The sequence below is a fragment of the Lepidochelys kempii genome, chromosome 11 (assembly GCF_965140265.1).
Source record: "Lepidochelys kempii isolate rLepKem1 chromosome 11, rLepKem1.hap2, whole genome shotgun sequence".
Classification (NCBI taxonomy): domain Eukaryota; kingdom Metazoa; phylum Chordata; order Testudines; family Cheloniidae; genus Lepidochelys; species Lepidochelys kempii.
Window position 1 is genome coordinate 39131029 of NC_133266.1, and position 576716 is coordinate 39707744.

Here is a 576716-nt window from a genome sequence, read left to right on the forward strand (position 1 = left end):
CACAACTCACCTATTTTGAAAAACATTTTAAAATGAGGCTTCATAGCCCTACTTAAATTTATTCAAAATGAGTCCATATAAGAGTATCATTTGGAAAGCTATTTTCTATAATTTTATCTCTTGATTCAGTGAATGGTTCTCTTTTAATTTGTGAAAATTGGAACAGACTCCATGGAAACCCTCACATCATTGAATAATTTACTACCCAATAAACAACTTATTATCCATTTTGTATTTTAGCTCTGGTATGTACCAAATGGCTAGTAAACCTTTCTTATTAGTCAAGTGTGAAAACAGATGTTTACGAGCTGAAACCTACAATGTTTTTCTCTGCTCCACCACCCCACCCTCACGAAGCGTGACTTTTCTCTGAGAAATGTATTTCTCTGTAAAGCCTAGTTTGAAGCAATGGATTTACCATTCCCTGGATTCAGTTTCATACTCTGTGTGCACGCTGGTAGTGCTGCTTATAGTTAATGATGCCCGACACTTTGCGTGATCAGTTGCTTGTAACTTTGCCAAACGTTAACCATTCTGGCTGAAATTTTCCATGCTGAGTATCTGACTCAGGCTGAAATTTTTTAGAACGTTTCAGCAAAAGTAGCGAAGTGGTTTCTAAGACCAAGAATGGGGGGAAATGTTTTTAATGAAGTAGGCAATATGCATAAACACATGTATGCAGTGTTGTTGCAGCCGTGTCAGTCCAAGGATATCAGTGAAACGGAGTGAGTGACAGAAACTCTTTATTGGACCAACTTCTGTTGGTGAGAGAGGCAAGCTTTCAAGCTACACAGAGTGCTGACCTCACCCATCTTTTCTCTGTAAACTCATGTTCCACATTCTTTTCTTACTTTAATATGTCAGCTAGATAAGTTTTAACGGTTGTTCAATCCTAAAGAAATACTTCCACTCATCATAGTGACATTTGTCCCAAAATCTAAAACTTCCTCCTTCAGCCCAGGGTTGAAAGCACCATTATTTTTAATATTCCTGAAATGTGTTCTTTTTGTTTGACCAAGTGCTTCACATATACCCAATTAGTAAGTGCACTTTTGAGTGGTGGGTAATACTTCATGCAAGCATTTTGGGATGTAAGTCCAGCACAGTTACATAACCAGTTTCAGTTCCATCTGTATACATGATTGAGCCTCTCTGTTGGAGATCCATGCCAGTACCAGTCTAATTTCTGATGCCCTAGAGTATGGTATCTCTTGAAATCTGGTAGTGCCAGGCCTTCCATCTCAGCTGGATGTTTCAGTCATTCTGTTTCGATTCTGAATTTTATGTGCTTCATGTACAAGACTGATTTCATTTGAACTATTGAGGAGCGGGAAGTTTTGGTGTTGAACAGATAACGTGTGTTTGTTCTTTCAGATCTGTCAACAACTTTTAGCATGTGATCAGGAGGTTTTGCTGATGCACTTGAAGATTCTGATTATAGTCGTCATCCTTAAGCAGTTCCATTCTTCCCTCTCACAAGTGGTTCCAGTCGGTCCTGTTCAGCATGGGTGTGGGATTGCTGGGGGACCTATAGCCTGGGAGTGAAATAGCTCCTTTTCATTTCTGTGATGCACACCTCACCACAATTTATCCATGCCTTTGTTACCTCCACATTATTTATTTATATATGTTCACTACCCCCACAATAAAAGAGTACCCATCCAAAGCTCCGGGAGCCCTTGGCAATCTTATAAAAATACACTAGTAAATAGTTTAGATTACTGAAATGGGCTTTTACAGAGGGCCACCAATGAAGACAACTTAGAATCTACAGCTAGTTCAGAATGTGGCTGGCTGTCTGCTTAATGATGTATGCCATATGGAGTATGTTACACCTCTACTTTGAAGACTTACCCAGAAACGAATGGAAAGTCGGTTATTTCTGGGTTTCAAGGTATTGCTATAGGTCTAGAAAACTATGGCCCCTACAGTGAATGTACATAATGCGTGGTTTGGCATGTGTGTGAGGCTTAACTTGAGGATTCTGATCACTTCTCTGGATTGAGCCCATCCCACCCACCTCCAGACCAAAATATGACCCACATTCTACTTGAATAGGGCAAGTTCCCTACAACTCTTGGGGGGAGTTAAGTCAGTACATGGATTTTTCTTTCCTTAGATCAAGGCTCAAGAGGAATTATGGGTCAAGTACTTACCATTACTGAGGCATAACAATGTGTAGAATATAAGCAATAGTCAACTTGGTTTTGTGAAACTAAAACAAAGGTCTGAAAGCAGCTGCAGGGATTTTCTGTTCTATATATATATTTTTTGTTTCCGCATCCTCCCCCATCTGTCTGTCTCCATGTGTTTTCTCTTGTCTTATATTTAGATTGTAAACCAGGGGTGGGCAAACTTTTTGGCCCAAGGGCCGCATCGGGGTGCGAAACTGTATGGACGGCCAGGTAGGGAAGGCTGTGCCTCCCCAAACAGCCTGGCCCCTCCCCCCTATCTGCCCCCTCCCACCTCCTTGTCCCGTGACTGCCCCCCTCAGAACCTCTGACCCATCCAACCGCCTCCCCGGCTCCTTGCCCCGTGACTGCCCCCTCCCAGGACCCCCCGTCTCACCCGGGATCCCACCCCCTATCCAACCCCCCCTGCTCCCTGTCCTCTGACTGCCCCCCAGCCCCTATCCACCCTTCCCCCCTCCCTGACAGGCCCCCCAGGACTCCCATACAACCCCCCTATTCCGCATCCCCAACCACCCCAGAAGCTCCGCCCCATCCAACCACTCCCTCTCCCCTGACTGCCCCCCGAGACTCCCTACCCAACCCCCTCCACCGCCGTGCATGTGTGCGCTGCCGCCGCCCCCTCACCATGCTGCTCAGAGCGGCAGGAGCTTGCAGCCCCACTGCCCACATGGTGGCATGGCTGCGGGGTAGAGGGGACAGCAGGGGAGGGGCCCGGGGCTAGCCTCCCCAGCCAGGAGCTCAAAGGCCGGGCAGGATGGTCCCGTGGGCCAGATGTGGCCCGCAGGCCGTAGTTTGCCCACCTCTGTTGTAAACTCTTTGGAACAGAAACAATCTTTTTATTCTGTCTGGACAGTGCTTAGCACAATGGAGTGTTGGTCTATGATGAAGACTCTTAGGTGTTATGGTCATGCAAATAATAATAGCTGCTATCATGAAGTAAATATAAAACAGAGCATGTGTAAGACTTGGAGCACAGCAAGATTCTACAATTCGATCACATTTTAAAACTTCACTCCTTTGCCCACAAAGATTTCTCCATGATCTGAGTCGTTTGACAGTGAGCATACGCTTGTTTCCCAAAACCAACTGTGGCTTAAATATCTGCTATGACCCTGTGGGTATCTACACCTTCCAGAGCAATTTCTCCTGCCGGAGGCTAGCATCATTAAAAACACTCAGAGTCAAGGGTGTTTAGCACCTTACATGCATCAGATACTGTATTAACAGGGTATATATTTTAAAAATCATTCATATAATTCAAATAACCTTCTGTCCACATGTAAAACACAGCCATTTCATAGTAGCTCACATTGCCACTTAACAAATGCCTTCAAATAAATAGAATATGGGAACTAACTGAAAATACAATACACTGATGCCATCAAGACTTCATTCCTAAACATAATGAAGATGATATATTTAATTTGAATAGTGGAAAGAGCATTAAAAGGGCAAAAAAATTAGGTGAGCAGAGAAAAATTAAATTGACATTGTTTTAGAAACACAATTTATTGACCAGGGTTTCTGGTTAAGCACTATTTAGTGTTTCATGTAAATTGTGGTCAAAAGTGATCAATTTTATGCATAGGATGACAGTGAAAATGTCAAATTGTGTATGTTTTGTTAGTCTATTTAACTAAAAGACCAAAAAGAAATCCATAACAAACAACCTAAACCACAATGCTTTTGTGACCTTTTTAAAGTACATCAGGTTGTTTTCAGGTAGGCTGCAGTGCATTTTTTCCCTGAATGTTGCATCTGGCTCTCAGAAATACAAGTCAAACAATGTTACACTGGTGAATACCAATGAAGAGGTTCCCCTGGCAACAATAAATAGGAGAAAGCTCAAACCATTTAAGTAATTTACCTTTTTAAGCAGCGGGCTGCACAGATGGATTTGAACTCTAAATAACCCATCAGAAGGTATTGTACTGTGAGCAAAAATGAAGCAAATACAGGTTTGTGGATTTTAAAAAAAAACATTATGTAGACATAATTCAGCTCACTTTCTAACACAAAAAGTGTCAAGTACTGTCTGTTTAGGGACTATTTCCTAATTGACATGTTAGATACAGAATTCAATATCTCAGTTTATTACTGTGTCTCCGGTTTCCAATTTTCTGTATTGGTGGCTAAAAGTGTGTCCCCTGTTTGGGGGGATTAGTGAAGAGTAGAAGGCACTTGTCTCATTAACCTGAAAAGAAAAACTGATTTTGAAATGTTTGATAATCCACTTTATTAACATATTCTATGCACAGACTATGGGCCAGGATTCGAAAACCCTGGGGCAGTTGCTGAGCTTTGGACAATCTAACTCAGGTACTGTATTTAGACATTCCTGCTAAATCAGTTCTTCCCACAAATAATTCTGGGAGCAACAATGAGACCAGGCTGAAACCCTGTTCAGTCATCCTATGTACATGTGTGAGATATATATATATATTATGTGCATGATGAAATCTATGTAAAATATCTGCCCTCAAGGGAGGAGAGGTCTTCAGCCTTACACAGCCAGCGTACACCCCAAGGATCTGCAGAGAAAAAAGAGCATAAATTTATGGACTCTGGGTCATTCTAGGCCATGTCCCCGAGGTGCCATCCTGCCACTGGTTGCCATGGCCATAGCTCAGCGTGCTCAATAGAGCCTGTAATGGGGTTGCACTCACATCTCGCGAGTGCCCCTGGGCTGAGTGTGTATGCCTGCACACTCTCTCTCCACCTGTTTGTGGTATGTCTTCACTGACAGGCCTCTGGCCAAGTCATACACAGTCTGTCTGTGAGATAAAAGCAACACAAACCCCTTTCGGGGTACAAGACCAACAGGGGCCTCTCATAGTGCCCTTTGTAATGTCTCTCTCAGTTTGTCCCTGCCGTGCCCCACAGCTCCTTCCCTGGCGGCAATGTCTTCACCCTCTCAGGGCCTTTCTGGCTACAGCTCTTCAACTGGGCCACTACAGTTCAATTCCCCTTCTGGGGTGCCTCGAAGTCCAGGCCACCTTCCCAGTGGTGGATGGGGGGGACCCTCTTCTCTGAGTCCCAGCCCAGGGACCCTATAGATAGCAGCCATCCACAATGTCCCTTTAAATAAACTGTGTTGCTGCTATAATTCCCTAGGCCACTTCCCCATGGCTCCCGCACAGTCTTCACCCTGACCTCAGGGCCTTGTCCTTGTGGAGTCCCAGCAGCCAGCCTGGACCACCACCCACACTCCTTCAGCTCTAGCAAGGAACCGAACTCGCTCTCGCCCTGCAGCTCTTCTTATACTGACCTGCGGGGCCCTGATCGGCTGCTTCCCACACAGCCGCTCTAGGCTGCTTGGAGGACCTCTCTACTACCCTTTTCTGGGGTGGGGTGTGGAGGGCCACAAGGCCTTCAGCAGGGGGCCTCAGGGCCTAGTCCACACACTCACAGAGCCGTATAGATTCTACCTCACAGTGCTCTCCACCTAGAATTGTTTTATATCACATGGAATCTTTTACCTATAGTGCTGCTTCATCACCTCCTATGGCCTAACTCATGTTTCCTATGAAGTTTATAACCATCAATGAACCTCTTTATTGGTTTATTCTCAACCCACTGTAAGTTCGCACTGCCACTTTATATCTAGGAATTGTCTTAATGTCAGGCTTTCCAACTCACCATTTTTTGCTTTTCTATACCTTAAGTTGGGACTTAATTATGCTATCTGCAGTTATTGTTCCTATTTTGTATATCTTGTTTTGGTCAGAAGTTGGTTGATGAGAAACTTACTTTATTTAATTAGTTCTCTGGCTCTTTCCCACTGCAACTGTAATTACTGTCTTACTTCATGCTGCAACATAGTTTCATTTGTACTTCTGTGGCCCTGCAGCTGATGGCTTCTCCCAAGTTCCCAGTTTCAACAATCTTCCAAAACCTATTTAAAGCTCCAACCCTGCTCCCATTGGAATTGATGGCAAAACTTCCATTGATTTCAGTGGGAATAGGATCAAGTTTTAACTGAACGTTGCTAGCAGTTCATTCCCCTTTTGTTTAAGGCAGAAACGCTCCCTTATACAAAAGTTCTTCCTTTCTCAAAAGAGTTTCCAGTGCTTAATTGAAATCCCTCCACTATTTTGCTCCATGCAGTGAAACACCTTAATTCTCCTGCTGTTGCTGACCCTCTGACTACTAACTGGGTGCATCTCAGACAAAATCCATCCTCAAACTTTCTTAATAATCTGATCTAAATTTAATACCCAAGACCTCTCTTCTACCTTTTTCTGTCTTGTTGGTATGTTTCAAAAATAGAGGCTTCCCCCTAGCATCCTTAAAAAAGCTAGCTATAGTGTGTGTGCTACAGAGCCCTCAGCCATGAACGCATATGTGCACCCCAGGGTGTCTGTTATGGACCCCAGTACTTTAAAGGTGGGAACTGTAGTGACAGGGCATATAACTAGGTGCAAGCATGTAAATTACAGGAAAACCACATGTAAAGCCCCTTGGGCAAAGAGGATCTGACAGCAGAGACTTGGGGGTCAGAGAAGGACCAGGGTGAGATGGGGTATCTCCACATGGATCAAGTGAGACGTGGCCTGGAAGAGAGACCAGGGAGTGAGGGAAGTTCTAGTGGCAGTATCCCCATAGTAACTAGGCAGAGAGCTGATGAACTACTGAGCCCAAAAAGGGGCTTATGAAGAACTACTTTACATTGAAAGGCCAAAGGGAACTGTTTCTTTATTTTGTGGTTTAACAAATCAGATCCCAAGAAGGAGTTGTTACCTGACCTGCGAGTGCACATTCATGGGGAGCTAAGAAGAGGAAACTCATACAGCAGACATGCGACCCCATGAGGTAAGATCACTTGAGCACAATATGCATGATGAGTTCAGACGCTTTTATTCCTCATGCCAGTCAGCCAGAAATGCAAACAGCTGTCATACACCTCACCAAATATCACTACTGTCTCTTAGCAACAATTTTTAGTTCAAACAATTTCATTCTCCATTATGTCTTTGCTTTTCATTCAACAATGTTGAACGATGGCCTGCCCATCCGTCACTCACTTTGGACAAATTAAGACTAAAGCACATGCTTATCTTTATAGAGTGTGAGCAATCCCATTGACTTCAGCGGGACTGCACACAGTTCATAAAGCTCTGCACGTAGGCTTTGTTCATGCAAAGCGTTATTTTATCCAAGGTAGGGACACACATTTCATGTCTCTTTAATTGCAGACAGAATGGGTGTTTTACTTTCCAATACACTTTATGATTGAAATGTTTCTGAGGAATCTAGTGCTAATACCCTTCCATTTCTAATGAGGATGCAACTTGAGACCATTACTCCTCGTTCTGTCATCTGCTACCACTGAGAACAGTCTAGAGCCATCCTCTTTGGAACCCCCTTTCAGGTAGTTGAAAGCAGCTATTAAATCCCCCCTCATTCTTCTCTTCCGCAGACTAAACATCCCCAGTTCCCTCAGCCTCTCCTCATAAGTCATGTGTTCCAGTCCCCTAATCATTTTTGTTGCCCTCCGCTGGACTCTTTCCAATTTTTCCACATCCTTCTTGTAGTGTGGGGCCCAAAACTGGACACAGTACTCCAGATGAGGCCTCACCAATGTCGAATAGAGGGGAACGATCCCGTCCCTTGATCTGCTGGCAATGCCCCTACTTATACATCCCAAAATGCCATTGGCCTTCTTGGCAGCAAGGGCACACTGTTGACTCATATCCAACTTCTCATCCACTGTAACCCCTAAGGTCCTTTTCTGCAGAACTGCTGCCGAGCCATTCGGTCCCTAGTCTGTAGCAGGGCATTGGATTCTTCCGTCCTAAGTGCAGGACTCTGCACTTGTCCTTGTTGAACCTCATCAGATTTCTTTTGGCCCAATCCTCCAATTTGTCTAGTTCCCTCTGTATCCTATCCCTACCCTCCAGCGTATCTACCACTCCTCCCAGTTTAGTGTCATCTGCAAACTTGCTGAGGGTGCAATCCACACCATCCTCCAGATCATTTATGAAGATATTGAACAAAACCGGCCCCAGGACCGACCCCTGGGGCACTCCACTTGATACTGGCTGCCAACTAGACATGGAGCCATTGATCCTGACAATCCCCTTGAGCCCGATAATCTAGCCAGCTTTCTATCCACCTTATAGTCCATTCATCCAGCCCATACTTCTTTAATTTGCTGGCAAGAATACTGTGGGAGACCATGTCAAAAGCTTTGCTAAAGTCAAGGAACAACATGTCACTGCTTTCCCTTCATCCACAGAGCCAGTTATCTCGTTATAGAAGGCAATTAGATTAGTCAGGCATGACTTGCCCTTAGTGAATCCATGCTGACTGTTCCTGATCACTTTCCTCTCCTCTAAGTGCTTCAGAATTGATTCCTTGAGGACCTGCTCCATGATTTTTCCAGGGACTGAGGTGTGGGACAACCACATCTCCGTGCAGTATTCAAGATGTGGGCGTACCATGGATTTACAGAGAGGCAATATGATATTTTCTGTCGTATTATCTATCCCTTTCTTAATGATTCCCAACATTCTCTTTTTTTGAGTGCCTCTGCACATTGAATGGATGTTTTCAGAGAACTATCTAAATGACTTCAAGATCTCTTTCTTGATTGGTAACTGCTAACTTAGACCCCATCATTTTATATGTGTAATTGGGATTATGTTTTCCATTGTGCATTACTTTGCATTTACCAACATTGAATTTCATCTGCCATTTTGTTGCCCAGTCACTCAGTTTTATGAGATCCCTTTGTAGCTCTTCACAGTCTGCTTTGGACTTAACTATCTTGAGTAGTTTTGTATCATCTGTAAATATTGCCATCTGTTTACCCCTTTTTCCTGATCATTTATGAATATATTGAATAGGACTGGTTCCAGAACAGACCCCTGGGGGACACAACTATTCACTTCTCTCCATTCTGAAAACATACCATTTATTCCTACCTTTTGTTTCCTATCTTTTAACCAATTACTGATCCATGAGAGGACATTCCCTCTTATCCCATGACAGCTTACTTTGCTTAAGAGCCTCTGTTGAGGGACCTTATCAAAGGCTTTCTGAAAATCTAAGTACACTATATCCATTGAATCCCCCTTGTCCACATGCTTGTTGACCCACTCAAAGAATTCTTGTGGATTGGTGAGGCTCTTGTAGTGTGACCCTGAGAGAAAGAGAGCCTTTTTGGGCAGAGTGCTGGCTGGAAAAATAGGCTTGGAACATGGAGCAAGGAAATTCTCTCCTGTTGCTTGATTCCTATTGTGTTAAGGAAACAGCACTTTGTATACGTTTTTTGTAAATAAACAGGATTGCCATACCTGACTCCATCAGCAATTTCTCCTCCTAACTGCTTGGGTCAACAAGGGTAACTGTATTTAAAAAAACAAAATCCACAAAGGTTTGGAAAAGAGAAGTCTTACAATTATTGTTTCCTTTAAAAGGAAAAGGAGTACTTGTGGCACCTTAGAGACTAACCAATTTATTTGAGCATGAGCTTTCGTGAGCTACAGCTCACTTCCGATGAATTGAGCTGTAGCTCACGAAAGCTCATGCTCAAATAAATTGGTTAGTCTCTAAGGTGCCACAAGTACTCCTTTTCTTTTTGCGAATACAGACTAACATGGCTGTTACTCTGAAACCTTCCTTTAAAAGGAAGATTTTCAAAGTCCATATGGGATGAAATCTAAACTGATTACTTTGGATATATGCAAATAACTAAAACATTTCATACCCATCAAGTGAAGGCAGTTTAACTAATTATATGTTTATATTCATTAATTTTATTTCTTGAAGTAGCCGTTTCTTTAAAACTCGCTAAATATTATGTAGAGGGTGTGTTTAATGGCCCTTTTCTAAGAAACCCAAGATATTTTCTGTAGGGCATTTGTGCTGTATTTTGTAAAGCAATTACTTTAAATAAATTAAAGATTTGCTTAGAAAAATAAAGCCCCAGGCTACATAAACATTTCAACTAAATGTTAAATGGGTATTAAAATCACTAGTCTTGAGGGAAATACAGGTAGAAAGCTTTGGAGTTGGCGTCACATGGGTGACGGCGTCTGGCCCCTATTTTTCATATAAGAGGCAAAGCAGAAAATATCCTTGTGCTAAATGGACTGGGCTACAGCCCAGGATGGTCTGTGACCCTAGATGGCCTCTCAGCAGCATTGCTCTGAGCTGTCAATCAAACTGCGGTTTGAAACATTTACACATATTTTAAAAAACAAGAGTCCAGTTCTTCAAACTCTTCCTCCAGAATCAGTCTCATTGACGTCAGTGGCTAGAGACCGAATTACCATGTGTGGTTAATGATAGTGTGAAGTCTTTGTCCAAATGGTACAATGCGTATGGGTGCCAGTTCTCTTTTCCCCTGTACACACAGCAAACATCTGCTTCCAGGCAGTGGCTTTTACATTAACAAAACAAAACAAGAGGGAACAAAAGTAAGGTTTCCACAAGAGACCACACCATGTAGCTGCATCTCTCCACTGTAACAGGTTACACTAAAATTCAAAATGACAGTTATGTTTGCTGTGTGTGTGTCCATTTAAAGGTGCAGTGTTACATATGCTATTGAATAATACGGAAATAAATGTGAACTATGGTGCGTACTGCTCTATCATGAATTGCTTTCTGTAGGAAATAGCAAACCACAATTCAGAGTCTAAATACTGTAACTGTAATAACTGACTTTTTGTCTTATATTTAGATTATAACCTATTTAGAAAACGGACTGCCATTTGGTTTTGTGTTTGCAGAGTGTCCCGATGTACTGCAATACAAATATGAACAATAATCCTATTGACCTGAATGGAACTTCTCAGATGTAAGGTTATGTATAAACACCTATCAGGAAGAACAGTAGTGAAATTGTTGTACCCTAATTTGCAGTGCTTGCAGTATACTAATCTTTCCCCCTGGATTTTAAAAAGTTTTGGAGTTTTGCAGAGTAAATTAGTTTACCTTGGGGTCTTAACCCGTACAGGAGCAGCAACACATGTCCAGTGCCAGTCCCTGTACATCCCCAGGGAAAGGTCGTCAGTTTTCTGGGATGTCCTTGCCACTACAATTCAACAGTGGCAGTGGAGCACAGTAATGAAAGGAAGGGCAAGGCTAAGGCATCCCTTACAGCTGAAGTCAAGAAGCTTATTTCTGATGCACTTGAGGAAGCGGAGCCAGTAGAAGGGACTCAGAATGTGGACTGGAGGATCAAAGTGACAGACAAGTGAGGATTCTAGCAGGCGCATTTTGAATGCAGCTCAGGGGGTCAAGCCCAGAAAGGAGAAATTACAATAAGAAGATGCAAGATAAGGCCTTGGACAAGAAGCTGGGCACCATGGACCCAGGAGAAGGGCTGGTTCTAGTAGATGTCAGATATAGCCCAGAGGTGAGAGTGCATACGGAGGTCTGTGGGAATACTCCCATGATGACCATTCACCAAAGTGACCCATGGGAAAAGCATTGGGTAGTGCTGAAGTGGTCTTTTGTAGAGTACAGACATTTGCCTGCAGAGGCAAAGTAGCCTTGAGAACAAAGAGTCCAGTGAAAAGGAGAAGTAGCTCTAACTTCCATTATTCCTGAGCCTTGTAGAATGCCCTGAGTTGTCTTCCTAGTTGTGTTGTCCCCTCAGCACTGTGGGAATTCAGGGATGCTCCTGAGGAAGAAACACAGCTGGAATGACATAGAATCATAGAAGATAAGGGTTGGAAGAGACCTCAGGAGGTCATCTAGTCCAACACCAACTAAATCATCCCAGCCAGGGCTTTGTCAAGGCAGGCCTTAAAAACCTCTTAGGATGGAGATTCCACCACCTCCCTAGGTAATCCATTCCAGTGCTTCACCACCCTCCTAGTGAAATAGTATTTCCTAATATCCAACCTAGACCTCCTCCACTACAACTTGAGACCATTGCTCTTTGTTCTGTCATCTGCCACCACTGAGAACAGCCTAGCTCCATCCTCTTTGAATGTCCCCTTCAGGTAGTTGAAGGCTGCTATCAAATCCCCCCTCACTCTTCTCTTCTGCAGACTTAGTAAACCCAGTTCCTTTAGCCTCTCCTCATAAAGTCATGTGCCCCAGACCTCTAATCATTTTCATTGCCCTCCACTTTCATAGAGCCAGGCCAGTGTCTTCTGTAGCAGCAGTACAATAAGAGTGCAAATGGGTCAGTCCAAAAGCAAGGGAAATTTGAATATGCTCACTCCATTGTGCCCAAGATTTGCAGCACTGGTGATGCTACATGGGTGGGTACCCCATAAAAATATTACCCACAGCAATACATAGGCCCACTTTGAGGAGTCTAAGACAACTGCACAATCTCCGCCTCAGAATTGCTTTGCTATTTTATTGGTGTACAGGCAGTTTAAATCATGTATCCTGTGCTGTCCAAAATCTCAGCTAGAAATACTGCAGTGTCTGTATTACTGACCTCCTGTGACTATAGAAAGAAAGAGGTTTGGGAAGTGACGCTGTGGCTCTTTGGGTGCTTGAAGATTTGCCAGGAACCAGTTTTGCAGTGTTTTTGCCAAACACAGATTGTATGACAGAGTTCATTGGACAAGGACAATGATGCAATTCTTGCTATGTGGGTGCCCAGAGAGGCTCACTAAAGAGGCCTCCTGAGATCAGGCAAGTATGGCGGGGAAACTGTAACAGGAAAAAGAGAGAGACAAGTCCTAGTCTTAATCAGCCTTCCATCACTGAGGAAGCAGAGGAGAGGGGAATAATCTCCTACAGAGAGTGCGGCAGTGTAAATTAACCTGAAACACGTCAGCATTCAGCGAGGAATTTGGAAACTATGGTAGGTCTTTTTTTTTTTCTCTTCATTTTTAAAATAAAGGCCAGCAACTTCCCCCTTATCTTAAATGTTTAAATCATTGCTCATTTCCCTCTGAGAGGAGACCTGAGAACTGGGTGTGTAACATATACTCTGCACTTGTATAGTGCCTTCTAGAGACAGCCTGTTTTGTTAATGCATGCAGATGATCTAATAGCCTAAACACAGAGTCTAGGAAATTAACCCAAGGACATGCAAGGGAAGAGAAGAGGACTGAGGGGAGAGGCTGCAGATTCGCAAAAGAAAAGGAGTGAGAAAAAAAGCATCATGCAAACCTTACACACAAGGGGCCAGGTAAGCACTCGATGTTTTATCAACATATTTTGAAGCTGATACTAAGGTACAGAGAACCACTTGTGAATGGCTGAGCACCCACTTCTTCATTGCTTCAGTGGGGTTGAGATCACTCAGCACTTTGTAGGATGAGCCCCTTCGTGGCAATGGGGAAGAGTTTTGCCTCCCCATGAAACGGGGGTGCAGCAATGCAAAAATGTGAAAGCCGCAGCATGCCTGACAAATGTCCCAAATGCTGAAAACCGTTTAGATTCTGTATATGAAGTGGAAGATTTGCCCCTGGCACATCTCACTAAATTCTGGGGTCCAGCCTCCTCTTTGTGCAAAAGAGATGCACTGAATTACGTGGAAGTATTTGCAATGTCAGATGGTTCCAAAATCATTTGATGAAGCTGAGTGGCTCCTAAACTGGAGAGCAGGAGGAAAGGAAGCAACAGCAGAAGAGGCTAAGTCACCTACTCACTTGGTAGTGAGCAGGAAGGGGTTGCTGCCATCCAGGGTGCTGAGATTTTTCTCCAAGACCTTTTTCACTCAGTTCCCAAGAGATTAGCTCAACTCCAGATTCGTCATTGAGGTTTTTTTTATTCATATCATCGTTGGCATACAGCAACACTATGCTACAGTGATGAAGCTCAAATGCAGTGGGGGTGGGTATAGGGGTTTACCACAACTCCAAAAGCACACAATAATAAATCAGATTAGAGATATAGACTGTGTGCGTGTTACATAAACAAATCCTGGACTGTCCACAGGCTACAAAATATGCTAGTAAACAAAACTGCAGCTGTCAATTTATCACACATTACTCTTCTTACTAGTTCTTTATCTACAAACGACATTATTTACAAGGCCACTTGTGAATTCATGCTTTGTCCATTGTTAGCCTGTTTCCTTATTCTCTTTTCTTTCATTGTTCATGCAAGGCCTACACAGGGCTCCTAAGCCACAAAGAAGCAGAGCAGTGCAGCTGGGGAAGGCCCCTGCCATGGGGCACTCCTAAGTCCTACAGGGCTGGGGAGTTGTTATTTATTAGTAGGATTACTGTAGCATGTCGGAGCCCTTGTCACGGGCCAGGACCCCGTTGTGGTCGGCGCTGTAGTAACACCAAACAGAATGACAGGAGTTATGCTCTGCAGTTTGAAAGCCCTGGGGGTGGCAACCATCTCGTGTTCCAAGCGCCTTAGGCATCCTGCTCCTTCTTAGATGACCCTGCCTTCATGCCCTCTCCTCCCTCCACCGTCCCAGCTAGTCACACACACCCTCTCCAGGTGGATGGACAGGTGGGAGAGCTGATGAGAAATGACCATTTTTGTGGATTGATGAAGTGCAAACGGATTTAAACAGCATCTTGGCAAAAGGGAAAACGGAATGGCTCTTTGCTTGGCCCCACCACTGCATTGTAGAGTGGGGCCCCGATTTTTAGTTCCCAGTTCAAGAAAGTGGAAAAACAACCTTCTAATCACTGACCAATTGCTTTTCAAGGGAGTGATGTTTTCACAAGGAATTTTTGTCTCTTCAGTGAAGAATTATTTTCTGAATGGTGCTCTGTGTAAGGTCAGGCTGACTTCCTGTGTGGTGACAAGGTCTCACTGAATGCTGGGATGCTGCAAGCTCCTGCCAGAATGACCCTACTGTGGAATAAAGCTCTGCCCCTTGCAATGCTGAGCTTTCCCTTCTGAACACTTCACAGTAGAAAGTGACTGTGCAGGGAAGACCTGAGCCTTCTCCTGTAGTGATGTCACAGTGTGGGAAAGCGGGGGGAGCAGGATCTCCCCATTCTTTGGTGGTGCTTTGTATGGAATGATAGATATTAGGCCAGAGGTGCTCACTGGCTTGTGCAGCTTTTCTGTTAACTAGCATGATTAGTGGGAAATGTATTCTGGATATGAAGGACACCATAAAATAGCTCCAGTATGCAGTGAACTGAGTCACTGATTACAGTTTCCCAAAAGGCTGGTGTGAGTTTTAGGTATACAGGAAAGTAATTTTTTTTTCCGCTTGAACCATCTTTTGGGCTCTTTTATTTGCGAGTAGATATGATGGCAGAAAGGGCAAAGATTTAAAATTGTTTGCTTGTGTCCGAAGGTCATTGGAATTGCGGGAGAGGTAAGGGAGGGCAGCTTGGAGTTCAGGAAAGATGGGGGAGAGCAATAAGTTTTGGGATAATGCTGTCTGATTCAGTAGGATTAGTTACTGTCTCTCCCAACTTTCTGTGCTAGTATGAAGCACTGGTGATTGTGGGAAGTGTGTGATGTTACAGTGTTAACGTGTGGACAGAGCATTGAGCTATAAGTATTTCATAGCAGCACCCGAGTTCTCGTTCTGGGTTTTCTGTTTCCTTGGAGAGAATTTCATATTTAGAAACATTTGACACAGTTAACGTAGGATTTCTTGCTCGCAAAACTGATGAAAATTGAAGAAGCAGGGATGCCTCCTGGGCTTCGTGGGCTTCATATTTTCCCTGTATGTTTTATGAAGTACTTACAAAAAGTGAGTGGGGTGCATGTGACACAAATTGTCACGAATATGGGAAAAGTGAGGGCTCACCCTGTGTCCTTTGGGAGCTAGCTATTGCAATAGAGCAGTTACAGTCTGTGTCAGAGTCCCAAGTGAAGGTGTCAGGCTGTAGCAGAGCATTCCACAGCTGTACTTGCTGACTTATCCACTGGCAAGATAGGTGCAGTTGATTCCAAGACCGATGCATTCATTCTTTTAATTATTTATATGCTTGCGTCTCTAATCAGAGTAACACCGTGACAGTGGCTGGGAGCTGCGATTGTCATACTACTGTGAGTGCTCGGTCAGCCTGCCTGTGATACAGCCGCTGCTGCTGCCTCTTGCACCCACCAGGCACCAAACACACATTGCTGCTGTGACACAGCATGGCCAGAGGGCAGCAGGAGAGAGTTAGAAGGGAGCCTTCTTCCCTGTAGAGGGAAGAAAGTTTGCTATAGATTACGTAGAGCACCTGAAGCCAGTCACCTGATAAAACCCTCCTGCTTCAATCAGACAAAGAAAAGAGTTGAAGCAGAGTGGATTGGTGTTAGGGCAGGAGAGGGAAGTAGCCCAGGGGAAGGAATTGCTAATTCAAGTGGTTTACCACTATCCCTAGGGCCCCTGGGCTGGGACCTAGAGTAGAGGGCGGGCCCGGGTCCCTCCCTCTCCACTCCTCTCCTCTAGGACACTAGTGAGGCAGTTAATACCCTAGTTCAGGGGCAAGAAACGGTGCCCTGAGCCCTCCCCAATAAGAGAAAGCGCAAGACCCATCAAAGTAGTGCCGGCAATTTGCCACGCTTCCCACATGGTCACTCCTTATGCTGCCCACAACTCTCTGCTCAGCGTGCTCCTCCCAAACAGCTCCCTCTACTCCTAAGGAAAACTTCCCTTCCTGGTTTTCTTCTGGTCACATGACACAGGGGTATGTCTACACCTTGACTTGGAGGTGTAAATCCAAGCCTGAGGATTGAGCTCACGCGCTAATAGAGTGCCTGAGCAAGCAGGTGGGAGCAGCCGCCCAAGTGTGTGCCTAGCGTCTCAGTGGGGTACGTATGCAGGGAGTCGAGCCTCTAGTGCTGCTGCAGCTACCCTCTCTTTTTACCAAACTAGCTCGATCACAGCTAGCCGCTGGAGACAAGCTCTGTCTCCTCAAGCTGGAATTCATACCTCCAGTTCAAAGTGCAACCATACCCACGTAGGTACCCCCTCCCCAACTCTCGTGAGAAAGTCCGCTTCAACGACAATTCAATAGCCAAGACTTGCAAACTGACTAATGAGTTTGGGGTGCTCACCTTGACACACCTTAAAGATGCCTGATTTTCAGTGGGTTGGTGCTGAGCACATTCTGAAAATCAGGCCTTTTAAAGGTGTGTTGATCAATCAAGACTTCCAAAATCACTAGTTGCTCTTGAAAATCTTGGCCACATTTTATCCTGCTCTTTTGCAGTCCAGGATTCAGGTTTTAAAATACATTGACTGAGCCCTGTGACAGGCAGCGCAGGAAAACTCTCTTCAATCCCTTTACTAATTAAATCGGACTTCATCCGTTTTGAGTTTCTCTGTGTCATGCATCAAGCACGAACGTTCTCCTCAAGTTCTTGTTAATTATTAAATCTGTATCTGTTCTAGGTTTATTGCTTGGAAGAGAAAATACCTCTTGCCTAGCGCAGCATATGGCCAACAAGAACCATGGCAGGTAAAAAGCAGAAACTTTAGGGTTTTTTTTAACCACATTCTCTTTTGCTGTGGGTCACCTTTGGAATGGAAATGTAATCTATACAATAGGGTGCATGTACTTCAACAGCTGTTGGGCTGGGTGGCCTGTTACTGTGAAATAGCTGGAGAAATGCCAAAGGTTTCACATGTCTTGAAGGCTGTCAAATTTTTGCTTTTTCATGTTGTTGCAGCATCTGAGAATGCAGCAAGCCTTGAAGCAAACTGAATTGGGTAAGACAGAATTATTAATATTCATATCATATATCACCTTTTGAGGGGGCTGGATGGGAATGAATGTTTACAAGAGGAGTTTTGTTGCTCTGTCCCCTTTCATTCAAAATAGAACAGTCCTTGTTTAATTCTGCTAACCCTTCATAATTATCTTCCAGATGAGCAGTTGTTAGCTGGTGAATTCTAGCTATACTTGCAGCTGTATTTCTTAACCTTTTATTACACACTTTGGGAAACTGAATCCATCAAGTTAGGGAAAATAACTGGCACTAAAGTTTATCATAACCATGGTACATGGTGAAAGAACTAATAACTTATTCAACTGAGGAAATTTATTTAAATAGAACCTTGTGGAGTGGTCCCTGTTGTTGTTGCTGAATTGCTTCTCCTCACACCTACCCCACCTTGTGATACACACAAACTTGTTTGACACAGTTTTGACCTCAAGGCATGACTAATACCCATTTTGCTAGTATTCCCTGAAGGCAGAACTGCCCTCCAATTTGCCGGCTTGTATTCCTGTGCAGAAACTACATCCTAGAGAGTATGTCAGTATGATGTACATAATTAGGAAGTAAGGATCAACTTGACTGGTTAAATTTCTAGTTACATTTGGTGAGAAAGCTTTTCTCTTCAACTTTGAGTCTGGAAACACAGCACAGAACTTGACTTCCAATAACCACACCTGCTAGCTTCCCCCAAAAGGAATAATAATTATAAATGGTACTTTATAAACTGCCAATCTTGAATTATGGGTTTCCTGCATTGAAGATGATTTCTCTGATGGGCAGTATCTATGGTATTGGAACATGAAGATGTATTTACCACCTGGAAACTATAAAGAAGAATGGGTTTGTCAAGTGTGTAGCATTTCTTACTCTCATTATTTGACTCGTGGTATACATTCTTTGCCTAGAGAATGAGATGGTGGCTCCTTCTCAGGGCAAGGATGGTGGCTGAATCAATGGCTAACTACAGTTATGCAAGATTCAGAAGCCTGCCTATACAGGAACTTTTGAAGAAAATTGCTTTATTGAGAATCTTAATGTTTTAAGGAACATAGATCCTACCTATAGACTTGCTTACATGGAGTTACCTCTTATGTTTTAAAATCTATCTACTCTGGGTGGGGTACGTATGTATAAATGACTAAAAAGACTAGCTTTGTTTGAATGCACTGTATGAACACATCTGAAAACAAGACAGTTGGCTCTGCTGCACTAAAGTGATCTCCATTTTTGCAAGGCAAAATGTAGTTTAGATTAGCACATTTTTACAGGGCTAGACAAAGTCATTCATGTGCAAAAGATCTGACTCCTGTTAACTGGCAGATGCCTATGCCCTTGACAAAGGTGTTTTTTGCAAGATATCTGCAGATATAAAATTGACAATGGTCAGTACTATATGCCAAACTCTCCTTTCTGAAATGCTTTCTGTGCTGCAGCTATATCAGTGGCTTATAGAGTCTTGAGCCTGTGAGGTGCCAGATGTGCTCAACTCCCATTGATCTAATGTGTGGTGAAGGTACCCAGCACCTTGTAAAATGGCTGGGGGCCCTTACTGATGTACAGATTTGTTGGAGATGAAATGGTATCATCTGCTGCTTCTTATGGGTGGTTGAGGAGAAGATACTGGCTTTCATGCTTAATTCTGCTTCTTGCCAGTCAAATCCAGAGTAATAAATGCTCCAAACTATAAGGGACCTGGAAAGGGTCCATAGGCTGGGGAGTGCTGGCTCTGCTCTTCTATGGTGGACAGAGCAAGGATTGGGACTGCAGTACTGATATCAAGGGAGATCTTGTCTCACTTATGAATCCAATTTGAAAAGAAAAATCCTCACCCATCTTCCTGTAGTGCCCCCTCTCCACCTGGTTACCTCCTTTAATGCCAATTTTCTTACAGGTCTGGGTTTTTTTGGATTCCGCCACCCACTTAGCAGGGTGTATCTTTTTTCTTTTTTTTTCTGAAGTTATTTGGTGGTGCCTTCACCCCCTTGCTTCTTCCTGGCAGGGTTACCAGGGTAGCTTGAGCAGAAAATTTTAATTACAGAGTAATTCCCACTTACTTGCCAGATAGTTGGAGACTTCCAAGAAATAACAGAAACACATACAATATATTTAACACAATAATTATATTAAACAGGAGACAAATACAACATAACAGGGTAAAACACTATTTTTAGGGTCACGGGTGTCCACACTGAAAATACCCATGACTTGATGTAGCAAATGTAAAATTAGGGGCCCTTGATGACCTATAATCACAAAATTTTTCTTTGTAGTGGTTTAGCAGTGTGGCTGACTGGGTTCAGTACAGCCCAAACATTCCTTTAAACATTCACATGAGCAAGCAGAACTCATCTACTACTCTGGGCCACGTAGAGAGGCTTTAGATTCAGTATGCTCAGGTATTCCTGCCCTCAGCTTAAGGACACTGTAAACACCAATGAGGGGGAGAGATGGTTTATCATGGTCCAGCTATTAGAGTAGTTTTTATTATTTTTTCTGAACAAAACAGCTGCCAGTTCTTGACTCCTCCTTGGTCTTTTGGCTTTTCCCAGTGTGTGTTACTCACCACAGCATTACACCTCACTGGGGAGATGCCTCTGTCCTTGAACTTTTACTCAGACTGGGGGACTAGGTAGGAAATGGAGGTTCCAGAAAGTCTTTATCCTTCAGCCCCTCTCCGTAGAAGCAACGGGACTCTCTTAAACCAAGATTGAGGAAAAATAGAAAAAGAGAAAATGGAATTAAAAGAAAGGAAATTCTTTGCTTAACACACCTCTAGATTTTCATTTCTCATAAACTAAACTAGATAAGGCATCCTGAGCTGAGTCACACAGAGAAAGCAAGAGGAGTGAATAGCTTACCTCCCATGAGAGCAATCCCGTCTCTGGCCAAGCTGTCAGCATTGCTTGCTGTCTGGATAGCAACTCCCTGTTCTGTGTTCAGAGACCTCTCTTAACAACATCTCTTGCCCCACACCCCCTTTCTAAACCAGTTTTCTCCAGGTTTCTATATTATACACAATAGAACTTAGGCTTGTTGCTTTCTCTAAGGGCCTGTGTACACACAAAATTGTACCACTTTAACTATACTGATATGGTTAAAGCTTGTGTTCAGTGGCTGCTCTGGCTTCCCCCAGGGACCACATTTGTGTATGATGCATGACACGGAGAAACTCAAAATGGATGAAGTCCAATTTAGTTAGTAAAGCAACAAACAAAAATTCATGGTCCATGACTTATACTATAAATACCCCTGACTAAATCTGGGGGGGGATGTTACTCCTGGGGGGTGAGGGGATGCCCCAGGGAGCCACTGGTAAGGTGAGGGCCGGGGCCAGTGGCACCAGCTGCCAGGGCTGCTGAGCACTGGCTGTTCTTGCCGCCCGGGGACCACAGCCGGGGCCACAAAGTCGCAGCTGCTCCTGGGGGCCGTTGCCGGGGATCGCCGCTGGAGGCCACTGACAGTGGCTTCTGCCAGGGGTTGCCCGACAGCAGCTGCTCTGGCCACCCTGGGACCACTGCTGTGGGCGACCAAGCAATACAACTCTCTTAGTGTAGATGCAGCTATATACAAAGGTGCTTTATACCAGTATAGCTATTCCCATCAGGAAGGGTAATAAGCTATTCTGGTATAATTATACTAGAATAGTGGTGCCTTGAGTCCACTAGGAGTTGTACCAATGTCCCTATTTGGTAAAAACAAAACAAACAACAACCCCCCCCTCCCCAAAAAACCAACCAAACAAAAAGCCCACATCCCTAACCTTAATAGTTACGCTGACCCACAAGCGTGTGTAGGTCAGGTCTGAGAGATGGCGCACTGAGGAAAGAAAGACCCTTAACAGTGATTAAGAGATGTCTTTCAAATGCTTAACAACGTACCTTAGAGTCTGCATTTTACAGATTTTTGTGTCTGGTTAAAACCCAGCCTGTCCCGGCCACAGGTTTAAAACCTCTCTTTTTAATTAGTTTCCTCTCCAAACAATTTTTCATTGATTACAAAAATATGAATGATGATGAGGTCTCCAGACCCTCCATCACTCTATTTATTATTTGTAATATGGTAGCTTCAAGGAGTCCCAGTGAGGACTGGAACCCCTTTCTGCCAGGTATTGTACATGTGTTTGAAAACATTATTCCTGCTGGAAAGAGAGTTAACCATCAAAGAAATAAAATGGAATTAAGCATACAAGCTTTTGGGTTGAATATCAGGAAAACTTGTTAGCAGGTGAGGTCTATTAGTTTGTTTTGTGTAATAGTCTCCCAAGAGACACGAGGGAAGCCACACCTTCTGAGAAATTTTAACATAAAATTGCGTTGTATACAATATATACTGAACAATTCCACAGGGTCAGGAATAAGGGTTAGATAACTAGATGTCATAAATTATGATGCTTTGCATCATGTAATGATCCCAAAGATTTTTATGTCCCCCCCCTCTCCCCCCCCGCCCCCCCTCCCCAGTATTTGGAATAAATTTGCTTTTGTAATGGATGGTACTTCAGCATATGACTGGGGCTCCAGGACCAGCCGTACCGGCTGCTGCTTGCAGCCCCGGGCAGCTGGCCCTGGGGACCACCCAAGCAGTGGCCAGTGCAGCTGGCCCTGGGGACCATCTAAGCAGTGGTCCCTGGGGGCAGCCAGAGCAGCCACTGCTTGGTCGCCCCCAGCAGTGGTCCCAGGGTGGCCGGAGCAGCTGCTGTCGGCAACCCCTGGCAGAAGCCACTGTCAGCGGCCTCCAGCGGCGATCCCTGGCAGTGGCCCCTAGGAGCAGCTGTGACTTCGTGGCCCCTGGCCGTGGTCCCCGGGTGGCAAGAACAGCCAATGTTCAGCAGCTCTGGCAGCTGGGCCACTGGCCCCGGCCCTCACCTTACCAGTGGCTCCCTGGGGCATCCCCTCACCCCCCCAGATTTAGTCAGGAGTATTTATTGTATAAGTCATGGACAGGTCATGGACCATGAATTTTTGTTTGTTGCTTGTGACCTGTCCATGACTTATACTATAAATACCCCTGACTAAATCATAGCCTTAGTTATAGTAATTAAAAACAAAAATGACCAAAAAATACAGCAACCCAGATTTCCAATACTGAAAGCTGTATGTGGCTCTCTCTTTCCACGGGACATTTTCTATGTGTTATTGGTAAAGCGTTTGGCCTGCTGTCTCCGAATGTCTTCCTGGGTACAGTCAATTGGAGGCAATAGGATGGGATGCAGTACTTTTGCATTACTGGTTGTTATGCCCTTTGAGATTTCCAGACTTTGTTTTTCAAACTTCCTGAAGGGCTGAGTGCTAGGCTGGGATTAATTGCATTTAATTCTTAAGGAGCGGGCATGTTTAGTGTACAGCTTGTTGTCTTCAGTTGTTCTCTGGTTATTTCTGTCAATAGTTACATGGATGATCTTTATACCTTATGTGCAGCCTGTGAAGTGGATATAAAGACCTGTCAGACACCTCCTCTAATCTATTTTCTTCTGAAGAAACAAACCTAACATAAATGTCACCTACCATATGAGAAACCATGGCAGACTGAGCATTGTATTAATGGCTGTGTTATAGGGCAAGACAAAGGGAAGATCATGAGATGAGATAAACAGATTTTCGGCATCTGATCCGAATAATTTCCTATGATTAAAAAGTTAGGTGTACTGACTTCAATAAGATTTAAATATATGCTCAAAGATTTTGACGCATAGGGATGGGTTTATTCACATGTTTATAGTTAAGAATGTGTTTGTGTTGTGTTGAATCAGGGCCTGAATGTTTAATACTTTTTTAACGTGATTGTCTTTGTAAAGATCCCATCTTTAGATTTCCTTATTTTTTTGTTAATTTTTTTTCCACCTATGAAGTGTTTTGGATAAGATGTTTGCTGTACTTTTAGCAAAGCATTATCTATAACAATATTTATAGAAAAAGCTAATAAAATTTTAATTAAATTGCAACTTTGGAGCTAAATATCAGCTAGGTTACCACTTATTTTAATAATACCTGACAGGACCTTAGGTGCACCTGGATGGCTTCTATTTTTGCAACAAATATATTGAAAGTGATGAAAGATGGATCATTTGCTTATAAAATTCACATGATGTGGCTTCCATTGTTCACACGAAGATCTATATGTCAGTGAAAAACTCTATCAGAATTCAGCTGAGAAGTCTATTGTAGGTTTCTTCTATAACAACAACAACAAAATAGATATTTTTGTTAAAGGCAAAGTAAGGGCCAAATGTAAGTCCAGCAAGGAGACATTAGGACAGTTACCAACATAAACTAAAGGTGCACAATGGAGCGGTGACAATTATGCTAACTGAGGGTCTATTGAAGAGTATTTTTTTTTTTTTTTTTAGAAGAGGAGACTGTCAACAACTCCCTTCAGAAAGGCAAACTGCAAGCTCCCCTTAAATAAATTATTGTTAGGCCCATACTTAGAAAATAATCTCTTGTCTGTAATCTTATATTTTGGAAGATTAAGAAGGTGTGGGGCAAGGGTTTTGGCAATACCTCTAATTTCCTTAAACTCTGTCATTGTGATTTTAAACCTGAACGTATTATAGAAACTCCGCTGATTTCCTTGGTCAAGAATTGCCATCCAGCAATGGACTAAGGTTAAGTGACCCTGCTGTTTGTTTTAGATGTATAACATCAACTGTCTCTGACCCAATGACAACCAAGGCCTGTTCCCAGTTCACACCAGCATGTAAGTGTTTGACTAGTTCAATTAAAATCAGACTTCCATTTTATTGAAGAAAATGAAGTATTTTTCTGCAGTTTGACTATATCTGTTTCCATAAGAAGGGCACATTTGGCACTAACCTAATGATTTTTATGTGATGAGGCGCCTACCCCACACAAGGCGTGAGGAGAGAGAAAGGGCCAATTAACCCTGTGACAGGCTGCACCTGCAGGAGAGTCAAGTCTGATAAGCTTTTAATTGATGATGAAGCCCAGCTGGGTAAGGGGCAGGATAAGCTGCTCTAAAACCTGGAGGCAGCAAGTAAGAAGGGGGCTGCAGTAAAGAAGGCCTGCAGTCAGTCTCTGGGCTTATAGAGGGAAAGGAGGAAACCAGAGAGAGAACAGAAGCCTGGAGGGAAGGGCATACCCAGAGAAGGGTGGAGAAGGAGCCTGATAGAGGTGAAGTAGGAAGTAGCCCAGGGAAACAGCAGCAAGGTTTGGGACTGTGCAGACCTTGGCCTCTCATTGGGTCCCTGGGTTAGAACCTGGAGTAGTTGGCAGGACCAGGTTCCCCTATCAGCCACTGGGGAATGGCACAGAGTGGGTAGTGGACCAGAAGACTTCCTGAGACAGTCGTCCAATGGACTTTGATACCCCAGAAGGGGAGGACTAAAGCAACCTGGCCAGACGTTCAAGCCACAAAGAAGGAGCTCCCCGAGTGAGGAAAAGGGAATAATCTGACTCCAGAGAGAAAGCGAGACCACAGGGCAAGAAACTGAAGGAGGGGACATCAAACTAGTCGTGAGCTAATCCCCAGATGAGCCACCAGGAGGCAGCCCAGTGGTGAGTAGAGAACCCTGTGACATGCTAATACACAGACCTGTATAAATTCACAAAAAGAATAATTTCCTTGGCTGGGACTGCAGTAGCTCAGATTTCCCATCACATTTGTAAGGCCTTGTAAGGAAAGTAATGGTTGGGATTTTTCCAATTTTAGCAGCGAGGCACTACCATAACTTGATAGTAATATGGCATACACCAGTAATTACAATCAGTGAAGCCGGCTGGTCCAGTAACTTGACAGAAGTGGTTTAGGGTGGCTTCAGATATTTAAGATGGTAGCCTGGTAAAGCTCAGCTGCCCATCAGAGGGGATGTGCTTGGTTTCACTCCCCACACAGAGGTTAACTGCTTATTGAATGAACCCTTCCTGCTGACCAGCTGTAGGAAGAGGGATTAGGCTTAGATTTGAAACAGGCAGCTCATCTGCTCTCCAAAATGGGGGTGGGGAGGGAGTGATCTTGGTGGTTGCCTAGAAGGACAGAGATTTTAGGATCAATAAGGATATAAATGAAGGCCCTAGAATTAAGAAATGGGAACTTGTTTTGACTTGATTTTGGTTGTAGGTAGTGTGGCAAATTGCCGGCACTACTTTGTTGTGTCTCGCACTTTCTCTTCTTGGGGCGGGTTTAGAGCACCGTTTCTCGCCCCTGAACTGAGGTATTAACTGCCCCACTAGTGTCCTAGAGGAGGGGAGTGGAGAGGGAGGGACCCGGGCCTGCCCTCTACTCTGGGTCCTAGCCCAGGGGCCCTAGGGATAGCGGTAAACTGCTTGAACTAGCAGTTCCTTCCCCTGGACTACTTCCCTCTCCTGCCCTTCAGCTTGTGGGGCATCCTGCCCTCCCTCTGCACAAATCAGGCATCCCTTTACCTAGGGTCTTGGTCTTAGCCCACCGCAGCAGTTCTCCAAACTCTCCTCTGCTTCCTTCCAACACCAATCCACTCTGCTTCAACTCCTTTCCTTCTCTGATTGAAGCAGGAGGGTTTTATCAGGTGACTGGCTTCAGGTGCTCTAATTGGCTTCAGGTGCTTTAATTATAATTATAATTGCTTTAAGTATAGCAAACTTTCTTCCCTCTACAGGGAATAAGGCTTCCTTCTAACACGCTCCTGCTACCCTCTGGCCATGCTGTATCACAGTAGGCATGGCAAAACCTCCATGTTCTTATGCGTGATAGTGCTTATCTCACAGACACACCCCTCGCTAGCTTGCAAGGGAGGTCCACAGGATGGCTTCATCTGCCAAATACAGATTCAGAAAGTGATCAGGAAAAAAAGGATTTAAAGAAAATCCAGAGTCTTTGAAGAACTCCCAAAATGATGTCAGTCAGAGCTTTGTTCTTTGCAAATAAAGGGGGATTCATCAGTTCTGCCATCTCTCCTCTCTCCTCCCCTCACCTTGCACTTGCTGCCTTTAGCCTTTCAAAGACATTCACATGGTTACTGGCAGTTCATGCGAGTGCTGCTTACTCCCTTTACTTATCGATTTCACTGTTTTTAACTACAGTCCCTGACAGGAGAGAGGGAGACTTGCAGTCCTGCAGTCAGCGCTGTAACAAATAAAAGAGAGAGAAAGTAGCTCTATGTGTTTTGGAATGGTCCAGTGCAGTGTACTGCAGTGAAGCTGCTGTATAACTACCCTGTCTGCATTTTACCATGACTTGAGAAGAAGAAAATAAAGGGAATATTAACCACTTCAGGAGGAAGAACAACAAACAGCACCTCAGGGAGTAGTGATGGAGGCTCTGATAACAGCCATATAGGCAGGAAGCTGGTCATGTAATCTAAACCACAGTGAGATTGGGAACCTCCTGGGAAAGACAGACAGCAATCAGCACCATGCAGCAAAGCAGCGGGAGCACGGCAAATGAGGTTTTTCAAAGTCAGAAAGTTGGTGGTAGAGTCAGAGCTGCAGGAGCAGCTGGAAAATGAACCAGCAATCAGCACCGTGTAACAAAGCAGCAAGAGCTCAATAAATGATTGTCTTGCAATGGGGGGAGGGCTTTGAATGAAATATTGCCTAATTAATGGCTCTACCCTGACAGAGATATGAAGGGAAAGGTTCTCTTGCACGCAGACTCATCACCAGTGCTCTAAGAGGATACATTACATCTCTTCAGTTCTTCCACTAGAATTGATTTATTTCCCCTGCTGTAATTGGCAAGCTCTGATGGCTGTCCCTTACAATAACATGCCCTGCTTCACACTTCATCCTCCTTCCTCATGTATGGAATTGGTACCTCCTTCATAGAATCATAGAATATGAGGGTTGGAAGGGACCTCAGGAGGTCATCTAGTCCAACCCCCTGCTCAAAGCAGGACCAATCCTGAATTTTTGCCTCAGATCCCAAATGGCCCCCTCAAGGATTGAACTCTCCATGCTCATTCAAGAAGACAGTTATGCCATGTTAGTTACCTTGTTTCTAACTCCTCCTCCTCCTCTTTGGAGTATTGAAGGGAGTTGGAGCAAGTGCACGGATGAAATGCGGCCTGCACCTTTTCATGCATTTCAGGTTGATTTTTCGACCTGTGGTTTGTAACACACTTGTTGGGGATAATTAAGGGGAATCTCAAAATCAGAAGACAGACCAAAACAACACCCCCTAAAAACCAGCCTCCCTTTTCCGCAATCTTGGGATTTTTTTTAATACTAGTCTCGTGATTTCTTGTGTTCAGACTCATGATTTTTGAACATGTGGTTGGCAGTGCTACAGTATTTGTTTTGCATATGTTGTCCTGAAATCTGGGATTGAATGTGGTGTAAAATGTTGGGGCTCTAGTTTCCTTTGAATGAGCATGTACAGAGTGAGTTGAGGAGATTTCCTGCTACTTCAATACACTATTCAGAACTGATGGATAGTTGTTTCGCATCATGTGAGATACAGGCAGTCGCACCAGTCAAATTATTGCAAAGGTTTCTGCTCTAAGAACCAACTGTCTCTTGTTTTCTCATCTCTTGCTCTGCCTTGTATGGAGCAGTTGCAGAATCACATTCCTGATCCTTTTGTGTTTGCAGCTACGGACTTGCGCAAAGTGGTTACAGTGCAGCCAAGAATGTAGGCCAACATCTTTGCAATTTCCATTTGCAAGTAATTAACACTACTTTGATATTTCTTATAAGGAATGCCACAGTAACACTGATTTAGCAAGAGGCACATTTGTAACATTGCAAGGTGAGCTATGGTAGCTTTCTCTTTCTGTTTAACGTAACTTTCCATTTCTGAGTGCTAAGGATGCACACCTGGAGAAAATGTGAACCACAGGTGGGACCATGAGTGTCATAATCTTCGGTACAGTTTGGATGGGGCTATTACAAAGTCCAGATTTGTGTTCCTGAGAGGTAGAATCATCATTTGCAGATGAAAACTGTATCCTAAATACTGAAGTTACTGGTTTTCATGGAAATGGGACATTACCAGGAGAGTTTATGGATGCCTCTTACTCCAACACCCAAAGTTCAATGTAGCAAAGGTATTTTTGTACATGTAATTTCTGTAGAAAGGCGGGAGAGCTTCTGTATTCTTATTTACTCATTAAAGTCTTCCAGAAACGATGTTAGTCCTTGATGACAAATAGGCATGAATATTTCATCAGCCAGAGGCATATTTTGTTACACTTCAGACTTAGCATCTATGTACCTTTTATGAACTCCCATAAACTAAAGATCTGGATTCTTTTGTAGTCCTGCTCAGGCTGAGAGTAATCTTCAGTACATAAAATATACAGAATCCGCAGAGGTGTGTAAGAACTGTTAATTTAATGTAAAGAAGAAAAGACCAAAAGTTGAAAGCTAGGTGGTTGGGTTTCTTTGACCAGGCTCTGAACCAGGATTTGCTTTACATGTTAGGTGATTTTAGAATTAAATCTTATTTATGAGAATAATCACTGACTATTGGTTAAACAAAAACCAGCATGAACGTGTTATGTATTTTGTAATACTGATCCTTTTTATTCCTAAAAGGCTCACTTGCTATATAAATGCCAGATGATACCTGAGGGATATAGGAATGTATACTCTATAGAGCAATAAGGATTTGTGACTGTATTCCTTGTTCACCCAAAATGTCCATGTCAGGCCCAAACACTAGTATGTTAAAATGATGTCAGACTTTACCTTTATGTAAGCGGATGAAAGTGTTGACCATGATATAGCTGTTTGTATAGTACTTATGTTCAGCTTATCCAATTGTAGAGCTGGTGGAGCAGAAACTGCTTCCTGTTTTGCCTCCAGAAACATGGCGACAAATCCACGTAGGGATTTATAGAACATTTCCATCATCCAGTGGATTGAAAAGATGATAATCGCCCTCTGAAGTAGGTCCTGCTTTTCAGAAATGATGTGATGGAAACTGCAAGTAGCAGTTAGCAAATTCTAGACAGTTCAGCTATTTTCAGTATTTTGAAAATAGCAATATTGTAAGGACAGAAATATTAGGCTACCTCAGGGGTTCTCAAACTGTGGGTTGGGACCCCATTTTAATGGGTCACCAAGGCTAGTGTTGGCCCTGGGCCCCACTGCCCAGGGCTGAAGCCCAAGCCCTACTGCCCAGGGCAGAAGCCTTGGGCTTCAGCTTTTGTCCCCCAGCCCGGGGCAGCGGGGCTCGGGCGGGCTCGGTCTTCCATCCCCCCTACGGGGGTCATGTAGTAATTTTTGTTGTAAGAAGGGGGTCACAGTGCAATGAAGTTTGAGAACCGCTGGGCTACTCTCTTTGTGTGAGTATGTCACAAACACATCCATACACCCGAGTACTTTCATAGTACTTTGTGCTATGCCTTTACATTTCACATTATGAATTATCTGGAATAAATCCTTTAATATGGCAATTATTTATTTGTATTCTGCTAGCTCCCACAATGTGCTAGGCACTGTAAAAACACAAAAGAAAGCACATTCCTTGGTTTGAAGAGCATATACTCCAACAAGATACTGGGAATATTTTGTTTAATCCACAGAACGATAGTGGAAATTCCGTAGTTGAAACTTTTAAAACCAGATTAGATAAAGCACTTGAAAATGTACTGTGGAGAACAATGCCATACTGTCAAGGGGGATGGATTAGATGACTTCATAGGTCCTTTCCCTTTCCATCTCTGGTATCTGTGGCCTGGACAGTGCTTCACCAGATCCACATAATGGGGCTTTCTCCCCTTCATGCACAGAAGGAGGAATCGCTGAACCACTGTAGCACTCCCCACTACCTTATGTCTCTGGGCATGTCTACACTACAAACTTAAGTCTACTTCAGTTAAATCAATATCCAGTCACCGCAGTAAGTCAGTAGTGCGTGTCCACACCACACTCCTCGTGTTGGTGGAACGCATCCTCACTAGCAGCACTTGCATCCATGCTGAGAGCAATGCACTGTGGGCAGCTATCCCACAGTGCAACTTTCTGCAGGAGGTTTTGGAAAGCGCCTGCAATGCCTCATGGGACCAAAACATTCTCACAAGGGGAGTGGGAACATGGCTTCAACGTCCCGTGATGCAGTTTTCTCCTCCACACCCCTGATCTCAACTGAAACGCATAATATTTCATGCCATTAAAGGCTGGCATAGCCACACATATGCCATCTCCTGAGAAGCATGGACCCTGCTCAGCTGTGCACTCTTCTCTGGAGCATTACAAACACCACCTATCTTATCCTGCAGTATTTCCAGAGCTGGGAGAGGAGCAGCCATGCAGAACATGGCAATGTCCTTCAAGCAGCCCTGCTGGAAGGCATAGAACGAAACAATTCCTGGTTTCTGCTGGCAGTCCCACAGCAGCTGAACACAGTGGAGTGCCGTTTCTGGTCCCAGGAAACAAGCACTGACTGGTTGGATTGCACCGTTATGCAGCTATGGGATAATGATCAGTGGCCGCAGAACTTCCATATGCGCAAGGCCACTTTCCAGGAACTGTGCACGGAGCTCTTCCCAGCCTTGCATTGCAGTGACACTAAAATGAGACTTGCTTTGACAGTGGAGAAGCGAGTGGCAATTGCTGTGTGGAAGTTTGCAATGCCAGACTGCTACCAGTCAGTGAGGAATCAATTTGGAGTTGGTAAATCCACTGTGGGGGCTGTTATGATCCAAGTATGCAGGGCCATTAATCTCCTTTTGCTTAAGAAGGGTAGTGACTGTTGGCAACATGCAGGACATACTGGATGGTTTTGCTGCAATAGGGTTCCCTAACTGCGGTGGGATGATAGATGGCACACATGTCCCTATCTTGGCACCAGATCACCTTGCCAAAGAGTATATAAACAGCAAGGGATACTTTTCAGTGGTGTTGCAAGTGCTGGTGTATTACCAGGGCCATTTAACCGACATCAACATGGGATGATCAGGGAAGGTGCATGACACATGCATCTTTAAGAACACAGGTCTATTCAGAAAGCTGCAAGCAGGGATTTTCTTTCTGGAATGCAAAATAACTGTAACTCTTCTGCCAGGTGGAGCCAGCAGCAACCAGGACCAGGTTCAATATCTAGGGGTTCCTTTCCATTGATACCACACAGAACTGGCTCGAGCCCCCACCCAGTAACCTGGGAAATTTACACACCAAATACTTCCCCACTTGAAAGCACGGAGTCTGAGCATGGAAAAGAAACTTTTAATGAAAGGAGGGAAGTAACTCGGTGTTAATTTGGGAAAACACCGCAGACAGGGTTAATAAACATAAGCCATGAGTAAAAGACCCACCCCCAAGCAGGTTGGGCAGTGCCCTTTTCTCCTCAGGTTCTTAAGTCCAGCAACCCAAAAAAGTCCCTTTCACATGCCTGGCCCTTCTCTGCACCCCACTCACAGTTGCTGTCCTTGGTCAGTGCAGACCCACAGTTCAGAGATGCATCTGCAGAGTTCACCTCCCCTCCCCCACTCCCCGGGTGGGGTAAAGAGGTATCTTACTTGCTCAGCTGCTTGGGCACTTGCCACCCCTCTCTGCCAGCCACACTGCTGGCCACTCCTGCTGGCTGCCTGCTCACTGCTTCCACCAGCTGCCTGCTCACCGCTTTTGCTGCGCCTCTCCACCAGCCACCCTTCTACCACCTGTTGCGCCTCTCTGCCGCCCCAGCCACTCGTTCACCAGCTGACTGTCAGTCACCTTCTACTGCCACCTACCTCTCTGCTGTGACCTCTGCACGTCAGTCTCTTAGTAATTTTCAGCTCTTTGCAGGCTGGGAGAAACATCACCCATCTTAAGTGATTTCAGCTCTCAATGATTTTTAGCTCTTTGCAGGCTGGGCAGAAACACAGTCCTACCCCAAGGGATTTCAGCTCTGACTGGGCATTTAACATAATGAAGAGGCTCCTAATGAAGCCTATTTAGCTCTAACAGTGGGGAGGAACAGGTTAAACCAGTCTAGGGAGGACCCTTGAGGGTATGCAACCTCCTGGCTGGGGATACCCCCTGCCCTGCCCTGCCCTGCCTTGCCTTGCCTTGCCTTTCACAGGACTCTGACATTTGAGCCCCTGGCTTAGAGAGGTTCTTTCAACTGAGGGTGGCCCCCTCATTTGAGACAGATTAAGCCCAGTCCTGCTTTCATTTACTTCTACAATAATTACAACATGGGAAACCATATTTCACCACCCCTGCATTCAGTACTAAGGTGATTTGTACCCAACACCAGCCAAAGTTGATTACTTTGGCACCGCTGTATCTGTTGAATATGTAAGCAGAGCAGGAGTAAACTGTATTTACATAAGCACACCCAAGTCTCTCCCCCTCCCAGGTAGATGTCAGGGAAGCATTCATTCAGACCCTGCTTACATCACCATTGGTGACTTTGAAATGCCATTAGTGATCCTGGGAGACCCAACCTACCCCTTGCGCTCATGGTTCATGAAGCCGGATACTGGCCACCTGGACAGCAGCAAGGAACTGTTCAACTATAGACTGAGGAGGTGAAGAATGGTGGTTGAATGCACCTTTGGCCTTTTAAAGGGTCACTGGTGCAGTTTAGGTTAGACCTCAGTGAAAGCAATATCCCAATGGTTATAGGGTGAGAAGTTTTCCACAGGGGTGGGTGTGGAGGTGGATAGGCAGTCTGCTAATTTTGAGACGCCACATACTAGGGCTATAAGAAGAGCTCAGCATGGAACACTGCATCTCAGAGAGGCTTTAAAAAACCATTTTAGTAAAGACCCACAGTACTGTGCGCTGCTTCTTGAGTTGTGCCTTCCCATACTATGAACTTGCTGTGCCTGCTGGGTTTATATCTCTAGCAAATCTCCTTCATTGCCTCAGTTTCCCTGTACCTCCCCTTACCTCCTTTCCCCAGTGTGTGAAGTAATAAAGATTATTTCATTCTCAGGACATGGACTTTTATTGCACAAACATATTGGAAGTGAAAGATCAGAAAAAGAATGAAACCTTGGACAGTCAGTGGAATAAAATTGGGGAAAACACAGTGATTGTGTCTTTTAAATACAGTGGCCTTGCCTGTCAAAGATCATCATGTGTGCACCTTTTATTCATACGACCCTCCCCCAGTGTTGAGTGGAAGGGATATAGCACGTTCCCCCCTCGCCTTCTGGTACGTTTGGGAGAGGGAGACTATGGTGATGCAGGAATGCCATTCTGAGGGGCTGCAGAGGGAGTCTGGCCTCAAGGTGTTTCTCCTGAAGATCAACCAGACACCTCAACATGTCTGTTTGTTCCTGCAGAATCCCCAGTATCTCCTGCTGCATGCCACACTCATGCCCTCAGGGCCAGCCTTAGGGAAAATGGCACCCTGGGCGAACTTGTATTTTGGTGCCGCTTCCCACATCACCCCTGGCCTCCATGTGCTCCCTGGGATTCCCACCCCTCCTCCATCACCTCTGGGCCCCGCTGCCTCCCCCAGTGTTTAATTTGTATTGAAAGAGGTGCCAGAGCTGAACCCTGGCACAAATTAAGCACTAGCAGGGTGGCCTGACACTGGAGCATGCTGGCCGGGCACCCAGCTCTGAAGGCAACATGGCCAACAGCAGTGCAGAAGCAAGGGTGGTATGGTATGTGGTGTATTGCCACCCTTCTGTGCTGCTGCTGTGGCTTGTGATGCCTGTGCTCATCATGTGCCTCAAGGCGGGCTTTGTGCTGTCACACGGGGAATGCATCTTGCCAGTGTCCATGGCCCTCCTGCAGCCCACTGGCCAATCCTGGCTCACCGGGACACCATTTCAGATTTTTGGGGGCAGTAGGAAACTTTAACTGTGATTCCAGGGACTACTTAGGCACCTGAAAACTCTAGGGCTTTTTGCAGATAATAATTTAGGAATTAGCTGACAGGAATACTGTATCTAATTGTTATATAAAATATATATATATATATATATATATATATATATATATATATATATATATACAAACTCCAATTAAAGCCACGTTTAAAGTTCATATGTAAATTTAGAATAATCAAGAGATAATACAGCAAGATATTCCCAATTCCAAGCCTTGAGTTATCAGTTCTGGAGCTGTAATGCAGATACCAGAAACATATGTTTGATATTTTGTACACTATCTTTAGCAGAGATAAATAAAAATAAAAAAAATCTGCTTAAAATCTGCTTACTTTCTCTAACAGACACACTCTGTGTTACTACAATTATCTACTCTATTTTAGTCAATTGTTTTTCACTCCACTAAAAACATACTTAATTTTAACATATGTGATTAAGATTTTTTTCATTACAAAAGGGAATTAATTTTTCTAATTATTTTGGCATTTATGTTTACCGATCACAATCATGTACATGACTCATTAACACTTGACTCCATCATTGCTACTGGTATCATAGTTGGACCTGAATTTATTTTCATGCAAATTTGAAGCTATTTTAGAGATATAACTAAAAATACTATTTGAAAATAAGTGACCTTCATCTGCACAGTGTCTAAAGTTATATGTTTAGCTAATGGTTTTTAAACTGGCACTGCTAAGGTTAGTACAAGCTAACATTACATTCTAGAAGGATACTATTATTTGATTGTACCACTTTAAATAATGAATGACAAAGCACAATAGGATAATAAAAGTAAAAATGATAATTATCCCAGCCAGGACAGATTAGGCATTTTAGAACTCACTACTCAAGAATTAAATTTAAGCATAAGAGAGAAATAAAATTATATAATGCACAGACCATTCAAAAAACTAAAATAACAGTACTCTAATCCTTAACAACTTTGAAAGAATAAAATTACAGAGAATATGTGTGCATTGCAGGAAGTACCAAAAAGTGATGATGATAATACACGTGTGTGTGTGTGTGTGTGTGTGTTGGAGAGTATGTGAGAGAGAGTGTTGGGAGAGAGAGTGTGTATGAGAGAGACAGTGGGTGTCGGGGAAGCGTGCAAGAGACTGTGTGTGTGTGAGAGAGAGAGAGAGAGTGTGTGTGTGTGTGTGAGACAGCACGCTGTCCCTTTAAGCAGAGTGGCACTCAACAGTCTGAAGGCTTCTTCAGACAGCAGCAGTCACCAGCAGTTCTGTCCCCCAACCCCAGCTCAGCAGAGATGGGGGTACATGGGGGGCAGAAAGAGGGGGACACCCTGACATCAGCACCCCGCTCCCCCACCATTTGCACAGCAAACAGGAGGCTCCAGGGAGCAGCTGGCCGGGGTGGCTCCAAGGCAGGGAGCAGGAGCAGCTGTAGAGCTGGGGGAAGCAGCTGCTCCAGAGGCGCTCTGCTTCGAATGGCACTCCGGGCCTTTGCCTCATTCACCCGTACCAAAGGCCGTCCCTTAAACCCATTGGAGAGCTCACATTTCCCTGGGGTCCTCTAATCCCATGAGGTGAACCTCTAATCCCATCCACATGCTATTCTCACTTTACTTTCCCCCCAGTGGTACTATTTATACTCTCCATGCGGTATTCCAGGAAACTCTCCTGTTACCAGCCTTGCAGGCCCCTTCTATACCTCTTAGGCATCTATCAGGTCCCTATGGATAAACCACCTGCTCTGTACCAGTCTCCTCCCACCATACAGAGACCCACCCCTATTCTTTCCTAGGCTTTCTTGGCAGAGAGAACTCCGTGTTCTGAGGGGAGGGCTGCTTCTTATAGCCTGGGAACTCCTTCCCAGCATTCCTAGCTGTGCCTCTAACTCCTATCAGGCCTGCAAACAAGTCCCAGAATACCCATGTTCTGGACTGAACCATGACTCTGGCCATGTTGGACTTGTGGCCTATCTTTCAGAGCCAGTCACAGTCCCCATGTTTATCTCTTAATAATTAAAATCAATTTTCTAGGCACATATACCCTCTTCTACCACAGTGATACTAGAATGTCTTATGATAATACTTAATTTATCCTCATGAGACCTTTGTGAAGTAGAGATTATTATCCTAGATTTTACAAACTGGAAACAGAGGCAAAGAGAAATTGTGATGTGCCCTAGGTCAGACACAATGTTCTTCACAAAACTGGTAATTCAATATAATTGTAAATGGGGAGTCGTCACTGATTGGGTTTGCTTTGATGGGGTCTGACAAGGATTGGTTCTTGGCCCTCCACTATTTAACATTTTTATCAATGACCTGGAATAAAACAAATCATCACTGATGAAATTTGCAGGTGACACAAAAATCGGAGAAGTGGTAAATAAGGAAGAGGACAGGTCATTGATTGAATGATCTGCATTGCTTGGTAAACTGGGTGCAAGGAAACAATATGCATTTTAGTAGAGCTAAATGTAAATGTATACATCTAAGAACAAAGATTGTAGGCCATACTTACAGGATGGGGGACTCTATCATAGGAAGCAACAATTCTGAAAAAGATTTGGGGGTTGTGGTGAACAATCAGTTGGACATGAGCTCCCAGTATGATGCTGTGGCCAAAAGAGCTAATGTGATCCTGAGATGCATAAATGGGAATCTTGAGTGGGAGTACAGAGTTTATTTTACTTCTATATTCAGCATTGGTGCAACCATTGCTGGAATACTGTGACCAGTTCTGGTGCCCACAATTCAAGAAAGATGTTGATAAATTTGAGAGGGTTCAGAGAAGGGCCACGAGAATGATTAAATATTAGAAAACATGCCTTATAGTGATATACTCAAAGAACTCAATTGATTTAGCATAACAGAGAGCAGATTAAAGGAGTGACTTGATTACAGTCTACAAGTATGTACATGGGGAACAAATATTTAATAATGGGCCTTCAAATTAGTAGAGAAAGCTATAAAATGATCCAATGACTGGAAATTGAACCTAGACAAACTCAAAGTGGAAATAAGGTGTACATTCTTAACCGAGAGTAATTAACCGTTGGAACAGTTTACCAAGGCTCTTGGTGGATTCACCATCAACGACCATTTAAAAATCAAGATTGGATGTTTTTCTGAAAGATAAGATCTAGGAATTATTTTGGGGAAGTTTTATTTGTCCTACACAGGTTGTCAGATTAGATGATCACAATGGTCCCTTCTGACCTTCCAATCAATGAAAAACTCAGTCCCAGACCCATGCCTTAAGCACAAAACTATCCTTCCTCTCTACTCTATGTGGTTGCATTGATCCATATGGTAGATGGCTCCTCTGACATAAAATATTGGCCAGAATGTTAGTTCAACAGGTCTCTAAGATAGCTTCACATTTTTAGGACTAGCTCACTTATCATTAGTGAACTAAGTGGCCATATAAATGTTTTAGACTATCTCAGATGTCTGATTACAACAGAATATAAATAATTCATTATAGAAAATTACCTTGGTGGCATTGATACGACAGGAATACAAATTGGATACAGCAATTGCAAAAGAGCAGTACAGTACATTAAACAAGGATTTTAGGGTTTTTTGCTGAAGTACCCTGGACTGAGCTTCTTGGGTAAACTTTGCTAAGACTTCTTTTTTTGAAAAGATACCTTTCTAGTGAGAGTGTTTTTGTTGTAAACTATGTAATATACAATTTCTAGTTTATAGAAATGTAACCATGAGAGAAATTCAAAGTCCTTCCATGTAAATGTGTGAGTGTGTATACTGGAAATATACTGGCAGTAGTATCGACAGTTCTATGCTACAATACTGGAAGTATTATACCTGTGATATGTGCACAGGAGGTACCTTTCAACAGACCTGGGAGGCAAGCAGGTGATAGTATTTCCATTTTATAGATGAGGAAACGGAAGTACATAGAGATTTCAGTTTCTGCAACACTGGTGTTAGGAAAAAGGAAAGGGGGACTTGTGGCACCTTAGAGACTAACCAATTTATTTGAGCATGAGCTTTCGTGAGCTACAGCTCACTTCATCGGATGCGTACCGTGGAAACTGCAGCAGACTTTATATACACACAGAGAATATGAAACAATACCTCCTCCCACCCCACTGTCCTGCTGGTAATAGCTTATCTAAAGTGATCATCCCCCACCTCATTTGTGTGGGGGGGTGGAGGGTGAGAAAACCTGGATTTGTGCTGGAAATGGCCCAACCTGATGATCACTTTAGATAAGCTATTACCAGCAGGACAGTGGGGTGGGAGGAGGTATTGTTTCATATTCTCTGTGTGTATATAAAGTCTGCTGCAGTTTCCACGGTACGCATCCGATGAAGTGAGCTGTAGCTCACGAAAGCTCATGCTCAAATAAATTGGTTAGTCTCTAAGGTGCCACAAGTACTCCTTTTCTTTTTGCGAATACAGACTAACGCGGCTGTTACTCTGAAACCTGGTGTTAGGAAGTTGGTGATAGTCAGGAACAGAACCCAGCAACTCCTGCCTCCCACAATCATACTTTTAAATGAAGCCTTTTGGTGTTATCTGTCTAAGGAGGCCTTCCCAAAGTTAGGCCAAAAAAACCCCTTACACCATACTGCATTCTCTCTTTCCCCCCCGCCTTCTTTAGCAGAAATCTGGGCTCTAAAATTATATGCAGCCAATACTTTCATTGAGCAAAATGACTCTATTGTTGAACAGTGTGTGCTAGAATACAACACAGTGCAGTGTATTATCTATAGATCATGTCTTTGAAATATTAAATTATATCACAATATTTTAATCCATTTCTCATTCTGAAAGTCCATTTTTATTGAATATGGAGTTGTATGTGAAAACTAATATGTAAAAGAAAAGTGTAAGGCACAAAGAGAAAATGGAGTGATGGGTGATACACTATAATGATTGAACTATGTAAAGTCAAAGTTTATCAGAAGAGCTTTAAAAAACTGAACTGGAAAAATACATCAAAATACACTGGTATGAGAGCATCTTTCCTTGTTTATTATGTTTTTGAACTGGGTTTTCTTTGTTATGCAGTGTGCTCCATTTCACCATCTTGGCTTGAATGCCCCAATTACCTGATCCCTCTTTCAGAGCACCTGCAGTAGCCCAAGAGTTAATCTAGAGTAAGAAGAAGGGTTGGTTTGTTCATTTTCTATTAACTTGTTGTTTGAAGATTCCACTCATGAAGGATTTTTTGTTATTAACCTGTTCTCTCCCCCAGGCCCCAATCCCGGAAGACACTAAACTGCCACAAATCCCCTGAAGTTAGTAGGAATTGAAGTTGATGAGTGCCTCTCAGGGGTCAAATATCTGGCACTATCAGGCCCCCAAAGTTTTCCCTCTCTGCTTTTATTGTGAGGGCATGTGTGTGTACAAGAGCATATGTTGTTTTTCCGTATGTGTCTCTAGGTTTTTACACAGCATCTGTCACTGGGGTAGATGAGTGCTTTTTGGTAATTTGTTTTTGTAGTAGCGGAGACTGAGTCCATGTGTAAATGTGTAATCACCTTCCTCATACATTGTACAGTGAGCAATATTATTTCACAATGGCAATATATCAAATGTGTAGTAAATTGCACCCAGGCATAAATCCCTCTTTGAAGATGTCACTTAGCCAGACTTCTGACAGGGTGAATATCCAAGAGAATATACTCTACTACAGTCATGTTGCTTGCTATACAAGTTGGGATATACAAATGTTTAATTCATAAAGATAAGGAATGGGCCCTCATTTATTCCATTATGCCATGTAAAGATATTTTCACTCTTCTTTCTGAAGCTAATTGGCCATCAAAGTTTTCTAACACATTAATCTTTCTGATGGATATTAACATACAGGAATATCTTGTTTAGATTCAGTGTGCAAAAAAAAATCGGTATTCATGGTGTTCTTTCTTGCTGTAGATTAAGGTGTTGTTAATACTTCAGCCATAACAGCTTTATGTGCATATCCAATACTCATCACTATTTATCTATCTATATAATCTAGCTGTACAATGAAAGCGTCAACTGATTTTCCAGGTCATTGCTGCTCTTAGTAATTATCGGACAGTGGCATTCTCCTTTCACCTTATTGTGGTCACTTCCATGGGGAGGACCCAGAGCAATTTGCTTCTGGACTTGCCTTAGGCTTCATTTCTGAATTCAGTTTAGATGGCTACAGGCCCACAGCTGATAGCCAGAACGATACATTCATAATTTATTAATTTTAATTCTTTCAAGGTTCTTTTGATAAGTTACTTCCTAAAAATAACAGCTAAAGTTTAAAATTAATAGATTTTATCTAGTATGCATATTATTATTTTTGAAGCCTGTTAGAGAAGAAAAATTATGCAAATTGGTGTCACGCTAGGCTACTGGGCACATGCTGGTAATGCATAATAACAAGCTTACTGATGAAAATACTTCATCTTGAGCAAGACCTATTGTCAGCACTCAGGATTACAGTATGTATCATGGTTAACAGTTTCTTATTATTTTTCTTGTGGATAAAGAATAATGTCCAATTTTATTAAAAATCCTCATTAATATAAAACTGCCTTAAAAGTAATATTCAAGCACTCCAATGATGAAATATGATTGATTACATTATAAAATGAAGGTGTATTGCAAAATGATAGGAAAAAATCCCTTCGAAAAATTAAACAGTTGCTGTTCATTCCCTGTGAATGGCTAAGTGGCTTTAATTCTACAGCTCATACATGTAAAAGACTCAATAAATAGATCAGGCTCAAGACCAATTAGTGTCACATTAATCTTTAGTAGTAATGGAGTGAAGCTGCTGGGGATTGAACCGATTTATCTGTACCCTCCATGACAAGCATCTTAAGCTAATGCATGCTGTATTGTCTAGTACAGGACACTGGAACAAAATGCAGAATGTGCAGCACTGGCAGATGTGAAGAACTATTTCTTAGTCCTGAAGAAATCTGATATTTCTTAGTGGGAGAAAAATCCAATATAAGATAAGCTGGTTTCAGAAAATAGATCACTAATGTAAGTTTGCAGTTATTTTCTTTCCAGCTTTCTCCTGCACCTGCCTTAGATTTCTTTTCCCATCTGTGCACACAGCATCTCAAGCTTTGTAAGTAGAATGTGGTGAAAGGCTGTTTCTGGTCTAAGAGTCACTGTTCTGTTCATAGCCCTTCATCTACACCACTAGCACATGCATTTTTGTTGGTGCTGTTAAATTGCTGCCAAAGGAGGTGTAGAAAACCTTTTCGGGTATTGATTTTCACACACAGGGAGCATAGTTTGTAGTCTCTTGATTTGTCACCTGAGGTTTATAACTGAATGGGCTCATGGGATTATAAACTTCATTTTAGCACTGAACTCCCAGCTTGAGGCAAAATTGAAATGTATATTAGCTATTAGAGATTTGCAGTTGTTTTAATGTATTTCACTTACAGGAATTTTAGTTAGATGGCTAAGATGAATAATAATTTTGCAGTGGCGATGCCATTGTTTAGGAATTTTTTTAAAAAATTGTTAATTTTAACTGACTGACAACTGGATCTTATCTTGGAAAATCTCATCTGCTTAATATTATTTTGTTACGTTAACTATTTTTAATATTTTTAAAATTTTTATATTAATCATTTAAATGTAACTGATCAGATAAATCATTTTATTACTTTTATTCAATATTGGATATGTTGAATGATCAAAACTATAGATGTAGCACTGTTAATTTTACTGTAAAACGAACTGCACTATTGTCATTCATTAGCTCTTAAGGGCTTTATCCTGAGTGGTACTGAGCACTGAAAATTCCCATAGATTTCAGTGCAGGTGCTCATTACCATTGAGGATCGGACTTCCCAAGACAATGTAAGTGTACCTGTTTTTACCTTGTTAGTTATTCATTTTTTTTTGTTGCATTTATTCCTTAATTCGAGCCATAGCAAAACGTTAATATTTGCACCATTGACACAGATTTCTCTGCTAACTCTGAGCAAACTTATACATATTCATGAATTTACTCCAAGCAGAAATTTGCAATTTTTGCCCAGAAATTTTGACAATTTAGTTTTTCATTGCAAAATAACAGTTTTCTACCTGTAAAATATACCTTTGTGACAAAAAATAATGAAAAATTGAAGATCAAACTGACATGTTTCCCTTTTTTTTTTTGCGCAAATTTGTGAGAAATGCAATTAGGCTTCAGTTTTGGAAGTTGTGAAAACTATTTATTTTTGTACTGCTTTGTTTAGTCAAACTGTTTCTAGCCTGCCATCATTAATCCAGCACCATTATATTTATGCTGAGCCTTCCTGAAAACTCTTTTAAATTTCATGGGAGAACATTTACTTTGTAAATGTACTTTGTGTTTCTTTCTGTCTGTCTGGCTTTCTTAAATAATTGCTTAAGCATCTTTCTGAGTCCAGATGCATCACTGTCTTGTAGATATTCCATTGAGAAATGCCATTCTGTGATGGACCAAAATCTATTCTATTAAACCCATGAAATTTTCACTTCCATGGAAGTGAACGGAACTGAATGGTTATAACTGAGGGTTGAATTTGTTCCATAGGATCATATGCTGCCATTGACATCACTGGAAGTTTCTTGCATGGGTAATATATGGCTCTGAAGGGTACAGTTTTCTCCTGAGGTATGAATGATCATATTAACGTGCACCAAGATGAGATCAGACACCTTGATAGTTGTTTTTTAAAAATTAAAACAGTGTGAAAATCTACTTTAGCATTATTTTGCCTTTTAACTCAAAATTGTGTAGTTTAATGAGCTATATAGTTCAAACAAGTAATAGGGCCATTCAGGAACATATGGCCATTAAAAACTAGAGGTGGGTCAGGGCTCATATCTATCTTTAATCCCTTCCTGCTGTACCAAACCCTAATAGTCATTCCCTCTATTCCTAAATATGCAACCAGTCTGAGAGGAGTTGTGAACACAAGTTGCGAGGCCTCATTCTGGGAACCCAGAGCAGCCCTCTCTAGGGTTAATATTGCATCTTTTGCTAGTCCCTCAAGACAATAAAAATGACTCAACTAAGGAGCAAGTTGGGATGATTCATAGATTTCAAGGCCAGATTGGACCATTGTTTATTATGATGATTGTAGGCTGCAGAAGCAGGGGTCCCATTGAGGGCTAATGTCCAAAAACGACACTGGAGGCGGAAGAAGTCTGGAAGTGAATGCCCAGGAAGCAGCAGAGGGCTGATTTTCCTGGGAGCTGTGGTGTTGAAGGGCCGAGGCTGACAGTCATGCAGCCATGGAGCAGAGCCAAAATAGAGGTGGCCATAGAGAGCTTGATAGGTGACTGATGAGCAATGGGGGTGAGCCAAAGGAAAGAGGTAGTCCAGGAGGAGTAGAGAAGTTGAGGGGAGGGGTTCTTAGTGTCCCAGCTGTAGAGTGGATAGTGCTTCCTGGGCTTATGAAACACCCCTAGTAGGCCTGAAGGGATCCTGCAGTTGGAGGATACAATTTAGGTAAACACAAATAAATGATCTTTTCTGTGACCTATTTGTGTGAGTAATAAGCAGGCCAGACAATAGTTTTACAATCCAATACCACCAATTATAATACTGTACTTAGCGGGGCTGCTTATTATTGGAATACTCCAAACCCAGTAGTGTGCCATTTGTACCATGACTTGGAGGCGAGCATTGTATGCTCTTCAGCAGCTATGCCTTGTAGGCACCAGCCCTGGTGGGTCCCAGTAACCACTCAGACACAGGGCTAAGGGAAAGGATATTTTAATAGGGCTGGCAGGAAAAGGAAAGGTTGCAAATACCCTAAGTACAGGGTCTTAAACAATTACAGTTCAAACTGAGCAATAACGGTTCTTGTTTGGGCCCCAGGGCAGTCCAGTCGAGAGTCAGGGTTCTTCAGGTCTAGTACCTGGGGTTGCCCTCCCCAATTCAGTCACTACTCAAGCAGTTAGGAACTTGTGGGTTTCCAGGCCAGGCTCAGTTAGTGTCTCTTACTGGGACCCCTCTTGCACTGGCCTCCTGCCCACACATGGCTGCTCCTCCATAAGTCCCTCACAAACCATCGTCTGTTCTGCACATTGCTCTGCATATGGTTCCTGGGGATTCCTCTCTGCCTCCAGTTTCTCTGCATCTCCTGGCTTGCCATGCAGGAGCTGCTTCCCAATAAAGCCTGGCCATTTCCTGGTTCAGGATGCGTCATAGCAGGCCAGGAGGAAAATGATGTGCGGTGGGGAGAAGGGTGATGGGATCTGTAGTCCCCTGTGTTGCAGATCCATTGTGCTACACTGTGAGACAATGTGAATGACACAGCTTCAGGCTTCTCTCATGCATAAAGTGGCAAAATGAGGGCTAACTTTCAAGAATTGGTAACTAATGCAACAAACAGTGCTGGTAACAAGTGCAACAAAAACATTTCATTGGGCTCAGGTCTGGGCTGGACACACGCACCATTTTCCAGGCTATTTATGAAAAGGTTTCTCGTTTGTACTCACGCTTGTAGAAGAGTTTTGTTCCAACAGTATGGAACCTCCTTTTCTGAAGTTACATTCTTACTGATTCTGTTCTTTCAGAACTATTAGGATTTTGTAAGGCTTTTACTGTCAGGTTAAGGTGTTCGAAAAATTTAAGAGCCACCATAATTATGTTGTAAATGCCCTCTTTGTTTCTGACGAAGCCAATAACAATAAAGTGCAAGTAATGGATAAAGTGCATTGGGAAGGCAGTTTCTTGCAGCTCCTACCAGCAAGTCAATTAAAAAGCATCCTCAATGGGATCCAAATTGGGTGTGGTCCAAATCCAGTTGGCTATATGAATAGAGGCTATGATGTGGAACCTTATGTGTTAAAGTATGGAGCAAGGAAAATGGGAAAATCCATCAGCCTTAGAGCTTTGACAGGAATATACTGGACCCCCTGAGAAAGCAGAAACAATCAGTGCTTGTAAAATTGTATCTTTAGCAGACAGTTAAAGCAGATTATCAAATACTTAGGGATAAGCCACATGGGACCTGCCAAACTTCTGCAAAATGCTGGCGACAGTGCGGCATTTCCGAAGTCTTTTATTTTGAGAGAAACATTTCACCATAGTATTTAGGGGACTTAGCCTATTGCTTTGTTGCACTACAGGCATTTTTAACAAATCACATTTTGCTTTTTTTGGTCAGTGCCTATGTGGCACATAACTGGAGACAATAAACGTGACTGTTATGTGCCACAGAGTTTAAGGCCAGAAGGGACCACAGGATCATCTGTCTGACCACCAGCACCCACACACTAAACCCAACAACTGAAATTAGACCAAAGAAGCTCACAGAAGACTAGACTATTCTGTGCCACAGGCAGAGATTAGGAGGGACTGAGGTGCACCAGTGCCTGAGGTCTTGCAATGGCAGGGAAATTATTAAGTGAGATATACCCGGATAATCAGGGCAAGTGACCTGTACCTACATGCTGCAGAGGAAGGCAAAATTCCCCAAGCTCTCTGCCAATCTGACCTGGTGGGAAAGTCCTTCCCAACCCCACATATGGCGATCAGTTAGACCCTGAACATCTGAGCAAGAACCAGACAGCCAAGCACCTGAGAGAGAGAGAGAGAATGCTCGGTGCCACCTCCGAGTCCTGGCCCTCCCAGTCCAGTGCTCCATCTCCAGCTGTGGCCATCCCTCATGCTTCTGAGGAAGGAGTTAAAAATATAGGTATATTTCCACTGCAGTAAAGAAATGTTAGTCAGTTGCCAGCTGTATTCTCCTAACTCATGCAGTTGGCTGACACAAATCTTTAAATACTCATACACACACACACTTTCTCTTTCTTTTCCCTGCAGTACTCTATATTTTACCACTGATCTGTATATTTTTCATACACCTGAAGAAAATTTTGATGGCAAAAAATATCCATGATAGAAGATTATTTTGTGGGTCTGTTTTAAGTGCAACAGTCAGATTCTGAAGTGAAAACCACTAAAACAGAGCTACAGATTAACCAAATAATTTTCTTACCTTATTTCAGTTCTCAGTAGCTGAATGTGTTGGCTGGCATTTGGATTTCATGGACATTATGTCTGTTGCTATTTGGTGAACAATTATTGTTTCATTCAGGAATGAGGCTCACTTTCACCCTGTCATTGCTACAAGTACCTCTTGGTTTTGGTTTTAAATAGTGTAAATTTCAATGCATGTCCAAGCTTGTGAGCACAGTTTCTTGGGTAAATCCTTTAAGTAATTTGGACTTTCTTTTGCTATTCCTTTAAATAAATGTTTATAATAGTAGGGCTGTCAATTAATCACAGTTAAATCACGTAATTAACTCAAAAAAATTAATTGCGATTAATTGCAGTTTTAATCACACTGTTAAACAATAGTATACCAATTGAAATGTATTAACTATTTTGAATGTTTTTCTACATTTTCATATATATTATATCCTGTGTTGTAATTGAAATCCAAGTGTATGTTATTTTTGATTACAAATATCTGAACTGTGAATATGAGAAACAACAGAAATGGTATTTTTCAATTCACCTCATACAAGTACTGTAGTACAATCTCTTTGTCATGAAAGTGCAACTTACAAATGTAGATTTTTTTTGGTTACATAACTGCACTCAAAACCAAAACAATGTACAACTTCAGAGCCTAAAAGTCCACTCAGTCCAACTGCTTGTTCAGCCAATCGCTAAGACAAACAAGTTTGCTTACATTTACAGGCGATAACGCTGCCCTCTTCTTATTTACATCACTAGAAAGTGAGAACAGGAATTTGCATGGCTTTTTTGTAGCCAGCATTGAAAGGTATTTATGTGCCAGATATGCTAAACGTTCATAAACCCCTTCATGCTTCATGCATATCCCTTCATTCCAGAGGACACGCTTCTATGCTGATGATGCTCATTTAAAAAAAAATGCGTTAATTACATTTTTGACTGAACTCCGCGGGAGGGGGGGATTGCATGTCTCCTGCTCTGTTTTACCCGCATTCTGCCATATATTTCATGTTACAGCAGTCTCAGATGATGACCCAGCACATGTTCATTTTAAGAACACTTTCACTGCAGATTTGACAAAACGCAAAGAAGGTACCAATGTGAGATTTCTAAAGATAGCTAGAGCACTTGACCGAAGGTTTAAGAATCTGAAGAGCATGCTTTCAGAATTCTTAAAAGAGCAACACTCCGATGTGGAAACTACAGAGCCCGAACCACCAAAAAAAGAAAATTAACCTTCTGCTGGTGGCATCTGACTCGTAATGAAAATGAACATGCGTCGGTCCGCACAGTTTTGGATTGTTATCAAGTAGAACCCATCATCAGCATGGACGCATGTCCCCTGGAATGGTGATTGAAGCATGAAGGGACATATGAATCTTTAGCACATCTAGCCGGAAAATATCTTGCAATGCCAGCTACAACAGTGCCATGAGAACACCTGTTCTCACTTCCAGGTGACATTGTAAACAAGAAGTGGGCAGCATTATCTCCTACAAATGTAAACAAACTTGTTGTCTGAGCGACTGGCTGAACAAGAAGTAGGACTGAGTGGACTTTGTTTTATTTTTGAATGCAGTTTTTTTGGACATAAAATTTCATAATCAAGTGATTGCACTATAGTACTTGTATTAGGTGAATTGAAAAATACTATTTCTTTTGTTTTTTTACAGTGCATATACTTGTAATCAAAGATAAATATAAAGTGAGCACTGTACACTTTGTATTCAGTGTTGTAATTGAAATCGATATATTTGAAAATGTAGAAAACATCAAAAATATTTAAATAAACTATTCTATTATTGTTTAACAGTGCAATTAATCATTAATTTTTTTAATTGCATGATTAATCTTGATTAATTTTTTTTATCGCTTGACAGCCCTATCTAATAGTATTGGCTTGAATGAAGCACCACGAGGGAGAAGAATATGTAATTTTCCACATATTTCTCTGTCAGTGCATCTGAGTCCAGATATTCATCAGTTCTGCTTAGCTGGTCCTGGGGATTTATCTTTACTACAAACCAAAATGGTGCCAAATGTATGCTAACTTTGTGATGTGGACTAAATCTACAGTAAATATTAGGAGAAAGCCTTCCAAATAATTCACTTATGACCTAGTTTAGGACTGAAACCTGGGCCCTGCAGGTGAGTGGTAGAGATGGGCTCAAGTGATGGAATTCAGAACTGGATTTTCCCCAGAATTCAGTTCGATCCAGAGCTTGGTTTTGATTCAGCCCAATTCAAATATAGGGGCCAGCCGTGAAGTTTGGAGATAGCTTAAATTTTCCCAAGGTTTGGCATTGTTCAGGTCCAAGGTTTTGGTCTGGGCTCAGTTACAGCATTGTTATGTCTCACAGTTTTATCATGGGTCTTGCTGCTTTGGTCTGTCTTAGCTGCACATAATGACTTGAGGAGCTGCATCTATCATGGGATTTTCTGGCCCTTAACAGAACTGAGCAGGAGGCATAGAGATCAGGCTCAGAAAAGATTGAAAGAAGGAAGCTACTGTTCATGGTCTTTCTCTTGGTACTGTAATCTGCAAACAGCTCATCTTGACCCACCTGCTGATCACCCGGAAGTGTGCCTGTTACTGGCTTTACCTCTTGAAGGTGACAATGTCCTCTTCATAAGTAAGAAGGGTACAGAGTGAAGAGAAGTGGCAAAGGACCCCATGGGCTAATGGACAGAGGGCTGGAAACTACGTGTACCTTGTTCATTTAGTAGTTTCTGTTACTCAAGTGATATTTGTCCTGTAAACTGCAATTAAGACAATTTTTTTTTTTTTTATCATCCCTGGTCCCTCTCAGTCTGTCTTGCTAGTACCTCACTCCACTGGTTCATAATGCTGTTCGGAAGTGGACCTGCCCTATTTATTTTCTCCTCTTGCCTAATTTTCCTACACCTCAATGTGAGTTTCACAGAGGTCAGGGCCTTTTTTCTCCAGCTCCCTTTTTGACTGATCCTCAGCCTCAGGAGAAATCTCTGCACAAAACTCTGTGATCTCCTTGTCGATGGCAAAATGAGAATAGTTACAGATTAGTGCTTTGATGAGTTCTTTTGAACATTTAATTTCCAGCTATTGACATTCTCTTTGTTTTGCCGCATTCGGGAAGAGAGGCCAGAAGGAGTCAGACTAGTAGAAGGAGCTTTTCTGACTATTGATTTTCCTGTGCCTTTCAAGGGTTCATTAGTTCCACTAACAACAACTGCTTGTTTAGTGTCTGGCTGGGTAAGAACATCAGGAAGAGACAGAATGCCAGCTGATGTAGCACTAGCCGAGTGTGTTGACTTTTCCTGACTAGGCCTGAGTGGGGCCTTAATGCTAGGGCCCATTCAGTTACAACAAAAACGTAATTTAATTCACTGCAAATGCTGAATAGTTGATTTTGAATTTGATATTTTTGATGGTTCTACTGTTTAAATAGGCGCTAAAAGGTTATGCAGCCAACTACTTCACAAGAGCAGCTTTAACCTACTCTCGTACAAGTGGTGAGAGAAGCAGAGCCAGAATGCTATGCAAACACTAACAACGTGCAGAATTGTGCATATGGAACAATAACAATATTTTCTATTTCATTGTGTAACTATATGTACTGGAATTGCTGTTGTGCCCACTACCAGCTACAGTGGAGTCCAAAAATATTTAGTACTGTACATCATGACTTTCATAAGCACTAGCCTGGAGCTGAACCTTGTACTAATTTCAGGGCTATGGCAAACCTGTCCAGATGGCTCATTTTACACAGGATGAGATAATGACCGTCTATTGGAAAGCAATGGGCGAGCCTCTGTTGCTATTTGCCATATTTGCAACTTCAGTGAGGCAACAGTAAAAATAACACAATCAAGCAATTGTTGACTCTGTTATCCTTGTTTGTTGGTCTCTCATATCATGTCCTCTCACCTGCTGTATGAGGCATGGAAATCTATGACACACTAAACAGGACAAGGAGGGAGCCATATTCTGCTTTGAAAACAGGAACAGTTTGAAAAATCCAAGTATAATTTCTTTTTTAAATTTTTTACACCTCAGTATCAGATTTGTGAATAATGATACTACAATGATGAGATACACAACTGATTTTTGAGTTGTCATGCTTGATATTTCAGATAGCTACTTTTTGTACATTTGGAATTTAGATGCTATTGAACACTGGATTATTCGGATACTCCTTTTGATTCTGATTTTTTTTTTGGCTGAATATCATCTGTTACATTAATACATGCAAAGATTTGATTTTTCTACTTTATTTGGAATATGCTTTTTGTATAAACTTCTGTATTTTATAGTGCATTTTTAGAGAATGAAAGATGCTGGTTTGCAAAAAGATCCACTAATTTGGGAGCACTGTTCTGGGGGAAAAACAAGTTGCCCGTTGCCTTTATGTTTTTGGAGATGCGTCAGATTTATCCTATCTTTTTTCAAAAGAGGAGATAAAGTAGGTAACAATAAGTGTATATTTGCTTCCCCTATTATGCAACATTAAGGGATAACATAACTTTCCTCAAAATCCTTTTTGAAAACTGTGGTTAACAGTGAGCATTGAGTTACAGATTGTCCTGATATTGCCAATGCCATGTCCCCTTCACATCCTCCTATCTTTTTTTTTATAATGAGTTCAACTTCTGCTATCTTTATTTCAGAAATACTGTTACGTGATGATACTACACAATGAAGGATAGTTTTCTGTAAGTGCAGTTAACAAATGTCTATTCTTGTATTTGAAAGTTTTCTAGCTGTCATACCAGATCTGACTGAATTTGTATTGAGAGAGAGAGAGAGACAAGGTAGGTGAGGTTGGTGGAATCTTTCAGGCTTCACTGAACTCTTCCTCAGGTCTGGATAAAGTAACCAGACAGTCTGCACTAAATACAAGGTGGGACAGATGATTACGCAGAAGGGTTCCACACATGCTGTAGGTGGGTCACTAAAATGAAGTGGGAATTAATTAGTGGTTAGCAGGCAGTACGGTATGTTGCAAATTGTTGTAATGAGTCATAAACCAGTGTCTCTGTTTAAGTCCATGACTTTTGGAGCCTAGCAGAGTTATGAATTTAAATCCCCAGGCTTGTCTTTTGAAGGTGTTGTGCAAGTTTCCTTTGAGGACAAGGACTGAGAGGTGAGATATTGAGCGATCACTTTGTGAAAAGTGTTTATCCATGAGTGATATGTTTTTGTCTTTTCATTTTTCTGTGTGAATTCATTTGAGAGCCAGAAAGGACCATTGTAACCATCTATTCTGACCTCCTGTATAACACTGGCCATAGAAATTCCCTAAAATAATTCTTAAAACTTTTTTTTTAGAAAAACAAGTTTAATTTCTTGCTGGAGAGTGTGTCTATTTGAAATAAAGGGAATACTCTCCAGAGATGGCCAAGGAGATGTTGCACTCTGTGGATAGTTTGTTGTATAAGCCCGGCTATTCACTTTGGCAGATGGATTTTTACTAGGCTTATTTTAATTTTAGGTTATCATTTCCTCTTTAAAAAAAAACCCACAGGCCTGCAGCCCAGTTCGATCTTAGTGTAAGTGGGTGCAAATCCATTGAGTTGCACCTGTTTTGTATTTGGTAACTTCTGACTTTGTGAATAAGGTTAGGTGCAGTACTATGCACGGGCTGATGCCATCTGGTCATTTCTGAAATACCCCTAGTGCACAGTCACAAATAGCTCTGCTGCTCCACTCCCAGTAGTGTTAATTGCCAAATCTTTATTTTTCTACATCTGGTGTAGACTGCTTTTTGCTTGCCAATTGGGGGCTGTACGCTAGAACAGACTTAACTACTGAAAAGCGTCCCCCATCTGGTGGATGAACTCACAGAATCGTTATGGTCTGTAGGCAACTGAAACACCCTCTGGTGAGGTCAGTGGAAGTACTACTACTAAGCTTACCAGAGCTTTAAGCCGCTCTTTGTATTCCATATGAGGGAGATTTTGGGAGAACAGAAGGGGGAAAAGAGGTCGTCAAGTTCAGCCTCCTGCACAACTTAAAGACATTGTAACTTAGCATTTGGCTGTTAGGTTTTGTAGGTTTTTCTATTATAAACATTTCAACATTTATTTTGTGCTAGCACCTAAAGCCCTCAACCAGGCTGGGGACTCATTGTGTTTGTCACTGTATAAATATATAGTAAATGACAGTCCCTGCCCGAAAGCACTTATCTTCATAAAACTTAGTCATATGGAAAAAGACAAACAAAAGTTCATTGTAGTAAAAATAGACCAAAAGGTACATGATTTTGTATATTCTTGTTTTTATTTTAAATGCTACAGTAATGAAGAACATTTCCAATATTGTCCTTGTCTTTTTAAGATAAAATATTTACAAATTCATGTTCATCACTGTGTTGTACACAATGGCCACTGAATTTTTGTTGACAGAGATGCCCTTTCTATCCTGATCAGATAACAAAATCATTCAGACTTAACAAAAAAAGTACATTCAAGAGCTCCCACTTCATTTCATGACCCTTTGTCAGCAATAAGTATCTCTAGTCAGCCCTATGGTTCTTTCAAAGTAAAGAATCCTCTTGCTAGTTTGTTGTGACTGGGGATGAAAATATTATGTAGGTAACTGTAGATGACAGGAAAGGGCAAATAAGTCAATGAACATTGTATTTCAGGTAGATTGTGCAGCTTGTTTTGCAGGTCAGTCATGTCTAGGTTTATTTGGAATTGAGGTCTAGTTTTAGCCTGAGCACCGCCACTCCTGAATGTTCCTCCGTACCCTTAGATTGGTGCACCCCGCTTTTTTTCACAAAACTTGGCATTTGTCACATTTGCTGATGATCAGTTGGCAAGAGCAAATGGGACAAATGCCCGGCAAGTTGGGATGTCAGGGACAGGTCTTAAAAAAGGGACTGTCCCAGCCAAAATGAGATGTATGGTCACCCTATGTCCTGAACAAATGAGCCAGTAACCAAACTCAAAGCCCCCTTCCTTAAACCTTCAAGCTAATGTAGACTTTCCAACATGACCTGTTTCTCTATTTGTATCCTTTAGACTTTGGAGAAAGGACTTGTTCCTTGAACAGTGTCAAGCACATTGCTGGGGCTTCCGAAATGTTATCATGGACTTTTTAAGCCTGATGTAAAGAACCAAAGTATTGTAAAGAATAAGGTTGGGTTTAAGGAGTACAATGTCCATACAATTAAAAAAAGTGCATAAACTAAACATGAATTTTAACTTTGTGCTTATAAAACCCAACACACATTTCCAAGCTCACTCTCCCCCTTTATTGAAGTCCAGACAGAATGTCCCTGGCTTCAGATGGGAGGCACTATATTACTACATGTTTCCAGTTGTAATTTTTCCCACATGAATCCTCCTGACACAACTAGTGAGAATAAGAACATTAGAGGATGCTACTTACACAATAAAAGTATTGACCAAATTCAGCCTGAAATAAGTGAGCACAACTTTGCTGAAGTCAATGGAGTTGAGCCACCTTCCACCAGAGTTAAACTGACCCAGTACCTATATCATGATAATAATGCAGGCTTCTTGTTCTAATGGCTTGCTCTCCCTGATTACGGTTCACTCACTTCTTCAGCCTGCCAGTTTTCTGCCTGCTGGATCTCCCCTTCCCTGGCTTTCCCTTCTGGCTGTATGTTAGTTCCTTTCCAGAGTGATCAAATTTTGACCACAGGTTGGTTGGGTATTTGGAGATCTTTAAAATAGCTGTGCCCAGAATCATGCTCAAGGTCCTAATAATCAGGGAATGTGTCCTTCCTTATGCATTTTCTCAGTTTCTCTCCTGTTTTCCCTCCAAGAGCCTCCACTATTTCCCTTCTCATGTCCCCAGGGTAGGGCACCTTTCCCTTCCCTGCTCACAAGAATCCATCTCTAGCATAGAGTCACTTGAGAGCCATTTGGTCCAAATGCTAGAAAAGAAGGTAGCAGAGCTCAACATTGCTTTTCCAGGCAATGGGCAGAGTACTCCAAACCTGTAAAGCTGAAGACTGGGAAAGAGAAATGTTCAGTGGGGCCATATTTATTTCTTCATTGGTGAGGTTCTGGATTTTGATTTGGCTCTTCCTTTGCCTGCCCTGTTGGTTCAGTGCTCTATGGCTAGCAGTAGTGCTCAGGGCAGAAGGAAGCCATCAATAGCAGCTTATTGTTTCCATTCTGTTCCATATTCTGTGCTTGATCTGTTTCCTCAGATAGCTTGTTAAATAAATAAATGAATAAGAAACAGTTTGTTAAATACCATAACATTTAACGAATGTACAAACTTTGTTCTCCAGGGCGCCACTATATGGATTATTTCAATATAATCCCAATATGATTGGACAGGCATCATTAGCTGATCCCTCAGATACCTGGGAAATTATAGAGACCATTGGAAAAGGCACTTATGGTAAAGTCTATAAGGTCGCCAATAAGAAAGATGGGAGTCTGGCTGCAGTAAAAATTCTGGATCCTATCAGTGTAAGTAAAAGATTATAATCCTATTTTAATAATATCTTCATTGTTACAATTAAAAGGTTTTACTCTCAAACAGGCTTGAAGCTCTGACTCAAAGTTTAGGCAAACTGAAAATATCCTGGAGGGAACTGTTAAATATATTATGAGCAGGGGTGGGCTACTTGGTTTAGAAAGAGAAAAAAAAACTGATTAAACCCTGCATCCAGCCTCATACTGACCCCTTTGTAAGGCTCTTTTGTATAATTTAGGACACAGTCCTACAAGGTGCTCTGGAGAGCAGACTGAATTATCTGTTTAGAATAATTAATTTTGCCTTTTTTCTATGACTTGACAAAATTGTATGGTTAGTCATTATTCACAAATATTCATCAGTAGTTTGGCTGAAACTTGTTTGCATAAATGAGATGTTAGAAAACTGTTCACTCAAACTATTCTCACTGAGTGACTGGTCATTTAAGACACATGGTATCATTTCTGCTCCCTTATTGGATGACTGAAATTTTTCAAACAGCAGAAGAGCAAATTGCAAATGACACACAGCAGATGGTAAATAAGTAGGGAATATACTTGCTCACATACAAATGTGTGTGTTCGTATGATGAACAGCCAACCCCTAAACATCACAAGAATAATGAGGGGCATGAATCTGGTTGACCCAAACAGCCACTTGGAAATTGCACCCTGTTTTGTGGTTTTCAGCCAACTCTAGTTCTGAACACTTTCAACTCACAAAGACTTCTGACATCAGTGGGAGTGAAAGTTGCTTAGCACTTGGTAAGATCTGCCCCTTTCATAGCCTTATGTGTTATTCAAAATCAGCATTCATGCTGACCTTGATTTCTGGCAGTGCACCTAGGTAGTTCGCTGGTACAGATTTTAGGTATCCAAGGTTGCAGCAGTTGGAGCATGAATATGATCAGATTGTATGGTGGCATTTCCAGTACACTAATGGTAATATCTTACATTCTTATAGTGCTGTTCATCATAAAGGATCCATATCACTGTCAAATCTATACAAACTCTGCAATGGAATTCCTTCACCCACCACCAAAGTGCTGCCAGCTGTAGAATAGAAAGCAGCAGCTTTTTAACAGTGCACAGAGACAGTGCACAATAGTTAAGACAGGAATTGAAGAAGAATATTGTCAGGGACTCAGCTGGCTGCCGTCGCCTAGCAACCCAATGAGCTCAGCAGGGCCCAGTAAACCCTCATTAAGTGACTGTTCTCCCTGACTGGATGGAAGAGCCAACTGATCCCTATTTAAACCTGGTTGCATTAGCAGCACCCGAAGCTGCGTCAGACCTGCTTCCTGTCCTGCCCTTGCCTCCTTACCTGCTCTTCTCTAGCCCTGCCTACCTCTGAACCCCCTAACTCCTGGCTCTAACCACCAGCTTGTCTCCTGACCACAGCTCCAGCTCTGCCCTTTGCTTCTGTTTTGATCTCTGGCTCCAACCATTGGCTTGTCTCCAGTTCTACCCTCTGATTCTGCTCCAGTCACTAAGCCAGACCCCTGCTCTGACCACTAGGTCTCACTGCGTATACCTTGGTGTGTGACAGTTTGAGCAGCCTACTAGCTGGCATAGAGGGGCCCCAGAAGGAGGCCAACCCACCTTCTCAGAGGTTGTTGGGGTCCTACAGGAACTTCAGGTTCAGATCACCATGCTGTGTGACCACAGTGCGTCCCTCCAGGCCCAGGTACATGTCCAGGCAGTGTCTTCTGTACTCCCAAATCATGCACCCACTTTTTGTGAGCCTAAGCTGCCCCTACCTGATAAATTAAACAGGGATCATGCCAAGTTTTGTGGATTCCAGTTCGTGTTGTAGCTACAGTCATGCTCCATGGATCAATCCCAAGTGGGATTAGTGCTTAGTCTGCCCACTGGAGAGGCCCTGAAGTAGGCATCACCACTCCTGCAGGGGTCCAGTCCTCTCCTTGAACACTTTGAGAACTTTGTTTAGGCAACGGAGAGTATCTTTGATTATCCTAATCAAGAATATACTGAAGAAGCTGCTCTCCATGTCCTCTGGCAGTGTCTTGGTTCTATCACCAAATATGCAGAGGAATTTAAATGTCTGGCTGCAGATATCCACTGTGCAGAGACACAACTTCAAGCAGGGACTCAATGACCCAATCAAAGATGAATTAGCATGGGTGGAACTTCCACCTAGTCTGGGAGCCTTAATTGATCTTTGTTTTAGGATTGATGATCAGCTAACAGAGGGAGCCTAAGAAAAACAACAGGCCACCAGACCCCCGCTGGTCAGAATTCTTATGTCTCCTGGAGCTCCTATTGCCCTATCAGACCCCAAAATGATGCAAGTTGACTGAGCCGTACCTCTCTGCCAACAAAAAAATCCTTATCAGGCATTAGGGTTGTGCCTATATTGTGGGATGCCCAGGCATGTTGCAGCAGGGTGTCCTACCAAAGACTGGTCCACCTCCAGCTTGGGAAGCACCAAAGCCCAGTCCCAGTGTGGGGGGGCTAGAGTTGGGTCAATGCTCCCCTCTTCCCCACAGCAAGCTGTGCAGCCAGCTATCTGCCAGAATCTTGGCAATCCCTAACCAGCACGCTTCCCTGCTCTGTCTCCCTCTTCAATTGTGGCATTCTGCCATCCCTCATGTCCACTTAGAACACTGGTTGACTTGGACATCTCTGGCAATTTCATTGACCAGGAGTTCATTAAGGGGTATGGAATCCTTTGCAAGGATTTCCCTGAGCTTGTCAAGGCTATCAATGGCTCACTTCTCTCTTCAGGCCCCATTAAGCATCAGACAGCTCTCCTGGAGGTCATTACCTTTGGTGGTCACTGAGGCATCTTGCAGTTCAGGGTCATCCGTGCTTTGTACTCACCATTCATGACCCCCGAATTAGATTGTGCCCATGATCTATACTGTTGTGTTCCCTGCGGTGCCAACGAACATGCCTCCGCAGCTCAAGCCAATGGCTGGTCACGTTCTGCAGTATGCTGAAGCCCCTGAAGGATCCAGAGTTAGGAACCAAAGATTTATGAGCAGTGCCTGAAATTCCTGCCAAATACCTAGAATATGCCAGAGTATTCAGCAAACAGAATGATCATGCCCTACCTCCTCACCACAGTTATGATTACCCAATCAGCCTTCAACCGAGGTTCCTTTTGGATGCATATTTCCTTATCTGAACCTGAGCTGCAGGCCCTCCCAGAGTACCTTGAAGAAAATCTATGTAACGGGTTCATCCACCCTTTGACTTCCCCCATGGGAACATCTATCTATTTTGTGCCTAAGAAGGATGACTCCCTCTGACCTTACGTTGCTTATCCAGCCCTAAAAAAGATCATTGTCTGTAATCAATATCCTCTTCCTCTCGTAAACAAACTCCTGGAAAGAATCCATTTGGCTCAGGTCTTCATGAAGCTAGATCTGCATGGAGCATACAACCTGGTTAGAGTCCAACAGGGGGATGAATGGAAGAAAACGGTTTGAACTAGCTATGGCCATTTTGAATATTTGGTCAAACTGTTTGGTCTGCGTAATGCCCCTCCAACTTTCCAGCATTTCATGAACAATGTCTTCAGAGATATCCTCAATTTGTGATTATCTTAGATGATCTCATTTTTTCCAGAAAACCAAGAACTCCATGACGACCATGTGCCACACCATTCTTGATTGGCTTCACCAAAATCAATTTTATGTGAAACACAAGAAATGTGAATTTGACAAGGATACTGTGGAGTTTCTGGGCTGTCTCATCTCTCCAGCAGGACCCCAACAAGGTTGCAGCCCTCACCAAGTGGAAGGCACCCTTGAATATGTGTGGAGTGCAATGGTTTCTTGTATTCATAAATTTGTACCAGCGATTCATCCAAGGATTCTTTGACCTGGTAGCCCCTATAATGTCCCTCCTCAAGAATAGACTTAAGTTCACTTAATCCCCTGACATGCAGGGGGCTTTCAACCACATGAAAAAGTTGTTTATTTCTGCCACCATTTTGACCCATCCAGACCCTACAAAGGCCTTCATAGTTGAGACTAATGCCTTGGACTTTGCAATAGGTACGGTCCTCTCACCAGTTGCTTCATCCCTGTGCTGCCTTCTCTTGGAAAATGACTCCTGGTGAGAGATGTATGGGACAAGGAGCTCCTGGTCATCAGTGCTGCCTTTGAGGAGTGGTACCACCTCCTTGAGGGGGCCTATGCCCCTGTCCAAGTCTGGATAGATCAGATTTTGGAGCATCTACAGACAACACAATGACTCAACCAATGTCAGTTTCGCTGGGTCCTTTTCCTCTCCCAGTTTGACTTTATGGTTACCTAGTATCCATGGTCTAAGAATGAGAAGGCAAATGCCTTGTCCTGCAAGGACGAGTACTGTGAGGTGGAGCAGAAAGCCCTCACACTCTCCTTAAACCCTCCCAATTTGTCCGTGGGGCCCTCACTAGTCACATGATGACCACTTTCCAGCTCCCAACTTCAGGTGCTAAGGTTGTGCCATGATTCACCCATGGCAGGACATTGTGCCCAATTAAAAACCTGGTACCTGATTACCAGTTACTTCTGGTGGCTGACCCTATGAACAGATGTTAAAAACTATGTGAAGTCCTGTGACCTCTGTGCCTGTATGAAGAACCTGTGAGACAACTATATGGGCCTCTTTCAGCCTGTAGCTAGGCGATTACTCACTGGTGCGGTGCCTCCTGCTGGTTGTCTCGGGAATTAGCTCTTCCAGCATGGAGCGCCCTCTGCAGGTCAGTCTTGCCTGCCACTGGCCCCCATGTCCCTTCCGGACCCTGGTGCCCCTTTACATCAGGGTTCTGCCCCCAGCAGTAACCCACAATCTGGGTCTCCCCACCCAGGGGAACCCCCAACTCTCTATCCCCCCTTGCCTCAGTGGCTACTGCCAGTCATGATCTAGCCCCCGCTCACTGGGGCAGACTGCAGTCTGTAAACCACTTATCATCAGCAAGGAGGGTTTTGGACCTGCTGCCTTTGCCTAACCCTGGGCTGCCCCTCTGCAACCTGCTTTGGGCCTTCAGCAAGGCCTGCAGCCTGGGGGTTCTCCAGGCTGGAGCTCCCCAGCTCCTCTGGCCTTTCCCCAGCCCTGCTCCATTCAGGTACCCTGCTCAACTCCCAGGCAGCCAGGTCCTTCTCTCTCTACAGCTAGAGAAAGTCTTTTTGAGCTCCTGGCTCACAGCCCTTTTACAGGGCCAGCTGTGGCCTGATTAAGGCGTGGCCCCAGCTGTGGCTCCTTCCCCAATCAGCCTAGCCTATTGGCTCCCCTGGGCAGCCCTTTCCTAGGGCTATTTTAATTCTTTCAGGGCCAGAGCGGGTGACTACCCCGCTACACAGCCCCTCCCCAAACCTCCATTTCCTTGGTCCACCCTCTCAATGGACTTTATAGTGGAGTTCCTGCACCTCCAACAGCACTCAGTTATCCTGACTCAAGTGGACTTCCTGTCCAAGATGGCCCATTTTATACCCTGCTGCTCTATGTCATCTGCCCATGAAACAGCACAAGCTTTCCTGGAGCACATCTTTCATGTGCACGTACCATGGCATAATGACATGCACCATTTTGGACTGAGAGCCTTTATTTATTTCTTGATTCTGGCAGGAATTTCTTCACTTTCTCAGCACTAAATTCCTCACCTTAACAGCCTCCCATCTGCAGACTGATGATCAAACTGAAAGAGGCAGTCAGACCCTGAAGCAGTATCTCTTCTGTTTTCTGAATTTCTGTCAGGATGATTGGCTCCCAGTACCGTTTGGCTGAGTTTGTATACAACAGTTCAACCCACACTTACACCCAACACACTCTATTCTTTGCAAATTTTGGTTTTCACCTCTGATTCCATCCAAACCTGCCCGAAGGCTCTGCTGTACTGGGGGACATGGATATGGTCCAGAAAACATGCCAGAAACTCAAGGAACACTTACTTGCCAGTAAAGAAACTTATAAGCATTACATGGTCTGAAAGCGATAGGCTGCCCCTAACCTTGCAGTAGGGGCTAAGGTCAGGCTCTTAACTGGGAATCTGAGAACAGGCCATCTTTCGGTCAAGGTTGACCATCAATACCTGGTCAAGTATTAGACCAGTAATAATAATAAACCAGTGGCCTTTAAGCTTCAACTGCCAGAATCCCTCAAGATTCACCTGTCTTTCATGTTTCTCTCCTTAAGCCGTTTGTTGACAATTTTTTCCCCAACTGGGTAGATCCTCCTCCACCCTCTGTCCATCGGCAGGAGGCATATGAAATCCAACAGGTCTTCGTCTCCCAATAAGTCAGGGGGAAGCTCCAGTATCTGACAGACTGGAAGGGGTATGGGCCAGAGGAGTGATTCTGGGAACCAGAAGAAAACGTTCGCATTCTTGATCTACTGACGGAATTTCACTGAAGATAACCTGACAAGCAAGGGCCATGAGCCCCTAGGAGGAGCCCACAAGGGGGGAATACTGTCAGAAACTCAGTTGGCTCTGGGCATGGTCACCTAACAATGCAATGACCTTGAATGGACTCAGTAAACCCTCACAAAGTGATTGTGCTCCCTGATTGGACAGAAGGGTCAACAGATCCCTATTTAAGCCTGGTAGCAACAGGAGCAGAGTGGCTGCTCAATGTGTTCCATGCCCATAGCTGCATCAGACCTGCTCCTGTTCAGCCCTTGCTCCACTCCTTGCCTGCTCCATTCCATCCCTAATCTCTGCATACCTCCAACCCCCTAATTCATAGCTACTGGCTCTGACCACTGGCTTGTCTCCTAACCATGACATCAGCTCTGCCCTGGGGCTCTATTCTGACCCCTGGTGCTGACCATTCACTTGCCTCCTGACCATGCCTCCAGTTCTGTCCTCTGATTCTGCTCTGATCACGAGGCCAGACTCCTGTTCTGACCAGTAGGTTGTACCACCTACACCTCAATGTGTGACAAATATTGTGTCCAATAGAAACCACAGTATTTCAGTATGTAATTATCCACATTGGAATTTGACTGGGACATTCAGACTAAAACCCTTACTGAGAAAAGTTGCCCCTTTTTTATTTACAGAAATACAACTTGTTCATCCCTTGTACAATATGAGTCAGAAGAATGTACTAAGTACATTGTGATTAACGGAATAAAGCACCAGGGTCTTGATACAGCAAACTATCCCAATTCAGTAAATTATTTAAGCACACGCTTAACTTTGAAGCATGTGCGCAAGTCCTGTTAAAGTCAAAGTCTGTGCTGAATAGGAATACACTTAAGCATGTGCTTTGCTGAACTGAGGCTCATGTGGGTTATTGTGCAATATAGTTGGTACTTTGTTATTTCATCTTCACAAAAATCCCTCTTTAGGCAAATTTTTGCTTATCTTGTAGATTTTGATTTTCGCTCTGTTTAATAGTTCCTGTTGTGTCTGTTTTCCACTGTGGGCTTTATTTCTCCTTTTTTAAAGATGTAGTTATTTTTATTCATGTCCCATTTAATGTCTTTTAAAACTGCTATATAACTAGATTACCTTAAAAAGAAAAAAATGAAGCTAAGATCCATGTGTTTACAGTAGTTCAACCATCAGAAATGCAGATTTAATGAACAGATTAGAAAAGATATATATGCAAATTTTCCATTTAGACAAGTGAGCAGAGCGAAGCATCATTTTTGCTTTTGTGGTAGCAGTGTGTTATGCATTAAGAGTACCCTTGAGGCAAAACTACTGACTCCACATGGAGTTCACACTTTTATTTGCAATAAGACAATTGTGGTGTGACTGGTTTTTGACCAGATTTTATTATTTGATCAGATTGTTTTCAGTGCATCACAATAAAGACATTTCAAAGCATAAAATAGTATATAGATACTTCTTTTTATCCATGAAGATTCACTTGTTTGTTGTACTGAATTATTATTTATTTATACACCATATTTGTTTGTGTTTTCCATTTAGGATGTGGATGAGGAAATTGAAGCAGAATATAATATTTTACAGTTTCTTCCCAATCATCCCAATGTTGTTAAGTTTTATGGAATGTTTTACAAAGCAGATCAATACGTGGGAGGACAGCTCTGGCTGGTTCTTGAGGTAAGATATTTTGATAATGTTAGAATTTAATTAAAATGGATTTTCAGGGCGAGGTGCTCCCCTTTAGAAGTGAACAAAACAGAAACAACAAATGATGGGTCTCTATGCTCTGTACTGAGAGACAAACCTTAGAATTTTTTTCTGTGTTTAGAGATATTGATCAAACAGTCTGGCCGTGGGAGGTGTTTGCAGATTCACCCTTCAAAAAAACACACTCAGTGTTTATTCAGTGACAAGCCCCAGACATGGGGGCTTGGTATCAGCACTTTATTGCCATTCAAGGTACTTTGTTCTGTCTTCAGAAACATAGAATGAGCTCCACAGTAGTTTTCTTACTTGAAAGTAAACTGGTCTTCCATGCTGGAGAAAACGTCTGTGTTAGTGTTGAGAAGTCAAGGTCTCATTCTGGATAATCCAAAAGATGACTTCAGGATGAAGTACCATACACAGTATTTACCAAACCTGGGACCCATTGCAAATGTGGGCTGAGAGAATGTAAGGGGAAAACTGTCTTATGGCAGTGTAAAATTAATAGCAGGATGCTGTTGAATATCTAGCACTTTAAATGGTTTATGTAGACTTTGCCCCTTTAGCAGGCTTTCAGTGTTCTCAAAATGAGGGATGTCATTCTGGCTCACGTGTTCTGTCATTCACTGCAGTTAATGTCATTGTCTGACTGCAGTAGGTCCAAGATTTCACTCAGATGATTAGGATGTTCCTAAAGGATTAATTGTGTATTGAGCCCAGCATAGAGATTAGAGTGATCTTATAGGGGGTGTGGCACCATAGCAGTATTTTTCTATAACATAGTTACATCAATATAAATGTGAGTACTAACTTGTTTGTTACTGATCATTTTAGAAGGACCATCCAGCTATTCTGGGATTGTGGGTGGAATCAGAGTAAAGTACTATCACTTTATGCTCTACTTTATCCCTGTCCCAGTAATACAATAAACCTGACTTTTATGCATTGCAGCATTATACAGTATGGAGGACAGGATTTGGTACCATATGCCAATTTTCATAATAAGTTTCAATGGCTATCAAAATGATTAGCAGGTTTTTTTGCTGTATGGGTTCTTAATGACTAATAGAAAAACAGCTAACGCTCTTATCCCAAAGTATATCAGACATGCTGTTCTGTATAATACAGTCATGAATGTCAGAAGAACATACCATTTCCTCAAGCTAGCTTTTTGCATTAATGATGTATAGCTTGTTGTTTTTGGTGCACCTAATTTAAAATCTGTAAAGAAATTTAAGACAAAACTTCTCATTTTCCTTAGATATGACAAGTTTATTGAAACAGTTGACCGTGGAAATATTCCCTGCCTTAGAATTGCACACAGATTTGTCTGTGCACAGCAATTACATTTTATAATAGTGTAATAATTTTTTTCAATAAAAGGGTATATACAAAGCTCTCAGTTACTGTGATCACTGTTTCTTTGATGAAATCATATAGTCATTGTGATGAGCATCTTTAAAATTTTCTAATTAAAATTTTTTTTCTTGCACTATTCTGCAACATTTACTTACTATGAGCTATCCCTTAGTCAGGTGAGTAGTTCCATTAAAGTCCATGGTAAGGTACTATTCAAAGTGAGTAAGGGAAATAGAAGTGGGCCCTTAATTTAATTTTATATGATGGTGGAAGGTGCATTGAGAACTAACATTTTATATTTATTCATAGAAAAGATATATCACACAGCTGTGTAATGAGGGCTTAACCACCCTTCCCTAAAAACATGCATTAATTCTCTTATGTAAGGACCACCTCTAGGGGCAGGGGGCTAGTTCAGTGTCCATGATCATTTCATTCCAGAGCTCTCTATTGACTACCAACACAGGTGTCACTGTCAAAATTGGTGGTGGTCTTTATGTTGTGGGTACTTAGCTATTTGGAGAGAAGGTGATTGATTTCATATATGCTACTGAACAGCCATAAGACTGTATCACTTTCAATCAACTTGGGTTGGGTTTGAAGTGGTGGCCTAGAGCTGAATGGCTTCATAGCTCATTACCATAGCTCATTACTTGGGATTACTTTTCTGTTTGGCTTCAGCTTTTAGTGAAAAAAGAATGCAAATAAAATTAGCACAACACATCTCAATAGTACACAGAGAGTACAATAAAGATAATAAAGACTATACATGGCATTGATTGCTCCCCAGGCAAATAACTAAACATGGGTAAGTAAGCACACACACTCCCTTCCACCTAAGGTTTTAGTTCATCTGCAGATGTATTTGGTGTATGATAGTGGCTTAAGGACTCTCCCAACTGGATGGAACAAGCTACAAAGTAAAAAAGGAAAGGCAAACTCTTGCATCAGCCACTGATGGAATATTATTTCAGTAGCTTATTTGCATAAAGGAAGCCAGTATATCACATGTTCTGGATCCTAAGTAGCTAGCATAATGCACTTTTCATGTGCAGAAAAGTTCAGAATTCTAATAGTTTTTTTAGTCCTACAGTAATGGTGACAATGTATGGTGAAAAATATCCACACCTCCCATAGCACATAGCAAATTAACGTGCAGAGAGACTGATACTAGACTGACAAAATTTAGAGATGAACGGAAAAACAAAAGAGAAGTAGATCACCAGATTTCAAAGGAGGATTTTAGTATTTGGTTTCATGCCATTTGTTTGATTTTATGCATTAGAGTTTTAGGCTGAATACTGGCAATGCAAAGGGAATTTAGATCTGAGTTCAAATATCCTGTTGATATAGACATATGATTTTTACGTGACAGAAAGCTTGGTATGGTATAGAAGGGACCGCTCTGCAAAAATAAGAGGTGACTCCAGAAGAACAAATATAATGACCCCCTTCCTCCCAAAAAACCCCCTTCCAAACAACGCTCCTTTTAATTTGAAGTGTCATACAGTTGTTGTAAATATAAAAGTAAGAAAAGGAGAAAGTGGGAGAGAGCAGGAGGATGAGAGGGAAACAGTTGCTAGAAGGGCATGGATGATGAACTAATGATGTGGGTGAAAACACATTTACAAAGGTTCTAATTTTACTTTTTCTCCTCCTCCTCCTTTGATGTATGGCAGCCCATTAATGGAAAGTGCTTGCAAGAAGCTGTGCTTTTCTGGATCAGAATGTTTAATCTCAGTTGTTGGCAGAGCACGCCATCAAGTCTGAGTATAGAGATATGGCTGCTGTCTATTTTATATTGCCTGCCAGCAGGAGCATTGATGGAGTGAAGGTTTGAAATGACTGTAATTTGTTGCCTCCCAGTTATCAAGTGCATCAATCTTGTCTCTTCTGGCCTTTTCTTCACACAAAGGCAGTTTTTCAAAAAGACAACGCACGTATTATTGTAAAAATACTCAAATAAATTAAACCGGATCTATAGATTCTGTTTTTATAATAAAATATAGTTTTTCTGTTTTAATATTTCACTTTTAGTTAAATTTTACAATCTCTGACTTCTGCTTTTCACCCTCCCCCCGAAGTACTGTGATTTATTGTCAACATTGTTAATAAAATATGCTCTATGACAAGAATGACAACTTAAATAATTGTAGGCGGAAATCTACTTGGTTTGGGATTTGTGTTATGTTTCAGACTCCTATAGTAGGAATTCACAACCTAAACAAGTCTGTTGAGTAATAGAGGTCTTGTGTTTTGTTTCTTTTTTTCCTTCCCCATTCTCTTCACAGCTGTGTAATGGAGGTTCTGTCACAGATCTTGTCAAAGGCCTGCTGAAGCGTGGCCAACGGTTGGATGAAGCTATAATCTCATACATCTTATATGGTGCTCTCTTGGTAAGGATGTTCATGGGGCTTGTAATGACAGTAGAGGGTGCAATTTACCCATCTCATACATTTTCCATTTATAAACTATGGTAATAATGACAATATTATGCTGGCTGTTATAGCAGCAGGGGGGCATATCAAGCATGTGATCAAGCGGACAGATGTTTCTATAGTGAGGAGCAGATTGTCTTCATTACACTCCCTAATAGTAGGGTAATTGTTTTTAAATAAGTGAGTAAACTTATTTTTTGTCGTCATGGGCATACAGGGCCTTCAACATTTACACAATAACCGAATCATCCATCGTGACGTCAAAGGGAACAACATTCTTCTGACAGCAGAAGGAGGAGTCAAGCTTGTTGACTTTGGTAATGACGGCTTACTATTTGTTTTCTTGATGTGTGCAGTTTAGCCAAAGGCATCCATTTATTTTCCACTCAGAAAGTAGAGGCGTTTCTGGAACACCAATTACTGAGAAAAATTTTCCAGGAGGAATCTTGAGATATTTAGGAAGTGATGGGGAAAAGTAGCAGATAGAGCAATCTAGGAAATCCTGTCAGAAAATCTATTTTAGGCTTTTTAAAACAATAATTTTTAAAAAGCCATTTTATTTTTGAAACACTTTTGCATTCCATTAGGAATGTCATATCTCAGGGAAGTTGTCTCTCATTTAAATTTAAATATTTCATCTTTTGCATATGAAAAGGATACATTCTTCTCTTTCAAATGGCTTTCACTAGCCTTAAGCACATTTATTCCCTCTGAGCAGAAGGTAAAGTGGTCCTATGGGTCCACAAACTAACAGATCCATTTAATTTGTGATTACTGCTGTTAGATATGAGCCTGGCAGGACTGGAAACATCACAAGAGGCATAAAGAGAGAGACAGAGGAAGGGAACTTTGCAATAGAATTTAACCCCAGATGAATATTTCTATGTTGAAATACATATACGTTTAGTAAAGTAAAAGAATGCTGTAGTTCCTCTCTAGAATCAGATATGTACATATAAAGAGAAATTTTATTAACAGTAAAGGGAGCAGGAAAATAGTAATATATGAAATCATAGTGAGTCAGTATAAAGTGTTAGATAAACAGTTTTGAAAATACAGTACTGTACAGCTGTTTGCCTAACTCTGCATGTTGCTAAAGTAAAATATTCATATAACGAGAAAGTACCATAAAACTGGCATGCCAGAATTCTGGCAATAGAGGAATGGCCCAGAATTATAATATGATGTATGAAGGGGAAAACAAACGTAACTATTTTAATGTCACAATATTATAAAACTAGCATTATATTTAAAATCTGTTTGTGATTGTTTGTGGAATAAATTTAGGAAGCAGATGCCTCTTTATTAGCTGCTAGGGACAGAAATTCATTACTGTTGAGTGTAGAGACACTCAATTTTAAGTGGCGCTGGGAGAAACATATGTGGCCTAAGGCAAAACTAGTGATAGTCTAGTAATCTCTTTGGCATTTAATGGTGGGGCTAAAAATCACTTTTCATTAGAGAGACAAGGTAGGTGAGGTAATATTTTTATTGGACCAACTTCTGTCAGTGAGAGAGACAAGCTTCCATGCCACACAGGTCTGGGAAATTTATTCAGCTTGTTACAGCTAAATACAAGATGGAACAGATTGTTTAGCATAATTGTTCCATCTTGTATTTAACTGTAACAATCTGAATAAATTTCCCAGAGTTGAAGACGAGCTCTCTGTAAGCTCACAAGCTTGTCTCTCATACTGACAGAAGTTGATCCAATAAAAGATATTACCTCACCCACCTTGTCTCTTTAATGCCCTGGGACCGACACAGTTACAGCAACGCTACTTTTCATTTGAGGCGGTTTTGCCAGTATAATCTTGAGCAATAACTAGTGTAGACTGGCAGAAATCTTCCTTTTCCTTTCTAAAATAAGAACACACCACTGGACATATTGATATGAAGGAGGAAACTACAGCTTGAGGTTAGAGTTTCTTAGAATGAGCTTAGGGAAAAGTGTGTTGTTTTTCCAGTGTTTAACAAATACTGACAATGATTTCACCAAGAAGCTCTAGCACTCCCACTCTTTGGAGCAGAGACTTTTAAATTTGGCAGGGGGATGCCCTAATGTCCGGGACGTGACTCTGTCTGTCCTCTGACAATTTGCCCAAATTTGGTTGAGTTGTGGCTGTCTAAAAAATTGCAATTCACACATACTCAGTAGAGATTTACTAGAGTTTGCACCTAAGTTCTCTTCAGGTTCTGAGTGAACTGAGCATGCTCCTGTGTGTGACAGGACTGTACATGTGCCATCTCCAGGGAGTGACTGAGCATGCCCCATGCCATCCCCTCACAGCCCTTGCATGTGACAGGACTATGCATGTGCAATCCTCACAAAAGGGCTGACTGAGCATGCGCTATTCTGGGGCTCCAGGGACTGGGCAACACTTTCCCTGCAGTTACTCCTCTTGGTTACCAAGGGATGTTGTGGACCCAGGCCCAGGAACTGAGAGCAGAGTTGACAGGGAAACAATCTCTCCAGTGTTCTGGATCCCCTTGCTGCAGGTAGTGTGAAGGGGAAGGAGGAAATAGTGTGACTCAAATTCAGAAGGTGAGGAAGAGATTCAGGGTGGTGGAACAGGAGTCTGGGGAGCAGCAATGGCGCTAGCCATTTTGCTGGCCAGGGTGGAAAACATTTGCAGCCCCATGCCCCTGAGTGGCTGGCTGTGGCTTGTTTTTGATCCCTCCCTGCCTGCAGCTAATCAGTAGAGTAAAAACAAACAAAAAAGCTGAGTGGCAGGGTGATTTGGTGCCCAGGGTGACACTCCAAGAACCATCCCTGCTGTGGGGGTGGCTATGAACAGGAAACTAAAAATTTGGAAAAGGGGCAAGAGCAGAGGGAGACAGAAGACCAACGGGTGCAGGAATAGGAACAAGAGGCGCAAGAGCAGAGGGACGGGGGAAAGGGGCAGGAGTCACAGATAGGGAATAGGAGCAGGGGGAGAGAACACAGGCAAGAACAGAAGGAGGAGAAAGGGCAATGGGAGGATGGGGCAGGAACTGGTGTCGGGGGACATGGCACAGGAGTTTGTGGGTTAGTTATGGGGAAGAGGATAGGGCAGGAGCCCTGCCTCATTTGTGCACTGGATGGACCTTCTTGGGGTATGAAACAGGGTTGTGTAGTGAATGATGCTGTTGTCTGTATTACGCCTGCATCATCTGTTGCAGAAATAGGAAGGTGTGTAATGAGTGAGGCAGGAGTTTCAGGACTCTGGGATCTGTTTTTCAAAAGTTCTGACCTTGCTCAGCTGCAGCTGTGGTATATAGGAGCTCTGCTCTGAACATATAAAGTGCTTTAAAATGCCAAGTACTCTGAAAAAGCAGACCTAGACTTCTCAAATTGGGCACAGAAAATTAGTTGACACATTTGAGAATTTTGGCTTTAATCTCCGTTCCTCAGTTACCCAGGTATAAAATAGGTATAATAATACTGCCTAACCTCAAAGGGGCATTGTGAAGATACATTCATTATTTTTTAAAAATGCTAAGATACTTTGATGAGAACACCATAGAAAATCCCATGAGAAAAATTATAGTTCTGTGTTTCGTGCAGGGTTTGAGTGGTGGGCAGAAATTAGGCATAGAACCACACATTGAATGAGGATAAAAATAAATATTGAATCCTTTCAATAAACACCATCTATTCTGTGCACTGAATGTAGCAGGGTTCCTGTGGGATATGCAGGGTCATGTGATCATGTAATTAAAGATTATCTCAAGAGGGCTAAATTAAAGTGGCACAGGCAACCTTAATTGTGGCATTTCTTAACTTTTGATTGCCTGACTTTGCAACTGTATCATTCCTTTAAAGTAGATTTTTTGGATGTAATATATATTTATATTTCTCCTTAAGTTGTTTTCAGCATGATACATATTAACACATACTGTATAAATTGTCCTAAAATGTCTGAGAACTACAGTTCTTTTTCTTTATTCTCTTTTAAAACATTTTTTTGGCTCATTGGTATTCAGTACCACTTTAGTGTATATTTGTAATTCTAATCTCTCTGAAAAAAGAACAGGAGTACTTGTGGCACCTTAGAGACGAACAAATTTATTTGAGCATAAGCTTTCGTGAGCTACAGCTCACTTCATCGGATGCATTCAGTGGAAAATGCAGTGGAGAGATTTATATACATAGAGAACATGAAACAATGGGTGTTACCATACACACTGTAACGAGAGTGATCACTTAAGGTGAGCTATTACCAGCAGGAGAGCGGGGGAAACTTTTTGTAGTGATAGTCAAGGTGGGCCATTTCCAGCAGTTGACAAGAACGTCTGAGGAATGGTGGGGGGGAATAAACAAGGGGAAATAGTTTTACTTTGTGTAATGACCCATCCACTCCCAGTCTCTATTCAAGCCTAAGTTAATTGTATCCAGTTTGCAAATTAATTCCAATTCAGCAGTCTCTCATTGGAGTCTGTTTTTGAAGTTCTTTTGTTGAAGAGTTACAACTTTTAGGTCTGTAATCGAGTGACCGAAGAGATTAAGTGTTCTCCAACTGGTTTTGAATGTTATAATTCTTGACGTCTGATTTGTGCACATTTATTCTTTTACGTAGAGACTGTCAGTTTGACCAATGTACATGGCAGAGGGGCATTGCTGGCACATGATGGCATATATCACACTGGTAGATGTACAGGTGAACGAGCCTCTGATAGTGTGGCTGATGTGATTAGGTCCTATGATGGTGTCCCCTGAATAGATATGTGGACACAGTTGGCAACGGGCTTTCTTGCAAGGATAGGTTCCTGGGTTAGTGGTTCTGTTGTGTGGTGCGTGGTTGTTGGTGAGTATTTGCTTCAGATTGGGGGGCTGTCTGTAAGCAAGGACTGGCCTGTCTCCCAAGATCTGTGAGAGTGATGGGTCGTCCTTCAGGATAGGTTGTAGATCCTTGAGGATGCGTTGGAGAGGTTTTATTTGGGGGCTGAAGGTGATGGTTAGTGGTGTTCTGTTGTTTTCTTTGTTGAGCCTGTCCAGTAGTAGGTAACTTCTGGGTACTCTTCTGGCTCTGTCAATCTGTTTCTTCACTTCAGCAGGTGGGTATTGTAGTTGTAAGAATGCTTGATAGAGATCTTGTAGGAGTTTGTCTCTGTCTGAGGGGTTGGCGCGAATGCGGTTGTATCATAGACAAGTCTATATATAGCAGCTACAAATTCTGCAGGTGTGAGTAGGAATCAGAGTTAAATAAATAAGTTTGCTGTAGGGCTGCAACCAATACATGGTTCAGAGTGATACTGGGGGAATCACTGAAGGGCTGCAATCATGCTGAGATTAAAAATAAAATACCGTATTGGATCTTAGACGTAAGGAATGTCTGCACTGCAGCATGGGTAGACGGACGCTCAGTAGCTCTGCTTGAGCTACTGCATGTAGCTGGGGTAGCCCAGAGGGCAGTTTGGATTGTCCCCCTGAGGATATAATCTCTGGGTATGTACTTGGATGGTTAGCCCAAGCTGATGCCCTCGTTACAGTGCTATTTTTAGCAAGCTAGTTTGAGCAAAGCTAGTGCATGTCTGTCTAACCATACTGGGAAGCATACTGCAGGATGGATGGGTGGTAACAGTGTAAACTGAGGAAGCTGATGTTCCAGCTTCCAAATTTCTTATTTATTAGCAGCAAACATTGCTAAATTATATCTATTCCACAATTTTTTCTCTGTCTGTGGATAATACTGTAGGAAGGCAACATTATGTTTTATGAAAAAAACCCCATTCATTTGAAATACTTTGAAGACAATATTGGCTTAGTGGTAAAATCTTTTGGAATCTCAGAAACTCCAAGGTTCAACTGTATTTTGACCGGGGTTGACTGAATAGAGCAGAACATTTTCTGTGTACATTATTCAAATTTTTTAATGAATTTGATTTGACTCTTTTTGCTCTCTGTATGTGTTTGCTTTTGCACTTGTCACATTAGTTCATTCCTCTTCAGCAAAGCACTGAAGCATGTACTTTATTTTATTACACACTAAAGGTTAAGATGAGCTTCAGTGCTTTCCTTCACAGGCATGGACCTAAGCATGTACTTAAGAGCTTTGCTGAACTGGGGCATTTGTGAATCTTCTGGAAGGCAGAAAGGTTCAGAGAGTGAATTTTAGCTGAAAATTGGGGAATATTTGTGAAAAATAAGTTTTAGATTCACTTTCTGTGAGCACTTGCATTACAGGCTTGATTAAGTTGTATTCATCCAGTCAGCAAATAGAAAGAGACCATGTGATTTAGGTAACCAGTCAAATAGTTTGAATTTGAATGAATGAGCTTCAAGCCAAGAATTATTCAGAGCAATTATTTGAACAATTCTGAATAACAAATATGTTAGAGAAAGTTGTGATCTGCCCTTGAACAAGTCATGATTAAAGCAAAATGTGAAATTCATCTAATAAATAATTTTGTACAAATGATACATCTTGCTCTGATTTTGACTGTTGTTTTCCAGATTTGGTTTAAGGATCATGTATTTGTTTTCCTGAGACTTGATATAATCTGAACTGAAAGTATATCATTAATTTTAGGCCAAAATCTGAATCCATTTTATTTCAGGTGTTTCAGCCCAGCTCACCAGCACCCGGCTACGCAGAAACACTTCAGTGGGAACACCCTTTTGGATGGCACCTGAGGTGGGCAAAGCATTTTCTTTATTTTATCTGTGTTGCCTCTGTTCATTGCAATACACAATTTTGTCCCAATTCTACATTGACTCAAAAATCTGATACCTATAATAACCAGAAAAAGCATTTGGTGGTTCCCAGCTATGGGTCTGTTTCATTTCCTTCCACATCTCTTATGCAATGGGATGAATTGACAAATTAGATTCCTTTAATAACAGAGGCATTATCCTCTTCTATTAAAGAGGATTGTTTGCAGCTTTTCCATAAAACTATAGGCTAATCTACAGGAAACTTACGGTAATGCTTCCTTAAGGCATGAAATAACTCTAGCTTTACGCTCTGTGATTCTCCTCTGCAGAGTAACAGAGCAGGGCCAATGGCTATTGCTCCTGCCATGGCAAGGGGAGGCACTTATGGGAGTGTCCTATAGAATTTAATAGATCGCTTTTCCATGGATTTCTGTGAATCATTCAGTGGATTTTAGTACAGAATTATATTCCAACTATAGAACTCTATATGGTTCAAAAAGCCTATAGAAGGGATCTAATCCTCTATGAAATTCTGTGGGTTTTTAGCATAATATATATACATCTAATCCTATTATTTTATCTCTATTATATTCTATAGGTCTTATCCTTAAGTGGGGTGTTACAGTACAGCAGATTAAGTGAGCCCCTTTGCTCAGTTGGCTGTTATCTGCTTAGTTGGGGATCCAGATTCCCAGCCTGCTCTGTCTTTTTGGGCTCATCCCTTGCCAGTCCCCCATCCCCAGGTGTTTCACCAACCTGGGGAGGGGGGTCATATGTGGACTCTGTGCTACAGTAGAAATCCAGAGTTCTGGAAGTAATCTGGTCCTTTCCACATGCTCTTGTGCAGGATGGGTGGCACATCAGTCAGTGTTTTCAAATACCTTTAGCAGTTTATTTGTGATTGTGACAGGGTGGACTAGGCCAGGAAAAGAGCAGTGGCGCTAAGTTCTCCGAGCGGCCTAGAGAGACTGTGCAGGAATCAGCCAATCAGGGGGAGGCCTCAAAGGGCTAGCCAATCAGAAAGGCTGCAGGGAACAGCCAATCAAGGCCCAGGAGGGTCATATAAAAAGGAGCTGCAGAGCCAGACACAAGCAGGTCCTTCCTGGAGCCAGAGGAATGCAGACAATGCTCCTGGCTAGCCAAAGGGAACTACAGCACTGCAGACAGCTCAATGCTGGCAGGGACCGGGGAAGCGAGAAAGAGCTCCTGTCTGGCTGCTGGGCCTGAACACGGAAGAGCCCCGAGATAAGGATGAAGCATCAGTGAAGATTGGGGTGGTGGGGAAGTGGTCAAGGGAACTGAAAGCAGTTTCATTAAAAGCACACAGCGGTGAGTGGCTGCTATTCTTAGGGTTTCTGGGCGGACCTGGGTCCCTTCTATAGGCCACTGGGGAAGCGGCCTATAATTGGACAGCGATAAACCCCTAGAAGGGGATCTGAACTACTTAGTGGCCTAGCTAGTGATCTGGAGCCAGAACAGACCACAGAGGGTGAAACCATTGCCTTCAGGGAGGAAGCCCCAGGGATATAGCCTGATACCTGGGCCAGGCATGTTTAAAGACTGTAGAGACACCCGAGCAGAAGAGGCACTTGTGAGAGGTGGGAGCCACACCATTACAGTGATAAGATATACTTCTTCCATAACACGTGCTAAGATTACTGGGCTTAGCAAAATGGATATAATTTTTCTTCAGTTGATTAGTTGACTTGTTTTGTGGCTCTATTTTCTTAGTTCTGAAGGTGGTCAATATTATCATACTGTCCTGGAAGAACTGAGCACTGGGAACGTATTTAAAAGGAATGGGTTGGTAGTTAGTACACTACTCTTGTGTGCTATCAAAGTTATAAGTAGTAATGTTTATCCTTATCTATTACTGTATTGAACTAAACATCCCCATAGTAAACAGGAAGTTTAAATTAATGAGGATGCTAGTGTCCACTGAACTTGTTCTTACTTTTATATATATAAATTATATATTGTGCAGGAATGGGTGGAAAATGGTTTTCCCATCCAGGTGATATTTTGAAGATTTCAAAAAAATTTCCATTCTGTATGGGGATTAACCTGAGACCTTTAGACATTTTCTACAAAAAATAAGAGACAGAGAGAGAGTCACCAGCCCACCCCAGAATAGGTGATGATCTCATGATTAAAGTACTGACCTGGGATATGGGAAAACCAGATTTGAATCCTGCTGTGCCTGATGTAGAGCTGCGACTTGAACCCAGGTCTCCCACTTACAGACTTGAAGGAAAGCAGATGGAGTCCTGCAAAACCTAGATTCAGCTCTGCCTTCTTTAGCCCTTAGCCCACAATCTGTACATGAAAGTGTTCAACTAAAGACAAATAGTCTAAAATCAAGGTTCAGATGGCACTCATATGACACACAATTTTACAGTAAAAACAAGGAAATAAATGTAGGTTCCATAATATCAACTGTGCATAAAGATAGCTAATATTCACCACATGGAAATCATTCTTTATGAAGAACATGTGCACCAGCCTTTTGAAAGAGCACCAGCCTTAGATGTAGCAAGTCTGTTACACTGCATGTTGCTGTCTTATGTTGATCAGAAGTCAGGGAATGATACATTCAGCTTTAGACCCCTAAAATTCCACCTGAGCTTCAGGGTTAATTCCATTGAGTTCTTGTTTAAAACAAACACACAAAACTCTAATTGCCTCCTGCAGATAAGGTGAACTGTTAAGATTCTAAGACTGTAGATGTTTCTTTCATTTTAATCTTTAATGTGCATGTGGTGGGGCGATGCCCCACCCCCATGCCAGATTGGGCTACAACAGGCCAGAGTGGCTGCGCAAGGTGGCAGCCAATCAGGGAGGGCCTTTAGAGAGCCAATCAGGGCCAGTATTACAGCCAGCCAATCAGGGCTAGGCTAGGCCCTATATAAAGGCTGCCCAGGAAGGGAGCAGGCAGTCTCTCCCAGGCCTTCAGAGGGTGAAGATCTGTCTCCTGTGTGAGGAGACTAGCTCCAGGGACAGCGTGGTGCTGAGCAGGCAGGGGGAGCAGAAGGGAAGTCCCGCCCAGTACCTGCCGGGCCGCAGGCCCTGAGAAAAAGGGCCTACCCGGTGCAAAGGGGCCAAAGGGGAAACGACCCGGGGAGAGAGACGGACAAAGGGAGAGAAGGAGGGCAGGCAGGAAGGCTGCCGCCAAAGGGTCCCTGGGTCAGGACCCAGAGTAGAGAGTGGGCCTGGGTCCCCCCCCTCCTCCTTGCACTTTCTCCTGGCCGTTAGGAGTGGCCATCACGGACTGCACCAGACCCCTGGCAAAGTGGGTTAGACTTTGGGGTGTAGTTGGCCATTGTGGCTGGGGCGAAGAGAAGGACTGCTGATAACACCAAACCCCCAGAAGGGGATGAGACCGGAGCAGTGGGCACTGCCGGAGGGGCAGTGTCCTGAAGAGGACGCCGCGAGCTGGGAGCAACGCGGGTCGAGACGCCAATCTAGGGCGAGAGATGGACGGGACACCACCAGCAGAGGGCGCTCCGCATGAACTGAGCTAATTCCCAGAGTGAACAGCATATTACCAGCTCCGCCTTAGGTTTTACTCGGTCTTTTTCTGTGAAGACTTAGCTTGGCCAGTGATTTTTCCCCGCTTGTGACCAGGCACCCAACATCTGCTTAATCATGTAACTCCTTCACCCACAAATGCTACCAGCTAGCCTGCCAGGGACATAGCAAACAGCATGAGGAGGCGTGCCAAGAGATAAAGAGCTCTAGCTCAGCTCCTTGCCAGCCTGCAGCACTGGCGCCAAACACTGGATAGATGAGGAAGGACCGTGAGAGGCTAAGCATAGAGGGGGTCACAAGTCGCTGAGACTGCGAATAGTCTAGGTAGACTATTAGTGGAATTGGTTGGCTTAGTCCCGTGGGGTGCAAGGCTTCTATATGCTCATAAGTAGCAAAGCATGTTTAGATCCTTGGACATAACATGGAATAGAAATGAAGAAAATTAAAGGGTCCCCATCAAGCTTCTTAGGCAAGAGAACTGACTCAGTGCACTTTTATAACAGCCTACCCACTGTATTTTTACTGTTCATTCCATTTCATGCAGCTTAAGGAGATTTTGTCTTACTTTTAGATTAAAAGTGAACTAACCCACCTGCATTTGCAGTGACTGCATGACAGAGAACAATAACCTTGACAGTATCCCTTTAACTGCAAATATTGCAGGAGTCTGTGTTTTATAAAATGGTACAAAAACACACAAAAAGAGAGAGAATGCGCAATATTAAATCTAAACAAAAATAGTGGCCTCCAACAAAAATGATGGAACATATCATCTGTTTGAACCACAGGCTATTTGGGATAGAGCTTACATTCTGCATCTGTTGTAAACAAGCAAAGGTCTGTATCATACGGCATGCAGTTTTGAATATAATGCAAACATTTGTTTCTTTTTTAAAATGTTACAGTCCCATCTGGTCTTCTTTCTTTTGCCATGGAAAACTGATTACAGTTGAGCAGAGAAATGAACCTGCTGTAATGGATCCAAAAATTGATCTCGTACAGACTCACAAAGAATGGTTGATATTTTACCATCTCCATAACAACCAGCTGACGTCACAGAAGAGACATGAGACACCTTAGTAACCACTGTGCCATCATTATTTATGACATCACCTTGCTTAAAGACACTCTAAAAACAGTTTAGACCATTCATTCTGACATTGCCAAGGGCTATGAAGACAGAATATTCTTATGAAACCCAGATAATTAAGGATGCTGTTTACAGTAGTGTTTTTCTTCAGTAATTACTGTCAGGGTTAATGGTTGAAATCTTACTCAAATTTCCTGCTCTCCACCCCCCTTCTAATTATCTCGCTGGAAAATAATAAAAATAATTTGAATAAGAATCCAAAGAAATAAATGGACATTTTGATGTAAGTGGTCTGAAAATATGGTTACACGTAATGACTGTGTACGTACCACATCAGAACAGGGGCAGCTCTTTTTGAAGTTCCTGTTCTGAAAAGATGTTTCCAAGTAATCCAGCATCCTAAGCACATTCACCCTCAGCAAGTAAGCATGCATGTGTGAGCCACTATGTATGCACTGCTCAGCACTGTAGACATACAACTCTGCGAAATAACTGCACAATGCTCAACTATCCATTATGCTTAGGCTTGGCAGAATTTGATTTAAAAAAAAATTTTTGAGGGATAATATCGATGTTAAGTTTTGAACATTTGTAAAATTCTTAGCAATTAAATTTTCATAGTTGTACAAAATTATGGGTTTTAAACATTTTTTCTAATTTTATTGATTTAAATGTTCATAGGTGTGGGAAATTATGTGGGGGGGTGTTAGACAATAGGGGAAATCAGACAATGATCATTTAATGACAGTAGGAGTTGAGATTCAAAACGTGAAAGTTTTGTAACTGTTGAAATACAAATTGTCAACATCACATGTTCAATATAGAAAGTATCCTTAAAGTCAAACTCTATTAGTTCTCAAGCAGCACTTTTTTTACACTGCCTATCTGTAAATTTTGATTATTATTGATGGATATATTTTTTCATAGGTTTGTGCGTGTATGTACAGTGAAATTGATATTTACTGATAAAAATCTAATCTTTTCAACCCTGATTATGCTGCTCCCTGATCTATCTTTTCAATATTTCAAGTACTGTAAGACTTAAGGGCTTACATCATTATGGCTGGTTTCCTTGTGTTTGTGTGAATGACACATTTATATTCCATCAGCTGTAGGATTTGCATTACTTTTTGTGATGCCTTCGTAGTTCTTTTTAATGCATGTGTAAATTGTGCTATGAAAGATGAAAATCTAGAACTATGAGAACTTGAAAAATCCTCCTTGATAACAGCTTTTTGAAAACAAAATTTTCCAGTGAGTCTAAGGTAAGATTAGTGAAAGCTAATGGAAACTTGTACAGTGAAGAGAAAACATAGGGCAGCATGCAAAGAAAGTTTCCTTGCTCCTTTTTGCCTGATGTTTTTGATATGTGGGGGTGTCTATGGAGAAACAGCAGAGGAGAACCCTGAAACAGCTTAAAACAAGTGGGTCAATAGGAAATAATACGATTCAGAGAAACTGAAAGCATATGGTTTAGAAAAAAATGAGGAAATTGGACTAAGCCCCCAGTGAGTAATTGGGCTTTTCAGAGATGTTTTTCTGATGTATTTGTATGTCAAATAATAGCATCAGGACAGAGAAAAAAGAGCAAGAGATCAGTGCATATTCTGGGTTTAACCAAAATATGGTTGGAAAGTGAAAGTGGGGGATAATTGTACAGAAATTAAGCTGTATAGAAGCAGCTGAAGAGCTCAGGGGGGAAAAAAAAGATTAAACCTAAGAAGTAAACTTAAGAGTTGGTTATTATGTCAGTCATAATCACCTCACACATACAAGATCAGTTGCAGAGACTGAAACAGAGAATACAGCCAGGCTAGATTCAGCAGAATCATTGCTGAGGTTACTTTATACATACTACTTGTCACCTGTTAAATAAGTTACCTCAAATCTCTCTCTGTCATCCCTAAAATGCTCCGGGGGCAAGGAAGGAGAGTCAAATTTGAAACCTTTGAATTGAACTCACTTATATATCTTTAATTCCAAGTCTTAAAAAAAATATAATAATAATAAAGGGAGGGGAGTGGTGTCTCATTTCCAGTTCTGGTTCAGAAGTGGTCAAAGGAACAGTGCTGTGGTTTTTGTAAGATTCTTACCCTGAATAGTGAAAATATCACAAAATCAGATGATCTCATTTGAGTTCTGACACATTCATCCAAAACTTTGCAAGAGAAGCTCACAAGATTTTAGCAATTATTAAAGCTAAACTCTTGACCTGGTCCAGCCTGAAATCTGAACCTCAGAACTTAAGTGTAAACCTAAGTGAATCAGCACACTTTCACCCTGTACCAAATCTAGTTTTAGGAACAGGAATTGCCATACAGGATCTGGGACAGACATTGGGGGTGACTTAAAAACAACACAGACTGAGGTAGCATGGACACCAACTTTTACACTTTACTTATAACCATCAGAAAATGACAGAGGTGCATAGATACTAGTTACTTATGGGGCTGTTGAGCACAAAACATTTAAAAATGTGTCCGTTGAAGAGCTGTACGGATAGGAGAGTGACATATAGCTATAATAGGGACTTCCACCTTGGAAAAGATATCATATAAGTTCAGTGGAGCCAAGATTTCATTGCTAGCATCTATCCTAGAAATCAGCGGGAGTTTTGCTGTTGACCTAAATGGTGCCAGGACTTCAAACGAGGAGTCTGATGCTGTATCAGCTCCTGGTTTTGGGTCCGTGTTACCAGCCAAGAGAACATAGCATTCAGCAAGATTATTCCAGTAACAGCAAAATGCTTTCCTCCTCCTTGGTGAAATAGACATCTCCATGAAATTTGCTACTTCAGTGCACAAGAGCCTGCTCTTGAGAATGTTAGAGGAGCAGGTGCTCAACTGGATATACCCACAGCACCTTTTATTTTAAAAAACTCCTGTTTATTTTATGGCTTTGAATCTGATTTTTTTTTTTTTTTTTTTTGGACAGAGAGAGAATAAACGGAATGTTGGAACAATGAGAAAACACTTGCAGTGTCATACTGTAATATGAGGTGCTCTCTCCACATTATATAAACACAAATATTAAACTAGCACAATATTTTTGTTTACATTCATATATTTGAAAAATATCTGAAGCAATGGGTTGATCCTGCAAACTTTCACAAGAGCAGTCCTTCTGACATCCAATATTCATGTGAATAAAGGGCTTTCGGGTTCAGGGCCAGGATTTTTGCTCCAAGAAGTCGCCTTATGCCAGATTTCATCTTAGAGCAGGTTTCTTTTGTTTAAACCTAAACTATATGAACCCTAAAAATCAGGTTTGTACCTGTAGTTAAAAGGCATCTAATACCTGGAACAGAAATTCCAACTCCCCGCCCAAATCACAGAATTGCATTCATTTGAAAATTGTACTCTGTGTTTCAAAGTTAATTCTAAATAGACATGTGCGGTGCATACAATCCTCTAAAAAGCACCCAGCATGTTCCCCCATTTTCCAGCCTTCAATTTATCTTGTTCACTGCTCACTTGCCTACATCATGGGACTCAAGGTCAGCCCTGGGTTAATAGCTTTAGGTCTCTTTGCTTTAACTTCTATTTAGCTAAAATTAGCTCTTCTGATATGAGCATTTTGACTATGCATTTAGGTGCCATTCAAATATGAAACTTTTTTTTGATTGTAAATTCTGATTACCACAAGAAACTCTTGGAATCCACATGGTAAAGGGAGACAACTTAAACAGGTGAGAAATCAGAAAGTATAAAAACAAATTTATTTTATTTTTTTTGTTGCCTGAAAGTAATTTAAAAATGATCGTGCATGCAAAGCTTGTTTACATTTTGTAATAGAAAATAAATCTAAGAAGAAAATGTGTGGCCTTTCTGCCTTTTGTGAGGAAAATTTTGAAAATATGTATTTACAGCACGTGTAATGCATGTGTGGCAAATATCTATTTTCAGAGCACTGCTTATAAGACGCATTACTGAAAGAACTCTTTTTAGAGGTTAGTTTTGTTTTCACAGCATGCATTACATCAGATAAGATTAAAAACAAAAGGGGATATTAATCTTAAATTATCTAGGGCATAAACCAGTCATTAACTATCTGGGGTTAGGAAGAAACTTCTCCCAGGATAGGCTATTTCATAAATGCCTCTAAAGAAGATTCTTGCACCTTCCTCTGAATTGGTATTATCTGCCATGAAGATGAATGAATATTGAAATTTCTGAAAATCGAACTCATTTGGTAGGAAAACAATACAATAAATCTAGTATAGTAGCAGTAGAGCATAGATACAATTTTGAATTTTATTGCACAGAAATTTCAAGAAATGTTTGGCACTTATTATTATATTTATGAATGTATTACTGTAGGGCCTAAGTCCCAGCTGAGAGCAGGGCCACATCATGCTAAGCATATGTTGTGAGAGACACTGCACTCTTCTGCTAGGATCCAGGCTTTGGACCTGGAGGATGGTAGCCAAGGTGAAATCCTCCTCAGTCTGTGCTTGGGTCAATGAGGAAGAACACTCCTAGATATGGTGCAAGTCTGACTATGTATTTGAGCAAGGGAGGCAGGGTAGGTAACGTACTCCCTGGTCTATGATTTTCTTTTAGTGCCTCTCCCTTTCTAGCCTCCTTCCACAGCAGAGAGCAGAAAAAAGAAAATCTCAAACATCAGTCCCTGAGAACCTGAGGGGCTTAAAGCACTCTTTGAGAGAAGGGCAAGTGTCCCCAGGAATATGGGGTTCTGGATCTCTTGCAGAGAAGGCAGACTGCCATGTTTTGCCTTTTGTTTCAATTTAAAAGATTCTTGCTCTGAGAGGGTTGTCTAGACACCAGCTATATCTCAGAAGACAGGACAAAACCCGGATGCTCTTCAGGAAGGGTGGATCTTGAAAATGAGCCTGTGATTACTAGGTCAGGATCTGGTCCCTTAAAGCCACATATGTCCTGAAGCCCCACTGTAGGGTCTGTGGAATTGGATGCACAGGAGAATGAGCATTAACTTTAGTACAGTACTCAAAATAGGTAGCAGTATCGTTTTGGGACCAGGAAGTCACAGGTTTAGGCCAGACCTACAATACAAAGATTTTTCTGCATAGCTATATTGGTCAGTGTGTGTGAGAAGCCCCCCTCGCCCGAGCAGACGGAGTTATGCCAGCAAACCCATCAGTGTAGGTGCAGCTATGCTGACACAACAGTGCTAATTGTTGTTTGTGGAGGTGGTATTACCAGGCTGACAGAAAAACTCCTTCCGTTGGCATATGTTGCATCTATGCCAGGGTGCTCTGTTGGAATAGCTATACCAGTATTGCTATACCAGCAAAGCATTTGTAGTATAGACAAGGCCTTAGGCGCCAAGATAGAAACTGGGACCAGCTGCACAAACCAACCTCCAAACAATTGCTTTGCTGTCCATGATCATCTTCCATGGGTGAAGCGATAAATCAGAATCTTACTTTCCCTCCCACCCCACCACAAGCTTCTGTGAAGGGCACACAATGGTAAAACCCTAACAAATCCCAAGATAAATGGCAAACTGTCTTCAGTTCAGGTTTCAGAGTAGCAGCCGCGTTAGTCTGTATTCGCAAAAAGGAAAGGGGGACTTGTGGCACCTTAGAGACTAACCAATTTATTAGAGCATAAGCTTTCCTGGGCTACAGCTCACTTCCTCGGATGCATACTGTGGAAACTGCAGCAGACTTTATATATACACAGAGAATATGAAACAATACCTCCTCCCGCCCCACTGTCCTGCTGGTAATAGCTGATCTAAAGTGATTTCCAGCACAAAGCCAGGTTTTCTCACCCTCCACCCCCCTCCACCCCCCCACACAAATTCACTCTCCTGCTGGTGATGGGCTATCACCAGCAGGAGAGTGAATTTGTGTGGGGGGGTGGAGGGTGAGAAAACCTGGATTTGTGCTGGAAATCACTTTAGATCAGCTATTACCAGCAGGACAGTGGGGCGGGAGGAGGTATTGTTTCATATTCTCTGTGTATATATAAAGCCTGCTGCAGTTTCCACGATATGCATCTGAGGAAGTGAGCTGTAGCTCACGAAAGCTTATGCTCTAATAAATTGGTTAGTCTCTAAGGTGCCACAAGTCCTCCTTTTCTTTTTGTCTTCAGTTCAGTAATCACTCAGAGTCTGTGATAATGCAATCCATATACATTCTACATACTCAATAGCAAGGTGGCAACCAATGGAATGTGTTTTCTGAGCAGCTTCTTTTGCTAGAGGTGAGTGATGGAAAACTGCCTGAAATGCACTTGGATGCATGTTTCATTGCAGATTAAATTTATTTGGAAACAAAGAGAACTCACAATAGATGGACATAGAATTTGATTTTTTTTAAGTGCTTCTCACCTGGGATGCCGGGATTTTTAATGTAATGTAGTTTTACTTGGATGTACCGTATTTACTAAAGTCATAAGCTGTCAGCTGCTGTAGAGAGGAGAGTATCAAAAGATGCTTCATATGTTGTCTCCTCTTTGTTGAACTATTGTAGGCCTTAAACTGTTTGTGAAGCCTACAGAAGCTCAATGACATTGTTCTGGAAACAGTGCTGATATCCCTTCACTACACCATCCATCATGAATGCAATTCCCTGTGACACTCATTTAATTATTTTGGCATAGCTTGTAAATAAACTTTCTAAGAAAGTTTAGATGAAGAGTGAATTTTGCTGTCAAACTGCGGACAATAGATTTTAGAATTAGAATCAATGGCAACATGCCATGCTTATGTGGGGAAAGGATGGCTTTGTGTTTTAAGTCACTGGACTTGGACTCAGGAGATCTGGATTTGCTTCCCTGTCTCTGCCATAGTTAACCTCTGTGACCTTTAGCTGATCCTGAGACTAAATCTCTCCATACTTCACTTCACTTCCCTGACTGCAAAATGGGGGAACTGCTACATCTGCCTCACAGGGTATTGAGGACAAATTTCATAATATTTGTGAAGAACTCACACAATGCTGTGATGAGGACCATGCAAATATCTAGACAAACACGATCCGGGGATAGATTGTAGCAGCTTTGTAGCCAAGCAGATAAATATTTTTGACATTTCAAGAAAGTGAAGGAGAAAAATAATGTCAATTTAATTAGCTTTGTATGGGCTAACTGCTTGTGACTTCCTCTGAGTCACTCCCTTATGGGAGCTGACTCACATGATTTCAGTAAAGTGACGTGTCATTGGGAACACAGATGTTTTTGGGAAGTGGATAAAGAATTTAAACAAACTAGAGAAAGTTTAGCTTCTTTTTTGGTTATTTTTTTTCTTTTTTAAGTTTTGATGAAGGTCAAACTAAAGCTACAATGAACTGCAATAGGAATGAAAAAGTTATGCTGGAGCTGCTAACAGCATTGAAGCAATACAATGGAATTCAGAAAGCTACAGATAAGTCCTTAAAGAAAAAACTGATCTATCAGCACAGTATCCGAGAAGGTCAGAAAAGCAGTGGGACAACACCAAATCTACTGTGCAGAGTGGGGGCATTTGCATCATGTCACCCTTTGCCTCCAGGAGTGCTGACTTCCTAGATAGGCAGCATGAAGCGGGGCTTTGAGGGAAGCTGAAGGAACACCCCATAGGTCTGTAGAGCCAGTTGCCACAATTGCCTTTGTAAGGTGCAGTGGTTCTAGATGCTATTCCAATCCAGCTGGAATGACAGATATGGAGGGCTTGGTAAGCTTCTCTGCAGTGTGAAGAAGATTCCATTACCCCTGAGCCCCCAAGCCTAATTCCCTGTGAAAACTGTGTGTGTTGCGGTGTATGAACCCTGCACTGACAGGATAGGGGTTAGGGAGGCTGTGTGTCCTAATCAATAATTGGCTACTAATATAAATTGTTCTGAAATTCAATTAACTTAAAAAAATCAATTACAATTTGTCTTTCATTGATAAACGTTTTAAAAAAATGTCATCTTTGAATAAGATCTGGAAGTCATGAATAAAGAAATGGGAATAAAGAACCAATTTAGGTCTCGTGTTTACTCTGGCTTGTGTGTATGTGTGTGAGAGAGAGAGACACTCACCTTGGTGTCACCAGCTCTTCCAGTGTTGCTAAACACCAGTGGAACTGAACCAGTGAGAGATTTTTAGGAAATGTCGCTAGTGTATAGAAGGCCTACGAAAATATTTTTTACCCCTAAGGTGAGATCAGATTAAATTAAATAGGCTGCATAGTGTCATGTGGAAAGACATTCAGCTGGTTTATTTTATTTGTTGGACTTGCATGGTTAGCAGTTTTGCTCTCCTTGGAGCAAGGGTAACAATTTTGTACCAGCTTCATTTTTTATACACTCTGCTCTGCTTTCAGCATTGTGCTCACATACCTCATAAGCTGCTTAGCTCGTGCTGTCAACTGAGTACAGTAGCACCTTTCCCAAGAAGCTTCAGCCCTTTAACCTCAAGACTACTTTCAGCTGGTGGGTCAGCAGTGCTAATTATACAGTGCTTGTCTCCAGCTAGCAGAGCTCCAGTCATAATCATTCAGCAGTATATTATATGCTTGCAGCGATGCTTTTCTACGTGTTCTATATCTACTGAAGCCAAGACAAAAATAACTTCAGTTCTAAATAGTCCTAGGCAAATCTCAAAAGGGTTTGATGTTTCGGTTCTTATAAACGTACACACGAATGCGTCTGTCGTCCTGTCCCCAAATTAGAAGTACACGTGCCAAACTTCTCCACTGCATAATCCTGTGTGTTACTTTCTCTTTCCCCGTCTTGTGTGTCCATATGTTGTCTAGTTTAGGGCCTGATGAAGTTAATGGCAAAGCTGGCATTGGTTTCAATGGATGTAGAATTATACCCTTAAATTATAAACTCCTCTTGGCAGGGAAAGTATCATCCTGTATGTGCGAAGTCTCATGTGGTACTGTAAAAATAAAAGTTATCCAGACCTCTGGAGCAGGACATGTCATGAAGAGGTTTTATCACTAGACTTCTACTTTTATTTCCCTGTGGCTAGCATGGCTAACTCCATGAGTCCTGCCAGCCTAGGCAGCCCAGCAAATGTCTACCTCTTCTGGCCCACAGTGACCACACAGACAATTACTGCATGTCTTGATTCCTGTTCTGCCTGTGGGGTATTTTGGTGCTTCCAGTCCTACAGCACTGCAACATACCTGGGCATGCAGTCACCTGGAAACTGTAACTAGTACAGAACATGACAACATATCTTTTTAGCAACATGGGCTACTGTGAGCACATCAAACTGGTCTTTACACTGGCGTCCCCTAGAATACCGTGCCAAATTCAAGGTCTTTGTCCATATTTTCAAGGCACTCAATTGCTTGGGCCTAGGATGATACCTTCATGATCATCTAAAGCAGTGGTTCTCAAACTTTTGCACTGGTGACCCCTTTCACATAGCAAGCCTCTGAGTGCGACCCCCCACTTATAAATTAAAAACACTTTTAAAATATATTTAACACCATTATAAATGCTGGAGGCAAAGTGGGTTTGGGGTGGAGGCTGACAGCTCGCGACCCCCCATGTAATAACCTCATGACCCCCTGAGGAGTCCCCACCCCCAGTTTGAGAACCCCTGATCTAAAGTTCTGAGATGCGGACAGTGATTGACAACTCCACTCCTCAGATACAATGGAACTGTCCAGTGTCAAGAGTAAAGCTTGTCTGTTTAGGAGATGGACCTTTCCTGGGGGTCAGTCCAAGATTATGGAATGAACCCCCACAAACTTTTTACTCTAATTTTACCTCTTGAGTGAGGATAAGAGGCAAAAAAACAACCTCACATGACGATGATGATAATCTTTAATGCACTACTGGAGAACACTCAGACAGCCCCCTGATGAGGGTGATATACGAAACCAAACAGAACAGAATAGAAGCAGGAATTTCTCTGACATACTAAAGTGAAAAAAATTAGGGAGGAGAGTTATCTGAACATTTGGTTCTAGCTTTGCGAGAAAGTTCAGGTGGGGCGGGGTCTAATTTTTCTGAATCAATTTGCTCTAGACAAACAAATAAACTAGATCGACCAAGTGGAAAGACTTGATTAAAAATAAATTATTGCTGTCATAGGAGATGCTTTTTTTCTAACCATAACTTCTACTGCCTCTGCTAGATTTTCTTATCTTGTATATTCAATGCTCTTTACTTCTTTTATAAGAAAATAATTTGTGCTGTCAGCAATTCTGTTTATAGTGAGTACAAATTTGCAATTTAATTTAACCCCATTCAGAAAACCGTGCACATACCTATTAATGACACAGCAGAGTGTAAAAAGTTTTCAGAGCACTTGGTGGTGGTGTTTGAGGAGTTTGAGCTGGAAAATTTGGCTCACGATTCCAAACCACAGTAAGTGCAAGGAGTTTTGGGGTCTGAGGTTTTGTTTCATGCATTTATAGAGATAAGGATCAAATTTTAACCTGGATTTGGTTTTTGACCTCCCCAGCAAGGTTTGTGGACATTCACATTTAGCGGTTTGTTTTGAGCTCATATCTAGTTGTGAAACTTGTGATAATATGAATGTAGACACTGACTTTCACTGGCAGCATGCATACAGGTTCTGGTCCAAAGCCCCCTCTTCCATTAACTTCAATGGGCTTTAGATCAGGCCTATGATATATTGATTCAGCTTTTTCTGTTTACTCAAATCCAGAGGGGGCAAACTACGTATAGTTGCAAGAAATTGACTGATGGGAGTGAACGATGGAATATTCTTATCATGCAAATCACCTTTTCACCTTACAAATAGCTGTAGAAATTAATAGGTATGAAATAGAATTGCAATAGGTTTCAGTAGAAATTAAAATATATAGAATTTAATAGAGAATTTTTTTGTGGAGTTGTTTGAAGCATCCTGTACAGTTCTATAGCAGGGGTATAATTCTCTATTAAATTTTGTGGGAATATTTTTTTAAATAAAAACAAACAAACAAACAAGGAGAGGGTTATAATTCTATAGGACTATTTCCATCTGGGAAATGCAGGCAAAGCTGCAGAAATAGGATTGCATGTGATTTTTGGTAATCAAAAGTACATTAATGTCATGCTAGCACAGCGTGAATTTATGAGAAGGTTAATACATTGTTTTTCCTGTTTTTATCTGATAGGTCATTGCTTGTGAACAACAGTTTGACTACTCATATGATGCTCGGTGTGACGTATGGTCCCTTGGGATCACAGCTATTGAATTGGGTGATGGAGACCCACCTTTATTTGACATGCATCCTGTGAAAACGCTTTTTAAGATTCCAAGGTATGGCACTAGATGGCTCTCTTGACTCACTAGTTTGTTGTTCACAGGGAGTCTAGTGAGAAGTAAAATAAATATTTGGTAAACAATTTCTCCTCGAATTGTAAGAAACCATCACTGGAAAATAGATAAAAAAAGAGTTGTCATCATTATGAGGATTCCTATTCAATCTGACTTTAGAAATAATTAATAGTAAGGGCTCGTTGAAATAATAGAATTCTATATTTACTTTATTCTTCTCTTGGGTTTTGATTTTATATACCTTCAACAATAGACTGCAAATGTAATTTTCTTAGCTGTAGTTGATAAAAGCATTTGTTTCAACATAGGCAGAACCTAGTATCTGAAATGTAGCATAATGTTTTTAAATGGCATTCCTCTGGAATCTTAGACTTGTCTGATTATGGAAGAAATACATGTAATTTTGAGAATGTTATGTAGCAATCTGTCAGTTGCACTAAATTGTGTCCATCGTTTCTTTTTTTAATTTACCCTTGGATGATAAGATGTGCAGTATGCATATAAAAAGAAAATGGAAGCTCTCTCCATATTTATTAATATCACCTAAATATTTCATTTCACATCATCTGTTTTTGTTTTGCTTTATCATCACCTGATTGGGGTTTCTAACAGGACAAGTCAGGATTTTATTGACAGTGCGAAATAGGGTTTAACAAGAGGGTCACGGTCATAATAGGAAAAATCTCTCAAGAATTTGTCCAAGGTTGACTGCAAATTGGCATATGGTTGCCTTTTCCACATTGCGTTTGTAAAGAAAGAATCGCCACTGGCTGATAGCAGTTTAAAAGCTTTGACAATAAAAGTGTTTGACCTTTTCTTATCTGAACAATCGCACAATTATCACGGGCTTTTAAAATTTCTTCTGATTGCAATTTGCATTTCTGATTAGGTCTATTTATATGCAGATGAGACTGTCTTCGGTTCTGCGTCATAATGTTATCTCCTTGTACCCGACCCAGATGTGAACTGCCACCACTCTTCCAACAATTATTCAGACTGAGGCAGCAGTTCATCTTGTTGCTGAGGCACAAATATAAAACAGGACATGGCAATTAAAGCAGCAAGGGAGGCTCCAGATTTCAAAACTAATGTCCATAAATTTTATCAGATGAATACTCAAACCAGTTTAGCAGGACTGTAATCATGTCATAGTGTTAAATAACAGCAAGTGATAGGAAGATCTATGGAATGGGACATGTGGATGCTTTGATTTTTGTGTATGATTTACCTCTCTCCCTACTCACTGATATATGTCTGCATGACTTTGCAATATGTAAGATGGGGTGTCTACTTTGATAAGATAAATAGTGTGTATTTACTATGTAAACTCCTTAATGGCAGAATTTTTATTATTATTTTTTTGAGTGAAGTGATTTTCTTCTGCTTTGCATTTTACGAGCTAGAATGCCACTACTAGAAACTATCCACTTATACAAGACATCATAGATTATGGTGGGTGCTAGATGGGAAGAGGGACTGCTAATGGGATATGGAGCTTGTCATCTCTAGGAACTGGTTTAAATCCAGTCCAGGTGGATAGTGAGTAGTGACCAAAAGTTGCTACCATCAGGGCGGCTGTTTGACCATCTAGTGGTGTTTGACCATCTCAGTCCAGTTCCTCTTGTCCATACTACATCTGATGTCCTTTTTAGCAGTTTCAGCACTGAGCATGTTGATATTGTGATGCTCCCCAGGGTTACTCAGAGTTGTGAGGTACCTTGCTACTATCTACCCTTAGCGTGGAGCAGGGGCGTGCACAGGAATTTAAATTTGACATGTTCTGTGACCCCGCTGTGGCCCTAAAGCCAGAAGATCTTGCTCTCCCTGCCGCAACCCTAGGGCCAGAGGAGTTCTGTGTCCCCTCCCCAATTATTGGAGGGGGTCCCATGCTGCTGCTTTGCCCCTCCCCCACTTGTGCATGCCCCCTGGCATGAAGCAGTCTTGTCTATCCATGAAAACCAACAGCCTCTGGCCACCAACACACACTAGCTTCCAGGTCTCTGCAGATCTCACTCTCTCTTGTGCAGGCTACTGACAGACACAAACCAATTCCCAAGCTCCTCTGCTAGTGTCTCTCTGTTGCCCCTCTGTTGTATCCAACTCCTGTCACTGGACACTCATATGAATAACCAGGTAGGCTCTCCCTGAAGGTACAGAGTACGCACAGCTTGACTAGAATAACTAGAATAACTCAGGATCAGATTCTTTATAACAACACAGCACTGTAATCTATCTATAGCGAAAATAAATACACCTTTATTAACAAAGGTTTTAAGAGCTAGTGAGTAAAGATAGTAAGAACAACAGGTTACAAATAAAACAAAACCATAAAATGCAATCCTAGGTCTTCACTTATCAATGGTTACCTTTTCTATTTAATAGAGTAGAGTCCTTCCAATCATTCAGTCTTTGTCAGACCTGCTGGTTTTCAGTCATAACCAGAATCCAAGTTTTCATGAATATTTCCCCCACCCTACAAGAGGTTTCCTCAGTAAATGGAATACGAAAGGGGCTTTTTTCCTTCCTCTTATAGTCCAGTAAACTTTTGAAATGCACCCCCAAATAAGATTCTTCTCCCAAATGCTTGATGTCCAGTGTGCTCCCTCCTGTTGGTCTTACATCCCCATCAACCCATTTTACCTATTGACTTCACATACAAACAGGGCATCCATTGTGTTGGCTTAATTTACACGTGACAGAGAGAGATACATCTTATCTACTATCTGGAAGAAAAAAACTGTTTGTCAACTGCCTGCTTACACATGTATTTTTGGTAGGTACACAAAATTCCGTACACCTAGACCGTGCGTATATCTTGCAATGCTTCTGATGACCAGTGTCATTTGAGCTTTCATTTGATACCTCACAAGGCATTCTTTATAGGTAAATACCATGAAAACAGTATGTTGGGTGAGCAGTGAGTTTGTCAGGTCAGATAGGAGTTGTTTTACAGAACAGTCAACCCTTTGCCAATGGGCCTTGAGGAGCTTTTAGGGTCACAGGCATCTCTCTCACTCAAAGATTTTGTCTCCAGGACATGGTTCAAGCACACTAGGGGAGCAGTATGTGGAAGCATTGCACATGGGGGAAGCTTGCAGCGTAGCTGCCTGCGTTGTATAGTACACAATCCTCTGAATTTAATTTTCCATGACTGTCAATCTGGCACCTTTCATGAGCAGGACAGGGACTGTAAGGAGGCAGGCCTTTAGAGCAAGGTGTGCACATGAAGCTGTGACCCTGTGATGCTCTTGTTTTGTGTGTCACACACTTTTGAATTTCTAAGAAATCTGCTGGTGGCAGAGACATCAGTCATTTTTGTTCTTAGAATTGCTGTAGCCCCTTATAGAGGAGACATGTACATGATGCTCACTCGTGGAACTTTTACTTTTGTTCCTTCTTGTTGTTTTCCCTTAACTGAAAGTAAGTCATTTGATTGAAAGTCTATGGTTGTTCATTATGTATGGGCTGGGGGAACAATACAATGGGCTTGTAATATCTTCTCTTAATATCTATTGATCCAATCCATCACAATTAAATAAATTAATTAAACAATTCCACTGCCTTTTGGCTTGTGTAAGCGATAAACCCTGCCCTCATGATCAGCTGATTTATTCATAGGCCCAAACAAACATATTTAGCTCTCTGGAGTGCTGATGCAAAGCAAATCAAAGGAGAGGGAGGAAAGAGAACTCAAATGAGCTCCCCAACATACAGTTGCTTCTGCAGATTCTCAGTTATACAGCACTGGATCTACCAGTACGCTGAGGGGGAAGTTCCCGGGGAGGCTAAGTGCTCCCTGCATACCCACCCCAGCCTGGATAAAAAAACAATGTTAAAAGATATCTATATGGGGGGAGGCAGCTCCCAGTTTTTCACTCTCCCATAGCGTCTCATGCTAAAATGGAGGCTCTCTGTTTCTTTCAAGCTTTCATTGTCTTATAGTTTAAATGGCAATTACAAGCTAAGTTTCTGCTATTTATACATATATACTGTATAATGGTGCAGGGATGAGATTGCACTGAAGTTTGTTACAGAATTCTGCGGTGACTATGATAACCTACAGTCAAACAAGCATTTCTTGTTGGTTAATCTGGAAATATAAAATGCCACCAAGTTAGAATGGACAATAAATGTTATGAAGTATTGATTTACTGTCCAAATCTCATTTCTGCAAAGCATCCTCTATTATTCCAACTTTGTTGATTCTCTATTGGCCATTTTGCTGAATGGACTGATTTGAATCCTAGTTTGAAAGGGAGGGGTGTAACTGCCATTTGCGATGAGTGACCCATGTATTTGTTTTGGATTGTCTGAAAATATCGTGTCCTCATTTCCTCTACATACATGGCTGCAGCTGGTCCACACCTTTCCATTTCCAAACCATTTTTATGTGTCAGACTGGTTGTATGCGCTACTCATTTCATTACATTAACATAGAATTTTGAGGTGTTTCATCAAGGAAAGGACAATTAACCCTCATGAATGAACTTAAGAAACGTTAGTGCGAATGAGAAGTGCCAGACTGACAGATTTGGACACAGAAGTCCTCTACTTGTTCAAGGGACAGATACAGCATAGCCCGCATCAGTTCAAGCTTCCCTACACTAAAACCCCAATATTCCTTAATCCCTGAATTTGTGTGATAGAATATTTCAGTTGCCATGCTAATTCAATCCTGGGTCTTTCTGCTCAGATTGTCAACAAGCATGCCAGTAACAGTAGCATTATGATTTAGACACTTGTCAGTTAGGAACTGGAATAAGACCACAACTTAATTTCCAATAAACAACCAAAGAGCAGGATAGTTCTCTCTTTCACTCTCTTTTTAGTAGAATTATTATTCTTTTTTGCTGTGTCCCTTAAAGGACTGATCCAAAGCCCATTGAAGATAATGGATCAAGCCCTGAATGAGCAACAAAATTATCCTGGGGCTGGAAGGATTGATTTCTTAGGAAAGTTAAAAGATCTATCTATCTTATCTATCTATCCATCTAATCTAGCTATCTATCTAATCTTAGTTATGCAGTGATTGTGGAGGAAGTAACAGTCTATGAATATTTGAAGGATGTCAGCACCAAGGGGGAGAGTAAATGAATGTGGCCAGGGTGTATAACTAGGAGCAATGAAAGAAAATTTAAGGAAGGAAACAGAACTGGTGGAAGCCACATTGCTTGGGACTTTTAAAACTAAACTGGACAAAACAATCATAGAAATGTCAGGCCCCACGGGTCTTTGAGAGTCATCACATTCCAGTCCTCCACCCAGCAGCTTGCAGACAGCAGCGGGACAGGGGTCTATGATGTCCAACATGGGCACAAGCCTCACCCCTACTTTTTGATTGAGAGAGATCCAAGGCTCCTGCTTGGGCTCCTTTTTAAGCCAGAGGAGGAAACAGGTACAACTGGGCTTCTCCCTGCCATGGATTGCTGGTCTGGTGTTTATGTGTTCCTGACTTCAGATTCAGACCTCCAGGTATCCTGGCTCAGCCTGATCCTTGGAAACTGCCTCCTGGTTCCTGCCCTCTGGTTCCATGTCCTGAACCTGACCTCCTGGTATCCTGACTTAGCCTGACTCTTGATTCTGCTACCTGGTTCCTACCCTCTGGTTCTGTTGCCTGAATCTGACCTTCTGATATCCTGACTCTTAGTAACTGCATCCTGGGTTCCTGATTCTGTCTGGCTCTTGGTAACTGACTCTTGATCACTGCCCGTCCATTTGTCTCTTGATTTGGATCTCCTGGTATTCTAACCTGGCCTGATTCCTGGAAACTGGCTCCTGGCCCCTTAGCCCATTCCCAATACTAACCCCTAAGCCAGGTTGTCCATTCCTTGGCCCTGACAAGAAAGCATAGAAACGTAGGGCTGGAAGGGACCTGGAGAAGTCATCAAGTCCATACATCTGCACTGAAGCAGAACCACATAAACCTAGATCATCTTTGACAGGTATTTGTCCAACCTGTTCTTTAAAACCTCCAATAATGGGGCGTCCATAACCTCCCTTGGAAGCCTATTCCAGATCTTAAATACTCTTATATCTAGAACATTTTTCCTAATTGCTAACCTAAATCTCTGTTGCTGCAGATTAAGCCAGTTACATCTTGTCCTACCTTCAGTAGACATGAAGAGCAATTAATAACCATCCTCTTTAAACAGCCTTAACATATATGAAAACTGTTATCAAGTTCCCCCTCAGTTGTCTTTTTCTCAAGACTAAATCACAGAATCATAAACATGCCCCTCTTTTAAACTTTTTCTTATAGGTCAGGTTTTCTAAACCATTTTCATTTTTGTTGCTCTCCTCTGGAGTCTTTCCAATTTATCCAAATCTTTTCTGAAGTGTGGTGCCCAGAATTGAACACACTACTCCACCTGAGGCCTCACCAGTGCTGATTAGAGCAGGGCAATTACTTCCTGTGTCTGACATATAACACTCTTGTAAATACACCCCAGAATGATACTAACCTTTTTTTGCAACTGGAGTTGCAGACATTGTTGACTCATTGTCAATTTGTGGTCCACTATAACTCCCAGATCCTTTTCAACAATACTACCACCTAGCCAGTTATTCTCCATTTTATAGTTGTGCATTTGATTTTCCATTCCTAAGTGCAGTTATCTGTACTGAATTTCATCTTGTGAAATTCAGACCAATTCCCCAATTTGTCAAGATTGTTTTGAATTCTAACCCTGTCGTCCAAAGTGCATGCAACCCCTCCCCGCTTCGTGTCAGTTGCACATTTTATAAGCATAGTCTCCACTCCGTTATCCAAGTCATTAATGAAAATATTGAATAGTATCAGATCCAGGACTGACCCCTGCAGGACTCCACTAGATATACCTTCCCAGTTGTAGTGAACCATTGATAACTATTCTCTGAGTTCGGTGTTGCAACTAGTTTTGCACCCACCTTACAGTAATTTCATCTATTCTAGACCACATTTCCTTAGTTTGCTGATGAGAATGTCATGGGGGACTGTGTCAAAAGCTGTACTAAAATCAAGAGATATCATGTCTGCGGCTTCCTCCCTATCCATTAGGTCAGTAACTCTGTCAAAGAAGGAAATTAGGTTTTTTTGGCATGATTTGTTCTTGACAAATCCATGTTGGCTATTCCTTATAACCCTATTATCCTTTAGTTGCTTACAAATGGATTATTTAATAACTTGCTCCATCATCTTTCCAGTTATCAATGGGAAACATACAAGGGACAATCCTGCACTGGCAGGGATATGGCCTGGATGGCTGAGGGGTCTTTTCCCTCTCTGACTTCTGTGAAAAAATAATTGAATCCAATGCATTTCAGTAAGAGCTAAGGGCATGATCCAGAGCTCACTGAAGTCACATGGAGTTTTTCCATGCCTTTAATGGGCTTTGGATCAGACCATAAATGAATGTACCTCTTCCCATAGTCACACCCTTCACACACAAACAAATCCCTATTAAGGGTCTTCTCCTGTAGTCGCTCTGGATCTGGAACCCCACTGAAGTTAATAGGCATTGCATGCACTGGACTGCTGGATTCCTAATGGTTTCATGTGTGAGTTTCAGTGGAAATGTTAAAAATAGAAAAAACTTAGCAATAGCCAAACATTCTTGTCAGCAAGCAAACAACACACAGGGTCTGATATTAGAATGTAGCTATTACAAGGTATAAATCCAACACATTCTTCTAGCAGGAAATAAATTAAAAATCTATGTGGATTATATACAAAAGTGTATCCTTGGAACAGAAGTTCAGTCCAGAAATGCTTCAGAATATGGAATACTCATAATTTATTTATAACTCTTCCTCTAACTTGAAAGTGAAATACACTTTTCAGTCAGTGACTGTGATGGAAGAAACTAAATCAGGTTTCTCAGTTTGAACCTTGGACGCTGTTTTGTGCATGCTGATTGGTATTTGTCCAAACTTTTTACACCCTTTTTCCTCACAGTCTCCTCATTGTTAGCTTCTCTTTTTGCCACCCATGCTCCTCTCCATCATTCCTTCCATTGAGAGAGATCCAAGGCTCCTGATTGGGCTGTAGCGTCTTTTTAAGCCAGAGGAGGAAACAGGTACAACTGGGCTTCTCCCTGCCATGGATTGCTGGTCTGGTGTTTGTATTCCTGCCTTCAGATTCAAACCTCCAGGTATCCTGGCTCAGCCTGGCCCTTGGTAACTGCTTCCTGGTTTCTGCCCTCTGGTTCCATGTCCTGAACCTGACCTCCTGGTATCCTATCCCATATCCCTCTTCCCCCTTGCTTCCTTTCCCCCTTTTTGCTCCTGTTTACGCACAGCCTCCTGCCATTCCTGATCCAGATCTGAATTCTGTAACTCCAACCAATGGCTAATCGAAACCCTTCATATTGTTCTCCAGCGAGTTGATCCCTAGCGAATAGCTAGCCACCCCAAAGTAGTTTGTCTTTACACTATGAACACCATAGCAGTTGCTAGATCTTGCTAAAAGAGACTTAAAATTCATTACTCTCCCAACATTACTCCTCCATGTAACCGATTGCTGTAGCTGCCGTAGTTATGGGACTATGCTTGAGAGGGGATATGTCCATAAATGGGAGGGCAGATGGCCTGCGTGACCTATAATGGGAGGTGAGGGTGGTATATAAGATTCTCACTATTAAGATGAAATTCATGCTATGGTGATGTTTGTGAACCCCAAGAACTAAGATGTCTTTTTTCAGCGACCCGTCATTGCTCCAAGGTTCCTGCTCTCTCCTTGTTTTCATGACTCTCTTTCTTTGATTGTGGAGGCCCTGCACCTTTGCCCTTATGGTTGTGACTTTACTATTAAAAGTCTCCAATTCCCCTGTCTCTGCTCAGGGCCCTCGTGAGTCTGGTGAGTGTTTGGTTTGAATGTAGACCGTTCTTAACGGGACCTTGCAGGTACAGCAAGCTTCAGTCATTCCCTCGCTCAACTTAGCCCACGCACCAGACTGTCTTGTTCAATTTGCTTTTCCTTTGTGGTTGGGAAGGGGAAGGGTTCCTGCCTTCTTACTTGCACTGGTGCATTTGCATTCTGCCCTGCCCTCCTCCCTCCCCCCATGTAGGTTGGGAACTTATTAGCATTATTATAGTGGAAGGCTGGTGGATGTTGAGGGACAGCGTCACTTGGGAAAAAAACAAGGGCACTGTTTCTCGTCCCCCATTTTTAATGTATTTAAAAGGGCATAGCCAAACTACTTAGCAGCCGGCAGTATGGAAGTGTCACAGTTGGAACTGCTGGAAGCTGAGCCCTTTTAAAATTCTACCCTTTGGGTGTCTAAATGGAAACTGAGCTCTCTTGATAATCTGATCCCAGCTGTGGATGCTGAGTACTTGAAAAGCTGGCCCCAAACTTGTTTGAAAATCTGTGTTTAAGAAAGCTCCAGTGGCCAAACTCTTCCCTTTTCCTGGTCCTGTGGAAAATCCAGTGCCTGCAGCAAGAATTAGATAGCAGAGATTTTTTTAAAAAGTCTCAGTTAAGTTTCAGGTCAAAATGTTTCATTATACACTAACTTTCTGAACCTAGCTTTGTATGTTTGTATTGCTTTAGAAGAGGAGTGGATATATGTTCATAGGCTAGTGCACAAATGTTATAAAGACCACTTTCATACCCTCAAAAACATTTAATTATATGCATCCTTAAAGTCATGGTGGTAGCGCTGGGGTTACATGCAAGCAGCTTACCCTAGAACTGATCATGAAAAGAAAGCATAATCTTAAAGCAAATGTTAATCTTTTATTTTGTGATAATGCACACATTCTCCCTCATGAAAATGAATTCTTGGAACTAGCTCATAAATCTCCTGAATAGGGACCTCTGGTGCCTACAGATAGAGATAAATCATACTGAGAAGACACTGAACCATGAAATGATTCTGTTAACATGTCATCTGTCTAGAATATATTTTCAAATCTCCAACAGAAGGGTCTAAATTATGAAGGGAAGGTGGCCTAGCAAAGTTGGTAATTCAGGATTTGATACTTTTAACCTCTTCCATCTGCTGCCACTACTTAAGTGTGTCTGTTTTGGCACAATAGTATAAGGTAAAAGATTGTCTAATGTTGACTGTCATTAGAACTAACCATTTTAAAGTGAAATAGACCCATAAATTCTTCAAGCTATGTTATCTTATGAAAAGTATTGCAACATATAGATAAAATCTCTTAAGCTAGTAGCATCTTGAAATTTTGAAAAGAAAACTAATGGCTAGGATAAGAACTGTGGCAAAAAAGAGATAAATATCTTGCAATGTAGTTTGAGAATTATGGGTATAAATGCCAGTACAGAATGACGTATTTATTTCCAGGCTGTAGATGTATTGTCTTTATGGATCTAACTCTTCATTATGCTGCTGACGGGATTGGTAGAGAGAGGGCAGTTCTGTGCATGAATGCTGGCAGTTAAGGGACTGTTTCTGATTCTGCCACAGACTTCCTGTGTGACTTAGAGCTAGATGCTCTCACATCAATGTAAATCAGGAGTAACTCTTTTGAAGGCAATGGAATGCAACTGGTTTAAAACTGGTGTGAGCTCAGAACTGGGCTCTTAATTTCTCTAGCTCATAGTTTCTCAATCTATAAAAAGAGCAAAATGATATTTACTTACCTCATAGAGTTGGTTTAAGTAATTAATATTGACAAAGTATTTTGAAAAAAGAAAAGGAGTACTTGTGGCACCTTAGAGACTAACCAATTTATTTGAGCATAAGCTTTTGTGAGCTACAGCTCACTTCAGCTGACGAAAGCTTATGCTCAAATAAATTGGTTAGTCTCTCAGGTGCCACAAGTACTCCTTTTCTTCTTGCGAATACAGACTAACACGGCTGCTACTCTGAAAAATATTTTGAGAACCTCCAAAGACAGGTGCTAAAGAAGTGCAAAATTACTACTTATTTTTATTATTATTTGATAGATACAGTATAATGAAAGGACAGAATAAACCTATGCTTTGTTTTTATAAATAGTGTAGCCATGAGATCATGTGGTTTAGAAGATGCCAAAGTAGTTTTTTGTGTCCTTCACTCTGTGTCCTTGTGTGTGGAAGGAAAGGCCCGTACATTGGAGTGTGATCTCTTTCTTTCCTCACCTGCTGGCTAGTTAAGGACAACTAAAGGGGACACACATCTTTCTTGGATAATATTTCCTCTTTAAAAGCTCTAGCTTTTCTTACTTGCAAATGGATCTACCATGTACTCTGTGACATTCCCAGCCGCCACAATGAAGAGACTCAGGTTATCCTGCTCTTTGTAGTGATTCTGAAATATTGTCCAGCTGACAGTCTGAGTTCTGCACACATGGAAATGGAGGGAATATTGCAAACACGAACTACAGAAGAAAACTCTCTGTTGATAAGTTAAGTAGTGAAAGCCAAAAGAAGGAATCACAGTTATTTAAAATGAAATGTTTGATAGTTATAATAATAAAAGAGGAATGCTTAATATAGTCTTATGCTGAACAATTTGGTGGAAGGTTTGAATCTATCAGAGCCTAAGTTGTCTCATACTTACTGGGTATATGGAAAACAATTCAGTGACATAGTCATTAAATCACATTAAAGGGCCAAATTCTGTCATGGATGCATGTGGCTCATATTGACTTCAATGTGAGCCCTGTGTGCATATCGGAGGGAATAATTTTACCTTTCCCGGTCAAAATGTTATCATGTGCTATGTTTTTGCTGTGGTAAGGTGCAGGCTTGGAATCAGGTGCTAAGTTATGAGAGCGTTGTAAGTACCCAGATAAGTAGAAATATGAGATTTTCTTTGTTCTCTTTGCTTGGCTTATATGAAGAGTAAAGGGATTCAAGAGTAAAAATGCTGGTCAGAGGCAGCAAGGAAGTATGGTCTAGGGCTTAGGGCACTAGCCTGGGACTTGAGAATTTACATTCAATCCCCTGTTCTGCTGCAGACTTCCCCAGGCAAGTCTCTTAGGGCCAGATTTCCAAAGGTATTTAGGTGCCTAAAGATGCAGATAGGCACCTAGTGGGATTCTCAAAAGCACCTAGACACCTAACTTCCAATGATCTCACTAGAGATCTATCTGTATCTTTAGGCGCCTAAATACCTTGAAAATCTTGTCCTTTCTCTCTCTGCCTCAGTTCTTTTTCAGCAAAATGGGAATTATAGTTCTTTCCTACACTGGGCGGGGGCTAGGGGAGAGTTGCGAGAATAAATACATTAAAGATTATGAGACACTCAGATATTATGCAAAAAGAAAAGGAGTACTTGTGGCACCTTAGAGACTAACAAATTTGTCTCTATGTCTCTAAGGTGCCACAAGTCCTCTTTTTCTTTTTGCGAATACAGACTAACATGGCTGCTACTCTGAAACCTGTCAGATATTATGGTGATTGGCAGGGCATATAAGTACCTAAGACAGATAGAAGCCATTCTGAGACATTTCTTCTTGTTCTATTGTACATAATGGGGGTGTTTCTATTCTTAGGTTGTTTGTGGGATTGACTAAGGGGTATTGCTATCCCTACAGAATTTTCTGGAAGTGCATCAGCACAGTTGCGTTTACAACTAGTGCTATAACTGTGCCATGGTATTCAAGACATTCTCAGTACAAGTGCTGCAAACAGTGTGGTAGTTACTAATTTTATTAACAAACCCTGTAATAAGAAACCTTATTATAAACCTAGAAAATTGGTGTCAGGAGAAAGGCTAAACTGCTATTTCAGCTGGAGGTCACCCCCACGGTTTTCAGGCATAGCCCCTCCTTTTCTGTGTAGCTTGAGGGGTCCTATCAGAACTTTTCTAAAGCTTAAAAATTGCTCGTTTTGGTTCTAGGGTGGACAAAGCTTCAGTTCTTCTTGAACCAAAAGCTTGCTTACCCTTGTGAGAATCCCGTATAATCTTTTTGATGCTCCCATCATCCACTGAACTGGGGATACAGAATGCTAAGGTCTTCATGGAAAGTGTACTACCAGACACGCATATAATCATTCTGTTTTAACAATCCAATCTATTAAATTATTCACACAACAGTGTGAAAGTTAAGGAGCTGTCAAGGTTCCTTCCCCACTCTGAACTCTATGGTTCAGATATTGGGACCTGCATGAAAACCCCCTAAGCTTATTTTTACCAGCTTAGGTTAAACCTTCCCCAAGGTACCAACTATTTTACCTTTTGCCCTTGGACTTTATTGCTGCCACCACCAAGCGTCTAACAAATATATAACAGGGAAAGAGCCCGCTTGGAAACGTCTTGCCCCCCAAAATCCTCCCCAAACCCTACACCCCCTTTCCTGGGGAAGGCTTGATAAAAATCTTCACCAATTTGCATACGTGAACACAGATCCAAACCCTTGGATCTTAAGAACAATGAAAAAGCAATCAGGTTCTTAAAAGAAGAATTTTAATTGAAGAAAAAAAGTAAAAGAATCACCTCTGTAAAATCAGGATGGTAAATACCTTACAGGGTGATCAGATTCAAAATATAGAGAATCCCTCTAGGCAAAACCTTAAGTTACAAAAAGACACAAAAACAGGAATATCCATTCCATTCAGCACAACTTATTTTATCAGCCATTTAAACAAAACAGAATCTAATGCATATCTAGCTAGATTACTTACTAAGTTCTAAGACTCCATCCCTTTTCTGTTCCCGGCAAAAGCATCACACAGACAGAGAGAGCCTTTGTTTCTCCCCCACTCCAGCTTTGAAAGTATCTTGTCTCCTCATTGGTCATTTTGGTCAGGTACCAGCGAGGTTATCCTAGCTTCTTAACCCTTTACAGGTGAAAGGGTTTTTCCTCTGGCCAGGAGGGATTTAAAGGTGTTTACCCTTCCCTTTATATTTATGACAGGAGTGATATGGGTTTTTTACTTATGAGGGCTGGTGAAATAGGTCTTAGTTCCATGGGAAATGAGTTGTTGTCTCAGGCTCTGGGATTTCAATATTTTGTCACCATTAAAGAGCCCACAGTTTGTCACAGTTTGCAACTATTAGGGGTGTTAAAGTCAGGACTTTGTACTGGCAGAGCTAGGTTGGGAACCGTGTATAGAATCCAATCCCTATGAAAAGTGGTAGTGGCCAAATTCATCATTGGTGTAATCCACTGGCTTAAATACAGTAGTGCCAGGGATGAATTGAGTTAATAATGTGTTGCTGATTGTAGGGTTTAGTAGTGGCTAAAAAGGCAAAGAGAGAGATGTGTGTGTGCTTCTAAAGCCATATAAATACATCCATTAATTATTGCCCTTTTAGTCCTACATGGCTACAATCAAAATAGTATTTGTGTTGCAGATTTTAGAATTCATATGGTAGCAAAATGAGGGCCTGATTCTCCCCTGCCTTACACCATGAGTAGTCAATTATACATATCCACAGTGGTGGTAAAGTGATATCAAGTCAGAATTTTGCACTCACGTTGGGCGGTAGTGTTTTACATCCACTTGGTACTCGCTTTGTACAGGTAAATTGTACAAGATGCAAGACCTTAAGAATGTAAGTTCTTCCTATTATAGCGTACTTAAAACTCTTTCTTTAAACATTAACACTCTGGTCTATACTATTTGCTATATATAATTTCTTAGGTGAATTATATTTGCAAATATGTAACAGTTAGTGCAGGGTGAATTAAGAATTTATTCGATAGATTTTGCCTTTATTTTTCTTCTGTTCACCAATTTTCCACAATGGATTATGATTTTAGCAGATGCATTCGTTGTACACATCTATTTATGGAATAATTTCAGCAGGTAATTCAGGGTCTGTAGCATGTTCATGAGCAGTTCACTGTCAGTCTTTGATATTCAGAATTTTAGCTGTTTGGATAGGACATGGGCACATGGTACTCTGCTGTTTCTTGATTAGATAAGGGTCATTCTTAGACTACGTTTCTAATATGAATACTTGCAATTGCAAACATAAAAAATTCCTTTATATAAATATTCTGCAATATTTGCTTAAAATGTGCAATTTCAGCAAGCATTCCTGCCAGTAAACCTGTTTGCTAGAGCATTCGTGGAAAGTGAGCACAGACGAGATGTGAGCACAGTCAAATGAATTAGCTGAGAATTGTAAATCAATAATCATGGAAACATGTTGGCAGTATTTGCTCAGCTCTTATACTAGCCATTCTCTTTACAAACAGAGGGAAAGGACCATCTTTTGTATGCTGTGGTGTTCTGAGTTCTGCTCTTTGACTTTGTCAGAATTCTAGCACAGAATAGAGTTGCCTGCCAGATTTGTTTAGTGAATCCATATGTAGCCCATTTCATGCATTATATACACATAAGCTATTTTAGTCAACCAGTTCCTAAAGTAAATTGTTACTATTCAGAATCCAGTCCATAAGTAAGAGCAGACTGCTAAGATACAGTAAGTGCCATTTTGTTTTGCTCCAGTGGAAAATTTCATGCTGACAAGGTCAAGCCCTGCACTCTGAGTGCAGTCAAGTGATGAAAGGCACATCCTACACGAGGAGAAGGGTGGATGGATGCCCACTAACCATTGTCTATTTCAACACAATTGAGCATTGGAAATGCATCATTCTGGTTAGATTTATAGGACTGTGCTTAGCTGTACATATTCTGCTTTGCTAATAATTTCAAATTAATTTTTTTTTTAGTATGTTGTCAGAACTGGTTACCATTTAAGCAAGAATTCCTAAGAAACTACACTAGATAATGGCATCAATTGTAGTTGTCCTGAGGCAGTTACACTCTAAACAAGAACTTGTCATTAAATACAGTAATTAATAATGTTAAGGAGATTCTCGCTACTGAGCAATGTAAACTAGAGGTTATAATGGAGAAAATGGGGCATGGCTAAGTTTGTGTTTTGCAGGGAAGTACTTGTGAATTTGAAGGCTGGATGGAAAAATTAGTGAGCTATAAATACTTATCAGCCAATTTTCTGCCATTCAGGCAAGAGAACAGCTTCTGCTAGGTTAATAATTTACATATAATATTGCTTTGCAGTAAGACACTTACTTTTCTGATATTTTTATATGATTGATCAATAGACTTTGTTATGGAAATAGAGTCTTAGGATAAAAATAATTGAGAAATCTAGGGGGCCAAATTGCTTGATAGAGACCTAGCTAGCGACATTTTCAACATATATATCTACATCATTACCAGAGGTTGCTGAGAGGCTACTGATGCCTTATTAGATAAGATTTAGATAGATTACCTGCAGTACTAAACAATTTATTGAGCAAACAAAATAGGCTTCCAATACTGTATAAAAATGAAACATCACAATTATTTGAGATTCTCTGTAGCCTTGGAAACAATATAAGAACAGTGACATCAGCAACAATTATGTACAATTTTTATCTTTAGTTTATCACCAAGGTAACCAGAGCAGATTTTCCTGCTTGCAATTTTAAGAATGCCTTGGTTCTGTATAAAGCAAGCGTGCATGAAGCATACATTTAGAAAGTCTGCTCAAATAGCATTCAGTTTCCCTTTTAAAACAGTTAGTGTTTGAGTCAGGATTTAAATTGTGGTCCATCAGGATATAAATTGTGTAAACTCATCTTTTTTTTTTTTTTTTCCTGTAGCAGCTGCAAGCAAATAAAGCCTTAGCGGTTGTTTTGAATGCTCTAAATACTGGAAGGAAGAAGAACATTGCTTTGCTTTTTCTTTAGCTGATCTTAAACAGTGAATATGCTGTTGATACATTTTCAATCTTCTGAAAAAAATAATCCCCAAAGAGCTGTAGGGCAGACATTGCCAGTTGCACCCCAGCCTCAGGGGAGAACACATGGTGTTTTCATTGCTGCCTTCCCTTTGGGATGTCACCAAGGGTTGGCAGCTTTAAACTGAATAATGGCTTTAGAGGAGACCCACCAGTCAGTGCTGCATGGAGAATACATTGGATCGGTGCATCCCCTAGGTTCCCTGGCCAAAGAGCTTTTCTTGATCAACATCACCCACTTTTGAGGCTCGGCTGGCCAGCTGTGGGCCCCATGCATGTATTGAGTAGAAGATTCTGTGGTTTCTCTGCTTGTCTTCATGGAAAGAGAGAGAGGGTTGGGATAGGAGACACAACACTGAGAAATAAAATATTCAGACCACATGGTTTCTTATCTACCTTTGACTGGATATGACAGGGAAGCATTTTAATAGCAAGAATGAAATAGTCCTTATCCATCATGATCAAATGATGGATGTAAACACCAAGCAGGAAAATGTTCAAGGGGGTTTAACTAGGAGATGCTCTGGAATAAACTCTGAAGGCAAGAGGTTACAGCCATATCACTTTGGCCACTTATTTAGGAGTCTTTAAGTGGATTTAGATGCCTAACTTCAGGTAAAAAAAAATGCAAATTTTGGCTACCATGTAGGGTTGCCAACTTTCTGATTTCAGAAAACCGAACACCCTTTCCCCCCTCACTCCATCACTGCATCCCCCTCACTCCATCACTTGCTCTCCCCCATCCTCGCTCATTTTCACCGGACTGGGCAGGGGTGGGGGTGGGGGTATGGGCTCCGCAGTGCGGCTGGGGATAAGGGGTTTAGGGCACGGGAGAGGGCTCAGGGCTGGGGCAGGGGGTTGGGGTGTTTGTGGGGGGGGTGAGAGCTCCGGCTGAGGGTGCGGGCTCTGGGGGTGTGGGCTCTGGTGTGGGGCCAGGGATGAGGGGCTTGGGGTGTAGGAGAGGGCTCAGGGCTTGGGCAGGGGGTTGGAGTGTTGGACTAATAGGACCAGAGAAGATGTAAGTGGGAGAGAAATAGCAGCTTTTGTTTTTCCTGACAGCCTGACTCTGGTATCATCATTTCTACACTGAAGGACATCATACTCTCTTTTGCACTGTACCTGCAGAAAGGGAAAATATTAAAAATGAAAGTCTAGCATGTTTGACCATATGGTTGTGGCTTTACAACCACAGACACATGTTGAGGGGGAAGAGGTTATGAGGACTCTGAGAGCTGGAAACATGGGTCAGAGAAAACCCTGTCATACCCTTCGAAAGGTTGTAGCATATGATCATTATCTGTGCCACCCTAGCTCTTCTAACCAGTGGGAAGTGAGATAGGGACATGACCCATTTCTTGCCCTCTTCGGGTGGGTTAGCACCCAAGTCTGCACTTGCCTCCTGCAGCCCTGGTGCCAAGAGATTTCAGGATCAAAAAATTGGTATAGCATATTGGCCTTCCATCGCTATACAAGGCTAGAAGTGGAGATTTTATATTGTGCAACTTAGTTTGGTAGAACTTGCCAGAATGCATCTCCTAGGTTTCTTTCTTTACAAAAAGTTAATAGTTTAGAGATTATCATGGATTCCCTCTGATCAGGCCTCTTGCATACTAGAAACAAGTGTAGAGAAGAGATGTGCTGAATTACAAAACGATAGCTTTATTTGGCTAGTTGATGAGCCATGGTGTGTTGCCAGCATACAAACACATCAGACTTTTACAGGCAACATCTGCTTGAACTGTCTGGGGGAGAAAAAGCCAGAAAACATCCTACAATGGAAACAAAAGCAGAGATCTGACCCGAGGAAAGTGAGTATTAAATTTCCTTTAATGTTTAGCCAATCTGTATATTTAATATTGTCGTGCATCATGTAATGTGGCAACATGAATTGATGAGAGGAGATCACATACTCACATACCTCAATATTACTGGTGAACCTGCAAAGAGAAAAAAGTGTGCTTTTTTCTTCTTCTTACCTGACTTTTTTTTTTTTAATTCTTTCTGGATTTAACATTAGAAATTACGATCTTGTTGACCCTGGTTGGGTGATTGTTAGCATTTCAAGCCTTCTTTATATGTCACAAACATGAAAAAGGTCACTCATTTCCCCCTGGCTTTGCAGGACACCTTTAAAGGGAATGTAACTCAGATGTGGAGAATAGGCACCTACCTTGTGCATAGAAATTTAATATAATTTTCTGGTGGTTTTAAGGCAAAAATGCTGCAGTCGTTCAGGATACTGTCTTGTGCGTGGATGTTTGCTATAGTGGAAATCCTTTAAATGGGCAGTGTTGATGATACAAAGTTTTGCCACAGACTTTTGCCACAGGCTCAGTGGGATAAAGATTGGGCCCCTACATCATTTTCAAAATGCTGCGTGGTGTCTGTTTCAGATGAAAACCAGCAAGCCCCTGTTATGCTATTGTCAGTCAAGCTGTATGTGACTTCTCTAGGTATTCTTTGTTTTAAAAATTTGAAGTGAATGCACTCTTCTTGAGAGCGAGTGATTGACAACCTTGGTGCAAGCAAGGTTGATTGTGGGCAGGCATTGTAGAAACCTTTTCACATTGTTCAGCTATTGAATTTTTCCTGTGACCCTTCTTATCTCGGTCCCCAACCTCTTGTGAATGGAGACAGCCAAACACAGCACACTGCACAGTGCTTTTGTGTTGTATACGGTGAGGTGGCACAGGCCCACCTCCAGAAACTTTGATTAGCTAGAGGTGGGGGATGGGAGGGTCACCGCCCTCCATTGTTTCTGGAGGGACTGCCCCCCATTGTATCTTATCTAATACATTTTTTAAAATGTAACCCTGTTACTATTCCTTCTGTTAGACTTTGCTTCCCTTCCTTCTATTCCATTTTCTTTCTTTTCTTTTCTCTCAGACATCATGGTGTAATTTTGTGTATGTAACCTCTGTGCCCTACCTCTCCTACCTACTCCTGTGCATTTTGCTTTCACTTGTTGTGTCCTGCTTTTTTTTTTTCCGGACCCAATACTGTTACCTTTGTCCACATCGAATAGTATCTCCCTCTGTAACTAGTCTCATGGACCAGTACTCCATGTGAGTAAGGATGGCAGAATTGGGCCCTTAGATTCCAAATTGTTCAAGGGAGGGAATAGCCTTTGCCTGTAAAGTACCTAGTGTAATAAACAAACAAATAAATAATGGAGCTTATTATTTTTTTTCATAGAACCATTTTTTGACCAAAAATGGCTTATTGACTAAAAGAAAAATTGTCATGGAAAGATTTTGGTTGTCGTATGCTGGAGTTTTTTTTATGAAAAAATGGAAGCTGAAGACCTGAAAATCCTGGTTTGCTGGGGTAGTGTCAGCAGGGCCCCTACATTTGATGGGATGGGAGGGAGGAGATTATTCCCTCCTCTTGGACAGACCTCAACCCTCCTGAGTCTGGGAGAGGTGGTGATGGAACCTCAGCAGACAGCTATTGTGTTCATGGTCCCCGCTATCCCAGGCAGGGGCAAATCACAGCATGGGAGCAGAGTCACATGGTCCCCATGTGGGGTGTGTTTATGCTTCTGGATTGCCTTAATCTGGCCCTCCTAATATGTGCTCCTCCTCCCCATCAGAAAAATGACTTGTGGCTGCCCAATCAGTATTCCTTCCCTTGACCCTGCTCATTTGCAGCTCTTAGGCTGAATGAACAGAGGCAGATCTGCTCTGCAGGAAAGGAAAGTACTGCTATCAGCCATGTGGCCCCCCGTCAGGGATAGTAAATAGGCTGGAAATCAATGAGAGTTTTGTGGTACACAAAGAACTCCGAATGGGTGTCCTTATGAACCCACTTGCCAGATTTTCACCTATGGATTCTACTAAAGGCATGAATTTTAGATATAAATATACAGTGTAATTGGAATGTTTTAAAATTCTAAAAAGAAAAGGAGTACTTGTGGCACCTTAGAGACTAACCAATTTATTTGAGCATAAGATGAAGTGAGCTGTAGCTCACGAAAGCTTATGCTCAAATAAATTGGTTAGTCTCTAAGGTGCCACAAGTACTCCTTTTCTTTTTGCGAATACAGACTAACACGGCTGCTACTCTGAAACCTTAATATTCTAGCTACAGAATTGCAATGTCTAGACAATACTGTATGTTTTTCAGTCAGGCGCAAAAGTATTACTTCCCATATTTTCTTCTTTGGTAACTGGCACTCTCCACTTTGCAAATTCACAAAGCCATGGTTTTAATCGAAAAGCAAAATAATACATTGTAGTAAAGATTTGAACTGATTATAAATAAAAAAAATCTTTCACAATACTTCCCCAGTTTCAATTCCAGCTGTTAATTTCAGTTGCCCCTTAACTTTCAAAGATGAAACTTTCATGATGAAATGAAATGCAATACCATAACCATAAAGTTATTAGGTTAAATATACATTATGAAGCTTGACCATTGAAAAGCAAAACTGTGTTTATTCTTCTGCATCTGAAGGTTTTGGTGAAATATAATACTTGTTTCTGTCTGAATGAAGCTAGAAACTGAAACGGGAAACTGAAAAGTAAATGACAGAAATAAATGATGCCTTGTCAGGTCTTGCAAAAAGCTAATGAAACCTTTGCAGCTGTCAAACCAGTGGCCTGTGAATTGCAGTGTTTAAGGGAAAAAGTCAAAGATAAACCAGATGTTCCCAAGCAGAACACTTTGCCATACTTCAACAATGTGTATGAACTTGAACTTAAACATTCATATAATTGAGTTTATTTTCTTGAAGGTTATGATCTGACCTTCAAAATAATTTAGTATGCTAAATGCATACTTATTTGCATACATCATTATTGCTTTATAAGTGACTCATGATCTGTTATACACATACTGCTTTGAAACACTGGGCTTGCTACATGAAAAAGAATCTCTTTTGGCCACCTCCTTATATTCTTCTCGAAATGCTTTTTTTTCCAGTGATTTATATAGTGCTTCTTGAAACGTGAAAGATGTTTTCTGTATAATTTTGAAACTGAATTTATCTGTCGATATAGGTTCTTGCTTATTACTATGCCAACTGCCAAAAAATGTTCATGGCTGGAGACTTGCCAACAAATCCTGACAAAAAGTTTAGTTTTAAAAATCTGTTTGGTATCTTGTTCACTCGTTTTTCTTTTACAGCTGCAGGAAAAAATTCTCTCCAGCTGTCAGTCAAAACTTCACAAGCCAGCCGGAGTGTCTAATTGTTAATCTGTTTTGGTTTTTTTTGGCCTCTTCAGTGGTGATGAAAAAATATAGCCTGAAATCACAAAAAGAAGAGGACCAATGTGGCTTTATGATTCTCGCAAAGCTCCCAGAGTATCATTCATTTCTGGGAAGTGAAAAGAAAACAAATGTCCAATTTATATTTTACGGGATCAGGAGAATGAATCATAAAAACCCGGGGAAAAATACTTTGTCTCTCTACAGTCTTTTCAGCAATAAATAATCCACGATCTTATCAGTATATTTGTCTATTTAACTTGGATCTCAAAATATACATATTATATTCCATGGGACTTCGCTCTGACTTTAGTAGCATGCACACAACAAAGTGTCAGAGTGAGAGTCCCAGTGGTGGAGGAAATATCTGCTGGCTCTGGAATTGTAATTAAAAGATAGTGAAACATATAAAAACATTTTATTTCCAGTGCTGATACCCTTAACTGATTCTGGTCTGTCAATATCTTTTGGTCTAACTTGAGGACAGCCATTTCTTGTTTAAATTAAAGGAAATCCCACGTGATTTGAACTGGCGTATCTTTACTGCTCAGAAGTGACGATGATTTGGAATAATTTAAACTGAATGTTTTTGTTTTCTGCACATTTAACCTTCATATTGGACCAAAAATCACCCAACTAATTCCATATTGAGGTCTTGCAGACCCCCTATTATGTCAAAATTGGGGGGAGGAAAACACAAGGGATGCATTTAACATAGACTTTATTGTAGCCAGTGAACTAATAAACTATGAGCAAGTTAAAATTTCCCTAGATTCAAAAGCACACTACACAACGCTTTTGCTGGGGTCTAATTGACCCCATGATTTTTTAAAAAGCTACACTGTCTACAGGTGTCAGGCTCTAACTGACCCCATGTTTAGACAATGAATATAGATAGCATATATATCTATATAGGGGAGGGATTGCTCAGTGGTTTGAGCATTGGCCTGCTAAACCCAGGGTTATGAGTTCAGTCCTTGAGGGGGCCATATAGGGATCTGGGGCAAACGTTAGAGACTGGTCCTGCTTTGAGCAGGGGGTTGGACTAGATGACCTCCTGAGGTCCCTTCCAACTCTGATATTTTATGATTCTGTGAACAATATAAAAGGCACAGGCACAGCAAAGTAGCTGTAAATGGCCTAGTACTTCAAACAAATGGAGCAAATAGGTGACATATGTTCTGAACATACCACAGTTTTGACACTTTGCACATTTTGGATGTGTTTTTCTGTCTCGTTCTCTGAGCAGATGTAACATCTTCCCATTTCTTAGGCTCTGGATCAGCATCCAGCACACTAGACATGGCTTCCCTGGCAGCCTGAGGCGAGGCAAGGCTGCAATGTTCTTACCTGCATGAGTGGTTTTACCATTTCTGTGCTCAGGTCCTTGAGAAACATCCATCTCTTATTCAGAGATTTATTATGCCATGTGCAATTCAACAGAATCCAAACAATGTATGCATTCAGACGTGCACAGTGCATGTGCAATGCAACAGCGAGTCTTTGCCCCAGCAACAGCATCTGTCAAGTGTAGGCCTGCGAGAAAATGTATCTGACAGTTGTGGCTTCCCCAGAAACTCTTCCTATCAAGTGTAGGCTTCTCAGAAACTCAGTTTGACAGTGTTATCTTCAAAGACACTCAATTTGCTGGACTATTGTGATCATACATAAGGCAAATGTTATCTGGGGTCTCTCAGACCCCCAAGACCTTTTTGGTGCATTCTTTTGAACAAACAAACAAACAAAGCACTGAAACTCTGATGATAAAAACAATGCTGAAAGAGTCATATAATAATATTGTAATTGCTGCCTCAAAACAAAAATAATCTAGTCTTGGAATACCTGCAAAATTAATTTGGGGTATAACTGACCCCCAGTACCTGGTGAGTGACATTTTTTCGCTACACTAAAACCACTAGAGGTATGCAGCCAAAACCAATGCTAACAGGTTGTCCTAATCATAGATGGAGAATACTTAAAGAAAGAATAGACAGTGGTTTGCCTGTCATCCTTTATTTAAATGTTTGTATGTGTTTAGGATCCAAGAAACCCCCAAAGACCTTGGAAGTGTAGTACTTTCATTTTCCCTATTGACTAACATTGAGGGGTCAAATTGAGCCTATTGCCTTTTTTAGTGACTTTTTTTGGCTACACAAAAACCACAGCAATTAGGTTGAAAAAACCAAAGCGGAACGCTTCACCTCATCCTAATTTGAGAATACTTAACGTAAACAGAGGCACAGGTTTGGCACGACATTTTTTATTTATATTTTATGTATATTTTTGTCAGATAGACCCCCCCAAACCTCAGGCGGGATAAATTGTGTGTTTACAAGGAGGGAAAGCAATGCTTCAGAGAGTGGGGAATGGAAAGCCTATACATAAATACGCTGCTGTCAGTCAAAAAAAAGATAGACAGAGGTTGGCAGCAACACTCTAGCACTTTCCCCTCTTACTCCAGCACTGAAGGAGAAGAATTGTTAAGGGTGTTTTGTGGAGAGGACTTAGGTAGGGGCTGGTATAACTAGGAAACATGGGATGAAGTTAAGCAAATTAAAATGTCCTACCGGTGAGGCAGAGAGAACTTGTCTTTTCTTTCTTTAGTTTCTGTGCCTCAGAATATGACTGTTTATATCTAAGTGCATGATCCAAAGCCCACTGAGGTGACTGGAAAACCTCCTATTGACTTCAATTGGCTTTGGATCAGACTCCACGACTGCAAAGGGCAGGGATAGAGTCCATGGCCATACCTCCTTTGTAACACCTGGAAAGCTGAGGAAGGGCTAGGATAGCAGAGAACCCCACCCTTTGTATCAGCCAGATGACTTTGGTGTGAGAAGGGGGAAACTGAGACAATGCTCCTTCTCCCTGGGAAGGGAGGCTTAAAATTTATCAGATACCTACTAGTCAGAGGCTGATAAGAAAGATGGACCTTCCTGAGCATGCGGCCCAGTGACAGCACCCTGGTAGGCATCCCAGCACTCTCCTCTTTCTCTGGAGCTGAGGGAGACTGTGCAGGGTTGCTTTCTCTCTTGGGCATTACCCATTGCTAGTGGGACCTCCATCTTTATCAGTTTGTGGCTAGTAGGTTTAGTCTATTGGCTGTAAGGTGCTTGGTAAATTTTCCAAGCCTCGGATGTGGGTGCTTAGGGTACAGATGGGCATAAGAAAGGAGGAGCTTGGGTGTGGCCTATAGAAAGTAGGGCTGATTGAATAAGCATTCAGTGAATATATAATATGAGAGATTTCAGTCAAATAACTTCTTCAACAAATACTTTTTTGCAATCTTCACTTAGCTCGATAGCTGACCAAATACTATTTGTTGAAGGTATTATTTAATAAATAGATGTAAAAATCATCAGATAATATTTGTAACAAATATATTTTACTGCTATGTGACCAGCTTTTTAGTAGGTTTCATATTTAAAAAGAATTAAATTCAATGTGGATTGATAATATTTTAATTAAATACAGTGCACAATTAACAACTGTTGTATTCCTTAAAATTTCAGAGCACATGGCTTTAGGGTGATTAGTGGCCCAGGAGGTGTTCATACTGGTTATTAGGCTCATTCCTTGGTTTAGTGGCTGTTGGGGATATTTTTCAAGCCTTTTGACAAATCACACTAGCTTTATTATGAGGACAGCATGTCTTGCCCATTTCTTGTCATTATGATCTCCTCTTTGACCTCCTTATGTGAGACCCCAACATAAAAGTGCCCTGGGGCCCTTTCAAATTTAATGTGACTAAGGCTGTGGAGTGGGAGATCTTTTGGGCTTGAAAATGATGCTCATTTAGCTGTGACTAACTCTCTAGCCAGTCCTGCTACCTCAGGACCTGAATCTGTAAATGCGTATTTCTTGGCCTAAAGCCTCAGGCAGCTCCCATTAAAGTCTATGGAAAATCTGCCATAGTGCCGGTATAGGTAGGTACTCACTCCTGCTGTGATCAATCTAATTAATTTCTGTGTTACTGTACAGAATAGTAAGTCTTTGCAGGGTCAGACCTTAAGCTTGTGTGAGAACTTTTTAGGTATAAATTTCATTCAGGTATTTACCTATTTTCATACAAGCCATTTGTATTATATAACCATTTGTGGTAGTATCTCATTATTATACATCATTAACTTCTCACTTTTTTTATAAACAGAAAATTTCACCTTAGGAAATAGGTGTATATGTATAATTTCAAGTGAAATCTGCTTAAGTATAAACCTGGCCAATATCAACATAAATATTGTCTCTGGTTGTCTCATTTCAAACTGTTTTAAGAAATGCACAAGAAACATGTACCTGGTTGTGTTTGCCAGAGCCTGTTCATGGTGACAGGTGTGGATGTTCAGCTGCTAATTCCCCCATTAGAAACAATGTGGCAGGCTCTGATGACACAGTCTGTTCATTGGAGATTGGGTCTGGTTTTCCTTTATAAAATATGTTGCTAAATGTATTGACATACTTTTTCTGAGAAATTAAAAATGCTTGAAAAGCAAAATGCACTTTAAAAAATTATTTAAAATCTGAAGCAGTTATTTTCTTTTTGCGTATCATAAATCTATTAACTATGAGCAGTAATTAGGCACCCTGCTTAATGTAAAGAACAAATGGTGCTCACTGAACCATGTCGCTGGTCTGATTGTGGTAAAATAACCCCTTTGGTTTTACCAGCTGTGACTTTAGAGGCAAACTGAATGACAGAAAACACATTAAACTCAACGAATTAAAACATTTCCAGCACCTACTCCCTATTACTGATCATTCAGAATCAATTCTTCTCTGGGGCTGAGCTTGCTAATGTCTTCATGTTCTAAGCAGCTCTGAACTTTAAAAACGTTGTGTGTGCGTATGTAGGTTACCTTCTGTATGGGCTCAGTGCAACAGTCCTCACTCATACAAAACTCCCACAAAGTAAGTACAACAATCAGACCATGGAAGGCAGAGAATGTAGTGAGAGGAGGACAATATCCATCCGCAGAAGAATGATTCTGCCTAAGGAAATGGAACATTTGGTATTGGTCTAATTATAGAACTAAGGACTAGGGGAAAAAAGGCACAAACTTGGGAAATAAATGGTTGATCACCCTTCTTGCATCAGAGTGCATTTAGAAAGGTCTAGCTATGCCAGCTCATGCAATGAACTTCTTATCTACTTCTTGCAATTATCCATCACTTATATTAGAAAATAAGCTGCTATTGTCCTTGAGCTACTTATATATGGCAAGGATGATTGAACTGGTTACATGTGCTCTTTTTGAAGAAGAAGAATAGCATAAAACGCATCAGCAAGTTACTAAGAGTTGGATATTTAGCTTTTCTATGAATATGTGCAAAATGCTGCAGAAGCTGCCAGATACTAATGAAGTCCAATGACATCAGCTGATGCAAAGAGATGCCATCAATAGAATAACACATGTTGGATATAACATAATCTTGAGACACAAGTGACCTTAGATAGATCCCTGTTTGGGCCAAAGTACCAAGACAAGTGCCGTATTTGGCTGTGATTCAACAGTATGTGCTACATAAGCTATTTGATTCAGTCACTTTATATTTCATACATGCAATTCCAGTATTATAAATCAGAGTTTTTAATTGATCATTAGTTTCAGATTTCAGGAAAGTTACAGTCTTTTCAAAGAAAAACCAAATTCGTGGACATTTACGTATCCCTGGATATTAACCTATTTCCATGTGCTTAACACTCAACTGTTGTCTTAGGAGTTTGTCTGACTGCCTTTTGCAGGAACCTTGGCCTCTTCAGATGCTCCAAGATCCTTGGTAATCCCCACCTCCACCATAAAATGCAGTGAAACCTTTGTCCTAACTAAACCACATTTTGTCCTATCTAACTTTGGGACCTGCAAAGTGCATTTCCACAGAATGGCAAGATCTTGTCCTATATATTGAACTGTCCATAAAAACTCTGTAGGAATCCTTGGTGAGTACTGTGTGTTCAAGGCAAATCTAATTTTTAAAAATTCTATTATAAAAAGAAAAATTAAGCTAACACACTATTTTAAAAGGCTTTAAAAGGCCATCACTTAGCTTCCTCCAGCAGAGGCTGAACTGCTACAGCCTCAGGACAGATCAGGAGATATTTGATGACAACAGAGTCACTTACAGCTCCCTGAATCCTCTTGGGGTAGGACAGCCAGTGGACAAGGTGCTTCTCAAAAGGAGAAAAAAAGAAAGGCATCCTTCTGGTCCAGGGGGAATATATGTTGGCTCCATTCTGGGAGAAGGGAATGCCAGAGTGTTGCTTATGATTTTGAGAGAGGGGTGGCCTTACCAACACTAGAATTTTCTTTAAAATCTCCTATTAGTGAGCTCAGGAGGGGAGCTTCAGCCCACGGATAGCAGCCAAGAAAAGCCCTGAGTATTGGAAATGCTAAAGGTCAAAGTTTATCTGGATTGCTAAAATTTGCATAGACACTTTAGTCAGTCTTGGAAAGCCTGTCATGGTATGCTGCAAAGGATTGGAACAATTAACATTATAGTATGTTTCTACTAGTTTTTAATTTAAATTCAGTTAAATTGGGATTAGTGTGGCACAAGTGAGGTTTGTAGTGCTTCAAGAAGAGAAGCTAAGCAAATTGATGCTCCGGTCACCCAAGAGGAACAAGGGAGCCATATATACAGGCAGTGAGGAATAGCTGAAAGAGCCAGATTTCTAGTTTGCCTGGGGGAAAATGCAGATCTGGGCATAAGAGATATATCCCTAAAGCTAGGATAGTGATTAGTGGAAGAGAAAACTGCCAACCACTTGAGAAATCCCATTTGGGAAGGACTTTTATTCTTAAATGTATTGTTATTAGAATTGTTACAATTGTATTATCTCTTATTGTAGCATAACATGACTTAGTGAATTGCATTACGTGTTAATCAGCATGTCCTATACCTTATTCCAGCTGGTATTTTATTTACTCCTGCATATGTGGCCATTTATAGGGAAATCCACTGAGTACTAGGTGTCCATAAAACTCCAATAATAGGCATGCCTACATTTCTTGGCTTCATGGTTTATTATGAGGTTACCACTGCTTCCATAGAATCAGCCTATAGAAGGCTATATGGGAGTGCATAACATTATCCTTAAGTAACACAGCAGATCTGACTTAACTTCAGTGGCAAGTGAATTGGCTTTTTTCTGAACACATATGAATGCAGAGTGGACAGTAAGACTGGGTTCCAAACTTCATTCAATATTCTTCAATATTGTGATTTTAAATCAGGCCTTAATGTTGGTTAAACATTCTTTGGTTATATTAACCAAAGTCACTTGCTAGACTCTCTGTGCAATGGACCAAGAGGCAACATTTCATCTACTGGGTAATTTAAATAGTAGAAGCATATAAAGGTATTAATACCTTGCACTTAAATAGCATCTTGCATCAAAGGATCTCAATGTGCTTTACAAACATTAATTAAATTTAGCCTCTTAACAAGCTTCTGGGATGTGTAAACAGTATCACCCCATTTTACAGATAGGGCAACTGAGACCCAGATTAGGAGATTTGCCTAGTAACACAGACGTCTACGGCAGTGCCAGGAATTGAATCCTGGACTTCTGGCATCCAGTTCTGTGCTTCAACTATAAAACCACCTTTCCAATATAGCCTAGATGATTAGAGAGAATTTAGGAATAATACCAAATTCTTCCATGAACAGATATAGAAATATTAGGCTCAAGAAACTGTTCATAAACTCAGGGACTCATTAGTTACTTTATAATTGTCAGTGATTTATGATTTGGTGGATGGAATATTGAGAAGCCAATAAAAGAAGACGCAGGCGCCTTTGATGCTAGCATAATCTGATGGCCGTTTGTAGGAATCATTCTGTTTTTACTTGGTTTTCCTTTAGTCAGAAAATAATCAATTGACTAACTCTATTCCCACAGGCAAATCAACAATAACATTTGGTTCACTGGTCTGTTCTTCTATTATGAAATTCTACCTGGATCCATGATAACATCTGCAACCATGGGATGTATTAAAGTGGAAATGTTTTACACTGTAGTCTCTTTATAAAGCTTCTTTTTAGAATATTCTTAGTGAAATAATGCTATGGAACTGACACTACCTCTGAATTACATTCTTTATATTAAACCCCATTATTACCTTCATGAATATAATCAGATGCTAGACTTTGAGAATAGTATCTAAAAGAACATGCAAACAATTCTATATTAGCTACATTACATAATTCATGAATACTGGTGAAACTTTTCACAAACTAGGCTTGACTTTTGAATTTGCAATGAAATTCCAAACTAGGGAGGTTTAACTGCAAACATTTGGCAGGCAGTAGGAATATACTTTACACTGAGACACTGTAGTGATTGGTGCTATTATCAGAACTTGGAGAGTCAGATAAAGCAGTGTTCCTGTAAAGTAAGGTAGGTGGAGTCAAAAGTGGAATGACCAGAAACATACTTGCTGTTATCCACAATAAGGAACAGGAGTCTCAAGGCCACTCTGAAAGTACGTTAGAGAGAGGCTTGGTTTTATCTGACGTGCTAGCCATTGTTCATTAGAGAGATTTTTGAAGCTTGTCTCTCTTTCAGATATAGTCTTGTTTCTTGATGTATCTTCTGAAAGTATCTACTGTGCTTTGTGTTTGAAGGTACAGTTACAGATTTTCTGATGTACCCAAAGATATAAACATGGTTATTGGAAGACAGGACTGAAATATTAGTGCCATTGAAAATAACCCATCACATATTTTTTCTAATGGTAAATTTGATAAATGATGTGCACCTCAAACATTCTGAATTTCTTTACTTTGTGAGGAAAATTACACTCTCATCATCTGCTGTAACAAAAGAGAAAAATAATAACATATTCAGCTCAGACAACGTGACAACCTGCAATGAAATGAAATGACTGCATTTGTTTTGAATAGATACAGATGAATGAAAATGGTCTATTTATTACAAAGCCACATTGTCTTTTTTAAACTATGTTTTGATTTTTTTTGGACTAGTAATTGTTCAATGGAGCTACTATTTGAATGTACATGTGTGAGAAATTCAAAGACTGCTAAACAGATCAGTACAAATTTACATTGTGTTTATGTTGCTTACTCTTTGTTTTCCAAAATGTTTCCAAACCATGTCTTGTTGTAGAGTGTGGCCCTGAATTAAATGAGCATGATTCATAATGCAATGTAGAGACTATTCATGACAATTTGGTATCAGATTAAGCTAAAGTATATGACTATTTTTGCTAGTTCAGTGTGTCCTCAAATACTATAAAACACAAATTAGTAAAGTTTTTTAACAGACCTTTCTTACCAAACATATTTGAAAACTTTAATTGCTTGAAGAAAGCTATGGAAGATAATGACCCAACATGCCAGGCAGGAAACTTTGTTTTGTTTTTACTAGAAATGGGCTTTACTGGATCTGGAAGTGGAGCCAAACTTATACAAAGTTTGTGGAGTTCAGATCTGGTTTTCTGGTATATCCTTCTGATGGAGATGATGATAGTCACCAAGATTGTATCCAGGTCTGAATTTCCTCAGTGTTCAAATGGTTTGGATTTGATGTTCCACTATGGGCCAATATTTACTTGTCTATATAACTTACTGTAGTATTCAGTGAGGAAAGTGGTTATATGGCAACTAATATGTGGCAGCATATTTGTTATTTCTAAGACTCTGGAGAGACAAGATAAGTGAGGTTATATCTTTTATTGGACCAACCTCTTCTGGTGAGAGAGACAAGCTTTCAAGCCACACAGAACTCTTCTTCAGGTCTGGGAAGGGAACAGAAGTTGGTCCAATAAAAGATAATACCTCACCCATCTTCTCTCTCTAATATCCTGGGACTGACATTGCTACAACTACACTGAATACAACAATGTAGGCTTCTGGGTGCATTCTTATGGAAGCCCCTGTTAATATGTAATGTAAGAACTAATGAATGGAAAATGTTACTAAAAAAATCATATGCTACTTTTGTAATAGTTTTAGTGTTCATTATATGGAAACATTAATCTCCAGGTTACCAGAATATAAAAGTATCAAGTCATTTATGACTGAAAGTTACCACCATTTGTTGATGATCCCTCCCTTAGTTTTTAATATGCAGGTGTCCATGTTTCTGCACATCATGATCATAATTCGTTAGCTGAGTGGAGAGGCCAAGGACTGAATGGGCATGGAGACTGGATTAACTGCTCAGCCCTCAGATGATCCCTTCAGAGTCAAGCTGAATTAAAGCAAACTGTAGGGAAGCTTGCATGATGTGCACTATGCATTCTGTACTTGTCACCAGCATCAACATCAATGAAATAAAAAGGGGAAATTCATTAAGAGGGAAAGGAATTGTTAAAAAAACCCAAACCAAATGAGACAGGCATCCAAAGCATATAGACTATTTGGACATTCCTTTCTGTGTCACCATTTTCTAATAGAGCTCATGTTATCTTTATTGAATATCCATGAGAAAATTGCAATAACATTATGATTTAACAGATCTTCCCTTAATATTTAAAACTGAAAACTGTGTTTATTTTTCAGAAATCCTCCCCCTACTTTGCTACACCCAGAAAAATGGTGCAGAGGATTCAACCACTTCATTTCACAGTGAGTTTTTCCTCCATTTAAAAACTGCTTACTCTACAAGGCCTTACAGTGTGACATGAAACCCTGAAAGCAGAATTTACTTGGTTCACACAGTTGTTTTGCTTGGTAAAAGGTTATAACACATATGATCATCTCATAAATTGAAGACTGCATATCATGTTTTGAAAACTGACCAGCTCAGTTTGATCTCTTCATGCAATTTGCTTAACAGCAGCTGTGGACTATACTAAGTTGACTAGCTTCTTGACTTGTGATGGACCCAGGATGAATTTATTAATACACTTGGTTTGCTTGATGGCTTAGAGGTAAAGTTTGGTGGTATAGGAGATCTAAATGTGGTAGCAACATATGGACTTGCCTTGCAGGGAAGGGTTTGCTGAAGTAAATTCTAGGCAATTAAAATCAAAATGAAAAAGGAGAGGAACAAAGCGGTTGTCCTAACCCCCTTCCATCCAACCTTGGATACCTCTAACAAACCAAAACCAGCAGAAAATATTAAGTTAGGGACTGATGTGTTATCTAGGTGCCACTCAGCTTCAGCATAGGATCCTCAATAAACCAAACTCATGTTTTGTTTGTTAGAACAAGTAAACTAAGAAATGCATAATTTATCTTTTATCATCAAATCTAAAACTCTTATAATAACTTCCATTAATAAGCAAATATATGATATAATAGAGGTCTATAAAATCATGATGGATGTGGAGAAAGTAAATAAGGAAGTGTTATTTACTCCTTCTCATAACACAAGAACTAGGGGTCACCAAATGAAATGAATAGGCAGTAGATTTAAAACAACCTGTGTAACTCCTTGCCAGAGGATTTTGTGAGGGCCAAGACTATAACATGATTCAAAAAAGAGCTAGATAAATTCATGGAGGATAGGTCCATCAGTGGCTATTAGCTGGGATGGGCAGGGATGGTGTCTCTAGCCTCTGTTTGCCAGAAGCTGGGAATGGGCGACAGGGAATGGATCACTTGATGATTACCTGTTCTGTTCATTCCCTCTGAAGCACCTGCATTGACCACTGTTGGAAGACAGGATACTGGGCTATTTGGGCCTTTTGTCTGACCAAGTATGGCCATACTTATGTTCTTATGTTCATCATATCTTAGGACTTCATTCTGCGCTAATATGCCCTTATGTTATCAGATCCTTATTGATTCAATGCTATTCAAGTTACTTAATGCTTTAAATCTCTTATTCCTGGTGCTTCAACTGAAACAACACTCCTCAGTTTTTGTTTTTTCCCCTTGGCTTTGAAAACCTGGCTAGGTCCATTCTGTACCTGTGCCTCAAATAATGTATCCAGAAATCTCTTGAACTAGCAGTGGTACGTGAACTGAGTCTGACACAGACTTTCTGAAGTTGGTCTTTTGGGGCAACTTCCCATTTTAGGAGGTTGAAGATTAAGGACTTGATCCAAAGCTGATTAAAGTCAATGGAAAGACTCCTATTGACTTCAGTGTTTTTTGGATCAGGCCATAAGGTAAGGCAAGATGCTGGCTGACCTACAGATGATATCTACTACTGCTGAAAACTAAAGGAGATTTTTTTTTTGCTGAAGTAGTAGAACTCTGTGCATTTGGAGCAGATAGACCCGACCTCTTTTTCTATGCTACATGTGCCTGGTTTAACTAGTAACTATGTAGTACATTGTGATCACTGATTAATTACAAAGGATAAAAATCTTCCAAGTCTGCAATGGATGATGGCTGGCTTTTCTTCCATATTGACAGAGAACCCCTAAAATGTGAAGCTTGAGGTGCTTGTGGCGGGCAGCCAATGTTTGGGAGAAAATCATCACCGATGGTCTAATATTCTGTTTGTGTTGTGTAGAGACAAGGCAGTTGGTAAATATGAGAACAAAATTCAACTATTTGATACATCCTGCTTCAGTGTTGTCCTCCACACGCTTCCTTCTTGGTGCCTTCATTCTTGGAAACCCTTTCAGAGCTTGGGAACAATACAATAAATTAAGCTTAACACTTCCTGACCTTTATTCAAACTTTTAATTAAATGTGAACACTGAAATCCAATAGGGTATAAATGACTCTATAGTAGGAGTCAAGGTTTGGTGGTTTATATATCCAGTGTAATACTTGTTTTTTCAGTTTTTTGATATCCTAAAATTATACGTTTGTAATCTGATCAATTTTAATTATTTGTTTCCCAACAGCTATTCTCCAAATTCGTTGAACCTGCTTTTTGTTTTTACAGTAACATACACAGTGAAGCAGTAAAGTGTACTAATAAGCAGTGTTTTAAGCATAAATGATATCTGAAGCAATACAACAATTGTAATAAATTTACCAGTTTTGTAGTTTCATGAAAGAGAACATTGGAATGGAATTTGCTGTGACATTGCCACATTTTGTTTACTGGTTTGCAATCTCCCATAAGAGGTGAAGTTACGAAACATTTTTACCCAGGGTTCAGTTTACATTAGTAAACCTTCATTTTTTTTATAATAAAAACATCAGACTATACAGCTGTGAACCTTTTAGCCATTACTGATAATTGGCTCATTTATATGCATTAGTTATGCATTTGTCAATGCATGACTCATGACAGCTTAGTTATGATAAATTAAAAGTAATGATTATATAAATTCCTTACTGCCTTTTGTCCATATGTTAGGACCTTGCCTGATATTTCTGTCACCCTTGTGATGAGTGGTTGGCTTTGTAGTAATTTCATTATCTACTTCTCTCCTGATGGCCAACATCATTTGCATAACAAGCTTATCTGGTTCAAGTTGTGGTCCAGACCTGTGTATTGACACAAAACGGAGCATGCTGCTTCAGCTAAGCATACCTTTGACTTAAGTTCTGTTGATACAGTGATTTCATCCTTGCCAACACTGGCAAATTTAGGCAATGTAGTTTCTTTTCCATATTTCTGTGCCTTGTTCAGAGTAATAGCGGTGCTCCAGATGTAATGCCAAAATGTTCTTCCTGTCCTGAGAGCCTTTTGTATTTTAAGTAGTCACTCACATATCACAATAATTTGTAAAACTTCCAAGCTGGAAGGTGTAGTGTTTTTCTCATCTAGCTTTTGAGCCGATTGTAGGCAATAAAGGTACATTACTTTTGTTAACATGAAATCCACAGAATGCTAGTACAACTTGAGTTAGTGATTGTGCTGTAAAATCCCAGTGGACACAAAGCACAGGTAGTTTTTACCTGGATGTACATAGGTGAGGTCAAAACTCTCTCCCTTCCCTCACCTAGTGTTGACCTTGACTAGCTACGTTGAGGTAAAAACTACAGCACCTTGTCTCCACTAGGATTTTGCAGTGATATAGCTAATGAGATAGTTAGCTTGCTGTAGAAACACACCTTGTTGGTGGTGAAGACATAGCCTTTATCAAGCCATCTCAGAAAACAGCAAAATGGCATGTCATTTCCTATAAGTAGGTTTGGAAGGATTAGATTTTTATTGGTAAAGTTGGTAAACATTGATTTCATTGCACACTCACAAACTGAAAATATATTCCCATCAATGATGATAAAAAATTACAGATAGGCAAAGTAAGAAAAATGCTGTGTGAGAGCTGTGGTTTGATTTAAGGATGTTTACTTTGTATATTTTGACATGTGATATGTTTTAATGGTTATAGAGCTTTAGCTTTTTGAATCTCAGCATCTACTGTCATTAAATAATTGCTGTCTGACCCCCTATAATTTCCTGCAACTGTGAAAATTTGATAAAAATTGGAAAAAAAAGCTTAGAAATAAATATCGATATCCATCAAAATAATAAAAATCGAATTCTACCAAGCCTATCTATAAAGTTACTTAAACAACTGCATCGATAGCCACCTTGATACGTACTAAAAATGATAGACTTTTACCTATGTTCATTCAGTTGAAATAAAATCTCAGGTTTGAAAAGTTCACTCCATCCTATGACTGTGAAAATTTATGAGGCTAAACTTCTGTTTTTGCAGCTGCAACATTAACGTATGTCCTCATATGATAACAATTTATGTCGAGCACCATTTACACGTGTGGTGTTTCTGAATTCATGCAGGAATGTTAATATGGTAAATGGTAAAATGAGTAAAGATACAAATTAGTTAAAAAGAGTTCAAGCACCACATATAATGTTGTCTCTGGAAGTGGCAAGAAGAGTTAATATGTTCTTGGAGCAGAAGGCTATAGTAACCTTTATTTACATTACATCAGAAAATGGTCATTTTAATTAAAATGAGCAACGTTATCTCCAGGGACAGGCACCTCCTTTTAAATTTATTTAGCCAACAATTAGCTATTATGGCTCCTGAAATTAATTTGTCTCTCTCAAGCTGCAGGGAATTAAATAATTAAGAAACTCAGGGAGTAGTAAGCTCAAAATGTAAAATTTCAAGATTTAGGGTCTCCAGCATTGAATACAATAATAAACACGTATATGATCAATGACTGATTGTAAAAACAATGGAAACCGGATTTCCTAACTTTTTTAATTTAGAGTTTTGTATTACGTTTTCATGTAAAACATGATTATAGCCATGCATCACAAGGTTGAATTTCAGACTGAAGAGTAATTTATATCTCCTAATTGATCATCTAGATCCTAAGGGCCCTATTTTGATCTCACTGATGTCTCATTTATGATCTCAGTTTTCTGGCTGTAGGTCACAAAAATGTGACACAGAGAAAGACCATATTACTGTATTTTCTCACTTGGGATGCGATGTACGTTTGACTTGAGAAACTTGTCAGTTACTCAGTGGGAGGGAAGAGAGCAGTGTTTGCAAATGTCAAAAAGAGAAGGAGATGCTAGAATTGGGGTAGCAGGACAAATGAGTAAATTACTCATGTTCTCCACTTCCCACTTTTCTGAAATCTTAGAAAATCTAGGTATAGAATAAGTTTAAAGTAGTCCATTTTTCACACACGGGAGCTGTTTTCAGGGTGAGGGGGAAAAAGAGTATTCAGTGAAGTTCACTGCCTTCAACTAACCAGAGAAGAGACGAGTTCTTTAATGAGAACTAAAAGATCTTTAAAGAGATCTAAAAACTTTTAGGGGTACCTTGTGTCCAATAGAGTATACCACTTAACACTAATGTTGATGCCACAGTAGTTTAAGAGTGCTGCTGATTCTCTTCGTGTTTCACTGGGCTTATCCTATTGCTTTTCTCAGCTGCCCATTGCCACAGAGTACCAAGAAGAGCGGGAGGAGGAAGATAGGCAATACTAGGAATACTGAGCAGGATGAGGGAGAGCATAGTGCCAGTCAGACAAAGGAAATGCAAGAATTGCCTGTGAAGTACCTGTTTCTTTCATGTCTTCCTTCTTTAAACTCCACTCTTCATTGCGCAACCTGCCAAAGAGTCTCCTGTCACACCCACCAAGATGTTCTTGCAGCTCAGCTCAAAGCCTAGTGGCTCACAATACTCTGACTACTTCCATCTTTTCCTTTATAGGAAAGAAAGCCTTAATTGCAGCTGCTCAAAGTCCCAGTGCTTCAGCTGCTGAGACCCCCTATGAGAACCAAGGTGCCACGTGCTACTCTATGGTGCATCCATTCTTAAGGCTTGCTCTGGGAATGCATTAAGTGACTCTGAAGTGTTTTTAACATTGTGTTTTCACTAGAGAAGAAAGGTCTTAGGATAGTGCTAGACAGAGAGGGCTTAAGAGATGGTCAAGAGGTGGAAATCAGAGGAACACAAGGATGTGGTGAGAGATCAGCAATTTCAAATATCTCTATACCAGAAATCCTGATGATATTGGCTGTTCCTGAATTATTTCTCCAATATATTGGACACAGACATTTTCCATGAGCATTTCTACAATGAGTTATGTAGATTTTCTTTCCCCTCACCTCACACATATTTTTTCATTCACCAGAGAATACTGCAAGGAAAATCCCAGTTGTCTGATACCTCTTCAGGATGTCCAGACACTATTCCAGGAGATCCTTGTGTTTCAGGATCTACTATACCTGGCATTTCTTTTGGAGGATTCACCTGTGATTCTAATGCAACAGGGAGAACAGAAACTCTATATCTATTTCTCTTCCAGTAGCTCTATTTTCAGGGGAAGATTTAATCCTTTCAAGTCAACTTGTTCTATCTCCCATAGATAGGCTAGAGCATCACCAACATAGGATCCAGCTTTTGTGTATTATATATTTTTGCAGCACGAAAGAGAGAGAATTAACTAACAATGAAACAGTGATAGGACAAATAAAGGCCTAAAACTGAAAAGAAAATATAAACTAGATAATCGATCAGAACCTCCTCCCTGATAACTGCCCCTTTGCATTGTGCTGGCAGTGAAAGGAGACATCAATAATGCCTGTCTCTTACTGCTAGATCTCAAAGTCCTTTACAACGGAGGTAATTATTATTATCTTCATGTCACAGATGGGAAAACTGAGGCAAGGAGGGAGAAGTGACTTGCCTAAGGTCACCGAGCAGTTCAGTGAGAGAGCCAGTTATTGAACCTGTCTCCTGAATTGCAGTTTGGTGCTGTTACCACACTGCCTCCTACAGAGACTTGCCATGTGGCGCAGATCTGCATGCCATCCCTTCCAGCCCCTGATGTATACATCATGTTTGGTGTGTGGTTGTGGGAGAAGCATTGTTTCATAGATTCGTAGATACTAAGGTCAGAAGGCACCATTATGATCATCTAGTCTGACCTCCTGCACAACGCAGGCCACAGAATTTCACCCATCCACTCCTGTGAAAAACCTCTCACCTATGTCTGAGCTATTGAAGTTATAAATACTGACTATGTATCTGTACTTCAAATGTAGTTACACCTGGGTAACGCCCACTAGACAAGATGCTTTCAGTCTAAATAGCTGGTTGTAAAAGGATCTATTCAGGGTAATGGGCCATTAAAAATACTAGGCCTTAGGAAAGGCTTATCTCCCATCTGGTGAACCTTCCTGAGAATGCTACAGACAGCCTGTGAGTGATGGCTGCTATGACTACAAGGACATGTGACCAGGCCACATGATGCTGGACTCCATCTTGGGATGTCAGTATTTTTCCACAAACTGCTCTGGGAACCAAGCTTTGGGAACAAAAGGTTCCCACCATATGCAAAAGCTATACAAGTCAGGGAGTAACATCATCTGGGGTTCTTCACTTCCCACACAAGAAGAGTCCTGGAAACACGTGAGGAACAAAGACTGAACTGGGGGAAGGGCTGGGCCCAGGCTAAAGGGATTTCTAGCCTGTGTATAAAACACCTGGGGATGCCAAACTGTAAAGCAAGTGCAGCTTGTCCCTTAAGAATCTGAAACCTGCTTGTATCATCTCTTAGGGTGAGAGACTGGATATGAATTAGCAGATTATCTAGTATATTAAACTTAGTTTGAGTTTTTTGTTTGATAGGCAATCTGCTTTGATCTGTTTGCTATCCCTTATAATGACTTAAAATCTATCTTTTGTAGTTAATAAACTTGTTTTTTGTTTAATCTAAACCAGTGAGCTTTGACTGGAGTGCTTCGGGAAAATCTCTGCTTGATTACCACAAGTGTGCATGGTCCTCTTCATATTGTGGGAGATGCAGACTGGGTGTTATATATGCTGGCCAGATTTGACCAGGGCAGGATGGTACTGCTGTGGGGTCCCAGGCTGGGAAGCTGGTGATTAGGGAGCCTGCGTGTAACTGCAGCTGGGTGTGGGACCTGTATGAATGCTGGTGAAAGTGCAGACTGGAGGGCTTTGCAGCTTTCACAGAAATACAGTGTGAGAGGGAGCCCAGGCTGGTGGGTCAGGGTACTAAGTGGTATCTCATTTCCAAGTGGCACCCTGGGGGGAACCCATCACACTCACCATTCAGCAAAGTCTATACTCAGAGGGGAGTAGCAAGTGGCCCATACAAAGGCCAAGTTAACCTGTGCTAGGCCCTGTGGGGTTGCAGGGCCTGTGTGCTGGGGAAGGGCTGAACACACCAGAGTAAAATATAGAGGGTTGGGATGGGTGATGGATGTGTGGGGGTAGGGGCTATCCCTTGTGTGACAGCTGGGGGTTAGGGGTGGGGCTGTGGCTTCTGGACATACAATTAAGCTCCAATGATTCTTAGCTGGCATAAGGGCCAAACTGGTCCCTTGCCAGCCTCAGTATGGGGAGGTTAGGAGATATAAAGGTGGCATAGCTCAGCCAGACCCAGGGATCAGGGACATTGACCTTGCTAAATCTTTTTCTTACAATACATTTGTTGTGTCGTGTGTAGAGATGATACGTATATTCCTAAGTGCCAAGTGGTTATGCTCTCTCTAGCTACATCTACATTTGTGCTGGGAGGTGTGATGACCAGACTGTGTAGACGTACACATGCTAACTCTCCTTGAGCTCGTGTGCTAAAAACAGCAGTGTAGCCAGGGTAGCATGGGCAGCAGCTCAGGAAGCTAGCTCAGGAGAAGGAGGTCCAGCTGGGTACATACTCAGGAGGCTAGCCCAGGCTGCTGCCTGTGATACAGTACACTGCTATTTTTAGTATGCTAGCTTGAGCAGAGCGAGTGCGGGTCTGTCTACACAAGCTGGGACTCTCACCTCCCAGCTGAGATGCAGATGTGCCCTGTGACTGGTGCTTGTGGGCTCAGGTGGCACCTTTGTTGGATTTCTTCCCACAGGACTTAGAATAAAAAGAGGCCTCATCTGTACTGCATGATGGGAAAAATCTCATTAAACACACGCTCTTCTGATGGAGAGGAGATATAAACCTCCTTTGTCTTCATTCCAGCTGCATCCGATTTTAGCAATTTATTGTCACATTTGGAATTTGTTTTCCTCGCTGCAACTCTAGCCCTTTATATGCTTCATCTGGCAGAAATCATCTGGGTGCCACAATGACCTGGCAAAAAGGGGAGCACATTGAGAGCTTACCAAGCTGAGGACAAAAGATACTTCTTGTAATATTAGGTCATCAATGACCTATTGGTTCTAGGGAAGAGAAATCTGAAAGCCAAATATGGCCGTGAGTGTCTGAGAGGAGACACTGTGCCTGAGGAAGGAAAAGGTGAGCTGTGACTTTATCCTGACTTCATCATCATATATTCAACAGGATTTTCAAAACCACATCCTGTTAGCCTAGCTCTGCTTCTGTTGAAGCCAGTGCTAAAATTCTCAATGGGAGCGGAGTTAGGCCAGCAATGAGTGTTCTGGAAAATGCCATCTGTTATTTTTAAATCCCTCACCCTTCAGAGTAATGTCCACCTGTGTGTGGCGAGCCAAAACCACATGAGATGTTCCATAGACATTTTTTTTCAAAGCTTGCAGATGTGGTCTCTTATGGTTACACCTTTCTTTATAATTTCACAGTAACCGAGCTTTTCTTAGCTTTCTAACATTTGTTGGTATTTAGATTACATGATGACCCGTGATAAAATCCAACTGAAAGAGGACTTAAGAAAATAGTTGTTGACATTCCAGTATTAGAATATTTCTCTCGTCGTTAGGGAAGATTAATAATTTATGGTATTTGCTACCAAATGGCAGATCAATGCAGACATAAATGTGTTCTGTGCAATAAAATTTATATTATGCATGTGATAATTGACCATTGTGTCATAAATTCAATCCTTTATCTTGGTTTCTGATTGTAGCTAAAGGAAAAGTAAAATATGTTATTTCTCTTGGTGTGCTGGTTTGAGATACAAGACCTATTTAACCTATTACATACAGTCACAGAGTGTGCTTTTAGTGAAAGGGCATCGGTCTGCAGCTCTGTAAACAATAATGTCTGTATCGTCTGTGCCCTTTTGAATTAGGACTGAAACAGAAATGTTGTAGGTAAATCTGCCACCGTTTTCCCTTTATTTTTCAAAACAGGAGTAGCAGTGGGGGGATGGGCAGGAATAAGAACAGGAGGCAGGGAGGCCTCAGAGAAAGGAACACATCATCATTGGATCATTATTACAAATGTAATTCATGATGTGCCTGTTCCCCTCCACCTGTCTGCTGCATGTGACTAACCAGCATCTGCCAGAGAGCTCCATGGAAGACAGAGGCAGGGATGAGCAGTCAGAGGCAGGTGGTGTAGAGAGGGAACAAAGAATAGAAAATTAACCACTTAGCAACCTTCCAAAAGAGCTTATTTTTCACTCCCAGCTACTGGGAACCTGATGTTTGGTCTTCTTCAGTGTTGATAACAGGGAAGTATTAACTTAATCAGAATTCTTCTTACGAGTGTGATAGAGATGATAGTGCTGATTGTTAAAAATTTCTTTTTCCTGAAAGGGTTAAAATATCTTTGATGAGGCTTTGATATAATGGATCGTGCCAGTATGCTCCGTGCTATCCTTAGGCACTCATTGCCACTCAGTGTCTGTTCACTTTAAAAAATGAGTTTATATGGATTTAAAGCTGGTGAAAAATGCTGGATTGATGATACTAGTGAATGACATTCTTTGTTTCTCCACAGAGCAGGTCTGTAGAGTAGAACATGCTTCCCCACAGCAATCTGCCATTGCAACTCAGCCATTATTTATTATTTGTATTATTGTACCACCTACAGGCCTGGGTCCTCTTGTGGTAGGCACTGTACAAATATATAATGACAAGACAGCCCCTGCTCTGAAAAGTTTACTATCTCAGTGTAAGACGATAGACAACAGGTATGTACATCAAGCAGATGGGGAGAGCACAAGGAAACAATGAGATGAGACTGGTCAGCAGGAGAAACATTGGTTACAGCAAGTCACCTGGGGGTGAAAGAGAAGATTAATTTCAATGCCGTAAACAATCCTAAATCTCACCCTTGAGATGTGCCCTAAAGGAGCAAAATAATCCCAACTGTGTTGGTGGTTTTCGTGATGCACTGTATACATCTGGGCACTAGGAACTGGACTGAGCCCACCAACTCACTCCACATAGTCCACTGGAGAGCCCCCACTTTTGGTCACATTCTGTACTGACTTGAGTCAAATTCAAATTGACAATTTAAAAGTGAAAGGATCCACATCCGATTTAGTCATTCCCACTGAGATTATAACTGAGCTGAATAGAAACATGTAGCCATAAGCACTTCCATGTGAATTTTATTTTCTAAAATTGTTCCTTTTTTGATAAAATTCAGTAGAACCTGCTTTACGGTGAAGTAGCTTCACTATAATTTGCATGTGACCCTTAGTGGAAATGACCTAACTGGTGCAGGGCAACTGCATGAAAGCCCCCCTTTAATTTTCCATGCAAGAAAGGCGTCTATATTCTGTAAGAACCATACTTGTGTTTTTACAACATGCACATCTAATAGATGTGTATTTGCAGCCCGTATAAGATGTGCATGCAGTGAAAGATACAGTAGGGCTTGTACAGGATGCAGGAGCTCCAGAAAGGTTGGAAGAGGACATAGATGAAGCGTGCTTTGTCCTGCTACTGCTACTGTGGGATCCCAGACTCAAGAAACACTAGCTCCCATAGTTCCTTACAATCTAATTTACACATCATTATAAAGGGAGCTTAATTCCTTGGAATGCTGTCATAAATATAAAGGGAAGGGTAAACCCCTTTGAAATCCCTCCTGGGCAGGGGAAAGCTCCTCTCACCTGTAAAGGGTTAAGAAGCTAAAGGTAACCTCGCTGGCACCTGACCAAAATGACCAATGAGGAGACAAGATACTTTCAAAAGCTGGGAGGAGGGAGAGAAACAAAGGGTCTGTGTGTCTGTCTATATGCTGGTCTTTACCGGGGATAGACCAGGAATGGAGTCTTAGAACTTTTAGTAAGTAATCTAGCTAGGTATGTGTTAGATTATGATTTCTTTAAATGGCTGAGAAAAGAATTGTGCTGAATAGAATAACTATTTCTGTCTGTGTATCTTTTTTGTAACTTAAAGTTTTGCCTAGAGGGGTTCTCTATGTTTTTGAATCTAATTACCCTGTAAGATATCTACCATCCTGATTTTACAGGGGGGATTTCTTTATTTCTATTTACTTCTATTTTTATTAAAAGTCTTCTTGTAAGAAAACTGAATGCTTTTTCATTGTTCTCAGATCCAAGGGTTTGGGTCTGTGGTCACCTATGCAAATTGGTGAGGCTTTTTATCCAACATTTCCCAGGAAAGGGGGAGTGCAAGTGTTGGGAGGATTGTTCATTGTTCTTAAGATCCAAGGGTCTGGGTCTGTAGTCACCTAGGCAAATTGGTGAGGCTTTTTACCAAACCTTGTCCAGGAAGTGGGGTGCAAGGTTTTGGGAAGTATTTTGGGGGGAAGGACGCGTCCAAACAGCTCTTTCCCAGTAACCAGTATTAGTTTGGTGGTGGTAGCGGCCAGTCCAAGGACAACGGGTGGAATATTTTGTACCTTGGGGAAGTTTTGACCTAAGCTGGTAAAGATAAGCTTAGGAGGTTTTTCATGCAGGTCCCCACATCTGTACCCTAGAGTTCAGAGTGGGGGAGGAACCTTGACAAATGCTTTGACAAAACCCAGGACTTCACTTTTTGTTCATTGCGGGTTCATTTTCACTAGGAGTGAGATCCTTATAAGTGGTTTCCACTCTATTTTTTCTTAAATGGCAGCACAAATCCATAGAAACTAAAAGAGAAGAAAATGCTAAGTATCTAATGCAGTATCTTTGTGTGTGTGTGTGTGTGTGTGAGAGAGAGAGAGAGAGAGAGAAAGAACTGCAAATTTCTTGTAAGCACACACATGTAACTGATTCAAGTGCTTGGAAATGTTTGAACTGTCATATAGACCTGGCTTTGCTGATCTTGCCTTTTAGTGTTTTTCCACTCTACAAACAACAGGGGTTAGCCAAAGGCAGATTAACTGAGCATGATCATGCCTTGGATTTTATTAATTTTTCAGTTTTGTTTTGGGGTCTTAACCCTTTGATGTGTATTTTTAAGACTTTTTTTGACCATGCAGAGTTATTGAAACAATAAATATTAAAAATAAATCTTACCCTGAATCATCAAGGTATTGCCAAGTAGTACTGAGATGTAGTAGCTAATGTATTCAGCAATTGACAATGGGCAAACTTGTAAAGGTTTGCCACTGTCTTGGACTGGGGCATGGGTGGTCAGACCTGGCAGTTGGAGCGGTGTCGGTCAGAGTTGGGACCAGGACACAGGAGTCTGAGCTGAACAAGGCTTGAGAAAGGCTAGAAACAAGGCCGGCACAGGAGCAATCACACCTGCTGGTGTAAGCATTGAACAACATCTGGCCAAGTGCTACTGCTGGTCTTAAGAGCAGTTCTGGCTGTGCTGCTTGGTCAATCAGGAAATTTGGCCAATGAGGAATTTTGGCTACGGTTGGCTACTAGCTGACCCTGGGCCCAGATGCAGGCCCTCATTCGTGACAGGTTTGGCTGAAATTTATTCAGACTTTGGGTGCAGAACTATCTAAGCCTTGTTAGCTTGCAAATTAGGCTGAGACACTGGCCTTTCTTGCAACATTATGGCCCTTCTACCTCCAGTTCTGACTGGATCCAGAAAGTGCACTTTTTGAATCCCAGGAAAGTTTCTGTGTGAACTGGGGCATTTCTTATCACAGCTGGACAGGGTTGCCTATCCACAGGCATTTAGATATCACATTGATGGATGCAGTGTAAATGCCTGGATAGACAGACCCATAGCAGTGACTGACACTTTGGTGAGTGTAATGTGTATCTGTTATGACTTGCTGTGTGTGCACTGCATCTTCTCACAGGACAAGATATATTCTCTCTGCTGCAGATTCAGTTACAATTTTGTTTTCTGCTATACCTGCTACAGACATCTGCAACACAAAGACACCCTGTGATCTCTCATGGAAACCTTACTTTTGTTCCTGTTTTTGTCCACTTAATTTAAATAAAGGTCATTCTGCATTTTGTGTATCTAAAAACATAGTACCTTGGATTAAAATATTCTTGGAGGTATATTGTTTTGTCCATGAAATGCTGGAAATAAAATAAAGTATGCCTAAAAATATGTATGAGGTCTGGATCCGCTCACTTAATCAATTTTTTTAAAGAACAAATTAGTAGCTATGGAGGTTGTAATCACTCTGGTGAAAAAAAAAGAATTTCAAAAAGAAACACTAATGCTAGTCTAATCAGCTTTGGCTGGAATAATGAGGGGCATTAGTAATTGTTTTCTCTTTCTGAGTTTACAAAATATTCAGACCACCATTGGTGCTCTTATAAAATCTATTTCATTCCATTTATTCATTAGTAAATATTTGTTCATGACTGCTGATAAATAGTTCCCCCTTTCAGTCATCTGATTTGCCAGTTGCAAATGGCAGATTACATTGTTGAGACAGAGCAATTCCAACAATGTTATCGTCCGAGTGCAAGCAGCCAGTGAATTTTTAGAAGCTATCTTAGACAGGCCTATGTGTGGGTGTCTGCTCTTGTTCCCTGCTAATAAATGCTTCATCTTTGCCAGTAATTGTGGCAGAATGGAAATGGTGCTTAGGAGCCTGGCTGTGAGATTGCAGCAAATGACTGCAACCTATGTTTAATGTAGTGACACTAATGAATTCTGAGAATTAATTTTCAGCAAAGAAAGCATGATGGAAGATACTAGAATTTCAAATTAAGTAATGGATTGACTTTCGTCAAGGCCAACATGTACAGTGTTTGTTTCCTTTTCAACCCTACTTACTTACCCCTCTTTTTATTTTATAGGCACACATACCAAATCTGAACAACATTTTAGTGTATCTTATATGACACACATCTTGCAATGGATTTTTGAGCCAATTTGTACAATGAGAAGTAGAAGTCCCACAAGCTTGGACTTTCATGTATAAATTCCATGGGCCAAACAAATTTAATTAATTTGCAGGTGCAGTAGGCTTGGTGGTTTTAGTTGTAGTTACAGTACAGTTGATGTTGGACTGATCATGTTAATTAGACTAACTGTCCAAATTGGTCCTAGATGAGTATTCAAATAGGCACCTGAACATATTTTAGTTGAAGCCTTTTCTTACTTCAGAGAGCAGTTTCCTTAGTGATATGAACTTTTAAATATCTTTTTGATAATGCAACACACATTTTGATATGTTCTTGACAATAAGGCAGACAGGACTGTGGTTGGTCCATAGCTGCCTCTGAGCTACGGTCTTTTAAAAACGTATAAAAGAAAACACTTTGGGAAGTAGCTCATGAGAATGTTAGCAGAGCCAAACCATGCGAGCAGTGTGCGAGGATACAGGACTTCTGCTGTAGGGCATAAAGCCCAGGATTTTAATCAAGAAAGTGGTGCTAGGCCTTCTGTAGATGTTCATCTTTTAAATGTAAATGTCTCTGTATTTCAAAGGTATGTGCTCCTGCTTCTGCATACTTTTTCCTGACTTTGCCAGATTTCCCCCCAGGATTTCAATCCTTTTTAAATATTCTAATACAGTTTCCCTGCCTAAAAATAAGTTATGTGAACATATGGAGTTTGTACAGTCCAGTTTCCATTGTGAGTTGGAACACACACTGCTGAATGGCAGTAAACACAACAGGGACAGGGTAGATGATCTGCAGTCAGATCCGCACAAGCTCAAAGGTCTCTCATAAAGACCCTATGCAGGACTGGGGACTAAGGCAGAGAGATGAAGCCTAGTGTACCAGTCACAAACACTGGAAGTATCCCTACTAGTATATGTCCACTGGTTAGATAAGGAACTACTGTACTCAGTAGTTTACTCTTTATTTTTCCACATACTTTTTTCCTGTCTGACCATGCAACTCAGTGCAACCAATATACTGAGATCACCCTGTGGCTCCTGGCAGAGGTTGGGCCTATCATACAAGCTGAAGCTCAACAATCTCCAAGAGTTATATGTAGCACCACATGTGAAAGATGTCTATACCTCGCATAGGTGGTGCAAGATACAGTGAAGAACAATTCAATGTCTTCTTAGTAAGAAACTTCTCCTTTTCCTCCGGGACAGGATCTGCCAGCTGGCCTCAGCCCTTCATCACCTCCAGACTGATCAACTGTGTGTCATCAGTCTCTAGTGTGATGAGTTCATGAAGTTTCACCTCTAACTCAAGTGAAGTCCTAGATGGCCGCAGATTTGTTACAATATCCATGACTTTTGATATTTGGGAATTTTTGCTTGTCAGGAGAGAGTGGTAAACAGCTGAACAAATTTCTTTATAAGCTGCAGTGTGGAACAGTGAGGCTTCACAGAATACAGCAGTGAAACAAAGGGCCAGAGCAGAGGATAACTTTCATTTCCCTGTTGTTGTTGTTATATTAATATTATTCATCTAGTGCCCAAAGTATGTTAGGCACTTTCTATTTATTTAGTTAATTAGAGTTATTAAAATATTAACACGAAGGATACAATCTTAATCTTCAGGCACCTATGACAGGTTATGGAGACAATAACAACACTAAAATCTAACAACTGACCCCTCTCGTAAAAGTCAACCTCTCAGTAAAGAGTCCCTGAAAACTTCCAGCTACCATACAAGCTTCAAGCCACTCTCTCTACAAAACTTATGGATAAACAATAAAATAGGTCCCAGCTCAACTGCTTGCAGTCTAAATAGACAAAAAAGAGACAAAGGAGAGGGGAAGAGTGTTTAACATACACTAAAATTCTTGCTAAATACAGCCTCCAATAATGATTGTTCCCAGTCATGTCACATTATTTATGACCCTTTCTCCAGCAACTTGCCTACAATTTATCCCATGTCAAGTTGTTCCTTTTCTTCCTCACCATCCCTCTTTTACCTGCAGAAACTGAGTATTCTGTGAGGTAAGTCCTGTTGACTTTGGAGGGTGAGGACATGGTTCATGGGACAGTGAAGTGTGTCTTTGATCATCCGATGAAGTGAGCTGTAGCTCACGAAAGCTCATGCTCAAATAAATTGGTTAGTCTGTAAGGTGCCACAAGTACTCCTTTTCTTTTTTTGATCATACTGTTGCTGCTTTCACTGCAGTTCTAGGTTGCTTCCTCCGGGTGGAGGATTTTTATAGGTCAGCCTATGTGATGTGCTAGTGGTGACTCTGCCCTCCCCTGCTTATTAGGAGGCAAGAAGAAAGGCAGGCATTGGGGTCCTGGTGTCTCAGAGGGAATCTGGACCAAGGTGGGACCTTTGAACACAAAAGGTGAAATCCCAGCTCCATTAGCAAAACTCCCATTGACTTCAGTGGGCCTGGAATTTCACCCAAAATGATCATTTAAAAAATATTCTTTAAAGAGTGGAGTTGGTTTACAAAGATGGTGTGGTGTCTCCAAAATGTGTCTGTCATTTCTGACATTTCTACCATGAATTTCAGGACCCCATCTGGGAGAATTGGCTCCAGAGCTTTATACATTTTTCTGACTATTCTCTCCCCTATGGGAGCATCTAAATCCATAGAATAATAGAAATGTAGGGCTGTGTGGGACCTTGAGATTATCTTGTCTATCCCCCTGCACTGAGGCAGGACTAAGTATACCTAAGCCATCCCTGCCAGGTGTTTGTCTAAGCTGTTCTTAAAAACCTCCAATGACAGGGATTTCACAACCTCCCTTAGTAACTTATTCTGGTACTTAACTATCCTTATAAAGTTTTTCCTAATATCTAACCCAAATCTTCATTGCTGCAAGTTAATCTGATTAGTTCTTGTCCTTCCTTCAGTGGACATGGAGGACAATTGATCACCAGCCTCTTTATAACGGCTCTTAAGATATCTGAAGACTGTTACTATTTGTTACCCCTAAATCTTCTTTTCTCAAGATTAAACATGCCCAGTTTTCTGACTTTTTTTCTTAGGTCAGGTTGTCTAAACCTCTTTTCATTTTTGATGCTCTCTAGATTCTCCCCAATTTGTCCACATCTTTCTTAAAGTGTGGTGCCCAGAACTGGACACAGCATCTCAGCCAAGGTCTCATCAGTGCTAAGTAGAGTGGGACAATTAGCTCCTGTGTCTAACATTCCAGAATATTTGACTTTTCTGCAACTTCATCATATTGTTGGCTCATATTCAATTTCTGATCCACTATAACACCCAGATTCTTTTCTGCTGTACTACTATCTAGCCAGTTATACCTCATTTTGTCTTTGTTCATTTGATATTTTTCTTCCAAAGTATAGTGCTGTGCACTGATCTTTACTGAATTTCATCTTGTTGATTTCAGACTAATTCTCCAATTTGCCAAGGTCATTTTTAATTCTAATCCTGTCCTCCAAATTCCTTTCAACTGCTCCCAGCTTCGTGTTATCCCCACATTTTATACATACTCTCCATTCCAGTATCCAAGTCATTAATGAAAATGTTGAATAGCACTGGATTCAGGACTCAGGACAAACCCCCTGCAGGATCCCACTAAATACATCCTCCCAGTTTGACGGTGAACCATTGATACTTACACTTTCAGTCTGGTCTGTCAACCAGTTGTGCACTCGTATTATAGTAATTTCATCTAGACCACATTTCCGTAGTTTGCTTTGAGAATGTCATGTCAAAAGCCTTACTTAGATCAAGACATTGCACATCTAGTGCTTCCCCCGTATTCACTAGGCCAGTAGCCCTGCCAGAGAAGGAAATTAGGTTGGTCTAGCATGATTTGTTCTTGACAAATCCATGTAGGCTTTTACTTATTACCCTGTTATTCTCTAGGTGCTCACAAATTGATTGCTTAATAATTTGTTGCAATATCTTCCCCGGTATTGAATATAGGCTGACTGGAAATTCCTTCGGTAGTCTTTGTGCCCCTTTTAAAGATAGGCACTATATTTTCCCTTCTCCAGTCCTCTTGGATCTCACCTGTCCTCCATGAGGTCTCGGGGATAATCGCTAATGGTTTCCAGATTGCTTCAGCTAGTTTCTTAAATACCCTAGGATGAATTTTGTCAGGCCCTGCCAACTTGAATACATCTAACTTATCTAAATATTTTTAACCTGATAGTTCTCTATCCTGCCTTATGTTCTGTCCACCTTGTTGTTGTTAATAATAATTGTGTTAAGCATTGTGCTTTTTAATTGCATTAAAAATGGGAGAACAAAACAATGCCTCTAACTTCTATTTTTTACTATATTTTTGTGACATTTACCAGAATCCATGACAAAACCACAGTATAGTGTCGGTAATTTTATAATATACTACATGCAGTACCATGGACAGTTGGATGCTTCAGCCCTGGGCCATCCCTACATGTAAGACCATCTATCAGTGGCTCTAGGCCTAGTCAGCAGAGTTTCTGTAGACTTCCAGTGGTGTAACTCAGAGCAGAATTTGTCCTAGTGTCTGCAAGACAGTAAGATAAAAAGTTTCCATGCTATTAGTGCTTTTAACAGCACTTTAGCTATCCCATTTCTTGTGCAGACTTCACTCTAACCTGATTGCCTTAAAACAATTGGAATGTTGTCTTTGAACCTAGTATCGTCAAGGGTGGTAAACTTCAAATGAATTCAATATAAACTTTTCAGTACCAATTCCCCATGGTAGACATTTGAAATAAAGTTAGTCACTAGTTCTATTAAATAAGGAATATGAGACTTTGAATACCTGCTTGTTTTGTGTTTTTCTCTATTTTCATTATAATATTCGCTCTCCTTTTACACAACTCACACACACAAAAGAGAAGGGTATACATTTAAATGGAGATTGACATGCCCAATATTTTATATGTGAGTGCATTCACTTTTAAAAATCACGGATAAAAAACAAAAAACCCCAAAACAAACCAAAAAGGACTCAGAACATGTAAAAGACAAATGATTGATTTCTTTTCATGGCAGGACAGGAGTGGTATTTATAGCTCCGCAGTCAGAGGAATGGAGATAATGTAGGTTCTGTTGGTTTAGTTTGTCTATCAGGAAGCTCCAGTTCTAACAGATAGCAAAACTCCCCTGACCAATTGTAAAACTGACAGAACATTTTACAGGCTGTCTTTTCTGGACTAGATGAAGGTCAACGAGAAGGGCTGTGAAAATGGTCCCGATGAACCACAATTATTAAAATTATTTTGAAAGACAGATGTTGCAGGATTATTCTGGGAACCAGGCTTTAATGTTCTAGAAAATATTCAAGGTGAGGCTGAGCTTTAATAATTTGCTAGTGCATTTTGTAATAAACTAAAATGTATAATGTTCTAGATATAATTTTAAAGTCTGCGGATTGCTATTGGTAGAGTATTGAGCGCTATAAAAGGTATGAAAGTTTCATTGCACTTTTTGTGTAAAATGGTATCCTCTGCTTGACAAATTTTCTCATGTAAAGGAAAGACTTCTTTAAATGTATATTTAGTGTAATTGCTTCATGAAACATCGGTAAATATGAAGTGTAAAACATTTTAATTTTAAAGCATCTATTCAGACAGTCTCATCTTGCACTGGAGTCCAGTAGGAGTTCCCTGAAATGATAGATATATGCTAGGATTGCCATATATACTGTAATATAGTTTTTCCTTTGCTGATTCTCAAATGATCAAAAGGTTATAATCACAGTATAATTACTGAACTAAATAAAATTGAACAAACTAATACAAAAAGAAATTAAAGGACAGTTTTGAAAAAAATCTGATAGTTTAAATGCATTTCTCTATTTGGAGCATATTATTCCAGCTTTACTGTACTGGCACTGAATTATACTTCTTATCATGGCTTCCTAGATTTTAGATCTTTGACAGTATGCTATGATATTTATTAGTTAAGCATTATTCCATGTTAATTTCATAAGCTCTGTCTGTTTGCTCATTACGAGATCACCTGACCCTGTCAGCGATTGAACTTGCCCATCCTAGTTAGCATTTAAGTCTGAGTCATTTGTGTCTAGTCTGATCTATATTAAGTAGGTTTACTAATTTACCTGTCAAGGTTCTTATACTAATACCCATCACCATAGCATGTAAGAGCCCATTGAAAACATTCTTAGTTTATTAAAAACTTGGCATCAAATTGTTCTGAGCAGTGTTCACTTACTCATTTATTTTTTGGGCTAAATCCTGCAGTCCTCACTCAGTCAGAATTCCCATTGGATAATATGTAGGAAATTAATTACTCCAGGACTTTACTCTTTGTTCTCAGATGAAAACTACTTTGAATGGATACTTCAAACAAGACTATAGTAAAGCTGCAAACCTGTACTTTATGCTGTTTACTCTTTTTTAAAAGATTGACATATGTTTACTGGTCCAAGTTCTGCTCTGTTACACCAGTGTTATAAGTGTTAAGTAACTCCATTGAGTTAAGTAATGTTGTTCCAGATTTACTCCACTGTAAATGAAAAGTGAATATGGTCCTCTCATATAATTAATAATACCAATAAGTAGAAAAAGCAATCTGGTTTCTGTGACAGAACTGCCAGAGAATAAGTCAACAGTTTAATGTTCAAGTCCAATTAAATGATTTTGTTATCAAACAGCATGTACTGTATGTGTACTGCTATTGCTCTATTTCCGCAGGTGTCTTATTAAGGATTTTGAAAAGCGTCCTTCAGTCACCCACCTTTTAGAGCATCCATTTATTAGACAAGCCCATGGTAAGGATATGTCTCTGCAAAAACAGCTGGCTGATCTCATCCAAGCACAAGAACAGCTAGACTTTGTAGCCAAAATAAGGTACTGTGCATTGCATTATTCTGCAGCCTTCCTCTGACTAGTCCTGGAAGCACAATTTAAAATGCTTAATTTTCAGACATTTATTACTTCAGATGATCACCTACATGCATTAGCAATTTTATTTGTATTAAGTGCTGCATGCCATATGAATGGAGAAATAATCTTCCCACTTGTGCCTTTATAACTTATTTTATTCAACCATAACATGAAAACCACACTATCTTTCTCTGTCCCATTTGACTTTGTTTTTATATATATTCATTTAATGCATTTATCACTAGTACTGCTAATATAGGGATTTTTATTGAACAGTTAATAAGCTATTTACACTGTGTGGATAGAAATTCTGTTATGTTTTGGTAGCAGACCTGAAAGTATAAACATGAGCAGCAAAGTCACTATCAGAAAAGATTAAGAATTGAACATTTTAAAGTTGTTTGCAACTTGGTTAGCTATTACTAGTGAGCGGGGAAGCCCTTTAATACTTAATATGATTGTTTTGCCTGTGGATTAATAAGAACTATTATTTTTATACAGCCTAACACTTAATTTTTAAAATGTGGTGAAAAAGAGCAATGAATGTTCATCATCAGTAGAGGGTACTTTTTTCCAGCATCCTTTAAGGCTGACTAGAAGAAATTTCTCTTATTTTGGTTACTATCCAGAAGGTGGCAGGATTTCACTGTTTTGAAAGTGAATTTAAATGCAAATGAACACACCTTCCTATGCTCAGCAATCATTTTGTAATATAAAATTTGTCTAGTACTAGATAAGCTCAGGCCCATTGTTATAAACAAATACCCACTAATGTTGATGAAGAAAATTAAATGTCATGATTCATGACTCGTAAAAATGTATATACTTATATACTGTAAGAATCTGCTGATTAAAAAGGAAAAGCCTAAATGTACATGTACAAGTTAAAATACTGGAATAGCTAGAGGTTTCAAGGTGAATGTGTCTTCCCTATTTTTCTGCTGGTGGAATATTAATCCCTCATCTAGCCCAGGCTCACATCAGAACAGTTTCTGTATTATCTCGCCTCTGGACCAAACTGCCTCTGGGTAAATATGAATAGGGAGTGGTGGGGAGAGGCACAAGGAGCCTTCCCCAACCCAGTTATGCACCATGCAGAAGATCTAGACTCACCAGTGTCCTTCCCATGCTTGGAGGAGCTCAAAGACTGCTTCCTCCTTGCACCCCAAGAGTCTATACAGAGGGGATGAGGAAGAGTCAGGACCATGGCCATGGCCCTTTCTCCATGCCATCTCATAGAGCTAGCTGGGAGTGCTGCGGGGTGCAGGCTGCAATCACCCAAAAGTAAGATGCAGCATGTGAATTGCCCCTGTATGCCTGGGAGCTGGGGGAGGGATTGTGCCTGTTAGCCCATGTTTGTCCAGCATAATCTAACTCTCTGCCTGCCCTGCTACTGTCATAGGTACTTGGCTCCATGTTAAATCAGTTCTTCTCCATTATGATTAGTCAAGTAACCTAATCAGGAAGAAGAGGTGCATGAGGCTTTTTTTAAACAACTAACAAAATCATCCAAAGCACAGGAGTTAGTGGTGATGCGGGACTTCAACTACTTAGACATCTGTTGGGAAAATAACACAGCAGGGCACAGAAGTTCTTGGAATGTATTGGAGACAATTTTTGATTTCAGAAGGTGGAGAAAGCTACTAGAGGAGAGGCTGTTCTAGACTTGATTTTGACAAATAGGGAGGAACTGGTTGAGAATTTGAAAGTGGAAGGCAGCTTGGGTGAAAGTGATCATGAAAGGGTAGAGTTCAAGAAATGGTAGGAGGAAAAACAGCAAAATAAAGACAATGGATTTCAAGAAGGCAGACTTTAGCAAACTCAGGGAGTTGGTAGATAAGATCCCGTGGGAAGCAAGTCTAAGGGGAAAAACAATTGAAGACAGTTGGCAGTTTTTCAGAGAGATATTAAGGGCACAAGAGCAAACTATCCCACTGTGTAGGAAAGATAGGAAGTATGGCAGGAGACCACCCTGGCTTAACAAATGATCTAAAAATCAGAAAAGAGTCCTACAAAAAGTGGAAACTAGGTCAAATTACAAAGGATGAATATAAACAAATAACACAAGTCTAGCACACCCTCTCCACCCGGTTACCTTCTTTAATGCCAACCTGCTTACTGCAATCTGCCAATCTGTTTTGATGGACAGGTCTGGGTTCTTCTGGATCCCGCCACCTACTCAGCAGGGTGTATCTTCTTTATTTTTTCCTATGAATTTATTTGGTGGTGGCTCCACCCCCCTTGCTTCTTCTTGGCAGGGTCACCAGAGCAGCTTGGGAGGAAAATTCTAATCACAGGGTAATCCCATTTACTTGCCAGATAGTTGGAGACTTCCAAGAAATAACACAAACACGTACAATATATTCAACACAATAATTATATTAAACAGGAGACAAATATAACATAACAGGGTAAAACACTATTTTTAGGTTCACTGGTGCCCATGCTGCTAATACCTGTGACTTTCCCCAGTCACGTGACTTGATGTAGCAAATGTAAGATTAGTGTCCTGTTGGTACACATATTTTGTTGGGGACCTTGATGACCTATGACTACAAAATTCTTCTCTGCAGTGGTTTAGCAGTGTGGCTGACTGGGTTCAGTACAGCCCAAAGGACTCGCAAGTGGGAGAAGGTGGTAAATCCCTCCACAGGTTTAATATGCAGCAGGTTATAAAACCCCCAAACCCTTACTCCCTGGCTTGAGGACACAGTTCAGTGAGTAGGGGGTCCCGAAAACAAATTTCCTGACGGATTAAAAGATGGTGCACTCACAAACTCCATGAATGATCCTCAAGTTCAGAGATGACTCTGGATTCCTCAGCTGCTAAAGAGGGGCTGATTTCTGCTGGCAGGGATCCTCTTCAGGGCAGGCTGCTTCGGTCCCAGGATTTTCCCTCACCACAAAGGGGTGCAGGGCTCAAGGTGCAGATTACACAACTGTACTAAAATCCAAATTGTAGTCTTCTAGCCCAGCATCCAGACACACTCACAGCAGGCAGCAGCCCTGAACTAGCAGAAAGAGCAGAGCTGAGCATGTGATGACTGGTCTCACCTAGGGAGCTGGGGGGCTAATTCAGCCTGGCTGGGGAAGTTTCCCGGTAAAACTCTACAAACTGGGAATCATCAGTGGAGAAGGAAAAGCCCAGCTGAGGGATCTTGCTTTCAGGTCCCTAAGAAGACATGGTTCCTGCTCCAAAGAATTTACAACCTGATCCATTCCAAATACATTACATACAGAATTTGTTGCCATCTTTAGACTAATCTTTACCAACATCAAAAATAGTTTGGCTTGTCAGCATAAAGCCCTGCCCTTGGGTCCAGACACACAGATGTAAATATGCACTTCCCACCTGCTACTCCCCTTGAGTGGAGGAATCCTGGACTCTATGCTATGGCCAGTGCAGCTCAACTGCAGGGAGGGTTAGCAATGTGCTACTGATCAAGACCAGTAGCAGATTACTATCCACCTCCCTAAAAAACACAGGAAAGGTGGGAAGGAACCTTAACTGTTTTGGGACACGATTCCTTCCTTGCGCTATTACTGCGGCAGTACCACCACTAGACAGGGCAGACTGAAGAAGCACAATTTAGGCCTTAGAGACAGGAAATAGCAAGTGGAAATTTTCAGAAAACTCGAATCAACAGGCTGCTTAGTATGTAATCAGCTTAATCTGCAGCAAGGCAGATTTAGGGTAGATATTGGGGAAAACTTTCCAACTATAAGGGTAGTTAAGCACTGGAATAGACTTCCATGGGAGGTTGTGGAATCCCCATCATTGGAGATTTTTAATAACAGGTTAGACAAACATCTGTCAGGGATGGTCTAGCTACATATAGTTGGTTCTGCCTCAGCTGGGGGGCGGGGTGAGGGGATTGACTAGATGACCTCTCGAGGTCTCTTCCAGCCTAACATTACTATGATTCTGTGTTTATTAGTTTCTTATTAAATGAAGTACTACTTCTGCTGAGTATTGTGAAAAAAATACTTCAGCACCTTCAACTCCCTTCTCTTCATGTGCCAGTATAATTATGCTTGTATCTGTAGTTTTCTCATGCGTCTGAAGAAGTGCGTTTTTTTACCCACGAAAGCTTATGCCCAAATAAATCTGTTAGTCTTTAAGGTGCTATCGGACTTCTCGTTATATTTCAACACAGTATAGAAATAATTTTTTCCTCTGCATAAGTCATATTTTCCCAACACTACTATTCATATTATACACACACATGCTACATTACAAACATAATTAAAGTTGCAAAGTCAGATTTTAGCTGTTAAAATCAAAGAAGTCTCTACTGAGCACCTGTGAACTGCACATATTCAAAGGTTTATAACTTTGCAAAATGTGGGTGGATTTTCATGGGGGTGGCAAAAGGCATGTCCCAGACACACAGCCCACTCTGCTGGCAAATTTCAAGTCCCTGCTCCAAAGCATAGAGGAGCTAAAGCATTTCAAAGAAAAGGTCTGAAGAATTTTTTAACATCTCAAAATAATGTATTCTTCATTAGCCTTGTTCTCAGAAACAGTTGGCTGAAATTTGCCAAAGAAATTCAGGCTGAGGAAGACACCTGGCATGGAAAATTTCAGTCCAAATGGTTAAAATTTCACAAAGATATAAGCAAGTGACAATAGGGTCTTATAAGGGGAGTTAGTTTGGAATGTGGGTTTTGGTTTGGGCTCCCCCTGTGTGACACAGACTAATAATACATTGTATATTTATATATGGTCTATCTGGGGATCTCAAAACTCTTTAAAGCTCTAATTCTTTCGGGCATATTTTTGTTCTGTGTTTGTACAGCACGTAGAATGATGGAGCCCTGGTCAATGATTGGGGCTCTTAGGGCACTACTAAAATACAAATAATAAATGAATAATAAAAATAATAAATTACTCTTTGTAATACCCCTGTGATGGAAAGGGACATATACATACATGTACATACAGACAGACAGATACACACATACACACTTACTAGGAGGTGACAGTCGTGATTAATCATGGAACTTTGTTATAAATAGCACTTATCATGCACCTTTGATTGCCTAACTGCTGTCCACCGGATAATCCATCTTTTTCTAACATTCCAAAGACTTAAACACCATCACAAGGTTATCATTTCTATAAAACAACCGGACAGAGACATGTTTCCTTATACTTCCCACCTTTTAAATGTGCTATTTCCACCCAAAACAACATTAAGCTGAGATTCAGGATGGGCAGTATACAGCCCTAGCCCAGTAACAAATTTTAATTTTGAATTGCAGTGGCACCTAGAGCTCCTAATCCGGAATCAGGCACAGTCTTGCTAGGTACTGTGTGGACATATAGCAAAAAAACATCCCCTCCCCAAAAGAGCTTCCAGTGTGAGTAAGGTCTAATAGCTTACATCTGGCCATCACTAAGGTTTGCCCCAGTATACTTTGGGAATTGGGAGATCCATAACTTCTCAATGGGCACTTACTTCCAGCTCTGAAAGACATTGAGATATTGGACTGATGCTAATAATCATAAGATTATTATTGGTAGAAAAACTAACTAAGTTAATTTTTAAAGGTATCATACGTATGTTAGTTATAATTTTCTTCTTCCTCGGAGGTCTGTACAGTTGAACTTTTGATACTTAGGGTATGTCTACACTACCTGCTGGATCGGCGGGCTGTGATCGATCCAGCAGGGGCTGATTTATTATGTCTAGTCTAGACATGATAAATCGACCCCCGAGTGCTCTCCAGTCGACTCCTGTACTCCACTGCCATGAGAGGTGCAGGCAGAGTCGACGGGGGAGCGGCAGCAGTCGACTCACCATAGTGAAGACACTGTGGTGAATAGGTCTAAGTACGTCAACTTCAGCTAAATTATTCACGTAGCTGAAGTTGAGAAATTTAGATTGATTCCCTCCCTCAGTGTAGACCAGGGCTTAGGGACCTGGCTTTGCAGAGGGATATGAAAAAAAGAGTACCAATGAAAAGTTTTAAAAGTCTCTAAAGCATTTAAAAATAGTTTTCAATCAAGTATATGACATACACAGAACACATGATGGTGCAGTGTTATATAAAAGTTTTATTGGTATCCGTTTGTGCTGATCTGCAGAAGTCACTTGTACAATAGCTTCACCTTTTGTAAATACATTGGAATTCCAAGGGCATGCTGATAAAACCTTTTTGCCACACCACGCGGTGTGCGTGCTCTCTCTGACTCTTTAATGTGTACATGTATATGTAATGTATAATAAAATGTTAGTCTTTATATAAAATCATCTAATAACTGCTTGGGTGTGGAAATAAGGAAACTTTTTTTGAGAGTGCATATCAGCACCACAAAACAGTCTAGAAGAAAGAGCAGAAAATAATGTATTTTCCCATTAAAACTTAAAGGAAACTAAGGAGGCAGACTGCAATTATCTAGAACTGGGAATTTACCAAGACTTTTCCTGTGAAAAGAGCCAGACTCCTTAGTGATTACTGACTACAAGTGATCAGGAGGTTCCACTTTTATGTCTGATTTGAAAGATTTCAGCATCAGAATGGTGCTCACTATCATGCATTGGTTCATTATTGACTCAGCATCTATGTGTTCCTTGCAGGTGTCTCGTCTAAATCCTGAGAGAATCTAAGAAGATTAGCCTTGCTTATTTTGTGAGATCACAACACAAATGGCAGGGCTACAGGCTAGAAACCCTAGGAGAACTGACTTAGAAATGCTGCAAAGTTGTAGAGATTGTAACTCAAGTTGTTATTCCACAATTTACAGCAAAGCAAGAAATTAAGCAGAAGAACAGTGCAAACTGAAACCAGGAAAGCCCAAAATGATGCTTGAAAGATGTGAATGCTCTGAGGAGGTGGTAAACACCATCACTTCACCTACAGTCAAAGACACATACCCTCTGTCAGTCAAGATAGTGCTTAGTCTGAAGGTCATGCTGAGCACATCACTGACCCCGGAAAATCAAATAACATCAGTGTAATAGGGTGTGTACCCCACATAATGGGCTTGAGAGGCCAATTAGCCAGCATCACCTGGAGGATGGGCCAGGCCTAATTAGAGATAAAGTCCAGGTGGGGGAGAGCAGGGGTTTGTGGGTTTTTTTCCTCCATAATGAGCTGGATGAGTCCACGTAGAGAAATGGAGAGGAGAGGAGGTGGGAAATGCCGTCCCTCTGGGAAGCAACCTGAAAGAAGGCTGAGAAGGGGGAAGCAGAGCAGAGCAGGGGTCAGCTGGAAGCCTGACTTGAGATAGGGTTCCTGAGGAGCTGTAGCCTACATGAACTCTGGGGTGGGGAGTGTGTCAGCCTCTGGACTGTGGGGTCAATGAAGGCACAGGAGCCTGAGACAAAGCGTGGGGACAAACTGTAGTGGGTGAGGTGTGCTTGGGAGGAAGAGGTGGTTAGCTGGGCACAGCAGGGCTGAAGGTTTTGTTTCGTTTACCTTTCTGTTGTCCTTTGATAAAGGACTCTGTGGCCCCAAAAGAAGCAGGAATCTGCAACGTGGGCTGTCTGGATGGCCAAGACTCTCCTACAATCAGAGAAGACCAAACGACAGTGGGGGAAACTGATTCACATCTGATCACAAAGAGGTGTATTGGGGTGGCAGCTTTCCACAGTCAGTTACCGTTAGCTGCTCCCGCCATCTCCAGCTAATAAGATTCAGTCTCTTTATCTTGGATAAATTCCTCGCCTCAGTAGTTCATGCATTTGTCATATCCAGGCTAGACAGTTGCAACCATGCTGTCTAGACCTAAGCAAGAAAGTAATGAAGAAGCTGCAACTGATAAATAATACTTTTAAGTGGTATAAACCAAAGACTATCTATTAGGCCCATTCTACCCATCCTGCACTGGAACCTTGTGTGCTATCAGATCCATTTCCAATATATACTGAGCTATAAAACCCTCAATGGAACAGATCCATGTTATCTCTAAGACCACCTGTTCTTTAATGTGCCATCCACCACCCTGGTTAGTAGCGTTTATCTAGACTCAAGGAAGCAGAAATCAGGATACTGTGTCCTTTTATTCCCTTATGGTTTCTGCAGCCTTTATTTTCAGTTTCCTGTGAAATTATTTTGCTCACCTCAAAGCCGTTAGTCTCCATGGTGTTTATCACACTGTCAATTTCCTTGTTTAAAAATGGGAAGGAACCCTAGGGTGTGTCTGCACAGAAGAAGCTGAGCATGGGCTAGACTACCTGAACTAGCTTGAATCCAGCTTGTGTGGGTAATAGCATTGAAGACAGCACAGTGTGGGCTTCAGAGCAGGCGACCAAGCCAAGTTCATACCCAAGATCCATGCCAGGCTTGCATTACCTGTGATGGAGCCCACACTGTGCTGTCTTTCCAGGTATTGTTTCCTGTATTAGCTGTATTCAAGCTAGCTTGGGTGTAGATGAGCCTGTGCACAGCTTTTGCTGTGTAGACATATCTTTAGAACCATAGCTGTGACAGGCAGCAAAAGACCTACTTGTTTCTCTTGGATAAAATTCTCCTCTTTTCATTATTAGTAAATGAGATGTGAAAGGAATTCACAGTCTCAGATGAACATCCATATGGCCCCAGTGTGATTTCACTCACCAGTTTTACACTGGTCTACCTCAATTAACTTCAAGAGAATTACTCTTGATTTACACTGATAAAATTGGAATCAGAATCACACTGGCAGAATTCTATCCTTTACATAAATTTGTATTTAAATGAAAAAACTGTAAAAATATTATTAGGAAGAAATACAAAAGCTAAATTCTAGAACTCTGGGCCACGTTATTTCAAATGGCCTCAGTTTAATACATTACTTTGAATTTATTGCCATAATGGGCTCAACCAGTGGTTGTGGCCAAGTTATGGTTAGTGCAACTGAAGGGAGAGAAAAAGTGGCTCTAAGTCACCTTTTTTACTTTTCTGGTCCCAGGGTGAATGGATGCCATGCAAGCCCTATGACTTAAATAGAGCTACTTCTGGGCTGACCAAAACTCTTCAGCTGCCCACAACCCAAGGGGCCACCTGGCAGACAGATCACTGGAGTACAGTTGCATTTCAGTCACACATGCTGTGATTGTCTCTATGCCAGTGAGAGATTCGCCCAGCACTGGGAGAATCACCATTGATATTGTAGGTTTCCGACTACTTCGTGCCACTGTGGGCCAAGGATCTGATCTGGTTTCTCTAGATGAAATCCTGCAAGTTTTATCATTGACTTAAATGGAATCAGGATTTCACCCTCTGTCCTTCCTTTAGTACTCTGGTCTTGTGTCTAACCTGTCCCTTCTATTCTCGCTTGGTAAACCCTTAGCCCAAAATCAGGTGTCACCATTGCATGGAAATGAGTTCTGGCCATTACATTTATTTCCCCATCTCCTCCAACTCCAGCAAATAAGCTCTTTGGGGCAGGGACTGTCATTTACTGTATCTTTGTACAGCATCCAGCACAATAGGGCCGTTGGTTTCTTTCCTAGATGCTTCTGCAATATATATGTTAAATAATAATATCCACATACATTTCATTATCACATTTACCATAACAATATTTGCATAAGGTTTTCATTTAAAAATATTGTATCTCATGGATAAGGAAAAGTCCAGAAAGCAGAATAAACAAACCAGAATCTTGGGTTTCAGTTACCAGTGTTCCAGCAAGGCTATATTTTCCAGTTCTCTCTCTCTCCTGGAGCCAAAATATATCATCACATTTTAGCAAATGGAAACTAATTTGCAGCCCATTTTGGGAGCCAGAATAATCTCGCACCCATCAAGGTTTAGATGTCCCTAGGAAGGGAGCATTTTTCAGAAAATGTAGAGGACAGTATCAAACTCTTTTCAGAGTAGCAGCTGTGTTAGTCTGTATCCGCAAAAAGAAAAGGAGTACTTGTGGCACCTTGAGGAATTCCACCATGATTTCAACAATTTCCATCCCACCATCAACCTCAGCCTGGACCAGTCCACACAAGAGATCCGCTTCCTGGATACTACGGTGCTAATAAGTGATGGTCACATAAACACCACCCTATACCGGAAACCTACTGACTGCTATGCCTACCTACATGCCTCCAGTTTTCATCCAGACCACACCACACGATCCACTGTCTACAGCCACACTCTCCGATACAACCGCATTTGCTCTAACCCCTCAGACAGAGACAAACACCTCCCAGATCTCTATCAAGCATTCTTACAACTACAGTACCCACCTGCTGAAGTGAAGAAACAGATTGACAGAGCCAGAAGAGTACCCAGAAGTTACCTACTACAGGACAGACCTAACAAAGAAAATAACAGAATGCCACTAGCCATCACCTTCAGTCCCCAACTAAAACCTCTCCAACGCATCCTCAAGGATCTACAACCTATCCTGAAGGACGACCCATCACTCTCACAGCTCTTGGGAGACAGGTCAGTCCTTGCTTACAGACAGCCCCTCAACCTGAAGCAAATACTCACCAACAACCACGCACCACACAACAGAACCACTAACCCAGGAACCTATCCTTGCAACAAAGCCCGTTGCCAACTGTGTCCACATATCTATTCAGGGGACACCATCATAGGACCTAATCACATCAGCCACACTATCAGAGGCTCGTTCACCTGTACATCTACCAGTGTGATATATGCCATCATGTGCCAGCAATGCCCCTCTGCCATGTACATTGGCCAAACTGGACAGTCTCACGTAAAAGAATAAATGGACACAAATCAGATGTCAAGAATTATAACATTCATAAACCAGTCGGAGAACACTTCAATCTCTTTGGTCACTCGATTACAGACCTAAAAGTGGCAATTCTTCAACAAAAAGACTTCAAAAACAGACTCCAGCGAGAGACTGCTGAATTGGAATTAATTTGCAAACTGGATACAATTAACTTAGGCTTGAATAAAGACTGGGAATGGATGTGTCATTACACAAAGTAAAACTATTTCCCCATGTTTATTTCCCCCCATCCCCCACTGTTCCTCACATGTTCTTGTCAACTGCTGAAAATGGCCCACCTTGATTATCACTACAAAAGGTTTTTTCCGCCCCACTCTCCTGCTGGTAACAGCTCACCTTACCTGTAAAAAGAAAAGGAGTACTTGTGGCACCTTAGAGACTAACAAATTTATTAGAGCATAAGTTTTCGTGAGCTATAGCTCACTTCATCATCACTTCACCTTAGCTGACCACTCTTGTTACAGTGTGTATGGTAACACCCATTGTTTCATGTTCTCTGTGTATATAAAATCTCCCCACTGTATTTTCCACTGCATGCATCCGATGAAGTGAGCTGTAACTCACGAAAGCTTATGCTCAAATAAATTGGTTAGTCTCTAAGGTGCCACAAGTACTCCTTTTCTTTTATCAAACTCTTGTTACTGAACCTGGCCTTACATAATGAACGTGAGATGCTGGGGAAGGGACTGAGTATATTGCTACAGAAAATGACCTGGTGCTGAATGAGGGACAGGAATAGAGTTTGTTTTGATAGACTCAGGCCCCACATAGTAATGAACTGGGGAAAAATAGAAGGGAGGTGGACTCAAATTCAGGAAAGGGTATCAATAACAGAAGATGGATGCATGGTTCAGGAGTAAATGAGCAGAGCTCCCGGTCACATGCAGTGTCTGTAAAGACTTTTTGACATAAATACTCTATGCCATAAATAAAGGAGGGTGTGTAATAATGTGGCTAGGGCACAGTCTTGCTATATTTGGATTGTAAATTTTTCCAGGCAGGGACCTCATCGATTTGCATGGAACATTTCATGGAACTATATACATAATCATTATCATAAAAAAAATAGGACAGGGAATTAGCATAACCAAGTTTTGTTCCCCGTTCTGTCACTAAATCCATATGACAGCTTGGTAAATCACTTAATTTCACTGTGCCTCAATTCAGCCACCTGTGAAGTGGTAATTATGATAACGTCTTCACTTGTTGCATTATGTCTATAAAATTAGATTGTAATCTCTTGAAGGCAGAAGTTTGTATTTTACTTGTTCTATTAGACACCCTTAGGCACACTTTTAGTCATTGTAAAAATATTAATGAAGAAGAACTTGAATATTGCCTACTTCTATCTATTTTCTCTGTCCCTTGGAAGGCTCAGGGAAGGGGGGAGTATTAGTGATTATGGAAACTCCAAGCTCTCCGTTCACAATAAAACCCTTGCTCAGTTCCGGTAGGTAAATATTTTTGTGAAATAGCATTTGGGTATGTTGGATAATCCATTAGGGGAGATTATAATGGAGAGCTGTTCCCTTTCCAAACATGTCTTTTGATGTCTTGAACTCATTTTTGTGGTCAGTTGTTTTTTTGATTCATGGCACAAGAGATTCCACCATCTAGACTGATTTTCAGCAGGCTGTTTCCTGATACTCCTAAATGTTAAACTGCTTTTTGAGCTGACTTCACTGGCAATATATACTGCAAAAAGTAGGTGTGTATTGTGGAATTGTACATGTCAAGACCTCATCCAAACTTGGCAGAGCTGGTAGCTGGTTCAAAATGTAAACAATGGGAAAACTTATATGTCAAACTTCATAATATCATTATGCTTAAAGATGTTGTTGTGCTACATTTAGAAGAGCAACTTCAAAGTTGGGAATCTCAAAATTCTACCTTCTTCTTGCATCCTTAAGTCTGATTGCCAATTCTTGATTTCTTCATATGGATTTATCCCTGAACCAAATCCTTCCATGGTATTTTTTTCAAAACTAAAAAATGAGTGCAAGAAATACTTCCAACAGCCGAGTAATTGTGAATAGAATTGGTTGGAAAATGCAGGGGAGGGGGGGAGTGCATAAAGTATTTTGTTGACATTTTGAAAAACACCAGAAAATAATTCATGATACATTTTTGCAAATAGTTTCCCCTGCAATTTCAAATACTCAAAAATCTCAGGCAGCAAGTAAAAAGAAATCCTAAAATAAAAAATCATTGTACCCATTCTAGCAATCAGGAGCAAATCTAAAATAACAGAGAGTGGCCATGTGTGAGCTGGAGGAATACAAATTCAGTAAGAGCAGTTTCTGCTTTTTGGGTTTTGGGGAATAATTGCAAGTCCTGATGAGGAAAAACAATTTTGAAAAATACTGGAATTTAGAAACAATTTAAAAAATAGTAGAATATGCATTTTAACCTTCACTTGGCATCCTCCTCCTGAACCAGCCCTCAACATTTTAGGTATTGTGCAACAAAAACACTTCAAATTATACTGTTGTGATGAAATAGAAGAGTAACAGAAAAGAGCCTTAGAGGGCCCTCTATAGAATGCTATTGATATTAGGAGATGAAAAGGTAGTGGATGTCATGTCTAGCAGAGATATGCTTAATAAATAGGTTGCAGGTCATTGGTAAGTCCCTTGATGGCATCTGGCTGATTTTCAGAGGAAGTTAATATGGGGCAGCTCTGTTAATCCATTGCCACCTGTCTACTTTGCTAACCCTCTCAATCAACCATCATAGTGGTTAAAATTGACAAAAACAATGGTCTTTTGTAGCACTCCCAGGCTGAACTGCAGTCTGGAAGAATCAAGCTGATGGTCACAAATTGGTGTTGGGCAAATCCAAAATGGTTATGGTTCAAAATGGCCAGTTCTCAGATTAACAGAGGCTTTAAGGAGCCTCACTCCACTCTCTCTGCTCTCTCTGCTGTTTCTCTGCTATCTGGAGAGCCTGTGCTCCCCTCTACCAATAGTTCTTCCCTTCAGAAGGGTCAGTCAGGCAACTTGTTCTGCCAGCTTCTGGCCAGCTCATCTTCTCATGATAATAGGGGAAAGTGAAGATTTAGTGTCTGAGTGGATGGGTTCTTATTTGATCCATATTGAGCCGCCCTGTCTTAATGCAAAGACCGAGCTTTGTTGCCATGTGCATTTCTGAGAGAGAGAGAACCATTAGCAGAAAAATTAACCCTTTGTGAGATTTAATTCCCCCCATCTATGCTGGCACAGAAAGTTACAAATTATACTCCCCTGAGATGGGGCCCTGCACCAGCAGAGAAAGGATGAAGAAGAACCTGTGGGCTCAGCTAGCCCTGCCTGCTATACCTGCAGCCAATTCAAAGCCTGGAGGGGCAATAAAAGGAGAGCCTGACTCAGTTGTCTGGTTAGGAAGGAGGACAGAGTTCCGCCTCTCCGCCTGAAGGGAGCTTTGCTTGCAGAGTTGCAGAGAGACGGGCCTGATTGCTGGAGCAGTCACTGGGCAGGAACATCATACCCCAAGGAATGAGCAATGCTTGAATCAGAGACTATTTGGGAAGAAAGCCCAAATTAAAGGACAGGAACGCTGTCCTGGAAGACTGGGGGATGGCCCAGCATTGAGGTAGGCTTGCTTTTTGTTGTAGAACATTTTGAGGTTTAACCTACCCAGAAAGGGGTAAGACTGAAGAGGCAACAATGAGCCAATGGGTTACAGTCTGCCTCAGTGGACACCGGAAATAGAGACTTCTTCCCCCAGGGCACCTGGAAGGTCCACAAAGGGGCACTGCTCCAGCCACACCACTACACTGCCCCCATACTCTCTCCAGGTGGAGGACAGTTTGAAGCTGCAGTTGGCTACCTGCCATAGGAGACCTACTGAAGAAGATTGCCCAAGAAATATGCTGAATCTGTCCCATCCCACAGCCATCCTCTCCGCATCCTCTCCTTGCCCATTGCTGCCCATTTTGGAGGATCCACTGGTCAGCTGTGAACTCCCCAAAGGAAGGGAAGTTGCAGGTGCTTGGTGACACTGCTGCCTACCCTAGCAGGCTTTCCATTACTGGGGTCCCTTCTTTGTGGGCTCTATCTGTGGTAGAAGCTGGTGGAACCTGGTGTTGAATCCTCGTGCCCTTAATGAGAGATTGTAAATTTGTCACTAGGGAAGGAGGCAAGTCTAAAAGCCTCCTAGCTAACATTAAAAGAATGCAGAAAGAGAGCAGGTTCAGAAGTGCCGGCAGGTCAAATATCAGGACCAGAACTGCACTGGCCTGGCAGCCCTCTGCATTGTCATTAGCCAGTTTGATTAGTGCAGGACCCTATCAGAGGAGGGGAAGATCTTACAAACAGATAGCCAGCTACTTTGGCAGCTTGCATTCAGTTTTGAAATCAATTAACTGTAAAGAATTTGATTGCATCAAGCTTGAAATTTCCTCTTTGCATGAGCTAAGACGTATAATGGCAAGCAAAACCAAAAGTAGTGCTCAGATTGTAAAATGTTGTGCAGGATTTAATGCAACTCTTCCAGACATCAGCTGTATAAATATCAAGGGAAGGAGTTAAAAGACAAAAACCTGAAAACTATTATGGGCAAGGAAACTACTGATTCCCAGCCTGATCACACGGTATATACTTATGCTGGAGCTCACACAGATTTTTATTATAGCCAGGCCAAAATTTGTGATGTTAACATTTAAGGTTGTGTCAGTGTTTCCATTATGACTGTCATTAAGGTCAGTGAGAGGTTCACAGTTAATTCTTCCCATTGTGTTCAATATTTTCCTTGCAAAGTCTTAGTCCAGGAGCAATCGTTTGCTTTCAGATTACAATAATGTAAGAAAGGGTGAGCTAGGAGTTTAGACTCTTTGTTTTTCCTCCACCTCTTCTATGCACAAACTATTTGTTCCTATGTTGGTCCTAGATAAAATATGAATAAACTAAAAACTGTGATAAGTTTCATTGCACCAAGAGTATTTAGGCCAAGAAAGAGGCTCTGATGGAATTTGAGAGGGTGTTGGTACTTCCAGACACTACATGGATGAAAATCTTTGGTCCACTCTGCCTTTCTCCTGAGTTTGGAGCTGTCAGTGAGGATGTCTTCTTCTTTGGGCCACGTGATCCCTTTACATTTTCTTCCCCAAATGACCAAATAATCCTCCTCTATGCTGCTGCCACCAATACCCTATGTCAGTGTTCTTTTGTTTATTTTCATACATAGGTGCACGTGCGCACACACACACATACATACATATATATCACAAAACCAAGAATAGTTGTCACTGATTTTATCTTGTTCATAAAAATATGGCTATTCCCCAATTAAAAATTGATTTTCTCTGCTTTTTGGTAATATACTTTTTAGGTAAAATATTAACTGTAGAGGGCTGACATTGGTAGAACCATTAAATATTACTATTTGCGTTCCTTCAACCTTCTCTCTGTCAACATATCTGCAGGCCATAGGGTCAATAGAAAACTGATGAGGCAAGATCTGAAGCTAATGTGATATGCTCCTAATGTTCTCCTCCTAATCAGGTACTTGAGAAAATGAGTTAAGCACAAGAAAATATATATTCACAGTGGTCTTTGTTTTCCTTATGTTTGATTAAGAATAGTTTCTTTACTCATTTGTTTGTACAGGGTAAAAAGAAAATTTCCAGTAATAAAACTGACTTGTTTATCGCATAGGGAAAAGAAACAGTTGGAATTTTATAATCAGATAAGAGATTAGTTTACAAAGCCACTCTGCAATTGGAGATGTTTAGGTATGATTGTAGCTTCCTCCGTGCACCTATGGTATAAACATAGGCACATCCAAAGTACTTGCAAATTTGCTGTGATTTGACATTGCTCCTGCAATCTTTCACTTCAATAATGTCTGAATATGGATGTTTTCTTCCATCATCCTTTCTGACAACAACTTTGCCTAGTGCGTCTCAAGGCCGATAAAGGGACTAATGTTAAAATAGTTGTTCTACTTCTGGATTAATGAATGTTCCTATGTTTGGATGGACCTGATTACTCACGATGACATCCTTCTCTGCAATTTAATTAGAGACTCTGGATTTAAGCTTAAACCAAAAACAATCAACAAAACAACGATGGGCCAGATCAGCTCCTTTGATTTACACCAGCTGAGGATCTGGCCCATCATTATGAATGTAAATCTCTAAATATCACCTTTTAAAAAAATAAACACAGGAAAAAACAGAAAATGACAAGTTCCCTTTGATGGGAGTTTCAGCTAATACACATCCTATCCATGCTGTCCACAGGAAATGACTCCCATTACGGTAATTATTAATTCATCACTTCCTGTTCATTTTCTCCTTGTGTCACTTCTTGGTTATGCATAGCAGCATAGTAAACCACCAGATTGTGTGGGAACATAGGATGCAAAATATAAATAAGACTGTCTCAAAAAATTTGTATGAGTATTTTGGTGGGGTTTTTTCATTGCTGGTGAAACAATTGTATCCTGACTCTATTTTACACAATCAGAGTTCAAATAAATCTATAGAAATGATTTTTCTAGGATGTTACAGTGTACTAAGTAGCCAAAACTAACAATGAAAATGAGCAAAAAAAAAAAACCAAGAAACAAGATCCTTAAATGTAATCTGCATTTGTCAGGGTGCCACTGTAGTTAAATGTCTCTACCTCCTCCCTCTTTGCTAAAAGGCTAATTCCGATCAATAATTCTTATGCACCTGACGGTAAGTTTGCTTGTTGTATCGGAAAACTTAAGTTTGGAACTGCATGTGTGTTGGGGGTGGGGGTAGAGCAAGAGCACTTATGCTGCTCTTTGAAACACGATTTTCAAATTGTCAGAAATTGTAGACGGGGGGAGGGGAAAAGACCTGGTATCTTTTTCTTTGCACATCAACCTTCCATATTATATACACGTGTCGACAGAAGCATGCTAGTATTGTCCTACCTACCAGATGTACTATTATCATTGGTTAGGAATGTGTTCTCATGTGATTCCTACTTTATACATGGCAACTGATGCAGCAGCATTCTGTCAGGAGCTGTCATTGAGGATCAATGCTTAGTGTTACGCAGCAGGATGCTGCTGTATCTCAGTGGGTGTCCTCCTGCTATGCTTTGATTATATTTGTTGTAGAGAAAAAACATGGTCGTGCTTACATGGTGTTCATCTGTCACCTCCTCTGTGGAAGACATTTCATACTCTCTTAATTTGTTCCCATTTCTTTATAAAATGTGATATGTTGTTTAAAAAAATACACCAGCTTTTTCAAAGATTCCTTCAGTGTAATCAGATTATAAAGGGGTTATGGGACAGTTTGTCTCTGCTTCTAATTGGGTGGCTTAAAGACTATCATTAAATCTCTGAGGAGAAGCTGACTGAACATCCATAGAATTTAAAGTCTGATGGCAGTTGTGGTTCAAAAATGTTGTTCTGGACCAGGTGCAGGGTCATCTGAGGAGACGCTCTGGCAAACGCCAAGGTAACGGGAAGGACATTGTACTCTTTGTTGTTTGTTGTAGCCCCAGTAGTTGGAATAACTAAAGTTCCTAGACAAAATATTTAATTAGATGAGCTGGTAATATATTCATGTTTACGTGGGACTAATATCTTGTGATGAGGAGGTGGGAAAGAAGGGGAGGGTATTTCGATAGGTTTCTATAATATTCAGAAAAGAAAAGGAGTACTTGTGGCACCTTAGAGACTAACCAATTTATTAGAGCATAAGCTTTCATGAGCTACAGCTCACTTCATCAGATGCATTCCGACGAAGTGAGCTGTAGCTCACGAAAGCTTATGCTCAAATAATTTTGTTAGTCTCTAAGGTGCCACAAGTACTCATTTTCTTTTCTGAATACTAACACGACTGCTACTCTGGAACATATAATATTCAGAGACAGCCTGCCCACAGATAATCCTTCATCTGAGAGCACTGCTAAAAAGATAAGGGGTAAATATTGTGAAGGAAAAAATATGGGAGCTATGTTGGGCTTTTAGCTGATGCATTTATTTAAAAATATTCCCTCAAAATGCTCCATGGTAAGTAGTTTAGAGAGTGTGCCTGTTTTCTGTTTGAAAAGATCACCCCCTAAGTTAATTATTATTGCCTCTCACTGGATGAATTTTTTAGAATCGTGTTTTCACACTGATACTCTGTTAACACACCTGCAGGTATGAACGAATACATACTAGAAGACCTTATCATGTGGATGCAGCTAACAAATACGCTCTAGATGATGATCTAGTAAATCTAGAGGTTCTAAATGAGGTACTGTACCATTCAGGCATCAGTTTCTCAGCCCTGACCATTACATCACATGTATTGCTTGCTTCTGCTTTATAGGTTTTATTCTAACAGTGTCATCATGTCACAAAATTAATTGTTCATAGTCTTGGCATAAAAGAATAACTGTTCCACACGTGATTCTGATCTGCTATCACAAGTTCATTTATATTCTACTCAGTGATATAAAAGCAGTTTCAGTAAAACCTAAAACACAGAAGAACTGAATGATGGATGATGCTAGTTTAAATTATTTTCTATTTGCAAGAAAATTGAAGCTTAGCCTCAAAAACCAGGATTAGAATTATTTTTCTTCAAAACCAATAATGTATTTAAAAGAATGTCCCAGCTACAGATAATAAAGACTCTATTATGAAAAGAGTGATAAACTCATACGTATAATCTTCAAGTTTTAATACACCACATGTGTGCAGAGAACCTGTTAATTTTAGCTTGGGGGAACCTTAACTTGTATTCCAACAGGAACAACATATAATATAAAAATGTGCTGGGTTCCCATATAAAACAATTTTATGAAGTAATACCTGAAAAATTGTGATCTTGTTTTATGTTCCTTTTTGTTCTATGATGAACTCATGAGCATGAAGAATCAAATTACTAAAATTAAGTGACAGTTTACATGCAAGTTTGGCAATGAAACCCCCCCAAATCCGATAACCTCTATGGCCATTTACTGCATTAAAGTGTTTGCTTCTCTGACAGGCATAACAGCATAAACTAATAAAAAAATAGGGTTATTGTTTTTAATTTGGTTTTGTTGCAATACTGTAAAGAGAGATGCATGACGTTTTGAAAATATTGGTTTGGTTTTGTGAGGTCAGTGGTTGACATAAATGACAAATAACATTTAAGATAATCAGTTATTACTCAGTGTTCTCAATATATTTACAATGAATTTTGCTATCTGGAAAAATATTTCTTAACTGTCAAATGTTTTATAATCCTAGGATACAATTATCCATCAACTTCAGAAGCGTTATGCTGATCTACAAATTTATACTTATGTTGGAGACATTTTAATAGCCTTAAACCCCTTCCAGAATCTCAGCATATATTCTCCACAGGTAAGAGGAACAACAAGATGAGGACAATACCTGCTGTATATTGTAAAATTGAAGATGCACAAGAAAGAAAAGGCTTGTAAATGGTTAGGAGTCTTGGTCACTGAAAACCACAAAAATATATTTAAAATAAAACTTACAAAATTTCTTTAAATCATTATTCTGTGGAGAACATCTCTATCGAGCTTATGTGCCCTTCCCCATCACCAAAGTATCTGAGCCCTCACAATCTTTAATATATTTACCCACACAACACCCTATGGGGGAGCAGTACTATTATCCCCATTTGACAAATAGGGAGCTGAGGCACAGACAGACAACGTGACTTGCTCAAGATCACAGAGAAAGTCGGCGGCACATAAGGGAATTGAACCGTCTTCCCAGGCTAGCATCCTAATCACCAGACCATCCTTCCTGACATCCCTGATTACACAGGGTGAAATTTTTATTTTGACAGATTTCTTTTTCATTTAGTTTTCCACGCTTTACCATGGTGTGAAGCGGTCATCAAATCCCCCCCACATATTTGCCTCTGCCGATGCTGCTTACCAGGGCATGGTAACTTTCAGCAAGGATCAGGTAAGAACGAGTTCATCTCGTTTTATACTTAACATTGGTCATAGAATGCTGTATTACTTAGGTTACATTTAGTATTCTGTCACTGATCTTTGTGAAACCTTCTGTTCCAGAGTATGTATGTATAGAAGAAAAAATGGAACAGCATTCCAATCAGTTTTAGGACTACTGAAAAGGTCATGGTACAGTAGTAGACACTATAAGGTTGAATACTCAGTCAGTGTAAATCAGCGTAGCTCCATTGATTCCAGATAACACCAGCTGACGATCTTTGCCCTATGGGCCTGATTCTGTACTATCTTGCATCTAGTACACTCATTTACAACTGTGCAAAATGTGTGTAAAATGCTGCCATATCAGTGGCATTTTGCACTTAGCTCGCATAGGTGCAAGACAATGGAGAATCAGTCCCTGTGACTACAAGTCACAGAAAATACAAACCATTAACTATGGGATCACTCATTTTCATGGTAAAATATAATAAAGAGAGTTCTAACATAAATGTAATGAGGACGCAAAACAATTATATGGCAATGATTTTAATGAGAATGGAAATATAGTGTACAGAAACTGGATTCCTTCTTACAATATTTTCAAGATTGTAATTCTTGTATTCCTTTTCACATGATGCACTATGCATAGATATGGGTATTGGGGAATAATAATTATTTTATTTATAAAATCCTCTGTGACATGCATACTGCACATTAGTTCATAGTAAATACTTCTAAAGAAGGTTTAAAAACACAATAAAATAATACAATAAAACCGTATTCAGAATACACCAGACAAAGATGAATATAGATGAACCCTGCACATGAAAAAGGAGAAAGAGGGTTGACAGTTTATTGGGTTTTGGGGAGTGCAGGTACGAAGGGTCCATTAGATGTAGCTATTAGTTATGTAACTCTTGAGGGGTTTTGCTAAGAAACTAGTATCTGTGTAGAATAAATGGGACGAGGGGATTTGTTGAAGTTAAGAAGCAAGTTCATCATTTTGAAATCAGCCCATCAGGTTTATTTTGTAAATCTTAATTTTTTCAAGTGCCTTATATATGATTACAAACTAATTTTGCCTTGTGGATCCATATCCTTGAGCTTAGGTAGCTAACTATTTATAGGCATCTTGGTATACTGTCAGCATAGCTAATTTACTGTTTACTGTTTCCAAAAGACTACTGTACAAGTAATCTTTGAGCCTAGGACTCCCAGGGTTGGTTGATCCAATCAATAAAATCTGTGGCTACGGATCTGTTAGTTCTGACACCAGGTATGGGAGGAATGCAGATCTTCTCTTCTGGGTTCCTCTCATAAACAGAAACACATTTGTTTGTCTGACTTCTTTAGAAGCCCAGGATGCTGTGCCAGCTCAGGGATTAGCACTGTGTGTAGGGTGTTCCCTGTACATGGTACCAAACACTGAGGATTTTTTTTTAAGTGGAAGATCAGGCTTTTAGGGCATGGCTACACTTCCAGATGAAGAGCGCTTTGAATTAAACCAGCCTTCGTAGAACACAGTAGGTAAAGCGCTGCAGTCTGTCCACACTGACAGCTTGAAGCACACTGGCATGGCCACATTTGCGGCACTTGCAGTGGCATGGGAGTGGTGCATTATGGGCAGTTATCCCAGCATACAAGTGGCTGCAACATGCTTTTCAAATGGGGGGTGGGGTGGGTGGAGTGTGATAGGGAGTGTGTTGTGTCTATGTGGGGGGAGAGAGAGTGGATTTTGGGGGGGCTGAGAGCATGTCAGCATGCTGTCTTGTAAATTCAGACAGCAGCAGACCCCCCTCACCTCCCTGCCTCTCTCTCTCACACACAGCATTCCACACTAATGGTTGCTTTGTCTCAGAGCAGATAAGCAGCTGGCTGTCAGTAAAGGAGCTTTCAAAGGGCATTTCCACATTCCTCCAGCTGATTCCAAATAATGACAAGAGTGGCCACTTGACTTAAGGAGATTATGGGACGTTTCTGGAGGCTGATCAGAGCTCAGTAAAGCAACACCTCGTTCACACTGGCGCTGCGGTGCTCCAGCAGGGGCGCAGCAAATGTTATTCCACTCGCCAAGGTGCAGTACCAGCAGCGCTGTAGCCGCGGAGTCAGAGCGCTCTATGTGCCTTGCCAGTGTGGACGGGTAGTGAGCTAGTGCGCCCGGGGCGCCTTTATTGTGCTGTAACTCACAAGCGTAGCCAAGCCCTGAGACTGTACGTTTGGTAGAATGGTACTTTCCCAGTAAAAGAGTCCATGTTTCAAATAGTGTCATAGCATTGGGCTCTATGGATCTTATTCTCTCCATAAATGTATAAGCACCCAGAGATTATGATGATGCACCTTTTATCGATCAAAAGAGTGAAGAAACAAACATACTTGTGACTCTTACTGATATACAGAGAGTTGACTCTGAAGATGTCTTGGTATATATTCAAAACAATGTAAAAGTAGCAGTTGAACATCTGAGTTGATCAGCTTTATGGTGAACAATGCATTTACAACTTTGTTTTGTGTATCAGTGCATTATCATCAGTGGAGAAAGTGGTGCTGGAAAGACTGAAAGCGCCCACCTGATTGTCCAGCATTTGACATTCCTGGGAAAGGTATTTATAGCCAGCCAGGTAGCCCAGTGAGCATTGCATTTTAAACCATCTTTGCTGAAAAAAGCCCTGATGCATTTATTTCTAGCTTGTTGAAAATACTGAAAATTGAGCAGTACAGACTGGGGACTTTGTTATTAATTTGGATCTGATATTTTACACTGAAGAGACCATGGCCTAGTGATTAATTATTAACATAAAGAATATGCTAGTTTTAAGATCAGCTCCTGCGAAGGCTTATGCACGTGCTTAACTCTATGCACATGAGTTGTCCCATTAAAGTCAGTGAGAGTACTCACATGCACCATTGTTTGCAGAATTGGGACCTTAGGGTCTGATCCTTCTTTGCCATTGACTTCAATGTATAAACGATCAAGCCCATAATGATTAGTGCCTCTGGTTATCTACAGTGCTTATGACCTAGGTCCATTATTCAGACTATAAGGATCAGTGCCGGAATGAAATTGGGAAGGGCCTGCTGCAGCAAACACTTGTGCACATATTTAACTTTAAGCATATGAATAATGCCATTGAAGTCACGGCACTTTGAAAACTCAAGTGCTTAAAGTTAAACATATGTATAAATGCTGGCTGGATCAGAGCCTAAATGCTATTTATTGTCTGATATTTTATTTTGTTAAATTTTATTTTGTTAAAATAAAATATATGGAGCCTCCTAAGGCACATAAATTGCAAAGAGGGGGAAAATCCAATATCTTCACACCTGCTAGAGACTTTGTTTTCCCCTTCAATATGTGGGTGTGTTGTATCGGTAACTAGGTCAATTCACATGTGCCAGTAGCTGAAGATGCTGGACACCTGATAATGCACACTATGTTTCTGAGGCTAGGAAGAAGCCTGGAGTAAGCATTCTTTTGGGGCATTCCTTCTGACCTGTGTCTATTCTGTCAAGGCCAATAACCGCACTCTGCGTGAGAAGATTCTTCAAGTGAACCCTCTGGTTGAAGCGTTTGGGAACGCCTGCACTGCAATCAATGACAACTCAAGTCGTTTTGGAAAATACCTGGAAATGCTGTTTACACCAACAGGAGCTGTAATGGGGGCAAAAATTTCTGAATATCTACTTGAAAAATCCAGAGTCATAAAGCAGGCTGTGTAGGTTAATAATACTATGTCCTTTCAAATCTAGTCTACCTTTTTTGGGGTTTGTGTTTCCAGAACAGTTTTTACTTTTCAAAAAACACTTTTCAATGAAATGTTGTTCTAACTCCCTGGCTGGAAGTACAGTTAGTTTCATTCTTCTGGGCTGGAGACCAATACCACTCCATTGTTTGGTTAAGGATGCTCTGTATAGTATATTGTTTCTCCCAGAGCCTATTTCCTATAAACATATCATTGTACCTTTGTGCTCAACCTCCAACAACTTATAAAGGGAAGGAGTGGAGCCTGATCTTGGACTCATTGCCACCATCTAGTTGGGCTGGGTTTTGTGTGTTTAACAGATAAGATGGAAGAGCTTTTCATTGGGCTTTTGCTGCTTCTGGGAGCTTTGCCATTGACTTCAATGAGCATAGGATCAATCCCTCTTCCATTAACTTGACAGTGTACAGCATAGTGCAAACATGTAGATGCAGATATACCTGTAAGCTTTAAAATAATACATTTTTTTTTCCAGAGGAGAAAAAAACTTCCATATATTTTACTATATTTATGCTGGTCTTTTTCATCAGAAGAAACTTTCTGAGTATAGACTTCCTGAAAAAAAGCCTCCTCGGTAACTATCACTAATTTGTTTTTAATGCGGTTGTAATTGGCTATTGATCGGGGCTTGCTTTCAGTGTGGTGCTTTAAAATCTCTCTCAATCTTTTTCTATCCCTTACGGATCTTTCTTAATCCTCCCAAGTACAGAAGTGGATGGACAATAAGGAATTACATTATTATTTTGTTTGAGGACTCGCAGCATTTATAATAAGAGGGAAAAAAGCCATCTCATCATTATCTAGATTTTCATTCCTTCTTTCAGGTCTTCTCTATCCCTAGAAATGAATGGCTGTGAATGTAGAGCTTTATGGCAATACTGAAGGAGCAACTCAAAATATATTGGTTTAAATTTATGTTACTCTTTGCATATTAGGGAAAATTCTACTTGAATGCATTAGTAGTTCCATTAAAGTAAATGGAATTGCACTGTCTTATTTCAGGGCTGAATCGTGTTCGTTAACTTTGAGTTACTAATTTCATTTGCTATCCGTCTCTTTATTGGAAAACTATAATGTTGGGAAAACATTTTAATTTGTGCTGAAGGAACAAAAACTAATAGAAAGAAAATAATCCAAAACTTTTTGATTAGCATAACAATATTTATTTGGTTAAAAAACATTGCAATAAGTGGTCTGCTGCATTACTGATGCAATGCTATTGAACATCTGTTAACATCTGTTAACACAGCATTTTAATTATGCCACTTTATTTAGGTATATTGATAACGAAACTGGAAGAGTAATGCAAGATATTATTACTAAAGACTCATATGGAAGACAATTTGAAGCAATTCAACATTGCTTTAGGATCATAGGATTCACTGATGAGGTAAGAGATTAATCGTGAACTAGCTACCAAAGCATTATTGACCTTATTTTTAAAAACCACCTCCAACGCTTCCTGTGCAAATAGTGGCATTTGTTGTCTAAATATATCATTATTCCACAGAATCTCACTTTTGTAATTGTGTGTACAAAACTGCACCCACAGAACTGGAGGACAGACTGAGGCTTCAGTTTTACTGAGGCAAGCTCCATTCTATCCCCTTCACATTTCCATTTCTATCTCACTTTTCCACTCCAGAGGGAGTTTGCCTGAATAAAGAGAGAGTAAAAACTGAACTGGGCAAGTAAAAACCTCAGAATGACCCAATGGGCTTTACACACACACTCCCTATCTTATTTTTAAACAGACCACATTTGGGGGCTACAACTAACTAATTGTGTCTTGCTAAGGTAGTTCTTGTCTCATTTTGCAGGAAGTGCATTCAGTTTACAAAATTCTGGCTGGAATCTTGAATACAGGAAACATTGAGTTTGCTGCCATTTCCTCACAACACCAAACTGATAAAAGTGAAGTTCCCAATGCAGAGGCCTTAGATAATGGTAAATATGTTTTTAATATTGTCAGTTCTATAAATGCAGCTTGATTGCATTTGTAAGAATCTCTAACTGATGGGTATCAGGTCGGTAGTGCTGGCAATTTTTGTTCTCCAGTCACAGCCATCTTTCCTGTCTGTTATCTTCCAGCTGCTGCACTGCTCAGTATTGGTTCAGAAGAGCTCCAAGAAGCTCTAACCTCTCACTGTGTTGTAACACGAGGAGAGACTATTATCCGAACAAACACTGTGGACAAAGCCGCTGATGTGCGAGATGCCATGTCTAAAGCACTTTATGGCCGACTCTTCAGCTGGATTGTAAATCGCATTAATACACTGCTGCAGCCAGATAAAAATATATGGCAAGTTACATATTGCTGACGTGTGTGATGGGATCATCCCTTTTTGTAGTTTTGATTTTGCTGGAGGAATATTGTGTTTATTTGAAAAAGACCTCAAAATGGCCTTCATGCTGTGATCCTGAATTCTGTTTCCAGGACATTAACTCCATCCTTTTCAAAGAGCTCACTGGGATTTGGCTACTGAAATCAATGGGAATTGTGTGGTTAAAATCTCAGGCAAGTCTTTGAAAATCATACCAGATGCCCATAGATAACCAATTACAGTAGACTGGATACATTAAACACAAGTATTGTTCTATGTGGTCCTTCCAATTCTCAAGTAGTATTAAACTAGTGATAAAATATAAATATAAATGATTACAGAACAGCTACTTCATGAATATATTTTTGACATTCTAATGCAAGCTGTTAAAACCAGCTGTCAAAACATTTAATTATGAAAACTTAAATGCCAATTTGCATTATGGAAATGTTTACACTGTGCCATCTTATTCCTTTCCTGGAACAAAGACAGATACTCAGACCCCGTTCTAGCTGCTTTGCACTTCTCAAGGAGCAACTGGGTATTCCCAAGCATAAGTGAATCCCTCAGGTGGTGTAAAGCTGGCATAGGTGCTTTGATTTTGTTGGCTCCCCCGACATTTTCCATGGAGAGGATATGTTGGAAGTGGGGGAAGGCATGGAGAGGATATATCGGGGGCAGGGTTGCAGCAATGTGTCTTCATGGGACAGCTGCTGGTGGTGTAAATTAGAGCAGCCCTTAGGCAGCTTTGAGTTATGCTGGGGGCTGTTTCATTTCCTGTAGTGCCAGAATTGGGAAAGTGGAAAGGTGTCTTATATTTCTCTTTCCTTTGTCTCCTCATAACTGTGCGGTACATGAGGTCAACACTGTAAAGGATGCAGACTTCAGTCTGAGACTGCCTGTCTGTCTGTCTTAGGCAGAGTCAAAGTAATGGGAAATGGCGGGAGCGCAGCTCCCCCTCTTCTGTCAACAGCAGAGGGAAAACTCCTCCTCTTCCATAGCCAGTGCATGAGAGCTCCTCTTTCTTTCTCAATCTACTTTAGCATGGCTATCTAGGTTGCCCACCGAAGAGTCTACACAGCCCTCTTCTACCTGAGGAGGCTGTCAAATAGTTTTCTGTTGAGATCTGCTTGCTGAAACCATTCCCTTAATACCTCTGAAGAGGTGCTGCTTGGAATCAGTACTTCCCAATGATTTCTCTCTTCCTCCTCCCAAAACCTTAGCAGAACTTGTGTAATGCAAGAATCTCAGAGTTGAAAAGGAGTTGGGTGACCAGATGTCCTGATTTTATAGCGACTTTCCTGATATTCAGGTCTTTGTCTAATATAGTTGCCTATTACCCTCCACGCCCTGTTCTGATTTTTCATACTTGCTATCTGGTCACCCTAAAAAGGAGTGTAGTAATGACTATAAACAAATGCACAAACTGTGTTTGATTTATACAGGCTGTCTCTCTTCCTTTTGTGGTGGATTGAATTAATGATAGTATCTCATAGACTCATAGATATTTAGGCCAGAAGGGACCATTATGATCATCTAGTCTGACCTCCTGCACAATGCAGGCTACAGAATTTCACCCACCACTCCTAAAAAAGACCTCACACCTATATCTGTGCTATTGAAGTCCTCAAATTGTAGTTTGAAGACCTCAAGGAGCAGAGAATCCTCCAGCAAGTGACCCATGCCCCATGCTACAGAGGAAGGCGAAAAACCTCCAGGGCCTTCCAATCTGCCCTGGAGGAAAATTCCTTCCCGACCCCAAATATGGCGATCAGCTAAACCCTGAGCATATGGGCAAGATTCATCAGCCAGATACTACAGAAAATTCTTTCCCGGGTAACTTGGATCTTACCCCATCTAAAAACCCATCACAGGCCATTGGGCCTATTTACCATGAATATTTAATTACCAAAACCATGTTATCCCATCATACCATCTCCTCCATAAACTTATCGAGTTTAATCTTAAAGCAAGATAGATCTTTTGCCCCCACTACTTCCCTCGGAAGGCTATTCCAAAACTTCACTCTGATCTTGAATATCCTGTTTCTTTTGATTTATCCTGGGTTTTGCCCCATGTTGGATTTTGTGTGTCTTTTCTACATAGCAATGCTGAAAGCCGGATGCATGTTGGGATACTGGATATCTTTGGATTTGAGAACTTCACAAGAAATTCCTTTGAACAGCTGTGCATAAACATTGCGAATGAACAAATCCAGTTTTATTTCAATCAGCACATCTTTGCACTTGAACAGGTAAATTGGGCTGCTGTGATTGTAAGCTAGATTCAGGAGTTCTGTCTATCTGTCTGTCCAATATAGTACTCCTGAATCTCTCTCTTTATAATAATTTATTTCTAATACAAGACTGTGGCTGAACAATATACCCTACTGTGAGGGATACAGGTACTAATTTAGGGACAGAGCTACGTAGCTCTTAAAAACTTTACTAAAAGACTTTTTGCCATTGGGAAGTGTGTTGTGACCCTTGTTGCATTTTTGAAAGAAAAACTAGCTTTATGTAATTTTTATGGATTGTATTACAAATTAATAAAAAGACAAACCTAAAGAAACTTTTTCCTAAAAATAGCTATTAGACTTTTACTAAACTAAGCATTAAAGAGAACAGTTATCAAATCAAAATTATAATTGAGTTAATAAATCAACATATTGACAATAATATGGAATGAAATCAGCAATTGACCAAATCACTGGATAAACACAATCAGGATTTAAATCATGAAGTTAGCATAGTGCATGATCAAGTCTTATACATATTTAAGCCTGGAAAGCTAAGGGGATGTAATTTACTTTTCAGATCTCTGAAGCAGCTAAATTCCTTCAACATTTCCATTGACTGAGTGGTTGACTTTTTCCCTGATTAATTTAGCTCTACTGTGATACAGAATGATTAACAACCTATAATTTCCCTTGTTAGTGCAGAACAAAAGGGTAACACAAAATGATTTAAGATATGATTTACTTAGAAATTGGATACACATGTGCTATGTGTTTAATATTTTCTCTCTCTCTCTCTCTTTCACATCTAAAAGGTATTAACACAAAAAATAATGAATACGGGAAGTAGGTGCCTCTACCAATCCACAAAATAGGAAAAATAATAAAAGGTTTTTAAAAAGAAAAATGTTTTAACGGTGCTTCTGCTTGCTGGGTTTCAGATTTTCAAAGTAAAAATTGTAATTCAGGGGATCAGGTGACATCATCTCTAGTTGGTGTTTTATGCTGGCCGGCAGGCTGCCTCTGGGCATTTGGCTAGTCAGCTGGCATAGCCTGAAGTGATCTTGGTCTGTCTCTTCTTTTTTATGGGAAAGGGGGTTGGGAGAGTGCAGCAGCCCTTCTTGGTGTTGTGGTGGCCTGGGAGAATCACCTGTGATTACTTAGATCTTTAAGGTTGTGATTCTAGTTCACTCCACCCCATGCCACATCCTGGGAAATCTTCCAAGCAAATCCAGGGATCATAGACCTCCAATCCAGGTTGAGGGTAGGTGAGTTTGACGTTTGGTCAGTCTGGAAAGTCCCATCTCTTACTAGCAGTTCTATAACAACCTAAGTCACCAAACCAAAGAAAGAAATATGGTCTAGAGTGATTGAAGACTTAATTAAGTTAATATTATTTCTTACTTCACTCCTACTTCCACCCATTCATATTTCCATTCCCTTAGCAGATCTTAAAATATTCTGGGCTTTTTACTGGCATAGAATTAGGCCACTGACAATTCTATGGCTTGATCATATGGTCATCTCTAAGAAAAAGCGCTGTCACTTTCTGTTAATACAAATCTTACTTAAGCTAAAGAAAAATTAAGAGTTTACAGAACAAGAAAATGGAAGTTTAGAGACTAGACCTCACTCAGACCCATTTCCCACATGATATTGTGACCTAGCTGCCACACAATTGTTGTGCGCTTTGTAGGAAATTAAACGTTATGCAGTGCTATAAACAAGAAAGAAGTTTTGTGCCAGAAATGTCCTGATGGTAATTTTCCCATGGTCAATTCAGTATTAACTGTGTTTATGACTTTGTAGATGGAATATCAGAATGAGGGCATTGATGCTACTACAGTGGAGTATGAGGACAATCGTCCACTTCTAGATATGTTCCTCCAGAAACCAATGGGAGTACTTTCTCTACTTGACGAAGAAAGTCGATTTCCCCAGGCGACAGACCTGACATTAGTTGGTAAGAATAATAATTAAAAAAACCCTGAAGAATGATTGATACACATTTGAGTGAGAGTCATGCCATCTTATAGTATTTTTGCTAGTCTACATAACCACTGAGTCTGTGGCATTAGCAATGGATTGTGAAGGCTTCTGAAAATTCTGCTATGATTTCACCAATATTCAGACATGAATAAATGGATTTTTATTTACTTAAGTATTTATTTTCTCTCTTTTTGCTCAGGTGCTCACTTCTTCAACTATTTTGCTAGTTCCTAATTGTTTTTATATGGTTAATGTTATTTTATGGTTTAAATATTAAGACCTATCTAAATAGGGCTTATTATCATCTACAGGATTTGCAAATATTAAATAATCGTTACAATGCTGCTGTGTGTTAGGTACTTTAAGGATTCTTATTCTCATTTAAAAAGATGGGAAACTGAAGCACAGAAAGGAAGAGAGACATGCCCGAGACCATACATTGAGTTAGTAGTAGTGACAAGGGTAGAATTCAGATCTTCCTGGCTTTTAACATTATTACCCCATTACACACCACTGTTTTATTACTGATTACCTCATCATAAGGAGAAAGTGTGTGTGTGACTTTGCTGTACCATCTGCTTAGATAGTTCCTTAACTTGATGATTATTTCATGAACATTTTAATAAATCTTGTTGCCAACTTTAAAATGCGTGCAGCCAATATTAAAATATGATCCTATTTTTATTTACTTAGGGTGGAATTCTCCTCTCTGATCAGCAACACAGAGCTCCGATTGCTGTCAATGGAATGAGTGCAGAACGCACAGTAGAGATATTCACAGCAATTTAGAGAGCCGAATTTTGCCTTAAAATAATAGCTGCAGGTTAGATAGCATAGTGCATACACACGTTTTTCACTTCCAGAGAACTGGGTTCATACTTGATTTTAGGTCAAAGGTGCAATGAATGAGAGAGTTTCATTCCAGTCCCCATTCATGTGCTGGAGCCGGAAGCCTGCTTGTGGGTCCTATAAATAGGCCAATATTGAATACTGAGTTTACAGTTCCCCATAGGCAGACTTCCTGACTCAGAGCTGTTCAATTCTATTACTGCTTGTCAAGGTTCCTCCCCCACTCTGAACTCTAGGGTACAGATGTGGGGACCTGCATGAAAAACCTCCTAAGCTTATCTTTACCAGCTTAGGTCAAAACTTCCCCAAGGTACAAAATATTACACCCGTTGTCCTTGGACTGGCCGCTACCACCACCAAACTAATACTGGTTACTGGGGAAGAGCTGTTTGGACGCGTCCTTCCCCCCAAAATACTTCCCAAAACCTTGCACCCCACTTCCTGGACAAGGTTTGGTAAAAAGCCTCACCAATTTGCCTAGGTGACTACAGACCCAGACCCTTGGATCTTAAGAACAATGAACAATCCTCCCAACACTTGCACCCCCCCTTTCCTGGGAAATGTTGGAATAAAAGCCTCACCAATTTGCATAGGTGACCACAGACCCGAACCCTTGGATCTGAGAACAATGAAAAAGCATTCAGTTTTTTACAAGAAGACTTTTAATAAAAAAATAGAAGTAAATAAAAATAAAGAAATCCCCCCTGTAAAATCAGGATGGTAGATATCTTACAGGGTAATTAGCTTCAAAAACATAGAGAACCCCTCTAGGCAAAACCTTAAGTTACAAAAAAGATACACAGACAGAAATAGTTATTCTATTCAGCACAATTCTTTTCTCAGCCATTTAAAGAAATCATAATCTAACACATACCTAGCTAGATTACTTACTAAAAGTTCTAAGATTCCATTCCTGTTCTGTCCCTGGCAAAAACCAGCATACAGACAGACACAGACCCTTTGTTTCTCTCCCTCCTCCCAGCTTTTGAAAGTATCTTGTCTCCTCATTGGTCATTTTGGTCAGGTGCCAGCGAGGTTACCTTTAGCTTCTTAACCCTTTACAGGTGAGAGGAGTTTTCCCCTGGCCAGGAGGGATTTCAAAGGGGTTTACCCTTCCCTTTATATTTATGACACTGCTGCCTTGAGATCAGGGCGTCCTGGAAGATCTCAAGATGTGTGTAGCAAGTTGAGATCTTTGACCGTATGCAGGTGTGCTAGCCAGCAACTCACTCCAAACAAAGCTCAAAGCCTAATTCTGTGTCTTAAACTAAAGAATATTTTAGTGGCAGTGAAATATAAATAGGAAAAAATCATGAAATTTAAGATTCACAGATTTTAAGCCAGACAGGACCATTCTGATCATCTAGTCTGATCTCCGGCATAACTTAGGCCAGAGAATTTCTCCATGTGATTCCTGTATCAAGCCCATAACTGCTGACTAAGATAAACAAATGCAATGGGAAGTTTCACTATACAGGCACTGGTTTCAGTACAAAATATCACAGGATTATCTCAAAGGGCAGAAAAGGCCTTGTTCTCACTCAGCTCTATAAGCTGTCTCTCTTTCCCTTAGCTCAGTGTATTGTGGGCATGTACCTCATAGAGTGTCTGTATTTCTCAATAACCAGGGCTTGGGCTGCGCAGCTGTAAAATTGCACTGTAGACGTTCAGGCTCAGGCTGGAGCCCAAGGTCTGGGAGCCCATGAGTGGGATGGGTCCCAGAGCCTAGGCTCCAGCCCAAGCCCCAATGTTTTGCACTGCAGTTTTACATCCCTGTAGCCCAAGCCCGAGCAGCTGACCCAGGCCAGCTACAGGTGTTTAATTGCTGTGTAGACATATCCCAGAAGGCCTCTTTGGACATAAGCCTGTTTTTCTGAAGAAGTTCAAATGCAGGATAAAAGATGCCTAAAGGCTTTAGCATGTATTTAAATCAAAGTGCAGGTGGACATCTTCTTTGGCTATCCCTTGATGCGAGGATGTTGTCCACCAAGGGGGTTCATTGGCGGGTTTTTAGGTGGCTGAGGAGCCCAGTTTGTGCCCTGCAGATTTTCCCACAGAAGTGACAGGTGTAATCTTGGAGGGGACCTAGTTGTTGGCTGGAGTGTTGTGCCCTTTCTTTCTTGTGGATATAACCAACTATGGGAAGGAACAAGGGCATTCACATAGGGCAGATATGTACATAGCTAGAGGGCTTTGAGTTGGTTATTTATTAAAAAGATAAAATATAAACGAATGAATAAATAAATAGGATATATATTAGAAGTTTCTTCTAGCCTTCTACCTACCAAGCCATTGTCATTTGTTAGTTTCTGATAGGCATCCCATTAGAAGTGAATCGTGAGGGATTTGAAGGACTAGTTTGGGGAAGCTGTTCATTTATAAGTGGCAACTTGGAAGAAAGAACACAGGTGCTTGTAGCAAAAGCTGACAAAGGCTGACATCATTGGTGGGCAATGTGATAACTTATAAGAGTATTTTGTACTAATTCTGATTTTTTTGGGTTGTAAGCTGTCCCTAATTATGGGAGTTGTGGTTTAAATTGCTGTGGTTCACCTTTAACCTTTACCTTTTTTTAATGACTAGATAAGTTTGAAGATAATTTAAGATGCAAATACTTTTGGAGGCCCAAACGAGTGGAGCTGTGTTTTGGCATTCAGCACTATGCTGGGAAGGTAAAGGTCATATGGTCTGAATGTAATAAGTGGTATAGTCACTATCCATTCCATCCAGAGGCATTTAAATTGCTTGCAGATTTCTCTCTTTTTAATGGATTAATTGTTTTTAAAGAAACCTAGAATTTGTGATATGATTTACAATGCAAAATTGCCCATGTTATAAATGCTCCTTACCCAATTCTGGAGGTGGCATCCTGACGCATGAAATGCCACCCCAGCTGAGACTAGGGTTACCAGTTAGCAATTGTGAAAAATAGGGATGGGGATAACAGGCACTTATATAAGACAAAGGCCCTAATATTGGGACTGTCTCTATAAATTTGGGACATCTGGTCACCCCAGCTGAGACATTTCTTAGAAGTGGTGGCCCTCCTTGACCCAGAACAACCTGCACAGTTATTATATCTCTAGCCATTAACACATATACTCAGTAGTAATTGTTTGTGTGGAAGAGAGAGAGCAGGAAAGGAAAGGAGGTTCAATGAATAAAACAGTTTAAAACTGTCTCTGCAATAGTGCTTTCTTTTTAAACTCCTGTAGAGGGCAGAGGAGTGACTGGAAGAATTCCCACCTACATACTGTAGGTATATTCTAGTACTCTGCAGAACTCAGCCGTCTTGGTTTTAGTTGGTTTCATGTCCACTGAGTTTTGTTTGGAATTTAAGGTCTAAATTCCCAAATGTACACAAAACTCAACCAAAGCAGCCTAGGTTTGCATGGTTTCCATGCAGACCTAGCTTAGGCTCAATGCAAGGGTCAAGAACCTCTACAAATCTTCCAGTAAACCTCGCCCAACTTTTGGGATTGTTAAGGAAAACTGTAAAGTTCCACAAAGCTCCAGTAAATTCATTGCCACCTAAATGTAAAGTCCTAGAGGCAGTGCTGACTTTCTGTCATTCTCCACAGTAGGGCCAAATTCAGCTCTAGTGTAACATCAAGACCATATGTCTACACTACCGTGGTAAGTCAAAGTACGCTACACAACTCCAACTACTGGAGAGCGATCTGCAGTCAATTTGGCGGGTCTTTAATAGACCCACTAAATCGACCGCCGGTGGATCGATCTCAAAGCATTGGTCCCTGCGGTAGTGTAGACCTGCCCCATGTGCTGTGCCTGTGTTTTTCCAGCAGTGAGGCCATTTATAGTAAAGCTGGATGCTGGAAATTACTGTAGTTTTAAAAAATAAAATCTAAAGCAGAATAACTCTATTCCAATTTTGATACAAAGATTTGATCATTGATTACTAATAACAATGAGAAAAACAATTCAGAGCAATTTTGCCTTTCAAAGCCTTCAGAATTAAAATGTTAAAAATACTGTGCCCTAAGCCAGTGCAAATTAAAGAGAGGATCCCAGATGAATAAATATCCATTTGGTAACAGTGGTAGTACATTTTGTATCCATTTTGCCAGTGTGCTAGATATGAAATTTTCTCCTGTTTCTCCAGAAGATTTAATTACAAATCATACATTGACTACATGCAGTAAATGCAGAGTGGCTGCTCTGTCTGAAAACCATTGCCTCTTTCACATGTAACCTGTCAAGTTATGCGACTAGTGTGGTGCTGCAGTGTGTTATGTTGCATTGGGCACGTCGTAGTTTGATGTGATACAGTGTAATACAGTGTGACTCAGCCTAAGCCACTTAAACCAATTTGATATACCAGTGACACGTTATGAATGCAGATGCTGCCTAAAGCCAGCTCACACTTCGAGGACACTGCAGTAATTCACCAGCTTGTCAGGTTTGAACTAGCTTATTTGGTCAACTTGCCTGTTTAAAGTAAATGGCAGGGTTCTGGTAGTCTATTTCAGCTGTTTGTTCATTCTGTCTCCAACACCTAGGTATTATATGATGCCTATGGTTTCCTTGAGAAGAACAGAGACACTCTTCCTGCTGATACAGTGGTGGTGCTGAGAACTTCAGAGAACAAACTTCTTCAGCAGCTGTTCTCTAGTCCATTAACCAAAACAGGTATTTCTCTGCATAGCTTTGTTAATATTAAGATTTCTTGACTAGATGCCCCGCAGCCTTCTACTACTGCTGCGCAGAACCCTGGAATTGTTTTCCATCAGGGTTACAGAAAGTAATCTGGAGTTGTAAAATACTTAATGCTTGCTATTTTCAAGGCAATTTATGGGCATTAATTAATTAATCCTCACAGCAATGCTGTGAGGTATCCCCACTTCAGAGATGCAGGGAGCTTAAATGATAGCCAAGACCAGACTTCATTGTCAGAGTAGGGATGAGGCCTCAGGAATTTCCTGGTATTAGTTTTGTGCTCAGACCACTAGACAACACTTCTCTGTCTCTAGCTTCTTGCATAATTTGCTTTACATTGTGTAAACCATGTATATCCAATTTAGGCAAAGATAGTTTTTGCAAGTAACATCCTTTCTGTTTAAACACACCTTCACAATACTTTAAAAATATCTTACTAGTTATGGAATAAAAAATATACTAAACTGATAGAATTAATTATTTCAGATGATTTGAAACTTGGTGACATTGACTTACACATATGTGCCTATGTCTATTGCTAATTTATAACAATAAGGTGAAGTTCAATGACTTCAAAGATAGCTGCCACATACCAACAGAATGTGCATGTGACACTTCTGCCACACAAACACCAACAATGCAACACACACACAGCCCAAAAGAGTCTGCAAACGTTACAGTAGAGTGTGCATGTGACGTTACATAAACACCAACACTACAACACACATACAAAGCTAAGAGACTGTCAGGAGTTGCTACATAAAAGGAAAAGTCTCGTTTAGAACACGTTAGAAAAGGATGTAGACACCTGAAGGTTTTTGGTCTGATATGACATTTCTTTCCAGGAGTAAGGAGACCTTTGGTAATTCACTTGTGGTTAGAGAATTACAGGCTAGAATACGATGATGTATACCCATCCAGTTCATGCAATAATCAGTATCTTGCTGATACAAAATGTCAAAACTAATACATAGAGTACAGCACAAGTCATTTCGAATTACTCTAAATGCTTTTGGCTGAATTCCACTCTGTAAGCCATGAAACTGCATTAACTTCAGTGGGTTTGCACAAGTGTAGTTGATAGCAATTTTTGAGTCTATTTGACTATATTCTGAATAGGCTAGATGCCTATTATGTTGGCTGTATAGCTTGAGGACTATTTTTGTGAGTGTGGCTTTGGTTTGGGCTTCTATGAACCATTCCTTAGAAGGTACCTTCTCTCTTTCCTTTTAGGAGGTGGGAGGCGGAGCTCAGAACCTGAACTTTCCTGTAAGAAAATCGTTCATCTTTTGTATTATGAGACCTTACTGTGTAACCTGATTGATCTTCACAGGCACTTTGCTGTAACTTCACTAGGTCAAGGATTATTGTGCTCTTTCAAAATGTCAGTTCTCTCCTCCTTTTAGGAGATCCTAGGGCGAAATGTTAGCAACAAGTTGATAAGGTCAAGGGCTGCCCCTCACAGCACAACCTAAGCTGAGTTTTTGATAAGTACTATGAGTCAGCCTATTTCTTGTGGTTTTGCATTTGGATGTGACTTTGGGATTCTCGTCCCTTGCGGACTAGGGCTGAACAAGATAGAGACAATGATCTTAGCCTTGCTGGAAGGGAGAGGGAAGAACTACTTTTTACTATTCAGTGGCTGCTTGTGAAGGGATGTTGTAGTTAAGGAGGATCTGCTTCTCCTTTTGCTGCTGTGAGCTTAGCAATTGGTGAAATGTGGGTGAGGACTATCTTATGAGACTGGGGTCAGCTCTGTGCCCAGTTGGGGGTGAAAACCCCTTTACCTTTACATGCTTTGATTTTTGGGTCCTGGTTGACTTAATGAGAGAGCCTATTCCATTCATCCTGGTAGGGTGAGGCAAAGCAAAAGAAGCCTTGCACCTAGTCAGATGTCTGAGACTGTGCTACCTTGTCAATGTTTTTAGAGTAACAGCCGTGTTAGTCTGTATTCCCAAAAAGAAAAGGAGTACTTGTGGCACCTTAGAGACTAACCAATTTGTTTGAGCATAAACTTTCGTGAGCTACAGCTCACTACATCGGATGCATACTGTGGAAACTGCAGAAGACATTATATACACAGAGACCATGAAACAATACCTCCTCCCACCCCACTGTCCTGCTGGTAATAGCTTATCTAAAGTGATCACTCTTCTTACAATGTGTATGATAATCAAGTTGGGCCATTTCCAGCACAAATCCAGGTTTTCTCACCCTCTGCCCTCCCCCCCCCCCCCCGAAACTCACTCTCCTGCTGGTAATAGCCCATCCAAAGTGACCACTCTCTTTACAATGTGTATGATAATCAAGGTGGGCCATTTCCAGCACAAATCCACGTTTTCTCACCCCCCCCTTTTTTTCCAAAAACCACACACACAAACTCACTCTCCTGCTGGTAATAGCTTATCCAAAGTGACCATCCTCCTTACAATGCGTATGAAAATCAAGGTGGGCCATTTCCAGCACAAATCCAGGTTTTCTCACCCCCGCACCCCCCCCCCGAAAACACACACACACAAACTCACTCTCCTGCTGGTAATAGCTTATCCAAAGTGACCATCCTCCTTACAATGCGTATGAAAATCAAGGTGGGCCATTTCCAGCACAAATCCAGGTTTTCTCACCCCCGCACCCCCCCCCCGAAAACACACACACACAAACTCACTCTCCTGCTGGTAATAGCTTATCCAAAGTGACCACTCTCCCTACAATGTGCATGATAATCAAGGTGGGCCATTTCCAGCACAAATCCAGGTTTTCTCACCCCCCACCCCCATACACACACAAACTCACTCTCCTGCTGGTAATAGCTCATCCAAACTGACCACTCTCCTTACAATGTGTATGATAATTAAGGTGGGCCATTTCCAGCATAAATCCAAATTTAACCAGAACGTCTGGGTGGGGGGGAGAGGAAAAAACAAGGGGAAATAGGCTACCTTGCATAATGACTTAGCCACTCCCAGTCTCTATTTAAGCCTAAATTAATAGTATCCAATTTGCAAATGAATTCCAATTCAGCAGTTTCTCGCTGGAGTCTGGATTTGAAGTTTTTTTTGTTTTAAGATAGCGACCTTCATGTCTGTAATTGCATGACCAGAGAGATTGAAGTGTTCTCCGACTGGTTTATGAATGCTATAATTCTTGACATCTGATTTGTGTCCATTTATTCTTTTACGTAGAGACTGTCCAGTTTGACCAATGTACATGGCAGAGGGGCATTGCTGGGACATGATGGCATATATCACATTGGTGGATGTGCAGGTGAACGAGCCTCTGATAGTGTGGCTGATGTTATTAGGCCCTGTGATGGTGTCCCCTGAATAGATATGTGGTCACAGTTGGCAACGGGCTTTGTTGCAAGGATAGGTTCCTGGGTTAGTGGTTCTGTTGTGTGGTATGTGGTTGTTGGTGAGTATTTGCTTCAGGTTGGGGGGCTGCCTGTAGGCAAGGACTGGCCTGTCTCCCAAGATTTGTGAGAGTGTTGGGTCATCCTTCAGGATAGGTTGTAGATCCTTAATAATGCGTTGGAGGGGTTTTAGTTGGGGGCTGAAGGTGACAGCTAGTGGCGTTCTGTTATTTTCTTTGTTAGGCCTATCCTGTAGTAGGTGACTTCTGGGAACTCTTCTGGCTCTATCAATCTGTTTCTTCACTTCCGCAGGTGGGCATTGTAGTTGTAAGAATGCTTGATAGAGATCTTGTAGGTGTTTGTCTCTGTCTGAGGGGTTGGAGCAAATGCGGTTGTATCACAGAGCTTGGCTGTAGACAATGGATTGTGTGGTGTGGTCAGGGTGAAAGCTGGAGGCATGTAGGTAGGAATAGCGGTCAGTAGGTTTCCGGTATAGGGTGGTGTTTATGTGACCATTGTTTATTAGCACTGGAGTGTCCAGGAAGTGGATCTCTTGTGTGAACTGGACCAGGCTGAGGTTGATGGTGGGATGGAAATTGTTGAAATCATGGTGGAATTCCTCAAGGGCTTCTCTTCCATGGGTCCAGATGATGAAGATGTCATCAATATAGCGCAAGTAGAGTAGGGGCATTAGGGGACGAGAGCTGAGGAAGCGTTGTTCTAAATCAGCCATAAAAATGTTGGCATACTGTGGGGCCATGCGGGTACCCACAGCAATGTCGCTGATCTGAAGGTATACATTGTCCCCAAATGTGAAGTAGTTATGGGTAAGGACAAAGTCACAAAGTTCAGCTACCAGGTTAGCCGGGACATTATCGGGGATAGTGTTCTTGACGGCTTGTAGCCCATCTTTGTGTGGAATGTTGGTGTAGAGGGCTTCTACATCCATAGTGGCCAGGATGGTATTATCAGGAAGATCACCGATGGATTGTAGTTTCCTCAGGAAGTCAGTGGTGTGTCGAAGGTAGCTGGGAGTGCTGGTAGCGTAGAGCCTGAGGAGGGAGTCTACATAGCCAGACAATCCTGCTGTCAGGGTGTCAATGCCTGAGATGATGGGGCGCCCAGGATTTCCAGGTTTATGGATCTTAGGTAGTAGATAGAATATCCCAGGTCGGGGTTCCAGGGATGTGTCTGTGCGGATTTGATCTTGTGCTTTTTCAGGAAGTTTCTTGAGCAAATGCTGTAGTTGCTTTTGGTAACTCTCAGTGGGATCATAGGGTAATGGCTTGTAGAAAGTGGTGTTGGAGACCTGCCGAGCAGCCTCTTTTTCATATTCCGACCTATTGATGATGACAACAGCACCTCCTTTGTCAGCCTTTTTGATTATGATGTCAGAGTTGTTTCTGAGGCTGTGGATGGCATTGTGTTCTGCACGGCTGAGGTTATGGGGCAAGTGTTGCTGCTTTTCCACCATTTCAGCCCGTGCACGTCAGCGGAAGCATTCTATGTAGAAGTCCAGTCTGCTGTTTCGACCTTCAGGAGGAGTCCACCTAGAATCCTTCTTTTCGTAATGTTGGTAGGGAGGCCTCTGTGGATTAGTATGTTGTTCAGAGGTATTTTGCAAAATTTGCGTTGTAAATGGCTTGTCTAGTTTTAGTAAATTCCAGCCACGAGGAAGTTTGTGTGGAAGGTTGTTTTTTTATGAGAGTATCCAGTTCTGAGAGCTCATTCTTAATCTTTCCCTCTTTGCTGTAGAGGATGTTGATCAGCTGATTCCGCAGTTTCTTTGAGAGCATGTGGCACAAGCTGTCAGCATAGTCTATGTGGTATGTAGATTGTAATGGATTTTTTACCTTCAGTCCTTTTGGTACGATGTCCATCTGTTTGCATTTGGAAAGGAAGATGATGTCTGTCTGTATCTGTACATGATACAGTTCTGTGGTGACCTAGAATCCTATTTTCGACGTCTCTGACTCAAGGAATATTTCCAAAATAGCCTATTTCCCCTTGTTTTTTCCTACACCCCCTCCCCGCGACGTTCTGGTTAAACTTGGATTTATGCTGGAAATGGCCCACCTTGATTGTCATACACATTGTAAAGAGAGTGGTCACTTTGGATGGGCTATTACCAGCAGGAGAGTGAGTTTGTGTAGGGGAGGGCGGAGGGTGAGAAAACCTGGATTTGTGCTGGAAATGGCCCAACTTGATTATCATACACATTGTAAGAAGAGTGATCACATTAGATAAGCTATTACCAGCAGGAGAGTGGGGTGGGAGGAGGTATTGTTTCATGGTCTCTGTGTATATAATGTCTTCTGCAGTTTCCACAGTATGCATCCGATGAAGTGAGCTGTAGCTCACGAAAGCTTATGCTCAAATAAATTGGTTAGTCTCTAAGGTGCCACAAGTACTCCTTTTCTTTTTGTCAATGTTTTTGTCATTCTGATCCAATGACTCTGTGCTTTTCCTGTTATTCTTAAATGACAGTTTAGGTTCTTTGTCCCAATTTTGCAGTCCCAGTTATTATAATAACTGTCAGTTATTAGCAGTGAACTTGATTGTGAGCAAGGTAATTATACCATACAAGCTTCTCCTGAACTCTGGTCCTTTCACACAAACTGGTCTCTCTGGCTTTTAAAAATATTTTCTCCGGCAGCAGTATTGAACTGAGTGCTTTGGGTGAGACACAGGAGGAACTGTACTCTGGCATGCCGATTAGGAGTTGCAGACCACTGTTACTTTATACCAAGTTGCTTTCACGATTTTTTGTATCTTAAATTCTTTACTGTTGTCACTCTCTAAATGGATCAGGTGACTTCTGCCTTCCGTTACAAAATTCTTGCCTCTCTCTGAAATAGCAGCAGCAATACTTTCCACCGGGTCCGTGTAGCTTGGAATGGTTAAACATGTACCCCTGCATAGGGTGCTACAAGTCTTTGTGAGCTTAAAAAAAACCAGACACTTTGTGGTCTATTTTTTTCAGCCATCTAATATAATTGGCCCCACTTCTGGTGTAGGGACCTGTGTTCTGAAATCAGATTGTTGCCAGGTTTGTCTTTGGCAGCCTGCAGGATAAATGAAAGGTTTGGCAAAGAATAGACGGTATAAGTGTGGCTATTAATATCTCATCCCTGCTTTGTGAAGGAAGTTAAAGGCAGTCTCCTCTTAACTTTCTGCAAAGAAGCTCTTGTACACAAAATAATAGAGATTATGTAAATGTCCCATAAGATCATCTGCTTGTGTTTGAATGCATCCCTAACCCCAAACATATACTTCATTAGCAAAGCAAGCCAAAACGAAATACTAACTCTGATTCCAGGATTGCATTTAACATTCCAAGGTTTTACAACATTTTCTTCAGTTTGTGTAGATTATTTATTTACTGACACAAAATGTTAATAAAATTTAAATGGAGGCTACATTAAAAAATGTACCAAGGCAGTGTTGGCTTTATATGAGCCTTTCTTCCAGTGTCTTCAATGCTTTGTTTGAAGATAAGCAACAGGACTGTCTTACATCTGTTCACAACTAGCTTTGGAATTTTTGCTGTTCATGCTGTTGCCCGAAGAGCCCTCTTCCATCTGTGCAATGGCCACTAGGTGGTGCTATCTCAGAAGTTTGAAAATAACATAAGCATGATGATTATTACAAAATGCATTTTCTAAATGCCACGAAGAATGAAAATAATGAAACCAGATGACTGCTTCCCTCCATGCCCTGACAAACTCTTCTCTGTTTGAAGTAAATTTATCTAAATGCCTTACATATAGTTTTCAAGTGTCAAAAACTGAGCATCAGCAAGAAAATAAATATTAAAAAGACAAAATTATTTTCCTAATTTAGGATCATGTGAATCTCTGTAATTTATCAAATGTTCTTACCCTCTCTCAGTGAATGGTTCTGTTTCATTGGGGCAGTGTGTGTAGTTTAAAGTGCCAGAAATGAACAGCAGGATGTTAAGAACATGTATGTAGTAGTATAGTTTGCCGTTAAAAGAGTTCACAGATCTCACTAACTGACATTCATACTCAAAGTGAACATTCTAGGACTGATTCTACAGAGTTCAGACCTCCTATTTTGTTACTTCAATGGGAAGTAAGGTTCATTCAGAACCTTGCAGAATCTGTTTCACTTTCTAGTGACCTTTAACTTCAAAAAGAAATGAATATGTTCTGCATAGTGAACCTAAATATTAATCCACTAATTTTCCAAATTGCTTCCATGTTCTACACTATTTCCATCGGCAGAGTTCCTGCTGATGAGAATTGTGTATGTGAAATGAGTGTTGATTGTGCCCCAATTAAAAGAGAGAAGCATAGTGTACTTGCAAGAAACAAGATGCGTCTATTTTGCTGAATTTGCAAGTTCCTGTTTTAGCCAAATGCAACTATTTTGGTCTCTTTAGTTTCACAGATTTTGGGGGATTGGTATCGTGAGTCACAGTGTCAGAGACAAAAGGATTAAATAATCTGGGAAAGAGAGTAACCCGAGAACTATACATTATACTGAGTTTAATTGAAGGTGGCCTTATAAAAGGCTCAAGCAGCAGTTGTAGAAGTAACCCTAGTAACTTCACTTATAGAAGCTGATACTGATGTCTCCTTGATGTTTGAGCAGATTCTGTCATAATCTCTTAGAGAATGGATTTTGCTTTATGATATCTATAGTAAATATCCTGCAAACCTACCTGGTGGTGTTGCCTTCCCCTCAGAGCAAGTTGCCCCAAAGGGCTTGCATACGCCCTCCTGGCTTGAACTCGTGCTGTGAGGGTGTGGATCTGTGGTCTCACAAGGAGGGGCAAATTGATGAGGATTATACCTGGCATTTCCCTATAGTAGCTGATGAGTCTGATACTTATACCATCAGAGTAACTCTCTCTGCTCCTGCCTCAAACCAGGAAGAGGTCAGAGGAAGGATGGTCCAGTGGTTAGCCCTGAGGAGACATGGGTTAAAGTCCCTGCTCAGCCACAGACTTCCTGTGTGAGCCTGGGCAAATCACTTAGTGTCTCTGCTCCTTGGGTTGCCCCCAAAATGGAGATAAGAGAACTTTTCTACCTCACTGGATTGTGAAGCACGCAGATACTATGGTAACGGGGCCATTTTAGTGCCCTAGATAGATAAAATACATTTAAAAAACCCTCAACTTCTGAGGGAAGGTGGCTATAACTGTCCTTTAAAGGTTTAGTTTTTAGGTGAGATCGATAGTTGAACAAAAGAAGGGTTGCTTGCATGGTTATGGGATTGTCAACAGCCCATGAACTTATGCACTAAGCCTCTGGTGCCAGCTACAATGTGTTACTTGTTTTTACTGCTGTGGAAATACAGTAATGTTAAATATCACCTGAGCTTGCCTCAGAAATCCTAATAGAATCCCATGATCCCCACTGATCAGGCCAGGTGCTGTAGCCCGACACATCTCTAAAATGTTCTATCACCAAACTGCACTAAAAACAATTGTGTCAGGAATAGAAGGAAGGAAAATCTGCCTGCACTGAGCTTACAACCAATGTTTTTAAGGCACTTGAGTAAGTAATATGGAAAATTATTGCCATATTGCCTTCCCTATTGTTTAACAAGCAAAAGTTCCTTTTAAATGTACTAGGCTTGTTTAAACTGGAGAATCTTAAATTTTTAAATTAGCTCACCTAAATCTATATTAAAAGCCATTAAGCCTATACTATAGACTTGGTTTTAGGCGGCCTAACCAATTCTAGTTCAAACAGAAAAGGAGGACTTGTGGCACCTTAGTCCTCCTTTTCTTTTTGGGGATACAGACTAACACGGCTGCTACTCTGAAACCATTCTAGTTCAGTAAAACCAGCTCAGGCCACTTTGAACTGCCTAAAACTATGTCTACGCTACAGCTCTAACTGATTGATAAATTGCTTTTGTTGAACTAATTTTAATATCACTTAGAAAATTTCCCCAGTGTGGACATGCTCTATGCTAAACCCGGCTACCCACCACCATCATCACTACCCACCAGAGTGGCTTAGTAACAAGCTATAAATGGGTGTTTTAGATCCTAATGAGTGCCCCTTCGTGGCCATCCACTAGGACTGCTGTGAGCAGTGTGACCCAAGAACCTCTGGATACCAATAGGCAGGGGGCACAGCAGTATATAGGGGTACAGGGATCCCCTGGATTCGCCAAAAAAGTCATGTGATGTCATTATTGAAAGCCTGTCTCATACTAGTCATCATAATCATTGCAAAATGTACGTATGGAAAATATATATGAGGAGTTATGTATATATCCTACAAATTATGTTTTCTAGGTCTGTAGTTAAAAACAGGTCACTCATAGGTAATGTTTCTTGAAACAAAACTCCTCCCAGACGGGATGGGAGACACTTATCCTAAGGGTGCAACAGTGTGTATTAGCATTCTAAGACAAATGCTAATGAAGAGCTGATGGAGACTTGAGAAGCAAATTAAAGGAAGAGGTAAACAGAAGGGCGGGCCTGTCTTGAGGTGAAAATTGATAGTCTGTTCTGGTAGATTTGGGGGTGCAAAGAGGCACCCTGGCATGATGGTATCCTGTACCTAGGAAATAAATGGACAGCGAGTTTGCTTCATGCCTTGGCTGAAAATGCTGAAGAGAATTTGGGTGAGATAAGCTTCTTTAGACATAAGGATAACTAGTTATTTAGTTAAGTTGAGGCTTTAGAATGTGTGATATGATCTTGTTTCATATGTAACTATTTGTTCCGGTCTCTCACACTGTTTTTTATTCAAATCTCTATTCTTTTTAAGTAAATGTCCTTTTATTGTATAATGTAACTCAAGTGCTGTGCATACTACAGGAGCATTGGTCTAAGCCAAAACTGGTAAACTGTGGTAGTCTGTTCCATCTGGGATTTCTGTGAGTATCCAGTGATCAAAGTATGGATACCACAGGAGGACGTTTTGAAGGGACTTGGCAGTTGGGGTCAACCTACAAGGCAAAGACAGGACTGGTGTAGCCCAGAGGAGAGTGCTTGAGTGGCTGACGGGCTGGTTGTGTTAGGGAGATGACATCCAGCTAACACAGGCAAGACTCCCTCGTGTAGTAACAAAGTGACTCACAGCCCTGGGTGCCCCAGGAAGCATCGCCAGGGGAATCCATGCCTTTGTGCTATGAAACCCTAGGGTGCTTCAAGTTTCTAAAGCTGCAGCAGTGGTTTCTCTCTTGGCCTCTCTAGCACATTTCCTGGGCACTGGCTCTCAGTTTGCTATCCCTTCTCCAAAATGGAGCACCTCAGCCTACCTGCAGTATGCCTCAGGACCAGCACTGACCCCTGAGATACCCCAGTTACTTAAACACATTTGTCTCCCAGAACTCCACCCAAAAAGTATGAAGCTTCTGGTTACAGTTTAACTCGCAGAGGCACACAGTAGTTGTGAAGTAGTCAACACACACCCTTTCCACAATCTAACACCTTTGTGCTCTTTTATACTTAACCATGTACACATGATACAAAACAATAAACATCTGAAACAGCAATATCTCTCAATTTCTGTCTCACAGTTCCCTTGTGAGTCCTTGGGGAACCATCTGGTCTAGGAAGGCAAGAAGAGTGTCTCCTCCTCATGCAGTCTGTTGCATGCTAGGTGATCTCTCTCCCTCATGGAGCCCCTTCCCAGCTTCTGTGACTCAGTATTGCCAACCCTGAATGTTCAAAAATCATGAGTCAGGTTCACCAAAAATCTGAGATTTGCTTTAAAATAACGAGATTATGTAAAATAATAGATTTGGTGTTCTTTTTATTTGCCTTTTGCTTTTTGAGTCTTTAGAGTGCACTGGGGTCACATTTTGAAACTTTCTCCACAGCCACAAGGACTAGAAGCTTACTTTTTCTTTAAGAATGAAGGCTGAAATCATCACATATGCACTTGACTCCAGGAGCTGGGGCTTTAAGGAAAACAATAATTATCATGAGACTCATGACAAAATCACGAGGACTGGCAGCACAGGGACTTTGCTATGTCCTGCCCCATGCTTTCACTTCTTTTATTGCCCCCTTGTTCCCGTGTGGCTCTCTATTTAAACCCACCTGGCTTCCTTTGTTCTGTCTTTTGGATAACTTTCCAATGCTCCTGCCTTCTGCTTCCCTTCAGAGGAGTTAAGCTAAAAATGGTTTTCTAAGGATGCATCTCACCCACTGTTTAGGTGTTTGTGCTTGAATAGGGTCTTTAGTTTAAGACTGCTCTATTGTATCTCTGTCTGGTGTGACAAGTGCTGACTTGTCAGCAGTGATGGAGCTACATACATATAGGCACTCATGACAGAGCAGATTTTCATAATACGACTTCACAGTATCAATCAGAATTCATAAGTTGTACAGATATGGCGCCAGTTCATCACAATGGGATGGCTCAAATAAATGTTCTAACATAGGGTATGTCTACACTGCAGCTGGTACATGTGGTTCCCAGGTGGGTAGACTGACACAGCTCTTGAACTTGTGGGCTAAAAATTAGCAGCACGGCCATGGTGGCAAGGGTAGAAGCTTAGGCTAGCCACCTGAGTATGTATTCAGTGGGTCAGGCAGGATTATACTTGGGTGGCTAGCATGATCCCCTGTCTGTGCCTCTGCAGCCACATTGCTATTTTTAGCACAGTAGCTCCAGCAGACCTAGCCTGTGGCTGTCTACCTGCACTGGGAGGCATACTCTCAGCTGCTGTGTACACCCTGTGTTTTGGATGGTGTTAGACTCTCAGGTTCTGCAGACCAGTTGGAGACAGTTTTTGTGTGAGAAATGGCTGGAAATTTGAACTGAGCTGCTTTTTTGGTGTTTTGGAAGTTAATGTCAGATCCCTTCTAGGAAAACCAGTCATAACAACTAACAAAGCAATATTTTGATTTTCCAAGAGTTTCAGGTGTTGACAGGGAAGAAATAATTACTGTGATGGGAAAGCAAAGTTTGCTGTCCACAGCACAGTCTTACCGAGACCATTTTCCAACATTAATTGTTAAAGGTTCCTGAGCAATCCTGCTCCCCTAAAGAAAAAATGTGTATTAGTCACTTGCCTGCCATTTTGTGCACTTGTCTGGATTACATTATGGCAAGGGAAATCTTTTAAATATTTCTTCATCCTTATTCATGGAAGGACCATCTCTGAGTGTCTTCCTTGAATCATTTAAAAGTAACAGGGTGGCACACAGATAATGGCATACTGGAGACTCTTCCCATGGTATCCTATGATAACTGTTTTATGAGCCCAGAAGAAGAGGGAACTCATTTTCTGCTTCCCTAATGGTATTTGTTTCTTGGTCCACACTTGCATAATTTTGTTTTCCTGTTGTGTTCAATGCTCATGAGTGCCCCAACTCTTTTGGTCTTGAATTGAGGATTCACTGTGCGTGGTCTAGCGTCACAACACCTGATTTAATATGTGATTCCAACATCCATGGCATCCAACTTTCTAAAATCATGGAACGGTCTCAGAAGAAACTTCTTTTTCCTGAGGGACACCCATTGGTCTGTTGCCACTGTGCCATCATCCATGATTCTCCATAGCTCCCACTGTTGTTTATCTTCAAGATAATGTATTATCTCTTTTTATAAGCTCTATACTGTAGAATGAGTTGTTAGGGGACAATTGCCTCTGCTGGATGGCAAAGGTTCAGCTAATAGTCCCACGGCTGATTCTGAAGAGGCCTACATCCAGTTCTCTGCAGTTTGGGTCTTCTGTTTGCTTTCTCAGCCGTAATCAACTAGCAGAAATCTGGTGACAGTCCCCTAACAACAAATCATACACGCTTTTTAAAAAAAGCACGAGCAACCTTTTTAGCATTAATAGTGACCTGGGAAGGAGGGGAGGAAATGTTTGTGTTTGAACCTTTTTTGGTTCCTATGTAGTGTGTAAAGATGGAGTAATAGGGTTTTATTTTTTAAAGAGTATTGTTTTTCATTAAATATACTATGTGAAATATTGGCCACATTGAATTCAATGGGGGCTGGACTGACTTTTTTTTTAAATGATTTGTAGTTATCAATTTAACTTGGCAATTTTCCAATTTAATATACAGTGTCTCCGTATAAATTATCTATATTTTTGACAGCAAATGATACCTACTGAACAATCAGAAATAGTGAAAAATAACTAGATTCTTTTGGATTCCAATCCTTCAATCCTTTCACTTCAATACACAGAGTGAAATCCTGGATCCATTGAAGTCAATGGGAGTTTTGCCATTGACAGCAGTGGAGTCAGGATTTTACCTGTAGTGCTTATTACTGTGTAATCCCATTGAGTACAAGCACTCTGCCTGGTGATAAGTGTTTGCAGAATTGGGTCCTTGGCTTAGTGTACATCGTGTTTATTCACTGAAATGAAATGTGTTTCCATTTAGGCTTAAAGGTTGTTTTGTTTTTTTTCCTTTTAATTCCACAGATCACAACAGGACAAAAGACTCCAAACATTTTACAATTTATTAATTTATCTCATAATAAAATCTATTTATAATGGGACTTTTGTGTCATATATTTTCCCTATTAAAAGATAACTGCAGGCACTTTAAATCAACTGAATCCGAAACAAAGCCATTATAATTATAATCTCTCTACTTAAAGATGAATCAGAACTTACATTTTCTAAGAATTTGGGTCAAGTTAATAGAAGCTATATATTTTCTTTTTAGAACACAAGAGGCTTTCCTACTTCTGACTGTCTGATCCATATGTTAAAAGCATATAAAAATTAATTGTTTTTGCTTTGCTGCCAGTGTATTGTGTGCAAAGAGAGGCTTTAAACCACAGCTGTGCACAGTAACAATTGTGAACTTTACTGGGTTGCAGATGTGGGACATCAGTAAACTAAATTAAATGGAGCTTAACTGAGCTTTAGAGTTGGGTGTTTGATTACATTTTATTTAGGTTCCCAGTTACACAGTATACATACAGTTCCACGCTTCCTCTGTCTGAGGCTTTTCCTCAGATCCCAGGATTTGTGTCACAAGGCAATGGAAATATACAGATGCTCATAATGAGATTCAATAAAAGTAGGATCCAGAGCATGCCACCCATATAGGCTATCTGGGATAGCCATAAAAATGGAGCTCACCTAGGGACAGAACCTTCTATCAAAATCACAAGTAAGGGTCCAATCATGCTAACACACAATACCAGATATTATTGTCACTATTGTCAATAATTCCATTACAATCAAGAGTGACTTGAATTTCTGGGATTACTCATGGCAGTAAGCGCTACAATTGTTACTCTAGGCCAGATCCTGCTAGCCTTGCTCTCATTAAGTAGTATCTTACTCCACGAGAAGTCAATTGACTTCAATGTGAGTACTTGCAGAATAAATTACTCCTGGATAAAGATGGCAGAATCTGGCTGTGAGTGTCTGAAGACTTGGACCCTAATAGATAGGACTGAGTCATTTTAAGAAATAGATATTGATGGTTTAATTGTGTCAATTCATAAAAGGCCATTCCTAATAAGCAAAACTTGGGAGGAACTTTGTTTTGTTCTCTGCCTTCTTAATAGCGTAGGGAAGATGATCCTTTCTCTTTTAATATTTCCAACTACTAGAGCTGGTCGAAACATTTTTGATGAAAATGTTTCCTGTTGAAGAATGCTGTTTTGTCTAAACCAATATGTTTCCATGAATAAAGTTTCAATAAAGACTTTATTGGGAAGGTTTCTTGGGTGCAGGAGAGAGAGAGAGAGTGAGACCGACACCGACCCACCCCAGAATAGCCAATAGACTGGTCACTAGGGCATTTGCCAGAGATGTGGGAGTGCCACACAGTAAAGTCCCTGCTCCAAATTGGGAAGAACAGGGACTTGAACTTGGGTCTCCCATATACGGGGTGAGTGCCCTAACCATTGGGCTTTTGGCTGTTCTAGGGGCTCTTTCACTCACTTTTTTTTTTCTTTTCATACCAAGAGTCAAAAGGTCTTCGTTTTCTTTCTCTTGTGGAATGAAAATAAATGTGGAAACCTCAAAAATGTTCACAAAATGGAATGGTGGTTGTGTTATCCAGCCAGCCTTACTTCTAACCTAACTTCTTACCTGTTTAAAAAATGTCATTTAACATAGATACACAATAATTAATCTTAATATTTCATTTCATACTGATTTAATTAAAATATAAATTAACTTAGAGGTAGCAAAGATGTGTTATGTAGAAGATATTATTGGTTTTAATGTTAACTATTAGAATATGGATCCCATTGTGTGGTATATACTGTCATTTTAATAGTCAAATGTTTACAAAACATGTACACTGATTATTTTAAAAGTGAATTTATTAGAAGCTAACCCTGCCAGACACTGAGTGCTCTGACGTCAAATGGAATTGAGGGTGCTCATCACCTCACAGGAGGCTCTCAGCAGCTCAAAGGATCAAGATCCAAATGAGCAATTAATAATTCTTAAGCTTTCATATGAGTCGGTACAGCAGATAAAGCATGTGGGATGTTCAAGTAATACATACAACATACTGACAACTTAAGCATCCATAATATTTTGTGGGTGTACTGTACTTTTACAAAGAATGTGCTAACAAATCCAAATGTCTCTAAATCATCCAGCTTGTGTTTATTGTAGCAAATAGCCAAAGTGTCTTATGGCAAACTACCTCTGCGTCTGCGTTAGATTTTGTTCATATATTCATTTCAATGTTTTGTATGATGGTGGTGCTGTTGAGCTCTGATTTTGTACTTTGTTTTAACAAGGTCCACCACCTTCACTACTCTTTCACCGTACAACAAGCTGCAAAGGTCAGTGGTCTTTTGAACCAGCATGTCTGTTTTCCTGTTAGTTAACACAGTCTTGTTTCTTTTGACTTGACTTGTGAGAACAGCATCAGCAATGGATAGCAATGATTCAGTAAGATAATGTCAAAAATAGCAAAAGAGCTGGGTATTTGTTCCATTTATTAAGCGTAGATTAAAAATAGAATAATTTCCCTTAATATTATATTCTATCAGAAATGGATATTTTTGGGAACATGACATAAAATATACAGATGTACAGAGATACAAAGGAACAAACACTCACTTGAGTAACCCTTGAGACCCAATTCAGTAAGAATTAACAGTCAACTTCTTTAACTCACAGACTTCCAAAATGGGTCCTCCGCATCTTGCACAAGGCTCTATAGCTGTCTTTTGTACTAAAGTAAAACCTGAAGAAGGTGACTGCTGTCTCTGAAGAGTGAATTCCTAGGTTTGGAAAATCTCTCTGAGCTGGCTGATGTTAGTCTTACCTGTAAAGGAAAATTTGGAATTAAGAAAAGAGAAAATACAATGCAGTACTGCCTTCAGATGGCAACTACCTGGTAGTTTTTAATATCCCGTGTCTTGTTATTGTTATTTCTCCTGATTCATGCATTATAGGACAGATTTCAAAAAGAGCTATGGGTAGGGACCTAGGCGGTTGTTTTCATTGTGACAATCAATGAATAGTAATAATAATATTGGGCTACCAATCTGGTGCAATTTGATATTGTTCCCACGAGTCCTGATGCAGGATTCCCAAACCCCAAGTGTTCAAAAATCATGAATCAGGTCCCCCAAACCATGTGAATGGCTTAAAAATCATGAGATTTAAAAAAAAAATACATTTTGGGTTTATTTACTTTCTTGTGTAGGAGCCTTTAGGGTACACATTTTCCGGCTTTTTTGTTTGTTTGTTTTAAAAAGAAAGTGGAGATCTTCACTTAATCACCTGATGCCAGGAGCTAGGGCTTCAAGACAAACTTTGTGAGATTTGTAATAAAGTCATGAACAGTAGTAACATTGCTGTTGACTCTGGAAGGTGATGCTTCAGGAAATATTGACACAGAAGCAGTATGTCTGTGGTAATTAAAATGATCTATGAAAATAAACCAATGCTAAGATAGTAAAAGGTGTTCACATACCATACAGTCATAAGTGCCTGCACAGGAGAGAGAGAGAGAGAGAGGCACTTTGATCTAGAGGACTGAGCTTGGGACAAGAACACATCATTTCTAATCTGCCATTAATGTGTTTTGAGTCTGAGCTTTACCAATGAACTCATTGGGAGCTTTGCACTGGGAGGAGGATCAGGCCTTTTGTGAGCTTGAGGAAGTCATTCATACTAAGGCCTTATCCTTCAAATCCTGTATTCATGGAACTCTTGTTGAAGCCAGTGGGATTTTTGCACACACCCAGCTTGCAAGGACAGGCCTTAGCCCAGGGGTGGGGAATCTATGGCCATTAAAAGTACGGTCAGCTCCACGCAGCTCCTGGAAACAACTGGCATGTCCATGCGGCCCCTAGGAGCAGGGCTAATCAGCGAAGCTCTGCGCGCTGCACCTGCCCCCATTGCTGGCTCCACATTTCCCATTGGCTGGGAACCATGGCCAATAGGAGCTGCGGGGGCGGTGCCTGTGTGCACGGACAGCACGCACTGCGCAAAGCCCCCTGACCCTTCCACCTAGGGACCGGGCATGGCAGCCACTTCTGGGAGCAGCACGGAGCCAGGGACCCTCCCTTAGCCCTGCTGCACCGCCAACCGAGAGCCACCTGAGGTAAGCGCCACCCAGCCAGAACCCACACCCCGAATCCCCTGCCCCAGGTTGGAACCTCCTCCTGCACCCTATCTCCTTCCCAGACCCTGCATCTCCACCCCCACCCCAACCCCCTGCCTCAGGTTGGAACTCCCTCCTGCACCCCACCTGTACCCCACTGCCCTAGCCCTGAGCCTTCTCCTGCACCCAAACTCCCTCCCAGAGCCTGCACCCTATCCTCCTGCCTGAGTCCACTCCCATACTCCAACCCCTTTGGCCCAAGCCTGGAGCCCCCTCATCTCCAGCCCCATCCCAGAGCCTGCACCCCAAGCCAGAACGCTCACCCCCTCCTGCACCTCCACCCTCTGCCCCAGCCTGGATCCCCCTCCTGCATGCTGAACTCCTCATTTCTGGTCCTACCCCAGAGCCTAGAGGAAGACCCCCCTCCGCCCCGCCCCCAGGGCTGTGTGTGGTCTGCGACTGATTTTTTCTGAGGGTCAGTGGCCCCTGATAGAAAGAAGAATCCCCACCCCTGCCTTAGCCTCTCTATGACCCTGATTCAGGAAAGAATGTAAACAAGAAACCTAGTATTAAGAACATGAAGTCAACTGGACTGCTCCTGTGCCTAAAGTTAGGTGTCAACTGAAATACCTAGTTTGTTTCCATAACAAGAAAATGAGAATATTATTACTAATTATGTAAAGAGATACTATAAAGACTAGTTAGAGTACTTCAAGCACTTTGAAAATGAAACCTCTTTTTACAATTGCCATGAGTTAATACAGTCTATCCACAATATTGCTGTACACAACTGACAGCTCTTCATACAGCTGGTTGAAAAAATTTGACCAAGCAGTTTTCTGTCAGAAAATGTAATTACAGCAAAATGTTTTGTAGGAACATTTCAGCTTAATTTTAATCATTTTGACTTTTTAATTTTGTTTTGATAAGGTAAAATGGTTTGACATTTTCATTCCTTTTTATTTCATGTAAACTTTTCTATTAAAATATTTTAATATTTTGTATTATCATCTTTCAACACTTATAGAACCAAACCAGACCAAACCATGGTTTCACACTGAAATTTTTTGGAATTTTCATTCTGCAGGAAATATCTATATTTTGAGGGGTCGTTTGAAATGGCGGAATATGGAAGTTGCATTTTTCCGACCAGCTCTAGGTGTTGACATTAAGTCTTTATTGCAAGCAACAGGCTATTTCATTTACTAACTAATTTACCCTCCCCTTCATGGTACCTTCTATTTATACCAGTTGTAGATCTAACTTTGGATACCTAATTGGCTTTTGTTTGAATGGGAGGAGAAACCTTTTTTTCTCTCTCTTTGATATTACTTCTTACATTCAATCTTTTAGTGTATTCCTTATAGATACAATATGACTGGGCAGCATTCAAGTGGAAAGGTAAAGCTTTAAAAGAGGGATGTCCTGATTAAGAAAACAAACAAGCAACCTCCCACCCCTGACACACCACAAAATTACATGTGGGGGGTGGCAGATTGTGTTTTCACTGCTGCTCTTCCTCATGAGTTCCAAGAGTTCCTCATGAGTGGTCAGACTGCCACAGGAGCCCCATTAGCTGAGGATGTCCGACTGAGGAGCTGAAACAATGCATTCCTGAGATGCCCTGCCAACACCCCCTCTCCAGTCACTACTGTCCAGTGTTGGGACCCTGCTAGTTAGCTATGAAGTCTCAAAGGGAATAGGAAGTATGGGTCTCCTGCAGTAACTTCCAAGCAGATTTTCCACTACTGCTGGCCCAATGCCCCATACATGCCAGGAGAACGTGGCACAACGTACAGCTGAATTCAAACTCCATAATGAACAATCCTACAGTGCATCTTATAACAGTGGGAACAGCTAAACATAGAGATGACTACATCAGAAAACATAGTACTATGATCCTTATAATTACCTTAATACTGTACAGAATAAGTAAAGGCTTGATGCTGCAGTCACCCCGTGCAAATTCTCACACTGATTTCAAGGGGGGTCTGGGTATGGAGCAACTGCAGCATGAGGCACTAAGTAATGAGATATTTAAAATAAAACACATAGCATACAGTGTATAGAAAGGGAGTGTGCAAAAACAGAGGGCTGGAAATCACAACTTCTGAATTCTACTCCTACTTCCACCATTTACTCAATGTTACTTGGGCTAAATTGGTTAACTTTTTCTGTGCCTCAGTTTACACCAGGAGTTTGGTAACACTATTCACTGCATCTTATGAGGCTCATTTAATGCTTGAGGACAGCTTTGAGATCTTCAGATGCAAGGTGTTGGAAAAGTGCAATGTGGTGGTGGTGGTGTTTGTAGAAGTATGGCTCCCATTGGTAAAAGAACATAGATAAAATGTAAATCATAGATACCCAACATAGTGTATTTCCTTCTAACATCTTAGTGAATAATTTTTTTAATCTGAGGAAAACAGAATTGTGGACAATACAAATTATTTTCTTACATAATCAATAAAAGAGAATGTGAAATATATTAGATAGCAAAATGGAGCAGTGCTGGAGCAATATACAGTAGGCTGTTAGTTATGGTAAATTTATTTGATAAATCTATTTAGGTTTGTACAAGTACTGAAAAGGGCATCTGCCCATATGATCTGGGTGTGCCTGACATAAGTCACAATACGCCGGAGACAATCCTGTAAGAGCAGCAGTACAGTTCAGTAGAACCTACCACCAGTAAGCCAAGCAGGTTTAAAAGCTCAAGTTTCCCCTCCTCATTCAGCAGTTCACCACCCTTTTAATCCCTGCCTCCATCCCCCACATCCATTTTGAAATTGGGAAAAGACGAGCCTTGCAATGTGTCCTGAAGGGTGGTCATCAGATCTGGGCTATTTTGGACCAAGGTGGGAGAGAGACTTCCAAATCTGTGGGGCCCTGCCGGCAGTCACTTCCTGTTTGTTCTAGAGGTGCTCTAGCCTGAGCCCCTCCGCTGCTCTCTACTCTGGTGGTGTGGCACAGGAAGAAGGGCTGTCTCTTGTGTAGACAATGAATGGCTTGCAGGCGGAGAGATGCTTAACTTGCAGCTGCAGTTGGTTCCTGAAAGCTGAATAGTGTAGCCCTATGTAGCATGCATTGTAGTATCTAATCTTGTGGATTGACATGGATGACATTGGCAGGGTCCAGATCCAAAAGGAATGGTCTCAGCCTTCTGGCTGTACAGAAATGATAAAAAACAGAGCTACATATTGCGCTGCCTGATGTTGTGGTAGCCCTGACTTGAGAGTTCAGCCAGACCCTTAGGCTGCAAACCATGACCCTCAAGTGGTGCACAACCCCTCCGTTTAAGGGACAGACACTGTTTTTCACCATATCCTTGGTTGCTTCCCCCAAGCAACTATCATCACCTCTGTCTTGTCTGGTTTGAGCCTCAGACAACTAGCTCTTGGTCAGATTCCACAGGTACTCAACTAATCTAGCTGTTATAATTAATTCACGTTCTTCAGAATAACCGTTGTAATACTGCTATTTGACCAATGAGTTGATCACTGTGTCCTGGTCAATGAAACCAATCCTAGCGGTCAATTTGAAAATAAAAACCTCATTATTGAGGTAAGTTTGTGTATTTTGAAACAATTGGCTGGTTGGCATCTATTCTGTCACTCTCTACTCTTTTTGATAACTTTATTCCTTTAAATTACAAATTAATTTATTCCAGTAAAATGATGATTTCAAAACAGAAATGACCAATATGCTTACATAACAAAATCATTCATATTATTTAATGTATTTAATGTAAACCTCTTGCTTCCCATAATTTCCTTTGTTTGCCAGCCATTGGTGTGCTATGTCTAATTTAGGGCCTGGTCATTGACAAATAACAATAATAATTTGCTCTTATATAGTGCTTTTCATCAGTAGATCTCAAAATACTTCTCAATCTTTAATGTATTTTTCCTTGCAACACCTGTGCAAGGCATGGCACTGCTATTTTCCCCATTTTACAGATGGGGAACTGAGGCAGAGAGAGGCTAAGTGACTTGCCCAAGTCTATGGGAAGTCTGCACAAGGAAGCCTTTAGGGCCTAATTCTTATTTAGAATAAGGCCCCTTTACACCACTTTGGCAATGGAAAGTGGTTTTAAAGTTAGTGTAATTTTCATTTATGCCCACTTTTAGACCCCTTTATGCTACCAGAGTGGTGTAAAGAGGCCTTTGTGTAAATGAGAACCAAAGGCTCAAACTGTTAGGCTCAAACTGTTGTGGCATGGGGCTTGTCATTTTTATTTGTCTACAAAGATCATTTACATATTATGTACTGTGGAGATAGTAATCATAATTTCGGAGCTATATATACACACATAGATACATACTACTGTTACTAAAATATCATGGTTCCCATGCTGTTTGTACAGTTCTGATTTTGAAAAACTGGTTAGGATCTCTGTTTACTTCTAGGGACTTCAACAGGACTGATAACTCATTTTGGGGAGAAAGTACACTGTATTTTCCAGTATAGTATCTGAGGCTGCAGTATCTGGTGTGTGTGTTGACAAACAATCTATCCTATATATATAGTATTTATATAAATATTATATCTGTATGTAAAATGTTTAATATGCATGAAAATTGGATTCTTAGCTATTTTACTGCAGACAGATTAACTTAAATGGCTTCAGTGACTCAATCGAGTTTTGATAGTCAGTGACCAGATTCAAATGAGCACCCAATAAAAAATGACATGTATTCCTTTATTGTCTAGCTCAGAGAAGCTTAACCTTTTACAGTAGCAGAAGATGAAAATGCATTATAGAGATAAGCAGTCGACTTCCTTAGGCAAGATAAAATGTACTAAAAGGAAAGGCAGAAAAGAATCTCTGTATGTCAAAGACATGGTCTGACTGTACCTCTTACAGGATGCAAGTGTTAGCTGTGATTAGAAGCAGTGTCAATGAAATATGAATGCATTTTGCTATTCCCCACCATATTATATTACTTGATATTTAAAATGCCCCTTCCGTATCTAGGAACAAGCATGAATGAAATTAATAAAATAGATGGAGATAAGGGAAGAGCTTGTGCTATGCCTCCTATATTGTAGCTTCAGGTTTCAGTAATGTTCCTGATACAGTCAGTATAGGTATGGTGACATTGTCATTAAGATGTTTTGCTCTGAGTCAATTTCACTTCAGAAAGTAAATATTTTGCTAAAAGAACAATGTTATCCTTGCCCCTTTTTAAAGGAATAGATGAACCATTTCAAATCAGATCAGAACTGACGCAAATGATTATTGTAATGCTTACTAATATTTATTTAGATATTGTAGCATTTGCCATCTGAGAATAGTAAAGCTCTTATAATCCTTAATTAAGCACTATGGCCTCATTGAAGCAAGTAGGTATTATGCTATCTATATTACAGTTGGAAAAAATGATGATCATGCAAAATAAACAACTCATCAGGCTTGGAACCCAGGAGTCATGTGACTCCCAGGAGTCCTCTCTTTCTAACAACTAGATAACACTACCGACACTGAACCTGAAAAAAGAAAACCCTGATCTTTATTGCAGTTTATAAACATCTAGTGAATTTTTTATAGTTCTTTTTCAAAACCTGTGCTACTTGGCTTTAGGTGGAACGAGGAGGCAGGGTATTTTGACAGTATTGTCTTTCTTACATGGTTGAAATGAGCCAGCACTAAAGAGGGTATTTGAAAGAAAGCCTGTACTTGTGAAATTTCCAGCACAGTTTCTGACAAAAGGAGTCTGGATAAGCATCTACATAATAATACAGTCTTTGCATGACTCCAACACCTTCTGTAGAAGGCTCTCAAAGCACTTTGCAAAGATTAATGAATGAAGCCTACCTAAACCCTAGTGGCATTGTTAGCTCTTTTGTACAGAAGGGATAACTGAGAATAGAGAGGTTAAGTGACTCCCTCAAGGTCACAGCAAGTCAGTCTCAGAGTCTCTGGGCTCTGATCCTGCAAACTCTAAGGCAGGAGGATCTTACCATGATTCATGTAAGTAGTCCCACTGAAGTTAAGTTAAACATATGCATGTTTTCAGGACGGGGGCCATAGTCTTGTATTTTGCCAGGAGCTGGGAGTGGATGACAGGGGATGGACCACTTGATGATTGCCTATTCTGTTCATTCCCTCTGAAGGACCTGGCATTGACCACAATCAGAAGACAAAATACTGGGTTAGATGGACCACTGGTCTGAGCCAGCGTGGCTGTTCTTATGTAACCACTAGGCAGTGCTCCCTCTTTTGCTAATTAAACATCCATGTTGGTAGTTTAGGAAAAATTCTAATTTTTAGTCACTTTAATTTCCCCATTTTATGGATTTTGATTTAATGTAAGCAATATTTTATTTAAACACATCTACACCTGCAGATACTCTGTTTCCTCTAGATTGTCTGTAATGCTGTATGTGGGAAGCTAGGCTTCTAAAAGAAACAGTGCTGTCTTTAATCAGTTTAACCTTTCCAGGAACACATGGGACGTTTTAACTGGCTGTGATATTATCTAAAAACTTTTATTCTTCAAATATTGATATTATTCATAAGGTGGAATAAAATTTAATTATTTTGGTGTGTAAAGTAATAAATGACATTGTAAATGAAAATCAAATGCAGAGAGCACAGCTTCTAATATTTACTGATCAGGGAATAAACCCCATATTAATTCTTGTCTATCACTTTTTTTTATGTGGAGTGATTTGCAAAGAAGGCTTGTTCTGTTTGTTAGTTTTAAAGGTATAGGTGAAGGAGTTACTTTCCTGAACTTGAGTTTCTGAGATTATTGGGTCACAAACCTTTATTTAAAGCATTATTTTGTATTTGGTTTGGAAAATCCTAATAAAAACTTTCTTTCAATTTGACTGAAGCTGCTGTCCATTATGTAGTAATTATATAGGAGCTCATTTGAAATACAAAATGAAGTCCAAAATAAGAATGGATACGAATTCATAAACGTAAAAGGGGGTCTTATATTTGGCCTAGAATTGCTATTGCTTTTGCCAGTAAAAATAAATAAAATCAACAGTTCTAGAAGAGGCAGCAGATCACTGTGTGTGAATCTTATTTTTTGACTTGGCAGTCTCTTTCAGCCACACTGTATTTAGACAGAATCACACATTCTGTGCATTGTACATTATAAATGCTTGAATTATTTATTGTAAACAAACTTTTTGTTGATTTTAAACATCATTATCAGTCAGTGCAGTATCATGGAAAATCATATACATGCACCAATGGTCTAAAGAGCCAGTAACAAAATAAGAGTCCATCAGTCACAGAGCTAATAAAACAGGAAGCAAATAACACAGGATAATAATCTTAGTGAGGATGACCATCGACTTCGCTACATTCATTATGAAGCAATCATATATCTTCTAGGTGTGTAACTACAACTCAGGGAGTATTCAAAGTTTGTTCTAGACAGAACATATAGACCCATGTTTCAGTTCTCCCACGGTATGTGGAAAAATTTAACTGGAATGGACTCTGCTGGTCTCTTAATATTCAATTAAATCAATTAAATTCAATTCAAGGCAAATATCTAATTGAATTCAGTAGTAATTATGCTGATGTTAAGACTGCAGTGTGGGGCTTTATAGTAGTGTTAGGAGGATCAGAATCTCTCTGTTTCTCCTCGTAGCAAGTAGCAGATAAACCTGTTTCTTAAGTGGTAAGTTCAATAACCTGAAATTCTCTACAAAAACAAATCATTCTTTTGACCTTAAAGTACAGTCCTTAACATATTCCCCAAAGTTTTAAAATAAATTTTCATTTATTCATTTTCAGAGATAGATAAAACCACCAATAATAGTAAATGACCCAATAATGTTTGTCAGAGCTCTATAAAATGGCCTAATTGATAGAGTATTAGAGTGGGACTTGGGAAATCTGGGTCTGTTCCTGGCTTGGTCACTCGTCTCCTGGGTGGCCTTGGGCAAGTCACTTCACCTCCCTGTACCTCAGTTTCCCCAGCTGTAAAATGGCAGTAATGATACTGATCTCCTTTAGAAAGCATTTTGAAATCTACTCATGAAAAGCACTTTGTAAAAGTGCTATTATATTGTTATTTTATTACAAGCTCAAAGAAGATGTCCAGTTATCATAATTGTTCCACAGCCCCAGAAACAGAGATTTTTTTTTAAATCTATTTATAAAGAGAACGCTGTTGGAATGGTATAAAGTTGTATTTGATTAATATTTAATGGAATTAGTGTGCACACTGGAAAAATATTGTAAATGCACAGCAAATTAATTTTCATACACAAATAATAACATATCAGATTTAAAAAAAAATACAAGAGATGAGTTGGAACCAAGCTCCTAGAATTTAACACTTTAGAACTTTAGGACGTTTGAAATATGGACCTGAATTTGCAGCTCTGATCTATCCCTAACCTGAAAATAACCAACCAATAAAATAAGTAGGATTTTTTTTTAAATTGGCCTTGTTCCATTTTTTTCTTCCTTATGATGTGTAAAGAAGGCCTGAAAGGTTATGTCTGCTTTTTTCCCCCTGCTTGTTTATTGCCTTATCAGGAATGTCAGGTTTAGTCTGAATTTTGATGGAGGATGTCTGGAGCTAGGATGTTGGCTGTGAGCTCTACAATCATAATTGAACCTTTAACAAAAACATCATTTATCCAACGTGTTAATTAGCCATTGAAGTTTGATATGCTTTAATAAAAGCAAACAAAAACCAAACAGTTTTGAACAAATCCAACTTACGTTTCCTTCCCCTCTCTATTGCTTAACTTTTATCCTTGTGTACTGATACTAGTTCTCCAGTTCATGACTTTCCAGCCTAAACAGGACCTGAATGGCTGTTGTAAAACCCAAGCCAAAAAAACAAATGAAACCAAATCAAACAAAACGCTTTTCCATGTTTTCAGCCTTATATAATAAAAAGCCGAAACTCTTATTCCCCTCCCGCTCCAACACCCCCAGTCATTTTTAACCAAAAGTACATTTCAATAAGAGGAAACATTGTTATGTGAGAATTGCCAGCTATTAGCTCATGTTGAGAAATTTTGTTACGATTAGGAGAAAAATGTCCAGGTTTTGTCCTTAGTTTTGTAGCAGATTTTCAAAACAGGCTCAGATTTGTTAGCATCTAAAAGTTACATTCCAAAACAAGTTCTGAAAACATTGACACATTTTGTGTTTGGACTGGACAGAATGTATCATTTTTGTGCAGTATTGTGTCACCGTCCTCTATGCCAGGACCTTAACACAAAAAGACATTGAGTGAATAAATGTCCAAAGTGTTTGAATTGCTCCTGAGCATGTAATCTCCAAATTTCGAGTGTCAGCCTCCAGATTGTTTTCAGAAGGTTGTCAGTTTCCTTGTTAGAAGGGAAGTGAGACAACAGACTGTCAAAGGTTCTTTTCAGTTTAATGTGGGTAATGTACTCTCGCAATTTCCCTGTGGGATAAGTACTTTTAAATAAATATTCTTTGCTTTTTGTGTATTTCATTTGACTTCCTTACCAGTTATATAATGTATACTTTAGCAAAACCCTGAAAAATGTTTGGAGTTACAAGTCTTCTGTAAAGCAAATAGCTAAACTCTGGAGTGATGCAAACAAGGCACTTACCACCTGAGAGAAGTGTTAACACTTTATTTACATTTAAATTAAAATGGAAACTTATTTATGTTTTATGTTTCTGAAAGGTGTGTGTGGTACATCTGCAGAGGTCTATTGTTTATTCATGTTGTAAATCCTTTGAAATGTGTTAAAATGCTTCCCACTCATTATAAAAATCCTGCCACCCATGGATTAGGACTTTGATGTCACCAATCCTGCTTCAAAGGGTTTTTTCAATGCTATTAATCACAGTTTAGCCTCTGAAGATATAGCCAGAGAAAACATTTGGACATCTTGTGCTAGACTTGCTAAAACTTTAAAATATATGGTGTGTCTTGCATATGTATGCACAGTCCACATCACTTCCTCTCTCTTCTCTGAACCTTTATTTTGAAAAGTTATTTTGTTATTCTGCAAATAAAGCTGAAATGTTTTGGGTGATTCACACTGTACTTTTAAAAAATGTAAACATGTCATTCAATTGACTCCACAGCAAAACAGTGTGGTCTTGACCAAGGAGTACAGTCAGTCTTTAAAAATCCCAAAAGACAATATCATTCAGGATTAAGCAGGCCTGTGTGTCCAAAGATCAAAAAAAGAGATTGTTTTATCACCTCTTTCATTAGTTTGTGATTTTAGATGCCATTGACGCACATCAGGGATCAATGTGATTTCTTACTGGATAGCTTTATTTCTGCTCTTTCTCTCTCAAAACTTTGAATGATTCACTGATAAATTGATTACTAGCAACTGAGCTGTTATGCCTTTGTGCTGCTGCTTTCATCAACTCTGTACGCTACGGCCAATGACAAGCCTCCTTATCACCGACTTTTTTCCTCTTAAATCAACACTGCACCCTGGTATCTCTCTTTTGTTACCCCTACCACAGCTGAATGCTCAGTGATGTGGAGGATCTATGATTATCTGGGTTCAGCAGAAGAAGTGTGGTTATATCTGGTAGCATTCTTAGTGCTGCTACTTAGACTACTTTCTCATCTTTCAGATTTTCCCTTCTCTGAGTGAAACAGCAACTGTTCTTTCAATTTGTGTTTCCATCTCTTTTAACAGGTAACTTGGCACAGGCAAGAGCCAGAGTGACAGCAGCATCTAGGTCTTTGCCTCCACAATTTAGTGCTGGGCGCATCAAGGTTAGTAGTATTATATTTCCTGGAGGCATTTGCAAAAGGGAAGAAATTTAAGTCAGCAAATATTATTGTGGAACTACAGACAAGATATGCAGTTGCTGTAAATCCACAATGGGCGGATTTATATCAGCTGAGAATCTGGCCCTATTTCAGAAAATATGCACCTTGATCTGGATTACTGTATCCAGTTTTGGTCACCAGCCCATTAAAGAGTCCAGCAAACACTAACAGATACGGTTAGAGAAGTGATGGAATTTATATATGACAACAGATTGAAAAGACTAAGGATGAAATCTTGGCTCCATTGAAGCCAATGTCAAAACATCCATGGACTTCAGTGGGGCCAGGATTTCACCCCAGGAGTGTATAGCCTGAAAAGGAGATTTAATTGGTTGGACTTTGGTTGGAGTATTCAACATTATGAAGGCAAAATAGAAAACTGACCCATTCCTCTGCTTTATCCTGCCTTTAAGGCAAAAACATTTGAAAGAGATGGACAATCAATATGGAACCACTGAAAGGACATGCTTCTTAATGGAACATACAATGGAACTATGGAATTAGTTGCTGCTAGATTTCATCAAGTAAATACTGTGGCAAGATTCTAAAAGGATGTGATAATTTTCTGACCATTAATAAAATTTGTTACACCAAGCTCAGGCAATAAGGGAGAGAACTCTATGCATCAGGTTGATAGTATTAAGAATTCAGGCAGTTATTCCTGGTCCTTCCCTATATATTCTATCAGTCTGCTGGTGAGGTATATTACTGTTTGGGTTTTGTTTGCTTATTTTTTGTCTATGCCTACAATGCATATTATTAATAAACAGTGGTAATAACAACGACCATCCTTCCAGGCTTGTTTTGTTTTGATTCCCCCCCCCCGGGCCTTTTATGGCCATTCATATATCTTCCTGGAGCTGGTACGCTTCACTATACCTGCAAATATAGACTCAGATTTCAGAGATTTATTCTCTCACTGGTATAAACTTGTTTAGTGCTGAAGGGAAGACAATACCCTATCGGATTTCCTTGCAAGATAGCACTTATACCCACATTGTCTTTCCAGTTTCAGCTCCAACCACTGTTAGTCATCTCTGTATACATTTTACTGATTCTGCGTGGGTGGATCAGAGCAACTTTGTCTTGGCAGCTTTAGCAAAAGCATTCAGTTAAACTAAATAATATTTAAACTATTTATCCTTGAATTGGATTAAAAAAAAAAAAGAACCTACCGAAAAGGATGCTGGCCCATGTGACTGAAATAATTTAAAGCCAGTTCTTAGTCCATGCAACTATTCGAGAAATGCATTTACAGCTCCATTGAAAGAAGAAGAATCTATGGGTGCTGTTTTTTGTTTTTATTTTTTTCTGTTTAGGTGAATAGTCTGTTTTACTTCCAACACTAGGGCCTTGTCTACATGGGAAAGTTTTACCAGTTTTTATGATATAGTTTTACTGCTATCCCCACCACCAGCAGCAGCCTTGTGGACAGTCTTAGTTCAGTGTAAGAGGATTTTTTCAGTTTAACTTCCCAAGTGACGTAAGCTAAACGGAAAAAAACTACTCTTATACTGTAATAAGGGTGTCTGAACAATGGACTGACTATGTTGGCTTAAATTCACACCTTAGTTTATACTAAAAAAATGTTCCCATATAGACAAGACCTTAAATAAACTTCACACCTGCCCTTTCCTGAGGCACTGCAGACCTTGGCCCTGATTATCATTTATAGTCAGTGTGTAAAGTGCCCTTCAGGGGGTGTAAATGTAACTTTAAGGTGTTTTTACATTGCCAGAGCAGTATAAAGAAGGCTTAGTGTAAACAAGAATCTGGCCCAATGTGTCTGTCTACCTGCTTATACTTGCACCTTTGGACTCAGCACACCCTGTTGGGCATTCAAGATGGATTCTTTAGAAATAAAAATGACTGTAGGAACAGAAGCCCGTTTGTTGTACTGACCTTTATGGTACCTCACTATTGAGAGGCGCTTTGCATCCTTACACCTCTCAGAGGTAACACTAATTGTAGTAGCAACTTTTCCCTATCCCCTTTGCCTAAACAGCCAGAGCTCAATAGTGTGGCCCTGTCTCCTATGTGACCTTAGTCTGTAGTTCAGATAGGAATGCTCAAAATAGTTGCCTGGCCAAAATAGTTCTAAAACTCTTCCCCGTCCCTCCAATTGACATCCATGCTGCTCTGACTAGAACATCGATATTTACATCATCACATGACCTCCCGAAACGTTTGATGTTATCTGGGCTGATGAAGCATTTCTCCTGTGCTATGTAGCAGGGTCTTTCCTTTAGCAACTTAAAAATAAATATCATACTTCATAGAGATCTTTTATTCTATTGATATAAGATGCCTACACAACTTTGGGCAATGGAGAGCATCACAGATTATAAAACCATACTGTCACCTTTAATGGAATCTAGTTGCCTTTGTACCATCTGTAGCCTAAATCCAATCTTTCCTTTTGATTTATTTCCCAATGTAAAGTCTGTTTTCTTGATCTAATACTACTTAGGGCTTCATTTCCTTTATATTTTGCATGCAGTCTCCTAAATATCTCCTCAAGGTAAGACACACAGTTACTTTATTGAGAACAATAATCTTTCTGCAACTATTTTTAGAGTTACAAAGAGTGGGCTTAAGCTTTGGAAATAATCAGTGAAGCGAAGTCCAGTAAGTGTAGCCCATGTGCTGACAATAGCATTATTTGGTTCAAACGTTCATAGTTTATACAAATGCCACCTGTTCAGAGCAGATGGTAAACTGCCACAGAGCAAGTGAGCACTAAAATGTTGTTAATGCTCCAAGCAAGCTGTGTGCTGGTTGTTTTGTGTAATTTTGTTGAGCTGTAATAGAGCAACACAATCTGCCTGTGATTGGTAACCCTGGTTATTGTCATTCACAAATTCTGGTTTGATTTTCATAAGAACAGCTGTATCGACAGTATAATTGAGATGTGTGAGGAACAATATACTTGCTGTCCATATCTACCCTCTATTGGTGGTCTGTCAGGGTTCCTTTCCCACTCTGAACTCTGGGGTACAGATGTGGGGACCCTCATGAAAGACCCCCTATGCTTATTTCTACCAGCTTAGGTTAAAACTTTCCCAAGACACAAAATTCCCCATATCTGGGATTCAGTATGCTGCCACCACCAAGCGATTTAACAAAGAATCAGGGAAGAGACCACTTGGAGATATCTTCCCACCCAAAAAAAGCTTTCTTGGGGAAGGCTTGAGAATAAACAAGATGAGCACAGACCAGCCTTGGGTTTTTAGGACCCAAAAAACCCAATCAGATTCTTAAAAAACAGAACTTTATTAGAAGAACAAAAAAAAGATAAAAGAACAACTCTGTAAGATTAGAATGGAAGATAATCTTACAGGCAGTCAGATTCAAAATATAGAGGATTCCTCTAGGCAAAACTTTAAGTTACAAAAAGAAGCAAAAAACCAGGAATACACATTCCCTCCAGCACAGCGAATTTCACAAGCCAAAAACAAAAGAAAATCTAATGCATATTTTAGCTAGATTACTTACTAACTCTATAGGAGTTGGATTGCTTGCTTTCTTGATCTGTCCCTGGCAGAGGCATCACACAGACACCCCCTCCCTCCACTCCCAGATTTGAAGTATCTTGTCCCCTTATTGGTCATTTTGGTCAGGCGCCAGCCAGATTACTTGAGCTTCTTAACCCTTTACAGGTAAGAGGATTTTACAGTACTGTATCAGAGCTTCTTAGCCCCTTCCCTTTATATTTATGACATGTTCTTTGCCGAAATGCCAAGAAGGTGGTATTTTGAGCAATGGCAGTTCAGCTGGGTGAAACATAGAATTGCTGGGCATCTAAACAGTCACAGAGGGTAATTACAGTAAAAGCTGTGTTATCTGGCACTTTACCAACCAGAAAGCTCTAGAAACCACCATTTCTGATATCTCCCAATACAAATCTTCAATAGGGTTGCAAAGTGTCCGGATCCAGGCAGCGCTCACTTTGGGCAGCTCCCAGCAAGGGGCTACATATCCCTGCTGCTCCTAGGCAGAGGCATGGCCAGGCGGGTCTGCGCACTGCCCTTGCCCTGAGCACTGGGTGTGCAGCTCCCATTGGTCGAGAACCATGGCCAATGGGAGCTGCAGGGGCGGCGCCTGCATGCAGAGGCAGCATGCAGAGCCACCTGGCTGCATCTCTGCCTAGGAGCAGCAGGGATAGGTTGCCCCTTGCAGGAACCCACCCAAGGTGAGCACTGCCTGGATCCAGCACCCCAAAACCCCTTCCGCACCCTAATCCCCTGCCCCAAGCCTCTTCGTACACCCAAACTCCCGCCCAGAGCCCGTGCCCCACGCCCCCTCCTGTGCCCCAGCCCTGAGCCCCCTCCTGCACCCAAACTCCCTCCCTCCATTGGTAAGTATAGCTCTTAGTTAACCAGAATTTTTGACTAACCAGCACCCCCCATTTCCCCAACATGTTGGATAACAAAGCTTTTACTGTAATAGCAATCCTAACAGTGGGTAGGCAAATACTTCTGTGTTCTGTGCCCTCATTATCTCTTACATATTATTTAATTAACTGAGAGTGGTAATTTTTCTGTGCATTACAAAAACAGGGCAGCTGTTTTACAGTTTACTTCCTGACCTTCATCAACGTTTCATTTTATTTACAGGAAGAGTTAAAAACAGTCAGATTTTTTCCTCCCAGTGGTTTGGGGCAGGAACTCTTTTTTAAAATCAGTTTCCAAGGTAAATGTATTTTAGTGACTGCTCCATGGACCCAGAGCTGTGTTACCATGCAGAGAATCCAAAACTGAGACCCTGACTCAGTGAGAAGTGTTTAGCAATCTGTGATGATTTAGTAAAAGGCTGGATTAACAGGATTGGAGGGAGTCCTTGTCCTGGCAGGAAGATATAGGTGAAGTACAGTTTGTTGCTTAAGGAAGGGGGTTGAGACAAGACCCAGCTATCAGACAGGAGTAATCAATGTTGGGGTGAAAGAGGTGTCACCTACACTTAATGGGTCCATTGAAAATCAGCAATTGCCTGGTCATTTCTATTATACCCTATAGTTGTACCTGTAAGTGTGAGTCCTTGCCTGTGGTTAGGGGAAAACAGGATGTTAAACTGTATTTCACTGAAATTCTAACATCTTCTATAAACTAAAATGCTTTGGCATTTTAGTTTATAGAAGAGAAGAGTGGTACCTATGTGGATTTTTTATGTAGAGCCTTTCATACATGAGCTGTCTCAAAGCACATTACAAGGTAACAAATTGGATACTGGTAATACAAAGGCAAACATGGCAGCTGTTATGTGGTCTGTTATACCACATAAACAACTTTGAAAATAAGAAAAATTTTAGTGAAAGAAGTAATGCTGGCTGGTACACTGAGCTTATACCATATGCTTCACTAAGTGCTAGGAGGTCTTTAACATCTAAATAGACAGTCAGCAGATTTGGGCAGAATGGATCTTTGTTTTTAAAGGATGGCACTTCAGCCTGCATTGCACTGTCGGGAAAGAGTATATGAGTGGAAATCTTGGGGTGGAACTGTAACAGTAATGGGTAAAAATAATAATAAAACAATAATAAAAATAATAAAATGCTTCAATACATAGCTTGGAACCAAAGAACTTATTGTACTAATCTTTCTTTTCTTCTTTCAAGATGTTCAAAATCGTTAGTGTTTGGTTATTTTTTAAAAATATTTTTTGTTTTTAACCAACTTTAAGTAATTCATGGAAACATAAGAGATCTATTTTCAGAGTAGCAGCCGCATTAGTCTGTATCTGCAAAAAGAAAGGGAGGACTTGTGGCACCTAGAGACTAACAAATTTATTTGAGCATAAGCTTTCATGAGCTACAGCTCACTTCATCGGATGCATTCAGTGGAAAATACAGTGGGGAGATTTATATACACAGAGAACATGAAACAATGGGTGTTACCATACATACTGTAACAAGAGTGATCAGGTAAGGTGAGCTATTACCAGCAGGAGTGCGGGGGGGGGGGGAGGGCGAGGAAGGGGGGACCTTTTGTAGTGATAATCAAGGTGGGCCATTTCCAGCGGTTGACAAGAACGTCTGAGGTACAGCGGAGAGGGGATAAACATGGGGAAATAGTTTTACTTTGTGTAATGACCCATCCACTCCCAGTCTTATTCAAGCCTAAGTTAATTGTATCCAGCTTGCAAATTAATTCCAATTCAGCAGTCTCTCGTTGGAGTCTGTTTTTGACGTCTTTTTGTTGAAGAATTGCCACTTTTAGGTCTGTAATCAAGTGCCCAAATAGATTGAAGTGTTCTCCGACTGGTTTTTGAATGTTATAATTCTTGACGTCTGATTTGTGTCCATTTATTCTTTTACGTAGAGACTGTCCAGTTTGGCCAATGTACATGGCAGAGGGGCATTGCTGGCACATATCACATTGGTAGATGTGCAGGTGAATGAGCCTCTGATAGTGTGGCTGATGTGATTAGGCCCTGTGATGGTGTCCCCTGAATAGATATGTGGACACAGTTGGCAACGGGCTTTGTTGCAAGGATAGGTTCCTGGGTTAGTGGTTTTGTTGTGTGGTGTGTGGTTGCTGGTGAGTATTTGCTTCAGGTTAGGGGGCTGTCTGTAAGCAAGGACTGGCCTGTCTCCCAAGAGCTGTGAGAGTGATGGGTCGTCCTTCAGGATAGGTTGTAGATCCTTGAGGATGCGTTGGAGCGATTTTAGTTGGGGGCTGAAGGTGATGGCTAGTGGCGTTCTGTTATTTTCTTTGTTGGGCCTGTCCTCTAGTAGGTAACTTCTGGGTACTCTTCTGGCTCTGTCAGTCTGTTTGTTCATTTCAGTAGGTGGGTATTGTAGTTGTAAGAATGCTTGATAGAGATCTTGTAGGTGTTTGTCTCTGTCTGAGGTATTGGAGCAAATGCAGTTGTATCGTAGAGCTTGGCTGTAGACAATGGATCGTATGGTGTGGTCTGGGTGAAAGCTGGAGGCATATAGGTAGGCATAGTGGTCAGTAGGTTTTCGGTATAGGGTGGTGTTTATGTGACCATCGCTTATTAGCACTGTAGTGTCCAGGAAGTGGATCTCTTGGGAGGACTGGTCCAGGCTGAGGTTGATGGTGGGATAGAAATTGTTGAAATCATGGTGGAATTCCTCAAGTGCTTCTTTTCCGTGGGTCCAGATGATGAAGATGTCATCAATGTAGTGCAAGTAGAGTAGGGGCATTGGGGGACGAGAGCTGAGGAAGCTTTGTTTTAAGTCAGCCATAAAAATGTTGGCATACTGTGGGGCCATGTGGGTACCCACAGCAGTGCCGCTGATTTGAAGGTATACATTGTCCCCAAATGTGAAATAGTTATGGGTGAGGACAAAGTCACAAAGTTCAGCCACCAGGTTTGCTGTGACATTATCGGGGATACTGTTCTTGACGCCTTGTAGTCCATCTTTGTGTGGAATGTTGGTGTAGAGGGCTTCTACATCCATAGTGGCTAGGATGGTGTTTTCAGGAAGATCACCGATGGATTGTAGTTTCCTCCGGAAGTCAGTGGTGTCTCGAAGATAGCTGGGAGTGCTGGTAGCTTACGGCCTGAGGAGGGAGTCTACACAGCCAGACAATCCTGCTGTCAGGGTGCCAATGCCTGAGATGATGGGGTGTCCAGGATTTCCAGGTTTATGGATCTTGGGTAGCAGATAGAATACCCCTGGTTGGGGTTCCAGGGATGTGTCTGTGTGGATTTGTTCTTGTGCTTTTTCAGGGAGTTTCTTGAGCAAATGCTGTAGTTTCTTTTGGTAACCCTCAGTGGGATCAGAGGGTAATGGCTTGTAGAAAGTGGTGTTGGAGAGCTGCCGAGCAGCCTCTTGTTCATATTCCGACCTGTTCATGATGACGACAGTACCTCCTTTGTCAGCCTTTTTGATTATGATGTCAGAGTTGTTTCTGAGGCTGCAGATGGCATTGTTTTCTGCACGGCTGAGGTTATGGGGCAAGTGATGCTGCTTTTCCACAATTTCAGCCCGTGCACATCGGCGGAAGCACTCTATATAGTCCCCCCCCCCACCCGCTGTACCTCAGACGTTCTTGTCAACTGCTGGAAATGGCCCACCTTGATTATCATTACAAAAAGATTTCCCCCCTACCCCCCCCCCGTCGCTCTCCTGCTGGTAATAGCTCACCTTAAGTGATCACTCTCATTACAGTGTGTATGGTAACACCCATTGTTTCATGTTCTCTGTGTATATAAATCTCCCCACTGTATTTTCCACTGCATGCATCCAATGAAGTGTGCTGTAGCTCATGAAAGCTTATGCTCAAATAAATTTGTTATTTTCTAAGGTGCCACAAGTCCTCCTTTTCTTTTTATAAAAGATCTACAAATTCTTAGTAAATTTGCTGAATGGATTCCCAGTGTTTTTTCTGCTTTCTACTCACTACTTTAGTAATTTGGTGATTTGGTACTTTGTTTCTATACCGTAGTGTAGTGCTCACTTGAGAGGTGCCAATGATACCCTGTGGAGAATAAGTAGCCTGCACATTCTTCAGATGGTCACTGTTTTATATTCTCTCAGGATAGAGAAGGGCAGAAGACACCACCTTTTGTTTCTGCAATGCTGCGTGGGTCAGATTTTAGTTTTGTACAACCCAAGCAAGGGGTTGCGTGGATCTGAGTTCCATTTTACCTGAATTATTAATATTTCAGTGGTTCAGATCAGAAGATTTGGGCTTGCAAAACCCAAATCCAAACCATGGTGAATCGGATCCAAGTTCCATTGCATCAGAGTGGACAATGCTCAAAGAGGGGATGGGGATAAAAGATTATTGTCTGGGCTCTTCTCTGTTCTGAAGGGCAATGTTGACAAATGGATTAACAAGACTGAAATTCTGCAGGCCAAGACCTGAGAGCTGCAGAGCCCCCACAATTCCTACTGAAGTAAGTAAGAATTGAGTGTTCAGCACCTCTTAGGGAACTTGCCATGTGTAAATATAGGTTTCTAATGAACCATTGAAAATGTATATATACACAAAAGAATGATCTTGATAAATATTGTACTTTGCTCTCAGATTTGGGATCCAAGAAGGTCTGTAAAACACCACTGATGTCTGAGTTTGTATTTCCAGATTGACACAATGGAGATGATGCGACACCCAGAGGAAACAACCAACATGAAGAGGCAAACCGTGGCTTCTTATTTTAGGGTATAAAATGTAAACTTTACAAAGTGCATTTTGATTACATGAACAGATGATTAATCTAGCATTTGTGCGGCGAAGTGAGAGCGGTGGATAAGAGCGTATCCCTCGTCCACTGTGATGCCTCACTAGACCTACAGAAGTCTGACTCTTTTTCTTGCTCTTTCTCATCACTTGACCATGGTGCTTCTCAGAACTGGCCAAAAATATACTGGTACTAGGATCTAGGGCCTAGACAGTGACTTGCAGTCTATGACTTCATGATGACCTGCAGTTGAATATTCTCCCTCTAAAACACTATGGGCCAAGAATTAAGGCCTGTTTAGCACCCAAAACTGAGGGTGCAGTTGTATTTGTGCATACAAATATTATAATTGCAATTATTCAATTGTCCTGGCATCTTTGCTTGTGCAAGTGGGCCTACTTTTTAAAAATACTGGCCGTATGTGTGTTAATAAATAAGTAAAGTCAATCCATTTTTGCAAGCACCATTACAGAAGATAAAGGTCGTCTGTCTGTCTGTAATAATTCTGTGATTGAGTTAACATAGACCGTGCAGGTGAATTTATTACAATCAGATTGGTACGGACGGGGTGAGGTGGTTATTAAGAGGGAGTCTGGTCAGAACACTCCTAAGACATTCTGATCCTGGGTTATTTTGTTGGTTTCATGTGGTCATTGTCGGCCAGCATCGCCTAGAGCAGCTCCCAAGCTACTGAAACCCAGCGCATATTGGAAGAAGTGTACACTACAGCACAGAACCAGGATCAGGGCACTTCTAGTGGAAGCTTTATGCCCCCGTGGCACACCCACCTGCCTGTGCTCTGTGGATTCTGGCAGTACCCAAGGATTTGGCCCAATATTTTTCCTCTTTTTACTGTTCACAGATATTTTGTAAACTGATCCTGATTTCAGTGAAGTATTTGTTGTTCAAAATTGTTTGCTGGATGATTTGGAGAAACAGTTTCCTCTGGGTTGTTTGGAAACTGTTCAATTGAACTGTTCACCGTTAGAAGGAGTGATTGTTTATCTAAGCAATATGTTATTGTTTCTGCTCCCTGAATGGCTGATTGCAACTCTAAAGCAGGAACGTAATTAACTGTGCTCTTGCTCACAGCCAAATGCCAATACTGTTCATTCACAAATACACTTCTTTGCATGTAAACATAGGTATTTGCATAAAGGGCAGCTGTTTCTTAACCATTAATTAAGTAACATCAGGGGTGAAAGTAACTTAAGGAACTTACTGGTATGCAGGGCCAGGGTCCTGAAAAAGGAGGGTGGGGGGGCTCAGGTGGAAGGGGCCAGACCTTTAAATTCCCGGGACCTTTAAATCCCCACTGCTACCCCTGGGGCTCCAGTAGCAGCAGCCAGGAGCCCTGGGCCCTTTAAATCACTGCTAGAGCCCCATGGTAACGGCAGCAGCAGTGGCAGCTGGAAGACCCGAGGCTCTGGAGGTGATTTAAAGGCCCTGGGGCTCTGGCCACTGCTGCTACCCCAGGGCTCCTGCAGCAGGGCTCTGGGGGTGATTTAAAGGGCCAGGGTCCTTTTAAATTGCCAGCCTGGGGAAGCTGCCCGCTGCCAGTATGGCCGGCTGTGTACCAGCTCTTGCTTATGTTAGGTTGCCCTCAGGCAAGTTGAGCCACAGTTCAATACATAATACAAAATGGAGTTCATCATCTGATAAAGACATACCCCACTCTTATAGTCCTCCAACACCATTCCAGCTTACTTTCACCTCTGAGTAACATCCATTCACAGGAATGTTTTCAAATAGTGACTAACAAGGAGGCAGGAACCTTATTAAGTTGTATATGGTATTTTTGAAAACCAAAAATGTTTTCCACTATTCCGCCAGCTCTTGATTGTATAGTTTAGATTAAGCTTCATAGTAAAGAAATTATTATATTTGATTTACTTCTAGACTATTAGTTACTTTTACTTCAAGCTCAATAATAATACCTTGTCTATGTATCCTGGGGTATGTAAGTCTGAGCACGTCAAACTCTCTAAAGGTTTTCTTTATTGGGACCTGATTTGGCAAGGTATTTGAAGTATGTGAGTGTAATTTTAAACATGTGAGTAGCTGCTGGGACTATATTTATTGCTGTCCCTGGAACTCTCGGTTGAAATTAGATACATGATCAAATACCTTGTGAATGGGGGCCAAGATGGCGCATCAGTATTGGAATCACTGGTATGAAATTGCCCTTTCCAAAAGCACTGCTTCTGTAGTTTGAAAGTCCAGAAATTTCATGACTGTGGGTGGGAGTTGTGCTGGAAGAGTTATAAGAGTGGGGTATGTCTTTATCAAATGCTGAACTCCATTTTGTATTATGTATTGAACTGTGGCTCAACTTGCCTGAGGGCAACTTAACTTTATGCTTTACAGACAGCTGCCCTGCCCAGGAAGGATACTTGACCCCTCATTAAAGAACTATCACTGAGAATCCATCAAGACTGAAAACTGGGGCCATTTAACTTTGATCATCTCTAAACTGTTGCCCCACACCTTGAAACAATATTTTTTTCTATATAGGGATTTGTGGGAGTGGGGACAGTGAAGGCGGGGGCAGGGCAAGCATGGTCGGCAGGGGCTGAAGGTTTCAAAGTTAAGCACATGACATAGAAACAGAGACCCTACTTAAGAGCAGGGTGTTGCTCTGTACGGGGGGCCTGACCATCGTCACATGTAGGAAAGACTTGCAGGAGGATGAGAGCAGGAGTGAATGCCTAACCTGCACTACTGACAGGCATCATACTTACAGAAGGGGTGAGATCAGGTCAGGGGAGAGTGCACCTCAGGAATTCTGTCTTCAAAGATCTGTAACTCTCAAATGTTTTAAGGGTAAAGTTTCTGTGGTTAAGAAGTTCATTTGCTAAGCCTGTATTCCTTGCTGGTCTGCTATATTGTCCCTGAAATGGTTGAACTAAAAGCCCAGACTGGCCACAGCCTAGATGGAACTCTGGGGAAGCATACGTAAGCAACTGAGGGGGGTCAGGAGGTCTGAGATACTGATTTTGAGGTCTAGACCAGCTGAGTGGCAGTACCTACATCCTAAAGAAGGTTGTCAAACAACAGGTTTGATCCTGGGAATGTGCCATGTAGACCCAGAGCTAGAAACAGTGACTAGACTCTATATAGATCAAATTGGCTTGGATTAGCATGGGATTCAGTGATTGGGTCCACTTGCGACAGATTGGTGACCAGAAAATGGGGGTACTGAGCTAGGTTGTAACAGGGGTATCCACTTATATACAAGTACCCATGAGTAGCAAATATTTTAATTACTTAAATATATTTTTCATTCTAGTACAATTTGGTATGTTGTTTGTAATATTGCTTGTCCAAATATGTTGGATGTTAGATTCGTCGAAATTTTGTAAAAATTGAATTTTTCAACAGAAAATGTCTAAATGGAAATTTGCAACAAAAATCAATTTTCATCAAAAGTTTTAGTGTGTTCCTCAAACAACTAAAAAATTTCAGTTTCCAATAACTGTTAAAATAATTTAGGTTGTTTTGTGGCATCTGAAAACTGGGGGTAGGGTTGGGATTGGTTTTTGGATGTTCGGTGCTTAGGTAAAAATGAAAAAAGTCAAAGAAAAGCTTGAATGAAAATGAAAAAAAATTAATCAAAACATTTTATTAGAAAAAGAAATAATTTCCCAGCCTTTCTATGTGATATCTTCAGGCATGTACATATAGTTATGGATATTTATTGCTTCTTTAAAATAAGTGTACTGGGGTCTCTTGTCAATTGTATGGTTTTTTTGCTTTCATTGTTAGTATTCCTTGATGGATCTTTTATCCAAAATGGTGGTTGGACAACCTCACTTTGTCCGCTGCATTAAACCAAATGATGACCGAGAGGCGCTGAAATTTTCCCAAGAAAGAGTTCTAGTACAGCTACGGTACACAGGAATTCTAGAAACTGTCAAGATACGTCAACAAGGTTATTCTCACCGCATCCTCTTTGAAGAGTTTGTGAAAAGGTAAAACAGGTCTCTTTTGTAATATGATTCTCCCTTTAAGACTCCATTCAGCAGACTGTGCATTCTTGGACACACTGTGTGTTTGAATGCAGAAGATTCAGTAAATCTTGGATTGTACACTTAGGGCCTGATTCTGCTCCCAGTTACAACACTGAAAACCGGCATAACCCTGCTGAGGTCAATGAAGCTACACTGGTATAAAACCAGTGTGAGACCAGAATCAAGCTCTTAATGCTCTATACAAAAAAATATCCCCATCACGTGTCCCTGTAGTAGTGATGTGTAAATGAACACTTATATTACAAGTACAGGGAAATTAATCACCTTCAACCATTATAAAAAGACTATGCATATGGTTAGAAATGGATTAACACAAACCTTTATACAAAATCTCTCAGAGCAGCGTGTTCAGCCTTGTCTATACTACAAAGTTTTGTCAGCAAAAGCTGCCTTTTGCCGACAAAACAGGAGAGGTGTACATACTACAAAGTGATTTTTGGCTGCAAAACAAAACCACCTCAATGAGAGGCATAGCGCTTTTTGTGGCAAAGTTAAAGCAACAAAGCATCGGTGTAGACACTGTTTGTTTTGACAGAACTGGCTTCCACCAGTATCCCACAATACCTGCCATGACCACTCTGCTCACTGTTTTGATTTCTGCTGCCCTGCAGGCATGTGCCCCTCCCCTTACAAAGCTCCAAGTATCTGACAGCTGAGCCTGCTGCTCCCTTTGGGGAACAAAGAGCAAACCATTAGCCTGGAATGCTCCTGTTCTGCCCAGCACTAGGAACTGGGGGGGGGGGGGGGGGGGGGGGGGGGGGGGGGGGAGTCTGCTGTGCTGCTTTGACATTCCTCAGCATGGAGGGCTCACAGAGCTGCTTAGGATGCCGCTCAGGGCAGCTGAGGAGGCTGTGGGAGAACTCTGAGGGAATCACAGAACCACAGGCAGGCAGACAGAGCGGGCTGTTTTGGGAGAGACTGCTGTGCTGAGCAGAGCTGGGGGCTGACGTGGGGGGTGTCCCCACTCCCTGCCTCCGGATAGGTCGGTCAGCCTGCTGTCTCCCCCACCCCAGACACACCACTCTCCTCTCCCTCCCCCACCCCACACTTCAGCTGAAAAGGGGGCTGGGGCTGACAATCTACTAGGATGGCCCTTGGACCATGGGATTGAGAAACCTGCATCATGTGACACTGCACCTGCCCCATGAGGCATTGCAAACTCTTCCCAAAGCACCCTGCAGCCAGTTGCACAGTGGGAAAGCTACCCACAATGCACTGCTCTCTGTGTTGATGCAAGAGCAATTAGTGTGGATGCACTCTGCAGACACAAAGACCTAGACCTAGACACAGACTAACCCTCCCCCCCAGTTCCTAGTGGACATGCAACAGCGGTTTTGATTAAAGCGGCATAACTTTTGCCGACAAAACTTTGTAGTGAGACAAGGCCTCTGTCTCAAGCTGTCTGCACAGCACTAATCAAATAGTGGCAAAAAACTAACCACACCCCATCAGACATTTTTCACCATTGGTGATTTCTGCCACATGACAACATCGCAGTGGCGCTGCGGATATTGCACATTCAGCTAGATGAATGTAAAAGATGATTTATAAATGTTTTTGTGACTAAAAACAGTGTTTGATTTGTAATGGGTTTTCCTACATAAGAAAGTTATAGCAGTCTGAGTTAAAGTGCGAATTTAAATTGAGATAACAATGTAACTCCCCATGTAGACTTAATCCTGTAGAATTGAATAGAATTTTTGGCTTCGTTTATATCACTTTGGAAGGGGTTTAAGCTACACTGAAAAAGCCACTTCTTCAGGAATGAGGGCCTATTTTGGAATAAGAGTGTCCATATGGGGGGGTTATAATTATCTTGGTTTAACTATATTGGTGTAGTTATAGCTAGGACTTGTGAGCATTCTGACAGCCTCTGGATATTTGTGAAAATGTTTGTGTGTCCTGGAAGCATCATGAATTTTAACACAAGTGTTTATTGACCTGAACATTTGTACTGGAAGACCATAATTAATTATATGTAAATCAAACCTGGATGTCTTTCTAAAAGATGCTCAGACAGAAGTTATGGGCTTAATGCAGGAATCACTGGGTGAAATTCCATGGTCTGTGTTACGCAGGAGTCAGATTAAATGGTCCTAATGGTCCCTTCTAGCTTTAAAATCTCTGAATCTGTGAATTATTTGCTATTCATTATTCTCCTGTTTAAAATATTTGTCGTCTAGTCAGGGATCAGACCCAGTACCAGGTGACAACGTTAGCAGTGAATAGCTAAAGCAAAGACTTCAGAAATAATGCACAGTCTGAAAACTGATCATCCAGGCGATACAGAGAATACTCGTGAATAATGAATCCATTCAAAGAAAATCAGGATCAGGTCATAAACAATCACTAACTAATAGGGGCTAAATCTTTAATGACTTTTTATGCTAAGGGCATGTCCCCACTGGCACTTTGTCGGCAAAACTTTTGTTGTTCAGGGGTGTTAAAAACACACAAACACACACCCCGAACAACAAAAGTTTTACCAGCGAAAAGCGCTGATATGAGCAGCACTTTGTCAGCAGGAGCCACTGCTGCTCCTGGGGCGGGGAAGCTTTTTGTCAGCGGGAGAGCTCTCTCCTGCAGACAAACAGGATCTATACTGCGTGGGTTTTAGCAGCACAGCTATAGTGGCACAGTCATGTTGCTAAAAGCTGTGTAGTGTAGCCATACATTTAATGAATATACAATAGGAAAATAGATTGTGAAGGAAGAGAGCAAGAAACACATTTTTCAGGTAGGAAGAGTTCTCTGTTCACTGAAAACACTCTACTTTTCGAGTCTAATTCTTCACTCATTATACCAGTTTTACATTGGTGTAATTCCATTGATTTCACTGAGGTTATACCAGGCCCATCATCTTTGTAGTGTTTTATGAACATTAACTAATACTCAAAGCACTTTTGAAGAGAGATGAGGGAGACTTAGTGGGCTTGATTCTTCTCTCATTTACTCCTGAGTACATCAGGATTACCTCCCTTGAAATGTAGCTGTAAATTGAATGGAGAACAGGGCCAGTATTATCAGCAGGCTTCTCCTCTCTATAAATTTACAGTGTGAGAACACAACCTTGAAAAGCCATGGTAAGTCTAACACAGACTAACCCAGCTACCACTCTGAAACCTGTCATAATGTCAACTGCAGCTTTGCCATCAGTGCAGACAGGTGCAAGTCATGTTTAACATCTTGTCAAAGGGTCCTTAGGTTTGTGGTCTAACTTGATGTAATTTTCTAGTGAAGAGAATCTAAGTAGGGAAAATGAGGGCCAAGAGATAATTGATTTGCCCAACACCATAGGGGACTCAGTATTTGAGCTCAGAATACAGGCCAGAAATTTCTTGCTCCAGCCTTGTCTTTAGTCTACACCTTCCTACTTCTCTTAAAACAATTTCCATATCCCCTACTTAAAAAAAATTAGCAATGCTTAAAAAAATTCATAGGTAGAAGAGAAAGCAGGCTCCCTTAACTAGTCAAGTGATTTTAGGCATTGAAGTAGTTGAAGACATAAAAATATTTGAGAAAACAGGTCAAATGCTAAACAGATTGGCACTTCTTTTTTCATAATCAAAAAGCTATTAAGAACAAGAGTTTCAAAATGTCAGTAAATCTGAGGATATCAAAGATTTTCTAAGCCAGCAAGTTAATTGGTATTTTGATCCTTTTGAGCAACATAACAACAAAATGGATGAGCCAGCAGGTTTTTTCCCCTTGATGTTATTAAACAAATAGGTGTGCTTCTTATCTTCCTGTTCAATAGTGGTGTTTTGTAAACTCTTAGCAGGAAATCTGAGGACAAAACAATCAAAGTCAGGGAGCAGAGTCATTCAGGGTTTATCAGGTGGAGGTAAATAAAAGATAAATTCTTGTTTAATGTTATTCTTTACTGTCTTCTGTTTTCAAGTAGCACAGATTATTTCACGGTGTTGCAGCCCTGGAAGATAGTTTATTGGGTTTAAAAACAGATAGTGAAAAAGAGCTTAATTCTCACCCATTCACACACTGCTTCCTTAACCAAGGATACAACCATCTGTTATAAAATATATATCTGTGTATATCCCTTCCCTTGAAGTAAGAAAGAAGTAAACCACTAGCCCTATAAACACAACTGAATAGTATCATAGAATCATAGAATATCAGGGTTGGAAGGGACCCCAGAAGGTCATCTAGTCCAACCCCCTGCTCGAAGCAGGACCAATTCCCAGTTAAATCATCCCAGCCAGGGCTTTGTCATGCCTGATCTTAAAAACCTCTAAGGAAGGAGATTCTACCACCTCCCTAGGTAACGCATTCCAGTGTTTCACCACCCTCCTAGTGAAGAAGTTTTTCCTAATATCCAATCTAAACCTCCCCCATTGCAACTTGAGACCATTACTCCTCGTTCTGTCATCTGCTACCATTGAGAACAGTCTAGAGCCATCCTCTTTGGAACCCCCTTTCAGGTAGTTGAAAGCAGCTATCAAATCCCCCCTCATTCTTCTCTTCTGCAGGCTAAACAATCCCAGCTCCCTCAGCCTCTCCTCATAACTCATGTGTTCCAGACCCCTAATCATTTTTGTTGCCCTTCGCTGGACTCTCTCCAATTTATCCACATCCTTCTTGAAGTGTGGGGCCCAAAACTGGACACAGTACTCCAGATGAGGCCTCACCAATGTCGAATAGAGGGGAACGATCACGTCCCTCGATCTGCTCGCTATGCCCCTACTTATACATCCCAAAATGCCATTGGCCTTCTTGGCAACAAGGGCACACTGCTGACTCATATCCAGCTTCTCGTCCACTGTCACCCCTAGGTCCTTTTCCGCAGAACTGCTGCCTAGCCATTCGGTCCCTAGTCTGTAGCTGTGCATAGGGTTCTTCCGTCCTAAGTGCAGGACCCTGCACTTATCCTTATTGAACCTCATCAGATTTCTTTTGGCCCAATCCTCCAATTTGTCTAGGTCCTTCTGTATCCTATCCCTCCCCTCCAGCGTATCTACCACTCCTCCCAGTTTAGTATCATCCGCAAATTTGCTGAGAGTGCAATCCACACCATCCTCCAGATCATTTATGAAGATATTGAACAAAACCGGCCCCAGGACCGACCCTTGGGGCACTCCACTTGATACCGGCTGCCAACTAGACATGGAGCCATTGATCACTACCCGTTGAGCCCGACAATCTAGCCAGCTTTCTACCCACCTTATAGTGCACTTATAGTATCACTTCCAAGATCCTCACAAGCAAGTAAAAATGTGACATGAAGTGTTGTATAACAAGTTAGGGAGGAAAAAATAAAAGATAGCTGTGATTTTCTTTTTCATTACCTTATTCTCTGGCCTCCTATCCTTTGTTATAGAATGCCTCACTCCAAGATTGAGACAGGGCACACCACTGTTATGCTTTTCCTGTGAACATTGCCTCCTCAATGGCAGGATTATGATGATATTATTATTTATTATATAACAGGGATGGCCAATGCAGGTCCTGATTGTGCTAGACACTGTACAATATGCAAAAAGACATACTTTTTGTCTCAAAAAGTTTACAATCCATGGCCTTGGTCTTATGACTCCATCTACCCCAGCTGGCTCATGAACCTGTAGAGAGCACCATTGATGTTAATAGATTCCCTAGGGGCACAAGGATCCACCTACACAAATTCTGTGATAGGTTTGGGTTGGAGGGGTCCATGCGGGGAGAAGAGGAGTGGAAACCACTGCATTTAGTACTGCTCTGCCATTCTAAATCCCTAATATGTTTTCCTCAATATATGCAATCCTCAAGCCATCTCCCCTCAATGTGTGCTTTTGTCTAATCTCATTCATTAATTCAAGAACAAGTGAATGAAATTAAAAGGCAACACATTTACAACTGAGAAAAAGATATACTTATTTTTTAAAAAAATCTATCTGTGGAACTGATTTCCACAAGATATTTATAAGAAGCTAGGTCTGTAGAGCTCCTAGGCAGCTGACATCTCCAGGCTGCCAGCCCAGAGCAGCTATAATCAGCTTGCACTCCACTTCCCATGAACTGCTGTGGACTCAAACCATGGGACATTCTGCCTTGAGGGTTTGACAGACAGCAGCCTCATAGCTCCCTGCCCTATATAAACCCAAGGGGCATTCTAGGATGTGTGCAGGCAACCGTGTGCATCTCCTGTAGCTGCCATGACCATTCCTTCTCCTTGCGTCTGAATTTGATGGATTTGACCTTGGGTTGATTTGGGTTTTGCCTCCTGGCTCATTCCCTGAAACTTGGCTCAGTTTCTGGCCCTTGGTGTTTACTTTGGCCTGCAACCTGACTGCAAACTCCACCACTACTCCCAGCTTCAGGTTTGCCCCTGCTCTGACTCTTGGCTCTCACGGCCCTTGTTGGGGTCTTGACATCATCAAGGACAAGAGATTAGTGGGATAACATAGATTGGGTATTTATATGAATAATAAAAGCATCCTCAGTTACACTAGATATTTTTTAAATAAGTAATGTAAACCATCCTGCTTCCCATGGTAGTTTGAAAGAAACGTCCCTTATGTAGGCAGTTTATTCCATAATCATCCACTGTGGGATGATGTAGGATCCCTCTGGTCCACAGATCTCATTTGGTATTGCAGCTCCTATGGTTTGATTGTTTTTCAAACGGAGAGCACTTTAGGATGGAAAACTTAGAGTGAAATCCTGGTCCAATTGAAGCCAATGGGAGTTTAGTTACTGATTCAATGAAGCCAATATTTCATCCCTAAGTTCTGTAATAAGTGATAAAGTGAGTGGCACTCTTCCTTCTGAGTCAGCACTGAATCAGTGCCCCAACATGATGTTTGGGGACATGGCTTTAGTGTCCTGGCCCCACTGAAGTCAGTGGGAGTTTTGTCATTGACTCCAGTGGGACCAGGAATTCACCTCGTCCGTCTACCCAAATTTCTCTTGTAAATTAAATGTGATACAGTAGTTTATCTTCCATATCTTGTTCCCGGACTCTTGCCATTTGTTGTGTACTGTTAAACAGCTGCAGGATAGAATTTTACTCCAGAGAGGTTTGCAATCAATAGGTGGAAAAAAATGACTGCCTATGTGCAAGTATGTACAGAGTCACTCGTGAGTTATATAGGGCATCCCAAATGAGCACCACTGAAACCCTTACACCACACCACACATGCATGTAATCTGCGTGGGTATGTCTACACCTAGAGCTAGGGGGAAGCAGTGTTTCCCAGGCTGAGAAGACACACTTGTGTTTGTTCTCACCAAGCTAGCTTGCTAACAATAGAGGGTAGCTGCAGGCAGAGTGAGCTGCGGGAGGGTCCAGCTGCCCCAAGTACGTATCTGTCTGAGACCCTAAGCACACATACTCCAGGCAGCTAGCCCATTCAACTGCTGGTGCTACTCCAGCTACACTCTTTTTGTAGTACACTGGCTTAATGCAGCTAGTGTGAGTGTCTCTCTTCAACCTTGCATAATGACAGGTTTCAGAGTAGCAGCCATGTTAGTCTGTATCCGTAAAAAGAAAAGGAGTACTTGTGGCACCTTAGAGACTAACCAATTTATTAGAGCATAAGCTTTCGTGAGCTACAGCTGCATCCGATGAAGTGAGCTGTAGCTCATGAAAGCTTATGCTCTAATAAATTGGTTAGTCTCTAAGGTGCCACAAGTACTCCTTTCCTCTTCAACCTGTGAACCACACTCCAGGTTGAAGGGTAGACAGACCCTGTTTGCTATTACAGAATCCTTTACAGAAGAACTATTTTAGTGATCTTTTAGAGGGATTTTTAAAAAGTTAAAAAATATTATTATTGGTACATTTTTCCAGATTCTCCACCGGTAAAGCCAGAGTCCCTTAGAACCAGGTGTTCAATTGTACAGGCATGAGAATGAGAGAAAAATCATAGCCAATACAGCTTAGAAATCTCTGAAAATGATAGTGTTTTTTCATGCATAAAAATGCCATGATTTGAAGGTCCAATATCTCAGGACCTACCAGGGCTAGGAACAAACATTGTGTCCTGTTGGAAAGTTGGGAATCTCCCCTCACAACTAGGGATCAGCTAGTAATGGGTTGTGAGATACTGGACCTGAAACCTTTCACTGAACATTGCCCATTCTGCACTTCATACCAGTGTACTTTGGGGCAGAGATTTGATTGTGGGAGGGAAAGGGTTAATCATTTATTTGGTTCTAAATGGTAGCTCTATGCAGCTGCTCAGAGATCTGGAGTGTTAGAAGTGGACCTTTCTGAGATAGGCTAGAGGGTGGAGTATAGACCTAGTAGTCACAGGTGGATGATAAATGCAGTTTATCATATGAGGGAGCCAAAAAGAAAACTTCAAATATTTATTTAAAGGTCAGTTTAATCTAATATGGGACAACAAACACTCAAATTTCTCAATCATAATCATAGGGTTATTGGACAGTGCCACTTCACGGCATTTACATACCTTAGTGTGATTGGATTTCTTTTACGTTTAAGGTTAACTCTAGATTTCCCAGGTTTATAATGCCCGATTTTGTGATAAATACAACTTCTTTGTAATGTTGTTTTACCCTAAATTACTGATGTGTACAGTTAATCTTAACTCCATTTTAACATATTGTTTGGGAATATTATAAATATATGTGTTTGCACATCAGGCAGCATAGTTTGTAAAGCAATGTAGGAATCATTGGGTTCAAAAAGGCTATATAAATACAATGATCATTAACACTATTTAAAGTGTATCTTTATCTCTGAGGAATAAAACCTTCTGAAGAGGTATTGCCTTCTCTTTAGCTTGCAGTCTTGCTGCTCTTACAAATGTGACTAGTCAAGTATTTTTAGGCGCTAAGTAACTGAATACATACAATACATAGGAAGTTTGCAAATGGGAACAGGCAAATGTAGAAAATAAAATATTCCTTTTTGCACCAGGTTGCATCTCAGTTCCAGTGTTTTTACTTTGAAATATTTAGACAACAGACTTGCATCAAAATTAGCAGTCAAAGGTTTGTTACTGGAAACTTAGCACTGCAGTTTATTTCCTATTTTATTTTAACTAATTAGAATCATAGAAACATAGAACTAGAAGGGACCTCGAGAGATCATCTAGTCCAGTCCCCTGCACTCAAGGCAGTATTGTCTAGACTATCCCTGACGGGTGTTTGTCTAACCTGGTCTTAAAAATCCCCAATGATGGAGATTCCACAACCTCCCTAGGAAATTTATTCCAGTGCTTAACTACCCTGACAGTTAGGAAGTTTTTCCTAATGTCCAACCTAAACCACCCTTGCTGCAATTTAAGCCCCTTGCTTCTTGTCCTATCCTCAGAGGTTAAGAAAAACAATTTTTCTCCCTCCTCATTGTAACAACCTTTTATGTATTTGAAAACTGTTATCATGTCCCCTCTGTCTTATCTTCTTCAGACTAAACAAACCCAATTTTTTCAATCTTCCCCCATCGGTCATGTTTTCTAGACCTTTAATCAGGCATTATAGGGTGTTGTTCTTCTCTGGACTTTCTCCAATTTGTCCATATCCTTCCTGAAATGTGGTGGCCAGAACTGGATACAATACTCCAGTTGAGGTGTAATCAGCACAGCATAGAGCAGAAGAATTACTTCTCATGTCTTGCTTTCAACTCTCCTGCTAACACATCCCAGAATGATGTTCGCTTTTTTTGCAACAGCATTACACTGTTGACTCATATTTAGCGTGTGGTCCACTATGACCCCCAGATCCCTTTCCGCATAACTCCTTCCTAGACAGTCATTTCCCATTTTGTATGTGTGCAACTGATTGTTCCTTCCTAAGTGGAGTACTTTGCATTTGTCCTTATTGAATTTCATCCTATTTACTTCAGACCATTTCTCCAGTTTGTCCAGATCATTTTGAATTTTAATCCTATCCTCCAAAGCACTTGCAACCCCTCGCAGCCTGGTATTGTCTGCAAACTTTATAAGTGTATTCTCTATGCCATTATTTAAATCAATATCATTGATGAAGATATTGAACAGAACTGGACCCACAACTGATTTCTGTGGGACCCCACTTGTCATGCCTTCCAACATGACTGAACCACTGATAACTACTCTCTGGGAACAATTTTCCAACCAGTTATGCATCCACCTTATAGTAGTACCATCCAGGTTGTATATCCCTAGTTTGTTTATGAGAAGGTCATGTAAGACAGTATCAAAAACAGGTTTCAGAGTAACAGCCGTGTTAGTCTGTATTCGCAAAAAGAAAAGGAGTACTTGTGGCACCTTAGAGACTCACCAATTTATTTGAGCATGAGCTTTCGCGAGCTACAGCTCACTTCATCGGATGCATACTGTGGAAACGGCAGAAGACATTATATACACAGAGACCATGAAACAATACCTCCTCCCACCCCACTCTCCTGCTGGTAATAGCTTATCTAAAGTGATCATCAAGTTGGGCCATTTCCAGCACAAATCCAGGTTTTCTCACCCTCCGCACCCCCACACACAAACTCACTCTCCTGCTGGTAATAGCCCATCCAAAGTGACCACTCTCTTTAAAATGTGTATGATAATCAAGGTGGGCCATTTCCAGCACAAATCGAGGTTTTCTCACCCCCCCACCCCCCTCCAAAAAACACACACACAAACTCACTCTCCTGCTGGTAATAGCTCATCCAAAGCGACAGCTCATGCTCAAATAAATTGGTTAGTCTCTAAGGTGCCACAAGTACTCCTTTTCTTAATATCAAAAACCTTACTAAAGTCAAGATATACCACATCTACCACTTATGCCTTATCCATAAGGCTTGTTACCCTGTCAAAGAAAGCTATCATAGAATCATAGAATATCAGGGTTGGAAGGGACCTCAGGAGGTCATCTAGTCCAACCCCCCGCTCAAAGCAGGACCAATCCCCAATTTTTGCCCCGATCCCTAAATGGCCCCCTCAAAGATTGAACTCACAACCCTGGGTTTAGCAGGCCAATGCTCAAACCACTGAGCTATCCCTCCCCCCCAGGTTAGTTTGACACAATTTGATCTTGAAAAATCCATGCTGACTGTTACTTATCACCTCATTATCTTCTAGGTGTTTGCAAATTGATTTCTTAATTATTTGCTCCATTGTCTTTCTGGGTACAGAAGTTAAGCTGACTGGTCTGTAATTCCCCAGGTTGTCCTTATTTCCATTTTTATTTCCATTATTTCCATAGATGGGCACTATATTTGCCCTTTTCCAGTCTTCTGAAATGTCTCCTGTCTTCCATGACTTTTCAAAGATAATCACTAATGGCTCAGATATCTCCTCAGTAGCTCCTTGAGTATTCTAGGATGCATTTCATCAGGCCCTGGTGATTTGAAGACATCTAACTTGTCTAAGTAATTTTTGACTTGTTCTTTCCCTATTTTAGACTCTGATTCTACCTCATTTTCACTAGCATTCATTATGTTAGACGTCCAATTGCCACCAACACTCTTGGTGAAAACTGAAACAAAGAAGTCATTAAGCACCTCTGCCATTTCCACATTTTCTGTTATTGTCTTTCCCGCATCATTGAGTAACAGGCCTACTCTGTCCTTGGTCTTCCTCTTGCTTTTAATGTATTTGTAGAATGTTTTCTTGTTACCCTTTATGTCCCTAGTGAGTTTGATCTTGTTTTGTGCCTTGGCCTTTCTAATTTTATCCCTACATAATTGATAGAAACTATATAGCCTAATTCTAACCTCAGTTGTACTTGAGTAAATCCCGAGTAACTCCATCTTGTATGTGATTTCTGTAGAGTTATTGTGGATTTACTCAAGTACAACGGAGGTCAGAATTAGTCCCAAAAACTAGAAATTCTCAGAATTTCAGCTGCTTTGGATAGCCTCAAGATGTTTTGGTGTATATCTCAATTGAGCCACATTTGCCCTCCCTCTTCCACCCTGTACAAGATTGCACAGTTGAACAGTGACTCAAGCAGGTGTTTCACCTTCCTCTAAAGCATCAGGTACTGGCCATTGCCAGAACCAAGATGTTAGATTAGATGAACTGATTGTATGATCCCATTTGGCAAATCCTGTGTTCCAACAGGGTGTGAGCCTTAGTACAGATTAAATAGGTGCCTACAACAGTGTGATCTTCTCTCTCTCTCCCACTCCCTCACCCCACCTTTTCTCCACTATAGGCGGAGGTGAAAGTAAGCCAGTCCGGCATACCGGTAAGCGTGGTACACAGCCGACTGTACCAGCGGTGGCCAGGAGCCGTGGGGCTCTGGTGGCGATTTAAAGGGCCAGAGCCACGGCCCTTTAAATCACTGCTGGAGCCATGCTGAAGGGCTGGCTGTGGGAGTGTGGCCCCAGACCTGCCCCTTCTGTCTGAGGCCCTACCCCTTCCGGTTGAGGCCCCGCCCCCACCTTGCTCAGGACCCCGGCCACCCTGCGTACTGGTAAGTCCCTTAAGTTACTTTCACCCCTGACTAGAAGGGACAGAACACCACACCCGACACCCAGAAGGTGTGTGGGTTACAATATAACAAGAGGCAGGAACCAGATGGAAACTGGACTATCCACTAACAGAAAAAGAGAAAAACTAGAGTTGGTCTTAAACACTGAGCTTCAGGGGTGATCCAAAATCTAGACCTTAACCTGGATTTTAATTTTGGAACCCAAATCTAAGTACCTTCAAACTTTGGGACTATTCAAACTCCAGGACCATTTCTGGAAAAAAGTTCTTACACAAGAGCTTTTAGCAATGAGAAAGGATTTGCCAGTCTTGCAGCTCTTTTGTATGTTATGATGACGACACTTCTGTTTTTACATTTGACACCATAAACAAAAAGGTTTAGTGTTGTAGCTTCCAACAAGAAACTTGACACTAAAGGTTTCAGAGTAGCAGCCGTGTTAGTCTGTATTCGCAAAAAGAAAAGCAGCACTTGTGGCACCTTAGAGACTAACAAATTTATTTGAGCATACGCTTTCGTGAGCTACAGCTCACTTGCTTATGCTCAAATAAAGTTGTTAGTCTCTAAGGTGCCACAAGTACTCCTTTTCTTCTTTACACTAAAAGAAACTTATTTAACCAGTTAGTGGAGTCCTCCATCCAGTGGCTGGACTTTGTAAGAACATTTGACAAATTTAGAAAAGCACAGGATAAGCTAAACAAAGCTTATAGGAACTATCAAAAGACTGACTACAGATAGAACACTCTCTTTAGACAAAAATAAATTCCCAGAAGCTCTCAGTTAATAAAGCGCATAGTTTTTTACAAGATTAACATCTTCTATAAATAGCAGACAGTCAACATAGCACTCAGGAAAAGCATTTGGTACTGAAAAGTGGCATTGCTTTTACTTACAGTTCAACTATATACTGTTTTATAAGGATAGCAGCAGAAAGTAAGCCATGAACAGTTTGAAATACAAAGTTGCATAGGAAACTAAAGATGATGGTAATAAGTTTATAATGTAACTAAATTGTATGGTCAAGTCTATAAGCAAAATACCTCGAAAACCTGTATAACCAAGAATTTTTCAGTATGTGACCCTGATGTAGCTTCTAAATTACTAGGATGCCAGCTGTAATATATTAATGTGCAGAAGATTATTAGATGCTGAAAGAATATTTGATATTAATTACAAAAAAGCCAGACGATCTGAAAACTATTCTATACTTTTATATGCCCCAGCCCACCCCACACATTAAAAATACATGGCTTACTGGGAAACTGATATGACCTTTCCAAAGAAGTATGAAAACAAACTTAAGTTATCAGTAAGCATAAATCACATGAACATCCAGTGTTATTTATGACAGAACTTATTTAACTCTACATAAATTGTATATTCTGGGCCATGTTGAAAATAGATGTTGTGGGACTGCAAACTAGCACATACCTTTTAGGAAATGTTGGGGGTGTTTTGATTGCGTTTCACCAATACAGTGCAAAAGTCCATCACCCTTCTGGGGATTGACAACATTCAGGGCCTGAGACCTGAAGAAGAGCTCTGTATAGCTTGAAAGCATGTCTCTTTTGCCAACAGAAGTCTCTCCAATATCCTGGGACCAGCCAGGCTACAACACTAAAAACAAATTTAACCTTAGTAATAAACTAGATCCACTCCTTTATTTTCTACTGAATGTAGCACTGCTCTCCATAGCTGCTAAATGATATCACCCTTAAATTTCCTTCATAGTACTTGCCTCAATAAATTATGAGATATGGTTGGTATGGAGAAATTCACTGCGTTAAAAAAGTACTTTAATAATACATAATCTGCCACCATTCATTACACAGTGTGTACCATGTCTTCAATCGTGATACATCAGCATAGTTCCTCAGTGTGTCTGGTCCAGTATTGGCTACAATGCTTTAGTCATTGGTTTGTTACCCTTTGATCTTAATTGATAATTTTAGTGGTTCTTTGTTCTTTCTTGTGACAATTGGTGCTGCTTTCTAGAGATTAACTGAAGCTAATATTTGAAAATCATATTCTCCTGTTAAAAAGTGTTGCCATTATATTCTATCCTCCATAATAACTATCCATGTTTTCTTTAGTATGAGTGAGACTGTGCTCTGTCCTTACATGGTTGCATGTCTCAGGCTCTTGCTTGGATCTGAAGGGGGCACCTGGTTGCTGTTCCTTATTTTATATGTCGGGGAACAGTTAGTTAAGCCTGTCACCCCTCCCTCAATCACAGTCTAAAAAATGAGCTCGTACACAGATGTCACTTAAGGACTAACAGCCAAGTAGTTTAAATGTGGTAGAGGTGACAGTTCTGGAGCTGTCACAGCTTAAAGAAGTGCAATTGTAAAATAATTTTAATTTGTAAACTAATGGAAGTGCATAATATCAGTTATTTAATTAATACAGTACTTTTTAGCCAGAGCTATTTGAACAGTGCAAAAACAGAGTCCGGGAACATTGGTTCATTCATAATCTGAATGCCTGTTCAATATGAACACGTTCATATCCCTTTTTCATCAGCTATTTGCAAAGTGTTTGTTCATAATTGTTGATGACTGTTCTTTGTATGAAAATCTTGCATGTGAAGGTCACCTGAGCAAAACAAAATAATTTATTTTTCCCTATGAGCCTGGTTCAAAGCCCGCTGTAGTCAGTGGGAATGCTTCCAATTAAAAACATCACATGATCTCCCATCAGCTAGCACCTCTACCACCAATGAATCCATAGCAACGAGATAGGCAGGGCTTATTGGTTTTAATTTTGCATGAACACACCCCTTTGCCAGAGATAGGGAGCACGGGTGGTCTCTTAGAATGTCCAAGATTCCCATTTTCTGTAAGTGAAGATTGAAACAAGAGTCATTTTTATTGTAAATCTTTAAATTCTTGCCACACTGGCAGACTCTCAGCCTCGATAATCAGTTTATGTCACTAATACAGACAGCAGTAAACACTATATTACTAACCCTGCTAATGCTGGCTTTTATCGCCAGTGGCTCAGAATCTGTGGTCTCATTGTTAGGTATATTGATCACTGGGAGACCTCCCCCTGCAATGCTCCATTTATGGAGGGCAGCCCTATCATGAATGCAAACTTGGGGCCCCAGTGTGAGCTCAGGCTGCCCAATGAGCACTATGGCTGCTGATGCTTCTCTGAGAAAAATAGTCAAATACTAATAGCAAACACGCTCAGTGACACTGGGGATGAAATAATCCTTTCTGTTACTTCTGATGTAAGAAAATGAACATCTCATTAGATAACAAGTTAACATGGCTTCACTGTATTTCTTCCTCTCTGGTGCTGGTATTTGACTTTGTTCCTGCTGGAGACAAGTGGAATCAGCTCATTGACTAGCTGACAGCACCCGACTGTTAAAAGGAACTTGGAGGGTTTTAATTTACATGTAAATATGCAGGGTGGGCCAGACTGACTGCTGAGTGTACACAGACTTTTACTCCAGAAATTTAAAGACACAAAGAGTGGTCACTGGATGAAATCTTGGCCCTATGGAGGTTAAAGGCAAAACTCCCATTGACTTCACTGGAGCCAGAATGTCATCTCTCTGTTAGTGTGACACCAGTTCCAGATTAGCACCTTTCTCTTATGCTTCTTCTTTCCAGAAGCCATAATCACTTCCTGTGGGACCAGAGATAAGTATGAAGCTGAATATGGTCCCATAACTGGTGGTGATAAAGTCTGATTTTGAATTCAGACATTGTATGCTGATTTAGGCTTGTTTCCGCCCCATTAATAAAGGTGTTTGCTCAACTGACAGTTAAGAAGTACTAATACCTAAAATGTTGCAGAGTCAAATTCACCGCTAGTGTAAACTAGCACAGCTCCAATGGACTCTGGTGGAGCTGAACCAATTTACACCAACAGAGAATGTGGCCCTTCATTTTTAAAAAGATGGCAGTACTTTTAGACATGGTTTTATCTACATACAAAAAACAGAGGTACATGCAGCATAGGAGAATAGGATGGAGTGTAACAATAAGACTGATCTTCTAATCCTGTTAAATACTGGCGAATGATGATGTGTGTTTATTTGTATTTAACACTTTGTAACAAGTGGCAGACCATTGCCCTTGAGGCTTTCATAATGATTAAAAAGGCATAATATCAATAAAAATGAGTGTGTGTGTGTGTATGTGTGTATATATACACACACACATACATACACACATATATATACACAGAGAGAGAGAGAAACTCCTCACGCAATCCTAACTAATAATTACTAGCTAGTTAGCAGCAGTAGTAGCAGCAGCAGCAAAACATCTCCTTAGTGCTCACCTCCCCACACTTTTCCCAAATACCTGAAAAAAGGGCTTTGCAGGGTGGCCAGAAGGCTAACAAGTGCCAAAGAAAAAGAGACTTCAAGGAAAATACTTTGCGAGCAGCCCTCTTCCATTTAAACTGTCTTTGGGACTTAGCTTGAGCACTTCTGCTGCCTCACTGAGTGTGAATGCAATGGTGTCACATAGGGAAAGAGGAGTGCTTTCTTTCTCCCACTTCTCAGGACATTTAGAGCTACATCTAAACGTGAGTGGCACATTTGTAGATTTCCGGGGAGATGAGTTTTTTAATTTTCTCATTCCTTTTCATTGTTTTGCTTTCTGCCACCTTCCCAACCTCTCACTGGCATAGTTCTATTCCCAAGCAAAACTTAGTGCAGCCTCTAGGCTGTTCTAAATGGCACTGCCTCATAAAATCTCCTTATGGGCCATTACACTAGCAGGGATTGCTAGAGTGCAGTATACTCTAGCCACAGCCCCTTCCTTGTGTACCCAAGGATAGAATAGGTGGCGGCAATATTGGTTCAAAGATTTCCCTTTGCCGGGCGTATCCTCAGCTGCCCATTTAGGATTTTAATCCCCTTTTTCCACCGTATTAGTGGAAAGGGGTCTTGGGACTTAGTAGGGCTGAGGATCTTGCCCACAATACTCAAAGTACTTCTTTGGCGGGAGTATAATAATTTCCTGTTGCAATCCAAGTGTGTTTATGTAGCAATTAACTTGCTCTTTCTTTGTTCTTTGGGGTTTGTAGGTATTATTACCTGGCTTTCAAGGCACATCAGACCCCTCTTGGTACCAGAGAAAGCTGTATTGCTATTTTGGAGAAATCGAAACTAGACAATTGGGTTCTTGGGAAAACAAAGGTAGGGCATGTTTCTGGTTTTCTCCAGGGGTGTCCTCTCTGCAGCGAGGCATGTCAAATGAGTGGTTTAATGAAGCTGTGGCTCATTCTTCCCTGTGTGGATGTGATGGGAAAGGGAGAGGGTGCAAGGAATGTCCACTGCTCCTGCACGCTGACTGCTGCTTCAGGCTAGTGTAGCTGCAAGTGCTAGCCTCCCTAGATTGAGGGAATGCCTTGCCCCTTTCCTGCCTAGCCTGTATAAGGAGAGATGCACATAGAATCCTCTCCCAAAGGTGGCATAGTACCCGCACCACCCCTGGGTGCACCTGGGGCACGGTGCCTCCAGTAGTGCCTGCTGGTGTGGGGCTCCTCCACAATCCTCCCTACTGTAGGTTGTGGCTTAATGCCACCATTTAGCCTTTGCTATCTGTGAACCACTTTAGGCCAGTATCGGTTTGCAGAAGTGGTCCAGCCTTTCAGATGAGATGCTTTGGGCTATTTTAGTAGCAGCCTTTGTTCATAGTTTAAAATGGTGTGACCGATTTTGCAAAATATGGGGTCAAATCCTGAAATTGCTTACTCATTCCTTAGAAGTAAGCCAAAGGGAGTTTCCTGAATAGGGGCTCTTAGGATTTGGCCCCTGAATTAGGATACAATACTGTATTTATAAACTCACCCTTCTCCCCTCTTATCATTATCATGAGGACCGCTTTGTGCTAATGTTTATCCTAAGGACTCCCACCAGATTTTCAGTGTAATGCCATATTAATGAAAGAGACCATTATTGAAAATGTTACCACAAATCAGCTATAGCTTGAAAAGCTATATTTAAACATTGCTGATACAGAAATGCAGCATTCTGACCAAGCTGTCACCAGTGATTTACTTGGGGGTAACGGGGATAATTGTGTGACTTGCATTGTAATGGCTGATTGTAATTAGTGCAATAAACTAAAAACATATATTCTACCACATGGTTTCTGAAATTCTAGCTATAAGAGTTAGCAGCTTTTTCTAGCAATGATGCTGTAATGTAGATTGAAATAATACTAATGAGGAGGCAGTATAAAAGATTTTATTCTGCTGCTTACATGTAATGCTGAACCTGTTGTTCCATTTCAGGTGTTTCTAAAGTATTACCACATAGAGCAGTTAAATTTGCTGCTGCGAGAAGTTATAGGCAGGGTGGTGGTAATGCAGGCCTATACCAAGGGGTGGCTTGGAGCTAGGAGATATAGGAGAATCAAAGAGAGAAGAGAAAATAGTGCCGTCACCATTCAGTCAGGTAAACATTCATATTCCTTATTTCATGCACAATCTTGGCATTTTAAATTGCCTGCAAATTATCTATTCATTTTCTCAATGGTTTGCTGTGAAATCAAAATAATATGTGGTGCTTTCCCCCTCCAGCTAACTGATACCAACATTACAGATTAATTTCTAAGTTATCAGTTTAGTAATCACTGATGTCTTTGTTTAAATGTTTTATTATTATAGACTATGCCTGTAACAAAGGAAGAGTGTTGTTCAGTGTTTCTCCACTAATGTGCAGCACACAGAAGAGATGCAATAGCTACAGTCTCCTTTTTGCATGTACCTCTGCATTCCAAATAACATAAATACTGCCATGGGCTGGGAAGGTTGATTATTAGTAGTTTATCATGCTTCACTCTGTTGATGTATTTTTTGGGAGGTGCGGTGTTAGAGGGATGCAGTTGTTTGCATTGAACTTTGACCTCCAATGATTCTGCACCTCAGTCTTTGCTTGACTTTGTGACATCAGAGAGCACATGTAGACAATTAAAATTTGGAAGACTGGAGATGTGTTTGAAGTTGTGGAGATGCTTAGACTCCAGTCTTGAGCCCAGAGTTCAACTGGTGGGTGGGTGAGGAAGAGGTAGTGGGAGGGGGTGGTTATGGCAGGAGGATGAAAGATTAGGCACATCTCTGACTCTATAACACTTCCTTAAAGAACTGTACCGTAATTCCCAACACATGGGTTTGTATTTTTAGCCTGGAGAGGATATGAAACTCGCAGGAAGTACAAGGAAATAAGGAACAGAAGAACTGTTGCTGCTATACATATTCAAGCAGGTAATTAAAACATTATTTCCACAGACTATTTTGCTATGGATAACTTCATGTCAGTATTTATAGCTGAGAGAAATGTAAACAGCCCAAACAAAAGCAATCAGAAAGTACTGCTTCTGATCATGTGTTCTTCAATATCAAATGTCACCAGTGACAGGACTTTGGAGCTTTTATGGTGAGTACATTTTTGAAAGCAAAACATGCTGATTAAAAGCCATTGAATGAATTCTCAGGGATCCATCTGGGCTCAGAGAATCAATGTGTATTAACCATGTGTAGAGTTGGTGTGAAGCACTAAAATCGTTTTGCTTAAAGTGTGGATGATAGCCACTGGACATGCCATCTCTCTGGCTTTGTGGTTATCCCTAATATTGGCAGATTGCCAGGTTTTATTCTTAATTGCTGTGGATTTTCCCAGCATGGGCCAAGCCTCCGATTCCCTGCCAGGCTTCAATGCACGCATATCAATATGAATTTGGATAAACTGGAAAGAGATTATTGAAGGAACAGGCCTGCGGGCTGGTGCAGGTCTCTAGTAGAGAGCAAGAGGTCATAGGGCACTGAAACTATAAGATCCAACCTACTGAAGTCAGTAGCAGAGAGGCTATAGTTTCAAATGCAGCCAACATGAAGCAAACTAGGGATGATGTACCACACCTGTGTATGCCATTGTTCCCTACAACCAAGGGTGAAGTCGTTCTGTAGCAGATCTAAAAAGAGCCATAGCAGATGTACCAACAGAGAAACCTGTGCTCCACATTTCAGTCCAGTCATTGCTTTTACTATAATTATGTGACTTCTGTTACCTCTGAGTTCTGTTTTTCTCAGATGATAGTTAAACTGAAAGAAAAGATTTTCTGCTGAATGTTCTCTCACTTCTGAACATAAAACTAAAATGTTATTGACAAGCCATTTTCATTATAAATCCAACAACTTCCTTCCTGTCCCCAACCCTGTTCCTTGAGAGTCAGCATCACTATGACTTTAAGAGGAAGGCAAAATAATACAATTCTGGCTGTAGTATTAGAAAGGCAATGTATGTTTCTTTTAGGGCAAGGCTCTTTATACACATTATTCTGTATGTTCATAAAATACCATGTGCCTTGCTCTAGGGCAATATGCTGTATGTTCAAGGAAATTGGGAGCTATTGAACGGGAAGGTTTTTCCAAGTTACAGCAAACACCAAGTGACTGGATAATCATATGCTCTACTTGCTCCCCACCCCTGTGCTGTTATCTTCCATTGTTCTCGTTTTAACACAGAGTACCAGTTCTTCATACAGGGAATCCATCTTTAGATGTATTTTAAAGCATTGACTCTTGACAGTAATGCTCTTTTTGGAAATCATTATTACATTTACATTTGGATGCCTGCACTTCAATTTCCCAGCCAACCCAACAGCCCGTGCAGTACAGGGGGAAAGAAAGGCTAGGTCACAGATGACCCTTCAGTCTGCACTATTACCAGTTCTTAAAGTAGTCATTTGGCACAGCACATAGGAAGGCAATGTGGTACAACACCTGGCCCTGGAGGGTGCTAGGCAGCATTTTGCCTTAGAATTCCATGTAGAGGTCCTGGGCATGCAGAATATGTATGCCCATTGCTAAACCATTGATCATTGTGTTGATCAGATTGGATGTATGTGCATTAGGACTACAGAGTTCAGAGTGACACAGCGCACCTTCGTGTTAATCATGCTTTACAGCTATTCCCATCTTTGGTACAGCTTTAGAATTTATGGTGCATAATCATTTATTTCAGAAAATCAAACTTCAGTGTGTGTGACTCTCTGCCTTAGGAAATCTATATCTAGGACTCTCTAATTGAAACTTCTTTCTAAACATTTTGTTTATCTCTGCAGATTAGTCTTTCTGTGTTTCAAGGCTGAGCAAATAATTGCAAAGTGTGACCATTATCTGGGTTTTAAAATAGACTGTCTATTACTATTGTTACTCCCATGCCACCATAAAAGTGTGTGGTGCTGAACAGGCAAATAGACATAATCTCCACACTGAAGAGCTTACAATGTAAGTACAGATAAAGGACAGCATTTCAAGAAAAAGAAATGTGGTCATTTTAACATTATTTTAAAGAATGAGCAATTTAGATCACAGAGATACAGTACTTGTGTTTGCTGGTCAGGCATTTGTAAAACCGCATAATTAAAGTATATATACCAAAATAAAACAGTCCTTGAAATTTTGGAAGCATTTGGCTTACATGTTTCTACAGAACAGCACATATTGAAATTTGTTTTCCTTTCATCTCCTTCCCAATAAAAGCAGCAGTGCAGCTTATCCCTTTAGCTTCCTCAGAACTTCCTTTCAGAATTCCCGATCTATTACAGCACATTCACATACCAGAAACAAGATGCCTTTTCATGCTGTCAACCTTTTTCATCTGAAATGTAAATTAATTCTTGCTGGTACGCTTTGACAGAGATCAAAGTAGGGGGTATTAACCTTATTGGGCCTTCTCTTCATTGGAATCAGTTCCAAAGACTGCAAGGGTGGTGTTAGGAAGCCAGTCTTCACTGTTATCTATGGCCCTGCTCCAGGCAGTCCTCTGTCTACAAGTCAACATTTCAAAGGCAGTGATTTCTTTTGTAAATGACCTTATCATTAGTTTAAACTGTGTGAAAAATGATTTGCCTGAATAATTCTCACAGGATTATCCTGCTCATTTTAATTGTGGGGGGACTTCATTCAGATTCCAGGATATTGTTTAAGTGGTTTTGACAGCAAGTGAGCACAGCCTGATAGAAAGGAGGAACACAGCTTCTGATTGAAAACCTCTTGACTTGTTCAGATTGTTCATTTCGTGAAGTCAGTCTTTGAGGTAGGCTACATTTGCATTTTAAAAATAAACAGATGCCTTTCAAATACATGAGCTGTTGGTCTGGAGATCTCAGTGGGCCCAACCAGTTCACTATCCATTGATGGAAATGTTGGAAGAAAAAACAAATTTTTAAAAAACCCAAGTATTCATGAAGATACATTTCCTGTGTGTATAATATTACACCAAAACTAAGTCATTATTTGGGGGTGGAAAAAACCCCTTGCTAATAGGTAAAATGTTTATGAATTTAAGCAGTTCAGTACATCTACAATAGTGGTTCACACAATGTGAGTTACATCAGTGTATTTACACTGGTAGCTAAAATCCCCAGTGTAGGCAAAACCTTACCCACCTAACTGTGTCTCAGTTTCCCAATCAGTAAAACATGGATGGATCATAACAATTTTCTACCTCACAGAGAAGGCAAACGTATTGTGAAAGAATTGAGTTGCTCAAACAAAAATGAAGTACTGTTATTTCTTTGTGCTGTGGTTTGTATTGCTTTGTTTAAAGCCTAGAACAAGGAAAAAATCACTTTGTTGAAATAATTTTAACATTACATTGACCCAGATTCACAGCTGGTGTAAATCAATGGATTGCCATTGTTTGATTTCAGTGGAACGATGCTGATTTACACCAGCTTTGGATCTGTAGCTATATTTGTATCACCATGTTTTATTAATTAGAATTAAAACCAAGTAAATTCAATTATAATGGTAATTTTGTTTGTTTTTACTCCATTCCCAGTCACTATAGCGTGGATTTCCATGTCAAGTGACAGCTCTCTCCAAAGACTTGAGTGGATTTTAATCTCTGTTTCATTTGTGAGCAGACACTGCCAAAATGCCAAATGAGTGGTGCATGCAATTCACTTAGATCTGAGGTGACATCACTGAACTCATGTTAATTAAGGCCTCTTTAGCCATCTGGAATACGCTTGCAACTCTAGTCAGGATTGAGTTTAAACTCTGCTTCTAGAGGTGAAAGGCAAATGATTAATCCACTGAGCCACCATCCCCTCCTCCGACACACACTCATGCACTCACCATATGCCACATTTTACTGTGGAATTCTTTACTGAGAACTCAAGATTCAAGTTCTTTTTTGTGATGCTCAGGAGGAAAGAGAAATGAGACAATCCCTCTATGAACTAGTTCTGTCTTGTAACTTTTTACCATGTGATGTTGCTCACCAACTATTTCACAGTCTTAACTAACAACCTTCTAAGAACAAAATTTTGGGACTGGGGAGAACTACATACGATTCACATTAAGTTAATATATATGTAAAATGTATATGGCTAGGATTTTCAAAAGTGCTCAGGAATCACACCTTCAGCTCCAAATGTAGACATACACTATGAGTGCATCTACATTTCCATTAGATTTGTACTTCCTGGTTTTGACTGTAAACGGAAAAGCACTGAAAGCTCACTGGACAGGCAGCCTATTCCTGCATTATTTCATGACCCAGCTGGAGCCAGGAAAGGACAGAACTCCTTGGCAAACCTATTCCTACTTGGTCCAGCCTGATTTCTAGACTTAAGAGGTTCAGATTAGCAGTTACAATTTTGGGTGCTGTCATAGGCTTTTGCACTCCAGATTTTACCATAACAGCCAGTAATCTAAAACACTTTGTGTAGATAATAATACCCAGCAGCATCATAAGCCCTGTTTGCAACCCTGGAAAAAAGGTGCTAATACTTACTAGTACATTTATGGCTCTGTTCTCCCCTTTATGAGAGAACACATGCTGGGAAAAGAAATTCCACAAGTTGAAACTCAGTTTTCTATTCATTCTTCCACTGACGGAATGGCGGCGCGGGGGAGAGAAGTGTTTTGCACCCTAAGGTTGTAAACCTGCAAACCTCCTGAGATCCACAGGAGACAATGGGCATCTCTGGATAACTAGGCTGGCATAAAAGTTGTGTAAAAAAGTGGAGGATCATAGTGTCCAAACCCTCTCAAATTTTGGCACTTAAACTCTGGAAGTGCTTATTTGAGAAGACAAATGAGGAAGTCGGAGGTCTTACTTGGGAACCCAAGTTTGAAAATTGGGCCTATAAAGTACCACGATATTATGGTATCATCCCTTCAACAAGTGACTAGTTTGCATGTCCAAGGGCACAGTAATTCTTGTTTTTTACTGTAAATGGGATTAGGGTTTGAAAGTGTCCGTCTATGTAAGTAGCTGTTTTACCTACTCTTTTATGGTTAGGAATGAGAGAGAGAGAGATGTTTCTTGAGAAGGATGAATCCTCTCTTGCTGCTTTAAAATGTTTAGTACCTCCTGCCTATATGTTTTATGCATCAATCTATGATTGTCCTGATTGCTCTCTACATTGTGCTCAACAGCCCATTGTAGCATGACATGCTCTATGCCAGTGTTTCCCAAATTTGGGACGCCGCTTGTGCAGGGAAAGCCCCTGGCGGGCCCGGCCGGTTTGTTTACCTGCCGCATCCACAAGTTCGGCCAATCGCGGCTCCCACTGGCCGTGGTTCGCTGTTCCCGGCCAATGGGAGCTGCGGGAAGTGGTGCAGGCCGAGGGACGTACTGGCCGCCGCTTCCCACAGCCCCCATTGGCTGGCCACAGTGAACCGTGGCCACTGGGAGCCCCGATCGGCCGAACCTGCGGATGTGGCAGGTAAACAAACTGGCCGGGCCCGCCAGGGGCTTTCCCTGCACAAGCAGCGTCCCAAGTTTGGGAAACACTGCTCTATGTGAATCAGCAGGAAAATGCCTGGACTTTTTGCTGACCAAAATTGAACAGCTTTGTGTGTAATCTATATGGCTCAGTAAATTCTTTGTGAATAAAAGTCTTTAACAGCAAAGCATCAAGTCCGAGTCCTGAAGGTAAAAATAATTGCAACTTGCTACCCGCTGAACCTGAGGGAAGACTCATTTTGTATGAGCATCAGTATCCAAAATGCATGGCACATATAATATTTAACACCAAATGACTATTAATATGAGTGATAATGTGCAGTTCACATCCCATTTTGCTCCAAGCTCAAATCCTGTTGTCATTAGCCGTGTAAGGATCAGGACTGAATATACTGTTGCTATGAAGTTTGCGGTAGAGATACATAAGGTGAAAATAAAGTGACAGCTGGTAATCATTCTTCTTCAGTGATGTGATGATTGTTCATGGGGCATTAGCAACATGCGTCTACTAATTTCACACTCTTTGAGCCAAGTGCTTAGTGTCAAAACCAGCCATAGTCAGTAATGCAAATTGCTGTGATGGAGCAGCTTCCTGACCTCTCAGCCTCCCGCAGTAGAATGCCCTGTGTCTATGTTGCTTTGAAAACATTATGGATCCATTTCAAAAATGCTGAAGCGAAACACTCCTCTGAATGTTGAATGAAACCTTTAGGAAACATGCTGGTCTGCCGTGCTATTGAGGTTATCCCAGGAGTCAAAGGAGAATCAGGAATTGCACACCTGTTACCTTGCAGCACCTAAGCATTCTAGGAAACCAGCCTTTGATAGAGTTTAATCAAAGACAAGCTAAGTTCTAAAATATTTATGAAAACAAAGGAATACAGTGGAACCTATTACAGTGAAATCAGATATAGTCAAGCTCCATTTATTTAGTGAATGAAGGACAATCCTGAATTGTTTCATTGCATTAAAAAAAAATTGAAGAGCAGTCCAGTGTATCCACAGGGTAAAAGGTGCCATTGTAAGAAATGTGACACTCTGTTTTTTAAAATAGTAGTAATGAGGAAAAAAAAGTCTAAAGGTTCAGACTTAAGAAAAGGTGAAAAACAAGCCTGCTGATGCTATCATCATTTTATTATTTTAGTTTATTTTCAATGCTCCTTTTTATTTAAACTTGTCCATAGACTGACCAGTATTTGGCACATTTCAGCTCTGTAGAGATAGCTGCTGCTGGCCAGTTGTCTTTGCAGCCAACATCAGAGTAGGCTTCTTGTCTGGTCAGTAGGGGATAGTTAAGGATTGGAAGGCTGATCACATGAGGCAGCTGAATGTTTGCCTCCTCTCTGCCTGGTAGGCAGACTTTTCCAGTCTTCTTATTAAGGAAGGAAAGTGCTTCAGTCTCATGATACCTGAATGCTGTATTTACAGCACCTCAGCAGGCCCAAATTCTATCATTCTTTCTGCAAAAGAATGGTTATTTATTTCAGTGGAAATGAAGTGAAAGATAATGACATCTCACTAAAAAGCATTTTTTGCTGCTTCTAACACTGGCAATTCTGAAAACTCCCAAAGGCACTGAAATATTTAGGTTATTATGGTGCACTGCATACCACAACTCAAGCAGTTCAGGTGGCTTTCATTTTCGTGCATTGCACAGAAAAATGTAACTACAAAGATTTTTCTTGAGAAACACTGGTTGAAGAGAAGGTAGTTAATGCTATCCTGTGATTAAACTAGACAGGAAGGGGATTGGTTACAGTTCTCCCTAAGGAAACCCTTAAAAAGAGATTATGGTGACTATTTTTCTGTTTTCTTTAACACACACTTATTAATATGCAACATAACATCAGTGTGGGCTGCTTTTAAAAGAGTAGTTAAACACTGAAAGATGAGACTCCATGAATAATCCCAAAATGTGAGGATTTTAAGGTGTAAACTGTACAGGGCAGGGACTTCCTTTGCGTGGACAGTGCCTAGTAGTCCTGGAATTTAAAACACCGTGGGAAAAATAAAAACAACGAGGAGATGTTGCATCTGAAGAAGTGTAGTTTTTTACCCACGAAAGCTTATGCCCAAATAAATCTGTTAGTCTTTAAGGTGCCACCGGACTCCTCGTTGTTTTTGTGGATACAGACTAACATGGCTACTCCTCTGATACTGGGGAAAATAGCTGTTATCAACACACATTTCTGTTTTTATAGAAACCATACGCATTAGAGATGGAAATGACCTGTAGGTCTTCTCATCAGACCTCCTATATTTAGGTTATCCAGGCCCTTCTCCATCCTGCTACATCGTTTAGCCAGTGCAGGATCAATCCCTTCAGTATATTCTCAAATTTCTTGGGCCTGATCCTGCATTGGGATCCACTATGCCCATACAGAGTCTCACTGATGTCATTGCAACATCAGGGCATAGATTTCAACAACTCAGGTGATGGGGCTTTCTCCTATTCCATTGTGGAATAATTCTGCAGACTGAACCTGATGCTTAACTGCCTTTCCTAAAGCAAAGATACTTTCCTAATTGAGGCCACCGCTGGGAGATGTGTCCTCATATTCATCCCAAATTCTCCTTTGCATGTTATCATACTATTAGTTTTTACTATACCCTGGTGGTCCATGACAAACAATCCTTTCCCTGTGTTGTTTCCATGCTTCATATATTGTGCAGTAGAAGGTTATCATCATTTTTGTGTGGGTATTGTATTTAAATTCCGTTGTATGTACTTTCCTCATGTCACATACAATAGAATATCAAGGTTGGAAGGGACCTCAGGAGGTCATCCAGTCCAACCCCCTGCTCAAAGCAGGACCAATCCCCAGTTTTTGCCCCAGATCTGTAAATGGCCCCCTCAAGGATTGAACTCACAACTCTGGGTTTAGCAGGCCAATGCTCAAACCACTGATGTATCCCTCCCCCTCCCGACCTATCCCTTCCTCACCCCCTCCTGCCATTTAATCATTTTATTTATGTTTTAAAATAAATCAGTGTTTGATATAGATCCTGGGGGAGAGAAGGAGACCCTTGATTTTATTTTCCTTTGTGACATTAATATTTCCTTAAATTTCTTGCTTCTCAAATGCAACACTGTATTTATAAGGTCTGGTTTTACCTGTACTGTATACAGGAGTTATAATATCTTTGCTCAATGCTAGAGAGAATGAAGCCCAAATTTATATTGGATTCAATTTTGAAAAGTGCTTCACTGACTCAGGTGCCAAAATCCTATAGACTTTCAGTGGGGCTTAAGCACATTTGAAAATTTTACCCACTGACTTTTTTTGTCATTCCACTGCAGTAGAAGCTTCCTATCTAATTTATTGTTTCTTACCTCCTACTTAACTTGTGTGCTTTTGCGTTGGTGATATAACTTCAAAACATTTCTTGGCATGTAAAGATATTTGACATGACTGAGCCTAATGTATATCAAAAATGCTCTGTTATGGTTACAACTGGTTGAAAAATAGGGGAAGAAAAAATTGTGACTTTTGTTGTTAAACCTAGACAAAAAATTAAGTAAAAATTTCAAATTTTGAAAAATGTTAATCCGTTCTAATCCTGGTAGTTGTGGGTAAAACGGAATGGCTTTTTTATTACTGTTTTAATTAATATACCATGGGCCTGATTTTCATCAAACTAACTAATTACATTTATTCTCACTTTAAGTTTGTTTGCACTACCAGAATGGTGTAAAGTGGCCTTAGTGTAAGTGAAAATCAGGCCCTAAATATTTTTACAGTGTTTTAAAAGTGGAGCCAATTCTGCAAGGTGCTGGCTGCCTTTGGCCTGCATTTATTTAAATAGAGACTGAAAGCACTCAGCTCTGAGCAGGAGGGTGCCTGTTCTGTATAAGAGAAGCTGGTAGTTCTGACTAGGAGTGATTGTGAAGCTTCCTCTTATTCATACTTACGTCTGTCTAGCTTTCAGAGGATACACTGTTCGAAAAAATTATTCAAGATTGAAAAGTAGCAATGGTTACCCGGCTGATACTGAGTCTGTGGACAACTGCTCTGCCCCCAGTTTTGGCTGTGAAGAACATTGGTGAGTTGAATCCTTTGGTGTCCATTATTTTCACAAAAATCATATCCCATACAACACAAGGTGAAAGGAATAGGCTCTGAAAACAAATACCCTGCTTCAGCATTCAGCCATCTCTTTGGGATCCTGTTATTCTGTAAGCAAGAAACCTGTAAGCGGGCCAGTCCCTCCACCAGTTTAGTCATCTCAATGTTCTCTCTCTTGTCAGAGTTTGATGTCTTTGTTTGTTGTATTATCTGTCCAGATTGTGGGCCTGTACATTTCTCAGCAGCACACTCAGCACCCATTGACTTCAGTGAGAGTTGAGTCTGCTCAGCATTTCACAGGACTGGACTACATACCGGTGACTAAATTTGCTAGATTGGAAGCTCCTTGAGGAAGGGACATGGTTTTCTTTTATGTCTGTAATGCTCCATGCATATCTAAGGTAGAGACCATAACAGTAAAAGGCAGGTCGGTAAGTCCCCTTCAGAGAGCCTAGGAGTACAGCAAATCTTCACCCTGGTTCCTACCTCTTTGCTGAGAGAGCAGGATTTTTAACCTTTCTCACTCCAAGCTCTACCAGCTGATTCGCTCCACCCAGTTGTCCTCATGTATCTTACCTTCAGCTGGAACTGTAGGAGGCTGCTTACTCTTCTATAGCTGCCATCCATGACATTGCATTGATTATTCACTGGGGTAGGAACCCCTCTTTGACACATCTTTGTCCCTCTGGCCCAAGGAATGACAGTTCTGGGTTCTCTCTGGAATATATACTTCCCAGTTAGCGGTACAGCAAGAGCCTGCTACACCTCTTAAGAGAGCTCTCTGAGAAAACTGATGACTTACTTGACTTTAAGCAGACTGCATTATTCCATGGAGTAATAGTTTTAAAAAGAGGTGACCTTTGAAATCTCCAAACCCATACTTCTGATTTCTCTGCTTGTACTCATAAAATTCAGTTCAGTTAAATTCAATGATAACTTAGTGATTGGTTTAGATTGAATAATTTGTACTAAATGTTACAATCTGTGTCATTAAAAGATTCTAACCAGGTACAACCACATGTATACTCCTGGGCCATGCAAGCCAAGAACGCTACAGATGCTCTTTAGTGCAGCAATCTGATTTATGGAAGGGAAAGGTTTGGTCCAATGAACAAGGGCAAAAAGAAGAAATAAAAGCTTGTTGCAGTGCATTCAGGCAAAGGGAGAGTTCATGAAAATGAGCTCTGTACAACTTACCACCCCAACTTTGTCTGCATGCTGGTCCTCTCTCCCTGTGGAAATCCATAACTCACCATCCATAACTGCACCAGCAGGGTGCAGCTCCCTACCCTAGCAAGGTACTCCAGTGGGACTCTCTTGCCGCCATCTCAGTCATGCTGGTAGTGGCACAGTGATCCCTTCAGCTGCCTGCTGGTGGTGGTAAAAATCAGCTGTCACCATGTGTGTCATGCTGAGTACGTTTCCCAGACCCAAAGAAGAGCTCGGTGTAAGCCTGAAAGCTTCTCTCTCTCACCAACAGAAGTTGGTCCAGTAAAAGATATTACCTTGCCTCTCTGATAGATAGGCCCATCCCAGGCTGACTATTTTCCCACCCTACATCAGGCTATTTTTGGAATTACTTTCTGCTTTCCAGGTAGATGTGTTTTCTTGGATTAGGTAGTATTTTTCACAGCTATATAGCCCCTCAGGCTCATGAAGCTTCAGGGACCAGCAGGCATTGAGGCAAATCTGGGCTGGATAGAACACTAAGTTGCTAATGGGAGTACATTGCCCATCCATCTGTTATGCAGGAATGTACTTGATACAGTAACGCCTCGCTTAACGGTGTAGTTATGTTCCTGAAAAATGCGACTTTCAGCTAACCGATGTGAAACAAATCCAATTTCTCCATAAGAATTAATGTAAATAGGGGGGGTTAGGTTCCAGGGAAATTTTTTTAACCTGACAAGACTATATTATATATACACCTCTACCCGATATAACGCGATCCAATATAACACAAATTCGGATATAACGCAGTAAAGCATTTCCCCTCATCCCCCTCCCTCCCAGGCTTCCGCAAGCCTGGGAGGCAGGGGGGAGAAGCGGAATGGCGGCAGCGCACTCAGGAGAGGAGGCGGAGGTGGAGCGGAGGTGAGCTGGAGGGGTGGAGCTGCCGGTGGGTGCTCTGCACCCACCAACTTTTCTCCATGGGTGCTCCAGCCCCGGAGTTGGCACCTATGGTGGCAGCGTGTCTGGCTCCGACACGCTGCTCAGAGTGGCGTGTTAAGAGGGCCGGGCCGGGGCTGGGGGGTTGGATAAGGGGCAGAGGGTCTCAGGGGGCAGTCAGGGGACAGGGAGCAGGGGGGGTTGGATGGGTTGGGGGTTCTGAGGGGTCAGTCAGGGGCAGGAAGTAGGTGGGGGTCAGATAGGGGGCAGGGCCACGCGGTTTGGGGAGGCACAGCCTTCCCTATCTGGCCCTCCATAGCAAGTTCAATATAACGCGGTTTCACCTATAACGTGGTAAGATTTTTTGACTCCCGAGGACCGTGTTATATCGGGGTCGAGGTGTGTGTATATATACACACAGTATAAGTTTTAAACAAACAATTTAATACTGTACACAGCGATGATGACTGTGAAGCTTGGTTGAGGTGGTGAAGTCAGAGGGTGGAAGAGGGTGGTATATTTCCCAGGGAATGCCTTGCTGCTAAATGATGAACTAGCTTTTGGCTGAGCCCTCAAGGGTTAACCCATTGTTGTTAATGTAGCCTCACACTCTACAAGGCAGCACGAAGGGAGGGGAGACAGTATGGCAGACAGAGACACACACCCTGTGTGAGAGAGAGAGAGATGCACATTGCCCCTTTAAGTACGCTGACCCACTCTAAGTACACTGCCTTTTTAAGTAGATCAGCAAGTTGAGACAGCAGCTGCTGCTGCCAGGAAGCTCCTGCCATCCTGAGCCCTGTCGTGTCCTGTCCCCCCATGTAGATGGGGTAAGTGGGGTGCAGGAACGGGGGTAAGGGGACACCCTGACATTAGTCTCCCTCTCTCTCCCCCCCTCCCTTGCACAGCAAGCAGGAGGCTCCCGGGAGCAGCTCCAAGGCAGAGGGCAGGAGCAGCACATGGCAGTGGGGGGAGGGACACTGAACTGCCCGCAATTTGTAGCCTGCTGGGCGGCTGCTGCACAGCGAATTTAGAGGAGCGGGGAGCTGATGGGGGGCTGCCAGACCACCCTGGTTCCAAGCCCCCACCAACTAGCTGCAATGGGCTGCTCTTCCTGCAAGCAGTGGACAAAGCAGGCAGCTGCCAAACGACATTATAAGGGAGCATTGCACAAGTTTAAACGAGCATGTTCCCTAATTGATCAGCAACCGAACAACAAAACAATCTTAACCGGGACGACTTTAAGTGAGGAGTTACTGTACACACTATGAGTCTCAATAAAATCCACACATTCTCTAATCCAAAGCTGTATTCTGTTAAAATGTCACCACTTCTGGTGATACTGGGTTTTATCCCTGATAAATATTGAAGATTATGAGCCTGATCCTATAATTTTCTCAGCAGCACCCTCTTTCCCACCCCCACCTCCCCATTGACTTCAATGAGACTTGGGGGTACTCACCATTTCATAAAAGGCACTCAGTATCTTGCAAGTCTGGATTCTATAATTTACCTTTCATAAATCAAGCTGCACTTCCATGTGAGGCTGTTACTGCGTGCTGGGTTTTTTTAAGCATATGGCTGTTCAGTCATATAGGAAACATAGTAAATAGGAATGCTGATGAATAATAGTTCAGATGTTTAACACAGTAGCTTGTAATATATCCCTAGAGAAGGAAGCTTCATTGTGAATTCACATACCTTTACATTCAAGTGTAGAATAATACAATTATCTTTAGGTTTCTTTTTATTTGGTAGTTGGTTGGGTTTTTTAAGATAGTAGTTTGTGAGAATGAAAAATGAGAAATGTATTCTGTGGGTCAGAAAGCAGAATCACATCTAGGTACTCAGTTTCAGTTCATGACATCCACAGGAACACAACTGTATACAATTAAATGTATCACAATCTGGCCTTCTTCCTGAAGAAAATTCAAAAGTTCAGCATAACTGAATGGAGAGTACATATTCTAATATTTGAGGAAATCATGGTGTTTCCAAAATGTACAAAAGAAATGGGCACATCTAGGAGAAGAGGCTTTTTAAAACTTAAATTCCTTCAAATGAATTTAGGCTATCCACTTAGCCTGTAGAACAGAGTAGAAGCAAATACACGCTATTAAATGTTATTAAAAACACAAGATTCTTATTTCAACTAAGTACTAAATATCTCCTACATTTAGCTGCCTAATTTGAAATGAGAAGGAACTGTACTCAAATACAAAGGACCTTTTTATATGAACCTCAGTAATTGATATCACAATTGTGTCTATGTTGCTAGCTTTTAACAGATAGCTTTTTACTGTACACAGTAGGAGTATAAATAGCTGCATAACGTTAACTTAAACATTAGTGGCATAAATGCTTCCTGTCATTTAACTGGCATGTTCTTGCATTCTGCTGTATAGAACTGAGGCGCAGCCTGTGGAACTTTCTGATTGTGAAGAATCTTAGGGTTACATTGGCTTCAACGGGAATTGCCTTGATCTGAATTTGGCAACGAAGCACATCTGTATATATCAGTTTTGCCAGCCCTTTTTCTGATATCCCCAGCAATGAGCAGGAATCCTTAACAAGTCAATTACAGCTAGAAACTGGCTCCTTTTCATGGCCTGAGCAGCACAGGGGCCAAATCACAATCAGATATAATATCTAATTCAAAACAGAATGGGCAAAATTTACCTTGAGGAGCCTGCCTTGGCCAATGCTTAATCCCATCAAGGAAAGTGAAAAACTGTCTGAACCCTCCTCAAAACCTTCCATCTCAGAATGTATCATTCTATGAAGCCAAAGATGCTACATCTTTCCGAGTTGGTATCTGTGATGTCACAAAATGACGTATTTTGGGATATTGTCAGCTAACCAGGAAGTGCTGGATTTGATGACTGGGGGGAGGGAATTTCTTTAGGTAGTTAGTTAAAACTTATTTCTGTTTTGAATGCTCCCCACAGGCTTCTCAGTGGGTGCTGGGAAGGTGGCGGGTGGCAGGTAAATAAAGCACTGGAATACAGGATTAACTTTATTATTATCCCTCATTATTAATACATCCTGGGGGTTGTTTTTAAACAAATAACCTTAAAAACATACAAGATATATAAGCATAAAAACAGGAAAGCTGCCATCTAAAATTTGTCCCATGAGTCACCAAATAAATCCTGACCACAAGGTGACTCTGTAGCTTTGGTAGTCAGGGCTTTTGTTAAACCCTCCACAGAATTCCTGCATTTTAGGTGCTCAAATGCTCTCGTTCTCCTCTGACTGTCCTTAAAAATCTTGCAAAGCCTAGGAGCATGCTCTTCTGGATGTTACTGATCGCGATGTCTTGCGCTTCTTTTCGTGTTCTTGAGTTGCTCATTCATATCCTCAGGGATGCTCCAAGTACCCCAGTAATCACTGGGATCATCTTTGTTTTAGTTTTCCATAATTATTCCACTTTATGGCAAAGTTCTTCATGCTTCACTATCTTCTCTTCTTCCCTTTTTTTATATTTCTGTCTGCTGGTATGGCAATATCAATTAACACGGTCAGAGTTGTCTTCTTTTCTACAACAACAATGTCCAGCCTATTTGCCTGAACCATTTGTCTGTGGCACTTGCTGAATCCCATAAAGACTTAGCCTGTTCGTTATCTAGAGCATTTTCAATTCAGTGGTCATAATACCACATAGTGTGTTTGAGTCCATACTTGTGGTAGAGGCTCCAATACATGCACTTGGGTTATGTCTACACTGCAATTGAAAACTCACGGCTGGCCAGTGCCAGCTGACTCTAGCTAAGGGTTGTTTAAATGCAGTGTAGACATTCAGACTCAAGCTGCAGCCTGAGCTCTGGGACCCTCCCACCTTACAGGGTCCTAGAGCCCAAGCTCCCCAAACATCTACACCACAATTAAACAGCCCCTTAGCCCATGAGCCTGAGTCAGCTGGCATAGGCTAGCTGTGGGATTTTTACTGCAGTGTAGACATACCATTGGTGACTTCATTGTGTTTGTTCAGACATTCTCTCCCAGACAGGCTCCTGCATGTGTTCAACACATGCTCCACCAGCCCTTGCTCTTTAGAACACATTCTGCAGTTTGGGGAGCAGTTCTGTTAGCTGATTTTGTTTCAAATGTAATTAAGTCTTAAGGACCTCTCTTATGCACTCATAATGAGGCACTCTGTCTATTTTTTTGAGGTGTCCTTCTACAGACCATGAGTTTGTTAATCTTTGTTCACTAATGTGTTCAGTCTCTCTCCACCACTGCCTGTGTATTGATTTCTCTGTAAATCTTTCAAGTCCTTCTTTGGCAATTTGGTTTCTTCTTTCTTTTATGCTGTCTTGGGCTGGGATGCATGCTCGGCCATTGCATGTTATCATAACCAGATGATCTGTTACTCTGGCTGACTCCTCATATATTTTGATGTTATATTCTTCATTGTCAATTGCTTCCTTCAGAGATAGCAGACCTCTTCCTCCATCACACTGTCAGATGTACATTCTGTCCATTTCTTGATTCATATTCACTACTTTATGTTTTGCCAGGAGCTTTCTTGTTTGGATGACAACATTTTTCTTCTCTTGATTCCACTTGATCACTCCAGCAAATGTATTGTCCAAGTATTAATGGCTTGGATCAAATTCTTTGAGTTGAGTTTTGTCCTCAGTGTAGATTTTATTTGTCTTTCATATTCTTTCCTCACTTCTTCTTTGACTTCCTTATGGTGTAAGTCTAACAGTTCACTGATTGCAAGGTGTTTGTAGGGGCCATGCTGAGAGATAGCTTAAATAGTACCTTTGTTAACTTGTATGCCATTCGATTGTACCAATTTACACCCTGTACGGACACCAACACACATTTATCTACCCCAACCTATAGCTTTTTATATCTTCACCAAACTGTTCTAAACAGATCTTCACTCTCTGTCTCCTTTTTTGACCATCCATAGTTTCAGATCATCTATGTATAACACATGGTTAACTGGTTGTGGTTCTTTGCTGTTATCATAACCATAATTTATCTCATGGAGCATCCATGTCTGCATCAGCATTGCAACCACAAATGGCATTGGTAATAAGGAATTCTCTTGAAAAATTCCTCTTTTAATTTGGGCCTCATTAATGAGAGTCCCTTTCAGGTAGAGTCAAGTGTTCCAGTTAACCATAGATAGCAGCAGAAAGGAAACAATCTTTGGACGAACCTTGTGCATTTTCAGTGTGTCGAGGATACATGAATGTGGGACGCTGTCATACGCTTTTTGGTAGGTATCTACACCATCTTTATTTTTTCTTGGGTTTTTTGGGGTGCGGGGGGTTGTGTGTGTGCATCTTCTGTGATCCTTTTGTTCAGCCTAAGGTGGTCTTTTGTCCCTTTCATGTTTACTGTACAACCTTTTTGCTCAGGAGGCGGAATTCCATTGTGAGCTAGCACTATCCAGATCTTCTTTGCCAGAGATGCTGTTAGAAATTTCCACATATTTATAAAATACTTGATTGGACTATAATTCATAGAATCACTCCAGCCTTCTTTCTTTTTTTTGTATAAGGATGATTCTCCCGGTCGCCATCTATCTTGGACATTCGTTCTTCAAACATTTATTAAGTTGCTCAAGTAAATAATGATAGAGGCATAGAGATAGGCATTTTAGCTAGAATCCATGCACCCCATCTGGTCTGGATGCTTTCCAATTTTTCATTCCTGTTGGTACCTCATCTATTTATTTATTTGATATTCCTGTGTATTCTTCTATTGTGTCGTTTTTAAATTTCTCTCTCACATTTTTAATCCAGTTCACTGTCTGGTTATGTTGTACATCCCCAGACCAGATTTCCTTCCAGGAGCACTGAAACTCTTCCACATTATTTATTGACTTTCTATTTTTTTCCCATTCTGCTTTTAACATTGATCTGATCAAAGAATCTCTTAGGGTCTCTTGTGAAAGGTCTTTTCTCTTGATACTGACAGCTTCGTGCTAAATATCTTTCAAGCCTATGACTCAGTGTGATCAGCTTGTTTACATTGTTCCTTCACCACTCTCACATCCCTTTCATTCAGTGGATATTTCATCTCCAGGGTCTTTCACTTCTGTTTTCTCTTCAAATGATTTTTCTCAAATTCATCCAATAGACTGATATCAGCATAAAAGCTTAATCTTCTGGTTTAACCTCCATTTTCATGGAGGGTGTGGCATATTGAGAGTTTCCTGGTGGTTCATTCATCAGGCTTGATGTTAAGCCAATGAGCTGCTACTGTTGCTGTAGCATATATTTAACTAGCTAATACTCGTTGGTCTTACAGTTTCCTTGAGTGCTTCTTTCAATTCTTGCGCTATATCACTGGGTCTTTGCTGGCCTACAAATTTCATACATGGTAGAGTTAGTTGGTGATCAATTTCTCTTAACTCTGTATGATCTCAAGCAACAAATCATTCATATTTCCCAAACTTTGTTCAGGTGAGGTTTCACTCATATTTGTCCTCAATATTTCCTCAGTCATTTGTGGCTGCTGTTTATCCTGTATCATTGCTTCTATCAATATGTTTGCATGTGGTTCAACACCACTGATCTCTCTTTTCATGCTTTCAAGCTCCAATTCCGTAAATTCTTTTCTTTGGAATAAAGCTCTCAGTTATCTAGCAAACTCTATGCTTGGTCACTTCTTTCTTCATATTGATGTTGTTTCTTTCCTTCCTGCAGCATTCATTTCCTCCAGCCTCAATCTTCTGTTTTTGTCAAAATCCAGCATTGTATCACTTCTTGATTTGTGCTACAAGTCCATTTCACCCTTTTGTTGACAATGATCTCTGGTTTTCTCAGGTTGCTTGGACAGTTACATGATACTGACCTCTGGTTGCCTGCTTCCACAAAGCACACCCTGCAGAGCAAGTTGCCTGCTGTACAGCTAAGGTCATCTTAGACTCCCTTTATGCCATTCAGAATAGTTATCAATTTGCCTGTATTCCCCATATTGTGTTGGGTTGGCAGGCTATACACAAGTGTATGCCAAGCCAGTATTTGTAGGTCTCGGAGATGGATTGTTATTACTATTGGTTTCAGTGTTTTCACTTTAACCTTGCAATTCACTTTAAAGGCATGAAGATAAAAACTGGACACCCTATGACAGATAAGGGCATATTGTTATTTGGCATAATGATAGGATTGCCTGTTGCTATGCCCACTGTTAGCAGAAAGAGCAAGCCTGGAGGTAGTTCCCATTGGAGTGATGGGGTTACTCAGAGCAGGGCACGAAGGAGGCAGCTGAGATCAGTGCCTGGGAAGGGGATAGTGTAGGAAGTGTCAACCAGGAATAAAAGAGAGGAGGTCCCCCTCGCTGCCCCCAAATTTGTGTTTACTTTTTGAGTATTCCAGGAGAGTGTCCTGAAAAGCTCACATATGTACAAAGGGGCAATTCCCACAAAGGGTTCCAAAATGAGAAATTAGACTAAAAAGCTATGTGAGTTTTAAAAATATCTTGGTTTTTTTAAGCCAAACTTATGATTTTTAAAAATCTGTTTATGAATTTGTGAGATTCTCAATACTGTAATTAGCATATTTTCTATATAATTTCCCCGTTCCTTTTTAGGACCTGATCCAATGCCCATTGAACCAGGTCCTTAACCATCAGTACAATATCCTTGCCCTTTTTCAAAACTGAGTTTCATCAGCTGTCATCCCCTTAAGTCTTTAAATCCACCTGGAATGCCTCCACCCCTCATGGTTACTAATCAAAAAAAGTATCATCAGCAAACTTCACCAACTTGCTGTCGACTTCTTCTCCAAATGATTAATAAGTATGTTAAACAACACTGGTCCTGTTATTGATCCCTGGGACCATTCATTATTAACATGCATTCCTAATGCTAGGTTTCAGAGTAACAGCCGTGTTAGATGAAGTGAGCTGTATCTCATGAAAGCTTATGCTCAAATAAATTGGTTTGTCTCTAAGGTGCCACAAGTACTCCTTTTCTTATTCCTAATGCTGTTTGGTTACTGTTGCATAACCTGTACCTACTTAAGTGCTTGACTACTCTTTTCTTAGTGAGACTCTCAATCAGGCTGCCCTGTATTGAAGTGGGGCTCACCAATCAGTAAATCCCCAAATCTCCATTGGTTCCTTTTGTCAAAAAATAAAATTGTTTCCAGTCTTCAGGGACCACTGCTTAACAGGATTGATTGTATCTCCATTATCTTACACTTAATTTCTTTCAGAACCTTCAGATGAATACTATCAGAAATCTGATAGTAGGTTTCTCAAATTGCTCCATAAATTCCTCCTTGGATAATTCAGTTTCAGTAAAGGACACAGTCTGATTTCCCATAAAAAGAACCTTTGGAATATGAATTTTCCTTTCTTTTTCTACAGCGATAACTGACTAACACAAAAAAGAAAACATTCTTCATCTTCCTTTTAATTGCCTCATTTGCCCATTGGTAATCCTGGTGGCTGACAGTCACATTCAGGCCTGGTCTACACTTAAAATTTAGGTCGATTTAGCTACACTGGTCAAGAGTATTAAAAATCCACACCCTGGGCAGATGTAATTAGGCTGACCTAACCCCCACTGAAGATGCAGGTAGGTCAATGGAAGAGGGCTTCTATTGACCTAGCTACTATTTTTCAGGGAGTTGGTGTTACTATAGCAACAGAAAGAACCCCTTCTATTAATATAGGTTGGGTCTACACCACTGAGTTATGGCAGCATAACTATGGCACTATAGCTGTGACAGTATAGTCCCCATAGTGTAGATGAACCCTCAGCCTTTCGCTTCCGGTAGAAAATCATGGGATCCATGACTTACATGACCAGTGTGAGAAAACTCAAGAGGTCAGGTTCTGCTCTCATCTGCACAAGTTTTAAACTGGTGTCTGATGACTCCTGATTATAGTGGTGTACAGAGCAGAATTAGGCCCAGAATTTTTCAGATTATTCTGCCTTGTTTTTTCTCTCTGAATTATAATTCTTTCTGCATGGGAGAATAAAGTTCAGTGCATCTGGGAATGTATTATTTCTGCAGTGTGATCAACAATTTTCCTAGTGGAGTGTTTCAGAATGTTGGTTAAAATTTTCAAAAGGACCTAAGTGATGTAGGAACCTAAATTCCATTTGACTTTCAGTGAGACTTAGGCTCCTAATTGCCTATGTCACTTAAGTTACTTAGGCATTTTTAAAATTTTACGTGTGAAAATAGGCAAAATATAGGTTGATTTAAAAAAAATTAAATGAATCAGGTCTTTTCATATCAGGTCTATTTGGGAGAGTTTTGGAAAAGACCAGCATTTTACTTTGAGAGTGAATATATAGGGTAGGTACGTTATTCAGTGGCCTTTTGATTACAGTAATTTACTCTCCCCTAAAAAGAGAATCATAATTATAGAATAATAGAAATGAAGGCATGGAAGGGACCTTGAGTCGAGTATCCTGCACAGGACCTAGTGTTCCAAACCATCCCTGACAAGTGCTTGTCTAACCCTTTCTTTGAAACCTCCAGTGATGGAGATTCCATAATCTTGGAAGCCTGTTCCAGTGCTTAACTACCCTTATAGTCAGAAAGTTGTTCCTAATATCTAACCTAAATCTCTATTGCTGCAGTTTAAGCCCATTACTTCTTGTCCTACCTTCAGTGGACCTGGAGAACAACTGATCCCTGTCCTCTTTGTAACAGCCCTTAACATATTTGAAGGTTGTTATCAGGTCCCCCCTTGGTTTTCTTTTCTCAAGACTAAACATGCCCAGTGTTTTTAACCTTTCCTTATAGGTCAGGTTTTCTAGACCTTTTATCATTTTTGTTGCTCTCCTCTGGACTCTCTCCAGTTTGTCCACATCTTTCCTAAAGTGTGGCACTCAGAACTAAACACAGTACTCCAACTCCACCAGTGCCAAGTAGAGCAGGTTAATTATCAACCATGTCTTACATACAACACTCCTGGTAATACACCCCAGAATGATATTAGCCTTTTTCACAACTGCATCACATTGTTGACTTGAATTCTATTTTTGATCTATTATAACCCTCAGATCCTTTTCAGCAGGCTAATGCCTAGCCAGTTATTCCCCATTTTGTAGCTGTGTGTTTGATTTTTTCTTCTTAAGTGTAGTAGTATGCATTTTTCTTTCTTAAATTTCATCTTGTTGCTTTCAGACTAATTCTCCACTTTATCAAGTTTGTTTTGAATTCTTATCCTGTCATCCAAAGTACATGCAATCCCTCCCAGCTTGGTGTCATACACAGATTTTATAAGCATACTCCTCACTCCATTATCCAAGTCATTAATTAAAATATTGATTAGTACCAAACCCAGGGCAGACCCCAGTAGGTCTCCACTAGATACATCCTCTTAGTCTGACAGTGAACCATTGAAAGACTGTACTTAAAGAGTAGTTATCAATCGATTTTGAACCCACCTTATATTAATTTAATCTAGATCACATTTGCCTAGTCTGCTTGTGAGAATATTACTAAAATTAAGACCTTGTCTATACTATGGACTAAATTGGCGCCACTGCAATTGATGCAGTGGCATAGATTTAGCAGGTCTAGTGAAGATGCGATAAGTCAACGCGAGAGCACTTTTCTGTTGACTAAATTAATCCACCTCAACGAGAGGTGGAAGCTATGTTGATGGGAGACAAAGAGCTGGGTAGACACCGGTTTAAGTCAATGTAAGCTATGTTGACTTAAGTTATGTTATTTACATAACTTAACTAGCGTAACTTACATTGACTTAGAGTGCTAGTGTAGGCTAGGCCTAAGATATATCATGTCTACTACTTCCCCCCTACCCACTAGGTCAAAGTTGTCAAAGTTGGATGCCTAGAGGTAGGCTCATAAATCCATATTTAGCCATCTAAATATAAAGGTCTGGTTTTGAGAGATATTGAGAATTCTCAACTCTCTCTACTTCAGTGGAATCTGAAAGTGCCCAGCACCTCTAAGGATAAGGCCACTTAGATTTAAGTACCCAACTTTGAAAATGTTTGCCAATATTATTAAATGCATCATGAGAATTAGTTACTGTCTTGCTGCTTCCTGAGTCCCATTGCAGTCTTTGTCATAACAGGTAATTAACTGTGTTCCATTTTCTTTCCTTAGTCATAAGTTAAGGGCCAGATTTTCAAAAGAGCTCCGTGCCAGACGTTAAAGTGCTGAGCACCCACAATTGAGGCCAGATTTCCCAAAGTTCACTCTCAGCAGATGCCACTGTGACTCTTATGGCCAGATTTTTAAATGAGCTCTTCACTAATCATGCAGAGCTCTTTTGAAAATCTGACTGCTTATTTAGGTGCCTGTGTGGGAACTGAATTTTTCTGAAAATCTGGGCCTAATTATGGGAGCTAACCCCTTCCGAAAATTCTGAACAAAGAATGCAATATTTCCATTTCATGCCTGGTATATTTTGCGAATTCCAGTGGTATTTGGCCCTGTATGTTTACTTGTAAATCCCACATTCCACCCTTTTCATAAGAAAAGAAAAAGAAAGCAGTTTTCTATCTAAAAAGGCTATGTTTAAATAAAGATAACGTTTTAGCCGTCTCAATTCCAACTTTATTAATAATCTTTAGGGAAAGGGAGGAATTGTGAACTAGTTGGAACAGGGAACATGGAAAATTGTATACCAGTCAATTCCTTGTTACGAAGATTTTAGTGGCCCAAGGGCTGGAGGCTAAAAGTGGAAAAAGACTTCCACAATTCTGGCTTGTAATACACATGGAAAAGAACTTTATGTATCCACAAGCACAGCCAAACTCTTTGGCTTGTTCCCAGAGCACATAACAGTGCTGTCTGGTTTTTTTGGTTTTTGTGAGGGGATGGGGGTAGGAGACATTACTTTGCAAAGTATTTAGTTGCAAATGGTTTAGAACCGCCCTAAGGATAATCCTCAGGGTTGTGCCTAGGTGCTATTTTAATGCAGCTCAGGTTCACTGTCATTTTGAGATAGTTTATTATGGGTAATACTTTTATCAGAGACAGTACTGTCCAGTGATTCTTTGATTGCAGAATATGGGTAGCATTTTATCTCTGATAGTGAGTTATATATTATACATTAAATAAAATATTTATGTTCAAATTTAACATATGACTTTGGGCAGAATATTTTGTCATCTTTCCAAATAACAATTTCTAAAGAATAAATTATAAAAAAAACAAACAATAAATAAAACCCATCTTGTGGTCATGTGAACTGTAATATTCCAGAGAAATTAGACATTTGAACTCATCAGTGAATTCTTCATTTTGTTGCCACTTCTTGGGAGTTTTATTTAAACAATTGCTTAAATTGTCATTACTTTTGCAACCAGCTTTGTAAAACTTGCAATTTAAATCAGATCTCTGGACCTGGGGTAACATTTTCATATGTGCCTAAGTCCCATTTTCAAAAATGACTGAGACACTCATGAGCCCAAGTCCCTTTGAAAGTCAGAGCCCAAAAATTGTAGTCTGCATTTGTGGATGTGGTGATAAGATATGCACGTTATGTAATGCGTTTGATGTACATGTGTCAAGTTAAGTACTCAAAGTAACAGTTTAAAAGATTTCATGTCCTTGTTTAGTTTCAATTATTTTAATTGTAGGTGTTTTTGAAAAGTAAGTCTGTACATGTAGCTATCACCAATTACTGTTCAAACAGTGCGTTATGTTATTCTGCTGTTACTCAAGAGCAGTGGTCTAAGTGGAAATCATTTCTTCCCAGTACGCTGCACTCATGGGAGGGACACAAAGGGGGGGTGCACATGACTCCCCATGCGACTCCTCCCTGCCCCAACCCCAGCCTGGGCCCCAACGTTCTCCTCGTCCCCTCCCCATGATCCACATCCATCCTCCGTTACCTGGGATGCAGCGGGGAAAAGAGCAGAACGCCGGTGGCTCCTCCGATGGCTGTATTGCCTTCAGCCCCCCCCCCCCCCCAGCCTGTCCTCCAGCAGGGCTGCTGTACAGACGGAGGAGACGCAGCTCCATGGAAGGGCAGGGGACAGGGCTGGAAGTGGTCTTTCCGGTACACCGTGCCAACCTTAAATACCTTACTGGTACAGCGTGGCGTACCGTACTACCATACTTGCACCACTGCTCAAGAGTCATTTTTGGTTATTAACAGAGCTGAGTAAAACTGGGAAAGAGTGGCAAAAAGTGTAATTCACAGATATGTGTGCTGTATTTTTAATATAGTTCCATATGATATTTATCCCTCCAAAAAACCTGGGTTTTATTTTTTCAAAATATGAGGGACTGAAAATTATTCACAGTGAAGCATGTAAAACTCAAGAAGTTACTCAAGCAAATCTCTTACCCACCCTGCTATACATTTCCCCTATCTGTTAAATGAAAGCAATGATATTTACTGCAGATGAAGTCTGAAAATATACAGGATTTAAGATGTTTTCATCCCCAGAAAGATAGATATGTAATTGATATTAGCTTCATTTTCAGGAAAGGTGCGACTAGATCAGAGGATCCTGTGGTCTAGTGGATTAGGCCTTAGTGGCAATCAGAAGACCTAGGTATTAATCCTGACCTGTGACTTTGGGCAAATCAGTTAACCACTGTAAGCCTTAGTTTTCCCATCTGTAAAATGACATTGGTGGTATTTACCTGCTTGATAGTTAGGGATCATGCAGCAGAATCTGTGTGGGTAGACTTTCCTGTCAGTGCAGAGTCCCATTGACTTCAAGAGTCTGCTCACATGAATTGGGGCCTACATAAGGGGTCTTTTGTTGGTCTGATTAACTTCAGTGGGAGCAAGACTGGGCCTTAAATAATATTTGTGAAGTTTATATAAGTGAAGTATTAAGACAAGCAGAGGTGGAATAAAAACTTGGGAAATCCTCGTTCCCTGACCTCTGCTTAATCAATTAGACCATGTTGCTTTGGGGAGGGGTATACAACCTGGTCCTCCTGCTGGCTTTTCCAGAATTTCTGAGTTTGAATTTTCAAGGGAAAGTGGCTTTTCACAGGCTTCTGAAAGTGAAAAACATTTAGTGTTAGCTCTTGTTGCATTTCATAAAAGCTCTCTAATTTCACAGAAGTTTCATAATCTCAATCTAGTCTGTCTCTCTCTTGCTCTCACACACGCACACAAAGCTATAATGACAAATATTTTGCTCAGTTCTAGTTACAGTACTAATGTATTTAATATCAAGGAATTTCATCATTAGAGGAAATGTGACTGGTCTGTTTTCTCAGAACTGATCATGTGCAGGCAACTGGAAAAAAAAACACTAAGACAAAACTTGTGTATTCCCGTAATTCTTTAGTGGCACAGAGGAAAATAACAACATTTAAACTCTATTTTACTGTAATTTTTAGGCAGCAAACCAACAACCAGACTTCTCCTGCAGAGCCTGATTCTCTTCACAAACAAATGGAAAAGGTATTATTAAGTTCAGATTCAAATTCCTGAGTCCACAGTTCTGCTTGGCATAGCCATCTAAACATGGAACTTAGTGATGTTTTGAAGTCTTTGAGACAAAAGCCTGCTTGCTAAGAACTTTAGTTCTGTAGAAAGACAGGGAGGTACGGTGAATAAGAGAATCAAAAGGCTGGAAATTTGCTGCTGAGAATAAATGCTAGCTACTCCCTGAGGTGATTTGTCTGTGCACTTCACTTTCTACAGATGTTCGTCTCTTTTTTAGTAAGGACCTGAGGTTCTTTGGTAGCACTTTGATATCCGGCTTGAATTCAATATGTGAAATGGAGGAGTCGCTCTGTGACTTGGAGCACAGCATAGTCTTTGAAGTCTGATCCAATTTTTGCTGCTTACCATTTGATGTTGAAAGGATGAAATGAAGAAAATGTACAGTTTTTGCCAGTAACTCTGCTGAGCATATGTAAGATTAAAAAAACAAAATCCCTTGGATGATGTACTTAGAAATGTTAAGCAGATTAATACCTTCCTATAGCCTTTTTCTAAAGATACAAATTAACTATGAGAGGAAATCAGCATACAGTGCATGCTGTGATTAACTGCATGAGTATGGGGTAAATAAGTTAGAGGGGGGAAATAAATAAATGTTTATGACACAGGTGCTTAGTCACTGTGACTAAAAGCCACAAGAATCTTGTGTGACTTCAATTTAGCATTAGACATTTTACAATGAAGTATACAAAATATACATTTGTTTTCTGTAAGATTGTGGTTAAAAGTTGACTTCATTGAGTGGAATACTTATACTATTTTATGTTTCTGAAACATTGTTCCTTATTCAAAAAGGATTCGGATGAGATTCCCACATCTCAGTTTCTTCTAAAGCATTCACTCCAAATGAATGATTCACAGCCTATAAGCCAAGCCCTTGCAGTTGCAAATAATCAATTATCAAGTCCCCTGGGATCCCCTAAAAAACAAGGTAAGAAATATATTAAAGTAATGACGATTTTTTTTAATATTTATAAGATACATGTTGTCTGCATGTAAGTTAATATATCGATGAGTTCTTTTAACAGTCCCATGGAAGACAGGAAACATACTGTAAGTAACTATTTATTTAACATTTGCCATCTGAAAATGTGCAATTTATTTGAACTTACATTCTCAAATGCACTTAAGTGCAATTCGGAGACAGAAGTATGGTGTGATAACATTCTGTTAAGAACATGAGCCATGATCTTCACTCCATAAAAATACCTTTTTAATGAAACAAAATTGACATCAGAGAACTCTACCTCTCCCTCTGGCTGCAAGCATCACAAACTGGAAGTTATGAAACCTCTTATGTGTGTCAGAATGAAAGACAACTGATTTGTTTGCATTCAGAGAGGTTCATTCTGCAACACAGTGAAGCCTACAACAATGCTAAAATCTACCCAATGTGGTTCTTACTCTGTTTGATAATCTATTCCTTCTTGTCTTGGTTGGTGATTTCTTTTATCAATTTAAAAATGTAAAATGAAGCACCCGAGGTTGTTTTAACAGGTCCATATTTCTAGTCTTCCAGGAAATCAATATCAGAAATAGTTACTTATCAAAATGCTTGTCTCCATTGTTGTCATGGAGCTGTATTTGCATATCACTGAATGCAGGGTTTAGTATGGGGCCATAAATTATTACCCACAGTTCAAGATAGAAAAGGTAGATAGTTTGATATTTTTTATCAGACCCCAAATTTACATGCTAATACACAAGCTTGCAGGCCATTCCTGAAAAGTAGGTAGGGTTGCCAGGTGTCTGTTTTTTTACCGGAACGTCCAGTCGAAAAGGGAAACTGGCAGTGTCGCTAAAAGTCCAGTTACCTGCAGTAACCAGCCTCTGCCATCAGGGGGTGGGAAAAGCAGCAGCTGCTGCGGGAGCCTGACCGACAGAACTGGCTGGCTCTCGGAACAAGCTCCAAAGTAGGTACCGGCATCATCTGGGATGGTAACCAGTTTCCCCCTCCCCCCGCCCTGCTATGCCCTGATTTCCCCGGTCCCTTGCTACTGGGTCAGAACCTCCACCCTCCCTCTCTCCCCCCCCCCACCCGCTGAGCCCCAATTTGCCCACCCCAGCCCCTCGCTCCAGGGACGGACCCTCCCACACCCCACTGTGCCCTCATTACCTCTCCCCAGCCCCTTGCTCCAGGGAGTGACCCCTGCTATGCCCCACTGTGCACTGATTGGGCAGGCTCTGCGTCAGTTCCTCCCAGCCCGGCTCTGCAGGCAGCAGGTGAGTCCCGGGTGTGGGGGAGCGAGTGATGGGAGCTGGGGTGGAGAGCGCGTGATGGGGGGTACAGGTGGGATGGGGCGGGGCCTCAGGAGAAGGCGGGCCAAGGGTGTTCAGTTTTCAGGGATTAGAAAGTTGACAACCCTAAAATGAGGCCTTTCTGTCCTGAGCTCTTTATATATGCTAATTAATCTGATTGTGCAATTTACTGTACCATATTATTACTATTGTACACTTTTTTCCTACAGGGTCAATAGAACTACAATCATTTTTATCTGCACACTTAGGCCCTGATCCTGCCAACTCACATGTACATAATGTTTACTTTGAGGTCAATGAAGCTATTCATATATATATAGTTAAGAAGGTGCATAGATGTTGGCAGGATCAGGTACTTATGTTGTAGGAAATTACACAAATGTAGCATTTTTCATCCTTTATAGATACACAGTTGTTTTCAATTGCAAATACAGAGTTCTACATAAACACAATAGGTTGGGAAATTCGTTATACTCTTGTTCTGAGTTTCAGTTCCCAGGGGACTTGAATTTGTGGAATGGGATTGCAGAAGGTGTGTGCATTACAGTGGAAAACGTTTAAATGATAGTAACAATAAATCTGTCAAACAAAAATATTTTCATTGCACTATACCTTCTTAAGAGAAGCACTAATGGTCAAGTTCTGTCACCCCAAATCTCAGTGAGTAGTACCTTTCTTTGTGAATAGTCCCATTGAAACCAATGGTGTTAGGTATGGAATAAAATTATTACTTAGAGGGATTAAACGTGGCAGAATTAGGCCCTTGTGTGATTTAGGGTCCATTACCCAATAATTAAGATTTGACTTTTTAAAATAACTGTGATTGGTATTCTCCTATTAAAAAACTTGTTTTGAAGAAGAGATCACTGAAACATTGATTTGATCTATTCAGGAAATAAATATGTGAAAAGAACAAGCACACAGCCACAAAGAAATAAAAATCTCAGTAAAGCATTTAAGGTATTCAAGATTGGAAATGATATAAATCACACTTAAAGTAATAACTGTTAAAGAAATAAACCTGTTGAAGAATAATGGCCTCTTCCAGTGCTTTGTGAAAGCATAGTTCTTCAGTCAGAGATTCAAATGCTTTCACACCCCAGTGAATTCTGTATTTACTTTTGGTCCATGATATGTAGTTTTAGGCACCCAGTGCTGTAGCACTTATGAAAACCAAAATGAAATGGCAAATATAGAGCATTATCTTTGGGGTAAGTATGGTGTAAATATGTTTGTTATAACCTTTGAATATAATATCTAAATTATTATCCACATAAAAGCAATATATACTATGTGATCCAAAGTACATGATGATGGTACTTTTTTATCCTTGATGAAACATTTACACTGCAAATTTTATAAATTGATTTTAAATCATTTTAGATTATGTTACAAACAGGACTGGCCTAAGGGGAAAAAAGGGGGGAAATGGAATGATAAAAGTTTGCAAATTTCCTCTGAAAATTTGCCAGTGTGTTTGTCGTGCATAGTGGTCATCACATTGTGATACCTACCTCTCTAGTGTGTTAGGTAGCCAGGTTGCCAATTATGCTACAGTGGCAAGGAAAAGGTAGAGCTGGGAGATTCCACACAGACACTGCAAAATCTGTAGTCAATGATTTATGCAAAAATGTAGACACTGAATGATTCCCACTGACTTCATTGGGCTTTGACTTCGGCCTATAAGAAACATATTTAAAGCTATGGCCAAACTACACACAGTGCAAGGAGTGTCCACGCACAGGCTAAAATGGCTTAAAGGGGAGATTTTCAAAGGCACAGATGGGGAGTTAGAAGCTCAGTTCCTATAGACTTTCTGGGATTTGGGCATCTAATTCTTCTTTGTGCCTTTGAAAGTCTCCCCTCAAAGCTATGCTGGCTCTGTGTCACCCAAGGATTCCCCCTACAAGGGGAGGGGAGCGAGGGGGGAGCTTCCACCAGACAGTAAAGCCAGCCTTATAGTCCATTAGCAACACCAGAGTGCTGCAGCAGGGCCAAAGATCCTGCCCAATCTCTTCTATATGAATAATTTCTCCCTGATATTATCCTTTTTTGGTAAGGTCGGGAGGAGAGTCCAGTTAATATGATAGTCAGAAGCTGACTATTTAAGTCACAATAAGGTAACATTAGAGGCAGAGTAGTGACATATTCCTGAGAGACTGGAGAATATCTTGTAGGTCTCGAACCTGAGTCCATAGGGTTCCCTGTTAACTAGCACCACCCTGCTTCTACTCCACAGCTCATTACTACGCAGCTGAACAGGAGAGACCATGAAACCTGAAGTTACATCAGGGCCTGATTGTAGGAACCTTGTGAACTGTGATTGGTCAGGGTTTCTTATTTATACCCAAAGAGAGGCACAGAAAGTTGTCCATGCAACTGGGCTTTACCTGGCTGCCACACTGGACCTTGCCTGACTCCTGGACTCTGCTTTAATGACTTGTTCTTGTTTCCTGCCTTGTTCCTGAGCCTTGGCTCAACTCCAGCTCTGACACTTGGCTTGACTCCCAACACTGACTCCTGCTCTAACCACTAGACTCCAACTCCTGGCTACCTATGTCTCAGCCCCAACACAGTGTTTGAAAGTACTCCCTAGAGAGAAAGTTGCCTAATGTTTAGCTATGGATGGACCAAGAATAAATACAGCAGAGAGTTTCTAGATGAAAAGGAAATATGTTTGTAAAAGAAGACGCTAATAGTATTTATTCATTGACCAGGAGATGATGTAATTTCAAATGCTAATAGAGATATGGATGCCTGTGCTTCAAAAGTCAAACAGAATATAAGAGAAGAGTCTCTAGTCACATACGCGCTCTTGCAGGGAAATAGGATACATCTCTTTTATGCCATGCTCCTCACCCTGTTGTCTGAGATACTGAAACTTTGTCAGAAATGTCGAAACATAGCTAGGTTCCAAGATGTTCCGAGTTAAACAGCCAGCTGTGTTGTAACTAATCTTAATGCCAGTCTAGTCATGCTGCCCATAGTGTTGTAGAAGTCAACATTTTCTAAAGTGTCCTTTGATTTTAGATTCTTCAATGTTGGGGGGTCCTGTTAAGTCTAAGGGGCACTAGGGTACTCAGCATTATTGAAAATGAAGCCCGGGGAGTTTCAAGTTGGACACCTAAAATCAGTGGCCCCGTTTGAATAGTTTCACCACCATCTTTATTTTTTCTCTATCTCTTGTTTAATAGATTGTCTCTTTCTTTCTGTAAAATTGACAGTAACATGTGATTTTACTGGAGCCTAGTTGAGTTGGGCTAGGAGAGAAATGTGAGGCGGTGGCTGTCTGCTGCGTGTAGAGAGGGCAGCTAGTCTCTGCATTCTCAAGGGAGGTAATGAAATGCAGTAGGTACTTGCTTATGTGCAAAGTTACTGGCAAGGGGACAGCTGCGGTCTGCCGTCTCAAACAGTACCATAAACAGACTAACACGGCTACCATTCTGAAGTCTGGCAAGGGACACTGTGGGTTAAGGAAGAGTCAAATGCCATTACCAAAAGGCTGCTGTTACACAGGTGATACTACCCATTCCCCATTCTAAACAGAAAATAAAGCAAGATTTTAAAATCTACGGTAGGCTGCATTTTCTAAGCAGTTCCTTATTTTCAATGACTCATACATCACTGGTCCTTACCCCCATTTTCAGACAGAATGGGCCAAACTTGGCTCTGTTAAATGGCTGCACCCTTGTTTCACTCCTGTGTAACCAAAGGCAGAAACTGGCCCACTTGTTTTAATCTTTTGACTCTGAATTATGTGATGCTCTAACTAAGATTCTGTTTTCTGTGTACTGCAACTTTAAATATACATGGTTTACCTGCTTGTCCACTGGGAGGCAGGGCTGTGAGACAATTCAGGATGGGGTCTTAGAGTGAGACTGGCACTGTGTGTTCTCTCTCATGTCTGTCATTGCTTTCTTTAATCTCAAATGAGTCAAGTAGACTGAGAGTGCATGTTTTTCTCTTTGTGTATGGAAAACACATTGATCTCTCCTAGCTGGCAGATCTGTGGGTGTTCATTAGTGTAAGGTCAAGATCCCAGAAGCAAATGGAATTATTATTATGTTTCCCAATCTTGCAGTCTCTTACTCAGGCAAAACCCTAACTGAAAATGTGGAAGCTTTGCTGAGCAGAATCTAAAGGATGGGACCATGAAGGATATTGTTCTCCTTGTTTTGTTGTTTGCAGATGATGTGATTGCCCTCCCTCGGAAAAGCAAAAAAGCTAATAAGGATTATATGGTGCTGCTATGTACACGATATAGCTGAGATGGAAATTGTTGTATGTAAGCAAATGCTGCTGTTTTTATCAACTCTTACTCGGTTTGGTATCCAAGTAACATTTCAGAAAGTTAGAGGAGTAAACTATCTCAACACATATTTTTTTAATAATGACTTCAGATGTCTATAGTGAAAGCAGTGGGTAGATTAGAGGGACAATCAATTATGAGAGAAACATAAGCATGTCAGTCTCGGTCAAACTATCCATGTCAAGTCTTCCAGAGTGTTTGTGTTCATCTCTGTTTGTCCAGTCCTTGAGGTTTTTGTATCTCTGAGCTTGTCTGCATTGGGAAAGGACACAATGTTAGCTAAAACAATGAGGAGTCCTTGTGGCACCTTAGAGACTACAAACTTATTTGAGCATAAGCTTTTGTGGGCTAAAGCCCACTTCATCAGATGTGTGCACAGGTCCTATGATGGTGTTGACAACCACATCAGCCACACCATCAGGGGCTCGTTCACCTGCGCATCTACCAATGTGATATATGCCATCATGTGCCAGCAATGCCCCTGTGCCATATACATTGGCCAAACCGGGCAGTCTCCATGCAAAAGAATAAATTGACACAACTCAGACATCAAGAATTGTAACTTTCAAAAACCAGTAGGAGAGCATTTCAATCTCCCTGCACACTCAATAACAGACTTAAAAGTGGCCATTCTTCAACAAAAAAAAATTTCAAAACCAGACTTCAATGAGAAACTGCAGAACTGGAATTAATTTGCAAATTTGACACCATCAAATTAGGCCTGAATAAAGACTGGGAGTGGATGGGTCACTACAAAAAGTAATTTTCCCTCTGTTGATGTTCACCCCTTCTTGTCAACTGTTGGGAATGGGACACATCCACCCTGATTGAATTGGCCTCGTTAGCACTGACACTGCCCCCCCATCTTTGGGCAACTCCCATCTTTTCATGTCCTGTATATTTATACCTACCTACTGTATTTTTCACTCCATGCATCTGATGAAGTGGGTTATAGCCCATGAAAGCTTATGCCCAAATAAATTTGTTAGTCTCTAAGGTGCCACAAGGACTCCTCATTGTTTTTGCCAATTATAATAGTTTGCATAAAGTGCTTGAATGAAAGGTGCTATACATTACAAATTCTGTGTTGAATAAATAATGAACCGGGAGTTCACTCTTTGAAATTTACAATCCCTACAAAATAACATTAACAATCAAGTTACAATATCTTTCAGACCTTAAAATTAAGAATAGACTTTCATCTACCATCCTCGAAGTGCCATTCTGAATCCTAGAATGAATTGATATATTTTTCTTATGTGTTACAGGATGTTTAAGTCAAGTATAGTATTCATACTTTTATTAGGTAGATTTTATATCAGAGAAGAAGTTTAACTATATTCTCATATTTAACTTCTTTTTGTGCATGGCTTTAAAAAAACATAACTAGAATACTCCATCCTGCATTAGTGATTCACTTTCCTTCCCTTTGAATCCGCAGAGTCAAGGTCCCCAACATGGTGCTAGCAGGCACTGTGTTCCTGGACAGGCTGTGTTCTAGAGGAGATGTAATATTGAGGTCTGGAGTGGACCACTTTTAATCAAAGATGCCATGGTACATTTTGTAAGAGTTACGGGATTAATCCTAGTGTTCTGGCCAGGTTTGAATTCATTCTGCCTAACTCAACTTCCTATTTCGTTTCATTTGGATACATTTCAAAGACACTATTGTGTAGTGTGGCACCCATATTCTACCTTGAGAGGTGGCAATGTTTCAGCAGTAGGTGAAGTGATCCCAATGCATCAAGGCTGTGAAGCGTTTTAGAATCCATTTGGGTGAAAGATGATATACAAGAATTGCATTAATTCTAAGACACACTCTGATTCATTTTACACCTGTGTAAATCAGGAATAACTCCACTCAAATCAATGGACTCACTTGTGTGATAGCAGAATCCCATTGATTCTGCTCAAAAATTCCATGTGGCTTTTTTCTTTGCATGTCAGGGCTAGGACTATGATTCTGTCATGAAGAAAATAACAGCAGTCTCATGGGTCACTCTGGATATTATGGACATGGCTGGGAAAGGTCCTATTTGGCATGATCCAGCTGGATTTTAGGACAGCACAATTAGGTGTGCTCCACTGTGTCCCCACTGTGTTCTCCTGCTGTATGCCACAATATGGAGAAGAAGCTTTGGATGGGGTACTGCTTAAGTAGCTCTCTCAGCCTCACTGGAGAAATTCTTGATGTGATACAGTGGTTCTACAGTGGATTTCCATCTGTTGAGAGGAATACATGATGGAGTTCATAGATTCAGAGATTTTAAGGCCAGAAGGGACCATTGTGATCATCTGGTCTGACCTCCTGCATAACACAGGCCATAGAATATCCACCAAATATTTCCTCTTTGGCTTGTCCTTGTGGTCCTCTTTTGAACCCTCTCCAATTTATCAATATCCTTTTTGAACGGTAGGACCCGGAAATAGACACAGTATTCCAGCAGAAGTCACACCAGTGCCAAATACAGAGGTAAAATAACCTCTCTGCTCCTGTTCAATATTCCTTTGTTTATGTATCCAAGGATTGCAATGGCCCTTTTGGCCACAGCATTGCACTGAGAGCTCATGTTCAGCTGATTATCCCCACCACAACCCATTTGTTTGTGTTCTTCTAGTGTTTGGTCCAACATCTGGCTGGAGAGAGGCAGGAGAAGATATAACACCCTTTTCTCTTAAAACTGCATGCTGTTGGATCATGAGTGTCTTTGACTGCTGTGCCAAATGCACAGTTCTAGATATGGCAGACATAAATAGGATTTCCAGTTCATTTTGTTGCTTATAGATTTTATGTATAAGCTGTAATGATATATCATCCAGAAGAAAGATACATGCCCAGTTTGTTTCAAGGTGGCTTTCGGGAAAATGAACCAAAAATAGACATACATGTACATCACAAAGGGGGTCATTATTAATAACGATGAATGACTCAAAAAGTTGTGTGATTTGGTTCCGTTGGGATAGATTTGGATGGAAGCTTATCCAAGTTGCTTTTGATTACAATATTCGGCTCCAAGTGTGTAATGTTTTGTACATGGATGGGCCCCTGTACCTGCATAGAGATCCCAGAATTGGGACCTTTGTCTGCTAACCTTGTGGGAATCCTTAGTTTTATGAGGTTTCTGATTCTTCCTGCTTCTAACTGAGCCAGAAGCACTGTGAGGTGCTCAGACACTAGGGTGTTGGATGGAGTGCGGATACCTAGGTAGATATTTCAGCGCTTCCACTTCCCGTCTTAATGGGAACCCAGAAGTGCCAACAAACATAATTTTAATAAAATAGTTTTTATAAGGTTAGCTGATATTTCCCCCCAACTTCCTATGAAGGTTTGGTTTGTGACTACATTTTAGGGATTTTTAGTTTGAATTGGTTCACACCTCACTCGTTATTATTAACCCTTTTGCCAGTAGGCGTGATGTCCAGATTGCATTTTGCAGATATTATGGATCAACCAATTTTGAAAAAAAAAGTCAGACTGTTCTGAAGTTTCTTTCACAATGCGGGTTCTTAATTGTCTCTTGGGGAGAGAGAGAGAAAAAACAACCAAGACACAAGCAGTGACAAATGATAAATACAAGCTTTGATTTGTTAAACACATGTTAGCTCTGTGTTTAGCCCTGGGCTGTGAATTTCATTACAGGCTGGTTTACTTGAGGATTGGTTATTGTTATTGCTTTGGATATAGAAGGATCTAACCTGTAGTCAATGCTGATTAGGATCAAATGTGAGAGATTAAAATGGGATGCAACTGAATAGCATACACAGAACTGTGTGAATTGGATGGAATAGTTTTCTTTAGACAGCTTTCTTATTGCTAGTGATGTAAACATATTGGATCTGGATTAGTACAGACTGTATTGTGATAAAGCAGAATAAGTAAATCTCTCATTAAAATACAAAAAAACCTGATGATATAAGAATGAAATGTAATGAAGTTCAATAACCAACATGTAATAGTACCACACGACAATATTTTAGTAAAGGTTCAGGTTTTTCCCAATAAAATATCATGGCTAGCAGTGTGTTTCTCACTCCAGCTTCCAGTATATTTACTTTTTCTGTCTTCTTCATCTTCCATCCCTGACACACAGCTTTCCCTAAGTACTTCTTTTTGCCATTTCTTTGTTGGTGGTTAAGCTTTTTATCGTACTGTACCTCACTGTTCTGTTATTATTGCTCAAAGTTTTCTTAAGTATTCTCTGAGAATCTTTGACAGCTTTTCCTATGAAGCTTAGCCATTGTTGCTATTACTCCAAAACAGCAGACTATGTCACACATGACTGTTCCACTCATTCAAATGTTGTAGCTTTCAGTTAATTTCTCTTCAGTTCTTTTTTATGGTTTTCTAAAGTACTGTCTATGGCTGTAGGAATTATAAAAATTGCATTCTGCCTTTCTATGTGCTTTCTTTGTCTGTTTAGTCACCTTAGACCTGAGCTTCTTTTAATCATTTCCTCATAATTGATAAGGACTTTTTTGTATTATTTTTCCCATTCTGCAATTTGTATAATATTTTCTATATATACTCTATTAAGTCCAATAAATACAACAACTTCATATTTATGCCCCTATGTAGGCTTAATTTATTTACACATGCATTTCCTTCTTTAAAAAAATCACTAGCGGGAAGGGTATACTTGGCTTCTTGCTATTCAGTAAAAAAAACAAAATCCCTGCTTTAGTATCTGAGTACATTTTACCTGACCATGTACAATGATTAAGAGTTTTGAGTATATGCACAGAGAACCCCTTTTTAAAAAATAAACTTACTAAAGTTTTGCACAATACTGAATTCACATTGCAAAGAAGAAAACAATGCAGAGCTCTTTGGTGCTTTTGCTTCAGAAAACTTTAGGACTTCAAATAATTACATAATGAAAGGAAATCTGTCATTAACTAACAGAAGATACTAGAGATTGGAATGTCAGTGAGAAAGGTGTAATGTCAAAGCCCTAAGGAAAACATTCCTGAGTCAAAATTCAAAAAGGGTCAAATTCTGTTATTTACTATACCAAAGTCTTTTAGAGCTTGAGTGATGTTGCAAAAGACTCTGAGTATCATCTCAAAATAAAGTGTGTTTAGACACTTTTTGGACAGGCAGCATTCACTGCATCATGCTACAAATTCCTGGATGCATCCAATAAGGATTTCCTTTCTCAATCCCTTCCAAAGAAGTTATAAAAAAAACATGGAGACCTGATGTGATGACACGGAAAATCATCCTGTGGTCAAGGTCATTATGGAATTTGATTAGATCCCTGGGAAAATCCTCTTCCCAAGTTTTCAGCCTTGGAAAGCCACGAGTCTACATTTAATTAAATTAAAGTTGTCGATCAGAACAGCAAGAAAAAACAACCTAAATAAATTGGGGTCTTTCAAATAAGCTATTTGTATCTGTTTATTTCTACAAATGGATCAGCAGTAGCACATTTTATGTACACTTAGGATCTACTAGCTACATAGGTGTATAGGATGAGCAATCTACAGGTGCACACATTGAGAGCTGTCCATCTCCACTGGCACTATTAACCTCTTCCATCCCCTCCACAAGTAGGACTGTTTGGTCACAGCAGGCTAATGGCTATGTTTTAAAAACAATCTTTTGGGAAATGAAAAAACTCTATATTTATGGGTGATTTAAAAATGTAATTAACAGTGACAAATGAGACAATTACCACCTCTTTCTGATCTTCCGAAATCTGCTAGTTTCTCTGCCAGAAAGTCACATGACAAGTGCTGTAAATAAAGGTTTCAAAGGTCCACAACTGTCTTCACAACTCTCTGCCATTCTTAACTAGTGACTCGGGCCAGGTGACTGCTTTTTGAAGGCAGTCATGGTACCAGAGGAGTTCTTTAGGGCGCACGGCCTAGTGGTTAAAGCATAGGGTTGTGAGTCAGGAGATCTGGGCCCTGATTTTATGGCCTGACCAAACTCTGTACAGTGCTGTTTTGGAGACTGCCTCTCATCTATTCTTCTTTCAGATTCTGTGACATAGTCACCAGTCTGTCTCCATATTTGCCTCGCGTACATGCAAAAAAACATTCACTCCCAGAAGAAGGAAATGGTCAGTGCATTGTTTCAGCATCTCTGTGGAGTTTGCAAACACTGAAAATGTCCTCCAGCTAAGTGGCATGATTGTTTTTTGTATATTTTTTTAAGACTGTTCTTTACCACATTTTCTTACTTAAGATAAAGAGCATGACTATCGGAAGAATGACAATAAGCTTGTGAGCTTTAAAGGGTTTATTTGCCAGGAAAACAAACAGCTTGCTGCAGCTCTACAAAAACACAGAGTGATCTAATTTGAGTTTCAACATTTACGGATGTCATTTTCAAACTATATTGAGATAACCAGCTGTTGCAGTTTAAAACAGGTAGAAGAGGTGTTTGTAGAACAAAAGCATTTGAGTCATTTATTTATTTTTAGTGATGGGCCTGAGACGTGAAGTTCAGATCCGAATCCAAACTTCCCCAAACTTTACTTGAGGTTTATATATAGGATTCTACTTTGGGCTCATCTCTCATTTGTATGTTATCAGACATAAAGACCGTTCGTATTTTGCTTTCCATTAGATTATGTTTGGCTGTGTTTCTGTAAGTCATTTTTGAATTATATTAAACTGATTTAAAAAACTGGTAGCAATATTACTCTTGAAGAGTTGTGATCTTTAAGTTCTACTACAGTAAAGGCAGTCTAAACACCAAATAGAATCTTGCAAAGGGATGATAAATATTACTAATACTGACATCTGTTTCAACTTAGTGCCAGAGCTGGTGCTTTGGGCCTTGTGATAGTTGGTTTAAGGCCCAGCATGTATAAATTCCTCACCCTGGTACCCAACAAGGCTTCACTACATAAAACAAAGGAAACTCTAAATTAGCAGGCAGCTTCTAGTCTGTACAGAGTCACTCATTTGAAAGTGGTCAGCACAGACAGCAACTTGCAGAGAAGTTCCAGGGCATGTAAATCAGGGGGCAAGATTATGATCAAAATAATCAAGTTCCAAATTCAAACTATAAACATTTGGATCCAGAGTGTGGCTGTAGACTTGCTATACAATGTGACACAGGCAAGGCAGTCATAGTGCAAGGTGCAAAAAATGAGTCTCTGTTCATAAACTCTCCTTCCCTCTTCTTGTCCACAAAACAAAGGTGCAGAAGAGCAATAAGTATCAGTCACTTTGCAACAGAGATTCTATAACTAGTCCATGGATCTCTGGTAGTCCATAGAGTACTTTGTGATTTTCAGAGAACTGGTACATCACATGGGGCTGGCTCCTCTCTGCCTTGTTTCCAGCTACATGTTTCCAAAGAAGAACCTAGATGCCTGTAAAGCAGCTGGAAATATGGAGGAACCAGCCTAGCTGCCACCACTATAAGGATTCCAGCTACTTAAGGAGGAGAAGAGGAAACAAGATTATCTCAGGGGCTAGAGCCACCAGTAGCATTGATGCTGTCACTAGGAGAGGAGACAGGAGACACCAGTGGGACCTAAGCCCTCCACCAGAAAGTAATGCCTTGTGGGAGATGGGAACCAGACTGCATGTTCAGGAAAGTTAAAAACCAGACAGCCACAAGAGAGGAACAAGCCAGCAGGCTGTTGGGGGAAGTGGGGAGGGGGAGAAGGACCACCAAGGAAAGAAACCTATGCAGAGAAACAGAAGAATGAGGAAAAGAACAGGTGGGGAGAGCCAATTAAGAGCTAAAGGAAAGGGGGTGTGTGATGGGTATACTCCCCATCCTGGCCCTTGAGAGAGCTGAATTAGGCCAGGTGGGCTCAATCAGGCAATTAAGTGGCAAACAGGAGACATTTGGGCTAGGAGGCAGCCACTAATTGAAAGCATGCTCATGTCTGAAGGAACAGGCAGAGCTTACATAAAGCCAAGAGCCTGGCCACGGAGGGAGCAGTAGTCACTTTCCCTGAGGGAAGGAGGGATAGGAATCCCTGAGGCCTAGTAGACCCTAGGAGAGAGGACTCTGACTAGGAGGAGTGGAAGTAAGGCAGGAAGTAGTCCAAGGCGAGAACAGGGTGAAGAGTGGCAGTCACATTTACTAAGGTAAGGGAGTGGAAAGGAGGGATAGGAATCCCCCTGGCTATTACCAGCAGGAGAGTGGGGTGGGGGGAGAGAAAACCTTTTGAAGTGATAAACACCCATTTTTTCATGATGTGTGTATAAAAACATCCTCACTGCATTTTCCAGTTTTATGCATCCGATGAAGTGAGCTGTATCTCACGAAAGCTTATGCTCAAATAAATTGGTTAGTCTCTAAGGTGCCACAAGTCCTCCTTTTCTTTTTGTGAATACAGACTAACACGGCTGTTACTCTGAAACCCCTGGCACTTTCACTCCTGCAGTGATCCACGCAGTTTTCTAATTCACTGCCCCAACAGTATCTCTCCGCAGTCCGCTATGCACCACACACACCACCACAGATCTGTGTGAGGAGGGAGGTTAAAAATGAAATTGAGGGGAGCTTGGAGGACTCTCCAAGAGGGGCACATTGAATTTAGCTGTCTTGTATTCTATTGAGTAGCACATGTCGATACCCCCCACGTTGCTTTTACTGAAGATTAAAGATTTGTACATTTGCTTTGGCTGGAAGTATCATCTACTGACAAAGGAATACATGAGCAATAAAGGCCACCTTTCCAAAAGAGCTCAGGGCCAGATTCTCAAGAATTCAACACCCACCAGTGAGGCCAGATTATCAAGAGAGCTCAGCTCCCATTTACGAGCCTAAATAAAGGCTAGGTTTTCCAAAGAGTTCAACACCTAAGGTGCGCCCAACGTACTGAGTGACCTTGAAGATCTAGTAATTTATTTTGGTGTCTAAATGGGAGCTGGGCTCTTCTGAAAACTCTGGCTCATGGCTGTGATTTATAGAAGAGCAGTTTCTCTCTTTGATACAAACTTACTACAGCCTTTTCTGTAGGAGCCACTAGAAAGCTTTTCTTTGGCTCATTTAATAGAGTTGCTGCCTATGAAGGGTTCAAGCTGGGCATCACATATGCTGGGCCAGATGATTGGCTCCAGCCAAGACTACCTAGTACCATGCAGGGCAGGCAGAGGGTTACTTTTGCAGCCGCTTTGGACTGCTATGTACCACACTGGTCTTCTAGCGTAACCTAGAGCTGCCTCAATGGTAGTTTGCCCACGGAGCACACAAAGAGTTATTGGAAGTGTTTGTTTCTCCATATTGCTGTGGAGAATGTGTTCACCTGGCGCAAAGGCTCATGAGTCTATAGTTCCAATGGTTTTGATTAGCATAGTCCTGTCTTGTTGATATCACCCAGCAAGCAATAAGATTAGTAGTGTGTGAGCGCTCTTTATGGCTCAGCGTGATTGAGACCAGCTCCCTGGAGCACAGCAGTAACAAAGAAGAAACATAGTCAATTTGCTGTTTGTCTAGCTTCTGTGATTCTAGAATATGGGTATTTTTCAGTGGCCTACTATTTTAAATGAAGTACTGTAATTAATGGATTGAACAGAATACAGGGGCCTTACCTCATGGGTTGATTCATGGGGCAAAGTTGTGGGTTTAAACCCCTGCGCTGGAGAGGCTCCCAGACATTCTAGTTCACATCCTTAGCAACAAACCAGCCAGTCCACAGCCCCAAGCAAATCTGAAGCTGTGTGTATGAAAGGCTCATTTGTGATTTGTTCAGCACCCTGGTACTTTTTTTAAATATGCATGATGTGACTTCTCCTGTCTGCGGGGAAGAACTCTGATTGGGCCAGACATTTGGGGGCTCATAAATTGTATTTACTTTTTGGTTGATTTGTTTCAGGGTTCTGTGGGGGAGGGTATTTTTGTTTGTTCATTAGTAGGGACTTATTGGGCTGAAGAGGGGTGTTGATGTTGTCAGGGTCATTCTTGTGATGGAAAGGCCTGTTCACTGAGGAAGGTTCAGGATCCATTCATGACACCTGTGAAAATAGATTACCCTGACCTATTCTCTGTTCTGTAGATGCTTCGTATCACTCTAGCTTTGCAGCCATCACCCTTCTCTTATTCCTGCTTGTCTCTATTATCTTCTAGCCTAATCAGTGAAGAACTGAAAATGAACTGCCATTGGTTAGAGACACCTGGCTGATGGTCCTAAGCAGGGAAGTATTTGCCCTGAAAGCATAGCCTGTGTTGCATTTTTATTTTACTTTCAGATTAACTACATTGTACCTAGGCCTTCACAGAGACATGGAGGTGGAGGGAAAGATACGAAAAGAGCCTTTGTGTCTCTGTACAAGAGATCACAGGCACAATCCCAGTCTGTGTTCCTGATCTGCAAGAACATGAGGTGTCTAGCACAGGTTGCAGGAGCAGACACTCCTAAGGAAGTAGGGAGGAAGGATGAATGCAGGGCTATGGCCTCGCCAATTGAGCTGGACTAGTGCAGCACAACCGCCTATGGTAACCTGTAAAAGAGGGTAGCAAGCACTGCTCAGGTCTATCCTGTCCCTGCTCTTGGAGGCATTGGGCCAAATTCACAAGACTGGGACTGAAGAGAATGTGTGTGTGTATGCATTGTGACAGGGTCAGGGCAGATGGCTATAGGAGAGTAATAGAAGGCAGATATATAAGCCCCAGGCTAAGTAGGTCCCTTTTCCCTGGGTAAGGTAACAGGGAAGGTTCCAGAACAATCAGGAATCTTCTGGAAACAATTAAGACAGGCTGATTAGAACACCTGCAGCCAATCAAGAAGCTGCTAGAATCAATTAAGGCAGGCTAATCAGGGCACCTGGGTTTTAAAAAGGAGCTCACTTCAGTTTGTGGTGTGCGTGTGAGGAGCTGGGAGCAAGAGGCACTAGGAGCTGAGAGTGAGAACGTGGACTGTTGGAGGACTGAGTGTACAAGCATTATCAGACACCAGGAGGAAGGTCCTATGGTGAGGATAAAGAAGGTGTTGGGAGGAGGCCATAGGGAAGTAGCCCAGGGCATTGTAGCTGTCGCACAGCTGTTCCAGGAGGCACTCTAGACAGCTGCATTCCACAGGGCCCTGGGCTGGAACCAGAAGTAGAGGGTGGGCCCGGGTTTCCCCCAAATCCTCCCAACTCCTGGTCAGACACAGGAGGAGTCGACCTGGACTGTGGGTTCAGAAAAATGGCCAAGCTGAGGGCTGCCGTGAAACTCCAAGGTGAGCAAATCTGCCAATAAGTGCAAGACCCACCAAGGTAGAGCAGGAACTTTGTCACAGCATGCATGGAGGGGAGTGTTGTGCTCACTGATTCTGAGCTGATGGGGGCCGGTTTTGCCCCTGATACTGGGTCAGATCGTCCTAGCTTGCATCAAGCTACTGAAGACCCTTTGGGGCCTGGTAGCCGCTGAGAAATAGCGAGGAAGTAGGACCAGCTCAAACGTGCCACCAGCCTGCCCCAGAATGGCTCCAGCATTAGAAGCTCTTATCATGAGAGCAGTAGGGACAGCAGTCCACAGCTGGCTCTACATGTGGCAGTGAGGACCTCCTGCTCTGGCGCTGTTCTCTGGAGACACCTTAGAGCAACCATGGATCAGGCCCATTCCACCTAACTTTGCCCTCCACCCTCACTCTGCATCAAGCATAAATTAGCTGGCTTGAAAAATCTGTCCCTCTGTATCTGGGTTACATTAGTTAAACTAATGGTTTGGTTTGGCTTTGTTCACATTAACATCAGAACATGGGGGAAGAACAACAAATCAGAAACAAAAAACACAAACATTTGAAAATGTTGCTGCCACAGATAGACGTCCTGAGTGTGTTTTACATAACCATTGTGAATAACTGTAGCTGGATTTCTGTCCAGATTCCTTCCCCTCGTGGACCTTTTCAAACAAAAACAAACTGTACAAACCAAGTTTTTGTGGGATGGGCCAGAGCCTGCTTTCAAATGACAAAACTAGGAGCAGTGCTGAGCCTTGTGCACTGGGATTTGGGTGTACGTTTTGTTGTTCACATTCCATTGCTGACTTACGAAGTGATCTGTCACTGAAACAGTTGGCCTGCTTGGAAGGACACATGCAAAAAAGCTACCACTTCAGTCCCTTGAAAACCGGAGATGTAGTTAATGTGTGGGGCCCTGGTTGTGCCTGGTTTTTATGTGAGTGTGCAAAGAAGTGGAGGTTGAGGGAGCAGTGAGCAGGTGTTTTGGGAATGGCCCTTGTCTTGCATGGCATATATAAGGGCCAGACAGCATTTCATCCTCTGTGCTGTGGGGAGTGTAAGCGCTGGCCTCTCCCTACTCCACTGGGGACATAGAGAATCCCAAAGGTGAAGGGCAAGAAGCTGGGCCAAGGCTCTGACTCTCAACTCGCCAGCCACATGGATTGTGGGATAAGGAGGAGTCCACCAAGCACCCTGCAACTCCAGGAGGCATTCTGCTTCCCAATCAGAATGCCACCTGGAATAGCACCACAATACCTTTTTCTGTTCGGCCTATAAAGCATAATTGAGTCTTAGGAAACTCAGAGGCTTTCATAGACACTGGTAATTCCAGAAGGAGAGGATCCAATTTTAATCTATTCAAATCCAGATCCTGCAGTTTTTATGAAGGGTGAACTCCCACTGAAGGCAATGGAGTTTTGCCTGCATGTGATTGTGTGGTTGGGTTCCAAATGGGTCAACTGTCTAAAATACAGTAAACTAAGATGCAAATTTTGTGTGTGTTTCATGTATGGAAAAAGAGAGTCTCTTATCTGGAGCAAAGGCGACAGCGAACTCTACCACCATTATGAGAACATTGTGTCTAAGTGATAGCAAAAGAGACAGGATAAAAGTTTGATTATAGGTTCTTAAATATTACCGCTTTGGGGCTTTTTATTTAGTCCTCATCTATGTGCAAGTTACTCTTTTCTTTCTAAACCATCACATTTGCATCCCATTGATATGAAATACTTGTGAACTAACTAGAAAACAGAGCTGTGCATTCAGAAGCAAAGAGATCCTTGGTTTATTAACAAAGATTTTCACTGCCTTCTTTGCAACACCCCCTCCTGTTGAATATAACAAGTGCAATATTCAGCCATAGAATTTGATGCCTAAAGGCCTGATTCTGCAACCCTTAAGGCTATGTCTACTCTACAGCTTATCTTGGCAAAACTTATGTTGCTTGGGCGGGGGGGGGGGTGTGTGTGTGTGTGTGAATATTCCACCCTCTAAACAACATAAATTGCACCGATATAAGCGCTTGTGTGCACAGTGCTATGTCAGCAGGAGAACTTCTCCTGCCAGCATAGCTTATGCCACTCGTGGAGGTGATTTTTTTATGCCAGTGGGAGAGCTCTCTCCTGTTGGCATAGAGCAGCAGTTCTCAAAGTGTGGGTCAGGACCTCAAAGTGCACCACTGTACAGATAGACATGGCCTTACTGAGTAGTACTTCTTCACCTGTGTAGTCTCATTGACATTCATGGCAGTAATTGCCTGAGTATGTGCCATTCAGCTTACAGTATTACTGTGGATTCTTATTTAAGGCCTGGAAGATAAATTGACTCGATAATATCGGCAAATGCATGGCAGTGTACTGACTGTCATAAAAATTGTTTGACATATTTCATGCTTAGGACAAAGATAACATAATACCTGTACAACAGAAAAGTAATGAGCAGTTACTTGTGGTGTACATACACAAAACAATTATAGTGTAATAACTGGTTATTTCTGCATTGTCCCCTGCAGTGTCATTATGACACTTAAAAAGGGCAAATTCAAATTACTTGAAATTTTCTGTCACCTAGCAATTCTAAACACAGTAATTATATACACTATGGAACGTGCAATTACCATATAGCTGAATAGAATTCTCCTTCTAATTATGCCTTGGTAAATGACTAATTTTGCACTATAAAATCAAATGTTGGAGAGTTTTAATTTAGCTTCATATTTTTATGCTTTTTCATGCTTATCAGAATAGTGGGTAGTTCAGGGATTCAGGTATCAGTCTATACCCTCTTTGTTGTGCAGTTATGAATTTAGCCTATGGATTTCTATGTTGTGGTGTGATCTGTGATCCTAGACAGTGGGGCATCTAAAATAAATCAGCATAATTCAGCAAAATTAGCAGACTTTTCATAGGGTACACTACCATGCACAGAACTGACTGGTTTAACCCTAGTCTACACTGCAAAGGTCTGGTTTACACTACAGACCTAATATCAGTATAACTGCATCGCTGAAGGGTGAGAAAAATCCACAGCCCTGAGCAACATAGTGAAACTGACCTCCTCCTGTGTAGACAGGGCTATGTCTGTGTGGGAGCTTCTCCCACCATCATAGCTACCGCCTTTCGGGGAGGTGGATTAACTAAGCCAACGGGAGAGCACCAATACGCGTTTTAAATGTAGACTTGCTCAAAGAGTGTGCTGGTAGAACTCTACTCGTGTAGCTTTACCAACAAACCCCCCTAGTATAGGCGCAATTTATACAAGCAAAAGAACTCTTATAGCATAAACTAGTTCCACAAAAGTAATAAGCTGTACCAGCAAAAGGACTTTTACATCTACACTAGGGATTTTGCTGGTCTAGCTATGTCAGTAAAACTCTCTAGTGTAAACCAGGCCTAGACTAAATCACCAAACAGAATAGGGCTTTCCATCTTGCCTACTGGCAAAACTGTCCTTGGCTTCCCTGGAAGCAGGATCCCCAGACCTTTTCACTGATATGATCTGAAGTAATCCCAGTGAAGGCAGAGAAGTGCAACTGGTTTAAAACTGATATATGTGATCTCAGACTCAGGCCCTACATTAGTTCAGACTAGAGCTGAGCAAATAATGGATTTTTTGGTTTGGAGACTGATCTGAAAAATCTGGAGGGGGATAAGGAGGGGAATTGGTTCAATTCAAACCAAGACAAATTTTCTTGAAATTTTTCATCAGATTGGAAAACTAAATAATAATAATAATTAATAATAATGTTTTGAATCAACCAAATTGTGCCAGGGTCAAGTCAACTCAAAATGACTTTTTTGGGGGAGGGGAGGGGAGGGGGGGGTCAATTTGTTTTGAATCGACCAATATGTATTGGCCAGCTTGAAACTAATATTTTTTATTTTGAGTCAGTCATTTTCAGGGTTTTTTTAATGGTCTAATTTGAAAATGAAATGCCATTTGAAACAAAAGGTCAAGCTGAAACATTTTGAAATGGTCTAAAGAAAACATTTCAAATGAAACATATTTAAATGTTGCTACTTTTAAAAAAAGTATTAGTGTTTTAATGGCAGAAACTAGATGTTGAATTTGATTCAAATTTGTGAATATCTTTAGTGACTTGGAAAAAGGCATTTTTAGCCAAAAATCTATTAGCCAAATATATATATATCACCCATGTCAGACCCCTGTTGAAGCATGTTGAGGTTATCAGCAGGGTAAAGAATAAGAAATAGCTATCTGCACTTGCCAATAAGTTTTGGATAAATACCAGTTGTCAGTCCTTCAAGCTTCAGGAGTACAAACACCTACAGTAAACAAGATAAAAGCAAAGTATGTGTATTATAAATAAGACAGACTGGTTAGTTATGTAATATAGGGCCTCATCCAAAGCCCATTGACATCAGTGGAAAAACTCCTATTGATTTCAGTGCAGATTAGAGCAGGACCCCAAAAAGGGAATTGAAGCAAAAGTTGAGAGAGAGAACAAAATGAGACAATTTGACTCCTGAGAGCCCAACTCCACTGAAGATGGCTTCCCTGGCACTGAGAAGCAGTGACACTTTTTACCAGGGCATTTTCAATATTTCATAACAATATTTTCTTCATTCCTTCAGTAAGTTCCTAGAACTTGTGCAATAAACAGTAGCAGCATATTGTAGGGAGAAAAGTTAAAAAGTCATAGCTAAAAAGATTTTATTATGTGTTATAGGAAGATTACATGGTAAACTGACTAGGATTGGTATCTGCTCAGACTCACATGCTTATAAACACTACCCAGCTGGCATGTCAATTCTGAATCTGAGTCCTTCCCACACCATCAGATGTTGAACCAGGCTCTGCCATCCCTGTCTGTTCTGGGCCGCTCTTTGCATGTCTTCTATGTTATTAAGTCCCATACATTTTCCCTCTCTATTTAAATGTATTGTTCAGGTAAACTGAAATATATGCCCATGAAAATCTGCTCATAAGTGCATTGTAATGTTGGGGCAATAAAACATGATGTAAGATAATTTTAGCTTCTGTAACTATGAACATAGAATTTTATATTTAAAAAATGTCTGAGTAAATAAACTACAGTATTTTTCTATTTTAGATGGTGCAATTGTTTCCCATGTGGAAATAGACTAGTCTTTGAAACACACTTCTGCTCCCTTAAATTAACTAAATTTACTTTTTTCATGTATGTTTGACCCTAGCATGTGTCCATTTTTTGGTCACATTTTAGGTACATCTGAATGACTATTTTACTTGGTCATTATTTAATTTGTTGAGATTGATCAGTTTAATGTCTGATTTTTTTTTAAGATTTCCACACAATTTTGGAATTATAGCAATGCAGATATTTCCCTATTGCCCAAGGCAATAATAGATGTGGTGTGCAAACACTGCTTTAAAGAGGGTATCTGTCTGCTGATTTACATATTCTAAAAGTATTAAGATCAAAAGTAATGAGAATTTAATCCATATGGCATGTAGAAGATAAATAGGAATATTAATACTGTATCAAGTACTAATTAAAGGAAACACCAGTCCTATTTTTAAAATTTTGCATGCAAATGAAAAAGAAGTCATTGCAAAGTTAAGATCTGATTTTTAAAAGAACTGAAGAATTAACTATTTTCAGCCACAAATTCTGAATATGAGATTTTGAGTTTATAGGACAGGCCAAATTCTGCTCTCATATGATCCTTTGCATTCTTATAGCACTTTCCATCAGAGGATCTCAAAGCACTTTGCAAGTGTTAATTAAATAAACCTCCCAACTCGGAGTGAGGTAGTTAAGAATCAATATTCCTATTTTACAGCTGGGGAAATTGGGACACAAAGAGTTTGTGACTTGCCTAAAAATGTGGGTCTGTAGCAATCCTAGGTCCCTGATCGCCCCTCTCATTGAAGGCGTCTGTCCCTGTGTGTCAAGGTGGTGTGGAGCCTTGGAATCCTCAACACGTTCTATTGGCAAGATGGGGTTCATCCTAATCTTTGATGGTAGGGAATTCTAGAGTCAAGGCCTTCTCCTGAGAATGTTGAGTCCCCAGATAATGAGAAATCCAACCCATCCTTCAGCAGTTTCAGCATTCCCGTTCACTGCAGGCACAGTGGGCTGTGGTGTCCGAGAGGCACATTTTAAATAGCTAGGCCCCTGTCTATTGATGACTTTACTGATCAGCACTACAACTTTAAATCAGATCAGGAAGAGTCAAGGTAGAGTGTGGAGTACCCGTCTTAGACAGCCCACAGCATGCAAGAGCTCCTGGAGTTTCTTTTTCATTATTTGTATAGCACCGACAGGGTGCTTAGTGTTTTACGGACGGGTATGCAGACAAGGTTCCTGCCCAAAAACGTTTATGGTTCAGACATGGGGGGATGGGAAGTGATGAGAAGAGTGCAAGCGAGAGGTGAAGTTAAGCATGCCATCTGGGCAGTTCCATGGTTTTCTTTGGCTTATTTCTAAAGGAGTCAAGATAATTGGTCATCTATTTAGCACAGGTCTGAAGAGAGGGCAGTTTTCTTTCCAGGTCCTTGAAAGGATTCCCTTACCTGCCAGCATTACCTCTGTTTTTCTGGATTGAATGTAATCCCTCTAGTTTTCATCCAGCTGCTGATGTCATTCTAGCACTGAGGATGTATCTGCACAGCAATCAAACATCCGGGCCTGGCCTGGGTCAACTGACTCAGGTTCACAGGGCTCAGTCTGTGGGGCTGTAAAATTGCTGTGTAAACATTCGGGTTTAGGCTGGAGCCCAAGTTCTAGAACCCCGCAACAGGGAAGGGTCCCAGAGCCTGTGCTCCAGCCTCACCCTGAATGTCTACACAGCAGTTTTTAGCCCTACAGCCCAAGCCCCATGAGCCCGAGTCAGCTCTCCCAGGCCAACCAAGTCCATGGTGCAAATCTTTTATTCCCGTGTAGACATACCCTGAGTGACAGTACCGACTGCGCATAAGGAGAAAGGAATGTAGAGCTAGATGACTTCAGCACGTTGTTGTCACTAGGGCCGATAACATCTTACACTCTCTCCTAACTGTTTACCATAAATGTTAAATAGTGGGAGGGCAGGATTTAACCTGCTGAGACCCCGCAGGTGGCAGCTCTCAGTTAGGAGGACCCGCCTATTACAACCCTTTGGAAGGTGAGAGGAATGAGCAGAGCCAGCTTAATGCAACTCTCCCCAGTCCTGCCAGGTCTTGTGGATGAACCAGAAGTGCCTCACAGTTGACTGTAGAAGGCTGATGAAAGTGTGATAGTTATGGTATTTGCCTGCAATATCCTGGACAAACTTGACTGAGTTAAGTTTAAGTATGTTAGGAGTTCATAGTATTAAAAATGCAAATGTTTCTGTATTATTGTGGGATTGAATGGAACTTCTTGAGGAGGAAAGCAGGATTAATGCAATCTCTGGGAAGTACTGTGAGCTTCAGGAGACTATGCCGAACAATGTAGCAGATGTGAATGATATTTTGGGACAATACATGTGAAGTGGAATGCCTAGGAAGTTCTTGGGAGGAAGGGATTGCAAACTCCCACTTCATGACAGTCTTTGAAGCTTACCCAGGAGGGGGCAGAATCGTTTGTCTACTGAGCACCTGTTACATGAGGACATTTCAAAGACAAGCTGTATAAATGAGTAACTGATTTACTCATGAGTGTGCTTTGTCTGAGCGGAAGCTGAGATGGACTTGTAACCAGAGGAAAAGGCCCTGTGTTGGGTTTGAAGGACTAATCACCAACCAGAGCCCTTGCTGAAGTGAGGGGGTGATCACTGATAAGCTTATAGCATGCATGGAGGGTCTTTTATTATTTTTATACATTTTCTCTGTAATGCTTTTACCTTAAGACTAATTGTGCTTGCTTAGACAGAGTTGTGTGGTAGCTTAACTGTGGCAATTACATTGTTTATCATCTCTGAGGAGAAAAGTAAAACAGCCTGATGGGGCTGGGGAGGTTACAGCTGTGCAGTCTGGAAATACCCCAGGAGGAGGGAGAAAGATGTGGGTCTCCGCCCAAGAGAAGTAATGGTCTAGAGGGGGTGCCCTTGCTGAACCGTAGAGCAGGAATACAGTTTCCCCTGAACTATGACCGAAAGATCTGACAATGTCACCAAGAATGATTTCCCCTCCTCCATGGCTAAAAGGACATTGTGTACCAGAGCCATCTCAGTGACATTTCCTGGTCAGGAGGCTATTTGGGAGGTTCTAGAATATTGATTCTTAGCTCACAGTCCTATGTTCACACCACCAGACAATACTTGTTGAGTGCTCGTGACACAGGTTCCTATAATTTTATTGAAAGAATAGTAAATGCAGCCTTCACCATAGCCCAAATCCTGATCTCTGCACCCAGTTTGAATAAACGGGTTGTGAGTGGGAGAGTTCTGCGCAAGGTCAAGGTAGATAAAATGCCCTCAAAGTAATTGTGGAGTCATTCTACAGCCATTAGTGCACTTCAAGGGTGAAATAGCCACCACAGGTCCTGCTATGCTCCCCTTACCACTACAAAATTAGCAGGATGGGACAGTTGGTTAGTGTACCTGCCAGCTGTAACCCCATCTCTCAAGCCATCCTTTGCTAAGATATCCCTCCATGCTAAGGGAGATGGTGCTTCAGCAGAGCACACCTCTGCAGCACATGGGAGGTGTAGACCCCCTGCACAGGTGTTCTGCATTCTTTCTCCCATTGCATTAATTCCAATCTCTCCATGCCCACAGAGGGCAAAATTGTGTTTTAAAGGCACTGGCCATGGTTGGGGCAATCACAGAGATGCCAGGGAGACTGTCTTTGAGAACCCCAGGGAGCACACAGGGAGCGTTTATGCAGCATCCCTTGGAATGGTGCAGACTGCTCCCTGCTGCATGTCTGCCCTCTTAGGAGAGAGATGAGGTGGAGACCTGACCCCGCCTTCTCCCTGCTTGTTTGGAGTGGCATGTGACCTAGGGCACTAGGAAACATCAGTCCCTGCACTCAGGGAAGCATATTGTGTCTGGCCTTTGCAAATGATGCAAGAATGGGGGATGTTCTTGAAGTTTTCACGGGCCTGGCACAATCCATCAGAGATGTGGTTAAGAATTGCCCAGGCAAACTGTTGCTTTTCCATTTAGTATTTCAAATACTTGGCTAAAACATGTAGCACTCTACGTCTGCTGGGAGAGGGGACTTCACTGAGAAGAAGTGACTCAGCTGCTCTGCACCAAGGCTGAGTCGCTCCAGGACCTTGTATTCTAGGCATGTGCGTTTTCTTTCCCTTCCTGACAATACAGCCCAGGTAGTGTTTAATATTTCTGTGTACTTTTTCAAAGACCTTTTAAATATTAAAGAGAATTTCATTTTCCAGCTGAAAATTAAAACGTAGATGCATTTCATCCAATCCTTCCCCCCACCCCCAGTCCTGAAGCAATTTTGAAATGTTAACTAAAGAACTCTAACTGCCCTGGAGCACTTTCAGAACATCAAACATTCCATGAAAATATTTTTCCAAAACCCTTGAGCATTTCCAAATATTAAATGTGAAGAGAGATCGCTTTTCCTCAGCTTTGGTGCTGCTCTAAAACAGCCAATGTTAAGTTCAGGTTTTTTTAAAACCAAAATACAGTGATATAAACAATACACTTGTTGGGAGACAAGTAGTAGTAGGTAGCAGTCTATCCTCAGTGCAGGGAGATGATACAGAAGCAAAGGGCTCTTGATACAGTAAGAACAAGTTTTGACATGCATTTAGTTGATGGTTGTAAGATCTGTGTGTGGAGTTTCAAATGGTACAATGTTGTTGTTTGTTTGTATTCTGATAGGGCCTAAAGGCGCCAGGCAGAACGGGAGCCCCATTGTGATAGGCATTACATGAACGTAGATGGCCCCTGTCTCAAAGAACTTACAAGCTAAAAGGACAAGACAGACAAAAAGATACAGAAAAACAACAAATAAGCAGTTTCAGAAATGTACAGACATTCTAAATTACAGTACGATTCTGCCCCATTTTCTCCTGTACACAGCCTCTCCACAGCCAACCTCCTGTTGCTGTGTCCTTGTTCAGATAGTGTAATTTGCCTCCACTGATCGCACTATGACACATTTATATCCTCTGAGGATTTGCTTCCTAGAGTACCCTCTTACTACCATACTCTGTCCCCATAGGGAAATATTCACTCTCGATCTGGCAGGGACAAAATGGAGAGAGCAAACAAATGGCCAGAAGTCTGTGAAGGCCAGCTCTTGGCCATGTGTATGGGATGCATATTGCAGGCTGACTGTGTGTAAAAGTCACAATGTGTGAGGGGAATTGTAACTTTAAAGTGTTTTCATAAGGCTCTAGAAGTCAAACAGTTTTACTGATGTCAAGTACTGTAAAATGGTGGAGTGTATCTTTGGTGTATCAGCAGGAAATCCCAGTTTGTAGGTGGAAATTATCAGGGAATTATGAGTTCCTGGTTTTGAACAAATGATTTGACAAAAGTATTTATATATTTTTCAGATATGATTTTGTGGATTTGGTCCATATCTAACATAATACATATGTAATATGATGTACACACACTCGTGCTTATATATAATGAGAGCAAATATGTAAGGCTTTGCCCTTATATAGTGTTTTTCATCCTTGAATTTCAGAGAGCTTTGGAAGTGTAATTATCTCCATTATACAGATGGAAGAACTGAGTCACTGAGATGTAAAGTGACTTACTCAGGGTCATACTGTTGGTAAGTGGAAGAGCTAGAATAGAATTCAGAAGTCCTTACTTAGTGTGATGCTCTATCCACTGCACTGTACCACGCTCATGATAAGGTGGAATAAAGGGGTTTTTTGGCACAAGACTGGGATGTCTGTATTACTCACAAACAGTGATACCACAAGTGGATTATGCAGCTCATCCCAAAAAAGTGTCAATGAAAACTTTACATCCTTGAAAAAAAAACCTGTGGAGCAACTTCTTTTACAATATTTAGAAATGAGTCACTTCAATTATTTGTTGAGTATTTGACTAGCTGTGCTCAGTAAATTAAAAGATCTGTATTAGTGGAGCTTTAAAAAACTGCCAAACAATACAAGCCCCTGCACTTGTTGGGTTGACAAGCTCCTCAAGAGCCAGGCTTGTATGTGTGGAGATTATATACCTCACAAGATCAGGTGTCATAAAATGCATCACGTAAATTAGCTTCAGAACCTTCAGTACATAAAGATTTCAATAGAGAAAGACTTTAGCACAGTGATTATCAAACTTTTGTACTGGTGACCCCTTTCACATAGCAAGTCTCTGAGTACGACCCCCCCCCTTATAAATTAAAAACACTTTTAAATATATTTAACACCATTATAAATGCTGGTTCAAAGCGGGATCTGGGGTGGGGGCTGACAGCTTGCGCCCCCCCTCATGTAGTAACCTTGCGACCCCCTGAGGGTTCCTGACTCCCAGTTTGAGAACCCCTGATTTAGCACCTATATTATTCTATGGGAAAATTTTACTGCACAGAAACTGCATGCCCTGGAGGCCTTGGCATGCTCGTTATACTCCAGAATGTGGCTGTTCACATGCAGAACTCTTGATGTGGCCCTAGCTACTCTGCTGTCTTGGTCTTGCAGAGGGTGGTGTAGTGCTGATTGTTAGAGAACTCCTCAGACACAGCTGCAGAAAGTCCACACAAGGGTTTGCATCCTGCATCATTTGAGCTCTGCTGCTTTGCATGGTGGGAATGCAGAGGAAACAGGCCCTAGCCAGGCTGGTGCAGAGGGATCAGGTGAGCATGGGCCTATGGAGCAACACTCTCAACCATTCAGTGCAGCCACCTCATATGGGGTGTAAAGAGCTATATCTGCTGTTCCAATCAAGTGCTAGAATCACAGCTGAAGAGGAGCCGCTTTACAGTTCTGTGGCCTGGCCTGGCCATGTGTGGACGGCAGGTTTCATACCCTCCCCCAGTCCTCCTGGACAAAGCCCAGTTACTTGGAATTTGTTTAGAAGGAGGGTAAATTTCACCCTGAAGGAGTTAGGAGGCATAGCAGAGCTGACGTAACTGGCCATATGTCATTTTATTGTTTCCGAATGTTTTTCTTTGGGAACATTTTTTTCCCCATTGTGGACAACTCCCTTCACCACACATTGGATGTACAAGGAGGGAGTCTCTTATTTCCATCTCCTTCATTTGAGTCTTTTTTACACTAATGAACCTGTAACTATTTCCTAATATTCTTTGATAATATTTATACATCCATCGTCTTGACTATGCACAGGGTAAGTGGGGGTTGGATAGAAGTATTGAAATCAGAGCTCTTAATGTGCTGTTCTGTTAATTGCACACTGTATGGCAGGAGTAGGGATTATGAGCAGAGATGGGCTCGAGCCACAAAATCCCCCAGTTACAGGGCTGTTCATGTTCAAACATGGAGTTTTTGGTTCAGCCTGTAATAGAATTGTTATTTGGATAGGGGGTCCAACTTACCCGTAGTTGTGGCAGGAGGGATAAAACCTGGTGGGGAGGGGGGGCTGCTCTGTGATTCTGTTCAGACCCATCTCTAGATGTGAGATAAATTGATTTGCTCTCTTATATCTCTTGCGCTTCTACTGTGAGTCTCTGCTTCATCCCTCAGCAAGTGCTCTGATATCCACTAATATCAGTTCAGCATCTTTATTGACTTGGATCAAGAGACCTCAAATGCAGAGAGCTGGCAGTCAGCTCTAGATTAAATACTAGGCACAAGAAACTCATCCTATTCACACATATTGCAGCCAAGAAGGCATGAGCACCATCATTACCAGGAGGTGTTGGAGATGGATTGGCCATGTGCTTCGGATGGAAACTGATTCCATCACCAGAATAGCAATGAGATGGACACATAGCGAAGAGCTGTGGAAACTGAGCTGAAAAACCTGAAGCACAGCTGAGAAACCATTGAAAGACTTGCCAGAAACAGACAGGAGTGGAGGAGTTTCGTCACTGCCCTAAACGCCAGAGGCATAATGGGAACATGATGATGATAGGGCCCTCATCTCTGGGATCCTGTGATGTCAGGAGGGCCCAGCACAAACAGAGACCTCTGCTAGGGCATCAGGAAGAGCCCCTTCACACGGGGCTCTCTGTGGGGAGGTTGGAGAGAGTGTCAGTAGAACCTTTTGCTGTGGTGGTGATGGGAGACCGCACACAGAGTCCTTTTTAAAGGGGGAGGCTGAGTGCTCCCTTCTCCTGGACAGACCCCACTTTGCCTGAAAACAGGGAGCATTAGACTGGGAGCACCAAGGCCTCAGTGTGTCCCCCCTCAAAAGTAGTGGAGGGTTCCCCATCACTTCTGCTGAAGAGTCTAATGTGGGTGACTCCTGTCATTGGCAGAAAGGCTAATCTTACAATTGTATTCAGTTTTTCAGTTGACATTTCTCCACATCTAAATATGCTGCATTTCTGATTGGACCAGATGACTTGTCTGTCTGTCCTAAGTATAGGGCTGGATCCTTCTCTCCAGCTGCGTTTGCCTGCTTTGGCTCATTGAGAGTTCCACTCAGGAATTATGCCTTTAAGTAGGGCTATTTGAAACCCTAAAATGGGTGTTGCAAAAACAAACACTTTGTCTTCACAGCTCTGCAGACAGAGATCTCTTTGAGAACATGTTCTTTCCCTAGATGTTATTGGTCTTATAAGACCGAACACCATGAAAATCAATCTCAGTTGGAGAAACAACTGGGAGCAGGGGCAGCTCAAGGAGAAACCACTTTTAAAATGTAGAGTCAGCATGCACATCACATTTTTATGAAGTGTGTATTTACCAATTAGTCAGCAGAGTAAGCCAGTTGATTGAATGATCTTCATGTGATTTATGCATAACTTTTATTAATTGTGCCAAGGGGGATGAACAGTGGATACAAATAGATACAGATGTCTCATGTCTTACTCCTTTAAAAAAAACCACACTATTTCTTGTCATTAAACTAATCTGTCCTTAAACAAACTAGATTTTAGGAAATATTAGCTCTTCACCCTCCATGATACTGTCTTTCCACACAGCTGGCCTTGCACTGGGCAGATATGCAGGCAAAGAAAAGGAGGAATATTCCCTGTCCAAACTACAGAGCAGTTCTGTTGCTACTCTAAGGAAGCTGTTTCAGGCTTTTAGCTGAAGTAGCTCTCTTTGCAGAGTAGCTCTCTTATCCCCTGGATGAGCCAAGTAGTTAAGATTCTTCTGTCCACTTCCTAAACCAATTCATTCACCCCCTTGTCCAGGGCCATGGAACCTGGCCAGAATTTATCCCTTGGATCAGTGGGTCTCAACCTTTTCCATACTGGGACATTCCTGGGCTTCCTTTCCATGTAGCTGAGCTCTAGTTAGGACCCCTCCCATTTAGGATGATAGAAGGACAGAATGGTTGTGACACCTTGACATCTAGTGTCATGACCCCCACATTAAGTATTCATGCCTAAAAGTAAACCTGAATTATCTCAAATGAAACATGCTAATGGCCAACTAGTATAAATGCCTTTCAGATATCTTTAATCATTCTCATCCACTTAAACATCACTTAGACTTTGTGCAACTAAGCACTTGACTATTTTTAGAGTTAAAACTCCCTGGGTATGTTGAGAGAATGTTAGTACGATCATTTTATTGACTTCTAGCTCCACTCCTGACAGCTTCTCACATTGCAAATGTGACTTGTCACACCATCAGAGAGGAAAGCAAGACACTGTATTGTCATGTCGTTGGCTAGCTTTGTAGCACCTAGCCAAATACATAAAGATTTTTCTTTCTTTTCTTTTCCTTTGGCATTAGCAAAAATTAAAATAATCTTCTAGGCCAGGGGATAGGAGGTCAAATCCTAGGATTTCCAGACTGCTTGGTATTATGCTCAAAGTTTCGATGCACAATAATCGTCAAACATCAGTATGGTCTGAGAAATATTGAGATAGGTGGCAAGTTATTTGGCACTAAAGAACATTTTTCGGCTTTAGATCTCAAAGTGCTTTACACAGTTGTTATCTGACTGAACATGAGGTCTATTGCCACTTACTACCTGTTCTGGAAGGCCATGACAGCTAAAATGCCAAACTCCTCCTAGCTAGTACATTCAGGAGATACAGAAGTTATCAAAGGATCTCTAGCGACTTTCAATATATATCAGTGACCGCAAAGAACCAAAAGTTCTCAAAAGGGACCAGTAAAATCCACCTGGTTGCACTGCCATGAATTTGCCAGCAATGACCCTGGATGCAGGAATGCTAGTTCTGACATACTCCTTAGATTCTAACATGAAATAGAAGTTTTTGCATTTTCTTCAATGGTGTGAAACAAGGTAGAATACCAAAAAGTAATGTCAGACAATTTTCTTCATATACATCTCTCCATAGTGTCCAGCCTGAATAACTGTTGTCTTAAAGGTGGTAGAATAATAGCTCCAAGAGCCTGATCCCCAGCTGGTGTAAACGGACATAGCTTCATTGAATGATATAAGCCTGAGAAGCCAGATTGACTCAACAGTTCTATTCCTCTGGAATAATAGGATTCAAGCTCTTCTGATTTTCTTAGTGTTTCCTAAGCAACATCAGGTCCAAAACTTGGGACAGGGCTGGATGTACCAGTGTATGTTTTCTTACTTGCATAGCTGTCAATGGTGTTTTCTGTTTCTCCAAGAACAGAAAATGTCAGCTGGCAAAGCCTTTGGGATTTGAATGACAATAGTAACCTAGACAAGCCATCAGTGGTGCCATGTAAAACAACTTTTCTTGATATCCGAAAAGAACCCACCTTTGCATTCTACCTAAAATGAGTTGGTTAAACCCGTAAGCATCTACCAGCAGAGTGGAAAAAAAAATATGGGGTCCAAATGGAGATGTCATAAGCATCTTTCTCCATACAAATAATAATAATAAAATAAAACTTAGCATTTACAGAGCACCCACCTGATATGCCAATATGAAATGTCATTCACAGTAGATCATGCAGATGTTCAAAATATGATCATGCATGCACTCAAGGTACCCCTGGGCCCTTGGAAATGGCTGTTCCACTATGAGGTTTAAATATGGCCTGGGGCTTTGCTGCGGTCCTTGGGCTTAGCTTTCCCACAGTGGGGCTCAGATGTACAGCTGTGCTCTGCTAGTGTTCATGGACTCCTTCTTGAATGGGAGGGGAAAAGCGGTGATATCTTTACCAATCCCAACCCATTCGTGGTGCCAATATGATCTGTCTCAGTAAGTTGTTCAGTTCTTCATAATATGCTCGACCATCCCTTTTCTTATGTGCTGGGATGCACAGTGAAATAGTTAACAATGTTAACGTTTAAAGAATTATCATTTGGCATCTTAATTTATACCTCACTGAGATGAATGATGCAGCTTGCTCCTCTCAGGACTATTGTTGCAGCCTCTCTGCAAATTCAGGCAGACATCACTGCATTGGCTGTGCTTGGTTCATGCTTTTAAGGTTTTCTTTGCAAACATAAAATCTAGAGACTTGCCGATTTTTTTTTTTTAAATAAAAGCTGGGACTCTGGGGCACAAGATGGCAGCTTTGGAGAAGTGCCAGTATTCTGTCCCTCTACACAATCCCCTAATTCAAGCCCTGCTGATAGATAAATGGCCAGTACAAGTGCAATAATTAAAGTGAATATCTAACATAATTTGTGCAAAATACAGCAAAGGGTGCATTTATTGGTGATTATACATGGATTTGTGTGGCTTTTAGAAAATTGTGGAGTCTTCAGAACAAAATGATAATGAAATATTGAAGACAAAATGGTGATTATTAATTCCAGACTGATATCTGTCATTTATTATGAGCACTAAAAGGGATGAATTTCTAAAGGCATATCTACACTGCAGCTGGGAGCATGCTTCCTAGCATGGGTAGATAGATCTGCTAGCTTTGCTTAACCTAGCACACTAAAAATAGCAGTGTAGGTGGGTGTAGCATGGGTGTCCGCTCAGGCCTGCTGCCCAAGAACGTGCCCTAAGGGTCTGGATGGGTTTGCACTCAGGCGGCTAGCCTGAGCCACTGTTTGTGCTACCCTCAACAGCATTGCTATTTTGAATATGCTAGCTTGAGCAGAGCTAGTGGGTGTCTAGCTACGCTCGGAAGCACGCTTCCAGCTGCAGAGTAGATGTGCACTGAGTGATAAGTGATGATATGACGTGTATTGGTCAGCTCCTGCAAGCCCTTGCATGAGGAGGCCTTACTCACAGGCATAGTCCATTGACTTGGATCTAGACTGTTCTCAGTGGTAGCTGACGACAGAACAAGGAGTAATGGTCTCAAGTTGCAGTGGGGGAGGTTTAGGTTGGATATTAGGAAAAACTTTTTCACTAGGAGGGTGGTGAAACACTGGAATGCGTTACCTAGGAAGGTAAGGTGGAATCTCCTTCCTTAGATATTTTTAAGGTCAGGCTTGACAAAGCCCTGGCTGGGATGATTTAGTTGCGGATTGGTCCTGCTTTGAGCAGGGGGTCGGACTAGATGACTTCCTGAGGTCCCTTCCAACCCTGATATTCTATGATTCTATGACTTCACTTGGGTTACCAGCATGAGTGAGTGAGTACAGGTTTGTGCTCTAAATTTCAGCATCTGGTGTTATAGACAAATCAGTTTTCTCATAGAAATTGCACCTTCATAGAAAAAAATTATCTTTGGTACTTTAGGTCTTCATATTTTTATTGCTGCTTTTTGAAGTTACAAATAATGCAACATCAACTAATCAAAAATGAAAAGCATGACGAGAGGGAGATAATTTCCTGCCATTCTACCTTGTAAAAGCAAACAATGAACTGTAACTTATGGTTCACATGTCATATTTCTTTGCCCTTTTTTACATGATGATTTAAATATTTGTTTGAAAATGATAATTTGGTGGACTGCTTTGAAGTGATTTATGTGTTTTGTGCCTTATTTGAAAACATAAATTTTGCTGATTATCTTCAGTGAGCCTCTTCATCCACCCGCCAGCCACATGTTCACTTAATTTAGACAATGCTGAGCAATTACATGTGGAATTGATACTTTTCATAAAAGCAAAAATTGTTCTTGTACTTATTTTATTGAAAAACTCAACATATTCATTTTTCTTCAAAGATCAACCTAAGTAATCCTACATGTTATTCTGTGTTTATAGAAAGTGGAAAGGTCTTAATTATCTCTGAATTAAAACTGCTCCATGAGTTAATTCAAGTTTTGTGTAGGGGGTGGGAGGAGATGGTTCTTTTTACATTCTATATAACTTCTGCAAATTGAGAAAAATGCTTATTTTTCTCTGCCCCTAGCCTTTTACTTTCTACAGCCTTTTTAATAATTAAAATAATTAAAACATTACTCTCCAAAGGGAATAGTTTAAAATTCTATTAAATTTAAAAAGTATTTCCATTTTTAATCATATTTCTTTAAACCATATTAATATAAATATATTTTTCTTTTCTGTGCCTTCCATTTTTTCCATATCTTCATGCTCTGTTATGGATTAAAGAACAGTGATTTGTTTTTTATGTTTGGTAGGTTGATTTTAGATTTGTACAATATCTGTCCAATGCTGTAAGGCCCCAATCCTGCAAACACTTATATACATGCTTAACTTTACTACGATGACTTCTGTGGCCTACACCTGGTAGTAAAATTAACCACAAGAGTTAAGTGTTTTCAGGATCAGACCCTAAGTGCTGGGGATAGGGCGCAGTCCTTACTACTACTGTCCTTATGACTACAGTCTACTACTTAGTAGTATACTTTGACGGGTCTATACATAGTAGTAAAGCCAATAGAAAGTGCTATAGGATCATTCCTAAATTAATTTTGCAGTTTGATATTTTAAATAGTTTAATATCACAGTCTAATTCAGTGGAGCTCTGCTAATTTATACTAGCACAGACCAGAGTTGTAAGAAACAGACACCAAGTATTATAGAATTTAAGACCTACTACATTCCCTAAGCAATTATCTTAAAATTCTTGTTCTAAATTTGCCAGGGCAACTAGTGATTTTGGATGCCTCAGTTTTTGGGTAACCAGACTGAGACTTCTTGAAGGGGTCTGATTTTCAGGAAGTGCTGAGCACCAACCCTCTGCAAATCAGGCCCCTCTGAGGTATCTCAGGTTGGCCCCCCAAATCACTAGTCACTTTGGAAAATGAAGGCCCTTAGTTTAAAGTGCTAATGGACAAAATGTAAAAATTACCAAAATCATCAGTTATATGTTCATAATAAAAATAAAACCTTCATCTTCTTCTTTAGTATTTAACCACCTAAAATAAGCAGCACTATGTTAAAAGGACAGGACCCAGTTCTGAAGAATATGTAACATCAAGCATATGTGTTGTACAAGAAACTGAATTTCACAGCTCAAGAGTCCAAAATGTTTTTGCTTAAAGTGAACCATTATGACTTTGGAAAATGAATTCAGTTGTCTGTAAACGCTTGTTAAATGCACACCAATTTTTCCCACACTGGCTAATGTTCTATGATAGAAATTTTTGGAAATGGTTATTTACAAATTAGAGGGAGGGTTCATGCACTCTATTTCTATGTTCTTTGCACTCCCTAAACTCCTACTAAAGGCAGTAAGATTCTCAGGTGTGCATACAATACAAATTTGGATGCAAAATCCAATTTGGTGGGTATTTAATATTGGTGTTGTAATTTCCTCAAAGCCAGTTTCCCCCAAGTTCATAGGTTCTCTTTAACCCCCTTCTCTTCACATTTTAAATATGCTTTCAGATAGACAGAATAAATGTTACTGAGCCATTCTCTTCCTGCTTCCGACTTCTGAAATATTGACCTCTTATATACACCCAGTTCTCTGCCACAAAACTCTAAAACTATAAAGTGTCAATAAACGGCTTTTGAGTTATATTTGGAGTGAGGAGAAAATCTAGGTGATTTTTTTTCACAAGTTGCATCCACCTTTGAACTCTGATGGTTTCACTACCAACTATTCATTTTTGTAATTAGGTGTCATTGGCTGAAGAGTTCGCTCAGGCTTCTTCAGTTGCTCTTGCAGATTATTTCCTGAGAATTTTCTGGTTTGACTGATTTTGTGGTGGAGTTGTGAACCATAATTATTTATTGGTCTTATGTTACAAGTCTCAGAAGCAATTAACTCACCCTTAAAAGGAATGGATCTTATGGCACTTCCATGCATAGGTTTATAGGCCTCTGGAGTTCTAGTCTTCTGTATCTGGCCAAAATACCTTCTTCACTTTCCGCATTTACAAATGCAGGGCCAAATCAGCATCTGGCATAAATCACTGTGGCTCCACTGGGGAACATATACTTTATCATCTAGCTACTAGACTTTTTTTGCCACTTTCAGTGGAAGTGTCTTTAATTCTTCCCTTAAAAGTTACTCCTGACAACTACCTTGAATTTAGAAGAAATTTCTGCCATAACAAACAAAATATCTACTCAGAGTTTTATCTTGGGCTTCTATCATCAATTCTTTGAAATACATGCTGAATCTGCTACACTTAGATTTAAGAACGTGTATTGATATGGACCTATGCATTTCAAGCCTTTAGAAATGCAAATTGTTCCTTTATAGAACAAAACCTTAGAGACCCTACTCTTGTGGTTCCACAGAGCCTTTATTGAGCCTCATCATTATGCTAAATTAATACAAATTTCCTGTGTGTCCAGAATTCAAAGTCAATCAAGAGTCTTAATCTCCTGGGATATGGGATGAAAATGCTATTATCACAGTTTGGAGGAAGGTGAGGGATTACCTATAAAAAATCAAGGCTTTATACTTGGGCAGGGTCTCTCAAACACATGTATATTGTAAACCAAATCTTAACTGAGAGAGAATTTATGGAGCACCACCCATCCTATTTATGATTGCCTAGATCAGCTCCCCACAATCATATAACATCTTTGTGGCAACTGCAGCAATTGCTCACATGGAGAAATATATTAGGTATTTGTGATTCTTTAGTTGTATTTAATGCAATAAATGTTTTCACTGATTATTAAAATGTTTAATTTTTGCTGTTCATTTACTCTCTCCCTCCATCTGCTTAGCTCTTCTTAGCTGGAAACCAGAAAGAAAGCCAGCCCCATGTGATCAGTCAACTCTGTTGTGCATTAACATGCAATCTGCAAAACTCCGGTGTTCCACAGACCCAAGTTTGAGAACCTCTCTACCAGGGGCTCCAAATATAATCTATAAAACAGCTCTAGAGGTTCACAGTACTGGCACGAAGTTGCTTAGGATCAGTATTTTAAAGCTCCCACAGATGTTCAGTCAACCAGTAAGTGTTTGTTTGGCTGACTATTGTAATGCTGCTCTAAAAGAATAGTCTCCTTCCCATTGTGCAGGTATAATAATGGATCTTTCCACCCTTGTTGTTAGGTATGTGAAGAAATTTCTTTGTGTTGAGTATAATCGCAAAATATATTTTGTGGAAGTGTGGGAGCTTTCGTACTGTATAGCTGCTTGTGCCCTACTTCTGGTGGAATCTGGCCTTAAAGCCATCTCAGCTTGACGTGTGAAGACCATTCTAGTGTAGGGGGGATCCTTTGGTTGTATAGAGCCAGTGTAAGAGTTCTTATGCCACTCCACCTCCCTACTATCATTGTATCAGGGAAAGTGGGGAATGTCCAGAGGAATGGAGTATGGTTGGCATACCCCTGCACTTTTCTAATGCTCGGCTGAGTTTTCCACCTCCATCCTCTTAGCCATTGCTGTCTGACATAAATGAGAGCAGCTCTTGGATTGCTCCATGGGAAATGGCCTGCACAGTGCCGCAGCAGGGTCCATAGTTAATGATAGCTATAAACCATCTTTGCACACAAGCCCCTGACGTGCATTCTGGGCTGTTTTGCATCACCTTAGGATCTGATGCCCTGTTGGATGTGATTTGTATTGTTGTGATCTCATTTCAAGCAAGATGGACTTTTTTACTCTTCATTTTAGTATTTATAATGTCAGCCAGACTGATCATGCAATGTCACTCAAATAGCGAAAGAGACATTGATCTAAGATATATAAAGATCTAAACTAGCTACTTTCTCGTTGCCTGGTGCTTATGCTTAGGCTGGCCATCTTGAAAGCAGGTGGCCACATATTCTCCAGGTGGTTGGCTAACAAGCCAGGAAGGCCTAATAGGGCTGTGAAATATAGTTGTATTGGGTGGTGTTTCCAGCCAATCTGTACATGCTAATAGCCTGCTTTTCACCAGTGCTCAACTTCTCTGAAAATCAGGTCATGAGGTTCCACTCCAGCTGTTTACTGGATTATTGCCCAAAAGGCAACTTCCACAATTGCATAAGTCCAGATTTTTGGCCATAAGAATCAGACAGAATGTTGTTGAGGTGAGAGCAGATTATCATCAATTAAATCCCATCCTAAAAGAAGCTTCTACAAACAAGCTCAGGTACCATGAAGAGAAACAATTCACAAAGCTAAAGGACGTGCAGCCTTGTAAACCCATTTGACATTGATTAGTTAGGAAATATGCTATTACCCCTCTGGAATCATAGATGCACACCATTCACTATTAGATGTGGGTTTAGTTTCAGTTTTACAGTAAAGTGTATGATGAGCTTCCTTACAGTTCACTTTGAATAGGAACGCATGGCTTTAACAGTGCTTCCAGGAGCTTGCTATTTGTTGACAGGTTTGATCTTATCCATGTTGGTTACTGACATTTTGGTCCTACTGCTTGCTTTGTTTTAACTTCTGCCTTCTCCTTCTACAGTTACATTGTTCACAATAAAAACAGAAAGAAATGATAAATACTGAAAGATCAGAATTGTACTGGTGGGGGGAAAAAGATCTTAACTAATTGTAGAATTTGTTTCCCAACAAAGCATCTCAAGGCCATAATCTCATGGTTCATAAATAGCTAAATAATTGATATCACAGAAAATATTTGTTTTAATTACAGTATCATCTGGGTCTTTGGCAACAAACAGATGCAGAAAAAGTCCTTATGCACCATCTTGAAAAACTTATGATTTGCTTAGTGTGCTTTATAATTTAAAGCATATGGCTTCACATAGAGCTGCAGTGGCCAAAATGAAGACATAAGTAATGAATCACTGCATGGAGGAAAATGCTTTGCTTCTGTTATGAGTTCTTTCAGTGTGTGTATTCAAATGGTTCTGGTTAGGGTTATAAACAAAAGGCAGCTCTTGCAGTTTCAGCAGTGTGTTACAGATTCTGAGATGCACATGACATCAAAGAGTCTACACTAATGAATTTCCCTAGCAATCTAGGGCTCTTGGCACTATGAACACACTCCATCTGAGTAAACAAAACTGTAGTTGGCCACTATTGTGCAGGATCTCAGGTGATACCAGAGGCTGATTTGGGGGTTGTTGGGTTTTTTATGTCTCTCTGTTATAGAGCTGTTTGTCTTTAAAATGCTATACACTTCCAAGGAATCGGATAATCACACTTGGTGTTACGAAGCTGCAGTGCCAAGTACTTAACATTAAAAATCACAGAAGGCTAAATCCTGCTGTCCTATTTGCCTCATCAGCTGAAGCCAATGGGAGTTTTGCCTGAGCAAGAACTGCAGGATTTGGTCAGGATAAGCAAATCATGCTAAGGCACCATATCCTAACTTAATTAGGGCCAGGTCACCTTCCTCCTGCAGCAGGCCCTGTGGAGTCACTTCTGCAGCTACCCTCAAGGGCAGCATGGCTCTTGGATATATTGTCATGGGTGGGAGTGGGGCAGGAGGACAGCAGAGCAGTGCAGGGGGCAGCCATCTGCAGGATAGCACCTGCCTGTCTGTGGGAGGAGGCCAGTGATGACTGAAAGCTCTGCAACATGAACCCAACAGCTTTGAAGATATTTCCTTGTTGGTTAGAGGTTTGGAGAGGACAAGGGCTGCAGCCTTCTAGACCCACAGATTCAGAGGATCTGCATATAGGCCACCCCCAGAGACGTGGAGACAGATGCTATCCTGCATGGGTGAATGCCCCTCTGCACTGCTCTGCTGTCTTCCTGCCTCACTCTTACCCTGGGGATGCCTCCAACAAGAGCCATGCAGCCACTGGTTGCAGCTACAAAGGTGACTCCTGGGAGCTAATCCCCAGATTTTCCTTGCAAATATTCAGGAGTTCAGCGAGACACAGGGCTGCAGAGAGTAGCTGATTGACCGCCCCATCCATGCCTGCCCCCAAATTCCTGAGGAGCACTGGCCCTCATAGATGCTCTTCTGTAGGAAACGAAGGATGAGGGGACAGTTCTATGGAGGCAATACCCTAAACCATATGGAAAGAATAACTTCCACTCATGTCAGGTCCCCTTTTTTATGTAAACAGAGGGAACAGGCTTGGTTAACATTTGTAGCGGTCTGAAGTTGTAAAGCACTATGTCAGTGCTAAGTAGCCTGATGGTAGTATTACTCATAGAATCATAGAAATGTAGGGCTGGAAGGAACCTGACGAAATCACCCAGTTCAGCTCCTGTGCTGAGGCAGGACCACAGATACCTAGACCATCCCTGAGAGGTGTTTGTCTAACCTGTTCTTAAAAACCTCCCGTGATGGGGATTCCACAACTGCCCTTGGAAGCATAGTCCAGAGCTTAACTACCCTTATAGTCAGAAAGCTTTTCCTAATCGTTAACCTAAAATTTCCCTTGCTGTAGATTAAGCCCATTATTTCTTGTCCTACCTTCAGTGGGCATGGAGAACAATTGATCCCTGTGCTCTTTATAACAGCCCTTAACGTATTTGAAGACTGTTATCAGGTTGCCCCCCCCCCCCCGCCCGTCTTCTTTCTTTCAAGACTGAAGATGCTTCTTAATGTCACCAGGTTTACAGAACTCTTGGAAACGTGGACTAATTAGGTTTTGTTGCTTAGTCGGTGGTGGTGGTTTCTCCCCTCAACTCCTTGGCTCCCCAGGCTCTCTCTCCCTGGCAACTAGGTTTCTCCTTTTTCTTCTCTTTCTCCCTTCCATCCTCCTTCTCCTCAGTCTTCCACTCCTCTCTCACTTTCTTTTCCATTTTTCTTCCTACCGTCTTTTTCCCACCATTCTCCTCCTACATTTCAACACCAATTCTCCCATTAAAAACCTCAAACGCATTAGAGACATGCATAATTACCTAAATAACCATATGATCTGTGTATTCTCTCCTCCCTCCCCTCCCCACTTTTGTTTTCCTTCTCTGTATGTGTCTTTATCTGTATTCAGATTGTAATCTTTCTGCTGCAGTGGCTATATCTTCCCATATCTTTCTACAGCACCCAGCACATATGGGGAAATACCATAATATAATTATTATTAATAATAATAATGAATAAAATAAATAAATAATCTATAACATAGACCACTTGGAAACCTCAGCTATTGCAGAGCTTAGCTTCCAGATTACTCCATAGTGCCGGTCTCATGGAGCATGTTAGAGCTCTGCTCTTAAACCCATACTCGCTTCTGATTTGTTTCTAGGTGCAATTCAAGGACCTAGTTTTGGCCTACAATATAATAAAAAACTTCCTGGTTTGGGTCATGTATCTCTTAGATGTCCTGATTTTTCCTCATGATGATGTATTGTTTTACATCCACTTTGCATAAATCTAAATAACTCCTCAAGGTGAAGGCACTGAAAAATCAGGCCTGAAGTATGGGAGTGGGGGTTGGAGGGTTGTGACTTTGTATGAATACTTGACATATACATAGCAGCACATGTCATTTGTAATGTCTGTCTCTCTTTCTTTTTTTCAATCAGTCTGACATAATTCAACTCCTAGGGCCTAATTCTGACTTCACTTACACCAATTTTACTCCAGTGTAACTCCATCAACTTCAATGGCGTTACTCCTGATTTTATGCTGGTATGAATGGGATCAGAATCTGACGCTTGGTGTTGGAATATATTTATATTTCATGGAAACCAAATATGATTGTTCCTTGGAATCAACTGGCTGCACATAATTATCCACTTAGCATCCAGTCAGGGAGGATGATGTACCTTATCATACTCTGTGAGGTCATCTGTGCATGTGTCCAATACTTCAGGATGAAAAACGAAGTTAACTGCTGCCTTGAAAGAAGATGCAAATCTGAGGAAAAACTGGAAAAGCTCGAAAGCATCAAAATACCTACAAAGTATCAAAAGAGAACAAAGACAAGTTTTTGCACAAAAATCTTCTCCCCAGGCTATAACAATGCTTTACATAGGCATGATCAATATAACCAAGCTTGAGAACCAAAGTCATTTGGAATAAATTAGACTGGCAGGAAAAGAAACAAACAAAGAACAAATTAACATGATTTTAAACATTGCTTAAATTTTCATGAATATAGACCTTGAAATGTTATGATGAGATCCCAGGAGTCTGTGCTAATATTTGCCTATAATTAAGAGCTGCACTTTCATGTTTCAGCTGATAATATAGGTTGGAAATCAGCCACATATTTGCTATATTTCTTGGTCATACTGATATATCTGTTTTATTTGTTTACTTCATTAATAGTAAATGAAATCCTGTAAATGAAATGGCTCTGGTATGTTTTATTTATTAGGTTGCTCTTTCTTCACCTCTTGCTGTTAATCTCCATGTGTCTCAATATTTCAACATTAGGGCATGCTGTTTACATGTAACAAGAAAAGTTACAAGAGACTGATCCTTGCCACACCCAGCTTTTGGGAGCGCTCAAAAAGAGAGGAGAAGGACTCAGCACCACCCTCTGAAATATCTCAGAGAGGAAGGAAAAGAACCATCCACTCCTACAAGGGAGTCAACAATTCATCATACTTGATGTTAAAAGATGCTGACAGATCTAATAACATAGGCAAGGATATATTCCGGGCATCCCTTGCCAGGAATATATCATCACCCAGAAATATTAGTACCACTTCTGTGCCCCACACAGATGTAAAACATAACTGAAGAAGGTCAATGAATTTTATAGCCTCCAGATGCAACTGCAGCTGCCTCTTCATCACTTTCTCTACGAAATTCCCTAAAAATTGTGCAACATTTGGCAAAATTGTCAACGTCAAGAGATGGTTTTTAAAGCAGGGAACCTGTTCAGGAGCACCCTGCCTTCATCTCAAAGGGCAGTATTAACAGTTCCAGTCAGTAATGGACCTACTGCCTGTCTGATAAGCAGGACTATCACTCACAGGTGAGACATCTAACTGCTGAATTTCAAAGATGGAATCACTCCTCCACTCCCATTACATGAATTCTTTAGAAAAGAACATTCCTTATGGATGCAACTTTCCTGAATGTACTGGTCGAAACATGGGCCCCTAGATGCAAAAGAGTCCTTGCCTCAGAGTTAAAGAGCACTTGACTTTTGTTTTTGAGGCCCTTGTATAGTTCTGTGGGAGTACTTTGCAGTTTGTCCAAATGATGGTGTCTTGATCAGTAGGTAATCTATGTAATATATGACATGAAATATACAAATCCCCTCCAGGCCAAGGTTTGTCATCAAAATTATTAGTATCTTGGAGGCTATGTTTAACTCAAAGGAAAATGTTCCTGTTCCATAATAAAACAAAGAAGCAGCAATGAAAAGGGAAATTCATGCATGAAAATTTTTCTTTGAGATCAACAGCACAGAACAATCCCCAGCAGATTGGGACTCAGGGTAAGTGACACACTAAAATATTTATAACAGTCCCTACTGGCTTCTTAAATTCAGTGATCAGCTAGTATGACTTCCTGCATAACACAGGCCAGAGAATTTCACCCAGTGTTTCCTGTATCAAGACCTTAATTTCTGGTTGAGCTATAGCATATCTTTTAGAACATCTAAAGATTTTGATTTAAAGACTTTGATTTAAAGGCGATCAGTTACATCCTGAGCATGTGGACAAAATGCACCAGCCAGACACCTGGGAAAGAATTCTCAGTAGTAACTAAGAACCCTCCCCATCTAGTGTCACATCATTGGTTGTTGGAGATATTTGCTGCTAGCAGTCGCAGATGGGCTACATTGTAGGCAGTCCCATCAGACTATCCCCTCCATAAACTTATCAAGCTCAGTCTTGCAGCCAGTTATGTTTTTGCCCCCACTGGTCCCCTTGGAAGGCTGTTCCAGAACCTCACTCCTCTAAATGGTTAGACACCTTCATCTAATTTCAAGCCTCAACTTGTTGATGGCCAGATTATATGCATTTATTCTTGTGTCCACATTGGCCTCTCCCTCCCTGGTATTTTTCCTGCTGATGTGTTTATAGAGAGCAATCAAATCTCCCCACAGTGTTCTTTTGGTTAGACTAAACAAGCCAAGCTCTTTGAGCCTCCTTTTATAAGATGGGTTTTCTATGCCTCTGATCATCCTAGTAGACCTTCTCGGTGCCTGTTCCAGTTTGAATTCATCTTTCTTAAACATGGGAGACCAAAATTGCACAGTGTTCCAGACGAGATCTCACCAGAGTCTTGTATAATGGTACTAACACTTCTCTGTCTGTACTGGAAATACCTCATCTGATGCATCCTAGGACTGTGTTAGCCTTTTTCAAAGCCCCATCACATTGGCGGCTCAGAGTCACCATGTGATCAAACAAAACAGCCCAGGTCTTTCTCCTCCTCTGTCACTACCAACTAATATGTCCCTGGCTTATAGCAAAAATTCTTGTTGTTAGCCCCTAAATGCATAACCTTCCACTTAGTGCACTATTAAATTTCATCCCATTTCTATTACTCCAGTTTTCAAGGTCATCCAGATCTTCTTGTATGATATTTTGGTCCTTCTCTGTATTTGCAATATGTTCCAACTTTGTGTCATCTGAAAATTTTATTAGCAGACTCTCACTTTTTGTGCCAAGGTCATTAATAAAAATGTTAAATAAGATTGATCCCAAGACCGAATCCTGACAGTCCACCTTCCAGGGTGACCCATTCCATTCTCCCGTTCAACCAGTTCCTTATCCGTCTTTCAATTCTCATATTAATCTCCATCTTCTCTAATTTAAGTAATACTTTCCTATGTGGAACTTTATCAAATGCCTCACTGAAATCCAGGTAGCTCAGAGTTAGGGTTAGGGTTTCCTCTTTATTTCCTCTGTCTAACAAATCAGTTATCTTCTCAAAGAAGGCGATCAGGTTGGTCTGGCACAATCTACCCTTTGTAAAGTCATGTTGTATTTCATCCCATTTACCTCTATGTCCTTAACTCCTTTCTCTTTGAAAATTTGTTCCATTGGTAATGGTCTCACTAACGTTGTAAGGTATTGCAATAGCAATACCAACTCCCTACTTTTACTCACTATTCCCTGCTTATACATCCAAGAATCACACTGGTCGTCTTAGCTGTGTGTCAGACTGGGAGCTCATGCTCGGTTGGTATCCACCATGATGCCTTAGTACCTTTCAGAATCCCTGCTTTCCAAAATCAGTCACCATTCCTGAAAATGTGACCTTTAGTCTTTGTTCCCAGATGTATGGGCCTTGCATTTAGCTCTATTAAAACACATATAGTTCAAGGGAACCCTGCTTACCAAGTGATTTAGATTGCTCTGTAAAATTAAATTGTCCTTATCATAACTTACTATGCCAGTAATTTTTATGTCATTTGCAAACTTTACCAGCAATGATTTTATACTTTCTACCAAATCATTGATATTGAGTAGCATTGGGCCAAGAAAAGATCCCTTCAGGACCCTATTCGAAACAGCCCTATTGGCTAATGTTTCCCAATTTATAATGACTTTTTTTTAGATCTGTCAGCCAGTTTTAACTCTTTTTAAATGGACTACTTTGATTTTGGTACAAAAATCAGGGATGTAACGGGAATAAGTGTCTGTCCACCCATCCTGCAGCTTCTGCCCAGATTTTCTGGTCTGTGTGCACAGTGGGGAAAAGCGAGGTCTGTGGGCAGAGAGAGAGGTAGAGGCTGAGTGGAGCCTCGGCTCATCTTCCCCTTCACCACTACCACTACCACCACCATGTCAGCCAGTGCAGCTGAGCTGGTTCAGTGGGCAGAAGTAATCAACACCTGGTAAAGAACTAGGGGGTAATACTTCACACTGCCACAAGGAACAAAACTGGGTCTCTGAGTCACAGGTCCATCCTTGTACTGCTCCCGAGGCAGTGCAGCAATACCCTAGCCCTAACACAGGGCAATAGGTTGTCTCATTCTAGCCCTAAGTCTCTGATTTAGTATGAGGAAAGGGGGTCAAATCTGCCCTATAGAAATATTGGCTTAAGGAGAGAGTGAAGGAAATGAAGCTGGCCCTCTTTTCTAATTCTAGGAGTGGCATCTGAATGTGTAGCACACAGACTCTTGTGGGCATATCAGAGGCACGTAGCACACTTTGGGTGCTTATAAAAAATTAAATAGATAGTTGTTGTTATTACAATGACAAGTAGTTTTTCCTGTCAGTGGCCTTAACTTTGTCATCAAAGCTAAACATTTTAAAACACTATTTGAAATGCCTATTTAACTGCTGAATGTAGAGCATATGTTAATACACTTTTCTCCAGATACAGTAGTGTATGATAAACGTTACCAGATTTTCTTACTATTCCTATTTTATGCTACTAAATGCTAAGACAAATGGGCCCACTGAAAAGGTATTTCCTTTGGAGGACGCAATCTGCAGGCCACCCGTGTAAAATGCAGAAATAATTGTGTAGGGATAAAAAGCAAGAGCAAAACTTTATTAAATTAGACTTCAGATGGACAAAATAAACGATAGCAACATAAAATTTTAATGTAGATGTTGCTGGAAAATAAAAGAAAGGTAATTAAAGTATATTTTGAAAAAAGAATACAGTGTATTCCCTTTGTCACATAATCCAGTACATCGCATCACAGCAGGGTACGGATGATAAACTTTGTAATAATTGCGTGTTTTTGGCAAGCATCTGATAGATGTTTGAAAGAGTGTCTAATTCTTCACTCACTCACACTAGCTTTACACCAGTATAACAAGAATTGATTTCAGTGCAATGACTCCTGATTTGTATTTATGTAAGGGAGATCATAATTTGGCCCTAAAACTGAAACATCACCACGAGGACAATGACAGATCCTGACATAATCAGAGTTTTGAATCCTAAGGTCTCTTCCAAACCTAAACTTAATAATTTTGGAAATGCTCAGTGATATAGGGTGAAATCCTGGCCTCATTGAAGTCAATGGCAAAATGTCCATTGATTGTAATGGGACCAAGATTTAATTGATAATCTCTTTATTATATTTAAATATCATAGGGGACATTTTCAAAGACACAAATAGGAGTTAGACATCCAACTCCCATTGACTTTCGAGCAATATACCCTGGAAGAGTTTTGTACCTTGTCTACTTAGAGACAATATCGGCAAACAGCAAAAGTGTAGGCAGTGCCGCCAGAATTTCTTGAACCACAAACCACTCTTTGCAAAATGAGTAGAACATTGGAAAGCATCAAGATCTTAAGCTTTTGTGATTATAGTTAGCAAATAATATGAATTTATTACGAGAGGGTCTTTTGTTGTTGTAAAGAGTTAATTTCTTCAAACAAATAACTTTAAGATTTTGAGCCTGACTTTGCCCTGAGTCACATAGTGGGAATCACACCTGTGCACTGTGTACATATCATAGTTGAGAGTAAAACTGAGAAAACACACATAGGCAAATGTGGATAATGGGCTTTCTCCTACAATAATTCATGGGCAGTGGTAGCTGAGGGATGGATTTGCATCAAGCTTGAAGTTCCATGAAGAACAAATAAATAATAGGTGAACGCTACATAGTACCAGGCAAGTTATAAAAGCTACTGCAATTGGGTAGAAAAAACAGTTTGTCAAATCTTTGGGTTTGTGAAATTTGGGGGGGGGGTTTTATGCTAGCAGAATTATTTTCTTTAAAAAATATAATTGCATTGAAATGTATCCTTTCTTTAAAGACTAGATAATTCTTTTGAAAAGACCTTATATAAAGGCTCCTTGGCATAGAAGGCAGTGTTGGATCTTTGCTGACAGACAGCCATATTCTGACACTGGTTTTTATGTAAAACTCACACTGATTTCCATGGGTGCTTCACATCTGGAACAATGGCAGGATGTGTCCCAAAATGGGGATAACACCTGAAAAACTTTAGAGAAACCCAGCAATCAGTAGTCTGTGGACCTGGGAACATCACAAAACTGCTTTAAAGAATTATCTTATCATCAAGGGCCAGATCCTACAAATAGATCTGTCTGGACAGAGCCCCCCCATCTGCACAGGGCCGCCCATCAGCTTCTGTTTTGAAGTTTTCAAAGGGGCTTAAGTGGAACAAGGACCTTGTGCTGGGCCTCTGAAGAGGGGCAAATTTGACTCTTCAGGCAGGATCCAAGTGTAATGTGACTAATATTTTTCCTTCAATGTTTGTATTGAAAGTTAAATATTCACCTGTTTCTTTGAACTGGAAATATTATTAGATTATTTATTATTTTTTAAAAAATCATGTTAAAATCAGATATTAGGTCAAAACAGGCTGTGTGAATGATCTTTTTGGAAAAGAAATGAATTCCCAGATTTTTTTTTCTATTAGCATATTTATGAATTGTCCTTAAAATAGTGCTTATATCATCAATTAGTTTTGCTGTGTTAGGTTCTTTCCAACTGGTTTTTTTTTCTGAATCACCTCTTATAGATTCCACAGAACAATATTCTTTTTTGAAAAAAGCAAAAATACGAAGGCTGTTAGCTTGCACTAGCTCAAACCATATTTTCTACAAAATCCACCCTTCTAAAATGTTTTTCTAATCTTTAAATTGTGTGTGTTCCAGATGGCTTTAACCAACTCTTACTCCATAGTGTATCACAAATTAACTCAAGGAGGCATTATCTCAAATGGCACTGATTTCTCTGTTTAAATAGAACGTTATATCAAGAAAGTCGCTTTTGATATAATAAAACAAAGACAACAATAAACTAATTCTCATCAAAGGGATTTGTTACTGTTGCATCTATAAACATAGATGAACGGTTTTGATGCTGATGCTGTTACTAGTCCCTAGCTAGTCACAGTGCTTATCCTGCTTAGATAACAAAATATGTCAATATAAAGGGTCAAAGGAACAAGGAACTATGACGTGAGCTGTAGCTCACGAAAGCTTATGCTCAAATAAATTTGTTAGTCTCTAGGGGGCCACAAGTACTCCTTTTCTTTTTGCGGATACAGACTAACACGGCTGCTACTCTGAAACCTGGAATAAAATGATGTTATCAGAGAAAGTTTCATCTATAAACTCTTGTTTAAACCAAGTTCCAAAACAGAAAACAGAGATCCCAAACTTTCTGTATACCTTCTTAGAATAGGACAGATTTGCTAATAAATCTAGGAGTGAACAGGAAAGAAGAAAGGACTGCTTATAGCTAAAATATGCTAAGACATTCGCAGCACCTGGCATGGCTTAAAACTAAATTGCGTTATCTTACTGTAGGTTCAGAAAACTGTCTCAAACAGAAGCTGAGAACACCTCGTCGACGATGTCAGCAGCCCAAAATGCTGAATAGCCCTGAGGACAACATGTACTATAACCAGTTAAATGTGAGTTCAAAGTGGCAATAAAGCTGTTTTACTGGCTTTGTTTCCACTTAATAATTCGGTTATTAATACCTGTTCCAGCCCCTCCAGCCCCACCCCCACGTTCTTTTGCTCTCGTCTTGAACATGTGCTTATGCTCTTTATCTGTTGCTTTCATGTCAGGATGTCTGCCTTCACGGTGAATAATTGATGTGGTTTATCAAAGACGAGCAAGATGCATGCTTCATCAGGCTCACTTGAGCCCTTTGATCAAAAAAATTATGCTGTGACTTCTGATATTATCAGCATCTGCTTGCATTCAACACAAAATCACTTTGAATTAAAAATTAACGACTTGCTGCTTTGCTTTGACTGTGTGTTCTTGGCCCTCTCCACAGGGAACTCTAGAATATCAAGGGAGCAAGAGGAAGCCAAGAAAACTTGGGTAAATATCTATCTTCTTAGTTCTAAGCAACTGTAAACAGAAGAAGTCCTTTGTGATATTACAGAAAATGAAAAACTTTCTAGAGAAGTTTCTAAAAATAAACAATTACCATATCTCAGTGCATTGACATTGGACATTTTCTACAGAAGCAAATATAAAACATGTATCTAATACTGTTTGCAAACACTAGAACTGGCTCTTACAAAATATTCTCCCCAACTCTCTCTCAATACAACTCAAACAAATTTTAGCTTCCCCTTTTTAAATAAACAAATTTAGTCATAGTAAAAGGTGCTGGACTGAGAGTCTTTGAGGTTGAAGCTCATTAGCCTACAGCAAGCATAACATGGACAAAAGCCATGCAGGCTTCCTCTCACCACCCGAGCAATATGCTTCAGCCCTGCCTCAGGAGGGACCAGTTCTAAGAGAAGGCAGAGAGGGGATTCTTTCCTAAAAAGGGTTGTTCTTTGCCCACTAGCTCTCAGCTAAGACTGCCACCAGTGGTACTAATTAGTACCACTTGTAACGTGGATGCTTTTCACCAGGAGGTGGGCAGAGATCACTATTGCATTTCACAAAAGCCACCATCCAGCAGTAACAAATTTCATGTATTACTGACATGCGCAGCAACTAGTGCTGGATCAACACAGCAAAGACATATTAATGAACCCTCAGGCAGTGACACCCATACATTTTCTTTGATGTATTTTGACCCTTTTTTATTCATTTTCTGCAGATAGTTATATAAGTGACTTTCTTTTGTTCGCAACAATGTTCACGGAAAGTGAAAGTCTTGTGGATACTAATGCAAATGGGGTTTGTGAGAAGGTTCAAACCGGAATTGTTTGCATGGCTGTCTTGGTAGCTCTTTGAGTTACCTCCTCCAGTTTATAAAACTCTGTCCCCCAGTCGGGGAGCAGAAATAATACTATGTAATTTCGGTGCCCAATCATACATCATGAGAAGCTGAAGACGCAGTTGGAGCAAATAGGGCCTGATCCAAAACCCGCTGAAGATAATGGAATTCCCTTTAGTGGGCTTTGGATCAGGCCCATAGTTCACAAACAAATGTTTGCCCATGGAGTTCGAACAATTCTGAATAATGAACGTATTTGTAAATATCAAAGTCTGTGTGTGGAAAATTTTCAATCAGACAAAAATGCTACATTTGTGAAATAAAATACTTGATACAAATAATTGCTGTGACTGTACTGGTTTCAGAGTAACAGCCGTGTTAGTCTGTATTCGCAAAAAGAAAAGGAGTACTTGTGGCACCTTAGAGACTAACCAATTTATTTGAGCATGAGCTTTCGTGAGCTACCGATGAAGTGAGCTGTAGCTCACGAAAGCTCATGCTCAAATAAATTGGTTAGTCTCTAAGGTGCCACAAGTACTCCTTTTCTTTTTGTGACTGTACTGCAGACCTAGAGATGAAAGGCTGTGTGACCTGTTACCAATCCTCAGAGCCATTCAGTTCCCACAGAGAGATTTAAAGCACTGAAAAGTGGCAGCAAGATTGAGAGACATGTACAAAGGCTGCATCTTGTTAACAAAATCATCCCATCTTTTCCCCTTCTTGTATTAACACTTTTTCAGTGTTTTCATTTCACCATCCACAGAGAGAGATATTTCTTAAGGTTTTGGAGAACTACTTTGTACTTTTTATTTTATATACTTAATAAAAATAGTTTTTGTGTTTTGTTTCAAAGCCAGATCAAAGTGCTTGATGGGGAGGATGAATATTACACATCATTGTCAGCTGTCGAATCTATCACTGAAGATGACAACTCACTCAACCCCACATCTTCTCTTTCCTCAAGAGGAGCGTCTTTTGCTCAGAGCTGAACTTCACCATTTATGCTTTGGTCTAATGCTGGTAAGAGTCATTGCACATGTTTAGCAAATCTGGTTTGCATGTGTGTCTGAGAGAGAGACAGACATAATTACAGCTTATGAAGCCTCTTGCAAAATTAGACCCTGATTCTGTAAACACTACCCACCTGAGTAGTTCCATTTAACTTTACTCATATAAGAAGTCCTGTTGAAGTCAATAAAGTTACTTGTAGATGTAAGTGTTCACAGGATCAGGCCCTAAATAGGCATCCCTTCTAAAACAGGATACTGTATAATTTTAAACTCGGCAGCATGGCATTGCAGAACTGGGACTGGGACTTTGTATTGACGTTCAGCATAATTTGAGGTCAAAGTAAAAATATTATATGTCATATAGGCCTTTCAGAACTTCATATGTTTTTTTAAAACTACAAAGAATTAACACAATAAAAAGCATTGTGTAAAAACCATTTAAAATGCTGAATAGGTATCTCAGAATTTATCTCATAAGATAGTATTTAATGAGAGAGTATTTAATTTAGTAATGTTCATACTTTCCCTGAAAGAGTTACCAAAAAGAGTGGGGGTGCTGAGAGCCATTGAACCAAACTGTAAACCCTGTATATAATGGGAACCACTTCAAGCCAGGGGGTGCGGCAGCACCTATGAGTCAACATAGTTTTTAAAAGGAATTGATACAAAATAATTTAGTGTATAATTGTATAGGGTACTTTTGACTAAAACACAAGACTGGGTTCCCTTCTGAGATCTACATAATCTTAGATACATTATCTAATCTCTCTGTGCTGCAGTTTCCTCATATGCAAAATGTGGATAGCATTTCCTTGTCTCTTAAGGGTGTTGTGAAATTTAATTCATTTAGGGTGAAATTCACTGTCCATTGAAGTCAATGAGGTTTAAGCACGCCTAATTTAGCATATGCTAACATGTATAGGGACATAGGCACTGCCAGAATTGCTCAGACCCAGATTGCTCTATCCATCCTGGCTGGCAGTACCCTGTCTCCAACAACAGTCAGCATCAGAAGATTCAGAGCAGGATGTACGAACTTTGCAATAGGCAGATGTTGTGTGATCTGCCCCCCACGTTCTGTCTCATCCTAATCTCAACTATTTAGGTATTACCTTAAACCCTGAAGCATGAGGTTTAATATCCCTTCCACAGAAATATAATGTCATTAATTATGAGAACTCTAGATATTCTTGATATCAGTACTCAAACCCCTTTTTGAATCTTGTTAAGCTCTTGGTCTCAATAATTTCCTGTTGCAGTGAATTCCATAGTATAATTACCCATTATATGAAAAAGTATTTCCTATGTCAGTTTTGAATTTCCCTCCTTTTAATTTAACTGAATGTCCCCTTGTTCTTGTATTATGAGATGAAGGACAGAAGGTCTCAAACTTCCTTCTCTAGACCAGTCGTTATTTTGTGTTCTTTTATCATGTATCCTGTTATTCATCACTGTTCGAAGTTAAACAATCCCAAACCTTTTCATTTCTCTTCATTGGAGACTTTTCAGTGCCTTTGATCATTCTTGTTATCCAGATGAGGCCACCACTGATTTACATAAAGGTGTTATAATAGTCTCTGTAAGATTTGCCATCCTATTTCTTATCCATCCTAAAATCTGGTTTGCTTTTTGACCACAGCTGCACATTGATGGGAGGTCTTCATTGAGCTGTCAACTCCCAGATCCCTTTCTTGAGCCGATACAGTTAATTTAGAACCCTGTACGATTGTTAAACTACCCTGTCTGAGTAGTTTAAATTTTCCTCTCCAATGTGCATTACTTTGCATTTACTGACATTTAATTCCATTTGCCTCTGTGTTGCTCAGTCACCTAATTTGTTTAGGTGTCTCTATGTCATCTATGGTCCCAACTAACCTAAATAACTTTGCATCGTCTGCAAATTTTGCCCCCTTTCCAGATCATCAATAAATAAATTAAACAACACAGGACCTAGTATAGAACCATGAGACAGCTCACTGTTAACCTGATACCATGATGAAAATTAACCATTTAATCTTACTCTTTGCTTTCTGTCTTCCAGACAACTTTTAATCCATGACAATATTTTGTGTCTCACCCTGTGACTGTGCTTCTTCAGTACCCTCCTATGCAGGACCTTGTTGAGGGCCTTTTGGAAGTCTAAATAAACAATATGAACCAGTTCTCCCTTATCCACTACTTCACTGACAAGTTTAGAGAATTCTAAAAATTAGTGAGACATGATTTTCCTTTGTAAAACCATGCTGGTTAGTCTCTGTCATATATTAGTAGATCCAAGCACTGCGCTGAATTGGGGCACAGTGCCCATAACCCTTCACTTAAGGGCTGAGAGAGTCCCAGGCTTTGACTGCACTAAAAAGGATTTGCCAGCTATAGCCAGAGGTGAAAGTAAGCCGGTCCGGCCCGGCCCGGCAGTAAGAGCTGGTACATAGCGATGGCACCGGCCAGGAGCCCAGGGCCCTTTAAATCACTGCCAGAGCCCTGGGGTAGGAGTAGTGGTGGTGGCAGCCGGGAGCACCAGCCCCTTTAAATCATCGCCGGGCCGCGCTGAAGGGCTGGCTGGGGGAGTCTGGTCCCAGCCCCGCCCCTTTTACCAGAGGCCCCGCCCCTTCCAGTTGAGCGCCCCTCCCCTCCCTACACACACCTTGCTCAGGACCTTGGCCACCCTGCATACAGGTAAGTCCCTTAAGTTACTTTCACCCTTGGCTATAGCTGTACTGGTAACCATTCTAGTGGGAATGCAGCTTATGCCAGTTTCCTGAACAAAAGAAGCTACACCAGCAAAAGGACTTTATAACTTGTATAACTGCATCTACGTAGAGCTTTTACTGCCATAGCAATGTCCTATCTTCTGTGAACATGGAGGATAATTAATCACCATCCTTTTTATAATAGTCCTTAACATATTTGAAGACTCCGATCAGGTCCCCCCTCAATCTTCTTTTTTCAAGATTAAACATGTCCAGTTTCTTCAATCTTTCCTAAAGCTTTGGGCCAGGAAAAGGGAGACAGACAGGAAGTCTAGCAGAAGCCTCAGATCTCTCCTAGTTGTCACAGTACTGTTCCTGCAGTCTGGCTTACGAGGCTGAAAGTGAAATTTAAAAAGAATATTTCCCATTCATGTTCTTCTCTTCAATCTCCATCAAAAACCTGACAGAATGGCTGGCAAGATTAAAGGCCAAAGAGCTGCAAGCAATGGGCCATGACCTTGGATTATGGAGAACACTGAGTGTGTGAGGGTGCATGTTAGAATCTTTAAAGTACAGATAGTTCTGAATGAGAACATGTGGGCAGCTGCCAATGAGTTAGTGAAATCCAGAAGTGCAGTACAAATATGGCTGGTAATTAATACGATGGATGGATGTTTGTTTCTCTCTCTCCAGAAATCTCTTGGATGCCCATCAGCCTCTTTCCATCTCACTAAAACTTGCCATGAATGAGCATCCTTTGTGCTATCTCAAGAGAAAACTTTTTCTTGAGATAATTTGCTAAAACTCAAAGTGCTAGAATTTATGAGATGTTAGAATGGGAAATAAAACTGTCTTGAAGAAAGTCACATGAATGTGGGGCTCCCACACTGACTTAGGTCACAAGACCCTCAAAAATATATGGTTTCTTCATAGTGCAATTTTTTGTCTCTCAAAAAGACATTCATAAAAAAGCAGTTTTTAAAGTAGTTTTATGTATTTTTAAATGCAGAAAGTCAGGACATATGGCTGTAATCCACGTTATTGTCATAGGCAGTTTAATTATAGGTTACCAATTGTATATTATTTGGTGGTAGCCAAGCTTTGCACATAAGTAACAGGGAACAAAAATCATAAATTCGATATGAATATAATTCTACAATAATACCAAATATGGCTCTAACTCAACAAAGCATGTAAACCCATGTTTAATTTTAAGCATGTCTGTAATCCCAGCTCTATTTAACAAAGCTCTTAAACCCATGTTTAGGTGCTTTGCTGAATTGCGGCCCTGGTCAGCGAAAGCTGTGTCAAGGCATTAAATCGTAAAACACAAGGAAGACACTTAACAGTTTTTTCTGTTATTAAGCATAAGCATTTACTAATCTTAGATCTTCTGACATTCTTTTTAAAGGATGGTATGCCATATTCTTCTTTGAGTGATTGCTCATATTGATTCCAATTAGGTGTGTGCGCGCCACGTGCAAAGTCGTCAGAAAGTTTTTCCCCGAGCAGCACCCGTCGGGTTGGCTGTGGAGCCCCCTGGAGTGGCGCCTTCATAGTGCTCTATATATGACCCTGCTGACCCGGCGCCTTCTCAGTTCCTTCTTACCGCCAGTGATGGTCATTGGAACTGTGGCATCTTGCTCTGCAAGCTCTCCACATTTCCCTAGCTTCTCTTCGGAATGTTTTTATTTTGTAGTTGTTTAGTTCTTAGCACTGCAGACTCGGCAGTGTACACCTTGTCCTCAGGATACATAGGTGGCGTAGTTCATGGCTGCAAGTCTCGGGGCTCCCGTCCGAGGTTCAGCAAACTATGCAAGACCTACCCTTTGAAGGGGTGAGCCTGTTTGCCAGACAGACTGACTCCAAACTGCATAGCCTCAAAGACTCCAGGGCGAAAATGAAATCTTTGAGTATGCATACACCAGCAACCCAACGAAAGCCCTTTAAGCCCCAGCTGCTGCAACAGCACCTGGTATCCTCCTTGGCCGAGGCAGGATATTTACAGAAGCAGGGGTAGGAATAGCAGGTGTAAGCAGGGGTGAAAGTAACTCCAGACTCTTACCAGTACGGGGCCGGGGCCAGCTCTGGCCCCCGGAAGGGGTGGGGGCTCGGGCGGAAGGGGCGGGGTTGGGGGTCAGCATCTCCCAGCCAGCCCTTCCCAGCTGCCTGGCCCATGCTGCCTGGGGCTCCAGTGGCATTTTAAAGGGCTCAGGGGCGTCCGGAGCCCTGGGCCCTTTTAAATTGCCGGCCCCGGGGCAGCTGCTCCCTTTGCCCCCCCTTCCCCACCTGTCGGTGGCCGAGAGGGGGCAAAAGGGGCAGGGATGTTAAAGCGCTGCAGGGTCCTTTGCTGCAGGAGCGCTTTAACGTTGCTGCCCCCACCCCCGTCGCGGCCCTGCCAGTATGGATCCTACCAGCCAGGCCGCCGACGGGGGAGGCAAAAGGGGCAGGGACACTAAAGCGCTGGCCGGTGCGAGTTCTTACCAGTATGCCATACCAGCCCGTACTGGCCCACTTTCACGCCGGGCGTAAGCCTTCCCATCCCCCGTCCGTACAAGGCAAAGGCCTGACTAAGCCTTCGTCAGGCTCAAAACAGACATTTTGAAGGTGCGCCCGAAGAAGGAGCACCTGTCTCAAAGCCGGATACTTCTCTGTGTTTTTTGAACCGTCTATCCCTCTTCTACCGTGGATGGTCCCAAATAACCTCAGAACACTGGGTTCTTCGCACAGTGGAAGTGGAATATTCTCTCCAATTCTGCTCCTACCCTCCCTCCCACACCCCTTCCCGGTCCCTCTTCAGGGACCCCTCTCACTAGCAACTCCTTATCCAGGAGGTGCAGGCACTCCTTGCCATAGGAGCAGTGGAAGAGGTTCCTCAGGAGTTAAGGGGCAGGAGATTCTATTCCCGCTACTTCCTAATCCCCAAGCTACTTCCTAATCCCCAGTGGGTCTCAGTCCCATTCTAGACCTGCGAGGACTCAACAAGTTGAAGTTCCACATGGTTTCCCTCAATACAATTATCCCTTCTATGGATCCGGGAGACTGGTTTGCTGTCCTCGACATGAAAGATGCGTACTTTTACATAGCGGTTCGCCCTGCACACAGATGCTTTTAAGGTTCATGATCAGCCAGAAACATCATCAGTTCATGGTCCTTCCCTTTGGCCTGTCGACAGCCCCACGAGTGTTCACCAAGTAATTGTCAGTGGTAGCAGCCTTCCTCCAAAGGAGGCAGCTGCAGGTTTACCCTTACCTCAACGACTGGCTGCTCAGGGGGCACACCAGAGAGCAGGTGGAGTCACGGGTCAGTCTGGCCACATCCACGTTCAAGAGACTGGGTGTGAACAAGTCCACTTTGTCACCAACCCAGAGAATAGAGTTTATCGGAGCAGTGTTGGACTCAGTCCAGGCAAGAGCACATCTGCTGGAGTCCCGATTCCAAGCATCATTTGATGCATGAGTACCCAACCACTACAGCAAGGAATTGCCTCAGTCTCCTTGGTCACATGGAGGCCTGCACACACGTGGTTCGACATGCCAGGCTGACGTGGCTTGCTTTGACATACCGCCCATGGCACGACTGCCTGGGACTAGGGGTCATGGTGCTACAGCAGGTACTAGAGTCACTCCAGTGGTGGCTCAATGCTCAAATAGTCTGTGAAGGAGTCCTCTTCAGCAGCCCTCAGCTGTCCTTGTCTCTAGTTATGGATGCGTCAGCTCTAGGTTGGGGCACACATCTGGGAGATCTCCGAACACAGGGCCTCTGGTCACAGGACAAGCTCTCTCTCCATATCAATATCAAGGAGCTCAGAGCGGTGTGACTTGCATGCCAGGCCTTACAGTCTTGTCTGCAAGGCCAGCATGTGGCAGTCCTGACAACTCCATTGCAATGTTTTACATCAACAAGCAGGGTGGAACCAGTCCTCGCCCCTCTGTCAGGAGGCTCTCAGGCTCTGGGAATTCTGTATAGCCCACTCCATTCACCTGGAAGCATCACATCTGCCAAGAGTCCAGAACGTACTGGCGTATCACCTCAGCAGGTCCTTCCACAGCCATGAGCAGTCCATCGAGCCGGATGTCATTCACTCCTTTTTCCAGAGATGGGGGTTTCCCCAGGTTGACCTGTTCGCCACTCAGAACAACAGGAAGTGCCCATTGTTTTGCTCCTTCCAGAAAAGCAGCCCAGGCTCAATTGCAGATGCATTCCTGCTACCCTGGGGAGGCCATCTGCTCTACACCTTTCCCCCAATCCCTCTCGTGCACAAGGTCCTGCTCACGGTCTGCAGGGACAGGGTGGAACTAATTCTGGCACCACCAGCATGGCCTCGACAACACTGGTACATCACACTTTTGGATCTGTCAGTCGATGCCCTGGTCATGTTGCAGCTCCTCCCCGACTTGATCACTCAGGACCAAGGGCGGCTTCATCACCCAGACCTCTGGTCCCTCCAGATCACAGCCTGGAAGCTTCCTGGCTGAACCCTGTGGAGCTCCTGTGCTCGGAACAGGTAAGGGAGGTCTTACTCGGAAGCAGAAATTGCTCCACAAGGGCCACATACCTGGCAAAGTGGAAGAGGTTTAGTTGCTGGTGTGACCAGCATCATATGCCCCCACTTCAGGTGCTGTTACCTCTTATTCTGGAGTATCTTCTGTACCTGAAACAGCAAGGCCTGGCAGTGCCATCCATAAAGGTACACTTAGCTGCTATCTCGGCTTTCCACCCTGGAGTCTCTGGATGCTCCGTCTTCGCCAACCCCCTGATTGGACGGTTCCTCCAGGGTCTGGACCGGTTACTTTCCCAGATTAGACAGACTGTTCCTGGGTGGGTCCCGAATTTGGTCCTTTCCAAATTAATGGGGCCCCCATTCAAGCTGCTGGTAACTTGCTTCCTTCACTACCTGTCATGGAAGGTAGCCTTCCTAATTGCCATCACATCAGTAAGAAGAGTGTTAGAGTTAAAGGCCCTTACTTCCAACCCACCTTATACAGTTTTCCACAAAGACAAGGTGCAGCTCAGACTCCACCTCGCCTTTCTTCCGAAGGTTGTGTCACATTTCCATACCAGCCAAGACACATTCCTGCCTGTTTTTTATCCAAAGCCTCATGCCAGTAGCCATAAGCAGAGGCTGCACTCTCTGGATGTTCAACGGGCGCTAGCCTTCTACATCAAGTGCACTAAGCCATTCAAGAAGTCGAACCAGTTCTTCGTAGCAGTGGCAGATCGGATGAAAGGACTCCTGGTCTCATCTCAAAGAATATCTTCCTAGATCACATCCTGCATCCGCACGTGCTACTATCTGGCCAAGACACCAGCCCCGGCACTTACGGCACACTCGACAAGGGCATAGTTCTCATCCGTGGTGTTCCTGGCCCAGGTTCCGATCCAAGAAATCTGTAGGGCAGCAACTTGGTCCTGGGTATATATGTTCACCTCTCATTACAGAGAGGTAATTCTGCAGAGCAGTGCTCCAATCAGCGATTCCATAACTCCAAGCCCACCACCTAGGTAAGGCTTGGGAGTCACCTAATTGGAATCGATATGAGCAATCACTCAAAAAAAACCAAAACCCAACGGTTACTCACCTTCTCGTAACTGTTGGTCTTCAAGATGTGTTGCTCACGCCCATTCCAAACCCACCCACCTTCCCCTCTGTCGGAGTAGCCAGCAAGAAGGAACTGAGGAAGTGCCAGGTTGGCAGGGTCATGCATAGAGCACTATAGAGGCGCTATTCTGGGGGGCTCTACAGCCAACCCGACAGGTGCTGCTCGGGGAAAAACTTTCCGACGACTGTGCATGTGGTGCGCGCATACCTAGTTAGAATGGATATGAGCAATCACTCGAACAACAACAGTTACGAGAAGGTGAGGGACTGTTTTTTCCAGTGAGATTGCTTGCAGAATAAAATAGTATTAACTGTGGGTGAAGCTGGCCCCAAATGATTAGATTTACAACATTAAGCACCCATTACTGAATAATCTAATCGCGTGCCATTCTGAAAATCTAATTGGATAAGAATTGTGTCCACAACAAGTCTGTTCTTCCTATTACTTTTGTACCCTGTCCTCCCTTCTCCACCTGCTTCTTTGCCTTGTCCACCTGCGTATTGTTTTCTAGGATATAAACCTTTTGGAATAGGGACTCCCATTTACTACCTGTTTGTGCACTGACTAGGAGAACAGGGGAATGGGGTGCCAAAGATGTGGCTGAGGCATCTAGGCACTACCATAATATTAATGTTTCATCATCATCATCGTAATGCAGCGCACAATAGACATAAATATAGCTGCCTACATCTCTGTATCCTCCCCCAGATGTATATTGCTCCCTACATAAGTCTAGTGCCTAGAGACCTAAGCAGGTTAACTCCCTTTTCATCCTTAATTTAGTGCACTCATACACTTTTATCTCACAGTTTTGCTGCTAAGAGCCACATTCTCAGCTGCTGTGAATCAGTGTATCTACACTGAAGTCAGCTGAAAAACTTGAGATTTTGCTGTCACTGAGTCTGTCAGCTTTCGTTTGTTTAGGCTTGTTCTGCTCACAGTGAGGGAAAGGGGCAGGGTGTTGCATTGCTACTGAAGAAACACTGTTTCATATTGCTGCAGTCCTGAACAAAAACTGCTTTTTCAAAGAACCACTATGCAGAGCCAAATCCTGCAGGCTGGGGGAGGGAAGTTTTGCAGGGGGGAAGCTCTGTGGCATCCTATCCATCATGAGGCCAGACCCCATCAGCTGAGCTCTCAACTTGTTTCATTGCTGGGAGAGAAGAGGTTTCTCGGCCCTCCCACTGCCGCCTTAGCTGAACCTGCTTCCCCATAGGGACCTCGGCAAAGGAACCAACTCCCTGGTGGCCCCACTGCCTTATGTGGACATGGGAAGGTAGAGTCTGATTCTGCTTCAAGGTGAGAAAGTGGCCTGTGTATGCAGGGCTCAGCTCTGTAGTGGCTGTGAGGAGGTAACTAAACCTTCCCCCATAGGGTTCAGTTACTGTTCCATGAGTGCAGAGCTCTGATGGGGCTTTGCAGCTGCTGAGCAGAAGGGTCAAGAACTGGCCCAGACTACTCCACCCCAGCAATCAAACAAAATGCATGCAGAATTATGTTCCAGTCCTCCTGTTTGTATTCTTGTATTGAGGTATAGAATATTTCATTACATTAACAGAAGCCAAGCCTTTTCTCCTGGGGCCCTCCCAACAGGTAACCCAGCAATCTCATATCATGAACCAGCAGCACAGACGGACTTCTCAATCCCACATTGATGGATAAATAGGTGACCCTCATCCCTGATGTTCCGAACAGTAAATGTCCCCCTCAAAAAAGTGCCCCTCAAATTGTCCTCTTACCAAGTACATGGGAGAAAAAATGGGCCTTGCAGTGTGACCCTAAAGGGTTAATAGATCCAAGCTGAGATGGACCAAGGGGAGAAATGAATGAACGCTGAGTTCCAGAGTCAGGTATCTTCCCAGAGAGGATCCTGCCAGCCCCTCTCTGCACTTTATACCAGAAAAGCTCCAGCTTGAGTGCCATTGCTGATTTCAGTTCTGGCTTTTTGGCCATGGTTGGACTTGTGGTTAAGGTACTGGCCTGGGACTCAAGAGATCTATGTTCAATTCCCAACTTTATCACAGATTTTGTCTGGGACCTTGAGTGAGTCATTTAGTCTCTCTCTGCCTCAGTTCCCCATCTGTAAAATGAGGATAATTACTTTCTCCCAACTCTTGTCTTGTCTTCTCTATTTAGATTGTAAGCTCCTTGGAGCAGGAACTGTCTCTTACTGTATGTTTATATAGTGCCTTTCACAGTGGGGCAATATTTGTTCAGTCTCTGCTTACATTGGGGGTGGGGAGATCACTTAGTAAGATATTTTAGTATTGTAAAATGCTTGGAGAGGATGTACATCAGTCATTTAAGACAGTTGTCCTTTAATACAGGTATCACCATATTTTTAAAATGTCAATATCAGAGGGGTCTGAGTTGCCTGGAAGGAAATGAATGGATATCTTTATATAATAATCATTATTTTATTCTATTATAGGTATGATAAGTCTGTTTGTTTGCAGGGCCGGATTAACGCAGGGGCTTTAGGGGCTGCAGCCCAGGGCCCTGGTATAAGGGGGACCCCGGCGCAGCAGTGCTCAGGCACGCTGCCTGCATGCCATGGCCTCACGCCACTCCTGCCTGCCTCTTGTTTACAATGTCACCTGAAAGTGAGAACAGGCATTCTCATGGCACTGTTGTAACCGGTGTCACAAGATGTTTACGTGCCAGATGCACTAAATATTCATACGTCCCTTCATGCTTCCGTTACCATTCCAGGGGACATGCATCCATGCTGATGACGGGTTCTGCTTGATAACAATCCAAAGCAGCAGACCGACACATGTTCATTTTCATTATCTGAGTCAGATGCCACCAGCAGGTTGATTTTCTTTTTTGGTTGTTTGGGTTCTGTAGTTTCCATCGGAGCATCAGAGTGTTGCTCTTTTAAGACTTCTGAAAGCATGCTCCACACCTTGTCCCTCTCCGATTTTGGAAGGCACTTCAGATTCTTAAACCTTGGATTGAGTGCTGTAGCTATCTTTAGAAATTTAACATTGGTACCTTCTTTGCATTTTGTCAGATCTGTAGTGAAAGTGTTCTTAAAACAAACAACATGTTCTGGGTTATCATCTGACACTGCTATAACATGAAATATATGGCAGAATGCAGATAAAACAGAGCAGGAGACACATAATTCTCCCCCCAAGGAGTTCAGTCACAAATTTAATTAATGCATTATTTTTTTTAACGAGGGTCATCAGCATGAAAGCACGTCCTCTGGAATGGTGGCCGAAGCATGAAGGGGCATACGAATGTTTAGCATATCTGGCACATAAATACCTTGCAATGCTGGCTACAAAAGTTCCATAAAAATGCCTGTTCTTACTTTCTGGTGACATTGTAAATAAGAAGAGGGCAGCATTATCTCCTGCAAATGTAAATAAACTTATTTGTCTTATTGGCTGAACAAGAAGTAGGACTGAATGGACTTGTAGGCTCTGAAGTTTTACATTGTTTTGTTTTTGGGTGCAGTTACGTAAAAAAAAATCTACATTTATAAGTTGCACTTTCACGACAAAGAGATTGCACTACCGTACTTGTATGAGGTGGACTGAAAAATACTATTATTTTGTTTATCATTTTTACAGTGCAAATATTTGTAATAAAAAATAATATACACTTTGATTTCAATTACAACACAGAATACCATGTATATGAAAATGTAGAAAAATATACAAAATATTTAATAAATTTCAAATGGTATCCTATTGTTTAACAGTGCAATTAAAACTGCAATTAATCATGATTTTTTTATTTAATTGCAATTAATTGACAGCCCTAATTAAAAGGCAAGTTTAGTATAGCGTTAGTAGCCTCGATGCCATAAGTGTAATCATTTTGTTTTAAATTAGGAAAAAGACTTGTCTACAGGTGCCCCACAAAATCTAATAGCCCCGAGTCCACAGGAAAGTTAATCTGGCCCTGTTTGTTTGAATGGGCTTTTACAGTTACAGGTGAAAATATAAAAATGAGTTTGAAGGAGTTAGCTCTGAGTGTTTATGAAACCCAATCCAAATTCTCCAGTAGCTATATAGACGACATGCATTTGTCCTCCAGTGTCAGAAGAAAATGGGGCAAAGGATACAGGAAAAAGCTTTCAAGAAAGGTGGTATATAGAGCTGGTGGAAACATTTTCAACAGAAGTTTTCCATTGGAAAATTCAGTTTTGTCAAAATCAAAACACTTTGCTGGAAAATGTCAGTTTTGACATTTTCAATGGGAAAAAAGTCAAAATAAATCATTTCAACTTTGTCATTTCAGTAATGTTGAAACATTTTGTTTTCACTATGTCATTTCAATTCATTTAGTTTTGCTGTATGTTTAAATATGAATTTTAATATTATATGATATATAACATACTCATAATGTATTTGATATTTTATATGATAATGTTTTTGCATTATTGAAACTAGACATTTTTAGTTTATCTAAATGAAATGTTTCAATGGTTCTGCATCAAAGTTTTTCCAAATTTCCTTTCCAAAATTTTGAAATGTCAGATTTTTGTTCTGATTCAGAATGAAAACAAATTTCAAAATGTTGAAATTTCCAGTGGAAATTTTCCAAACAGCTCTATTTAGAGAAAGAGAGCGAGAGAGATTAATGGTGAAACAAAAGTAGAGGGAAACCTTTGCTGCTGAGCAGCCATGGTGAGCTGATATCTGATACCAGTTGCCAAGAGGGCCTTCAAAGTACGCAGAATACAGGTCTTGTTGTGAACTAGCTAGTTGAAAGACTTTGTTAGACAGATCTTGCCCATATGCTCAGGGTTTAGCTGATCGCCATATTTGGGGTCGGGAAGGAATTTTCCTCCAGGGCAGATTGGAAGGCCCTGGAGGTTTTTCGCCTTCCTCTGTAGCATGGGGCACGGGTCACTTGCTGGAGGATTCTCTGCTCCTTGAGGTCTTCAAACTACAATTTGAGGACTTCAATAGCACAGATATAGGTGTGAGGTCTTTTTTAGGAGTGGTGGGTGAAATTCTGTGGCCTGCATTGTGCAGGAGGTCAGACTAGATGATCATAATGGTCCCTTCTGGCCTAAATATCTATGAATCTATGAATCTATGTGTAATAAAATAAGAAAACCTTATCATCAGGCAAAGGGTTGAATGAAAGATAAATCCCAGCATGAGGCCTCAATGGCAATATTCCCCGTGACTTCACTGTTATATTGGGATGAAAATTCCTCCCAGTGCTGACCAAAAAAAAAAAAAAAAGCACAATGAGCATTTGGGAATTAATTTTAAATAATGGTGCCTCTAGTTTGTGCATTTTCAGCTCGCTTCTCATTGACCCATTTACACCACTCTGGCACTATAAAGGGGCTCCAGAGTATGCATAAATTACATCCACTTCACATTTGCACCCACTTTAAGAAATGTGTTGAGTATAGCCAAGCCCCTCAGTGTATGTCTACCCAGCAATAAAAAACCTGCAGCTGGCCTACGTCAGCTGACTCGGGCTTATGCGGCTTGGGCTCTGGGACTGAAAAATTGTTATGTAGTGCTCGAGTTGAAGGCCATGCTCTGGAATCCTGTGAGGGTAGACGGTCCCAGAGCTCAGCCCCATACTCACTTGCATGAAATCCTGCATAAGCCAACAGATATTGAGAAGAGGCTACAGATTTCATTCAAGTGAGTATAGTCAGCCAAGCATAACTATTGTCAGAAATAAGGTCTGGTGTTGGAAATAGAGAGTCCTCACAACAGTTGTTTCTTTGGTCCTAGTCAGGAGACACATAATATGGGGGAAAGGATGGTGATATCAGGAATAGGGAGAGAGAGAAGGTAGTCTTGTGACTAAAGAAGATGGCTGGAGGTCGGGAAATCTACGTTGTGTCACCAGTTATTCCATTGACTTCCTCTTCATCTTCTGGTGGCTCAGTTTCACCATTTGTAAAATGTGATGATGATGATGATGATAACACTAATAATTTACCTATCTTACAATGGTGTTATGAGGCTTACCCCATTCATGTTTGTAGGGTGTTTGGTTTTGCTTAAATAGTAGCTTCCAAATTCTGTCATCCTAAACATTAAAACGATTTATGCTTAAACTTAGGGCATGGCTCTGCTGCCCCACAGTTTGGGCTACAGGGCTGTGACTAGCCATGTGCACCAAAGTGCTGTGCTGAAACTCCCCTGTGTGGATGCCTCAGGCTTGAACTAAAAGGGTCCTAGTTCACATTAATGAAATCCTGTTTGAAGAAGCTTACTTTCATGCAAATGAGGAATCTTTTAGTTCATGCCCACAGCATCCACAAGGGGGGAATTACAGCACAGCACTTTGGTGTGCACTGCCATTCACATCCCTGTAGTCCGAACTGGAGGGCTGTATAGACAAGCCCCTACTTAGATTCCAAAGGGGAAATTGTGTACTGGAGCTCAGATTCCAACTGCATAATTCTGATCTCACAGTTTTATAAATCAACTGTAGCTAGTACTATCAGTGAAGTGACATCAGAATGGAACTGATGAAAGTGAGATCAGATTCAGTCCCAAAGGTGAAAAGAGAAGTGTTATCAAATACTTAGATTTCTACTTCTATAAAAATTGTAAGTATAAATTATTGTTGTATTTGAATTGTACAGTCAAGTCAGGTTATTCCTGCTACCGTAATGAGAGTAGACGGTACTACCTGAGACTCATCAAACCCACTGCCTTGTGGGTAGCCTGGGTAAGGGAGCAGCCCCTGACAGAAAAGCCCCACTGCCTTGTGGAGGAATTCAGGAGAATGTGAGGCTATGAGAGTAAACTCAGACAGAAAATCTGGAGTGGAGCCCCAAAGGTGGTCAGGTACTAATATTTTAGTATCTTTCCAGCAACTCCTGCAGTGGATCTGGTACCAAATGTATTAGTTCTTCCTCTCCTCTGGATTTTACCGGTGATGCCAAGAGCAGGGTCCTGATGCATGGGCAACTCAGGGCCTCTATATCATCTGCCCAGGCTTGCTCCCTGGAAAGGTACTCCAGCTTTACTTTGAGCGTTGACACAAAACGGAAGGCAGCAGCCACCTGTTCTAATCTCATACTTTATTGGCGTAGAGTTGTGCGCCAGGGGCTCTCTCTCAAGTTGGTCTCTTCATCCATGTTTGCAGCTGCCATAAAACCAACTGAGTTAATTCTTTACCTCGGAGGGGTGCATACGCATGGTCTCTTGAAACTGAAGAATGCCAACTATTTGCATTACAAAAGTATTAATGGAGACCTAAATAATAAATGGCAAACATGGGGCTTTATACTGCCCTTCCCATTTCCTAAAAGTCCTAAAATGGGATAAATCAGAAAGATAATCTGTCCTTGACATTTTAGAATATCTCCTGTTTATTGGAATGACTCAAATACAAATGAATACATGTGGTTAAGAACACATCTTATGGTATAAGAGTATCCGCTTGCGAGAACCAACCCAGTGGCTCTGACACCAAATATTGATCACAAGAGACTTCACTGTTCTGCCATAATAAATGTACCCATTACCCACCCCATCTTTCATCCCTGGCAATAAACAATTGTCAATAATCTCATATCTTTCTGTTAGCATTGAAGACACGTTTTGTTGGTACTCTTTTTCTTTAAGATAGAGCACTCTGTGGAGCTGTAGAAACGAAATGTTCAGCCAGGAGAAAAAGTCGCCCCTCAGCAAGCAAAGCAGGATTGCCAGCTTTATGAAAACAGCATGCGATGCCTCTTAGACCCAAAATGCTGGGGAGCAATCCTTTGGGCCCATGGAAGTCAGTGAGAGTCTTTCCATTCCCTTGGGGTAATGATTCATAAAAGTTAACACCCCTTTACGGGTAAATTCAAGTTGAATCTTAGACTCATTCTCTGCAGTCTCTTAAGAATTGTTAGAAATTCATTTTGTCATAGGTGTGCATCCCACACACATCTGAACAACAAATGTATATGTACTCTCATCAGTGGTCTGTTTACTATAGACTCAGATACCATGGTGTTGGATGCCGTAAAAGGAAATTAGTTATGTTTCCAGAAACAGATTCTATATGTTAGTTGCCCATGCCAATAATGGATTAAATGTCATTTGTTTGTTTAGCAGGCCTCATTGCTATTCAGTTGCAGAGAATGTACAACTATTACACAATCTAAGCAACAATTTCTAGAGCAATTGTAAAGTGCTGTTAACTATTCTCCAGACAGGTACTAGGGTGAGCTCACAAGTTAATGTATATGTGTTTTTCTGAAGGAGACCTGGGTCCAAATTTTGATCAAGGCCACTAGTGAAAATAAGTTTGATGGCCTCATTTTAGTCTCTTGATGATACTGGCAAATATCACAAAACCTGATCACAAGCCACATTACATGACACACCTGGAATCTCTGCTCAAGAGAAGCCCAGAATTGCAGTGGCAGGAAAGTGGCAAGCCTGGATTGCAATTTATTGGCAGGGCTGTGTGGGATTGGGATAACAAGAGTATGGCTAATCTGATGGAGATGCATTATCCGGGTTTATCTGGGAGCCAGGACTGGAATAGCAAGGTTGTTGTGGATCAGGGATTAGCTGAAAAAGCAGTGCTCTTTCACAGCCCATGACTGAAACAGAAGGGATGATATAGATTTGGAATGAGAGGCTTTGGCACAGCTATGTGAGGAAAGTTATGCAATATCTGACAATATTAGTACTCTTTTTTGGTAAGCACCAAATTTACCCAATTTAAGGTGGAAGATTATGTAGAAACTTTGATCACAGAACATTTCCTACATAGCTTGTAAAGTGCTTGGAGCAGGGACTGTATTTTTGTTCGGTGTTTGCACTACCCGTAGTACAATGGTCCATAACTGGCACTCCTAGGCACTATCACAATACAAAACTTAAAAATAACAACATGTTCTTTTCTTGAAATTGCTGATAAGGTGATATTTCTAATTGCCATAAACATTTCTGAGTCTGCCTTATGCTGCAATAAACAGAGATCAGAGCACTCAGTCCATCATTTTATTCACCTAAACTCTGGGATAAGATAATACTCAGTGCAATGTTATTATTTTGCCTTCAGACATCATGTAAAATAAGGTATAAAGCAGGTAAATAATGAATATGATAGTTCTTTAGCATTGCTTACTGCCCGCTTCTTGATGTTTAGCATTGGTAGCAGAAGAGCCTTGTATGTATATCCCAGTTCGGAGTTTCACGCCATCCTATCCAGGCACAGATTACTATTTGACTAAATTAATGATGGAGTTCTAAAAGAGCAAGAAAAGCAAATTCTCCATAGAGATTTCACATCACCTGCAGTTTTGATAGCTGATAACTATATCATCAGCATTTTGAAAAACAGTTGCTAATATCCAGATTTACAGCAGAAATCTGATTGGAAAGGGGTGTTGATCTTGTTAGATATTTAACATTACAGCATACTGCAATGTAACACAACATACAGTGATAAAATGGATTCGATCTAACAGGATGTGACTGATGAGATGAAAGCAAAATGCTGGCACTGTTCGTAGCATGCACAAACCCTACTGCATTGTACTACAGTATTTGTTTGGAGATAAAAAGAAAAGGAGTACTTGTGGCACCTTAGAGACTAACCAATTTATTTGAGCATGAGCTTTCGTGAGCTACAGCTTGAGCTTGAGCTGTAGCTCACGAAAGCTCATGCTCAAATAAATTGGTTAGTCTCTAAGGTGCCACAAGTACTCCTTTTCTTTTTGCGAATACAGACTAACACGGCTGTTACTCTGAAACCTGTTTGGAGATACTGCGCATTAGTTTAGAACAATGTCTTTTGTGCCTTGATTGTTCATTTCATTTTACTGTCATCGTACCAAGTTGTACATTTTTAAAAACACAGTGTTTTACCATCTGTAGGTCATGAAAAGACAGATGGACGTGGAGAAACTCCACCTACAGCTCCTTGGATGAATCCCACTTTCTGCTTAGCGGTAGAGAAATCCCTCCCTTCTATAAAACTAAATGTCCTTATATCGCTCTATTATAAAAGCTTTTTTAATACAGGAACTTATTGATCTAATACATTTGAAACATTTGCAATTATTTTTAGTGAGTGCAAGTAAAACAAACTAGTCTTATCAGAGCTGCTGTATTACAAACACCACTTGAGTTACACTGAAGTTAATCCCCAGTTCTGTTACAGGAAACTCATCCTTATTAAAGTAACTTAAGTGTTCCTTTTTATTGATCTGCTCCTTCAACTTAATGATAGGAACTTACTGATGTTTTAATAATAACCTTATAAGCTTTATCTCATTCTATTTCAATGTGTGTTACTGAAAGATGCTGTGGAAACTAACTCAGCTTGAACATTTTGCAGATGTCTTTAAATGCTGGCGGGGGGAGAGAGAAGGTTCAGTTGTGCTGCATGTTAACAAAGATAGCTGAAAAACTACAAGATAAAAGAGAGCCTCGAGTGTGAACATCAAAGAATTGTTAATGACAAGAAATACCATTAGGGTTAGCATCCCTTTTGTTTCAACCCCCTCACACCTGCAGTGTGTTGTAGACTATGTCTTTGTTGGCACATGTGAATTACCTCCATTAGCATTTATAGAAGAGTGGTTCCAAAACAACAGAAACATACTCCTGCTCCTTGCTATTGCTCCAAAAAGTCAGATATTCGTTCTCTGTGGGTTTCCTTCAAGGTAGTCTTTTCTGCAAGGGAAACTGTAGAACCAGTATTCCATTGATTGCAAATGAACTTGGTTGAAAGGAGAGGATGGCTTTTGTTACTGAAAAGAGAAGTAATATAAGCAACAGTAAGAAGCTCAGACATTAGCAATAGCAAAATCAGAGCGTGAAATTCAGATTAGCCCTCCGCAGGCTGTGAGAGGAAGGGGGTATTGGAAGACTTGGCATGGCCAAAGGTGTAACCTGTTTCATTTGGCCCCTGAAAAATTTTAACAGATGGTGGGACCAGCTGTCTTTTTCAGCCATTTAATAAACTCTTCAGTGGTAACAGTTTGGGAAGTGTGGGGGGGTTGAGTTTTAGGCCAGAGGAAAAAATAAAGAAATCTGTACCAATTGTTTTTGCCAAGCGGTGAAGTCCAGAAACATTAGGAAAAGTTAAAGTGAAAATCTAATTGATGACACTGTCCTGATTATCTGTTTCAAAAGGAAGAGGGGAAAAAATCTTTCAGCTCAAGTGAACCACTGCATGCAAAATGTCTATTATTGCATTGTTATCTTTATCTGTCATTTTAATTTCAGTCCTTGCAAAGCAATCACATAATTAGAAATCTTAAATGAACTGCAGAATGAGAAATTGACTTGGTTTTTGAGACACAAGTGTCTGTCAAAGGAAAAGTCAAAATAACCTGTTTTATTAAAAAGACATACTTGCATCAGATAAGGTTCAAACTATCTGTCCAGATGAATAGATCAGTCAATGAACTTATCCTAACTTACATAATATAATTATCTAAATGCCAATAGAGCTGCCTGTTTAGGTTCATATAATACTCAGAAATCTAATACAAACATAAGTGATACACGAGTTTTTGTTTGTTAGGATGAGATCTTACAAAAATATACAATTGCAGCTCTATTTGTTTTCTTGAGCTAATTTTTTTAATTAACATTTCCAACACAACAGTTAAATGGCAACTCTTCAATTATCTGAGAGATGCTATATTTAAAAAGCATGTCTAGTGTCTTTGAACAGAACAGTTCTTTTTGCACATTTACATGATACCCAGCTGAGCAGCCACCCCTTCCATTTGACAAGGGCTTTGTTCTGCCTACAGGCCTATTATAAGCCCCAGATTGTTTGCCCTTAATAAATTGCAACAATAAGACAGAAACTTCTTTTCAAGTTTGGAGAAATACGACGTTCTCTAGATAGCTACACATATGAAGTTTAATAATGACAACAGAAACAAATCTTACAAATCTCATTTGCTCTGCTCGCAGATCATTTCAGTTAAGGCAGCCCAGAAAGCGTGGCTTCTTTCCGTACAGGTAACAAAAGCCTTGAGAAAATACTGATGGGATAAAACATGTCTGTCTTTCAAGAATGATTTATTCTAGAGGAACATGCTTTTGCACCATGTTTCACAATGCAAAATTATATTCCATATAATGCTACACAGAGATTACTTGGGGCTAAAACTGAAAGAAATATATGCACAGTAGAATTTGTAGCAGAAAAATGTAGTGTGGTTTCATATTAATGAGAGAAAACAGTGTAAGATTTACAGTTTAAAGCTTGATCCTCCTCTCCAATAAGTTGAAATTTATCAGCTTGTGTGTGTCTGTATGCCAGCATCTGGGCCTTCACTTAATTGAAAAGACCTACATTAGTGTCTGGCCTACAAAGAGGAGACAAAGAATCAATATTGCTTTTACATGGCAATGCAGATTCTCCTTTGGTTCAAGTACAGGGCTTGTGAGGCCACATTTGGAAGCATTAACTGACACTGTTTGGGTTTGTATGTAGCCATGGATTGGTAAACTAGGTATGTTATAAACTCAGCGCCTGCCTTTATTGAGCTTCAAGCCTCAATATGTTCTGCATATTTTCTCTTCAGGGTGGAAATTTCCAACAATTTTCAGAGAGCAATTTCTTTCAGAATCTATCTGTAAATTATCTTACAACTAAGAGGGTACGGTAGGCATGACTTTCAGAAGTGACAAGTGTTTTGGGGCCAACTTGCAGCATGCTAAATGGGCCAGATTTTCAGAAGGTGAGAGCACCTATCATCAAACCACCAAATGAGAGTAAAATATATAAGGTTTTATATATTAGAAACTGTCTAGTAGCTCAATAATATTACCTCTTTTTAGAGAGAAATTTGAGTGGCTAGTGAAATATTGTACATTTCAAAGTTGCCTATTTTTGATTTGCAGGCAGAAATCTAGAGGATACAAATATTTGCACTGCTTTAATAAAGAGAAAAGGTTCCTCTCATTTGATATCTGAAACTTTTGCTGAGCAGATGAAGGTATAGTGATGTGAATTTTTCAGATGACTGTAGTGCTCATGATAGGTGCTGACTCGACAGAGTTAAAGGCTAAAGTGATCTATTTTGGGGTGTTCTTGAACTGTAGACTGTGGCTCAGGGGGCTCTTTGAGGACTTTCCTGGGAATCTTCAGTGTTACAGCTAACTCTGTGCTGTGCTCCTCTTTTATGCTCAACTCAGTCATGGGGAGCTGGAAACATGACTGGCACCAGCTCCCTGAATTGAGGCTAGAAAGACCTCATCTTCCTTCTCACTGAAAGGGGGGAATCTGAGCTCAGAATGGCCACAATTTTACCATCTCCCATTTCATTTCAAAAGAGGATGGATTACAAATGTGGGGATGGCTTCCTTCCCCTCAGCACAATGAGATAGAGGCAGCCATGTTTTTGCTTCATGCTGCTGCACTGAGCTCAACAGAACAGCACACTAACTGTTATCTCTGAGAGAGGAAACTATTTCTGTTATATCTTAGGGCTTCCTGTAATTCCTTTCACTGTAGTATCCAGTTTCTGGGGTTGCAAAGAGGGAGACAGTTCTAGGGGTTGAGATGGACAAAGCATTGCTGGTGATCTCTGATGAATGAATGGAAAAGTGAGTAGATTCCGGGATCATGGGGGTACAGAGACAGGTGGGAGTGGATAAAAGGCAGGAAGAAACAATAGAATATGAGAGAGAAAAGACTGGAAGATTGGGATAAAGGAGGGAGCAAATAAAAGATATTTAGGCTATATTTACACTATGAGGTAGAGGGGTGATACACAAACTCATGCTAGCTCTCATCTGAGCTGGCATACTAAAACGAGTAGTGTAGCAATGGTAGAATGGGCACAGGCTAGCCACCCTGAGTACAAACCCACCTGAACCCTGTGGGTGTGTACTTGGGCAGCTAGTCCATGTCCCGTACTATTGCAGCTACATTGCTATTATTACGGCACTAGCTCGCCGAGAGCTGGGAATCACACCCCTATCTCATAGTGTAGACGTAGCCTTAAAGTGAGTTCTGAACGTTATCCCTAACAAGTGCTGTGATAAAGCCCTTTTACCATATTAAATCATCATTTAAGTCCCACATGCCACATACATTAGAAAAACACTCAGAGATGCTTTGGAGATATGTTTTTAAAATATTGGGACTATTTTTTGTATCACTCCACCTATAAAGTCTAGTAACTTAGCTAACTTAGCTTGTGCATTTAGCTCAAAGAAATGTACAAGCTCAAAGAAAAAAAGCAAAATCAGAACAATAAAATGTAAAATACCTCTAAAAATAACTTAAGTAGCTTTTTTAAACAAAATAGCCATGGCATTAAAATCTGATATCAGGACTTCCGGGCTAGGTCCTGGGTCCCATTGGAAGGGGTGGAAATCTCCCCTTTCTGATGGTAAGAAAAAAATGTTCTTTCACCTAGACTTGCAGGGCCACAAGATATTGGAATTTAAAGTCATGACATTTTAAAAACCTGTTACCGGCTTAGGATAGAATCTTGTGTGTCTTGGACCACGAGTGAGTGTGAGTTTGGGGGCAATTCCAGCATTGGGTGGAGAAGGACGAAATATTTCAGAGAGAGGTTGATTTTTAAAAATAGTGGTTGTTTGGTACTGTCAAGTGGTGTGGCTGTTGGTGTTTCAGAGAGATGGAATAGTGGGCAAGTGATGAAATCATAGGTATGTGAGAAATTGTACAGGAATGTGATACACAAAGTTATCACATCCTTCCCCAATTTATCACAGAGATATCACTTCCACATATATGTTGTATATTGATTATCATATGGCTCCATGATTTATCACATAGCTATCACCACCATATTCACAGTGTTTCTATTTGTATGGGTTGGGGGGTAGGGTATGGGGCTTTCTCTGATGGAATTCATTCTCTTCTGTAGCAAACCCACTCCTCCTAGGGATGATTTTTGCCCCTGTTGAATGTACCATGTTGCACCGAATGGCGAGCATTTTCAAACAAATTGCCTGGAGGGGGAGGGGAGAAGGATACCCCTGGATCCCTCTAACATAAACATCTTTTCCCCTTCAAATTAGGCTGGTCAAAAAATATCACACAGATATCACAAGATCAAAAGATCTCATTTTGTTTCTGCTAGTCCCTCCCTGAAAAATTCCTTCCAGAGCTGATATACCTAGATAAAGATATAAATACTATTATTTATACTGTGCCTAAATTATAGTAGATGTTTTATAGACCATATGCAGTAAAATACACAGTCCCTGCCTGCAGTCAGACTGAATCACTCAAATAAGGGGATTGGGAGGGGGCGGGTATTTTTGTTAAAAATAGTAAGCGTTTGGTGAATTTTGTACAAAATACTTGATAAGTGATTCCTTGGCTCACAAAATTTGTTTAATCACAGATCAAGTACAGTATGAAAAGTAGCAGTACAAGTTTGTTCTCAGTATCCTTAGAGTCTCCATTCAATTCTTAGTTCATCTGGAATTGCCTACAAATTGTGATGTGTAACAGGATTGAAATTCATTGCATGTAGGGAGACCACTGAATAGCTGTCATGTGGTAATGATTTTCCATCCCTACTGCCCGGACCTGAATTCAAGCCTGTGAAAAGGTGAAAAGCTCCACAATTTACCAGTCTTCTGGACCATCCAGCCCCGCATGATGTGAGATTGTGAATTATGTCATAAAATAATGGCTTTAGGAAAGTTTGAGTAAAACTAGCAAGGAAAAAATTAAATGCCCAAAAACTTATTTAACAAAGTTGAGGTTGCCCTGTGGTGCCTTGTGCCCTTCCAATATTTCAAGCTCAGCTAAACTCAAACCTCTGAAAATCAGGAAATAAAGAACTAAAGTAATGCAATCTTAAATATCTGAAAACTAGGTAATACAGAGTTAAGGTACATGCCAGTGCAACCCTAACTTTTCCCCACCTGGAGCTGACAGCACCCACTGAGAATTATCTTCATGCACTCCAGTTGCATTCACTGTATTTAAGCTGTATGAATTTTGGAGGGATTAGTTAGAGAAGGCTGGCAGAGCTGTGATTGTGATATGAAGAGATCTGGATGGGATCTTGGGGAAATGTGTGAGCCCCTCTCCCGGCCACCCCTCACCTCCTGTGTGTGTGATCCAAGGAAAGAGTGCCTGTGCCCCTTGAGGAACCCAATATTCCTCATTTCAGCACTGAGTTCTGCAGGTTGTCAGTAGCAGTACACCGGTGTCAACTTGCCATAGGGTTTGTCAACAGTGAGGTGGGATATGAGGTCTGTGTATTTAATGATGGGTAGTGAAAGGACTGTGTTAGATGAAATCTTGTGAATAAGGGGGAAGCAGTTGTAATATGTGGTGGAGGTGTTGTAAAATTTAGCAACTGTGTTTCTGTAAAGCAGGTTCACTGTTTGAGTATAGAACATATATATGTAGCTTTGCTATCAGTGCTTATGAACCTGTGCTATGCAGCAAGCATGTCTGTTCTCAGCTCTGCACCCAGAAGGATGACTCCCAGATCCTGGCTCTCTCAGGAGGAGTCAGAGAGAAGGGCTTAAACACTCACCCTTGCAGAGGGGCAGGGCCCCCCTAGATCATGGTTCACACACAAGGTCCAGAAAGAGGAGCTCAGCCCCCACCCCCTGAAGGGGCTGAGCTCCTAGTTCACACATGGCAGGAAAGGAGTGCTTTCCTTGGGGAAGAGGGAGAAGAGCTCTTGGGGAAGAGGGAGACTGCTCTTGGGGAAGAGGGAAGACTGCTCTTGGGGAAGAGGGAGAAGAGCTCAGACCCCATCAGAGGAGCAAGGCCCTTAGATCCCATCTCACATGGGAGCCCAGGGAGATGTGCCCCCGCAGAATAAATTCTTTAATATAACCCCCTCTCCCCAAAGTAGAAGTGCCATGCGGTAATGGAGAAAAATCCCAAGGTACTGAGATCAGTTTGGGAGGCTCACAGCCACAGTCTAAGGCCCAGATATGAGCACAAAAACATAAGGTACAGGTGATTTTGTACAATTCTGGGTTTTTAAGGAGGGCTATATATCAGGAACTCCATGTTCAAACGACCTCAGACTTGGACTACCCAGCACCCCCATTAGGTACATTGCATTTCAAGATAATCCAGTTAAGCATGCAGATTTTAGATCACTTATAAGAGCCCACCTTTAAACAGAAAGCCATGTTCAACCCTAACTACAGGGGAGCTGGGTTTCTGCTATATATAGCTGACAAGTACTGCCCATTCAGCTACCACATCCCATTTCATGCTTCTTGCCAGGGATTCTGGTTTATTGTCAGCCCCAACCCTAACCCTGGGTCTTTCGCCAGCTTCAGTCCTATTCCTACCCCAGGCTCCCTGCCTGCTCCAGCCCTTCCTGTCTAGTGCTTTGTGCACAGCAAATAGGCTGTAGCATCTCTACTTATACATATGCTCTGCCTTATAAAGGGTACTACGCTCAGTGTGTGAGCGAAAATACTGATCGTCTGAGGATTGGAATGGCAGCAGTGAACAGAGGAAGTGGCTAGTTTTATATGATCAGAATCCCAGCTAGGACTATAAAGTAGGGAGCAGCAGGGGTATCTCAATTAACAGAGGGCATAGGATCGCCCAGTAGGAGGTCACAAGGATATCAGAAAACTGAGGCAGAAATTTTCCTTTGTCTCTCCCTATATTAAACTCTTCAGATAAGGTAACACTAACCTAATATGGAAAACTAGATAAAACTGTAAATGTAATGTTTTCTCTTGGGTGCCTGCTGTAGAATTTAATAGACAGGACTGTGAACATTGCTGGAATCAATTTCTCTGTTGATGTTGGGAAGAGCCACGCCAAAATTCACTATGTGCATTTCTGAACCTCTGATTTAAGAGGAATTTTGTGTTTACTCTGTTCCCCTATAAACATTGTTTTGCTTCTAGAAGGCAAATTATCTTATTCTTAAATTAGAAACAACTAAATGAAAACTGGCAAGAGAACTTCATAAATCAGCCAATAACCATATCTCATTAAAAAGAATCATTGACACTACAGAAGAGCTTCTTCCTGAATCACTCAATGTACCAAATATACTTAGCATGTGTAGCAATGGCTATTAAAAAAAAAAAAAAAGCAGCAACGCATGAGGTCTCTGCTCTGCTTTTATTCAGGCAACACTCCCATTGCCTTCAGTGAGAATGTTGATTGTATAAGACTGCAGCGTTTGGCCCTGTTTTCTGACATTTTGAATAAGAGAAGAATCTTTCATTGTTAAGTTTAGATGCTGGCATGTAAATGACCACAGAACTCTAATTCTCTACTCCATTGTCTTCTCTCCTGCTTCTTCATTTTAAGGTAAATTTTGTGGTGAATGGCTCCTTGTGCTTTAATATTCTTTCCCCCGCCCTTAAGATGACAGTGGTTGTCAACCAGGGATGAAAGTAACTTAAAGGACTTACTGGTACTCCGGAGTTCTGGGCAGGGGACGTGGCCTCAACCGGAAGAGGCAGGGCCTTTAAATACCCGAGCCCTTTAAGTCAAGATTTAAAAGTCCCAGGACTCTGGCTGCAGCTGGGAGCCCCAGGACCTTTAAATCACCCCTGGAGCTACCAGCTGCAGAGGCAGCTGGGAGCCCTGGGGCTCAGGGTCAATTTAAAAGGCCCCAGGCTACAGCCACCACTACTGCAGCGGAGCTCCAGGCCCTTTAAATCACCGCCGGAGCCCTGCCGCCGCTACCTAGGGGCTCCAGCAGTGAGACTCGGGCCCTTTAAAGCGCTGCCTGAGCCCCACTGCCGGAGCCCCTGGGGAGTGGTGGAGGGCTCCCATGGTGATTTAAAGGGCCAGGGGCTCTGGCCACTGCAGGGAGCCCCAGGCTCTTTAAATCACCAGCCTGGGGAAGCCGGTCCGGTCCGGCACGGCATATTGGCTCTTGCCGGTACACTGTATCGGACCGTACCAGCTTACTTTCACCTCTGTTGTCAACCACTGATTCTTCCTGGCTCCCCTCAACTGGTGTTAAAAATGATTTGAAGTGGTAGTGTTGACAGAGCTGAGCCATTTTGGTATTAGAGTCACTGCACTGCATCACAAGATATTTGATAGTTTTCCTAGCCCCTTCCAGACAACGGCCATGCCTGCACTACAAAGTTTGGTCAACACAGCTATGTCGATCAGGGGCGTGAAAAAACACATCCTCTAGCCAACACAGCTATGCCAGGAAAAACCCCAGTGTAGATGTGACTATGCCAACATAAAAGTGCTTCTGTCAACATAGCTAATGTTGTTCAGGGAGGTGGCATTACTATGCCAGCAGAAGAACTCTTGTTGGCATATATGACAGGTTTCAGAGTAACAGCCGTGTTAGTCTGTATTCGCAAAAAGAAAAGGAGTACTTGTGGCACCTTAGAGACTAACCAATTTATTTGTGCATGAGCTTTCGTGAGCTACAGCTCACTTCATCGGATGAGTCTATGGGGTTCTGCTGGTATAGCTATACTGGTATAGCTGGTTCAGCAAAGTTTATGCAGTGTAGACAAGGCCTAAGGACTAAGCGATTAGGACTGATAATATAATCCAGATATATTGTTTGCATTCAACTACGGTAGAATCAACACCTATTGCAATATAGGGCTATAGTCAGGTCTCATATTGCTAAGGTTTCATTATGTTATTAAATGTACTACAGTACTTTTACTGCTACATAGTATTATAAGCAATTGATAGAGTATGTTAACAAACTATCTTTACGGAGGCGGTATCCCTTCCTTTTTTATTTGTACACTTGTTTGATAATTTGCAAAGAATTACCATGCAAAGAAACATCAGTAATTTGCAATGGGTCTCCCATTCATTGTAAATTAGTGAGGTTCTACTGTGGTACACAAATACTGGGTTAAATTCAGCTCTCAGATACACCCTAGAAATCCCCACGGATAGAAATTAAAATGATCACACTGGGTCATTTTATCAGGCAGACTAAATGTAGTTGTTGCACTGGGGCATGCTCCTCCAGTGCCCTAAATGCATATGCCATCCATAATCAGAATGTCACCAGTCACTGCCGCTACGATGCTGCCCTTCTGCCTTTCCACCTCCCAGTGCACCTGTCTCTCAAAGTCACAGTTTAGTCTTGATTCTCTGATCTGAGAGCTACACAAGTATATCTTCTTAATAGAAGTGTTACTGTAAAAGCAGAGCCTGTCGTCTGCACCCAGGGTGCAGAGGGCCCTCTTGCCATAAAACATGCATGGTTCCTATTGCTCCAAATGGGTAGGATTTGGGGGTGGTGCAGGATTAGACCAAGGGGTGAAGACCAGAAGGCCTTCCACTTTGAAGATCCTCTACTCCTTCCGCCAGAGAGGGACTATTAGGCAATGGAAACTATCCGAGCCATTAGACTGGAGTAGTCATCATGTGATGGCTATGCTGGCTGCTCCATGGCCTATTTCTTCCTATGAAGTTCCAAGCATCCAACCCAGTTTTGGGCTGAGCAATAGGGACTAGTTTAAGAGCTAAGTAAAATGTGGGGTGGGATGATCCTGCCTGCTTCAGCCTGTGAATGGCAGGCCAGGTGTAGTAATAGGTAAATTTCTCAATAAATGCTTCCTGATCATTAATTAATTTTGGAGTTCCGAGTTTCAAACTGTATCTGAAATCTTTGATCAAGAAAAATGGGTTGGAAGAGATGTACAATCTAGTAACCTGAATACAGACTAGAAGCCAAGGAATTCCTGAGTTCTAGTTCCAACTCGGAAACTGATTCCCTCTGTGTCTTAGGTCAAGTCACTTAAATCCTTTGCCCTGATTGCTCCATCCATTAAATGGGAGAAGACTAACCCTGTTTTACTAAGAGCTTAGTTAATGTCTGTAAAGAACTTTGAAGATGAAAGGCGCTATATAAGTCTTCAACATTATATATATATTTATATTGTTGTTTTGTTTATAGAAAAACATAATTTTAAAAATTATCATTACAGCACATTGAATAATTTAATTTTTCACATTCCTTATGTATTGAGTTATTATGTGTTACATCGAATGAATACAAAGACCTCAGAATATGATGTGATACAGAAGACACACCACATACTTTGTAAGAGATTTTCTAAATAGAGCGGTTTTAAAAATCAAACATTGTAAAGAGCTGTCCAGCTGGAGAAGAGGAGTTCAGTCATTTCATAAATCTGACTGATACTTCACAAAAACCTTCTTGGGGGCCCTGACCTGAAATGCTGGCCGGGAGGGGGTGTGAGGGGACTAGTACTTTTTACAATCCCTTGTTATTAATCAGACAAATGGTGGTAACCACATGTGCCCCAATATTAGTTAGTACCAGTGGCTACACACACAGATTGCTGACAGCTACAGTACCCATATACTGAGCACTGGAATGTGTTCTCTGGTAACATCTGGGTATGTAATATGCTTCCTAGCTGGCTTCTTATGGCCCCTTGGCTGGCTGCATTGCTGGATGTTCCAGAAGTTGTGGGGCTGATTTGGAGTCATGGTCATGATGGGCTCTTTTGTCTTCTTAAATTACTCTGACTCCCAGACTCTGGGAATAATTTGTACATTTTTGTAAATTATAAAATTCTTCATTGGTTGATAAGGAAAGCTTTCCTGTGTCCTGGTTGACTGGTGTGGAAAGGAGCATGCGAGCTTTAAAACTACCAACATTCAGGGTGTCCCTCCCACCACATTTCTGGTCCCCGACTAGATTCCCATTCATCCTTTCCCCTGATCTGCCCCTCACAGTCCTGCTGGGTTTTTTGGTTTGGATTGGTTTTTGTTTGGGGGGTGGAAACGGTTCGGGGAGGGAGGGGGATAGTTCTTGTAAATTATAGGTTGCTGCAGTTATATCACACCAAAACCATGTTTTATTTCTTGCAAGGTACAGTAGCTGAAGTTACATAGCTATTGTACCATGCAAGAAAAAACATGGATTTGATATACTCTCTTCTTCAGTAGTCTTTGAAGAACAGGCTACTTGGAAAGCAGTTCTGTTGTCATTAGAACAGATTTAATGTAACAGCAAGCAGTCTGCATTTGTAGCATAACTTGGTCATCCGTTAACAATTGTATGTTATTATTAAGTTTGAATAACTGATTCAGTCAAATTGATACAGTTTGATAACTGGATGATCCACCTGATATTAAAGTGCTGATTGATCATATGTTGTTTCCATTTAAACTTTGTTGTTTGCAGTTTTGACACACAGCATAAACAGCTGTGTAATTTGTCAATAAATGTACTAAGTAACCAAAATGAATTACCATGCAGATCCAGTTTTTAGATTTTACATTTGCTGTCTAGTTAAGACATAACCACACTATATAGTGAATAATTAAATATAAGTAGATGGTTAGGGTTTGTTTATCTGTGTCTGTAAAATGAAATGATCCCAACCAATCTCACCCAAACTAATCATGCAGCTAAAAAAAATCATGTTTTTTATCCAGTGTTTCCTAAAATGTGAGGGCAAGAAGGACATCAGCAAACGGGGCTCTTGATTGCTATCTATAGTCTCAGCATGCTTGCTTCTTTCTTTCTTTTTCTTTCTTTCAATAAATTTCTAGCTGTCATGGTTGTGAAGAAAATCTTCAAAATGTGAAGCAGGTATAACCAATGTAGCAATGTCGACCTGAGTTTCCAGAGAGCTTGAAACAATAGCTTTGAGAAGAGAATGGCATAAATTTTATTGGGCTCTAACTTGGATGCTAGTGATGATACTTTAACTCTTTCACTGCTCATTAAAGCATGGAAAAAAATAGAGGAAGTATCATATTATGAAAATCTATACCAATGTTTCCAAAAGGCAAGGAGAGGTGGCATAAAAGACTAGCCAGGGATGGTGCAGAACATGTATATATTAAAATGTTTAGGTTGTTAATAACACGTGGCAAAGTTGTAGCAGGGATACAAATGGTCTTATTTTCTTGAATGGCATATTAGCTTTAAAAGGAAACACTACATTAAACTATGTGAAATTGAAACTTTGGTTGGAAAATGATAACGCAAGCCTCAAAATCCTCAATATATTTTTGCTCTGTGTCAGTCTCAATATGTTTTAGTGCGTTTCCTTCATCTGAAGGAAAAATGTGCCATGTTTAAGTGGACTCAAGAGACTTCATAAAAAACTTCAGTCTCACTTTTATTTTTGTCCCATCCAAGATGCAAATTGCACACAGTTAAGGCTCTAGAGGTACAACTGCATCAAACCTGTTTGCCAGATATCCAGATCTTGTAAACAAGACATGTAGGCTAATGTACCAAAAAAATGTGAACCGAGGACTCCATTTCCTCATTAGACTTTCTCCAATCCAGAGCATATCCTGTGGGGGATGCTTTTAATAATTATTAATACTTCGTCTGGGTCTCTCATTACTGTGTTGTCTGTGTCAGATATGGGGGTGGATATTTCACCCTGGTGGGCTGACTGAGAAGCAGAGCCTACCTACCTAGGGGTGAAAAGTGGAGGCTCTTTCTCAAAAAGTAGAGTAATTATCTGGAAAAAAGTTACTTTTGTCCCTGAATAGGATGTCCACAGAGGGAGCTATTCTGGAATACCTTAAGAACATAAGAAAGGCCATACTAGGTCAGACCAATGGTGCATCTAGCCCAGTATCCTGTCTTCCAACAGTGGCCGGTGCCAGATGCCTCAGAGTGAATGAACAGGACAGTTCTCGAGTGATCCATCCCCTATCACCCAGCCCCAGCTCTGGCAGTCAGAGGTTTAGGGGCATCCAGAGCATGGGGTTGCATCCCTGACCATATTGGCTAATATCCTATCCTCCATGAATTAGCTAATTTTTTTTTTGACCCAGTCACACTTTTGGCCTTCCCAACATCTCCTGACAATGAGTTCCATAGGTTGACTGTGTGTTGTGTGAAGAAGTACCTCCTGTTTGTTTGTTTGAAACCTGCTCCCTATTAATTTCATTGGCTGACCCCTGGTTCTTGTGAAGGGATAAATAACACTTCCCTATTCACTTTCTCCGCCCCTCAAGGTTGCAGCTGCTGCCTATGCTCTGTTTGTTCTGAGGGTTGCAGCCTCCAGGACTGTCAATATTATCCATGCATAATTTTCTGTTTTTAAAAAAAAGCTGTAATTGCCACCTCATTAGGGTTCAGACCTCCAAAGAGCGGTATTTTGACCATTGTAGACCCAGCACTTTTTAATCCTCCTGCTCCTTTTTAAATGCATGCTCAGAAGATCTTCTTGAAGCAGTATCTGTTAAAGATACAGGCATGATTATGAAATGGAGCCTGTGTTGTAAACATAATATTAAAGTATGTGACTGACCCCAGCTACTGTGGCAGTTGGAGTACATTGCTCTGAGCCTTCCTTCAGGACACTCCTGACTGGCACTAGCCTGAGAGACAGGGCACTAGCAGTAGACAGAGGAAAGTAGTTTGTACTAAACTCTCCTTTTATTTAGACAAGCTATTTGTTTATGACAGAACTTGCTTTCTGGAGCAGGTTCTCCAAACCCTCCGAAATCTGTCACTGGGCTTGACTTACCACAGGCAGTATGTTCTAGGATCAGGTGTTCAGGAGTTAGAGAGTAACCCACAAACCTCCTCCAACCTGAGAGGTGAAGGCAGAGGATATCGGATTGCAGGAGGAGGGGGGAGTAATCTTTCCAGCTGGAGAGGATAAAGTTTGATCTCCTCCACACTGAAGGATGGGAACAAAGGGAGCTTTCTGCTGGAGCAGGATTTCAAAGGCCCGCTGAGTGACTGCGCTGAGGAATACTTTGTTGTAGATCACTGGGGATATTGGCAGATGCCCTTCGGGAGCTTTGTGTGCTGTTCTCACAGTTCCAGTGCCCAGCAGCCTGAAGCACCTTTAACAAAGCAGGAACATGGTGTAAGACAGAGGTGGGAAATGTGAGCATTTCAGACAAGCCAGGAGGCTGAGGCTGTCTTTGGAAGAGGCTGCTAGAGCCCTGACCAGCCTGCCTGGGCAGGGCAGGGCAGGGCAGGGCAGGGGCCGCCACTGGGGTTACTTACGAAGTACGTGGGGTGTGTTGTTGGCACATGGAGTCTCGCTCCATGGAAATGCCTGCCCCCAATGCACTGTTTGAAGCTAACTCACTGCTAGTGTGTCTGATCTCTGGGTGTGCTACAGGACGTTGCCCCACCTCTCCTCTCTTTCCACAGCTCGCCTTGGGTCACGGTTCTCTCTGCTCACTGGGGAAGACGTGTGAACGCGCACTACTCCCACAGCTCCACTCTTCTGCTGGGCCGGGAGATCGCCTCCTGCAGGGCTCGCTTTGCTGCTGCTCTTTGTGGTCCCTACACCAGGCGGCAGCCATCCAAGAGGGAGAGAAATACACACACACTGGGACAAGTTACAGCTGCCGTCTCCCAGCTGGGTCTGGCCTTAGCCCTCGCTGCTTTAAAACTCCGTCCCTGCTATTACAGCCTAGTCGTTATGCCGTGGAATTTGGGTTTACGTAGAAGTGTCATGTTTCATCTGCGTATATACCGCAGCGTACGTTTTAGCTGTGTAACCCAGATAGTAGCTGCTTGAATTGACCCTCTTCTACCCCCACATTGGGTGGGTTTGGGTTTTTTTGTGGTTGTGGAATCCTATTCCATTCTGCCTCTTTTAAGGGCTGGTTCGTGTCTTGGTCCTGACCTTTGATGTCTCTTTATTTTACATTAGCAAGTAGCAGCCGCCCACTGCTCATGAAAATAGTGCTTTGGGTAACTGACTTGGCATTTGGCCTTGATACCTGTATCTCCTGATAACTGAAACAAATTTCTAAAATAAATATTGTACTTTGATCTTCCAGTCCTGCATTTTTAATGACAGCTCTGAGCATCACTTCATTAAGAATACATTTCAGGAGACCGAAATGCTCCGAGTTTGAACACTAATTATGTGTACAGAAAATTACTGCTGCAACATTTCATTATTCTGCCCATTGTTTGTTCCGGAAACTAGAAATTCCCCCTCAATTTTTTAAGTCAATTGCTTCCATCCATGCGGAGTTTATGGGATCCCAGGTATGGATTCCATATAGGAACTTAATCCAACTTTCTACTAACTGTTTTGCAATGTAACAAATCATTCTGCATATTCAAAATACGTGGAGGAATAATTTATATGAAGGGGAAAGGGAAACACCAGCGCGTTCAGTTGTTTTAAAAATTGTACCTTTGACTTCCATTTCGTTTCTGAATTTTATGATTCAAATAATTCCTTAATCAAAGATACAATTCACGCGTGAAAAAGATCTCGCTAGAAATCAGATCAAACTTTTTGTAAAAGTTTAAGAACGGGGAAAGTGACATATTCTGACGTGGGTGGTTCGCTTATTACATCTCCAGGAAAGAGACGTGTCATCAGAATGGGCAGGAATGAGGATCCTATCCATTGTGTGTTGTGTCCCGGCAACTCGAACCTCTTGTTCTGCCCCGAGTGTTGCTTCTGGAGTAAAACCGGATGGGTGCGCGTTTCTGTCCCTTGCCTAAACAAAACGGCGAGTAGGCTGCGTCCAAGGAGCCCCGGGCACTACACGTGTGTGTGTTCAAGTCACCCGGGAAAAGTCCGCAAAGGACCAGCGGACGGCTGCGGAGATTTCTAAGTGGCCCAGAGTGAGCGCCTTGCCCCTGCTCCCCAGCGATTCGATGCCTCTGTTGTTGGAGCGCTGGAGCTGCTGCATTCACTCGCATGTTTTCAATCAGCTGTAAACATTTCCCAATTCTCTGGGAGGAGAGATCACACGCAAGGCACGGCCAGCGTTTGGTTGTAAGTTTGGCTGGGAATTCCTGTGTCCCACTCCGGCGCTCTCCGATTGTCTGTCATAGGTGTTACAATCCTACCCAGGGGTCCTGGAGACCAGTAATTACCAGCTCCTCCTCGCCCTCTGCTATCAGGTGAGGACAACAAGAAATGACCGCCCCAAAACCATACTCTACATTGCAAACAGACCCAGATATCAGCTTCCCCGAATAATTCACCAAGTTTTGGAGGCGTCTTTATCTCTAGGTTATACATGGCAGAGAAGTCTTGAACATTAGCAATGGGGCTGAATCGATTTAAAGCTTGGGTGTGTTGTACTCATTTCCATAGTGTCGATCTGATGAAGCATTTACAAGTCCCAGGGAAGAGCCTCAAGTGACTCATGCATTAGGGGGTCAGTGTTGGGGGGGGGGGAGCAGCGGGAGCCCAAACTTCTCCCCAGGACTCAATATGGAGCCGTGGGAGAGGACCTGGCACTTTAATCCCTTCAAAGAAACCGATCTGATTCAAGCCCCACCACTCTTGGAAGTCGTTGAGAGGCCAGTGATTGTTTCTACAGGAAAGCCAGATAAAGATCTCTGTGTGCTGGCGTTTAAAAAGGCTTCCTTGGCAACGTGAATACAATTGACCCCGACGGCTACTGGGAGGCTCGAGTTACCTGGGGGAACAGTTACAGAAATGTGCGCGAAAGGAGGGGCAGGGCACTCCCTGCTCTCACGTTTGGCCAAGATATTCACGAACGTCCTGGGCCGTCACGTGCCCGCATCGATCCGGCCGCCGTAGCTAGCGGGGAGGGGATGGAAGCAGAGCGGGCTGTGACCCGGCGGGAGAGCGCGCGGCGCTGGGCTGCCCCTCACACCGCTCCCCGCCGCGGGCGCGCACCCTGGGGCGGGCGGCGGGGTGCCGCTGGGAGCCGAGCGCCGGGCCGGGGGAGGCTGGGAAGCCCCTGGCGCGGTTTTCTCGCCCACGTGGGGTTTTAAAACACGGCCGGAGCCCCAGAGCTGGGAGGAAGCGATTCAGCGGAGCTGCGGCCAGCGGCAGGAGGGCAACAAGCGGCTTCGGCGGAGGTCGGAGTAATAGTTCCCCGGTGTGGCCACCCGTGCTACAGTTCCGACAGTTTGAACTGGGAGGCGTTTGACGCACAAACCGTTCAGTTTAACACACAAACGCTACCGAGAGAGACGTTCACCTTCACTTTAAAAAAAAAAAAAAAGTCACGTCTTTTGCGCACCTTTATATCGCCCTCCTCCCCCCGGGGAAAGGACACTTTCTCTGTGATTTTCGCAGTCTTTTAAGTTTTAATGCTGATTGCACGTGACCAACGAACCCCTCATTGTAACTCCGCTACATCGACCCCTGGCTTGAGCCCAGCGCCTCCGTAATTACAGAAAATACAGAGAGCACAGAGAGCTCTTCCTGCAAGCAGCACCAGAGCGGGGGGAATGTGCGTTAGCTAAGCCATCTCGATGGAGTTCGCTTTTCTCAGCTTCAGGAGAGAGAGGAAAAAACCGTCGGGAAGTTTTGCAGCTGGGATCTCCCAGCCCGGCTCAGGTGAACTTGCTGTGTTTGTATTGTTACTTTGAGTCATCAAACTCTAACAGCGGAATCCGCCGGCAGATTTCTCTGGGGATAACAAAGACACATTGTCACTTTAGGGCTCTGCTACAAATCCTTAATTGCACACACACACAAAAAGGCAGCCAGGGGTGGGGAGATCCAGTGTCTTGAGCATCCAATGCGTGGGTCTCCAGGCGGTCTCCTTTGATCAAGAAAATCCAATTATTTGTGTATATACATTTCCCACATAGTGATTACTTCATTAATTGTCCCGCCTTTATCTCCTCCTTTCCCATCCCCCCTAATAATCAGTTCTTTTATCCAGACCAACAAACACACCATAGGAGCTTTGTGGATTCAAAGGATTTGCTTTCGCTTCTGAAAGAGCCGCTATTCTTTGATGATTGGGTAGCGGCAAACTTCAAAGCCATAAATCTTCCCTCTGACTGGCTGGCGGCCCAGCAAAGTCCTTATCAAATTCTTGGAGGTGATCCTGGTGCAGTCAGACAGTCCGCGCAGATCGCGCAGCGCGGGGGGGTGGGCCGGACGCAGAGCACAGAGATCAGAGGGAAGGAGAGAAAAGGAAGCTGGGCAGCTCCTCGTCTTCCCCGTGGCGTCTCCATGCCTCGGCACTGCCCCGGTGTCCTCCCCTCGCTCCGGGAGCAGTAACTATGGCCGCAGTGGCCGTCCTCCGGAACGACTCCCTGCAGGCTTTCCTCCAGGTCAGTACCGGCGCCTCCCAAGGAGAGCCCAGCTGGGGCGGGGGGGGGGGGGGGCCGGCTGGCGGCTCGCTGTGTGTCTCACACTCTGACAAAGAGGAACATAAGTTTGAAGTTATGGGGGAGACAACGCCCCAAGTAACGCTAAAGCAGGGGGCAGCCAGGCTACTTTGCTCTGGGGATTGCGAAGGCAGTGTCAGCCCGTAACCGTAAGAGGCTTGCTGCAGCTGAAAGGACAGCTCTCAAAGTAAACTAAAGAAATCTCCTTGGATTAATAACTCCCCACTCCGTTTAGAGTCCGGCTGGTCACTAGATGAGTAAGATCTTTGGGGGGCTCAAACCATTCGCCTGCCACGGGCACTGTAAACAGTCACTCCTGGGCTACGGAGCAGCGTCGGGGGGTTGAGTGATGGGCATTCACTTCTGCATGCGGGATCTAGGGTTAGTTGAAAGAACACACAGCACAGAGCAGGCGTGTGTTTAGAGAGCGGGAGAGACGCTAGTTGTGGCTTGTCCTGCTGCTGACTCAGGCTTCTCTTTACAGACAGCTCAGTATTGTCTGGGGAAAGTTTCTGCCCATGTGATGACCGATTAGAGCTCTCCGGTTCCCTGGAGAACACACACAGAAACTTTCCTGTTCCTTGAGCTGCAGCGTCTGCTGGTGGGTGCAAAGGGGAGACGATCGCGGGGTAGGCAGCAACAACAAATGCTCTGGGAGCGGTTAGTGACCTGATCTTTTTCCTCCCTCGCCCACATGCAGGATCGCACCCCCAGCGCCTCTCCAGACTTGGCGAAGCACTCGCCCCTGGCGCTCTTGGCCGCCACCTGTAGCCGGATCGGACAGCCGGGCGCCGCCCCTTCGGATTTCCTGCAGGTCTCCTACGACCCGGCTCTGGGATCCCCATCCAGGATCTTCCACCCGTGGAGTAGCGAGATGCCAGCCCATTCCCCCGGGGGGCTCCCCCCTCCGCATCCCAGCCTGGGGCTCACCCCCCAGAAGAGCCACCTGCAGCCTTCCTTCGGGGGCGCTCACGAGCTGCCCCTCACCCCCCCGGCTGACCCCTCCTACGCCTATGAGTTCTCCCCAGTCAAGATGCTCCCTTCCTCCATGGCCGCCTTACCCTCCAGCTGCCCCCCGGCCTACGTCCCCTACGCCGCCCAGGCCGCCCTGCCTCCCGGCTACTCCAACCTGCTGCCCCCGCCGCAGCCCTGCAGGCAGCTCTCCCCCAACCCAGCCCCCGAGGACATCCCCTGGTGGAGCCTCCAGCAAGCGGGGGCGCCGGGCGGCTGCGGCCACCGCTTCCCTGGCGCCGCCCTGCCGAGGAGCCTGGTGCTGGGCCCCTCGGACCTGGCCCAGTACCAGACGCAGATCGCCGCCCTGCTGCAGACCAAGCCACCCCTGGCGGCCACGGCCCGGCGCTGCCGCCGCTGCCGCTGCCCCAACTGCCAGGCGGCGGCGGGCAGCGCCCCGGAGGCGGAGCCGGGCCGGAAGAAGCAGCACATCTGCCACATCCCGGGCTGCGGCAAGGTCTACGGCAAGACCTCGCACCTGAAGGCGCATCTGCGCTGGCACACGGGCGAGCGGCCCTTCGTCTGCAACTGGCTCTTCTGCGGCAAGAGCTTCACGCGCTCGGACGAGCTGCAGCGGCACCTGCGGACTCACACGGGCGAGAAGCGCTTCGCCTGCCCCGTCTGCAACAAGCGCTTCATGCGCAGCGACCACCTGGCCAAGCACGTGAAGACCCACCAGAACAAGAAGCTCAAAGCCGCGGGCGACGGCGTGAAGCGGGAGGACACGCGGGGCCTGTGACCCGGGCCCGCCGCCCGGCCGGAGAAAGTCGGGACCCACCGCCCCGCCTGAGGGGCCCCCGCAGCCGGAGCCCTGTCCCGGGGGGACCTGCAGCCCTGGGAGGGGCAGGAGCTGCGCCTGCGTCCGCGGCCCTGGCCGGGGAGAGCTCTGGGCTTTGCCGCCTTCTCCCGGGAGGCGCTCTAGCCCTGCGAGGGCGATCGAGGACCCGTGCCCGGCCCAGGAGGGCCTAAGGTCTGCGGCCCCGGCGCTCTGGGAACTGGAGCCCTGCCCTGGAGATTTACAGGCCCCCCCCCCCCCCCGGCGGCACTGCCCTATACCGCCCCGTTGTCCTGAAGAAGCCCTTGGACAAGTCCCCTTCTCTGGCCCCAGGGCAAAGATGCGGGAAATACATGACTCCTTTACGCCTTGCTACTGGCATCAGGATCTTTTTCGCTGCTGCTCAATGGGAGTGAAGTGCCAGCTGTTTCCAGCCCACTGTCCCGCTCCCGTCCAGGGAGAGCTCTCGACGCAGGCTGGGCCATAGGATCACTCCCCCAGTTTGGAAACGGGGTTACTTACAAGGGGCTGCTCTAAGACAGTAAATCGGAGCAGCAGCGTTAGTCTGGGGACCTGGCTCTTGCGTCCTCATTTCTTTCAGGGGAAGAGACTGAACTTTTGTGTACAGGTTATTTAATAGCTTTGTTTGAATAAAAGTGTTTTTCTTGTCCTTGGCTCCACGCGGGGCTCCAGCATGAGATGTTTCTGTAAAGCGACCTGCAACTGCAGCGTGAAAATAAATACATTAACACTGGGGTCACATTAGGAAGATCCCACTGAGTCGGTTTCATTTGATCTTTTCTTCCTTCTGGAGGCTTTACAAAACGCCGCAGTTTGAAGAACTATTTTATCGTTTATTTAGTCTGAACAAATGCATCGACCACATTTATTTGGTAAAAACCCAACTGTTGCAATAGCTTAAGCCACAATCTGTTCCCCACATTTCATGCTCTCAGATATCTTTGCCAAGACAAGACAAAGTTTTCATAGTATTCCTTATGGAATGCATTGCGATCTACAGGGATAATCTAACTTTATAAGACTAACTTCCGCTGAGTGCACTTTACCTATAATACGGATGTTAGTCCAAACTTCAGCAATGTTTAACATTAAACTTTAACAACAGAGTGCGAATTGTTTTAGGAATAACAATTGCAAACTTTGTAAATGGTCGAAAATGTGGGGTCCTTTGGGCTGATGCTGTGTTCACTAGTTCTGGTAAAGCCAAGCCATAGGCATAAAGGGGGAACAAAAGATGAAAAAAATAATTAAATCTTCACAGACTAGATGGTACAAACTGTATTCTGAATCCAAGGAAAGGTGGGAATAGTCAGAGTTAATACACACTTCTTATATAAAAAGAAATGCATGACAGCATGATATTGTGCGTCAGCTTTAACGAGCCATTTCCTGCCTTTTGTTGGGCTATGTCACAGCACGATTAAAAATACTATTCATATTTTAATTTTCCTTTTGTTTAACCATTGCACTGTTTTGGGCGCAGGGTATACACAATGCTCCCTCTCGTCCAAGAGGCCAAAATTACTATCAAGTAACTGTTGAGTAAGTCAGCATCTAGTGATTTTTTTACACACACTTATGTACTTGAAATATGATATTTACCAAAAAACTAATACAGCTCCCTTTGAGGCATTATCAGTCATGTATGTATATATTTAGGCACTGTATACTGTTGCCAAATGTCTTTTAAAAGTAATTACTGTATTTTACATTAGGCAATTTGCTAATAAAAAAATTAAAGTAATTATAAAAAAAATCAAACCAACCAGGATCTTTGACTAATCACTTGCAAAATGTCACTTTTAAAAATAGGGGCTAATATATTAACAATTCTCTATGGGATAGAAACATAAAACTCCATTAATTATCAATAAAAAAGTCAAAGGTTCTTTTAACAAATTGGTCAAAACTTGTTTTTAGGTTGAATATTACATGTGAAATTTCAGGCTCAAATAGACCTGTGAAGTGGGTATTGTAATAGAAGTTCTGGGACAGGCTTAATTATAAATACAGATATTGCTTGCCAGACAGCTTTTAATCAAGTGTTGGAGTTAGCAGTTTTAAAAATATTTAGAATGTTTAATGATGGTAAATGTAAAATTGATGGTGTTATATATTTTTTTAAGATTTTATCTCTCTATGAAAAGAGCCCAATTCAAAAGTACTCCAGTGAACCTTAACATCTGAAACACTTAGGAGTTCCTGTCTAATTTGTAATTCTCCAAAATTGCATATTACATCTATAGGAGAATATATTCATTTGTATGATCCTAAAATAATTTCTGCAGCAATAATTTCAGGGTCAAAGTATTAAATTAATGTGATATAATGAGCTATTAAAGATTCTTGCATATCTATTCTATAATATCTTATATGACAGAAATAGTTTAATTTTAATGAATTAGTGAAATTCCATTGCTAAATATACATTTAGATATAACTTTAGGCTGCTGATACTACTTAATGACATATTTATTTATATTGTAAAGAAGAAAGCAACAATAACAGGGAAAATGATAGGCATACAGAGGGTCCAGATCCATAGGTCCTCACTCAGGCAACACTTTCACTGAGCCAAGAACAGGCCCTGAATATGTTAACTATGTAATGATTTTCAATGTTAAAATATTTTCTGGTGTAAAATGGCTTCTTCTCAACCTTCCTTTCTTTGGGATTAAGTCACATTAAGTGGTTAGTACAATTAACTCAACAAGATATAGAGAGCTTCAAATTTAGCACTGGTTTAAATAGGAACTTGTTTCACAAAACAGGGAAATGACCAATTTTTAAAAAATCATTCAATTCCATGTACATTTCAATTCTATTCAATTCCACTTCTAAAGGAAATGGACAGTGCTGTTGCTGATAGCAATGGGGAGAAAGGACATAAAGTTTTACAGTGTGAAAGCTCCATTCAAGAAATAATATCATAGACTTTGATGTTGCCACAGTACAAGGGCCTTTTGCTGCTAAAAAATGGAAAGACCAAAGTGAAGCACAAATATGAGGTGAACCAAAATATTTGTTTTATAGCAGGAGTTTGGTCTGTAATCTGTAAGAAATGCAGAGAAGGCTCCTATCTGTGACAGGGTTCAATTCCAATGCCTTTATCCTATTTACTAAACAAGGCTAACATAAATAGCCTGATGATCACTGATGCAGCAGAGTGGCAGTTTCTAAACTAGATCAGTATAGATAAAACTGTATTCTAATTGAATTACAGCATGGATTTGATCTGTATCTAGCTAATCAAAAGCCACACTATTTGTAACTGTTCATTTTTATGTTTACTTTTTTATAATTAAATTGGTCTTTAGTTAGCTGCTGTTCTTATATTTGTGGCTACTAATCAGATATATTACTCAGAGTGGGTGGGACACATTATTTCATTTGGTATAATGTACTTGGGGCCTGATCTTGCTTCCAGTGAAGTCAATGGCAAAACTCCCATTGACTTTGGTGTTGCCGGATCAAGCTCATAGTAAAGTGGTATGTTCTGTTTTGGCTGGTTCCTGAAGACAAAAGTGTTGAAGCAGATAAAGCTTTGCTATTGACTTAATTGCTAGCAGGATCAGGCCATAGGACTTTCAAATGGTAGAAGAGGGCCAGATAGTGCTATCACTATGTCATTGGGGATTTCTGCTAAAACAAACAAAAACCCTGAAGGCTTGATGTAGTCCATACATTTTACATGATACTCACATGTAAAACAGGAAAATGCTAACATTAAAAATACAGAAAGTCAACTTTAACAGAATGTTTGCAAGACAAAATATGCACTAATTTAAAACTTTATGTCAATGCTACCTAAAATCTTAATCTGTGTGGTAGTCAAAAAACGTCGTCTAAACTCTGAAAATCTGGAATCAGTGACAAATGTAAATATTGAAGCCTCAAAACTCATATAGAATTTAACGCTCCAATGAATTTTGTGATATAAGGAACAACACATTGCAATAACATATTGCATACATTTCTAGAACTTATTTCTACCTCAATTTGTACACTACACTAGAAGTAACTGTATTAACTTTGCATTCCTAAAATACATTGTGCACCTATAATTGCTTCCAATCAACTAGCTGTTAGTTTTATAAAATTAAATGCTTAATATTGTTTTACTATAAATGTTGAGTATGTATGCTATTCAAGTTTAATTCAGCTCTAAATTTTAAATCTTCTAGGTTATTTGCTATAACAGACACATCATATAGGCTAATTTATCTCACAGTTAATTCAAATTAATTTATAAGAAAAATACATTATGTGGTCTCAAAAATTAAATCTTGAAATGTTTTCTGTACAGTGTTGAAAGGTGACTTTCACAGCAGGGGAAACTTGGAAAAGAACATTTTATATTAAAAGAAAAAGATATATTCTCCATGACTATTATTAGCTAAAGGCCAAAATCTGCAATCCTGACTCAGGCCTTGAGCCAGACGTGACTCAGATGACTTCAGTAGGACTCATGCCTAAATGAGGATTGCAAAATGAGAATTTTAGTCTTTACAGATCACATTCCCTCTCTGCTTGATAATCCAACAAAACCATAATCTTGGGTTTATGAGAATCTCAGTCTGTTACTATAGAAGTAAATATAATATCACAATTTCAGCTGCATAACTTCACTTCCGAACTGAGTAGAAGGAGAAAGTAAATTGTGAAGGGAAATCTCTTCTTTAAACACACATCTTTGGTAAAGAAACAAAAGTGACAATGACAATTTTTTTTTAAAAAAAAAGGTAAATGAAATATATTTAAAATCTCTCGAGTTAAAGTGATGATTATAAAGTTGTAAAACCACTGAAGGTGATGTAGCTAATCTAACAGATTATGATTTATTAATAGCATGACTGGTAAATTCAACCAACAATAGGAAGTTCTGCATAAAAATCAGTGTCAGAATATGGTCCTGTGTTCTAAATTATTCCTGGGCATTTTTTGTGTGTTTTCAGATGGATTCTAGCTTATGAGGGTTAACATCCCAGACACCTCTTTTTTTCTAAGCATAATATCCATTTTTTTCTGTTGCACATTTCTCTTACACATTTAATAGTTGGGCTGTGTTGCATCTGAATCAGATTAGTTGCTACAGGCAGCTATATTTAAAGGTCTCTTACTTGACTGGGGTATCCACTAAAATAATGTCCACATATATGATTCTTCCCTCCATGACAGAAAGCAAATAGATGTAATTTGTTAAAGATGTAATCACATAATTGGGACGTATTGGGATTTTTGCTGATATCTATAGATTACATTAATTTTAGAGTAACTCTAGCTCACATATTACAAATTTGAACATTGTCATTACTCTCATCTGATCTCACAGACTGTTGAATACTGAAGAAAGGCAATATTACATACTTTAGTTTTATTTATTGGACATGATGTACATTCTACCCTTCACTTTCTTTATTATGCTGAAACATTATCCCCAATAGTATTTCAGGCTTTGATATAATCATTAGACATGCGGCAGTCCACTTGTAACTTAGGTATTATTCAATATATTCCCTCCATGCAGAGGACCAACACAGTACCTATGCACCTTTAAATGAGTCTTAAGCAGTGCATAGGCATTATGCTGGTCCTCATCTGGGTGAATTTCATTCTATATGTAGTGAAATACACACAGACTATCCAGTTTATTGACAAGAAATTTTATGACTTTAGAATAGATCCTCTATTCTTATTTTTATTCTTCCAACTATTTTAAAAGATCTAGGCTTACTCATTAATTATATACCCATTTTAGTGAAGTTCATCTGAATTCTTATTTAAAGATACGCAGATTTCAGTTACCTCAGCAGATGATGGATTTACCTGCCAACCCACAGGTCAGGTAGATTTTCACGCCAAACTTGTGAAAAATATGTCGTGCATCTACTGTAATTCCCTAACCCTTTAAGAAAAATGAACTTCAAAACAATATTTCCTCCCACAAAGGACATCCTATTAGATATTTTAATAATCGCATTTACAGCACCTTTCATCCAAGGACCTGAAAGTGTTTTGCAATCAGTAAGCCTCACAACAGTTGGATAAGTATGATACCTATTATAGAGAAGCATAAACTAAGGCCCAGAGTGGTCAAATGATATGTCCACATCATAACAAGTCAACATAAGAGCTGGAAGAGAATTCGGAAGTCCTGCTTGCAATTGTATTGCTCTCATTCTTTGATAATATTCTTTCCCTTTGTGATATGTTATAATGGGTGAGCTTCCTAATAAGATAAATCTTTAAAAAAATCAAACCCACATCCTGATCTTGCAATTGTTCCATCGTCAGACTCATTCAGAAATGAATGCTCTGCTCTGGATAGCTCTGGTTGAATTTAAGCCCTGGTTCTAACACCAAGAAACAGCATGAGTCAACGGAAGAGCCAGGTCACCCCGTCACAATATTTTATTGTGAGGACACCAATTGTGATGTCACAAATCCAGCATTATATTACTGTAGCTTTTTGCATGGGATGCAAGATGAACCATGACTTAAAAGCCCTTAATTAGAACACAATTATTTTTGACAAGTAGAAGGAACATTGGAAAAAGCATAAGAAAAGTACAAAAATATACGATTAAATAGAGTATATAGTAAGTTTTTTCGTAGTTAGAAAGTTCCTAATTGCATCTTCCAAGTCCCTAGCTGGATTTAAAAAAACATAGTTTGTGGCTACAATTTCGTTATTGTTATTAAAGTGTAGAATTTTCTGTTAAAACTAGATATTTTTCTATTACCTGCAAGGTACCTACTATATATGGCAGTATGTAGCTCTCCAGACAAGATTCCAGCATTAAGTTACATAACATACTCCTCAAAACCATTCTGATCTTTTTAAAATGGGAAGGAGTCCACAAAGCACTTTTTCAAAATAGTCTGTAATTGTAAAGCAGGTAAAAGGAAACATTATTAGACCAAACCCCACAGTTCTTACTTGGGGGCCCTACCACCCTTATTCAGGACCAGATTATACCTTTGCGACTTGCACATGGAGGCCCTCCACATGCAGATCTCTCCCTTTCCATGCTAAAGGGAGATGTCTCCTCTGCAGCATTCCCCCTTCTGCCAAACAGCTCTCCACAGATCCAGGATGTACACGTGGGGAAGGACACATTATTTATATACATGCACACTGTTTCCCTATCAGAGATTAGATAAGAACATGAGACCTCCCATATTAAGGGCTTGTCTACACATAAACCACTACAGCAGCAGAGTGGGATTCTCCCATTGGCATAGATAATTGACCTCTCTGAGAGGCAGTAGCTAGGTCAATGTGAGAATTCTCCTGTTGACTTAGAGCTGTCTACACTGGGGGTTAGGTTGGGTTAACTGCATTGCTCAGGGCTGTGGATTTTTCCCTCCCCTGAGTGATGTAGTTATAGCTACCTAATTTCCTAGGGCTTGGCTACACTTGTGAGTTACAGTGCAATAAAGAAGCCCCAGGCGCACTAGCTCACTAGCCATCCACACTGGCAAGGCACATAGAGCTCTCTGACTCTGCGGCTACAGCACTGCTGGTACTGCACCTTGGCGAGTGGAATAACGTTTGCTGCGCCCTCGCTGGAGTGCTGCAGCACCAGTGTGAACGAGGTGTTGCTTTACTGTGCTCTGATCAGCCTCCGGAAACGTCCCATAATCCCCTTAAGTCAAGTGGCCACTCTTGTCATTGTTTGGAATTGGCTGGAGGAATGTGGAAATGCTCTTTGAAAGCTCTGTTTCTGACAGCCAGCTGCTTATCTGCTCCGAGACAAAGCAACCATTAGTGTGGAATGCTGTGTGTGAGAGAGGCAAGGGGGGTCTGCTGCTGTCTGAACTTACAAGACAGCATGCTGACATGCTCTCTCCCCCCCAACATACACACAACACTCTCCCTGTCACACTCCACCCCACCCCCACCCCCACATTTGAAAAGCATGTTGCAGCCACTTGCATGCTGGGATAGCTGCCCATAATGCACCATTCCCAATGCTGCTGCAAGTGGTGCAAATGTGGCCACGCCAGTGAGCTTGAAGCTGTCAAGTGCGGACAGACTGCAGCGCTTTCCCTACTGTGCTCTCCAAAGGCTGGTTTAACTCAAAGCGCTCTACATCTGCAAGTGTAGCCATGCTCTTTGTGTAGACCAGGGCTGTGTTAGACCAATGGTCCACCTAGCCAAGAATCCTGCTTCTGACAGTGGCCAGTACCAGAGCTTCAGGGGGAGTTTACAGAACAGTGCAATATGGAGAAATCCACTCTATCTTCCCCTCCTGGCTTCTGGCAGTCAGAGGTTCAGAACTGCCCTTATCATGGGGTTACATCCCTAACCATCTTGGCTAATAGCTGTTGATAGACCTATCCTCCTAAAATTATCTAGTTCTTTTTTAACCCAGTTATACTCCTGGCCATTACAACATCCCAAGACAATGAGTTCCACAGGTTAATTGTGCATTATGTGAAAAAGTATTTCTTCTTGTTTTCTATTAAACCTGATGCCTATTAATTCATTGGGTGACCCCTGGCTTTTGTATTGTGGGAAAGGGCGAATAATACTTCTCTGTTCACCTTTTCCACACCGTTCATGATTTTATAGATTTCTATTATGCCCCCCCAATAGTCTCTTTTTTAAGATGAACAGCTCAAATCTTTTTAGTCTCTCCTTGTATAGAAGCCGTTCCTAGCCTTGTTCCTCTTTGTTGCCTTCTATAAATCTTTTCCAGTTCCACTATATCCTTTTGAGGTGGGATGATCAGAACTGGACACAGTAGTCACGGTGCAGTTGAACCATAGTTTTATATACTGGAATTATGATATTATCTGCCTTATTTTCTACCCCTTTCCTAACAGTTCTTAACATACCGTTAGCCTTTTTGACCGCAGCTGCACATTGAGCTGAAGTTTTCAGAGAACTATCCACAATGACTCCAAGGTCTCTTTCTTGAGAGGTGACAGCTCATTTAAAACCCATCATTATATGTGTGTATCAGAGTAACAAACGTGTTAGTCTGTATTCGCAAAAGAAAAGGAGTACTTGTGGCACCTTAGAGACTAACCAATTTATTTGAGCATAAGCTTTCGTGAGCTACAGCTCACTTCATCGGATGCATACTCTGGAAAGTACAGAAGATCTTTTTATACACACAAACCATGAAAAAATGGGTGTTTACCACTACAAAAGGTTTTCTCTTCCCCCACCCCACTCTCCTGCTGGTAATAGCTTATCTAAAGTGATCACTCTCCTTACAATGTGTATGATAATCAAGATGGGCCATTTCCAGCACAAATCCAGGGTTTAACAAGAACGTCTGGGGGGGGGGGGTGGTAAGGAAAAAACAAGGGGCAATAGGTTACCTTGCATAATGACTTAGCCACTCCCAGTCTCTATTCAAGCCTAAGTTAATAGTATCCAATTTGCAAATGAATTCCAATTCAACAGTCTCTCGCTGGAGTCTGGTTTTGAAGTTTCTCTGTTGTAATATCGCAACTTTCATGTCTGTAATCGCGTGACCAGAGAGATTGAAGTGTTCTCTGACTGGTTTATGAATGTTATAATTCTTGACATCTGATTTGTGTCCATTTATTCTTTTACGTAGAGACTGTCCAGTTTGACCAATGTACATGGCAGAGGGGCATTGCTGGCACATGATGGCATATATCACGTTGGTGGATGTACAGGTGAACGAGCCTCTGATAGTGTGGCTGATGTTATTAGGCCTTGTGATGGTGTCCCCTGAATATATATGTGGGCACAGTTGGCAACAGGCTTTGTTGCAAGGATAGGTTCCTGGGTTAGTGGTTCTGTTGTGTGGTATGTGGTTGCTGGTGAGTATTTGCTTCAGGTTGGGGGGCTGTCTGTAGGCAAGGACTGGCCTGTCTCCCAAGATTTATGAGAGTGTTGGGTCATCCTTCAGGATAGGTTGTATATCCTTAATAATGCATTGGAGGGGTTTTAGTTGGGGGCTGAAGGTGACGGCTAGTGGCGTTCTGTTATTTTCTTTGTTAGGCCTGTCCTGTAGTAGGTGACTTCTGGGAATTCTTCTGGCTCTATCAATCTGTTTCTTCACTTCCGCAGGTGGGCATTGTAGTTGTAAGAATGCTTGATAGAGATCTTGTAGGTGTTTGTCTCTGTCTGAGGGGTTGGAGCAAATGCGGTTGTATCGCAGAGCTTGGCTGTAGACAATGGATTGTGTGGTGTGGTCAGGGTGAAAGCTGGAGGCATGGAGGAAGGAATAGCAGTCAGTAGGTTTCCAGTATAGGGTGGTGTTTATGTGACCATCATTTATTAGCACTGTAGTGTCCAGGAAGTGGATCTCTTGTGTGAACTGGACCAGGCTGAGGTTGATGGTGGGATGGAAATTGTTGAAATCATGGTGGAATTCCTCAAGGGCTTCTTTTCCATGGGTCCAGATGATGAAGATGTCAAGTAGAGTAGGGGCGTTAGGGGACAAGAGCTGAGGAAGCGTTGTTCTAAGTCAGCCATAAAAATGTTGGCATACTGTGGGGCCATGCGGGTACCCATAGCAATGCTGCTGATTTGAAGGTATACATTGTCCCCAAATGTGATCACTTTAGATAAGTTATTACCAGCAGGAGAGTGGCGTGGGGAGAGAGAAAATCTTTTGTAGTGGTAAACACCCATTTTTTCATGGTTTGTGTGTATAAAAAGATCTTCTGTACTTTCCACAGTATGCATCCGATGAAGTGAGCTGTAGCTCACGAAAGCTTATGCTCAAATAAATTGGTTAGTCTCTAAGGTGCCACAAGTACTCCTTTTCTTTATATGTGTGTAGTTGGGATTATTTTTTCCAGTATGCTTTTGTGATTGGGTGGACAAAACCCACACTAGAGAACAAGGAGTTAAGGAGCAACTCTGGGCCCAGGTGACCCCAACAAGCCACACCTGCAAAGCCTGCACAAGCTGGAGACGGTGCTTAAAAGGGGAAGCAGAGCTGCTCAGAGGAGAGCAGGCAGCGGAAGGAAGCAGAGCTCTGCAGAAATACTTTCCCAGGAGTTCTTGTAACCCGCGGCCTTGCTAAACAGACCTTATAGGACCTACAAAGGAGAGATAGTTGACTGATTGGGAAGGTCAGAGATTGTGTTTGTTATTCTGTAATTTACTCCATAGGAAGAAGGGAAATGTGGGTAGGAAATAGTTCCGGGGGTAGGCAGCTGCATAGTACCCTAAAGTGCAGAACATAGCTGCCCACCAAAAGCCCTAAAAGAAGCTGAAGGACAGGACTATAAGTGAGAAGGAACAACCACCAGCTGCACCCCTGCCTGAGCCTTAGGTGACACTGGTGGTGAGTGTTCCCATTTTACAGCATTACTTTTCAATGTTGAATTTCATCTGCCATTTTGCTGGCTGCTACTCAGTTTTGTTAGGTCCCCTGTAATTCTTCTCAGTCAGCTTTGGACTTAACTATCTTAAATAACTCTGTAACATTTGCAAGCTTTGACACTGTACTGTTCACTCCCTTTTCCAAATCATTAATGGATCTGCTGAACAGCATATGTCCCAGTACCGATTCTTGGGGGATCACTCCCCATTGTTTATCCCTTCCCATTGTGAAAACTGACCATTAATTCCTACTCTTTGTTTCCTGTGTTTTAACCAATTACTGATAATTGAGAGAACTTCCCTGTTATCCCATCACTACTTAGTTTCCTTAAGAGCCTTTGGTGAGGGACCTTGTCAAAGACTCTCTGAAAATCCAAGTACGCTATATTGACTGGATCACCCTTTTCCACATGCTTGTTGACACCCTCAAAGCATTCTAAGAGATTGGTGAGGTATGACTTCACTTTACAAAAGCAATGTTAACTCTTCCCCAACAAATAATGTACAACTATATCTGATACCCCCATTCTTTACTATAATTTCTACCAGTTTGCCCAGTACTGAAGTTAGGCTCACGAGTGAGAATTGCCTCTGGACCCTTTTTATAAAAATTGGTGTAAAGAGAAGTCAGCCTGAGGCTGTCCAGTGGGCATTCTGTGCCATTTCTCAGGGAAGGGAGGCAATGGCTCCACCTCCTCCCATCCCCTTCTGGGTGATTTTTCTCCCTAGAGGAAGCAAGAACAGAGCAGTCTCTTTTCGCAGTGACTGCGCTTGTGCTTTGTGCTTGCAGGGCTGTGGTGGAGGGAAGGTCTTTGAAGAGCCCTGCAAGGGTCAATCAAAATCTTGACACCTAATTACTTTACACTTTTTAAAAAGAATTGCATGTTGACCTTAGTGGCTAAATACAGTAGGCTTGATTCTCTATTGTACATTATTTTACAACAGTGTAACTCCATTGACTTCATTGGAGTTACTCTTCATGTACACAATAAGAACTGGTTTCAGGGTAGCAGCCGTGTTAGTCTGTATTCGCAAAAAGAAAAGGAGTACTTGTGGCACCTTAGAGACTAACAAATGTATTTGAGCATAAGCTTTCGTGAGCTACAGCTCACTTCATTGGAGGAGAATTAGGGCCAGGGTGTTAATATTTTTCAGTAGTCAAAGGTAATCATCTTTTCAATTTTTCCCAAATATTAACCAAATCTTCTTATATGTGCCTACATGAGACCAAATCTTATGAGCTTTTTAATAAAAAGATTGTCAAGGTCATTATACAGCTTATTAAATCTACAGTATTTGCAAAGGAAAGGTATAGAGGGTATGTTCAGTGTTTGAATAGTTAAGTTAGACAGAGATCACAATCAGACAGCACTGTGAGCAGTGCTATCAGAGTAATTAGACTGACTGATATCATGGGGTACTATAAGTAAAACTGACTTTGGAGTAACACAATTAATGTATGCAAACTCTAAAACTACTACACTAATATATGGCTCTACCCCAATCACTTCTTGGAAATGACATGGAGGACTGCAATGCTCAGTGCACCCCCAACATCTCACCAAAGGCAGGTTCTTCCCTCCCCCACCCTTGTCAGCTGAAGACATTTCTTGGAAAGGGTCACATACCTCAAGAAGAGAGATGAGAGAGGCAGGGGTCTGAAGATTATTGCCCCTCCAATAATCTCAAGGATGATGGAAAAGAGAAGGAAATAGTCAGTTTTCATTGGGGAGGCATGCACCTTTGGACAAGAATCCCCCGACCTAGCTCCCTGCAGGATCCAGTAGAGATGAATAAAATAATCCCTCAGCCCAGATACTCACAAGTATGGTTCTTAATAAACAGCACAGAATGAAGAATCTGAATTCTCTTCTCTCCCATCCCTTTGGATCTCACAAGAGGCAAGAGCCATACATCTGTAGTAATTCCCTGTCCCTTGTGTAGCTCAGCATGAGAGAGAGAGAACACAACCAAGAAAATGTACGTGGTCTGACTGGAGTAAGAAAGCTAATTTGTATGAGTTACTTGTTCCCTTTCAGAAACCAAGTGAATTTCAGGTAAGAGCCCATTTAATAAAACTCACCAGTGTGCAGCTGGCTTATGATGTTTTCTAGGGCTTATGTGCTCCCAAAGAATGCAAAACATTATGCACTTAGGCTATTCTGAGTTATAGATACATATTGAGAAGACAGATAGATCCCAAAATCTGAAAGGGAATCTTAGTAAAATAAGTGTCCACAGAGGGGTTTATACTGGTTTAACTAAATCGGTTTAAAATCACATCTGTAGTTTTCATATGCAGTGTAACTCTCTTGTGTAGTCAAGGCCCAAATTACACGCATGCTTCTCATGGCTCTGGGCAGTCAAGAATAGCTAGAGTATGGCACAACATGTTCTGGCCATGCAGCCTGTTGCTAGAATCTACAATGGGAGGATGCAGCACAGAGCTAGCTATTCCACAGAACCTTGAAGAAGCTCTACCTTGGCAGAGGAAGCAACTTATAGAAAAGGCATACCCTACCTTTCATCCTGGAGATAAGCACATTAAAGTTAAGCACAGATGTAAATATTTGCAGGGTCAAGTATGTTGCTTTTCTAATTTGCTCATGTGCCCAGAGAATTAATGTTTTATTTCTTCTGTCCTGAGCTTTGAGACTTACAAAGTTTGGCTTTCTTGTAGTTTTCCTGATGGAGTGCAACAGGAAGTTATCACACAACATATAATTTTTTTTGCTTTTGAAAAATGTGTAGTCACTATATAGCAATGGTTCCCAAACTTGTTTGGCCTCTTGTGCAGGGAAAGCCCCTGGCGGGCCATGCCAACTTGTTTACCTGTCCGCAGGTTTGGCCGATCGCAGCTCCCAGTGGCTGCGGTTTGCTGCTCCAGGCCAATGGGAGCTGCTGGAAGCAGCGCAGGCCGAGGGATGTACTGGCCGCCGCTTCCAGCAGCTCCCATTGGCCCGGAGCAGCGAACCGCAGCCACTGGGAGACGTGATCGGCTGAACCTGTGGACGCGACAGGTAAACAAACCGGCCTGGCCCTCCAGGGGCTTTCCCTGCACAAGCAGCGGAACAAGTTTGGGAACCACTGCTCTATACTGATGAGAGAGAGAGAGCTCTCCTGTCAACATAATAAAATCACCTAAACAAGCAGCAGTAGCTATATAGCGGTGGGAGAGCGTCTCCAGCCAACGTAGCGCTATGCACACAAGCATTTATGCCGGTGAAACTTTTGCTGCTCAGAGGGTTGCTAACCTTCCCAGATTGGCTGGGAGTCTCCCGGAATCAGCCTCAATCTCCCGATTGCTATTGAAAGCAATCGGGGAGATTTTAATAGGCCAAAACTCTGGTCGGCGGGGGTGGCGCAGTAGGGCTAAGGCAGGCTCCCTATCTGCCCTGGCTCCATGTGGCTCCTGGAAGCAGTGGCGTGTCCCTGTGGCTCCTAGGCACAGGCAGGGGTGGCCAGGGTGTCTCTGTGAGCAGCCTCCGCCCTGAGCACCAACTCCGCAACTCCCATTGGCCAGGAATGGCGGCCAATAGAAGCTGCAGGCCTGGCTGCCCCTGCCTGCACCAAAGAGCCACAGAGACATGCTGCCACTTCTGAGAACTGCCCCAGGTAAGCGCTGCCCAGCTGGAGCCCGCATCCCACACCCCCTCCTGCACCCAAACTTTCTCTCAGAGCCCACCCCACAGCCCTGAGCTCCCTCCTGCACCCAAACTCCCTCCCAGAGCCTGCACACTGCACCCCAGCCCTGAGCCCACTCCTGCACCCCAAATCCCTCGTGCCCATTCTCAGCTGAAGCCCACATCCCCTCCTGCATCCCAACCTTCTGACCCAGCCTTGAACCCCCTTCTGCATCCAAACTCCCTCCCAGAACCCCCCCCCCACACACTCCTGCACCCCAACCCTCTGCCCCAGCCCTGAGCCCCCTCCAGCACTCAAACTCCCTCCCAGAGCCTGCACCCCTGCCCCAGCCTGGAGAAAGTGAGTGAGGGTGGGGGAGAGCGAGTGACGGAGGGAGGCGGGATGGAGAGAGAAGGGGCGGGGCCTTGGGGTAAGGGGTGGGGCAAGGGGGTTTGGGTTTGGGAGATTGGACAGTTGACCACCCTAGTTGCTCAGGGGTGTGGTTTTTTTCATATCCATGAGCAACCTATGTTTTGCAGAGTCAGTGTTGGTGCCTTCCGCGGGGCAAGAGGGCGGAGCGCCGCCGGCGAAGCCAGCCGCACACGAGCTGCTTTGCCGCCCCGAGACAATCCGGGGCCTGCCGGTTTGAAGGAGCAGCAGGCGCCGGGCTCCCCGCTGCCCGCCCCCAGACGCGGGAGTGCCCCCCCTCCCGGCAAGAGGGAGGCCGCGGGCGGAGCCGGCCCGGACCCCTTAGTTCTGCCGGAGCGTTGCAGGCCGGGCCCTGTTCTCCTGGGCTCCGCGCCTTGGCGCCGCTGTTGCCATGGTCACGCTCCGGCAGCCAGGCCCGGCTCCCGCGCTCCGGTTCTAGTAGGAGGGAGCCGGTCACCCCGCCAGCGCGCTCGGCCTGCGATATGAACAGGTAGCGGGTCTGCTGCTTCTTTCCCGGCGCCTTTCCGTGCCTGGGGGGTGCGGCCCCTGCTTCTAAACACCCTGCTTTTGTCTCCAGGTGCGATGTGGTCTGGGCCCCACGGGCTCCCAGGACGACAACCCCCAAGGTAAGAGATTCTTCCTCTGCCCCCTGCCCCGCAGGCTGCCCACTGCAGCCCCCAAGGTAAGAGATTCTTCCTCCGCCTCCCCCCCTCCCCCCACGCTGCCCCCAAGGTAAGAGATTCTTCCTCCGCCTCCCCCCCCCCCCCACGCTGCCCACTGCAGCCCCCAAGGTAAGAGATTCTTCCTCCCCCCCTCCCCCCACGCTGCCCATTGCAGCCCCCAAGGTAAGAGATTCTTCCTCCGCCTCTCCCCCCCCCCACGCTGCCCACTGCAGCCCCCAAGGTAAGAGATTCTTCCTCCCCCCCTCCCCCCACGCTGCCCACTGCAGCCCCCAAGGTAAGAGATTCTTCCTCCCCCCCTCCCCCCACGCTGCCCACTGCAGCCCCCAAGGTAAGAGATTCTTCCTCCGCCTCCCCCCCTCCCCCCACGCTGCCCACTGCAGCCCCCAAGGTAAGAGATTCTTCCTCTGCCCCCCCCCCAACCCGGCTGCAGCCCCCAAGGTAAAATTCAGTTTTTGTCTTTTGCATGCTTTTACCCTATACAGTGCTGTACAGATTTCACAGGGGAGACCAGTGTTTCTCAAATTGGGGGGTCCTGAAGCAAAAGGGAATTGCAGGGGGGGTCACAAGGTTAGTTTAGGGGTGTCATGGTATTGCCACCCTTATTTCTGTGCTGCCTTCAGAGCTGGGTGGGCGGAGAGTGGCTGCTGTTGGCCGGACATCCAGCTCTGAAGGCAGCACACCCCCCCACACTCCCACCCCTGTAGCAGTGCAGAAGTAAGGGGTGGCAATACCATTGCCACCCCTTACTTCTGCGCTGCTGCTGGTGACTTCTCTGCCTTCAGAGCTGGGCTCCCGACTGACGGCCGCTGCTCTCCAGCTGTTCAGCTCTGAAGGCAGCACTGGCAGTGCAGGAGTAAGGGTACCAGTAGCACAACCCCCTTGGGAACCCCTTCTCTTTTGGGTCAGGACCACTACAATTACAACACTGTGAAATTTCAGACTTAAATAGCTGAAATAATAAAATTTTTAAAATCCTATGACCGTGAAATTGACCAAAATGGAATGTGAATTTGGTAGGTCCCTACTCATAGGAGTGATTTGTGGCTTAATTAGTGTCAAATTCTGCCTTCTAATGCAGGCACATTATGGGCATTAGTAATTGCTGTCCTAATCAAGAGTAGAATTTATCTTTTACTTTGATCTTCCTGGGTTGTGTAAGGCTCTATATACTTTATTATATGAATTATTTATTGTTTCCTATTCTTTAAAGTCTCCCCCCACACCTTAAATGTAGTCTTGGTAATACTCCAATAATTTATGGTACTTTTTTAATGTAAATGGTCAAATTTCATCTGCTTTTGTGGCATGGATTGAAACTACCTGTTGGCTCTTCTATTTTCAAACGTTAACTCCCCATTTTTTTGACAGACAGGATTTTCAAGAATTCAGCACAAGACACTTGATGCAAATATCCTTCATATCTCAGATGTGCATATAGCAATCAGGATCTCAGGAATGCATCCTGCACAGTTGTAAATCCTACACAGAGTTACTCAATATCTCGTTGGTGAAAGCCACTTGACATCAAGACATTTTTATTGCACTGTCTTGTTAGGCCTAATTTTGTTTTTAGTATCTGGTATTATATCATCACAGTTCATGTTGTTGAGCGTTAAGATTGTGTCAGTGCTTCCATTATAAAACTCTCTTTTTCAGAACTTTGTAATTTTTCTGTAAAATCTCCCCTACTCCTAGGCCGAAATTTGGTATACCAAGTCTAAAGAAGGTTTGTTGTTGTTTTTTTTTTTGTTAACAGAAAGCTTTTTAAAGCTGAGAATGAAATATATGGGTTTGCTGGTTTCAAAAGCATGTAAAAATACACTTGTATAACTTGAAAGCTAATTTAGTTTAAAGTACAATCTGACACATGAATAGTCCCGACTTCACTGAAATCCCTTTTTTTTATATTAAAAGTTATTAATGTGAGTGGTAACCTTTGTAAAGGTGCTTAATTTCTATAAGAAAAAAAAATCAGCTATTTTTTTGAACCTAAGTACATATTTACACTGTAGACTATAGGATTTGGTAAGTTCCATTGTCTGCATATTTAAAACATTTTGGCTGGCACAGGTCACTGGTACTGAGGTACAGAAATGTTCATGTCTACAGCATCAGTCCATTACAGCTCGTATTCTTAGCCCTGGTCTACACTACGAGTTTAGGTCGAATTTAGCAGCATTAGATCGATTTAACCCTGCACCCGTCAACACAACGAAGCCATCTTTGTCAACTTAATGGGCTCTTAAAATCGATTTCTGTACTCCTCCCCAATGAGGAGATTAGCGCTGAAATCAACATCGCCGGGTCGAATTTGAGGTAGTGTGGATGCAATTTGACAGTAATGGGATAGCTCCTGGAGGCCAGAGTGCTCCATTGTGACTCCTCTGGACAGCACTCTCAACTTGGATGCACTGGTCAGGTAGACAGGAAAAGCCCCGCAAACTTTTGAATTTCATTTCCTGTTTGGCCACTGTGGCAAGCTGATCAACACAGGTGACTGTGCAGATCTCATCAGCAGAGGTGACCGTGGAGTCCCAGAAGTCGCAAAAGAGCTCCAGCATGATCCGAACGGGAGGTACTGGATCTGATCACTGTATGGGGAGACGAATCCGTGCGATCAGAACTCCGTTCCAAAAGATGAAATGCCAGAATATTTGAAAAAATCTCCAAGGGCATGAAGGACAGAGGCTATAACAGGGACCCACAGCAGTGCCACATGAAACTTAAGGAGCTCAGGCAAGCCTATCAAAAATCAGAGGCAAACACCTGCTCAGGGTCAGAGCCCCAAGCATGCCGTTTCTATGATGAGCTGCATGCAATTCTAGGGGGTTCCCCTACAACTACACCATACCTGTACGTGGACTCCTGCAAGGGAGTCTCACGCAACAGGGATGAGGATTTTGGGGATGAGGAAGATATAGTGCACGCCAGGCAAGCGGAGAAACCGTTCTCCCTGACAGCCAGGAACTGTTTATCGCTCTGGAGCCAATACCCTCTCAACCCGGGCTTCCGGACCTTGAAGGAGGAGAAGGCACCTCTGGTGAGTGTACCTTTGTAAATATAATACACTGTTTAAAAGCAAGCGTGTTTAATGATTAATTTGTCCTGAAGACTTGGGATGCATTCTCGGCCAGTATAGCTACTGGAAAAGTCTGTTAACATCTCTGGCGATGGAGCTGAAATCTTCCAGGGACATCTCAATGAAGCTGTCCTGGAGATACTCCCAAAGCCTTTACAAAAGGTTTCTGGGGAGGGCAGCCTTAATTCGTCCCCCACGATATGACACTTTACCACAGCAGGCCAGTAGCACATAGTCTGGGATAATTGCATAAGAAAGCATGGCAGCATGTGGTCCCGGTGTTTGCTGGCATTCAAGCAACATCCGTTCTTTATCTCTCTGTGTTATCCTCAGGAGGGTGATATCATTCATGGTCACCTGGTTGAAATAGGTGAATTTTATTCAGGGGACATTCAGAGGTGGCCATTCCTGCTGGGCTGTTTGCCTGTGGCTGAAAAGAAATCATTCCCACTGTTAGCCACGCGGTGTGGGGAGGGGTGAAGCAATCATCCCAGAGAATTGGGTGTGAGGGGGGTTTCATTGGGTTTATGCTGCACGTTAACTTGAAAACATCAGCCCCTCCTTTTAAATGGCCAATGTGTCTTTTTCAATTTTACTCTCCCTTTTTTTTCCTCCCGCAGCTGCAAATGTTTCAACGCTGCCCCTAGCATCTCCGTCCCAGAGGCTAGCGCAGTTAAGAAAGTGAAAAAAACGCATGCGCGATGAAATTTTCTCTGAGCTCATGCAGTCCTCCCGCATTGGAAGAGCCCAGCAGAATGCGTGGAGGCAGACAATGTCAGAGTCCAGAAAAGCACAAAATGAACACGAGGACTGGAGGGATGTGCGAGAGGATAGATGGCTGGAGCAACAGGAGAGGTGGCAGCAGCGTCATGAGAGGAGGCAGGATGCAATGCCGCGGCTACTGGAGGATCAAATTGATATGCTCCGGTGTATGGTTGAGGTGCAGGAAAGGCACAGACTGCCACTGCAGCCCCTGTGTAATCAATCACCCTCCTCCCCAAGTCCCATAGCCTCCTCACCCAGATGCCCAAAAACGCGGGGGCTCCGAGCACCCAAGCACTCCACCCCAGAGGACTGCCCAAGCAACAGAAGGCTGGCATTCAATAAGTTTTGAAGTGCATTGTGCCTTGTCCTTTCCTCCTCCTTCTCCACCCTTCCCGGATTGCCTTGGCAGTTATCCCCCTATTTGTGTGACAAATTAATAAAGAATGCATGAATTTGAAACAACAATGGCTTTATTGCCTCTACAAGCAGTGATTAAAGTGGAGAGGGGAGGGCCATTGGCTTACAGGGAAGTAGAATGAACCAAGGGGATGGGTTTTCATCAAGGAGAAACAAACAGAACTGTCACACCGTAGCCTGGTCAGCCATGAAACTGTTTTTCAAAGCTTCTCTGATGCGCAGCGCGCCCTGCTGTGCTCTTCTAATCGCCCTGGTGTCTGGCTGTGCGTAATCAGCGGCCAGGCGATTTGCCTCAATTTTCCACCCCACCATAAACGTCTCCCCCTTACTCTCACAGATATTGTGAAGCACACAGCAAGCAGTAATAACAATGGGAATATTGGTTTCACTGAGGTCTAACTGAGTCAGTAAACTGCACCAGCGTGCTTTTAGACATCCAAATCCACATTCTACCACCATTCTGCACTTGCTCAGCCTATAGTTGAACAGCTCCTGACTACTGTCCAGGGTGCCTGTGTATGGTTTCATAAGCCATGGGATTAAGGGGTAGGCTGGGTCCCCAAGGAGAACTATAGGCATTTCAACATCCCCAATGGTTATTTTCTGGTCTGGAAAGTAAGTCCCTTGCTGCAGCCATTCCCACAGACCAGAGTTCCTAAAGATGCAAGCGTCATATACCTTTCCCGGCCATCCCACGTTGACGTTGGTGAAACGTCCCGTGAGATCCACCAGTGCTTGCAGCACCATTGAAAAGTACCCCTTCAGGTTTATGTACTGGCTGCCTTGGTGCTCCGGTTCCAAGATAGGGATATGGGTTCCGTCTATCGCCCCACCACAGTTAGGGAATCCCATTGCTGCAAAGCCATCACCTGTAACCTGCACATTTCCCAGAGTCACTACCCTTGATATCAGCAACTCAGTGGTTGCATTGGCTACTTGGATCACAGCAGCCCCCGCAGTAGATTTGCCCACTCCAAATTGATTCCCGACTGACTGGTAGCTGTCCGGTGTTGCAAGCTTCCAGAGGGCTATCACCACTCGCTTGTGAACTGTGAGGGCTGCTCTCATCTTGATATTCTTGCGCCTCAAGGCAGGGGAAAGCAAGTCACAAAGTTCCATGAAAGTGCCCTTATGCATGCGAAAGTTTTGCAGCCCCTGGGAATCATCCCAGACCTGCAACGCTATGCGGTCCCACCAGTCTGTGCTTGTTTCCCGGGCCCAGAATCGGCATTCCATGGCATGAGCCTGCCCCATTGCCACCAGGATGGCTAAATTGCCGGTGCCCATGCTTTGAGAGAAGTCTATGTCCATGTCCTCATCACTGCGCTGCCATCGCTTCCTCGCTTGCTTTTGCAGGTTCTGGTTCTGCATATACTGCATAATGCGCGAGGTATTTACAATACTCATAACTGCGCGGTGATCTGAGCGGGCTGCATGCTTGCCGTGGTATGGCGTCTGCAGGAGAGCAGAGTTGCAGGGGAAGTGGTGGTTGGATGACCAGTTTGGAGACCTACTGTACCGTCTGCTGCCAGAACACAACAGCTGAGCGGGCTGCACGCTTGCCGTGGTATGGAAAGACAAGAGCAGCCAAGCAGAGTTGCAGCAGAAGCGGCAGATGACGACAGAGGACCTGCGAGACCACCAGGAGAGCAGAGTGGCAGTGGAAGCGGTGGATGACGATGGTCATATAGAGGATCTGTGAGGTGGATTCATAGCAGCAGGAGAGCAGAGTGGCAGTGGAAGCGGTCATTCGATGACTATGGTTTGCAGACCTAGTGCACTGTATGCTGAAAGCAGTATGGCGGCCGCACGGGGAAAAAAGGTGCGAAACGATTGTCTGCCATTTCTTTTACGGAGGGAGGGGTGACTGATGACCTGTACCAAAACCACCCGAGATAATGTTTTTGCCCCATAAGGCATTTGGAGCTCAACCCAGTATTCCAATGGGCAGCGGAGACTGCGGGAAATGTGGGATAGCCACCCACCGTGCAACGCTCTGAAAGTTGACACTAGCCTCGGTACTGTGGACGCACTCCGCTGACTTAATTCGCTTAGTGGGGACACACACAATCGACTGTATAAAATCTCTTTCTAAAAATCGACTTCTATAAATTGGACCTAATTTCGTAGTGTAGACATACCCTTAGTGCTTGAGAAGTTACCATCTGGTGGCTGCATGAGATGTGATTGGTGTTCTCAGTGTGGCTACTAGTGAAAAAGTATCCACATCGTAAAAATTATCACCATAATTGCTATTAGTTTCAGCAGTAAAGCCACGGACTAAATGGGCATGAAGAATGCATTACCCTCCAACCCATAGAGATGGTCCATTCGAATCAGATTAGTGCCATATTGGCAGGGCAATATAGGAAAGCTTTTACTGTCATTGTCCCAGACTGACAGCCCTGGAGACTGAAGTCCCTCTTTCACTGGTTTTGATGAGCACTGAATTCACATGATTTTGTTTAGAAAAATATAGGTGTACAGTTACATAATTATCTGATGAACTTAGTGCTAAATTCTCCTCTGAGAAGGGTGTGTATAAAAATGCCAAGAAGTCTACTGTCAGATTTTTTTTCCCAATGATTTCTTAAGTTTCACTGTGTATGATTCTCCACTCTGTCACACCAGTGACCAAATACAACAATAGAAATACAGCTGGCCAAGTAGAACCCTTTTTCAAAAGGGGATAGCAGATTGGGGGAGCACAAAAACCCATACTAGTAAATAGGGGAGAGAGGCATTGGGCGACTGCTACCAGGGATCCACAAACACTACCAGTTAAGGAGTTGGAGAGCTGATCTTTTTTACTGTCATTATATGGAATTGGGATTTTTGTAGCTGCTTAACATACAGTTAGGAAATTGTATGTCACAGAAATATATTTTTGTATACTTCATGTCAATCCCTTTCACAAATAGTTCTGTTTTTGAGTCAGAAGAAAAGTTGTAGACATCTATCTGAGGTATGCAATCAGACAATTTGTAGCATATAGAAAGTTTGTCACATAACAGGCTAACTGATTCTGTTTAAAAGAACATTTTGAAGAATTATCTAGTCGGATGAATATCGATATTCATCCAACAAATTTGTTTACTGTCCCCATAAAATAAAATGTGTTTCTTAATGATAACTTGAATTTTTTTCCTGTCAATTTTTTCAGGTCTCTGGAATGCTGGAAGTGATTGGACCAGATGGTACTTGTTATAAGTTATCAATTAATACAATTGTTTTAAAAGTGAAGAATTGTGTTATTATTTCCAACATTTGAATTTAAAAAACTGTAGCTATTATATTTGCTTGTAAAATCATAAGTAAGCATATTTTTTTCATCCAGATGTTTTTATTTTCTCAAACGGAAGGGTTTTTTTTTCATTTTTTTAAGAAATGTCCCTCATATTTGCAGCTTGTCTTTCAGAGTGGCCACATTCACGCTTTTTCAAAGCTAATAGCAGTATAGTGATGTGGATCTACTTAGTGGTGTTATCCTGTGAATTATGTAGTTCACATCTCTGCTTTCCAGGAAATTGCACAGACCAAGGAGTAAGAATCTGCTAACAAGCTTAGAGACTTAGTATGGAAATACATATGTGAATTCCCAGTCCTGCTTCCAAGTTTCAAATTAAAAATGAAGGGAAATCTTTTCAACACCTCCTCATGGTAAAAACATAAATTCAGATCATGAATTGGGTGTGATCCACGATGGTACTTAGGCAGTTAAGTCTCATTTTCAGGCACCGCTGTTATCCATAAAACTCCTGCTCAATTGCCTTCTAACCCTGTAGGTGCCTTGTCATAAATATAAAGGGCAGGGTAAACACCTTTAAAATCCCTCCTGGCCAGAGGAAAAATCCTTTCACCTGTAAAGGGTTAAGAAGCAAGGATAACCTCGCTGGCACCTGACCAAAATGACCAATGAGGAGACAAGATACTTTCAAAAGCTGGGAGGAGGGAGGAAAACAAAGGGTCTGTGTCTGTCTGTGTGATGCTTTTGCCGGGGACAGAACAGGAATGGAGTCTTAGAACTTAGTAAGTAATCTAGCTAGATATGTGTTAGATTATGATTTCTTTAAATGGCTGAGAAACTAAGCTGTGCTGAATAGAATGGATATTCCTGTCTGTGTGTCTTTTTGTAACTTAAGGTTTTGCCTAGAGGGATTCTCTATGTTTTGAATCTAATTACCCTGTAAGGTATTTACCATCCTGATTTTACAGAGGTGATTCTTTTTTACTTTTTACTTCTATTAAAATCCTTCTTTTCAGAAACTGAATGCTTTTTCATTGTTCTTAAGATCCAAGGGTTTGGATCTGTGGTCACCTATGCAAATTGGTGAGGATTTTTACCAAACCTTCCCCAGGAAGTGGGGTGCAAGGGTTGGGAGGATTTTGGGGGGAAAGACATTTCCAAACAACGCTTTCCTAATAAAAATAAACCCAGATAAACATTTGGTGGTGGCAGTGGAAGTCCAAGGGCAAAGGGTAAAATAGTTTGTACCTTGGGGAAGTTTTAACCTAAGCTGGTAAAAGTAAGCTTAGGAGTTTTTCACGCAGGTCCCCACATCTGTACCCTAGAGTTCAGAGTGGGGAAGGAACCTTGACATGCCTCAACTCATTCAGCGCCTAAGTTTTTATCACTGAGCATGTGTGCTGCAGTCTCACTAGGCAGCTGGGCGCCCATTTCCTCCCTGAGTCAGGCTTCAGTGTGCATGCTTTAGTTACTTGGGCACGTATCTCCTGCCTGAGTTCCAGAGCAAGTCACAAGCTGGGGAAGATAGTCATTCAGCTGCCTAAGTTGCGTGTGGGGACCTGATCTGGGAGGCATGAGCAGAGGCCACCTAACAGATCTTGCCCCTCAGGTGAGTTCACACAAGACAGCCAGGAGTTTGGGTCGGAGGAGGAAGAATTCCCTTATAAACTCGTGGATAGGCTACTCACGTAGTCCCCTCTCCTGCTGAGAGGGACAGCGGATTTGAACAGGGATTGTCCACTTCTCAGGTGACTGCCCTAACCATGAGGCATTGTAATGCTTTCCCTGTCCCAATTAATATTTAATTATTCAATTATTTAATAGAAGTGGAACAACTTCAACATGCAGGATTTGAGGGAGACCCACGTTGGAATATTTCATAACACGCATCTGTTCAAATCACTTTTCCTCAGAAGGAGGGTGGACTTGAACTGAGGGCCTCCCACTTCCTGGGTGAGAATCCTATCTGCTAGGCAAAAGGGTGTAAGGGAGGTGGTCCTCTTCCTCCTCCTCCTCCTCCCGTCTGTTTTGTATGAACTCACCTGAAGGGTCCGATCCAGTAGGCAGTCTCTGAGTAAGTCTACCATATTGGGCCCCTGCATGTGACTTAAGCTTCAAATGCCTGTCTTCCCTGGTTTGTGGATTGCAAGCAGAGATGGGCACCTCCCTGCACCCTAGACTTAGGCACCTATCTCCATGAGACGGACAGGTTTTAGCACACATCTGATTGATGTTGCCCATTGGTTGGCTTCGGTGGCTGCCCACCTAGTATGCTGGCTTTGAAGATCACAGTCTAAGGCTCCTATCTCTCCCCATTCATTGTATAGGAGCTTAGGCGCCTACCTCAGGCTTTGTGGATCACAGTGCTGTTCTTGTGATTTTTCTAGAAGCCAGGTGCTACAATGATCAGCATCACAACACCTAAGTCCCTTCCTGCATCTGGGCCTTTGAAACTGTACTGCACACCTGGCTGTGTCATAAAACTGGAACTCCGTGTACCATATGCAAACTTTGGAAATGAACTGTCTAACAGTCTGTATTTATTCAGTTAATTGTACATACTTCTTACATTTATAAAGTCATCTTGCTGTAGTTTTTTTGGTTCAGTGATCCCAAAAGGTTTTTAATTGTCTGTATTTATTTATATAATGATACACACAATTTTTTTATAAAGAAAACTGGCCCTATTTCTGGTTTATAATTATTCAGAAGGAAAGAAGGTTGTTAAAATATCTTCTGTTGGCAGTTGATGAATACATTAGATCGTCTATACCATGTATGCTCTGTCCTTTCAGCATAGAGTCAATGGTTCAGTATAACATGTTTGGAATATACGGCAAGCCATTGAGCACATGCCATTGATGACCAGGGACTCCATTGAGTATGCTTAGGTAGATGTTACTCTAGAGTACTGCAGTATTTCACAGTTCTTCCTGGCTTTCACGTCTCTTCCTGGCTGTTTTCTAAATTTGATCTACATTCATTCACAGAAGAGTGTTAATGAACAAATAGTTCTAAAACCTTTAGAAAGGAAGGAAGACCATACAGAATAATAGAACTTCACAAGATTTTAAAAATCTCCTTTAGTCTACTGAATAAATGTAACTTGTGAAAAATATTTTAGGTGTCTTCTGAGTGATGTCAATGGGAATTTGCCCTTGATTATATGGTAGCAGGGTCTGGTCTTTAAACTTTCCAGAAAAACTGAATATAAATTGGCTTTATGCACCCAAATTGTTTTACAATAACATTATGCAGAACAAGAAAAATTAGTGATCATTATGCACTCAACAAAGATTCATATTATCTTATACTGTACACTTAGACTGTTTTATAACTGAGGAAAGGAATGTTGACAAGACTACGGGATTTATCCCTGACTCTAAAAGTTCTATGTGATTAACTTCTACTTGGATAGCCATGTGATATAGACAATATGAACCTTGGTTTAATGTCTCATCAGAGGTACAGTATTCTTAATTCCATTTTCAGCACTGGTTATAAGCCCTAATTCTAGTATGAAATTTGGACCCACAGTCTTCTTGTCCATGGATGAGTGCTACCAAATGAATTATAATTAAACTAAGAAAATTGTAATTTACTTTTTTAAAATTATATTTTACAATAGTTTGATATCAAAAAGGAAATGTACAAAGATAAGATTCTTGAGTTAGTCTCACATCACCAACACTAAGTCTGTTCTATGTGACATTTACAGTCCTCCATATATAAAGGAAAAGAAGACAGATAATACAGAAACATTTTTAAAAATGGCATTGTATCAGAGATTTTTGAACACCCAGGTAAAGTCAGGGAGAAAATTAATATATAAAGTGAAAAGTGCTAATGTAATGTATAAATTGACATCTTAGCAATCCATTAATAGCTCAGTGTTTTGAAATATTCAGTGCTTCAAAAATTTTCTGTTGTCCGGTTTTATAAACCATTTTCTTATATCAGAAGGGTAGCCGTGTTAGTCTGGATCTGTAAAAGCGGCAAAGAGTCCTGTGGCACCTTATAGGCTAACCAACATATTGGAGCATAAGCTTTTGTGGGTGAATACCCACTTCGTCGGATGCATGTAGTGGAAATTTCCTGCCTTATAGACTAACCGACGTATTGGAGCATAAGCTTTCGTGGGTGAATACCCACTTCGTCGGATGCATGTAGTGGAAATTTCCTGCCTCTGGAAATCTCCACTACATGCATCCGACGAAGTGGGTATTCACCCACGAAAGCTTATGCTCCAATACGTCGGTTAGTCTATAAGGTGCCACAGGACTCTTTGCCATTTTCTTATAGGCTCACTAATAATTATCAAGTGGTACGTTGGTATATATATAGAAACTTTGTCCGCCCAACGTTAACTGTACACTTTGATAATGAACTAATTGTGAATAGAAAAATATACAGTTTGAAAAAACATGGTCTGTTCTGTGTTGTGCTTAATACATCATGTACATCTTTCTGTTTAGATGGATTTATTCTGGAAGCCTGCTTGACAATGTCAAGGTAAGAAAAGAAAGACGCAGTCTAGGCCCCAAAAAAATTCCAGAAGTTTTCTGTTGTGTAAGACAAGCTGTAAAGAAATGTGAGATGTGTGAATTTGGGGAGACCTGGTGGTAGAGGAAGAGTCAAGGCGATCTGCTGATGGCCTCCCACATCCACCATCTATTGGTCTATTCCAGGGATTGGCAACCTGGCAGGCTGCGGGCTGGTTTGTTTACCTGCAGCGTCTGCAGCTTTGGCCGATTGCAGCTCCCACTGGCTGTGGTTCGCTGTCCCAGGCCAATGGGGGCTGCGGAAAGCAGTGCACGCCAAGGGATGTGCTGGCCGCCCTTCCCGCAGCCCCCATTGGTCTGGGAAGGCGAACCACGGCCAGTGGGAGCTGCGATTGGCCAAACCTGCGGACACTGCAGGTAAACAAACCTGTCTGGCCCGCCAGCAGCTTTCCCTGGCAGGCCGCGGGCCAAAGGTTGCCGATCCCTGGTCTATTCTTTCCTTTATACGTATTTAAAAGTAAGTGAAATGAGTTTTCATTGGCTCAGTATATAATAATATGCAATCTTTGGGGCCAAAAAGCTTCCTTTTTTAGGTTTTGGAAGTTTCTACCAAAACCATAATATATATAAAATGGATTGTTTTATTTGTTTACTGTGATTTGCAATGATACAATACAAAGTGTTACATTCAATTACCATTTCAGATGTTAAAGGTTCTTCTATTGCATTAAATTGATCAAGCACAAGAGGAGTCATGCCCTGTGGTTAAATCAAAATTTTAATACAAAAAGGGCACATTGTGAAAGATAAAAAAAGGTTAAATATAGCATTTATTATAATTGTTGTGATATGACTGTAAAATGTCATATTTTCAAGCACTTCCTTAACAGTTAAATTCACATCTTGTACTTTGAATATTATAGATTTGTGCTCGTGATGCTTAGTTCTGGTTGAGAAAAATGTATCTTTTCAGTTAACTCATACCTGTTCCCAGCCCAAAGGAGACTTTTTTATTCTGTTTTTTTAAACATTTTGAGTCTGTCCCATATTGATTAGGTCCCTATCAAGGTGGCTTCTGGCCCACAATAATTCTGACCTCTCTGTGTTGCACAGCTCCACAGGCTGCTCCTGAATCTGCGAGCTATCTCCTCTATTTGTCAGCGATAGTATGCCATGCAAGTTTCCATAGGAGTAGGGTGTTGTACATATTTGTTCTCGATGCCAGACAGCAGAAACATTATTTGACTCCTCTTGCTCCCTCCTTCCTTCCACAGTAGTTTAATGAACAGGAGCTGTCTGCCACCTGTTGTCTCTTAGATAAGTTTTAGAAATGTAAAGAAGCTTAAAGAAATATTCTTAGCCATTAACAGACCAAAGATATGTCTCCCCTGCTAGTTCTGGAGTAATTTTCTTGTGTAGGTCTGTCATAAATATAAAGGGAAATGGTAACCACCTTTCTGTGTAGAGAACTATAAAATCCTTCCTGGCCAGAGGCAAAACCCTTTCACCTGTAAAGGGTTAAGAAGCTAGGATAACCTCGCTGGCACCTTACCAAAATGACCAATGAGGAGACAAGTTACTTTCAGAGCTGGGGTAGGGGGGAACAAAGGTTTGGTCTGTCTGTGTGATGCTTTTGCCGGGAACAGATCAGGAATGCTCTTCATAACTCTTCAGAACTTCTGTTAAGTTACTAAGTAATCTAGCTAGAGATGCGTTAGATTTCCTTTTTTTAAAATGGCTGGTAAATAAGCTGTGCTGAATGGAATGTATATTCCTGTTTTTGTGTCTTTTTGTAACTTAAGGTTTTGCCTGGAGGGATTCTCTATGTTTTGAATCTGATTACCCTGTAAGGTTTTTACCACCCTGATTTTACAGAGGTGATTCTTTTACTTTTTCTTTAATTAAAATTCTTCTTTTAAGATCCTGATTGCTTTTTCATTGTTCTTAAGATCCAAGGGTTTGGGTCTGTGTTCACCTATGCAAATTGGTGAAGATTTTTATCAAGCCTTCCCTAGGAAAAGGGGTGTAGGGCTTGGGGGGGATATTTTGGGGGGAAGATGTCTCCAAGTGGACTCTTTCCCTGTTCTTTGTTTAACAAGCTTGGTGGTGGCAGCGTAGGGTTCAAGGACAAGGCAAAGTTTGTACTTGGAGGAAGTTTTTAACCTAAGCTGGTAAGAATTTGCCTCGGGGGTCTTTCATGCAGGTCACCACATCTGTACCCTAGAGTTCTGAGTGGGGAAGGAACCTTGACAAGGTCCAACCTCATGGCTTTAATAGGAGTGGAGAAAAAAGAGGACTACATGGACCCAGATTAGGGAGTCGTAGAGTGTAGGGCATGGCAAGTTTATTTTAATGAATCTCTAATGGTGAAAAGACTGGTGTAAATTGGACATTTAAAAAAAAAATCACTCTGTGGGTTAAAATGCCTGCACCTGGTTACATCATTGCTGTGTGGTGGTGTACTGGTGCTACACAGTATAAAAAGTCCTAGTTTAGATAAGGGCTAACCTATACTGAGGAAAGTTGGCTCACAATAGAGAAACAAGATTTTCTGAAATCATATTGTAATCACCTGTGCCCTGTCTACACTAAATAGCTTACTTACAATATTAGTAATACCATTGCAGCTGAAAGTGTTTTGTATCTACTAATATTCCAATTCAGAAAAGCTCTTAAAGACATATTTAAGTCCTAGTGAGCTCAGTAGTAAAAACGTAAGGGATTTACAGAATAGGGGATGGACTTAAGTGTGTGCTTAAGTGCTTTGCTGAATCAGATCATAAATCTGGTTATAATTCTTTCTAGTGTGGGTGTGGGCCCTAATGGCGAACCCAGCATCCTAGGCTAGTACAAACCCGGGAAAAGGCCTGTGTATTTTTTGTTGAGTCAGACTTTAGAGGCCAGATTAAGTAATTGTTGCAGTAATTGCAGTTGTGTAAGAATTTGGTGCCTTCCAGATTTATTTTATTTTATTTTGTTTTGCTACCACGTGTCCACTTGAACAAACAGAAATTCCAGTGTTCAAGGAGTATATGTGTTAATACAAATGTCTGTGTTTTCTACTAGGCAGAACTGTTTAGAAAGGATAGATACCATAAAGGTAAGACTTAGTTTTCCATAGGATTTACTTCGGCATCTCTTTCATGGGCAATTGATGTGTTTTGTTCTTCATTTAGCTATTGCTATTGAAAAACAATAGCTACTGCTATTTGAATTTTTGTATGTGTGGTGAAGAAATTTCAAAGCTCCAATTCTGAATGCTGGTGTGGAATTCTGTTAAGGTTACTGGGAATTTGCATCACTGCAAGAACCCTCATAAATGCGGGATGGGTGTCTTAAGTAATTACAGCGGGTTTCATTTTTAATGTTACTATTGTTATTTTAGGACCAAAAGAATGGACAAAATGGCAGATTACATGTGTTTGGTCCAAAAGGTAAGTGACCTAATAATGATTTAGTATTGGGGGGGAGAAATTTTTTTTTTTTATTATGTGTTAGCTTTCCCTGATGATTTTAAAAAAATCCAGTAAGCAAGTTTTTGAGTAGTTTAGCAGTGCAAATTTTATTTGCAACTTTGAAACGTTTTACAATATCTGTCACAGTCAAAGAAAGTTTAGAATTGAAAATCAGAATTTGTATTAAGTAAATCAGAACTTGAAACAGCTGTTGTTCATTTGTTTTTTAGAAGAAGTGGTTATTGAACCAATTCAAACAATGCCATGGTAAGATGATGTCTTTGGTTTTGCAGCTGATCTATTACATGCCTTTTTAAGCAATTAGAGCTAGATAATGAAATCATTTGTCACCCAATTAATTTTGAAAGACTGGAAATGCATGGATTAACGTTTGGTTCAGTTGGCACCATTATTATTTAGATGGGGTATTTAAAATAGAATTTAAATCTTGATGATATTGTAGAAGTACATATTGTTTAAATTAAGGCCTTTAAATTTTGAGTTATTGAATAGTTATTTTCTTTGTTTGATTTTTTTTTTTTTTACTGTTGTAGAATATACTTACATAAAATTTTCAGAAACTATGAAAACATTTTCTGTTGTGCATACTCTTTTGGTTTGAAAATAATAATAGAATTCATGTATAAACTGAAATTAGTTGATTAAAATTTAATGGAAGATTTATCTAAAAGTCAGATTCTGTATCACTGAAGTCAGCAAGAGCTTTGCTATTAGCCATAATAAGTGCAAGTTCAGGCCGTGAATGATCTCAATTACTTTGAAAATATCAGCCATTATATTTAAGATTCTTATGAGGTTAAGTGAAAACTGTGAAAATTTTTCCAAAATAAGTTACCGTGGCTCTTAGACTGCTTCCATAAAAGTCAACAGAAACCTCCCATCGACTTCAGTGGAACAGGATCACACATCATGACAAGATCCCTTCATCCATGTAAGCAGTCAAAGGGCAGGTGCCACAGTACAGTAAATGATCTAAGATCACATTTTTTTAGAAGTGGTTTCTAAATTTGGATTGTAGACTTTGTACACATGAAAGGGTATGTATGAAAAATTGTGAATATTCTTGTTAAAGGCTGTCTGAAAATTTGTCCCCTGGTGATTATCCATGATTGCTCCAAAATATCCTTCCTTCCTTTATTGTCATGTCCATAAAACTCAGTGTGGAGTGCCAGTTTTTTATCTCATTTACACAAGTGTAAACCTGGAGTAACTCCAAAGACTAAATGGGTCAAACTGTTAAAAGGGAACTCTTGTTCCTGGATATATTCATTTTCATATTTTTGTGCATGCAAACTGTATTTACACATGTAATCTGGTAGGTAGTAGGTAGCTGGACTTTTGACCTCTCAGTTTTCACACAAATATAATTTACCTGGAAATTGTAAAATAATGGAAATACCCATGCAAAATGTACTGGTTTGTGGAAAAGCTTGTAGATGCAATTTTTTTAAAGCCACTTTTTAATACTTGGTCTTAAAATTCTTGCCAAGTGGACTGTTCTTGATGTTATGATACTTCTCTTACCATATGACTCTATAAAATTGCTTTAGTTACTAGGTTTTTTTTCATCGCTGGAATTGGAATAAATTCCATTTGTGACTCTTCCTCTCCCCACCCCCGAACAATCATTATGTAAAATATAACTGCAATTCATTAAAATGTGTATATTAAATATATCACTAAATCAATATTTAAAAAATGGAATATTAATCTCTAGTAAAAGAGTAATTAGGTTGTAAGAATGGGTATTGTCTTTTTTTCTTGCACTGAGCTTTATTACAGGCAAGTAATTGAATGGAGGTATTTATTTTATACGAATATGTAACCCCTAGTTTGTATAATTATGTTGAGACTGTCTCCATATTTTTACTGAAGTTTGAAAACTCTTATTCAGTTAAGGGTCCTCTGTAGCACTTAACACAGTTGGAAGAGTTACCTGTACATTTTCAAAACCCAGTTCACGGATGCTTGTTTCCTGTGTTAGAAAATGTGTATAAAAGATATGAGAACATCTTCCCTGCCATCTGGATATGATCTATTTATTTCTTCTCATTCAGTTCTATGTAGACTTTATCTGGTGAATCTTCTAAAAAGTTATTTTGAAAAGTAATCTTAAATTTATAGAAATACTACATTATAATGGTCTTGGACAATTCAGTGTAAACTGGTTAGTACCTGTAGTAATGATCACAGGCATAGAATTTATTTTAATATTTAATTAAAAGGAGAAAATAGGAGTTAAATGCTATATTGCATTTGATTCATTCCCACTCATGAGAAAGGCCTATTCCTGATCAGTTATGTATAGGCCTTCTTACGTTTTGTATGGTATGAATTTCAAATGTGATTTTTGGATGCCCACTTTAAGACACTTTAAAGGAGTCTGATTTTTCAGAAAGTATTAAACACCTGCCCTTTGAATATCAGACCCCTTTTAAAGAGGCTCAAGTTGGGCACTCAAAATCACTTTTGGAAATTTGGTCTAGATTCTTAAGGAAAAGCATTAGTTAAAGACAACTTCAGGCTAATGATCCAAGGTATATAGGAGATATATCATATACAAAATACGCCAATATGTACTTTGTACAGACAACATATATGTTGCATTTTCTCCATTTGCATGCATTTATTCTAATTTTCTCAAAACTAAGTAATACTTTATTATTTAAATCCAAGAGTATCTTATTCAGTTTAATTCTTGTTTTTAGCTGAATACTGTCTATATCAATATTGTTGAGGAATAGATATTAAACTCCATCTGTCCACGGATTTTTTTGTTGTATTCCATGTCTGAGTAGCTTTATCACCTATGTGAGCTAATGTAATTGGATTTTAAAAGTGTCTGGGATTTTGAAAGGTAATAGGAGCCAAACAAACATTGCCTCAGATTTTGTAACTGGAGAAAATATCTTTTTCCAGTGAACGATCTGTCGTTATTTGTGAAATGGTGTCTACTGGAGTTTCTATTTTCTGAAATAAAAATGAAGATAAATAATTAACTTAGCACCCAGTTAGCTGGCAGCTTCATATATTCACTGACTTGATCATTTTGATGATGATTTGGTTATTTGTGGAGATTATTGATGTTATTGATCTACTTTCAAGACTTCAAATGACATGTTTTGGGGATTTGAAGCTTCAAGATGCAAAAATCAATGTTGAAAATTAATTTCTCTGTGATCTCAACTTTATATTTTTGTGCTTTAGTGTAGAAAGCTACATATGCTCTTTTTGGGAAGCATATTCAGTTCCATAAATCAGTTGTCATTGTCATTCTGAGAGAGTTATTAAAAAGGCATAGTGAATGTTTGTGAGCTGTAAACTAGGGATGTAAATACCGTTTAAAAAGTAAACCGTTTAAATGATGTAAAAATATTTCGTTTAAATAGTAAACCAGCTGGGGCTGCTCTGGCCAGGTGGTGCAGCTGGAGCCACTGGCCTAGGGGTTAACAGTTAAGGCAGGTTAACATTTTACACCCCTACTGTAAACACACAGGGAAGCTGATGATATAGCCAAGAACTGATAATCAATAAATGTGATTTCCACTACTGATTCATTTAATCAGCACATGCCATTAAATAAAATATTCTTTTCATTAACTGCAACATTTAGTATGTGTAGAAGAACAGGGGAATGTTCTCAACATGATGGGGCACTAATCAGGTAAAATTTGTCTTCTGTGGCTTAGGCTAATTGCTAAAGACTGGTCCTTGCGGAGACTGATATGCTGTGGGATGGTAGTCTTGTACCACAAAGATGTGATGATAAAATAATTTACATTTTTAACCATTTTATTGACTGTCAAAGTTTGAAACAGCTGCATCCTGTTCAGCATTTCTTGTACATAAACAGAAATACAGTTATCTCTGTTGTACATAATCTATATAAAGAAAGACATAAATATTCAGGTTAATGATTTGCCTCCAATGGGGGCTAAATTCAGCACTGGGTTTTTATATCACAATATACATTTAAATGAAAGGGAAAAAATAGAAACATGTATTGAAGCCATTGTACAGATCACAGCCTTTTTGTTTGCTTTGGATTTTTGATGGGACAAAGGGCAGATGGGATTAATCTTGGGTAGCCACAAGCTTACAAGTATCAATGGAATGAACATAATTATATTTCAGTTAATGGCAATATTTTATTTGTGTTTCATTATGTGAAAAACCATTTTAATTTAAACCAAGGCAGCATGGATGTGGACCAGAATCTACAAACAGAGTTTATACGCCAACAAAACAAATCTCATTATGTGCAGCTAAATCAACTTTTGAAAAGTAAGTCTTATATCTTTGTAGCTCGTTAGGTGCATTTAAGAAAAATGGGCTATTAAAATATTAACTTTGTGCTTGTTAAATAAATAATTTTAACCCTTTGGATTAATGCTTCAGGCATTGGCCAGTCAGGAGCACTCTGACAGAGGAGGATGGATTTATGGTCACTGGGAGGAAATGCTGGGCTGGAAATCTTGCTAAAATGAGTATCAAATGGCCCTGTGTCTCCCATCACAAGTTAATGACCACTTCCTTGGGCTGGGAACTAACAAGGGGACGTACATCAGAAAAGGGGATGTACATCAGGGCCAGGATGGAAAATTCTAATATGAAGCCTAGGTTGGTTTTGTGTATAGGCAAGACAAAAGCATGCTGGTAGCATGAGCATTGGTTAGGCAGCTCAGATGACTGCAGCCAGCATGGATTGCCAGTGCCTAGCAGGAGCAAGAGCGGGCTGAGCAAATAGTATCCTGAGCTGCCAGAGAATAATCAGAAAACATTAAACAGTGCAGTGCAGTGTAAACACTAAGCAATGTAAAAACATAGCACTGGAAAAGCTACTGACATGGCTACCAAAAAGCCCTGCTATACCAAACCTGAATCAACCTTAATTTTTTTGTTGTAGAACCAAACTGAGCTCCAGGTTGTCCTTGGATTAATTATCTTGAAACAAAATGGCTATAAATTCCCAGGAATCTAAGGCAGTGGAAGGAGACTTCTTGGGATGAGAGATGGAGCTCCTGCTGCTGTGGGGAACCCATGGCAGGAGAGAAATAGTAACTAAATTTACTTTGCTCCCTTTTGTTAATTTATAATTTTGATTAGGAGAATTCTTAATCTCACCATCAATTAAGGAATAAATCTTATGTCTAGAAATATCCATCATGATCTTCAAAAAATGCACAGTCATCCAGCAGGCAAATCACTTTTCCATAAGAAGCAGTTATTAATTATGACAGGATTATCATATCTGGCTTATTATTTTGGTGCTGCTGCTGTACATCTCTGTAAAAATTGGCCTAACCTGGAGATGTTATTTTTAGTCTTTATGATGCTTATTTTTTTTTCTGGAAATCATATCCAACATGTAGATGGGATTCTTCTGCAAAAAGTACAAAAAATAAAAATTCATCTAGGATTCAAGAGACTAATTTAAGATCACCCCACTACATACAAGAAACTACAGGTAAGATTTGCACTTTCTTCACTGAGTTACAGATAGTCTCTTATTCAGCCAGCCACATCCCCAAAAAAATGAGTCTAACAATGGGTAAGGAGTAGACATTATAAAGTGATATTAGTTTCTGTGCTGCATGATTGTGGAAAGAATAGGATTCTTGTAAGGCCTGAATGTGATATCTTAGGCCTTGTTGTGTATCTGGTTTGATGGAGACATTGCCGTGGTTTTGATCAGAGGTTAACTGTCTGACGTGTTTGCCTATAGCTTATACATCTCACTATGGAAACCATCTTTTTTAGTTCTGATATCTCCTGAATTTAGGAGTGGTGGAAGATAATACATTGTAAAATTGCAAAAAGAAAATTTTAGTTTTATCTAAGAAGACTCTAGGGAATATCTACAATGTTCATGGAAGACACTATTCTCAGTTCGGTTGAAAAGGGGCTATAATTTCATGGCTTTGACACAACAGAACAGCTCATGCCATCATAAAGCATGTACAGTATATTATCCGACTTTGTCAGTTCTGAACTTCTAGAATTCTGTTTGCTTCAGTAATATTATATTGCATACAAGAAGATCTGGCCACATGTAAAGTGGTTCTACAAAGGAAACTCCACATTAGGCTGTGCAGATTTTTCTTTTGTTTAATAAATGTCTTCATAGAATATTATATATTATCCTTTCCCTTTTGGAATTAACATTAATTGCACAATAACAGACTGCATTTTTTTATCCCTTGTTTGTTTTAATTTTATAGAATTTTATATGGGTGAGCGATTAAAAATTGATTTACACAAACTACATCATGAAACAAGGATCAGTGAAGCTAGGAGAGATAGCATCAAATCAGAAGTCATTGGTTGTTTGGTTGAAGTGAAATGTCTCTCTGAATCCCTGACAATTCTCCATGCAAATATTTTCTATTCAAAGTTGCCTTTTATTATTTAAAAAAATGTTTTTTGCTTCAGAGATTGGTTTGGGGAAAGTGTAGTAGTCTGAAGCTTAATTTGTAGGTTTTAGACACAGCCCACAATAAGGGTGAATCTCAATCACACTACCCAGAAAGGAGCACTGGTGGCCTTCTGTCTTTGGGAAATGCAGAGGCTGCACCTCTTGCTATTGCTCTTCTTCTTTGGGTGCATCTGTCTTTTCCTCCTGCAGCCAGCTACTCTGTGTTTTTGGGTCAGAGCTCTGAGGAAAGGGACTGATTTCTACTTTGCCTTTAGCCCTCGTCTACACTACAAATTTATGTTGGTATAATTATATCACTCAGGGGTGCAGATTTTACCGACCTAACGCCCACTGTAGATAGTATGTCAACAGGAGGGCTTCTCACATCAGCATAGCAACCGCCTCTTCGGGAGGTGAAGTACCTGTGCCGATGGAAGAAGGTCTCCCGTTGGCGTAGGCAGCATGTTCACAAAGCGCTACAGCTGCGCAGCTGCACCTGCTGCTGCCGCACTGTAACTGTAGACAAGTCTTGATTTAGGGTGGGCAGGGAGGTTATGCGTGTGCGCAATTGCGTATGTATGCATATGCTGTGCACTTGTATCAGGGCCAGGCACAATTTGGCCCAAGGTTTATAAAAAACCAAAATAAACTAATCAAAATCATTAATAAAATACCATATAATGTTAAAGTAATGTTAAGGTTGCATAGTTAGAAATACAAGAAGTCAAGATATGCAAAAGTTAAGATTCCAGCAATGTCACTGTATTAATATTGCTGTTGGGACCCATAACTTTTTCTGGGTTTTTTTTTTGTTTTGTTTTTTTTAAATAAAGGAAAATAATATGGGAAATATTTAAGGTCAATAGGGAATATAAAATACTGTTTCTCCGCATAGTACAGATCTACTCTAGCTCCACTCTAGCAGTAAAAAAGTGTTATAACACAGATACCACTAATTGTGGCATAGAACTATGTGCCAGCGCTATCCTTGTAGGGTATATGGGCCATTAAAAATAGATCCGTCGTCCTGTTCACTAAATGCTAAGGTAGCAATTCAGGTTTTCAGTATAATCCAGAATCAACCAAGAAAATAATACTTAGTGTAATTTTAAGTCTATTTTAAAAAATCTGAAGTAAACCTTACAAAATAGCAACATTCTTTTAATGATTCTTTCAGTGGAGTTAACATCCTGTTCGCATTGTCCTCTGTAAATTACAAGCTGTTTCACTTTCTGCTCAGGTTCTGCATGCCTCATTTTTTGACTGCACATAGCGGACAGTAAGCAGGCTTTTTATTGTGTGGTTACACAGAATGGGAACATAGGATGCAAAAAAATAGATTTAAAAAACTTCATTTCTAATCTCTATTTCTAATGAAATACTGTCTGCTCAGATGTATGCAGTTAGTTCAAAGAGACCTATAAAAGATGTTTTTGTAGAAAGTTACAAGGCACTAAAGTAGCCTGAAATAAACTTTGTAAAGGAGTAAAATTAGAAATCAAGAGTAGAAATCTCTAGTTTATAATGGGAACTGTTTTATAATATTAACTATAGCTGTTGCTACCAGTGCAACTGATGTAATATAAAAACTAAACAAAGTGAAATCAGTTACTAGTAATTGTAACCTATTCCTGCCATTCTTGTCATCAGCCAACCAGTCATTGGGTGGTACTTTGTCAGAATGTTGCCTTCCTTTCAAAGCCATATTGTACACATAACTCAGTTGGTCTGATCAAAAATAAAATATATTAAGGAGAGAGAGAAAATCCAGTTTAACTCCAAAGAAACAGCCTGCATAACATACTTATTCTTAATTTCTAAATAACATAGGTAGGTACAATTAAGGACATTACATTTTATGCACAACATATCCTCTCTGGTGATCTTGTCTCTTTCTCCTCTGCTGCTTTTGCTGAGCAGCTTGGCAATGAAACTGTCTTTCCGCTCCAGGTAACTGTCATCCATTCTTCCTTCCTCCTCAGGTATCTCCAATCCCCCAAGTTTTAGTCAGTGATGCTTTTGATGTTCAAAGGTGTTAGCCTGTTCATCAATCCCAGACATGCAAACAAAGATGTTTACAGACATCCCTTTTGAGGGCAAATGACACATTCTTATAGGATGTCCTATATATTTTAAAGACATTCACTATTATAATAGTTGCCCTTGTGTAAACAAGTTTGGGTTTCTGTTTATGCTACTGTTACACTTATTTTTCCAAATGTTCCTTTGAAAGTATAGCCGCACAGCACATGACTCTTAGCCTACATATGCATCCTCATCAGCTCTCACGTGATTGTTGTTGGAAGAAGTCATTTTGGTATGATAATTTGACTTCTTTCAAATGTGTCTGACAGAAAGTGTTAACCTTGAAAACTGCTCACTGTTTACCTGTTAGAGTTCTTAGTCTTAAAGTTCCTTTTTACCAGCATTTCAATTCCATAATATTAATAATTGACATAGTATTTAGCACAGTTTTACTGCCCTTTAAGGGAATCTTGGTGATTAATATACAATTGCTCTGCCAGCACTTACACTCCATTTTATGAGCTAGCATATGATGTCATAGTTAAGTCAAGGCTAGTTAATAAAGAACTGAGTTGATGCAAACCTGAAACTCTTTAAAATCTGGCAAGAAGACTACTGATAGATTCTATGGAGCTGCAGTCAGCAATAGAAACTGGGATAGTTGGTGAGCTAACCCCAGGATAAAGTCTAAGAGATCTTGTTCTGTCTTGGGGCCTGAGCCAAAGTCCTCTGACGTCAACAGATTCCTATTAACTTCAATAGGCTTTGGATCAGACCCTAAAAGCATTCCCAGACAAGCTAGTTCTGCCCTTCAGTGGCTCTATGCAACAACTATATGAATGTTATTGAGGCATTTTAATGTCTGTGATCTTAGATTATATTAAACTGACTTTTAAAGACATTCTAGATTCCCCCCCTCCCCAACCCACCCCCTCGTGGTTTCACTACAGGGCAGAATTGAGGCATTTCCATAACTTAACATGTTTGGCTTTCTTTTAAATTTAACTTTTAACCCTGAATTTCCTGGATTTACAACAATTGGGTTGGGAATAATTACAACATCCTTTAGTGTATTTTACCCTAAATTACTGATATATACTCTCCTCATCTACTTAATATAATTTTTTAGGAATGTCTGTTTTTGTTTTTTAAATTCCATACATTAACTCCAACCAAGAAACTCAAAGATAATGCTATGTGATACTTCATATCTTCAAATCATTAGACTTACCAGCTTTAAATATTTTTTTTAACAATTTTAACTTTTTATAGCCAGATGCACTAGTATGTCCTGATTGTGTTACTCTAGTCTGCAGTCGTATGATACAGTCAGAGCATCCTGGTCAGTCAAACTGCCTACAGCTGCTTTGTTTCACCAGAATAGCTCAAAGCAAGTGGGGAATTACATCCCAGTTTCCCTCTTCTTCCTATCCTCCAAATTCTCCCTCCTCCTCTACTTCCCTAGGTTCCCCTGCACATGTGTGCACACCCCATTTCTCCCTCTCTCCCTTCTATACCCCTGCTTACATGTGTGCCTGCTTGCACACAGACATGGTTCCCTTTTCACTCCTGCCCTCTTGCTGGGTAGATCTTGAAAAGGCATCAGCAGATCTCCCAAGCCTTGTACCCAGAACTGTGCCATCTAGCCCTGGTCAGAAGCCTGACTAGTGTGTAAGTTCATTACCCAGTCCACCCCTCCCTCGATGTGGAGAGGACACACACTAGCTTTTGTAAACTGAGCTGAGATTTCCCAAGCACTTCTACCAAAACACACTTTTAGATAAAATATAAAACAGATTTGTGAACTACAGAAAGATAGATAGATTTTAAGTGAGTATAAGTGGTAGGCATGAAAGGTACCAAAGACAATAAAAGGTAAGCATGCAGTCTAAATTTTGAATCTTATTAGACTGAGCAGTATTTGAATCAAGCAGTTTTTCTTACGCCACTGGATGTTGCAGGTTGGTTTACAGTACTTAATACAAAGCTTTGTATGAAATATCACAACAATATATGAATGATGAATATGGGGATTACAGGGTGCTATTTTGAGGTACAGTGTATCACAGGGGGAAATGACCATTAATACTAAAATAAAACATTTTTTCAAATGTAGCCTACACACAGTAAAGATTTCAGTAAATAAACCACAGGGAAATTTTGAAAAAGTGCATTATTCTCTTCATAAGATCATTTGGGACAAAAAGTCTAGCAGCAGGTGCTGAATTTCTTATCTTTAAATTTAATTTAAATTTAAATTTTAAATTTAATTTAATCAAAGGAATGTAAATTAATTCTATAATCAAAGAGTAAGTGCTGGTAATTTTGGTTAGGATACACAATTTTGTATATACGTAAGCAGTTGAATTTCTGATTTAAGTGCAAAACAGCTCAGCCTTAATAATGGAGCTGCAACTGGCACCTCCATAACAGAGTATTGGTATTCATTAACTTTATGAATTCCATGGTTTTTTTCCAATTAGAAGTTGTCTTTTCTTCAACTTTCATTTTTCTTCCTTATTACTTTGTTCAGTGACACCTGCTGTTAGCTAGATTGCTCTATAGGAGAACCTCTTAAGGATAAAATTGGTACAATTGATATCCCTCTAAGACTGTCTTTCTGTAAAACAAAAATATACTGCATTTTTGGCTTCCAGCAGATCGAACATTGTTATAGGCACCATCAGTACAATGACTCTTCTTTCAGAATATTTAGCTGAAAGAATGGTGTTACAGCTGAGGTAAAATTTTCTTACCAGAACCCATACTGCTTTTATGATCCTGATTCAGAGCCCACTGAAGTCAGAGTCTTTGCATTGATTTCAACAGGCCGTGTGTTTGTATATGTTTCTGCACTTTGTTAATTTGAAATCTCAGAAAACTTTATCAGACCTTCTTACCACAATTTCATAGAACTTCTCAAACACATTAGCTTGTAGTTCGTGTATTTAAGAGGAGAGATTTGGCTGAAGAAGGGCATATACTGCAAGCTGGCACAATCCAAGCTTTGCCACCTAGTTCTGCCAGTAGCTCATGTCTGCTTATTTCAATCTTGGGACTTTGCAGGAAAGGCTATCAGCTGGACTCCATCAGGTCGTGGTTCAATGATGTGAACAAAAACCCACTAGGACTGAGCCGAGACCAGCAACCTTTATTGACCTCTCACTGATTTTCAACTCAAGATTAGGCACTAATCTGTGTGTTCATTTCAACATATAGTCCTATATATGAGACCTGAGAAATAAATTCCCTCGTTAGTGAATAAGTCCTTCTATAATAATTTCATTCACATTGCACATGCATATAGATGTACTTATTTGAATGTGCATTCAATCACAATTCTTATTTTCTTTTCATTCTAAAGCACCTATGTGTTCAGCCAGTAGATCATTTGATTAACTGGATATTCTAATACCTCTTGGGAAAAAGAGATATCATCTCATGCATTTAAGCCTCTGTGGACTGTTGCATTGTATTTGTGCTGGAAGAGAGCTTTTATCTTTAATAATAATAATAATTAATAATAAAAACACCCTACACACCATGGCGTTTCAGACCAAGACAGCAGCTTCTTCAAAATTGCCAGCCAGGCTGTATACTCCTCTTCACTTCTTCACTAGAGGAATGGCATTGTAAATTTACTAATGCTTTATAATACTTAAAAGTGACAGAGCAGGTTTCTTCTTGGTTGGGTTTTGTTAGGCAAGTCCAAGAAATGCTAGTCTGCAGTTTGAGGTATTAGGTATTACTCATATATGACATGGCAGCAATTTTAAATACTCAAAATGTACTCATGGGAAAACCTTTACAAATATAATGAAGAAGAAATTAAATGAAATAATAAATACTTAATGTACTGTTATGATTGAGAATATAAGTGCAACAAAAGTTAGGAAGGTGAGAGTTATGGTTCCCAAAGCAACTATTACTTTCTCAAATTTTGCATTCTTTTTCAGGTAAAGTAGTTATTCTTTAGTGCTTTCAAAGACCTGTAAGACACTCATTCTGTAAAACAAAAATATACTGCCTTTTGGCTCCAAGCAGATCAAACGTTGTTATAAGTACCATCAGTACAATTACTCTTCTTTCAGAATATTTAGCTGAAAGAATGGTATTACAGCTGAGTTTCTGTAATATAACAAGTTTTAAAATGGAGTTCCAGTCATGACATGTTACATTCAGCAGGCCTAATCCTTCCCTGAGGGATGTACCATACAATTCTTATTTTCTTCAGTGGTAATTTTCCTAGTGTATATGAGGGCACAGTTGAGCTCAGTAATGTAAGCATGAATTTGTGTGGGGGGGTGGAGGGTGAGAAAACCTGGATTTGTGCTGGAAATGGCCCAACCTGATGATCACTTTAGATAAGCTATTACCAGCAGGACAGTGGGGCGGGAGGAGGTATTGTTTCATATTCTCTGTGTATATATAAAGTCTGCTGCAGTTTCCACGGTATGCATCCGATGAAGTGAGCTGTAGCTCACGAAAGCTCATGCTCAAATAAATTGGTTAGTCTCTAAGGTGCCACAAGTACTCCTTTTCTTTTTGCGAATACAGACTAACACGGCTGTTACTCTGAAACCTGTCATTAACTTTTCTGTTTATCTTCTTACATCAAAAATATTTTTCAACTGTATGCAAAAGCACCTTGTCAGTGAATCTCATTAACTAATTAATGCTGATGAATTGAACACATAAAATGCTCTGTAAGTGCTAAGTATTATTTATTTTTATTGTTGATATAATATTCATTTTGAATTTAGACAATAAAGAGAAAAATTCCAGAAATGTAGAAAAGCCAGCAAATAATGAACTCAGCACTGAATTTCAGACAAATAGTATTGATGACCATAATATTGATGAGCAGCTGTCAGAAACGACAGATGACGACGAAAGCAGCAGTGAAAATGAAGATAGAAAAAGAAATGCACCAATAGAGTTGCTGGGAGAGGTAAATTTCACTCCCTGCCCCTGCCTCTCCGAACAGTGTGAACATAGACTGAGGGACCCATGTACTCTGCAGCACAGTGGGACTCAATTCTGTAGCAAACACTCCATAATTCTGCCAAATTCTGCATCAGTGTTGATTTATTGTATCTGTCATGTGCAAACATGCTTGCGACCATGTTTCAAAATTGAAAATACTCATTGATGCACAATTCATCAGTGATTATTTTCAGCAATGACTATTTTTTAATCTTTTGTTTTGTCCTTCAGATGACCCAGCTCTGTGGGCTTTAGTGGTTACAATGTTGTCTGGGTGTCTCAGCTCCGAATCTCTTTTCCCTTCATCATGCATGCCATCAAAAGTGGGGAGCTTATTGTGAGATTCAGTGGTTCATCTGAGTTCAACAGGCCTCTATTCTTTAGGCAGTCTAGCTGCCCAGCCTGAATTTATGGTTTTCTCCCTGCTCCCTGGCCACAAACTGGTCTCTAGCCCTTGCTCCCTGAACCTGTCTTGTCTTTTCTGTAGAATAGTGATACACTATAATCAATTAATTCCCCCTTGTGGATAAAGATGCAGAGTAAGAGGCAGCTTTGGGCAAGTCCCAGCAGGACAAGATGACAAAAGAACACAAGATGCTAGGCATCTGGCTACAGCAAAATAGTAAACTCTGAACAAAAATACTGAATTCTGTGGTATCTTGGAAAGATGCCAAAGCCCACAGCTGCACAATCAGAGTCCCTGGAGCCCTGAGTGAAATGACTGGGGCCATTCACATCTCTCAGAATTATTGTTTTCATGCTTGTAGACTCAGATGGCCACCATTCACACTTGGCTTACATTTTTTAGGTTTGCATACCCATAAGGGCTAGAAACTTAATTTTTTAATAGAATCCTAAACCACACTTGTGCAGCAAGGGGTGAATTCTATGGCAAGTTCTGCAGTTGTGGAATACTTGGGGCTCTGCGACTGGCACTGTAATGCTAAATACTCTGTTGAAAACTAGTATTTTTATGCATGTACTATGCAAACAAAATCTTTGCTGACACTCAAAAACAACTTTTCAAAAAATATTCCTGTGTGAAAGATGTTTGCTTGTATTTAGTTGTTTGAAGAGGGAAAACAGTTCAGTCAGCTTTGTATGATGGCTTCTCTTCTAAGCACTGCAAGAGATCCTGAGTGCCCACTGTGTGTTTAATATTCAGTTGGAGTACGCAGGGTATATGGAAAAGAGTTTTTTTTTCCTTCCTGTTACCTAGACTTGAATATCAAAATGTTTGTGAAATGGTAAATGGTATTATTTTTTTTCAGCTAATTGGTTGTGTTTGCTCAACATCCAGTGCTTCCTTTTATTTTTTTTAAAACGAAGCATGAGATGTGTAGTGTTGCTGTCAAATGCCCCAATGGAGCAAAGTACTTAAGCATATGCTTATATCCCATTGATTTCATTAAGAGTTAAGTATGTGTTTTAAAGTTAAGACTCTGCTGTCATTGTGATACTAATACGCTTACAGGTAAAATGACAGTGCAGTAAGAAACGCTCTGGAATAAGATTTTTGCATGGCAAGCTGAAGAAAACCTTACTCAGCTCCTCTTTTGCGGGACTGACTATCTTTGCAGTCGCCGACAAAGCTTTATTAGTTGCTATTGAGTGTACAAAAGGTGGGAAGGGTCAGAGACTTAAATCTAGATCGTATGTTGTAGGAGAGACATGAGCAAAGCTCAAAGTAGTGTAGGTCTAGGCTCTGCCTATTATGAACATAGCTCCAAGAATTTAAAGAGAACTGTTGACTTTAACAACTCCCAAACTGTCTACTTGACTTCAAATGAAAGAATAGTGATAATATTCATTATTAAAACAACAGCCAGCAGTTACCACACAGTGCTGTCTGAGATACTCTATTGTCTAAGGAGAGAAAATGATGATACCTCAGATAACTTTTAGCCAATGTTGATTTTGGGGGGGGGGATTTTTTGGATTTTTTTAGTGGTGACCATTGTATTTATCATATTTGCTTATGTGATAATTAGTTTTTAACATCCTGTCATTAATTATATAAGTAGATTCCTATACTGCTTTTAACCATTGTCTCACTATTCCAATAATGCCACCTCAAACATCAGTTAAATGGGTCTGTTGTGGATTTCCATTTGTTAGTTTAGTATTACTGCTTTTAGGTCATTGAGATCTTTATGGATCTATGTTTGAGTTTGGGGTTTTTCCCCCTCCTACTTGATAGCAATGAATGATAGCATGTTTGAGATCCAAGACTGTTCCATCTGATGCCAAAAGTAAACTGTGGACCCAACAGGTGTTGTCAGGGCTTGATTCAAGACCTTTGTCCACACTGTGCCATACTGACAGTGAAGCCTTGTGTTATTTACTCTTGTCAAATACATATCTCAGTGCTATTAATTTTTACCTTATGTGAGCACAGGTGTTACTTAGGATACCTGTTGTAAAAAAATAATCAGTTCTCACATCAAACTTAGGCCACAATCCTGAAGACACTTAAGAGTGTGCATGACTTTACTCATGTGAGTAGTTCCACTGGAGTCAATTGGATTACTCATTTGTAAAGCAACACATGTACCAAGTTGTTTCCAGAGTAACTTGGCTGTGTGCTTAGGGTAACACAATTACACAGAAATATAGTCCTCAATTCTAAGATGTAGTAGCTGTGATGGAGTTTGTACAAGTCGTGGTGGGACTAGCAGTTGTTCACTGTCCCCTGGTGGATCTACTTAGAACAATAGAAAAATTCTGCACTTTATAGCTGTTGGAAAATTGATCAAAGTTCTCACTAAAGTATTTTTATATAAAAACTGACCAAACTTGGAACTAATTCTCAAAGCGTGCACATCAACAGTTTTCTATATTAACTTTCATACTAAACCATATTGTTCTTTTAGTTCCTGAAAGCAATTATGGATCAAGACTACAGTCTCTCAAAGAAACTTTGTCAGATGAGTAAGTATATATATATAAAACTTCTTTACATTTCACCTGTTTCATTTTATTATTTCTCCTCATGTCTATTTCTTAATTGCTGATAAATCCTTAGTCACCTTGAACGATTGGTCCATCAGCCCTAAAAGAGAGAGAGCCAATCACAACATGTCATTCATGTTGTTCTAGCCATTCCTTCGGCCACCCGCTGGCTAGGCTTTCAGTGGCACCAGACACCTGATTAGCATAGCACACTACAGCCTGGAACCCCTGAGCCCAAGCAATCCACCAGCCTCAGCCTCCGCAGTAGCTGGGATTACAGGCATGCACCACTGTGCCTGCTGCTGATAAATAAATTTCTTAGTTGTTCAGGTGGCTTTCATTTTGGATTTGGCTTACATAAAATTTCTCTGTTTTCAGTAAGATGTGCCAGCTTCCTACATAAAAAATAATTCTTCTCCAGGCAGGAGAGAATTCTGATGAAACTTCAAAGCATCCCTACTCTGCTACATTCTCTCTCTATCCACGAAACTGTAACCTTGTGGAATTCCCAGAGACAGATTTCCACATAGTTGGAATGAAGGAAGGAACGTGCTACGAAGCTAGCGCTCTCCCTTCCACCTGGATCTGTAGCTGCAGGCTTATGAAAGGTGTCTGAAGCATAGAGACCATAATACCGTATGGAAGCATAGTAGCAATAAGTAATTATGAGCATTGCAAAGATTTTTTTCTAAGTATTAATTAATTCTGCCACATAGCATCCCTATGTAGTAGACAGGTAGTGTAGTTCTAGAGAGGAGTAAACTGATGCATAGAGAGATTAAATGACTCGCTTGAGGACACAGTGAGTCAGTGTCAGAACCATTTATAGAACCTAGGAATCTTGACTTCCAGTTCCCTATTTTATCTTCTAGCCAGACTATACACTTCTCCAGCCAAAATGGGGAAGGTAGTATTGCAAGTTACTGCAGACCAAATGGGGTGAAATTTTAGGAAACTAAGTCTAGCAAAGACAAGACCAGTAATAAATTAACAAATAGTGAAATTATGACACCACAGTTGACAGTTGCTTAATAGTCAAGTAATTGAGGGAGGGGTTGGATTAACACCCATTTAACTTCAATAGCTAATGGACATTTTGGAGAAAGGATGTCTTTGTTAAAGAGTCAGGCCTTGTCTACACTACAGAGTTTTGTAGACGCAAGTTATGCTGACAGAAACTGGTATAATTACATCACTTGTGCATGTTCACACAACTCTCCTTCTATTGACGGAGCAAAAAAGGGGAAGAAGGAGGATCCTGGGAACTACAGGCCAGTCAGCCTCACCTCAGTCCCCGGAAAAATCATGGAGCAGGTCCTCAAAGAATCAATCCTGAAGCACTTACATGAGAGGAAAGTGATCAGGAACAGTCAGCATGGACTCACCAAGGGAAGGTCATGCCTGACTAATCTAATCGCCTTCTATGATGAGATTACTGGTTCTGTGGATGAAGGGAAAGCAGTGGATGTATTGTTTCTTGACTTTAGCAAAGCTTTTGACACGGTCTCCCACAGTATTCTTGTCAGCAAATTAAAGAAGTACGGGCTGGATGAATGCACTATAAGGTGGGTAGAAAGTTGGCTAGATTGTCGGGCTCAACAGGTAGTGATCAATGGCTCCATGTCTAGTTGGCAGCCGGTGTCAAGTGGAGTGCCCCAAGGGTCGGTCCTGGGGCCGGTTTTGTTCAATATCTTCATAAATGATCTGGAGGATGGTGTGGATTGCACTCTCAGCAAATTTGCGGATGATACTAAACTGGGAGGAGTGGTTGATATGCTGGAGGGCAGGGATAGGATACAGAGGGACCTAGACAAATTGGAGGATTGGGCCAAAAGAAATCTGATGAGGTTCAATAAGGATAAGTGCGGTGTCCTGCACTTAGGACGGAAGAACCCAATGCACAGCTACAGACTAGGGACCGAATGGCTAGGCAGCAGTTCTGCGGAAAAGGACCTAGGGGTGACAGTGGATGAGAAGCTGGATATGAGTCAGCAGTGTGCCCTTGTTGCCAAGAAGGCCAATGGCATTTTGGGATGTATAAGTAGGGGCATAGCGAGCAGATCGAGGGACGTGATCGTCCCCCTCTATTCGACATTGGTGAGGCCTCATCTGGAGTACTGTGTCCAGTTTTGGGCCCCACACTACAAGAAGGATGTGGATAAATTGGAGAGAATCCAGCGAAGGGCAACAAAAATGATTAGGGGTCTGGAACACATGACTTATGAGGAGAGGCTGAGGGAACTGGGATTGTTTAGTCTGCAGAAGAGAAGAATGAGGGGGGATTTGATAGCTGCTTTCAACTACCTGAGAGGTGGTTCCAGAGAGGATGGTTCTAGACTATCCTCAGTGGTAGAAGAGGACAGGACAAGGAGTAATGGTCTCAAGTTGCAGTGGGGGAGGTTTAGGTTGGATATTAGGAAAAACTTTTTCACTAGGAGGGTGGTGAAACACTGGAATGCGTTACCTAGGGAGGTGGTAAAATCTCCTTCCTTAGAAGTTTTTAAGGTCAGGCTTGACAAAGCCCTGGCTGGGATGATTTAACTGGGAATTGGTCCTGCTTTGAGCAGGGGGTTGGACTAGATGACCTCCTGAGGTCCCTTCCAACCCTGATATTCTATGATTCTATGTCCACACTTGGTGGTCTAGCATCGACAGTGAGAGCAGTGCACTATGGGTAGCTACCCTACTGTGCTACTCGCCACCTTCTGCAGCTAGAAGTTGTGGGAAGGCAGATTGGATCGCAGTGCATCATGCGTGTGGGCTCAATATCCCATGATGCAATTCTTTCCATCCCAGCATTCCATGGGCTTCCGACTGCATTTCGCAGCATTTTTCAACAGCCCGTTTACTGTGTGCCCGCCATCTTTGGTTGAAAGCATGTATCCCACACTGCTCTTTACTGTTGTAGTCACTGTTATGAACACCTCGGAATGATCATGCAGTATATCATAAGCTCCCAATTTGAACAGGAATCGGAGTTGCCTGATCTGTGTGCGCCCTGGAAAAAAAACAACACAAGATTACTGTGGACATTCACGGAGCAGCTAAACACATTGAACTGTCACTTTTGGGCTCGGGAAACCAGCATTGACTGATGGGATCGCATACTTATGCAGGTTTGGGATGACGAGCAATGGCTGCCAACTTTTATATGCGGAAAGCCACCTTCCTAGAACTGTGTGCAGAGCTTGCCCCAGCACACCAAAATGAGAGCTGTCCTCTCAGTAGAGAAGCGAGTGGCAATCGCTGTGTGGAAGCTGGTGACTCTGGACTGCTACCAATTGGTCGCAAATCAGTTTGGAGTGGGGAAGTCCATCGTTGGGGCAGCGTTAATGCAAGTATGCAGGGTCATTAATTGCATCCTCCTATGAAGGACTGACACTCTTGGAAATGTGCATGAAATATTGGATGGCTTTGCGGCAATGGGATTCCCTAACTGCGGAGGGGTGATAGATAGCATGCATATTCCAATTTTGACCTGGACCAACTTGCAGTGGAGTACATCAGTAGAAAGGGGTACTTCTCTATGGTACTGCAGGCGCTTGTGGATCACCCTAAGCACAGTGAGTTTCACTGACATCAACACGGGGTGGTCCAGGAAGATGCATAATGCAGACATCTTCAGGAACACTGGCCTATACAGAAAGCTGCAAGCAGGGACTTTCTTTCCCGACCAGAAGATTCAAGTGGGGGATGTTGAAATGCCCATAGTGATCCTGGGAGACCCAATGTACTCCTTACTCCTGTAGCTCATAAATTCTTACACGGGGCATCTGGACAGCAACAAGGAGCCCTTCAACAATAGGCTGAGCAGGTGCAGAGTGACCATAGAATGTGCCTTTGGCAGATTAAAAGCGCACTGGCACTGCCTTTATGGCAGATTAGACCTAAATGAGGAAAATATTCTCATGGTCATAGCAACCTGCTGCGCACTCCATAATATATGTGAGTCTAAGGGTGAAAAGATTCCCCCAAGCGTGGAGCACAGAGGCGGATCAGCTGGCTGCAGAATTTGAGCAGCCAGATACGAGGGCTATTAGAGGGGCACAACAGGGGGCTATTCGAATCAGGGACACTTCAAGGCAACATTTTGACAATGAGCATCAGTAATGTCTTTGTATACAGTGGTCATGCTGTATTATCTTGCCTCCTTGCATTAAAGTTGTGATGATTCCTGACCAGGATTTGTAGTCAGCAAATGATCAAATTGCCGCTATGTATTTCTATCAGCCGCAACCACTATGTGCGGGACAGTTTGCTTTTATTAAATAACAATTAACACACACAAAAGGATTGCTGGGAAGGGAGATAAGAGTGCAGGGCAGTATATGCTTTCCTAGCTGTGTGTAACTCCAGCTATCATTTTGGAAGCTGTCTGAAGGGGTGGAGTGAATGAGGTACTGAGACATTCTGAGAAGTTGTAAGGACTGTGTGGAAGGAGTTTGGGGGGTCATGGAAAGCAGTTCTGTATTGGCTATGGGTGGGGAGGGCAAGCATGCATCTGTTCTGCCTGGAGCGTGATTAGGGACATCAACATCTCTGTTTGCTCCTCCTTCAATTTTGTCATCTGCTCCTGGCCCTTTACAATTTGTTTCTTGCTCTCCTTTCTGTGCTGCCTTTCTATTTTAAATTTTTCCTTCAGGGTCTCTCTCCACTCCCCTCTTTTTTGACCTCTGAAGATTGAAGCACCTCCTGTAACATGTCCTCCTTGATGCACTGTAGTCACTTCATTTTCCGGCAGATGTGCTCTGCCAGTGTGTAGGGGGTTGCCTTGAAGGCCACATCTGCAGAAGTACAAGAAACAATACACAGAAGCATGATTGTTAGTTCATGCACAACATTGAATCATTATAGTAAAATATACCTCTTTTCACATATGAATCACTTTCTCACTGTCCCTTGGCAAGCACACATCTCGGGAAACACCCTAAACATGGTGAGTTTGGTCCAGGGAGGGAGGGTGGTTCTGGATGTTGAAGATGGGGCAAAGGGTCTAGGTTTTTTTAAGGGAATAAGTGCGGAAGAGTATTGCAAATTCTGCCCCAGTTTTCCACAAGCGGAGATCACTGAAGCCAATCTCTCACTCCTGAGGGTATGCAAGGGTGCATCTCCTGCATGCTTGCAGGTTCAGACCCGGTCCCTAAGCTGCTCATCCATGTGCTGCTTTGGTCCCTGCTCAAGGAATTGCCGATTGGTGCATGAAAGTTTCCTACAATGTGGGAAGGAACAAAGCAGCTCTGCCAAGGAACTTTCAGCAGAGGTTTGCCAAGTACCTCCAGGAAAGTTTCCTAGAGTTCTTGCAGGAGGATTCTCATGAAATCTCGGTGTGCATTAACACACTGTTTCGCTGCACTACTTAGCTGCACAAGATAATGTGGAGCACATGCAAACACAGCTAGTCTTGTAGATTTCTATCCCTTCACCCACTTTTAGAATATTCAGAGCAAAGGACAGCTCTACCTCATATAACCGAGCAGCATTAACTCAAAAAGATCACTTACTAAGACTATCCTCTACTGCATCATGTGCGCCAGAGACTGGCTGCCAGGACTGCTAGACCCCTCAGGAGTGGAAAATAGGTCCTGACTCACTGTGCCACTGGACAACCCTGGCGTGTGCTCCACGTCGTCCTCCATCTTGACCTCCTCATCCATAACTTTGTCCACGGGGTCGAGTCCCCTGTCCACTGCCTCCAGCCCCACTGAAGTATCCACAGGGCTGTTGGCAGTGGAGGTGGTGTCATTGCCGAGAATGGCATCCATTTCCTTATAGAAGCAGCAGGACTGCGGCGCAGCACCGGAGTGATGATTTGCCTCTCTTGCCTTCTGGTACACCTACCTCATCTCCTTTATCTTCGCTCGGCAATGCTGCATGTCCTGTTGTAGCACTTCTCCAACAAGCCACAAAAAGTCTGTCCATAGGTATCGAAGTTCCTGTGGCTGGAGTGGAGCTTGGACTGCACAACCTCTTCTCCTCACACTGCCAGAAAATACAACAGCTCAGGTGTGGTCCAAGCAGGAGAGTGTTTGCTGTGTAGCGCCGCCATGGTCAGCTGTATACGCTGAGCAAACAGGAAGTGGAATTTCAAACATTCCTGGGCCTATGGGGTGGATGCCTGTGTATCTAGGTGCAAGGGAGTGGAGTTTGAACTGCTGACCAGAGCTGTCAGGATGGGCATTGTGGGATACCTCATGGAGGCCAATTGGAGTGACATAACCAACTGCGGTGTCTTCACTGACGCTTTGTCGATATAACTTTGCCCCAAAAAGCTCTCTCTCATCAAGGTGGTTTTATTTGGTGGCAAAGCAAGGGAGTTTTGTCAGCAGAAGGAGCATTCCAGTGTGCACACTTCCACTGTTTTGTCTACAAAAGGCAGCTTAATAATAATTTTGTGTGTTTACCTATTCATTTTTAAATGTGAATGAATTTAGTTCCCAGAAAAGTAAGGGACTAATAGTACTGATATGTGATATGAATGTGATATAGTGTGGCAAAGTGCTGTTTTAACAGGGATCAGTGAATAAATGTTTCCTGTAGGTTTCCATACAGTAACTGTGTATTTGTGGTTCCAGATTAGATTTCACTAATTTTTCAATAGATTAGGTTTTATAAATATTTTTTCCCTTGTGGCATCACTACAGGGCTCAGTAAAGGCATCCAAACAATATTAACTCAGCATCTTCATTCCTGAACATGTTTGGGTTTATTTTATGTTTAACTTTATATCTGAATTTCTTGGGTTTGTTATGCCTATTTCTTGTATCATTAATACATTTTTGTAAGTTACATATTTACTGATATGTACTCTCAAAGTTAACTCCATCTTAATATAGTATTTCATGAGGAAATATAAATACAAATAACTGAGACATCATTGTTTGCATTTTAAGTCTCTGAAATCAAAATTATGCCACTATCTGACAGCATACACTTTAACAATATGCCTTGAAACTGTTCAGCAGTCTGTCAGTTGCTATTGTCACCATACAGAATTATTAACGTATCCTGTTGTCAAATTTCAGTTCTAATATATGAACCAGAAAATACTGAGGCCAAGCAGTTTCTTCCACTTCTTGAAGAAAAGTTGCTGATAGGTAAGTTTGAGAACAGTAACTAGGTGTTGGAGAAGCGTTCATGCTTTTCACAAGTAAACAATATTTGGGACTGCTGTAACTGCATGGACCCTATTTTATTTTTAAAAACTATAGGGTGAGAAATATTTTTATCACTTTTGTGTTTAATGTGTCTTAAGTGTAATATATTAGGCCAGTGGTTCTCAAACAGGGGTCTGGGGCCCCCTGTGGGGGGGTGCAAGCAGACTTCAGGGGGTCCACCAAGCATGGCTGGTGTTAGACTCAATAGGGCCAAGGGCAGAAAGCTGACGCCCTTCATGGGGCTGAAACCTGGGGCCCCAAGTCCCACCATCCAGGGCTGAAGCCAAAGCCTAAGCAGTGGAGTGCCTAAGCAACTTAGCTTTGTGGGTCCCCCTGTGACATGGGGCCCTGAAAGGGCTGGCTCCAGGCACCAGCTTTCCAAGCAGGTGCTTGGGGCAGCATTTAGAACGGGGCGGCAGTCCGTGTCCCGTGGCAGCAGTTCGTCGGCAGCTCCACTGCTGTTGCGGTGGCGGCAATTCGGCGGCAACTGCTTGGGGCTGCAAAATTGGTAGAGCCGCCCCTGGGCAATTGCTCTGCTTACTACCCACTAACGTGTGCCCTGGCTTTTACATGCAGAAAAAATGTGTGCCAGTTGTTGTGGCACAGGTGGGCTGTGGAGTTTTTATAGCATGTTGGGAGGGCCCCTCAGAAGGAAAAAGGTTGAGAACCCCTGCATTAGGCTATAAAATCACATTAAGCAACCATTTCCTAACTGTCAATGTTCAATTTCAAGCACTAATACTGTCTTTCAGTATATTAGGATATCCTTACTGTAGACATTTGAGTTGACTTAAACAGAGAGTCATGTCTGGGAATCACATTTGCTCAGAAAATGCATACTAGACTGAAAAATGGTAATCCCCTTGTACAAAATCCTTTGCAGAGGCATAGGAGAATACAGAAGAACTTGGAGGAAAGGAGTTGCATAGATGGCTTTAACCTGTCATCGTCCTACCCCAGTGCTAGTTCAGCTGTGCCAGCCCCCCAACATTAGTTTGAGTGGCCTGAAGGCAACTCTAACTCAGACCAGATGCTAGTGCTCCCCAGGGGCTAATACAACAGCCTAAGACTGGGGTGTCCTTTAAAACCCAGATGACCTCAAGCTGTTGTTGTGACATACTGTACCCCATATCCCACATATTCACCACTGTTATATGATTGTGTTATGTTTTGTACAAAGTATGCCTTATGAGGTATCATTTGAAAAGTCTTGATTTGGTGAACCTCATTATCCTGTTGAAATGTAAGTGTCATCAATGTATATGAAATGATGACATTTTGCTATATGTTTGTTCCTGAAACATGGTGAGTCTGGGAAACTCAGAGAGGACAAAGAAACGGAAAACTGAGGCCTTATGTGCCAATCTTCACATAGACAAAAGGTGCAAGCAAAAATGTGCAATTCATAATGAAGGATGATCAGCCGCTTATGTACACCATGAGTGCTGCCTAACCCCATGACACAGCATGGATTTTCCAGTATCTGGAGAAAAGTATAAATCAGGGACAGTGATGTCACCACTGGGCCTGCCTCTTACCCCCATCGCTATACAAGGAAAACTAAGAGATCTCCATTGAAACTTTGGAAGGTGTTCCAGTTAGTATGCACTGCTGTTAAGTTTTGGATGAGAGAAATCATCTTGATTTTAGAATTATTAGCCTGGTAAATTTAGAATTTAGATTGTGGTTTTGCTATTTCCTTTTGCAACCAATTCTAATTTTCTGTGCCAATTCCACTTAATCACTTAAAATCTATCTTTGTCTAGTTAATAAACTTATTTTGATGTTTAATCTAAACCAGTGAATTTGTCTAAAGTGCTTGGGGGATCTGCTCAGATTACAGAGGCTGGGACATGTCCACTACCTTTTGAACGAGCGGCAAACTTTGATCAAGAAGGTCTTGAGCAGTGTAAGATGCACATTTCTGGGGTGCCAGGCTGGGGGAATTTGCTTATATCTCCCTATATACAGTTCATGAATGGCTTGTGAGAGCCTTCATGCAACTTAGCAGGGTGCTCCTCTGCATGCTGATGGCTGAGTGAACAGAGCCTGGATGCGTTTGCTGTTCACTAGTATAGCAGTGTAGAAGATAGCCTAGAGGAGGCAGGAGAGTTAAGGGGGTATAGGGTTTCCACTGTCTGGATTGCACCTCGGGGCATGTCACAGTTGTATTAGCCCCTTGGGACCAATGGCATCTGGTGTGAGTTACAGTTGCCATCAGGCCACTCAAACTAATATTAGCAAGCTGGCAGAAACACTCTTTTTGCCTGCTATAACTGCTGTGTGGGCTGCAGGGAAGGAGAGTGGCATAGGAGTTGCTATACTGTCTCTGCTCCTCTCAGGATCCCCCTACATTGGAGTGATCCTGTTATGGTCAGCTACACCAGTTTTAGCTACTTTGTGCCAATATTATAGAATCATAGGACTGGAAGAGACCTTGAGAGGTCATCTAGTCCAGTCCCCTGCACACATGGCAGGCCTAAGTATTATCTAGACCATTCCTGACAGGTGTTTGTCTAACCTGCTCTTAAAAATCTACAAGGATGAAGATTCCACGACCTCCCTAGCCAATTTATTCCACTGCTTAACCACCCTGACAGTTAGGAAGTTTTTCCTAATGTCCAACCTAAACAGCCCTTGCTGCAATTTAAGCCCATTGCTTCTTGTCCTATCCTCAGAGGTTAAGAAAAACAATTTTTCTCCTTCCACCTCGTAACAACCTTTTACATACTTGAAAACTGTTATGTCCCCTCTCAGTCTTCTCTTCTCCAGACTAAACAAACCCAATTTTTTCAATCTTCCCTCAAAGGTCATGTTTTCTAGACCTTTAATCATTTTTGTTGCTCTTCTCTGGACTCTCTCCAATTTGTCCATATCCTTCCTGAAATGTGGGGCCCAGAACAGGACACAATACTTCAGTTGAGGCCTAATCAGTGCAGAGTAGAGCAGAAGAATTACTTCTCGTGTCTTGCTTACAACACTCCAGCTAATACATCCCAGAATGATGTTTGCTTTTTTTGCAACAGCGTTACACTGTTGACTCATATTTAGCTTGTGGTCCACTATGACCCCCAAATCCCTTTCTGCAGTACTCCTTCCTAGGCAGTCATTTCCCATTTTGTATGTGTGCAACTGATTGTTCCTTCCTAAGTAGAGTACTTTGCATTTGTCCTTATTGAATTTCATGCTGTTTACTTCAGACCATTTCTCCAGTTTGTCCAGATCATTTTGAATTTTAAACCTATCCTCCAAAGCACTTGCAACACCTCCCAGCTTCGTATCATCCGCATACTTTATAAGTGTACTGTCTATGCCATTATCTAAATCACTGATGAAGATTTTAAACAGAACCAGACCTGGGACCCCACTCCTTATGCCCTTCCAGCATGACTGTGAATCACGGATAACTACTCTCTGGGAATGGTTTTCCAACCAGTTTTGCACCCATCTTATAGTAGCTCCATCTAGGTTGCATTTCCCTAGTTTGTTTATGAGAAGGTCATGCGAGACAATATCAAAAGCTTTAGTAAAGTCAAGATATACCGCATCTACCATTTCCCACCCTCCATTCACAAGGCTTGTTACCCTGTCAAAGAAAGGTATCAGGTTGGTTTGACACAATTTGTTCTTGACAAATGACTGTTACTCATCACCTTATTATCTTCTAGATGTTTGCAAATTGATTCCTTAATTATTTGTTCCATTATCATTCTGGGTACAGAAATTAAGCTGACTGGTCTGTAATTTCCTGGGTTGTCCTTATTTCCCTTTTTACAGATTGGCACTATATTTGTCTTTTTCCAGTCTTCTGGAATCTCTCCCATTTTCCATACTGAGAGCAAAGTGATCGCAGCACACAGATCTGGGCCAGCTTCACAACATTAGCCCTGTAGCTTATTATCTCAAAATGGATAATTGCCTTAAATCAGTTTTTAATTTAAGTATTTTATTGTATTATGAGAGTATTCCTATTTTAAAAATACTCTTCTGTGGCTAAGAACCTAAAATATTAATAGCATGTATTCATTTTTTTCTTCACTTTTAAATTGGTTTTGAAATGGGAAATTTCAGTCGAGTTCCATGTTCCCATAGTAGTACAGGTTGGAGACTCTCGTTTTCCTTGCAGACGAGATCAATTTCAGCAGTATCAATTTTTATGATTTAACATGCTCTTGTTCTTCCAAACTGGCTATCAATCCTGTAGAAACACATATGAGTCGTTTTACTCACATGAGAAGTCCCGTTCACCTTCATGTTGTCGAAAAGCTGTGTGTATTTTATAAAATATTTTGGAAAATGGGTGTTGACTATATAGACAAAAAATTGGTGTAACTGACAAAAATAGTCATCCTATCACTATAAGACTGTTGCTGAAAGTTTCCAAAACCTGCACCATCTCAAACAAGATACATATTTGGAATGTTTGTGAATATATGGACTGTTTACTAAATTCTCAGGAAAAACACACACATAATTTTCTTCCTGTACTGGAAAAGGGAAAATGTTTGTTTAGATATTTCTTTGAAAATTAGACAGCACTATCAAGCAAAACAATTGGATTAATCCCTCTCTGTACAAAGCAAAATGCAATGACTGATTTAGAATACAATTATTTTCTTCAGAAAAATACCCCAAAACACCATGTACAACCTATTTATTTTGGATATATAATTTTGAATTTATTTGGAATATAATATCAAATATTATGTATTTATCACATGCCTGAAATAGTCAATTATTTACTAATCAAAACTTAAGACTTACCTAAAATGTATATCTTGTACCTGCATGCCTTAGAAAGTACACAGAATTTTGGTGATGAAGAGGGTGAAGAAACAGATGAAGGAAGCAGTGAGGACAGTGAAGAGGATACTAGCAGTTCAAATAGCAGTGATGATGAAGGAGAAGAAAGTTCTGATGATTCTGATGAAAATGTATAGCAGTTTGGTAATTCTTCTATACTCCCTTTAGGTTGATTATTTTGATTCTTCTGTACAGTCTCTTTTTAAACACCATATTAAAATGTACTGTTTAATCATTATAACTTTTCTCCCTCTTAAACTGCTGCATTCTTTTTCATATAGATTGCCTCCACACTCACACACAGCCCGCCATACCAGTGGTTCTCAACCAAGGGTACATGTAACCCGGGAGTACACAGGGGTCTTCCAGGGGGTACAGAAACTCATCTAGATACTTACCTAGTTTCACAACAGACTACATAAAAAGCACTAGCAAAGTCAGTATAAAGTAAAATTTCATACAGACAAAATGAGAAAGCAAGCAATTTTTCAGTAATAGCGTGCTGTGACACTTTGTATTTTTATGTGATTTTTGTAAGCAAATAGTTTTTAAGTGAGGTGAAACTTGCGGTTATGCAGGACAAATCAGACTCCTGAAAGGGGTACAGTAGTCTGGAAAGGTTGAGAGCCACTGCATCAGACTAACTTTGTTCCATAGCATATTTGATGTTATAGACAAAATTGATCTCCTTAGACATAACTCCTAAAAAATTTTCCTGTTGGAGCAATCAGCTAGATGAAAAGCTAGGGTGCGTGTCATCAGTTGAGCAAAGACATGATTTTTTATTGAGAAATTTTGTGCTTTCAAAATTCATTGACACCAGTTCAGCAGGGCAATAAAATCTTCCTAAATGATTGTGCAGAGCAATTGATTTCACACAATGCTGGTAAGACTCTGAATGGGGTAAAAAGCCTCTTTACAATTTAAAGAGAAATATACAGCTTCTTGGAAGAAATCAAACATACAGGTTTTCAAACAAATATTTTGTGTTACAAAATGTTGTCATTAAACCATATTTTTGGAAATACCTGCTAAAATTCTGTTCATGCAACCTGTCTCCTCCCACCTCACTCCCCCACAATTTACCTTAGATAATTACAATAGCCCTGACATAAGTGGGTGCAACTTCAATGGAAGTTTCTTGGCCAGATTTGGAGACAAAACTTACATTACTGTTTAAGATTTGTCAGGTATAAAGTTAGTCAGAAAATATATGTAAATAATAAAGTAGAGTAACTTGTACCAATTTTGGCATTCAGCGGGTGTGCAAAGTGAGAATAACGAACACATTCAGGTGGCATGGAATGCAGCAGAAAAAGCATTGGACAGCATAGTGTGAAAAAATGTATTCAAGACTTGGATTGAACACTGTTGTTATGTTTTATGTAGTCTAACCATGAAAACCATTCATATTTTTAAATACTGCATTCTAGTGTGCAGAAAATGTCACAGTCCACATGTAACCATCTTTTGTTTCATGCACCAGTACACTTAAGTACAGTGTTGCTTTTTCACTACTAACATTTCAGGACCCCTTGTTAATGTCAGTAGCTGTCTGACACCATGGTTCTTGTTGTAGCTCCTAATTGTTACTTGCTTCCTCTTCAGTGGAACAAATGTGTTGGTTAGTGAAATTATTAAATATAACAGAATAAATGTTTTGCCTGTTTATTTTGGTACACATGTTCAAGTCATTATGGGAGCATCACCTCTTATAAGTTAAGTCTGATAAGTGAGAGAAATCAGTTGGGTAAGACATTTTACCTGTGTGTATAGATAAGTATGCATGCATAATATCTGTTACTGTTGGTGTCTTATTTATGAGCTGTTTTATTTCTTTTGTAAGTTATTTTTCTTAAGCATTTCATTATGAAAATATGTTTTTCAAATAAGATCTAGAAGATACTTGTCAAATATTTGTGATTCTTGTAGATATTTGTAGGCCCCTTTGGCTGTTTTGTATAGGTTTGATAGCACAAAGGAGCTGTAACCCAAATTTAAATGAACCTGGGTGGATTTTCTCTGCATAGAAAAATCCTCCCATGGCATAGGGATACCTTAGCAGCTCCTACAGCACTCCCATTGTGGCTTTTGGTGCAGGTAGTACCAAGGAGACAGGGAGCATTGCCAGGGTGTCCCTATACCTCCTGGAGTCTGTCTGTAGCTAGCCTAAGATAGCAGCCTTCAGGCTCTGGCCAGAACTGGTGCCCACAGGTCCCAGGGCTGGGAAGTCACTAGGGATGCCTAAAGACATGTTTGTCCCCATACCTGGACTTATGCCAAGCACGTATCAGCTTTTCAGCAAAGCATAGGGTATAGCCTGTAAGTGAGGTTTTACTATGAAAAATTACTTTAAAAATGGCACTTTCTTACCAAGTAGATCTGCTTGCTATGTGTTGAGAATTAGATCCATTAACTTCAGTGGCTGAAATAATTATGTATTCCTGTTAGCCCTGCAGAACTAACGCAGCGAAAAGAAAGGGAGTGGAATTCTATTCTTTGTGTATCAATAGAATTGTTTACTAAGCTCTACTGATTGAAAGCAAAGTTTTGTCCTGCAGAATTTTATTTTATTTCTTTTTATTGGTGCTGATACAGAAGAAGAGAACTCTGCTTGTTTCCCAGAATCCAGACTGAGTTTGCAGGGCTGACAGAACAGATCTTTATTTGGAAACATTTGGACTGCATCGAGCACACTTGTGATAAGGAATTTATTGAGACACAATAAATGTGGAACCTCACAATGCCATTTTTACAGTCACATTTCAGAGAAGAACCAAACTTCAAAGTGGTGAGCAATTAATATTACAAAGATCTCTTGGATTGTCTACTATGACTAGTCCTCTTTACCTAAGGCTGTGATAGAACTAGCTACAAAATTTCATGTTACTTTTAGTTATCAAAGCCTTGTAAAAATGGCTTAGATCCATCCCAGGGCAATAGTGATTGCAAATTATCACATTTTTTCTTGGCCTTTGTGAAATTAGGTAGTGGTGTCAGTTATTCCTTGTGGACAGGACAAGGTTGTCCGTATCACAAAAACATCATGTGTCCCTACTTCACACCCATTTTGGACCACTCAAAAGGAGGTAAAAGACTGAATAGGCATTAAGTCTGAACTACCCTCTCTTCTCTAGAAGTTTTTCCCTGATCTAGGCTTGGAGCATATTGATGGGGTAATGTGAGGAAGTTTGCACTACTACTGCCCAGTTCACCACTTCTCATTATCATTCAGTTGCATATATTACTTAATAACGATAAAAATGGGGCAACCTTAGAAGAGAAGGATGCCTCTGTACACACCCCAACAAGGATGAAATAGGGAGTTAAGGTTTTGATCAAATGTTTGTTGAACTGAGTTTTGATATTGTTTCCCCTTAAGAACGTGCTTGTATGGCCTGATGCTATAGCAAAGAATATTTCATGAAGAGGAAATCTGCTCATTCCTTGATGCTGAGGTAGGGCAACAGAGGAGAGCATCTCAAAGTGTGGCACAAGGGCCAGATGCAGCATAAGAAGTCCTAAAATATGTCCTGTGGTTGCTCTCTTCTGGAGGGCAAGGGCAAAGTCAATTAATTGTACATTTTTATTGACCTCTAACAACAAGCTTCTGTTTGCTGCACAAACACAAACCAGCCTTATGGGTATGGGTGTGTTGAGGATTTAAAATATATGCAAATCATGTGACTTCCTTAAGGCTATTGGTAACTTACCACTGTGTTCACTACAGTTGCACAGTTTGGCCACCCTTGTTATAGTGCAATCATGGAAGCTTTAGAAACCTGCCTTATTTCTGTGAAAGCCTATGATTCTGACTCCAGAAAAAGTTATTTCCTTGGAAAGTTTGGAAAATTTTACACAATCAGAGAAGCTGAGGCAGACAGGCAAAACTCCTAAAAGATGATCTAATCTTTTTCTTCTTTCTTTCTAGTAGCCCTTCTTCTATATTCCAGTGCCTCCTAAGCACCATATTTTGATAACAGTAGGTTGAGCCCCATCCTCGCTAGCAGCACGCAAGAGGGGATATTGATCTACCTATCGGAATATATTGAACCAGATTCACTTCTAGTGTAACTCCTTTGGATTCAGTGTACTACTGCAAGAACTAAGTATCATGAGTAGTGACTCCGAATCAGCTTTGACAAGCAGACACTACTATAGATACCCAGTGCCCCTCCATACTTTGTGGTGTGCGGACTCTAAATTCTATAGTGAAATTCTGTGGCATTCCAATGCAAGAAACTGGAAATTTTGCCCAAAAATAAAATTTTCTTAAATGAAGGTTTTAATGAATTAAATAGAAAAATGAATAATGCAATCAATACATTATTCCCTGTTTGTTCCAGTTCAATACATTTTGTATTTACAGGTTTTCAGTGTACTGCATATATTTGTATCCATGTTTAAAGTGTGCTCATTGACAGTGAAGCATAGTGTACATTAGATAATAGGAGCAGTTCATCTCTCCTAAAGCTATTCTTTCAGGCTGGCTGTTTGCAAAGCTAGGAACACAACACTCTTTGGTTTAGGTTTAGTTCATATTTTGAACCTTAGAGACTAGAAACTGTAAAGTCTAGAAACGTTTTTAACTGAAATGCTTATTTCTAAGCACGGACGTGGGGGAGGGGATGAATTCTACAACACATTCTGTAGTTGTGGAAGACAGCCATGCAAATTATGAAAAATAAATACAAAATGCACTTTCCCAGTCTTAGTAGTGATAATTGTGAGCAAAATCATCAAAAGGTAATGGAATCTCAAGTTTTCTTATACAAACAAATATGATACATCACCACATAGCTAAGAGGATTTTATTAAAATCACTATAACTTTCTGTGCACAAACTCTTAGGCTTAACATATCCTTTCAGACCAGGACATCTGTGCTGCATTTTCTAAACCAGGTGAAGTTCCCTCTCTGTCTCCATTGGATCCTACAGGAAGTGTCATGTTGCAAAACCCTGCAGGGACTTTTTTTTAATTCTGCTCCCACTATTATGGCAGCGGGACCTGCAGGATCCCAGTCTGACTGCAGGGCTCTACCGGGTTGTATATAGACAAGGAACAGTGGCCTCCAAAACCATCAACTGAACAAAGGAATGTTCAGACTTTATAATGAACCTGGATTCTAGTCAGGTGTGGTTGCCCCCTGAAACATGAATTGCATCTTTTGATCTGGTGCAAAGGGAAAACAACTGGGTTTGCATCACTTCTTCATCTAGTAAATTATTACCTGGAAACAAGGCCGGTAATGGAACTATAAAAAGAGGTTCACCTGCTCAAAGAGAAGGAAAGGAGGGAGGTACAGGCAGGAGGACTTATCTGGTATGGCTCTAGATCTTAGAAGCCTAAGGAAGGAATTTTGTACCATTTTGTTTAAATGGATTCATTCTTGGTAACTGATTTGGAACCTATATGAAGGAGGGTGCAGCTGGTGATTCAGGAAGATGATATTGTTTATGGTGAGTCACTTGAGCTACAAATAAATACAAATCCCAAGAAGAGGATTCCCATGCACACATAAACACACCTGAAAGTCCTATATCCTCTGGGCATTTACCCATGCTGCCCGAGGCCTTTCACAGCTTTCTAATCATTAGAAAGTCCTCAGACTTTTTTTTTTTCTTCTTCTTCTTCAAGGAAAGGAAGTATTTGAATAATTGAATCAAGGGTTACTTTTCTCAATTCTAACTTCAGAACTTGTTTATATTCTCTGTACAGCCAACTAGTTTTAATTTAGATCTGGTTTCTGATTATGATTACAGTAAAGCATGTTTTCAGCTTCATTAGCAGTACTGGGCAAACCTTTTGGAAACTTGGTGTCATTCATATGTTTTCCAAAAGTGTTGATCAGCTCTGTTTCAACTTAAAATATACAATTTTCTACCAAGTCTATTGATTAACAAGCACATAAAAAGGGTAAGTAGATCAATATGTAACACCATTGCTAGGACAATAGTTACTAAAAGTTCTTATCAGTTACATTGCATTCATCTTGATTCCATGCTAGATACAGCTTGGGAAAAGGCCTCTTTCTGACAGGCAAATCTAAGTGAATTGTTCCACTGGTTGGAAAAACAGTAACTAGCATTTAGCAGTAATGATCTTAGAATCATAGAATCATAGAATATCAGGGTTGGAAGGGACCTCAGGAGGTCATCTAGTCCAACCCCCTGCTCAAAGCAGGACCAATCCCCAATTAAATCATCCCAGCCAGGGCTTTGTCAAGCCTGACCTTAAAAACTTCTAAGGAAGGAGATTTTACCACCTCCCTAGGTAATGCATTCCAATGTTTCACCACCCTCCTAGTGAAGAAGTTTTTCCTAATATCCAACCTAAACCTCCCCCACTGCAACTTGAGACCATTACTCCTTGTCCTGTCCTCTTCTACCACTGAGAATAGTCTAGAACCATCCTCTCTGGAACCACCTCTCAAGTAGTTGAAAGCAGCTATCAAATCCCCTCTCATTCTTCTCTTCTGCAGACTAAACAATCCCAGTTCCCTCAGCCTCTCCTCATAAGTCATGTGTTCCAGACCCCTAATCATTTTTGTTGCCCTTCACTGGACTCTCTCCAATTTATCCACATCCTTCTTGTAGTGTGTGGCCCAAAACTGGACACAGTACTCCAGATGAGGCCTCACCAATGTCGAATAGAGGGGAACGATCACGTCTCTTGATCTGCTCGCTATGCCCCTACTTATACATCCCAAAATACCATTGGCCTTCTTGGCAACAAGGGCACACTGCTGACTCATATCCAGCTTCTCGTCCACTGTCACCCCTAGGTCCTTTTCCGCAGAACTGCTGCCTAGCCATTCGGTCCCTAGTCTGTAGCTGTGCATTGGGTTCTTCCGTCCTAAGTGCAGGACCCTGCACTTATTCTTATTGAACCTCATCAGTTTTCTTTTGGCCCAATCCTCCAATTTGTCTAGGTCCTTCTGTATCCTATCCCTGCCCTCCAGCGTATCAACCACTCCTCCCAGTTTAGTATCATCCGCAAATTTGCTGAGAGTGCAATCCACACCATCCTCCAGATCATTTATGAAGATATCGAACAAAACCGGCCCCAGGACCGACCCCTGGGGCACTCCACTTGACACCGGCTGCCAACTAGACATGGAGCCATTGATCACTACCCGTTGAGCCCGACAATCTAGCCAACTTTCTACCCACCTTATAGTGCATTCATCCAGCCTGTACTTCTTTAACTTGCTGACAAGAATACTGTGGGAGACAGTGTCAAAAGCTTTGCTAAAGTCAAGAAACAATACATCCACTGCTTTCCCTTCATCCACAGAACCAGTAATCTCATCATAGAAGGCGATTAGATTAGTCAGGCATGACCTTCCCTTGGTGAATCCATGCTGACTGTTCCTGATCACTTTCCTCTCATGTAAGTACTTCAGGATTGATTCCTTGAGGACCTGCTCCATGATTTTTCCGGGGACTGAGGTGAGGCTGACTGGCCTGTAGTTCCCAGGATCCTCCTTCTTCCCTTTTTTAAAGATTGGCACTACATTAGCCTTTTTCCAGTCATCTGGGACTTCCACCGTTCGCCACGAGTTTTCAAAGATAATGGCCAATGGCTCTGCAATCACAGCCACCAATTCCTTTAGCACTCTCAGATGCAACTCGTCCAGCCCCATGGATTTGTGCACGTCCAGCTTTTCTCAATAGTCCCTAACCATCTCTTTCTCCACAGAAGGCTGGCCATCTACTCCCCATGTTGTGATGCCCAGCGCAGCAGTCTGGAAGCTGTCCTTGTTAGTGAAGACAGAGGCAAAAAAAGCATTGAGCACATCAGCTTTTTCCACATCCTCTGTCACTAGGTTGCCTCCCTCATTCAGTAAGGGGCCTACACTTTCCTTGGCTTTCTTCTTGTTGCCAACATACCTGAAGAAACCCTTCTTGTTACTCTTGACATCTCTTGCTAGCTGCAGCTTCAGGTGCGATTTGGCCCTCCTGATTTCATTCCTACATGCCCGAGCAATATTTTTATACTCTTCCCTGGTCATATGTCCAAACTTCCACTTCTTGTGAGCTTCTTTTTTATGTTTAAGATCCGCAAGGATTTCACCGTTAAGTCAAGCTGGTCGCCTGCCATATTTACTATTCTTTCGACTCATCGGGATGGTTTGTCCCTGTAACCTCAACAGGGATTCCTGGAAATACAGCCAGCTCTCCTGGACTCCTTTCCCCTTCATGTTAGTCCCCCAGGGGATCCTACCCATCCGTTCCCTGAGGGAGTCGAAGTCTGCTTTCCTGAAGTCCAGGGTCCGTATCCTGCTGCTTACCTTTCTTCCCTGTGTCAGGATCCTGAACTCAACCAACTCATGGTCACTGACTCCCAGATTCCCATCCACTTTTGCTTCCCCCACTAATTCTTCCCTGTTTGTGAGCAGCAGGTCAAGAAAAGCTCCCCCCCAGTTGGCTCCTCTAGCACTCCTCTAGCACCAGGAAATTGTCCCCTATGCTTTCCAAAAACTTCCTGGATTGTCTATGCACAGCTGTATTGCTCTCCCAGCAGATATCAGGAAGATTAAAGTCACCCATGAGAACCTGTATTCTTGGAATACAAATTGCCTTAATCTTTATATATATATTCCTTTGACAAGCAGAGTTACATCTTAGCCTAAGAAAACGCTAAGGGGCAAATACTGAACCTCAGTTTTCAAAGTGAGGGAAAAGGAATCTGCCCTTAGGCCTTACTCTGTGGTCAGTATTGTAGCTTTAAGGTTGCTGTAATCCCTGTAACCAGTGTACTCCTTTTTCCTAGGGGAGATGGCCAATGGATCCACAGAATTAACTCAAAGTCTCTTTGCATTATATAGTGTGAAAAGCATGAGTGGGAGATCCAGCAGGACTTTCAGAATTTTTGCTAACCTAGTTTACACCCAGTTTAGTTAGGCTTCTAAGAGGATAGTAAAAATGGAGCATAGACTTGAGAAGGCTAAGCAAACATAACAAAGGTTCCTCTTGTGGCAAATCAGAACAACTCAGCCTGAATGAGCCTGTCAGTAAGATCTTAGATTTATTCCAGCAAAGGTCTGATACTAACCTTACTATCAGGCCGACAAAGCATTAGGACTTGGCCTTCAAGGTTGTCAGAGTACTATTTGGGTTATCCTATAGGCTAGCATCCCTTTCCAGACATTTCCTTGTAGCCCTTATACATCTTCAAACAGATTATCCTTATGTTGTGTGTGGTGAAGCAGAGGAAACACCCACCAGCCCAGAATGGGTTAAGGAGAGCCTTTGGGCACAGCTAGCCCCACCCCATTATACCTTCAACCAATGCATGGAGAGGAGAGAAAAGAAGGAAGCCTGCCCCAGTTTGGGACTGACTGCCAGACAGACAGGAGCTAGCTGCTGTCCTACCTGAGGGAAGGATCACTAGCCTGCCGGTTGAGCCAGCCACCAAGGAGCAAGTAGTCGCAGTGTTTTCCCCAGGAATTGAAATTAGGGGTGTGTGTTCAAATTTATGGAAGGGGGGGTCAGGGCCAATGAGGGGTGAGTCCATGAGGGTGAAGGTGGGCTGTATGACACCATAGTAAAAACTGAAAAATGTTTCATGACCATTTTATTAGATTTTAAAATCATCACACAAATTAAAGTTGGCTACCCAAGCCTTCTATGAAGCACTACATCTACATCCTTCTTGGTTTCTTGCTATAATTTTGCACAACTCTGTTAATGAACTTCTTGAATGAAATGCAGTCATCTTTGGTGACTTCTCGTGTGTCCGGTATTTCCATTCCTTCAATTGATATGCTCATTAGGTCATTCACATGATCAGCCAGAAGGTGACTTCTTTTTCACCATTGAATAGAATTTTGTGTTTTGAAAGAACACTCAACTGTAGCTGTTGTGACTGGGAGTAGCAAGAGATGAATTCCGACTTCTTTCAGCCCAGGAAACATAGCATAAAGATCGGGTTGAGCCACTAGTGATGATAAAAAAGAAGTTGAAGTCAAATCTTCATTAATTCGTCATATGATATTCCACTCTGTGTTCAAATTCTCTATTCTGTCCTGAGCACATGGCAGCCCCATTGCTGGTAGTGCCTCACTCCACTCAACTGTCGGTGTTTTATAAGACAGGGATCTGTAAAAGCTAGGTAGAGGTTGAGTAGAATCTAGAAGTCACTGTTATAGATTTTTAAGAATCAAGTCTGTGTACTTTTTCCAGTTGTCTTAACAACCCCTTCTTGTCCTCTTCACTTAAGGATTCAGTATAAATGCCTTCATTAGTCAACTTCTGGACTGAAGTCTTTGCTTCTTCCAGTACTTTTTCAATGGATAGCTCTCTGATTGATCCAAATGTAGCTTCTGGACAAGCTTTGCTGGACAAAGATCTACTACTGTTGTAGCAGATGCCTGGATGGCCTTGTTTAATGACCCAAGTGGTTTCAACAGTAGACTTACAAGAGAGAGAATGGCAATAGTCTTCTCTGAACGTAGTAGCAAAAGTAATCCACCAGCCTCCCTACTTAGATCCATCCCATCTTGGTAGATACTTTCCAAAGCCAGTAATAATGGCTGGAGTAATTTTAAGACAACAGCCAAGGATCGCTCATGATAAAACCAGAGGATTTTCCCAGGTTGGACTAATTTGAACTTCAGTCCCAGTGTATCTTTTATATTTTCCAAGATATTCAGTCTTTTTGGACTCTTGCTGAAAAAAGAATATAATGAAGACCTTAAATGTATAGCTTTTTTAATGTCTTTTGAAGAGTCTGCAGGTCGTACTAGTGCTAGTTGAAGTAGATGGCCTCTGTGGTGTGTATAGGGGAGACTAGGGTTACACTTTTTTCTCTGAGCAAAGCTTGTGCTCCACCATGTCTTCCAGAGAAGTTTGCAACTCCACCAAATGCACAAGCAGCCATTTGACAAGCATTTAACTCTTCTAAGATGTGGGTTGTCACAGATGCAGCCAATCTGTCTTCTATAACTTGAACATCTAGAAATGCATCTACTGGCCTACCGCTGACATCAAGATAACGTACACAATTACTTAATACTTGATGACCATTTGCATTGGTGCATTCATCAGCCAAGTATGCAAATTTTTTGAATGTGGTGAGAGAGTTCTTCACTTTTTCAACTGTTGAGTCTTTCACTGTTGCACCACATGTGTCTAGCCAGTCAGTTGAGTTTCTTGCAGAAAGGTGATGAGCATTTGCTGGTCTTGTTCGGAGCCAGTGTTCAACAAGTGACAATGCACATAACATTGGCCTCCAGTTTGTAGAGTGTGGTATCTCTTGCCTAAATAGAAAGTATGATGTCACAGCCATGTTTGTTCGCATGAGCTGTGTTGTGTCTCCAGCATTCTTAATAGCCTCATTAACACGCACCGGTGTTGTCTTTGGTCAGTGGAGATTCAGAGTTGCTTTCACATGAGTTCACCTCGGAGGTGGGGGGCAAGAAGGCACCTTGCTCATTCCTCCAGCTGCTCACTGTTCACCCTGGCCACTGTTGTTCATTGTGCCACCATTCATTCCATCGTTCTGTTGCCAATGGCCCTGCACTGTCACCTTCTGCAGCCACCTGCCACTCTGACCTCTGCGAGTTGGTCTCTTGAGGTTCCACCCAGCTCTCAGTGATTTCAGCTGCGCTCTCAGTGGGGGAACCTCGGTGCTAGTGCAGACTGGCCTGTCTCTTCCACAGAAACACTGTCCCCACAGCAGGTCTAAGCACTTAAGACTGTTTGCACTTAAGACCTGAATCTCAGTGATTTCAGCTGTAGTGATCACTTAACAGAACAAAAGACCATCTATGGAGCCTAATCAGCTCTGTCTTTAAACTGTGGAGAGGGGCAGGTCAAATAATACTTGTGACTCAGACAGACCATCAAGCAAAACACCTGTCCCTACCCTCTCTCTTGATGCCCTCAATCAGCAGAGGCTAAGTACAGTTCTGCTGTCCTTTACTTAAGCAATAAGAATAACAACATTTCTTTACCCCCACCCCTCCCACACACATTCAAGTGATTTGTAACCCAACCCCAGCCAAAATCTATCACTTGGGCAACACAGCTCTCTTTGCTGGATACCTAGGTAGAATAGGTGTGAATGTAAATACAATCAGGTCCTGAAGCCTTTTCCCCCAGCCCATCACTAGCTGTCAGAGAGAGCTCATTTAGACTTTGCTTACAAATCATAATTTGAAATTATTAGGTTGGCCAACATCACCGAAATGATTGCACTGACATGATCATAAAAAAATTGCTATATAAGGAAGCTAGTCAATGTTCATACTTTTCAAATCTATTATACTTTTTCAGATACATGTATTTTATCATACACTTTATATGCTTTTAAAGTGTGTATTAATGTTTCAATTTCAAATTTCCAAACAATCACTAAATTGGCAATACTGCCTGTCACTAGTTCACAAAACTGGGGAGGACATTGAGGAAATTCAGGGTGGGTAAACACCCCCATGGGGGGGTGTAGGGGAATCCCTGGGTGTCTTCTGAGCTAAAGAGTATGGTGAAGGAGGCCTAGGAGCACTCGGCTTGAGAGGATCCTCGGTGACTGAAGCATGGACACCTTGTGGGGTTCTGATCGCACCTAGACTTATGGCTGTCCCACCTGAAGGAACCTGGGACTGCAGCAGGATGCTACCCAGGATTCACCAGGGGTGCCTACTAAGAGATAAGCCAACACAGGAACTTGGACTATCGGGGCCATGCCCCAAACTAAAGGGGTAACAGTAGGCAGTAGCCAAGGGCAGTGAACATAGACTCTTTACTGGGAGGTCCCTTACTCAGGAGTGACTTACACAGGGCCCTGGGCTGGGAACCAGTGGATTGGGAGGGCCCCGGGTTCCCCTATTCCCCTGCCTTAAAGAGTGAAGTACAGAAGCAGGGGCAGGAAGCCAGAGACACCAACCACTAGGCCATCTGGCCCTCCAAGCCCCTCATGTTACATGGAGATTGAATCTAATTTTGCAGGGGGGCGGTTCTCTAAAATATGAAGACATTCTTTCTTATCGTGTCAGCATACCAAGTGTTGGAGATGACTGGGCTGGATTTAATCTCCTTTACAAGTGTTCAATGAGAATAAAGTGATCCTTTCTACCATTTCCACCTTCATGGAATGTCCCAGTTTTGATCACAATCAAGAGATTGTTTTCTTTCTTGGGTGCTTCTTAGTCTAATACACTGCCATCTAAGCTATGAAAGCATGTTAGATGCATCATAAAACTTCACATAAACAGAATGTAATAGTTTGGGGTGAGTGAGGGTTTGTTCAGCTATTTCGAAAGACTAAAGCAGGGCCCAAGAGTGAGTTGCACAAATAGATCTGAATGTGTCTCAATTATGCCTGTAATGCTTAGGGTCAGACTTGTTCACTGGGAGCCTTGGGCATTCAGCTAGAATCACCTCTGTCTCTTGGTCTGAGAGAAGTAATGATGCCCTAAATCTGCATTATAAAGCTGTGGCATTGTCTTCCACACTAAGCACATATTTTAATAGGTTTGTGTTAATAGGATTCAGCAAGTATTCTTGAAACAGCTTGGCTTTGCTAGAGAGAAATACTCTTGCACCCAGGTCTCCAGTTTCCCAACTGCAGTGACAGTTCTGTAATTTCTTATGGTGCTCTCTCATATGAGGTCTCACAGGTCTTGAAAAAGTGTAAGCCTCAGATGTGTTAATGAATAAGAAACAATGACAATTTTTCTATTTTAAATGACAATGGATCATAAGTTAGGACCAGGAAACTTGCGAGCTCCCCAGTGGTTAAGAAGCCATTTATGAGCCCTAACTGTTCCCCCAAATAAGGGGAGTTAAAACAATTTTGATCAACAACATCCACTCCTGTTATTCATCTGTTGTTGCTTGCATGAGAAAAACATGTGAATGTGTGGACATGACAAAGAAACAGTCCACTGGGAAGGAGGGCCTGAAGTATAGACCAAGGGTCAGACTGACCACACTTGACCAGGATTGGACAATGCAGCTGGGGTGAGAAACCTGTAGTCCCTGGATTTGCTCAGAGGGTCTCTGGGGGAATGCCCTATGAGATGTTACCAACTTTTATCTCAACCTTAAAAACCAGGTAAATGAGGAAGAAGTATGCTCATCCTGAGGTCACCACAGTGACAACCTGTCAGGCACCACAGGCCTTGAACCCAGGTCCATGGAGTCCATCGCACTCCAATCCTCCATTTATTAGCTCACAGACAGCAGCTGGACTGCAGCCCATAAAGTCCAAATGGGACCTAAGCTCTGCCCCTGTGTTCTGATTGGGCTGCAGACCATTTTGAAGCCAGAAGAGGTGGCAGGAAGTTGTCTGAACAGCTGCGCTTTACCCTCCCATGAACTTCTTCCCTGGTGTTTTTCTGTTCCTGACCTTCTGGTATCCTGCCTAAGCCTTACTCTTGGGAACTGCCTCCTGGTTCCTGCTCTCTGGTACTCTTGTGTGATCCTGACCTCCTGTTAACTTGACTTAGCCTGCCGCTTCACACCTGTCTCATGGTTCTGATCATCCTGCTTGTTGCTAGTCTCTGATCTCCTGTAGTTCTGATCCAGCCTGGTTCCTGGTAATTGGCTCCTGGATCCTCCACCCATTCCTGCTGTAACTCCTAGGCCAGGCTGCCCATGTCCTAGCCCTAACACAATTGGCTGTCTAATGCTTCTATTTACCTTGGACTGGTCCCAAGGAAAGTGGAGACAAAAACACAGTCAGTTGACTGAAAGACCATACCAGTGAGTGTGATTGCCCGATTTGCCAAACTGCAGTTCCTGACTGACTCTAGAACTCCATGAACCCAACAAGTCAAACAACAGGTCTTTTTTCTTTTCCTAAGTAATTTTCTTCTTTTTCTTTCTTTAGCGGAATAGCTGGGTAGGACTACCTGCCAGGAAAAACTTGTCCAGGCTGTTAGAGAGGGGTTGGAGGTGACTGATAATAACACATGCATATAGGCACATAGTATAAATTAATGTAAGTGCAAAGCAAATTTTACCACACATCACTAAAAATCATCTTGGGTTGATGAGGTAAAAATGTAATTAAAGTGTCTTTAATTAAACATTAATCATTTGATTTAAGCCCTAACAATCCTATTCTTACTACGGATTTGGTGAGTCAGTCAGGAGCCTGCATCAGTCATTTGGAAAGAAATCCTTTGAAGGTGTGATAGGTGTTTTTGAACAGTGAACCTATACATAAGATAGGTTTGTAAAGAGTTAAGCTGAAAGTTGCTCAGTAAGAGGAGAGAGGAAGTTCCTTTCCAATCACCTGTACTCCTAAATTGACACTGTGAGGAAGTGAAGTTTCCTGTTTGAAAGAGGCGAGAGGGTGGGGTCTGGCACACTGGTCAAACAAACCTGAGAAAGTCAGAATAGAGGATTTCCTAGGAGTTTTGATAAAGCTGTGAGATAAAAAGCTTCACACGTTGTGATTTGCCTTCACCTGCAAGAAAGCTGTTAGAGATGCTGAACTTTGTCTCCTTCAACTCAGAGGACAAACTGTTACCCAAAGTAGCCATGGGAAAAGACAGCTAGCCACCACACCAAGAAGAATCAAATGGTGAGTGTTATGCATCTTTCAGCTGTCTTTCCACCTAGTGTCCCCACCCATATTCAACACCACAATGTGATAGGGGGTGAATTAATTCTGTCCCATAAACATGAGTCAGCCAACTCATCTGAAACATGAAGCCAAGTCCCTTCCTTATAGACTGTTTGGCCAGAGATGTCAAACTCTCTCTCTCTCACTCTATCAAAATGGAAAAGACAAGATTTTGATCAGTTGCAAGAGACCCTCAGCTGGATCATCAAAGGCACAGTGGCAGGCTCTGTATTGCAGGAAGATGCCTCCTCATATTCCCTATGATTCCACCCTATTGAACAGAAAGTTGATGGAGAACTGGTCAAAGAAAGCAAGACTTAGACAACCTAAGGATAGAAAGAGATAAAGCAACTCAGGCTTTCACGGGGACAAACAATAGGTTGAATAAAAAAATTGCAGAATGTAGAAAGGTGGAGGAGAAGAACCATGAGTTGTTAGCAGACAGGGATTCTCTTAAGTGGAAGTTAAGAAGAGCTGTGGCAGCTTCTGGAGCCCAAGGCAACCCAGATACTCATGAGGTGAATCTAGCCCTTCCCTTGGATTGGTACATTGCACCTCAAGTCTCAGGTAAAGAAATTTTAAGGAAGCTAAACATATTGATAAGTTCAATTCCCCCATAAGAAGGGAGCTCAAATTCACAAGCATATTACTGTGGTGAAAACTTCCCTAGCTTCTTTTGAAGGAGTTTCAGAAAACAGTAAGATGAGGTTTTTAAGGAGGACTTTAACCATAAATCCCAGGTCTGGTTATCTATTTTATCTCCAGACATCAGCCAGAACTTTGAAAAGTCATGTCTTGAGCTAATCAATCACTACAGTGAGGTAAGTCCCACTGCTCTGATTTATAAGATTGTTTTGTAAGGATGATGCACCTTTTATAATAAAATAAAGCTAATTTGCTTAAATGCTGGTGGATCCAGACCAGCACCCTCATTTGAAGATGATGTATCTGGGAAAGTTACCAGCCTACATCAAAGAAAAAATGAAGTTGATTATGGATCCAGGCAAAACCCCATGAGAGAAACAGTCACTCTGACCCAGAAGGTATAGGTGACAAGAGGCACTGTCCAAGGAGGCAGAAAAAAGACCTTTGATGTGCCAGGCAGCGTTTATGTCCTAGAGATTGGAAAAACTGAGCTATTGTTAGAAGGTAAAGTGCCAACCTCCAACAAGAAATCATTCCCCAAGAAGCAGGGATAAGAAGGTAAAGTCTCAGCCTTTAGGGAGCCTTCCCAACTGACATGGTCAAAGAAAGGTCAGAATACAGGTGATAGGACTTGGAAAGGCCAAAAGAAACTGTTAAAGGGCATGGTGCCCATATTAAGCAGATGGTCCAGGTGATGGATGACAAACTAGAGCTTATGTCGCTGTTTGTATCCTCTAGCCATAAGGCGTATGTAGGAAGACAAGAAACCCCCAGATCTAAGGTGGCCACACAGGAACCACCTCCCCAAGATAGCTGACTGGGACCTGATAATACAGGGTAAATTCCATGACTGAGGAAAACAAACTCCCTAATAGTTCAAAAATGAGAAGTCACATTGCTGGCAGGAGGACTTGTCAGGTGTATCCATTTTTTTTTTCTTTCCCCTCTACTGCTAATAGGGAGTTCAGGGAAGTTTGTCTCTGAGAGTTTATCCCAGAAGATGCTGCCAGAAGATTGTACTTTTGGACTAAAGTGGAAGATGCTGTGATATGCACAGAGCTCCTTGATTTGGGAGCAGAAGTAACCCTCATGACAGAGGGAACATTGAGAAAAGTAGGGCTAACTTCACTAGCTATACCCAATACACCATGCTGTGGGGTTTTGCTTAATTTCAAAGCTTTGTGCACATGAAAGCAACATACCCAGTTTGTCATCTGTGTTAAACTAAGAGTCTGTTAGTGAGTAATGACCTGTTAGCCTGCTTAAAATTTCTAATAGATTACAATTCCTACAACCTGTGGGCACAAGTTAAAAAGCCTCTGGCATGTAAATTACCCACATGGGAAAATATTATGTAGATATGGTTGTGCACAACAGTCCACAGTGCTGAAAGTGCAGGTTGGACGTTAGGAAGAAACACAAATGTTAATCCTTGGAAAACTTGAATTGCTACAAGAGTAGGAAAAACAACTATCAATGCAAAATCTGGACAAAGAATTAAATGTGGAGTTTATTTAAAAAAACTGGCAAAGAGGCACATGAAATCCTTGCTTCACAGCATGATAAGCATGGGATTGCTGACTGCCTCACTAACATCCCTAAAAATCCAGACAACCAGAGACCATACGTCTGCCCCATGCCCCCATATAAAGGGAAAGGGGGGTTGGTAAATGAAGCTTTGCTAAATCTCACCTTTGAAAAAACCCTAGTTAAAGATTTCCTAGTCAAGCAATGAAGAGAGAACCGATGCCCATAGCAGTAGTCCAAAAGACTGAAATCCTTAAGGTGGCCCCACTGTGGAAAAAGTGTGTGAAAAGCCAAGAAGTTTATGCTTTAAACATTCAAGTGGGCAACCCTGCAATACTACATTGGGCTTCAGTGGTTACAGGACTAAAACTTGCGATTTATCTCAAAGCAGACTTTCTTGTCCAGGTAGATTTAATAAACAAAATGTTGTGGTTCTGATTTTGAGGGATGAGCAAATGCACCCTAAGAGCCAGAGCATCAAAGATCAGGTCAAAGCATTCCCCAGGTTTGATAAGTAACTTCTGAAGCTGAGTGGTTTATCCCAGCTGGTGTGATAGGGATGCCCCTACACTTTGCAATATAGAAGGGAGAGAGACCAGGGGGTGAATGTGCTCCCTTTAATCTCTTCACAGTAGTTGCTGTCCACACAGTTGAGACCTTTTGTGTATCCCTGTCACAGATCCAGCTGGGTGACCCCTGTCAGCCACTCACTGGACTGCTGTGAGGGGAATCCAAGCCTCTGTGTCCCTTAATTCCCTGGGTGTTTTAATCTGGAGGCAGAATAAAGTCCAGCCACTGCCTCAATCTTGTGGTACCTAGGCATACTCTCCGGGTGCAGACCTTCTATCTAACACCCCTTCTGAGAGTGGGAACCTGCTGTCCAACTGCCTAACCCCTCTGGGCACAGAAGTCACCCCTCAGGCTTCCTTCTACTTAAACATCCCCTCTTCCAGAATTCCCCCCTGAAAGTAGGACATTTGTGGTTACAGTTTAACTCTCGGGGCACACAGCAGTTGACATACAAGAACACTTTGCACAAGAGTCTAACACATTTTATGCTCCTTTTATACTTTAATTATATAAGCACAGGAGACAACAGCTCATACAAACCAATAAACACTACATACATGTCCCTACCTCTATTTCCTCACTTTCCATCTTATATCCTTAGGGACCATCCATGTCCAGACAGGCAGGGTGCTCTTTATCTCATGGGACATTACAACCTGGGTTGCTTCCCCTTCATGGACTGCAGAAAATGGCTCCTGTCCTGAGCAGAACATCTTCTGTCCTTTTAAAACTTGTTGGCTCCCTTTGTGAGGTGACACCCTCACCAGCTTCCCCCACAAGCTCCAACCCATGCCAAGTGACTTCACTGTCAAGGCGACCTGTCCTCTGACAAAACCAGTTCCCTTGGACAGAAGCTAATCTCCTGGCTAGAGTGAATAGACTTCCGGTGCGCGGATACTTAAAGTAACGACCTTCTATTGTCAGCCCTGTAGCAATATGTGCTGGGACTTCCTTCATGTTGAGCTGCAAACAGACCATAGAGAAAGCAAAAGTCTACACCTTCAAAATGGAGTTTGTAGCTTGGAAAAGAAACAGAGTTCATAACCTTTCACAACTCATAATGTGCACAAGGAGATTCCTAAACTGTCACAATTCCCTCCTTAAAATTCAGTCAGAACGCTATTACCTCCTGGTTACCAATTGCACCCCTACAGAGATAAACCTCTCCGCATGAAGTGAAATTAGCTATCTAGTTGATAAGGGTTTCTACTTATTTGAGCTCTAAATTTCTACAATTTGGGTATTACCCGAAGGAATATTACAGGTTAGAAACCCGAGAGAGACAATGCAAATGCAATGACATCGGTAGGAATGGCTTGGTGCTTTCAGTAAAAACCTCTTAGGAAAAAACAACTTCTCTTGAAAGCCCAGTGCAATGTAAAAAACCCAGGCATCCTTTGACTTTGAACAAGAAGTAGAGGAAAAAGTACACCAGGCAGATGCTTTAGAGAATAGTCAGCAAAGTGAAGAATTGAAGCAGCTACAGATAGCACACCGTGAAATATTTGCAAAGAACTTTTGTGACTGGAGAAACAAACCTACAAAGGGTAAGGTCCCCACAGAAGCAGGAGTGCCTCCTTTTTTTAAAAGGCAATTTAGAATACTGCTTACTGCTTACCAATCTATACAAAAGACATTAATTACACTCTTAAAACAAATAGCATACAAAGGTGTAACTCTGCCTTTAATAGATCACCTTTGCCTGTTCAAAAACCCAACAGAAATTGGTGGCTTCTGGTACACTATAGACAGTTCAACCAACAAGTACCATTATCATGGTGCCTAATGGAATACATAGTTCAGAAAATGACAGGTCACTGAGGCAAAAATTTGCTCTGGACATGGGAAATGTGGTTTTGAACCTTAAATGTAGATCCTGGTGATCAATATAAATTGGTCTTTTCATTCAGTCCCTAAGAGTACATCTGAAATAGGTGCCTTTGGGTACTCTAATGCCCCAGCTGAGTTTAACATTTTGCTGCACAATGCTGTGTCAGATGCAGACGCTAAAGAAAACTTGAAATATGTAACAATGTGCTAAGAAGCTGAAATTCATGTTGTCTCCGTTAGAACAGGCTGAAGCTGACATTTTCTTGCCTAAAAGCCAGTAAGGCAGTTCATGGATCGCTTTTGGGAATAAGTGGGAGATAGGGGCACAGAGTGAAGCAGCAGTGTGCATACCCAGAAGCAGAAACTTTTACTGAACAAGCTTAGGTGCTGAGTTTAGGCACTTACAGGTTTAGGTGGCAGCAAAGTGGGGGTTTAGTGGATTGCAGTGGTGCCTAAAAATGGGATTTAGGCACCGAAATCTGGGGGTTATTGTACTTATGCAATGATTTAATCAATTCTGGTCTCAAATTTTATTCTTGGTGGCTCACCAATTTTAACGTGCATTGTTGTTAAAAACCTTACTGTAACATGCATTGTAACCTGAATTGAATTCTCATGTTTTAGAAATTTATAATAAATTAGTTAGCTTTATAGTAGCTTATGGTTGCTTTTTGAGAGCATAAAAACACACCAAATAGGTTTTCTCTGATTAAAGGGACTCTAATTAAACGTTGATAAATTGTTTGTCTGAGGTCCTGAAAACCCTCTTGTTACTACACAGCCCTGTGAAGGAGTATGTAAACTCCTGCAAAATTGCCATTCACTGAGTGACTTCTACAGCTGACTTTTTTTTTCTGATTAATCTAGCCACTGTGATACAGAGTAGATTAGCAACCTTTAGTTTCCCCTTTCAGGACAGAGTAGTTTCTGCAAATATTATTTCACAACCCAGGGTAATAGAGTAATTTAAAAAGAAAAGGAGTACTTGTGGCACCTTAGAGACTAACCAAATTATTTGAGCATAAGCTTTCATGAGCTACAGCTCACTTCATCGGATGCATACTGTGGAAAGTGTAGAATATCTTTTTATATACACACAAAGCATGAAAAAATACCTCCTCCCACCCCACTCTCCTGCTGCTAATAGCTTATCTAAAGTGATCACTCTCCTTACAATGTGTATGATAATCAAGTTGGGCCATTTCCAGCACAAATCCAGGTTTTCTCACACCACCACCACCACCCCAAAACACACACACACAAACCCACTCTCCTGCTGGTAATAGCTTATCTAAAGTGACCACTCTCCTTACAATGTGTATGATAATCAGAGGCTCGTTCACCTGCACATCCACCAATGTGATATGTGCCAGCAATGCCCCTCTGCCATGTACATTGGTCAAACTGGACAGTCTCTACGTAAAAGAATAAATGGACACAAATCAGATGTCAAGAATTATAACATTCATAAACCAGTCGGAGAACATTTCAATCTCTCTGGTCACGCGATTACAGACATGAAAGTTGTGATATTACAACAAAAAAACTTCAAATCCAGACTCCAGCGAGAAACTGTTGAATTGGAATTCATTTGCAAATTTGATACAATTAACTTAGGCTTGAATAGAGACTGGGAGTGGCTAAGTCATTATGCAAGGTAACCTATTTCCCCTTGTTTTTTCCTACCTCCCCCCCCCCCCCAGACATTCTTGTTAAACCCTGGATTTGTGCTGGAAATGGCCCACCTTGATTATCGTACACATTGTAAGGAGAGTGGTCACTTTAGATAAGCTATTACCAGCAGGAGAGTGGGTTTGTGGGGGGGGGGGTGTGAGAAAACCTGGATTTGTCCTGGAAATGGCCCAACTTGATTATCATACACATTGTAAGGAGAGTGATCACTTTAGATAAGCTATTAGCAGCAGGAGAGTGGGGTGGGAGGAGGTATTTTTTCATGCTTTGTGTGTATATAAAAAGATCTTCTGTACTTTCCACAGTATGCATCCGATGAAGTGAGCTGTAGCTCATGAAAGCTTATGCTCAAATAAATTGGTTAGTCTCTAAGGTGCCACAAGTATTCCTTTTCTTTTTGCGAATACAGATTAACACAGCTGTTACTCTGAAAAGAGTAATTTAAGATAGGATTTACTTCAAATTTAGATAAGCATGTGCTATTTCTTTGACATAATCTCTCTCTCTCTCTCTCTCTTCCCCACCCCCCTTATTCACACCTTAAAAAGTATTGAGGAAAAAATCTTTAAAACAGGTGGCAGGCATCCCCGCCAGGTAGCTTAAAAAAGAGGAAGAAAGGTTACTTAGAGGAAAAGGTTATCTCTTTAGTTTTCTTGGTCTTCAAAGCACCAGTCTGAACTGCAGTTCAGGGGACTAAGTGATATCATCTCTAGTTGGTACCTTATGCTCTCTGGCAGACTCCCTTTGAAGCACCTGGCTAGTCAGTTGGCATAGGCTTGGTCCCCTCCTTCCTAGGGGAATGGGATGGTAGGGGCAGCCCTTTCTAGTATTGTGGTGGCCTAGGAAGATCACCTGGATCTTTACAGTTGCAACTCTAGTTCACTCCATCCCTTGGCACCTCCCCAGAGATCTGAGCAAATCAGGGGATCACTCTGATAACATGGTCCAATCTGAGCTGAGGGTGAGTGAGCTTGACATTTGGTCAGACTGGAAAGCCTTATCTCTTATTGGCAATTCTGTAATGACCTACATCACTGGACTATGACAGATTAATCCAATAATATTAAAAATCATGGGATCAGCAGGAGTTGACTCACAGATGTGGCCTAGCTTCCCTCCTTTGTGCGAGTACAGACGTGGTCTTCACATGATCAGTGTTGTTCACTCATCCTTCCGCTCGTTCATTTAATTCTCACTGGGCTTTTTACTGGTAAAGAATTGGGAAACTAACAATTTTGCTAAATTGGATTTGCTCATCTCTTAGCAAAAAAGTTGTCAGATTTTATTCATATAAATCCTAATTAAACTAAGGAAAAAATATTGTTTCCAGAATCTAAAGGCCTCATTCAGATAGGACAATGCAGGGGAAATGGGCCTATTTACAAAATGTATTTCTCCAGTCATTTCTATGTCGTAATTTTCACTCTGAAAATAAAATTGTTCAGTTATTTTTGAGTGGATTTATCTCTTCCTATGCTTCTTTTATTTCAGTCAAGGGCATTTCACCTTCCATTTTGGAAGTAAATTTGATTGGATTGCTACAGTACTGCAAATGGGAAGCTAATAGAAGGCTCAAGACTACCAGACTTGGTGATCTAGAGGCCTACAATTTCACTGATGCCTGTTCAAGTGTAACCTATGTAAAAATTGTCAAGCAGGAGATTGACCTTCTCCATAGGAGAAATACCACTTTTAGGTAGGAGAAAAATATCTAATCAAGGGCAAAGTTTTTGTTATAATAATCTTGCAAATGGATAAGTTGAGTCTGATTTAAGAAACCTCTGTAGGAAGCCTTCATATGCCCAATGTTATAATCCTGAAAATAGCTCAGGTCTCCCAGGTCTGGTTATACTCTGAAAAGTGACTCTTTACATGGCAAGAGGTTCCCTGTTTGCTGTATCTCAATTATTCCTTATCAAATGCACTTTTGTTACCACCCCCAAAAGAATATATATTCTAATTTCCAGCCCTCCAAATTCTACCTAGGATTTGAGATTCAACCTGGGTTCTTTACTTTTTTTGTATATTACCACCATTACTGAAGGTTCTGTGGGCCTCATTTATGCCCTTTAATTGCGTTGTGCAGGTATAGCTGAGTGGGAGGTAAACAATGCTATTGACAACACACAGGAACGAATGGAATCCAACTCTAGCTATATTAACACTGCGGGATTAATTGGGGAGGAGGGAGTAAAAAATTATGAATCACAAAAGTAAGCAGCTGCAACTCTCTAACTACTCCCAAGGAGCAGATCTGCTGAGTAAAGTACCATTTTTACAAAGTTACTTTTCAAAGTAGGACCACCTTTTGGTCCTTTCATTAAAGAAAACTACATACGTTTTTTTTCTTCTTGAGATTAGACGTGTTTAGAATAGACAGCAGCACAAACAAGCGTGAATAAAGAAGGGAATATCTTGCATTATAGGGAGACCACAGTGTATGTAAAATAATGTGATTTCTGATTAGACCTTTCTGCATGTCGTTCATTGCAGGGGTGCAGAATGTGCTAGCTGGCATCCTTTATTTAGCTATTTTTGAAATAAGTGATAGGCCTGATTTTAAGTGTGGAACACTTAGCATAGATCTGTGGCTGATCAATCATAAACATAAAGCAGACGGTCTCTCATGCAAGGATTTAAAAATAGCATCAACAGTGAAAGCAACCTTTTATTAAGTACAAGTAGATAACTATACACAACAAAATATTTTGCAACAGCTCAGCATAACTAGTTACAGTGGTTACAAGTGTGATGTAATGAAGAAGCATGAGTTTTGAGTAGAATATAATTTTTATTGTGACACTAGAGGCCCCAACTGGGACTGGGGTATGTGTGAGGATTGTACCTGCCCCAGGGAGTGTTGTCTAAACATATGAGGACTGAGACAACAAGTGTAGAAAAAACAAATGAAGACAGAGGACAGAGTATTGGAGAAACTACCATATTTGGTAATGCACTTCCTGAAACTCTAAACAGGCAGAGCTAGCTTCCAGTGTTTGGTATATTGTATCTTAATGACCCTTTCCATTTGTTTTTATTCAGATCTATGTTAATTTATATATGCACCTTAATTATTGAATAGCCATATAGGGATAGCCATACAGATATTTATTTTTGGTTCCGGTAGCCTCCCAGAATTCTCAAGGTTCATATTAACTGCTCCCTGCTCACGGAGAACTTATTTGGATGAGTTTAAATGGAACCAATACTAGGTGTTAAACAATACTTGTATAGGAGATTTCTAACCTGCACCATGATGATAAAGGCACCAAGAATGTAGCACTACAGCATATTATATCCTACTATCTTTGAATTTATACAGCAGGTTAACAGTTTTCATTTGACATATTTAACTCATTCAATAAAGGTATGTAAGTTTAAAGAATGGAGACACTCTGTCAGGTTTCTGACTTGCAAAGCACACAACAGAAAACAATTGTGTGCATGGTCTGTGTAAGGGGCACTCAAACAAGGCAGCGAAAGCACAATTTACACACATTTTTAAGGTAAAGTAACTATACAAATAGTTCAAGTTTGTATCACAGAGTGAGGCCTAATCTTGAGAGGTACTGAGTACCTGCAGCTCCCTCTGAAACCAGTGTCTCTCAGCTTGGACCCTGTCTAACCATAGGAAATAATCTTTACAACTGCTTAGGAACCTTTTATGTTTTAAAAGTCTAAATATTTACCATGTTTCTGAATTTTGAAAGCAAATGCAGGGACTTATGCTGGGAAAATGTTAAGGGCCTAATACTGTTCCCACCTTCTTCCCTGGGTGTCTTGCTTATACTCTCCAATGGGTGTAAAATGAAACTCTAGGGCCCTTAATGTAAGGATGGATTCTACACTCGGTGTAGAACACCCTCGCCTGCCCTTGAAGCCACAGGAGTTGATGGTTCGGCCCCCTTGAACTGTACATTAATTCAGATGACACGACACAGAGTGAAATAAACGCAGTAAGTGTAAGCTATACATTATTGCGTTCACTACAGGCCCATCTCCATTAAGGTTACTTTTGTTCAAAAGCTGAAATTGAGAAATAGCGCCATCTGCAGGAATTTTTCTTAAAACATTTTTCCCCTTGTAACAAAGGCTATCTTCACTACTGTTGTGTTTATCCCGGGGTTTTCCCCCTCTGCCCTACTGAGTCAAAATCAATAGACTGCTGCACCCTTGTAAACGCCTTTTTGAAATCACTTTGATTCAACTCGGATTTATTTTACGTTTGTTTTAAATTATAAAATTACGTTCCTGACTAATCTACACTGGGGACCACAAATTTGTATTTGCCCCCTAGATAACCGCTGCTCCCTAATTTGGTTTTGACAAAGCCTCTGCCCGGTGAGAAGGTTCGGACTACTGCTGTGACACAGAAGCTGCTGGCACATAAATACTCCCCTTGTTGATGAAGGGGGTTGCCTTCGATAAATGTAATATGGGCAGGGTGTTATGTTTTGCATGACACTGCAGGATTAAAAGGATCTAAGCAAATGCGGTGTGTTATTGAACCACCCTTTAGGAGAAGGATGTAAAATGATCTTTAAGGCATAAGAGCACCTTAAATTCAGACCGAAGTTCCGTATCTATCCGCCTTGACAAAGAACTGACTTCAAACACAAAACCTTTTATCTGCCAGAGCTCTGGTCAGGTAAATGTGCCCGGGTCTGGGGGATTCGGGTTCGAAGGGGGGGGGGGGCTAAGGGAGAGAGAGAACCATGTTTTTGCTGGTTTTGCATTGACTTCAAGGCTCTGCGTGCTTTTCTAAGGCAACCTCCGTGAGAAAACGCTCAGCGTGTGCCACTGGTCCCCTTCCCTCTCCCATCACTCAGCTTTCCCCTTTCCTCCCACTCTTACTCCAGCAACAGCCTGAAATAATTATGGCCCTGACAGCTCCCTGCCTTCCGGCTTCGCTCCCAATAGTTAGTTGAATTATTTGAGTGGATCATAAAGCTGAAGCAAAAAACCTTGCGGGCAGTTTGCATGTACGTACAAAACCCTCTAAGGAAGAGGCGTGAGGTAGAATCGTCGCCTGCCCTTCAAAGTGCTAATTCACAGAAGGCACCGGCATCGAACTCCCTTATCGTTACATGATTGCTGTCCGAGGTGCTGAAACCAGCGCGGGGGTTTTGACAGCTAAATGAGCGTGTAGGGGTGAATGCAATTTTCTTACTCTATAGCCTATGCAGGAATGTTCTGCTGTCTACTGGGTTGCCATTATTCTCGCATTACCTTTTCGGTTGGAAACAGGGTGCTTGCTAAACGTCGACTAAAACATGCAAAGTTTGGTCCGTTTGCCTTGCAATTCTAAACAGCACTTTTCAGAACTCAGCCTGGCGGACGTTCGTGCCATTTAATGATTTGTTGTTTCAGACGCTGAAACAACTCTGTCTTCAGCTTGCCACTGACAGCACTTTGGGTTCTAATAGTTTGACTTCCCACTAACGAGTTCGAGTTTTTCTTGAGCCTCGACGTGTAGATATTCTCTTTTACCCGAAGGCACAGCTTGAAAAGTTTCAAGATCTAGAAGAGTAAATGCACCCATTGCCATATTTTGTATTAATTTTCTAAAAGCAAATATATTTATTTACAATTATATAGACAATTAACTATAATTGCATTATTCTGTCTCATTCTCTGTAATGAGCAAACGTTCTGTCTCATTAGCTGAAACATCCTTTTAATAGTTTTCCCGAGAATAGCTGGAGCTATTAGATCCTTTCAAAGTATATTTAAAAGATGCTTTTTTTTATTCAGAGTATTTTAGTTGTGTGTCCATTTCCTAGACAGCGCGTCTTCACGGCGGAGCGATAGTTCTGGGCATTTAGTGCTGTCATTCGGTAGTTTGAATGGAGATTTTAAGGTGTTTTTTTCATTCTTCCAACTACCAAGTCCTTCAGAAAGGACACGTCTGAACCTGTTATGCTGCTAACATTTCTGACTGACGAACACTTCTTTGACCTCCATAAGACGTTTCTTTTTCAGTCATTGCACATTCCTGCAAATCATGTACCTGTCTTCTTTAGAGACATTCGTATTGATTCATATGTCTAGTTACTTCAACAATTTGAAACCTAATACTTCAGTCCTCATTGGAAATTGCTAGCAAAACATCTCCTTTAAAATGTAATGCTCTTCTGAGTTTTAGAGGCTAAAAACAAAAAGGTTTTCTGAGTGTATTTATTTTTAGCAAGAGGAGGTTGGTGGTAAGTCCTGGATCTAATTAAAACATTTAAACTAAGTCATAAAAAAACAGGTGTTCCTTGTAGCCATGGTAAAGACCAAAAGATTCATCCGTCTGGATCTTTGACGCCCTCTGGTGGAGACTCACAAAAATAATTACTCATAGCTTGGGGGGTCCTAAAGAAGAAAAAATGAATGGGGTATAATATTCTGATCACAGTGAAGAGTGGGGGGTATTTTTGCTAAGCCCCATTTAACAAAGACACTGCCTGAAATTATTCCTGAGATAACGTGTTTTATATGGTAGTACAGTGTGATATGAGTTAGAACAAAAGAGACTGAAAGGCAGCTAAAGTTGAGATCAAATAGCTTTCTTTTAAAGAGATGATTTTTTTTTAAAATCGACTGTTTGTTGGCAGTCACGATTGCTTCGTGTTTATATAATGAACGTTTTTGTTGTGTTGGAGATAACCCTCTCGGGCTCAGAAAGGACTCAATAGGTATTTTAAAAGATGCACATCGCCGAGCGGAAGTGTCTTTCCTACTAGCCCCCCTGCCCTTCTCTGAAAACAGAGCGTGTTGAGTACGTACTGTATTACTCATAGGTTCAGCCTTTCTGGGTGCATCTTCGTGATCTGGATTCATAAGCGAGCTATAAAACCCCGAGGCGACCAAAACACCTGCAAATAAGTCACATTAGCCTGGGAAGGCAACACTTGGGCGCGTGATTTCCGACCCAGCAAACTGACCTGGTCGATCTCCCCCCAGCCTGCCTGCTTGCCTTCCATATTGAAGAAGAGGAGGTGGTGGAAGCGGTGTGACTCATGCCTGCGTCGGAGCAGATCACCCGGCGATTCACGCTTTAAAAAAAGCAAATCCAAGTACTTGTGGAAAAAGGTCATCGCGAATTAAATTCCGAGGCGCGATTGGTATTCCGACGTCGTTTCTCGCGGAGTTTATAAGCGGCGACTCCCTCCCAAGGTTAGAATCCCCTGGCTTTTTGGACACTTGGAGTAAGGGTGGGTTCGCTCTCCTCCGCGGTAAGTCTCCTTTTAACTCTCCTCACTAGATTGTATTATTCAAGCCTTCAGGAGGCTCTTTCGGAACAGGGGGCTTTTCCCAAAACCATTTTTGTGTGGCTGCCCTGTCCAGGGAGAAATAATATGCATTTTGAGACAACCGGTGTGGTAGACTGTTGGGCTAACCTGTTACTTCACTTCCAGGCATTGTCCAGTGAGTCCCTCTGCTTTAGGATGTCTATTTACATCTTGGTTGGTTGTGGGTTTTTTTAAATAATTTACCCGTTTACCATTGAAATCACTGGCCCGTTGTATTTACACGCTGGTTTTAATCCGCGCAGTGAAAATGAATTTTTTTATTATTGGCTTCGGAGGAGGGGGCTTCTTAATTTACTGGACCTTGATTTTCTTTCTTGATTTTTCTGGATAAAATAAATCAGACCCAGCCATGGGTGGGGACCATCAGAAAAGCGAGGCATTGACCGGAGGTTCTCGATCAGCGAACCAAAACTGGTTATTGGAATGCAATGTCCGCCTGTAAAGAACTTAACAGCTGGCTGGGAACAAGGGTTAGTCCATAAGAGGTGGATCTTACTATGATCACCTTTTTCAGCTACGTACCCCCTGATAGCATATGCCAAAGTTTAAATGTGAATGGCATGGTTCAGTCGTGTGCACGTTGAACGTGCATCTATGCACACACATGAATACATGCATATAACACACATACGCGTACAAAGGCAAAAAAGAAAATGTGCCTTTGTTACCGGCGACAGATCTGAAGATTTATATATCAATCCTTCCTGAATACTTTCGTATTTAATCTGATTAATATTTCAGGGACTAGACGATAAAACACAGAATCGCAGCAAGAATTCTGTTGTGATTGTAGGTCATTTTGACTGATAATTTAAAAGCCTGTTTTATAAGTTGGTTTCAATTTGACATGAGCCATAATTGCCCTCTTCAGTGGCCATTGATATAATTGCGATAGACTTCATGGTCTGCTAAATCCATCATTCCGCACAGGATATAGCGCTCCAACATCCAGCAAAGAAACGATTTGGCTCTTCAGTCTATGGAAGAATTTTCTAATTGTCATGTTTCCATGTTAGCTACCTTAAACTAAATAAGTGTCCGCGGCACGCCTTCCCTGAGCTTTCCTTTTCATCGCTTTGTGTTTGAATATTTTTGCCTGGCTAAGAAACGTCGTGATAAGGACTCTTCTACTCGAGATGCAACCCTTTGTGCAGGCTTTCCCAGACACTGTCACTTCGCGAGGAGTTTAATTGCTTATTGTTGGCTGCAGAATCATACCCTGACTAGTTAATCTAGACAGGACTCGCGTTTCATCCTTTCAGGAGACCAGATCTCTAAAGCCGCCTTTTCTTTCCTTCCAGTAAATTCTTTACTGTCCATCCACCAGAGAAATATTGGAGGAAAATACTGGACCAAACGACTTTGACTTTCTGAAGTGATGGCATCCTCTGCTCCATCCTCCTCCAACGCCAATCAGGACTCCAACCCCACTAATTTACGACCCACAAGTAGGTTTTAGTCTTTCTCCTCGTTTTAAACCTGTTGGATGCTTTATCATTTTAGCATGGCATTTCGGTGAGACCAAATTCGCCACAAAACGACAAAGCTGGAAATCCTTGTTCCATGCCCTTAAATTAGGTGTGGAAATTGCTCTGTAGAAAGATCCCATCTTTCTGGTGGTTTAAAATCAGAGGCTGCTCCTTAGATTTTTCACTAATTTTCTAAGGATGCCGAAAAGCCTCAGCTCCAGTAGCGTTTGGTTTTACAGGCACATTTTGGGAGATTTAGAAAATAAACTAACTCCCCAGATGGCTAGAAAGTCAAGATTTTTTTTTAAGGGGTGGAGGGAACTGACTTGGTTAGAGGGTGAAACAAGACCCTGCGTGTGAAGTGTGTTCCAGACTTGCATTTTATACTGCTAATGCTATGGCTTCCTTTTTGCTTACATTGAGGCCTATAATCAACTGAAATTTCGATGCTAATTGTAGCTTTTCAGAGCTCTGTATCCCTAATTGCTCCGAATTTGCCTTGAATTATTGAGGTGTGAGTGGGAAGCAGATCTGGTGCAGGTGGAGGGAGAATCGTTTTTTCGCTCTGCCTAGACAATTCAGACAATCAACTACCAAAAGAAGGGGGGGGGCTCGATGACATAATCACCGGAGACAAAGAGGGGGGAATAGTAAGAAATAAAAGCTTGACAGGCACAGTAACGCGGGGAATAGCTTTTACCCTGAAAGGGCTGCCTGGGCTATGAGGCATGAACATTAGTGTCATTATTGTGATTATTCTGCAACTGGAAAGAATGGGCGGGGGACACCCACCATGCAAAAACCCCACTGGAAAACAGTTCGTTTGTGTGAGGTTTGAGTTGTTGGGCGGGAGGGCGTTGTCTTTTGCTGAGATGTCAGGACTAAAATCGGATTAATCAGAAATTCAGTTTTAGGAAGAAATAACTATGTCTGCCAGCAATACAAAATCCCATTTTCTCTCTGTATCTACGATGGATTAGCAAAAAATGGTTAGGGGACAATCTGATAGGGTTTAAACTTTAAAAAAAAATCACCCAGAGGGGCACTTAACGAAATTCTCTATCTAACCAAATCCGTGGGCTAGAAATAGCCCAGGAGTGCAGAGCTCCCTCATCCACACGAGCTGTTTCCCGCCCTGCTGTTTTCTTGGCCGCCTGGGCGTTGACTGGGGAGGGCTGCCATGTTCCCGGACTAAGTGCTTCTGCCCCTGGCTCCCTTTGGCCATGGTCTTGCTGTCAGGCTCCATCTTATTCTAGCCCTTAAATGCCTTCGGCTGCTTGAAGTGTCCGAGCTCTTTTTCCAGGCTGTCACTCTCTCCTCTCCTGCCCCCCTGGGTCCGCCTCTGACCCCTCCAGCCCCCGCACCTCTTCCCTCCTGGCCAAGCCAGTCTCCACCCCTTCGGCTGAGGTCCCCTCGCCCGCCACCTCCTGCCTTGCGGTCCTGAGCCTCGGCTCTGGTCCTGCCCAGTCTGTTCCCCGCCGCTGCCTCTGCCCAGCCCCTCCTCTCCCGCTCGCTCCTGCCCGCTCCGCAGCCCCGGCTATTCTCGGCCTCTCTCCCCGGGCCCCTCCAGCCGCCCCGGGTTCCCCAAGCCCCCTTGCCCTTCTGAAGCTCCCGCTCCCGCCCTTTCCCTGGGGTGACCTCCCCTGTCTATTCTCCAGCCAGCCCCGGGCCAGGGCTCTGGCTCCTCCTCTCCAGCCCGTCGCGCCCTGCCGCCCCCTACAGGCAGGGAGCCGCGCGGGCCCGGGCGGCGGGAGACCAGAGGCGGCAAAGCCGGTCCCGCCTGTGGCCGGACGCTGAGCGGCAGCTGGGCGGGCTCACGCTCCGGACCTCTCTCCAGGGCGCTGGGCTCGCCGTGCCCAAGGGGGTGGCCCCGCCTGCCCCAGCCGGCCGGGCCCTACCTCCGGCGGTGGCCTGGCTCCATCACCAGAGGCCCGGCGCTTGCCTTGTCCGCCAGCGGCTTGTGAGCGGCGGGACAGAGCGGGCCCAATGCCCCGGGCTCCCCCGGCTTCCGCGGCGAGTAGCGGGGGATCCCAGGGGCCCAGCTCCGAGCCCGGCCCCACAGCCTGGGCGGGGCGCGTGAGCCAGGGCAGGCGGCGGGGTGCGGTCCCTCACTGCACAGGACTCGCCCTGGCTGTGGGGCACGTGTTATACCTCGACTGCTCAGTCCGGTTACGGACCGGCGCCAAGTAACCCGGAGCCCATCGGGGCCCACGCCCTGCCGCGGCTTCGCCGCCCAGCCGGCGCTCTGCGCGGGGAGGTTTGTTAGGGGAAAGACTGGGCCCGTTCTTTCCCTCCTCCGTTCTTCTCTATCCCCCTCTCGCCCTTCTTTCACTCGTTGCCTGGTTTTGTTTTTCCTCCGTTCCCCTCCCGGCGTTGTTTTCCGAGGGGCTAGCTTGCCTGATCTTTTCACCCCAAGCCCCTTACTTGCTTCACGTTAGCTCAGGTGACCACAGGAGCGTGCCCTGCGAGGAAACAGATCGAGGCAACTGGAGAGGGGCTGCGTATGGTACCGTGGAAATATACCCGCTACTTACGCGGTGTAGCTGCCTGGCACTGTAGGGGGACAGTAACCTCCTGGTAGCTGAATGTCGGCAATTCAAACCGCACACACACACGCGGCAAACGCCAGGCAAAGAGAATTGTGATTATGTCAACGATTGCTTCTTCTGTCCTCCTCCCTCTCCGCCCACACCCACACGCCCATCCCCAGTTCAGCGGTGAACCCTGCCGGCAGTGCACTGTCTGAAAGCACAGCCCGGGGGTGGGGTTGAATGAAGGGACGGCTGGAAAGTGGGGAGCAGAAGTAGGGAGAAGACGTGAGACGCACTAATGTGCTGCCCACTGTCAGTCCGGCTGAAGCTTATTCATGCAAGTCCGATCATGTAGTCAAATACTATTTTTCACCCAATTAATTCCTGAACTCTTCCAGGACCCCATTTCATGCCAGTTTATTTTAAGCTGCCATTTTGTTGGAGGCCTGCCAATAAATTATTAGCTATTAAGGTCCCAGATGCCTTTTCTTTCTTTCTTGATGGGCTGGTGTGACATCTCGATGGTGCTGCTGATTTGAAGACAGAGTCGTCTCTGCCCCGGGTGACTCCAGACGCTGGTCCAACACAGACTAGGCGCTTGGAGCCCTTTTAAAATGGTGATCTCTGAAATTATCTGTATACCTCCTCATAGGGCAGTGAGGATGAGGGTGGAAAGGGAGGAGGAGATAGGCAAGAGGCGGAGTGTATATTGTATTGGTTTGGGGGTATTTTATTACAATTTAACAGCAGATGCCCCCCACATGGAAGTGTCTGGATCTTCGCCCCTAGTGCCTGGCTTCTGTATTATGTGAATCTGTCTTTTGTTTTAGCTTACGACACCTGGTGTGATGTGGCTCATGGATGTACCAGAAAAATTGGTCTCAAAATATGTGGTAAGTGCAAAGAGGCTGTCCATAGTTCGCAATGTGCATTTGTGACCCTTCTTCTGTCTTTGAGCCCCTCCATGCCTGGGAGTTTCTTGTTGCCAAACAGAGCGCTCTCTCCTGGTATGAAGCAAGGCTGAGAGAGGGAAGCTTTAGTAAGCCATCTCTTTGTATTAAGATAACTCAGAAAAGGGAACAAAATGAGAAGAGATGTGCCTCCTCCCAGTGAGCCCCAATTAAGCCCCTAACCTCCTTTTAGTAATTTGTGGGAGGCTGCGTGAGCGCCGCTCTTTGCGGACTCTTCCGCCCTCTGCTGTCAGAAAAGAGCAAGGGCAGCGCAGGGCTTGGAGGCGCAGCACCGCCCTAACTCGGTCTAGACACAATGAAATCCCTGGTTCATTTCACCCGACCCCCTTGTGCTCGAACCTGCTCCAGTTGAAGTCAATCGGAGCGCTCCCATCGACGTCCCCGGGAGCAGGTCTGTGGCTCAGAGCGCCGCTTTACGCAGCTTTTCATCCCGGAGGTTTTCTGAGCCACATTTAAAAGCATTTTTTCAAGCACTGAGCTTGGGAGAAAGTGACCGAGTCTGTGTGGGGCTGTGGCGGGTGGTAACCCATTCCAGCACTATTTGACCTGCTAAAAACGAAGCGTTGTCTCTATGCTGCTTCTTTATGAGAAGAGCTTTGAGGAGCATTGTAGCTCACCATGGTCTCCTGTCTGATGACACAGCTCCTCTGAGCTGGGGAGAGGGCTAAGGGGAGGCGAAAGTGGCAGGGGCTGGCGCAGAACTGGTGGAAGCTTAATGAGACTGAGGGAGCGGCCAGAAGGGCGGCTGTGAGAAACGAGCAAGGTCTTTGCCACATCTCACTGTCTGAAAATTTTCAACCTTATCAGGCCGGAAAATAGAATCTCCTGGGGTGGAGGTGGGGGGAGAGATTAACGAGAGCCTTATTAAACAGCAATTCGTCAGAGCGCTGTGTTTGGGAGATAGTGCTGGCAGCCAGTCAGCGTGCAGGCCGATTAAATGAAGGAAAGGAAACAAATATACAATCAGATTGCAACGTTACAGCAAGAGATTCATTTACAGATAACAAGCTGTCTTCGCCTCTCCAGATTTCTTCACCGCGCCTTCCCTTTTGAAGACAAAGAGTCTGATCTTTATTATCTGATGCCAAACGATCATTCCTTTTACGCAGCATTTCCCCCGTTATGAATAGGAATTATTTTCTCCCCATTCTCAATTACCTTTTAGTAAGAGGACCATTTTAGTGTGTGTGAAATGGGCGGTGAGAGCGTTTTATCAATGCAAAGAACTATTTAAACTCCCTTTTCCCTAATCAAAGCTCATTCGCTAGATGCTTTGTTACATGGAAGTTTGGATTCAGGAAATTGTAGGTTGCAATTTTTTTAGCCCTCGGTCTATTAAGAAGTTGCATTGGAACCCAATGGTGCTATTAACGGGTAGCAGCTTAGTTCTATAAATAGCCCCTGATCTGGGTTTAATGGACCGTTCCCCTACGGGTCCCTTCAGTGTCTGGAGCTATGGGCTTTTTCATCATCGTTTTAATTTAGTACGGCAAGCAGAACTGATAAAGTAACGCACCGCTGGGTTTGTTCTGTGTTGCTAGACTACCAGGGTTATGAAGGGACATCACAGCACCACACAGTGCAGGTGTTAAATAAAATAAACTGAAAATGAACAATCCCACCATGTTGGATCTGAAGAAGGAAAAGGACTGTTGGGGGGGATTCAAACAAATAACCATCTGGTTTCCAAGCAAGCAAACAAACAAGGATTGAAAGGACACTGTATTGCATGAAGGCTTACTTTTATTTTCAGTACTATTTATTTTATTACTCTTTTCTGCTTTATAGTAAAATGATACACTCGGTAATAGTGATAATACACGGTAATTCATCTAATACAGTGATTTATTTTACTCAGCACTTGTATAAGTACACACACACAATTAATCACACTGCTATATAGCTCAAGCATAGGAATAAAAAGTTACCCTTGGAAACTAAATAGCGTAAAAGCTGAATGCTGCCAAATACCATTTTTTAATTACGGCTATTTAGAAATATGACATTTGAATATTTACAGTCGATTCCTCTTAATTCTACACAATATTGTTTCAGAGCTTACATATCATGGAATTACAGAGTTTTACAGTAAACCGGACATTAGTCGCTCCTGTCTGTCAGGGAGAACTGCTGTTTCTTGAAAACCATTAATTTTGAACGCAAACTTTAAATGAGATTCAAAACATGGTTCAAAGCAAAAGCAAACACGTGCGCAATGGATAACAATGTTTTTGTATATCGTGTATTTTAAATTTTTACCAACTACTTGTCCAAAATGTATGCGGCATATCTTCCCTTAAATATGTCTGTCTGCCCTCTTATCTAATTAAAAGCCACAGTCGGAAGGGGGAAATACCTTTTTATAAGCAAATGTATTTTAAATGGCTTGATTGATTTTCATTGAAAGCCAAGTTTGCTGGCCGTGGTCAAGGTTTTCACTATGGGTGTAGTTTGTTTATAATCTTTCATTATGACCCACTCAAAAAAGTGTCCGCTCCAGACTGCTATCATTGCTGACGGGACCCCATTCGACAAACACTTGATTTTACTCCCATTGAGATCAGTGGGACTACGCGTCCGCGTAGGGCGATGGGGCCCAGTCTGCTTTCACGGCTGATGATGATACTCTACAGAACAGCAAGTAACACGGCACGGGGGGAATTTCGAAGGCGCCTAAGTGAGTTAGAGCATAAGTCTTACTGAAAGTCCGTGAGACTTTTGCTCATGACTCATCCAGGCGCTTTAGCAATTAACACCCCAGGGAGATACAGGTTTATGATGCATCTAGTACAAAAGATTTATGTGTGTATGGAGGGACTGTGATGTTGTGGTTAAAGCACTGAACTGGGAATTGGGAAATCTGGATTATATCCCTCCTTCTGAAGTCTATTTGATCTGCAGTGTAAGTTGTATAAAAGACGGTTTTACGCACACTATCCATTCCCCCTTTAGAGTGCAAATGCTATTGTTTCTTATCCATTTTATTTGTTATTAAGCCTGAGATTCAGGACTCTAGTTCTGACCCTTCTGGTACATTCCTGAGAAAAGTAGCTTTTAAAAATGCTGCCCATGCAAAGCTATGAAAATAACTTGCAGTTTAATGTCTGAGTGTAGCAGGTGCTAATAAGGGCTTTCGTCTTCTCAGACGACAAATTGCATGGACAGTTATTTATTGTCCGCTGCTTCCACTGTCTCTCCAACATAATTCTTAATTTAAATTCATAAGTGGGATACAGATATTTTAACGTTTTGATCTATTCATGTGTTTACCCTCAGGCACAGAAACAGCCTCCAAGTAAAGCCCTAGCATGGCTACTCTTTTCTGCTTTCCAATGAGCTAGTTAGGCGTTTATAAATCACCAGTTCCTAGAAGATGCCCAGGGGAAAAAAGTAGGCGGGAAGAGAAATTGTTGCGCTGTTGTCGGCCAATCAGAAAGCAGTAGACCATTCTGTTATTGGTGCAGCTTTTAACCACTTTGGTTTCCCTTATGTTATAAATTCACCAAGTTCCATTAAAATAATATTGTGGTCGAGGAGAGCTCCACAACGTACACAGGTATACCTGTAGGCAAATAAAGTTAAAGCAGCAACAGCCCCTAAATTCAGTCCTGTGGTATGTAGGCCCTCAAACCAGCCTTTTCTCTTGTAGGTTCTCAATAAGGCCAGGTGGTCCTATCCCATGTGAGTCTATACATAGGTGGAAATGCGCCAACTCACAGTCCTGAGCCTGAGTCACGCAAAATGTCCATTGATTTCTCTGGACGCTTTGGATGAGCAAAAAATACAAGAGGAGGCCCCCAAGTTGGCTACTAAGTAGTTATATAAACCCATCTCGGAGCATGAGTCTCACGTCTGGGGGTACAACCGTGTTCTCAGTGACTTGTAACGTTAACCAGCGCTGCTAGATTCTCTCTGCTAAATGACAGGTTTCAGAGGAACAGCCGTGTTAGTCTGTATTCGCAAAAAGAAAAGGAGTACTTGTGGCACCTTAGAGACTAACCAATTTATTTGAGCATGAGCTTTCGTGAGCTACAGCTCACTTGAAGTGAGCTGTAGCTCACGAAAGCTCATGCTCAAATAAATTGGTTAGTCTCTAAGGTGCCACAAGTACTCCTTCTCTGCTAAATGGGAATCAAGACTGATAAAAGTCCTTACATTAGGGGTGTGCGCTCAAGTGAAGCTGTCACTTACTATTAATAGCGGCAGAGAGTCCTGTGGCACCTTATAGACTAACAGAGGTATTGGAGCATGAGCCTTCGTGGGTGAATACCCACTTCGGCGGACCCAGAAAAGCTCATGCTCCAATATGTCTGTTAGTCTATAAGGTGCCACAGGACTCTTTGCCGCTTTTACAGATCCAGACTAACCCGGCTACCCCTCTGAAGCTTACTATTAATAGTTCAATTGCTTTGTTCTGGAATTAACCTCATTTGCCTTTATTCACTTTAGATTAGTTAGATAACAACATAGACCGGGGTTTTGGGGGAACTTTCTTATTTATGTCAAAGGAAATATTGCTGTCTTTTAATTTGGACAAGGACTCTGGTTCCGTCTCCTCGGTAAGGGGATCAATCTGAGCAGTGAAACACTGCGACCGCCAAGGAGAGGCAACCAAGCAGTTGCCAGCTATACCAATCCCTTTAGCATCTAGACAACTTCTCCAACCATCTTAAATACAATCTTCTGCCTCTCGGGAGGTAGTTGTCATCTTGTCTGTAATTCAAGATCTGCCCCTCAGCTTAGTATTGGAAATATTTTAAATATATGTTTATTTTCACTCTATAATATGAACGCCATAAGGGGTATGCAACAATGAGGAATCGCTGTATTATTATTTTTCAGAGCAGTTGTCCTTTTTACAGAACTTCTTGCACTGAATATCTCAAGAAAATGTCTTCTTGTTTATATGGAAAATAATATGCTTCCTGAGGCAGACCATACACCCGGTATAGCACATGCCTACTTTGTTATGCTACAGCCTGTTTCTCTTTATTCGAGGATCATTTACTCATAAGGTTACAGCAGTTAGGTGGGTTGTTCGTTTGTCTTTTGTTTGTTGGTAAGAAATCATTTATTTTTAATACCTGAACAGCTCCCCTTACCATGCACTAGATCCTAGACGCCCTTTAATTTTTCTGAAGTTTCCGGATTGGAGGCTCATGCTCTTAAATGCATGAGGTAGAGGTGAGAGGATGAGAACTACAAGCTAGAGCAGGTGGAGGTGATCATCAAGTGGTGGTCCAGAGTACAATGACTATCTGGGGCCATCCTTGTAAACCATGGGATAGTAATCCTCAATTATGGGGGTAATCCTGTTGATTTCATTTGGCTGTTTAGGTGATTAAGTGACTCGTGCAGTGAGGGTTTGTTGTCCTGCATCCACCTTTTAGTGTTGGTCTTATGCGACAAATTTCTTCTCTACGTTTGAAACTGAAACGAAGAACTTCCAAGACCATCAATTTTCAGCTAGTGGCTCAGTTTAACTGTTCCACAGGTATTACTCTGTAGCCAATTAGTTCATCTAGTTATCATCGTGTTATCTAGTTTTATGGTAAACTCTGACCCGTATGCTATTTCATATACATAACAAAGCAGCAGAGGTGATTTTTCACTCTGTTGAGATTAAAACTGTAGCAACAGGAGCTAAATCCATTGTGGTTTAATACAGAATCATTCAATTCAATTTAAATAAAAAAGGCTATCACTCCCTCTTCTTTGCATTTTGCGCTCCAAGTCTACTGAGCCAATCTGTAAAAGGAACTCCAGAGCCTGCGGATTTACTGCGCAGTAATTGAGAGCAGAATCTCCCCCTCCCCACCCCCCCATATTCAAGATGTATCTGCAATTTTCAGTTTGCAAAAGTCTAAAATCATGAAGGCTATTTCAATCGTCAGCCCCCCGTAGCATTTACCTATGAGAGAATAAACCTCTAGCTAGTTAGTATACTGGTTGCTGAGAGCCCAGAGTCTAGAAAGCCAGCCAAGGGAAATGGACAGAACGGAACAAGGAAAACAGTTACAGTGTTTCAGAGTAGCAACCGTGTTAGTCTGTATCCGCAAAAAGAAAATGAGTACTTGTGGCACCTTAGAGATTTATTAGTCTCTAAGGTGCCACAAGTACTCCTTTTCTAGTTACAGTGTTGGCTTTTCCTACACGCAGTCGATCTCCTTAACTGGTAACACGAAGTGTGATTGGTTTTGATGGATTCAAATTTGATGGTAAAGGGTTTTTTTCAAGTGCTAAGGCTCCAGAGGCTGGTGGGTCAGTGGGAACCTTTGGATGACAGATGATTGCAGTTCTAGTTAAATGTTTACTTTATCAGTATCCCTTTCATAATGTCGAATTACCACAGAATGTGCCATTCTCAAACTAAAACAAAACTATGGCACCGTTTGATGTTAAGTGGCTACAGAGGCTGAAGAGTTGATCATGTCTAAAGACGTTTCTCTAAGGTCTCCAATAAAAGCAATGTTGCCAGATGGGAAATAAAAATCCATTTACTTCGTTAACACAAGGAGACAGGTTTAGCTGGTTTACTTTGTTTAGCTAGTGTGGATTGAATGGCAAATATAATTATTGTTTCATTTCTACTTTGTGCACGGAGAATATTGTTGTTTTCTATTAGGATATTGTATGGAGCCCATCGCCGAAGTACTTCAGCGCCTAAAAATATTGTCATAATGATTATTTCTATATAATCTTGTGTGTTAGAACTGTATCTCTGATAATAGCAGATTTTCTGAGGCCAGGAGGAAATGGTTAAAAACACAGAAATATTTTTTTACCTGAAAATCAGCACCTCCTCACTTTTTACTGATATTAATTTATCATCACTAATAGGGAGAGAACTCTCGCTGAGCTTAGTGCCTGTATCTTTAGAACTGGACAATCTCCCAGGTTAGCCAGTTACTAACATGCTTCCTTAGCGTGATGGCAACACTAGGAGGAAAACTGAAAGTGGCCCTGATTTTAATCACACATCACTGCCCCTTCCTGTCTGCTAGGCCCATAAACTTCGCCTGCAGGCTGCAATGGCATTGACTTATCCTGAACCCTCTTCCCGTGGCTGATTACTGAAGTGGAATCTGTCTGATCGACTTAATAAGAATTTACCACTGCACTAAATGACGAAAATTCGTTTTTTGCATGGCTGGGTTTCTGTAGTCGATGTCATTTGGAGCTCACCCTCCTCGAGGCAAATAATCCCTATAAATACTCTTCTTCCTGACCTCATTAGGTAGATACAGAATAAACCCCACTTTGAACTGTTGTCTAGTGAGCAGCTTTAAGCGTTTATAAACATGCTTGGAAGTGAGAATACTCTGACCTGTGGATCTTGTAATAATAATGTAGGGTTCTTGCAAAGGAACAACAGCCTGGAAGATAAGAGCCGGATTGTGAGCTCTCTCAAGGAAAGGCAGTCTTCCAAGAACTTGCTGGCTTGTGAGAACAGCGAGAGGGAAGCCAGGTTCAGGCGGGCCGAGACAGACTTCTCCAATTTATTTGCTAGAGGTAAGTGATCCTTAGAACAATTGGCTGCTTAATCTCAGCAGTGTTTTTATCGTCTGTCTTTCTGGCATTTCATCTAGCTGCAGATTTTGCTTTTTAATAATGAGTATCTTTTTTTCCCTGAGAATTTTGCTGTCAGAGTAACACCCTGTAGATGTAGATAACATGTATAATATCAATATATACGTACTTATATGTATTTAAAATACTTTGGGCGAGATCCTCAACTGGCGTAAATCGGCTCAGCTAATTCAGTGACTTCAGTGGAGTTAGGCCAATTGCACCATCTAAGCATTTGCCCCACAATCAGTTACACGCATTTTTTTCATTTTAAATCGGCCACTAAAAACGCTAAATTCTTTCCAGTACAAAGTATGCTTAACAGGGGTGTGTTTGTGTCAGAGTGCTGTGATTACGTTTTGATGCATAAACTGGTCTCTTCTGACAATCTGCTGCAGGCGAGAGAGGATAGGCAGAGTGCTGGTCTTATATTTTATTGTTCCATTATCCCATGAATACTTACAGTAAATCTATTTTTAATTTGGGAAGAGTGCTCATTACCAATGTGTGTTTAAAAGCTAGTTAAAACAGCATAGCTATCCGGTTAGGAAGCATCGCAGTTAATTTACTCCTAATGGGGTGATGTGGGGGGAGAACCAGAAGCACCTTCAGCCACAGGTTTCTGTCGCCAGACAGAGCGAGTGAACTGAGACAATGTTGTGCAGGGAGCAGCGTCTAATTCTCGGGCTGGTTGGTGAGCATGTTTTCCCTCGGAACACGATAGATTAGCTTGTAGGGTGTCATGATTTCAGTGACATGCGCTTTTTAGCATCGAGCAGGAAGCTGCGGTTTAGTGCCCTCGCCGCCCAATGACGAATGGGGAGGAAGCTGACAGAGCCCTGGCAGGGGACACCAGACACTGTCACACCAATCCTGGGCTGGCGGCCGCGCTGCGGCGGAGCGGGAGCCGGGGCATTCCGCTGCTACCCTGGGAAATGACGCTCCGAAGGGAGCCGGTCCATATTCTGTCTCCCGATTGCAAGGCAGGCGCTGAGTTCTTGTGTCCCGCCCGCCGCAGATTTGCTGCCTGCCAAGAATGGCGAGGAGCAGACCATGCAGTTCCTGCTGGAGGTGGTTGACATTCTCCTGAACTACGTGAGGAAGACGTTCGACAGGTCCACCAAAGTCCTGGACTTCCATCACCCGCACCAGCTGCTGGAAGGGATGGAGGGCTTCAACCTGGAGCTCTCGGACAACCCCGAATCCCTGGAGCAGATCCTGGTGGACTGCAGGGACACGCTGAAGTACGGAGTCAGGACAGGTACAGTCCCAGAGATCCTGCTCTCTAGAGTGGGGGGAAGGGAAAAACGCGGTAAGGGGCTGGTTTCTGCGGGCTTGGCTCAGGCCCAGGGGCCTGTTGACTCTAATGTTGCTCCTTGCCTGAGTCATCAGAGCAGGATTGGGTCCCTGCCTCTACCTCGCCGGAAGAGGCTCAACTTTGTAAAGTTTCATTCCAGCCCCTCTCTCGCGCGGAAAGCGACTTTGTCACCGGTGCCAGGCGCGGCTGCCCCATCCGTCGCTCAAGCGGGCATTTCCCGGGGTTGTTTGTGGAGCCCCGACACAAGTTTTTAAGACGTAATCTCTTTCACTTGATGAAACGCAAGCCGCCTGCATCTCCGGGGAGCGATGCCATTAGGGAAATGAGGGTATAAATGAGACTGAATTCGCAATTTTTCTTCTTTATGTTCACAAGACGTTTAATGAAATCCTAGGAATCGTTAATAATCAGATTTCAACTCACCACACAGGGAGTCTCTCACTTCCAGCTCATTTTGAATCCCATATCAATAAATTCTTGTATCACAACTTCCCTTCTTATTCAGTGAGCTGTAGCCACAAACCCAAAGTAAAGCCACTGATCTTCCGCCTGTTGTTTCGCCTGAAACGTTTTAAGTCTATATGGTAGAAATTTAAATTGCCAATAACTCAGCATATGGCAGTTACCCGAATAGCAGTTCAGGACCTGGAGCAATAACAGGGCAGACCCCCTCTTCCCCCACCCCTGCTCCAGGGTTGCAGTTTGCCGCTAATTCTGCTCACTCCGTGAGACCGATGGGAAAGGCTACAACTTCTGTCACAACTATTCAGGATCGCTCCAGATTGTTCATATGGTTTGACAATAGAGGCGGGGGGGGGTGTTCAAATCTTCCTTCTGAAATTCTGCCGATGAGCTATTAAGAGCCATGCTTTCTAAACTGCGAACACTGCTTGCGGATCGGTTCAGCCACATAGGGTTGGGGGGGGGGGGTATTCATCGTATCTTCCTCCCTAGTACAAACCGATAGATTTGAACTAAGCAACAAAAACCACGAACACAACAGTTTAATCTTGTCGGCCCAGCCTGCACCGTTTGAATTCTTCAAGAGCAGCAGTACTGTGGGTTTTGGTCGTGTGCTTGTTTTAACAAGCGATGGCGTATTTCAGCCTCCCAAGCCCTATTAACCTGTGGCCGGCATGTTCTTTCAACAAAAGCAACAGTTACTGCAGTTTAATTGAATTTCCTAATTTTTCTGTGTTCTCTATTGTCCTGTTAGTGGGGTTATGTTGTTATGCTCTTGAGCTAGCACTTGTCTCCTGATTCCTCCTACTTGTTACCTGGGAGTTTATTGGTGCTGTATGCTGGCAGCTATTTCTTATTCATGTTATTAAAGGACACCTGTTCCCGAGATTTGAGACGCAGATACGGTCAAACAGACTGTATTCATAGAAGCAGCAGGTTAAGGACTTTAAAATCAGAAATTTAGGGCTTGGTGACAGATCCAGCAGCAGCCGTTAAAGGCAATGGAAATATTCCAATAAATTAACTTCAGTGGAGTTTGGATCAGGCACCGACTTGTAAAGACTTTCTTCAGGCCAAACTCCCAGTTGAAGTCCATGGGATTTATTTAGTCTGTTGTTTAAAAGTAATCCATCATAAGGGGGAAAGGATACGCGCTGAAAGCATCGGCGGAAGATAACCCCGCTGATTTATTAAAATAGTTTCTCAAACTGTGTCAGGACAGCAAGAGAAGAATAATTGTTTTGTAAAATCAAAAGCGAATTCATTTTAATATAACTGCTATTTAACCTCTACCCAACCACTATTCAGCAGAGCAGTATCTGGAAGCAAATATTTACATTCATTTAGCATATGGTTTTCTGGAGAGTGTGAAACTTCCCTGCAAAAACTGTGTGGGTTAATGTTGTTAGAAAAGATGTGGCTTGTTAATATACAACTGTAAAATCCTGGTGGGCATGTAATGTAGACATTATATGCAGCCCAGTGAAAGAAGTAGTGAACCCCATGCATGTATCTAATCCCCTGAAGAGGGGCTTGCAGGAAAAGTGTAAAATACATGAGCAATTAATTTTGTATAAGTAAAAATAATTAATTAGGCTATAATAATTAATGGATGTTGAGCAAGTTGCCTATTGTTTAGGAATGTTGTTAACTAGTGGACAGTCCTCTCCCCCCCCCCCCCATCCCCCACAAATCTTACAGTTGTATACTCAGTGAATCACAAATATGTGGAATCTTTATGCTCTACAACAGACTATTTACAACAGAGTTCTGGAGCCTTTTTTACTTTATTCTATCAATTATTTTAAAGCACCTCACAGATCAATTGTTCACAGTGTATCCTATTTGCAAGAAAGGGATGTTAGCAATGTTCTAGAGCAAATTTTCTTATCTATATTAAGGATCCCTCAAAAGGAAGGATGGCCTAGGGTGTTAGCCAAGGATTTGGGGGAGCAGCGTTCAATTCCCTCGTCCACCACAAACTTTTTGTGTAATCTTAGCCAAATCATTTTGTTTTTCTGTGTCTCAGTTCCCCATCTGTAAAATGGGGATGGTGTGAAAATCAGTACATTAAACATTGTAGAGCCTGATTCTGGCAGTTCTGCCAATTGATTTCTGTAGTAGGAGGATTTGGCCATTTATTACAACTGCGATGATTCTAAAGTTCTTATTTTCCTTTTCTTATTAATGGTGTTTGTTGTATGTATTTGTTTATGGATGCATGCATGCATTATTGAGGTTGGGCAATGAAAGTCGATAGTCAGTTTATAGTCTGCATCAGCTTCAGGGTTTGCAGAGTGTTGGGGATACAAACACTACAGAGGAATATTTATTTGTTTTAAAAATTGTTTAACAATCCTATGGCAATACTTCTTTCGCTCAACTTTTTGTAAAAAACTGTTTTGTTTTGTTTTTGTTTTTAGGGGAGCAGAGGTTGTTTAGTTTGGTTTTTGTTTGTTTGTTTGTTTTCAAGCTAAATGTTGGGCCAAATTCGAGGTGCCCGTGTCCCTTTTTGGTGTCCAGCATTGAACCTTACCATAGTTCCCCGATGTATGGGGTTGAATTGATAAATACGTGGGAGAGCTTTGGATTATACATCTGTTCCGGGTACTCCTCAGAAGCTCAGGATTTCTGATCGGGAGAGATTACCACCTGTTAGTGTTAGGGGAGTGAACAGACTTGTTCTAATATTTGGACTCACTCTGTCTTTGCAAAGAGAGGCCAGCTAAAATACAGCGGTCTGCCTGACTCTAAAGTAATTCACAGTTAGAGCAATACCCTCGTTTTAGTTTAGCTGAATGTTCTCTTTCAAAACTTTTCAGGGCCCTCGCCCCAATCCTGTCCCACTGAAGTCTGTGGGAATCATGCATTCCGTGCAAGCAGGATCAGGCCCAGTGAAACTTTTCCTTATTGCAGAGGCTCATGCAAGAGAAGGGAGAGCAGAGTTCTTGGCTGTTCAGCTCCGCGTGCCTCCTGTTCCCGACCCTAACCATTGCTTATCTAGACCAAGAGGTACACTCTGAATAGCTCTTCTCCTTTCTCTATTTAAATGCAAATATGGCTCAAGTCTGCTGACCACTGGTGCTGAAATATGTTATCCCCCTGCACTTCACCATCACCTCAATTACAGCAGTTCGAGGGGCATCTAACAGAATAAACCACAGATTCAACCTTTTCACTTTGTGAAAAGGTATTACTTGGTGCCACACATTTTGTCTTATAAAGCCAGGCTTTGGGTGTCTGCTGAAATAAAAATGAACTCTCAAAGATAACAATGAAAGGCATGTGATGCGCTATATTGTTTTCAATCATCTTCCCAGGTCATCCTCGTTTTTTCAACCAGCTCTCTACTGGACTGGATGTTATTGGCTTGGCTGGTGAATGGCTGACCTCAACTGCAAATACTAACATGTAAGCAGTCTCTTATTTTTCTTTCTTTTTTGTGATTAATGATTATACAGGACTGATTTCTGCAACTCATTTATAATGAAGATGTCCCATGTAATGTATTATGTGTCCTACACATTCTTATGTTATATAGCACAGCAATAAACTAGTGGAAACAATTATAGCTTTGAACAGATTTTACGAGGAAATCTTGCATTACTATCACACACAAACTCAAATATCCCAAAATAAAGTGTAAGTAAACTATAGTCATTCTGATAATGCAAAACCAAATGATGGAACTTCTTTTGGAGAAATTTATTGTTTATCTATCCCAGTGTGTTACAACCAGAACTCTTATAATTTAGATGGTCTTTCTTTCTTTCTTTCTTTCTTTCTTTCTTTCTTTCTTTCTTTCTTTCTTTCTTTCTTTCTTTCTTTCTTTCTTTCTTTCTTTCTTTCTTTGCTAATTCTTGTTAAGATCTGACTTTCCAATTAATAATTTTGCAATTAGCCTAATGCAAACACTAAAGCATAAACTATTTATGATCCTGATTCTGCTCCTGTTCCTATTGACCTCAGTGAGAGCAGGATTGGGCCCTTAGCTTCCTCTTTATTCAGTTGTCATCACGTAAGTGGCTTTTAAGTGGCTTCAGAAAAGCTGTCAAAAGGATTAAAAACCATAACATTCCAAATTAACTTGATAATATGAAGGAATTATCCTAACTGAGATTAGTTAAAATACAGAGTATGGCAGGATCAGACAGATAACCTTTTGGACCTAGATTTTATTTAATAAATTACACTCCATTATTCATTACATTGAAATGTAATGAAAGTGAAAATTAAGTTCAAGGTGTATTGTTGTATTTCTACAACAAATAGTGTCATTCGGGGGGTGGGGGGGAAGCCTTTGGGCAGTTTTAAATTATGTATTGATTTGTGTATGCTCCAAAAAGTGTGACATGCTTGGAGTCAAAATACTTATCAGATAACAAATACCACTTTTCATTTCAGGACTTTAATGGATGTGTGTATGTATTGTGTTATGGCTGTGTTCATTTCACCTAAAACTGCCGCTAGCATGGAAATGTAGCTTTGTTGTTGTTGCTAATGTGTACGGCACAATGAAATTTACCTGCAAATTGAAAAATTAAGATTATTTTCATTTCCTTCATCCATTGATAATGGTTCACTGGGTACAGCTGATTACTAGCTGCTGTATGTAGTTTGCCAGATGTGCCCATCCAGTGACTCCAGAAACAAAGAAAACCACATAAAAGACTCAATTCAAAAACACCTAGTTCTTTTTAATAATACTGCTCCCAGTTAATTTCGTATTTTCAAAAAAATTGTATTAGTAAATCAAATAAGAGAAATAATTGAAAATAACCCATTATACACTCAATTTGTAATGTGACTGTTGAATTATTTGTTTAGTATGACACACAACATTTTAAAATTAAAAATGTGATTAATTTTCTAAAAAACATTGCTTAAATTTCACTACTGTGTAGGGAGAAAGCATACTCTGTTTTTAAAGTTATCAGGTAAATTAAGCAGATGACACTTATTGTGAGCCAAATTCTGTCTTGACTATCAGCTCATGCAAAATCAGTGAAGTCAGTTAGGTTGCACAAGCTGTAAGTCAAAGCAGAATTTTACCTTATGACAGCATACTGTGTGGCTGTATATATTAAAAATATTATTAAGACCATTTCATTCACTTATCTAATTTCAAAAAGGTGATTATTTATTATGAAGGGGTTTTTTTTCTTGGATTGACTTAGAAAATTGTCCTGTTAAAATAGCTTAATTCAGTAAAGTTCTGTACCCTTTCTGGACCATTTGCACTTTAACAGAGACACATATTAAATACATATAGAAAATGATTTTCTGTAAGCATGAAAATTGCACAACTTCCCCTTTTTGTGTTGGATTTACCAAACACAAATCACATAGACTGTTCTCTTACCTCAGCTGTGCAGTGGAAAAATGCAATATATTTAAAGAATTTAAGACCAAAATGAAATAGCTTAATAGAACGCAGTAATTACAGATACTGTTAAAGAGGTGTTTATACAATATTATATGATTCAAACAGATCAATTCTAGAGAATAGGTTCTCTGGTTAGTGCAGCTTTCCAGTACTGAAGAAGAGTTAATGAATGACCTTTATCTAAAAATTGTTCTAACCTAGTTCTGCTACAGAAGCATGTAACATTGGACTCTTGTGACTAAGTTATCTTCCTACTGCCATTTTTCTTTTCCACCTCTAAACACCTCTCAATACTTTTGATTAATTGCAGAGAATATTTTTTTCCCCATATGGGCTTTTAGTGATCAGAATTTCATCTTACCTTCTTTATATTTTGTTGGTGTTTTTATGAATATGATAAGCCATGTTAATCATACTAGAGTCATCATGTAGATATACAAATTGAGTACCAGGGTAGTATCAATAATTGAAATGACAACTCATAAGACATTTAGGGTAGAATTTTCAGAAGTGGTCAGTGTTGATCTAACTCTGCTCCCATGTAGTCAGTGATAAAGTTTCCATTGGCTTCAGTGGGAGCAGAATTAAGCTACTGCTGGGTAGTTTTTAAAAAACCCACCCTTCCATGTTTGCAATCACTGTCAATGATATTGGTAAAGACTATATTAGTATGGGAGTTCCAAGGGTCATATCCACATGAAGGTCATTTCATAACAAGAGTTGTTTTTCCATGGCTGCACACATTTTATACTTTTAGGCTGAGATTGTCAAAGCCACTTAAGGGTAAAAATAAATGGGACTAGACTAGAGCATCCAAATCCCAAAAGTGATTTTGCAGATCTTAGCCTTAGTCTTTGGGTATTGGACTTACGATTTTTTATCATCCACAATCTTCCATCATTTCTTTGTGAATCTTTGCAGGCTCATGCGATATTTTCCCTAGCAATTTCATTAATTCATTTTGACTTATTTAAAATTTTCTCTGTGAATACTCTTAATATGGCACACACACAAAAACCTTGTTAATAGCTCTGTACTCTGTGTACAGGCAATTTATTCTTTCAGGAGGTATTTGGAGTTCCATTTGAAAGTACTTGGGGCCAATCCAAAGGCCATTTAAATCAACAGAAAAAAATCCCTTTGACTTCAGTTGGCTTTGGATTAGGCCCTCAATGACTTGTACACTAGAGGATTCACATGGACTTTAATTGGAGTTTTTCCAAATAAGGAATGGAAGATTGGGCCCTAGATTTGCAGTGTTTAAAAACAATGTTATAACTTTGCTCCTGGATATACTGCAGGTGGAGCTTAATTTATAAACTCTATTTCTGTCATAGCTGACAATGCCCAACTTCCAGAACACCACTAGAAGTGATTCCCTGTTGCAATTCTGATGATCTAAAGAAAAATAAATGTACTGTTTTGACTCTTCAAAACTGAAAATAACTAGGAATAGACAAAAATACAAAGCCTATCTCATCTTAAATGGATATCCTAACAAAGTCATATTGGTATTAGGACAGAAGAGGGATATCATTAAGGACCTTGTTTAGGTTTTAAAAAGGTGACTAAGGAATTTAGATGCCCAGATCCCATGAAATTCAGGTGTCTGACTCCCTTAGGCCCCTTTGAAAATTCCACTCCTTACATTTAGTTACTTTCTGCCCCATTCTAAATTCATTTTTTTCAGTGTTCAAAATAAACCTTGTCTCACATAGCTTGTTTACACTGATAGTAATTTGACAATAAGCCTTCCTTGGTCACCTAGCAGAGTAGCATAGCCTATCAATCTAGATTCAAATTTTTGTCCATGACATGCATGGCATACTAGACTGTGCAATACTTCTGGTCTGCATTAGGTGGATATAACAGTTGACTGCTCTCTTGTTGTTTGTAATTGGTAATTAGAAAATCATCATTTATAATTACTCTTGACAGATATTGATTGCATGGCATTATAGAAATAAATTGTCCTTGGGGATTATTAGCAGACTATGTCCACATAAATAATTGTATTTAGATTTTTAAGCCATAGTTCAATATTTCTAATTATCTTTGTGGTAAGCTGTCTAACGCTTACCGTTTTCATAACTCTACGATTCTGACAATATGCTATTCTACAAGTGTGAAACTGGCACTCTGTGAACCAAATATTTTATAGTCTAATTTTGCATGGAACTGACTGTCAATATTGTTGTAATTACTGTAAATTGTATAAACACAGAAACAGTGGAAAACATATGTGGGGCCCAATACTGCAGTCCTTACTTGCAAAGTATTCCCACTGGCCTTGTAGGAAGTTTTGCTTGAGTAAAAGCTGCAGTATAAGGTCCTGAATTCACAGGCAATTTTATGAGTCTTAAATATTTTCATGAAAGATCAAAGATTAAGCATTTATGTGCCTTTTGGAATGGGAACTATGTATCCATTTTTTTTATCCACTCAGGTTTACATATGAAATTGCACCTGTTTTTGTCCTCATGGAGCAAATAACGCTTCGAAAGATGAGAGAGATTATTGGATGGTCAAATAAAGATGGTGATGGAATATTCTCACCTGGTAGGTTTTAGTCTCACTTTTGACAAGTTGAGATAAATATTGCCTGTAGCTGAAAGCATACAGTCATGTAAGTACTGTAATAGAAAACGCAGTGTCTGAGTTTTAAAACTAATAATGGTCCTTCTAAAGCATTTGTTTCTTTTAAACTTCCCATAAAGGGTTAAAAACATTTATATGCAGTTTTCATCTTTTAGTATAGTTATGAATATAATGGCAGGGGCCATTCAGAAACTTTGCCAAAATTTTCAAACTTTAATCCTAAAGTTAGGTACCAAAATCCATATTTAGGTGCCTAATTTCCAGAGGTGTTGAGCAACTACATCTCCTTGCCTGACAGCTCACACCTCTAAAAATCCTGACACATGTTTAGGTACAGATCTGGGCTGGAGGTTGTAGAAGAGGAGTGTGCTGTCTTTGCCGCATCATCCTCCCCTTCCTCATAATTCACAGATGCAGCTCTTTGGGTGATCAATAAGGATTTGGATTCTAGGTGAAGGATTGGAGGCTGGCCAGTTTCTATGGCATCATCTCCCCGGAAACCTGCAGAGAATCTGAGAGTATGATTATGCTGGCCCAGGCCAAAGTACCTCTCTTATCACCCCCCCTCCATGCTCTGAACCCACTCCATGAGTGGAGCATAGGGACAATGGTCAGTGGCAGAGGGGGCTGGGAAGCAGTGCAGAGGTACATGGCCTCTTTGCTGATGGCCCTAGTTTCTAGCAGGATTCCTGAGATGTGTGGGTTTTGGGGGACAAATCCCCTTCTTGTTTCAGAAGATGGAGGACAAATCTTAAGCACAAAACCCATGAATGCAAACTCACTAAGGTCCTCGTCCCTTATGCAGGAAAAAGACACAAAACAGTTGGCCTAATGCACCGGTTAATGGTAATGTTTAAGGAAAGTTGTTTTAGAGTCTGTTATAGTCTTCAGTAACATGGAATTAGGTATGAAGTTGCTATTCTTGTTAACCAAGGTCGTGGGCCTCATTCCCAAGTGCAGCATATTGAACACTGATCCTCTAATGAACGTGTTACAAAAATATTAACAATCAGAAGGGGAGATAAATAAGAAATTCTGATTTCTAATATGGACTTTTAAAAGGTCTGTCTTTTAGACCTTCCTGACAGATAACCATGCATCTCAGGGTATGTCTACACTACAGAATAAGGTCGAATTTATAGAAGTCGGTTTTTTAGAAATCGGTTTTATATATTCAAGTGTGTGTGTCCCCACAGAAAATGCTCTAAGTGCATTAAGTGCATTAACTCGGCAGAGTGCTTCCACAGTACCGAGGCTAGAGTCGACTTCCGGAGCGTTTCACTGTGGGTAGCTATCCCACAGTTCCCGCAGTCTCCGCTGCCCATTGGAATTCTGGGTTGAGATCCCAATGCCTGATGGGGCTAAAACATTGTCGCGGGTGGTTCTGGGTACATATCGTCAGGCCCCCCGTTCCCTCCCTCCCTCCGTGAAAGCAAGGGCAGACAATCATTTCGCGCCTTTTTTCCTGAGTTACCTGTGCAGACGTCATACCACGGCAAGCATGGAGCCCGCTCAGGTAACCATCACCCTATGTCTCCTGGGTGCTGGCAGATGCAGTACGGCTTTGCTGCACAGTAGCAGCAACCCATTGCCTTCTGGCAGCAGACGGTGCAATACGATTGGTAGTCGTCCTCGTCGTGTCCGAGGTGCTCCTGGCCACGTCGGCTGGGAGCGCCTGGGCAGACATGGGCGCAGGGACTAAATTTGGAGTGACTTGACCAGGTCATTCTCTTTAGTCCTGCAGTCAGTCCTATTGAACCGTCTTATGGTGAGCGGGCAGGCGATACGGACTGCTAGCAGTCGTACTGTACCATCTTCTGCCAGGCAGGCAAGAGATGAGGATTGCTAGTAGTCGTATTGTACCATCTTCTGCCAGGCAGGCAAGAGATGAGGATGGCTAGCAGTCGTACTGTACCATCTTCTGCCGAGCAGCCATGAGATGTGGATGGCATGCAGTCCTTCTGCACCATCTGCTGCCAGCCAAAGATGTAAAAGATAGATGGAGTGGGTCAAAACAAGAAATAGACCAGATTTGTTTTGTACTCATTTGCTTCCCCCCATCCCCTGTCTAGGGGACTCATTCTTCTAGGTCACACTGCAGTCACTCACAGAGAAGGTGCAGCGAGGTAAATCTAGCCATGTATCAATTAGAGGCCAGGCTAACCTCCTTGTTCCAATAAGAACGATAACTTAGGTGCACCATTTCTTATTGGAACCCTCCGTGAAGTCCTGCCTGAAATACTCCTTGATGTAAAGACACCCACTTTGTTGATTTTAGCTCCCTGAAGCCAACCCTGTAAGCCGTGTCGTCAGTCGCCCCTCCCTCTGTCAGAGCAACGGCAGACAATCGTTCCGCGCCTTTTTTCTGTGCGGACGCCATACCAAGGCAAGCATGGAGGCCGCTCAGCTCACTTTGGCAATTAGGAGCACATTAAACACCACACGCATTATCCAGCAGTATATGCAGCACCAGAACCTGGCAAAGCGATACCGGGCAAGGAGGCGACGTCAGCGCGGTCACGTGAGTGATCAGGACATGGACACAGATTTCTCTGAAAGCATGGGCCCTGCCAATGCATGCATCATGGTGCTAATGGGGCAGGTTCATGCTGTGGAACGCCGATTCTGGGCTCGGGAAACAAGCACGGACTGGTGGGACCGCATAGTGTTGCAGGTCTGGGACAATTCCCAGTGGCTGCGAAACTTTCGCATGCGTAAGGGCACTTTCATGGAACTTTGTGACTTGCTTTCCCCTGTCCTGAGGCACATGAATACCAAGATGAGAGCAGCCCTCACAGTTGAGAAGCGAGTGGCGATAGCCCTGTGGAAGCTTGCAACGCCAGACAGCTACCGGTCAGTTGGGAATCAATTTGGAGTGGGCAAATCTACTGTGGGGGCTGCTGTGATGCAAGTAGCCCACGCAATCAAAGATCTGCTGATATCAAGGGTAGTGACCCTGGGAAATGTGCAGGTCATAGTGGATGGCTTTGCTGCAATGGGATTCCCTAACTGTGGTGGGGCTATAGACGGAACCCATATCCCTATCTTGGCACCGGAGCACCAAGCCGCCGAGTACATAAACCGCAAGGGGTACTTTTCGATAGTGCTGCAAGCTCTGGTGGATCACAAGGGACGTTTCACCAACATCAACGTGGGATGGCCGGGAAAGGTGCATGATGCTCGCATCTTCAGGAACTCTGGTCTGTTTCAAAAGCTGCAGGAAGGGACTTTATTCCCAGACCAGAAAATAACTGTTGGGGATGTTGAAATGCCTATATGTATCCTTGGGGACCCAGCCTATCCCTTAATGCCATGGCTCATGAAGCCGTACACAGGCAGCCTGGACAGTAGTCAGGAGCTGTTCAACTACAGGCTGAGCAAGTGCAGAATGGTGGTAGAATGTGCATTTGGACGTTTAAAGGCGCGCTGGCGCAGTTTACTGACTCGCTTAGACCTCAGCGAAACCAATATTCCCACTGTTATTACTGCTTGCTGTGTGCTCCACAATATCTGTGAGAGTAAGGGGGAGACATTTATGGCGGGGTGGGAGGTTGAGGCAAATCACCTGGCTGCTGGTTATGCGCAGCCAGACACCAGGGCGGTTAGAAGAGCACAGGAGGGCACAGTACGCATCAGAGAAGCTTTGAAAACCAGTTTCATGACTGGCCAGGCTACGGTGTGAAAGTTCTGTTTGTTTCTCCTTGATGAAACCCCCCGCCCCTTGGTTCACTCTACTTCCCTGTAAGCTAACCACCCGCCCCTCCTCCCTTCAATCACCGCTTGCAGAGGCAATAAAGTCATTGTTGCTTCACATTCATGCATTCTTTATTCATTCATCACACAAATAGGGGGATGACTACCAAGGTAGCCCAGGAGGGGTGGTGGAGGAGGGAAGGAAAATGCCACACAGCACTTTAAGCACAGCACTTTAAAAGTTTACAACTTTAAAATTTATTGAATGACAGCCTTCTTTTTTTTGGGCAATCCTCTGTGGTGGAGTGGCTGGTTGGCCGGAGGCCCCCCCACCGCGTTCTTGGGCGTCTGGGTGTGGAGGCTATGGAACTTGGGGAGGAGGGCGGTTGGTTACAGAGGGGCTGCAGTGGCAGTCTGTGCTCCAGCTGCCTTTGCTGCAGCTCAGCCATACACTGGAGCATACTGGTTTGGTCCTGCAGCAGCCTCAGCATTGAATCCTGCCTCCTCTCATCACGCTGCCGCCACATTTGAGCTTCAGCCCTGTCTTCAGCCCGCCACTTACTCTCTTCAGCCCGCCACTTACTCTCTTCAGCCCGCCACCTCTCCTCCCAGTCATTTTGTGCTTTCCTGCACTCTGACATTATTTGCCTCCACGCATTCGTCTGTGCTCTGTCAGTGTGGGAGGACAGCATGAGCTCGGAGAACATTTCATCGCGAGTGCGTTTTTTTTTCTTTCTAAGCTTCACTAGCCTCTGGGAAGGAGAAGATCCTGTGATCATTGAAACACATGCAGCTGGTGGAGAAAAAAAAAGGGACAGCGGTATTTAAAAAGACACATTTTATAAAACAGTGGCTACCCTCTTTCAGGGTAAACCTTGCTGTTAACATTACATACATAGCACATGTGCTTTCGTTACAAGGTCGCATTTTGCCTCCTCCCACCGTGTGACTACCCCCTCAACCTTCCCCCCTCCCTGTGGCTAACAGCGGGGAACATTTCTGTTTAGCCACAGGCAAACAGCCCAGCAGGAATGGGCTCCTCTGAGTGTCCCCTGAAGAAAAGCACTCTATTTCAACCAGGTGACCATGAATTATATCTCACTCTCCTGAGGATAACACAGAGAGATAAAGAACAGATGTTGTTTGAATGCCAGCAAACATACACTGCAATGCTTTGTTCTACAGTGATTCCCGAGTAAGTGTTACTGGCCTGGAGTGGTAAAGTGTCCTACCATGAAGGACGCAATAAGGCTGCCCTCCCCAGAAACCTTTTGCAAAGGCTTTAGGACTACATCTAGGAGAACCGCAAATGCCAGGGCAAAGTAATCCTTTCACATGCTTGCTTTTAAACCATGTATAGTATTTTAAAAGGTACACTCACCAGAGGTCCCTTCTCCGCCTGCTGGGTCCAGGAGGCAGCCTTGGGTGGGTTCGGGGGGTACTGGCTCCAGGTCTAGGGTGAGAAACAGTTCCTGGCTGTCGGGAAAACCGGTTTCTCCGCTTGCTTGCTGTGAGCTATCTACAACCTCCTCCTCATCATCATCTTCTTTGTCCCCAAAACCTGCTTCCGTATTGCCTCCATCTCCATTGAAGGAGTCAAAAAACACAGCTGGGGTAGTGGTGGCTGAACCCCCTAAAATGGCATGCAGCTCATCATAGAAGCGGCATGTTTGGGGCTCTGACCCAGAGCGGCTGTTCGCCTCTCTGGTTTTCTGGTAGGCTTGCCTCAGCTCCTTCAGTTTCACACGGCACTGCTTCGGGTCCCTGTTATGGCCTCTGTCCTTCATGCCCTGGGAGATTTTGACAAAGGTTTTGGCATTTCGAAAACTGGAACGGAGTTCTGATAGCACGGATTCCTCTCCCCAAACAGCGATCAGATCCCGTACCTCCCATTCGGTCCATGCTGGAGCTCTTTTGCGATTCTGGGACTCCATCATGGTCACCTGTGCTGATGAGCTCTGCATGGTCACCTGCAGCTTGCCACGGTGGCCAAACAGGAAATGAGATTCAAAAGTTAGCGGTTCTTTTCCTGTCTACCTGGCCAGTGCATCTGAGTTGAGAGTGCTGTCCAGAGCGGTCATAATGGAGCACTCTGGGATAGCTCCCGGAGGCCAATACCATCGAATTGTGTCCACAGTACCCCAAATTCGAGCCGGCAACGTCGATTTAAGCGCTAATCCACTTGTCAGGGGTGGAGTAAGGAAATCAATTTTAAGAGCCCTTTAAGTCGAAATAAAGGGCTTCATTGTGTGGACGGGTGCAGGTTTACATCCATTTAACGCTGCTAAATTCGACCTAAAGTCCTAGTGTAGACCAGGGCTCAGTAAGTTGTTCTTTCATACTTCACTGAAGTTTTCACTACATTGCACAAATGATATTGACATGCCTTTCTTCTATAAAAGGTCAGATTGCTTTTCTCATTTTCAATGTTTTGTGCTCTTTTATAGGAGGGGCTATATCCAATATGTACGGCATAATGGCTGCTCGCTACAAGTATTTCCCTGAAGTCAAAACTAAAGGCATGGCTGCAGTTCCTAAACTGGTTCTCTTCACTTCGGAACATGTGAGTTTAACACGCTGCTAATTGTTGTTGTTAATATATTGCTAAATGTTTTTAAGACATTCAGATAAGTGACTATTCCACCAGTAAGGCTGTGTATGTTTTTCCTGCAGAGTCACTACTCAATAAAGAAAGCTGGGGCTGCACTTGGGTTTGGAACAGAAAATGTGATTTTGATAAAATGCAATGAAAGGTAGGATGAATGTTAAGTTCTTGATGTATTAAATGTGTTCATCTGTTAAATTTATTTTATTGTGCTTAAGGACTGGTTCAGTACAGTGTGTCAAGCTGCTAATGGTCTGTTGAAAAGATCCCATTAAATTATTTCTGCTGTAGCTGAAACTCTTTGTGCACAATCTTCTAATTTTCTTTATCTTTTTGTTTCTGCAATAATTACAGAGGGAAAATAATACCAGCTGATTTGGAAGCCAAAATTCTGGAAGCTAAGCAAAAGGTACACATTTTAAAGCTTAGAGCTTTAATGTTTAGATTAAGAATTTATTACATTTTCCCTTTGAGGATGAGGAATAACATTAAATCAGAATATTTATTCTAGACGCTGTCAGAGACCTATTTTATTCTACAATGATGATTTTGGTTGTATAGCTCTATATTTCTACACTGTTCAAGAAATAATCTACAGATTTTGGTTTTAATTTACTATTTAATTCATGTAGTTATTTCAAACTCTTGATATACACATATATCTTTCTGAACAAGGCCTAAATGGGTAGGATTTTTCCTTTTTATTTTTCTGTTTTAGAAAAATTGAAAAAGATTATTATTAATATGAAAAATTATATGAAAATATGTAAGAACCTTTTTGGGGCTAATCCTATGAACTCTTTAGAATTCCTATTGGCTTCAAGGGTGGGTTTGTAGGATTGGTCCCTTTAAACGTTAATGTTAATTTTCCATGTGAGGAATCCTATATTTAAAAATAAAAATCAATGCAAGAATAAATTAATGTTTTGTAAAACAGTGAAGAGGAATCTTCAGAAGTTGGTGTTCAAGAGTACCTATTCTAAACAAGCTGTAGCTTGCATATTAAATTAAATATATTTTTGTAGCTATGCTGTCCCAGTAACAAGTAGATAGGTATATTTTAAATTCTATTTAATGAAGTTCAAAGTCATCTCAGTTTGATACGGCTTGCAGTTGCACTTTTAAAATTCTACTGTATACAAGAAAGATCAAAGGAACAACTGTCAACTTAAAATCACACTTCCATCTGAATTTTTTTTATTTTTCATTTACTTATTTTTTGCTTAATATTGTTACAAAAGTCTCCTAACTTTACCATAACTGAAAGAGATCAGAGACACAATTTTTCTTTGTTTGTTTACTTTGGGCATTTGACAGCACTTTGTATAACCAGTTTCCCCATTTCTCCTGTGTCGCCAATCAGGGAATCAGTTTTCATGGTTGTTTGTGGGGGGCTTTCATGCAGCAACAATGGAGACAAAAACATTTTTTTTAAATGGAAAAATTGAGAGTAAACCCACAAACGTCGACACAGGGACACGGGCAGGTGAAGCACCTGAAATCCCCTTGAAGTCTGATTTTTGAGGTGGACCAGATTTCACGCTGAATCAACATTATTTATATTGCAGGGACATATTCCACTTTATGTAAATGCAACCGCAGGAACAACAGTCTACGGGGCCTTTGATCCAATAGAGGAGATTGCAGACATATGTGAAAAATATAACCTCTGGCTCCATGTAGATGTAAGTAACTGAACAATCTGCTAAAACTAATCCTAGTGACAGCGGATTCTAGTCTGCAAATGTTTGGTGTTGAATTTAAATCTTTACTGTTGAGCAGTGCTCATCTTCCCTGTGATTTTGAGTTTAAGAGAGTTGCAAATAGATATAGAGCCCCATCCTAAGAATGCTCCACGTATTTAACTTCCATTAGTAGTCCAGTGGCCGGAAGGTTTAAAGGGCTGGGTGCATGGTAAAGTAAAATATTATAGACTTTTCAAAAATACTGACTTTTTACCTGTTCTTGCAACACTTTCAGGCTGCTTGGGGAGGTGGACTGCTAATGTCCAGGAAGCATCGTCATAAACTGAATGGAATAGAAAGGTACTGCACACAGCTTATTGGTGTTGCTATTTATTTATGCAGTTGTATGTGGTCTTTCACAAATGTATGGAAGGACAAAGTCCCTGCCTCAAGGATCTTACACTGTAAATTAAACAGAAACAATAAAAGGTTGAACAGGGGGTTGAAAACTGCATTGGAGAGGAGGTCAGTGATGGAAAGCAAAGTGAAAGGTAAGTTTGAAGGAGGACAGGGAGATTGTTTAGCAAATAGGAGGAGGGGAGGCAGTTCCAAAAGTAAAGCGTAACTTCAAAGGAGGCACAATGGGAAAACTAAAGAGAGAGGACAGGCTGACCTGTAGGAAATGAGATTTAAGCTGGGCTGGGCCTTGAGAGTAAGGATTAGAAGGCTAAACTTGGTGTGGGAATAAAAAGAGGAATCCTGGGAAGGGATTCGAGTGTGTGTGTGTGTGTGGAGGGGGGGAAGGTTATGGGACTCCTCACCTGGAAGCTCTTTGGAATCACTTCCAGTAAATATTGAGCCTTTATTCTAGCTACAGATGAATCTTCTCTAAATGAGAGCCAATGATATAAACATCAACTAGAGCAGGGGTGGGCAAACTTTTTGGCCCGAGGGCCACATCTGGGTATGGAAATTGTATGGGGGCCCATGAATGCTCACAAAATTGGGGTTCAGGTGCAGGAGGTGGTGAGGGCTCTGCTTGGGGGTGTGGGCTCTGGAGTGGGGCCAGAAATGAGGAGTTCAGGGTGCAGGAGGGGGTTCCTGGCTGGGGTAGGGGTATGGGGGGGAGCGGTCCTACTGGAGGTGTGGGCTCTGGCGTGGGGCTGGGGACGAGGGATCTGGGGTGTAGGAGGGTGCTCCAGGCTGGGACCAAGGGGTTCAGAGGGCAGGAGGGGGATCAGGGCTAGGGCAGGGGACTGGGACACGGGGGGCAGTGAGTGCTCCGGCTGGGGGTGTGGGCTTTGGGGTGGGAGGAGTTCAGGGTTCAGGAGGGGGCTCTGGGCTGGGGCAGGAATTTGGGGTTTGGGGGGCTGAGGGTTCCAATTGGGGGTGCAGGCTCTGGAGTAGGCCTGGGAATGAGGGGCTTGGGGCGCAGGAGGGTGCACCAGGCTGGGACTGAGAGGTTTGGAGGGCAGGAGGGGGATCAGGGCTGGGGCAGGGGTTGGGGCATGGGAGGGGGTCAAGGGCACAGGATCCAGGCAGCGCTTACCTCAAGCAGCTCCTGGAAGCAGCGACATGTCCCCTCTCCGGCTCCTACACAGAGGCGTGACCAGGTGGCTCTGTGCGCTGCCCCGTCCACAGGCGCCTCCCCTGCAGTTCCCATTGGCCACAGTTCTTGGCCAATGGGAGCTACGGGAGCGGCGCTTGGGGTGGGGGCAGCGTGCAGAGCCCCCTGGCTGGCCCTAAATATAGAAGCCGGAGGGCGAACATGCCGCTGCTACCGGAAGCCAGGGCACACACATGCGGAGTGGCCCCTGACCCTGCTTCTGGCTGGAGCAAGCCCCAGATCCTGTTCCCCAGCGGGAGCTCAAGGGCTGGATTAAATCAGCTGGAGGGCCAGATGTGGCCCGCAGGCCGTAGTTTGCCCACCCCTGAAGTAGAGAGACACATGGTGGGGTCACACTGGCAGCAGCTTTTGGGGGCAGACCTTCGCTCTCCATGGCTGAAAAGGGCAACGACCGCAGCAGAGCTGGCGCCATTCCATTACGCAAGGGTAGAAGGATTTGTGGAGCTCACCTAGGGGTCTTCCTGCAGCGCAGGCACAGCATCATAGAGTCACTGCACCTCAATGTGCAGGGGACTTGGAGGTGGGGCTAGTGGTTCCGTAAATACACTGTTCCAAAAGCTATTCCCTCTTTCCAGCAGGACACAGGGGCCGGGAGGGCTACTGAAAGCCTAAGGCTGCTGTAGTGTCCAGAGAATGGTCTGTGGGAAATATACCTTACCTCCATGGGCCTTGATGGCATTCCCTCTTACACAGCCCCTTTCATCCGGATGTTCACTGAGGCAAGGACCTGACCTTCATTAAATAACCTTGATTCAAATCAACCAAATTTAAAACAGGCAGGAAGTTCTTGCTGAACTTGACCCAGATTCATGTGCAGTAACCTGCATCACCAGGGCACTGTCTTGGTCCACAGCCTGTGTCACAGGACAGACCCCCTCTGTATTTCCAAGCTTATCCATACCTCAACAGTGGTCCAGTCTAGTATGATGAGAAGACTTTTCCACAGGTGTGGCTCTCATCCAATGATGACAAGGCCTTAACCTACGTGAGGTTCTGTCTCTTGACTCACCTGCCCCCACTGGATACTGCTCTATCAGCAAGAACTGACCATATGCATGTAAATCAGAAAACTGCTGCATACCCAGACACCATACAAGGTGCACCATTAATATGTGCAAGATATCTGAATCTCCAAGGAAAGCAAAAAGGCATTTGAGGTAAAATCTAGCCATGGCCAGTCAAATTAGCATGGAAAAGCCTAGCACAAAATTCCTTCCATACCCTAGAGCCATTCATTTCTAATTCCCAGGACACAAAGATAGATATAATGTAGCACGATAAAAGGAAACAGTGAAACATAAGCGCTTTCTTGTAAAAGCCAAAATTTCCCACCAGTGGGAAATTTAGCATATATAGCAAGTAACCAGCAAAAATAGGACAAAGAATGAGGTTGGTGGGTGGGAAAATAATGTGGACCCTCCTAGTGCAAAGATCAAGAAAGCAGTATGAAGCACCTGGCAGGGAAACCACAAAGCAACTGAGCCACACAAACCCAGGTCTAACCACTAGCCAATCCAGTTGGCCAGCCACTCTTATTACGGCAGTAGGTCCACTGAAGAGCCATTGTGCCAAATTCTGCCCTCACACCCTATTCAACCCATTGGTAAATCAGGACAGAATCTGGCACACTGATACTGACCTGAGGGCAGCTGGGGCTAATCATTAAATCCCAACTCTAAGCAGTGACTGAAAACAGCAGGTCCCAGTGGGTGTTGTGATTTTTCTTACCATAATAAACCACATTGATCTGCAGTGACTGGTAGAGGACACATGCTGCATAACTGATTTTCACAGGCCCCAGCTGGGATCTATTAGCACTCTAGCCAGACTTGGTATACCAAAAAATGTGTACATGCTCTGAATGGCCTTCTGCCATGGAGGCAGGGCCTGAATGAGCTATCTTGGCATGCCCTTTTATTGTGCAAGTCAGTGAATGGTGCCCTTATGTTAAAACCCTCCTAATATCCCCCTTTTTTAGTTTTTAACATGTCCTGAGACAACTACTTAAAATTCTCTCATGCTTTTGAAACATAAAGATAAGATTCTGTAACACAGATGGTAAATTGAGACCATATCTCACCATTTGAAAATATAACAAATAAATTCTACTTCCTAAATGTTTCTTCTAATATGTCATTGAACTTTTTTGGAAAAAATCACATCCCACACAGTCTGGTTTCTATGTAAAGAGTCCAGATTGTGCTGTGTGCATGCGGGGACTGTATCAGACTGCACTGCCTAAAGAGGAGTTCCTGGAGGGACTATGAGTTCCCAAAGGTGCAGGGTGACCACACGTGCTGTGCTATTCCTTAGGTGGATGTGCTTCATTCTCCATCCCTGAGATAGCTCTGGTAGCAGAGGGCACAGCTGCTCCATTTGTGGCCACTAGGGTGGACCAGTCACTGTTCTCCCCAGAATGCAGGGACTATGATTATTTCTGGCTCTTGAGAGGGGGATGCAAGAAAAGAGAACGACTCTTTGAATTGTCCTTCCCCACCCTGTGTGCACCCAGGCAAACACCATGAAAAATTGGTTTCAGAGTAACAGCCGTGTTAGTCTGTATTTGCAAAAAGAAAAGGAGTACTTGTGGCACCTTAGAGACTAACCAATTTATTAGAGCATAAGCTTTCGTGAGCTACAGCTCACTTCATCAGTGAAGTGAGCTGTAGCTCACGAAAGCTTATGCTCTAATAAATTGGTTAGTCTCTAAGGTGCCACAAGTACTCCTTTTCTTTTTACCATGAAAAATCTCACCCATACTATATACTTTCCTTCTTTAAAGAATCTAAAATACATAGTTACACAAGGGGATATTCAGTAGTTAATAAGATGGAATGGAGAGGGCAGTAGCAGCAAAATGTTGGGACATTTCTTCTACCAACACTATGAAACTATCTAGGATAGTGTGTTTAAAACACAGGACATCTCACCTGCTTGGCAAGTAAATTAACTGATCTTGCATATTCATTGACTCTTCAGCCTAAAAAGTTTATACATTATATGTTTGGCATGCACTGTAAAGAGTTTTATAGCCTCTTAACAACCTATATGTCTGACAAAATAACAAGAAAAAGATCCATTAGAGCTTTAGCTGGAAAAGTGGGTAAGAATTAGCAGCTTCTTTTCCCTACTGGAGGACTATAACAGCACCAGCCATTTAGCAAAGAACTCTAGATACCTGGTGTGTGAGAATGTCTCCTTAATTCCCTGCCCACCTGCAGATACTTTGAACTAATTGAAGCTGTCATGCTGGTTTTGTTATTCCTGTTAGTGCTGTCTCCAGAAGATGATTCTTCTGGGAATAAAGTTACAATATCAAGTATTCAGCATAGTTTGACACTAATTAGTTGACATTAATTACAATATCAAGTAATCGCTATTGTCTGACACAGTAATATCAATCCTGGAAGAACTGCTTTCCTAGGCAGCACATCTGGGAAAGGTGACATCAAAGACACTGATACCCTCCATAGTTACATCAATTAGGCAAAACAGCTAACCTGTTTATGACAATTCTGTTGTCACTTACACTGGCTTTACACTGGTGTAAGTTTATCTTTGTTTTCCATATCTACTCTGAGGGCATAATTCTTTTGCAGAGCCAATTCGGTCACATGGAATCCACACAAGATGATGGGAGTTTTGTTACAATGTTCAGCCATTCTGATTCGGGAAAAGGTCTGTTTTATATTGTTTGATAGTCTTGCAATAGAACAAGTAGTGAAATGAGCCATGAGTTTTTTAGGGCATGCTGCAAGGTATGTTTCTTTGTAGGCTTCTTTCTGACGGGAAGAGTTGGGTAGATTTATGTTTGTTTTATTTGGAGGAGGAGGGAAGTACTTTTTCCTTTTTCAGCTTTTGGTTAACACAGTAAACACTACAGGGCAAGATCCTCAGATAGCTTCAGTGATGTCAATGGAGTCATGCTGATGTATACCAGCTGAGGATCTGGCCCTGTGTTTTTATAAAACATTGTACATCCACCCTGTGACTTGATAATTGGACAAACATTAGGCTTTAAAAATAAACAGCAAACATTTTGCATTGCACAAGTGGCTTAAGAGTTTAAAATCTGCTGGAAAGTAGCCACGTTACTTTTAGTTCTACTCCAGAAGCAATTTTAGGATCCTCAAAGTTTTGCCTTTGTCATCAGTGGGAGCAGGATTAGAATCCAAATACTTCTCTTTCAATAGGTGAACATTATCATCTATGAGCAGGACATTTTAATCTTTCTAATTTCCATTAACTTGTCTAACTATCACTCTCGGAAATGGTAATTTAGAGAGGCAGTGTGGTCTAGTCTCTAATGCAACTTTTCTCAACGACCAGTCCCATGGACTGGTACTGGTCCCTGAGAGCTCACTGACACAGTTTAGGAAGGCAGCAAGCTGGTCCCTGGCATCAAAAAGGTTAAGAAACACTGGTCTACTGCATAGATCACAAGAGTGGAACTTGGAAGGCCTCAGTTCTAGTCATGCCATGACCTGCTGGGTGACCTTGGCAAATCACATCATTGCTCGGTGCCTCAGTTTCCCCAACATAAAATGGGGATAATTGCCTTCCTTTGTAAAGTGCTTTGAGATCTAAAGATGAAAGTATAGTATACATTCTTAATATGATAACTCAGAACATGAGAACTTTGGTTTCTCTTCATATTTCTGTGTAGATCGTATGCAGTCAAGGAAAAATAGTATTACTAATCGAGCTAGTGAAGAAGTGGAACAGTTCTTTTTCTTTTCATTGTAAAAGCAGCATGTGTCTAGTATGGACCCAGTTATGCTCATACTTATTACTGATGTTTAGTAGTACCAGAGCTGGGCCCTAAATGGAGTTGAAGCCATCCTCCACATTTTAAATTAATTTATGCACCAGAGCAAAGTTACTCAGTCTCACAGTTCAGTATAAACATATAACAACAAAGAAAATGACAATGAAAAATTAACTCTCAACCAATCAACTCACACTAATTATCTGGATGATGTGATTAATTGCACCTCAGCAAGTTCGCAGATGACACTAAGCTGGGGGGAGAGGTAGATATGGATAGGTTGCAGAGTGACCTAGACAAATTGGAGGATTGGGCCCAAAGAAATCTGATGTGGTTCAACAAGGACAAGTGCAGAGTCCTGCACTTAGGAAGGAAGAATCCCATGCACTGCTATAGGCTAGGGACTGACTGGCTAAGCGGCAGTTCTGCAGAAAAGAACCTGGGGATTACAGTGGATAAGAAGCTGGATGTGAGTCAGCAGCGTGCCCTTGTTGCCAAGGCGGCCAATGGCATGTTGGGCTGTATTAGTAGGAGCATTGCCAGCAGATCGAGGGAAGTGATTATTCCCCTCTACTCAGAACTGGTGAGGCCACACCTGGAGTACTGCGTCCAGTTTTGGTCCCCCCACTACAGAAGGGATGTGGACAAACTGGAGAGAGTCCAGTGGAGGGCAACAAAAATGATTAGGGGACTTGGGCACATGATTTACGAGGAGAGACTGAGGGAACTGGGGTTATTTAGTCTACAGAAGAGAAGAGTGAGGGGAGATTTGATAGCAGCCTTCAACTACCTGAAGGGGAGTTCCAAAGAGGATAGAGCTTGGCTGTTCTCAGTGGTGGCAGATGACAGAACAAGGAACAACGGTGTCAAGTTGCGGTGTGGGAGGTCTAGGTTGGATATTAGGAAACACTGTTTCACTAGGATGGTGGTGAAGCACTGGAATGGGTTACTTAGGAAGGTGGTGGAATCTCCATCCTCAGAGTTTTTAAGGCCTGGCTTGACAAAGCCCTGCCTGGGATGATTTAGTGGGTGTTGATCCTGCTTTGAGCAGGGGATTGGACTAGATGACCTCCTGAGGTCTCTTCCAACCCTAGTATTTTATGATTCTCCGAAAAGTCTTATTTTCTAAGAAACAGTAGTCTCATATTCTAGAATCCAGGAGTATAAGGCAGGAAACATTTGTTTGGAATACTAAGAATTCAAATACATTTAGCCTGGCATTTTCAGTAATATTTTTTTTAAGTATTGTTAAAACTTATTTTTATCTGTGTGTGATATGCATGTAATGTCTCAGTGTGATATGCATGCAACTTCATCGCTTGAATAATCAGGAACTTAGACATCTAAATGATCAGCTTGAGAGCACAAAATTGTGTCTACAGCTTGTGCCCTCAAAATCAGGTCAGTATCTGAAAATTTGGTCCCTAAAAGTACAATTTTTCTACAATATATGTATGTTTGTATATATTCAATGGATATATTACATATGTGTTATACATATTCGCTTTTTCATCATAGGGTCTACTTCAGGGTTGCAATCAGATGTGTGCCGGATATCTGTTCCAGCAAGATAAACAATATGATATATCCTATGACACTGGAGATAAAGCAATACAATGTGGTCGTCATGTGGACATTTTCAAATTCTGGTTGATGTGGAAAGCTAAGGTAAACAATAAATGTCCAATTAAAATGACTCAGAAATATATTTAATTTGTATGTATATAATAGAGAAAATACCTATGTTGTTTCTTTAGAAGAGTTGTTTGGACTTTATGGAAAACTTAGAAAACAAAGTTTGGTTCTGTGAAGAGCTTTGCCTGACAAAGGACAGCAGGATTGGTTCCCAAGGCCCTGAGACAGCAAACACTTAGGCTCATGCTTAACATTAATAACATTGAAGTCAATGTGGCTTCTCATGTGACTAATGTTGAGCACGTGCATAAGTATTTGTGGGATTGGGACCCAAATTTGCAGGTAAACACATTTCTTCCTGTTAATACTACTACTTTCTTGCTCTCTATTTTGCTACATGAAATTGTGATACTCTGTGGCCATTCCTGTAGCGCTCAGTCAGGCAAAATTACCCAAATGCGTGATTCAGTTGATAAGGTGGCCACAATCTAATCCTTTATTAAATGATAATTATTGCTATGGCACACTCTAAAGTCATATAAAGAGAATTTTGACTTCAGAGGAGGATTAAGCAGCACATAACCTCTGATGAATAAAAGCTCATTTTTACTATAAATTTCTTTAATATTAAAAAATGAGGGAATCAAATAACAAGTATGCATCTCTATTTTTGTTTTTTAAACAAAATATTTTTTCAAAGTTTTCTCTGAGTCATCAGAGTGTCTTTAAAAATACTGCAGCAAAGGAAATACAACTGAACAAAATATTAACATTCAGATTTGCAAAAGCATGAAGAATTATTGGAACATCCTAAATTATCTTTTCTTGTGTTCATTTTTCCAATTACTGTGGTATCCAACACAGATTTGGTGGTAGTTCTGAATACACTGAGTACCGGTTCCTTTCTCCAAATCAAACCCTTTTGGGGCTGCAGGCCCAGGGCATAAATCCACCTACGATTCATTAAAATTGGACTGTGACCCATAACTTGAAAATATTATATGTATAGTACTAATCACCATTTACTGACTACAGAACCCTGTCAACCCTGAGTCACCCATAGATCAGTTGGCCTTCTAAAAATCAGTCTAGCATGTGTTTTATTGCCTTTGGCTTTTTTCAACAAAATCAGCAGTCCACACTGTGGCCCTCTCTTGGCAGCTAACCTCACTACAAACATTCTCTTTTGTGGCTGAGAGCATGGGCAAGCAGGTATCATAGGCCAGGGGAGACTGTGCGTCCCCAAACAGCCTGGCATGGCTTCACCCAGACTCTGCCCCCAGACCCCATCCTGCAGTTTCTGGCGCTCTTCCATGGCCCAGGCTGGCTGGGGCTGGGACGGAACGGCCTGCCACTGGGACTCAGGGCAGCTGGCACTGGGGCCAGGGGTGCGCCACCCACCTGGAGCTCGGACCGCACCTCCTGGCTGCCCGGTGTTCTGGGGCAGGGCCACTGAGACCATGCCGCCTGGCATTCCAGGGCTGGAGGCACTGCTGCTGTGCCGCTGGGCTCTCCAGGACTGGGGGCACTTGGGTGGCCCAGGGCTGGGGCCGGGGGCTGCAATGGGGGTGCTCTGAGCTCCTGCGGGGGAGGGGCACATTATGGGAGAGGGGAGGGGCGGGGCCTCGGGCAGAAGGGGAGCGGCCGGGGGCTAGCCTCCCCAACCTCCAGTTCACCGGACACCCATGGTTGAGAGCCATTTAGCACACCAAAATCAAGCATGAATATAGAACAGGTGTGAAGTGCAAAATCCTCCCCTGCTTATCAAAGAGAGGCTAGAGCACCAGTGTGGTGTGTGAAGAATTTGACTGCCAGTCAATGGTGCAGAGAGGGAGAATAGGAGGAAGACTGTTGTGTTTAATATTATTACTATTTATTATTTGCATTTTTTAGTGCCTAGGAGTCCCAGTCATGGAACAGAAACCCGATGTAATAGGTGCTGTACAAGAACATAAAGAGTCATCAGCCCCAACAAGCTTACATCTAAGCAATAATGTGATATGGCCAGAGGTGAAAGTAAGCCGGTACGCCCCACTATGGCGTACCGGTAAGAGCCGGTGCGCCGTACCAGGACCGGCTTTCCGAAAGGGCAATTTAAAGCCCTGGGGTAGCGGCAGTGGGGCTGCGGCGGGGATTTAAAGGGCCCCGGAGCTCCAGCCACTGCTACTGCCCCAGGGCCCTTTAAATCCTGGCCTGAGCCCTGCTGCCCGAGCCCAGGGGTAGCGGCGGCAGGGCTCTGGCGGGGATTTAAAGGGCCGGGGCAGTAGCAGTGGCTGGAGCTCCAGGTCTCTTTAAATCCCTGCCAGAGCCCCCCACCCCTATCCCAGGGCTTGGGCAGCAGGACTCAGGTGGGGATTTAAAGGGCTTGGGGCTCCAGCCACCGCTACCGCCCCGGGGCCCTTTAAATCCTGGCCTGAGCCCTGCTGCCCGAGCCCTGGGGAGCGGCAGTGGCGGGGCTCTGGCGGGGATTTAAAGGGCCCCGGAGCTCCAGCCCACGCTACCCTCCTGGGGCCCTTTAAATCCCTGCCTGAGCCCTGCTGCCGAAGCCCTGGGGTAGCGGCGGCGGGGCTCCAGAGGGGATTTAAAGGGCCGGGGCGGTAGCGGTTGGTGGAGCCCCAAGCCCTTTAAATCCCTGCCTGAGCCCTGCTACCCGAGCCCTGGGGTAGGGGTGGGGGGCTCTGGCGGGGATTTAAAGAGCCCCGGAGCTCCAGCCACCGCTACTGCCCCAACCCTTTAAATCCCCGCTGGAGCCCTGCTGCTGAAGGCCTGGGGTAGCGGTGGCTGGAGCCCCAGGGCCCTTTAAATCCCCACAGCAGAGCCCCAGGCCCTTTAAAGCTTGGTAGCAGCCGGGAGCCTCCAGGGCTCCTCAGGGATTTAAAGGGCCCAGGGCTCCGCTGTGGTAGCAGCAGCTGGATCCCGGGCCCTTTAGATTGCCCCCGAGCCCTGGGGCTCCCAGCCTCCTCTGCAGCTGGTAGCTCAGGGGTGATTTAAAGGGCCCCGGGCTCCCAGCTGCCACTACCGCAGCTGGAGCCCTGGCCCTTTAAATCAAGATTTAAAGGGCCTGGGGATTTAAGGCTCTGCCTCTTCCGGTTGAGGCCGCGCCCCCTGCTCAGGACTCCTGCCTACGGATAAGTCCTCTAACTTACTTTCACCCCTGGATACGGCCATCTTTGCACTTCAGAAGTGGAGTAGGATGTTTGTGATACTTTATTAAAACAAATTGTAGTCCCCAGACCACACCACAAAATTCAACTGAAGAAATTAAAATTTCTGCAAAAATTGAGGCGCTCAAAGTCAGCATTTTGGTCTGGGCCTTTTATAGAGGCAGACTTTCTCAAAGCTTTCAGCTCTGAGGTTTTGGGTTGGACCCACTTCTAGTAAATTGGATGTTATATTGCAACAACTGCCTTTGGGTCATTTTCTGGGAAAATGAGACATTGGAAGCTGTGGAGGTTTTTCTTCCAGCATTAACAGCTGCCAAAAATGAGCACAAATTTGCCTCCAAAATAGACAGTGGGTTTAATGCGATATTTATTTAAGCCCTTGAATCATCTTGCAAATATTCTTTCAGTGTGAATTTTATCCCAGTGTAGAGAACCTGCACCATAAATGCATAATGAGGGTGGCATTAAGGGCTTCACTGGTGCTGAAAGGTGACCTGCAAGAGGGGGAAAAAATGTGTACATGCCCTTATTTACCTTTTCAATGAAGTACAAAGGTGGTCTGGATTTTTTTAAAGCTTTATTTTTCCAGGGTTGTTTTTATTTGTTTGTTTGTTTGTTTGTTTGGAGGACTGGAGAATGGGCGGGATTATGACATTACAAAAGACCAGCTGGAAAATTGAGCAACGGAGTGGGGAAAGGGATTTTCAGTCAAACTATTTAAAACTCTTTATTTGCTTTCTAGCTTGCTTTTCTTAATGCAAATTCCTGACAAACAGCTGGGAGAAAAGATTTAAAACTGTCCCCAATGCTCTAGTCCTCCAGCAAAAACAGAGGAGCCAAGATTTAATATTCCTGATATTTTGAAGGCAAAAAAAAACCCCTGAAAAATTAATCTTCTTTAAAAATTTAAAAAGACCTCTATTTATTTATTTATTTATTTTTATTTATCACCATAAATAAAGTTCTTTTAAAAACAAAATAGTGCACAAACAAAATAGTAATTCTTTTGTAGGTCACATTTAACCATGTGAATTTCACTATTTACAAAATAAGTTGCACTAAAAGTATTATTTATTTCTGTGGTCATCCTTTAACTTGCAAAATGATAATCCTGTTACATATTTTATTTTCTGTCCAAACCTAATTACTAGAGATGACCAGATGGTAAAAGAAAAGAGGGGAAACTTTTTTAACTAATAAAACATTTTCTTTTTAAAATAGGGTACAGTAGGATTTGAAAATCAGATCAACAAATGTCTGGAATTGTCAGAATACCTCTATACTAAAATTAAAAACAGGGAAGAATTTGAGATGGTTTTTGATGGAGAGGTAAGTCATTACATAGACCAAAAATATTTTTCATGTAACCTGACATCTGGAAACCAAGTCTGTATACATTTCTTGGAGCAATCTTGAAATTTCTGTAGGTTTCTCAAGAGCTCATAGTTACGTATGAAAAAGAACAACCTGGCCACTGACATCTGGGCAGACTTTTATCCAGACACATACTGAACTTCTGTATGGATTTCAATTATGAACACAGGGATTCCTCCCCTCGTTTTCTTTTCTTTTCTTTTCTTTTCTTTTCTTTTCTTTTCACCTTAAAGGACTGTATTGGACCACAAGCTGAATACTTTATCAGCAAAAAGCCAGACTCCCATAAGAATGTAGTGCAGCGGAACTGGTTTGGTTTTTCAGATTAGGGTATGAAGATGGCCTTAATACAGCCTATTCACGCAGACATTCCTGAGGTTGTCACTCCTGGTTCTCTGAAAGCTTCTACCTCCTCTGCTGCTGGTGCCTCTGTATAAAGTCTTGGTTGATACATACTTTGTCTCTTCACTTACTAAGAGGAGGAAAATCAGTTACCAAAAGACAGACCCATCTGTGTAGGATGTCACTGAATACGACTGGGGGCTGTCTGGCACTGGAATCTTGGAAGGGACATCCTCTTAAAATTACATAAGTGTTGAACAATGTTCGTACTTCATCAGCACTCTAGAATACTGTAAAAGGGACAATGCATAATGAATCCAAGATGGCGACTGCAAGTACACTGAAGTAGCAATATTACACAGAATTTATTGTTTCTTAATATATAGAACTAACTGCCTTAATAAAATGTATGGACTCCACTTCTGTAATAAAATATTCAATAACAATTTATTGTCCTTCAGGAGATTGGTGTGGGCTATCTATATTTTCTTCTTATGTTTATTCACTTACGTGTTTGTTTTTTCTTTTTTCAGCCTGAACACACAAATGTATGTTTCTGGTACATTCCTCAGAGTCTCAGGGGTATACCAGACTCTGAGGAGAGAAGAGAAAAGCTACACAGGGTATGCGGCTCACATTAAATGTATAATATATTGTTTCATTTCTAAGCCAAAGGGTTCCATTTATCTAAAATAACATATCTCTGCATGTGCTGATTGATGAGTCTTATTCTGAGCCAGGTTTCCAAAACAGAGCTGATGGAAATTTGGGATTTCTGTTTAGCAGGGGAAAGGGGAATTCCGTAAAATCATTGTTCTGGAAATGCCAACACATGGTATTTCCAAAAATATTTCCCGCAGGACCCTGGCAACTGCTCACTGAGATTGTCATGATTCTTGTCATTTTCACAGCTGCTTTTCAGTGATGGGTGGAAGTGAAAGTGACAAGAATAATGTCCCTTTCAGTCCACTGCTGTCAGATTTTCAAGGGTCTGTGTCTTTGGGCAGCCACACCATGCAGACTGTCTAGGGCCAGGAACCTCAGGGCTTCTAGACTCCTAGGCTAGCTAGCTCCCTGGGCTGCCCAATTCCTGCAGCCTGGGGAATCAACAGCCCAGAGAGCCATTGGGACTAGGAGCCTGGAATCTCTGGGATCCAGGAACAGTCTCCATGGTGGGACTGCCTCTGAACTGAGCTGGCAGGAACCCAGGCAGGTGGTTAGTCAGTTTGTTGAACCCCATACATTGCTATGAAACACTTTGGGTACAACAAATCAGCATTTTCCAAACCTATTTCACTGGACCAGCTCTACCCCAGAGTTCCATGTTATTGACTGGCCTCTGGACCTTGACACTTCCTCTCCTGTTCTTATTGGGGCTGAAGTTATATTTCTCTTTTTGAAATCAGACATGGAACATATCCAGTTCTTCTAAAGTATGTTTTTTTGGTGGCAGCATTTTGGATAGTTAAGATTGGGGTGAGGTTAAGAATACAAGAGACAAAAAGAGATTACAGTTGTTAAGATGAAATAATCAGGCCCTGACCAAGAGTTTTTTGTGGTGAGAATAGAAAGAAGAGGGCAGACTGGGGATATTGTAGAGGAAGAACCAGCAGGATGTTGTGGCTGGATCATTGTGGGGAAAGAAGGACAGAGAGGAATTAAAATTACTTGTGTGAACCTATGGGACAAGATGACTAATGGAATTGCCAAGAGTGACAGAAAAGAGAGGGAGGGGGAGAAGTCTGTGAAGAGAGATGAAGTGTTTGATTTGACCAGCTCACTCGTGTTAAGAGTGAGCTGGTGATGGGACATTATGAGACATCAAGGAAAAAGTGTCAAATGGCACCCGGAGATAGACACTGAATGGCTAGGTCAGAGATGAAGTCGTCCTGGGAATCATCGTTTTACTTGCCTGTGTACTCTACTGAGTCTTCTTAGACAGACCCCCGATTTCACAAGACTAAATTGTGTCACCCTTATTCATGTGGAGTACTATTCAAGAGGAGTAAGGGTGGCAGAATCTGGCCCATAATTAGACAAGGAAAGACAAGGTGCTCTGCTCTTTAGTGACAGATATCGTGCAACGGTTAAGACTTTGATGGAATTTTTTCTTTGAAAGTGAAAATAAAGAAGATAATTGTAATAACTGCATGGTGCTGTAAAATCAATCCAAATGTTTTCATGATTTAAAAAAAAAATACCAGTAGAAAGTTTTCTTTATACAGTAGGACTGGTTGAAAATTTTCCATCAAAATTTTTGACAGAAACATTTTCTGAGTAAACAAAAATGTTAATGGAAAGTGTCTCCTTTCCTTGTTTTTTGATAAAAAGTCCAAATTTTCCACTGAAAATTCCTACAAAGACAAAAAAAATTTCATGTTTGTTAAAATTTTCCACTGAATTCTTTTCCTGACCCGTTTTAAACGTTAACGATGCACTTTCAGTGTTTGTTATCCAAATACTGAAGCATTAAGAAGTTGAAAATGAGACTATAAACCAGAATGAAATTGGCTTTGTTACTTTTCATTGTCCAAACTATAAGAATTCCAATAATTAATCAGAGGAATAAATAGTGACATGTAAATTAAGATTTGTAAATTCTTCCAGTACTCTAAGATGTTATTAGTAGCTTAATAAGGAATACTGTTTGCATAAGCGATGGTTTTTAGGTTGACATCATTGCTAATCATAACATCTTAGAGTATTAAGTATGGAAGAATTTTGAACATCTAATTTACATATAACTTATATGTAATCAGGCATTTTCTTTCTACAGACATTTTATGTAAACATCTATCTCTGGTGTAATTGCTCTCTTTTCTAAATTAAGAAATACGGTGACTAATAAAAGGAAAAAGGTTCTAAATTTCTTTCCTGTTTTGTTTTAATTATAAAGGTGGCACCCAAAATCAAAGCTCTGATGATGGAGTCAGGTACCACAATGGTTGGATATCAGCCACAGGGAGATAAAGTCAACTTCTTCCGAATGGTTGTCTCAAACCCAGCGGCAACTAAGTCTGACATTGACTTCCTCATTGAAGAAATAGAAAGATTGGGGCAGGATCTGTAATACTCTTGGCAAACTATTTATTCCTGTAGTCCACTGTTTTCCAGCACTGGCTATTTTTTACCCAGTTCTGCAGAACACCCTTTAAGGAAATTCCCTTTCTAAATGTTCCACTCTCCTAAAAAACTCTAACACAAAAAAATCTGTAGGTTACTGCAGAGGTGCTGGAACAACTTGTACAGTGGGGGTGCTGAGAGCCATTGAACCTAACTGTAAACCCAGTATATGATGGAAACCATTTCAAGCCGGGGGTGCAGTAGCTCACACACACACCCCAGTACCCCTAGTTCCAGCACCTATGAGTTACTGAAACATATATGTATTGGTAGGTCATTTTAATGAAGGAGAATATATTATCTTGAAGTGTATTGTTGATCCTTATTTTAGTCTGTTTATTATATTATAGCAGGAAACTAATAAGTATTAAAATAGAGAATTAAGAACTATGTACAGTATATATATATATATATATATATATATATATATATTATATGGTAATGAATTTAGAACTAAGCCACAGCATGTTTTCCACTTTAAGAGAACTAACTTTTCTTTCAACAGTTAATGATGTGGACAATGTGCGGCAGATCATTCTAACAGATGCAAATTGCTGTAAAGAAACATTTTAAAAAATGTAGACTCTTAGGAGCTAAGAAAAATGTTTAACAGTATTAAACCTTATTGTTGGTGCTTCTCTCACATATAAAAACAATGGATCCTAAAAGCACCGCCCAGTAAGATAGTTGTATCTCCCCTTTAGTGTCATATCAGGGGATAATAGTAGCAGAGTCATTGTAACAGGTATATTATTGATGTATTTTTAGAGATTAATTTGTGTAGATTGTGTATATTATTGTTAAATGACTTTGTGAAAAGGATTTAAATGTAACAGTTTTACAGCAAGATAACTGTTCAATTCTAAGTATATGAAATATTTGCTTATTTATATGCAGAGATTTACCATGCTAAAGAGTTGTCTTGTATTTTCTTCCATTTGTAATGTATCCTATTTATATATTATTGAAGTTCTAAATGATGTTTATGGTATTTTAGTGCATTTGTGAGCCAAAGAGACAATAAAAATATTAGTTGACACTTTCATTTAAATAATAGTACCCTTAAAATAACAACTTACAGATAATTTTACTGATCATTAGGAATTCTAACATTGTATATAGACACTAGTATAATTAAATCCCGTTACTTTAATAGACTCCTGAGGTCCTTCCAACCCTGATATTCTATGATTCTATGACTCTTCACCTTTATTAATTGTAATGTCTGCCTGTACGTCCAGTGTTCTGAATGCTTTTCTAGTGAATATTGGATAATAACCAAGGCCCCTGTACTTCTGTTGTAGTTCAGGACCAATCTCTGTGACTAGTTTAGCTAAATTCTGTGGCAAGATTCCTGAAGAAAAACTGTACCAAATCTGTGAGAGTTTTAACCAGGTTTAGTAATGTTTTGCAGAAGGGGAATTCACTATGTATTTTGGAGTTCACAGGAGAGGAAAAGAAAAACTCACCACAGAATGTTTAAATACAGCTGGCTTGTCACCATAATTTTAACTGATCAGACGTTTCAAAATATAGACACCAGAGCCATCCGCAGCCCATTCAGTTTTTAACTAGCTAGGTAACCAGATCTACAAAGTACATGGTTTTGTATTGGCAGACCAGCGAAGTAGTGGAATCAAATAAAGGCTCAATAGTCCTCTGTCTACAGAATGACTATTGTGATGATAACTGAAATATGCTGATTCAAAATCTTTTCAAAATATGCAGCTATGGCTATTGCACAGGAAAGTCTGTAATAAGCTACTTTTCCTTCAGCTCTGAAATAAAATTTAATTGTATTAGAAACATTCTATTAAAGGAGTGTAAAGAGACACATTTTGATTTAAAACTACAGCAATACTCTGTCCAAAAAGTCCCTCACCCTTTGTGTTGCTTTTTCATTTATTTAGAGGGAGTGAGACACTCACCACCTCGCCGCCCTTCTTTATGCCATGTTAACGGGCTGCAGTAGCATGAAGGGGCCCTAAACCCTTCTTTATGCCATGTTAACGGGCTGCAGTAGCATGAAGGGGCCCTAAAAGCCTTGGCTGTAGCCAGAAGAGGATTCCCTTAGTACAGGCAATGCAGAAGACATATGTAAGGTTGGCTTAGTAGGCATGCTGGAGGCAGGGCTGGGGAAGAGAGGAGTGCCAGGGGCAGGGCCACATCACACAGCACTAAGGAAATTCCAGACATCACTGCAGCTCATAGGACAATCCAGGGAGTCAGCCATCATTTACACAGTCTCCCCTGCTGGTCTTTCCAGCCCCTGGAGCAGCCCAGGATTGGGAAGGCGCAAAGGTGACCATGGTCCCCTTGAGCTGCAAATTCTATGCTGTGCACAGCTCAGAGTCTCACCCGTGGTCTTTGGAATAAATACCAGTTGAATATTCAAAACACCATGTCTAACCTGTCTCATATAGCCAGGAAAGCCTGGGGCATTTTGACATTCTGTGGTGACATGGAAAAATTGAGAAACCCATTTCAAGAGTCTAATGTTGGTGGGCCCAATCTAATTTGGTCCAGAGGTTCTAATGCTGATGTATAAGCACTCCATGCTTAGTTTTGTCACCAGGATTCTTCCAAAATTTAAGGAGATGATTTTTGGGTGGCTAGTCATTCCCAAGCACTGTTTTCTCTGTCTCTTCCTAGAGACCCAGTATACCTGTCTCCTCCCTTACCCTCTGTACAAGTTTTTTCTTTAAATCAATTTTGTTATGACCTTATTGCTTATTGGAGCTAAGTTCAGGGCTTGTTTCACTCCTGTGGCTCTCTTTTTGCCTCCTAACAGTGACATACAGAAGATGATCCATACTATCCACCTCAAAATCTTATGACTATGAAGAGATATGCAGTAATCCCACTAGCACAGTAGTCCCATCTCCTTAGGGCAATGTTTTTGCTTCACGCAGCTGGTGCAGATAGTTGCAGTGGACCATGCTTCTACACTCTTGAATTTTGATCTTCCAGAATAAATATTCCTGACATCTTCCCTTCTTTGATGCTAGCACCTTTGGTATAAAAGTCAATGATATAAGGTCTGAATCCTGCTACCATGGATATTGTCAGCATCAGTGTTGGTTCTGGCTTCATCCTTTTAAAATCAAATGCCATTCTCTCTAGATGCAGGCCATTTCTCATTAAATGTCAGAGTTCTCCTACTCACAAGGCTGTTCTCAGGTGCCCAGAAAGGAACTCCTTTCTTAGAAAGGAAAAGGCTGGTTTCATTTTTGAAGCATAAACTTATGGATGAGATTTTTTTCCCCTCTGAATAGTTCACTTTATTCAAATACCTGCTACAAAAGATTGCAGCATCTCTCTACTCTTCACAGTGTATGAAAAACATTATGACCTATGATAGTCATTGTCAAGACATCTGACCACCCTTGAAAGGGGAGTCTACTTCTTCCACATACATCAGCAACAGCCTCTTGTGGTTTCTTTGACCAATTTTTAGTTTAGAGTTTATGACCCCCCCTTCATTCCCTCACTCAGGGAGTCTCAGTGACAGTACCACTGGAGAGGTAAGATGCAGTCTTCATACTTTACACTCTAACTTTAAAAGCTTAACTTTCCGGCCCTAGTCTCCAGATTATCACCATTTTATAACAATAATATTTGAAGAACTCTATATACTTTAGAAAAATGTGTGGAAGCTAAATAACAGGATCCCCATTTTGCAGACTGGAAAAGGACAAAGACTTGTGACTTGTCCAAGGTCATGCAGCAAGTCCTGAATGGTACTGGCTGGGAACAGAATCTCATTCTCCTGAGTAGTGTGCAAATGGTAATTTGATTACAAATGGCTCCTCTTCCATTTGGCACAGTGTCTTGCTTTTGTCAGAACAGAACCACCAGACTGCTCTAGCTACTGCAAATGATCGCTTGCATCTAGAAGAGACATTTAATAATGTAGATCCTGCTGCATATCACAGAATCATGTAGTTTATCTTTGAGGTGGTTCTTGCAGCCATGAGAGTTAAGTTTATCTTCATACCTGATGTATGGGATTTTTCCTTTCTGGTATCACTGTATCTTAGTTTTGTGGCAAATGATGCCCACAACCAGTTTCTGGTGTCTTCTGGTGATTGGTGTCGGCCATTAGGATATTTATCAGTAATGACTGCCTATCACCACCAGCACAGGGTCCTTGTTTACCCCAACTCAGATAGCTGATTTAACAGAGCCTTATTTAGGGGATTGCCATGGTCATCAATGAGACAAATTCTCTCTATTTCCCTTCCAGTAGGCAATCTTCATCTGAGTAATATTCTAACGGCTTCTCAAACAAAGACCTCTCTGGAACTATCTTGTTCTTAAATCCACATAGCAATATGTGGGGAAGATCAGATAGTGTGAAGCCATGGACGAGGTGACTCATTCCAAGAAATACAATTATAGATGAGTAACTCAATTTTCCTGATATAACGAGGAAACTCTGAGGTTGTGATTTCTTCTTTAAAATCTTACTGACAAGTGCTGTACTATTAAGATGGGTGAATTCAAAGTACCTTGACAAATGCCAAATAGAGGGAAGATGCCAAACTGGAAATTGTTGCTTCAGTGTTTACTAGCTGATGTATTAGATTTGGAAAAGGATAATCACTGGCCAAAGCAGCTGTTGATTTTAAGTAGGAAAAGTTCCAGTTTCAGTTGTTAGAACCCGTTTCTGGAGAACACAAGAAGATTCTACCATCCATGGCAGACAGGCAGAACCAGGGTTCTGGAGAATAGCCCAGAATTTTAAAATCATCATTTATTCAGGGCACAACATGGTTTTTGAATGGTGACAAATAAGAGATTTTTTTAAACAGAATCTCTGTGTTTCGTGGCTAAAAGAACTGTGAAATTATAAAAATGATAAGCAATGCAATTTAAATTTTTCAATAAAAATTTATCTTAAAATTGTTTCATTTGTCTCATACTATTTGTGAGTTCTCTGCTTTTCATCCAGAACACAAGATGTACATCTCACCGCAAATCTTAAACACAAAAAACAGTGAGCCAAATCTTAAGGACACTACACAGCTTTTAATCCTGAATTCCGTGGGATCTTGCATGCATACAAGCTGCATAAGAACATCAGTATTAGATATGAACAGAGTAATGATGTTTACCACTTTGCAGGGATTGTGGCTCATCTGGTGAAAAGCATAAAGTAGAAATATCTCTTCATCTGGTACTGCTAAAGGCCCAATTCAGCTTATTCAAGCAAAACTCACATGAAAGTATGTGAGTTTAGTGTGACTAAAACAGGGATTCTCAAACTTCATTGCACTGAGACCACCTTCTGACAACAAAAATTACTATGTGACCCTGGGGGTAGGGGGGAACTGCAAAGCCAAGTCCTGCTGCCCCAGGCTAAAGGACTCAAGCTTTGGCTTCAGCCCTGGGTCCCAACGAGTCTAATGCTGTCCCAGGTGACCCCATTAAAATGGGGTCCTGACCCACTTTGGGGTCCCAACCCACAGTTTGAGAACTGGTGAACTAATAAGAGGTGGACCAAGCTCTTCTGGAAGACACAGAGCCAAATATTTGCATGTCACTGCTACTTAATATGTGGATGTCTTTATAAAACTAACATCCTTGTAGCAGAGGTCATCATGATCCCAATCATAGGACCCATTCCTGCAAAGACTTGTACACATACTTAACTTTTCTCATTTAGTAGTGCCATTGACTTTAGTGGGACTATTCACACTGTGTAAAGTTAAGCATGTGTGTAAGTCTTTGCAGGTTCAGGGATCCAGTTTTTTTATGCAATCAGAACTGCTATATACTGCAAGGGGAGTTTTGTGTGTAAAATAAATACAGGATCAGGTTTTGCAAGGGTGGGCAGAAGTGTTATGTGTATTTACTTGCATCCTGCTCTTGCAACTAGTTGATCCTGCATAGCACAGGTGCCAGACTGCACCCACACGCAATCAAATGCAAGATCAAGGGCTACCTGCTCATTATGGGTTCAGTCCTACAAGGCGCAGAATGCCCTAGACCTGTTGTAGAAAAGCATTTAAGTGCTTGTTTAATTTTAGGCACAGGAGTATTCTTTTGGAAGTCAATGCAACTACATACATGTGTAGCGTTATGTATGTTCTTAAGTATTTTATTGGGTCAGGGCTAGAATGTTCAACATCTTGAATGACCGAGTATCATAATACACACTCAGTTATAGTAAAATGATTCATTTAAACATATATAAATTAGGTTTAAATGTTTATATTGTGAATGACCTGAACAAACTTTAAAATAAATCGTTTTGTAAAGTATACATGAAAGACCCAATCCTGTGGCCACTGAAGTAAATGGGAGTTTCTATTTATTTCAAAGGAAGCAGAATCCAGTCCCTGATAAGTGACATACAATGGGAGTTTTGCTAACATAACAACTATAGAATGGGATTCTAAATCAGAGCTGGGAAAAAAATGGTCACGTTTCTGTATTATTTGTAAAAGTAGGCACTGGCATACCAAGGTCACACACGTTCAGAGGATTACAGCTAATATTGTATAAATTTTAATATCAGCCACAATATGCATTTCAACGAGTATGTAATAGTTGAGCAAAATACTAATTATATTTTAATAGCATTTATGTGTTATACATGGATGTAACATACCTGTCATGTAAAAATAAGACAAAGGGTTTGCAAGAATGCCATAATTTACTGCAAAAAGAAAAGGAGGATGGCTGAATGCATGTGATGAAGTGAGCTGTAGCTCATGAAAGCTTATGCTCAAATAAATTGGTTAGTCTCTACGGTGCCACAAGTACTCCTTTTCTTTTTGCGAATACAGACTAACACGGCTGCTACTCTGAAACCTATAATTTACTGCAGTAGAACATAATTTTAAATTGGACTTGAATTATGCATCATAAATACAAAAGCCAAGACTTTTCCTGTGTAAGAAATATCTGAATGTATGGCAATTTGTCATAAAACTTCTTAAATACTATCTTACATGTATAAGTTGAAGAAGATGGTTCAAAAGGTTAGTGTACATTTAGTTAATGTATTGTGTTCTATGGCAAACTACAGTGCCATTATAGGAGTCTAATTAATTTTAACATTTTCCTTGTGTGTGCCACTGAAAAATAAAGGTGATTATGAATTAGTACTCAAAATAACAAATACATTTTCTTCTTGCATGATGATAGAAACTGCTGTAAAAATATTGCCTTATATATTATCTATAGCATGATATTAAAATTTGTATCAATTTATTTCAATAGCATGCACACAAATGTGGATTTGTATAAACTTTGAGGTTGCTTGTATTTATATGCTAAGGGATTTTAGGACCTGTTCTAGTTCTGATTTATAAGATTACAGAAAGAAAACAGACGGAGGCAGGCAATTTATATTACAAATAAGTGTGCTAAAGGTTAATATCTAAGTGTAATATATAAAAGTGTAAAATAAAGCACTGACATAAAAGAGTTATTGTATTATATTGGAGAATATTTTCTTCCCCCAAGAATGTTTAGGAATGATCAGCTAATGCAGAGACGTGATTGACTGATAAAATGTTAGCACCAAATTCAGACAGTTTGGGAGTGGATGCATCTTCATTGAGGTCAAGGGAATTGCACCTGTTTGCACCAGGCCTGACTTTGTCCCTTAGAGTTTTATGATTTTCAATTACAAGCTCTACACTAGGGATGAAGTTATTTGAAACAAGAAGTGCTTTCAATGGGAAATAGCAACTCACTAAAGAACAAAGAGAGAAGTAAAGCTGCTGAAGTTAAAATGAGAAGATGCAGCATCAACAGGAAACAAAGAAGGTTAAAAGGAGAACTGCACAAGGTGAAGTGATCTGGGTTTCATCAGAGTATGATTGGGGATCAGTATTCTGGACAAAGCAAGAATTTCAATTACAGTTAGGAAAAAAAGGCGGGGAATAGGTTTTGCAATGGACTCAGTAAAGAAAGAAAAATCTTATGCTCTGTTCCTTTAGAGAAGTCTCCTGAAGAAAGGGGTGAAGGTTCTCAGTACAGACAGACATAAAAAGGTACAGAAACATGTTACACACCAAAATTTAAAATGTTTTAATTTGTACTAGTTAATCTATTCTGTTACCTAGGTGGAATTCTTACAGAGTGAACATGTGTGTGCATATAATATAACATAATTGTATGATGTTGGCCAGGCTGGCTATGACTTCCGCCAGGACATGTATGGTAAGAAAATACAATTTAAAAAAATTCTAAAAGTCAGGACAAGTATTCCATATAAAACAAGTATTCCATCAAGAATGAAAGCAATAATGTTCTCTTCTCTATGAATATATATGTGATAGAATCTCCAGCACCTGAAATCTTTAGATCAAGATTTAAGGCCTTTCTAAAAGATGTGTTCTAGTTAACCCAGAAATTGAGAGTCTGATGCAGGAATTATTAGATTTAATTCTTCAGCCTGCATTGTGCAGGAAGTCCGACTGGATCATCAGAATGGTTCCCCCCGGTTTTAGTATCTATTAATCTGGGGGTTTAGACATTTTATAAGGCTCATAATTGCCTCTGAGCCAAACTCCCGAAGTGCTTTAGGAGTTGGCTAAGAAGACAGAAAATAGCTTGCTAAGATTTACCATAAAAGATCTGACAACCTCTATGAGAATTGTTTAGCAAGGAATATTATTTTTAGCAATGTACTAACAACAAGTAACAGATACTTCAATTAGCAGGACTTAAAATTAAACTATGGATGTACAGTGAAATTTTAGGAATGTGAGGTATATCTTCTAGTCCATGGAATATTAATAAACACCTGAGAACTATTGGTGCTCCCCACTATTAGCAATTATTTTCAGAATGTAGATCTGGTCCATATTGCTTGCACAGTACCACTTTTGGCCCTACGCTGTGGAAAGTGTTGAAAGAAAGAGTGAGAACAGCAGAAAAGAGGTGTTTTTTCTTGTTAGTTACCTGGCATTTGAACTGCAGACCTTGATACAAGTAAACACCTCAGATGCTAGAGAAGAAGAAGCTGTTGAGAATTTTATTGACCTGAAGATGTTAGTTTATGGCTTTTGAATGTTGTAGCTACTTCGAGTCTCAAAACCTGGGTTTAGAAGTTTGTGGCTTTCTGCAAGTCATAGATTCCTTCTTCTGAGACAGATTAATGGAGAATTCTGGAGTCAGAGTAGCAGCTCAGTGGGCTTAGAGACTGTAGCTTTTATTTTTGACATATCAGAAGAAGTGGGCCTGGTGAGTGTTACTATTGGGATTGCACAAGTGTCTGTGTTTGTGTGTGTGTGTGTGACTGAGGAATTAATTTTTTTGGACAAAACTAATTGGCTCTTAGTTATTGCTAGATTTCTCTTTGGAAAAATAACTAATTTTAAATATTCATTAATTTTTCCTGGTTATACCTTGTTTGCATAATCTCTGGATGTTTTTAGACCATTTTGTCCAGGTTTCAAGTATTTTTCTGAATATATATTGAATGTACTACAACAAGTACAGAGTACTGCAAAATTAACTAACAAAAATTAACGCTTTGTTAATTTACTGTTATGTAAAGGTCTACAGTTAATTAGGTCAGTTTATTAATATCACTTTTATTTTTCCTATTATATTGTTTGCACTTTATTGAGTTAGGTTTCAGGGTTAGTTTGCATTATTATGAGTCTTCAGTTATTTCACATATTTTTCCACATGGAAGAGCACCAGTGCTATTAAACACACTCAAGTTGGAAGCTTGACTTCTAGGAGTCTCCATTCTGTTTTATTATTCCTAGTGAATTGTAGTATTTCTATAAAAGTGCATTTGATCCTCAGTAATCTAGCTAGTGGTTTTATTATCAGTGTTGTGTTAGACAATGACACTGTGTTTTATATTTGCCTGTCTTCCAAAGAAAGCCATGATTTATGTTTTTCAAGATGTGATCAGAGATCAAAATATGCTCTTCAATTTTATATTTGTTAATTTGTGTAACATGGCCCCACCACAGTGAGAATTTTCAATTGGCTTCAGACAGCTCCCTCAGATTTCTTTTGTGAGCAAAAGCCATGTTCTGATTGCATTTCTGGAATACAAGCTGCTTTAGTCTCCCACACCCTGAGTAAAACCGAAACCCTCCACAAAATTCTCCTCTTTTGAATACATCACCTACACTAAAAAAATAACCAGTAGTCCAGTAACTGCACCAAGTTGCCTTCCCAAAAAGTCATATCTCATGGAGGGGTGGGGGTGTCAGAAATTCTGTGAGCATAGTCGTAATAATTATGGTGTTGAGTGATTCAAGTACCCATATTTATTGTCTATATGCTGCTATAATTTTAGAATTTTTGAAGCTCTGAAAGTGCTACAGAACTATGTACAGCCATTGGGGGCTCTGGAGAACCTTCAGTTTACTCTGCACCTCAATTCAGGAGCTGCTTTTGGCTGTCTGGAAGGTTTATAGAAGGCTGGCAAGGGGACTGGAAGGGGATAGTTGGAATCGTCATGGGCCCCAAAGGAGTACTATTGGATCTCCAGGCCTCTAAAGAAGACTCTGGTTAATAGAAGAAACTTTTTTGTCCAAAAAATGCATTAAATCCAACAAACGACACCCCTGAAAACATGTCCTTCCATTTGGTTTTATGAGATGAGCTTCTAATTTGTCTGGTTTCAGAGTAGCAGCCGTGTTAGTCTGTATCCGCAAAAAGAAAAGGAGGACTTGTGGCACCTTAGAGACTAACCAATTTATTTGAGCATTTGTCTGTAATCCACCCAGTCATGTTGCTCTCTTTACAAACATAGTTCATAGATAAATGAAGGGTATCATTATTGTCTTACCCTTCATTTACAGTATCCCAAAGCATTGTCAGAATGAATAATGCTCTGCCTGTCTGTCCCCCAGTACTGTGTACCTCTGCCCTGTACTGGATGGAAAATCAGACCAAGCAAGAGAGGGTGGTGCATGTGTTTGTGAGGTGGGGGGGGGTGTACAAAAAGGGATCACAGTAATGTGAAATTGTGAATCAGACCCTCTCATCCCAAATACAAGTAGAAGGGAAAAGGGATGGTACAATTCCAAGTAACATTCACACAGTGCCCATTCCAAAGACATGTCAAAACAAAATTGCCAAGAGGAGGAAAAAGAAACAAAGAGCACCCCTAAGAATGAATAATTTATAAGGTAGCAAGCAATCAAGAGCAACCCAATTATTTAATCACAGAATCTAGAATTATTTAATGATTTATCCACTGTATACAGCTTGCAATGGAATGTTCTCACCATCCCAGTTTACCATGTGATAATTTATATGTATATATTCAAAGTGTGAATTGATTTGAATATTTACCTTCCCTTAACTGTTAATTTCCATATTTTTAAATGCTTAGGGGTTTTGCTATCTGTATTTTTAGAATACATGCATCTCTAATAGAAACCTTAGCTTAGTTCATTAATTTTTTGTCTGTTAATGTATTTCACTAAACAATGACTTAGGTAGATATTATAAGTATTTACAAAACTTTGAAAAGTGACGATACCATGAAGGGAATTGTTTAGGGAGTTCTGGATGGGAGGGGTTAATTTAAAATAATGAGACAAAATGGGCAAAGGAAAACTAACATATATCAGGAACAATTCATAATAGTACGGGGGGTCTATAACAGTTAAATAGAGTTAAATAATGAAAGTCTCATCACTTGAGTCATTTGAAACTGGAAGGGGCAAAGCAATGGCGAATGTAAGGTAACAGTCCTGCAATGACCTCTGTAGGTAAATAATGTGACCTATCATATATATATAAAATATAAAAGTCCCGACTGGTAGTTTAACTAACCATTTGTATGTATCTCACTTGTATCTACTAGAGATACAAGTGCTTAGTGTCTTATGAGACTGGGTTATTTGATGCATGACACATATTGACTGAAGTTATGTTATTCAAAATATTTTCCGCTTTTTAATTTTCCTGGTTTTAGGATCTATCTTCATATCCTTGTTGATATCCTATACAGTTTGTAACACATTTTCTTTAAAGTGGGATTTAAGACAAAATGGGCCGGGTTTGGGTTTTTCAAATGAAATCTGAAAAACAAGGTCTGTCAAAACCAAATAAATCTTGGTTTTACAGTTCTGTTTGAAACAGAGGCAAAAAACCAAACCCAAACCACTTATGTGACAACCTCCTATCCCCCGATTTGTGTGTGTGTTTGCATTCTGACTCCCTGTCTGTATTTACATGCCTTTGATACTTTCACCTTTCAGACTGAATTTTTCACGCTAAATTTCTGCCTGAAGGTAATTCTGAGGAAAATCTGAGCAAAAGCAACATAGCTATTTTTGAATAGGAGAGCGAGGAAAGGAATTCCCCATTATTTTAAAAAAATTAATAAACAGCCAAAATGACTTGTTAATAGAAAGCTGAAATTTGGCATGGAAATAGCCCTCACGGCAGAGAAGTGCCTTTGATCTTTTTGATATAGTCAAGTTTTGAACCTTTGAAAATTGCATGCAGCACATGATCAGTAGATTTTTTTGGGGTATTTTCCTGCCACATTTGTAGAGTGCACAGATAGAGATGGCCAATTTAGTGGCAAATGCATGCAAGGCTAATTCAGCTATGTATTGAAAACTGTAGTAAAGGACCACAGGGGTTGAAACAAGTGCTGTAGAAACACTACATACCTTCTAAGATGCTCAGGGACTCACAATGAACATAGTACTCAACATCGCAGTGTGGTACAACGTAAACTCACTGCTCCAACCCAATGCATCATGGCCTTTAGGCTCAGAGAACCTTTGCAGGCCCTTTGCTCGCAATCTTCTCCCTTCCGCTTTGGAGCTACCTTCTGGTAGCTTGCTGGATCAAGGCCTAAGCCTGTAGGGCCCCAACCGGTTCTATAGAACCCCCTTGTTTCTCTCTTAGGATCTGGCTTACTAAGGCCAGGTATACACTACAGACTTCTGCTGGCATAGCTATGTCGGTCAGGGGTGTGAAGAGGTGTGATCCTTGACTGACATAACTGTGACAACAACAGCCCCCAGTGTAGATGCAGTTGTACCAGCTACTGGTGTAGCTGTGTCCGTGCTAGGAGCGCTTTACCCATACAGTACACCGCTATTCCTTTACTGCTAAAGTGCTCCTAGTGTGCACAGAGCCTAAATAGTTTTGTGGCTACTGCCAGTGCCAATGGCTAACTGCAGATCACTCATTCAGTCTTCTGGCCTCAGTAACATTCTCTACCCTGGCATTTGACCTTTTGTCTGCCTTCTGCGAAAGCTCTTTCTCTTCATGCAGACCACACTAACAAGGATCCCAGCTGATTCCTTGCTTGTCTCTGCCATTTCTCAATTTCTGTTCCTGTAGCAGCTTTGTCACATTTTCCCCAGCAGTTCCCAGGCTACATCTGTTATAGCTGCTCTAGAGCCCAGTCCCACACCCTGCCTTTTGAGGGGACCCACCACAAAGAAGGTTATAGGTTTGACACAAGAAGTGAATGGGTATGAGGTCATGATAAGCCCAGGACGCTCAGAAAAAGAGGTCAGTTCTGTTATATCAATCTCCCAAGATTCCTGAACTAAGGTATTACAGACATGAGCACCTTAGAAACATACCTACCAGTAAAACAGACGTAACGTTTTGTACATAAATTCTTTGTCTATTGCAGTCACTCTCTTCTAAAGCAAAAGGAAAGGGCTGTGAAGGAAAGGACTCATCTGGGAAAAAGTTTTATCCTTAAGCCAGTGGTCTGATGTTTGAGTTAAAACTATTATTATGAAATATTTATTATAGATTTCAAATGTTGTATCTAGGCGTTTTCCACCGCAACTCAAGATACACCGTTGTTGTCCGTTTGCTAAAGCCATTGACTGCTAGTGATCCGATCAAAGGGCTGGTTTCTAGGCCAGCATCAGGAGAATGACTGATGACATGAGTAACTGGGAAGTGCCAGTGTCAATTAGGTGGGTCTTGCAATTCTTATGCCAAAATTAGGGTTTGTTCTGGAAAGAATTCCACCAGGGACATTAGAAGAGAACATTTAGTAACCCAGTTGCAATTGAAAATGTTATTGTTCAGTTTCATTTGGTCCTAGCTGCAGTCATTTAAAATGACAAACTAGTCTGGATCATCCTTTGGCATGACACATGGGTGACAGCAGTGTCTCTGCTGTCGCTCTCCGTACACTACAGCATTTAAATGAGTAGAAACAAGCAAGGGAGCCCTATTCACCTGTCAAACTTTGCAGTTGAAATTGGATATAAGATTAAATAAATCTAAGATAAATTTAAGCTATACAGCTATTGCATTTTAATTGCTGCTGATTTTTGGGAGCAGTGGAAGTAAATGGTGCAGTTTTTTTCCTTCTAAAGAGCAAGTAATTCTGCTGCAAGGCATTTTTTAGTTTATACACTGCAGTCTTTGAGGGTCCCCACACACATACACACACACACAATGCTGTCCAAGGGCACTCTGTGGTCCCCGTTGAACAAGGGGTTAACCTCAACATAGCTCCCTATCCCTTCTAAATAGGTGTACATGGGAAGACCAGCTTATCTTTAAGACAAAGATAGGAAAATGTCTTTGGGAAGGCAGGGCTTTACATCCAAGCTCCTAGGATTGGTTGCTCTCAAGCACAAGGGAGTTTTCTCTTTCCTTTTCTATTTATATTAATTTATTTTGTTTTCTTCCTATAAAAATGATCCTTTGAGGAAAGACCTTGCTGACTGCAGCTAAAGCTATTTTTGTGGAGTCATTTCACCCGCTTGCACTCTCATTAGGGTGTTTTGTTTTGTTTGTTTGCTGCTGCCCTGCCACTATTCCCAATTAGCACATTACACTTGTGCGGCCATGACCATGCTGCTATTTTTAGCACTCTAGCTTGAGCAGAGCTAATGTATGGCTGTCGGAAATGGGAATTACATCTCCTAACTGCTGTTTAGACATAGCCTTGGTCACCACCTTGGTTGATTGCTTTTAAATTTCATTCCTTCGTAAACATATAAGCTCAGAATTAGTAAGGTATATTCCAGAAGTTCCAAACAGAAGTAGTGCCCTGTTTCAATGAGGTGACAAATATCAGCGAAATGCTAAAAAATCCACAGCAAGGAGGTGTAGTAAAATCAGGAAGATAAAAGAGCCCTTCTCCTCGAGGTCTGAAGGGAAAGAAGTTATCAGCCACCGGGGCAGAAGCAAATAAATCACTAAAGGCATCTCAGGGCCAAGAAAAAGAAGAAAAAAAAGGAAGAGAGAGAGAGAGAGAGTTGAGGAACCTTTCTTTTTTCTTGAGGAGGGAGAAAAAATAGCTCAAGAAATATACAACAGAGTAAGCAGAATCTGTGTCATGAATAAAAATAACTCTCAAAATATAACAGAGACTAAACAAATCCATACTTAAGAACATAAGAGCTGCCATACTGGGTCAGACCATGATCCATCTTGCCCAGTATCTTGTCTCCAATAGTGGTCCATTCCAGAGCTTCAGGGGGAGCATACAGAACAGGGCAATTATGGAGTAATCCACTCCTGTCTTCCAATCCTGGCTTCTGGTAGTCAGAGGTTTGGGGTTGTGTCCCTGACCATCTAGACTAACAAATGAATTTATGCAGTTCTTTTCTGAAACGAATTATATTTTCGGCCATCATAGCATTTCATGGCAATGAGCTCCATGGGTTAGTTGAGGGGTGTGTGAAAAAGTATTTCCTCTTGTTTGTATTAAACCTGCTGCCTATTAATTTCATTACGTGACCCCATTTTTTTTAATTGCGTGAAAGGGTAAAACACACTTCTCTATTCACTTTTTCCACACCCATTCATGAATTTATAGACCTCTATTATATTCCCCCCTTAGAAGTCTCCTTTCCAAGTTAAACAGCCCTAATAGTTTTAGTCTCTCCTTGTATGGAAGCCTTTCAATACCCAGATCATCTTTGTTGCCCTTCTGTGAACCTTTTCCAGTACCACTATGTCCTTTTTGAGATGGGGTGATGTGGTAGGGCAGAGGTATAAATCCCTTGGATGCCCTGCCAAAGGGATGGCTCCTCCCCTGCTTCCTAGCAGAGCAGCCGGGTGTAGGAGCCCAGACACTCAGCAAGGAGCTCAGCTACAGACCCTAAAAGGGGCAGGCTCAGGGGAATCAGCTGAGCCAAGTGGAGCCAGCTCGGCTGGTGCCTGGGAGGAGATATAAGCTCAGGGAAAGGCTCAGTGAGGGAGGCTAGCCAGGGGAGAAGACAGGGGGACTGCAGCTTTGTCTCTACCAACTGCAGGAAGCCTCAGGGGCCAGAACACCCAGGGAAGGGTCAGTGTGGGGATCGGTGTTGGGGGAATTGGGGCTGCACTGAGCACTGTAAATAAAGAGACATGGGTGAAACACCTGGAAGAGGTGTTGGGACCCTTTCTTTGACCAGCCTGAGGACAGAGATGAGAGGATGGGAACCTGTGCACACCCTGTGACAGGTGACACAGTATTCCAGGAGTGGGCACACCATGAAATTATATAGTGGCACTATGATATTTTCTGTCTTATTTTCTATCTCCTTCCTAATAATTCCTAACATACCATGAGCCTTTTTGACTGCTGCTACAGAAAGATTACGTTGAGCTACAAATGTATCATTCTGAGTGAGAACTTCTAATGGTGTTTAGTCTGAAGCTGCCCAGAAGATGGAGGACTGTGCCTTTTTATGACTAATGACGGAGAAAGGAAGGAATGTCAAACTGTAACTGTGTGAGTGGGGAAGGACAGTGTTATGGCTAAGGCACTGGACTGGGATTCAACTGCTTTGGGTTCAGTTCATGGCTCTGTGTGATCTTGAGCCCTTGCTTTCTGTGCCTCAGTTCCCCATTTGCAAAATGGGAATAATAATACTTCCTTCCTCCTATCTTTTGTCCACTTAGTGTGGAAGCTCCTCAGGTGAAGGCTTGATTGTCTCCTTTCTGGTTTTGCAGCACCTTGGCTAGGGCCTCTAGGTTCTAGAATTCATAAATAATAATAAAATACAAATCTGTATTACAGCTAATAAATAATAATGAAAGTCTTGTGCCTTTTCTTGCACCTGTCTGTAGAGAGAGGCCTTCTGTCTCTCTCACATTCCTCTTGCTAGGCAAGAGAAAGTTCAAATGGCCCAGTAACACCAGAAATAATATACTCTGCATTTATATAGGGCCCAATGTGGACAGTGCCAGTAGGGGGTAACTGTTTAAAATTTAGGGGAACTGAAGTGAATCATGAAATTTCTAGAGACAAATCTCTGCCTTATTTGAGCTTTGGCTCATATGCAGTTCCCTTGTTCTGAAGGCCTCTAAGGCTGCTCTTGGGCCTTGGAGAACATTGTGTATTGGGCCAAGCATACACAATTAGGTACAAGTTATGAAACCATTACAGAAACATTCTTTCTTATAGATATATTAGGAATGATGTTGCCCTCCCTGCCATCTAACCAAGTGTAATTTCTTTTGTGAATTTGTTGTGCATTTTCTTTATCTCTATAACATATGTGTGAAGGGTCAGGGGGTTGGCAGCCATGAAAAGTAAAGTCTTCTACACCCGTTAGATATAGTAACCCTAGGCACTTGCAAGGTAAGTGGAGGCCAGCTAAAAAAGTCAGATTTAGATTTTTGCTAAACCTAGGCAGTTCAGACTTCAGAGTAAAGGACTAAAAGATTTCAGTGTTGGCCCATTTCTAAATTCAAGCTTCCTCACCCATGACCTCAAACCTAGGCAGACTGCTCTTAGGAATGTGATGTAAATTAGTCTCCATACTAGCTTAGTTCTAGACTTTTCTGGAGCAGAAACTGCCAATTGGGTAGCAACAGTGCTTAATTTGTGCCAGGGCTGAGCCCCAGCACCTCTGGGCTTGGCAGTTCATAGCCCCGGCACCTCTGGGCTTGTTTCATCAGTTATGAATGTAAAATAATTGCTTGGTCCCAGCACCTCTTTCATTACAAATTAAGCACTGAGCAAATTCCTGATTCAAGTTTGTAGCTCAAGTCTCTCTCTATAACAAGCTGAATCCAAACTTTAGTAAAGATTGGATGTGGATCCAACTTTCAAACTCCTAAATTCGGAGAGTTCAGATCCAGGCTTTTGTTTGAGAGCCATTTCTGGATAAAATACTTTGAAATCACATGTAAAGAAGTGGTGCAAAATTATTTCATTCAACAGCCATTATAAACCCTCTTTTGTGAAAATCTTTAGCCTTAACACTCTAAGGGCCAGCTGCCACCTGCAGCAGACTAGTAGTTGGGTCTATTAAACCTATTAAGTACTTGCTTTCTAATTCCTAAATGGGATGGATAGACCCCGTAGATTATAGAATTGCTTGTATAATTTAGATTCTCAGTGTTTCTATTCTGAACCCTGTTTTCAGCCTCTAGCTTACTTAAATAAAAGAGCCATTCAACCATTTTTTTCACTTACAAAGAAGCAAATCCATTGTCTATAAAAAGAAAAGGAGTACTTGTGGCACCTTAGAGACTAACCAATTTATTTGAGCATAAGCTTTCTTGAGCTACAGCTCATGCTCAAATAAATTGGTTAGTCTCTAAGGTGCCACAAGTACTCCTTTTCTTTTTGTGAATACAGACTAACACGGCTGTTACTCTGAAACCATCCATTGTCTATGATTCTGGTGCAGTATGTAACTGGCTAGCTAAAAACAAAGCAAACCTGAGTTAAAATCATTCTGACATTTGTTATTAATTCTCAGTTCTCTATTAGCCATTTACCTAGGCATCTTTTATGCCAAGTGCATGAACACAGTAATTATTCTCTTTTATTCTTGCTGCTTTTAGTCATCCATTCAATAACCTATTTTTCTCTGGTATTCTGGCCAGGAGTCAGGGGCTGATGACTGGAGAAAATGGGACTATGCTTGGATAAGGACTGCAGGATCAAAGCCATAACTTGTAGGGGTAAAAATCAAGGCCAGTCTCACCTTAAACTGTCTTCTTCTGGCTCATTCAGGTTCACATTCCAAATGTGTCCACTCATTTTGGGGATCTTGGTTTTTGGATGTCCGACTGGAGACACCTGGGGCCTGATTTTCAAGAGTGCCGACTGTGACCGATGTTGCAGCCACAGGCCACATCTTTGAAGACCATATTCTATTTTATGGCTGAAGCATGAAAACCTCAAAAAGCCATTATATTGAGATGACCCAGATAGTGTGAGCTGTAGAATATTCATGGCCTTTTGTATCAATACAGGTGATGTGTATTTATGTGTTCCTCGTTCACTGTGGGGGGTGGAGGGGAAGAAGGAGGAATGTCTCCTGTGGATTCTGGAATCACTAGGGGGTGATTAATGCAAAATCCCAAGGCTTGCTATGTAAATTCCTAGCCTTTGAAGCTTGATCTCCTGGGCAACAGAGGTAGGCACTGGTGTTACCTGTTTTCAGGAGGCTGGGGGACAAAGCAAGATTTTGCAATAAAAGGCTGAATTTAAACAGGCTCAGGATCTTCTTTTTGATTCAGTGAACAGACAGGAGCTTTGGTCCTGGGAGAGGCAACCCTGGAGGGAAAGGTTGGAAAGGATATTGCTACCAGACTGCCCATGTGGAAGATGGGTGATTTCTGGAACAGTCAGTAGGCATGTGGGAACTTTTATTGTTTTTATGTTTTCTCTGTGCTGCTTTTGCCCTAAGAATAAATGTACTTTGCTTTGGAAGTGCTGTGTGGTAACTTGTAACAGCTGGCAACACCCTGTTCAGAGCCCTTGGAGAGAAACCACAGCCCAAGTGCTGGCCTTTAGGCAGACTGGCTTGGTGGGGATGTCAGTGTAAGGCAGGAAGCTGTGCAGCCTTAAAAACCCTGATCAGAAGGGAATGGGACCCGGGTCCCTGCTCAGAGACAGGTGATGGCTGGAGGCCTGACACCTAAATGGTCGCTCTTGGAGTGGATCATGGATGGGAAATACAGGCACAGTTATGTTGGCACTGTGATACAAAGCATCCGTAACTCCAGGTCAATGGGATCTAGTCGGTGTTCAGCCTGATCCAAACTCAACCACTTCTGCTAGTCTACACAAGTCCCAAATGTCTAGGAAAATTCTACTTAACTTCTAACTCATTTTCTAATGGTAACATCACAAGCCAATTGGGGCATAATTTGGCCTAGCTGCTAGTTTCTGAAATAATGGCCCTGATTCTGAGCTGGGCTGTGCATGGCTTGGGAAGGAGGGCTGTGCGTTACCTTTTTAACCTTCCTCACCCTAAAGAGATTGACTAACTGGTGACTGCTCTAGTCCTCAGGGTAAATTAGAGAGGGCAGAGAACTTCTCTAGCTTACATTTGGCTGTAATGACCCTCAAGAGGATGTTTCTGCTTTTGATAATAGCTAGACAATAATAGCACTTTGTCTACTCCTCTGGCATGTTGCCTGTCCCCGAGGTTGGGGTGAGAGCCCTTCAGCCAGCTCTAGGTGCCTCATATATTCCTCTTATGTAGCAGTAGGGGATATGACCCAGGAGTCAGGACCCAGATCTGCCAGCTTTCTGGCCACTTCCTGCTAGTGAAGGTGTAAGGGGGCTGCAGCACAGCCCAGACTGATGGCCAGTGTTACCAAGTTAGAATTTTCTTTTAGTTGTAAAATGGTGAATTAATAGGTCCTAATACTTTCTCTGCAAGATATGAGTAACTCCCACTGAAATCCCACTGGACCTGTTTCCCTTTTCATGTCCACTCGTCTAAATCGGGAGTAACTGCATTCAAGTCAGTGGAGTTACACTGTCATAAAACTGATGAGAGATCAGAATCAGGCCCTCAGACTTCAGTGGGAGCGACTCATACCCTGCCACAAATCCTGCCACAGGGGGGAATTGGGCCTGTAGAGTTCTGAGTGAGGAGAACATACTTACAGGGAAAGCTGGATGGCTAGTTCTAACCTCTCCCTCCCTTTACAGCTGTTCAACAACTAATGACCATTTAAAGAAATGCTTTATTCCTCAATTTAATTAACTTTTAGCGCATCAGACCATAGTACTTTATCACAACCTGCCTAATTTCTGGGGATCATTTGGTGTGAGAGTTATTAATGCTCGAGTCTGTTCAAAGTGATTCACTGTTACTTCTTACTACATTTCTCACGTGATCTGAGAACCAGAAAACCCCCAACTTTTTAACATCCCCAGTCAAGGTCAGGTTCTAAAGCTAACAGTGTTTTGTATCTTGCATCCATGCCAGCTGTCCCTATTTTATCAGACTGACTATCCTTATGCCACATCCATCTAAAGGTTACCTAGGCTAATATTGCAATGAAATGGCTAGTGTGTGTCTACTACTGCAGATTGCTGAACAGGTTTAGAACTGCTCCACTGTGTGTCATCAGACCTATACTGCTGACAGCTAATATTGCTACTCGTTTAGCTCTAGTCATATGGTCTATGTCCTGGTGCAGCAGGAATTAGGTTCTATCCCCTCCGCTGATGTGAAGTTCCAAGTGGCTTAGTGACATCTGGACAGCTCCCTGACAACTGTAATTTGTGACACTGGTATTGAGTGGAATTTAAACTCCTGAGGACCCCACAAAGTTGAAGATCTATTTTTCTAAATGGTGTGTGTTTGTGTGTGTGATTAACAAACAAGCAGGCTGCACAGAAGGGAATCTGGCCCTGCATTTTACAGTGGGTAACTAGGACACAGACTGAATACATGAGGTCATGCATTGATCAAGTGGAAAAGATAGGATTAGATGTTAGAAACAAGGAGCTCCTTACTCCTGGTCTTGTGTTCAATCCACTAGATCACACTGTCTCGCTGTTGCTGTGCATTCTACCTGGAACTATCTCCCCTTAGCTCTCTGCCTCCAGGGACATTTTCTCTGAGATTCATCTGTCTATCTACCTGAGACACTTGTGCCCTTAACATTCCTGTTATTTACTTCAGTGCAGTAATTACTTTGTAAAGTATATTTTCTTACTGTCTGCTGAAGATGGTACAATGAAAAGGAACTTCACACACCTCCAAATTCTTCCTTAAAGTCCATCTTTCACCACTCAGATAATTCCCATTGGCATTCCCATGATAAAGCTATAAAACAAAACAGAAAATTAACCCAGAAAGTTACCTGCCTGTAGCAGTCCTCAGATGTCAGCACCTAACTGTGCAGAATAAATAAATAGAAATCTGGGCAAAATTCTATGGCTGGTGGTCAAACTAACTTATCATATAATGGTCCCTTCTATTCCAGGAGCTTTCACCTCCCATGCTTTCGCACCTACTCTTCCCAGCCATGCCCATGACTTGACGTTTTTACCCATTGAGTTGTCGGCACAAGTGGGATTTTAAATTCCTTGAAGCCTTTTCTTATTTCTATGGGGCAGATCCTCAGCTACCCCAGTGCTGCACCTGCACAGCTGAGGAGAGTGGTGCAAAGATTTGCACACCCTTTGCAGCTCCCCAATCCAGAGCGAGGCTGATTCCATCCCCAGCTTAATTTCAAGAAGACTCAAGGCTGTTTTAAGTTTCACCTGGCTGCAGTTGCCCTCAAGCTGCTGTTCTGGCAGCAGAGGACTACCACAGTGTAATGTTCCCCTGTCCCACTCTATTTATAGATACCTAATATTCTCCAGAAAAGTTTTTGGTCTGGCATAATTGACTGTGTTTGACTTTAGCTACCTTTCTTTAATAAATCATCATTTTCTGGCTGCCTTGGCTGCGAAATGCTTTAGGGCTGATGGGTCATGTTTTTGTACACTATATTTCAGTAGTTCCTCACTTGCAGTTACACATGATTTGTTTTCTGCTTCCATCTTTATTCCTGTTTGCACAGCACTGAGCGTCCATAAGGTGTTAAGAAGGGATTCACGTCTGCTTTGCTCCAGCCGCTGTATGTAGTGCTCCTCTGAGAGGCTTACCCCCTCCATTAAAGTGTTCACAGCACCCTCTTTTCAACAGTCACACAGGGGACATTTCAAAATATTTGTGGGTGGATTTTTGTAAAGATGAACTTTGGCTGTCAGTTTTTGAGAAGGCCACTCAAATGTCCATCTTGTTTAGTCAATTATATATAATAGCCAAACTAATAATTCATAATTTAAAGATATGTATGGGTTCTATGTCATTATTTTATTAACATATTAAGGGCCTTGATTTATTTATGAAATTAATTACTCTTATTAGATGATGACACGGTGTTACTTCAATAGATGCACTTGCCATTTCCCAACTAATTACAACAATTAAGTTTCCATGGTTCTACCACAAAGCACAGATCATTAAGTTTAATTACTTTGAAATGCAGCTGCTCAGGTACATACAGAGATGAACAGGTAGGGCCATATTTGTTAGTTAATTTCTGCAAATACAGTCTGTTGTCTTTAGGTATTAACTGATGATTGTCCTCCATATTTCTCACTTTGTATTTGTGGATTTTCCATTTTAAAGGGCTATTTTTAATGTTTTTCTTTCATTACCTACAAAACTGGATTTTTACTTCTACAGTATCGGATCAAGTTAAAATATATTCCCCAGATAAAAGAAGCAGGTGTCTTTGTTCAGTACATAATGGCCAGTAATGGGCATTTTAAAAACCCCTTGGATAATCATTACTAACTGGAAAGATCCCAAATGGACTTAACATGCAGATTACATTTTCATTAGTAGTAACAATGGTGTGGTAAAGTTAATATTTCGTAGAGGAAGTGTCTCAGAGATGTAATGCACTCAGAAATATTAACTGTTAATCACTTTGGAGACATAGACTATCACAGTATTGCCTTATTAGCCCACTGAATGATTGTGAATGAATGATGAGGGAGTTCAAATTATGGCTGCCCATTAGAAGGTGGTCTGGATGCAGGCGGGGAAGAGGTAGTTGTGACTTTGGCAACCAACAGGAATATATTAATTTGGAATTGTCCTGAAAAACAAAGCAGTAGCAGTGGGTAGTTTGCTCATGACCAGCTCAGAATCTGTTTCCACGTATGGAGATGGAAGTGTGTGAAAATCACCAATATGCACCTTGAGAATTTTCATGCATGTTTTCACTCAGATTGCAGCAAGGGCAAAAGGTAATTCTTTTTTGCCAGCCGGGAATGTCCAATTTGGGGTTGTAGGTGATATACAGAGGAAGCCAGGGAGGTTAGATATGTCTCTGCTAGCCCATCTTTAATTATACAGAGAGCAGCCTTTAAAAGTGTTTTACAGCACTTTTCAGTGTAATGTAGAGCTTATGTTATAGGAAGCTCTGATGAAGGGTAGCTTTGTAAGTGATGAGACATGCAGCAGTCCTAGGTGAGGATTTAACGTATCTTCAATGAAGTACATTAGCAATTATTATGTCTGACTCACCGTAAACCCTGGGTGGGAAATACCTACTATTATGAAGTATTTATCAGCACCATAGCCATTTATTTGTTTGTAATCTCTGGGAGAAACAGAATTGCCACTGAAATTTACTGTGTGGTCTAAAACCACTCTAGAATTTATGGTACCTTGGCTGGGGAGAGAAGCTTTCTATTGCAATGCAGTTTGGGTTTTTTATTAACAGCAGCAACATAATTCCAGACTCCTCGACTCCAAAGGCAAATCATGAAACTGAATCTCCCCTAGAGATGCCTTCATCTAGGGTGATCAGGTGTCCTGATTTTATAGGGACAGTCCCGATATTCAGGGATTTTTGTTATGTGGGCACCTATTACCCCCCCACACTCTGTCCCGATTTTTCATACTAGCTGTTTGGTCACCCTACCTGCATCCAAAGATTCCCACTATGAGCTTTTCTTCATCAAGCTATTTTTGCTGCTCAGGTTACAACTGCCAACCATACATTTTTGAAAGGCCAAAGGCCAAATGCAGAGGCATGACTAAGAAAGATTAAACTGAGAATTAATAAGTTTAGATGGAGTCTAAGACCTGATCCTTCAAACAGTTACACACGAGTAACTTTATACATGGGGGCAGTCCCATCGAGTTCAAAGGGACTATTCATATATGTAAAGTTATATGCATTTTTGTAGGAATGGGGCCTACCTGTAACTCAGGTGCGGAGAACCAGTGAAAACCAGTGTAGCAAGAAAAGCAACGACCACAAAGATATAAAAAGGAGTAAGAGAACGTAGCTCCCACATAACTTTAACATACACCTTCCAACACTTTACTTCCTCACCTTGCCCTGTAAGGTACACCAATCTGGATCAATGTGTATGAGAGGCTGGGAGACTGAGTGGAAGAAGTCTGACAAATTAGCGTATACATCAACTCCCTTAACATGGCCCCAAGTTTCCAACCCTCTGTCCTACACTGAGTCAGGCTAGAAACCAAACAGCATTTTAAACACTTGGCAAGACATCAACAGCATGTAATGCATTCTTCTAATGGACTTGGATAACTGGAGACTACCTTTTGCTTTTCTTCTGCAAGAGGATACCTTCTGGCTTCCAGGCCATCAAGACACCTTACCTTTGTCTAAGGCTTTGGCTACACTGGGATTTCAGCCAATAGTGTAGCTGCAATGGTGAGGCAGCATGTAAGACAATGCGTGAGCACAAGTTTTAAACAATTTTAAAAATCAAAAGAAAGATCAAGATCTCCGAGTGAGCTGAGTAAGAGGCAATTAGCTTTGGAATGGGCTGGATCCAGGATTTGGAGGCTAGAGTACTAAGTAAAAACAATTGCATTATTTGGGTACCTGTGAGTGAGCTTGAGTTGAGCAGGTGTGGACAGGCAAAAATGAGTCACTGATGATTCAGTTTCAGAACATAGCAGCAGTACTAGTTTAGCCAGAGTTGGGGAGCAACAGTCAGACATAACTGTAGAGGAGGGTGGCAGGAAAGTTACCAATAAGAAGCATTGGGAAGAAAGAGAGTATCACATTGAGTGCAAATACAGACCAGTGAGGGGCTGTGTTATTACCTGCCCAGTACCCTTGGGTGTCTCAAAATACTTTGTTCTTGTAGCTTGTAACCAGGGTCGCTCACAAGCAGCCTACCGGAATGCAGGTCACACCCTGAGTCTGTATGTGCTAGACAGCCCTGGTTCATCAGCTCTGACCCCAGCAGCCTGTCTGCAGCCCCACAGCCCCATTCTGGCTCCCACCAGCCTTGGTTACCATTTGCAAGGTGACCTCAAAACACACCCAGTTATGAATTTTCCCCAAAACTGTGTATTCTTCAATGTCCAGCACTCTCCTGGACAGTTCAGAGAAATAATAGGGTCAGTTTGTTCCTTTAAAGACACATAAACACACCTCAGCTTATTGACTTAACTGGAGGTAAATAAACCCTTCAATTTAAACACAGCACTGAGTTGGTTTATGGTAAAAATGAAATAAATTGATTCATAAAATATATAGAGGATTGAGTTCAAGTAGAAGGAATGAAATAGAAAGAGTTACAAGTAAAACAAAACAAAATCACATCTACAAGTCTAAAACTTAATCTAGTAAAATACAGGCATTGTTCAAGATGGTTTCTCTAACCAGTCATTCTTCTTCTCTCCCATGGCTGATTTTCCTTCAGTCAGGACCATAAACAAAAGTACAAGGTGTTGGCTTCTCTTGCGTTCTTAGGTGAAAGATATTTGCCTAAGGAGGATTCTCACCTATATTCAATTCCAGAGACTTCAACCCCTCATTGGTTGAAGGAACCATCTGTCTCAGCTTGTAAGAGTTCTCACCTCTTGCATCCATCTAGTGATGGATGTCAAAGATGACTTTTGTCTTTGCTTATATCTTCCAAAGTTCAATTACTTTGTTTCAAGAAGCAGGATGACCTCATTCTATTCTTTCCTTCCTATGGGCTTCCCGTCTCAGTGTGTGATCTCTATGAAATGCGGCTTCCATTGTTTCTGATTCCACCATGCTTAATTTGCAAAGAAGACAGGTAGAGAGCTGTGACATTCCCTCCTGTCTGGGCAGACTGTACAGCCTAATATCAATAAGTATCCATAAGTCCTTATATAGAGTCAATACATACATTTCACAATAATGATAACCACCAGTGTGCCATTAGCTTTCAGAAAAGACTTCACTCTATACACTTTTATCATACAGTAATATTTTATACAATCAGTTGCTTATCGTTTGAGGCTCAGTGACCCCCTCCCGGGCCCCATCTTTATAGACCAGTAAATCTTTCTAATGTATTCTCCTGAAAAATGAAACCCAGACCAAGGTTCTCTCCTGCTGGGTGTAGCGGTCATGCTGTCTTCTCCGCACTTGTCAGCGTGAGATTTGCCTCCACCTCTTGTTAGCTTGATGGGTCTGTTTGCATACATACATTGAGGTAAACACAGATTTCTTTTTTTAGGATAGACTTATGTGATGTATGTACATAAGAGTATTAAGAGATGGATCTATGCTGGACTTATGACTAAAGTGTGAGTAAATCAGGTATGTCGGGGAAGTTGTTACATAAGACTATTAATGAACAGTGAGTTATTAGTTTTCAAATGATACCTTACAAGACATATTTTGTACAAAGATAATTACAATTGTGCGTAGGGTGTAAATACAGGGTGCTTAGTGTCACAGAGAGTATCAAAGCCAGGGCCATTGATATGAACAGGGTATAGGGCACTACCATAAAATGTATAGCAATAGCTGCAGCAGGCAGGGCTAGTGCAGTGAAGGAGCAGGCACAAGAAGAAGGGTTATCAAACAAGAAGGCAGAAGACATCACTTAGTACCTGCTAAGCATGAGACAGCAGACATAAAGCAATCACTTAATGACCACAGAGCCAACACAGGAGAGACCTGGCATCAGAAAGCCAACCAACCAGGAGGACAACAGCTATTGGGCACCTGCTTTGTGACAGGAAGAAACCAACAAGCAAGACACAGGACTGATGATATCCAACAAACAACATAAGGAGAGATGGCATGTGCATAAGAAACTAGGAAAGACAAATGGAACTACCTCATTCTTTATTTTGTCACCAACAGTGGCTTACATGGGAAATTTATGTTTAAGCAAGATGAATCCTCACCTCCCCACACAAATTATGCACCTGGATAATTGTACAATACTGCTGTATTTAGTGACAAGCGCCTTTTATAAATGGAAAAATAGTTAAATATGGGAGTGAATTTTCTCCTGACCCCAGGAGAAAATCGATCAAGCTCTTACAATTTTGTTTAGCCTTGCCAGTGTTATGCATTCCTTATTCATTCACAAGTTTGATCCTAACAATGTCTTGGTAATAACTTTTGAGTAGTCCATCAAGCTACAGATGGTATCTTCTTAGTCTCTTTGCCTTTCTATTCCATGAGGAACACAAGGCCTCCTCCACTGCCTTCCATCTTTGCCAGTCTTAGCTTCTTCCCATGTCATCTTGATAGCTTTCAGTTCTGCTTCACTTAGGCATATCTAGTTTATATCTGTGCATTTCTTTTGTTACTTCGGCCGTTTTACCAGGCTCATATAGTGTGTGTATATTGCACTTACCAATTTTGGTTATGGATTTAGGAGGGAACAAATTATTCAGTGGAGTAGCTTTCTTGCAGGTTTTGCCACTTTGTGTCATCATCTTTTTGAATTGAGTTGAGTTGCATAGTTTATTGAACTCAGTGGTAGTGTAGGTATCTGTAATGACTTTGTTTTTTTACAGGAGAGGGTCATTAGCCCACTCCAAACTCCCTATCAGGAGGGTCTGGCTCCTACTTTTCAACCTGGCTGGCATAGGTGACTCTACCAAGAGTTATGCCCCAGACAGCATAACTCTCAGTGGCATGGGGACATGCAAGCCTTCCTACCATATCAAGACACAGTCCCTGGGGAAGAACAGGTAGCATAGTGTTGTGTAAATGTTAGATTCTTTCTAATCTTAGATGTATGGCACACTTCACTGGCTCGAAGTGACTACTGCTACACAAAGAAGCACCGAAAGAGATTTCTTTGAGCTTTGGGTCACTGTACAACGTGCCTCTGAAATTAGAATCTACACCATTATCTTGTTTATGTCTACAAGGCGATGCATCCTCAGAAAAAGTTTGATTCAAAATGTCATTCTTGATCAGTGTGTATCATCCAAAATGTTCCACGCCTATCCCTTTACTTAAACTTTAGCTATCAGCCAGTCTCACAGTACGAGGTGTCATGGTGCTTCCTGATTACCTTCCAAATACCTGACTGGCCCAATTCTGCTGGTAAGAATAATATTCAGGGCTCTCTAATACTGATTTTTTCCTTGAGCACCGTAGCTGTAGTATAGTTGGAGAATTAAAGAAGTAAGGAGGGATGATCTGCTCCAGTTTTCCTGTCTTCCATCTTATATATTTTTTTACTATAAATAATAATGGAGGGAGTGAATAATGAAGTATTGAGTACACTTATCAAATCTGCGGATGTCACCAAGCTGGGAGGGGTTGCTATCACTTTGGAGGACAGGATTAGAATTCAGATTGGAGTTGTTAAATTGGAGAATTGGTGTGAAATCAACAAGATGAAATTCAATGAAGACAAGTGAGACACTTAGAGAGGAAAAAATCAAATGCACAAATACAAAATGGGGAATAACTCTCTAAGTAGTAATACTGTAGAAAAGGTTCTGGGGGATTATAGTGGATCACAAATTGAATATGAGCCAACAATGTGTTGCAGTTGTGAAAAAAAGGCTAATGTTCTGAATCTAGGATGTGATTCAGGAGTGTGGTGCAGTAAATAATTGTTCTGCTCTCCTCAGCACGGGGGCAGCCTCAGCGAGAGTATTGTTTCCAGTTTTGAGTGCCACGCTTTAAGAATGATGTGGACAAATTTGAGAGACTCTGGAGAAGAGCTATAGAAATGATACAGGGTTTAGAAAACCTGACCTAAGAGGAAAGGTTAAAAAAACTGAGCCCGTTCAGTCTTGAGAAAAAAAGACTGAGGGACCTGATAACAGTCTTCAAATACATTTAAGAGATGTTATAAAGACTAAAGCCAGGGCCGGCTCTAGGTTTTTTGCCTCCCCAAGCTCCAAGAGCGCAACTGCCCATGCAAAAAAAAAAAAGGTGGCCGGAATGATGCCGCCCCTGGAACTGTGCCGCCCCAAGCACGTGCTTGCCTTGCTGGTGCCTGACTATAGCAATCAATTGTTCTGCATGTCCACTGAATACAGGACAAAAAGTAATGGGCTTTATCTGCAGCAGGGGAGGTATAGGGTAGATATTGGGAAAAAACTTTCTAACTTATAAGGATAGTTTAAGTACTGGAATAGTTTACCAAGAGAGATTGAGGCAGCCTCGTCACTGGAGATTTTTAAGAACGGGTTGGACAAACGCCTATCAGGGATGGTTTCAGTATACTTGGTCCTGCCTCAATGCAGGGGGTGGACTAGGTGACTTCTTGAGGTTCCTCCCAACCCTACATTTCTATGATTCTATCCGTGAACAATTTATCCCTAACCAATTGCATATTCATGTGCATCTACAGGCCTCACCATCTGAGTTCCACTGTAACTTAATATGTATAAAGTAAATTTCAAACCATGGATGGGTTGAATACATTTTACTTTTATTCTAAATGTCCAAACTTAATTTGATTTTTCACTGCAGTTTCGCTAATTAGGATTAACTCCTGACCCTACTGAAGTCAATGGTAAAACTCCCATTTATTTTGTTGGGGACACTGGGGCATGGCCACTAGGTAACTCGAGGGGATGGAAGACCACGAGTATCGATGAAGCCCCCTCGCACTAGGCCCACGTGTCCTTGCCCCCACCTCCCCCGCCTGGAGGCACTCACAGCAGCTCTGCGTACTAGGCCCAAGTGTCCTTGGCCCCCCCACCTGGAGGCACTCGCAGCAGTTATGCTAAGGATCTGCAACAATATGTTGCAGAGTCAGACTGCCTGAAACTAAGCAAGGCCAAACAGGGCAGATATGGAAGAAAAATGCTGAATAAAGCAGCTTTATGTATGGTTTAACAAATGATACAGAGAACAAGGGAACTAGCTGGGAACTGGATTGGCTGGCTATATGGATACTTAGGGCAGCTTGCTATTGGATAAGTATGCTGAAGAAAGGAGGTATAAAAGCCTGTGTAACTTCCTGCTCTGTGTGCAGGATTTGAGATTCTATTCTCCCTCTACCTTTCTGCAGTTGCAAATAAACTTTTCTGCTTCTCCACCCCGTTGTGATTATTGGGTGTAGCAGACCGGGTAGCAAACCAACCCCTGCTGTTGTTTAGCCTCTCGGCACTGGGTGCCAGCAACAGTTTAAACTAGGCTAGGATTTTACCAACATTTATTGCAGATGTAATTGTTACCTGAAAAGGCAGAAACTACCAAATTGGGGGATTTTCATATATTTGGGAGCTCAATCCTTTTCCAATTCTGGTTTGCCAACTCACTACTCCCTCTTTATTTAGCTTACTCTTCAAAACTCCTTTTTTACAATACAAGCAAGACATGAGGCAGCATTTTTAAGAACACTTTTAATGTAAACATCAAGATGAGCACACCTACTTTGTCCTTCCCCATCTCCTCCTTATTGGATGCGAGTCTGATTGGTCATATCACATCTAAAATTAGTTTGTAAAATGTTCTGAGCAAGGCCCACACCGTCTCTTTTTTCCTGTAAGGGCCCTAGCACAATTATGGGTGCTGAAGAAAAATTATGGACACAACGTGGCTTTTCCTACGAGTGCCACCGTGCCACTGCACTTCGCATTACACAAAGACTCAGAAATTCCTGGAACAATCATTCCATTGTCAAAGCCGATGAGGATGAGCCCCAGACAGAGCGGCGGGCAGCAAGAGGCCCTTTGGCGCCGAATGCCACGGGCGGCGCGTGCTCGGGGGGCGGGCGGAGACACTCCACCCCGAGGCGGGGCTAGGGGAGGCCGATGTTCAGAGCCCGCTGGGCACAGAACCATCCTCGGCAGCCCCTTCCTTCCGGCAGCGCGAGCGGGCGCGCTGCTCGGTGACAAGACTGTCCGGCGACGGCCACCGTAGGACGTCCTGGTGGGGCGAGGGTGGTGAGGCTCCGGCTGTCCCACAAACCACCGCGCAGCCCGTCCCCACGCCAGCCTTGGCGCCCGCCAGCCCCAGCAGGTGGCGCTGTCCCGAGAGCGGATGGCTGGTGCCTGTGACTCCCAGCATCCCCCGCTCCTCCGCCTCCCCGGCAGGGGCGGGGCTGAGGGAGAGAGTGCCACGTCCCTAGTGCGGCGCTTTGTGAGGGGAGCAGCGGCGCCGCCTCCTCCGCCGGCCCGAGCCATGGGTGCCTCGCAGAGCGTGGAGATCCCCGGCGGAGGCACCGAGGGCTACCACGTCCTGCGGGTAGGCGCCGGGCCGGGGGCAGCCCGCGGGGCCGGGCCTGCCTCCCCCCCCCCACGGGGCCTAACGGCAGCCGCGCCGCTCGGGCCGGCGGGCTCCGGGCAGGGCGCGCGGGCGGGCGGGCGTCTTGTCACGGGTGGGCCTGGCTTCGCTGGCCCCTGGAGCAGGGGTCCGGGAGGAGGGGGCCCCTCTGTCCCCGGTTCTCTCGGGCGGCCCCGGCGCCGGGCCTGGCTCAGTGACTTGCTGCCTCGCGTCTCCCCCGCCCGCCTCCGGGCCCAGGTGTGTGGAGCCGCTGGGACTGGCCAGTTTCCAGGGTCGGGTAGAGAGAAAGTTGCAGCGCGGTCACTACAAGAGTGACCTGCTTCCCAGACCTGCGCTGGGGTCTCCTGATGTCCGAGCCGCAGGTTGAGTTTAAAGCCCTGCCTGTGACTGCGAGGGCGATTCCGCTAAACCTGCTTCGCGTTTGTTTAAAAGTAGAGGTAACTCTGCGCCTCAGCTCAGGGTTTGTTATGGTTTGTCCGTGTCCAACTTCAGCAATATTAAGTGCATCTACCTTTTTTGATGTTATAAAAGCCATGTGCGGTGACACTCAACACCCAAAAAGAAAAGGAGGACTTGTGGCACCTTAGAGACTAACAAATTTATTTGAGCATCAGCTTTCGTGAGCTACAGCTCACTTCATCAGATGCATTCAGTGGAAAATACAGTGGGGAGATTTATATACATAGAGAACATGAAACAATGGGTTTTACCGTACACACTGTAACCAGAGTGATCACTTAAGGTGAGCTATTACCAGCGGGGGGGGAGGGGGGAAGCCTTTTGTAGTGATAATCAAGGTGGGCCATTTCCAGCAGTTGACAAGAATGTCTGAGGAAGGGGGGGGGGGAATAAACATGGGGAAATAGTTTTACTTTGTGTAATGACCCATCCACTCCCAGTTTCTATTCAAGCCTAAGTTAATTGTATCCAGTTTGCAAATTAATTCCAATTCAGCAGTCTCTCGTTGGAGTCTGTTTTTGAAGTTTTTTTGTTGAAGAATTGCAACTTTTAGGTCTGTAATCGAGTGACCAAAGAGATTGAAGTGTTCTCCGACTGGTTTTTGAATGTTATAATTCTTGACGTCTGATTCGTGTCCATTTATTCTTTTACATAGAGACTGTCCAGTTTGACCAATGTACATGGCAGAGGGGCATTGCTGGCACATGATGACATATATCATATTGGTAGATGTGCAGGTGAACGAGCTTCTGATAGTGTGGCTGATGTGATTAGGCCCTATGATGGTGTCCCCTGAATAGATATGTGGACACAGTTGGCAACGGGCTTTGTTGCAAGGATAGGTTCCTGGGTTAGTGGTTCTGTTGTGTGGTGTGTGGTTGCTGGTGAGTATTTGCTTCAGGTTGGGGGGCTGTCTGTAAGCAAGGACTGGCCTGTCTGCCAAGATCTGTGAGAGCGATGGGTCGTCCTTCAGGATAGATTGTAGATCCTTGATGATGCGTTGGAGAGGTTTTAGTTGGGGCCTGAAGGTGATGGCTAGTGGCGTTCTGTTATTTTCTTTGTTGGGCCTGTCCTGTAGTAAGTGACTTCTGGGTACTCTTCTGGTTCTCTCAATCTGTTTCTTCACTTCAGCAGGTGGGTATTGTAGTTGTAAGAATGCTTAATAGAGATCTTGTAGGTATTTGTCTCTGTCTGAGGGGTTGGAGCAAATGTGGTTGTATCGCAGAACTTGGCTGTAGACAATGAATGGATCATGTGGTGTGGTCAGGGTAAAAGCTGGAGGCATGTAGGTAGGAATAGCGGTCAGTAGGTTTCTGGTATAGGGTGGTGATTATGTGACCATCGCTTATTAGCACCATAGTGTCCAGGAAGTGGATCTCTTATGTGGACTGGTCCAGGCTGAGGTTGATGATGGGATGGAAAATGTTGAAATCATGGTGGAATTCCTCAAGGGCTTCTTTTCCACGGGTCCAGATGATGAAAATGTCATCAATGTAGCGCAAGTAGAGTAGGGACGTTAGGGGACGAGAGCTGAGGAAGCGTTGTTCTAAGTCAGCCATAAAAATGTTGGCATACTGTGGGGCTATGCAGGTACCCATAGCAGTGCCGCCACCCCCAGTTTTTCATGCTTTGAGTCTGACTCCAGGAATGCTCAGTGTCCTTTCTATTACTGCAACAAAAATGGAAGAATAAAATGGTAGTTGTACAAGAAAATGATGTAACTTCATAAATTCTGGTGTCTTGATACTGTATCTACGTTACTTCTGTAGAAGCTATTGGCAGGATAACTAACCACTTACCCCTTGTTTGTACTTCATTGTGTAAGCAATGTATGTTGTTATGCTCCCTTTGGGGTTGTGTTCAGAGACATAGACTATGTCTACAACAGGAAAAAAGATGTTTTTACTGTGTTAAAATCTTAAACTGTCCTCCTAACACATTAGCTGGTCGCAGTGAACCCTAGGTTCCCCCAGGCTTTAATTCAACTAGTTAAACTTTATTTTAGAACAGGCTAATTTGTCTTGACTAGAGTTTTAGAATGTGTTCATTAGATCAAGATTGCTGTCTAACATCTTGCCTCTAAGACCTATTTGCATTAGGGAACCTTTCTAAATATTTTTTACTATTGATAATCCTTAGTGTGGATGTGCTACTGGCATTTTTAATGCTGTCACAAATCCCTATTCAGGCCAGGTCTAATGAACACAATGTTTAAACACCAGCAGGTTGACTGTCCAAGTGCTCCCAATGTTGTAAACACCAGTGGAGCTGAAGCAGAATTAGCAATGGTGGAAAACTTTTTCTAAAAGGCACTGTTTTCATAAGGGAAGAAAACTGTCTATTTTAAACACTCACCCCCAGAACATTGTATCATTTTTCATCAAGTTCTGTATCTTAGTCATCACATTTTAGTCCATGGAGGCATATTCTGATATTTATGCGGCTTGGAATCTTGGGTTATTACTAATTGTTGTTTCTTCAATTCTAGCCTTTTTATAATGTTCTTTTCTTCGCAATTTAAGGCTATTCCTTTCCTTAAGAGAGAACAACAGTCTTTATTTTCTCTGTAAAGTAATAAGTAAACTAAACAGACAACATGAGGACATATTATAGTTTGGACAACACACAGTAATTAGGTGCCAGATTTACATAGCAAAAATAAGAGAAGAGGGGAGTGCAAAGAAACACGATCCACTTACGTATGCCTTCAAGGTACCACTGTAAATTGAGGACAGGAATTAATCTCAGAAGATGGGAGGACAAAGAGAGAACGTTTATAACATAATGCACAACTGCCTGGTCCAAAACATGCCAAATATTAAAACAGAATGTTTCCACTTTGCCTGTTCCCTTTTAGGCTAGCTTTATGCTCCAGTGGGGTTCGTTAGTTGCTGTAACATCAACAACATATTGCATGCTGAATTGTCAAGTAGAGAAGTGCAAACTAGTCATGACAAGGCTGGATATGGTATGACCACAGGAGGGTCAGGGGGTCGGGAGGCTGAATATGCTTATTTCTTCTCATAGCCTGGTTCACATGGGGACAGATGTTCAGTACTTATCCTTAAAGTTGATATTTTCATTAGGTCTATTTCTAGACACTTGTAAGGATGGTAATGTTAAAAAGCTTAAGGAGGATGGGTGGCCTTACTCTGACTTCACTTGTCCTTTCTTGCCATAGTATTGTGCTTGTCTTAATGCTCAAATAATTACCCAGAGTTCTAAAGATGAATACACTGTGCTTCTGATAAAGAAGCAAATCTGTGACTTTATTCCATAATTCAGATCACTCTGTTTTGATGAGCTTTGTGGTTTAGATTATGCTTGTATGAGTTTATCCAGTACTTAATTGGAAATTGACTATATGATTTTTAAAATGTAATTGATTTGCTAGTAATATGTTTTATATGGGCTCTGGCAGATTAAGGAAAGTGCTGAGAGGAAAGTGGTGAGAAAGCGGTACAGGAGTTACAGATTGTATAACAAAGTAACTTCCAGGCAGGGAGAGAGACTCTTGATAACTACAGCTACAGTTGCAGGTTCTTAGTATCCCTTCATATTTCTCTCCTCTCTTTTTCCAAAAACCTTTGTTGCATATATTCATCACTGTGGTTAAATACAGTCTTCCACTGGACCATTGACACTATAGAGGGTTTACCAGAAACATGGGGCAGTTCTGAAGATGGCTTTTGAATCATGTACCTGGTACATTGGGCAGCACTGTAGCTTTTTGCTGGAGGATTTGTGCTATGAACATTGATACAATAAGTAGCTACTATGCACAGGGTGTGAAAAGTTTATCAGGCAAAGGCTAGCCAGTGATAGATAAGAAAGAAAACTTGGCCTTTCAATACTAGATTTTTGGGAAAGCTTACTTTAGAACCCTACCATTGGCGGTAGCAACAGTGGCATCACTTCTGTACACGTGGTATGCTTGCTTTTGGTACCATGTCTTATTAGAATTCCACTCTCTCCATATATGGGAAAAATTCAGAGATGCTGAAGGTTAATTACTCTCTGAGAGACTCATAGAATTCCTGATTGATATAAAGGGGACTTCCTTGTTGTCATAAATATAAAGGGAAGGGTAAACACCTTTAAATCCCTCCTGGCCAGAGGAAAAACCCTTTCACCTGTAAAGGGTTAAGAAGCTAGGATAACCTCGCTGGCACCTGATCAAAATGACCAATGGGGAGACAAGATACTTTCAAAGCTGGAGGAGGGGAGAAACAAAGGTTCTCTCTGTCTGTGTGTTGTTTTTGCTGGGACCAGAGCAGGAATGCAGGTCAGAACTCCTGTAAAGGGCTAATAAGCAATCTAGTGAGATATGTGTTAGATTCTGTTTTGTTTAAATGGCTGATAAAATAAGTTGTGCTGAATGGAATATATATCCCTGTTTTTGTGTCTTAAGGTTTTGCCTAGAGGGATTCTCTATGTTTTGAATCTGATTACCCTGTAAGGTATTTACCATCCTGATTTTACAGAGGTGATTCTTTTTCTTCAATTAAAATTCTTCTTCTTTTAAGAACCTGATTGCTTTTTTCATTGTTCTTAAGATCCAAGGGTTTGGGTCTGTGTTCACCTATGCAAATTGGTGAGAATTTTTATCAAGCCTTCCCCAGGAAAGGGGGTGTAGGTTTTGTGGGGAAAGACGTTTCCAAGCGGGCTCTTTCCCTATTATATATTTGTTAGATGCTTGGTGGTGGCAGCAATAAAGTCCAGGGGCAAAAGGTAAAATAGTTTGTACCTTGGGGAAGTTTTAACCTAAGCTGGTAAAAATAAGCTTAGGGGTTTTTTCATGCAGGTCCCCACATCTGTACCCTAGAGTTCAGAGTGGGGAAGGAACCTTGACACTTGTATTCTGTGTACTTGTGGAGTAAATACCCTTAAAGTAAATGAGAATGGATTGGAATATCATCCATTGATATCTTTCACTATATATATATGGCCTGTAGCCATACCACATTTAGATATGATCTCATGTAACTTTCCCATATTGCTAACTGACTAGGTCTAACCCTGCTTAGCTTAGAAGCATCCAAGGTAAACTTGTCCTACAGGCTGGTGATTTTTGTACTGAGCCAGTGCTCCAGTATGAAGGAGATGTTCCTAGAAGTGTATATTGAATACTGTGCTGAGCAAGGGTCATCTTTCAGAAGAACTGTAAATCTCCTTTTCTCATGAAAATCCCATGGGAAAACCCTGGAGTACTGGCCAAATCTCAATATGGGTAATTGTGTTCTGTGTACCTACAATTTTCCATGCAGGGTTCAAATGGGTATGTGCTTCATTTCTCCTACTGAAACAATTTTGTATTTAAGTACAGAAAGGCTGCTGTGTTTCATGCCAGAGGTGGTTGGAATTTGAGAGGAGGAAACTGGTATGCTCAGTATGGAATAATTAAAAAAAAAACAACCCACGATTTAGGTTCAGCGTAAGTGAAGGGCACAGTATAATTATTCGGCACAATTTACTATTGTACATCTCTAAAACGGCAAGATCAGAATTAGTTCATAGGTTAATTTGCCCTCTGATTAAAGAACACTAACAAATTGACTGTCTTCCATGTGGTATAATCCGCTTTGTTGTTGAAATTGCACTCTTGTTTAAGGTTTCAGAGTAGCAGTCGTGTTAGTCTGTATTCGCAAAAAGAAAGAGTACCTGTGGCACCTTAGAGATGCATCCGATGAAGTGAGCTATAGCTCACGAAAGCTTATGCTAAAATAAATTTGTTAGTCTCTAAGGTGCCACAGGTACTCCTTTTTCTTTTTACTCTTGTTTAAATGTGACATGTTTTGTTTCTAGTCAGGTAGACACCTCTTCATTTTAATTCAATTTTGGTATAGTATCTTCAGACAGCACAACTGAAATACATTGTGTTTATTAACATTTGTATGTAATGTTATCTGTAGAGGCATGTCAGAAATTCAGGATAATGAGGTTTTCATCACTGTAAATTCAGTTTATAGGCTCAGATAGACATGATTTTTGTATTTCTCACTATTTTTGTTCTCTGTTGCTAACTTATTCTGAAAACACCATAATACACTTTCTTTGCTACTGTGGTCAAACTTGTATTAAAAAAAAATCTCTTTAAATAGCACATGACCTCACGATTGAATGACACCTATTTTTATGTAGTTGGGAGTTTGCGTTAATGCTGTGTAGGAAAAATCAAATGGAAGCTTTTCACAACAGTAAAGGAGTGCTTTAGTTACCCACGTATAATATACAGTGACAAGAAATATTGAAGAGCTTTTTTTGTTTAAAATATTTTCCCTAAAATGAATGTTTTAAGGCCCATATCCTGCAATGAGCTTTGTGCAGGCATAACCCTATTGACTTCATTGGATCTGTCTGTATGGATCAGCTTTCAGAGACCTAAAATGTTAAGTGTTTCTTGTTAACTTACACTGAAGTGTAGGGCAAAGTATGAAAAGCTGAACTGTAGGTGCCTTCTGTTATGGATTCAGTTCAGATAGGGCCGGGGGGGGGGGGGGGGGGAATACTGCCTCGTGAAACTATATCTGTTTGGCTACTGGACTATAGATTGCTTTGTCTCAATTAGATGTTGACAAATTGGAGCAAATTCAGAAAAGATAAACAAAAAACTATTGATAGTGTTGGTGAGAATGAATTTATGAAGGAGGTTCAAAAGAAAGTAAATGTAGTTTAGGTGAATAACTAAAGAGGAAGAAAAGTTAGAAGGATGTTTTAAAAAAAAAACAAATAAAACAATGAATTGTTTAGAATGGCCCTAAGGGTTGACTGGAAGTTATGGGAGGAAATTAAGCAAAGATAATATTAAGATTAGTATCTGGGAAAATGGCCTTGTGCTGAGACCTATAGACTATGAAATAATCTTCCAAGAAAACTGGTAGAAGCACCACTATTCAGGCCATTTCAGACTAGACTGGAAAAGTATTAGGAGTATGCATCCTTGGAAAAGGGATGGCTGGATGATCTAAAATGCCTTTCGCATTTCATTGTGGTGGTTCCTGTTGATTTTGCTATATTTAATGTAGTATTTTCATTATAAGCCTTATTATTTGTACACCTGGAAAAAGAAATATAGGCATTTGAATATATTGAATACTCAAGCACAAGAGTGGTGGAGGGAAATGATCTGTTTATATGCGTGCTAAGTGGGAAACTTTGCTGGGGGTTGTCTTTCTAGGGCTATCCAGGAATATAAATTGAAAACTAAAAATTATATTGTAACTTTTTTCTTTTTGTTGTGAGGAGGGGAGAATCCTCAAATACAATAAATTTGTGGTTATATAATTTAAAGTAGTTAACTTTGGGTTACATTTCCTTGTTACCATTAAACTAAGTAATCTTTTCCCAAGTATGCTTTATATGAACCAAGCTTTTGTTGGAAAATTTCTCTTCTCTGGTATGCCCTCTAGGAATGGAAACTTCCTCACATTTGCCATTAGCTTTGTATTTGCTGATTGTATAACATGCCCTTAGATTTGTTAATTTATTAACCCCATTCAGGCTGACAACATTCAATCTTATTTACCTCTATAACCTCTCCCCAGTAACGTTTGTCTTGTTATTGGAATGCCTACTAGGTTTTTTCACTAGAAACAGTGTTAGGCTTCTTATTTCTTGTGTGCACTTAGCTAATTAAGGCAACAGTCTTTTCTGTTTTGACCAATTATGCATTCGTTTCTGCACTTTCAAGATGAAATGGAGAGTAAAAGTCTGAAAATAATATATTCTCTCCATTTTATTCCAGTTGCTCTGTATCCTTGCATGAGTAATCAATTTGGACATGCGGTTGTATTGATTCAGCCAATTTCTTTGTCGCAAATAAAGATATTTAAGTTGACCTCTCGTGGTTTACAGGTTACTATATTAGAGTAAAAAGAAAAGGAGTGTGGCTCCTTAGAGACTACTAACAAAAGGCTGTAGCTCACAAAAGCTTATGCTCAAATAAATTTGTTAGTCTCTAAGGTGCCACAAGTACTCCTTTTCTTTTTGCGAATACAGACTAACACGGCTGCTACTCTGAAACCTATATTAGAGTACTTTTTTCCCTGCTTTGGTGCAAAGGGAATCAGAGTATAAATACTCCCAAGGGTTTCTTTTTTTCTTTTTTACTTCAACACTTCTTAGTTATCTTATAGCAAGGCAGCAAATAGTCATTTTTTTAAAGGCCAGTCTATATGAACTGTACATTGAGTGAAATTCAGTGCTGAGTATGTGGATTTATTTTCTTAAAACCTCTAGATCAATTCACTTATGAAGCTTTTGCTCTTGAAAAGTAGGTGTTTCATAAAGGAATTCAATACAACTGTGTACCATGTAATGCAGTAAAAAAGCTGGCAGAGATAAAAATGACTCCATCAGCTCTGAAAACTTACTTTTAATTCAAGCAATTCATAATAGTTTTATTACAGCCTACATACCCACACAATTTTTTGCTTTACTTTCACTGTCTTGCAGGTGATAAACTGGATACTACTTTAGCAGGGTTTCCTGTAAAAGTCAATTCAAACTTTCTGCTGCTGAAAGTGACTTACAGTCCATGGATTTGGACTAAAATGTTCAAACTTGGGTACATGAAGTTAGGCTCCTAATCCAAAGTTAGGAACCTATATAAATTGCCTGACTTTCAAAGGTGCTGAGTGCCTACAGCATCCATTGATGTCAGTGATAGCTGTAGGGACTTAGCACCTTTGAAAATCAGACTGTTTTAGGTGTAGCTATATGGATTTAGAAGCCTAACATTAAAAATCCAGAACTGAAAATCTTGACCATTCTGTCATACAATACCCTTATTATTCATCACCATCACAGAGAGGGTTTTGCTTTGTATGGAAAAATGAGCTCAGCAACTTGAGTAAACTTCTCTGAGGCCTTATCCTCACTGCTGAAAATAGGTGTGCATTTTATGTTGGGGTAGCTAACATGTATGAGCTATCTCAAGGTAAAAACAAAATGAAAACAAAGCACTTTAGTTTTACTGTGAGGTCAATTTGGTGAATTTAACCCCAGATATGGGTATAATTCTGACTCCACTTAGTTTAATGTGTGGAAAAACTGAAGTTCCTTGGCTTCAGTAGGGTTTTTACCTTGGGATAGCTCATGCATATTGGTTACCCCAAGGTAAAGAACACACATTTTCTAGCTAGGGAAGACAAGGCCTAAGCCTACAATGAAATGAGTAGTGATGATTGTCTGGAGTGAGGAAGTGGGCATATTGGCATTCTGAGGTGGGCCTAGAGAACAATATGTTTAAGTGCAATTCTGCCCAGGAGAGGTGGGGAAAGCAGAGGCAATCTGAGACCAGCCATAGACACAGAAATGCTTCCAGTGGTTCCCAAGTACATATCTCTCTCAGCCAGTTGTTCAATGCCTCCTGACATGTTGGCTGTGTTTGTTTTTTGCCAACCGGCTGGCCTGTTTGCTTGTTTATTTCACTATTGAATCATGACTGACAAGGCTCCATGCTCAGCACTCTACTGGTTGGTTGAGTGGTTCCATCTCAACAACAAACCACATTTCTGTGGGCCTGAGGCAGCTGTTACTAAAGGAATAGACTGCCAGTTTCTTGTAGTGTGACAATGTTCCTAATGCACTTTAAAAAGGTGTTTCTGATCCCTTATTAAATAAACCTGTTGGCCAAATAAGTATTTCTATTAATAATCTTTATAATAAACAAAATTCTCTCGCACTACACACATGAACACTATGTAGACCTATTAAATACATTATACAGGCATACTGTAAGTTCATAAGTTAAAATGTGTGCTTTAGACAAGCCACCAGCTACTAAATTGCTGTATTGTGCAATTCAAATAATAAATGGTGAAACTTGATTGCAACTGAAAACAAATTATTAGCTGGCTTTTGATTAAGCTTTTTGAGATGCTGCTTTGATGTTTAGTGATTTTTCTAGTCAAGGTAGTGTGAAGAATAGCCACTTTTTGGCAGAGCGTTATGAGATCTAACACTCTACCCAATGGCATTTTGGTTTGTACACAAGAACTTTTGATGGTCACATCTGATCAATTCAAAAATTTAAGGGAGTGTTCTAGGGCTCAGTGGCCAGAACCCTATTGATTTTGGTGGAAATCAGGAAAACTGAAAGGGGATGATGACACAGCCTCTGGCATCTGGTTAGTAATGGCAGCAGTACTGGCAAATACCTCTGTAATTGTCTGTAGATCAAAGAACTGGCCGCTGACAGCCATTACCACATTCCAGCATAATTACACCCACCACCATAACTCCCAGTAGCATCTCTGCTGATCCTCCCAATAGTTTTAAAAATGTTGACACCCTGAAAGAGAGGACAAAATATGAGACTGGAGGAAGTGGAGAATGGGATTGCATCCAAAGACCCTGGCATGTGGCGAGAATGGGGGACTTTGGGTCTGGGGGCACACACAGCCCTTGGCATGGGGGAGACCTGCGGGGGTGGGGGCACTCAGAATCCCTGGTTGTTGGGAGAATGGGAGACAACCCTGGTGTGGAGGAGGTGGGAATGGTAGCCATGGGGGAATGAGGGACTACACAACTCCTGGCGGGGAGATTGGGGTTCCCTGGTATGGAGGGCAGTGAAGGGTATGCAGAGCTATTGGCATGGGGGAAGGAGAAATGGGAGAACCAGAACTACTGGGGGGGGGGAGAATGGAAGACCCATCACCATGGTATGAGGGAACATGGAAATGGGGGTGCACACAGAACCCCTAACAAGGTAGGAGAATGGGTACCCTGGTATGTGGGGAATAGAAGGGTCATTGAGTCCCTGACATACTATGGGGGTTGCGTGAGGGAGGCAGTGGAATTTTGCAGGGAGTCCCTGAATTAGGTTATATTATACACTATTAAAACTAGGGCTGTTGCGCGATTAAAACAATTAATTATGATCGTGTGATTAAACAAATTAATTGCAATTATGCGATTAAACAATAGAATAGCATTTATTTAAATATTTGTATGTTCTGTACATTTTCAAATGTATTTATTTCAATTAGAACACAGAATACAAAGTGCACAGTGCTCACTTTATATTTTTATTACAAATATTTGCACTGTAAAAAAGAAACAAAAGAAATAGTATTTTTCAATTCACCTAATATAAGTACTGTAGTGCAGTCTCTTTATCATGAAAATTGAATTTACAAATGTAGTTATATACAAAAAATAACTGCACTCAAAAATAAAACAGTGAGCCTACAAGTTCACTCAATCCTACTTCTTGTTCAGCCAATCAAGTTTTTTAACATTTGCAGGAGATAATGCTGCCCGCTTCTTGTTTACAATGTCACCTGAAAGTGAGAACAGACATTTGCAGCCAGTGTTGCAAGATATTTATGTGCCAGATGCGCTAAAGATTCATACGTCCCTTCATGCTTCGCCCACCATTCTAGAGGACATGCTTCCATGCTGATGATGGGTTCTGCTTGATAATGATCCAAAGCAGTGCAGACTGACCCACGTTCATTTTCATCATCTGAGTCAGATGCCACCAGGAAGGTTAATTTTCCTTTTGGGTGGTTCGGGTTCTGTAGTTTCCACATCAGACTGTTGCTCTTTTAAGATTTCTGAAAACATACTCTACATAAGGTGACCAGATGTCCCAATTTTATAGGGACAGTCCTGATATTTGGGGGTTTGTCTTATATAGGCTCCTATTACCTCCCACCCCCATCCTGATTTTTCACACGTGCTGTCTGGTCACCCTAGCTCTACACCTTGTCCCTCTCCGATTTTGGAAGGCACTTCAGATTCTTAAACCTTGGGTTGAGTGCTGTAGCTACTTTTAGAAATCTCACATTGGTACCTTCTTTGCGTTTTGTCAAATCTGCAGTGAAAGTGTTCTTAAAATGAACAACATGTGCTGGGTCGTCATCTGAGACTGCTGTAACATGAAATATATGGCAGAATGCAGGTAAAACAAAGCAGGAGACATACAATTACCCCCCCCCCCCCAAGGAGTTAAGTCACAAATGTAATTAACGCATTATTTTTTTACCGAGCACCATCAACATGGGAAGCATGTCCTCTGGAATGGTGGCCAGAGCATGAAGGGGCATACGAATGTTTAGCATACCTGGCACGTAAATACCTAGCAATGTGGTGGTGCCATGCGAACACCTGTTCTCATTTGCAGGTGACATTGTAAATAAGAAGTGGGCAGCATTATCTCCCGTAAATGTAAAAAAACTTGTTTGTGTTACTGATTGGCTAAACAAGATGTAGAACTGAGTGAACTTGTAGTTTTACATTTTGTTTTTGAGTGCAGTAACAAAAAATCTACATTTGTAAGTTGCATATTCATGATAAAGTGATTGCACTACAGTACTTGTATGAGGTGAATTGAAAAACAAAGGAAATACCGTATATACTCGATCATAAGCTGGTTCATTTGTAAGCCGATCCCCCCAAGATAGATAAGTAAAAATGGAAAATTTTTATGACCCATTCATAAGCCGACCCTATAATTCAGGGGTCAGCAAACTTTGGCTCCTGGGCCATCAGGATAAGCTGCTGGCAGGTCAAGATGGTTTGTTTACCTCGAGCATCTGCAGGCACAGAGGTGAACCTAAGCAAACAAAGTGTCCCGGCGCACCAGCTGCTTACCCTGAGGGGCCGGGACAGGAAGTGGTGAGGAAATTTTGGGGAGGGAGGAGAAGCTGGGGGTCAGGGGCGTAACCCCTGTGACCACCTGCCACATGACCCCACCCCTAGCCGGGACCCCCACACACTCCCCATCCTATCCCTTCACACCTTATCTGGGGAGGGCCAGGGGAGGATGTCTCTGGCCTGGCTGCGGCCCGCTCCGGCAGGCCAGACCGGGCAGCGCGGCCGCGGCCCGCTCCGGCAGGCCAGACCGGGCAGCGCGGCCGCGGCCCGCTCCGGCAGGCCAGACCGGGCAGCGCGGCCGCGGCCCGCTCCGGCAGGCCAGACCGGGCAGCGCGGCCGCGGCCCGCTCCGGCAGGCCAGACCGGGCAGCGCGGCCGCGGCCCGCTCCTTGCCCCCTCTCTATACCTGTTCATAAGCCGACCCCCTTCTCTGGTGCGTCCCTTTTTTACTAAAAAAATTCGGCTTATGAATGAGTATATACAATAAGTATCTTTTACAGTGCAAATATTTATAATAAATATAAAGCGAACACTATACACTTTGTATTCTGTGTTGTAAATTGAAATAAAATATTTGAAAATGTAGAAAAACATCCAAAATATTTAATAATTTCAATTGGTATTCTGTTTAACAATGCGATTAACTGTGATTAATTTTTAAATCACGATTAATTTTTTTCGTTAATCATGTGAGTTAACTGCGATTAATTGACAGTCCTAATTAAAACATGTTTGTTTGCAACCAAATATAGCCTTATACTAAATTTGATGCTAATTTTTCTTAGCCAGGAGGATACAGCTCTATTAAGTAATTATAGCATACATACATATAGCATACATATAGCATACATGTGTTAGCATACATTTATTCAGAGTCTTAATTTTTAAATTGTATTATGTTAGGAAATGGTGAATGATGCATTTCTTATTTACTAGATGATTTTTTACTCAATTGTGTCAAGCTGTATTGGAGAGGAAATTGGATTTCAATTAAAAATATACAAAAATAGCTTTTAAAAATTTTATTAAATAAAACTACCATAAATGTAATGGATACATGCAAAAAAAGTAAGCTTATCAAAACAATTTTTGCAGTTAAACTAAGGAAGTATTAAGTGTAGGTAGTGAATTGACAGATTTTCAAAGATTTAGGTAAGATGCAGATATGTGTCTAGTAGGATTTTCAAAAATGTCTCAGTTGAAAACACTTTGCATTAAGACATGGTTATAATAGTTAGTGACTCTGATAACCTCTGGGCACAATCTACTAAAGCCTAATCAACTGCCAAAGCTTGCCCCAGTGATTTCCATTTCGCCAATATCTGCTACATAGAGTTCTGTCTGTACTCTTAGGCCATAAAGAGTCCTGATTTTTTTTATCTTGATCCAGTGCTCAGGTTCCTAGTGTAGTGTTCATTTTTTATTTAGTTTGATGGTACTCAGACTCACCACCTTTGGGCCAATGCTATTCAATTGTCCAAGAGTTTGGATACTTGTAGGCAATATTTGGAGTCTATGTAACTGGACTTCAAGGTGGTTCAAGAAAGTGAGTAATGAATCAGGGCTGTGGGTCTATACAGCCGTGAATGTTTTGTATCCAAGGGAATGTGCGTGCAACCAGTCATCAAAGTTCTGTTGTATATGTTAGTGTGCAGGCACACTGAAAAGTAGGCAGTCTTCTCTGCTGAAGTTACAGGCAAGTAACTGGTCTAGTAGTTTCATTTTGCCCCTTTGGTTCTAAATTGCTGCTGTGAAACTGACCAGAGACACATTAATTTCGTGCTGCTGCTGTTTGACAAAGCTATGTGGCACTCATATTGCTACTCAAATTGCAGAATTTAAATTCTGAATGTTAACAGGTTCTTGATACACTATGTGTTTGTGTGTTGTTTATTTGTTTAGTAAAAGCTTGAGTAAAGTAGAAATGTTTTAGGCCCACAACATTTCCCGTGGAAAGCTACTCACTCACCAATTACAAAAAGATGTTTCACGTTCTAGTTTTGTGTATGCATAATCTGTAAAAATGCATGAACACATTAGGGTAAAGTGACAGTAAGTCTCAGATTTTTCCATAGTAGAACATTTTACTCTAGGTAGCCCATATTAGGAAAACCACATTCCTCTAGGCAAAGCAAATTTGCAATTATCAGACTGACATAGGACTAACCACCAGTATGGCACCAATTCTGTTAAGACTGCAGAAAATACACAGTAAGAAAACTCTCTTCTGTGAAAATGTTAAACTGTTTTAAACCTCTCAAAGATGAATGTAGAGTATAAACAATAAAGCCATTGGGTGAAATGAATCCTGTTAGAAGGGAACAGTTGGAGGAATAATTTAGCATCTTCATGAAAGTTATTTGCAGTGGTGTTGTAGCCATGTTGGTCCTGGGATATGAGAGACAGAATAGGTGAGGTAATATCTTTTATTTGGCCAACATCTGTTGATGGAAGGTACAAGCTACACAGAGCTCTTCTTCGGGTCTGAAGTTATGGTAGTTTAGATTGGTACCGCATGAGTCCATGTAAATACAAAGATGCTTGTCACAGTTTCTGATTAAAGTTGTTCTATTTTGTATTAGGAGCAGATTTCAAGCTCCTGGGTGCAGTCAATAACAGTGGGTCTCAACCAGGGGTCGAGGCCGCAAGCAGGTTTCAGGGAGGCCGCCAAGCAGGGCCAGTGTTAAACTCACTGGAGCCCAGGGTAAAAAGCCAAAGCCCCACTACCTGGGGCTGAAGCCTGAGCAATGTAGCTTTGCAGGGGCTCCAGGCAGTTGCCCTGCTTGCTACCCCCTAATTCAGAAAACCAGTTTTTGTGGCACAGTTGGGCTGTGGAGTTTTATAGCATGTGGCGGGGGATGTGGAAGGTGGCGCTCAGAAAGAAAAAGGTTGAGAGCCTAAGATATCTAGGCTCTCTTCTTATGAAGATAGATTATCTGAGCTGATGTGGTTGTAAAAAGGCACTTTTTGTTGTTTTTATACGCCATATAACTAATTATAGTTGGCAGATGCCCAGTTTTTGTCCATAATATTGACGAGTGCAGCTTACTCATGGGATAGTGTGTATTCCAGTTGTGCGGCTATACCAAAAGGAGGACCGGAGACACTTGGTAGGGTTTTAATCAGGCCATAACTTTATTATTTTTAGATGTCTGGGACTACTTGGCAGGTAAAATTGTACAGTGCAGGTAACTCCATGTTCATTCAATATCTGCCCGGGGGCTTCCGCCAGTTTCCCTCTTTTTCCATCCAGGTCCCCCAGCCAACCCATTGCTGGGACCTTACCATTCCTCCTCCTCCTCTTCTCCCCCGCCCTGGAACATGGGTTAAAATGGGCTGTAAGAAAGGGGGGGTTGGCTCCATGCTGTACCACTCATAGGGCCGTAAATCTTCTTCCACCCCTTCCCTCCCCCCCTTTCTGCTCCTTTAAACCACATCTCCTTTTTAAGTCCTTTACCAAGCCATTTATTTGGTCACTGTATCCCTTCCCTATGGAGTACCTGCACTGGACATCTGCCCCACACTTACTTCATGAGTTGCATCATCCTAACCTAACTCCCTTCCCTACTCCCATAACAAAGCCCTCCCTAAACTGCTGTGGGGAAGGTGAAGCGCTCAACCCCCATTCCACCTAGGCCAGTCCCCTAGAAAGTTGCGGCTAGTGCAATGTCCACAACAGGTCCCAACCAAACTTGGTGTTTTGCCCCTCTGAGGGAGGAAGGGTGTGTGCTGCTCCACCTGATCTGGAGGAAAGGGGCTTCTCCCACTGGGCTTGCCCTTTATCAACTCCGGTCCTTGGGGGATGAGTCAGCATCAGCATGCTGACCCCACTCCTCCTTTTGCAGCAGCTTCTGAGCCTCTCTCCCCACCCCTGCCATGCCTGTAAAGCACTATTCCCTCTTCCCTGGCAAGCTGGATGTCACCCCTTCCTTCCCCCCCCCCCCCCCCCCGCTTAAAGGTGCACTGCAATCATTATAACACAGCAGTTCTCAAACTTCATTGCACCGTGATCCCCTTCTGACAACAAAAATTACTAAACAACCCCGGGGGGGGGGGGCAAAGCCTGAGCTCACCCAAGCCCCACCACACCAGGCAGGAGGGCCAAAGCCCAAGCCCCACTGCCCTGGGCAGGGGGGGAGCCAAAGCTGAAGTCCAAGGGCTTCAGTCCCGCGTGTGGGGCCTATAACCTGAGCGCTTCAGCCCTGAGTGGCAGACTTTGGCTTCGGCCTCAGCCCCGGATCCCAGCAAGTCTAAAGCCAGCCCTGGGAATCCTATTAAAACAGGATTGCAACCCACTTTGGAGTCCCGACCCACGGTTCTAACATTTCAGGATGTGGCGCTGACTGTCTCCTAATGGTGCTAAAACAGAACAAGCTAAGAAGGATTTAATTTTTTTTTTTTGTAAAAGGCAGGCTTGAATAAAGTTGGGCTTTGAATCTTAATTGTACCAGTTATCTAGAGCTATTTACCTGCAGCAGAAGAATAAAATTTAAATGTTGGTGAGAAATAGTAGCTACCTTGTATAACTGATTTCCCAACAAATTAATGATGTATTTTGTTAAGACTGAATTTTTCCCAACAAGCTATTTCAAGGCAGTTCAAATTTTGAGACTCAACTACTGTACTTGGGTGTTGTGTGACTTCTAAAATTATACGGTTTGCAATAGTAGGAGTTAATGGTTGTAAAATACAAATTTTAATACCCATACAATTGTAATTTTTCCACTAAATCCCCCTCTATTATAACTTTTTTTTTGATAGGTACAAGAAAATTCACCAGGACATAGGGCTGGACTGGAGCCATTCTTTGATTTTATTGTTTCTATTAATGATTCAAGATTGGTAAGTTCATTGCGTATTGTAACAGTCTAGTTGCATGTAAGCGATAAGTTTTTGTGGTGAGAATCTGGTTTTGCTAAACTTTGAGTTCATATTTTACTTGAATTGTTTTATCTAAATTGGCAAATCTAAATACTTAAAAAGTTAGTCTTGAGTCACTTATCCAGCAGCTTGACTTTCAGCAAAACTTAAACTGGAGAACAGCATTTGTCTTGATCAAAACCAGGGTGGATTGATTTAAATTGCCAAGTAGAAAAGCTCCATCTAAATCATCTATTTAATCATCCATTTGTACTTCTTATTTTCTAAAGAAAGGTGCATTCTTGTTGATTGACATAACCGTTGAAACATTGTTCATTTACAGCTAAATAGAGCCTTTACACTAGATTTGGTACATCTTTATGATACCTAGGAGGGTACACAATAATGATATACATTTATTTCAGCAACTATATAACTTATTTTCACATTCCTATTAATTATACATTTTAGTATGTTAGATTTTTCCAATCACCATTTTATGATTTATATATTTTTTTAAATTATTTTTTGGAAAACATTGATTTTTATCCACCCTGATCAAAGCTTCTGGACTTTGGTATCTTGACATGCAAATATTATTGAACAGGAACGAAGGAGAATGCAGTGATCCAAGCTGTGTCTCTCCCCTCTGAGGGCAGGGTCCCTTCCCAGTTGAATGGATCCTGAATCTTCTGTGGAGAGGAGAGTAGGTGAAACATACATTAGAGTCCCTCTGGCACTGGATTTTGGCAGAGTGGAAGAGGAAGACCTGGTCACATCTCAGCGAGACTCCTCAAACTCTGCCGGAGCAGAGTTTAACTAGGAGGAAAATAGGAATACTTGGTGTACCTGAACTCACTTTTTCAGATCTATAATCTGATCATGGCACCTCCCATGTGGTACAGGCCACTTGCCAGAGAGGGTAACAGGTCCTGTGGGACACGCTGGGTAAACGAAAAAGATTTTGTGCATTCTGCAGTCACTGAAGTGAATCTTGTGCACTGTTTTGATGCTGCTGCCATAACTAAAGAAGAACTACAGAGGTGCTCCTCTCTGACTTTAGATAGCAGGTGATTGAAGATCAGAACTTCTAAAAGGGAAGATAGGACAGCCTTAGTAGAGCCACATCTTCCAGTGTTTGTAATGCAGGATAACTGCATCTCCACAGGCTTTTCAGCGCAGAAGACTTCTAAGCCTACGGGGGAAATAACAAGGACCTTCTATGATCAAAGTGCAGTTCTGGTTGCATTCTACATAGGTCCAATGCAAGCAAAGAAAATAGGCACTTGAAGTCAAAGTAAACTGGAAATATCATTCTAAAAGTTTTCTGAACCACAAGGCTTGTTTTTACAAGTGGACGTCTTATACTAACATTGTATTGTAAATGTAAACATTTTATAGCCTTGAACTAAATATGTCTGAAATAGTTACTTTGCATGTTTTGATTATTGTTTACATCTGGAAGGGCTAGCTTTTGGCTATTGAATTGCTATTTGCAATATCCTGTTAGTTATGGAACAACTCTTTTCCCAAAAACTTTAAGAACATTTATGTTTTAAGCCAAGTCATTTTGAATTCCAGTGCTTTTATTTTGCAACTAAATAAGAGCTAAAATTTTGAGCTAGATTTGGGCTCAGTAGTGTGTCCTATATGGTTTTTGAATAAACAAATTAATGCAAGATTACTTGGACTGTTTCAGATCCTATAGCAGTGATACTCAGACCTAAGTGGTTCAGAAGTCAAATTAGCAATCACATTACCCAAGAGAGTCACAGTAATGTGTCATTTATTGTGCTATATTTATATTTAAACAGTATGATGGGGAAATAGTTTTTATTTATATATAAATACTTGGTCAGTCATTTTATTTATTTTTTATATATATAATTATTTTCACAGCAAAATGACTGACCAAGTATTATTTTATCAACTACAATTGGTTAATAACAGTAAAACATTCTGATTGGCTGTTAATTAAATCACAGGGTTTTAATATTATGTGCTGCAAAAAGCCACAGGAGACTCATTAAAAGAGCCTCTTGTGGCTTGTGAGCCTCACTCTGAATATCACTATCCTATAGGAACATTAGTCTATCTATAAAATGTCTATTTTGAAAGCTTGCTTACTTTCACAAGTCCAGAAGAAACTGTCACTCTGCACTTCTGCAGCAAACAAAAAGTAAGTTTATACATCATGTTGAATGGCCCTGTTACAATTCTTGTTTTGCTTGTTCAGCACTTTAACCCTACAGTTAAAGACTTTTGTATACAAAGTGATTGGAAGCTTAATAATTACTTACCATGTTAAGTTTATGTATTGCATAAGACAGATCATTGCTTACCAATGCCAGATTCCTATCACATTAAAGCACAAAGAATTAATTTCCTTAATTTTGAATTGCTTACGTTTTGGGTGGTTTGTGTGTAAAAAAATCAAGACAAAACTTTAGGTATATTTCTGTTTCTGAATAGAGAAGTTAAGGAAATTACTTGATAGGAAACTATGAGGAATTGAAATTTTTTAATATGAAAGCCACTGTAGAGAAATCCAATAAATACTTCCTAATCTCAGTGTTCTCTGTATGACCTTTGAAATGCAAACTTGGTGCTATAAAATTGAACACTACTTTTGTTAAACACTATAAACCAAAGTGATTTGTATGTGTACTTCCAGAATAAAGACAATGACACACTCAAGGATCTGTTGAAAGCAAATGTTGAAAAGCCTGTAAAAATGCAAGTGTACAGTAGCAAAACGCTGGAACTGAGAGAAACATCAGTAACTCCCAGTAATATGTGGGGTGGACAGGGCCTGCTGGGAGTGAGTATTCGTTTCTGCAGTTTTGATGGAGCCAATGAAAATGTATGGCATGTATTGGTATGTACAATCTTTTCAAGGTTTCTCTACTGTAAAAAGTCATTGCCTACAACTTATTAACCATATTGCATTTATTGTTAATTTTTAGCTGAAAATAAGTTACAAACATGCACCTGTGGAGCGGGAAGGCTAGCTATTCAGTGCCAAGTAATTTATCTCCAAAGTTACTAAAAAATGTTGTATAGAGAAACAAGAAATGGTAGGCCAACTTAGGGATGTGGCTCCCACTATTTTTAGACACGGGTTCATCTACATACCTTAGTAGTCACCACAATTACAAGTAAGCAAAGTCACGGAATCGGAAATGTAGGACCGGAAGGGACCCCTGCACTTAGGCAGGACCAAGTAAACCTAGACCATCCCTGGTAGGTGTTTGTCTAACCTGCTCTTAAAAACCTCCAGTGACAGGGATTCCACAACCTCCCATGTCTTGGTAACTTATTCCAGTACATAACTATCCTTACAATTAGGGTATGTCTACACTACCCATGTTACAGCGCAGCCCCGACCGTACTGTGACGTGGGCAGCGTAGATGTGCTTTATTGCTGGGGAGAGCTCTCTCGGTGATGAAAAAAAAAAAAAAAAAAAAAACACCCCGAATGAGCAGTGGTAGCTTTATCACTGGGAGTTTCTCGGGTCGTAGCTTTACTGGAGACCAAGGTGCACCTTTTTATGATTGGGTTGGACTAAAATATTCATTGGTATCCTTTTTGTATTGACTCGGTGGCTTCATGAGTTGGTTTTGTTGACACCTTCAGCTCCTGAACATTCAGTCCCTTTAATGAATATGTAGCACACTTCTAAGTGCTTGTGGTCTTTTGTGGCAGGACTCTCTCAGATAATGTTCATGTTAGAGGTTTTAATTTTTTTTATTCTATTTGAGATATTTCTTCAGTTTCATTAGGGTTAAAAACAGAATTTCAATTCCTGTTGAAAAGTTCAATGTTCCTAGTTTTAAAAAGTTTTTAAAATTGTCTTAACATTTTGAGATTACACAGAGTTCTTCTTCGGGTTTGGTTCTGCGTAAGCTCGGAAGCTTATCTCTTCCATCAGCGGCAGTCAGACTAATAAAAGATATCACCTCTTCCACCTTGTCCTCAAACTGGAAGAGTTACTAAGTTAATCTTTGAAGAGGTGATTCTTGTTTCGTGAGGAGTTGCTGAAATACTGCATCAATATAAATTTCTATTTTAAAATATTTTCTTAGATAGGTAGTTAAGCAATTGATCTTGCTGTGTTGGTCTGTAACCATTTCCTATTAACATAGCAATTGCATTAGGAAGTTATGACATTAGATGCTTACTTTAGACAAAATATTTGTGAATATAGATCTGAAAGAGGTTCATGCACTGTAATAATCTAAAGAATTACAAGAGGTTTTATTTTTGAGTGGAAACATGTTATAAGTAACGTTGTCTGTAAAATATTTTCCCAACCATAAATGTTCTTTTACATTTGAAAAATGAAGCTGTAATTGTGTTTATTGAAAGAAACCCACTTTACTCCTAGTTTATGACTGGGATAACACATCCCTATTCATGACCTTTTTGTTTGTTTTTTTTGTTTTTTGCTCTTAACACCATTTTGAAGTCAGGACTAACTATTTGCAAAAAATGTTGATAGGGATAAAACTTTTTTTGCCCATTGATATTTTATACCGAAGAAGTATTGCTCTGTGATAAGCTTTGTCTATTCAAGTAAATGGTGTTTTCCCAGTTGCAGCAATTTCTATTTGAAAATCAAATATGCCTGTGGAAAATGCCATACAACACACAACTACCATTTGACATCCTTCAATACACATCCTTCATACACATACATACACCTAGACATACACATCTTTCAATTCATAAAACAAAGGCAAATAGACCAGACTGTTAGGCTGCAGTCCAAGGGTCATAAACAAGCTAACTCCCTCGGCACTTGGCTTGTATCCAGTAATGTTTTCTCAGGTATCATCGTATAACATAGTTGTAGCTACATCCTAAAATTCAATAAAGGTGCAATCTAGTTTGTAATGACCTAACATTGTAAGAATACACTAAACAGTTAATACTCATTTTTGCATAAATATTGAGGTCTCCCCAACACATCCTCCAGCTTGAAGACTGGAGTCAAAACATTTTGTGTGGCAGGGAATAATAGTGACAAATCAGAGATCCATATGTCTGCGGGATATCTTATCAAATCTTATCTTTGCATATGTACTGTTGTAGTAGGAATTTTGAATATCTTACAGTATCTTTTAAAACGGGACTAAGTATTTGGAACATTTTACATTTTGTGTGTGTTAATTCCTTTAAACTCAAAGTTTGGGAAGGGTTTTATTACTGTCTTTGCTAATACTTTGAGCATATTTAACTTCTGTAATTTTATATCTTGAAACTAGGAAGTCGAATCAAATTCTCCTGCTGCACTAGCAGGTCTTAGACCACATAGTGACTATGTCATCGGAGCAGATACTGTCATGAATGAGGTAGTATAACTTTTTGAATTTCATTTACAAGAAGCAGAATACCAGGGCAATATTAATATTAAGCCCAACTTTCTCAGTATCCTGTGCTAATAGACATTCTTTGCCAATTAGTTGGAGGAGCTCTGGCACAGCAAGTCTACATTTCTGAGTACACAGATATAACTTTAGAGTTTAAAAATGCTGTTTAAAATGCCTTCATATAATAAGATGGGATTAGTTTACACTTTTTTAAAATAATTTGAAAGATTTATTAGGAATTAAACAAGTAGTAAAACATAATTTCAACTTTAATTTTTTTATTCTGATTTGAAATCTGAGTTATCATACCAAATGTAGTAGTTTATCATCTGTTTTCAGTCTGAAAATGTAAATAAACTATTTTATCTGTGGAGTATATTGAAATTTTACACGCACACATGCTCTAAGGCTCTAGTCCTGCAATAAAACACCTCAGAGGTGCCAGGCTCTGCTAGTTCTGCAATGGAGCCTATGAGATGGCAGTTTCCATGTTTATAGATCCTAAAATTAAAATACTATTTAAAAAAATTAACCAATTTGCAATGTTCCTATTTTTTTTCAGTCTGAAGATCTGTTCTCTCTCATTGAAACACATGAAGGAAAACCATTAAAACTTTATGTGTACAACACAGACACGGATAATTGTCGAGAGGTGATTATTACCCCCAATTCTGCATGGGGTGGAGAAGGCAGGTAAGCTAATTCAACATACCAAATAATAGTTTTGCAGCAGCACCTAGCTCATTCAGGATTAGGGCCCCTCTGTGCTTGATGCTGTAGAAACAGAGGAAAAGGTAATTCCTGTTGCAAAGCGTATTACTGGTAATAAGAAACTGTGTGCAATGGTGATTTACATACGAATTAGTTTGTAGGAGGGCCCTTGTTTTTTTTGTAGTTACTCAAATTAGCTCATTTAAAAGTTCATAAAACTTTATGAATGCTTAGTGCATTAGACTTGAAATCTTGATACAGTATAATATGCTAAAGCATGTAGTAGGTAGAACAGAAGACTGCAACTGATGTACCTGGGTTGTATTTTCAGCTATATCTTTAACTTACTCTGATTTGGGGCAGGTAATTAAGTTCTGTACCTTATTTCCCTATCTGTAAACCTATTTTATAAGGGTGTGGTTGAGGCTTAGCTATGTTTCTAATAGTTTTTAAATCTTTTGAATACCTGTGGTTTTGTGTAGTGATACTAGTGGTTGGAAGGAGCTATAGAGGTTCAAAGTAATAAGTATAATCTACTAATGAGAGTATTTCCACAGAAAAATGACATGTACTCTAGTACTTTTCCATATAACAATAGGCTTTATTCTATCTTGAGATTCATTATGACATCTTGAGCCATTTGCAGGTAATTGGCTATGTTTTCTAATAGCTATTTGCTTATGGTATATTGTAAACCAGTCCTCCAAAGGAAGTTATAGAAGCCTCATTAGTTGTCACTTAAAACTGGATTACACAAAGGAAGCCCTTGGAAAAAATACTGTAGGGGGAACAATCCTGTAGTCGCAAGGGAATGGACTAATCTAATAAGTCTCTTCAATAAGTGCCTACAGCTCTGTTGGTGGACACACTTCTGTGTCTTGCTGTAGTTCAAGACACCATTCTTGTGGTTTTTGGGAATCCGAGAACTGAGTCCTTTTCACATTAGGCAAGATTGTTCTGTGCTGTTTGTTTAGTGTAGGGTCCATGGTGATGGTGGCTTATGCATGTACCAAGGTCAGACTGGTCTGTTCCTGTCTAACCTTTAAATGTTCATATTTTAAAAGCCTAGGTTGTGGCATTGGCTATGGGTATTTACATCGGATACCTACACGTCCATTTGAAGAGGGAAAGAAAATTTCTCTCCCTGGGCAAATGCATAGTGCACCCATCAGTCCACTCAAAGATGGATTTACAGAGGTAAGTTGTAATCTCTTTTGTGCTTGATAAAATAACTGTGAAAGTATAACTAACATTTGTTTTCATTGTTGTGGATTCCAGTGAAACATAACTACTAACACCTCATTTTTGTAAGGTTCAACTGTCTTCAGTTAATCCCCCATCCACATTACCACCTGGAACAACAGGAATTGAACAGGGTCTGTCAGGACTGTCCATTAGTTCAACCCCTACTACGGTCAGTAGTGTTCTCAGTACAGGTATGTATAAAATAAAAACAACCTCACTTGTGAAATGCATTCATAATTTATTGACTTCTGTAATTCAGAAAGATGGATTTGTCAGTTAACTTCACAAAGAGAAAACATGTTTGTAGAAATGCATATGATTTCCAGAGTTCACTTCTTCCCTTTGCCTCTTCCAAAACCATTTCCCAAAAACTAGGACTTAGTATATTTCACATCATAGCCCGATGGTACAATGTACTTTCACTGTAAGGTGAGTGACTCCTAACCTGTTAACACCAGGGTTCAAAATTACTGATAGCAAAACCTTATAAACATGGCATAAAATGCTAATGGAGAAACACTGAATCCCTATAAGTAGGGCCCTACCAAATTCATGCTATGAAAAACACATCATGGACCATGAAATCTGGTCTTCTGTGCTTTTACCTTGTACTATACAGATTTCACAGGGGAGACCAACGTTTCTCAAATTGAGGGCCCTAACTTAAAAGGGAGTTGCAGGTGGGGTCACTTCTATACTGCCTTCAGAGCTGGGCGGCCAGAGAGCGGCGACTATTGGCCAGGTGCCCAGCTCTGAAGGCAGCGCCCCGCCAGCAGAGTGCAGAAGTAAGGGTGGCAATACCATACCATGTCACCCTTACTTCTGCACTGCTGCCTTCAGAGCTGGGTGGGTGGAGAGTGCTGGCTGCTGACTGGGGGTCCAGCTCTGCAGGTAGCAGTGCAGAAGTCAGGGTGGCAATACCATACCAGGCCATCCTTACTTCCGTGCTGTTGCTGGCGGCGGCTCTGCCTTCAGAGCTGGGATCCCAGCCAGTAGCCACTGCTCTCCAGCTACCAAGCTCTGAAGGCAGCTCCACCAGCAGCAACAGCACAGAAGTAAGGGTCGCAGTACCACAAACCCCCCACCCCTCAATAATCTTGTGACCCACAATACTGTGAAATTTTAAATAGCTGAAATCATGAAATTTATTATTTTTTTTAAATCCTATGTCCTAACCTATAAGTTCCTCTTTGAGATACTGTGTGAGGAAGTGTGTTGGAATGTTGCATACTTGGACATATTTGAAATGATGGTATATACTTACATGAATCTTTCATTAGGTGTCCCAACAGTACCATTATTGCCACCACAAGTAAATCAGTCCCTCAGTTCAGTGCCACCAGTTAACCCAGCAACTACATTGCCAGGTGAGTAGTGAAAATTTTGAGCAAGCTCAAACATTTTAGAAACAAAATAACGCAAGATAGTATAGAACAATAGGGAGAAAGAGGAGGTTTGTATTTTTTGGCCCCATTCTTTAGAAAATTGTTTATCCATGTATGTCCATTTCTGTCATTTTGTTTAACTGGAATGTAGGAGTAATTTGTCCCTTTCGTTGTCATAATGTGTTCTAACAGCATTAAGGTGTAATGGTGTTCTAAGGATAGTTAAGTACTGGAATAGGTTACCCAGGGAGGTTGTGGAATTTCTGTCATTGGAGGTTTTAAGGACAGTTTAGACAAACACCTTTCACGGAAGATCTAGGTTTACTTGGTCCTGCCTTGGCATGAGTGGATGGATGAAATTATGTCTGATGTCCCTTCCAGCCCTACATTTCTATATCTAGATAAACCATACTTGCTGTTCACTTAGAACATATTTTTTCTTCAGCACTTATAATTGTGCTAGACCCATAACAGGAAAAAAAATTTGTGTGGCCTTTGCCTCAAACACCATACAATCAAATTTTTAGATGTGATGTGACCGATAGGAAGGAGAAGGTACATGTGCTCAACTTAATGATTCAATTACGTTTTTTAAATGTTGATTCTCTAGAACACTGTGTAACAAGGCTGCCTTGGTCCTGCTTCTGTCTCAGTCCACAAATTTTGCGGAGACCCTTTTGCTGGTTCAGTACCCTGTGTAGTTTATTTACAGTTGCATCCCACCACCCTCACAGCATACCTAAGACCTTTCCCAAGCAGAGGAGCTTAATCTCTCTGTCCTCCTTCCTGTGCCTAGTTGTGGGGTCTTGCCTAATAGCTTAATTGGCCTTTCTGCCCTGCTGGGCCCACAAATGAGGTGCAGCCTTGTATAGTCAGCTCCAATCTGCTTTACCTGAATGGGGCTGCTGTGAAGAGTGCTAACTCAGGCCTTTGTACCTAGCACTCTGTCACACTGTGGAACAGAGTTTTGAGGCGTAATCTAAATAAAGAGGAGGTAGTGGGTTGGCAAACTGGGACTGGACTCTCAAATATCTGAAAATCCCCCAATTTGGTAATATCTGCATTTTCAGGGAACAATTATATCTACAGTAAATGTTGGTGAAATCCTAGCCTTGTTGAAACAAATGAGTTTTGCCATTGAGTTCAGTGGGTCAGGAGTTCATCCTAATTTGATTTTTCACTGCAGTTTGACATTTGGAGTAAAAATAAAATATAATCAACCCATCATTAAATTTCTATGGTCTGAAATATACCTAATGCATATTACGTTACAGTGGAACTGAGATGTTAAGGCCTATATATGCACATGAATATGAAGTTGGTTAGGGATGAAATACACAGAATCACAGAAATGTAGAGCTGGAAGGGACCTCGACAGGTCGTCTAGTCCATCCTGCTGCACTGAGGTGGGACCAAATGTACTAAAACCACCCCTGATAGGTGTTTGTCTAACCTGTTCTTAAAAATCTCCAGTGATGGTGATTCCACAACCTTCCTTGGTAACCAGTTCCTGTTCTTAAACTATCCTTATAGTTTGAAAGTTTATTTTCTAACATCTCTCCTAAACGTACCTTGCTGCAGATTAAGCCCATTCTACTTGTACTGTTTTCAGTGGATGTACAGAACAGTTGATTGTAGTTATCTTCATAGCATCCCTTAAACGTATTCAAAGACTTATCAGGTCTCCCCTTCTTTTCTCAAGACTAAACAAGCCCAGTGTTTTTGTTTTTTAAACCCTTTCCTCCTAGGTAAGGTTTTCTTACCCTTATATCATTTTTGTTGCTGTCCTCTGGACTCTCAAACTTGTCTACATCTTTCTTAGTGTGGCATCCAGAACTGGACTCAGTACTCCGGCTGAGGCCTCCCCAGTGCTGAGCAGAGTGGGACAATTACCTCCTATACTGGACTTCTGTTAATACACCCTAGAATATTAGCCTTTTTTTGCAACTGCAACATGGTGTTAGCTCATTCAATTTGCAATCCACTATAATCCCCCAGATCCTTTTTCTGCGATATTACTGCCAAGACAGTTATTCCCAATTTTGTATTTGTGCATTCTTAAGTGTAACACTTTATTGAATTTCATCTTGATGATTTCAGACCACTTCTCCAGTTTATCAAGGTTATTTTGAATTATAATCCTGTTCTCCAAAGTGATAGCAACTCCAGGTGTCATCCACAAATTTTTATAAGCATATCATCCACTTCACTATCTAAGTCATTGATGAAAATATTGAATAGTACTGAACTTAGGACAGGCCTCTGCAGGACTCCAGTAGATATATCCTCCCAGTCTGATGATAAACCATTGACAAATACTTTTTAATGTTTTTTTTCCTAATCAGTTATGCACCTACTTTATAGCATTTTAATCTAGGCCATTTTCTTTAGTTTGCTTGAATGTTTTGTGGAACTGTATCAGAAACCTTATTAAAAATCAAGATACCATGTCCACTGCTTCCTCCTACCCACTAGGCCAGTAACCCTGTCAAAGAAGGAAATCAGATTGGTTTAGCATGATTTGTTGACCAATCCATGTAGGCTATTACTTATCACTCTATTATCCTCTAGGTGCTCATAAATTGATTAACAATTGGCTCTATTATCTTTCCAAATATCGAACGTAAGCTGACTAGTCTATAATTCTCCAGGTCCTCTTTGTTCCCCCTTTTTAAAGATAGGTACTGTTTGCCCTTCTCCAGTCCTCTGGGACTTCACCTGTCTTCCATGAGTTAATTGCTAATGGTTCCATGATGGCATCAACTAGTTCCTTAGGTACCCTAGGGTGAATTTCATCAAGCCCTGGCAACTTGAATACATCTAAATATTGTTTAACCTGTTCTTTCCCTATTCTGATTTGTGTCCCTTCCTTCTTGCTGTTAATATTATGTTAAGCGTCTGGTTACAATTAACTTCTTTAGTGAAGACGGAAGCAAAATAGACACTTGATACCTCAGCCTTATTTATGTCATTTGTTAGCTTTCCTTTCCCTCTTAAGTAGTAGATCTACACTTTCCTTTGTCCTTCTTACTCCTAATGCATTTATAGAACCTCTTCTTATTGCCTTATGTTCTTTGCTAGGTATAACTCATTTTGGGCCTTGGCCTTTCTGATTTTGTCCCCATAAGTGCACGCACACACAAGGCATAGACGTGGAGGTCATCTTGATGTAAAAATAGCTGTCTATTTGAATGTGTATGCAATATAAGAAAGAACATGGAAGTTAATAGAGGTTCATTGCTAAGTCATTTAGTCTATCCCCTGCCAATGAAGGATTAATCTCTAATGTACATCTGGTAGTGCATTGTCCAGTCTAGTCTCAAGCAATGGGATTTTCACAGCCTAATAGAGCTTACTGCCAGGAAAAAAAATTAGGAGATATCAGGAAAGGATACCTATCTTAACTTCTTCTCCTTCTTAATTATACCCTCATGTCCCAACTAAATGATTCTCATTCTCTCTCTCTCCTTGATATTTACATCCTTCAAATATTTTTAGACTTAAATCACACTATACTTCAGCTATTAATTAGCCTATATACATTTAATTCTTAATATTTCAATCAATCTGGCAGCGCCTAATCTTTTGGTGAACTCTCAGTACATCTTGGAGGTCTTGCAGGACTAGTTTCTGCAAGACCCAAAGACTGAGGGTTTTACTTCTGTTGGGTATTTAGATGTCCACTGAATAGCTAGTGGAGCTGGAAGTTGCTCTCAGCAGACTTCATTTCTCCCCACCACAAACAGTGCTGCATGACTGCCTTAGCTACATTTCAGGGAAAAGGGGCAGAGCAAGAGGCCCTTGCCCAGGAAGGAGACAGCTACCCTATAGCCCAGTCGGGCTCTCCTTTTTAGAGAGAAGCAAATCTGTGGGGTGGGCTTAAGAGCTCTCTTGTGACTGCTATGCTCCACTGGCTTAGGTGTCAGATATGTTTGACATATTAACTGCACTATTTTGCAACACATTATGTATGGTTAGACTAAAGTTACATAAGTATATTTACACTGGATTAATTTAGTATTCATATTAATACTCTGCACATAGTTTATCATAAGATTATCAATCTAGAACAATGGGTGGTAGCCAACTATTTTTGCATTTGGATCAGTTTAAAGTTTCTGACAGCAGTTTAGATAATAGCCTATTAAATTTTGCTAAAAGATGGCATTGTCAATCTACCATAAAACGTTTAGTGATGATTCCATTATCTCTCTAAATTGTTGAGAGTTCCTATATTTCACAGGCTTACTAGCTCAGTTTCCATAATGTATTATTTTAGACTGGTGTGGAAATTCTTGCTACATACCCTGTGAATAAAGTAATGTTTTATTCACTGAGATTAATGAAACACTGAATCCTTATGTGCCAAAATCGTTCTATTGTAGGTTTGACAGACAATGCAAGTCTTATGTAGAATTTCTCTATATATTTCCTACTAACTGGTACAGGATACATAGGATTACTTAATGTACTTTGCATGCTAATGTAACTGAAATATTGGAAATTTAGTAAAGTTTTAAAAAAATTAACCCAAAACTCTTGGAGGCAGATTTGCCAGTGTGGGAAGAAAATACAGTAGAGTTAAGTATGTGTGTGAAGTGATGATGATGTCAGGAAATTCTAAATTCCTGTACCACAAGGTTAAAATGTCAAACTGCTAGGAAGTTTAGCTTTCATTAAAGCGTGAACATTTCCCTGCCAACTCTGGGCAATATGAATGTGGTTTTGAAATCCCCAGGGAAACTGTTCACTTCTTTGATTTACAGTTTCACTACTACAAGTATAGATGTTTAAAGCCTTTTTAGTAGCTAAGGGTGGGCTTCTGGGTACAGTTAAGAGTTTCCCAGATAAATATTCACACTAGTCTTAGCTTTCAGTCTAAAGATAAGCTCTCTTTGTGAATCAGTGTGCCATTATTTTACTGCTGACCTACTTATTAATCTTAACTATTTATTGGGCTAGTTCTGTTTTGAATCTGTTGATTTTTGCTTTTAAATAAGATCCAACAAAAAAGTTATTTATTTTACAATATTCTATTAATGTTGTGACACACAAGGTTTATTTCAGGATTAGTCCTCATTAACCTAAACCCTGTGTACACACTTAAGAAGGAAGAGGTGGTCCGTGCTCCATAGAGCAGTGGTCTCCAAAGTGGGGTGCGTGCACCCGAGGGGATGCGCCAGAGGATCCCAGGGGTGTGCAGCAGGAGGAGAGCCACCGGATGGCACTCTGCTGGGTTTTTTTTCTTCGGCGGCAGCTCTGCACGCCTGTAGCAGGTCTTCCCTTCCAGTGGCACACCTGCGTCAGGTCTTTCCTCCTCCTTTCTTCAGCGGCACCATGGGGGTGCGCAATCCAAAAACTTTGGAGGCCACTGCCATAGAGGATCAATTTAAAAAAAAAAAAGGAAAGTGGGGGAGGAAACAGGATATACCTGTTGGCAGAATGATATCTTAATTCCACACTTGTATTGCATTTTATAACCCTTGCCTGACTTTGAAAATAACTTTAAAACTTGCCCTTATTTCTGTATATTTTTTGTCCTTAACCTTAGCCTTTTCTATTTGTGTTTATAACTAACACTTTTGCTTGTTTTGTTTTAGCCTTGATTTTCCTGTTTTTATTTGTCACTTAAAAAAAAAAATAAACCCTTTCCCTTCATTATTGCTAATCCTATAGAAGATGCTCATTACTATGATAGTAAAAATAGAATTAGCTGGGAAATGGGATTTTTCTAGCCCTAACTCTTGTGATTACTGTGTATAGGTAAATCCCTTTCATCATCATTTTAAGATCAAAAGAGAAGCTTATTCACTTTCCCATTTGTAAAAAGAACCACCAACTTGAAGTATGGTGTGAGCCAGTGATATGCAAGTTCTGTCTGGAACAGTTTTTCAGCTGGCTAGGTGTAGCTCTTGAAATTGAGGTTTCGTATTTGTTTTTTAGGTCTGATGTCATTACCAACTGGACTTCCTAACCTGACCAGTCTTTCTAGTCTGAATTTACCTGCACCACCCATCATTCCTGGTGCTGGATTGTCAGAAATCCTACATCCTGGTATGTTTACAAATGTAAATATTACAGTAACTGGTTTCTGAAGACCTTAGACCACACTGTTTCCTTGATACGACCCATTCATTACTAACTCCATGTTGTGCTCTATGGTTCATTCATGAAAAGGGTGGTTGATTCTGTTGCCAGAGCTGCAATGGAATGGTGCTCTCATTAGTGACCTCTTCTGCTCAGTCAAGGAATGTGTCAAAATAATCCAATCTAGTCCTCCCTGTCTTAGATTTATGTTTCCTCATTACCCCCATCAGATTTAGGGCTTCATAAAGACTTTCAAAAGATGTTCCTTTGTGCTAAAAATTAGAGGGAGTATATAGCTTTTTGGGGAGGCTTAGTGAAATGCACAGTTCATATTTTCTGTGTGCCAGCCAAGATTGAGAAGTCAGAATAAGTATCAGAAATACTAAATTTATGATACTGAATACAACTGCTGAAAAATACATATTGAGCAAGCAAAAAGTGGAACAAGGCTTCTGTGGGCATTGGCAGTTTTAGGATGTGCTGGAAAAAATCCAGGCTGTAGTAGAAATAAATACATTAAAAGCATTGTCTCGAGGCTGTAGCTGCCTCTTGTACATGTCAGCAGGCCAACACAAGTTCCATTATTGTTAACCTTTTTAAGGAATGCTTGATGATCTAGTTGAGGAGGATTGTTTGGCTTTCAAAATATTTAAAGCTTTAAAACTAGCTGTTTCTGAGTTATCGTTGTTTAAAAGTCCTGATCATGTTCCCACTAAACTCAATAGGAGCAGAAGAAATCCCATAGTGACTAGGGGAACAAAGAGGCTTGGCAGACTCATAGTTCTAGTGTAGATCAAACTGATCACATGGCATCCTGGGGAAAACTTTAAAAGAAGTATAAGTGAATGGTGTGTGATTTGTTGCTTTTTTTTAAATTTCTAGGTTTGCCACCACTTCCTTCCTTTCCACCTCTAAATCTATCTGGAATAACTCCTCTCCCAATGCCACCTGAGTTTCTTGCACAATTTCCTTTGGTCACAGAGGTATCTACTCCACCTACAGATCTGCTTCCCCATAGCACAACTGTAAGCGTAGAACAAACTTCTGCACTCACCTTGGATACTGCTGTCCCCACCTCTAAGGCAACTCCTGTTGATGACAGATCAAATGAATCTTCTACAGTAAATGAAAAACCATCCACGGTCACAGCTGTTCATACTTCAGAATCATCATAACTTCAAATCATTCTGTTGGAGTGTCTTGGTAAATTTAGCCATGGAAAGCATATTTGAAGACGCAAACTACCATTAATTTCATATTCGTTTGTACTTTATCTGTAGGAGTCCTGTAAATAATACTGAGGATAAAAAATAAATAAAAGGAAATGGGATTCATACTGTGTGCTGAATGGGTGGGAGGGGAAGAAAAAGACTTGTATTTAAACAACCAAAAAGAAGCATCATGGTAGTGAAACAGACTTCCACTGCCAAACTTGCAGGTTTAACAGGCTGACAGTCTGCTAGCCTCCCCAACTTTTGCTTCTGTTAGAAATGAACTAGGTTTGTGAGACAATTACATACCAGATTTCTTGTTCTTTACAAGTATGGAAATCTTGTGGCTATGGGGGCGGGGGGTTAGGGGGGAGTGTTTACTTTTGTTTTAGTTGTAAATTTTAGCATTACAAAACTTCCACCTTAAAATATTTTATTAAAGTTACCGAATGGTCTGTCAATTGAGCATCTTTTTATTCAGCTTGTGTACAGATCTTTATCTTAATCTTTTAAGAAAAAATAGTCAGGCAACACTTTGTAACTGCTGCTGGATTGCTTTACACCCCCACTGTATAATGGTCTTTAGAAGAAAATGAATGTTAAATGTTGCACAGTTTTAAACCAGAAGGTGGCACTTGGACTATTGTAAGAAAAGTTACATAGAGGAAAACATACATACAGCAATAAAGTCCTGGAATTTTATTCTGAGACACAAATAGCACAATATTTTTGTTCAGTATATAAGATGTGACAACCTTGTGTTCACTTTTCAGTGACTTTTTTCCCTACCCTAGAGAAAATAGTCTTTGTCACCAAAAAGGATGGGAGGCATGACCTAGTATTAGTGGTGCATTTGACACTGGTAAGATTCCTCTCAGTGATGTCTGTGGCACAGGCTTGCATTTCAGTTGCTTCTCAGGATGAAGGGGAGTGTTTTGACTCTGCTACATCAATAAAGTGCTTTACAAAATGTAGTAGGGTTTCTTCATCTACTGTTGAAATGCAAATCTTTCCTTGTCATGGTGCAATAGCTGGCATCTTCACATACATCAAGGGCATCAGTTTCCTTTTTCTACAAGTATTATATTCGTATTGCTCAAAGGTGGTCCTCAAGCTTAATGCCTCAGGGTGGGGATACTTTGAGTGATTTGCACTTGAACAGGACACATTGAAAGTCTGCCTGATCTAGTCAGGCTGCCTAGGACTGAGAATCACCTTATTACACCCTTCCCCACCACCAGCAAGGGAAGACTTGCTGGTGCTTAACTGGGTGGCAGCTCCCTGCCACAACCACCTCAACAGTCTTCTCAGACCTAAGCCAACTCCCTTAGCAGTGCAGGTTAAAAATAGATGCACCCTGAGCCCTGTTGAAGGATCGCTATGACAACCTTTTTTTTTTTTTGAGACTTTTGTAAAGAGTTGCTGTTACAGCACACTGAACCCTTTGCCCGTTGGCATTGAGGGGTTTTAGTGGTCACAAGCGAGGTGGATTTTTGTCTTTTCACTAATAGTTCTGTAAGAGTGCACCCAAAAACACTTTTGCAGCAGGAATGGGGATCTCAGCGCTTGTGCTTATAGCCCCTTTGGGATGAGCTAATCCCTGTCTCTGCTTACAAAATAAATCATTTTAAAAAATATCAAGGAAGAATTCTTTCAGCCAGAAGCTACCTTTGTCAAACTGAAAGCATGTCTCCTCCCCTGTGGTAGTGAAGATTACAGCATACTTGCAGTACTTCCCATTCCATCTCCTTACACTGAAGTTGAGGCTCTGCCCACAGTGTTTGAATTACTGGAGCTAACATTTTTCCTTACCCCCACTCACATGTACAAAGGGTGATACTGCAGGCAGATCAGAAAACTTGAACATCACTGCCGTTCTTCCCTCCTATGCCTTTGCAGCAGGGCACAGCACCATTCATGACTATAAAAAAAACTAAGCAAACAAGTCTATAGAAGCTGGATCCAGAAAAGGACTTCAACACCTAAAGTGGCAGTTCAGCATTTAGGTAGCACAGATTCCCCCAAAGCTGCTGCCTAACCTGCCAGCGAGCATGTATACTGCTACTTTCAATCTCATCAGGATCCTCAGTGTAGGTTGCCCTTACCCAAGGGCTTAATTCTGTGACCTATGTTCTCAGAGTACACTTAACCTTCCCCAAAAACCAGCTGGAGGAACAGGCAGCATCCCCTTAAATTTATCTGGTTAGAGGGCTCAGCTGAGATGGGGGAGATCTTGGTTCAATTCCCCCTTCCAGCGGAGATGGGAGTCTCTTGTATGTATTTTGATGGAATAAATGGGCCCAAAGAGTCAGATGTGCTAACATGGCTCTGTCACATGTCCACTACTAAACAATGTTGAACTATGTTTGGTATACAGAGACCTCAGCTGCTTTGGACCCTGATGAACACTATGCAAAACTCTTTACTAAATTTAGGGGAAAACTAAAATTTCACCTGCTTTAAGTAAAGCTTTCATTTAAACAATATGCCTGGTTCAAGAGAGAGTTTTGAAGAAACTACCATTCCCCTCCAGTTACATAGTCTCCAGGATGGTAATAACTGAGAGGCCTCCCTCCTAGATGGTGGACCAGTGTTCCACAAAACTTTATACCCTTCACCACTTATTGTCGCTTCCAGAATTATTTGCTCATGGGATAGGAAGTACCTTGGAGAACGTTGCTTGGATGCTCTTCCTCAGCATGCTCCCAAATTCCCTGAAGTCATCTACTTTCTGCAAGACCTTGCATAGCAGGGTGTCATCAGGGCAGGCATGAGCCAGATCTCAGCTAATTGTAACTCACCCTCTCATGTATTCAACTATCTGTATCTGAGTAGCTACTCCATGTGTAATTGGAGCTAATAATGCATGTTTGTAACGCGCATTGAGTTCTACTGCTGAAGGACTAAATTAATGCAATATACTAGTCCCATTTTGCATATAGGAGAAATGGAGACCGGTTGTGTGATTTGTCTGAGAGGCACTTTGTATTAGAAGATTAGCTAAAAGCCATATGATCATGCAATTAAAGTTTATCAGACTGCACATACATAGAGAGCTAAGATTCATATTTAATCTGGCAGTGGTAGAGCTGTGGCTTTGAAAAGCTAATAGCTCGGCATGCCCAGGGATGTCCAACAAGCTACATCAAAAACCAGTTGGAGAACACTTCCATCTCTTTGGTCACTTGCTTACAGACCTAAACGTAGCAATTCTTCAACAAAAAAACTTCAAAAACAGACTCCAGTGAGAGACTGCTGAATTGGAATTAACTTGCAAACTGGATACAATTAACTTAGGCTTGAATAGAGACTGGGAGTGGATGCGTCATTACACAAAGTAAAACTATTTCCTCATGTTTATTCCCCCCACTGTTCCTCAGACGTTCCCAGCTTGAAATAGCCCCCCCTTGAGCATCACCACAAAAGGGTCTCCTCGCCCCACCCCACCCCCACCCTGCTGGTAATAGCTATTCATCCTGGTAATAGCTCACCTTAAGTGAGCACTCTCGTTACAGTGTGTATGGTAACACCCATTGTTTCATGTTCTCTACGTATATAAATCTCCCCACTGTATTTTCCACTGAATGCATCCGATGAAGTGAGCTGTAGCTCACGTAAAGCTTATGCTCAAATAAATTGGTTAGTCTCTAAGGTGCCACAAGTACTCCTCTTCTTTTTGCGAATACAGACTAACACGGCTGTTACTCTGAAAGCTACATCTGGTCACTCTTTTTCTGTAAGCACAGGGCAAGAGCCATGCTGATCAATAGCCAGGAATTGGCATTATGTTTAATTACTGGCAAGCTCAAGAAATTTATTACCTACTAAAAGTTGGTACATGAGTACTAAGTCTTCATTGCCATTCCAGCACCAGCTGCTCACATTGTGAAGGAGCTGTATAAATTTGGATGCTCATGCTGAAGGCTGAACAAAATCTCACTGAGGTATTTTCTGGCCTGATACATGGAAAGCTACTCCCAATCCCATCATATGCAAACGTGTTACTAGAGGGAGTAAAATATTCCTGTACAGTGAGTCAATTAAAATAACTGGAGACCTTTTTCGTTACACCTGTAGAATCTCGCTGCTGCCTTCGGAGGGAGAAAGCTGTGTTGTGCCACTAGATGGCACTGGGTAGTTTTTCTTTGCCTTAACTGGCAAGGAAATGCCCAATAAAGGCCCAGCAGTGTCTGTGGTCTTTCTCAGAAATTCACCACATTTGACTCTGTGACAGCTGGACAGAAGCACAACATTTTAAGGCATTATGCCTAACCTCCACCCAGCGGTAAGTTGGAGGCAGAGAAGACCAGTAAGGGGACCTGCTCTGGCTCGCTGTTGCTGGACTCCAAGAACCCACTGGCAATTTTATGAAGAACTAAAAACACCAGGCTAGTTATGGCATGTGCGTTTTGAAGTGTGGCTTGAAAACTGCATTACAAGCAGCAGCCTGTTTGGGGCTTAGAGACCAGCCCAGCCTGATCACTGCAGTCCAGGGATGAGGTGGGTTTGTGGCAGTTTAAGTCTGCGCAGGCCAGAAAAGGGCAACCTTGGAACCTGAGCTCTTTTCCTTCTTCAGTGAGAGAAGTCCCCCCTCCCCCAAGCGTGTGTGAAACTGACAGCCATGTGGGGCTATTGCTGCACCCTGCATCTGCAGGCGAAGCAAAGGTGTTGCTGGACTGTTTGCAGGGGGCAGTAGCTGGCTCCAGTAAGAAGGGCTTGCTAATGGATTATTCCCCGCACACTTCAGAGGGTGGGGGTTTGACGTCTTTGGCACTAGCTCAGACTTCAGGTGTAGCTATTTTTTCCCCACTTTTGACTATTCAAGGTAAATGCTCACTTCAAGTCTTTTGCATTCGTCATCCACCAGCACTGCTGCCTGCCTCCACTCTCCAAAGAGCCACGGCAGGCTAATTACTAGTGGTTTATTTTAACCCGCATTGGTCCAACACAGGAAGCACCACAATCCAATTGTTCAGTGACCCCCATCTTACAATTCCTTTATTTTTTTAACTAAAAATAGGCACGGTAATGGGGTTTTTGGCCTTGGCTGTGAGAAGTGCTGTATTTTAGAATGTTATTGGTCTTTATACTCCCTTCTTTTCCTTCAGGCTCTTAGCTGGTTAAGGCTTTAGTAAGCAGCTTGGGTTTTTTAAACAGGCAGTAGTTCTTTTTCAACTTATTAGGTGCACCCCCACCCCCTAGTTTTAAACAATCTGTTACTTGAACTGAGTAACACCTCTGGCCCTGCTCGGAACATGTTTTTTTAAGCACAGCTGTACCCAGCATATATTCCCACTAGTACATTCGGAAGCAGTCCAGTTATATAGAAATCCCCATTTCTGTTTTTGACTAAATTAGTCATAGTCCAATAATTTAAATCAGATTATCACTCTGCCTGCAGCAACCAGCACAAGGGAGTAGTTGTAGACATTTTATTTGGGAAGGGCCCATTCCCTTCAGAAAAGCTGGAAGACTTCGTGGGGGGGGAAAGCATCTAGTGGTGGTAGTTACCACCACCTGCCCCCCCCCGTCCATAATTTGTTTTTTTACTAAGGGTTTTACCAGGCGTCACTGCACTAAATTATACTGCCATCATTGGGTTATTATTATTAAACTAAGCACTCTTTTTTTTAAAAAAAAATACTCTAACATTCTCTTTAGCACTTTTACAACCCCCCAACTATTTAATTCCCTTCAAACTCTTCGGTGTTTATTTTCACAAAACTTCTTTTAACTTCTTGGACAAGATGACCTCTCAAGGTCCCTTCCAATTCTATGATTCTGTGTTCTGTGTTCTTCTCATGCTCTTTCCTTAAGTTACTCACTAATTCTCCTCAAGAGGCAGGATGGTTCAGGGACCCTCCAATTGGCTGCCTTCCTCTCTCTTCCCCAATGCATCTCACATTAACAAAAGACCAAATTTCACTCTAAGAGAGCAGCATCTGGTTGAGGTGGTTATTCACTGCGCTGGGGGAAGAGAAATCGGAGCACAGCACTGGTACAGTGTAGCATAGCACACACTAAGAGTATGTCTACACTACGAAATTAGGTCGAATGTATAGAAGTAAATTTTTAGGAAGCAATTTTATACAGTCGATTATGTGTGTCCCCACTAAGCATATTAAGTCGGTGGAGTGCATCCACAGTACCGTGGCTACCGTCGACTTTCAGAGCGTTGCACTGGGAGTAGCTATCCCACAGTCTCCGCTGCCCATTGGAATTCTGGGTTGAGCTCCCAACACCTGATGGGGCAAAAACATTGTTGCGGGTGGTTTTGGGTACATGTCATCAGTCGCCCCTCCTTCCATGAAAGCAACAGCAGACAATCATTTTGTGCCTTTTTTCCATGCAGATGCCATACTGCTTTAAGCAGATGGTGCAGTAGGACTGCTAACCGTCATCATCCACCACTTCCGCTGCAACTCTGCTCTCCTGGTCCCATGAATCCACCTCACAGGTCCTCACGTTGTTCTGTATAAATAGCATCCGTTGTCATCCACCACTTCCACTGCAAGTCTGCTCTCCTGCAGACGCCATACCATGGCAAGCATGGAGCCCTCTCAGCTCACCGCTGCTGTTGTGAGCATTGTAAACACCTCGTGCCTTATTGTGCAGAATCTGCAAAAGCAGGCGAGGAGGCGACAGCAGCACGGTGATGAGGACACGGACACAGACTTCTCTCAAAGCACGGACCCTGGCAATTTGGACATCATGGTGGTAATGGGGCAGGTTCATGCTGTGGAAGGCTGATTCTGGGCCCGGGAATCAAGCACAGACTGGTGGGACCGCATAGTGTTGCGGGTCTGGATGATTCCCAGTGGCTTCAAAACTTTCGCATGCGTAAGGGCACTTTCATGGAACTTTATGACTTGCTTTCCTCTGCCCTGAAGCGCAAGAATACCAAGATGAGAGCAGCCCTCACAATTGAGAAGCGAGTGGGGATAGCCCCCTGGAAGCTTGCAACGCCAAACTGCTATCAGTCAGGAATCAATTTGGAGTGGGTAAATCTACTGTAGGGGCTGCTGTGATCCAATCACTGAGCTGCTGCTATCAAGGATAGTGACTCTGGGAAATGTGCAGGTCATAGAGGATGGCTTTGCTGCAATGGGGTTCCCTAACTGTGGTGGGGTGATAAAAGAAATGCATATCCCTATCTTGGGACCGGATCACCTTGGCTGCCAGTACATGAACTGCAAGGGGTACTTTTCAATAGTGCTGCAAGCACTGGTGGATCACAAGGGACGTTTCACCGACATCAACGTGAGATGGCTGGGAAAAGTGAATGATGCATCTTCAGGAACTCTGGTCTGTTTGAACAGCTGCAGGAAGGGACTTACTTCCCAGAACAGAAAATTACCGTTGGGGACGTTGAAATGCCTATAGTGATCCTTGGGGACCCAGCCTATCTCTTAATGCCATGGCTCATGAAGCCGTACACAGGCACCCTGGACAGTAGTCAGGAGCTGTTCAACTACAGGCTGAGCAAGTGCAGAATGGTGGTAGAATGTGCATTTAGACGGTTAAAAGTGCGCTGGTGCAGTTAATGACTAGGTTAGACCTCAGCGAAACCAATATTCCCATTGTTATTGCTGTGTGCTCCACACTATCTGTGAGAGTAAGGGGGAAACATTTATGGTGGGGTGGGAGGTTGAGGCAAATGGCCTTGCAGTCGATTATGCATAGCCAGACACCAGGGTGCTTAGAAGGGCACAGCAGGGCACGCTGCGCATCAGAGAAGCTTTGAAAACCAATTTCATGACTGGCCAGGCTATGGTGTGACAGTTCTGTTTGTTTCTCCTTGATGAAAACCCGCCCCCTTGGTTGACTCTACTTCCCTGTAAGTCAACCGACCTCCCCCCCCCACTTCAATCACCGCTTTCAGAGGCAAAGCCATTGGTTGATGAATTAATAAAGAATGCATGATTTTGAAACAAATAGGGGGAAAACTTGCAAGGTAGCCTGGGAGAGGTGGGTGAGGAGGGAAGCACCAGGACGGGTGGTGGATGAGGGGAGGACAAGGCCACACTGCACTTCAAAACTTATTGAATGCCAGCCTTCTGTTGCTTGGGGTGGAGTGGCTGGGTACCCATAGCCTCACCCACCCCATGTTCTTGGGCATCTGGGTGAGGAGGATATGGAACTTGGGGAGGAGGGCAGGCAGTTATACAGGGGCTGCCACAGAGGTCTGTGCTCCTACTGCCTTTCCTGCAGCTTCACCAGACGCCTGAGCATGTCAGTTTGCTCCCCCATTAGCCTCAGTGTTGCATCCTGTCTCCTCTCATCGTGCTCCTCCCTCCTCTCATCACTTCATTTAATGCTTTCCTAGACTCTGCCATTGTTTGCCTCCACGCATTCTGCTGAGCTCTTTCAGTGCGGGAGGACTGCAGGAGCTCTGAGAAAATGTCATCACAAGTGCATTTTTTTTCACCTTCTAATCTGCGCTAGCCTCTGAGATGGAGATGATAGGGAGAGCGTAGAAACATTTTCAGCTGCGGGAGGAAGAAAAGGGAGAGTAGTATTTTAACAGATACATTTTAGAGAACAAAGGGAAGACTATTTCGCACTGTATCAAGCGATTCACATTACATAGCACATGTGCTTTTGGTACAAGGTCGCATTTTGCCTCTTATATTGAGTGCCTGCCAGTTTGGTGCGAGACATCACACACCCTCGGCTGGGCAACAGAATTCAGCTTGCAGGCAGCCATGGTAAGGCAAAGGGTTTGGGCTTCTTCAACCTTCATAACATGTGGGAACAGTTTCAAACAGCAGTGCCCTCCTTTCCCATATCAAGCAAAGCCTGTTGGGTTGGCCATTTAAAAGGAGGGGCTACTGTTTTAGGGTGAATGTGCAGCATAATCCACCCCCCCCCCAATTCTCTGGGATGATTGCCTCACCCCCCCACCCCCACACACACACACACACCACCATGTGGCTAGTATCAGGGAAGATCTCTGTCAGCCAAACGTGAACAGCTCAGCATGAACGGGCCTCCCCCCACCACGTGTCTAACAGTGGGGATGATTTCTTTTCAGCCAAAGGCAAAGAGCCCAGCAGGAACAGGCACCTCTGAATGTCCCCTTGAACAAATTTCCCATACTTCAACCAGGTGACTATGAATGATATCACTCTCCTGAGGCTAATACAGAAAGACATAGACCAAATGTTGCTTGAATGCCACCAAAACCCAGGACCATTCGCTACCCTGCTTTGTGCTGCAATGATTCCAGACTACTTGCTACTGGCTTGGCATGGTAAAGTGTCCTACCATAAAGGATGGAATAAGGCTGCCCTCCCCAGAAACCTTCTGCAAAGGCTTTCAGAGTACCTCCAGGAAAGCTTCATGGAGATGTCCCTGGAGGATTTCTGCTCCATCCCCAGACACATTAACAGACTTTTCCAGTAGCTATACTGGCCACGAATGCATCCCAAGTCTTCAGGGCAAATTAATCATTAAACACACTTGCTTTTAAACCCTGTATTATATATACAAAGGTACACTCACCAGAGATGCCTTCTCCAGCTTCATGGTCCAGGAGCCTGCCTTGGGAGGGATGGGAGGATATTGGCTCCAGAGTGATGAAGAGTTCCTGGCTGCCGGGGAGAAGGGATTCTCTATTTGCCTGCTCTGCGCTATCCTCAACTTCCTCCTGATTTTCCTCATCCACAAAATGCTCCTCCCTGTTGTATGAGACTCCCCCCTTGCAGGTGTCCACAGACAGTGGTGGGGTAGTGGTAGGGGGGTAGAAGCAGCATGTCTGGGGCTCTGACCCAGTGCGACTGTTTGCCTCCTTTGTTTTTTGATAGGCTTGCCTGAGCTCCTTAATTTTCACACAACACTGCTGTGTGTCTCTGTTGTAGCCTCTGTCCATCATGCCCTTGGAGATTTTGGCAAATATATCGGCATTTTGTCTTTTGGAACAGAGTTTTGCCTGCATGGATTTTTCTCCCCATACAGCGATCAGATCCAGTACCTCCTGTTCGGTCCATGCTGGAGCTCTTTTGTGATTCTGGGACTCCATGGTCACCTGTGCTGATCAGCTCGCCACGCTGGCCAAACAGGAAATGAAATTAAAAAGTTCCCAGGGATTTTCCTGTCTACCTGGCCAGTGCATCAGATTTGAGAGTGCTGTCCAAAGCAGTCACAATGGAGCACTGTGGGATAGCTCCTGGAGACCAATAACATTGAATTGTGTCCACACTACCCCAAATTTGACCCAGCGAGGTCGATTTTAGCACTAAACCCCTCGCTGGGGAGGAGTACAGAAATTGATTTTAAGAGCCCTTTAAGTCGACAAAACAGGCTTGGTCATGTGGACGGGTGCAGGATTAAATCGACCTAACACTGCTAAATTCTACTGAAACTCGTACTGTAGACCAGGGCTAAGGGTGGTAAGTTAACAGCCTGGCCTCTTACACCTGAACAAGCATTTCTGGCAAACAAGTTGGGGTTAGAAAGATTTTTTTTTTTTGAAGTTCATAATACAATTTTTTTACTCATTAGCACAGAACAGTTATCATTTCTGTCCATTATTTGTATGGATAGTCCGCCTCAAATGCACCATCTGACATTGCCACAGCTCTCCAGAAGAAAGAGACCGGACCTAGCAGACCCTGAAGAGATGGACTCCCCGTGTGCCGCTCTCACTCAGGAATTTTGGATGCTACTTTTGCCAGCACAGCAACGCATACTAACAACAGTCCCCTAGTTTGAGAGCTGTGCCACGAATAGGGAGCACAATAGTTGAAGATTGAAGTGCTTTGTTCACTGAGGAAGGAACTCCCAGCTAAGTTTCTTTACATCATTTAGCTTTTGTTACAGTAGTAACAAAACCAGAACAGCTGGCAGGTGTATTCAAACTGCAGACTCCAGTTTACACAGGATCTCTAGATCTACAGGCAAATCCTACAATGAAACACATTTCCTGATGTATGTCATTAAAGGGGCCCCTGCTAGGATGTGTGTATAAACATTCAAAGTAATCAAAACAGGAATATGAACTTGGATCTCCTACCCCCAGCTGTGTACCCTAACTGCCACACTATAGACTTATTCTCACTCTCTGGCCCAATGCATATTTATTTATCAGAAGTGGAACATCTTCAACAGGAAAATTCGAAGGGCAGAGGGGACCACTGTGATCATCTAGTCTGACCTGTATAGCCCAGGCCTCCGAACTTCCCCAAATAAGTCCTAGAGCAGATCTTTTAGAAAAACATCCAATCTTGATTTTAAAATTGCCAGCGAGGGAGAATCCACCATGACCCTTGATAAATTGTTCCAATGGTTAATTTCTCTCATTAAGAACATACGCCTTATTTCCAGTCTGAACGGGTCTTCCTTCAACTTCCAGCTGTTAGATCGTGTTACACCCTTGGCTGCTAGATAGAAAAAGCCCATTATTGAATATTTGTTCCCCAGGTAGGTTGAGAGCACCCCACCCTAGAATATCGCATTTCCTGCATCTCCTACATCCTGGATGAGCGCCCACCACCGAGCTAAAAATGTAAAGGTGAGGGAGTACTACCACATCCCCATTTGGCTGTGTTTTGCGTAGGACCTGATCTGTTCGGCAGCATCTGAAATGGATTACCAGATGGGCCCCACAAAGCAAGACAAGCAGGGAAATTCCTAGATTGAGGATCCCACCAGGGCTTAGGCACGAGATGGGCACATGCTCACTGGCAGATTTTTAAGGGCCATGGGACTTTATGGGTGGAATGGGTGGCATCTAGAGAATTTTAGGCACCTACAGGGTTAGGCAGCATCTGAGCAGGTAGTTTGGGGATCTTTGTAGCTCTAGCCCTTAGTTTCCAGCACAGACCCTATGCTAATAGCAAGTCTCTTCCTTGCCCTTGTTATTTTAGTGTGTGTTAACTTTCATGAAGCAGATGGGCCATTTCAGATTTCTTGCCCTTATATAAATGAACATTAGCCAGAAATGGCTGATTGTCTCAGCACTGAATCTGAACTGCTACATATTTGCACTGAAACACAAGGTGGGTAAGGTAGCATCTTTTATTGGACCAACTTCAGATAAAACATTATCTCAATCACCTTGTCTCTCTAATAGTCTACAGCCTCACCACCACTGCATGCATATTTGCACATACAGTCTCAATAAAGAGGAGTCAAGCAGATGCAAAGATATTCCACTTCTTCCACACCCTGCAGTGTGTGGGGATAGGACAGGTTGGCTGATACCTTGCTAACAGCTTTACCATATTTCTGAGACTGATCCTGTAAGCATCGGCCTAAAACATACAGGAATGATGAGGTAAATTATGATAAATTTAATTCCCATTTATGTCAATAGGTGCAAAGTTATGCCACTGCTGAGTGCTTCTGAAAATCCCACCTTAAGTAGAAAAAGTTTCCCAACAGACCAATTCTTAAATCTTGAAAACATTCTTAATAAAACCAAACTAAAGACTCAGTATCTTATGTACAGAACTTTACATCCATACACACCTATACACCAACACACACATGTATTAATATTTATTATTATGCAAAGTCTAAAGAGCATGGAGAAGGGATTTAGGAAACCACATGAACAGTAATGGTTGAGACAAACAATAAGAATATTAGAGTAAATCCGCTCAGAAGCTGGGGTGGAAACTTGTACAGCAGCAGATCATTTTTAGTACTTACTGGGTACCAATCAAACTGAAGAAAGCTTGACTAAATAGAATTTTAAATGCTAGAATTGCAGGGAAGGAAATGGGACTGATTTCACAGCTTTGTTTATGTCCTAACATGTGTTCATGTTCAGAAGACATTGAAAACAGAATGAAAATGATCCCAGTAGTGACAGTTCCAGCAAGCCCAGCAATCTAACATTAGGGGATTTGAGTGATTTTGTAAATTTGAACAGTGCTCGGATAAAATCATTTTGGAGAGCAACTGCAATTGCTAAGAAAATAGAAACCAACTGGAAGCCAAGCATTGCCAGATGGTATGCTGGGTACTGAGAATAACTGAAACTGGAAAAAATTACCTTTCACTTAGAGGTTAAATGTTTATAACACAGATTCTTTTACCAGTCTTATCGGTAACACTTAGAGAAAACTTCCAAAATCATATTTTCCTTCTTTAAGCTGATTTCTATTTTTCTTGGCTCAGTTGATGAAAAGAGACTAGTCAGTTTCATTACTGTTTCTAATCCATTTTTGGTCCTTTTCCCTTCCATGGTGGGCTGAAACTTGAAAAAAGAACAGTAATGTGGTGTTGAGAATAGTTGTATGACAGCTCACAGCAACAGAATCCAATAATCTGGGGAGGGTAGAAGAGGCAAATAAAAAAATACAATAGAAAATTAGATTTAAGAAGGCAGAGTACCATCGTTTGATTTTAACTTTGAAAGATCTCATGGCTCTTCATAGATTTGGTCATCGCCATAAGTGGTCAGAGCCTCCATTCAACCTCTTATTCCAAAGTTAGCTCCAGCAGCACAGTGCTCGCCCAACACCGTGCTGTGGCATTGGTTCAGTACTGAATCACTAAGGAAGTGCCAACTTCTGAATCCATAACACCCTTTCCTGCAAGGCCAAGGCGTTGCCAGGATTGATCTGGCCCATCTTTTTGTACCATGTGAGACTTCAAGGGATCACATCACAAAATGGTGCATGCAGGGATATTATGAAAAGAAGCACCCGGTGTAATTTAGATTGGAGAAGTAAGAAGAGTCACAAGAATGTTTTCCATTTCTTGGTTGCGCTGCCATGGTAGAACAGGAGAAATTGGCTTAGGAAGGCGGCTATGTGTTCCTATGGAGATGGACCTAACCTACTTCCTATCTCCTCACTCTGGAGAGGGTAGCAACAATCTCTGATTCCAAGCCCTAAGCTCAAGAGACAGTGTGTGTTTGTGAAACCCTAAATGAAATAAAGGGGAGGAGAGAATTGACTGTTAACCCAGAGAGAAACAGAATAACCTCTTGTTTCCATAAAGGGAATCTGCCTGTTTCTGAGGCGACGGTAATAAATGATGGATCCCCATTCATCTTCCAGATGGGGAGTAACACCATCAAATTTTGGGGATGATAAATCAGCCATCTCAGGTCGATGGTTACCAGTATAATTTCTGAAAGGGTTGGAAATATTCCCAGTTAGCTGCTGGCAGTGAGGCCTTAAGTGAGAAACCTTTACTCATAGGGCTGGAAGTCTAATGAATAGAGAAGATATCCCTGTTGCCTGCTGTCACTAATGCTCAGTTTCCCTGGGATTGGTTATGTCTAGCTGCTGTAAAAAACAACAATAGGATAAAAATGCTTCACCCAAAGCAGCAAAGGATTTAAAGCACAAAGCCCATCGATTAGAATAAATTAATCTATTAACATGCTGAAGTATTTATATAAACAGACAACCAAAATAACCATCGTAGGGAAGAAGCAACTTCTAAAATGCCATCTTTTCTGGAAGTTGGAAGCAAATTAAGGAGATGAGCGTGGGAAGTGATTGGTTGATGGATTGATTGGACAGCTCAGCGAAGCAGTTAGTAAGGAGAGAGATGTTACAAGTTTCTCCTCTTAGACAGCGGTATAGCTGTAGGTATTAGAATCATAGACTTTAAGGTCAGAAGGGACCATTATGAACGTCTAGTCTGACCTGCTGCACAATGCAGGCCACAGAATCTCACCCACCCACTCCTATAACAAACTTCTAACTCAGTCGTTCCCAAACTTGTTCCACCGCTTGTGCAGGAAAAGCCCCTGGCGGACCGTGCCAGTTTGTTTACCTGCCGCGTCTGCAGGTTTGGCCGATCGCGGCTCCCAGTGGCCGCAGTTCGCTGCTCCAGGCCAATGGGAGCTGGTGGAAGCGGCATGGGCAGAGGGACGTACTGGCCGCCGCTTCCAGCAGCTCCCATTGGCCTGGAGCACTGAACCGCGGCCACTGGGAGCCACGATCGGCCGAACCTGCAGACGCGGCAGGTAAACAAACTGGCGCGGTCCGCCAGGGGCTTTCCCTGCACAAGCGGCAGAACAAGTTTGGGAACCACTGCTCTAATCTATGTCTAAGCTATTGAAGTCCTCAAATTGTGGTTTAAAGACTTCGAGGTGCAGAGAATCCTCCAGCAAGTGACCCATCCTCCATGCTGCAGAGGAAGGTGAAAAACCCCCAGGGCCTCTGCCAAACTGCCCTGGAGGAAAATTCCTTCCTGACTCCATATATGGTGATCAGCTAAACCCTGAGCATGTGGGCAAGACTCACCAGCCAGACACCCAGGAAAGAATTCTCTGAAGTAACTCAGATCCCACCCTATCTAACATCCCATCACAGGCCATTGGGCATATTTACCTAATAGTCGAAGATCAATTAATTGCCAAAATTAGGCAATCCCATCATATCATCCCTTCCATAAACTTACCAAGCTTAGTCTTGAAGCCAGATATGTCTTTTACCCCCACTGCTTCCCTTGGAAGGCTGTTCCAGAACTTCACTCCTCTGATGGTTAGAAACCTTTGTCTAATTTCAAGTCTAAACTTCCTTATGGCCAGTTTATATCCATTTGTTCTTGTGTCCACATTGGTACTGAGCTTAAATAATTCTTCTCCCTCCATGGTATTTATCCCTCTGATATATTTAGAGAGAGCAATCATATCTCCCCTCAGCCTCCTTTTGGTTAGGCTAAACAAGCCAAGCTCTTTGAGTCTCCTTTCATAAGACAGGTTTTCCATTCCTCGGATCATCCTAGTAGCCCTTCTCTGTATTGAATGGATGTAATTGCAAAAAAGGAGAGGCATTACTCAGGATCATCTGGTGGGGGTCATTGGATTAATCTGACCAAAGGAAAACTTAGACTGAATAGCAGGAAACACTTCCTACAACAGAGATCTGTTAGTCTGAAATAATCTCCCACGGGAAATGGTGGCATCCCCATCCGTAGGGCCATTTTAAAGGACAAAGGCCTGAATAATATACACAAGGAACAAACCTGCACTGAATT

General features: G+C 41.5%; 5 protein-coding genes across 16 annotated transcripts; all 5 read left to right on the plus strand.

The window, feature by feature from the left end:
* The first annotated feature begins 24367 nt into the window (after positions 1 to 24367).
* On the plus strand, positions 24368 to 354160 carry MYO3B (myosin IIIB). Its single transcript, XM_073306891.1, has 38 exons — positions 24368 to 24452; positions 54635 to 54818; positions 62722 to 62856; positions 66534 to 66638; positions 66898 to 66997; positions 73221 to 73297; positions 88973 to 89118; positions 121497 to 121562; positions 142849 to 143004; positions 161867 to 161963; positions 162947 to 163063; positions 163535 to 163639; positions 166146 to 166229; positions 167140 to 167342; positions 167863 to 167961; positions 168663 to 168777; positions 169208 to 169334; positions 169479 to 169689; positions 171818 to 171965; positions 173757 to 173910; positions 177369 to 177457; positions 179306 to 179435; positions 207938 to 208017; positions 217131 to 217208; positions 220993 to 221198; positions 238683 to 238794; positions 239895 to 240057; positions 240786 to 240866; positions 250290 to 250410; positions 266819 to 266882; positions 267723 to 267858; positions 269396 to 269538; positions 291307 to 291316; positions 295676 to 295690; positions 317882 to 317988; positions 318363 to 318409; positions 320119 to 320285; positions 353596 to 354160. Coding segments are annotated over exons 1-37 (4149 nt in total). The 5' UTR covers positions 24368 to 24450; the 3' UTR covers positions 320255 to 320285; positions 353596 to 354160.
* Positions 354161 to 357196: 3036 nt separating this feature from the next.
* SP5 (Sp5 transcription factor) lies at positions 357197 to 360984 on the plus strand. Its single transcript, XM_073304743.1, has 2 exons — positions 357197 to 357465; positions 358223 to 360984. The coding sequence occupies exons 1-2, from the start codon at positions 357415 to 357417 to the stop codon at positions 359270 to 359272; spliced, it is 1101 nt and encodes a 366-aa protein (XP_073160844.1). The 5' UTR covers positions 357197 to 357414; the 3' UTR covers positions 359273 to 360984.
* Positions 360985 to 374745: 13761 nt separating this feature from the next.
* Positions 374746 to 420857, plus strand: ERICH2 (glutamate rich 2). 11 transcript variants are annotated; one of them, XM_073305796.1, is made up of 15 exons: positions 374746 to 375195; positions 375283 to 375331; positions 376757 to 378428; positions 379088 to 381471; positions 382813 to 382846; positions 387372 to 387408; positions 390465 to 390498; positions 390784 to 390832; positions 391084 to 391120; positions 395073 to 395158; positions 396234 to 396341; positions 404078 to 404265; positions 407174 to 407231; positions 414275 to 414346; positions 419204 to 420857. In XM_073305796.1, exons 4-15 carry the CDS (start codon positions 381403 to 381405, stop codon positions 419344 to 419346), a joined length of 915 nt encoding a protein of 304 aa, XP_073161897.1. In that variant the 5' UTR covers positions 374746 to 375195; positions 375283 to 375331; positions 376757 to 378428; positions 379088 to 381402; the 3' UTR covers positions 419347 to 420857. The 11 variants fall into 11 exon arrangements, with proteins under 11 accessions (XP_073161897.1, XP_073161900.1, XP_073161905.1 ...); XM_073305797.1 differs by lacking the exon at positions 374746 to 375195 and having other exon boundaries at positions 375322 to 375387; XM_073305799.1 differs by lacking the exons at positions 376757 to 378428; positions 379088 to 381471.
* A 27052-nt stretch (positions 420858 to 447909) lies between these two features.
* Positions 447910 to 495064, plus strand: GAD1 (glutamate decarboxylase 1). 2 transcript variants are annotated; one of them, XM_073305805.1, is made up of 17 exons: positions 447910 to 448274; positions 449654 to 449800; positions 453183 to 453245; positions 460677 to 460835; positions 461911 to 462153; positions 465993 to 466083; positions 470505 to 470617; positions 476797 to 476912; positions 477023 to 477102; positions 477309 to 477363; positions 478523 to 478639; positions 478935 to 478999; positions 483866 to 483944; positions 486553 to 486702; positions 491055 to 491162; positions 492083 to 492172; positions 494446 to 495064. In XM_073305805.1, exons 2-17 carry the CDS (start codon positions 449731 to 449733, stop codon positions 494617 to 494619), a joined length of 1773 nt encoding a protein of 590 aa, XP_073161906.1. In that variant the 5' UTR covers positions 447910 to 448274; positions 449654 to 449730; the 3' UTR covers positions 494620 to 495064. The 2 variants fall into 2 exon arrangements, with proteins under 2 accessions (XP_073161906.1, XP_073161907.1); XM_073305806.1 differs by having other exon boundaries at positions 447910 to 448215.
* A 31546-nt stretch (positions 495065 to 526610) lies between these two features.
* On the plus strand, positions 526611 to 561484 carry GORASP2 (golgi reassembly stacking protein 2). Its single transcript, XM_073305807.1, has 10 exons — positions 526611 to 526796; positions 544658 to 544738; positions 547431 to 547634; positions 550025 to 550111; positions 550692 to 550822; positions 551905 to 552037; positions 552153 to 552276; positions 553366 to 553452; positions 559414 to 559524; positions 560440 to 561484. Exons 1-10 carry the CDS (start codon positions 526734 to 526736, stop codon positions 560730 to 560732), a joined length of 1314 nt encoding a protein of 437 aa, XP_073161908.1. The 5' UTR covers positions 526611 to 526733; the 3' UTR covers positions 560733 to 561484.
* Positions 561485 to 576716: the final 15232 nt, after the last annotated feature.

Bases quoted from the DNA above. Each gene is read 5' to 3' on its own strand.
- MYO3B (XM_073306891.1), top strand. The intron at 89,119-121,496 runs GTATGGCACTAG...TTTATTTTTCAG, and splicing joins ACGCTTTTTAAGATTCCAAG to AAATCCTCCCCCTACTTTGC. The intron at 173,911-177,368 runs GTAAGAATAATA...TTTAATGACTAG, and splicing joins GACAGACCTGACATTAGTTG to ATAAGTTTGAAGATAATTTA.
- ERICH2 (XM_073305793.1), top strand. From the start codon at position 385,299: ATGATCAGCATCACAACACCTAAGTCCCTTCCTGCATCTGGGCCTTTG. The intron at 387,409-390,464 runs GTAAGAAAAGAA...GTTTTCTACTAG, and splicing joins GCCTGCTTGACAATGTCAAG to GCAGAACTGTTTAGAAAGGA. The intron at 395,159-396,233 runs GTAAGTCTTATA...TCTGGAAATCAT, and splicing joins GCTAAATCAACTTTTGAAAA to ATCCAACATGTAGATGGGAT.
- GORASP2 (XM_073305807.1), top strand. From the start codon at position 526,734: ATGGGTGCCTCGCAGAGCGTGGAGATCCCCGGCGGAGGCACCGAGGGC. The intron at 526,797-544,657 runs GTAGGCGCCGGG...TTTTTTTGATAG, and splicing joins AGGGCTACCACGTCCTGCGG to GTACAAGAAAATTCACCAGG. The intron at 552,277-553,365 runs GTATGTATAAAA...ATCTTTCATTAG, and splicing joins CAGTAGTGTTCTCAGTACAG to GTGTCCCAACAGTACCATTA.
- SP5 (XM_073304743.1), top strand. From the start codon at position 357,415: ATGGCCGCAGTGGCCGTCCTCCGGAACGACTCCCTGCAGGCTTTCCTC. The intron at 357,466-358,222 runs GTCAGTACCGGC...GCCCACATGCAG, and splicing joins CCCTGCAGGCTTTCCTCCAG to GATCGCACCCCCAGCGCCTC.
- GAD1 (XM_073305805.1), top strand. From the start codon at position 449,731: ATGGCATCCTCTGCTCCATCCTCCTCCAACGCCAATCAGGACTCCAAC. The intron at 476,913-477,022 runs GTGAGTTTAACA...TTTTTCCTGCAG, and splicing joins TTCTCTTCACTTCGGAACAT to AGTCACTACTCAATAAAGAA. The intron at 491,163-492,082 runs GTAAGTCATTAC...TTCTTTTTTCAG, and splicing joins AGATGGTTTTTGATGGAGAG to CCTGAACACACAAATGTATG.